Source organism: Anastrepha obliqua, chromosome 3 (genome assembly GCF_027943255.1).
Source record: "Anastrepha obliqua isolate idAnaObli1 chromosome 3, idAnaObli1_1.0, whole genome shotgun sequence".
NCBI classification, from domain to species: Eukaryota; Metazoa; Arthropoda; class Insecta; order Diptera; family Tephritidae; genus Anastrepha; species Anastrepha obliqua.
The window spans coordinates 77,216,054-77,792,769 of record NC_072894.1 but is presented as its reverse complement, the minus strand read 5'-3'; the positions used below and the strand labels follow the sequence as shown (position 1 = coordinate 77,792,769).

Below are 576,716 nucleotides of genomic sequence, written 5' to 3'. Positions count from 1 at the left end.
ATGGTCCCCACTGTCTTTAGCTGCGCTCAAAGCCAATTGCCTTCCATTAAATTAGCAATTACATGTCTAAAAAAAGTGTATGTCTACCTGAAGGTATTATGTTTCTATTCGAAAAACTAATAAACATCAACGAATACCCCGGCCCTTGATTCGTTCGAAAAATTGATTGCGCGGATTGATAAATTTCTCTGTGTGGTGTTAAGGATGGGGAACTCCGTAAATTTTCAAGAGTTGACACAACGACCACAACTCTCTTTAAGAAGTCAACTCATTAAACTATCTCATTTGACCCTTTGAATACTTCACTCATTTGTATCACAGACTCGATTCGTATGTTGATTCATATTTTGAAACTTAATGCCAGTTTTGCAAATCACAAATTAACTATATTAACATTTGGAAAAATCTTAAAGGATTCATCCATATTACGTGGGCAAGTAATTTGAGAATATTATTGATACATATTTACAATATTTAGTGGGCAGGTGTTCCTGTGTGAGTGTGTCTCGAAAGGCTAATGATGTGTGGTTGCTTTTTTTTGAAGAAGAAAAAAGTGTAATTCTGACTTTGCGCTAAAATGGATTTGTTTGCAAATCCAATCATGTATGTTTGCAAGGCCATATGTAACTATTGGCACCATGTCAAACGGTAAGCACTCAGGCAACAGCCGACAGTAAGAGTCGATCTGGACGATAATAAAACTGCTCTGCAAATTTCAATTTTTCTGATGCGAATAAGATGTGACCTAGTGTTCCTGAAGTGAATTTTCGCGCTAAGCACGAATCCGAGTTCAAAAATTTTCCATCACGTCAGGTTTTCAAAAAAAAGGGCGTATTTGGCCATTTTTTCAAAAATTGTGGAGCAGAACCCTGACGTGCTACGATCTTCGTTATTGTCAGTAATTGAAGGTTGAACTTTACTCTTTGAAATAAGCCCAAACCCAAATTGTTCGCATGCACCCTTAGAGTACACCTACTTATGTCTACGGGGGTAGAGAAAAAAATGAACATAGGAACTCATCTGAATTTGATTTTTTTAATTTCTTTTTAAATGGAATGTTTGACTTCAGATTTGTAATCAGCGACACTAAATACCTTAGAAACACTGCACTTTTCATTATATCTTATATTGGGTGTAGATAAGTTCCTATGTTCATTTTTTTCTCTACCCCCGTAGACATAAGTACACCCCCTACTCTAAGGGTGCATGCGAACAATTTGGGTTTGGGCTTATTTCAAAGAGCAAAGTTCAACCTTCAATTACTGACAATAACGAAGATCGTATCACGTTAGGGTTTTGCTCCACAATTTTTAAAAGATGGCCAAATACGCTATTTTTAGAAGTTTCAACCCCCTTTTTCTCGAAAACCTGACGTGATGGAAAATTTTTGAACTCGGATTCGTGCTTAGCGCGAAGATTCACTTCGGGATCACTAGGTCCCATCTTATTCGCAAAACCGATGCAGGGCAGTGTAATTACAGACGCGAAGTGTAGAAAAAACTTTTGTTAAAGTAAAAAAGAATTTTTTCATGCTAAGCTCTGTGGCAAAAAGGTGAGATTTATATAAACAAAAAATCACGAAACATGAACTGAGTTACTGTGGAACATTTTTTTAGGATGGAGTGCCAGTAACCAATTCACTGATGGAAGACAACTCAATAACTCTACTTTTTATGTATACGTATAATAGTAAATGGTATAAAAGTGGTGTGAAAAAAATTCAGAGGTATGGCCAATAACAGACTGTTAACCGGCTCTCAGCGAATTTGAAGGAATCAGCTGATTGGCTGACGTAACCGGCATTATGACAGCAGTTTGTTTACGAAAAAACTGAGATTGCGTTGATGATATATGAAAAAAATCAATACAGCCATTGACTTCGTCGCCGTTTGAGCAATGAGTATTTGAACACGCATGAAATGAGTCGACAGAACTATGATGCGGAGTAGCCAATGACGAGAAAACCGAAGATATTCTCCCAATTTTGTTTCTAGCATAGCGGATGGACAAATTTGGTAATCTTGCGTCATATGAAGATAACTTTCCGTGGGAGGAAGAATTAAGCATCCACCCCACTTGTTAGGTTGTTTAAATAAAAACACACACTTCAACTGTATAAAAATTCGATAAGTTGTCTGTGGTAGCAAATTAAAGAAAATGCCTTCATTGCATTGAAAAGACCAAAGATGCTTTCCATTTCAATTCAACCTGGCTATTCGGGTCATGTTCTTCGATTTCGATGTAACTCAAAAATGTTACTCTCTGGTCAAAATAATGAGACACGTATTTTTTTGTTCGCCCGAAAAAATTTTTTTTCAAGAGTTATCGGCAATTTTGTTTTTCGGCTCAAATTCGATTTTTTTTAATTATATAAGAAAAAAAATTTTTTAAATGCCCATAACTTAGTCAAAAATGAACCGATTTTAATAATTCTGGGTTCAAAATGATCGTAATTACTTACACGAGCGACTTCATGTAGAAACAATTGCAAAAAAGTAGTTGAAAATTTTTTATTTAGCAAAAAAGAAAAAAAATTGAAATTTTTTCGAAATTCAATATTTCAAAAAGCGTATTTTTTTTTTTTTTTAACTTTTTCCAAATCAAAAGGACATCCCAAACTTTAATTGAGCTGAATGCCCAGTAGCTAAAATGAGTTGTTTTTGAGTAATGAATTTTTGAGTAAAAACCCTGTTTCGCACTTTTTGTTGTTTGCAAAATAAAACATTTTCAACTACTTCTTTGCAATTATTTCTGCATGAAGTCACTCGTGTAAGTAATTACGATTATTTTGAACCCAGAATCATTCAAATCGGCTTAATTTTGACTAAGTTATGAGTAATTAAAAACAATTTTCTTATATAGATTCTTTCCATTTCAATTCAAAAAGGCTATTCGGGACATGTTCTTCGATTTCGATGTAACTCAAATATGTTGCTCTCTGGTCAAAATAATGGGACACGTATTTTTTTGTTCGCCCGAAAAAATTTTTTTTCAAGCTTTATCGGCAATTTTGTTTTTCGACTCAAAATCGATTTTTTTCTAATAATATAAGAAAATTTTTTTTTTAAATGCTCATAACTTAGTCAAAAATTAACCGATTTTAATAATTTTGGGTTCAAAATGATCGCCATTACTTACACGAGCGATTTCATGCAGAAACAGTTGCAAAAAAGTAGTTGAAAATTTTTTATTTTGCAGAAAACAAAAAGTGCGAAACAGGTTTTTTACTCAAAAATTCATTACTCAAAAACAACTCATTTTAGCTACTGGGCATTCAGCTTAATTGAAGTTTGAGGTGTCCTCTTGATTTGGGAAAAGTTATAAAAAAAAAAAATTACACTTTTTGAAATATTGAATTTCGAAAAAATTTCAATTTTTTTTCTTTTTTGCTAAATAAAAAATTTTCAACTACTTTTTTGCAATTGTTTCTACATGAAGTCGCTCGTGTAAGTAATTACGATCATTTTGAACCCAGAATTATTAAAATCGGTTCATTTTTGACTAAGTTATGGGCATTTAAAAAAAAATTTTTCTTATATAATTAAAAAAAATCGAGTTTGAGCCGAAAAACAAAATTGCCGATAACTCTTGAAAAAAAATTTTTTCGGGCGAACAAAAAAATACGTGTCTCATTATTTTGACCAGAGAGCAGCATATTTGAGTTACATCGAAATCGAAGAACATGACCCGAATAGCCCGGTTGAATTGAAATGGAAAGCATCCAAATGAAGAAAAAGGTTGGGTAACCATGAATAACGTTGCGTTACCATAACGAATACCATGTTTCGTATATTGAATTCCTACAATCTTTATAACAATAATAACATAAAACCTTCGTTGAAGTCCCACGTCATGTGAAATTCCATAAGACAAAAAGAGGTTTTTGATGAGAATTTGAGTGAAACGCTCTTTGAAAAACTATCCGTATTTGCATAAACAGTTTATCGTAGATTAACCCAAAAAAAATTCGATTTTGAAGTTGAAAAAACTAACTTGCTGATGCATTAAAAGTCTTTTAAAATGAAGGATTGGCTCGCTTGGAAGTATCGCTCAATCCTTGTCGGTTTCAAATTGCAGAATCATCACGCGATGTTTGCTTAACTACTCAAAGATCCGGTGTTGTACGTTGGTGTCAATGTAATAATTTACAGTTGGCTATCGTTAGTTGGCTTTCATTCATCTTCTATCTGCTATTTTATGTTATTTCGAAATGACGCAATGGCAAAATGTTACAATGCCCATGTACTTACATATTTATACGAGTATGTTCACATTTTGTGTCAAAAAATGAAGTAATCAATAATAACCCACAATTCTCTGGGCAGAAATTGTGAAGCTAAGAAGAGCTGAAAATGAAGAACTTGGATTAGTTTAAATTAGCTTAGATGTGCTTGTATCGGTTCGGTGATTTATATGGTGACCACAAAGGTTCATTGCAGCGCTCAAGACATGACAGCATCAGCTGGCCTACTGACGTAATAATTGGGAGTTTGTTTTAATTTTATTGTTGTATTGCTTTTCATTCACGGGCATCGCACCGGCTGCTGCAGCCGTGTGAGTTGGTGCGTGACTGGCTTGAGGAAGTACACTGGTTCAAAACCACGGGTATAAAACACCAAATGGTAGAAAAAAAAAGCGGTCAGCCTCGGAAGTAATGGCAAACCTCCGAGTGTATTTCTGCCATGAAAAAGCTTCTCTTAAAAAATATCGCACCCCACAAATAGGAGCAAAAACTCGGCCAAACACCTAAAAACGGGTATAAGTGTCAATTTATGGGTATATATATAAGTATATACATAGTATATTGTTTTACATTTTTATTAACGTGCTAACTTAACGCACTACCCCGTTCTCTTTCTTGTTTGTCTAATGGTTATCTAATTCTTACAACCAGAAGTACTATCACGGATGTCGCAATCTTGTAATCTATCCTTCTTGGGCAAACTACCGTCCTTTGATTTGTTTTTTTGGGAACTACGGTAACTGAGGTATATTGACAAAGGTGTTTTTGACCAAAAAATATCGAACAAAAAGTGGCGCGTGAACTGGCGTATTATCCTTGTACAATACAAAAAAATTGCTAGGTCAAAACATATCTCATATCTAACCTTTATATCTACCAAAAACAAGCTGAAAATGCAAAATGGCTGATAATATTATAAGAAGAAAAAGACAGAAAATCGTACGTATGTAACCCACCAAATTAGAAGTCACCTTTGTTTTTGTGAACAAACTTCGTACACACATAAGACACATTAAAAAGAAAAATATAGTGAAGCATGTGAATTTGTACGAAATACGAACCATCAAATCTATAGACGGTTGTCAGGGCATCTACATGTCAAGAGTTTGAATTGCGTGTTTTGAAATTGGCGTGAAACACGCATTTCGCCGGGATTCATTACTAAAAACTGAAATGAAAGGCAATAAAGAAAATGACATAAAATGAGGCACAGACAGTGAATGGTAGAGCGAGCGGAGTCATCGCTGGTTGTCAACAATGTCATCATCAACGAAGATATGAAATGGAATGACCACAAACGAAGAAACGCATAAATATGTGTCGGATTAATAATTGACAGAATACGTTTCATATGTCATACTTACATGCAAATTAGTAGTAGCAAATTATGTGTCGTTTTTGTAAATTACACACATATTTACACCAATACTATTACATATTCGTTTGTATATTCAAGGCCACTATAAAAATAACGCTACATTTTTACTTTTTTCCGAGGGCATGTTTGTGTTTAGCTGATGTGAATTACTAGATTTATTATTATTTAACTATACAAAGGGTTGTCCGAACAAATTCTTCTTTTCTAAAATTGAAATGGCAAAGGTGAACTTCTTCAGTCTCGTATTTTATGAATTAAGGGAAATAAGAAAAACGTTTTACGATTCTGGATTATTACTTAATTCTGGCTTCGTAGTATCGCTTTCCGGCAGCCCAACTTTTCATGGTATTATTAACGTTTGCTCACTGTAACTGGTGAATATCTGTTTTCTTAGACTCACCTTAATAGTTATAATCTTTTCCATGTTTAACACTTAAAAATCAATTAAAATACAACAGCATAAAATGTCCACATATGTAAGTACATTAAACAATAAATACCTAAGATGATATGTAAATACAGCAAATAATTTTGCTCAACACAAAAAGATATGAGCCCGATGAGAATTAAACATCTTATTTCAAGCAATTTTGGTAAGTTTATTAATACAGGATCTTCTTTTTTAAAGAAATGCAGAGATAGTTCTACATACATATATTATGTACAGGTATTTGAGGGCAACTTCAAAGTAAAACTAATAACGTTTTTTTGGACAAAATTTAATGAAACTTTGCGAATTTTTACAAAGCATTAATTTATTATATATGCTGTCAAAAAAGTATCAGGAATTGTTCAATAACACGGAAAATAATTACTCTATTATCAAAATTTATTTTGTCGCCTTCAAAATAGGCTCCATTCGAAGCAGTACACATATGCCAAAGATTAGTCCAGTCATCGAAGCACATTTTAAACGCGTTTTAAGATATCTTCCTCAGCTCCTTCAGTGGCAATTAAGTTTTGGGAAAAGGAAAAAATCACGGGGGGCGAAATCCGATGACACACAGGAATCCACAAAAAAATTTTCACAAAATGAGCCTTCTGATACGGTGCGTCATCATGGTGCAAGATCCATGAGTTTTCTTTCCACAAATTGGGCCGCTTCCTAAGCACATTCTCTCTCAAACGTCGCATAACTTCCAACTACAATTATTTATTTAAGGTAGAACCATTTGGAATGAGTTCGAGTGCACAACACCATGATAATCAAAGAAAACGAGTAGCATAACTTTCACTTTTGACCGACTTTGACGTGGTTTTTTGGGTTTCGACTGATGTGGATAGCACCATTCAACCGCCTGTTGACTGGTTTGCATGTCAAACTCATATACCCACGTCTCTTCTCCTGTTATTATGCGCTGGATAAACGTTGGGTCCGAATTCACTTGCGTAAGCATGTCTTCAGTCACCTTCTTCCGATGGATTTTTTGAAAGAAATTCAACTCTCTTGGAACGAGTCGAGCACCCACTCGTCTCATGCCCAATTGATGGTGTAAAATGTTGCGAACTGATTCATGAGACACGCTAGGGTCATGAGCAACCTCTCTTAAGCTGAAGTGATGGTTTTCCAGCACCATTTCTTTAACTTTGTCGACGTTTTCATGCCTTGAGGTCGTTGATGGGCGACCAGATCGGCGCAAATTTTCCACGACTTCTCGGCCCTCTGCAAAAGTCTTATACCACCTGTAGGTGTTTTTGATAAAGCACACTCGCCTATGGCCATGAACTTTCTGCAACATTTTACACGATTCGGCACACGAAATCCCGTTCAAAACACAAAATTTAAGACAAATTCCTTGTTCGATATTTTTATCCATAGAGAAAATCGCAGAGCACTCCTGCGGTTGGCTGATATAATTTAATGCCAAAAACAAGATAATTGACAGATCGCGCTCAAACGACACGCGACACTATAGAGGACAGTTGTACCAACATTCCAGCAAAAAATTTAGACATATGTGTATTTTCTTGACAGAACGTATGTATGTCTATAAAATCATTCAATAAAATTTTCATTAGGTGCAATAACCTCCACGAGTCGAATGCTCTTTATTCCTATTGATCATAACGGTATTAAATGCCGCCTTCAGAGATGAAATGGTATTCTGAGATTACTTTCTGGTTTCGCGCTGAACTATGCCCCATACGTAGTAATCTCTTAAGGTCTACAGAGTTAGTTCATAGGCTTTCTCATTCCCTTTTGTGTTCTTTTAGGCAGATACCCAGATGAGAGTGATGCCTGTCGTGCACGCAGCATTAAGTTCTTCTTTGCAATGTCTGACCATTTTGAATTGGTTGTAGGTGACTTTAAAGCTAATATGGGTGATTGCCTTGATGCTCAGGGGATAACCGTTTGAGTGGAGGTGTTGCTGTTCGAGAATACCGTTCTTATCCTGACGTGTTAATTCTACTGCTTAATTTCTACTGCGTTATATCTGCTGGATTTAAGGACTTTCTGTCCCAATTAATATAATTTCTTTAACAATTGGTTTCAGATCATGTTTTTCGCTTGGTTTGCTTGTATAATTGTTTTGTTGCTTCGTAGGTTGCTTTCTTACCTTTAATCCACCGTGTCCGCGGACCAGTAGGATGTTTAGTCAGTGTTGTCTTGTTGTTTTGATTTAGGTTCCTGAAGCTATTTACTTTTTGAATAGCATGTTAGCATGACAGACTGTCTATGCAGATTATGTAATTTCCTTTTTGTTTAACTTTATAATCGATAGCTGCTATGATAGCAAATGCTTCAGCTGGATATGACTGAACCTGTGTGGACAACGTGGGTGCTTCATTGCTTTTTGCATTTTTGTGTATACGGTATAAGATTCCAGTGGGATGGGCTATATTTGGTGAGCTGTTCATGAAATAGACTTCTGAACACTTCTGGATAAGTTGCAAAGTTTTTATGACGATGTAGATTCGTATTGATAACACCACTATTAAAGATACACCAAGGGTAGCACCAACCAAACCCAGAGCAGAGCAGGCGAGTTTCAGTCCAGGTCGATCATGCGTCGACCACGTCAACAGTATTCGTGTTATCTAGAGTGACGAGCCCCTATCTATCTAATCTTCGTCAACTTTCAAAAGGCATTCGATACAAACGCTTTTTAAGCTCATACAGTTACTCCAATGCAAGATGCTGTGTGAGACATTAAAAGAGCTGAGTGGACCAATAAACATCGCGGCCGGCGATGACACCACTCCTTTGCAGCATTGTGCTGGACTGTGTTATGAGCAAAGCAAAGCGTTAAATAAATGGCAAAACATGGAGACTGAATGGACTGAACAAGATGAAATGAATCAAAGATCTCGATCATGCCAACGACATATGCCTTTCCGATATTTCACACTTTTACCGATATTTCGAGAAAACTAATACCAAGGTAATGCGCTTAAACTCGATCTGCACACACAAATTTAAAATCGACGATACTGAGCCTACTCAAGTTAGCTGCTTTTGCTACATGGGTAGCATTCATTATACACTCAATCGGAGGCTCAAAAGAAGATATTACCAATCGCATAAGTAAAGCGAAAGGGAGCGTTTTGGCTCCCTTAATGAAATCTGAAAGTCCTCTGTGATCACTCGTAACACCAAAATTAAAATATTCAACTCTAATGTCAAGCTCTCTCCATTGTACGGCTGCAAAACTTAGAATTTAGCAGCCACAGACTTGGAACGCTTACAAGTATTTGTGAACCTTTGCCTCCGTACAGTACTTCGCATCTTTTGGTCCAACACCATAACGAACCAAAACTTATGGGCTATTCGAATGTAAATACTCAAACGAAAGTGGGGGTGGATTGGGCACATTTTAAGAAGAGATCCGAAAGACATTACACGCCGTCGGAGAGGTAGACAATCAGTAACTTGGAGAAGAACATTAGAAACGGAAATAGCAAGGACAAACATAATTTTAAGCGCACTATAGTGGCTAGCGTCCGACAATACACAAATTTTAGGAAATACTGCACAACTAACCCTAAAATAGTTGAGCTAGTTTGTTTATACCGTATAAGCAATTCGGTAGACGACTATGAAAATAACGCGCTTCAATGCATTTAACTTTTATGACCAAACTTTCAGCCAACTATAGTGTATGCGGAGCTTCCCCAAAATCAAGGAGTGTATATTCTGTGCAGTGAATTTGTATCTTATCGCCGGTGTGGGTATTTTGTTCGTGTTATTTACAAATTTCTTTAGCCGTCAGTGCTCAGACTCGTGCGTGCAGTTAAGCGAGGTTAAAGTGGAACATTATGGAAATAAGTGAATATATAATATAAAACAAGCAACGATTTTATAGCATATTTTAATAAAACGTACCATAAGCTAATTAACTAATATTTGAGTTGTATGAGACTTTATAAAAATCAACTTTGGGCTTAATAAAATGCAATTATTTTATATTCAACCATAAAACATAAATTTTAGCTAACTTCTAAGCAAACGACTTTAAGTTAGTTGAAAACTGTATGACTTTTCGGTCAATCGGTGAATTGACTACTGCTAAGGATAATGGAATGTTAAAAAGGTTAATTGGATCCATTTATAATAATCCAAGTATCAATCACCTCCAATTTCAAAGTACTTAGTCGTAGTATTTTAATCTAATAAAAGTTAGCTGAGTTTCCGCCTGGATGGTAATAGACTTCAATAAATGACTTCATACGCACTAAAAAGCGGACATACACATGTACAAGTTTGCAGTCCTTCAAGCTACACATCCATATAACGCGTGTTTTGTTAAGAGCTTGAGAACTCTAAATGATAATACGAAACAGAAATATTGTTGGAATGATTTGTTTTTATTATGATCTGGTGGACAATTTCATTTCATTGTTTTTTTTTTTTTAATATGATTTCCAGCATATGTCTTCCGCGTATACGAGTTACATGGTTCATCCGATCAGTCCAAGTTTTTGAAACTTTTTGCAATAAATATGCCCGTTTGACGACAATGGTGGCTTGAATATTGAAATAAATCGATTGGTTAACGCGCTGTATGGCAAGTTGTTCGAACCAAATGTTGCCGATCTTTAGCTGATTAATTTTTGGAAACAAAAATTCAGTCAGCATAGCTCCATTGTGCTCGTCAATCAAGGTAACAGCAGCTCTTTCCTCATATCGAGAGAAATAGGGGTCGATGATGCCGCCAGTTCTCTATTAATATAAAGAATGACAAAGTAAATTTCCATAAATTGGAAGCGTTGTGCTCGCGTTAAACGATTCACGATGGCTTGCCAAACCTTACCAAACAGAAATTTCAGCAGAGTTTTCCATTCTCCGTTGTCTAACCATAGTTATCAATATCGATAGTTCTCAAGCAGCTGAAAAAACACCCGATATTTATATACATATGTAGTTACAATGTTTCTCCTCACTCAAATGCCTTTTGACGGTGCACATGAATAATCTAGAATTTATGTAACATTCGCAGTCGTTGCGGAACTGTCTGATGTGGCAATTAACCTAAAAGTGCTATAAAATGTCCTTGCCAGCGTACATACGCACACAAGTTCACAAGCTAATGCCCCGAGTAAAGCGTAGCATGTACATACATACATATGTTCGTATGTATGCATAAGTATATATGTACATATATTTATGGTATGGCATCATTTGCACGTAGTGTATATGTCGCAAAGGTAAAATGTTGTGTGCACGGCGGGCACTACTCGCAGCCAACGCCCAATCGTAAATATATTTGAATGATTAGTTTTTATTATTTGAAATTAGGTAAGTGATGAAATTAGGTAATTTTAACGCTACAACAGAAACAGGCGAAAATGTGCAAAACTGGACCATAGTCCCCCCTGTAATATAAGGATATACACGGCTGTGCACAATGGTTTAGTGGTCAGCTCTGAGGAAATAAATACATCATAAGCGCTAAACAAAAAGTACAAAGAATGGCGGCGCATTAGAGGTGCTCTGCAAATAACCTACACGGTAACAATATATGTATTAATGAAGGTATTACGCTCAGAATTTATAAGCAAATACTGCTGCAAGATTACGGCAACTGTCCTCTAAGAAACTAAACGCAAGTGGCCACTCCTCAATATCAGATGGGATTGGCCTCGTTCCCACCTCAGTCAGGTCTACAATACCGCAACGAGCTGGATTTATTTCCATTCAAAGAATGTCATATAACACTCAAAGGAGCTCTTTAGACTTATAGGACTTAGGATTATACAAAATCGTGGAACTGCTAACAGGCAACATGATTTTTGGAAGTGACACAGAGATGCAGAGAATTCACCCAACGGCTTCTGCAGAAGCTGTAGAAATAAAGAAGAACCATTACTTATTTCGCGAATGCCACACAGCCTGGACGAGAAAACATACAGTTATAGGTTCAGAACTTGCAAAGCTCAAGTAATACAGCGAACTACAATAAATGATATGACAATTTCTTAGATATGTCGCCTCAACACGTTGCCTCGATGAGGTAGTTGAGCTTAATCCATATATCATCGAAATGGACCTAATTATGGAGCTATCGGTAGCCACTTCAAGCTAACCTAACTTTGCTATTACTTCCATTTTGAAAATAATTTTTTCTGATACCTACGGCTTTTCAACAGGCAATGGTAATCTGCGATTGCATTTCAACTTTCTAAAAGCTTCCCAGAATAGCAACTGCTATTCGCAACCAACATCAATTTTCGTTACGTGCGCCTTTATATTGTAAGCAAAATAGACCAACACCTCACAAAGGTTATACGTACTAATTACGTATCTGTATGTGCATGTACATTCATAACATATGGTCTCAAAAGTCCCGGGCCTAACAAAGAACACACGTTTTTTTTTTTTGTTCAAAATCAGCTTTGGTCATTAACGTAAGTTTCCTTAAGATTCCAGCACCGCAATCATTCCAGCGTCGCTCAAACATTTCAATACCTTTTTGGCCAAACGATTTATATTTTGCCTCCACCTAGGCCTCAGTTTCAGCGATAACCTCTTCATTCGAACGAAATTTCTTACCGGCGAGCATTTTATTTCGTCCGCGAACTGCCAGTAGTCGCTGGGAGCCAAATCTGGCGAATATGGTGGATCTGGGTGCAATTTGATGTTCAATTCATGTAGTTTTCACATTGCTTTGATCGACTTGCGACACGGCGCGTTGTCTTGTTTTTAATCAACAGTGTGCAAACTCGCCACCCACTTCAAACAGAACTTTCTCATGCTAATGCAATATAAAGCCGACACATCCTTTTGATATCTTTACGATATAAGCTAGCTCACGCAACTTCACTTTTCAGTCAGAGCAATTTTGTGAATTTTTTTGCTGTTTCCTGGTTTTACCGACTCATTTGGACGCCCACTAGGTTGTGGATCATCGGTGACTCTGCGATCACGTTTGAAGTCGGCAAATTATCGTTTCATTTTTCTTTCTGATGAAGCAGAATCCCCAAAACACTTCTCAAGCCGTTGCTTTGCTTGAACGGTGTTTTTCCCCCATCAAGAAGCATTGTGAAATTAAAACACGAAATTCCTTTTGAACCATAGTTTTGAAAATAACAAAAGGAGGTTAGAACTAACTGAAAAAGAGGTGAATGCAATAAAACGAATGCCATCTGTGTAATAGGTCCAGGATTTTTCAGCCCATGTGTTATGTATGTATATGACTATAAAGCCTATGGATTTTTGCAAAAACAGTTAATCTGTTTAGTGCTGCCAACTCTAGAGTTATCAAACCCTCCAAATGTAAAGTCCTATTTCACTATTTCGTCAGCCAAATATGTGTTTGCATTTTTGGAAAATCATGAAACAGGAATTACAGGAATTTGTTTACGCTCTATGCGGAGTATTTCAAATTTCACCACCTCCGTCCACACCACAACCCGTTGTTACATACAATTTGGCATTTCCGTGGCTGTGGTTTTAGTTTTCTGTTTTATTTCGCACATGTGCATGCACATATTCGCTTATAATTAGTTTTCAGCGTTCGCGACACGTAGCTGCCGCAACACCAAAGTTCTCGTAATGAATATCGGAGCCTCTGGGGCATTGCCGGACAAAAGAAGGGCATCATACATTTACCCACACCGCACACAACTAATAGAATTGTAAATAACTGGCGGGAAGTGTCAGTGAAAACATAACGAAAAATGGAATGAAACATAAAACAAATATAAAAAAATTCTAAAAATTATCAGCGAGTGCGAGTGCAGCGTGACCAATGCAATCCAATGGAAGGATTGTGTAGATGTGTCTTATGTATGTTCGACAATGCCAAGTATGTGCAAATGTAGCTAGCAATTGAAATTCAGCAACTTATAGGCGGAGAGTTCAAATCACAATTTAAACTACTTTGGGGGAACAATGACTCTGATTTACAAACAATTAACAATTTTTTTACCCAAAAACCAGACCATTTAATTCCTACTATATGTAAAATCGGTCGCCGAGTACTTAAAGTTAACGCATAACCTTTAATTTGTTATAATATTAGTTTGGGGGAAAAATGGCTTAAAATTGTATCAAGGTCGATCTTTAACTTCTGGGCAATGCTAGGACTACCTTCGATTTTCTTTAATATCAAAAATGCCTGAACGGACTCGACGGAACCGAAGTTACACGTAATTAGCTGTTGCAGTATCGCTACCATAAACACCAATCACAATTTCAACGGCCTGTCTTGCATTTTTGCTTTCATCAAAGAAAAATGTAAAATGCGCAGAATTTTCTCTTTGTGGACTTTCATTTTTAACACCCTGGAACTCACAACTGAATGGATCAAACAAAACACAGCAAAATAATTTTTTTAGTGTTAAATGTCACCTTGTCAACGAGCATAAACTTTAAATTATTTGATCGATACTTTATGAGTTATCGATCACTACAGTCATCTACCGAGAAAATGATGTATTTCTTTTTCGCCAAACTAATATATCATTTGCTTTAATGGGTTACTACTTCTCCAGATATTAGAAATTTTAACTATTACTCTTCTTTTCTTTAATACAAAACCGTTAACCGTCAAAACTTCTTGGCGGATTTTCGGACTCAGTGGCCACTTTTACATGTGAACTGGTCTGGTTTTTTTGTAATGGAATATCAAATCAAAGAACTTTCACACATTCTTCTTTTTTCTTCTTCTACTTCTTCGTCTTCTTATTATTGATTGAGACAATATAAAGAAATATGAGTACTTTAATGAGTTTGTCCTCTCTTAGCTGATTTTTATTTACGCTTAAAAATGATGAAGCAAAGAGCAATAAAGATGCAACTTAGAACCTTATTTTACCATTTTTAAATCACGTCTTCCTCATTTTAAAGTTAAAACTCTGTTTATGCAATAAACTGCATTTCCACTATGACAGAATTAAAAAGATGTTTATTTTAAAACACAAGTTTAATTGTTGAAACCTTCTTTTAACGTTTCCACGACTACACAACATGGAGATCTTTTTGGTTCACCATTGCGAAGATGTAGAATTCTCAACTGCCGATAGCAATTCTTCAAAAATTGATTTCGTGGTATTTTATTTTTCAATAAGGAATTTAAACACTGAGAGGTACTCCAAATTGCGAGCTTTTCCTGTTTCCGTTGACTTGTTGCTGCTTGTTTCACTGTGTAACTGCTAATGAGGCAAATTAACCACTCAGTTGCCGTTAACTGTGATGCGGAATGTTGCATTATCACTATGTACCTGAGGACGTAGTATTATCAGCCGCCCATCACAAGTACAAATAAAATGCAGAACATTTTTTTCAAAAATTACCAAACCGATTTGAGTATTTTTTATTTTATTTAAAAGTTTATCGATTGTTAATAGTTGTTATCATATAATATATTATAATATTTAATTTAAATTCCGAGTGTAGGCTGTTGTGATGAAGGTGTCGAAAGTAACTGTAATACAAATTTACTTTTGATGTAAAAATAGAAATGAACTACAAAACTATATAATATTAAAATATGAGTATGAATTACTTCCGTCATAGTTGGTATTCCAAGATCTCAAGATCGCCATTCCCTACACTACTGGGTTGCCCATATTCGAAGTACCCATGTGTTTTTTTTTAATCAAAGAAAAACACAATTTTTCCGATGTTGACGATAATAATCATTTTATTTGGTTCAAGTTGATTTGTTGACAACACTTTTTGAATATGATATCTCTCAAATGGCCGCCTTGAGCCTGTATGGCGTATTGTGCCCGTTTTGCAGCATTTTCCATAGTTTTAGCTAACATTTCGGCTGAAATAGCGGCTATTTCCTCACGGATGTTGTTCCTGAGCTCTTCTATGGTCTTTGGCTTATTAATATAAACCTTTGATTTTAAATATCCACACAGGAAGAAGACAGGTGGCGTTAAATCGGGCGAACGCGGTGGCCAGTCAAAATCGCCATTTTTCGACATCAAACGACGAGGAAACAATTTCTTCAAAAAATCGATTTTGGTGCGAGCTGTGTATGGTGGAGCGCCGTCTTGTTAAAACCAGAACTGCCTTATACGCTTTCGACGAATAATTGGCATCACTAAAGTGGTTATCATATCCGAGCATGGCCCAACTGCTGAGAACGGCGATTTTGGGATGTCCTTGGCGACGTCTCAACACTGGCCCGTACCAGAGCAATATTCTCATCCGATCGCCTTGGTCGGTTTTGATTTGGCCTCTTTGGATTAGAAAGAGCATCACCAGTCAAAAACCTTTCGTACAAACGTTTAATGGTGTCTTAGAAGGCACACTTTTCACATTATTTAATTTTTTATACTCACGTTGAGTTTTCATAATTGACTTCTTTTGTTGAATGTAAATTTCAACAATCTGGGAGCGCTCGCGTGGCGTGTACTGTTCCTTGGTAAAAATCTGCTTGGACTGACGCTTCCAACGCGGTATGTCATTAAGCGATCTAACGTTTCTGTCAAAAAATACAGGGTTGCCAGATTGGTCCGTCAAATATGGGCAACCCTGTACATATTTGGTGCGCTTACTATGCTCTGCAGGATTTTGTTTGAGACGTTGGATGGAGATGATATACTAGCGCATCCTTAGAATTGTTTAGTCGAAACCGGTCTTAAAATTTATTTGTAAATAAGTAATTTGTTGCGGATAGATGAGCTTGAGCGCCTACCACTGAGGTAATATAGCTTATTTAATTTCAAGTCAAACTTTTCTCGATTTTTCTTGACATTAGTTTTCCAGCGCAGTTTAGCATCAGGTAGGTACTATATATTGGCTTGTAAACAACGTTTTTTAGGAAAAACACTATATATATATGTGCTGACTTGCTGCTTGCCGTTTCAAAAAGTTTATGTTGTTAACTTTTTTATTTTATGTTTTTATTATTTCCTCAATACCAAAAAATAATTTTTCTTTGCCCATTTTTTTCAAAAAATGTTGAGCATCTAGAAAGTTTAGAGATGAGTCTGTAGTTCGTTGTATCGGTAGTCATAAACCTTTTTTCATTTACGAGGTTTTGTATTTCGGGGTGTTTTTAGCTATTAATATCGATAACTATGGCTGCCAGCTGAGAATGACAAACTGTGTTGACATTTCTGTTCAATAAGCATTTCATCATGAATCGTTTAATATTAGAACAACGGAAATTTACTTAAAAAAAATAAATTGCTCGTGAGGTTCATTCAGCGCTTCGTTCATTTAACGTGCAATTTATACGCTGGCGACATCATTGGTTTTTATTTCTTTCGAAATGAAGAAGGAGCTGCCGTTACGGTAAATAACGAGCGCTATATATTATTGCATAAGCTGGAACGATTAGGATTCCGGTCAGTATTTTTACGTTGGATTAGCGGGTATTTTTTCAATAGAACTACACATATACTGAAAATACTAAATCAGATGATTTTATTGCCACATCCGTAGTATCACAGAGTAGTATTTATTCTTGGCCCAATCACTTTTCTTCTTTTTATTAATTTCATAGGAACTTGTTTAAAGCAATCGCAGTTTCTGCTCTATGTGCATGACTTTGTGCGATTTTTAGAAGTATTTCTTGCATTTCAAATATTCTGCCATCTAAAAATTATCTCAATCATTTCCCTAATTTCTTTTGCACTAGAATTAAGTTTTTTATAATAAATTGTTTGTGACTTCCGTTCTGTAGATGTTTGATAAAACTTTAAGTCTTGCATATATACACCCTCATATCTTAAATAAATAAACAAATAGTTGAAGAAGAAGAAATAAATTAACTTTTACTTTACGAAATGTTTTCACATGATTTTTTTCTCAAAATTTAAAAGTCATTAGTTGAACATATATTTTTAAGGCAACCTTTCCACTGCTAGATGAATTGCGGTTTTTGGAATAATGTTTACCTTTCCTAATCACATTTACTTTGTTATTCCTAAAGCATATGTTATATAGATTTCCTCCGACACTATAGCAGGGCCTTCAAAGATCTCCATAAACGAAAAAATTTATTTAATTTTTTAGTGCATTAGAATATGTTTCTTTAATCTGCAATCCGATATATTAAATTTATTCAAGTCAAATTGAAAAGTGCAGCGGACTTCTTTGAGCCTTTTCCAACCTGCTGTTACACATGAGCTGAAAAGTTCCGGGTCTAACAAAGAAAACATTTTCTTGTTTTTTAATTCAAAGTTATCTTTATTCGTGAACGTATTCTTGTTTTTTAATTCAAAGTTATCTTGATTCGTGAACGTAATTTCCATCAAGAACAACGCAATCATTCCAGCACTGCTCAAACATTTCAATATCAGTTTTGCCGAACGATTTATCTTTTACCTCAAAATAGGCCTCAGTTTCAATGATAACCTCCCACACGAACGAAATTTCTTACCGGCGAGCATTTTTTTAGGTCCCCGAACAGCAAGTTGTTGCTGGAAGCCAAATTTGGCGAATAAAAACATGTTTCATAATAACAAAAGTAACCCTCGAACTATTGAATAGAGTATCATGGAATTTTAACACCTGTCATTTTAAGGTTAATACTACCTGAGAAAAGGGGAATGCAATAAAATTAGTATCGTCTATGTGTTAGCCCCAGGACTTTACAGTCCATGTGTTATACTGTCCGTTGTGTGCTTTTAGAAATGAAGTCACTTGAATCGAGGAGAACCAGTCAAACGCTGACATAATTTCTGATGTCATTAATTGCCGGGAACTCTAGAGCTTATATGCTTCAATGTTTCGTAACGAGCCCGAAGCTTCCATTTTCCAATTCACGTCAAGTTAATTAAGGCTAACTAACTTTGGCCGCCGTAGCCGAAAGAGTTGGTTCGTGGCTACCATTCGGAATTCACAGAGAGAACGTAGGTTCGAATCTCACCAAAATTAAGAAAACAATTTTTCTAATAGCGGTCGCCACTCGGTAGGCCACTCATAAAAAATATTTTCCTTTCAGAATCGGCATAAAACTGTAGGTCCATCCAGTTGTGGAACAAATTCAAGATGCACGCCACAAATCGGAGGGGTAGCTCCGGGGTAGAATATTCAGTAGCCTTACCTTAGATTTTGCTCTCCTGAAGTCTCGTTTTGGCCCAACACTTGCTTGACATTTGACTCTACACTCTTAATTTGTTTATGCTATTATTTAAATGGCGGGATGAAAATCCACAAAATGCCAGGCTATTCCACATTTTTTATATTTTTTCATCATAAAACTGTAGACGACTACTTTTATTGCGGTAGCTTTTTCTTATACTTATTATATATGTATATTAAAAACCCCGGGTCACCGCGTGCGCCATATCGACTGTTGCCTCGCGACTACACATTCTTACTTAAGTCAACTTTCTCAATCTGGTCTCTAAGGTTAATATAATCATAGGTTAAATTAAACTTGGTACAAATATAATTTTTTGCGCAATGGAGGTTGGTATTGGAGATATCGATCAATAAACACGTCCATCTGCAATATAACGATAATTTTCCAAACTGCAAAGAACCTGATATCTCTATTATAAATGGAGCATCCTCAAATTAGGTTGTACCCAACGAACAACGAAAAAAAACAAAAAAACAGATACGACGCAGGTTAAATTTCGAAATGTGAGCGGTTTCACGTCTTATATCGTTTATATGGCCCTCCCAAAGTTGTATTGCTACCCACCTTATTTAAATCCGGCATAAATATTATTGAGATGGGATAAAATCACGCTCACTTCTTAAAGTATATGTTACGGGCGGGGGGAAATTGCCCGTCCAATATTATAAGCAATAACTAACATTTTCTATGAGTTTGTCTAATTCCAAATACTAATAGCCAGCCCAAATTAAATTTTACTAAAATCTCCGATGGTAAATGAAGTTCGATAGGGACCTAATTTAGCGCGTCCTTACTTGTTTTAAAGTTTTACAATATACCAAATACTTCCATACTTCTTGCTTTAAGACTACTTAATTAAACGTTCGTTTGGCAACTCCATTATTCGCTAGTAAAAAATATTATATAACAGCATTGCGAAAGAATAGCAAACACCACTTACACATAAATCCTGCTCTCCAGCAGCGCATTAAATGACGATGCAAAGGAAATTGTGCACACTCCCTTCCAAAACGCAACAACTATATTACAACAATAATAACTGCAGCATCAACCACATGCGATATACATACATACTACGTAAGCGACCAAACTGGTCTATTCGCCAACGGTTACTCGGTGTTACCCAGCTCAAGTTCGTTTAAAATGGCAATTTTTACATTCGCCACAAAAATTAATTATTCTATAAGGATGCGGCAAAATTACGTTGCATAAAAAAGCTATTTGAGCAATGAAAACTGCAGCTCTACAAAAAAGGTTATTAAGTTATTTTGTTACAAAAAGTACTCGAAATTGTGAATGGTGCAGAATTGCAATCATACGAATATAAGTAAATCCGCATACATTGCGTCCCAACTCCAAAAAAAGCACAAATCAAAATGTAAAATGTTCAGAGGAAGTAAATGATATGGATAGTGCCGGTATGCAATAAGGATAATTTCATTATGTTACTGAAAAATCCCTTCGTGCTTAGGAAGATCCTTGGCAAACAAAAACTCTGGTCGCCAAAATACTCTGTCCTTCAGTAAATCAGTGGAGAAGCAGTAAGATTCTGTAAGTTATCAGAAAGGTATTTAACTAAATAAGGAGGAATTACGAACAGGCAGCTTAATAGCATCATCACTCCTTTACAGTGGTATGCATGTTTCCCTCTAATTCAGACTATTAAGCACACCGTGCCATTAAAGGATGATGCCATTTCGGCGGTCTTTTTTTTCTTAATTCTCAAAAACCCTCTGGCAAATAAATAGGCTGAAATGACAGTCATAATTCACTATTTTAAGTTTATATGCAGTTGCAACATGAGCAGATTTTCCTAAAAAGAGGCCAGTATTGAGATGTTTCTTCCGCATAGAACGTTTGTTGGATTAAGATTATCTTGGATTATCGATTACTCTTCTACACAGTTCCAAGATTACTAATCTCTTACGATGTCATTGATGTGAACCACCACAGCTGATTTTCTTGAACATTTCTTCGCACCAATCGTCAGTATCCGAATGGGTTGGTGTGTGACTGCCATTCGGAAGACGTAAGTTCAAAATTCCGTGAAGCACTAAAATGAAGAAAAAGTTTTTTCTCTAATAGCGGTCGCCCCTCCATATGTATTTCTGTCATGAAAAAGCTTCTCTTAAAAAATATTTGCCATTCAGAGTCGGCTTGAAACAGTAGTTTCCCTCCATTTGTTGAACAACATCAAGACGCACACCACAAATAGGAGCAGGAGCTCGGCCTAACACCCAAAAAAGGAATATGCGTCCAGTATATATATACAGAGTGAACGATATGAAGTGTTACCTATTCAAAACACCATAACTTTTTTGTGTGAAATTAGTTTTTATTGATTTCAAAGACAAAATTGCTCAAAAATGATTAAAATTTTAACATATGTATATTCACTTTAGCTCGATATGACCTCCTTTTGCCTTAACTATAACCTTCAAACGGTAAAAAAATGAGTTGCATGCTGCACGAATGTGATCTTGAGGTATTTTGGCCCATTCTCCTATAATCGCTTTTTTCAGTGCATCCATACTGGCATATTTTTTAGTCCTCACCTTGCTCTAAAAATGGACCAGATGGACCAGTCCATCGGATTTACGTCTGGCAAATTCGAAAGTGTTGACGAAATGAAGTGTGGAATATGATCTTTTAAGCATTCTTGGTTCACACGAGCTTTATGAGATGGTGCCGAGTCCTGTTAGAACATCCATGGCCTACGACCGAAATATTTGCGTGTCCACGGCTCTAAAGCAGCTTCTAAAACATGTTCCCGATAATAAGTCGCATTCACTTTGACACCAGGCTAGATAAAAACGATTGGAGAACGTCCATCAGCGGTCACTGCGGCCCAAACCATTAATTGCGGTGGGAAATTGCTTCGACCATACGTAGGCTCAGATTCTCGTATGAGCGTTCGGTCAAGTAAACACGATCGTTTTGAGTATTTATGAACTGCTCAATTGGGACTTTTTTTTATCAGAAAACACAATGTTAGGAAATTCGCCGTGTTCGTGCAAGCGCAACAACTTCTTTGCTCCTTCGCACCGAACTTTTTTTTTGCTGGGGTGAAAGATCGTATGCTTTTTGGAACTTGTAAGTCTTGACCTTGAGCTCGTTTTTCAATGTGCGTCGAACGCTGCCTTGCGATATTTTAAGTTCTTTGGCCATTTTTCTTCCACTTCGACGTGGATTTCGTTCAAGTCGAGCCTTCACTTTCCGAACCATTTCTGGCGTTGTTGCGATTTTTTTTGGTCCACCTCCATAGCGTTTTGCAATGCTACCAGTATCATTGTAACGTTTTATAGTGCGATACACAAACATTTTATTCACTTTGACTGACTGAGCTTACGAACAATGGCTGGTTGTGATTTTCCAGCCAAATATAACGCAATCACACTATTACGTTTGAATTCCATCACAGAAAAAAAAATTCAACAAAACTGAGACGCAAATGCTTTTGTTAGCTTATAAACAATATATTGAACTGTCATTAGAACCATTTTGACGTTGATGTCATGAGTTGTTTTACAGATACAAGCAGTGTCATATCGTTCACCCTGTATATATAATATAATCGACAGTAGTCCTTTTTTGAGTAATTGTCAAATTATGCAGTGTCCAAATCTTCTTGACGACTAAATATTCCTACTATGTTCAATACCCAATGATGCTTCTATCTCGTGATATGTCACATGACGATATTGCATTATCAATAGATGCACAGCATCGTGGGACTCCTTGTACCAACATTTAATAGTAGCTAAGTGTGCTTCAACGCCAAAGGTCGAAGTAAGTTGACCAATGCACTCCTGTCTTGATATTGTACTTTGAAAATCGCACTAAATCATTATAAATCTATAATATATATAATTGGCGCTTATACCCTTATTGTAGTGGAAAGACCTACAGTTTTAAGCGTAACGGCAGATATAATATTTTTTATGCGGAGCTTATGCATTGGAGTAATATTTTCGAAGGCTTGCCTTTGACTGCAGAGGAGCGACCGCTATGAGAAAAATACTTTTTCTATCAATTTGATGCTTCATGCACGGAGATTCGAACCTACGCACTTCCGAAGGGAAGTCACGCACCAACTAATTCGACTATGGTGGCCATAAATCATTGATATTTACAATAATATTGGTTTTATTGTCGGAACAAAGTATCGACTACTGAATAAGTACAAAAAATCAGGGAAAAATCAGCTATTAACCTGGTCGGTGGTTCCTTTTCTGTGTAATAAATATAATAATATATTATTTCTTGCTTTCGAGAAGAGTTTTCTCCCAACAAGTATTGATATCGAGTACCAAAGTCATACAATCTTCGAGAAACAAGTATCGAGTGTTTACTTCCAAGTACAGGTATTGAGAAAACACTACTTATGCTCATTCTACGATCACTCAATGTATTTTTCGTTCTGCTAAAATAGTGAAATATATTTCCTTGTAATTTAGTTACTATTTTGAGTTCTGCGCTATTTGTACTTAACATGCGAATTGCCTTGACTTCCCGCATTTTACTTTATACAGCAACACGAAGATAATAAAAAGTTAGTATTGGTATTTGATATTTCGTATTTGTATCAACAAAACTTACAAAATAAAATTATTTTGGTTGGTTTTTTTATGAGATATAGCGAAGTAAAGATGCGAAATTCATTTAGTGAAGGTAAAGCTCTGTAAATGGTATTTCCTATTAGGACTACAAGTATTGTTGTATGGTCGCCATAGTTGAATGAGTAGATGCGTGACTACTATTTGAAAACGCGTAGATTCGAAACACCGAAATTACATATAAAATATAATGAATACCAAAACAAATTATATTTTTATAATAAATCAAAATATTTCTAAATGAAGCATTTTATGAGAACAAAAAAGAGTGGTTTGCCTACTGGTAGTAGTGCTGCGAACTTCATAATAATAAAAATGAATAGTTTGGCTAATAGTGCTGATTACTTTTTGATAACAAAACTAAGTAGTTTAGCTGCTAATGTTGAGGACATTATGATAATAAAAATGAACAAAAATGAATAGTTTAATGAGTACTTTTGTGAATAGTTAACGGTGTTACTTCAAAATTGGGGTTGGATGTATATTGAATTTGCGGAATTTTTTTACCCAAAATTTTAGTTCTTGCCCGATCTCAAAATAATTTTTTTTGTTTTTGTAACAAAACATAGCACAGGCCTGCGAAATTTACCTTTTTTCAGTTTCTAGAATGGCTGTACTTGTTTCTTGTAGTTTTTTATGCGCTGAAAACGAATCTGACCTTCAAAATGCTCCATCACGTCAGGATTTTTGGTAAATGAAGCCTAAAAGGTCAAAAAATGGCCATTTTAGCCATTTTTGATAATTTTTTTTGGGATAGAAATTTTTTTTTTTCAATTTTCGACGAAAAGGTCGCATAGTACAACTCTTTAGCTATAAAACCCATTTCCTTAAATTATTGTACGATTTTTTAAAAAAAAGTTATGACATTTTGAAATTAACAGTTTCAGTTACGTATACGTTGGGTATAACGTCTATTGCCGTAACTGAAACTGTTAATTTCAAAATGTCATAACTTTTTTTTTTTAAATCGTAAAATAATTTAAAAAAATGGGTTTTAAAGCTAAAGAGTTGTACTATGCAACCTTTTCGTCGAAAATTGAAAAAAAAAAATTTCTATCCCAAAAAAATTATCAAATAAGGCTAAAATGGCCATTTTTTGACCTTTTAGGCTTCATTTACCAAAAATCCTGACGTGATGGAGCATTTTGAAGGTCAGATTCGTTTTCAGCGCATAAAAAACTACAAGAAACAAGTACAGCCATTTTAGAAACTCACCCTCGCAGGACTGTGTAATTCCTAAAAGGATGTCTTATCAAGCTAAAACATGTTCGTGTAAGGGCAATAAGTAAATTTAAGGACTAATCAAGGCCAACTGTGCATTAAAATTGCAACGTAATCTTTAGGTAGCATATAGATGGATAATACGTACAAAGAACAATGTGGCGCAAAATTAATTATCCACTTTCGTTTTGGAATCAGTTTTTACATATACAAAAAAAAGTGATTTTGAGTGATGGAACTTTTTATTTGACCTTTACGCACCCCATTGCTTGTCTGTTTGTATATTGCACTTGCTTAGTTCACAAGTGCCAAAAATGACTGACCTATGATGCCATATGCAAAAAATATAAATTTTCCGATAGGGTGATTAATCTTGAATAAAACCCGAGAGATGTGATGGGCATATTTGACATATCTACTGCTAATAGCATTTTTGGTCCAGTCCATAATAAACTTGCATGCTTGTTGTGAAGTTGAATAGTTGCAAAATTGATTTTTGTTCTGGGTTTTTTTATGATTTGTACTTATGGTTGAATTTTCACCATACACTAAATTTAATTTTCATCTTTTTTTTGTAATGAAAATAAATAGCTTTTGTTTTATAAATACTTATATATTTAAAATAGATTTCTTTATTATTTCTTTTGTCAATTTTTTTGGGGAAAATATTGGGTAGTCGAAAAAGTCTTTTCGTATTTTGTCAATAGATGTCGTTGGAGTCATCTATCTCTAGTGCTACCAATCACATTGTGTCATATCATATGGTGCTAGAAAGGTGACATTTTAAGCTTCATTTAACCAAAAATAAAATTAAATTCGGAGAAGTTAAAAAAAAGTTATAGCTGTTCAAAAATGAGTGAAAATAATGAAGAAATTCGCTATACGAGTATTTTGAAATTTTTGTATAAAAAAGGGAAGAATGCCACGCAAGCCACCAATGAAATTTGTGAAGTTTACGGAGACGATGCTGTATCAGTTCATGTAGCACAACAATGGTTCGCTCGCTTCCGTTCTGGAAATTTCGATGTGAAAGATGCACCTCGCCCCGGTCGACCTATAGTTGAAAAAGTCGATGAAGTTATGGAAAAGATTGACCAGGACCGTCACATAAGCTGCCATGACATCGCCAAGGCACTAAACATTCATCATCAAACAGTTTTGAACCATTTAAAAAAGGCTGGTTACAAAAAGAAGCTCAATGTTTGGGTACCACATGCATTGTCTGTGAAAAATTTAATGGACCGAATTAACATTTGCGATTCTTTGCTGAAACGAAATGAAATCGAACCATTTCTGAAGCGAATGGTAACAGGAGACGAAAAGTGGATCAAATACGGCAATAATATTTTTCGCACATTGGTGCAAGGGTGGTGAAGCTCAACAAATGGTCGCAAAGCCAGGATTGACGCCTCGAAAGGTTATGCTGTGTGTTTGGCGGGATTGGAAAGGAATCATCCACTATGAGCTGCTCCAGCCTACTCGAACTATTGATTCTACACTTTACTGTCAACAACTGATGAGATTGAAGCAAGCAATCGAAAAAAACGGCCAGAACTGATCAGCAGAAAGGGCGTCGTCTTCCATCAGGACAACGCTAGGCCACACACATCTTTGATGACTCGGCAAAAACTGGGAGAGCTTGGCTGGGAAGTTTTGATGCATCCACCATATAGCCCTGACCTTGCACCATTTGTTTCGGTCAATGCAGAACTCCATTAATGGAGTAAAGCCTATGAAAATTACAAAACACACACACAAAAGTTTTACACTGATGGAATAATGTCTATAGAAGAAAAATGGCAAAAGGTGGTTGACCAAAATGGTACATATTTGGTTTAATAAAGTTCATTATAAAAATAAAAAAGAATGAGTTGAAGTTTGATTAGAAATACGAAAATACTTTTTCGACTACCCAATATTTAAAGTTTTCTCATCTTACACGTTTTTTTAAACTTATCCCCAAATTTACCATATGTAGCATGTATTTTTTTACACGATTTTTGTTTTGCTCGCATTTCTAAGGAACGTATCTACCCTGTAAAAACAGAGTTGGGTGTAATATTTTGTCAGCTTAAAGCTTTCGCTTTGAAAAATTTGAGCACTCATTATACCAGTGTGGAGGAAGATGCATAGCACCGTCAACAACAACACAAAATGTAATAAAAAACTGCGGGACTTTTAAACCATCTTAAACTGGCATAATATTATAGCTAAATATAATGACTTATAAAACTGCATACTCAAAATTTGTCCATAAATTCTGACTAAGAAGGTTGAATTGGGATGAAAATGTATTGAATTTTTTAACATTGTGTACAAACTTTGAAACTTGGGTTTGTTAGTAGTATGAAATACAATATATTAAAAAAAATAAAACTTATAAAAAAAATGTAGTACGAAAAAAGAAATTGCAATACATGGCGTTGCCATTTTTGTGAACAAAGGTGTATGTTAATAAATAGATAACGGATGCCCATTCAATTACATGTCTCCATTTATTGACATTTCTGTTCAGTAAGGCTCAGCAAGTCATCATGAATATTTCAACGATAGAACAGCGCTTTCAAATTGTGGAAATTTACTTTGAAAAAATGAATCTACTCGTGAAGTTGGTAGAGCTAAGTGTTGAAGAAGATACCGAAATTTCGATTCATTGCCGTTCTTCTGCGCGAATTGAAGTCAAATGACCATGGTTTCCATCGCATTTTTGCTGATTGGGCTCATTAAAATTTATTAAAAAAATGCATATTCAGAAAAGGAATCCCTAGAGATTATAATAAAAATAATAAAAATAAAAATTAAATCATTCCAACAATGTTTGTGTTCACTCGATATATTCTAAAGCAGTATTCGTTCAGCTCCATCTACATGCCTAACAAATGGCAGCGTCCCGTGCTTCGCTCAACAGTCGGAACTGTCTGCCGTGAATGTTATGAATCGCTATTTATAATCACATATATTTTATTTCCCACAGTATATTCATTCAAAACAAAATTTTAATTGCCTAACAATACGTGTTATATGCCTGCAAAATCCAAATTATAATAATTTACTTCCATCCTGAAGTATTCAAGGTGATCTCACCAATTTCAAATTAACAATAAATAAGCTCATTATTAAGTATATAATCTTGAATGGGCACTAAAAAATTGTGTGTAAATCAGGGCTATTTAATGGCCTTATCTACATATATACATACGCGTGTGTATGTATCACTTCATGTAAACAAAAAATTCCACGTTTCAGGCGCTTCAAAATGGTTTTTCCTAATTATTTTTAGCAAAATTAAAAGACTTAATTTCTTATTCATCTATAATCAGGGAATCGATTAGATGCGCTTTAAAAAAAATCCATTCGATGGCATGAGTAATAAAACTGAATTGCATATTCTTGAACTGTCTCACATGGCGTATAAGTAACTTTTACACAAACATTTAGAGTATCTGTCCAACGAATTATTGATGGTAGGGGTTTCATCTCATTTCATTGGAGAAACAATTGTTGGAAAATATTGCTTTATTAGCTTCTTTATTGCAGCAATAAAGACTTACTTATCTAAGTTCGTTTTGTAAGAATCTACTCTAGTGACGAGTGCCCCTTTGAAGCCGTAATGAAGGTTGTTAATTATATACAGTTTACTGTTACCTACGTATCGCAGATGGCTTTTTTATGAAAAGCTATTTCATGGTACAATGCATTAAATTAATTATTCAATAAAAACTAACCAAAATTAAAAAAAAAATTATCTAATTTCCCCACAATACCATATAGATTTTACATGGCAGATTTTACAAGACTAAAATACGTTCGATGGCAAATAACGGTTTTATTTTAATTATTAGGTAAAGTAAAAAGTTCACAAAGTTGTTTCGCTTTATTTCGACGATGAAATAAAAGTTACCATTATCTTTAAGCAAATGGTTCCAAACAGTTCTCTGACTAATTTTCAGTTCCTTTGCAATGGAATAAGCACTCACGAGTCGCTCCAGCTCGAGCAATATTTGTGCTTTTATGACCACCTTCGGCGATGGGCACCGCATCTCGCTTCATCTTCGACTCCGTTAATACCGGAAAGGAATCGTTGGAATCGCCAATTCGCTGGTGCTATCAATAAATACTGACAAACCAACATGGGCTTGTCAGCAGGCGTTCTAAATGATTCGATTTCCACTTTGTTTTTTTGACTTGACTGAAATCATATCTTTCGAACAGACTGTTGTTGAAATAGAAAACTGCTAGCGTTAGCATTATAGCGTTTTCAGGTGTTCCATAAGGCAAAACACCTTCTCCAAAACTAATCTCTGGAGTATGACGAAGCAGGTTCCTATTCATCTTCTTCTTCTTCTTAATTGGCGATTTTGGCCGAGTTTAACAAAGCGCGCCAGTCGTTACTTTCTCGTTCTAACCGGCGCCAATTGGACACACCAAATGAAGCCAAGTCCTTCTCCACCTGATCTTTTCAACGCAGGGGAGGCCTTCCTCTTCCTCTGCTACCACCAGCTGGTACCGCATCGAATACTTTCAAAGCCGCAGCGTTTGTATCCATTCGGACAACATGACCCAACCAGCATAGCCGCTGGATCTTTATTCGCCGCACTATATCTATGTCTTCGTAAAGCTCATACTGCTCATCGATCCATCGCCTGCGTTATTCGCCGTTGCCAACGTGCAAAGATCCAAAAATCTGACGCAGAATCTTTCTCTCAAACATTTCAGGCGTCGCTTTATGAGATGTTGTCATCGTCCAAGCTTCTGCGCCATACGTTAATTTACTTCCATCCTGAAGTATTCAAGGTGATCTCACCAATTTCAAATTAACAATAAATAAGCTCATTATTAAGTATATAATCTTGAATGGGCACTAAAAAATTGTGTGTAAATCAGGGCTATTTAATGGCCTTATCTACATATATACATACGCGTGTGTATGTATCACTTCATGTAAACAAAAAATTCCACGTTTCAGGCGCTTCAAAATGGTTTTTCCTAATTATTTTTAGCAAAATTAAAAGACTTAATTTCTTATTCATCTATAATCAGGGAATCGATTAGATGCGCTTTAAAAAAAATCCATTCGATGGCATGAGTAATAAAACTGAATTGCATATTCTTGAACTGTCTCACATGGCGTATAAGTAACTTTTACACAAACATTTAGAGTATCTGTCCAACGAATTATTGATGGTAGGGGTTTCATCTCATTTCATTGGAGAAACAATTGTTGGAAAATATTGCTTTATTAGCTTCTTTATTGCAGCAATAAAGACTTACTTATCTAAGTTCGTTTTGTAAGAATCTACTCTAGTGACGAGTGCCCCTTTGAAGCCGTAATGAAGGTTGTTAATTATATACAGTTTACTGTTACCTACGTATCGCAGATGGCTTTTTTATGAAAAGCTATTTCATGGTACAATGCATTAAATTAATTATTCAATAAAAACTAACCAAAATTAAAAAAAAAATTATCTAATTTCCCCACAATACCATATAGATTTTACATGGCAGATTTTACAAGACTAAAATACGTTCGATGGCAAATAACGGTTTTATTTTAATTATTAGGTAAAGTAAAAAGTTCACAAAGTTGTTTCGCTTTATTTCGACGATGAAATAAAAGTTACCATTATCTTTAAGCAAATGGTTCCAAACAGTTCTCTGACTAATTTTCAGTTCCTTTGCAATGGAATAAGCACTCACGAGTCGCTCCAGCTCGAGCAATATTTGTGCTTTTATGACCACCTTCGGCGATGGGCACCGCATCTCGCTTCATCTTCGACTCCGTTAATACCGGAAAGGAATCGTTGGAATCGCCAATTCGCTGGTGCTATCAATAAATACTGACAAACCAACATGGGCTTGTCAGCAGGCGTTCTAAATGATTCGATTTCCACTTTGTTTTTTTGACTTGACTGAAATCATATCTTTCGAACAGACTGTTGTTGAAATAGAAAACTGCTAGCGTTAGCATTATAGCGTTTTCAGGTGTTCCATAAGGCAAAACACCTTCTCCAAAACTAATCTCTGGAGTATGACGAAGCAGGTTCCTATTCATCTTCTTCTTCTTCTTAATTGGCGATTTTGGCCGAGTTTAACAAAGCGCGCCAGTCGTTACTTTCTCGTTCTAACCGGCGCCAATTGGACACACCAAATGAAGCCAAGTCCTTCTCCACCTGATCTTTTCAACGCAGGGGAGGCCTTCCTCTTCCTCTGCTACCACCAGCTGGTACCGCATCGAATACTTTCAAAGCCGCAGCGTTTGTATCCATTCGGACAACATGACCCAACCAGCATAGCCGCTGGATCTTTATTCGCCGCACTATATCTATGTCTTCGTAAAGCTCATACTGCTCATCGATCCATCGCCTGCGTTATTCGCCGTTGCCAACGTGCAAAGATCCAAAAATCTGACGCAGAATCTTTCTCTCAAACATTTCAGGCGTCGCTTTATGAGATGTTGTCATCGTCCAAGCTTCTGCGCCATACGTTAGGACGCGCATGATGAGAGCCTTGTAGAGTGTTATTTTTGAGAGGACTTTACTACTCAGTTGCCTACTTAGTCCAAAGTAGCACTTGTTTGCAAGAGAGATTCTACGTTGGATTTCAAGGCTGACATTGTTATCGAGAAGCAGAGATGCTTTCATCCGACCATATTTTGCAAAAGAGCTGATGCATGCATCTTACCAGCATCTCAAGCTCTTCGCACTAACGTATTTTGGTCTCTCGTTTCTTCTTTCGGATAATACGTCTCTCTTCCTTTTTTATCTCTCTGTAGCGTTCCCACATGGCTCGCGTTGCGCCCGATCGCAGCGTGGCGGCATTTCATCTTGTTCAGCTAAGACTAACAAAAAAAAGGTTGTATTTATGGTCCAATTTTTCGTAATATTAAGTTTTTCTTTAATGCACATATTAATTAAATTTCGCGTTTTTTTTCGGCGAGCCGCTCAAGGCTTTCATAGTCCTCATACTTTTAAAACATCATACTCCACTTTTACCCGGCCAGAATTGCTACGTTCATATGGAGGCTACAAACTACATTCTGTCAAACAAATATCGGGAATTATTCAATTAAAAAGCGCGTCCTGTCCTCTATAGTGTCGCGTGTTGTTTGAGCGCGATCTGTCAATTAACATTGGCATTAAATCAGCCAACCGCAAAAGTGATCTGCGATTATCACTATGGATAAAAATATCTAACAAAGAATTTGTCATAAATTTAGTGTTTTGAACAGGATTTTGTGCACCGAATCGTTGAAAATGTTACAGAAAGCCTATGGTGACTGTACTTTATCAAAAACACAGGTTTACGAGTGGTATAAGGCTTTTTCAGAGGGCCGAGAAGGGCCGTGGAAGATTTGCCCCGATCTGGTCGCTCATCAACGGATGAAAACGTCGACAAAGTCAAGGAAATGGTGCTGGGAAACTTAAATGATTTAAGGGAGGTAGCTCGGAAACTTAGCGTGTCTCATGAATCAGTTCGCAACATTTTACACCATCAATTGGGCATGAGACGCGTGGCTGCTCGACTCGTTCCAAGAGAGACGATTTTCTTTCAAAACATTCAACGGAAGAAGATTGCTGAAGGCATGCTTGAGCAAGTGAATTCGAGCCCCAACGTTTATTTAGTGCATCATAACAGGTGATGAGACATGGGATTATGAGTTTGACATGGAAACCAGTCAACAGGTGGCTGAATGGCGCTATCCTTATGAGTCGAAACCCAAAAAACCACGTCAAAGACGGTCAAAAGTGAAAGTTATGCTACTCCTTTTCTTTGATTATCGTGGTGTTGTGCACTCGGCATTCGTTCCAAGTGGTTCTACGGTAAACAAAGAATATTATTTGGAAGTTATGCGACGTTTGAGAGAGAATGTGCTTAGGAAACAGCCCAATTTGTGGAAACTCATGGATCTGGCACCATGATAACGCACCGCCTCACAAGGCTCATATTGTGAACACTTTTTTGTCCAAAAAGTCGGCAAATATCATCGAACTACGACTGGATATAGCCCCCTGAGACTTCCCCCTTTTCCACAAAACTTAAATTGCCACTCCGCGGACGCCGCTTTGAGTCGATAGAGGTCATTAAGGAGAATTCGCTGAAGGATCTGAAGAAGAAAGGTGCTTTGGTGACTGGACTTATCGTTGGCATATGTGTATTGTTTCGAATGGGTCCTACTGATGATTAAGCAATTACAATATTTTGCGTTTCAATGAACAATTTCCGGTACTTGTTTGGCAGATTGTATGTATATGATAGACAGCTACAACCAAAGACATTATAACAAGAGGCTTATACGTAATTATTTAAAAGCTCACTTAAAGCAAGCAAACTCAAAGTTTAAGAAAGAAGAATCATTAAAGTGAGCAGTGCCCTCTTAAAGGGTGCATTCATATCCTAAATAGTTTAGCAATGCTCACAACAAACAATTCATTACAACAGAAAAGGCGCGAGGGTACATAAAACTGAATTTTATTGTGCAGATACGAACAATCTATTTAACCCGCACAAATATCAAAGACAACACACATCGAAAATAGAACACACCTTGACTCTAAGAATATGAGATTTATTAGTATGTACCGATAGAACGCGCAAAGCAAAACGCACAAAAGCCCTGTGAACAAACTCTAATCTATTAATAAAAGATAAAAAGTCCCGAGCCCAAGATAGGAAACACATTTTTTTCTTTAAAATTAGCTTTATTCATTAACGTAATTTTTATCAAGAACAACGCAATCATTCCAGCGCGACTCAAACATTTACAAACTACTTTTATAGAACGATTCATCTCTTGCCTCAAAATAGGCCTCAGCGATAACCTCTTCATTCTGGCAAAATTTCTTACCGATTCTTCTTAGGGTTGCGAACAGCCAGTAGTTGCTGGGAGCCAAATCTGGCGATTACGGTAGATATAGGAGCAATTCGAAGTTCATTTCATGTAGTTTTGCCTTTTTTGTTGATTGATCAACACTTTCTTGTTTTTGGTCAACAGTGAGTAAACGCGGCACCCACTTTGAACAGAGCTTACTCATAGTCAAATGCTGATGCAATATAAAGCCAACACGTTCTTTTCATATCTTTACAATTTCAGCTAACTCACACAACTTCAATTTTCGATCATTCGAAACGATTATGTGGATTTTTTCATATTTTCTGGTGTTAACGACTCATTGGGACGTCCACTGCGTTGTGCATCATCGGTGTCTCTACAACCATGATTGAAGACGACAAACCATTGTTTTATTCTTATTTCTAATGAATCAGAGTCAATCAGTGTAAATTTAAAACGCAAAATTCCCGAGATTTTTCAGCCCATGTGTTCGACTTCATGAAACGGGTTCCAAATGCGTACCGCGTATTTTAATTTGGAACTTAACTTCGGCCGGTATCTCACATATAAATGCTTTAATGTTGTCTTCCAATGCGTTAATTGAAGCAGGCTTGTCTGAATAGACATGAGCTTTAACATAGCCCCACAAAAAATAATAAAATGGGTGGCCAATTGACAGGTTCCGAACGTGAAATAAAATGTTCACCGAACTCGCCTCTCAACAAGTCCATTGTTACGCGTTCTGTGTGGCATGTGGCACCGTCTTGCTGAAACCACATGTCATGCAAGTCAAGCTCTTGCATTTTGGGCAAAAAAAATTTGGATATCATTTCACGGTAGCGCTCACCATTCACAGTTACGTTACGATTCGCATCATCTTTGAAAAAGTACGGTCCAATGATACCTCCAGCCCATAAACCGCACCAAACTGTGACCTTTTCTGGATACATTGGTAGCTCTTGCAGTTCTTCCGGCTGAACTTCACTCCAAAATCGACAATTCTGCTTATTTACGTTCCCATTAACCCCATAAAAAAGATGATCTTCGGCCAACTTTCCAAGAGCCCATTCACCAAAAATGCTGCGTTGCGGTAGGTCGTTCGGCTTCAATTCGGCACCAGCTGTATTTTGAAAGGCTTCACACCTAAATCCTTTCGCAAAATTTTCAACGTTGTTGAGTAACAGAGGCCCAATTGCTGCGAACGGCGACGAATCGATAATTGATGGTCACCATTAACACTGGCCGATACAGCTGCGATATTTTCTTCAGTTCGCACTCTACGTAAGCGTGTTGGTGGTTTGATGTCCAATAATGTAAATTTGGTTATAAATTTAGTCACAATAGCTCGAATAGCCGCTTCAGTGGGTCGATTAAACTGACCATAAAATGGAAGAAGCGCGCGATAAACTTTCTTAACAGAACACGCATTTTTATAATAAAATTCAATGATTTGCAAGCGTTGCTCGTTTGTAAGACGATTCATGGTAAGACGATTCATAAACTAAAGACCAAACTGAAGATGTTTGACAGTGAAACAAAACACGAGACGTGCGTCAGCTGTTTAAACCAATTGTTTAAAAAGGCAATGTGAGTTGTGAAGTTGATATTGGAGTCAAAATTTAACTCACAATTTCACAATAATCTGTTGGAATCGATGCAGAAGGCCGGTTAAGAGACCGATGGCCGAAGTCTGCATACCTCTGTCGATGCCCATTGATCAATCTGACGACATTGCATAATAGAATAATACGTTTTTCTGTTACCTTAAGATCGATATATTTTTTGTATTTTATAATTGAATTGCTTTTTAATCTGTATTGATATGTATGCATGGCCTAGACTAAATAAATAAATAAATAAAAGATAATGCTACATACCCTGCAGCTGTGGAAGCCTTCAGTTTATCAGAAGGAATTTTTGGTCACCGAAATGAGTATGCAAGTTGCCCCTCTAACTAATGTGTTTTAGTCCTTTATGCACGTGCTAAGTCACTACTGAATCAGGCGTGATGAGATAAAGCTAGTATTGCTAGAAAGGGTGGTGCGAAATTGGTGTTAAATGGATTCTGACTGAAAAAAGTGCTTTGCATACGTAACTTTTTTAAAACTAAATAGTTTAATTAGTTCGTATGGAAACTAATTTTCAAATCAAATCTTCTTAATCTCAATAATAGCTCAACTTCTAAATGTATGTTAGAAATCGCACATTTGTCAAGTAGGCTCAGCACAATACTCACGAGTGAAATGTCTCAACCTCCTTTTGCAAAAATTCTTAGAACTCACCGTCAACATGGTGCTGATGCCACAGTAAAATTGTTTGCCTAAAAACCGATCAAATCCACTGTTAATAACAATACCAATGCCATTAATGCCACAAATGGCCATGGGCCGATATTAAAGTACCGAACTCGTCGATCACAACTTGACCAACGAAATGAACATTTATAAGCTGCAAATGCATTCAAAGCTCGCAGGAGATTGAACACGATATTGGTGAACAAGACCGAAATGCCTTCTGCCATATGAAATTTCATGTAGCTTGTGCAATTAAGTGCATATCAAACAATAGTCCTGCATTTGAACCTGCAACATAACTTCATGCATATGTATGCATGTATGCGTAAATATGTATTTTGCAACGAGAAATGAGTAACTCAAATGAACAGGAATACCAACAATGCGCACAAAGTTAACCTAAGTCAAATGATATTACAAAAAAATTTCATCATCAGCAACAAACAACAAATAATAAAACAAAAACAGAAGATGCAACCTTTGTCATTTATGAATATTAACTAAAGCCAATGAATGAGGACAAAAAAATATTCTTTGAACATATGGCTGGTTTCGGAATCTAGCATAAAGGCAATGCATTAAGTGGAGTGCAGTACACCAAGCCAAGATGTGGAGATATATGGTATGTGTAGTACGTACTAACAAGTTGAGGTAACAACAAGCAAAAGCAGGCAATAACAAATAAATAACAATAACAATAACACAATTTAAAAGAGCCATCGAACATTACACGCACCACAGGTTGATGTTCACAAGGTTAGGAGATATACTCCCATGTATGCTCACTGAGCATTGCTCAGATATGTACGAGTGTATATGTATGTATACATGTGTATGTATATGTGGCTAAGTGTCGCCTGCACAGCACATCTAGCGTGGGCTTTTCAAATGTGGTCCCTTTTAGAATATGGAGCCAATACTTTAGTTTTTAATGGGCAACAAACTTTTGATTAAGAACGATTTCTCATCCATACAGTAACATTTATTAAATCAAGCGAACGAACTATTCATAACTTAATGCCCTTTAACTCTCTTTGATTTCTCGACTGTCGAAAAGGGAACAGTTATTCCGAAACTACGGCAACGTTGATGTAAAATTCCACTATTTTCAAAGCAGTAGTGAGTTGTATTTTATTTTATTGTCTTATTAAATTTCACGTGACTTTAAAGATTAAGCCTTAGTTAGTTAGTAAAAATTGTAATAACTAGTTCCTTTCACTTGATCCATTCATTGATCCAGTTTGCGACGCTGTCGTAAGAAAAGAACCGTTCTTCAATAAAGACTGACTTCCATCTGAAATCCGAAGGTGCAATGTCTTGGGAATACGGCGGGTGAGGCGTACGCCCTTTTTTGGGTGTTTGGCCGAGCTCCTCCTTCTATTAGTTGTGTGAGTCTTCATGTTGTCCAACAAATGGAGGGACCTACAGTTTCAAGCCGACTCCGAATGATAGATATTTTCATGGCAGAAATACACTCCGAGGTTTGCCATTGCCTGCCAAGGGCCGGCCACTATTAGAAAAAACTTTTTCTTAATTTTGGTGTTTCACCGAGATTCGAACCTACGTTCTCTCTGTTAATTCCGAATGGTAGTCACGCATCAACCCATTCGGCTATGGCGGCCGCCGATTTCCCAATTTAGTCCCTCTAAATACCGGACCGATTCTAGACCGATTTAGCCGGCCGCTTTTCTTTGAGAGCTCAATTCAAACGCATTAGCTGCAATCGGTAACGATCGCCAGTAATGGTTTCAGATGGTTTAAAGATTCATAATATATGACCCCCTTCTGATCACACCAGATGCACAATATAACTTTTGAAGTATGAATATTTTTTATCGCTGTCGATGGGCCTGGTTCACTCTACGGCAGACTCCAACATTTTCGACGCTTATGGTTATCATAATAGATCCATTTTTCATCGCCAATGGCGATGGGATGCAGAAAACCTTTTCTTTTCTGTCGTTCAAGAAGCATCTCACACGTCACCAAACGTCTCTCAATATCCCGCTGTTTTTTCGGGATGAACGTAGACATTTGTGACGTCAGATAAAAAGGATCTTTACGTTTCAAGGAATGTCAATAACTAAGATCGACACTTCACATATACTCCTTCAAATCACCAGTATATTACTAGAGCGAACAAAAAATAAAATAAAAACAGCGACACCTCTTTTACAGGGGCGGAAACTTATTCCCATACCCAATATATTAACTCAAAACACTAAAAGTTTTAAATAAGTAACCAAGTTTTGCCTTTGAAATCTGCTTCAATACAGAAAACTTGTCTTCTCCTTTACTACTGCCTTTCAAGAATATGGACATGGACTGCGCCCAACTCAAATAAAATTTATTCACAATGCAAGTTTCGTTGGCCACTGTGGACTAACATTAAGTTCATTGAGAAATTTCAAATTTTTAAAAATAAATATAAATAAATTTTTTAAAAATAAATAAATTAAAAATTAATATTAATTTCTAACCATTCCTAACTGCGTGGCCCTTAGTAGATTTTCGAATATATGAAGATGGCAATGACATGGTGACAGGTATCACGAACTATGTTTAGCACGACTCCAACAACACTGGTAACACTACAGACCCTTGTGGTCTATGTGAGATCTATTCAAATCAGCCAGATATATGTACCTAATCTAACCCAGGTGGCCACAAAGATATTGGATCAAATTCAACAACATTCGAAAGAAGATGCGTGCACTTTAAAATAGTGCGTATGAATTTTTTGGAAAAAAAGAAAATTGAAAAACATATTACCTCAACCCTCACATGAGTGTATATACCAAAATCGTGTTTTTGCACTTTTAGGTTAAACTATATTGGAAACCTGCGCTATAACTGCCCGGATTTGGCTTAAGCAAATTGAAACCTATTGTAAAAGTATACCTTAGCTTCTGGTAAAATATTTATGCTTTATTTTGTTATCCCGTTTTACCGTTATAAAAAAACAAATGTAATAACTGCCGCAAGTCTGGATAGGGCAGCTTATCTTTTACTTTAATTATTCTTCCACAGTCGGTCGGATTAGCAGAAAAGAAAATGTACATGAATTAGGAGTTAGGTGTGATTTCTATGTATATTTGAGTAATCGCCAAAACAAAACTAGATAATACCTTTCATCATTTCTTAGTATGCTCATAGTCACTTTGCCCTCAATTAACAATTTCAAAATCAAAAACAATCAACTGCAGTAGATGCAAATTCATTTCTGTTTATATTTTTCTTAATGAATGCACATTCCAAATAAAGTAAATTATGAATCCTCAATCCCTGAACGGTAACCCAAATCTGCTATCGACCCTGCAAGAAAAGTAGTAGTTGTGAACGAAAATATTCCCAGTTCACTTTTCAGCTCAACCAGCTTGTGTTCTTTTTGACGTGATAACGTCTTATAATTCGATGTAGCCGGCTGCACGCACCAAAAAATGCGTCGTTATCTTGCTCATGCGTCGTTACCTTGCTTAAACTGCAAGCGAGAGCGCGGAACGAACGACAAAGAGGCACAATCGGCCCCCGCGTTCGGCAACGTTCGACATCTGGCTCTCTCCTACTTGAGTGAGCATATATATGTATGTATGTATATCCGCATATGTATATAAATTCACATATTTGTATTTGCATATGCCTTCTTCCTGTGTGCATGGTAATGAACCATTTCTCTGTTGAGAATAGGACGATGATAGGAAAAGTAGGAAATGAAAGGGAGTGTTTCGAGTGTAAAGTGTCTTGAAAAAGTCAAATCGATGATGGTGCCTCTTAGTGGTGTTGTCTGCATAATCGAAATTGAACATATCTTTCATGAATTTGATAAATGTTTCGTCATTTTTCACGTTTGTGTAAATGTAACTTGATCAATTTCATTGCGATTCCATTTACCTCCTTCTCTATATCCATACAAAATATCTATCAAACAAATAAAATTAAAAATTTCTTTGAAAAAAAGCAACCATTCCATCAGTATTTTCTTATGACGTTGTCACGTTGAACTATCGACAGTAAACCGACTTTACAGACAACGTCTTTTTTTCATATTTGCAAGTCATATTTTTAACACGTCCTTTCCTACAAAATGCCATCAGCAAAATACCAGATACTAGTTCATACTAGCCAAAAAAATTCTAGTCCAATATATTTCTAAAATAATCAGTTTTACGAGTAGACCAGTTCAAATATGAAAATAGCAACGTCCTTTCCATTCCCTTCCAATATTTTGAAATATTGTATTTCATATTAAAAGTGTAGGCAGAATTTGGTCTTTCTTAAAATTAAATGAAATTTTTTCCAATGCAGTGATTGGTTAAAATTTAATAAAACCAAATTCTTTAAAACAACTAATAAAGAATCAAAATTTATGTCTTCACTTTAGGAACATAAATAAAATTAATGCTAGGTTTCATATTTGATACGTTCAGTTGCTGCGAGGATTTTTCTTCGATGGCCTTTCTTTCGAAAACCCGTATTTTATTGAATAAAGTACTTTTCTTAACTGTATTTCTGGTTCACCGGCGCTGGTAAAGCTGAAATAAAATGCTTTACTTAAAATACATATCTACATTAAATTTGTATGTTCTTTAAGGTTCTTATTTTCGTGGGCTCCGTCTATGTTGTACTCCATTATCATACACGTGGGTTTTGCGCGGTATGCTGACTAGACTTCTTATTGCAAATCTGTCAAAGATAAGCCTAATACTTTAATCCCGCATTGTTTTTGTAATCGAAGTAACATCCATTCATATTAATTAAACTTCTGAGGAAAACAAGATTTAATCGAGGCGCGTATACTTCTGTTAGCCGTTTAGCCAAGTTCCTCCTCCGTTTTAAGCCGACTCCGAACGGCAAGGAGCTTTTCCATTACAGAAATACACGCGGAGGTTTGCCATTGCCTGCCGACGGGCGACCGCTATTAATAAAAACTTTTTCTTCATTTCACGGAAATTCGAACCTACGTCTTCCGAATGGTAGGCATGTCCAACCCTTCGGCTACTTTACCAAGAGGGTTAGGGTTTTTCAATAACAGGTGTTACTGATGAATGGATTGCGCTGTCGAGAGATGTTAACGACTTTTTATGGCCGGAATTGGATGGTATGGATTTGGACAACGTTTATTTTTAACAAGTCAGCGCTACGTCGGCACAATCAACGAAACCATTGATCTTTTACGGGAAATGTTTCCGGACCGTGTTATCTCTCGAAGAGGTGATGAAAATTAGCCACAGAGATCTTGTGATTTAACACCTTGTGACTTTTTTTCTTTGGGAACACGTGAAAGAGAAAGTCTACGCTAACAGCCCAGGGTCGATTCAAGACCTCAAATATGGAATTCGTGAGGCTATCAAGGACATAGGGCAGCCACTTAGCAATTCGGTTATGGAAAATTTCATTAAAAGGATATTGTTCTGTAAGCGCGGTCGTGGTTTTCCACTATTAACGGCATACCTTCATCTTCGTAATGAAATATCAAAATAATACCTCTTAATAAATAACCCTTTATTATAAATCCGTTCCTCTACTGACTGACTTATGGTGCAAAGTAAATAACTTTCATGTTGCGTCATTTAATAGACTTGGATATATAGTAGCGTGTTTCAAGTAATCCTCTAATCATTGCCAAGCATTGGTGCGTCCATAGACGAGTCTTAAACCTTCTTAGTTTGGAGTCAAATTGATCATTTTGGTACTGGTATTATTCTAGGCGGCCGCCGTAGCCGAAAGGGTTGGTACGTGATTACCATTCGGAATTCACAGAGAGAACGTTGGTTCGAATTTCGGTGAAATACCAAAATTACGAAAAACATTTTTCTAATAGCGGTCGCCCATCGGCAGGCAATGGCAAACCTCCGATTATATTTCTGCCATGAAAAAGCTCCTCATAAAAATATCTGCCGTTCGAAGTCGGCCTAAAACTGTATGGAACAACATCGAGACGCACACCACAAATAGGAGGAGAGCTCGGCCAAACACACAAAAAGGGTGTACGCGCCAATTATATATATATATATTATATATTATTCTAGTCAACTAAAAACTAGTTTATTTTCTTCTATCTAATACCAGAATCTGAACTAGAATATTCCCATACTAGTTTGGCTTTTCCCTGCGGGGTAACTAGCTATTAACTCATTACTTTTCAATACCTACGAACACGCATATCTGGATACATACACATACAAACATACATACATACATATGAAAAGACAGCACGCTTAATACTTGCTTTCACTATTTTATGACCAACTTTCTGCCTTCGATTTGTTGTTGCATACGTGTTCATCAATTCCATTACCATTAGGACTCAAACCTAAAAGCCTTATGAATATTTATGTTATGGCATAAAATTGAATAATGACCAAACAATGGTGTCGATTGCAACTTTCGATTACAGAGAATTGTCAATAACTAACTTTGATGGCGTAATGTCTGAAGTTGTATTCGTTTTATTTACTTAATAAATTGTGTATCTAAGAAATTCACAGCTGAAAGGATGAAATTTATTATTCGTAGGCGTGAAATAACCCATATTCACTTCCATAAATTACGCTTAACCCGAATTCGACAGTTTTCATTTTAAAATTTTAAATTTGGCTGCAGAAAATGGCACGAGCATTATAAAGAAGTTTTGGATGTTTCTCCTAGCTATAAATTTAGTGTTCCAGCATTTATGATTGCTGAGGTTTAAGTATAAATAAATGTTTTCATATTATATTGGGGCTTACATCCTTTTGGATTTTTGGTCGATGTCCTCCGCCTATTTGTGGCGAGTCTTTTGATGTTGTTCCACAAATGGAGGGACCTATAGTTTAAAATCTCCTCCGCACGGCAAATAATTCTTTATGAGGAGCTTTTTCATTGCTTGCCGAGGAGCGCCTGCTATTAGAAAAAACGTTTTCTATCATTTATGCACGGAGATTCGAACCTACGCACTTCCTAACGGTAATCACGCACCAACTTGTTCAGCTACGGTGGCAAGCGTATTCATATGAGCTTCCTTTCATAACCATCTGAGGTATGTACGCCATTGCTGGATGATTACATCCGTTCTCCGGTTTATTTAAAATTTTACTGATCTATAGCCAATGAAATTACTCAAACAAACTACTACAAGGTCTATCACAAGCAAGGAAACCTAAGTAATATTTAATTTAATAAAGTTGGTTTATTTTATTTAAAGTAGTCGACCTCGAAACCCCGCTTTGAATGGTTGAGAAACATACCAAATGATTTATTTAAGACATTTTTGTTTTAAGTCAAGCTTGTTGAAGATGGCAATCATCATAAACCTGGCGCTCGTCAATATCTGTATAGCGCATTCCTGTCATGGTCAAAGGTAACTCATTTTCCAAACATTTTTCGATATTTAAGTTGAACGATGTACCGCCGCATTATCATACAAAAGGTGCACACTTCCATTTTTGTGGTACTCTGGTTCGGGATAGTAACGCAATGAAAACTTCGGCTCTCTTTTCGTTCTTTTTGTTGGTTCACAGCATATCTTGGTCGACTGGTACGAACGTTGTCTTCCATAATACCTATACCGAATTTGTTGAAAGTGCTTAACGAGTGAACTGTGTCACTCCGTTTACAAAGTGCGCCCAAATTTGTGTCGCGAAAATCGAACGATGACGAGTATAGTCGTCAAGCGCAGAGGAAGTGTCGGTGTTAAAGAATTGCATGAAACATATAGGTTTTTTTTATAAAATTGACAATTTTATTACTAATATTTATTTATTTCACTTATGTTAATTAACCAAAAACGGAAAAATACAAAATTCAAGATTTATTTTTTTGTGTGCAGTGGTATTCTCTGAAACAAAGTACAACACACAAAGGCACATTGCAAACAGAACACCAGTAAGGAGATCCTTTTCTGATCTTGCGTTTATTACACAAGGAAAACCTTCGCGTGGGGTTGCTTGTACTAGAAATCCGGTAAACGATTCCCGAGTAATTGGGTTACTTGATGTGTAGGTCACAGATTTGTATATTTCAGGATCGCTGTCTGCATCACTAATGATTGCTCATTTTGAGGATAAAAAAATAAAAACTTAAAGAATAGTAATTTACAAATGGTTTCTGGAAAATTTCATAACATTTACGCACTAGAAATTCTAACGTTGCACTGCACTTACTTTATAAGAACCACTGACACGTGAGATGTCCACTGATACTGGTACACTTTGTACTCAACTGATAATAACTGCTCACCAAATACTAATAAATCGCTGACATACATATCGAAGGTTTTCGAGAAAAGCGACACAACTCAAAATTAACTCAAATTCGGAGTTTTGCCGTTAAAAGCAAAAATCAACTACAGAGTTTATATATTTTTATCTGGAAAAGCGTCATAAGCGAATCTTGAAGCAATTCTGAGGGATGGCGTTAGTATCGTTTTGTCAGGTGATCGAATTGGCGCGTCACTTATCTAGAAAACTGACCCAACTCAGTATTTTGTATTTTTGAATTCTGTCACTTTTCTCGAAAACCATCGATATATCTCGAACTTTTCTGTCTAAAGGTGTCGTTGTCTTACATTTTCTTCCGCTGTTGCCTTTTCTCTTAGGCGATAGAAGCAAGTTGTTGTCCCAATTTATTTTTATTCTATTAATTTTATTCTATTTAAAAACATCAGAAATTTCTGCTATCTTCCTTTGGGAGTGAGTGAAGAAGTGTTTTTATAGCAGATTTTTTTCTGGGAGAAATTGCATATCCCTTATCCATGCTAGAAGTTCAAAAAATTCATAAATACAATTAGTTATGACAAAATTAATGAAAGAAAATTATTTGTAATGCATCAAAGTAATAATATTTACATTTTAACAATATTTAATAGCACAAATATAAAAATAACTTTGCTTGAACTGTTTAAATTGGTCTTACACTGTATCGCGCTTGCAACATACTGATGGTCCCACTATATTTGAAAATTAAAAAAAAAATTATGTCCTAGACCTTCCAGCAACCGCTTGAAATATGAGCGTAAGAAACATACCAAACGGAATAATAAATTTCATTAACACTTTAACCACTTAAACTGCAGTCAAGTGCATCGAAAGAAAGAAAATAAACAAAAAATTTGCTGTCCATAATAATTTGGTAACCCACTGCAAATACCCAATGGTAACTACTTTTTTGTCATGATTAGTATACTCGTCATGACAAGAAAGTTTGCTTCTTTCCCACGACGTGTGTATCGTCAAACACAGTCAATTGGTTAAGCCACTTAATGCATCTAGAGCTCTTTGTTCAAAATTAATTAGATGCAATAATTAAACTTTTATTGAACCAAATGGTATTAAACAACAACATCCATATGAATGTAGTATCATAGCCTAAGAATATTTAAAAGATGGTACCACGGCTTACTAACACATGAATGCAGTTTCGGAACGTTGTATTTTTCAGGGTCATAAAGCCATAATATGAGTGGCCAGCATGATGACCGAAGCTCAGGACAAACTAAAATTATAGCGAGATAAATTATTCATTCTGTTAAATGGTCCATTGTTTCTGGAGATGGTGAAGATGATGAAGAATCCGAAGCAGCAATTAACGATGAGTACTATATGTACAGCAATAGCACGTACGGAAATCCCATTCCAACTACAGTGTAGTCTTCGTAGCAAAAACTTCTATAGAGTTCCTAACAACTTGGAATCTTCTATATCTCTCTATCATTTAACAGACACAGCTTTCATACCACAGTGTGACAAATTTCGATTATTTTTATCAAATATGAGAAATCGATAGGGGTGAGATGCCAAAGCTCAATTATATTAAATCTGCATTTTTCGTTTCTTATCAACAAAACCTAAGATAACAAACCTGCAGAGCTGCTTTCATATTCGAGGAACTATCGATAGTTTGTCATAGTGAGAAAAATGGAAATTAGTGAAGCAGTTAAGTTAGTATTATTTGGTTTTTATCTATATTATCAAATGACCAGCCTTAAAAAATATCCATTAGAACGTCATTCATGTGCAAAAATTTTTCCTCACACCTGCGTGGAAATCATTTTTTTTACTGTAACGCAAAATTTCAATATGATCTGAAATATATAGAGGAGCGACTCGATTAGGGAATATCACGAGCAGTGCAATTCTGAAAATCTTTTTTTAAATGATTTTGTAAAAGCAGCTCCCCCGCTAAAGCGAAGTGGTCTAAAGTAGCTCATAAGAGGAAGATCTGCCTTGGTGAAATTATTGTATAAGTGAAATACCCAAGGCAATTTGGCTAAGATGAACATAAAATAACTACTATATTCCTTGATGAGCTCGAGCCGCAAAGAAAACCTCGTACGCGCTGTCACTTCAAAAACTGCTCCAGAAGCTATAGGGTAGGCCATATAAAATTTGCTTTTTGAATCGGCTATAAAAAAAAAACGAATCAATATTTTTTCAAACTTTATTTTTTATTTTGAAGATTGAACATTGTCATTTATGAATGAAAATGACTGCCACGACTGGCTTTACAGTAGGCCATTCGATCAACCCAATTTTTAGGCACATTTTCGATTGTTTGGGCTCCAATTTTATGAATGGCAACTTCGATTTCGTGTTTAAAGCATCAATCGTCTCTGCATGGTTCACATAGCATTTGTCCTTAACGGCTCCCCTCAAAAAACAGCCCAACGGGCTTAAATAACAGCTCCGAGGCGGCCAATTGATATCGGAATTTCGGCTGATTATTCGGTTTTCAAAAACGGTAGCCAAAAGTTCGAGTGTAACTTGGCTCTTCGCTCATTTTCGAAAAAAAAATGGCCCGATGATGCCGCCAGACCAAAAACCGCACCAAACAGTGACTCGTTGTGGATGCATTTGCTTCTCTACAGTAATGTGTGGATTCTCTGAGCCCCAAATCCGACAATTTTGCTTATTGACGAAGCCACCGATGTGAAAATCAGAAAAGAAGAAGAAGACTCGCAACTTTGGAAATAGGTTCCCAAATTTGTTCAAGCGTATAACGTCCCATTTCGTAAATGTCAAACCTTTAAGTAATTATGAACACATTTGACATGTCATTTGTGTTGCCATTCTCAAAAAAATAGGTGGTTCAAAAAGCAAACGCTATATGGCCCACCCTGTATATGTCCCAAGGATGATAGATTACCAGATTTCGCCATCAGCTGTGGTGAAAAACAAATTGTGAGAGTAAGTTCGACTGCCACGTCACCGAGGAATTCTGCCCACTCCTTTCACAAGTATTCACACCCTCGTCCAATTAGTCGTTGTCCAGTCATCAATAAAATATATATCATCTGCACAATCTTAGTTTTCTCATAAATAAATCGCTGGCATAACCCCGGCTACATCAGCCAATCAGCTGATTCCTTCAAAATCGCTAAGAACCGAATCTCGAAGAAAACGATCAATATTGCCTTTAGTCGCTAACTGGGCATCCTCGCACTCATAAGCCGCTTAACATTCTTTACCATTCACTGTTTATTTTGTTTACAGGCCTCAAATTCATACTCCAACATCCAGTGCTCACTACCAATCTCATCTCAATCTATGGAGCCCCTCATATGTTTCACTCAATTTCGCGGCGCCACTTACAAAGATACTTTCGAAAAGCACGCGTAAAATACAAATCGAAAGTGTTATTAATTTTCAACTTCGTCTCCTCTTTCTTACTTTTACCTATGTTTAGGAAAGATATTGACAATATTGGAAGTTCCCAAGTTATAATTGAATTTCCGCAATTTGATTGAACCGATGGTAGGATACATGACTATTTTCGTTACGAAAACCACTGGAATCTCTGGCCACAGCCTAAAAAATTACAAAACACTACAGTAAAAAGACATCGAAAGAGACGATAGTCTCACCAATAGCTACTGATTCAAAATTAGATGACAATCGCATTAAGCAAATGGATCTTGTACCATCTCTTTCGGTCAGCTTCATCGGTTCAATCAGGATAGATTTCGTTTGCCCGGTATTCTGGTTACCCCATAATATCAGTTTAGAAATTTCACTAAAAATATTGAACAAGAGTGCTAACACTCAGTCAGGGACAAAACTTCGATGTTCACAATACCTTTGTAATCCATAAAAATCGTAAGCATCGCTTTCACTTTTGGTTGCAAAGGCGTGGTTTGTTTGGTCTTTGTTCATTCGGAGCTCTCCTATCACTCGCCTAATGTCTGCACGATATTCAGGTACTTTGGAACCAACTTTGCAGCAACTCGGAGCAAACACAAATTATTAACTACAATGTCCTGAACGGATCCATAAGCAATATTTAAGTCCTCGGCCAGCTCTATGATGGTTAATTTGCGGTTATTGCTCAGCTTTTTCTTCATTTTATTGATACAGTAGGTAAACCTACTCAAGTAGGGGGGTAACTTTTACAAATGTTAAGAAATGGCGATACAATTTTGGTCGGAATATTAATCGCACTTAGGCACTGGGACAACTTAACAAAAAAATAAGACTCAAATCAATTGATTTAGAGCATCCCCTGGTGGAACTTTTTGATCAAGGTGGCATCGATAAAAAGATGTTGCCTAAGTTTTACAAAGACCTTAGCAAAGTACAGCAAATAACCTGGTTATATATTGTAAAATGCTAAAGACTTAAAAATATTCGATGCGTTATTTGATAGTTATGGTGTTACAAAAACTAAGTAAGAGAGAGCTTTGTACTTTAAATTGTTGTCAACTAAGGCAGAAGAGAAGAAATTATTGACATTTTTGAGCTGAGCCAAGCCAGTTAGGTGATTAGGTATTATGCGCGCAAAAAGTTTCGGTTTAATTCAGCCTCTAACATTTGTCTGGTAGTGAATTAAAAATCTCTGTCCTTGAGATTTAGTTGGTATCTTGAGTAAGAGATATCGAGCTATGGAATTTTCATGCAAACAAGACATAACTTAGGAAGAAATTGCCACTATTGGACTTTCGAGTACTGCATGGTCAATTAAACTGAAAAGTAGAGTGAAAGTACACAAGGTAGCGATTCGGTTAAAACCTTCAGAGGTATCCAGAATTCGGTACATAAAATATTTACAGCAACTAAAATAGAAATCAATCATAATCAACCTAAAAATTTTAAGCTCTAGCACATCAATTAGGTTGAGTTAAATACAGCCTCTGGCTCATAACTGTTTTAGTTTCTATCCAAAAAACGATTCTTATAAATGCAAATATATTCCCATCCGAATTTATATTCAATACATTCAATATTTTTTGCTATTTTTTCTACATATATGGATCTGTACATATCCACACCCTCTAATCTGTCCATGCAACGTATGAAACGAAACTACTGAAGATGAGTTCCAATTTGATTTGTTTTTAACTTTTTGCATTATTTCCTGTTTTTCTCCAATCCGTTTTCTCCATTGCCATCGCACTTCCATTGTCAACCAATTCACGTACATCATCAATCATATTTTTTCCACCCGCCAATCACCAGAAAACAGTACGGAAAAATTTAGCTTAAAATTCTGAATTTTCAATTTTTTGCTGCTAAATTGTCGGTACCCTCTGGTGCTGTGTTAGAGTCCGTATTTCTGTTTAGTGGTTTTCATCCTGCAACTTTTCCGCTAAAACATATGAATGTAAACCTAGTGGAGGCTATCACTCAAGTGGCGAATGTCACTTATCAATTCTGAAATTGTGAAACAGGAAAATTACAGAAGGGAAGCAATAGAATATTGTACTCGCCTTATATAAATAGATATATACATATACATACAATAGATAATTAACAATATGGATTTTTCAAAAGTTTGCAATATTTGAAAACATTTTTGGAAAATTCTATAGCTAGTCTGCCATAGTAGTTGTGAACCATAGTTATGTGCCATATGAACATGCAAAATGAGACTTTTTCTGAGGATGAGTACAAATGTGTGCTTAGAGCGGTCTTACGAGTACAATGTACTTACACAATGTAGGGACTTCTTGCTTAAATGATTGAGTTTCGGAAAAAGCTGGTTCAATGTAATTGTAATCTCAAGCACACCGGCACTAATCTATCGGTCGGCATTATTGATTTTATAGGAGCTGCCGTATACATATGTTGATGACGACCAAACAACGATTGAATTAGGGTGCTGTTAACCGCTTTATGCTGCTGATAAAATTCATTAGATTTTTAATATCATGTCTATTGTATGAAGAGACGTGATGTTTAACCCTTAGCCCCGCGAAAACAGGGCAACTAAAGAAAAGATGATTCCACCCATCCTCTTTACAGCTGACGCAAAAAGGATTCCAAGCAATTCCGGGTATCACAGCATGCATACCTCGCAAACAGAGTCCTGTAATTCGAGAGCTGAGATTTTGTTAACCTCAGAAATTCTCTTTCGCACCGCCGCCATGCCATCCAAATAAAGGCCACACAACGAAGAGTATTTTGAACGAAATTCTCCTAAGATAATTCAACGCCTTTCCTACCCAATGCGAAGTAATGGTAAAATAAAAACAAATATTTCTTTGAAAATATTTTTTAGTTTTTCTTGTAACTATAAAAAAAAAACTTTATTAGAATACATACATTTTTACAACGCATCTTCTACATACTTCAATAGCAGGCCATTAATCAATGTGAGTGAAGTGCAGTCTTTACAATTACAAAGGGCTTATGCAACTCTTGAGACGCACTCTGTAGGGAAAATTCTGAGCCATTATTTATGAGTAGCGAGCTATTGAGTCAAATATAACTCCAGTTAATTTTTTTTAGATATTTAAATTTCATAATTTCACATAAATAATATAAAGTGTTTGTCTAGGGGAAAAAGGAGATTTAGTCTTACAAAGAATATAATTTCATTGTGATACCTATATTAGCTGGGAATTAAAAAAATATCTTAATGGATTTCACGAAATAAAAAGCATGCAATATGAGGACAACTGTCGAGACATTTTAAACTAACTCCTACGTGACGAACTCTTACTTCTATTAAAACTCGCGACTTAGTTGTGCTTGGAAAGTCCTTCTCACGACTCTGGTCATCTTTTTATAGAATGGATTCGCGACTTTATTTGTATTATTTAGTTTGCGTTTAGTGCTTAAGGAACTCACCCCGAGTGACCCCGCTAAGAGCGAACAGCGAATAACCAAAAGGACACACAAAATGTGTTTCGTTTTGAAAAATCGCTTAAAGAGTGTCTTGCCAGCATTTTTATCTACCATATCGTTAACTATAATACTGTCATCCACTGTCATCCACGTTCCTTTTCAAAAATTAAAGTAAAGTCGCTCCATGTACCCAATTTTCCAAGATCCTTTTGACTCTATCTCACGCACACTTTGAATAGCTTTCGTATTAAAGATATTTATCACTTCGGGATTGTCTATGTAATATCAGTACTTCGTGGTATCCTAAAGCTCATCTAACCCAAGACCGGGCTGCGTGGCATTGCCCGTCCTCTTAAGGGGGCAGATACCTGTAAACGACCATATTTTCCCTGATTTTCATTAAAATTATTTAAAATGAGGAAGTCAATATATTTTTTTCAAAATTGGCATACAGTTTATTTATACATTAAAATAATATAATTTTTTTTTTATTTTAATCATTTAAAATGGCTGGTGTACACTCAATTCTTCCAGTAAGGTCGCAGAGGGGATTCTCAATCGGCGGGCATTGAAGCATTGTATTCAGTGATCTGAATACAAAAAACCAAACGCTTTTTTGTTTATTAATGTCGCAATTTCTATATGAATTAAACAAAAATAGAAAAAAAAATTCGCGGAATAAAATACTTAAAAAAAATGAATTTTGGGGTGAATTTTCCTACTATTTTTGCTTAAATAAAATTATTTTTTCGAAAAATTTTCGAATCGTAAATTCTCTTAGAAAGTAATATCATAAAAGAGATGTGTGCAAAATTTTAGGGATATCGGTCACTAACTTTTCGAGTTATCGTGTACGCCAATTCGAAAAATATAGTTTTGAAAAAAACGCGTCTAAAGTCGGCAACGTAACTATACCTCTCCCAGCGCTGTAACGCAAAGAATAGAGTCGTCACGGTTGACGATCTATAAAATAAGAAATAGTTAAGTTTACGTTCTAAAAATTTTTTGACATATTCTTAAAAGATTATATTAGCATTTTATGAAAAAAAATTTTTTTTTTCGAAATTTTACAGGTATCTGTCCCCTTATGTAACCAACGTTGACCAAGCCTCACATACTGCTTACAATTTCTCCCGCAAGGAGTCTTCTTCAATGTAATGGCTGCTTAACAATCATGTGCGGGTTTTACAATGCGAATTCGAAATATTCGTTTTTTTTTGGTTTTTGTTACAAGAACAACCGAAATGAAAATGCTCCTCTGGGACCAATAAGTCCAAAACCTGTTAAGGAATAGCTTTAATATCCTTTCAGTAAAAGAAACGCGTGTTTTGCTTGAGTTGAAATCCGGAAAGAGAGTTTTTGTTTTATTTCTTTGCCATTTCTTAGACTTGAACTTAGTTCATTTTTCATGGTTGCATTTATAAAATATTATATTCATTCAACACTCTTCCGAAATATTTTAATAGTCTTTAAGCATTTTTCAGTTTCAGGCTGTAAATTTTTTTTAGATTCAGTTTCAAGAAAAATACTTATTAACTTAACCCAACGTCACCCAAGATATTGTAGCTTACAAAAATTCAATTGGTTTAGGAAAGCCATCAGCCAACATTTTTTCAGAATTTATGTAGTCTAGTGTAATTTCACCACTTGATATTTTATATGTAAAAATTTCACTTTTCTGTTTACATCTTTAACCCATTACTAGTTTCAGTACTCAACTGAGTACAGCCGTATCTCTAAATTATTGCGGGATGTTCTTGTTTTTTTATATTATTATAATACTTGTTCATCAAAACAACGTGAGTAGGCTCATTATTTTTGAAATATTATAATAATTACTGTGTAATCATTTGTTTTCACATTCAATTGCAAGTCAAAGTGTCAGTCTGCGTCGGTGGTTTCAGGTCTACCTCAAGATGAAATTGGACACTGTCCCACTAAAGCTGAAAAGCAGTTGCGGTGTGCCCTTTGTGATGCAAAGACGCGTTGGCAATGTAAAAAGTGCCGAGATTGTATGTTTCGAAATGTTACATACTGTTACATACATACATCTGAGGCGGTCAGTGTATTTGTTTGTCGTCTCCTGAAAAATATGTTTTTATTATATTTTCTTTGATCTTATGTTTCATTACCCTAACTTTGTAATCGGTTGAATCACCTGATTCTTGTGCTTCACATACAGCTTACGAGGGCAGTTCAACAAGTACTCATATTTGATGACAGAGGGCGTTCCTGGGGAAAATTGATATAAGCATCGTGTGCTGCCATCTATCAAACGACAGCAAAACAAATTTCAGACTGATTGATTGGTTAGTTTAGATTTGCCAGCTATTCAAGTAAGGCGTGTTTCGTGATTTTCGTTAAGACGGTAAAAAAGCAAATTTCGTTCGATAATTCGCTTTCTGTTTTTGGAAGGGAAAAAATGCGAGAACATAAAAGCAAAGTTGGATGCTATCTATGCGAATGCCTCGCCATCAATGAACGCAAATAGATATTGGTTAAACGAATTTAACGTGGGCGAGCATCCGTTTTTGACGAGGAGCGACCAGGACACCTGGCAGACGTGGTCACCGAGGAAATCATTCAAAATCGATGATCGACGAACGAAAATGCGCGAAGTAACAGAGGCCATAGGTGTGTTGACCGGAATGACAATTTATATTTTACATGGTAAGTTGGCGATGAAAAAATTGTTGGCCCGATGGGAGCCGTGATTGCTCACAAGCAACAGCAAGCGGATGCGGCTGTTAACTTAGAAGCAGTGTTTTGAGCAATTTAAGCGAGATCCGAAGGAATTTTTGCTTCGATCAAAACAATGAATTTCTCTCGGTGAAACTGCTCCAAAGAAGGGGAAGACAATCCCATATGCCTGAAAGATCATACCGACGATTTTATGGGATGCAAATGGCGTCATGGATTTTTTAAATGAAAGAACGATCACTGGACAATACTACAGTGAGTTATTCAACCGCTTGCACAAAAAATTGAAGAAGACACGACCGCATTTGGCGAAAAGGAAGGTGCTGTTTCACCCCGATAAGGCACCAGTACATTCATCCGCTGTGTTGCCGCCAAACTGCATGAATTGCTACCGCACCCCCCGTATTCAACCGATCTGGCTCCATGCGACTTTTTCTTGTTCCTTAACAAGAAGAAATGGCTCGCGGAAAAAAAATTTAGTTCAAACGAGGTCGCCGAGTTCGCCGAGACAGAAGCTTATTTTGGAGAGTTCGACAAATCCTATTTTTTGGAGGGGTTAAAAATTGACCGAAGCGTTGGGTGAAATGTATCTTTCTAAAAGAGGACTATGTTGAAAAAAAAATGTGTTTTGAAAAAATAGTGTCTTCACTCCTATCACGGGTACTTATTGAACTTCCCTTGTATATTAACCCCATTGTCGTTTATAATGCAATATAAACGTTTCGTTGTTCAAGATGCTGCACTGCTTTGGAATATGAAAACATATCCAATGATCGAACGACGATGTTAGCGGCTCAATTCGCATTGCGATCAGGCCCTTTTTTGAGTCAAACTTATGTTAATAGTGCCTTTTAAATACCTCATGATGTGTTTCAATGTGGTCCAATGCACCCTCCCAGGCTTTTTCCCCAACCGGCTCATCAAATTAACCGCATACCAAGCTCAAAGCTTACCAGGTCTTAAGATTTGAGCCACATAAAGCAAAGAACCATCAGCTGCATACAAAGCACTCCAGCCATTTCAGCCTTTTCAATTGCCGTCTTTAGACATATCTCCAAAGTCGTGTTTTGGTTAACATCCAGTGGTGTAGATATGGGGAACATTGAAAATGTATCCCAATTGATCAATTTTGATTACTTCATTTGCAGCATGTCATATAACTCGCATGCCTAATACAAATGTGGCTTCACCTATGTCTTTCATTTTAAATAATTCCTTCAGATTGACTTTCAGGTTATTAATCATTTGTTTATTGTTGCAAAATATCAAAATATAATCAAAAATATTATTTCATTGCTGGTATCTAAATGATGTCTACTTATTAATAAGTCCAAAACTCAGAAGAATGTTGCTCAATTTATCATACCAAACCTCACTCGACTGCTTCAGACCATAAATGGTTTTTCTTAAATTGCAAACTCTTCTGGAATCATCAAATTGATTAAATTGAATGGGTTGCTTCATATACGAGTAAATCTCTTCTTTCAGTTCACCGTTTAGTAAAGCGGTGACAGTGTCTATTTGATGTATGACAAAGACAAATTTTGCGGGCAGAGCCAAAACAAGTGGAATGATGTGTATATGGCAGTTCCTTTCTTCTGCCTATAGCCCTTTACTACCAGCCCAGCTTTATATCGGACGGCTTCACTATAAAACTTCACCATGGTGTTATACCCCTCTGCATTGAATTGACCTCTTTCCCAGTAGTAGGGTTTTAAGCTTGATATACGAGTATCATCTGCCATAGCTAAATCCCACCGCTCAGTAATTTTGCTTGTTGCTGCTTCTTCAAATGTTCGCGAATCTTCAAAAATTCAACTCATTGAGCTAAAATAGAGTCGCGTTCCTGCGGGGTATGTAGGGCTTATATATAATATACTTATGTGATGCATGAACACATCTGGTATACTAACATATGATATCCTTGCTGCTTTCATGAATTCTCCTACAATCAACCTTTTACTACAAATAAGAAAATCTTCACAATATCTGCAATTATTCCAAACTATCTGAGGACTTTTTCAATACATCATACTTCACGCGAATAGTTTATTGTGTTGGTTTTCTTTTATTTCGTTTTTCATCAAACAAAATCCTTTCCACCTCTTCATTTGCCTCAATTTTCTGCAACAATTTTCGCGAGCTTGTCTTTGGTTGAGGAATGGCGCCAATAAATTTAAACATACATATGTACAGTGTACATTGTACACTTATACGAAATTTCATCCATCGAGGATTTGGCGAGTAAACAGATGACAAGTAAGCTTCCTGCCGCTTATATATAAATACTTACCTGCAAGCATGTGTTTGCGTGGGTGTGCGTTTATTTGACTTATTATGGGTGTATCAGGCGCACTCACGGCGACCGACTGTGTTGTGAACAATAACAAATGGCCGGATATGTGTTGTGCGAACAAAAGAGAATCCAAAAAATGTAAACAATTGAAAAAAGCAGGATTGAAAGGATAGTCAATTTGTAGTGGAAAGTTCATTAGCACATACATATCCACATTAGGTGCTTTCGCTTTGCTGCTGTCCAATTTACAGGAGCAGGCGACAGTTACTCAAAATTGGAAATAAAATTAAAAGCCTGAAACTGAAGTAGGCAAAATCTATAACTGCTGAGGGAAATTCGGCACGCTGAATTCTATATAAAAATAAAATATCCATACGTACGCATGAAGAAATGCAAAATTTGCAAACACTTCCTAATAAAGTCCTGTGCCGTTAGCCACATTACGGCCAAAATCGGAGTAATGTAGATAGATTTCAGTCGGTGAGTATAAAAAAAGGAGAATATCGTAGAGCTTAGAATCTTTTCAATACTTCTGAATGAATATCCACACGTCCCTTTTTTAAGCGCCTGGACAGTTTATGTACCGTCTGGTTAGAAATATTGAGAAAGGACATAAATAGATCAGAGAATTTTGGAGATCAGTAGTTATGTGGTTAGGAAAGTACTTTTTTCGCAGGCGACACAATGAGTATCTGGTACCTCAGATTAAGCTTAGTCCAGGGTGGCTGATGAATTTGCTACATTAAGAAACTCAAATAACTTTTTTTTTAGTGTATGGAATTCATTTATTTTTTTTCAAGTTGAAGGTCATTAAATTTTATTAAATGTAGCTTAACTAGTTTTAAAAATAATTGAATTTAAATGCCCCCCATGCTCGTTGACACAAGTGCGGCATCTTAGTAAAAAGTTGTTCATTGCTGCTTTGAGAGTTGCGACAGGAATAGCCGCAATTGTTGCCCGAATGGATTGTTTTAGTTCATCCAAATTTGTTGGCTTTGTTTTATAAACTTCTTGTTTACATAAACCCCACAAGAAAAAGTCAGGTGCAGTAAGGTCAGGCGACCTGGGGGGCCAACGAAATTCGGAGTTTCTTGAAATCAGTTTATTGGGAAATTTTCGTCGCAACTCTGTCATAACAGTCTGGGCTATGTGAGACGTTGCCCCATCTTGTTGAAACCACACAGAGTTGAAAGGAATTCTCTTTCGGCGTAGTTCTGGATAGAAAAATTCTTTCAGCATTTTCAAATAACGGTCTCCAGTAACCGTAACGGTGTGACCATTTTCTTCAAAAAAAATAAGGCCCGACAATACAGCGTGAAGAAACCGCACACCACACTGTCACGCGAAGAGGATGCAATTCCGTCTCGTGGAGTATCTGTGGGTTAGAAGTACTCCATATTCGACAATTTTGTTTGTTCACATTGCCGTTTAAATCGAAATGGGCCTCATCAGACATGAAAAGGCAGTTTAACATGTTTTTCTCTTCTTCCACCATTTACAGGATCTTCTGGCAAAATTCCAAGCGAATCGGTAAGTCTGCTGCATTCAGTTTGTTAACCATTTGAATTTTGTAGGGAAATAAGTCTAAATCTTTGTGCATTATTGTTTGCAAAGACTGTCGGCTGACACCAAGTTGAGCAGATAAGCTTCTTGTTGAAACCCTTGGATTGCTTTGTATAGCTGCAGCTACAGCAGCGATCGTTTCCTCCGTCCGAACTGGTGGGTTTCGATGATAAGGCCTTCTTGCGACTGTTCCTTGCTCAGCAAAATTATTCCCCAGTCTCATTATGGTCCATCTGCTTGGGGGATCGCCGCCAAACATCCGCCTGTACTCTCTCTGTACCAAAACTACGGACTCCAGTGCGTGATAGCGACGGACTATCCAAATTCTTGTTTGCGTGTCCCAGTTATCCATTTTAATAAATTTTAAAGATCAATCTACAAATTAAAACAAAAATGGAACAGATAACTTAAAAAGAAAAAAAGTTATTCAATTTTTTTTTGGTAGCGGCTTTCATCAGCCACCCTGTACTTAGCAACTGATGTGACTAAATTGTAAGAGATGTGACTATTAAATAATAATACTGATAATACGTGAAACTACAGTAACCGCCGCCATTTTTCTCTTAATGCCTTAAAAATATGTGTTTTTCTCTTTCAAAATTCCATACCACTCGCTTCTGTAAACTCACTGAAATGGTTGCACTCACGATGTAGAGAATACAGAGGCTATTTTTAAGATATTAGCTGATTTTTTGACACGGCACTATGACAGCAGTTTGTTTACGAAAAATCTGAGATTGTGTTGGTGATATACGAAGAATTCAACGCACCCATTGCCTTCGTTGCCGTTTGAATAACGACTGATTGGAAGAGTGTGTGAATTTGTGTGAAATGAACGGGCAGAATTCTGCCGCCGAGTCCCCGATGACGTGGCACCCGAAGTTACTATCACAATTTTGCTTCGTATGGCCCAACCTTGTAATCCTTCATCCAGTGGAAATTGAATAGACTTATTGCAAAAGCTACTAGCATGTGATGAGCTATTGACTTTTACTCAGGATCATACCGTGCGACTTTTGAGAGTTTTCTAAGTTTAAATCTGCATTAAAGGGGAAATGCTGAATTACGCAAAGAGAAATGCTTCTTTAAGTGCGATGTTCGACTCAGAACTGTGCAAAACTGTCGTACCAATTACCAAATTACTAAAGTAACGTCGTAAAAAAATAATCCTAAAAATTGATAAATTAATATCTTCGCTGAGCTAAGCAGTTATAAATCAAAAGAGATATAACCAACGCCAAATGTTTACAGGTAGAATAGTGCAGGGCTCTAGCCTGGTAATAAGTTGTTAGCCTAGTATAAAGAGTAACTGTGCAAGATCATATTGGAACAAACGAAAACCCTAATAAACTCGTAAAGGCTAAGGACATATGGTATATCACCCTAGTACTGAACCGAAAACCCTTCACAACATTTATAGAAATCTCCGAACATCCTATAATTTTTTTTTTTTAATATCACTATTTCGACCCTTCTTAATGCGTCTGATATATGTTGACGTTATGTTTGGTTTGGTTGGCAGCAATGTAATTGCAACTGTAATGTAAACAATGAATGACAAATTACTGCATCAACACAGGAAAGAAACCCCATCAGTACAAACGGAATACCCACCAACAGGAAATCGTTCTGCACTACTCACTCTACGACAGTAGTGGCGCGAGTTGATCTCCACTTTAATTAAGAACTTTGAAAATGGTTCGGTATTTCAAAGTAAACTAAAGGCATTACATAAAGATATGAATGGCATAAAGTTATTAGCTACTCTATTTCCGATATAATAAGACAATGCCGTGTAGAGTTGCCTGTCTCGCATAGGTCGCGCCCCAGCTGGTAGATAGGAGAACGGTCAGAACAGACCGAAACAGGCAACACCTGCTTGGAGGTGTAGGTCATCTATCACCTAGCAAGGATAGGTGGACGAGCAACCTACTTACTCGAATCTAAATTGCTAACGAATCGTCAAATCGTCCCAGCCTCAGATAGATAATCAAAAATCCTCGTTGACAACTTTTGGCTATCTTATAAGGACAAAGATTGGCTTTTGGAAAGCAAATACACTACGGACAACGACTGTGTTGGCCCTAATTTGAATGCGCGGCTTCTTCAAGTTGAACGTGAAATCAGACGGTATCAGGAAGGTGCTAACATCTCAAGCAAGTAATCACGAATCACGAATTCGGACTTGGAATTATTTTGAATACCGAAGCCAAACATAACTTGTTGTCCTGGTACCTTTTGTCCACAGACTTATGTGGGTACGCTTCAAATCATGGGTTAGAGAAATAACCATTATTCAATGTTATGCACCGGTGCAGGTATCGACAGTTAACCAAAAAGACGATTTTTATGGGCAGTTGAATGCTATATACGACACATTGGCTCGTGGACGATATCATTGTAGACGAATTAAATGCAAAAGTTGGAGCTGTCAATACTTCGCTCTAGCACGTCATTGGTAGGCATGGAGTGGACACAAGAAATGGCGATAACGGATGCTTTGTAGACTTTTACAATGCGAGAAGTTTTGTTATTGATGCCACCTTAAATGAAAGCACTGTAAAATTTACTTTTATTAACAAGATGTGTAATTTAATAAAATAACTCAATTTCAGTATATCCCCTATTCTTTTTCTCCTGGTTATCGAAGATATCCTGTTGGAGTTAGACGTAGCATTCAATGGAAGCTTGACCTGCTCAACACTATGCTAAGAAACCTGGCCAAGTTTTCTCAATATCGCTGAAACCAAAACCTTGTATCTCAACAATACGACCTCTAAGTCACCGGACGTTGACGGGTAGCAGTTCAAGTGGGTGTAGAAGTTTTGCCACCTTGGGAGCATTGCCGATGCGACTGGAGACTTTGATATAGATGTTGAGCAAATATTATGCAAAGTGTTCGATATTCTCGCGCCTCTATGATAAACAACAACAGACGCGTCGGTACCAAACTAAGGATATTCTTCTGTATGCGTTAAGTCTACGCTACTATATGGGTGCACCATTTGAAAAGTTACAGGGGCAATCATGCAACGCTTCCAAACTTTCATCGAGCGCTAGCTCCGATGCATACTCCGAATCTTCTGACCGCGAAAAATAACCAAATCTGAGTTGAGGGTTACCAATCAGTTCAGAATGTGAAGGGTGAAGAAGAAAATGTCAATAGATTGGTTACATATCATACTTCGAAATGTTGTGGAACCCCTTCCCCCTTCCAACAAGTAGGGCGTTCAGTTGGAGAAAATATATAACCTGGTGAAGATCAACCGAATCCGAAATGGCAACTCTTGGCTTATCTTGGAGCCAGTTGGGGCTCATGGCGTAAAGCCGTATCCGATATCGTTCTGAAGTAGTTGAAGCCCTATGCTCCACAAAGAGTTAAAGGAATATATACAGAGCGCAGAATTGTTTTCATCTTCTTGTCTGGTTACGCCTCCGCGCGCTTTGTTGATTAATTTTGACGAAAAACAGCTAAAATAAATGTCACGCCAATCATATTTTCCTTCGTGAAAATGTTTCAGGCCACACTTGCGATTATGGCCCCTGAAATTTCACTCTAAATGGGTTCTAGTCAGCAGTCTTTGAATAGCAAGCGGTTGCAATACTTGCTGAGATCATACGCCCATCGAAGCCATTATGTGAAAGCCAGTTTCGTTTAGACTTTTTTAAATGGCGCTTCATCTTACTAAGCATTTATGGCGGTGTTCAACAAAGAGCTCTCTCTAGTCATTTCTTCCTTTTTCCACTAAGTGGTGTAAATTAGAAGTACCAAGTACTCATCCCCGTGGTCATTCGAACGCAAAAGAGGACGTTCTCTTTCTGTGCTACCACCAGCGGGTACTTCATTTACCGCATTTAGTGTCTTAAGGGGGAAAGTCCATGTAAAATTTTCAAAAAATCGATTTTTTTTCGATATTTCAAAAGTATAGTATCTTAAGAATATACTGTGAAATTTTCATGCGGAAATTGCTAATATTATAGCTTATATAGTTCATTAATTATGTAGAGAGCGGTGCACGCGCTCCTGTACCTCAAACTTTCAACTCATTTATCTCGAAACTGTATTTTTAAAAACTGCTCGTGTTGTAACTCAAAAAGTTAACGACCGATTTGTTTGAAGTTTGGTAAGGCCTTTCTGTACATTACTATCGGAAGGATAAACCTAAAATTTCAGATAATTCGCTTTAATAAATTACTTTTTGTGAGTTATAAATGTCAATAAAATAGCCCTAAATTCTGACTTTTTTTCAAAGGCTCATTTTATAATTAATTTTATACATACTTGTTTTTTAATTTTATAGGTTCATCCTTCCCGTCAATATATTATAAAAAACCCAATTTCATTTTTTTTGTTTCAGATCGATAGATTGAGAGTAATAAATAGAGCAGTTGGGACCTCGCGCCGTAGGCAGCCGGCAAGAAATAATCCTGAGCCGCCATTTTGCAAATAAAAAATTTTTTTTTGTACTCTCGAAATGTTAACTAAAGTTGTGTTAAAGCTTCAAAATAATATAATTATTATAATAATAATATTTATAACCTTTAAAAATATGTTTAAAAATGATCGTTTTTGAGGCTTCTACATGGACTTGCCCCCTTAACTGAAGCATTTATATCCTTTCGAGGACCACAAACAAATGCTAGTATAGAGAAACTTACTTACTTTCAACCTTTTAATAGCGCTCAAAGAGATGTTTGATCGTCCTCCAATCGCTTAACTATGCGCATATATTTAGTAGTTTTGTGAGCTTTCTCAACTCTTGAAATATTTATATTTTTTATGCTTAAATATATTCGATATAACCTCTTTCAATAAAAAGAAGTGTTTGGCTCGAAATTTGTAATAGGACTATGAATAAGTTCCTTGCGGTTTTACAACAGATGGCGTAACTTGATTATTATTCCATCGATCCACATTTCCAAACATTCATTGGAGAGCTACTGTCGTAAGGCACAAACGTCAGTATAAGTTTTTTATTTGAAGCGTAAACAACAATATTTTTACCACACTTGAAAATGTCGAATTTCGTGCCAAATAATGTGTTTTTGCGGGGAATTCTTCTTCATTATTTTAATATGAAGAAAAAAGCAGCCGAAAGTCATCGTATCTTGGTGGAAGTTTATGGTGAGCATGCTCTAGCTGAGCGAACGTGCCAGAAGTGGTTTGCACGCTTTAAAAGTGGTGATTTTGGCTTGGAAGACGAAGAACGCGAGGGTGCGCCGCCAAAGTTCATGGATACCGAATTGGAGGAATTGCTCGATCAAGATCCGGCTCAAACGCAAGAAGAGGTTGCAAAAACTTTGGGAGTTGATCAATCAACCATTTCCAAACGTTTAAAAGCCATGGGAATGATCCGAAAGGTAGGCCATTGGGTGCCGTATGAATTGAAGCCAAGAGACGTTGAACGCCGTTTTATGGCATGCGAACAACTGCTTCAACGGCACAAAAGAAAGGGTTTTTTGCATCGAATTGTGACTGGCGATGAAAAGTGGGTCCATTACGACAATCCAAAACGTCGGGCAACGTATGGATACCCTGGCCATGCTTCAACATCGACGTCGGCGCAGAATATTCATGGCCTGAAGGTTATGCTGTGTATCTGGTGGGACCAGCTGGGTGTTGTGTATTATGAGCTACTGAAACCGAATGAAACGATTACGGGGGATGTCTACCGACGACAATTGATGCGTTTGAGCCGAGCACTGCGAGAAAAACGGCCGCAATACGCCGATAGACACGACAAAGTTATTTTGCAACATGACAATGCTCGGCCACATGTTGCACAAGTGGTCAAAACATACTTAGAAAAGCTCAAATGGGATGTCCTACCCCACCCGCCGTATAGTCCAGACCTTGCGCCATCCGATTACTATCTCTTCCGATCGATGCAACATGGCCTGGCTGACCAGCACTTCCGTAATTACGATGAAGTCAAAAAATGGATCGATTCGTGGATTGCGGCAAAACCGACCGAATTTTTCACAAAGGGAATCCGTGAATTGCCAGAAAGATGGGAAAAAGTAGTAGCAAGCGATGGACAATACTTTGAATATTAAATTTGTAACCATTTTACGTCAATAAAGTTTCAAATTTCGAAAATTCATAGTCCTATTATATAATTGAATTTGAAGCGCAACAATGTAACATAAAATAAAATTAATTGTTGTAGTATGAAAATGTTCAAAAAAGTGTAAAATGCCTAAATTAGGTTTACCAAATAAACATCAGTGAAATATTATATAATATTTGCACGTTTCCCAACATACCGACCAAAAGTAAAAAAAAAATCCTTCCATTCGTTGCTGCTATTATAAAAAGTTATTTATTTATTTCAAAATTTTATTTATTATAGTTGCCAATTTTAATGTACAAAGTCTAGATAGAAATAGTAAAATAAGTAGCTCTCAGTGCATTCATTTTAAAAAACTAATATTTATTTAATAATTTTTTATTAAACCTTCGCGAGGAGATTTATGAAATGGCAGTGTTTGTTTCATTGTCTTATTGGATTATTCATTGATTTTTGATTTTTACTCGACAATTTTTTTGTTGTATACATACATATATGTATGTATGTAGTTGCTTATACTTTTATAGGCAAATTATTTACTTAATCTATAATATATATTAAAATAATATGTAATTCTTTAATAAAAATATAAAACAAAAAAAATGTAAAATAATAAAAAATAGCTTATTATTTCAGCTGTATTTACATATGTATGTATGTATAAATAATATTAATAATTGAGAATTTTTATTTAAGCAACGTGATTTCCCTTATAAAGAAACAAGGTGACGCAACATTAATCATCGTATCGAAAGATTCATAATTTTTGTAAATGCCGCCGTGCCTCAATCATATTTCACATTTCTGAATTTGTTCACAGTTGCAATATACAAACAGGCAAGGGATGAAGCACGTAAGGCTCAAATTTCCATCACTCAAAATCGTTTAGTAACAAAGTTGCGCTAAACCGAATTGGAAGATTCATTTTGCGGCACCTTGTATGTATATATAAATACATATGCACAGCCTATATCAAAGGCAAGTTATTTTTTGAATCATCACCACTGCTAGTAATCGGTTTCAATACTAACAGTTCTCTCCCGCTCGAAACCTAAAATCCCAATCTCGCTCGAGCCCTAAGTATCACACTTTCGCGTAACGAAATTAGTTCTCAAATGATTCACTTACACAGGCGAATGAGCGCAGATATTGCAGCCAACCGACCATGCGATTCGCTACCGCAACTGAATTCGGGCCTTGGACAAACTCCAACCTTTCTCTCTCTCTCTCTTAGCTTCACAGTCTGTGGTGGACCATAGCTTCATCAACAAACTCCAACCAATTGATGCCACAGCCACCGTATTCCCAGATCTGGCCCCCTGTGACTTTTTCTTGTTCCCGAAACTAAAGAGGCCCATGAAAGGACGACGCTACGCTAGGATTGACGAGATAAAGACGGCATCGAAGGAGGACCTGAACAAGATAAAAAAAAATGATTTTATGAAGTGCTTCGAAGATTGGAAAAAACGTTGACACAAATGCATAATATCTTATGGGGATTACTTTGAAGGGGACAAAATAGATATTAATGAATAAATAAATAATTTTTGAAAAAATACAAAATTCACGATACTTTTTGAACACACCTCATATTTTTGGAATTGGGTATACAAAAGTTAAAAGCGTAATTTATGCAAAAACTAGAATTACAAAGCTGTTTAACTGTAGCCTTATCTTCTAGTAACTTTTAATGCCTTTTTCGCAAAATTTTCTCTTCAACTAATCGAAAGATCAGATCTGATCATAAATGAGCCCAATTTATCAATATTCGGACAAGACCACATTTTCTAAAATGATGTTCATGATACCTTTTAAATCCACTGTTGCAAATTTCTGAAAACTGCCGACACAACAAAGTAGCGAGGCTGAAGAAATTATTTCAAATCCGTCTATGAAATATTGGGTAGTCGAAAAAGTCTTTTCGTATTTCTAATCAAACTTCAACTCAATTTTTTTTATATTTATAATGAACTTTATTAAACCAAATATGTACCAGTTTGGTCGACCACCTTTTGCCATTTTTCTTCTAGAGACATTATTCCATCAGTGTAAAACTTTTGTGGTTTCTCGGCGAAAAACTGCGACAAGTAATTTTCACAGGCTTCTCTTGAAGCCAACTTTACTCCATTAAGGGAGTTCGGCATTGACCGAAACAAATGGTAGTCCGATGGTGCAAGGTCAGGGCTATATGGTGGATGCATCAAAACTTCCCAGCCAAGCTCTCCCAGTTTTTGCCGAGTCATTAAAGATGTGTGTAGCCAAGAGGTGCCCTGATGGGAGACGACGCCCTTTCTGCGATCAGTTCTGGCCGTTTTTTTTTCGATTGCTTGCTTCAATCTCATCAGTTGTTGACAGTAAAGTGTAGAATCAATCATTCGAGCAGGCTGGAGCAGCTCATAGTCGATGATTCCTTTCCAATCCCACCAAACACACAGCATAACCTTTCGAGGCGTCAATCCTGGCTTTGCGACCATTTGTTGAGCTTCACCACCCTTGCGCCATGATCTTTTTCGCACATTATTGTCGTATTTGATCCACTTTTCGTCTCCTGTTACGATTCGCTTCAGAAATGGTTCGATTTCATTTCGTTTCAGCAAAGAATCGCAAATGTTAATTCGATCCATTAAATTTTTCACAGACAATTCATGTGGTACCCAAACATCGAGCTACTTTTTGTAACCAGCATTTTTTAAATAGTTCAAAACCATTTCATGATGAATGTTTAGTACCTTGGCGATGTCATGGCAGCTTATGTGACGCTCCTGGTCAATCATTTCCATAATTTCATCGACTTTTTCAACGATAGGTTGACCGGAGCGAGGTGCATCTTTCACATCGAAATTTCTAGAACGGAAACGAGCGAACCATTGTTGTGCTACACTAACTGATACAGCATCGTCTCCGTAAACTTCACAAATTTCATTGGTGGCTTGCGTGGCGTTCTTCTTTTTTTTATACAAAAATTTCAAAATATAGCGAATTTCTTCATTATTTTCACTCATTTTTGAACAGCTATAACTTTTTTCAACTTCTCCGAATTTAATTTTTTTCTGGTTAAATGAAGCTTAAAATGACACCTTTCTAACACCATATGATATGACACAATGTGATTGGTAGCACTGGAGATAGATGACTCCAACGACATCTATTCACAAAATACGAAAAGACTTTTTCGACTACCCAATATTTGTGCAGTGTAGGAGGCATATTATGCCAAGACTATCCACAAAGTACCAAGCAGTGCAGTATAAATACTCTCTAAAGTTTTCCACTTCAACTCTATGCCCACTAGCTACTGTCGTCAAAATAATTTGCATCCTTTTATTTAAATTTTTTTATTCATTTTATTCACTTTTTGCCGAGCTTTGCGTGAGGTAGGGATTGCAACCAAAACCGGTTGTTTTATTGTCGCCTTAAAATTAGGGAAAACATAACCTTGAATTACAAGTAAGGAAGTAAAATAAAATTTAGTTTGGGTTAGCTGCTAGCTTTTGAAGGAGGTATAGCTTATAATATTAGGCGAATGGACGAAATTTAGTCTTAACATATAAAAGCTGGACTAAATTTTTGATTTATATTTACCACATGTTGAGGTGGGGAACAATATGTATTCGAACTTTGCGCGAGTCTATTAAGTCGGTGTCAAGATACAAACATTTACCCAAAAGTGGGTGGGTCGTCACCCTTTTTTTTAATTTTGGTCTTGTTACTTCTGCCAATTTTGAGGAGTTTGCCTAATTTATATTGTAACAGTGATATTATGTTTTATTAGGAGATGGGATTGGTTATTGATCGATTTTGCCCATTTTTAATCACCTTGGACAAAGAACAATACCTTATGTGAACCAAGTTTCATTAAAAATTATTAGTTTTTGCTCGAGTTATTGTTCGCACCGACAAACGGACGGACGGACTTACCTAGTTAAATCGACTCCTTTCATCATTCTGAGCCTTTTGGTATATCTATCTCGATTACTTTAAGCCGTTGCATACAACTGCCATATGGGCAGTATTGTACTATAATACCTTTATACACAAAATTACCGTTAGCACTGAAATGTGTGAACTCTCGTGATACAATTTTTAAAGATTATAATATAATTATTTATGTTAAAAGCTTTAGTGTTCTATGGTATACATATATAAATAAGAACCAGACTACCCAATTCATATATAGAATTGGTCGCTGAGTTCAAAAATATATATATTTTTTGTCATGTCGTTTTCGAGATAACGATGGAGATCGTGGATTCAGCGATCGATTTTACGTAAGAATTGAATGGTTTGCTTCTACGGTTTTTTGTAGCTGTAAACCAGTGTTACCAAAATGTTTGCAACATCCCCATCATTAATAAAAATAATAGGAGCTACTTTTTTAAATGTGTAGCTAATTTCAAGCTTTAATTTCAACTTCATCTTTTATTCATCTTATACAATATGTAAATATGTGCATATATCGAAGGAAAGAAAGGTGAACAATTAAATAGAGGGGGTCTATAAATTTTTCGTGATTACCACAATTCATTGTTTTAATGAATAGAGATGAGAAATTTCAATTTTGTTTTAGTTTATTTTATTTTATGTTATTTTGCTTTTGTTTAGTTTATTTTAATCTTATTTTTAATTTTATTCATTTCTTTTTTTATTTTATTTCATTTTTTTTTTACTTTGTTTTAGTTTTTTTTATATTACTGTACTATATTTCATTTCCTTTTATATTTTTTACTATATTTTATTTTTTTCACTTCATATTATTTTATTTTGGTTTATTTTATGTTATTTTGCTTTTTTTTAGTTTATTTTAATCTTATTTTTAATTTTATTCACTTATTTTTTACTTTATTTCATTTTTTTTTTATTTTACTTTGTTTTAGTTTTTTTTTATATTACTGTACTATATTTCATTTCTTTTTATATTTTTTAACTAACTTTTATTTTTTCACTTCATTTTATTCCACTTTATTTTATTTTATTTAATGTTTTTACTGTTTTACTTTCAATTTATTTTCCTTATTTTTATATTGTATTATTTTAGCTTATTTAATTTAATATTTTATTTCATTTTAACTTCATTTTATTTAATTTTACTGTATTTTATATTATTTTCTCCTTCCTTTTATAGTATTTTATTTTATTTTATTTTATTTTATTTTATTTTATTTTATTTTATTTTATTTTATTTTATTTTATTTTATTTTATTTTATTTTATTTTATTTTATTTTATTTTATTTTATTTTATTTTATTTTATTTTATTTTATTTTATTTTATTTTATTTTATTTTATTTTATTTTATTTTATTTTATTTTATTTTATTTTATTTTATTTTATTTTATTTTATTTTATTTTATTTTATTTTATTTTATTTTATTTCATTTTATTTTATTTCATTTTATTTGTTTTGCTTTATTTTGTGTATTTTATTTAGTATTTTTCACTTCATTTCATTTTCATTAACTTTTATTTTGCTTGTTTTTATTTTATTTTTTAATGTTTTCATTTTATTTTAATTAATTTTACTTTAGTTTACTGTTATTTTATTTTTTACTCCAATTTATTTTATCTTACTTTATTTTATTTTAATTTTATTTACATAGATTTTACTTTATTTAAAACTGATAACTCATGAAGAAATAAAAAAATACCAAATTCCAATATAGCGAACGAATGCCTCAAGACGCACTCCATTTATTTGCTCACCTAGCGTACATAATTCTAATGTTTCAAGGTAATATACGATTACCTATAAATATGTGTTTTTTTCGTATGTATTTACATATAACTAATTAATCTACAGGTTCTATAAAAGCAATTATTTGTACTGACAATTTAGAAACTTTTCAAAATTCTTGTTATTCCTATTTCAGAGAGATATAATAATTTACATATATATGTACATAAATGCTACTTCTAATTTATATAAACTTATACTAAATACGTTATATTCAATTATTGCACGATCTTCTGAGATCGCTGATAAAATCTCCGAATCAGACTGTGTTTGATTATACATATGTAGGCAAGTTTGTAGGTTATATGAACGTAACAAAAATGCGAGTACTGTTGCTACTATTTTTTAAGTGATGTATAACAAAATTAGTTCAATAGACTTTGTTTGATGAAACAAAAAGAATATAAAGTTTTATTTAATTTTTTAGCTAATAAAGCACAAACTTCCATATCAATCTTTCACTTTTTTATAGACATGACATTGCAAAACAAAGGAAATTTCTTAGAAGCGTTTAACACAAATTTTACACCACTACTAATTACAAAACGTGAATACTTTTTCACATTTAGCAAAATACATTTACGAATCGATCGCAGGAAACAAGAAGCGCTTAAAACTAAATATTATACATGAAAATCATTGAAAAACGTTTCTGTGGCATAGATGGGCTCCGCTTGCAGACTCTGAATGGCAGCACTGTTCAGTACATTGAAGACAATTGCGAATATAATATAGGCCGTGTAAATGCCTAGAGCGATCCACCATAAAAGTTGTTCGTGTAGTTTTTGCTCAAAATTCTTGAGTACAATTAGGCCGATAGTGAGACCCGCTAAGGCACCAGTCAAGTGTGCGACATACGACACTGAAGGACTGAATGGATAGTCCCCAGCATATCGACCGTAAATTGCAAAGCCAAAATCACAGGATGCTACACATAATGAAAAAGAGAGGAAAAAACAAAGAGAAAAAATTTTTAAAATTAAACTGTTTCCAAGCAGTCCATAAACATATTTACCAAATGACAAAATGGCAATCAAACGCAGAACACCATAACGCATCTGATGAAAATTCAGCATTACATTCGCCAGGTGTGCCGCTAGTAGTGCGTATACCCCGCCGCTGGCTCCAACCAGGTACACCTCCGGATCAAATATGCTAGTGCCTGTGGCAAAGTAAAGAAAAGTCTTATATTTTATATGTTTGTACCATATGTAAGTATGTGAACAATGGCATGTGAGATATGCATATATATCATAGAATGTTCAAGGTACACTTGTTAGGTTTGAAAGCGGAGTATAGTTCGTTTTGCTCCTAAATTGTATTGAAATCTTTGAAAATTAAAATTTTTTCTTTTTGTACAGAATTTTCTCAGGAGCAAACTTTTGTATAACCGCACTTTTTTTTTTGTGAAAGGGCATTTGATGTACATATTAGAGCTCTCGATCCCTTGGTATCGGTTGGAGTATCTCGATACTCGCTTGAAACTCATGCAATGCTCAATTGCTCAAATGTTCGTTCGAAATTTTCGTGCTTTTGAAAAATTTAAACTGCTAAACAAAAATGGTTTTTTGCTAGCATTTCTTTAGTTTCATATTTATACTGTGTATAAATAATTTGAAAAACTGAAAAAAATGCAGAGAAAAAAATCGAACTACTCGAAAAAGTTTTATATGCTCGACCTCCCGCTCGAAAATTCTCGAGCTTTAAGCATCGAGCAGATGCGGGTACTCGTTACTCATTTCCGCGGGCTGTTCGAAAATGTTCGAACAAAGTCTAGAACCGTAGTACATTTATATATTTCTATGTGCATATTAGGTTGGGGACTAAGTTCATAACGTTTGTATATTTTCTTTTATTTTAGAACGATTTGTTTGCTGTTTGACATCATTCGATAGAACTCTTTGTGCTCTACAAAACTATACTGATTGTATTTTTGAGTTTTTTAATTTTTTATTAGTTTTGAGGTTTAGAAATGGAATACCCAGTACGTAAAAATGAACATTTTCGACAACTGCTCTTCTTTGCTTTTCATCGAGGTCAAAAAGCTGCCGAAGCAGCGATGTCTGCGACGTGTGTGGAGTAGATATCATAGGCGAGTCTACAGCACAGAAATGGTTTGCAAAGTTTGACAAGTCCCGCAGAGGAAGGACTTCTGACTTCGATGAAGAACAACACAAATCACGTTTGAGGGAGAGCGGTCGCCAAACCAATAATGAATTGGCGACAAAAATGAGCTACGATCATAAAACGATACGTAATCAACGTCATTCAATGGGATTTACCGAAAAATTGGGAGTCTGGGTGCCTCAGCTTCTCGCCCGCCATCGAGCAACACGTAGTCATAAACATCACTTTTTATACCGAATCGTCACGGGAGATGAGAAGTAGTGCCTATACATCAATTACATCAATATGAAGCAAAAAAGGAGTGGGTAGCTCCAGGAGATATGCCAAAGCCGAGAGTCAAGCCGCATCTTCATCCAAAGAAGATCATGATATGTGTTTGGAGGGACTGGGAGGGCGTGGTGCACTGACAATGCCTGATCGTCATTGTCAAACCGTACTCCTTCACGACAACCCCAGGCCCCATGTTGTACAATCGTCAAAGCCGCACTCCAAGAGTTCGTATGGTACGTCCTTCAGCATCCACCATATTCTCCGGACTTTGCACAGACCGATTATTATCTTTTCCGCTCACTGTCAAATGATATAAAAAGCGTTACCTTTGATAACAAAGAGGTCCTTAAAAACTGGCTCAACAACTTCTATGACACCAGACCAGGCGATTTTTGACGAAACTGTTTCAATAAATTGGTTGAGAGGTGGAAAGAGGTTGTAAACAGCAGCGGCGAGTATATAATTGATTAACTTATTGGTATAATTATTGTTTTTTGATTAAATAAAAATCTTCGGTGAAAACGCTACGAAATTATTCCAAACACTTACTGGTCGGCAGAAGTAATCCCGTGGATTCTTCCGAAAACTTCGACGAATTGAAGAAGATTTAAATATAGGGCCAATTTTCTATAAATCATAAATTATAGAGTATTTGTCCAACCTGCTGAATGGCAGCAACAGTGGAACTCTCAAAGAAGATAAGAAGCCGGATCCATCAATCTCGTTGATGAAGAAATGGTTGTTCCATGATAAAGAGGGTATAGCATCAGTGGTTACAAAGCTGTCTAAGCCAGTGGACTGGCGGCTGAGTTACTTGAATATGAATACATTGACGGCTGCAGTTTAAATGAGTTCTGCCCAACCTACGGGAAGAGTGATCCTGCAATCTGTACCAATCATCATAAAATCAGTCTTCATAAATTTTCAATCTAGCGGTTTATGAGGAAGACTATAAGCACACCGTTATTGCTAAATCTACCATCGGCGGCCATATACATATGTATGTATTCACAAAAACATCATCATTGCCGATTTTAAAGCCGCTTTGGACAGCACGAAAAGAGCTTTGAATAACACTCAACTTCGTTAGAATTGGGAGCAAAAGAGAATTTAGTTGCCATGACTTTCGGTCGTGTATTTTGTTCAACCCGATGGTAGAAAAACTGTTTCGAGCATATATTTTCATATATACGAGTATATACCAATTTCACAATCTTACCTAGTGAACCAGCCAATACACCAGAAAAATATATACAAGCAATTCGTCCAGATCCATGCACCATCTCTAGTGGTAGTCCGTAAAGTAGCTGCACACATAAATTGAAGCCGAGATGAAACCAACCGGCATGTAAAACCATATAAAATATGAAACGCCAAACTTCGCTGCGTTTATCCGGACGGTAGATGAATAATGAGTCAATCGGTATCGGGCCAGCAGAATCCGCTTCTCCGATGCTCAATGTATGGTAGGTGAAGAAACAAAGCTGGAAGAAATTATTAAAAAAAAATTATAAGATTCAGAATACCGTGGCAGGATAGATTAGATAGCAATAATCCTATAAGTAGTACTGGATAAGATCCTACGCAGCCGCGTTTTTATGAAAACTGTTTTAATGATTGAAAATGCGAAGCACACGATTTTGAATTACACTGGCTGGGGCATTCAAAGTCGCAGTGGGCAAGCGCTAACAGTACATAAATCTGTCACAGATGTCTTTTCGTGGCAGTGGTGGCATAACTTGCAAAGTGAACTACTTAAGCATACCCTTAGAAGGATGATAGACTACCAGGTTTGGGTATTCAGTCGTTGTTCAGATGGTAACGAAGTAATATGGGAGTTGATTTTTTTTATATATCACCAACACAATCTCAGTTTTGTCATAAAAAAGTCCTTGTGATATCCCTTGTTACGGCAGAAAAGCAGCTGATTCGTTCAAAATCGCTGAGAGTCGGTTAACGGTCTAATATTGGCCACACCTTCTGAATTCTCCCCACCGTGCACCCTGACTTAATGTTACGCTGGCAGTTTCTGCAGAGACACTAGAATTATCCTAGTAGTCAAGTGATTTCAGTGATTGTTATATTCAATTAAACGCTGCTATTTACTACAAAACCGGCGTATGCTGACAATATTGATATTGTCGGACTGAGAAACCGTGCCTATGTTCAGCGGAGTCTGAAGGAGGAAGCAGAAAAAATAGGTCTTACGGTGAACGAGAGTAAAGCAAAGTACCTGCTGTCAACATAGAAAGTCCTCGCGTCTTGGACATTGTTGACAACCACAAATTTGAAGTAGTGAAGGACTTTGTTTATTTAAAAACCAGTGTAAATACCCAGAACGACGTCAGCTTAGAGATTAAACGAAGAATAACTCTTGCCAAGAGTAGATCCCTCTCTCGAAAAACGAAAACGAGGCTGAACAAAAACCTAATCATTCCCGTCCTCGTATATGGTGCAGTAGCTTGTACGATGACGACAACTGATAAATATGCACTGGGAACGTTCGAGAGAAAAATTCTCTAAGAAATCTTTCGTCCTCTTCGAGTTAGCGAGAATGAGTTCCGTATCCGATGGAACAGCGAGCTGTATGAGCTACACCGAGATGTAGACATAGTGAAACGTATTAAAATACACCGGTTGCGCTGGCTTGGCCATGCCTCGAGCATGAACGAAAGCGCTCCGGCACGACAGTTCTTCGAGAGGGAACCCACTGGGGGACGACAAAGAAGAGGAAGACCCAATCTGCGATGGGGAGATCAAATGAGGCATAACCTGGCAGCTCTCGGTGTCACCAACAGGTGCCAGCAAGCAGTGAGCTAGATACTAGAGCTAGATGGCGCAATGTTTTAGATTCGGCCAAAACCGGCATATGGTTGGAGTGTCATCTAAGTAAGTAAGTAAGTAGTAGGTATGTTAGGAATTTTGTACGACAATTGGCTTAGATACAGAGGGCTACCTGTTTGAACACCAAAATCCCCCATGGTTGGGCTCATGCATAAAAGTATATCTATGTATATGTAAATATGGTATTCTTTGAATATATCAGTTCGAAAAAGAAGCACAAACAATAAATATTTTTCCTGAAAAAGTCGCATTTTGTATGCACACACATCCTCACTTACATACATACGTATGTACATATTTGAACTATCATAAAAAAACTTTATTATTAGTTGTATATCTTATTAAGGCATATCAAAGCATATAAAAACTAACTATTAACCATATTTACGACTCTTTTATGTTATTTTGGTATTTTTATATCCAGCCACTGTCACTTACATACAAATATTATGTGACGATTTCTAACAGAGCTCAATAAAAAAGGGTGGTATTTTTATACCAAAACAATAAAATTAAATATTTTTTATTACTTCCTAATACACCACACAAATACAACAAATAAATATACACAGATATACATACATAGTATGTTGACTAAGATTCACATACACATTTAGAACTTTATAAAAAGTATATATAAAAAACTACTTCCGCACACACTTCACACGTTTCTCGTTTTAAAGGCGGTTTACACGATGTGATTTTTTATTCAACTTTAAATTGAGTATAACAATTAAATGATCCACCAACAAATCGCTTTCAGCAAAGTTGGTTATATGTCAACTTTCAACCATGCAAGTTTTACTTCGTGTAACCCTAGGGATCCTTATATCCTGTACAATGTGCACGTCCATTGTGAAAGTGAAATTGTAGAAAGTCGCTACCTTTACGAAAGTTATTAATAAAATATATGAATAAAAAAATAAAATCAATATTACAAAGTTTTTGGAGTTATTTAAACTCCTTACTAATTACCAAACTCCTGTTCAACTAAAAGCACCTCGTGTAAACAAGGAGGGCAACCTTTTCACATTCAACTTTTCATTCAACTTCATATTTACTGTGAAAGTTCAACCATGTAAGCTTTTTACATGACATGAAGAAGAACTCATTTGCAATTCTAATCCATACCGGATTAGGTAAAAAAAAATTTTAGTAATGGAAATCTCTATTCTGACATTAACATGCTTGTCTGTTTGTTTACTGCAGCGGTGTAGTTCACAAGTGTCAAATATGATTGGGGTAGAATGCCATTTACAAAAATTATAAATCTTCCGATAGGGTGATTAAATTTGCGCCACCTTGTATTATACAAACACAAAATTAATTAAAAAAAAAGAAAACTAATTTCTATTATATGGCATACATACATACATATATGTATATACATGCGCAATGTCGGGCAAAACATATTGAACTGATACGTCGTCACAATTAATCGGGCTGTAACTTTTTGAATGCATACATAAAGATTGGACACATAAAATATTGGTCCATCTAAAATCATTATAACATAAAATTCGTATAACCTATCAAAACAATTCTTATTTTATTTTCTTCTTTATTAAGCGTACTATGTTAACAATGGAGTGGGGAGCTGCATTACAAAAGTGTGGTAAAAGTGCAAGTGAGATTTACGTATTCCTGAAAAAACTCAATAGACTCAAAGACAAAAATCGAAGTAGTCGCCCTCGCGTGGTTCGAACCAGTGCAGCCATAAAAACCATTCGAGAAAGAATTCGCAGAAATACCCTTAGAAAGCAAAAAATCATGTCCCGGGAAACGAATGTATCGACCAGATCCATGTCAAGACTAAAGCCTTCCATCGCTCAACTGCTCATCTTTTGACAAGGCGCTTGAAGAAAATTAGACTCGACAGATGCAAGCAGCTTCTTTGGTGGCACGCCATGGCAACGGCCATGAAAATATTATTTTCACAGATGAGAAAATGTTCACTTTTGAAGAAGTTTTTAATAAGCAAAACGATAAAATCTATGCTAAAACTTCTAAATTCGCAAAAAATGTTGATCCAGGGGTTCATGGTGGCCATCATCCAGCCTCCGTAAGGGTTTGGTCGGGAGTGTCTTGTAAAGCCATCTCTTCATTTCAGCGAAAAAGGGGTTTAAGACCGGGACAAAAGTGTATCAAAAGGATGTCTTAGAAGGCGAGGTGAAACAGTTGAACAGCGAAATCCCGTTCTGCGAAATTCCATTCTGTCTACAGTTCTTTTATCAGATGGATGATTTTATTAGGTGCAACCTTTCCAGACAGTTTCGTGGTTAATAGAACCAAATGATTTTTCGAAGTCGATGAAGCAGAGATAAAGCGGCGTGCGCCATTCGACTGACTATTCCACGATCACTCTAAGCGTGTTTATACGATCGACACAACACAAACGTGGTCGAAATCCAGCTTGTTCGCTCCGCAAATCACCCACCAGTGTATCAGATAATCTTTTATTGATTATGTGGGCTATGATCTTGTTCACCATGCTGAGCAGGGCGATGCCTCTCCAGTTTTCGCATTCGGGTAAGATCCTCTTTTTCGGTAAGAGCTTAATGACGCCCTCCTCTAACTCGGTGGGAATATTTTCAAAATTGAGAGTGCACTTACTTGAGGATCGGCTTTGAGGAGTTCGGGGTTGATGTTGTCTGACTCTGGGGTTTTGTTGGCTTTAAGCGCTCCAATGGCGCTTATTATTTCGCTTTCGTCGGGGCTGGTAATACGAATGTCGCGCTTTACAAGATGCCGAGGACATTCACAAGATTGAATGGGTTGCGAAGAGGTTTTAGATAGCAGATTCTCTTAATATTTCTCCTGTATGTTAATTTGTTTGTCCTTAGATGTCGTAAACTCACCATTTCATCCTTAAGCGGTTTCGTGGCCTTAAGCGAGGTATTTATAAAGCTGCATATAGTGCGGTACAGGTCACGAGTCTTGCGCCATGCTGGCAAGATTGTCATTCCAGATTCTTTTGTCTGTCTTTTGAAGTACTGCTTTGTATATTTTTTGTAATAATCGATTCGATTGAAATGCTACTCCAAACATTTTTGCTACCTTAAACAGGGCAAGCGGTTATCGTCATTAATGCCATCCCTGCTTATTCACTTGTCCACAATCTCCAAGAGATCCTAAACCTGATACAGCTCTGGAGACTGTGTCGGCCATTACAGAATTTTGATATTTTCCATATTGATCCAGTTTAAAAAATATTTTAATATCTCATATGCTTGGAGTCATTTCTATTTTGGAACAACCCCGAAAGGCACGTTCTATTTTGAGTAGGGAAGCAACAAATTTTCTAGGATGCCCTTATACATGGTATACCGTTGATTCGGTAAAAAGTCCCAATGCCATATGTTCCCTCATATGCCCTAACGTCTTCCCACCCCTCAATGCCCCCCAATATGTTCCCTCCTGCCTTCTTGACAGTCTCTTAACTGCATTCACTCCAAGCCGAGCAAATTTTAGGCGAGTTTTGCGATTTTTCTCAAAAATTAATTACTTTTTGGTAACCTGTAACTTTTTAAACCAGCTACGCATGCCCTCCTCTGAACCGTGCGAATGCTTGTGGTTGTGTTAAGCACTGACAGATACTAAATGCTAATTTGTAGCATATTTTTTCAATAATCTTACTACCCTAGTCTCTTCTTTAAGTGTGCTAGTTTAAGCTCGTCCCCCACAATGCAATGTTTTGACGGCTGCGGACTTTTTAAAATTGTTTGAAATTTAACTTGCTGTTGATTTGGGCAATAGAAACTTTCCCCCAATGCCTTTGTGCGATAAACTGCTTTTATAATTACGGATTATTAAGTTTTTAAATTCAGTTTAATGCTTTTGCTCTGCAATTTTGACTAAATTCAATCACAAGGTGAGATAGCCCCGTTCACTTCATGAATTTCATAGAATACCTATTCTATAATTTCGTAAATAATATTTATGGGTTAATTTGTATATCACATCTGCGTTTTATGTTGCTTAATATATAAATTTTTGTGTAATTCTTTAAATTTTTTAGTATTAAATCAATTTCGAACAGTTCAATGTGTTCTGTTCGATACTGTATCTACTCAGCCTGACGTAAAACAGTTACCTATTAATACTGTTTATTTGATGGAAGCGTATTCTGTTATACAAAAAATTTAGAAGATGTTAAATAGGCGTATCCTTCTCGCGAAACACGTTGTGCAATTTATTAATTTTTGAAAAAAAAAAAAAAATTTAGACCGTTTATTTGTATTTGCCGTCAATTTGAATGTAGTTTTGATGAATAAAATGTACCAAAAGAGCATTATTACAATCAGCTGCGAAGGTATTTGGAAGTATTAGCCAACTTTAGCTTTTACAAGAAGATTTTTTATGAGGAGCTTTTTCATGGCAGAAATACACTTCCTTCATTTTTGGTGTTTCACGGAGATCCGAACCAACGTCCACCGAATTCCGAATGATGGCCACGTACCCACCCATTCGACTACGGCGGCCGATAGTTGGGCAATAGTTAAGTAAAAACTCAAAGGAAAACAAATATGGATGTTCACAAAGTTTTCAACACAAATTCGGCTGATTTGGAGCGGATTACCTCCACAACTTGCGCAGAATTGAACCCAAAATATGACTTAAAGTTGTGAAGCCTTTATAGCAAATGACGGTGGCTATACATTTTATTGGATTTATTACGTATAAAAAAATATTATAAGCCCATAAAATACAGTTTGTCACAATCGAATTGCTCAAATAGTTTCTAAGTTGTGGCTTCTATTAGGCAGACTGTGAATATTTGCATGTAGCATATTTTACTGCTTATTAATATTTAATATTTTTGTGCGTAGGTACTTATTTATGTATTTAAGTATATATTAATATAAGCGCGTGCTTATATTCCTAAAGGCAATTAGCACTTTTTTACCTCTATGATTGTCATAAGTACGATGAATAGAGGCGGCGGGCAACATGAATAACGATCGGCATAATATTTCCTATCACGTTCTTCGGGCAATATTTCCATGGCAACGACATGCACCATCTTCTTGAACAATGGCGGCTCTTCTAATATAATATGAAAATCATTATCTGAACAAACTTCTCGATCTCGATGGTGCACGGCACATTTAAAGCTGCGCGAACGTTTACCGCTCATCTGAAAGAAAAAGAATGGAGAAAATTTCTATTATAGATTTGAATATAAAAAATGTTTATAAATTAACGAGGACTGAACTAGAACGCCTAACTACGAACTAATATTTTTTCATAATGCAAACCTAAATATTTTTTAATATTAAGCTTATAAAATAGTTCGGCCGTCAAGGCCACTGTAAGAACGTACTATATGTCAGATATATTTATAACTATTAAGTTAAGTAAAATTTCCGATTTCGACGTTGAAATTGACATAGTAAAAATGATCCTTAGGCAAATGATTCCAAACAGTTTTCTGACTAATCTTCAATTCCTGATCCCACTCTGTGCGATTTTATCAACATTTTCGGCAGTGGAAATAGCCCGGTTGAATTGAAATGGAAAGCACCACCTCTTATTAGATAACTCTTTATATTAACGCCGAAAATAATTACGTTGGACTTGACGTCTTTCTAATGGATAATCCTGATATAAATACATACATACATACATGTTGAATGGACAGTTTTCTATTCCGCTTGCTTTTCATGCCCATATGTTTGTACATATGCATATGAGTATATTATTATATAATATTAGCATATGCATTAATTATTTATTATTCAGACGCTTACGTCATTTGCGAATGAATTATCTACGAAGCCAATTTACAAACAAAACGGGAAAATTGAGCTTAATTAATAGCGAACTCATTGTACGAAATCAAATGTTAAGCTTGCTTGAATAAAGTTAATCACATACGGCAAGTAATGCATAGCTCGCCCACTCAACAACGACCCACTCCCGACTTAAAGCGTAAACCAGAGGACTTAAAAATCGCTGTAAATTACAATTTCCTGCCAGTTATCAGTCAGTAAAGAACTATAGACATGTACATACACGCTATACGTACCCATATGTGTGCATTGACGTATGTAGGCCTCTGCTGGGCTGTAATGCAATATTTAAGCTAACAATCCATCTCAACTTACGAATCCATTTTAATAAAAGTATAGTTAAAATACTAAATAGTTTAATAAAGGATCAAGGATTTACTGATCTAAAAGCCAATCCTGGTAAATTCAGTTAATAGCTTGTCAAAAGTCCACTGATATTTATTTTTAGGGCTGTCGTTGCAATACATCGTATCTTGAAATTGCACTGCGATGCCTAAATCAGTTTCAATACAGCGTGTGTAAATATGTACAATATGTATATATGTATGTCATAAGTAATATTGTGCCATTAACTTATAATAAGTTTACCATTTTTATAAGTATGTATTTATTTTATTATATTTTATTTTATTTATATTGCATTACAATCATTACATATACAGTGACTCACAGCTTAATTGATGCAGCCAAAAAAAAATTATTAAAATTTTTAATATATTTTATGATATTTCCATTACAGAAAAAAATCTTATATTTTTAATTGTCAAATATCTGTTTTATTTAATAACAAAAAATTTTTCTTCATAAGATATGGCAAATTAAAATAATTCAGTTACAGTTTTGAGGTCACAGCTTAAATGATGCACTAAATTAAAAGTATTCAAAACACATAAACAAATCAATATTTAGATTTCATAATTACGGCTAATACTTAGTGGAGTATCCCTTTTGATTCAGAACAGCTTTTAATCGGGAATTCATAGATTCTACAAGATTTGCTGTATAATTTGCTGCCCCCGCCGTGTTTAACTGTAGAACCCAAATTACATGGTTGAAGCGCAGTGTTTGGTTTTTTCCAAACGCGGGACTTCCCATCAGACCTGAAAAGATTAAATTTGCTTTCATCCGCAAAAACAACGGACTTCCAGAACGAAATGTCTTTGTTCGAATGTTGTCTGTAAAACTCTATTCTTTGTTTTCTAGTACAAGCATTAATCAACGGCTTGTTTCGGGCAGTCCTTCCATGCAAATTTTCTTCGCGAGAACTCTACGAATAGTTTAAGGGCTACAGATCTTGCCTAAGTATTTTTCGACTTCGTTCGTTAATTTTGGCGCAGATCTGCCCTTAGCTTCTATCCTGTTTTCGTGGCGAAACCTTTCTATAATGTGCTGGACAGTTGAGGAACTATTAGCAATAATTTCTGCAATTTTTCGTTGGCTTTTGCCCACTTTATAATGACGAATAATGTCTTCCCTTTTTTCAAGTGAGGTCCGCTCATTTTAAAAAATTTAAATTTGTTCAACTTTTCTTTACAAACATTTTTAGAGAATTACTTAAGACACTAAGCTAAACAAAAAAATACATTTCACCGTTATCGCATTTTCTGAGAAAGCAGTGTATCATCATTTAAGCTTTGAGCATATTTTGATGAGAAAACTATTTGTTTCTACATTTTTTCAGCAAGTTTTGTTTTTGTTATTGTTCTTTCTGCAGTGGTAAACAGTACATACATACATATCTCATTACAAGTCGTATACATTTTTGTTTTATCAAATTTAATAAACATCGAGTCATTTTCTTATTTTCTAAAAAAGTATTACTTGCATCAAATAAGCTGTGAGTCACTGTATTTTCATATACTAAAATATGGGCGCGTTCGAGTAAAATTCCAATTCATTAACTCCGTATTTGAAAAAGCAAATTAGACACACAAAATTTTTCCTTCGATAATGCAGGGTGTAAAGTAGTCCTACATAGCTTATAATTTATAATACATTACAGTGTGCAACTACATACACACATATAATGTCGATTTTTCTTTGAAGTGGAGTATATATAAATGTCAAAAGTAATTAGAAATCGACGCCGGCAGGAAAAATATATATAAAATAATACAATAAAATATATATAAGCAAATAGAATAAAATGTAATAAAATATAGGTAAAACATTATAGTAAAATGTATATAAGAATATAATAAAATATAAGTAAAATAATATAATAATATACACACAAAATAATAATATATAATATTTATAAATTTTATCAATAGGGTCGTTCGCAATTAAGTCGATATCAAGGCATTTTCGAATTACTATGCAAACACAACAACAAAATGTATACGAGTATATATGCCATTATTTTGCTAATGCCATGAAGCTGGGCTATTTGAACTTAGTTGTAAAATACTTTCATATTTATGTATGTATTAAACGTTAAATAGAAACAGCGTTTAAAATGGCATAAAGAGTAAGTATACAATTTTCTTGATTTATTGGAGGGGAACCTGATTCGCAGCTATTTGTCAATTGTCAAACTATGTATACGGGTAGATTGCCGACCGTTGAAACCCTAACGGATATTACCCAAATACATACAGATACTCCCACTTCTGGGCGCATTGAATCCAGCTTTCACAATTAGATAACCAAAAAGCCTTGAATTCATATGTCAACCGGATATTATAATTATAGTTCTGTGTTTTGTTCTTCATATTCGGCTAAGTTTCGAGCAGAGGAGCGTAAGAATGAAATGCGTATTGGAGGGGTTGCTATGCCAAATTAGAATTTTTATAGTAACATTAAAATAATAGAAAACAAGACCAAAATAACATCTTTGACTTGGAAAATTTACAATAACAAATATTTTGAATATATAGGGTCCGCCATATTTCTTAGCTATAATAATGCTTTTTATTGAGAAATATCTACATTTTTATCGTAATTTTTTAGACTTTATGATACGATTTTATGTGAACTTTAATAATTCTGTATCCAATCATGTTCCATAGAGTAGCGTTTTGGAATCAGGTGATTTCAGCACTTTTTGACAACCAGAGTGTGACAGAGAATGTTTTTACTTATAGATCTGTACAATGACCTCGGGTAAGTAAAGTAACAGACAGTTTGTTCACATACAAAATTGTTGAATGTAACAGTATGAAGGAATCGGGATATGTGTATGTATGTATGTGTGTATGTATATACCAATATGCGCAGAATGATGAGAGAGTCGATTTAGCTATGTTTATGCGTGTACGAAAGCTCCAGTAAAAATTCATTGTATTTCACGAAACTTGGCAAACATATTACTCCAAAGTAGTTTGGTGTAGAACAAGGCGTATTTATTAAAGGAGGTGGCACTAGACCAGTGCTGTCCAAAATGAAAAATGTGAGTGTATAAGTGAGAACGAGAGAATGGGAGCAGCCCAGTGGGAAATTTAAACCAAAATAAATAAATATTGGATTGGATTTTGTGGAAGGAATCGAAATGCCTTTTGATATTACATCTATAGCTTTCTTTGAACGACTTGTAACATAAAAGGCATTGCAAGTCGCCAAAGGCATTTTCTAGCATAAAAAAGTTCTCACAGGGCATTGTATTGCATACACTAAGCGTCGTGGACAAACTCGGTGTTTATTCGTTGCTGGTTTCATAGATAACGCTGGTTTGCTAACGACTGAACGATGGAGAGTAAGAATACGTGTGATCAATTGATGTATGGGATGGACAGCACTGCACTAGACCAACAACAATGTTTTGTATGTTTGATTGTCACGGCAAAGTATTGGAAAAGTAGAAAACAAAAAATTAATGCGCCTTGTTTTATTCTGTGCTGACAACCACATGGACAAAGCGAAAGAAAAAAACAAATCAGCCTCTTTTAATAGATTCGCCTTGGTATAAAATATAGGCGAAATCCCTCAATAACCATACTCGCCTACTACAAAACAGCATACAAGGTGATGTATACTATTATTATTAATAAATGTAAAAGTTTGTGTGTTTGTGGGTTTTTGAGTTTGGATATTTGCAACTCAATTACGCGAGGACGACTAAGCGGATTTGCTTGAAATTTTTTTCAGTTTGCATAGATAAAGAAACGAGAGTTCCCACCTGTTAAAAAAGTTAAATTAAACGTTAAACAGAGCCTAATTTCGAAAATGATGTTCGCCTCCTGTTTGCCAAATTAAGCTCATGTAAAAATAATAAAAAAAAGTAAAATACGACTAAATGGTGTCAAAGGAAAGAGGTTTGAAAAATCTTAATTTCGAATATGTATTTGAATAGGGTTGACACCTGTTTAAAAACTATTAACAAAATAACTAACTAAATTAAAACCAATTTTAATAAATATAATGATTAAAATAGATATCAAATTAACGAAGTTTAAGAAAGTTTATTTTAGAAAATATGTTTGGAGATGGTTGCCTCTTATTTGAAAGGAATGTTAATTCAATTTAACAAATGAGCTAAGTGAAATACTACTAAATGGGTGTCAAACGAAAAAGGTATGAAACATCTTTCTGTTGAATAGGGTTACCAGCTGCTAAAAAACTAAAACCTGACAAATGAGCATACTAATGAAAACTATTCGGAGGTCCTCAAAATTTTTCGAAGATTTACATGAACTATCTATAAAAACAGACATTTTAATAATATATATGGCCCAATTATTAAAACAAAGTTAAAAACCAGTTGAAAAGTTGAAAAATATTAAGTTTCGTTTGATTGCTTGACTGACATATTTTGACAAATGAGCCATACCAACTATTCGTAAGATAAATTATTTTAACACATACATTTTTTGGAGGCTAATAAAATTAAATATGAACCAAACATCCGGTAACATAATTTTCGCATACGTTTTCCAAAATAATGCGAATCCGTTTTTGCACATTTTTAATTTTAAATATTCCGGGAAAACGAAAACTCGAATTTCTCGAAAGCAGCAAAATAAAGAAATAAGACAATAATTATAAAGATTTTTGGTGGTTGTCAGTAATGCAGAACACAGTTCCCTTTATTAATTTTATCCAGAATTATGAACAGAAAACACAAAATTAGCATTCTATATAGCAAAATCTTGTGCTTTTAAGCTCTTAAGAAAGGAGAAAACGTACTGATTCCGCATACTCCAATTATAAATACCTGCCGATAGAAAATAATGTCCAAAAACAAATCTGTGATAAAGGTTGGGTTCAAATTATTGTATTGCTTTTTTTTGTTGTTTTTTCTATAAGCAATTTTTATAGCTTGTTAAACCGGAGAAATTGTTCATCTATGCCCCAAATGGGAAGCCCAAAAATTTTGTTTACCCGTTGGATTGAGATAAAATAAATAAAAATTAAATTAAAGAATCGAATAAAAACCATGACCACTTTTTATGTGCATAGTTTTTTGATTCCAAAAATTAACAATTAGCCCAAACTAGATTTTAATAAAATATGCACGGGTAAATAAAGTTCGGTTCCGCACAAATTAAGCACTTCCTTACTTATTTTAACCTGCAATTTAATATATTTTTTTGTTTTCTATCAGGTTGATTCCTATGAATTAAATTAAATTTAAAATTAGGTTTTATCGATCCTTAATTTTCTTTTACAACAGTTTGTGGTACTAACGTTTAAGATACATGAAAAATCTAGATATTAAAGAAACATAAAATAAACTTTAACGGCGAATTAAATCACAATTTCGAATATGCTGGCTAACACATAATCGAAATCATATGCAAAAATAGATGAGTCACCCTATAGGCAAAACATAAATAGTCCCTCTCGCAATGCTGCAGAGTGAGATAACTGAATTGGTGAATAGTTGTTGGGCTACAAAATCAAAATTACAACAAATGCGCAAGCAGAATAACGGCGTAATGTTCGATGAACTTAAATACATACATACCACCATTCATAAACGCACAACCCATACTACTTGATAAAAGCTAGAAAAGCAAAGCAGCTTGCGATGTACTCACTCATTATTTGCGCCATTAGTTAGATTGTAATGATCCTTCCTTTGTTTATATTTCTTGCACAACTGATTTGTAATTTAAGTGCTACTTACATACGTAAATATGTATATGATTACGAAGGAAATAAAACAAGTTATCACAACTAAACTGCAAAATGAATTTTGCTCTTATCGGTTTTATCAATGATTGCGAATCATCTACGGCAGAGTATTTTCAATTTGAATTCTGCCAACAGGTGAGCGAAAAAAGCGTGTTCGAATTTCGCGAACAGTGTTGCAATTACTTGCAAATACAGAATGTTATACTTGTAAAAACTTGACAGTAGTAAAGTGCAGTGTAATAATAAATATTTCAATAATTTAATCTTTTTATAATTAAAGTGTTCGCAATAAAAATAATAATAATTTAAGGGAGTAACCTGTTTAGATCGATCAAAAAATCGATTTTTTTTATTGCATAAATCGTTAGTATAACTACTCAAGAATGTGTGGTAAAAACTTGAAAGCTAAATTCGTATTCTTCCCGATCCTATGAGCACTTAAGTGAGCGCCCGTTGGTTCGGCCCCGTAACGCTTACGATACGATGCTCTATTTCAAACGCGTTTTTCTCGAAACGAGTTTTTTTTCAACTGGTGGGCATTCTAGCTTAAAAAGTTATCCACCAATCGTTCTAAAATTTTTCGGGATTTTTTCTTTACTCAATCCTAATTTATATGAACCTAATTCTGGGATTATATTATTATTTAAAATGTGGTTTTTTAAGTAAAAAAGATGAAAAAATATGGTATAAAAAATACTTTGTGTTCAAACGCCTGAAAAACATGCAAGTTTCAATATTTTTTTTACCACCATTAGGTTCGTATTCTTAGAAAATATGTTGTTATTAAAAAAAAAATTGCTGTTGATTTCAGAGGAAAATTGCAACTTCAGGAATTCCTACCAGCAAGACACTCAGATGGCGATCGTCCATGGACAGCACGCTCTAACGCCACTATCTCCCGCGGAAATCGCTTCAAAAAATTTAAAAGTGTACCTAAAAATATAAATAAAATATCCTCTAAACTTAAACAATTTCTGATCATTCATTCTATGTTCGAAAAATTCTCTAAATTTTGGCCTCCTAAACCGGTTTCCCCCCTTAAGAATCGAAAGCGATAGGCGAGAATTGTTTTTACGCTGACTGGAAAAATTAGAAAGGCACAAATATTCAAATTATAAAAATTAGAAAATAATTAATTGAGAACGGCTCAACATCGATTTTCGAGGTCAATCCGAATCGAACTTCGGCCAATTTCTGGCGGAGCCGATCCGCAACCATAACGAACATCTTAAAGCGACCAAACAGTAAACAAGCGATGTTTTTTTTAATCCAGCAGTTTCATTAATAAAAAAAGTGAATAATTCGGAATCACATTAGTTTTAACTCATTGTAATGGGTTATGTTTGTAAAAATAACATAAAAAAATATTTTTATACATATACCAAAACCATTTGCAGGTATTGAACAAACTTCCAACGTTAGCCACCCTCTATGGAGGCGCAGATGGTATTTCAAAACAATTTAAAAAAATTTTTGCTTGATACCAGTGTTCAAAAATTTGGGAAATGTAAAAGTTGATAAAATTTTTATAAAAAAATGTCGCTCTTTTTTGACCTAAACCGAACTGAAACCGTTCTGAAATTTTGTTAATATTTATACATTTGGCATTCATACATACATAAATACCAAAAGCTCACACTTATGCTCATTAGTGCGGATCGATTTGTTGGGCACGCAATTTTTGGGCCCTCTGTACCTCATTTCGCTTTTAACAGAATTTTTTTCATATAGTAGTACAAAATTGTAATCATACAGAATTCTGAATTTTGCAACATTTATTGTTTCGGAGTGAAGATATTTCAAACTATATGTTTTTTTCTATTTTTTTTTTAGCAACAGCAAACGTCCGCCTGCATTTCTATATTGAAGAACTCCCCATAAAAACCAATATCCAAAATTAGAAGAGGCTATTTTAGCCACTGCTTGGTGGTTTTTGACTTATGGGCTAGAGCGGAATCATGGTGGAAGATCCAACGCTCTCTATTGGAGAGAGTACTGCTAAACTGCTTCATCACGCCTTCAAAACGTCCCCCTGGTACACTTTTGCCTTGACACTCCCCACCAAACCATTACGGAGGCTGGAGTCCACGCTGAACCCTTGGGGCAACGTTTTTTGCGTCGTAGAAATTTAGCGTAGATTTTGTCATTTCGCTTATTAACAACTTCTTCAACAGTGGACATTTTCTGATCTGTGAAAAGAATATTTTCCTTGCCCTTAACAGCATGCCACCGAAGAAGCTGTCGACATCTTTCGAGTCTAATTTTCTTCAGGCGGGTTGTCAAAAGATGACCAGTTGAATGAAGGCTTTCATGTGGGATCATCTCTAATTAGGTCGATACATTAATTTCCCTGAACATGATTTTCTGCTTTCTAAGAAGCTCCCTTCTGTCTCGTTTTTGGTAGACAGTCGAGATGCGATCAAAGACTTTATGACGATAAAGACCAACTCGAAATATTTTGAAGAATATCGAAGTTCCTTACAGTGTCTTTGATAGCATAGTCTCAAGCAACGCTGGGTCCTGGGAAATGACGGTATTTTGATGAATGGGTAGATGACAATGAATCTGGATTAATCTGAATACCTATAGAGTATCGCTATTACTAAGTCAAGCGTTCGATTAGCAAAAAACGCGCAACTTATTGAGTCTCTTAGAACCGAATATACGGCTGTCTACGGGAATACTAACGAGGCAATCGATTACTGATGATATGATTGTCATGTTCGGAGTCCTACATAACTATATTCTTGAAAAACTATAGAGATAAAGAAGAAGTAGGGTATTTTTAGATTTTCCTGTGTGAATCTCCCAAACTCCGAAGAAGGTGCTGAGATTTTTAGAGAACCATTACTTCGAAGATCCAAATAGTCCAGGTACAGCCTTGCCGGAGGAATTCACCTAAAGAACGGAACGGATTCGCAATCTCACTATTTGCGCTAAGAATGCTATGGTAATCTTAAGGCATTAATAGTTCTAACCCAAAATAAACAAGAGGGCACTATCCACCCTGACAAATAAGAGAAATAAACTCCTAGAGAACTACACTATACAATTCACCAGATTCCCAGTACTTTTGGGATTTTACAACCGAAAACGCTGTAAGGAATGCGGGAGCCTATCTAAGAACTATTATTCTATTTCTAGCAGGACTTTGGCTGGGCATTTGTTCTTAAGAAATATTTATATTAGGATATGGAGAACGAAACTCCAAGGCACATAAGTAATTGAGAAGTGATTTATAAGATGTGCAAACGCAAAAGAACACAGGGCCATTCAACAGCGAACGGCACGATAAATTCCAAAAACTTAGGGTTGATACTAGGTAAGGTTAGCCAGGTTGCTTATCTAAGTTTTGACATCCCGATGGCCATCGTGATACTTTCATTTGATTTCCATCCCCTAAGTAAGTTGCTTAAAGTACTTAGACCTTTTTAAGAAGGTTATTAGTCCCCCCAGTGAGATATTTTGCAAATTTGCCAGGTCTTCAAAAAAAAAATCGTCATTTCTACTTGCCTATTCTACTTGGTGCCAATAGTACAGTGGGCTATTATAACACCTGTGAGGACGCTGGTAGTTGATCTGATGAATCCAAGCAGACATTTTTTCCTTTTAAGAATCAGTTTCGTAGTCAGAGGCCACCTTCCATTTGGTTTCCGCGATTACGCTCAAGTCAACCGCAGTGTACAGTTCGTTTAGAGGAATGCTTATGCCCTCGACCACACGCTGAAGGTCAAGCTCAGAGTCTTTCCTTGCAAACGCATCCACTCTTTCGTTTCCCTTCACTCCAGAATGACCGGGGACCCAACAAAGTGATACTAAATTTAACCCTGTCGACCGGGCTGTCGAACACCTACATATGTAAAAATAAACTTTTTGATTTGAGCAGGTAATTTTAGTAATAAATGAATTTAATTTGAAACTTGAAGACATGCTTAAACTTTATATGGTACATATATGTCCCATCTGGGCCGAAGGGATTAAATATATTAACATTCTTTATATCTTTGAAAAAAAAAACACAATGGATCTTAAAGTCGCAGTGCTCTATCCCCAACAATAATAATAACAATAAGTGCTGGAAGTTTCCATGAGGGCTTTCGTGTAATGACTTTCACTTGTAGCGTTCGTTTTAAGGCGAATTAAGTTCTTCCGCGATAAAATTGAGGCGCTACAGCTACAGGAATTTCTAGTTGATTTCACGCTGACAAAACAGCACGATTCCAGGGTTTTTCGTAAATGTTATGTACATAAACCGATTTGGGTAAAGTGTAGTAATGCGTCTTTTAACAATAATGACTAATATTTTCGAGAATTATTGCATTCTTAGGTGGCATGTTCAGGAAAAAGAGTTCCTCTTTGAACTTCCGACTTTTCTAATCATTGCTTCTCCTACCGCTCAATTCATGGAATTAAATTGTTAACTCCCGCAGTTTGTGATGTCAACAATGGAACACACAGAAAGTCTCTCATGCACGTATGTCGCAAGATGTATCCTCAAATTCAGTGTGGTCACTCTGCTAGATTTGGTATTTTTGTAAAATGTCCTTTAATGTCACACATATCCTGCAATGCCAAAGGTATCACACGTACTTGCATACACATACACTTCACATATTTGCAAGTGTAAATGTGTAAAATGGAGATCAAAAGTATGCCGCAAGCCAACACAAATTACTGATAAACAAGGATTGACCTAAATTTTCCGCACATAACCATTGACACACCAAGTCGCACAAATCGCGCAAACACATACATGTGTATGTACAAGTATAATACATACATTACAAGTATGCAATTGATGCAAAAAACTCAGTAGATCACACTGACCTACAGTTCAAAAAAAGGACAACGGCCAGTAACTGGCTTTATCTGAGATTTATAGAGCGTGTCGGCGAGCACACAAAAGTGTTTATCATTTGTTTGTGACACGCACAATTTATTATTGCATAAATAAGCCAGCTAAACACAGATGCATATACATATACATACATATGCATGCACCTACAAAAAAGGGCAGGAAGACAAAAAGAAGCCAGAAAAAGTATATGAAGTTGACATTAAAGGCGAGAAACCAGCACTGAATGACCGACTTACTGGCATCTTCACTTGACTGTCGGCCGACTGGTCGGCATACCATTGCTTTAACTGACACCGCCACCGCCACAGCCACCGCTGCCGACTACTGACCAGTCGTCCTACATGTGGGTGATAATGTCATTATTTTCATTCTCACTATATTTGTTTGTCTGTTCTTTCTCTGTTGTCTGTCCTTGAAGGTAGACCTCCGGCGTTTATGTTTTAGCATTGTGCCAACAGGCAAACACAGCATGACTTCGTGGCGGGTGTCAGCACGCACGCACTAACTAGCTCGACATAGTTTGTATGGGTGAGTATGAGTGTATCTAGCCAATTAAAATGGGTAGGTAAAAGTTGATAAAGGCAAATTTTTGGTTTTTGTGAGTTACTGTTATTTTTATATAATATAATATTATGGAAATCTTAACGCACAGAGTGTTCATTTACTGACACTTTACCCAAACTAATATGATATATAAGGTTGTCTTCCTATTATCAAAATAAAAGCAAAATAATTAAAAAATGTTTTCCCATAAAAGCCGAGCTACACTCTTTCCATTTTTGCTACAACAGTGTTAAAGATCTATTAGGAGGAAAATACGGCATCAAAACTTTCTTTCTAAATCCAATATGGAATACATCTCTATAATCTGTAGTAAGAGAATAGAACGCGTTCAAAAGATCTTTTAAAAATTCGCTTTGTCTCGATGAAAATTTGATGGTCCAATTATATTATAAAAGGTTTTCCAATAAGAGGTGTTATTTTGATATTCAAAGAAAAATGCTGTTTTTTATTATAAATGATCGGATGTTTATTTCGTTATAAAGAGAAAGGTATGCCGTTAATAGTGGAAAATAACATCAGGCAAATGACCACCACGACCACGCTTACAGGACGGGTTGGTGTCGAAATTCTGTCTGTACAAAATTCTGCTTTTTAAAATTCTGCTTTTTAAAATTCTGCTTTTTTAAAATTCTGCTTTTTTAAAATTCTGCTTTCTAAAATTCTGCTTTCAAAATTCTGTATTACAAAATTCTGTATTAAAATACAATGTTAACAATGTTAAAGAGGTAATGTAATTATTTAATTTATTATTATTATTATTTTTTATTATTATTCGAGATATTAAATAAAAAATAATAATAATAATTTTTTCTTCAGTTTCGATAGAATCCACAGTATTTTTGCGTAGAACTCCTTTTCGCGATTCAAAAAATTAACCCTCATCAGTCCGACTCCGGCTACGCAATCCACCGTATTTTTGCGTAGAACTCCTTTTCGCGTGGGCGGCCTTCGGCCGCGCTTCAAAAAAATAACCCTCATCAGTCCAACTCCGGCTACGCAATCCACAGTATTTTTGCATAGAACTCTTCTAAAAAAAAACGAACAGCTGCGAAGAATTGTTAAAAAAAGAAATGAATTAAGTCACACTACATATTTAAAAAGAATTGCAAAAAATATTGTAATTGTATTGTACTAAAATATTGTTATCGCTTAAACATACCTATATGTATATTTATGAATTAAATGTTTATTTTGTTACTTCTTGTATGACGAAAATCACAAAACTTGAATTTTTTTTTTTTTTTATTCCCCATTTATTTTATACATCTGTCCTTTGACATTAAGTATGTTGTTTAACAATTTGGTCAGGATTTATATACATCGCTTAATGGCCAGTGTCAAAAAGCGATAAAATTAAAATAAACGAAATTATAGCAATTAAATAATATACAATAATACAATACAAGTTTCACTTGAATAAAGCAGAATTTTTCGCATTAAACATGCAGAATTTTGAAAAAGCAGAATTTTAGAAAGCAGAATTTTAAAAAGCAGAATTTTAAAAAGCAGAATTTTAGAAAGCAGAATTTTTTTGCAATTTACAGAATTTTGTCATCCAGAATTTTGTAAAACAGAATAATGACACACTCCCTTACAGGACCATATCCTTTTCATGAAATTTTCCATAAGCGAATTGCAAAGTGACTGCACTATGTCCTCGATAGCCACACGAATTCCGAATTCCATCTTTGAGGTCATGAATCGACCCTGGGCTGTTAGCGTAGACCTTCTCTTTCACGTGTTCCCAAATTAAAAAAGTCACAAGGTGTTACATCACAAGATCTCGGTGGCCAATTGTGATCACCTCTTCGAGAGATAACACGGTCCGGAAACTTTTCCCGTAAAAGATCAATGGTTTCGTTGCTTGTGTGGCACGTAACGCAGTCTTGTTGAAAATGAACATTGTCCAGATCAATACCATCCAATTCAGGCCATAAAAAATCGTTAATAATCTCTCGATAGCCTTTTATATATTTAAATAACACCTGTTATGGGAAAACCCTTTACTTACCCATAGCCCATAGGGGATTAAGGGTAGTCAGAGGCTCGAAAAAATGATGATTTTCAATAATTTTTTTTGCTCGTCAATTGCTTTATTTTACAAAAATGAAAACATCGCATTAATGCATCATGTTTCGACTTAAGTTTAACAAAATTAAAAAAAAAAAATATTAATAATTGTAAAAGTTATCGCTGTTTGTGTGGAGCCCGTTTCTCCAGAAGTCCCTCGCAAGCTCTTGGCGATTCATCTCAAATCAATCGAACAAGAGAAATTAGTTTTATTAATAGATAATCTTGTGCCTGATCGAAGCTTTTTCTTTCAAAATTAACAATATGGCGACCTCAAGAAATATTTTTCAGATTTTCGAGAAAAAACCGGACAATTAATTGTTTAAAAAAATCGAAATTTTTCAAAAAAAAAATCCTTCGATCAGGAACGAGTTATGTAGTACAAATTTTATTCAAATCTATCAAGCTTCTTTTAAGTTACAGTGGTCACCCGTTCAAAAAAAATAGTTTTGAGAAAAACGCATATAAAGTTTCGCTATCGATTTATGTGGAGTTATACGAATTATTTAATTACTTACACTGTTTCATTCCTGCGCCATATAATAGTTCTTCAGCCGTCATAGCAGCTTGCAAAATATCGAATTGCTAATGCCTACGTAGCATTCTACCTTCTCGAGTGTTATCGTTAGCACGCTTGTCTCCCACTTTCATACAAAAGCGTTCTTTTGGTACCATGGCTAAAAGCGATATACACAAGATGCCTGAGGCTTAACTATATACCTGTTATCTGGAGAGAAGCAAGGATTGTATTTATACCGTAAGCGGGTAAGAACCACCCGATAATCTCAAAGAAATACAGCCCCATTAGTTTGACCTCATTTCTTCTGAACACGCTTGAGAAAATCTTTGACGCACACATCAGAGAAAATACATCGGATGTCAGACTTTATGTCTAAGGCACAACACGCATATACTAAAGGCAGAGCCACAGAGACTGCGTTAGTTATATATGTAGAAAGCTCTAGAGTACAAGGAATATGCTTTAGGAGTATTTCTAGACATTAGTGGTGCATTCATGGAACTAACTCTTAAAAACCACAATGTACCTTGGAGTAATTTTGGATAGTAAACTATTATGGAAGTACAATATATTAGACAGGAAGAAAAACGCCAGCAACGCACTATACGCATGTAAAAAGATGCTGGGAGTTACATGGGGTCTATCTCCTCCTATAATGTATTGGTGCTACTCAGCTATAGTAAAGCCAATATTTCTATACGGTGCCCCTCGGCAGGCAATGGCAAACCTCCGACTGTATTTCTGCCATGAAAAAGCTACTCATAAAAAATATCTGCCGTTCGGAGTCAGCTTAAAACTGCAAGTCCCTCCATTTGTGGAACAACATCAAGACGCACACCACTAATAGCAGGAGGAGCTTGGCCAAACCAAAACCAAAAAGGGTGTACATGCCAATTGTATTATATTTATTTTATTTATTTATTAATAATGAAATATAATTATAAATAACCATATTACAAAAAAAGAGGCACTAGCTACCAAGGCTATCGGCCTGTATATTATATAATATTATATATATGTGTATTTGGAAGGCTGGCGTGGTTATTGGCGAAGTCCGCCTATTTTCAATATGGATATCATTCAATTTACATTCGTTGGTTATACTATAAAGATATATTAACTTGTGTATTTAAGTCTGCCCTGCTTTCACATAATTTTTAATTTTAGAAAATTGTTCCTTGTCTGTAAGGTTCTGTTAGACCAAAGCCTTGAAATAAATAAATAAGCGAAGTAGAAGCCAAATTCGAACCTTCTGTTTTATTCTACGCATATGTATATAAGGTGAAGTAGTATAAAGTTTGAATTATATTCAGCAAATGGTTCCTAACAGTTTACTGACTAATCTTCATTTCGAGGGGAACCACCTCACTAGACAGTTTATACTATACATATGTATTGGAAACGGGTAACTTGTTCATTGGACAGATCGATATGGCGTATGGATTTCCCCTTGATCCTAATACTGATCGGATATGGATACAGCAAATACTTATACTTATGTACAGCAAAATATATACTTATACCTATGGAGGGACTAACAAAAGTTCGGTTAATTGAATTGAAAAAAGGATACATTTATTTTTTATCTTCTCCAGATAATCACCATTAATTTTATCTCTTCATTGCTACCAAAGACTCTTCCTCAAAAATTTTTGTTAATTTTTGGAAATAACCAGAAATCACACGGCGTCAGATTCTGAGAACATGGCGGTGGACGAATTTCTTCAATGCCAGATCATCACTTTTGTTGCAGACTTTTGCTGCCTGGCTTTCACATGTGGATTTGCTTCTTTCGGGCTCCATACTATGAACTGTTGTTTGGTTTCCGGGTTATACTTGAAAAATCAAGCACATGTTATGATCGTATTAAAGATGCTAGACTCTCCGTTTTCGATTTTCATTAAAAAATATTGAGAAAAATTTACTCTAGCTTCTTTTTAACTCCCATTCAAAATTTGAGTCGAGCAAATTTCTTTGTGTAATGCAAATCATTATGCGATATTGTAACGCAAATCATTCGCGATACTGTCATAGCACTCAAGCCTAAATTACTCCCATATGTGTGTCTTTCGTGGATGTCCGTAAATTTTTCGCCTCACCGGAGCCACAAATACATAAGAGCCTCTGACAGGGCTCGTCCTCCACAGAAAAATGTTCAGTCTAGCATTTTAAAAATTTTCAAAAAAATAGGAAGTACCGGACTTTTGTCACTCACCCCGTACTTATATAGTATACTTGTGTGCGAGGATCTTGTTGAGGACGCCAAACATTTTTTTTTGTTGTCTATCCGCAGTTTGCAATTGAAAGAAACGACTCAAGTGTCAAGATTGGGAGGCCAACCTGGAGGATATTAAGCTTGAGGCAAACAAAATTGGTCCGTTTTTTGCTCCGTAGTGTTTTCCTTTCTCGAAAAAAATGTCACCTCATTATATGTTGACTGTAAAAATGTTTCGTATTTCATAGAATAAGGAAACTTAAACGCTTCCACAAAGTATATATCGAGTTTAGCGAAATAGAACGACTTACTTTCATTTTTTTGTAATAATTAAAGTTATCGTGCAACTATTTAGACGAACTTGTGACAAAGATAAACGAAACTTGGGACCTGGTCAGATTAAAAATTTCTCAGAACAACCGTCAGGTGACGGTCTAAGTCAACTGATTTGAGTTCTGTTTTTTTCTTATTTTGCCTGAATACCACATCTTAAATAAATCTATCTCTGCACCTGTGCGTTGTGAGACGTTTCCGTGAAAGAATTTGCCAAAAAAGAAAAGATTTCTGTTAAAACAACTCCTGGATTTGTACCGTGATAACGCACCGTCCCACAGTACCATCATTAAAAGAGAATTTTTTACCAAGAACGAAACGAATGCCATCCAACAGCCATCGAATTCATCTATTCTTTGATTTTTTTTTTGTTCGACTCGGTCTAAAAACCACTGCGGGAAACGCGTAGGAAGCAAATGTGAAATTTATGGTTATACATAAATGTTTCGAGAGCTGGATGGGGACTACTTTGAAGGCAATAATATCACTTTCGAGGAATAAACTTATATTTTGGCTTTTCGAAAATATTCCGCGATCAAGATAATATAACAGCTTGAGTATAGAGAGCGGAAATTTGACATTCCTGGAGCAGTTCGAAATGAATGCGGCTTTATTGCAAGAAAAGAAATCACCGTTCATTAAGCTGCGTCGAGCGCTACTATATACTCTCTCTGCGAAGTAATACCTAACGGCAGTTCTACGGAAGGGGGGAAACAGGGCAGGGTGTTTTAGTGCGCTGAGCCGAAACACAACTGCAAAAAAATATGTTTTTGTGCACTTACATACATACATAAGAGTATGCATGGTATGACATATGCCTCATATGCTTTCTTCTCTAAGTAAAATATCAACACAAATAGCAAAACGGCCGACGCATTAAACATTTCGTTCAAAAACTTGTGAACGCAGCGGCAAATCCCACAATGCTACTGTGCGCCTGATTACATTTGTTTAACCGAAATTAGGAATATTCTTAGATTCCTTACAGTTTACGTTCTCTAATTGCCCACATCATCAACTATTTTTCAATCACTCGCATTGTTTCCGCCGGTTTTGCCTTTCAACGCAATTTCATGTATGTTCACGTAATTATAGTCCTGTAAATTTTACCCAGCCAAATAAAGCAAACAAAAAAACCCCATAATAGCCGATATATTTTACCCATATTATTACTTAAAGATGTATATATGTTGGTTCAACTGCATAGCTGTGTGTAAGTGCCACTTTCAAAATGATTGATTTGTTTTGTTTTATTCAGCTATTCAACATCTAAAGAACCGCTTCGCCAATCGACAAATTGCTTTTTAAACTTTGCTAGCTATTATTTGTGGTTGATGTATTTCCGCAAAGGTTGAGTATTTCATTCATTCAACTATGCACACATACCTAACTGCCGCGTATTGCCTCAACTAAGTAAAGAATCTATGCATATTGTAATTTGTTTTCTAACGTAACGTAACTATGCAGTCAAATCAAAGTGTTCCACAATTCTATTATGAATTCGCTCGAAGTTAAATAGTCAAAAGTTATGAAAACTAAAAAAGTGCTTGGGAATAATGGAGGCAACGTTCGGAATATGGGTTTTATTTGGTGAAACTAAGTACCTTATTGCGCATTTGTGCACATAACTATTAATATATAAAGGGCGGAGAGGTAAGTGAGTGAAAATTAGAAAAAAAAAATACTCACACTAATTTTCTAACTGATCTGTATAACAGTTTTGTTGTGACAACCATTTGAAATCTGGAAAGGCTTTGCAATAAAATTTCGTACGTGCTTGGGTGAAAATTAGAATAGATAGAATTGCCACCTCAAACCCAACAGTCTTTTTTCCTGCTCTTCAAAAGAGCATACCAAGGCGAATCTATTAAAGTTGGTATCGGTAAATCAGCTGATTTGTTTTTTTTTCTCCCGTGTCCATGTGGCTGTCAGCTCAGAATGAAACAAGGCGAATTCACTATTTGTTTTCTAGTTTCCCAATACTTTGCTTTGACAATCGAGCGTACAGAACATTGTTGTTGGTTTAGTGCCACCACTTTGAATGAATGCTCCTTGGTAGCAACATATATGGTTAAGAATATGACTCAAGTAATTTTCGGTTGTTAAAATTTTCATTATTCTGATGGGAACTTCAGTACAACAAATATCTTCCCATAGAACTTTAACGCCTTTCTTCTATCAATTCCTAATAGCTGCTATTCTACCAAATAAATTGTTAAAGCAAGGCATCTTGGTATGGTACGCATCATCACGTACACGCATACAACGTATCCAAAAAACACGTAGATATGCATGGATATATGTACAATGCATATAAACGTTTTCAGAAAGTTCAAAGAATCGGAATTTAAGCGTGTCGAAAACTATGAATTTCCTATCCTGAGTTCAAGCTATCATGAACACAGTACATTTTTATATGCAAGCAAGAACAAAGATATTGCAACTGCAATCATTAAAACTTTGAAATGAGTTGCAAAAGGAATAAAAATTTTGGAAATCAAATATACGCCTGAAAGCTGCATAAGTGGATACCTTCAGCTGCAGCTGCAACGATAATGCGAGTAGCACAATCGGCCGTCATATATCCTTGAACGTGAGTTCTGACTTGGTTGAACATTTTCACATAAATTTTTTACGTATTCGTACCATCGCTGCTTGGCAAAACGTATAGCATAGCAATCAAAATAAATGGCTATCAAATTGACCATTGACCAGGCAGCATCAACATTTCTAACATTCCACTGACTGGCACAAGGCTACCTTACGATTTCCCTTAGATTTTTGCCAAGTTAAAATGCACGCATGGGTGCACTTACACCTACAAATATGCGTACATTGTACGTAGGTATGTAAATGCATATCCTGTTGTAACATTTAAGGAACTCTAATCAAAAGACTAGTTCTAAGCTGTCCAGTTCGGGCATGTATGCAAAATTCCACAAATCATGACGAGAGGCCGAGTGCGCATCATCGCTCTTATCACATTTGACGATAGTAACGAGTTCACTACTGCTTATTTGGCACAATGAGTAAAGATAGGTAGGTAAGTTAGATGACCAGACTACCACGGGTACAATACAGATAGCTAGTGACGTTTTGATACCATAATTTTTATAATGTAGACCACTTTTATTTTATTTTATGATTGGAGCGTGCACCCTTTTTGGGTGTATGGCCAAGCTCCTCTTCCTATTAGTGGTGTGCATCTTGATGTTGTTCCACAAATGGAGGGACCTACAGTTTTCAGCCGACTCCGAATGGCAGATATTTTTTATGAGGAGCTTTTTCACGGCAGAAATATGCTCGGAGGTTTGCCATTGCCAGCCGAGGGGCGACCGCTATTAGAAAAAACTTTTTGTTAATTTTGGTGATTCACCGAGATTCGAACTTACGTTCTCTCTGAATTTCGACCACTATTTGCGAAAAATTACAAAACTCAAACGAAGAAAAACCATCTACAGTCATCCAGTGCTGTTCATATAGAGGAGGAGAGCAAAGGGATCTAGGCTGGACAACTGCTCAAGCTATCCCCAAAAAGCACATTGAGGAATCTCAAGCGTCCAGCCGCCGAACCCGGACATTGGCAAAGTGTTCAACAGTCTGTTTCTGCAGGATACCCACAGCTTCTGCAATGGGGGTGGTACGGAAATCCAAGCTTCTCCGCATGAGTTCCGATGACCCAATAACTGTTGAACACCGCTATTAGTTTAGAAATTTAATGGCGGGGGATTTCAAGCACTTTAAGCGTCCTGCTTCTGTCGTACTAAGGTCAACGTGTTTTTGAGATTGCACACTGTCTTGCGCTTTTTTAAGAAAGAAATTGTAGAGTTTCCCGATCAAAGGTCAAGGAGCACCGATGTCTGAGATGGGGAAAACTGAAACCGGTTCTGTCGACCAATTCGATCTATGTTCCTATTCCCTGGAACTCAGATAATAGAAATTCGAGGCATTTGATCTCCTCCATATAGGAGTTGACCAGAAGAGAGCTGCAACATGGCGATGGAAATGATAGTTATGTCTCCCACCCAACAGCGATCCGTAAGTATTTTGCATGCCTGTAGGATAACGGAGACCTCTGCTACTACACTACTAGTTTTCGGTAATTTAAAAGAAACTGAAATATTGGCTGATTCAAAGCAAACTTCCGTTCCAACTCCAGACTAGCACCTCCTTCCAATTCAGCCTGTTTGGATAAATAACCCTAGCCCAATCCTCAAAACCCAGTTTAGGGATGGAGAGATCTGTGCGAAGAACGAAGAAGAAATTAGAAATCTGCCTCAAAATGCTACCATATCGCACCCTAAATACAAAAGGGTCACAACTCAAAATTTTCCACAATCGAGCTTGACTTGTTTACAGTAGCACAGAAAAGAAACTATGTGACATATCACGCTGAAATTTGCCATGTAAGCTTATAAAAGTCCTACCAAAAAACAAAAAATTTATTTTTGCCATATGTCATCCGCGGACCGTTTTATTGATAACGTCTCGTTCATATTTGAGCAGGCCCTTGAGTTGTGACCCTTTTGTATTTAGGGTGCGATATCCTACAAAAGACTGCCTCCAAAGGCCAACCTCCTTCAACCTAATAGCACTCTGAGCAGCAATGGATTGAACTTTTGAAGAATAACGGGAAGTAAGTGCAGAATCACGTTAAGCGCGGCAGTTCAGCATGCTCTGCACGACCCAGTGATGCCAATAACTGCAGTCCTCTGCACTCTTTAATTTAGTGTTTAATTTAGCCCGTCCGAAGGGCTACGCACCAAATTAGGCAACAATATGTCAAAATTGGCAAAATCACTAAGTTGTACATCCAAAGTACGACACGTGGCTTGAGAACCCATTTTTTGCCGAACATAGAGGCATCCACTCAAACTATAAGAAACAGAAAAGAGATTAAAAAATTAACAAAAAAGTTTTATTCAATTTTTTTGTTTAATATTAAATAATAAAATGAGCAAAATTCTGCTGTACTGCAAATACTATTTACAAAGATTAAGCATATTTTTGGTTGCTTAGTCTCCTACTAATCTTCTCATTTCTGCCGTTATACGAGGGTCGTTTGAAAAGTCCGTGCAAAAATAAAACCTACTTAATTGTTTGGGGTAAATCCTTTTTATTTTTCGATATAGTATCCTTTTAGACTTATAAAAACTTGTCCAATGCTCTAGTTTGTTGATCACTTCCGAATAATAGGAATGACTTAAGAAGCTAAGCTAAGCAGAAAAAAATACATTTCACCGTTATTGCATTCTCAGAGAACATATAAAATACACTGCATCATTTAAGCTGTGAGCATATTTTGATGAGAAAACTATGTTTTTTATTTTTTCGGCAGGCTTTGTTTTTGTTATTGTACTTTCTGCAGTGGTGAATAGTACATACATATCTCTTTACAAGTCGTATACATTTTTTATTATATCTAATAAACATCGAGTCATTTTCTTTTTTCTACAAAAGTATTAAATGCATCAAATAAGCTGTGACTCACTGTATTATGAATTTAAAGAGAAAAACAAGAAAAGCCTTAATATTCTAGAACAATGTGATGCACACAACAGGAGTACTTATTTTCTGGCATGAATATATAAGTATAATATGAATTACAACCCTGTAAATTGTATAATGTCAAACTTATAATTTTCCAGATTTCTCGTTATCTCGTTTTCCTGAGATGGGATGAATGCAATGCTAGTTTCCACTAGCACATTCGAAATTACATAAGGTTAGGTTAGGTTGCCCTGGCTGTCTGAAAGCTATCACATAGACCTATTGGTCCTTAGTGGTACCAGATGGAGCTTGGCACTTACGTGTCCTTGTAATGAGCCTGCGTCTTTGGCGAACCTAAGTAAGCTCTGAAGGTCTAACCCCGAGAGACATTTTAACCTCTCATATTTTAGAGTTTCTAAACATTTCATTCGGGTTCCAGCTAATGCAGGGCAAGAACATAGGAGGTGTTCTAGAGTTTCCCCCTCTTCTAGTTCATTGCAAATTCTGTAATGCCCGAAATTACATTAATTATTTTGATATTTCGGAGAAGTTTGAGAAATAGCAATTTACGATTTTTTAAAATAAATAATTATTTTTAGTATCAACGCAGCTAATACCCGTATTTTTTGCTGCGGTCCATCTTTTGCTGACAAAACTGTCCAATAAACAAATCAGCTGTTCACTAATCCGCGTAACAACCGTCTGTCACACTACTATTTTAATCAGATTAACTGCCCCGGTAATCCGGATTAGCGCCGCCGAAATTTATTAATTTCCATAAAGTTTGGATTTGTATGGTTTTTGTATTAAATAAGAAACAAATAAGCTGTTAAAACTTGTCTGTAAATTTTTAAACTCTCTGCATAAATGTAAGATTAGAAATATACCAAAATAAAGCAGTATTGGCTCGAGCAACTCAATGATGTATGTAGATAAAACAGAAAACACTTCGTTCTTAATGAATTTCGCAATTGGATGACGTCAGTGCGGAAAATAAACAAATCTTTGTTTACAAGTTACTTTTTCGTTCATATTCAGTGAATGTCTTTCTGAATTTTGTAATTTCTAAAATACAGAAGTAATCAAAATGAAGTTCCGTATCAAATTATGACAGCACGAATTATATTAAAACATTCAATTTCTTGTTTTTCTTGGAAGAAAGAGTTCTACCGACGACGCATCACAAATCACAATCATAGCCGCAACAATCTGCTCGCAGTATCGTGCAAACAGTTGAAGCTGAGTAACTTAGCGTAAGTGATACATTAACGGATAATTAAAATAGCCTTCTTTTTGATGGTGTGCTGAAAGAAAGAATTCATGTTTTGCAAAGAGCTAACATCTACCAAAGAGTTATAATAGCGAGAATAATTAGATAGTCTCCACGAGGACGCGATCGAATACATTGCAGGCTTCACTATAAAAAAGCTGGGATTGGTAGCATGTTTTCAATGAGCCCTCCTTCCCATGAGTGAATGAAGTATTCAGAGGAGCTTAGCAAAACACGGCACTAGCTGGGTTTATATATACATATATATATATTAGGTGCGCAACTAAGTTCTCTATAACTTCATTCTGAAAAAATGGTTACAAGTGAATCTTTGAAAGTATTGCCCATCGCTGGCTACTACTCGTATACCGTCGCGGTAAAACTGTTCATCTTTTGAGGCTATCCACGGATCAAGCCATTTTCTGATGTCTTCATATGAATGGAACTGCTGGTCAGCTTGACCATGTGCCATCGATCGGAACAGGTGATAATTGGACGGCGCAATATCTGGAGAATATGGCGGGTGGGGTAGGATATCCCATTTTAGTGTTTCGAGATAGGTTTTAACGGGTTTGGCAACGTGAGGCCGAGCGTTGTCATGCTGTAGAATAACTTTTTCATGTCTCTCCGAGTATTGCGGCCGCTTCTCGCGCAGTGCTCGGCTCAATCGCATCAATTGAAGTCGATACCGATCCCCAGTGATCGTTTCGCTTGGTTTAAACAATTCATAATAAATAACACCAACTTGATCCCACCAAATACACAGCATGACCTTCGCAGCGTGAATATTCGGCCGAGGCGACGACGTAGAAGCATGAACGGGCAGTCGCCATGACTTTCTTCTCTTTTGATTGCTGTAATGAATCCAGTTTTCATCACCCGTCACGATGCGTTCAACATTCCTTGGTTTTAACTCATAAAGAACCCAAGTCCCCAGTTTCTGAATCATTTCCAAAGAATGCAATCGCTTGGAAACGGAATTGGATTGCCTCCAATTGAGCGTCTTCGAAGGTTTTTGAGCTTCCTTCACGCGGACGGTCGTCAACATTAAAATCACCGTCTTTGAAGCGGCGGAACCAATCTCGGCACGTTGTTTCACTTAAAGCAGCATCGCCATAAACTTTTTGTAACTCTCGATGCGCTTCAGCCGCCGTTTTTTTCGAATGAAAGAACAAAATCAACACTTCCCGCAAATGACGATTATTCGGCACAAAATCAGACATTTTCAGAAAACCAAAAGTATATGATACCAAAACAAAATCACTAATGTGTCGAAGCAGTTTGCTTACCATATGTCTAAGCTTGGTTTATGACGTTTAGGTTATGTTAGAATCGACTAACACACACTGCTGGCGGCATCTATTGAACTTAGTTCCGCACCTAATAATTGGCGCGTACCCCCTTTTTGAGTGTTTGGCCGAGCTCCTCCTCCTATTTGTGGTGTGCGTCTTGATGTTGTTCCACAAATGGAAGGACCTACAGTTTCAAGCTGACTTCGAACGGCAGATATTTTTTATGAGGAGCTTTTTCATGGCAGAAATACACTCGGAGGTTTGCCATTGCCTGCCGAGGGGCGACTGCTAATAGAAAAATGTTTTTCTTAATTTTGGTGGTTCACCGAGATTCGAACCTACGTCCTCTCTGTGAATTCCGAATGGTAGTCACGCACCAACCCATTCGGCTACGGCACCCGTACATAACATAATTTACACCATTAAATTAATAAAAAATTATTAAACAAAATTCTAAATATAATAATAATTAATGCAAATAAGTACAGGTAGTGTTCAAATAGTGAGTAGTTTGTTTTTTATATCACACTTCGTAATTTCTGCTAATAAACTCTATCTGTGCCATATATTTATTTATAGACATAAAGGCTGACACTTCTGCAGTTACGTGCCGAAATTTCACGCCAATCAGAGCAAAGCTGAGTGAGTTATAGCACTTCAACCGGAAGGTTACATGTCAAAGTTTCAGGCCGATCAGAGCAAAATTGAGAGAGTTACAGCATCTTAGCAGAAGAGATTTGACAGTTTTGTTGAAATGTTTTTCATAACAGGGGACCCTGAACGCAGGGTGAGGAAGCGAATAAGCAATGCGGGAGCAGTCCTGGGGTTGAGGGAAAATTCCTAAAGAAAAGGAAGGATGGAGTCACCACACATGTAGTAATATAACGGTCGTTGGTGCATGAAGGCATTTTTAGCCCTACCTCGCCGCCCCCAAAAATAAAAAAAAACTTTTGTAAGTGAGCAAACCTTTAATAATTTAATCATGACATACGGACATACTTACTACGTTTTACAATGATATTGGTTATCGAACCCACATACGTTTGTACATATATTAACATTTTAAAAATAAATACAACAGAAACAGAATAAAACATATTTCAAGACGAATTCATTCAAGGTGATAGCGGTTGTACAAAAGAAAACGTTACATGTATTTTATTCTGATTTTTGATATTTCTTTTTTTAGCACACAAAACTCTTTTAACCTTTTTTAATTACATTAAAATTTTAATCAAAATAATATTTCCACTTCGAAACACTAAACCGAACACATATTTTTGACACTCTGTACCGAGGCGAATAAATCAGCTGTTTCCACTGATATCACCTTGCACAGATTCGACTTCACAAATTTTATGCAAAACAAAGCAGCGCGTGGCAGGACGACAAAAGCAAATAAAAATTTAAATTCGATATTAGAAAAAACTGACAGCGCCGTCAACGAACACAGATTGGAAACGGAAGCTCGTTTGCACCTTTACATGTCTTCCTGTTGACTCATGAGCATATGCATATGTATCATAAGTGCATACATATACTTATATGTATATGTATATTGCATACGTGTTTTTGCATGTGTGCACATGTCGACGGCAGCGTGGGGATAGCGGTTGATAGCACAGCTTGTCGTTATGCAAAGAAGTTGAGCACAGCTTAGCAATGCGATAATGGGAGAATTAAAAAAAATACGGAAGACCAAAAAAATAAAAATCTCCTTGATTCTGATTTACTATGAGACGACAGAATGATGCTAACGAAAAAAATCCGTCTGCACAATAACATAAATACATACCCCAGGATTGTTAAATTTGAAATTACGAACTCTTAAATCAAATTTGTTCAAGACAAAGGAACAAGTTCGCATTGATTTTGATTGAAATGGCAGCAATATGGAACACTCGTATTGAGAAAATACAAAGAGAAGGTGAGTGTCTAAGGATCAATGAAGGCGGTTTGCATACTTATTGTTTAGGGCTGCACACATTCGCATACATAAATGTTTTACTATTTACTTAAAGTCACACAAAGGAATCGTGTTGGAAAGTAGTATGTAGCAAAGTTTTACGTTAAATTCTGCATATGCATATGAACGGAAAAATGTGCATATGGACATATGTATGTGCACGCATGTATTGGTAGACTTACATATCTACAGGGTGTGCAACATTTTTGCCATTTTTGTGGGCAATAACTATTTTTTGCTACTTTTGCATTAAGAGGTTACATGGGTTTCGTCGGGTAAAAAAGGCTTAATTTCAATATTTTTTTGCTATGTAAAAAATTATTTATTTCAAACTTTTTTCTGTCTTATCGATAGATATTTAAAGAATAATTTCTGAAATCTTCAAAAAAAAAATTAAAACTCCTCCATTGTGACGTCATTTCCGGTGACCCCTCGAAAAAAAGGTGCGTCCGCGTAGTCACCATAACTACTGACAGGATCATCAAAAATGAAAAAACAAAAATAAGTGTTTTAGTTAAGACCATAAACTCGTGCTTGAACGAAGGAAAGAAAAAAAGTAAAAATTGGAATTTTGGCAGACATTTTTCCATACAAATGAAAATTTCGGTTAAATTTGCTTGACATTTTGTTTTTGAAGTGAAAACTTCTTTAGAATCGTTGGGAGTGATTTGAGACTCGATGAAACGAAAAAACGACACCAAAAAGAAGAAGAAAAAAGATATACGTATATATATGTATGTATAGAAAATGCTTCATTGCCAGGCACACAGAAGGATGGCATAAGCAAATTTAAATTTGTGAATTTATATATGTATGTATATATGCGGATATATGTATATATGTTGTGTGTATGTACATATGTGCCTCGCCACAGCAAAACATACGGTAAAATTTCTCAAGAAATCCAGCGCTCATTCATAGGCACAGCGCACATTCATAGGCACAGCATTGCATGTACAGTAGGGCGGGTCGATTTAAAAATTGCTCATTGCTCTATGAAAATCGTATTCTAGGGATCAAAATAAGAAACTTTGCCGAAAGAACCATACCTCTAAAACGAGACTTTAAATGAGTTTTGTGGATTTATTTTCAAAGCATCGATTTTTGGTTTTTTACTCTCTTCTAATGCAAAATACTTCCTAAGTACTGTGCCAAAATTTCAAGTAAATCGGAGAAACACTTACGGAGATACATAACTTTATTCGAGATAGACTAGTTGGGGACAATTGGGCCATAGAAGGCTTTAAACGAGTTTTGTGGATTTATTTTCCAAGCAAGGTTTCACTTCTATCGCGTCTAACCGTTAGACTGGTATTTTTTTTTTAATAGTTGTAATTAAAAAAACAAAATCCTTCATTCAAGCACGAGTAACGTACACGTTTCCTGTGTAAAATTTCATCAAGAACGGTTAAGTAGTTTTCGAGAACATTTGACAACCGACTTTGAAAACACGTTTCCGAGAAAAACGCGTTTAAAGTTTTGAGTAACAATAAAAGTGGCTTGGAGCGTACACATTACAAAGGCTGTATCTCCGAAACTATTATTCGGATCGACTTGAAAATGTAGAATAATATTTTTGAGATGTTGTAGAAATTATTAAGCCAAAAAAATAGATTTTTTGAACGCACGAAACCCATGTAACCCCTTAAAGTTAATCCATATGCTAGGTTGTTCAATAAGCTTACGGTTCGATAAGAGAGGGTTATACTTGATTGGTTGGTTGGTTAAGATGGTGATTCATCCACAATCCAACTAGCGCTTTCGCACCATTTTGTTGCCACATGCTTACTAGCAACTTGTTTAACGGTTATTTATGTACACCACGAGTATATCCAGTCTGTGCGGTTTAAGAACCTTATTAAGTTGTTGACGAATAAGCCAGACAGTTGTTCGAGACTCTCCAACAGTGGTTTGTCCAGGTTTGATATTCTCTCCTCCCATAAGGCAGGACATTTACAGAGGAAACGGAAAATGGTTTCCTTTTTCTCAGGTTGTTTACAACTGTGGCGTTATGTGTTGTGACGGAGGCCCTTTTTGGCTGCTTCTTCCCTGACAGACCAAACGCCAGTTATGACTGCCGTAAGTCCCCAGGTGTCCCGTCGTTTCATGTTTGTCAATGTTGACGATTGTTTGAGGTTGCAGGTGGGCCATAACGTTTTCAGTCCAGGCGGCGAGGCTATTCCTACTTCGTTCCACCAGTTCAGAGGTTGTTGTAGCCGAATCCAGTGCCTGAATTGCGAGGGCGATACTAGTAGAATATTTTTTGTTTTAATATTGATGCATTATCACGGATATGAAGTTTCATTTCATTCTGTCAATTTATTCTTTGTTTACAACCGTTGACGTGCCACAGTATTTTGTACAATGGAAAAAATCAAATATAGTGCAGTGATTGAGATTTTTTTTTTTGAAGGTTTAAAAGCAAAAGAAATTTATGACCGAATGTTGAAAGTGTATAAGGACTTTTCGCCATGAATTAGCGCATCAAGGACATCCAAAAACATCAACAACAGCACCAGAAATCGTAGAAAATATACAGGTCATCCTATTGGAAAATTGTCCAGTGACTAAAAATATTTTTACTGAAGTATTGGGTTTCACACAGCTGTGTCCGCAATCGGTGCCGCATTCGCTAACAATGGAACAAAACACATTCGAATGCGACTTTCTCAGCAACATTTAGAGCGTTTTCGAAACGATAAAGTGGATTTTGTGCTTGTTAGCATACTTTTTTGTGATGCAGAAGTAATTTTGTTTGTGGATTACTTACGAACTGGTAAAATATTAAATTCTGAATTTCAGCTAAAATTCGTGAAAAATACCCAGTTTGCAAAACAAACAAAAATGCACCGTGTCACAAGAACATTTTTATAATGGCTAAAATCCATGAATTAAAGTTCGAATTGTTGGCACACCCACCGTATTCACCAGGTTGGGCCCCTAGTGGCTTCCATCTGTTTCCTAACCTAAACAAATTCATAACAGCTGTGGAAGCGTATTTTACAGCCCTTCCAAATTCTCACTTCAGAATGAAACTCTTAAATTGGAATCAAGTATCCTTGGAATAAGTGTCTTGACGTTCAGGGAGACTAAACTGAATAATAAAGGTTTTTTTTCAATTTCCGGAATTTGAGATTTTCTGCACATCAACGCCCACGAATCGTGTCTTTGGAACGTCTTCGACTTCTTCAAATATTTTGTTGCAGATGTCGTTGATATTTTCGGATCTTTAGGGTGTGCGCATAAGAACACTGCTTCAAATAGTTTTTCATACGCCGAACTTCCTTTGTATAAACAATGTACACGATCTAAATTTCTCCCAAAACTCACAAATTGCACAACGCATACTGCGAAAGGGATACGCCTTTTCACAGCCTTTATTTTTGTTTATTATATTGGAATTCTAAGTTTGAATTTTGACGGTCACGCTTCCATTTGACGGATTGTATATGTATGTAATAATTGTTTATGTTTATCAGAGTTCTTTCTCTAATTTGTGGTGTGGGTCTTAATGGTGTTCCGCAAATGGTGGGACCTACAGTTTTATGCCACCTCCGAACGGCAGATAGTTTTTTATGAGAAGCTTATCCATGACAGAAATACTCTCGGAGATTTGTCATTGTCTTCCGAAGAGATATTAAAAAAACCTTTTCTATTATTTGGTGATTCATGTCACGACGGGTTTCGAAGCCGGGTACTTCCGCACAAATCCCTTCGGCTACTTCTGATTATAAGATAGCTTTATACAAACAGAGGCTATGTGAGTTAGATCTGCAGATTATATAAAATTAAATACATCCCATTGTAGTCGAATTTTAATATAATATGTTTTGTCCCAATGGAGAGGTTTTGTCACATTTTCGTTCTCAAAAGTGGTATTTTGGCAGTATGCAGGGCGGTTAACATAATAATGGACATGTGTTTCTTATCAAAAACTCAATGGTTTCCCCATTCTCCCCCAAAAAATACAATAGCTGCTTTCGTTTCACTACTTCTCTGCTCGCTAAGGGAAACATTTGTATGTAAAAGCTGAAAAAATTTAGCAATATTCAGGCGACTCTGTTTTTAGCCGTTTAGCTCGCAAGTGACAGTGCTTCCAAGTATACTTATATATTATATATATATAAATATTTTATATATTATTTACGTATATATTATGTATATAGGGATATTATATATTGTAAAGGGTCTTTCAAAAGTGACGCCTAGATGTGAATAATTCCTAAACTGCCCGTTTTTTTATGTCAGTTTTGACATTTGTCAAGAGAGCGTTAAAATTATGATACTCAAACTTATTATAAAAATTATTGAGCAAAATATCCCAAATTTTTTTATACTTATATAATAATCGTCAAAATGAGTCGATAATTCAAAAGTTGTTGGACGAATTTCAAGAAGCTGGCTCTGTCGAGGATAGAAAATGGACGGACAGACAATAAACCGGACGGTCTGTTGAGAATTTTGCGGTTGTAGCGCAAAGTGTGGCAGTACAACCTTAAACATCGATAGCTTGACGTTTTCAAAAATTAGGCATTCAGGAATTGACTATTTGGCGGATTTTACCTGTAGACGCGAATCCAAATTTTTGTATGTTTTATTTTAAAACAACATCCAGGCGCGTCTTTGTAAGACCTTTTATTTATACTTAATTTAGGCATACTTTAGGCCTTTTCACGTAGAGTTCGCGATGATTCATTTTACAAGCGTAGCCGTTATTGGAACAACCTGCAGTTGCCTGCACATCTTATCCTTTTCTCCTATTCCCATATGGGAAAAAACTCTAAACAAAGTACGTTTTCAATTCTAAAAACGTCTGCTTTTGGATAGTATTGCAGTGATTTTGTAGTCATGTTATCCATAATTGAAAGAGCCCAAAATGTAGCAACACCTCAAAATCAAAGCAATTTATAGACAAGATTGTTTAGTAGAGAAATATATCAATTTCACGCTACCCTGTATATACATGCATACACACCTAAACCTATAAGTTTATGTATGTATATGTGCATATTTTAGGAAGTACATAGTTGCTTTCCGTCACTTTGCAGCTGCTTAATTTTTTTGTTTCTCTGTCGGTGTTTTTTCTCCTTTTTAGCTCATGGCAGTCATCTACTGCCACCGGAAATGAAATGACACGAGCACAACGAGTCCTTTTTTGCTTCCGCGCCGTATGTACATACGTACTTATGTATGTAGGTATCTGTATGAGTCTGAAATCAACATTTCGTTTCTCCTGTTATTTGCGCCACAATTTTGTGTGTTAATTCCACAATTGCAGCTTTTGTTTGCTGGCGCCTTAACAATTTTTTTTTTTCATTTTACGCAAAGTTGTTGATTGTATTTTGAGAACGACATATGCTGATCAACCGATATTTTTTGATTTCTATGGAAATTTGATATTTTTTCATGCAACTTCTTGGCATTGCCGCATATTAGTAAGGTACGCTACACTTTTCAAAAATTGCTGTTGAAAATTGTGAAGTGAAAACTTTCCAATTATCCATTCCGTAGGAATTAAATCAAGTATTGAAGCATTTACTGACGTCATGCGCACATGCAGATGCACCTGTGGCACGTTCTACCGCGAACGCGTGCACATAATTATACAAATGCAAGCAAGCAAGTATGCACAAACGTATCTATGTCTCAATGCACCTGGTAATGAATGTGGCCAATGCAAACTCATCAATGGAGTGCCCGTAGCAGTAAGCGCAGTGCACCGATTAAGTTTCCCATTTAATGAGTTATCCATGACACTTTGGCTTTGAGTTACATTTACATGTCAACAGAGCATTCGACAGAAGTGCATCTACCGGCGATATATGTGTGCATGTGTGTACGTATGTATATAATATATGTAAATCAGCCCTTATTCATTGTATATATATAAGTACGTATGCAGTTATATGCGGCTTGCTAGTCTGGTGGCTGTTGAATTTTGAAATAGTTTTTGGTAGTAATTTTGACTAGAGTTTTTAGCCCAAACTTTGTTGTCACGTTCAGTTAGAATGTACATATATGATACACATATAAACACTATTAAAAAAAAAACCAAATATTTTACCAATAAAAAATATCAGTGTATTTTTTGCGTCAAATATGTTTCGGTCACCGTAGCCGAATGGTTTGGTGCGCTACTACCATACGGAAGTGCACGGGTTCGACATCCCGGACATGAAAAACTATATATCAGACACGTTTTTTTCTATGCAATGGCGATGGCAAACCTCTGAATGTACAGTGCACTCGCGGTAACTCGAATAGCCGCTAAGTCGAACGACGTGCTAACTCGAACACATTTTTTTCCCTATTGACTACTTTGTAACTCGAACAATATTAAAAAGCGCTATAACTCGAACAAAAAAACAAATTTATTTGTACACACATTCTTTTCAAACATGTACATTTTGTACATACATACATATGTAATAGTATATGTATATAAATTATATGTATACTAGTGTATTGTCTATATGAATATTTCGGCATTAATATCCCGTTAGTTTTCTGGGAACAACATCTTGCATTGACCAAATTGCTTTAAATTTGTCATTTGTAGTGTATCAGTGCATGTGAGTAATGGATCGTAAAAGGTTGAAGTGTTTAACATTAAAAGAGAGGGCTGAAGTCCTTAACAAAATTAAACGTGGACGTAGTGTTACTTCTCTAGCGAAGGAATATGGGGTAGCCAAGTCCACCATAAGTCTATTAAAAAAGAAAGATAAGGCAATTTTAAAAGCAGTAAACAACACGTTTTTGGGTCCTGGGAAGAGGAGAACTTTAAAAGCTTCTGAGTTTCCTTAAATGGAAGCCGCTTTATACAAATGGTTTCTGTCCCAAAGAAAAAAGAATTACCCAATAAGTGCACTCATCTTGAAAGAAAAAGCGAAAGCTTTTCATACCCAGTAGTGTGGGGAAAATTCTACATTTTTTGCCAGTGACTTCAGGGGGCTTCAAAACTTTAAGAAACGCTATGGAGTACGTTTGTTAAAAATTTCTGGAGAAAAACTGTCATCACAGCCAGAGCTGGTAGACCCTTGCAAAATGGCTTTACAAGAAAAAATAAAGGGAATGAAGATATGTGCCGACCAAATATATAACGCCGACGAGTCCTGATTGTACTGGAAACTTCTTCCTGAGAAAACTTATGTTTCGTTGTCGGAAAAACAAGCACCGGGAAGAAAGTCTGAAAAGCAGGGTTTTACATTTATGGCATGCACTAAGGCTACCGGAAACCATAAGCTTAAACTTCTCGTTATTGGCAAAGCAAGAAATCCTCGTGTTTTCAAAAATTTTAACTGTCCGGTGGAGTACAAAAATTCCAAATCAGATTCATTAAAACAATTTTTTTAACCAAGTCAAATGACTTTAATATTTAGGTAAGAAAATATTTGAAAGATGGGGGACTACCTGAGAAGGCTCTTCTTCTAATTGATAATGCCCCATCACATCCCAACGAAATCGAATTAAAGTCCGAGGATGGTTTAATTTTAACTATGTTTATGCCGCCGAATGTGACACCATTGATCCAGCCAATGGACCAAAATGTAATTCATATAACGAAACTATACTACAGAAATTTTCTACTGGCTTCCATTTTCAACAATAATGGCGATATAACCGAATCTATGAAAAAAATTAATTTAAGAGACTCAGTAACTTTCTTAGATGTAGCTTGGAGTCGGTTAGAAAAGGAAACTGTATCCAAATGTTGGAAAAACATTTTGAGTTTTGCCAACTTAGGCGACTCTGATGAAGATAATATTCCATTGAGCATTTTAAAAAAACAATTGTTGGAAGAAAACCAGATGGTAACAGACTCTCTTCTTAATAAGCTTAACAATTTAGCCCCACAGGTATTCTGACTGGAATATATGTTTTAAAACTTTGACTTCTTTATGAAAAACATAATTTACAGGTCGAATTTACGCTTCATGATGTTAACAAATGGAATGATGGTGCCGAATTTACCGACACAGGAGTAATAATTGAAACTAGTGATTCTGAGTCTGAGTTTAACAACACAACTGAGACATGTGAGCGGATATCATCTGAGGAGGCAGTTAGCTCTATCAATAAGGTAATTCAGTGGGCCACAACTGAACAAAGCCCCGCAAAGGTTAACACTCTTCAATTGCTGCGTGAAAAAGCGATATTCAACATTGCTGCAGGCAAGAAAAGACAAACACACATTACAACTTTCTTTTCGGCCTAACTTTTCTGTTAAAGCTGACTTTTTTGTGTAACTGACACAAAGACTGCCAAATATTTGATGAAAAATATTGAAACGAATTAATTATTTTAAACATATTCATGTTCATATCCATATGTAAATTAATAAATAAATTTAATTGAAAAAAATCGATATCGGTGATTGTTTTTTTACCATAGCATACTCAATTGATAAGTCGAACAAATTCGATAAATCGAACAGCGCCTGTTTTAATTAGTTCGAGTTATCGCGAGTGCACTGTATTTCTGTCATGAAAAAAGCTTCTCGTAATAATAAAAAATGGCATAAAAACTGTAGGTTCCTCCATTTGTGGAAAAAGATCAAAACGCGCAACACAAATAAGGAGGAAGAGCTCGGCCAAAAAAGCAAAAAGTGTGTTATTATACAATAAACTGCATATATTTTTGTAAAAACTTATAAACAAAATATAGCATGATAAATATGACGAATATTGTGACTTATGTTGGAGAGGACTGTACCAGCCACATAACTTAATCGCTCAGGCACAATATTTTATAAGAGCGTCCAATTGTTAGCGTATGCCGATGATATTGACATCATCGGTCTTAACAACCGCGCTATTAGTTCTGCCTTCTCCAAACTGGATAAAGAGGCAAAGCGAATGGGTCTGAGGGTGAACGAGGACAAAACGAAGTACCCCCTGTCATCAAACAAACAGTCGGCGCACTCGCATATGGGCACCCACGTCACTGTTGACAGTCATGATTTCGAGGTTGTAAAAGGCTTTGTTTATTTAGGAACCAGCATTAACACCGATAACAATGTCAGCCTTGAAACCCAACGTAGAATCTCTCTTGCCAACAAGTGCTACTTTGGATTAAGTAGGCAATTGAGTAGTAAAGTCCTCTCTCGACCAACAAAACTAACACTCTACAAGGCTCACATAATGCCTAACGTATGGCGCAGAAGCGTGGACGATGACAGTATCCGATGTATCGACGCTTGGAGTGTTTGAGAGAAAGATTATGCGCAAGATTTTGAAAGTACTCGATGCGGTATCAGCTGGTGGTAGCAGATGAAGAGGAAAGCCTCCTTTGCGTTGGAATGATCAGGTGGAGAAAGACTTGGCTTCAGTTGATGTGTCCAATTGGCGCCGGTTAGCACGAGAAAGAAACGACTGGCGCGCTTATTTAAACTCGGCCAAATCGCGTAATAATACGTTCACATATGCATTAATCACCTAAAAATCCACCAAATTAATCTACCCGTTCACATACGGCAGATTAGCTGCAAAATTGACAATCAGCTGTCAATACTGCTTTGAGAGATTTTTCTTAATGGAATATTCGGTGTTTTTGGTTTCTTTAATTAATATATTATTAATGATATGAAGAAAATACAAGGCGAAGGAATAACAAATTTAAATGCGCGATTTGCTGCTAATAATAAACATTTGGAGGAAATTCGTATGCGACGTTTACTGAGGTTGCAAAAAATTATGAAAACAATACGCATTCGAAATTCGATATTAAAATTTATAATAAGTAATAAGAGGGCATACGCTCCGGGCAACGCACTTTTTTCTGTTATATGAATGCATAATTAATAATATTTAACAAACATTTAACTAAAATTATGTCTACAAATCTGTTTTCTTTGCCGTCGTCCATTGCATTTATTTTTTATTTTGATGTTTCTCTTCACATTCGTAATAATAATTATCGATAACACAGAAAACACAGGGCTGTATGTCGAAAAGTATCGTTATTATCTAGGATTATTTTATAATCTCAGATTTTGGGAGAGAAATTTTGTATGGGCAATCGCGCTATTTAATTACAGATTTTGAGTTAAGCGCGAAAAAGTAGATCATCTACTTATATGTGAACGAATTATAAGCGGTTATCGGGCCAATTAAGAAGAAGAGATTGTGTCTTATTTATATAAACACAAGTGTAGGCCCTTTTTAGGAATCTTCATTTAGTAATTTATGATGCTTTTCTTTAACGTCAAATACCATTTCGCAAGCATTTCGAGACCGTTGCTGTTTATCTTTTTCTTAAATAGCATCGGTTCCTGTTTCTCATATCTACTACATACATATATACTAGGCCGGGTCGATTTGTAGGGAGGCAAAAAAATCGCCCATTGCTCTGTGAAAATCATATTCTAGGGATCAAAATAAGAAACTTTGCCGAAGGAACCATACCTCTAAAATGAATTCCGATGTCCCCCAATTTGGGTCGAACTTTTTAGTTTCTTTTCTCATGTAAAGGCCAAAAATGGTGATATTTTGAAGTGATTGTATGGGGAGCCCTCCAGGAGAGTTCCAGGGGGTGTGCCACTGGCATGGGTGGATCGGCCGTCCAAAGTTAGTGGGGGTCGGTCATACATTTGGGCTCGATTGGAGCACTCTAAATGGGTCAAAGTGGGATTTTTCGTTCGACCCAAATTGGGGGACATCAGAATTCTATAGTCAATAAAAATGTTGTTCATTTAGTTAGGTTAGATTGGGCTTCTGTGGCAGTCGGTTTAGAATAGCCCCAAGTGAGTTAGCTACAGTAACCCAACCTAACCTAACCAAATGAACAACATTTTTACGTAGGTCCGTTGTGGTACTTTAGTGTTCATTGATCATGGAACCATTTAAGCGCTCTTATGAAGCATAGGATAGTTTTATCCCAACACCAGAAAGTTCCGTAAGAGAGTCAAAATAGTATTTTCCTAACAACCTTGCTCTACTCCTAGCTGAGGCTAGACAACTACAGATGAAGTTTAATACTGTTTCTTCGCCTTCCTCATCTCTACAAATTCTTCAGTATTCATGAAAAAATACTTCTAGCTAATGTCTACCTAGCAGCCAATGACACGAGCCACGATCTTCGATGTTCTCATGACGTTTTCTTATCTAATATATTTCTGGCCAAATTAGACTGATTTTAACACAAGTATTTTTTTTCTATCCACGGCCTATTGGCCTCCTAGATAATATTATTTTATATCCTTAATTTGCAAGGTCCCATAGGAATTCCAATATTTTTATTTGGTTAAATAAAAAAATTTTCTTGTTATTTGTAATAAAATTACACATTTTTCGATTTTTTCTCACCCGAAATTTTGCCCACTAAATGAATAATTGGTAACATATTTGCATGCATTTATGGAAATGCTCGCCAAGTATTAAATAATTAAAAAATGTTCAAAACATTGTTTTTTTTTTTTGGAATAGTATGTTTTTTATGTACACCATCCATGTAATCCTATCATTTTTAATGACAATGGCGCACCTACTAGTTAATATTCACTCAATGAATATATTTTGTTTGTTAGATAATGATTGTGGTGCAGCAGCTGCGCTCAACCAAAACAAAAGCACCTTATTTCAGAAGTGTAGAAAAAATTTTGTGGAAATAATTTGCATATGTGCTGGAAACACATATGTGGGTATGTGTGCACTTGAGTATCCATTTTCGTAATATCATCACTAACTATATTATTTAACTTTCAGTCGTTTTTGATGTTAACTTAATGCTTGTGGCGCTTTATGTTACTGGCGCTCGCTCATATTGCTCTCTGATCCACAATTAAATGAAGCACTTGACCAAATCGAATTTCTAACTGACAGCACGGAGTATGAAGTAAGAGTAGGTATATAGTAGATGGATATTGTCGTAGTAGATATGGTATTAAGTAGACTAAAAAGTTCGACAACGAGCTACCAATTTACAGCTGCCAAACTCGTATTCAAACTAATCTCACTATACTCGTAAAGCTTTTGAAATTTCTCATTGAAAATGGACAATCGTATCGCGTAATGAGAGCTTTGCATTTGAACATTGAGTGAATTTTTTTATTTTGATTTTAGCTGCATTCTGTGTTTTTGCCATAAAAAGGGAAGAATGTGGTTAAATTGCAAAATAAACTAAATAATATAATAAATTTGAGATTTTTTCAGAAAGTTTTCTGAGTTCTGAGTTTCGATTTTACATGTATGCATACACATATAAACTTGGAATCCTAGCCTAGATCGATCAATTATTGAGAAACTTAATGGAATCATAAACAATTTTAAGAAGATCTACACATCAGATCTATACCACCTGGTCACGTATATGAGTTATGTGTGTGTGTTTGTTAGGTTGCCACATCTACAGATATGGTTAACATTCCTATCAAAATTGTATCGCCTTTGCTTGATATTTGTAAAAGTTACGCCGTTTTAAGTAAATCTACCTCTGCACGTGGACATTCTGAGACGATTACGTGAATCAATTCGCCAAAATAATAACGCACCGACGCACAGTGCCGTCATTATCCGTGAATTTTTGACCAACAATGAAACGAATAGCATCCAGCATATCAAATTCATCTGATATGCCTCCCTGCGATTTTTTCTGTATGATGGAGTCTAAAACCCACTGCGGGGAGCGCATAGGAAGTCGTAGAAAAATCGACGACGACTCTGAAAATAGAGTTTCAGAAATGTTTCGAGAACTGGATCAAACGCTGGCATAAGTGCGTTGCAGCTCATGTAGAGAACTTTAAAGACGATAATATCACTTTTGAGGAATAAATTTTGAATTTTCTGAATGTATTCGGTAGCTTTTTGATCAAGTCTTAAACTAGTTCAGAAAAGTTAATGATACAAAAAATTACTGTTACTGACTTTTAGTGGGTCGAATTTCTAGAAGCAAACTCCTGTTGCGAGGGGTTCAAACCCAATTATTTTGAAGGCGGCTCATAGCAGATAATCAAAAGCAAAAACACGATAGTTTACGAAAAAGACTCAAAGACTTTTTAAATGGTAGCAAATGCAGGATTCACAGCAAAAAAGATAATGCTGGAAAGGAATAGTCCATTATGAGCAACTCCGCCTAGCCAAATGATAAATTCGTTTCCCTGACAGTCGGTTGCACATTACGTGAATGAAAGTTTATAGAGAACAACAACAACAACCACAACATAGATTACCATCTCGACTGGTAAAAGTTGATAAGTTTGAAGTAACCAATTCAATTAAAGGGTGCTGTATTGAGCAAAAGAAAGAGTTTCATATTCCATCACGACGCCAGACTACATTACATACATACATATGTACATATATATTATACTTATACATATTTATGTTTGGAATGACACAGAAACTCAGTGTGCTTAGCAGAGAATTTTGTAAACCATATCGCCACCAGGGTATGTCCTTGTACCCTCAGACTATCAAATTTGTTACCGAGAATTTTAACCTGCTCGATACATTTATATGTACACACATATGTACAAATACTCCTACATTTATTTTATTGATCACAGCTGTAGAAAAAATTAGTGTGAGACCTTTCTCTAATCAGAAGGCTAAAAAATTCTAGCTTCAGTTATTGAAAATTAACAAAATTAAAATTCAAGCCCGGGATTTCCCGAGATCAGTGTAAAAATATCCCGAAATCCCGGAATCAGTCCTAATATATTCATAATACTGTTGGACTTCCATTTATGCGCGGATTATTGGATTTGTTTTATTTTTGTAGTTAAGTTATCAGTCGAAGTTCACGTGGCAAAGTGTTCAGGCAATTTGAATTTCAATTCAACACACTCATTTTTCTTCACACAGCAACATTTTGGCTGAAGAGAGAAATTTTAGTTGTTGCTTAACGACGTGGCAAATGAAGATGAAATTGCCTCTCAACCTACGCCCCACAGTATAACGTATGTGGATAAATATAGGAAAAATTAAGGTAATAATAATAGTAATTTTAATAGTATTAATAATTTTAGTAATATTTTTTGATAACCCATCCATACCATTCTAATTCGAGCGGGCTGAGCGGTTTTCCACATTTTCCTCTTTTAATATAAAAAATGTTTTTTTTTTCCCCTTTTACTTTACTTGTTTTATAAACTCTCTTTCTAAAGCTACACATTTTTTATTTATGAAACAATTCTTTTTTCATTCTGTAATCAATTCTGCTTATTCCATCGTTTTCTCTCTCAATTCACAACAAATGGTATTAAGAGCAAATGAAGAAAATTGGCAAATCAAATCTTTGTTAACACAAACGAAAAAATCCGGCATATGCCCGCTGCCGTAACCAAATGGGTGGATGTGTGACATTCCGGGCTCGAAATCGGGAAACGAAAGTTTTTTCTAATAGCGGTCGCCCCTCTCTCTGTTTGAAGAAAAACATCAAGATGCACATCACAAGGGGAGGAGAAGCGCCGCCAAACACCCAGTAAAGGATAGTAGCACTTGCTTTAAAAATTTTTGAATGATGTAAACCTCGGAAACAAAAGAAAATAAAAAAGAAAGAATTCTAAGCCCTGAATTATTATTATTTATTATTATTATTTATTGTTTATTGTTCGACTTTTTTAAAATAAACATTACATTTCATTTTTAATCATTAACATTAGAACGCACGACAGTGACACTAGGTCGTTTGTCGGAAGAAAAAAGAAAAAAAAATCTTACATTTTACATACATATGTTACTATGGTACTATGTATTGAATTCGCTTAAAATTAATTTTCTATATCCCATAGCACCAATGATGAACTTAAATAAGTTATTATATCCAGAAGGGCCAACACCATTTAAAATGTCTATGATTTCATCTCGGCTTAAACTATATTTTCCAAAAAATCTTTGACGAATTCTTTTAAGTATCGGGCATTTTCCTAAGAAATGTGTGATGTCTTCTAATTCATTTAAGTTACATAAATTGCAATTTAAATCCCTTTGGCTTCCCAAGTATATTAAATCACATCTGGCTTTCATAATCCACATAACTTTATAGATTCCATTATTATCGCTTAAATAGCTTCTGGCGTTGTTATGGTCTAATTCCTTATATAATCGGGTGCTTTGGTGTGCCCTTTCCCATAAAGTTCGAATATTCGAATCATGAAGATTTTCTATTATTGAAATTATATTTCTATTCCACTCTCTTTTGTTTGAAGTGCCCCAGTTACATGTTATATTTAATTTTTGTGCCAGATTACTAATTTCTTCAACCCAAAATATCTGTTTTTCTAAAATCTTTTTTGATAGTATATGAGGCAATCTATTATCATCATATTCTTATAATGTTTTGAATATATATTTTAAGTGAAGCTGCAGTGTATACAAATGAAAACTTGGAACATTTGTCTCCAAGAGAATGCAATAAGATGGCGTATTACTCGGGAGATGAAGTACCCTTTTTAAAAAATAAAGTTGAATTTTGTCTACTTCTTCAAACAACGAGTTTCCTCATACCTGAGCAGCATAACTCTGGATTGCTCTAGTCACCGCTAAAAACAGTTTCCATTTTGCCGACAACTTAATTTTATTTTTACTAAGAAATGTGCCCCAAGTTGCATTTATGCTATTTTTCGCTAGAACATTTCTATTTTCTATATGTTGCTTGAAACTGAGTGATGTGTTAGCTTTACACCCAAGTAATTATATTCTTTCGTTATTGGTATAACTTCGCCGTGAAAAAACCACTTTTCTTTTTCTGCTATTCTACCGCCTCTCCGAAAAATCATTATAGCTGACTTAGATAAGTTTACTTGCATATTCCACTTATCGCAGTATTTTTCTAAGTTGCTTATCATTTTTTGAAGAGCACTAACCTCATCTGCCAATATGACGATATCGTCAGCATATAATAGCAAACGGATATTTAACTCATCTATAAAGAGTCCCCCCTCTAAGCAGTTGTGCAGGTCATTCAAGTAAAGAGCAAAGGTGAAATCAGACACCCTTGCTTTACTCCTAAGCCCTGAATATTGGGAAGAAGTTCACAAACTTGATTTGAAATTCATTCAGGGAATTTTTTGAGAAAAGGAATAGCAATTGGGGTGGGCTTTCCTTTGAGCCAATTTTGACCATATTTAAAACTTGTGCTTTTATATAAAAGTCTAATCCAAACTGGATAACTTTTAACACTTCTGCCCACAAGAGTGAGGGGATTGTCAGAGAGCCATTCCAGACCATATTTCTTATTTTCTAAGTTAAATCGGTTCATATACGAAATCTCGCTAAAATCCGAGCGTGTCTACTGTTTTTGGCCTCCCCTTGTATCGGGATGCCGTACTGTGCGTCCTAGGCAGTGACCAGTCTTACGTATGAATAAACTGAAAGATAAAGCTTGAGCGGGTCCAACCTAAGCGAACACACAGTTAAGAGAACATAATGAAATATAATCCTGGCGTTCGCAACCACACCAAAAAACTGGGTACAACGATAACCTCAGAAACTGAACAGAAAACCATGTAACAGTTTCCGTAGAGAAGTTCAGAGTGTTTGAAAGCAATTTTCTGTAGGATTTGTCCGTTTAAGGCTTCCACAATGCTCTCAACTTTATCAGTTGTGGTGGTTGATTTTCACATAGTCTCCCGGAATGGTAGCATCAAAACACAACATATACGAGTATGCTACGTGGGCGTTGAGCCTATTAGTTGAAAAAATGCATTCATTGGATACAAAACCGCAAGCTTGATTTCGAAAAATGACGTACCCCTGACTGATGGACATTACTCACTTAGCTATTAACCAAAACAAAATTGATTTGGAAAAAATATAAAGATTTTTTAAACAATGGAAAATTGCAGGCAATTACACTTTAGCTGTGTCAGAGTTAGAGAGGTAATCGAATCTATAGTGAAATATCGGCTATAGTGAATTAAAAACTTTGAAGTCGTTTCTTCCCGAATTTCAGTTTTTTGAGCTATATCGTTCTTCCAGCAAACGAATGTACTTGAGAGCAATTCGTATTACAGAGAGCTGCATGGCAAAGTGCTTACTAGGGGAGTACAACTGTACTAAGTATAACATTTGTACATATACTTACAAAAGTATGCAGGACATATTGATATTTTTCGCCCTCTCGCAATGGCAGTTGTGTAGGGAAAAAATGCTCGAAGATGCCAACACGCAGTAGCCCATATGGCCAGACGCTTGGGCCACCTTCACTACGATTCACACAAACACACAGAAAGCAAAAGAATATGGTATGAGGCAGGCGCCTCCGTTGCCGTAGCAATACAATGCATTGCAATCTGGCGACAAAACCTTATTAGGATAAATGATTTAAAGCAAAAATGCCGCACATCCAACAAACACAAATACTTCTCTATATATGTACCTACACACCTTTGAAGTTATGCACGAATGTCCACGAGCCAACCAGCTTCACAGCATCGATCCTACGGAGTACAGGATTCTACTTATAAAGCAGCGAAGTAAACTTACCGCTTTAATTCACTTCAAGCTCTTTCTCTCCACCAACATGTGCCCGCTTCAGCGCCCTCTCGCTTTGCCATCATTACGCATGCATAATGCAACTTCATCGATTGTATGATTACTGAATTTATAACAAAAGATCGCACGTGACAAAACCTTATAAGGTAGACATGTATGTATGTGCATGTGTTGCCAGTTGCAACATTTACCAGCTGCATCAACACCGTCCGACAGACGACAAACACCAGCTTCACAAACAGCGATCATTGATCACATCACCAACTGATTTGCTGCTGATAAGTCAGTCACTCATAAAAAGTTGGCTCTTCTGTTCTCTGCATCGATGCTGCTGCTGCAATTGCAGCGACTGCTGTGGCAACAAATGTATCGCACGTTATGACATATGCGCGTAATCATCGTAAAAACAGCGCCACACTCATCTGCTCTATGCGAATGTTGGGTGTATGGCGGCGCGTCAATGATGAGCGTCCAGCTGGTCGAGCTAGGCCGTTCAGTCTGGCGCGGAGCCATTGTTGCTTAAGATGCAGGAATGTGCACAGGAGTCATACAAAAAACGAGGCAGGCGCATGCGTTCATTGTGCAATCGTTGGCCATAGAGTTTAGGAGCAGCCGGCATTTTATTCCCCATTGCCCTCCCACCTACCCTTCCCTCGTAGCTGGTCTGTATTGTTAAAAAGCAAATACTTAAATTAAGCGTAAGTTGAATTCTGATTGGACATTGCTCATCATCACAAATTGAAATACCTGTATATCGTTGCATGCACCAATGCATTCGAATTGATTTCAGAGCACAAATAGAGATTGGGAAATAGGCATTAAACTACTAGCAGGCAGCTTTTCAAGCTCAAAACAAAAATTACAATCTGATCTACGAACTTTTCTATTATAAGTAAAAGCAGTGGTTCGCTCTTGAGAAGGTAGGCCTGAACTCAACTTAGCGACGCGCAACAAAAACTTTAGCATTGAAGGTTTCAAGGCATTTACGTCCACGGGTGAATGAATACAAAAATATGGGAAAACAATGTCTTAATAGCTTACAACTAGTTGCAGTTAAACAAATATAAGCTAAAACTATTCAGACAGCGAAACTACTCTCAAGAAACTTGACAATGTCACAATGAACTGCGGCAGATCAGTAAATGAGAGAGGGTTATTCGTAGATATGGAGGAGCTGACAGCCCATGAACCCACGCGAGTATGTGATAGATAAGAGATAAGCAGTATAATGAGATCCCCCACAATAACCTGCATTATGCAGAAAAGAGAGAGCTTTGGGAATAGGGATATTAAGTGAAATGTGCACAAGAGCAGAGTTGCGAATTTGGCAGGCGCTTAGGTTTATTGACAACACCGGATAGTCCAAAATATAATAGGGGTTTTGGAAAAACCTAATCTTAGCCGATTGATTTCTGGGAGACCACCTTTTATAACAATCTTGACAAAGTTTTCTCTTCAATTGAAAATTACCGCTTTGTGGACATTGTAGAATTTGGGAATTTTGCGATATCATTTTGAATGTCAACCCATCTTGGTGGGGAGCGCTAAGGGACCTCGAAATTAGCCGGAATGGTCGACCAGACAAGAATCATAGATTTCCCTTCATGTTAATGAAAAAATAACGAATGGGAAGTCTTACCCAACACATCGTTTCGCTCAGACATTCCCCTTCTGACTATGTCTTGCATCGATCAATGCGGGATTCCTTGTCCGGAATGAGCTTCACTTCAGTTAAAGGTATCGATTCGTTCTTGGCTTCAAAAGATTAACGGTGCTATTAGGGCGGGATTCATACGCTCCGAAGGAAAATAAATACATTTTAAATAAAATGTATGTACTAATTTTTTTAAATAAATTCCTTAGGTCTGGAAAAAATCATTTAATATTTACACATCTAATCGGCCGCCGTAGCCGAATGGGTTAGTGCGTGATTACCATTCGGAATTCACAGAGAGAACGTCGGTTCGAATCTCGGTGAAACACCAAATTAAGAAAAACATTTTTCTAATAGCGGTCGCCCCTCGGCAGGCAATGACAAACCTCCGAGTGTATTTCTGCCATGAAAAAACTCCTCATAAAAATATCTGCCGTTCGGAGTCGGCTTGAAACTGTAGGTCCCTCCATTTGTGGAACAACATCAAGACGCACACCACAAATAGGAGAAGGAGCTCGGCCAAACACCCAAAAAGGGTGTATATTATATTATATATAGGTGTATATATAATAGTAAATATTTTTTTCCGCACCCGCTAAGTCTTTGTGTTATGAATACTGCCAACACTAACTCATACATCATTGAGTAACACAACATTGCTGCATTATAATGACGAAGAATGACCTGTGAACAAGCAACAATAACAACAACATATAATAAACTTCAATAATCAAATTGCAATGGGCAAGAGGCAGCATTGCATTTTTTCACTTCATATCTCTTTTTCTTGTTTCTACATGCAATTCACGCAGATCGGCGAAAAACTGTTGTCGGTGTTGTTGCATCGCTGTTAGGACCTGTGCCAAGCACGCACCAAGAAATTCCTAAATCTTGTTCTGAATGAAGTCGGAATGCACAAACGGTAAAAAATGCAACAAGTGCCGCCGCTGCGCGTCCATTGCCATCATCATCTGGCGTGCACCGAAGTTTGCTGTTTGCCGATCGCCGTTGATCGCATTGCCACTGCTGCTATTACCTCACAGAAGAGCACCAGCTGCAGCTGCTGGTTTATTGAATAAACTTTACCGACAGCATAGTTGGTCGCTCAGTCGTCAGCCGATCGTTCGTTGGACGAATTGCTGAGCATGCGACGCAATGATTATGATGCGCATGCACTTCTTCACCTGATGCATTTGAACATTTCTTTTCTTTTTTCCATTTATTTGTTTTGCTTTTTATTTTTCTTTGATTTCTTTTAATATTCGCAAAAAAGACTGAAGCTGCTCACGCAGTAGCAACCTATTATCATAAACATCATCAACACATCATTATCACTGGCAGAATCAAGCAAGACTGCATCTGAGTGTACGCTTGAATCATTACATTATACATCAATTACAACGACATTGTCCTTAGTTTGCTATACGAGAATTCTGTACTGTGAATGAAATCAGAGCATTCTGGCGGCGTCTACTAGGTGCAAATGCATCGCGCTTATGGCTCCGGGGACATCATTGAATCCGTCAGCTTCACTTGGTCTGGTTGGCGCTTAGCGTTGGCAGGTGAAGACAAGCATTCTCTACTGAAACGAATGTATAAATGTGCCCAGCAAACAAATATGGAGGCCTCGAAAATTTTAAGTATTTAAGAGCCCTGCTAAAGAGTAAATATAATATAATGCATCCATGTGGGCTGGGATTTCCTCTGTTTCTTCAATTTAGCTGTACTAAACGCTATATAAAGGCTGTTTCTTAAGTTTTTTTTTTGTTCGATATAGGTATGTAGTTAAGTACAAGTTAAATAATTGTATATAAAATGTGGAGATGATTCCCTTGAGAATATGTGGGTGGAAAATGATCATCAGAATTGGACTGAAGTCGAAGTTTGTAATAATTTTTGAATGCCCGTAGTTTAGAAAGCTAAATATAACCCAAGCCTCTTAACCTAGTCACGACACAAATAGTGAGAGATTTTTCAACGAGTATACCAAGTTTCCCGGCCGCCGTAGCCGAATGGGTTGGTGCGTGATCACCATTCGGAATTCACTGAGAGGTCGTTGGTTCGAATCTCGGTGAAAGCAAAATTGATAAAAACATTTTTCTAATAGCGGTCGCCCCTCGGCAGGCAATGGCAAACCTCCGAGTGTATTTCTGCCACGAAAAAGCTCCTCATAAAAATATCTGCCGTTCGGAGTCGGCTTGAAACTGTAGGTCCCTCCATTTGTGGAACAACATCAAGACGCACACCACAAATAGGAGGAGGAGCTCGGCCAAACACCTAACAGAAGTGTACACGCCAATTATTTATTTATTTTTTTTATTATTATATCAAGTTTGCAAAATGCTAGGTCCTGCAGAAGAGCTGGTCTGTTGGGCCCCTCTGTACTCTTCGTACTCTCTGCAACTTCTTAGACAAGGTATTTATTTTATAATGGTTAGCCAATAGTAACATTAAAAAATAGTAGTAACATATAAATAAATTTTCCAATGGTCTCCCAGCAGCAATACAAGGCAACTGATATCTTCTCGATGTTCGCCTCAATATTCCATACCGACCATGTCAAAGAGCACCAAAGGAGGTTAGATTATAATTAGAAGATTCCTTAATAAAGGAATCCGCGCCTCCTTGAGAGCATTAACAGATAACTAGTAATCAGAACCTCATGAAATTACCAAGTTCAAGTACCATACATCATACAGAGTACTCATAAATTTTCTGTTGCCGATGTAAGCAATAACCCTGTGGAAGAATTTAATATTATATAACGCACAATCTTATGATTGCTTCTGAGAGATCGTTATTGAAAGTTTTACAAAAAAAAAAAAGAAATCTCCTTTATAATTTCACCAACCACTTTCAGAGTATATGAACAATGAAATAAACGCTTTCGACGGACCCTATCTTTGTATGCAGATAAATGGTAACTCCTAAAACACTCATTCTAAAAATCCCATTACATATATTCAAAGCTCTGGAAAGTAAAAGCGTAGATAGTCAAGGAGGAAAGGATAGAAGTGACAGAGATATAGTGATAGATAGGATAGAATAGAGGCGGAAATAGCTAGTGTTGTGGGAAGTTTCCAGATTCTTTGCGAAATCTGAAAATATCCTCCAGTTTGAGAGAATGAATATTATTTATTTTCATGGCGTCGGAGCCCAAAATTCGTAGCCTAAGCAAAGGCAAGACACGCACAGATAAAATGCTCAGTGCTATCCGCCTCCTCTAAGTAAGACATTCAAATCGAGTCCTCAATGATTCCAATGGAGATCATATGCTGAACCCATGGGTTGTGTCCTGTAATAATACCGACCTTGATGGTACAACCAAACGTCTTTTCTACCAAGTTTTAGAAGAAAATTCGGGCACTTTACAGTTCTCCCGCGTTCTACACTGGACCATCGCTCTTTATGTAAATGACATACATAATCACTGATCCAATTCATGACTCCTGTACCCTGTTGGGTAACCGCTGGTCCGCAGTTGGCCAATTCATCGGCAATTTCATTTCCTTGAACACTGCGATGTCCTGGAACCCAGATAAGTTCAAGTTTATTCCGTCTTGCAACATAATTAAGCTTCTTCTCACATTCTTGAACAATATTTGAGGTTTGCTTTGCGCCTTTAGTGACAGCTAGACTACACTCCAATCTGTTTTCCGCTCCATCTCCTCTCAATTATCCATTCTGCTACTTTCAGAACGGCAAAAATTTCCGTTTGGAAAACAGTTGCCATTCCTCCCATAGCCCATATACTATCGTTTAAGTACCATCCGGATCCAGAACCTACTTCATTCTTGAACCCATCGGTAAAGAAAATATCCATCAATTTTTTTGAATGCACTCTCGATTACTCCATTACTTTCATTAAAAATTTGAAATTGAGCATTGAAAATAAGCAAAGAAAAAATGATTGAAAGAATTGATCGCCCATTAAAAGCGGCAAATAGCAAACAAGCCACCTTGGATGGATAAATACAAGTGAATTGAAAATGTTCAGCCATATTGTTCTATGCGTTTTATTATTTATGAGAAAATGGGCTTAGAGGAGAAATCCGAGCAACTGTCTCAAAGAAGTAGGATTTCTTGAGGGTATACGTCTGAATCTAAAACATTAACAGCAATGTTCAACATGTTTTCTTGCGCAAAACGATTTTTCTAATCACGGGTTTTTAGATTCCAAATCCAACTTATAGAGTTCTCAGTTTGGGAAAATCTTTTCCTGGCTATACTGAAAAGGCACCAGAGGATGAAAGCTCCAAAATCAAAAACAATTAGCAAAGCCTACTTTATGGTTTGCTGGATATACTTATATATTTATCTATGTTTGTACAAAGAATGTGAAGAAGAACCGCAAAATGGAACGGATTGCATGTACCAAGTTTTGCCCATCACCAAATGCCAACTGTCGAACGCACGCTGGTTATTGAATCGGCGCGTGCGCCATCGGTTTTAGTAAATCAATGCCACGCCATAAATGGTAATCGTTTTACAGATTGAATAATCGCTACACCACGTTCTTTGTGGCAAGTACGACATGCATGTTGCATGTGGCAAGTGTTCTATCATACTCATACTGTAGACACAAAATGTTTACTGGTGCTTCTGTTTTTGTCGCGGGTAACGCTGGAATAAATTAGTTATTAATTAGCAATAAGAAGAGAATTCATTCATAAAATCTGCACATTGCGAGCATTCATCCAAATGAATTATTATTGTGCGTCTTTCTTTTTCAAATTCTTTAATGGATCTTTAATCACAGAGCAATTACTGAAACCTGATTTATAGAGATCAATAGACACTTATTACTGGTACTAGAGTTGGGCACGGGTCTATTACCTTATAACAAGTGAAGTTAGGTAATAGATCAGGTGTAACAAAGTTCAGTAAGAGTAAAAGTTCAGCGTTACAGAAATGGACAGGAGATATAAAGCACTAAGGTCAGGAAAGATGAGGACAGTATTTTCGGGTACCGCATTCGAACAGCATATGTATGGTTTTAAAGATTGTAGATTTCACCCATTCTCTCGGATAATATATTGATGTATTAGTTAACGCTTACGACCTTTTTTTGGCTGTTTCACCGAGCTCATCCTCCTATTTGTGGCGTGCGTCTTGATGTTTTCCACAAATGGGACCTACAGTTGTATGCCGCATATGAACGGTAGATGGTCTTTTATGAGGAGCTGTTTTTCATTCGGAGATTTGCCTAGGGGCGACCATTATAAGAAAAAACTTGTTGTATCATATAGTGTTTCGTGCCCGGGATTTCTTACTAGTGCACTTGCGAATGGTAATCACGCCCCAAACCATTTACATAACTATGGCGGCTGCTTACGGATACAAAACGTAAAAGCAGATAGATTTTCATGCATCGTTCTTAAATGAAATGATTGTATAGGGTTTATATGCACAGTTCGACCAGGTAAAAGTAGAAAGCTGAACCGACAACGAACGACAATAGTATTAGCATTTGCGCTGCAACCGAAATTGAAGTTAACCTTCTTTATTAGGCTATCCCAACTAGATTTTTGTGCAGAATAATGTTGAGGAAAAATAAGTAGCTGATGAAATAATAATATATATATCATTGGCGCTTACACCCTTTTTGGGCGTGTGGCAGAGCTCCTCCTGCTATTTGTGGTGTGTGTCTTCATGTTGTTCTAAAAATTGAGAAACCTACAGTTTGAAGCCGACTCCGAACCGTAGATATTTTTTTTTTTTATGAGGAGCTTTTTCATGGCAGAAATACACTCGGAGTTTTGCCATTGTCTGCCGAGGGGCGACCACTATTAGAAAAGCATTTTCTTCATTTTGTTGTTTAGCGGAGATTCGAACATACGTTCTTCGAATTCCGAATGGTAGTCACGCACTAATGGGCGATCGCCGATAAAGTAATAAAGGTTCGCAAATAGTCATCTACGAAGAGGGTATCACTCCAGAGGTTTGCATTTATATAATAATAACCTTATAAGGAATTAAAGACCATAACCGGACTGAATATTCCGTGTCTACGAAAGTTTCATATTTTTTAATGTGCAAAATTATAAGGAATTTAAAAATCATTTCGTAAACCTACTAATATAGATAACAGAACTCGAAAACCAATTTGAAAAATAGTTTTTGATAATTTTAAATCTATGTATTTCCTTAGTCATAAATACCCTGACAATCTTGTAAATTTGAGGTAAAACTGTAGCAAATGTCACAAAAACATAATTTTTTTTTTAATTCTACAAATCAATACAAAATTTTACCACATTTATCTTTAAAAATTTGGAGTTTTGTTTTGCTCTATTTATAGAATTAGCAATTGAAGCCAAAGATTTTTTCTACTTTGACCATTAAAATAGCATCCGTGATAGATCAGCAATTAAGTTTAGTTAAGATACAGGGTGGGCCATATAGCGTTTGCTTTTTGAACAAGCTATTTTTTTTAAGAATGGTAACACAAATGACATGTCAAATGTGTTCATAATTTACTTAAAGGTTTGACATTTACGAAATGAGACGCTATACGCTTGAACAAAATTGGGAAATATTGAAAACCTATTTCCAAAGTGGTGAGTCTTTTTCTTCTTCCGCGGTTAAATGGCGAGCGTTACCCTGACATGCTCAACGAGTTTTTGTTTCCAAAAATTGAATGGACGACATTTGGTTTCAACAGCACGGTGCAACTTGTCACACTGCCAAAGTTACACTCGAACTTTTGACTACCGTTTTTGAATTCCGATATCAATTGGCCGCCTCGGAGCTGTGATTTAAATCCGTTGGACTATTTTTTGTGGGGAGCCGTTAAGGACAAATGCTATGCGAACCATCCAGAGACGATTGATGCTTTAAAACACGAAATCGAAGTTGCCATTCATGAAATTGGAGCCCAAACAATTGAAAATGTGCTTAAAAATTGGGTTGATCGAATGGCCTACTGTAAAGCCAGTCGTGGCAGTCATTTGAACGATATTATTTTTCATTCATAAATGATAATGTTCAATCTTCAAAGTTAAAAAAAAAAGTTTGAAAAAATATTGATTCGTTTTTTCTTTATAACCGATTCAAAAAGCAAATTTTACATGGCCCACCCTATATTTGCCAAATGCATCGCTTTTCACTTCTAAAAATATCGAATAGTCAGAAACGATTATGTCTAAAAGTTGAAAGATTATTATGCCTAAAAGTTGCGACACTATTTTATGTAGGAAGCCGTTATGGCGAAAGCTCACTTCAACTATCCAGAATCGGTTCAAAACATAAAATCGAAGTTTCACTAGTGAGATAAGAGCCAAAACTCGCGAAAATGTGTTGAAAAACTTTGTTGAGAGAATGGGCTACTGTAAAACCAGCGAATGAAATTATATTCCATGCTTAATGGCAAAAGTTCATCTTTCCCCAATAAAAAAATAGTTAAAAAATATGAATACCCACCCCTGTTACTTAAAGCCAATTTGATACTGGAAGAAAAGAGAGTACTTTGCGTGCAATAACTGTGCTGCTTTATAAGGTCTCGTGAATTAATGTGCAAGAAAATGTATGTATGTATGTACGCATATGACTTTAAAATTTAAGCATGCTCACATTCCGAAACGGCTTGAGTTTTGAAGATCTGAATACACAAAGCAGGCGGTTATCTTCATGAAGGATAATAACAACCAAATAAATTTTCTAAAACCAATAGATGAGAGCCAGCATTAAATCATTAGACCGAAACTCGGATAATTCCATAGGACTTGCATATGCATAAGTAGGTTTGAATGTATATACATATGTATGTATGTGCATATTTGCAAACTCAATTTTACCACAAGGATTAAATAATTCTAAAAGTAAATGAAAAATTATTTTAATTTGATTAACTCTCGCTTTGGTGAACATTTAAAGATTTCCCTTAACAGGAACTTATTTGTGCAAATTTTATTTCGAAGTATTTACCACTTGTAAACAAATTAATAAATGTACACAGAGGATAACAACAGGTACATACATACATACATATATGTATGTAAATAATGTAAAATGCATTGTGCATGTCAATAACAGCTACTCGTACAACAAGAACTACAACTCACAAATATTGAGGACATGTAAAGTAAACATAAACGCATGAGATTGAAGTGAATTTCTTGAAGCAGAAAAAGGAAAATATCAACACCCACAATCTGAACAATTCTAATGACAGTAACAACAATATTAACAACATTAGCACCGAAATGAACTCATATACATATGTATGTATGTACTTAAATGCATGTCTGCACCGATTGCTACTTGAATGCCAACAATTTCAATTAAGGAATAGCCAAGGCAAATACAAACAAGATGTGGCTCTTAATGGAATTGCAACTATTGCGAATTCTCTTTTGTGCGCAAATCTGTGCGTGTGTGATTTTGAGGCATTCGATCTCTTCAGTACGCGTCAGCGCTAAATCATATACATACATACATACTTATCCTGAGTCTTACTTTCCCAGTTGAAAAATAACTCCTCGGTGGCAATGTGGGCAACGAGTTATTGACGTCATTTTGTAGAGAAACCTGGCATTATAACTGGCTTAGTTCACTATTAAAGTGAAGTGTATATAGAAGGTGGGGTTTTCCCAAAATCGTTTCTTTATTTTTTACGGTTTTGACAAGTGTGTCTGTATTTTTTTCACCGCTACTATAATATTCGCTTGGGCAAAAGAAATCCATTCTTTTCCCGATAGACTGCTGAGCGCAAGAATAAGGAAGATTTATAAATTATTACAAATAATAATTAATGCAATATGTGAATCTTATTTTTATTTTCTGGCGCGATAACCGCTTACGCGATTTTGGCCGAGTTCAACAAAGCGCGCCAGTCGTTTCTTTCTCGTGCTAACCGGCGGCAATTGGACACATCAAGTGAAGTCAAGTCCTTCTCCACCTTCCCCTTCCTCTACTACCAACAGCTGGTACCGCATCGAATACTTTCAGAGCCGGAGCGTTTGTATCCATTCGGACGACATGACCCAGCCAACGTAGCCGCTGGATCTTTATTCGCTGCGCTATGTCTATGTCGTCGTAAAGCTCATACAGCTCATCGTTCCATCGCTTGCGATATTCGTCATTGCCAACGTGCAAAGGTCCAAAAATCTTGCGCATAATCTTTCTCTCAAACACTCCAAACGTCGCTTCATCGGATGTGGTCATCGTCCACGCTTCTGCGCCATACGTTAGTACGGGCATGATGAGAGTCTTGTAGAGTGAAAGTTTTATTCGTCGAGAGAGGACTTCTTTTTATTTTACTTTTCTTTATTCAATAAAGAAGAAATGAATGAAATTCGTTGAATTCATTAGATTGCAACATAGTCTGAATAGCATGCCAGTCATGCATGGCAAGTCATTCAGAGACCCAGATATGGCGTCATATTTAGCCTGCTTCTAAGAAAAAGAAAGTGTGAGAGGATATAAAAAGAAGAAAAATAGAGGAAGAAAGAAAGACTAGCAAGTACCGCACTCAGACACAATTAAATCCATTGTACTGCACTCGAATTCCCTTTTTATTTTTCTTTACTCTACTCGACCTCCGAAGAAATCTGAGTAGATCTTGTGGTGCCAAGGAGCCAAGGTGGTCGCTTCTTAACACATCAGTGCCAAAGACCTCAAGCCTGATTCGAGCGAAGGCTGGGCAGACGCACAGAAAGTGCTCCGCCATCTCATCCTCCTCTCCACGTGCTGGGCAGAGTGCACTGTCTGAGAGGCCTAGCTTTTCCATGTGTTCCCCCATAGAAAGTGGGCCGTCATCAGTCCAACCAGCCTAATACAGTCCCCTCTGCTTAGTAACAGGAGGAACTGCGACAGTCGGTCGGACATGACAGGTAACATCAGTTTTGTCCATCTGCAGCTTCTGTCAGCTTGCCAAGCTCGCTTGTGGGTTAGAGTAACCCGTTTGTTAACCGTGGCTTTGATGGCTTCAGAAGGTAGTGGCGAAACGGGCTGCGGGCCGAGGAAGTTGGTCCCAGAGTAAATTCTGGCTAAAGAGTCAGAAATCTCGTTACCCGCGAGACCCACGTGTGCTGGGACCCATGTTAGCATCAGGCTATTATGTCTACCGACATAGTTTAGCCTGGATTTACAGGATTCGACTACCCTTGAAGTGGTTGGGGTCTGTCTAAGGCCATTAGCGCAGCTTGGCTGTCGCTGCAGACACATATAGATCTACCTCTCCATCTGTGGCATAGTAATTCATGCGTCATACTGGTCGTCTGGCCTATCAAGGAGGCCTGGAAATGTCAGCGAGAGGGAATCGATGACTTTTCTTGCCATGCACGCGACATGCATGCTGTTAGATGTCGGTTACCAACTGGGTTGTTAATTACTTTAACACAGACATTTCTTAGGATGCTGAGGCATGTTTCTTCTGCACTAGAACAATTACTTAATATATTGTATTACTTAAGCTGTAGTATTTTAAACTTATTTTTTTATTTGTTATTGGTTGATTTGAATTTTTTAAGTTAGATTGGTTTGTGGAGTGGCCATTTCATGGGATCGGATGTCTCCGTTTCCGATATTGATTCTATAACAAGAAATCATAAATAAAAATGTAACAATTTTTTTCAGATTTTCATAAATTTAAATTTTTTGGCGATATTAATAAAGAGCACTTTACTCTCTTCTTGTTTACGTCAACCCCTTCCGCTTTGCTTACCATTATTGTCTGAATTCATAACCTGATAATTTGCATTTGATTTCAGCGATGAAAATGCAGTGATTGCTACCTCCCGTACGGCAAGAATGTTCTATCGCCAATGCAATGATGTATGTGTGCGCTTACGGACAAAATAATAGAATCGCGATATTTTTACCAATTTCGACTACTATTCCTTTGTTTCTTTTTATTTATTTATTTATGTTTTGTTAAAATATATCTTACTCTACAACAAATAACATATCAATCAAAGTTCCAAACTTCGTACAAGATTTATAAAAACAAATTTGTCTATTCTTTATAAGAAGAAAATGCGCAACACCGTCCAACTACCATTCTACTAAAATTTAATTGGCTATAAATCTGCGTACCCATATTTTCTCTAAATTCTGATTAGACAATTTTAAATTTTGATATAATTTGAAATTTTGATTTTTATAAATCTTTTACAAAGTTTGGAACTTTTGCTTATTTGATATTTGTTGTAGATTGAGCTACATATATTTTTAGACAAAACTGATCAAAATATTCCGGTTCTATTATTTTGTCTGTAAGTGTATGTGTGTAGTATGCACACATATCTATGCACGTAGGTGCCTACAGAAAGGACAAAATATGCAAAGTGCAAATTAGACAAAGGATATTTACTAAAACCTGCACACAAAATGTCCAAGGGCACTTGTATAAAAGCACACAAACATACCATTTCATAAACATGCAAATACGTACATGCAGCGAAGAGCCTTTGAACTAAATCAAAAGCAATAGGATATTTCCTTAAAACAGGTAAAGGCAACGTAAGGAAAGATTGCCAGCTAATACAATTTTTTGTTTTTTTTAGCTTGATTCGGAGAAAATGAAGAAGAAATCACATCGAAAAAAGTGCGTGTTGCGTAGAAAGGGGGAGAGACCCAAGAGAGAATGAGCGAAAGCGAAAAAGAGAAAGAATATATATCTAAATAAATTCACAACATTTGCAGAGAATACAAATAGACAAAATTTACAAAAAACGGAGAAGGGGTGACCGGTGTAGGTGAACGCCGGACACAACCGTGGCAGCAACGCGCACTACTCCGAGCGTTTATCACCCGCACAAACGCAGCGATTCCAGCACCGCAGCAACGGCACAAATGACCGCAAGGCAATACCAATAAATCCGACGCCGGAATGGATAGCACTTTATAGTACGCACAAGCACAGGCCAGGAAACGGAAATAGGCGCCAAAAAGTAGGCACAAAAAAAATGCCAAAAATATTGGGACCAAAAAACGCCCCAAACAGCAGGTACCAAGGAAATATAACGCCAAAAAATAGGCACCAAAAATATATTTCCTACAAGTTTGCACCAACAAACAAGCGCCAAAAAGTAGGCAGTGTTATTTCTTGCTAAAATTAGCAACCACTAGAAAAAACTCAGGGAAAATAGTCTAAAGTGTATCTAAGATATATATAAGGTATAGCTCTCTCTATCCTTTTCCTCTACTTTACATCTTTTTTCCCTCTCGCGGAACGAAAATGTCCACAACATAGCATGGTCTTGAAATTTTACTCTCCATTCTGCCTCGTCCATCGACGCCTAGAAGTTTCACTTCAAAAACTCATAAATTAAATTGTAAATAACCATAACACATTTATTAAAAAAAACCCACATTTTAAAGACAATTGTCACGCATACAAAGTTCTTTAATTCTAAAGCTAGGCATCACTGAAGTAGCGAGAGAGAATTGACTGCTGAAAGGAGAAGAAAACCAACAATAACCGCACTCGCGGGCAATGCGACCAGATGTTAAAAAAAGTAAAGCTACGTAAAACTGAGTGAATTATTGAAGTAATTTTTAAAAAATATACATAAATATATGTATATATACAGAATTATAAACATTACATTTTAATTAGAAGAGGCTAGAAAAAAGTCATAAAGAAAGAACTAAAACTCCGAGACTAAATGACAAAAAATTAATAGCAAAGTATGTTCAAAGAGCGTTACAAAGCGCTCTCCTAGCTGAGCATTAGCAATCACTTGCTCTTAGTATGAATGAGTTATTTCCATGGCTCGCAGAAACCTTCAAAAGAAGCCTCTTTTTCACCGCTAACAAAATAAAATTTCAAAAAAATTCTCAAGTGGAAACTCCTTTCGTAATATTATATATATAGCATCTGTTTTCACATAAAGAAGTACAAAAGCTCAACATTTATGTCAATACTTACCACATTTACAAAATCCTGGAAGGTCACAAAACCGGGACCTATTGGCAATCGCGCCTTTTTCGCGCGCTCATGCAACAATTCTCGTTTATTCATAGGCACTTGTGACAAGAATTCTGGGGATTTTAATGCCTTTACAAAGTCATCAACGGGTATCTCACCAAATCCTTCTGGGTCAAACTATTTCGAGAAGAAAAACGAAACAATACACACCAACATTATTAATCGAAATAGCAAATGCTCATATTTTCGTTATAATTATTGTTGTTATTAGTAGTCGCTACTAATTTTTTTATAACGTAAGGAAGTGCTAAATTCGGTCCTGATAAAACTTTTTATGGCTGCTAATTTTTCAACTCAAACAAACTCATAGGGAATCAGAGTTATAACGGACGCAAATCTCCATTAGGAGCAGGAACTATATAGGTACCAATTTTGAGGGAGTTTTATTAAGGGGTTACATACGTCCAGAATTAAAAAAAAAATCGATTTTTTTCGATGCTTCGAAAGTATAGTCTCTTAAGAATATACTCTGATATTTCCATGCGAAAATTCCCAATATTATAGTTTCTACATCCCATTAACTAGGGAAGGAGCGGTCCAGGCATTCCTGTACCTCAAACTTTAAACTCTTTTTTCTCAAAACTACTTTTTCCGGCACGGTATGCATGATAACTCATAAAGTTTTTAATATTTTTTTATCCGGTTTTTTTTTAATATTCGAACGTGTCTTCTCTATAGATTTGATTTTTGATATTTTATTTAAAAAGATTTATAAACATAATTAAAGTATGACATTTATTACGTAAAACGCGTACTTCTTTTTAAAATGCCGTAAATTGCAAAATTTTTCGAAATTCAAAAATCCGACTCCACTGACTATAGCTACAACTTTATTTTACAAGAATTTCAAGGAGAAATTATGCACATTAACCCAAAAGTGCCTTTGACAACACCCATTTTTCATAATTATTATCTTTGGGCTCATTGTTTGTACCAAATTTATAACAGTTATAATTTTTTTTTTTTTTTTGAAAATTTCCGTTTTTGCCCATTTTCAGTACAAAAGGTGTAATATGTGTACCGAGTTTCTTATAAAAATGTATTAATGTTTGCTCGAGTTATCGTGCGCACAGGCGGTCGGACAGATCCCTAGTTCTGTATTACACTTCTCAGATGACATGCAAAAAAATATAAAAGAATTATACTCTTGGAAACTCTACTTAATCAGAAGTCCTACCTGCATCTTGTGTATCTTAGAAGAGCAAATCAGGTGAAGTAAATACAGGTTAGTGCAAACGTATGTCATAATATGCAAACTGGTCCCACCATAGATGTTAATACATATGCAGATGTTGCTCGTTCGGTCGAGAATATCCAAGTCTTATGCGCAGTCGCGCATCTCTTTTGAATCAACTAGGCGTGACTATCATTTGGCAGATTCGAGTCTCAGTGCATGGATCAGCAAAATGATAGGAAAAATTTTTTTCTAATTATCGGTTGCCCCTCGACAGGCAATGGCAATCCTCGAAGTGTATTTCTGCCATGAAAAAATTCCTCATAAAACCCATTTGCCGCTCAAAATCGGCTTCCTGTAGGTCCTTCCATTTGTGGAACATATTCAAGAATCACACCACAATTAGGAGGAGGACTCGGCAAAACACATAACAGAAGTGTACGGGCCAATTATTTTATTTTATATATAATATTGCAACTCTTTACAGCTTTATTGTTTTATTTTTGGCTTATTCTTTTGCTGCTCTCTATTTTTTTTTTTTCTTATTGAAAACTTGCTATATTGAATTTTTAAAATATCAGGATAAGCTCTAAAACGTATTAAGAAATTAATTTTTTTTTTAATAAAATACTCACAATAAGGTCCCCACAATTGACGTGGCTCAAGGACTAGTAATAACCAACTAAAAACCTTCGTTTAGTGTGGCTCACGCCAGAGTGTCTATAAATTATCGCTGGTATTTAGTATTAGCAAAGGAAATTATATTTATAATGACCTTTTATCTAGATATTCCAACTTTGACAACTGCTTTTGGTTTTTTTTTTTCGAATTCCCACATTACCGCATTCATATGTATGCATGTGTATGTATGTACCGTAAGATACCTGGGCGCATGCAACAAAAAAAGCTTCGACCATAATCACAGCGTTGTCCAAAATAATGCTCAACCATATTCGAGGTTGGCATAATAAAAGGCAAAATACTCTACTATTGCACTTGCTTGGTCACAAGCATTTCCCATCTGTCATACTATCGGCTTTGCGCACTCCGAGCACGCAGCGCATTTGAAGCAGTATCAGAGGAAGTACCACTAGGTATAATTCCGATAAGTATCTTGTCTAAAGAAACGGCTTGACCTGTCTATCCCGATGTCAAAGGCCACAACGCCTAAGGGAAAATTGTATTAAGTGTACATATATAAATATTATTCACTTTACTTTGGCAATTCATTAAAAATCATAGAAATCCATTATTTTTATCAAAAAAATATTAGTTTTCACAATATTTGACTTCAATATTGGTTATTTTTATTGACTTTCGAGAATTAAATAAGCGAAGCATAAAATTTCTCTCGGTATTCGAACTCGCGATTGCAGTTTGATAGAACAGCGCGTTAACCACTACGCCGCCAAGTCAGCTCATATTTGCTGTCAAATGTTGTATTTCAAATCGCCTCTTTTAGCAATTTATTACACTCTAAAAAATTTTTTCATAGGAGGAATGATACAAAAAACGAATTTTTTTATTTAACTAAAAAAAAATTTTTGAGATTTATGCAGCTGTAAAGATTTCGATGCGTAGCTTTGACCGATTACGTTTTGATAGAAATATTTTTTATTTTTTTTTATACTTATACATATCCGTATGTGTAAAATAAAAGAAGCCCAACGAATTACTAAGTTTTAACAATTTTTGTTTTTGTACTACAGTAGGTTCTGTTTTTATGCGGTAGATACGTTCCGCAAGAAACAGCATAAAAAAAAACAGCATAAAAAAAAACAGCATAAAAAAAGCTACTAGTTCTATAGTAAAACTATAGATACGTTTCAAATGCTAAAACCGCATAAATCTGAAATAATGTAATAAAATCGCATAAAAAAGGGCACTAGTCCCATATTATAACTATAGATACGTTCCATAGACCGCATGAATCTGTGATGAGTTTTTGCTTAGCTGGTTTAGAATCTTGTTTATATGTACAATTCCCGATAAGTCGACATGCATTTTGTAATTTAAAAAAAACCGCACTATTTCAAAACCGCATAAAAAAAAGCCGCATAAAAACAGAACCTACTGTACTTTCTTTTCATAGTACATTCTATAACAAAAATCATACAACTCAATATTCCAAACTATGTACAAAATTCAGAAAAATTTAACAAATTTCAAAAATAATACATCAACATTTTTAACTTTTTATTCAGAATTTTTAGGATATGCAGTTTTATAGTCCATTCAATTTTAGTATTATGATCAAGTTTCAAGGGGCTCAACATTCTCATTGATTTTTGACATTTTTTTTTCGTTGCGACTTCGGAACACGTATTTTATATCGTCCCCTTTCTGTGTTAACTTCGTCTCGTAACTTCATTTTTTTCGAAATTGAGATTTTTTAAATTTTTTTTTTTGCATTTTTTTATTTGATTTTTTAAATGAAGAACCTTTCAAGAATATTCTGTGAAAATTTTAGATGAATCGGAGCAAAACTTACAAAGATACAGCCATGTAAGTGTTGCTACCTACCTGGCTCAACCGCGTTTAGCGTTAGCGTCAAAGCGTTTTTCCCACAACTTACGTTTTCAAAGTCGGTGCCCGTCATAACTTTAAAACTACTGCACCGATCCTTTTGAAATTTTGAACACTTTTTCTGTAGATGTTTTACAAGGTAACGCCGAAGAGTTTTTTTCGAATTTGTTGATACTTTTTTTTTACGGTAACTAATTCACCGATTTTTTACGCGAAAATCGTGTTTTTGACTTTAACGTGCCCAAAAATCGAAAAATTTTTAATTTCAAAAAACCCTCTCGGCGTTGGTTTTTTGATTTCAGATGATTTAACACCGAGTTATGAGGGGCACCGCAAAACTACTTTTTTTGAGATGCGTCCGAATAATTTCTGCCATTACCGTATTTTTAAATATTTTTGGATGAAAATTTCACAAAATATACTTCAAATGCTATAGTTTTATGTAGTAAAAGATTTGACGAATAAATTTCAACTGTGTCATCAAAAAAAATCATAAAAATGTGCCTTTTTTCCATGAATTAACGTTTTTTATATGGGACAAAAAACCTAGCACCTTCGGCAAAGAAAAAAAATCCAAACAGCCACAGTATTTTGCATTCACTTGCACTTTGTTATACTAAAATTCAATGGGCTATAAAACTACTTACCCATAAGTTTTCTAGAGATACTGATTAAAAAGTTGAAATTATGAAATTTGTTAAATTTTTTGAAGTATTGTATAAAATTTTGAACTTTGAGTTATAAAGTTTTGTTATAAGAAACTTCGAACCTAGAAAAATTCGAAAACCCCTGGTTAAAAAGTTGAAAGTTTTGATGCGATTTTGAAAATTTTTAAACCTTGCGTTATATGCGTTTTACTGTAGTATGAACTATTTTTTTATTACCAAATATTGGTGTATTTATAATTTTTCATTGTATATATGAGAAGTAATCGTGAATGACGAATTAATAGAGATTATGGGATGTAGTAACATTAAATCTCTTTAAATGTCTTATGGTTAATATGGCCGCCGATAAATGATAATGGAACTACCTTCTTTATTGTACCATGGAACAGTTTAGGCCTTTGGTTTCCGCCCATTTCGCTAACTCAACTCATTCAATAAATTTGAGCTACCTACTTGACCTATTTTAATTTTTTATGTACTGATATAAGCGGCATGTGTTTTTCGGGTAAACGAAGCGCTAACAAATATGTCAATTAAAAACCAACTTACCATATCAAACAATAGTTTCCATTTCTGTAAAAAAAATGGATTTGGTTAATACATAATATGAGAGTTTTATATCAAATAGTAGCCTACATCACGCAATAATTCCCGACGCAGTTCCGCCTCATCAAAATCCGAATTGAGTGAGGTGTGTTCAGTTTCATAGCCAGCATCGTTTGTACATTGCTATTTAAAGAAAAACCAACAAAAAATATATTAAAAATACGCCAAAATCAGTAACCACCCCCGCCCAGAGACTTTTACCTCAAAGACGAATACATACTTACATAACGTACTTGCGTGTGTGTATGTGATATGGAAGCAATTGATACTAGCGAGCCTGCTATCGTTGATATGTGTTCAATTTCGGCCAAAGTCTCCTGTTGACTGCTGCCAGCATTATTGGTGCTTTGGATATCCACGCCACGAGAACTGCAACGATCGAAACCACTCCACATGCCGCTTCTACACCTCACCAGCACCTCTACCTTTGATAACTCACACTTTTTCTATAGCCAAATTGAGACTACAAACAATCGCAGCACATCATACTTATAATGCTATCTGTAGCCCAAAAGCTCCAAGTCTATTTGATGCAACATATAAGTTTTATATTTTAACAATTCATTTTATTTTTAAATTATTCATTTTTTTTTTATTACATAAATATCTTTTTAGCATTATTTGTCATGTATTTTTCGCTGTGTACAAAAGTGTCATTCTTTTCGTTATGCCTAAAAGTATGCAACGAATCTCGTGGTTTTGATTATAGAATTTGACTATTATATTCTAGTACGCAAATATGAGCGAGTGAAATGATTGCGTTTGTGGTGTTGATGTAGCACTATTCGCTTCTATACACGTGAACGTTGGTTCGAATCGCGTTCGTTTGGTGTTTTTGAATTTATTTATTAGTAGTTATTATATATTCTTCACTTCAATGTGTTTGTTTGTGAAGATTGATACTGCTTTGGTTTTATACTGGACGGAGTATATAAAAATACATTCTGCTTATAAAATGTTAATTTCCGCCCTACAGTATTTGTAATTCACGTTGAAGTTTTCTTCAATAACTGCTTCGTGAATATTTGTGGGGCCAGAAAATAAAATCCCGTTTAATCATAGACTACTTCCGGCCATCAATGCCAGAGTCTATTTCATGCCCGGGAAATAATTTTATTGCTTCCGCTTGTTTTAACACTACTACACAAATTTGTATATGTATATATGTACTCCTGCCACTTATCGCACCCCTTTCGAATATAAAATTCGCAAAATTTCCTTCCTTTCCTTCCAAAACGGTTAATTTGCCGATATTTGCTGAAATTATTATTAGCCAGAACTTGCTCGCAAACAAATTAAATTACCATCACGACAACACCAATTAACTATGGTTAGAAATTTTACCCCTGTGTTGTTTATCTTTGCGCCCTTTAGCAATGAAAGCAATTTTCGAACTAACAACAAAAGATTTTAAATACGCCAAAAGCACGAAAACACGATTTTCCAGGGAAGTTTAATGGCATTTCCGCTGTTTTTAGTGCCGAGGGTCATTGTTCTTCCTCATGTCGTGTATGTATTATAAGTGCATTACGGATTTTTAGTACAATAAAAAATTAAAAAACAGAAAACAGAGAACAAAATTAAGACAAAATAATAAATTCGAGTTATGCCTACTGCATTTGCCTGAACTTTAAAGATAGATTGTGAGTTGTAAGATATTTTGATAAATTCGAATTAAATTTTGATCAAAGTAGATAAAATTTAGAATTTTTTTGAAATATTAGCTGAAATAAAAAGTTTTGAATGTAAGTCATATCGCCCGATGGATGGATGGATTGTGTGATACGGCATAATACTATATGCCAATTTGAAGGCGTCATTACACTTCAAAAAGATAAAGAAAACAGCGAAGAAAATTCGATACGTTCTTCAGTATTATTACAACCAAAAAATTGTTTGCTGTTTATGGACCCATTATAATGTCAAATGGAAGAGTAAAGCAGTGATTCAAGCGGCGAAGTCATTCTATCGAGTAAAATCTTGAATTTTGTCATAAATCGGAGCTATTTTACATTCAAATGGATTTCACTTGAGGGAGAGGGTTTAATAAGCTGGCTTCGTAATGTTCTAGTCACAGGGACATGCCTAGGAATTTTCCCACCGATGAGCTATAAATATACGGTAAGAACAACATTATTCGTAGCAAACTCCGTCATATAATTTTTCCCAGACCTGGATTCAGTAAATAAGAGGATCAAGAGCTCTCTTGAACACAATGATTTTACCCCGCCAATGTCGGTATGCCACACTAGGTTTTGAGATGTAAAAAAATAAATAGTTTAATTATTTCGATTTGGTAAATTTGGTAAATAATAATATTGGTTTTCCGAGCTCGGGGAAATAGGAAGAGCAACTGCAATGCAATATTTTAAATCTTTTCTAATTCACACATTTAGTGTAATTCACTAATTTTATAAGTCCACCGCAACTTTAGTTACAAATATTTATTCATGTGACAACTCCATGGGTTTTTTAATAATGTTTGTTCTAAGTGTTCACTTAAAGTTCACTTAAAAGTAACTAAAGCTCTAAATACACCACACACATAATTTTCAGGGTCCGGCACTCGAAGTGTAACCAACTTCAGACCGCTCGCGCACCTGACACACGGGCATCAGCTGTCTGTTAGTTGGCTAAATGACAGTCCAGAGTATTGTTTGCAAGAGCGCGGAAGCATTTTGCCGAGAGTAAAGAAAATCAGTAATGGATTTCAAACGTAATGGTGTGATGGCATTATATTTGTCTGGATAACCACAACCAGCGATTGTTCGTGCGCACCATAAAGTAAATACAGTTTTTGTTTATCGCACCATTAATCGTTACAATGATACTGGTAACATCGCAGAACGTCATGGGGGTAGTCATCGAAAGACTGCAACGTCACGTGAAATTGTTCAAAAAGGGAAGAAGCGAAAACGAAAGAACTGAAAGCATCCGCCTCATACTGAAACATGATATCGAAGTCAAGCCTTACAAGATCCAAAAGGCGCAAGATCTCACACCAAAGCAGCAACAAATCTGACTTGAGAGAGTGAAGGAGTTGCTTCGCTTGGCCGAAAGCCAACAATTTCCGAACATTGTGTTTTCTGACGAGAAAATTATTCAAGTATTCTGGAGGTTGCTTTGAAGCCGTGGTAGACAAACATTTCGTTGGCAGACCCGTCGACACCGTCTCACAAAGCTCGAGTGGACCAAGAATAACTAAAAACCCACGTTGCAAACTTCGTAACGTCCACACAATGGCTCTCATAATCACCAGACGTGAATCCGATGGATTATCCTCTTTAGCCCATTTTGGAGAGCAGGGTTCGAACTAAAAGATTCACCAGTCTCGAGACGCTGAAAAAAGCCATTGTCCGCGAGTGGGCCAAAATACCTGCAAGTCACATTCGGGCAGCTTGCGATTCATTTCAGGACCGTCTCAAGGTCATGGTCAAGGCAAAAGGTGGTCATATCGATCAAAAGTAAATTGATTCTTAATTTTGTATTATTTTCACACATTTTTACCTTTTCCAAACTAAATTTTTTGCCCTTTTAATTGGTTACACTTCGAGTGCCGGATCCTTTAGGGAGCCAGAGATCATAGTAGGCAGGGTAAATTAGCAGTGCACAAATCGGCGAGAAAAGGACAGGGTGGTTCCTTACTTCAACACCTCTCATAATTACCAGTAAGGATAAATATAACTTTTGCAACACCAAAACGGTAGACGACAAAATGATAACTAAGTTCGTGTGGTAGCTGAAGTTCTGTGTGAGCCAGTAGCCGGTTGTTTTGGTTACAATTGAATATAGCTTTTGGGTGAACATATTGCTTTTTTATTTTTTCCTCTCATAATTAGGGTGGACTACTAAGATCTTACAAACTCTAAGTTAGAGCTACACCGAACAAAGGACAATAGCATATAGAGCAATACGACAAATCTAACCTCCTTCGTCAAGTGACCGAGTTTATCACTAGTCACCGTCAAATGCGAACGCAAGCCAATACAATGGAACTGCCGACAAGCTATTTTCACGTAGCTGCCGTGATAATGAAAAAAATCAAAAACTAGTGTTCGATACTTGGTTCGCTACACAAAATACAGATCTTTGCTTATACATGGTACTATCGAGATCCGTGAGCAGAAGACGACCAAGAACACTAAATATGAACGACTACAATTTCGAGAGATTGAAACCTTTGCCTATCTGGGATATTATTAACTAGCAGAGCGAGAGACTATATGCAGCAAAGCAAAGCTAATCAACAAGAAATGCAAAACGACAATATGCCAATCAATGGTGAGATCAGTCTTATGCTATGGCGCGGAGACATGACAAAGATAACGAATGATCAGGAGGAACTGAGGAGAGTGCAGAAAAAACTTGTAGAAAAATACATAGACCAGTAAAGAAAGATAGTGGAGAGTTAGGACAAATGACGTGATAATTGATCTAATACAAGGAGATGGCGTAATGCGATTTATAAAGACCCAAACGATTCAGAAAGAATGTAGGTTCGAATCTCGGTGAAAGACCAAAACGAGAGAAAAGCTTTTCTAATAGCGGTCGTCCCTCGGCAGGCAATGGCAAACCTTCGAATGTATTTCTGCCATGAAAAAGCTCCTCATAAAAATTATCTGCCGTTTGGAGTCGGCTTGAAACTGTAGGTCGCTCCATTTGTGGAACAACATTAAGACACACGCCAAAAATAGGAGGAGGAGCTCGACCAAACACCCAAAAAAGGATTTACGCGCCAATCATATATATATATATGATATATATGATATATATATATATATATATTTATAAAGGTCATATGGGTAGGGCACGTAATAGAGAGCAAATCGTACCTGTTGTACATTGAGTAACACATAATCGCACATAACACAGAAGGCCCAGACTACGATGGAGAGACAAAGTAGCAGCGGACCTTCTAACAATGACAGTCCAAAATTTGGAAAAGATAGCATGTGAACGCCAAGAATGGCGAAAAGCCGTCTTGCAGGCCAAAGCTCACAAGGAACTGTAGCGCCAAATGATGATGACGATGATGGTTTGTAATAAATTCAAGAAGATAAACGCATAAAATTCGAAGAGTTCTTGTTAATATCAATCAAAACATATAAATTATTCCTTCTCGAAGAAAACCTTTACTTTTGCATTCTTCCTCTATTTTATTAGGTAGTTTTGACTTTGTACGTTGATGTCAACCTTAAATTTTATTATTGAAAAATTATTATTTTTTTTAATTTATTTTTAAATATTTATGATTAAATATTTTGACTTCAGCTATATTTAATGAAATTTTATTATTATCGTGTAGTCTTGTGATTTTGACCTGAGCAAATATTGCCTGGTATATTTTTCCAACTATACACTCATCTTATTTACAGCACCTCGATTTTACTCCTGTGGAAATGCTTCAAATGCTTGCTTTTGTTGTCTTTTGTTTTGATTTTCTCCACTCTCATCTTCTTAGTATGTAAATTTTTGTAAGTGCATACTTCACTTGAGATAATCTACTTCTTTAGTTGGTAAGTGGAAACTTCTCTTTTCAGTTTTTCATGTACTCAACGCTTTCCAGTACTTTAAGAAAGTCACAAAAAGTTGCGGAAAATCAATACCTGAATGCAGAGAATCTCCTTACCAGAGAACTACAAAATATAATGCACGATAATAACAGGGTGAAAACGTGATGTTACCAGTCACACAAAGGACACACATGCAAAAGTATGGAAGTATTAGTGTTTTGTTAGAACACGTTTTGTTGTGTTGATAAAGAGTACAACGACCACAAAAACCACAATGACGGATATAGAGGGTCGGAAACCTTTAATTACTGGACCGGCGGTGCCCACAACGCTTGCAAGTGCATAGTCAAAACATAACCATAACAATGGCAGTAATGTCGATAAAGCAGTTGACGTAAGTAGAAAGACTCAAAATTGCAATGCCGGCGTTTATTACTTGTATGTTACGTCCATATATAAGTATGTGTGCACACGATATATCCACCTCTATGTATGTGTTTGTGTCGAAAATTTTATATAGATATTAAAGCGCAAAATAGCTTTGCGAAAAAAAATCTACCTGAACACCACTCTCACTCTAAATTTTAGCTGCATACATCCATGCATAGGTATTATCAATTAGCCACGCACCCGCGCACTATGCACTGTGGTTTCACTATTTATTCTCACTACTTTCGTTATCTTGCTTTGTTTTCTTGTTTTCCTTGTCACCACACGAACACGCGACCGGCAAATTTTGAAAACGCGCGCAGTAAGGATAAATATAACTTTTGCAACACCCCCAAAACGGTAGACGACAAAATGATAACTAACTCTGTGTGGTTGCTGAAATGCTGTGTGAGCCAGTAGCCGGTTGTTTTGGTTACAATTGGAAATAGCTTTTGGGTGACCATATTGTTTATTTTTTTTTTTTTTGTTTTCTTGTTTTTCGTTTTTCATATGTACTAATCAATTGTCGTACACCAATGAGCTTACCTTCAATACTTGTAAATATGTGACTCATACTCTCGAGGAAACGCACATTTTAGTTAGGGTAATTCCGGAAAAATCAGAGCTGTCTTTATTATATCACATACTAGTGATATACGCCATTTCCCGGCACTCCCAGTATACCCCGACCTGCTGATATTGTACCCTCTGACTCGTCTTATGCAAAGGCTTGTAAGCTGGGGATCAGCACTGTTATATTTCTGGAATGAGTCGGGTTTCTATAGATTATAAGAAACTCCATGGAAACCCGAAGTATAGTATCGGTTTAATAAAGTTTATGACTGACACTCTTTTGACTAAGATATCTGCTCCTTCTGTGTCAATATAAGAGTCAAATGGTGGGGAACTTTTCTTAAAAAAAAACTAAGCAAAGGCTGAATTAATCCAATATAAAAGTAAACTAATGCGTTTTCAAATCAAGAAGGTGCCATATATCCTACTATGCAAATTAGATTAGCTATTCCCTTTGCAAGCCCTCAATATTGTAGAATCATAAAATATTTCCCATAAAATTTTGGGGAATTCTGGTGATATGACAGTTATTGGCCGGATATAAATCGGGGTCATTATGGCAACGTAGAATCAACTGTCGTAGGAATTATCGAATCACGCTAATTTGTTTAGCCATTTTGCAAAAATATCTTTTCAAATGAATACGAAGTAAAATCTCTCGCAATGCATATACATGCATACGTAGCTATCGTTTGAGTGCTTGGATTTATCTTGTTTTATGTATCAACACACATACACATATGTATATCAAACAGTTACATGATAAATTTGTCATGGCGTTTACATCCGATTCGCTAGCTTCGACTGATGCTCGAACTTCTATCTATGAGTGTACATGGCGTATGGATGATTTGCTCCTGGGGGAAGGATGCTTTGCTGGTAAATTGCTCTATTGCTCTTTAGGTAAATTGCTATATTTCCTTTTCCGCGTTAAATTTTTAATGATTCATCCATACGAGCAGTGAAAATTTAAAAATACTAAGTGAACACGATTTCATAAAATAATTTATAATTGATACCTCTGGTCACCCTAACGGTTTTGTTTTGGCCAATATCCATCGCTTTAAGGGTTGTTCTGGTATACAGAACAATCTCTTAAGAATGAGGGCCTGTTGGACGCTATTACTATATACCACCCTCACCTCCCCGCATCGTTTGCAACGCGGCAGACTGAAAGGTTCAACCGAAAGTTTGTGAAATACCAAAAGCTGATAAATGTGTCGGCAAGCGACTTCCAATGCTGAAAGTAACTGTTATTTTTATTCTTTAGGGGTTTTGTTTTGATATTCGGTCTGTTGTGGGGTTGTTTACATTTTGAGTTTGCGTGCATCGCGTGCATTACAGCCACAGTCAGATCAGCACAATTATCTACATGCATGTATGTAAATATATATTTCTCTACAAAAATATGTACTACATGTATGTTTTTTATATCTCATTTAGTCCTTATTCACTTTATGATGCTTGCATTGTAATTTATTGTGATTGCTTTCTTAATGGTGGAATTTTTTAAACCAACCCCTTCACCCCTTATACGCACAAAGCACACATATGTATTCATGTATATTTGTATATGTATGTACACGTATATTTAAAGATTTTTAATTTTTTCGATGAAAATCTATTGGCAACTCTATAAAAAAAATTATATTATTTAATGAAAAATACTCTACAGTTTAAGACAGTTCTTTTTCAACCGTTCATATTGCATTAGCAACATATTTCATTTCATTCTTTATGACCAACAAATCGACAATAACTCCAAGAAAAAATTATTTTTATGGAAGTCCTGCCAACATTTTTTTAAATGATGTATGTATATTTTATGATTTCGATCAGAAGTCTACAAATTGCAACTTTGAAATTACATATATTTGACGAAGGGTTTATGCTAAAACTGTCTTCTTATCAGAAAGCTTAGAATTAATTTGGAGAGGAAGGCCGTAAAGCGACTTCGAGTTCGACCCTAGTATCTTGCTGTCATAGCGTTCTTATTTAAGGTCTGCACTTCTATGCAATAAAAATATAGCAAAAAAATATCTTTTCCCCGGTGCACACACACCTGCCCCTGCAACTTCCTCTTGCATCGTGTTAAATATATTATTATTAAATATGTTCTGATTTATCTTGTAGTTTTTAGATAACCCTTCCCAGCTTTTTTACAGCCCAGTTCAGCCTTGAAACGTTTGACAAAACTGAGCATCGGTAGCGTCATGACCATGATATTGAGATCTCAGGGGTTAGTTCAACAAGAGTATCAAACATCATGCGATTTTGATGAACGCCTGAGCCAATGGTAGCTTTGGTTATTCTTAGTCTATTAAATTGAAAAATTGAAATTTTCATAAAAAAAATCTATTGTTTAAAGGTGGCGTAAAAATGCAAATTCCTCGATTTGTAAGGCTCGATGCTTTCCCTGACTTGAAGCACCCCACAACTGATAACTTCGAGTTTATTTATTCAAAATAGTTCCTTCTGGCATCGATATAGTGTTTTGCGCGATCTAAAAGTTTTACGAAAGAGTGTTTCAGGTTATTGACCGGAATACCCTTCAGGATGTCGGTACAAGCCTTTTGGATGGCCTCTAAGTACGCAAAACGTTTTCCTTTCATGGCCAAACGCAATTTTCCAAATAGGAAGAAGTCACAGCCATATCAGGCGAATACGGTGAGAGATTGATGGTTAAAGAGAGATTTTTGGTCAAAAAATCAGTCACAAGAGTGGATCGATGAGATGGTGAATTATCATGCAATAAGCGCCTCCTTCGCGGTATTCAGGACGAATTCGACGAATGCGGTGCAACAAACCCTTCAAAACTCCAGCATAGAAAATTGCATTGACGGTTTGGCCCATTGGTACGAACTCTTTGTGGACAATTCCCTTGGAATCGTAAAAACAAATGGAAATCGACTTGAGTTTTGACTTCTCCAAACCCGATTTTTTGGGTGGTGGCTCGTCTGGGGCCTTCCATTCGGCACTTTGACACTTAGTTTCAGGTTCATGTTGGAAACACCACGTTTCATCACCTGTTACATGTTGTAAAGGAAGTTCTCATTTTTTCTCGCCTCTTTAATGAAGTCTTTCGAATGTTGAATTCTGAGCAACTTTTGGTCCTCAGTTAACTTGTGCGGAATGAAACATGCACAGACCTTACGTAAGCCCAAATGATCAGTTATAATGCGATAAATCGAAGCTTTGGAGATACTCAACGATGATTTCGGTTAATTTTTATAAATTTACGAACAATTTCGATGGAGTTTTCGGTGAGTACTGATTTTGGGCCGCCCATATGTTCATTGTCATTTATTTTCTGAACTCTGGCACGAGATAGACAATCATCGCCATACATTTTTTTCAAAATGTTTCGGTAAACGTATTACCCATTTTAAAACAACATTTGATATGAGCTCTTTGTTCGAAACTCATTTTTGTACCGATGACACAAACATTCTGACACTTTAGATGCAATAATTTCGCTTCAACTGAACCGAATGTCACCAAGCTTTCACTGGAAGTCAGCTAGGGATATAACTTCCAACGCATTACCTCATTAAAAAGATTACGCCATCAAAAACATTTTTATGACGCCAGTCTTGTTTATTTTGGACTTCATCTTGTATAATTCGAGGGAAAACTTATCACTAAAAAGAATATTTTATCCGCAGGAACCTATCTGCTATTACGACCTGGACTATACAGATGATATTTGTTTCCTGTCCCTTTCACTGTATGGCACTCAGAAGAAAGTAGAAGCCCTTGTGGAAAATGCGCGGTTGGTGGACAAAGTGAACATGGCAAAAACAAAACGTATGCGCCGGTGACAGAACCTTTTCATCATTTGGATAAATGACAACACTGGGGGCAGACACAGATATTCCTGCGCGCTTGTGCAGTTTTTTTTTCAAACTGATTGATATGGTCTGCAGTAGACTACAAGCTTTCGTAAACAGATGCCTCTGAAAAATCTACAGAATTTTCCGGTCAGTTATCATAACAAACGAGAACCTTCATCCTCTCAGAAATAATATATCCACTAACCTGAAAATCAAAAAGAGCAAATGGAGCTGGATTGCACAACATAGCTGGATGGACACAGCAACAAAGCAAAAATGGCTTTTCAATGGAATCCACAAGGAAAAGAGGTCGTGGTCGCCCAAAGATAATATAGTTGAGGACCCGAAAGCGAGCAATTTGGTTCCTGAAGTCAGATTAGGAGCTATGCATATGATAGAAGCCGTTGGAAGAGACTATTTTCCGCCCTATGCTCCAATTAAGAGGAGCACATCTTCTAACTTTATGCATGCATTTTTGATTTCTTACTGTTTGTATCCTTTAAATCAAATCAAATCCAACGTAATCAAATGCTTTCGGAGGGACAGATTAAAAATTTGGAAGACCCAACCAAAACAATTCATTGGGCTTGGAAGGAAGGGCCCAGACGAGCCACCACCCAAAAAATTGCGTTTGAAGAAGTTAAAAATCAAGTTGATGCTCATTTGTTTTTACGATTCCAAGGGAATTGTCCACAAGGTGTTCGTGCCAACGGGCCAAACCGTCAATGCAATTATCTACCCTGGAGTTTTGAAGGGTTTGTTGCACCGCATTCGTCGAATTCGTCCTGAATACCGCAAAGGAGGAAGCTGGCGCTTGTTGCGTGATAATCCACCATCTCATTGATCCACTCTTGTGACTGATTTTTTGACCAAAAATCTCTCTTTAACTATCAATCTCTCACCGTATTCGCCTGATATGGCTCTCTGTAACTTCTACTTATTTGGAAAATTGCATTTGGCCATGAAAGGAAAACGTTTTGCGTTCGTAGAGGCCATCCAAAACGCTTGTACCGGCATCCTGAAGGGTATTCCGGTGAATGACCTGAAACGCTCTTTCGAAAAGCTTTTAGATCGTGCTAAACAGTATATGGAGGCCAGAGGGAACTTTTTTGAATAAATAAACTCGAAGTTATCAGAACAAAGCTCCTGTCGTTTCTATTTTAGCTTTAGTCTTGTTTATTTTGGACTTCACCTTGTATATGTGGCGAAAATTATAAATAATTACTTACCATTCACAAAATAACCTTAAATTATTTACGGTTTAAATCGACCTTTTTTCAATTTTTTACTACTTTTTCAGAAGGGGAATAAACTTATGCTTCTTTTTCTCTTACTTTCGAATTGCATCAACGAATTAAGTAGCATCCGAAATCTGTTGCCAAACTTTACACAACCTTTTATTATTGAATCATGCGCAGGCAATTATAAAGCACTCACACCAGTTGTACTGGGTTCCAATTAAACACTCATCGGCATTCTCCTAATCATAGACACCCATCAAAAATGAGTAGATTTCCAAAAATGCTGACATATAAATTTCACAAATTTTCTCATTCTATATATTTTTTCAAACATAAATAACGTATAATTATTTTTTTCTTATTAGTGTTTTTTTATTTTGTGTTAAAATATTTTGGCGAAAAATAAATACACTTAAATTATAAAAATATAAAAGGACAAAATCATATGTTTGGTTTAAAGATACCACAAGCAAAGGATCACTAGCAACGCTGAAGCTGTACCAATTTAAAGCCAATTCAAAGATAAATTATAAGCAGAAATAATGAGTAAAACAACGAAAAGCAGTACGAGTACGAATACTCACAAAAGCAACCACAACTACAACGATTTAGATGCTGATGATATGTCGGATGAGTTGAGCGCGTACAGCTCGGAGGAAGACGAGGTGACATCACGAAAATCGCGAAAAATACAGGTGAGAGCATGAATGATTTTAATAAACGATACGTATGTATGTATGTGGCATCTAATAACTCTTCCGTTTTTTACTTTTCCACAGCCAACTGATGCTGCGGATTACGAGGATGGTGGCGGCATGTACGATCGTGGTGGTCGACGGCGTCGCGGCGGTAGGAGAGGTCGTAGTCGACGCAAACGATCGCGCTCCCGTAGCCGACGTCGTCGTCGCTAGACAATTTTTGTTTATTGTCATTTACTTTTTTTTTTTTGATAAATTTTATGTGAAAGAAAAATTATATATTTTTTTTTTGTTTTAACAAGCCATGTGTGCTTTAATGTAAATTAATTTGTGTGCAAGTAAATTACAAGTGATATTTTCATATGTACATATGTGTGCGTGTGTGTTCGTGTTTGTTTTTCATTTTCAGAAGGCTGGAAAACATACTTTTTATATGATTTATTTCACATTTCGAACTGAACTCTCAGTTGTATCTGATTACTGATGATTACAACCCAGGCGAATTTATACAAGGTGGCGGAACTAGAGCAATAATAGGACCCTGCGTCGTCTACTACACCTGCCATGTAAAGGGGCGCAAATTCGGTGTCGGATTTGTTGTGGGAGAGAGACTTCGTCCTCAAGTACTGTCGTTCACTCCCGTGGATAAGCGTCTCGCAATAAGCCGCATCAAAGCCCGTTATTTTAACATCTCGCTAATTTGCGCCCACGCCCCGACGAAAGATAAGGACGATGCGACCAAAGATTCCTTCCTGTGCAAAGAATGTTCGACATCGAAAAGCTGCAATTACAACAGACAGCCAGAAGATTCGCCACTCGACTCTCACTCCTGCTCTCAGAGAGTACTCCCCAAAAAACAGGCATGCACATATACAAGGGTCGTTTAAAAAGGCGTGGTTTTTATCTGGTCTCAATAATTGGTCGGAAGCAATTCGACGACACTTTAGACGAGTTTTATTAAGTTGTTATTGAAATGCACGCAGATACCCAAAGGGGGCCGTGGCACCGCCAAACTTTCCAAACTTTGCTTGTGCGGATTTCTTGTTTTGGGTTCATCATTTGTATCGAATGTGCATCATTTATATTTTATTTTTTTATTTGTGGAACAACAGCAAGACGCACGCCACAAATAGGAGGAGGAGCTCGGCCAAACACCCAAAAAGGATGTACGCGCCAATTATATACATATATACATATATAGTCGATGAACAACAAATTCTAATAGACTACTATGACAAATTAAATAAGATTATATACAAGATTTCAGAAGGTGAACGAAAACATCATTAGACAAAGAAAAATCATTGCTCAATAAGAGATAAGATCTGGTTGAATTCTTTAAGGCCGCGAGCAATTAGCACATTTCAGACATAATTTGTTTTGCTGCTACTTCCATAAAAAGGGTAGGAATTTCGAAGTTTTCTTCTTGGAATATTGAAATTTATTTTTCCAGAAGATCAGTACAGTTAAAATCTCCCTTTATAATGAAGCAACCAATTAAAAAGAACATAAATTTAGTTTGGAAAATTACTTTTATTCAATTCAAAGTAAAAAATATGTGAAAATAATACAAAATTAAGAATCAGTTTACTTTTGCTCGATATGACCACCTTTCCCCTTGACTATGGCCTTGGAACGGTCCAGAAACGAATCGCAAGCTGCCCCGTGCATGAGCTGCGCGAGACGTCTGAAGTTGGTTACACTTCGAGTGCCGTACTTATATAAGATGGAAAAGGTTTAGTAAATCGTAAAACACATCTTTTGAATTTTTTCAATTCTATTGATTGCGAAATGTTGATATTATTAATATTTAATAATGACATACTCAAAGTGAGAACGCACAAAAGAGGTGTAATGTAATATAAAAAATATCTGCCGTTCGGAGTCGGCTTGAATCTGTAGGTCCATTTGTGGAACAACATCAAGATGCACGCCACAAATAGGAGGAGGAGCTCGGTCAAACACCCAAAATAGGTGTAAGCGCCAATTATGTATATCCTTCGTTATTTATTGTAATTGATACTAGTCGTCGTGGCATCGAATTTACTGTGATTGAAGAACACTAAGGACGATTTTTGGCCATTCCTATTGAAAAGCTTTCTTAGGATGCAATAGTCGAATAAGCTAAGAATGCTCTAGAAATTTTCTATTGGATTTAGGTATCACAGTGTCACAATGGATCTACGGCAAGTGTAAGTGTGACATTGCGACAGCCACCCACCCTAACCTAGGTGTGGACTAACTACAGTGGAGCATTGCCTTGCTGATAGGTTTAAGACTCATCGTGAAATTCTTCATTAAAACATTATCCAAGACCTTTACGCAATTTTCTGCGTTCATCTTATGCGAAATAAAAGGAATTGAGTTATTGGGGCGGAAGCTTAAAGCCCTTCAGGTCATAAGAGAGCCACCTTGGAAGTTTCGGAAGTAACGCGGTTTGTCGTAGTTCGCCAAAATCTTTCCAATACTTCTGGCAACCATTAGGCCCATCGAGATTCAATTTTTTTTTCATCGCTAAAAATTATGGAATGCCATTCATCATCCCAGAACTAATGGTTATAGTCGAATTCATGCTAGTTCTTTGTGGCGCAGTGTAAGCTTCCATTCAGCTGGTTTATTCTAATATTTCAAATTCGAATCTTCACGCAAAATTTGCTGTACTCTTCTCTTCGTAACATTGGGAGAAAGTTCACATCTAATTTGCTTAGGGCTGGTGTTTTTATTGACAGCCAACCGCCTTATCTCTCTGCTATACCTGTCGTCAATCTTAGACTTTGGACCATTTTTTCATTTCGATTTACTTTTAGCGCCATTTTGCGTATTGATACTCTCGATTTACTATAAGCTAGAATACTATCCGCTCCTCTGTAGATGAGTGCGACGATGGCGGCCGCGGTAACCGAATTGGTGAGTACGTGGCAGGCATACAGTACTAGTATATGGCAGAAATACGCTCGGTAATCTGCCATTGCCTGCCGAGAGACGACAGCTATTAGAAAAAACTTTTTCTATCATTTGATATTCCATGACCGGAATCTTTAGTATGCTATAGTTTTTGATCGATTTCATGGGGTGTCGAAATGAAAAAAAGGATTATAAGTTGATATCAAAGTTGGAAGAATTTTCCTTTCTATTCATTCAATAAATTTTAATGGAGCTGTTCTGAACTTATTTTCAAAAAGTCGTAGAACTAGACACACGATTAAATCGAATTGTGTTGAAACTATCCGTTCTACTGAAGCGCTAATAGTCGGCAAGCTCGGAATATATAGGGATTTCCAAACAGAGGAGTTATTTTGTTATTCAAAGAAAAATGCTTTTTTTTAATATATTGTAAATAATCGAATGTTTATTTCATTATAAAGAGGAAGGTATGCGGTTGGTAGTGGAAAATAACATCAGGCAAATAACCATCACGACCACGCTTACAGGACAATATCCTTTTCAAAAAATTTTCCACAACCGAATTGCAAAGTTGTTGCCCTATGTCCTCGATAGCCTCACGAATTCCATCTTTGAGGTCTTGAATCGTCTCTGGGCTGTAGGCGTAGACCTTTTCTTTCATGTGACCAAAGAAAAAAGTCACAAGGTGTTAAATCACAAGATCTCGGTGGCCAATTGTGATCACCTCTTCGAGAGATAACACGGTCTGGCAACTTTTCCCGTAAAATATCAATGGTTTCGTTGCTTGTGTGGTACGTAGCGACGTCTTGTTGAAAATAAACGTTGTCCAGATCAATACCATCCAATTCCGGCCATAAAAAATGGTTAATCATCTCTCGATAGCGCAATCCATTCACCAATAACACTTGTTAATGGAAAACCCGATACCATATATTGATATATTAAGCTGCGCTTATGGCCTTAGACAGCCCTCCAACCACATCAGGGGTAGTGAAGTCCTGTAAATCCAGGCTGAACTATGTCGGTAGACATAATAGCCTGATGCTAACATGGGTCCCGTGACACGTGGGTATCGCGGGTAACGAGACCTCTGACTCCTTAGCTAAGATGGGCTCTGAGGCCAACTTCTTTGTCCCAGAGCCCGTTTTGCCACTACCTTCTGCGGCCATCACGGCCACGGTTAGCAAGTGGGTAACTACCACCCACAAGCGAGCTTGGCAGGCTGAGAGAGGCTGCAGATGGACAAAGACTGTCGCAAACGCTTCTGTCATTAAGCAGAGGGGAGTGCAGACGGCTGGTTGGACTGATGACGGGCCACTTTCTGTGGGCAAAGCACATGGGAAGGTGTACTCTGCCCAGCTTGTGAAGAGGGGGATGAGACGGCGGATCACGTCCTGTGTGTCTGCACCGCCTTCGCTCGAATTAGGTTTGAGGTCTTTGGCACTGATGTGTTAAGAAGCGACCATCGTGGCTCCTTGGCACCACAAGATCTACTCAGATTTCTTCGGAGGTCGGGTAGATTTAAAGAAAATTAAAAGGGAATCCAAGTGTAGGAATCCAAGTGTAAAAAGGAGTCCAATGGACTCAATTAATGTCTGAGTGCTGCACTTGCTAGTTGTCCCGACAAAAAAAAAAAAATTTATATATATTGAGCTAAACTGGCTATCTCAGCATAGGCACAGTTTTTTAGTGCCAATGACTGCCCATCGATTTGGAGCTGAAAAGTTATACGCTCTTCGTTTTTTTGATTTTGTCGTTACTGCATTAATTTCCAACTTATCCACACTGTGCGTGAAATTTCGCAACCCTTTAAGAACAATGCAGCTTATCTGCTAATCCGCGAATATTAAGAACAGATGGCACGGTTATACAGATGTATAACATACTTATATTTTGAACTCAGCTTGAAGAGCGAAATGACCTTAATTACCTCATACTTTTGTGTATTTTTTAGAAAAGTATTGGCATTTATGACTGAGTGGAAAAGTTCTCAGATTTTGCTCAAAACTCTAGTTGCATACAGCTAGGGATAGAGCAAAAATAGCAAGATGTAAATGCCATATAATTATACAGGTGTGCTAAAAAGCATTGGAAGCAAAAATAAGATAGTACGAATTATTCAATTAAATTAGTTGTTTTATTCAAAATAATTTTCTTCGATTTCAATACAGTTATTACAATGATCCTTCAATAATTTGATAGCAAGTCTGTTATGACTTTCCAGAAGCTCTGCAAAATACTGTTCCACTCTTTGTTGGTTCATCTTCCACGCTTGTACACATTCCTTTAATACTTTCACAACTTTTTATGAATTTCTGCTGCTGCTAAACCTTTGAAATCAAAGAATTTTATCACTGCACTGTTGCAAAAAAAAGAATTTATTGAGGAATCGAAACGTAATTTCTTCGGTGTTCAAATGAAAGATGAAATATTTAGATTCCTTTACTGGTTAATAGGTAACACTTTTCAACCAACCGTAACAACACTTTGTTGACGAAATTGAATTTTCATGAGGAGTTGTTTGAAATTTTGTTCTGAACTAGTATACTTACTTAGACTATCGAACCTCGTTTGAAAAGTTCGTGCAAAAATAAAAAATACGTAATTGTTTGAGGTAACCCATTTTTTATTTTTGACATACAAGGTGAAGTTGAAAATAAACAAAACTGGGTTAAAATAAAAACGAAGGAGATTTGTTCTGAAAACTTCAAGTTTTTTTATTCAAAATAGTCCCCTTTGCCCTCGTTACACTTTTTAGCGCGATGTAAAAGCTTTTCGAAAGAGTGTTTCAGATCATTGACCGGAATATCCTTCAGGATGTCGGTGCAAGCTTTTTGGATGGCTGGCTTCTACGAACGCAAATCGTTTTCCTGTCATGGTCAAATGCAATTTTCCGAACAGGTAGAAGTCACAGGGAACCATATCAGGCGAATACGGTGAGAGATTGATGGTTAAAATGCGATTTCTACTCAAAAAATCAGTCACAAGAGTGGATCGGTGAGACGGTGCATTATCACGCAATAAGCCAGCTTCCTCCTTCGGGGCGAATTCGTCGAATACAACAAACGCTTCAAAACGAGAAGATAGAAAATTGCATTGATAGTTTAGCCCATTAGCACGATCTCTTGGAATCGTAAAAACAATTGAGCATCGACTTGATTTTTGACTTCTCCAAACCCGATTTCTTGGGTGGTGTCTCGTATGGGGCCTTCCATTCGGCACTTTGACGCTTAGTTTCAGGTTCATGTTGGAAACGCCACTTTTCACCACCAGTTATAGTGTTGTAAAGGGAGTTCTCGCCTTTTCTCACCTCTTTAATGAGGTCTTTCGAATGTTGGATTCTGAGCAATTTTTGGTTATCAGTTAACTTGTGCGGACTGAAACGTGCACTGACCTTACGTAAGCCCAAATTATCAGTTAAAATGCGATAAATCGTTGTTTTGGCGATATTCAACTCCGATTCAACGATGATTTCGGTTAATTTTTGATAAATTTACGAATAATTTCGATGGAGTTTTCTGTGATTACTGATTTTCTCTGAAACGTGTAAACCTCTCATTAACTCTGGCACGAGAGAGACAATCATCGCAATAAACTCTTTTCATCAATTCAAATGTTTCGGTAAACGTATTACCGATTTTAAAACACAATTTGATATCAGCTCTTTGTTCGAAACTCATTTTTGTACCGATGACACAAACATTCTGACACTTTACATGCAATAATTTCGCTTCCATTGAACCGAATGTCACTAAGCTTTCACTGGAAGTCGCTAGGGATGTAACTTCCAACGCATTACCTCATTAAAAAAATGGCGCCATCAAAAACATTTTTATGACGCCAGTCTTGTTTATTTGGGACTTCACCTTGTAGTCTCCTTTTAGGCTTATAGACTTCGCCGAACACCGTTCGAAATTGTTGATCCCTTTCCAAATAATAGGATTTGTCCGAGTCTGAAAAATAGCCATTCGCTTCTACAATCACCTCCTCGTTTGAATAAAATCTTTTTCCCGCCAAACATATCTTCAAATTGGAGATCCAAGTCTGGAGAATACGGGAGATGTGAAACGAGTTTGAACCATATTTCCATTAATTTTGAGACCACAACTGCTGAGGCGTGAGCTGGCGCGTTGTCGTGATGGAAAAGGATAATCTCTCAACTTCCTCGATACAAACGAATGCCAAACACAAATAAACAAACCGATCTGACTGAAACTTGGTTGTGTGTTTCCAAGGGATGCTACTAACTAAACATAACCTCGATATTGCGCCGTCTTTCTGACCTAGCACAGACTTTTCAAAGCACCCTCGTAGGTATATATATAACGGTAAATCATATCCCACTAACCATGGCGTAACAAAACAAGGAGATATTCGCCACGCCCATTTCAAAATAATGCCAACTTGATTGCATTTGGAATTCCTCTAAATCAAATGGTGAATAAGTTGGCTTTTACATAATTCAATTACTTGCAGGCAATTTTTTCTAATTACCTCGAATTTTGTTCAAGAAACGGGCTTGTCTTTACACGTTTTTTGTACAAGACAAATCTACCTATTCCGGATAGGTGCAGTTTGAACAGCTAGAACTTAATTTTTCCAGTGTTATGCAGACGTGACGATGCAACTTCACCTTCGTACTATTGGACTACTTATTGATATCGTTAATAGTATATTTATAATCCGTAGGGTTCAAAGTTGCTATTCATATTTTTCGATCTTGCCATTGCCTTCATGGAAGCTAAGTAGAACCCCAGTAAAAATTGCTTTCATAATAAGATATTATGCCCCTTAATTGAAAGCACAAATACTTCCTTCATTATACAAATAATATTCGTGAGTCATGACTCATGAGAAAGCATCAGCTGACAGTCTCAAGCACGGCGTTCTGACACGTACGTAACCTCATCCACTGAATCCTGTTAGACCTTGGCCACTATACATAATAGCAAAACGTGGTCAAAACTGGAGATCTTATCCCATTAATTTTAGACCTTAATCAAGTCTGTGAATCTTGTGTTCAAAAAATGGTCGATACCACTGCATTAGAGATATATTAAGTGCATTTCTTGCAATTTGTGCGAAACCTAAATATTGAGCCTTTTAACGAATCTGAGAAATTTTAAGAAAACTTTATTTTTGTGTGCGATGCATTTAACCTTTACTGTAGGTTTGATCATCAAGTTCTGTAGATCGACAAGATCCTCAAGTTAATAATCTCCAAGTAGGGATAACAAAGGGAGAAATGAAAAGAAAATATTTTACAACGCCTACCTCGTTACTTAGTAGCAATACCTCGTACGCACAGTGGAACTTCCCTTGGGCGACCACTCACCGTCAGTCCCCTTTTGTTCCCCCTAGAGAGGTGCCCGCCCAAGAGGGAGTAATTTGTTTCGACACTTAATACTTGATATAGGAAGAATTTCCGCCCAGATGAAGTATCCGCCTATTACAGGTGTCCGTTCTTCTCAGCTGCCCTGCTCACGTCTGCCAAAGATTTCGACATCTGGGCTCTCATTTTTTCGCTACGCCTGCGGATATATCGGGTTTAGATATCATACATCTTTTGAAGTTCATCAGTAGCCTGATACGGCTAATTACGAACGTAAATCAACCACCGTCGTCGTAAGTGCATGTTCATCATCATCTAATCCCAAGGCTCCTTCTTCCTTCCCTTCTCCTTTCTGCTTTCCTCTGTATGGCATCACAACGGACAAATTTTGAATATTTGTCTAAGTGGGCGCCAAGCTAAGGCAGCCATTTAATCTAACCTAACAGGTTAGAGGTTACGCAGAACATACCACGACTGTCATTAAAAATCTATTTTTTTTTTTTTTACTTTTTGTACTAATTAATTTGAATAATAGCGGTCACTTCTTAGCAGACAAAAGCAGGCCTCCGAGTGTATTTCTGCCATGAAAAAGCTCCTCATAAGAATCCATCTGCCGTTCGCAGACGGTGTAGAACTATAAGTCTCTCCAAGTGGATGACGCCCAGACGCAAATGCTGATTCCAACAAATCCTTTTTTGTAAGCATGTCGTCGAAAATATTGATAAAACCATAAAAACCATCAAATCGGACTGATATGTGAACACTTATTCCATTGCCCATGAATTGAAGATTAGTCAGAAAACTGTTTGGAACCATTTGCATAAGGATTTGTATACCGTTAATTTCAATGTCGAAATAAAGCGCAAAACTGAACGTAATTCGTCCAAGGCAAACCTGGTATCAGAGCGAATCTATATAAAGGGGTATCGAACCTACAAATACAACAATTTGGTGTGCTATTGTCAAGTTCCAATTGAAGACAGAAGAGGGAAAGAAAATACAAATACTCTCACTTTGACAATCAGGCACCAATCAGCTGGCAGGCAACATATCCTTGTGTAGATTTGTCGAGTATGGTGTATTTTGTAAAAATCGAAATTACTTGATTTCCAACCCAACAAATGGCAAACCTCCGAGTGTATTTCTACCATGAAAAAGCTCCTCATAAAAATCCATCTGCCGTTCGGAGGCGGCTTAAAACTGTAGGTCCCTCCATTTGTGGAACAACATCAAGACGCACACCACCAATTGGAGGAAGTGATCGGTCAAACACCCAACAAAGAACGTAGGCGCAAATTACTATAGGTACATATACACATACATAAATCCGAAAAAAGGAAGAAAAATCAAATGCCATACGTACAACTACAACGGATGTTTTATGTCGAATATTTACAATATGATTGACATGAAAATAAGCAGAACAATTAATATGCGTTCCGTACTTGATTTTACATTGTGTGTGTGTGTTATATAATGTATTCGTATGCAAATATGAAATAATATTGTATGAAATACATTTGATACATGACCTAGGTAATGAACAATAAGTGTACCATATATATACATACACATAAGTATGCATAAGTTTACAGCTAAGAACGCTGCCTAGAGGAGTTTTTTTCGATATTTTCTTTATGCTCTTTGTTTTCTCATTTTAAGTGTGTGGTTAATCTCATAGAGTTAATTATGAAAAAAACCACACCTACGCACAAAATTCATTAAGCAAATTTTTTTTTGTTTTTTTGTTTTTGCTCTAGAGCCGTTAAGAGATTTTTTTTTTCAATTTGTTATTAAATAGCTTAATTCGAGCAAACATATTCTATATACATGCAGTGTAAATATGAAAACGATATATTCGTGCTTATATCTATACATACACTGCCAACGTCGACCATATACTGTTTTTCTTTTTTATTTTTAAGCTTAACCCTTGCATTTCTTGTCGCCACTTCATTCTTACGTTAATAATTTTACATTATTCAATAATTATAATTTTTTTTTTCTATAATTTAAATAAACATCTTTTAAAAATAAACATTTCTTAAGAGGAAGCTGAACAAATTCATTACAGTTGTCTTTGTTCATTTGATTACTTCTACTCGTCGTTGCGCGAGTGTTGTTTCCGATATTTGCTCATACAAATCTACTCATTAGCTGATTTCGCCTACACAACATTACGTTTTAACCATCAAGCAACCAATTTGGCCAATGTGTACATTTTTCAATAACTTTGCGCGCAATCAATTTTATATCATCATATGGTCTTGGATGTTCAATCAATTCAGTCAATATTTCAATACCATGTTCTTGCTTCACCAGCTGACAGTATTTTTCAGGATAAACCTGGAATAAAATATATATATACTTATTGTATGTAGGAAAGTTTAAATTATTTAAAAATATGTTCGACAAGTCACGAAGTCAAAAATTAGGGCCTGTTTAGTGTCCCGCACTCTACACTGTCTATGCCAGGGTCGGCTAAGGGCGTTCGGCAGATCCCAGATGGAATTTGAAAAATTAGCGTGTGCTCACCGTAGGTGGATGAAATGGCTGAAGTGCCACTGAAGCGCCGTTTTGGTGCCATTATGAGACCTCCAACAGGCAGATATCTACAGCAAGGCAGAGCTGTTGATATAATGCAGAAGATTGATTGGATTTAGGTTGGCGCACTGTCCCAGGCTGTCGCAGAAAGGAGCGCCCAGTGACCTTAATCATCTAGCTGCCAAACCTGGACATTTACAGAGAAAGTGCTCAACAGACTTTCTTTGAAAGGACCCCACAGCTTCTGCAATGAGGTAACCCTAGCCTTTCCGCCTGAGTGCCGATCATCCAGTGACCGGTAAACACAGCTACGAGTTAGGAAATTTGAAACAAAAATTATTTACGAACGTGTTCTGTGGAAATTCAACTTCATTTCATTTGAACTTAATTTTGCGGTAAAAACAATAAATAAACTAAATTTCAAAGTAGTTTTTAATACATAAAAACTAATTCTCCTCTTGCATTTCATTTCGGCAGTGCAAACATTTATATTGCACTTGATTAACTAGTGATGATCATCAGATTGTCAACATTTTACTGACAGAATGCATTGGCATTATTGCAGAAATTTGCTGGCAGAACGTGATGCTATCTCATAAAAAGTAACACTGCAGCAACTTTACCGCTCGAACACACTTATTGACCGACATCTCTTTTATATTTAGCCAATGCCAGCGCCCGGCGTAGCTGAATGGATGCGTGACAACCTCTATAAGTACATGACAGACTCCTAGTTTCTGTCATGACAAAGCTCCCCATAAAAAAGCATCATCCACCATTCGGAGGCGGCATAAAACTGTAGGTCCCTTCAGTTACGGGAAAACATCAAGGCACAGACCATAAATAGGAGAAGGAACTCGGCCAAATACCCAAGAAAGTGTATTTTATAATCTAAACTTCATTATCAGAACAGTCGGTACTACACTTCCGGAAAGACCCGGATTTATATCCGGCCAAGGACTGTAACTTCCACAGCATTCGCCAAAAGTGTGTGGGGAATTTAAAAATTTGTTCACTGCATTGACAATATTATTTGTAGTTGTTGCAGTAACAGTATAAAACATTTCCCACAAATCGTAAATGAATTCTACGAATATGACCATCCTTGAGAGTTAACATATCGTGAGATGTATTACGACTGTTTTAGAAGCATTGTGCTGTCTCGATTTTCCATACACAATATGGATCTAACTTTAGGGTTTCATTCATTTGAATTTAACTTTTGTCAAACTGAATTTTATATTGTCATTTGTGGAACAACATCAAGACGCACGCCACGAATAGGAGGAGGAGCTCGGTCAAACACCCAAAAAGGGTTGAAGAGTTTTGAGTTTTCTTCAACAAATATCTTTAAATCGTCGCGGTTTCAGTATTTGACTATAACATAGTATGGCATGCATGTGGGCTAAATTGTAACAAACCTGCGTCAAATTGGCTAAAGCCCAAACAGCCCAATGTTGGCATTGTGGTGTCTCATAGCATCGAACTAATCCCAAAATCGGTTCGAAACTGCGATAATTAATATTTCTTTCACTCTTTATATCCCAACGCTTGATAGCTTCCACCATTCGTATCAGTACATTATCCCGTGTGGGCGAATCAATTGTCCACGCGCTAGGTCCGTCCGATGCGATATGTGCCAGCACTCCCGCAGCATTGTAACTTACCTATGAAATATATAGTAATAATAAAATAAAGAAGGTTTTGAGGCGTAAAAAGCCCATAAGTTACTCACTTCAATTCCGTCACTCGAAGAATCTAATAGTTTGGCAAAAACTTCAATGAATTCTTGTGTCATAAGTTTTGGTCTCAGCCATTTTACTTCAGCCACATTACCCAAAAGTCCCATCATGTTCCTCAGCAATTCCTCACGATCAGGGAAAGACTGTAAAATAAATCGTAAGTAATTTAAAGAGGTATACCAGAGTTTAAAGAGCACAAGAGTTTGTAGGATTAAAAAAAAAAACATAGTGAAAGCATTTAGGGACTCAAGAGTACTTACGCGCAAACATTTTAAGAAGTATTCCATTCCGCGCCCCTCTAAAAACCTCTTACAATTGATTGCAGTCTCATCAGTAACATTCCACATTGTTGACCATGCAACTTCCATGACATCATCAAATACGGAACGAGTTAAACGATCTTTAATTAAACTTAACATTGTCTGTCGAACGAAAGAAATTATAATCAGTAAATTGTTAGCCTCTTATAGTTAAGGAAACTTTTAGTCAGATCATTACTTACACTAACAACACCCAGTTCACCTAGAAACAGCTTTTGTTTGCCATCCACTTGACACGCCAGAGTGTTCAACAAATATATTGCTATCCTTTGCACAAAGCCTTCCTGTTCCGTTTTCGATACTCCATGCAATAAGACTTTAATAAGACGCTCATATTCGAACAACTATAAACGAAAATAATGAGAATTTGGAAAATATATAACAAGAAGCCATAACTAACCACGTCATTTGGCATTTGAAACTGCGTTAACGTTAGATAACCATTTCTAAGCATCGTGTCGTCAGAAAGATGTGTTTCCATACCGTTTAGCAGCGTACGAATAATGTGGTTTCGCAACGGAGTGCCGAATTTTGACCGATCACGTCCTTTTACTATGTAGAAGAGAGTGGCACTGGAAATAAAAATTAAATGTAATGTTAAAATGTGTGTATGTGTGTGTGTATGCATACATTGCTCTGTAGAGATTAAATCAGTATAAATATTATTTAGTTAGTGTTCTATTTTGATGTTAAAATCGCCACTTAAAATCATTGGAACTTTATTGTAATCTTTTCTAAGTATCCGCGATACTTCTGGTGTATACTTTATTAAATTTTCGTGAATGAATTCCGTGATGCTATTTATTGTTTTTTTTTTCTGTCGATATTCACGACACTTTTCTGCATTATTTTTCGACATAATTGCGGTAAATATTTAAAAATGAAAATATTTACGAATATAAAAATACACACGCGGTTGCTATTATGAGCGTCCCCAGCAAAACCTGCGTGACCGAAACTCTAACACAATTACATTTTTTTGAATGTTACAAACACATATGCACGCAGGTTTTGCTGGGGCGTGACCGAAACTCTAACACAATTACACATATGCACTCGTATTTGTTTGAAAATCGACTTCTTTTTTTGGTTCTCCGTCACCTTTGGAAAATGTGTAAACAGTAAGCAAACTTTATTCATATATTTTTCCTCATTTTTGCATCAGTAAAATTAAACAAACGCCGTAGCCGAATGGGATGGTGCGTGACTACTATTCAGAATTCACAGAGAGAACGTCAGTTCGAATTTCGGTGAAAACACCAAAATTAAGGAAAACTATTTTTCTAATAGCGCTCACCCCTCAGCAGGCAATGGCAAAACACCGAGTGTATTTCTGCCATGAAAAAAAGCTCCTCATAAACATATCATTAAATAAAATAAAATAACTGTATAAAAAAAATTTTTTTCTTGTGATTCGAACCAAGGATTTTGGATCGGAAGCTCACATTGCTAGCCGCTCTGCTATCGCGCCATGCTGTCGGCGCTGGCCTAAAAGTTATTTAGTTCGTCGCTACGTTTATATCAACATATAATATAACTCTTCGTAGCCAAGAGTGCCGCTTTTTTCGTTTCACTTTTTCTCAAATCACTCCCAACGATTCTAAAGAAGTTTTCACTTCAAAAATAAAAAATAAATGCCATTTCAATAGCAATGTGTTTACATCGATTTGAAGTTCGTCCTCCAAGCGTCAAGCTCGAATCCCTCTCAAATCCACTCTCCTAAGACTCCTCTCGCTCTGGCCCCAACCTATTGAACCAGCTCGCTTCCTGTACCTACCGTTAGATGAGTTAGGCGATGACGATCGGTGACTACACTGCACTGGCAGGGCCTAGTACACTGCTACAACGACAACGAAGAAATTTCAGATAGTAATAGCTGTGGTCAATATCTACATGTACTCATAAGTATTCTAATTTTAACAACGAACTTCGCTCAACGAATTGATTGTAAAACATTTCCGAAACATTTTTGAGGACTGTTGTTACACTGATACACCTTTCATGAATATAAATCTGAATCGGCGGGCTAAAGTTGATTCGACTGTTCTAGGAGTTCATTTCATTAATTCAGAAAAATTTCATAATAATTTGGTAATGCTAAAAGACTACTTCGATTTTATCCCTGATATGGATGTTGTTGTTGTAGCAGTAACTTTGCCCTGCCAGTGTAGTGTAATAACCGGGCGTCTTCGTCTAACGGTAGGCCCAGGAAACTAGCTGTTGGGTCCAGAGGGAGAGGGGTGTTAGATGAGTGGATTTGTTCGCGCATGTGAACAGGTGGTTAGTGTCGGGCGGGGTGCCTTCACATGCCGGGCATATGTTTAGTATATCGGGGTCAATTCTGGATAAGCAGAAGATTACCCTTCGACATTATCCAGAACGTAGTTGTACCAAGGTTACGCGGGACTCTCGGAAAGTTGCAGCTCTTCGTCTGCGATGGGCGGTGGTTGGACTCTGATAACGGCATTCGGGGGTCGGGAGCTTAAGAAGGTGGTAAGGGTCTCCCGATAAATGTCGTTGATCGTCTGTCTGTACACTCTGCCAGATATGGATCATCAGTAGTGCATGTAATTCTTCATCTATAATCACAATAATTCGAATATGCTGGAGTTTTTTAACTATTCCAGCCTAACCCACAATGAAGTCCTATGCGCGAATTTCTAAATGTCTAAAAATATGAAGATTCATCTGATTACATTACAAGATCAGCTAAACCACCTCTCTCTTTGGACCCCGTCCGACAAAACAGCAACTTTTTGGGCTTACCATTAAATAAGATTGGTGATGACGATCCATGGTGACTACACGGTACCGACAAGGCTTGATGAGCTGCTACAACAACATCTAGCAACAACTTATATACATATGTGTGTAAATTCACCAGCAAAGAAATTGAACAGCTGGCGTTTTTGCTTTGTAATTTTACTTCCAGAGCATGGAATTCAGTATCCAGTTAAGGTATATCACTCTATATACATTTCCCAAAATATTCTAGTCTTTTAGGCAATCTAATTACCTTCGAGTTCAATTCTTCTCTCAAATTTGCGATAGTTATCATTAAAAGTATGAAATTTTAGCAATTTTCTTTTCAGTTGCTTTAGACCCCTGAACTGATTCCGAACCCCGTTTATCACAGCAATATTGTTTAGAATTCAGTTTTTGTTATTTTTTGTTTGATTTACCTTCCAGAAATTTGCATATGTTTAAATTTCAAATGTCTATCCATTGCAGTAAGCACAGCATCCAAAGCAAGATGTATGTCCTTACAAATTTCAAAGCGAAAAAGGTGGTACAAGTCGTTCAAAACCTAAGTTAAATAAATAGGTTCATGTTACATCCTTTGAATATTTGTTTACAAGTCGGTTATCGGTTACCCTCGTTAAAAGCATCGGTCTATCGTAATAATACCTCGCAGCTGTCAGAATCTGATGTTCATTAGCATCGCCAGCGATCTAAATAATTGATTTAAATTAATCAAATAAACTTTCAAAAACAAATACTTTATGAATATTTTCCAAACCTCAATCGCCGGTATATCATGACGTTTACAGGCCGAATGTGCCGTATGATAAAGACCTAAAAACTGTAACGGTCGCTGTATGCGTGACTCTAATCCCGGTATATCGGTGCGCAATTTAAAATTTGATTCTTTCGTTGCTACACCATTACCCGCTAGATTTGTGCCTGATATATCCAAGTGTGTGAGTTCACGTAAGTTGTTCATTAACATTTCCAGTGTTTGATCAGGCAAATCGTAGGTACCATGCCCATTACCAGAATTACTAATCGAAATATCCAATGTACGCAGACGACGTAGCATGCAAATTGCTTGAAGTTGATTAGCAATCGGCCATACATTAAATAATATAAGTGTATGAAGCAGCGGCAGAGTAGCTAACGCTTCCAAGCTGAAGCTAGCTAACATGCATGATGTCAAATCAAGATGGGTTAGTTCGAATAGCGAGTTAAGCTGTAAGCCATTATGCAAAACTACTCCATTCAAAACCAATCGACGTAGATGCGGGCAATTAAATTGAAAATCCACAGGTTCCTTCTCGTTCGGTTCAAAGTTTTGCAACATATGCGCATTAATACCGAGCTCAAGTGAACGCAACCTCTCACCGTACAGCGTCAGCAAATGTGCCGAGTGCACATTTACTTGATTACAGTACCATATCGTAAGTGAATACGGCTTGTGACGCATAAGAACCTCTAGACCTGTGGGTGGAAATAATATGAAGATGTAGATTAGGTTAGAGTGATTGTTTAGTCTTATAATATTTGTATGTAAAAAAGAAAGGAAAGAATAATACATATTGTTATTTGTAACACATAATCGAATAACAAGTCTTTAGACTTTATTGCTACAAATATTATATATAGAGCATATATTTGCAAAAACAAACAAGAAATTTGACCGCGTAATTTCACAATAATAGAAAGTGGATTATGTTGAAATTCAGATATGCATATGCATATGAGTTTTTTTTATGGAAAACTAGTTTTCTTATTAACATTGTATTTATTAGAAGGTCATTGACGTTCAATTCAAACTTATTTCCAGCTTAATCAATTAATCAATTAAGTACAACCGCTATCTAAAGTATTTCCATACATACAGAAATACCTATGTTTGTAGTGGTGCAAATGTAAATACTCTAAGGTAGTTTTCACTGTGATAAATTTCCGACCCCGATCGAGATAGTCAATATATGGAATAAAATGTTCACACTATTTGCATTTGTCAGAACGGTGGTATGCAAATACTGATATGTATATAAAATAATCAACGTGCAATAATCCAAAGTTATCTAAATATTTTGCTGCATTTCTCACCTTTATTGGACAGACTGCTGTTTCGCAAGTGAACTATTTTTAACGAAGTGCGTGTCGCATGTTGGAAAAGATTTATCACATCATCACTCAATTGACGCCGAAAGCGTTGGTATGCTTCCAATAACCGATCGCAAATGTCATTTGGAAGAACAATACCATCATTTAGATGGCGTATGCTGCCGTCCATATCCTCTTCTTCATAACTTATTACATCCAAATTCTCGCATATATATTTATATATTATATCTTGTAGGGTCATCGGATCTTCATCAAGGTACCCATTTTCCTTTAAACGCACTTTGCCACTCATTTCAAGGCGTGGCGAATATATTTGATGACGTCACTAGGATGATTTAGTTTAACCAATTGGACGTCGGTGTAAGGATCTAAAAGGAAAGAAATTCAAATCAACTAGAAGCTTGATCATGATATAGTTTCATTAGAGTCAATTAGTTTAAATAGTATCAATATTTAACTTTTTTTAATTTGACTTAAATGAAATCGGCCCAAAGAAAAATACTTAATTTGTAGTAGCAAATTGTAGAGATGCCTTACACAGTAAAAACATAATTACCGCACAATTTGCAGGATAAATTAATTACATATAAATATGTATATGATAATTCCGACACATAGCTTTTTAAGCCACATATTATCAAACACATTTTTAGTCTTTGCTTACCGATTCCTTAACACCCCCTCCGAATTCAACCCTAACAAAATGTACTCTTGCTAACGTCCTTATTGCAAAAAAGCAAAATCGATTGGACCCTCTTGGTATAAAAAAATCTTTCACTACACTTTTCCCAGCTTCAGTAATTTCTTGAATTTTTTTTTTGCGTTAGTGAATTTTCCACAACTTCGCAGCTGACTTATGATGCACTATTTTTTCTTTCTGTTCAACAACAATTTTCACATGTATAAATATTTGTGGAAGATTTTGGGTTTTTGCTTTTGTTTTTGGGTTCACAACTTTGAATTTTACCTACTTTTTAAACAAATTTGATTCGTCCTCGAATTGAAGGAAGTGAAATTTCTTATATTTTTTATTTTATTTTTTGACGTTTTAGCTGACAGCCATCATATGGCTGGTTTGTATATAAATCTAGTGGTACATTCAGTGAATGTCACTTCAACGATGTTGCCGGCTGACATTTTTTCAAATTCACCAAACTTATTTAATCTGCATCCGAAAAATAATTATATTTTTTAGTTTATTTTGCAATTTTATAACCTTATTTATTTTATTATTATTCGTTATTCAGGAATGCTGCTGTATGTCAAACTGTCGTGGGAGTCTATATTCGTAATTGTAAAATAAAAGTTTTTCAATACTAACTTAACTACACCATGTGCGAATTCTTCTAAATTGATTCCTATGTAAAGAAAAATTATAAATCACATTAAATCGTCGGCAATGCATTGAATATGAACAATTTCTATTATTTCTACCCCATGTAAATTTAATTGCGAAGTTTATTAGAGTAATCATTAAGGACGCAACGATTTTTTAACAATTTTTATAATATCTGTATTCTTTACGCATATAAAAAAAACACATCGACAATTATCTCCTCTGTTCATATATCGATAAAACAAATTTTAAAAAGCCGGTAAAAACCAAATAATGTAACTTAAAAGCACCTATTTCATCCGCAACTATTTCATAAGCGCATATACTATAAAACTGTGACCTCATTGCTTCATACACATTTTAAGTACATGCTAAATTTTAATTATATTACTAATTAATTATATATGTATATTGTATATTTGATAAAAGCAACAAATTCAAATTTTAAAACAAAGAATTTACGTTAACAAGCGAACTCGCCAGCAACCGGAATAGTTAAAAAAACACTGAAAAACTGGCACTAAGTATTTGTTATCAATGGAAACCTAATTAAGAGTCAAAAGTGATTTCATTAGCTTTTTTGTTACGTGTTTTGAAGAGACAAAATACACTATATATATAGAAAAGTTCCTAAAAATATTTTCCACAAAAATTTGTATTTCAAAATATCATTTGAAACTTTCCGAAAAATTATAACTGGAATATTCAAAATTTTTAAGTTTATTTACATTATTACATATAGTTTCCATCGTACACAAAACACAAACGATAAAAAATTGCAAGTTGTTGGCATTGCTCTATCTGCTTGAAGACACTGAAGGCACACGAAATGTTAAACTAGAGTTCAAATATAGTAGCTAGTTACTTATTCCCAATAATGCTACACCTAAGGAAATATGTTTCATAACGCTTAACAGCATAGTTATGCGACCATTGAAGAGCTTATTTTCATGTAATAAGTCGGATGACCAATGCGAAGTTGTCAATCCTACCTTCACGGGCTCATAAATTGTCATGTTTTATGCATATTTCAAAACTAGATGTTATTTTTAACATTATTTTCGGGTTTGTGTCAGGCAACAACAAATATTTATTTGACAGATTTATACAAAAATTGTTTGAATCGACAAAGGATTTATATTAGGGGTAAAAAATATTCGTGAGCAAATAAAATAAAAGAAAAATTGGAAGTATGCAAGCAACTCAGATAAAATTTGTTTTTGATTTTAACGGAAGAAACCGTTGAATTGAAAAGAGCGATTATAATATTGTATTATATTTTGCAATTGCATTTATATTTGTGGTAGTAGTTTTTATGTATGTTCTTACCTTTTTAATACCGAATGTGTTAATACTAATTTATTTGTTGGCTAATTTCTCTAAAAACAAGTATGTAAATATTTTAATATCGGTTTTCAAACTAACAATAAAAAAAGTATATTACTTAAAAATGCAAAGCGAAGATTTTGGGACATTTTAAAATATAAATATTTTTATGATATTTGCAAGTTGACAACTCCAATTTTATCGGTGATTTTCATTAACATCTAAGAGGCGACAGATGCAAAAAATCACCAATTTCTTATTTGGTATATTACAGTGTGTTTCGACTTTAGTTGCAGAAATTTCTTAGTAGAACTCATACGAATCCAACGAATTTCGGAACTCAAGTGCGACTGTCGTCAGAAAGAAATAAAATTAGTGGCCATACTACTTGTTTTAGTTGCAACAAAAACGTCGCTAGACCTTGTAAAGGCAAGATCGCCATTCTATTGCGCCTTAACGGCAGCCATTCGATCTAATACTTAAAAAATGATCTCACAGACGGTGGAATACCCTGGCGTTTTGTGGATTTTCTTTCTCCCATTTAAATAAAAGTAAAAAAATGAGTGAGTCATAAGAAAAGTGTTCTATATTTTTATTACATACGTACATACATATGTATATACATGTACTTTTAAATTATTAAGAACTTTCCCCCTTAAATTTTGTAAAGAATTTGCAAGAGGCTCTTACCCAATAATTTAGAAAAGATTGAAGTTTTTAACCAAGCATTGACCAAAGTTGTCCTGCTCATACGAGAGAGGGAAGAGAAAGCTTGTTAAACAAAATGTGTTTATGTATATATATTTATATATATAATTGACGCGTACACCCTTTTTGGGGTGTTACAGTTACAAGCCGACTCCGAATGGCAGATATTTTATACCAAGGCATAAAAGTGACTATGTCGGTCTTACGTTACCGGAACGATCTATATTTACAGTGAACCAAAAAGAAACTGGGACACTAATATTCAAAAAATTTCAAATTTATTATAAATAAAGAAATTATTCACAGATTTTTAAGAAATCATTTGCATTAAATATATTTCATTTTTAACTATTGAATATGTATAATTGTTGTTTTAATATTAACGGTAACTCCGTTTATTTAAGTAATAACCGCAATAGCATAATTTTTCAAAGTCAAACAAAAAGTGGGCACTCTAATTTTTTAGCACATTTAAGGAAGATCTGTATGTGTATTCCGTTATTTTTTTTCATTTTGCCATTGACGTTGCAAGTTGTTAAGAGTGAACATGATTAAGTAAATATCGAATGATTTAAAAGAACTTACATCAGCCAATCAGTTGATTCTTTCAAATTTGCTCTTGGCCACACCTTCCGAAGGGAAAAATGTACGTCAAATTGCGAAGATGTTGAAAAAACCTAATTCGACAGTATTTAATGTATTGAAAAAAAAAACATAATGAAACCCATTATTTTCTTTGAAAAAGTGGTACTGAAAGAGTTTCCAAAATTAACTCAAATATGACCGAGAAAAGGATTATACGTTTAATAAAAGAGAACCCGAAATTTTCTGCAATTAGCATTGCTAAATCACACAAAAATTCGTCAATCGCGGACGATAGAGTCCGATGAATTTTGGAGCAACGTTTTTTTCTACTTATTTGGGTCAGATGGCTGCAGTTTTGTGTACAAAAGGGACGGTACCGCACTCAATCCGTCTAACGTAATTGCTACCGCGAAACAAGGTGGCGGGCATGTAATGATTTGGAGAGCAAAGACGGCAAATGGAGCGGACTAGTTTTGATTCCTTTAAGGCACTATGACTAAAATAAATTATCTAGAAATATGGAAGGAGCATTTTTCCAAAACGGTCGAAAAATTACAGTTACCAGCAAAGTTCACCTTCATGCACGACAACGACCCAAAGCATACTGCGCTAATTGCAAGGGAATAGCTGCTTTACAATGTAAAAAAAATCTGTTGTCCCATCGTTTTCAGAGCCCAGATCTCAATGTCACTAAAACTCTAGTAGACAGCATGCAACGACGACCACAAGCAGTAATTAGTGCAAAGGGACAAAATATTAGTTCACCAATTTTCCTTTATTTCCATATTTTCATTACTGTCCCACTTTAGGAAGAGTATCTCTGATTTTTTTACTAACTTATAATACTTCCTCGAATTTGAAACAACAGGGAACATGTAATTTGCATGAACCGCTATTACAACCAATTTTTTTTTTTTGTTATTTACTTGGCTGCAATTTCTTTTATTTAAGTATATTTAAATTAAGTATATAAGTTTACAACACTTTTTCAACGTGTTTATACAGCCTTATTTGATATTTTCTCTTTAGCAATAATTTCTTTGAACCTCAAATGATAATTGTACATAACTTCAGTAATAAATAATTCATAGATTTAAATTCAACTAAAAGGAATTAGTACTTTAGCAGTGCATATTTGATAATCTGAACTATAATTAAAACAAACAAGAAATTTCAATGAAGTACGTCAATAAATGAAGAAAATAATATAATATGTACATATGTATGTCGGTATACACATACGTAAATAAAAAATAATAATAAGTACATGAATTTTACTATTTGTGACTTTTTCTGAGTGTATGTAGTACTACTTTAAAGCTTGTCCTTTGTTGAACTTGTGTGGTCTGTTGCTACGAACGAGGAACTTGTGCTAAATACATTTTGTCCGTGGCGTCAGACACTCTGCTCCATTTCTCTCTTACTCCTCGTCATTCAAACTCTTCTTCTACATTTGCATGATCTTTTTGTAATGTCGTTGTATAAGGCCTCTTGTAGATGTTCTCCATTTGTTGCGCGCAGAGGAAGTATGCCAGTCCCTGACTGCGCGTACTGTATCCGCATCGCAAGTGAATCCTTCGATTGCACGCTTTTCAATGCTTCATTAGTAAAGTTCATCGTCCATGCTATTTATTAGCATTTTCTTATCCTCCTTGACTTTGGAGTTGCATGAAAGAGTTTTTTCGAGTAGTTTTGAATCGAAGCATGGCTGTAAATATATTCAAATTAATTTAGGTTTCAATAAACTGAAATTTCAAAGCATTTACAAATTTCCGTACTTTTGGTAAAACAAGTCAAGCAAATAAAAAGTTAGGTAAGTGGGCCAGTTAAATTAAAAGATGAACTTAGGCATTAATTTTCACGGTTTCCCATATAGGTAGACATTGGATGGTTTCCCCGATGGAAATGGGCTCATAAATTTAAATGTAGTTTAAAACTCATATTCTCTTAGATTTAAGTAGTTCTTTGTAGCAGCTAAAACAACTAAATACGAACAAGCAACGAAAGTCCGAAAAAAAGCAAACAGTATAATTTCATAGTTTCGAATTAAAGTTAATCTCGAATAAATGCTTAAATTCGCCGGTGGAGGTCCTGTAGAATTCAAGCTGGAAAGTTGAGAAATAATTCGCTTGTTGATGTTGTTGTATTAGCTAATAGATCCCTACTTAAAACGGCGAAACCATCAGCCGCCGTCATTAGCCAAATCTAACGGTAGACCCAGGAAAAGGGCAGTTTAACAAAGTGAGACCAAAGGGAGATGGTGTTAGATGAGTGCGTTTAAATGGGCATATGAATAGGTGTTTAATGTCATAAGAGGTACCTTCGCATGGTGAAAAGATTTCAGACCGCTAACTGGCGATTTAGAAGCAATCAGCTGATTGGCCGCCGTAACCGGGCTCATGACAGCAGTTTGTTTACGAAAAAACTGAGATTGTGTTGGTGATATACGGAAAAAGTTAACACAGCCTCCGCTTAGGTTGCTTGTTTGCCATCTGAACAGGTGCGTAAATATGTACGTGTGAAATGAGCATATGTCTGGTCTGGCAGAAGCTTTCCTTCGCTCAATTGATTATCTCACAGAAATATAAAGGCAATCATTAACCCTAACAAGTCCAGCACGTGGAGTCGGGCCTGAGCTTTAAAGGCTTCTTGTTTTATGGCGTCAAAGGTAAATAGATGGATGGCCTAAGAGTATGAGGGTAGCAACATATGCACAAATGACTCCAAGAAGAGGCATAGGTGGGAGTCGTGGTATACTGCTCTAAATTTTCAAGCTGTCCGATCACTTCACTCATCTCCAAGCAGAAAACTTAGCAGTATAAAAGGCAGTAGTACCAGAAAATAACATTTATAGTAGATGGATATCCCAATAACGAATATGTAAATAAATTAGATTTCGGGGCATACAGGTATAGGAGGTAATACGATTAGAGGTAACTTAAGACTACTACACGCATTCATGGAATATATGCCGGGCCCTTTACAAATGATCAAACGATGCAAATGTGTCGACAAGCGGACAAGGCATGACTACAAGATTTATAAATCAAAGGACAAGTCTTACAGCAGTAAGCTTACTAACTTTTCACTATCTCTTAAACTCGGGATTTCTGGTAGGACTGTTGACAGACTACTGTTTGTTGTCAACACATGCCTTTATACTCGTATATTGGACCTAATGAGGAGCAAAAGGTGTGAATTTTTAAGTACATATAAAAAAGCAAGTACTCTATATAAAATGCGAGTATATAATGAAGGGTAAGCAATACGGTTGCGATTTTCCCCCCTTTTTTAGTAAATATTCTCAATCTCTAAGAGGTCCCAAATTTATTGGTTCAAAACTGATTTGGTTATTTTGTCAAGAGTTCACTGTTATTAAATCGTATTTCGCTTCAAATGACATGGACTGTAAAATGTCTATAACTTACTGTGTCACAAATATTCATGTTGCAGCAATTCTCTATTGTAATTTCACATTGTTCAGTAGCAACGGGGCGATTAGTTAGTGGCGTATCTGTTGATCTGGCAGCTTGCTTGCGCACCACAAACGTCTTCTTTATGCGTGGGCGTGCTGGTTTATAGAAACGACGTAACCCATGCACCATTAAAACCATCAATCCCAGGGACGCAACAACTCCGCAAACGATCACAATTATTACGGTGTTGCTCCATGGATTCACTTGCTCACACATCTCCAAATGGGGATATTTCGGAATGGCATATGTCTCGGCACCATAATCGCTTTGCTGTGCTAGTTCTTCGCAACTATATTTCAAAAAACAATAAAATTCAATGTGCAATAATATTTTATGATACTCACATGTCATGACAGCCGAAAGGTACATAAGCATCTGCGTCCAGTTTTAAAATTTTGCAATAAAGCGCACAAATTTCTGTGGAATTATGCTCACATCGCGCACCGCCAAAGTTGTCTTTGCATTCACAACTCGGTTCGCCTGAATCCTCAATAACACAACGTCCATCATTCAAACAATGACCGGCACACTTGCGCTCCTGACAACGGCTGCCATAGAAGCTATGCGGGCATTCGCACGTTGGTAAGCCCAATGAAGAAATAACGCATGTGCCGTGCATACAGTAGTTAAGGCACTCGTTGGTCTCACAACGTGCGCCTTTAAAACCGATCTTGCAAATGCATCTAGTAGTTTGAGGAACGAACTCGCCGCCATTTAGGCAATAATTCTTACGTAAGAAATTCATATGCACATCCAACACGCTATCATTTGATTTTGTAAGCACACGATTTTTAATGCTCGAAAGCACTTCGTGACAGTGCTGATCATTTAGAGAATTGGTGAGATAGTGTACACGCGCCACTATTCCGCGTGGTTTGTCATCAAATTGCAGGACCATACGTGCACCCGCTTTCTGTTCGTAAACACCATCACCATCGTCTTCTTCTTGCTCCCCTGCATCTAATTCTATCGACTCAGTGTCATTGGCAAATTTCGCATGACCCCAGATGGCACGATTTGTGTGATCGGTCCAGAAGATCGCATTCTTTGTTACAGCCAAACTAAAAGGTTCATTATTGAGTCCTTTCATTATAACTTTCCGGTCGCTGCCATCTAAATTCGCACTCTCCACAGAGAAATGAATACCCTGCTGAGCTACCACATAATAAATGCGATCTGTCAATTGATCTACGATAATACCATGTGGCGCAAACATATTTCCACGTACAATCAGCTTACGATTTTTTCCATCTAAACCAATACGTTCAATACTAGAATTGGAAAAATTAGAATTGGTCCAGTAAAGTAAACGACGACAAAAGTCTATAGCTATGCCATCGGGCAGTGTATCTTCCTGTGTGAAATCGATAAACACATTTGGTGTAGTAGAATCATTAGCATCAACAGATACCATCAATATTTTCTTATTTAATATATCACTCCAATAGAGTTTACGATCGAGTGGATCGTATGCAATTGAACGAATTGCTTCATTCTTTGTGCGCTGCACCATTTTCTCTATTAAATGCGGATCTTCATAGTCTTTGGGTATCGTTAGAGAGAAAATACTGACATTGTGGTGCTGTTCATCGGTGAAATATACCTTTTCTTCGGCTTCGTCAAATGTAAGTGCGCCGAGATGCTGAAACTTATGAGCGGATGAAGTGACCTCGCTCCAATGCTCATCGTAAAAAATTATTTTTGATGGTGTTGTGACAGCAAAATCTGCAAAAAAAAATAAAAACAATAAAGTCACATGTAATTGAACTAATTTGAAGGATATAGGTATGCATGGGAGTGGCCCAGAAAACAAAAAAACAAAGATTTTTGATGCTGGTCGCACTCTTTATTCATTTTTATTTGATATTTACCATACCCCAATGCTTAAAAATTACGATTAAATTCCCATATAAAAAATGCACTACGTAAGCTAGGTAAACAATTATACCCAATGCTTTATAAAAAAAAAAACAAGAGAGCAAATTCGTCGTAGAAGATCAAATTTGTGGAAAAAAGCATGGTTACTGCATCATAATAACACAGCATCTCACAAAGCTATCATTGTAAATGTAAATCAGCATAACCTTGGCTATATCCAGTGTGTTCCACTTAAACACTTAAGAAGTTAAGAGTCGCTTGGCCTCCCATATGCGTAATTTTATGAACTATACTGACGGTAGGCCGACATTTAAACTGCTTGGTTGACGTATATGTATGTACCTACATGTCGTCTTAGTCGAGCTTTTTAAACTCCTCGTCAAATCTCATTAAAATACAATCTATAAATGTAGCTAAAAATTTTATATTATGCTAACGAAACCAAGTATACCTGATAAAGCGCAGGTTACATATTGTCGCTGTAAGGAGAAACGAGGGTTGCCTTTATATTTGGGTCCAATAATGAAAACACTGTAAAATAATAATGAAAATGGTTTTTTTGTTTTTCAAATTATTCTCCTTGAATTCGCCTGAACCCATTTTCAAAGCACTTTTGCCACTAAGAGAAGGATACCTCCAAAACGAACTGTTTAAAAGTTTCTTCAGGCATTGAAAAACGTTGACCTCGTTTGGTATTTTTGATTTTCGGGAAGAAAAAGAAAGCAGTAGATGTCAAATCAGGACTATAAGGTGGATGACCCATTAATTCCATATTTTGAGTACTCAAAACCTCCCTTTCATGAGCTGATGCCTGAAAGCTTGCATAATTTTGGTCGCAACAGGCGACCATTTGCTTTGAGGTGTTTCTTCCGCGAGCAACTATAGTTGGATTGAGCTCGTCTCGGAATATCCATACAGTCGATTTCAAACATTCGTCACCTGTTACGAGGTCATAACATGCCTTGAATTACCGCGGCTGAATGTCTTCAACATTTCTTTAAACCAAGTGACACGTGTCCTTTTTTGGGCAATTGTCAAATTAGGGGGTATCCAATAAGAAAAAAAATTCTTGACCACCACATATTCATGAAATATTAAACGTATGCTGGTCCCAATAATGCCCAAGGATGACTGTATCTCACGATATGCCACATAATAATCTTGTGTTATCAATAGACGCACAGCATCGATTGGGTTTAATACAATAACCGTGCAAGGATCAACGGCCACATTGGAACTTGTTGTACCCGCGTTTCACAGTGGCAAAATATGTGCTTCACCGCCAAAATAAGTTGATCAATACATCAATCACTACTGTCCTGATAATCCACATCAAAAATCATAACAAATCATCGCTGGGAAATTGTCACAAGTTAATCCATCTTTTAGGTAAGATGAATTTTTCAACTAACTTAAAAATAACAAATAAAGCACGTAAAAGAAAACATTATTTGTAAATTTATGCTAAAAATACCAAACTTTTACATACAATTTTGAATTACAGCTCACACAATGTTGCAAAGGCGTAAAATATAAAAGGCAAGAAGAAGGAAGAAGATGTCCATTTGGTTGACATTAGATAAAAAACGATTCTTAGGATTTTTTAAGCAGATAAACTCTCAATTCGCAACCTTAGCGGGTATTATAGTATTTATTAGAGATCTCCAATAATGCGCAAGTGAATTTATCGACCAGCTTTGCTCAACAGTACCTTTTCTCATGTCGTAATCTGATCCTGAAATCTTTAAGGTACTTGACCACCTTGGAAAGCTAAAAAGTACAACATATTCAATAATTTTTTTTTCATGTTCTGTATAATATATTAAAATAAATTTTTTTTTTTAATTTTTATTTAGAGCTTATATAATACAAAAAAAAATTGATTTATTAAAATTTCTTTTTTTAACATATATCCAGGAGGCGCCAAAGTCAAGGCCTGAAGAAAATCATGTCTTGCGGCGGACAGTTAATCTTAGAAATGGTAATTCTAAAACAAAAGAGAGAAACAAAGTTTTCAAAAGGAAGGTTCCTTGCGTGAGAATTTACCACAAACTGACAAAAAAAAAATAATAAAAAAATGGCGGATGTTTGAAAAAAAGTTAAGAAAACACCCCTGTTTTTCACAATGTTATGCTTAAAAAGCAATACTTTATTAACTTTTTTTTTGCAAAATGTGGTAAATTGACATACAAAACATCTTAACAAATAAAACAAGACCAAAATCATTAACATCGGCTAAGCAGTTTCGGAGATAAAGTGTCCGCCATTCGAAAAAAAGTAATTTCTGGAAAAACGCGTTTAAAGTTAAAACTTGCAAGTAATGAGTGCAGGATGCGCCTGCACATTTTCACTGATTTCACTTTGTTAGAATTCGAATTTAAAAAAACAGTTTCAGGTGATGATTTTTAAAAGTATAAGGATTGAAAAAATGTAAAAAAAAAAATTTAATTTTTTGAAACTTATAAGGTGGTCAAGTACCTTAAGTGTTTTAAGGGATAGACAAATACATAAAGTTGCTAAGCAAAAAATATAATAGGCCGCTTCTATTCGCCATTTCCCCGCTCGCTATATCTATGCTCGATTAACTTGACGAAAAATTTGATTGCTAAAACAAAAACAAAGTTATCGAGTAAGATTCACCGCTAGCGAGTATGGCTATAGCTCATTAGACTGGTATTACTTACAGACAGATGCAATTAAAGCAGCCCAATCCCGCGTTGCCAATATTCAATTCATGTACACCAGTTGCTTCATCTATCCGTTGCCAATATTCAATTCATTTACACCAATTGCTTCATCTATCCGCCACTTGCTAGCGAAAAGAAGAGGCCTATTATATTGATGTATCATATCGGACAAACATGGGTAGCACACAATGATTTTTACTATATGAGAGATAAGTTAATTTCTTGACCTAACATCACAATGCTGCTTGTGTGTACCTAAAAATATCCTCTTATGAAACTACCATCTAATCTAATCGAATAGCAAAGCATTATCAAAGTCCAAAAAGCAGTGTCGTCCGTGAATTTTCAAATATGTACGTACGTATGTATGTACGTATAAAAAATGTTGGTGATCAAAATAGATCTTAAAAATATATACAAAGCGCAGGGGAACATACAATTCTTACATAGTGTATGTATGTAGATTTGAGCAATTCATTATTTAATTGAAATTGAGCGGAGAGCAAGGCGCACTTGTTCAAAATGCCAAATTTATTTTTATCTAACCGGTGCGCGTATGACTAAGCATGTGATTTTCCACGTGCGTTTTTACAACAACAACCAACAAAATAAAGCATTTATGTAAAAGTATTGAAAATGAGCGCCGAATGGAGAGAGTAATTGGTTGAAATTTTGCCGACAATAAACTAACAAAAAAAATTATTTCACTAGATATTTAAAGACGGATCCTTAGCCTTGCAAAAGCTAGTTCTCCATATATAATAAAATTCTGTGATATCCAGGGCTAAACATCACTCTAGATTTCGGAAAAAAAATTTTTATAGTTGATTTAAATAAAAGTGCAAACAAAAATAATATCCAGTTGGGTATAAAATATAACATTTCCTTTCAATCCTTGATTTTGCGCAGTTCCTCGAAACTGCTTGAAAAATTGTTTAAATGTTTTTTTCGAAAGCACTTTTTCCAAACTGCACAGACGGATTATTTGAACACTGGTGCATTAAAGATTGGAATTCGGTTAGTACAGGGTGAACCAGCGTTTATAATTTAATTTAAGTCGGCTATAAATATTCTGTAATTTTTTTTACAGGAAAAAGGAAAACCTTTTATTAAACAGTTTTACTCAATTAACTTACATGGCTAGCCCACTCTGTTAACCCATTTTTTGTGGTTTTTTCAAGAATTTCGGCTCTTATCTCTTATGTTTTGACTCTTAAATCGTTTTTGGTTTATTGGAGTATAATTTTTCTTTTTTAATGAAGTTAGTTTTATTTAATCATGTAAATATTAAAAAACAAAAATCATTTCAAATCTTCATTCGAAATGGCCACCATTTGCTTTTACACAATTCAGCTATGGCTGTTCGAACCAAAGATTGTTTGAGACTCTCCAAATTTCTGTGAGGTCTGCGACAGGCCATGTTCTCCAATTCTGACACCAAACTGTAGCCCAATGGATTCAGATCTGGACCTCCAGACGGCCAATCTTCTGCGGCTATGAACCCAGAAATGTTTTTTAAGGGGGGGGGTAAGGGATAAAAATCGATTTTTTTTGCATGTTATTGTAGTAAAACATTTCAAAAATACCGTGTTAAAATTTTAAGTCAATCCGAGCAAAACTTTTTAAGTTATAGAGCATAAAGCCGAGCCGCCTCAAACATCTGCCGAGACGCAGCAGTTGCGCGCGTAGTCCGTTACAAACTTTAAACGCGGTTTTCTCGAACCTTTTTTTTTAAAGTGCGTAGTCATTGGCATTTGAAAACTACTCAACCGATCCTTTTGAAATTTTGCACACATATTTTACATATAAAAAACCTCCCCACAACGTTTTTTTCGCCATTTTTTTTTATATTAAGGTGGTTTTACACCTACAAAATGGCGGCATTTTTTCGTCAAAAATCACTTTTTACTTCAAACGACTACCAAATGGCTGAAAATGAAAATAAATCGTCAAAATAAACGTTGGGGGGAAGTTTAACTCATACTTTAACTAAATTATTCGATTTTTTTGATTTCAGATGATTCTACGCTGAGATATGCTGACTACTGCAAAATGTATTTTTGAAAAGACGTCTACGTAAATGTGCTCTCATTCGCTCATTTTGCAATATTTTTACATGAAAATTTTATCAAATATTCTTGAAATGTTACTTTATAATATGCAACAACTTTTAATAAACTGACTTGAACCGTTTCGCTACAATAAATTCATGAAAAAAGTGTTTTTTTTAGCGTTTATCCCTTACCCCCCCCATAACCACTGCTGGGTGGTTTTTTATAGACAGGAGCGGAATTTTGCTGGAAGATCCAACGCTCTCCATTGAACAGAGTACTGCTAAACTGCTTCACCACGTCTTCTAAGACATCTTCCTGGTCCACTTTTGCCCCGGTTTTAACCCCTTTTTCGCATAAATGAAGAGATGTAACGCCTTTACAAGACACTCCCCACCAAGCCGTTGCGGAAGCTAGATGGTGGCCACGCTGAACCCTTGGAACAACATTTTTTGTGTCTGTAGCATAGATTTTGTTCATGGCCGTTGACTGCGTGCCATCGAAGAAGCTGCTTGCATCTGTCGAGTCTAATATTCTACAAACGCGTTATCAAAAGATGACCAGTTGAGCGACGGAATGCTTTCATGTGGAGATGCTCTAATTCGTCTTGACTTGGATCTGGTCATACATTCATTTCCCTGGACAGGATTTTCTGCTTTCTAAGGAGATTTCTGTGAATTGTTTCTCGAACAGCTTTTATGGCTGCACTGGTTCGAGCCACGCGAGGACGAATTAATGCGCACAATTATCGCTACTATAGTTTTGTTTTGTAGCAGTACATATGGTCAATAGGGAATACGGCTGAAAGGACAGCCTTTGGCCTTATATAAATTCGGGACGTTCTGCTAAAGTGGAAGCGTCTATATTTGTCAAGCCGAGAGGAAGGAATACTCGTACTTGTGAATGACAAGCATTTGTCGGGTTCAGCTTTATCTTTATTCGGAGATGATGAAAACAAAATTGTATGCAAAAACGTGTAATAAATTGAGAAAGTTTAAGCTTCTCTCTCCAGACCAAGAATCCGTTATTACTTTTTTCAAATGAATATGGTAAAAAAATAAAAATCGGCCAGATATAACTGCTCAATAAAAATAGCTTTTGGCAAATTTATAAAATTTGTTACTTTTCCTTAATTATATATCATGAACTTCTCCAACATTTATTTTAAATTCCAACGCATTGATACATACATACGTCCAACTCGAGGACAGCATGGTCATGCCCCATTATTAGCTTAAAATTATGAGCTCTTATTAAAACGATTATCTTAAAAAAATTAATTTAATTTTTAGGTTTTATTTTAATAAATAAACTTCTTACATTTTCTTTATTTTGGGACAGTAAAACAAAAGTCCAAGATAACTGTTACGAAAAGCAGAAAAAAGATTTCATAAAGTGACTTTCATTTCAGATTGAAAAAAATAAAAGTCAAAATATCACATTAAGTTGAATTTTATTTTATGAGCTAAAAATGTATTCTTTTCTTTCAACTTGTAATAGGCTGGAAAATAACTTGAAAAAAAAAATGTAGCCGATGGCCGATGCTGCTAGTGTTGCTGCCTCCTTATAAAGGGTTTTTTTCAATTGGCGCGGGTCGATTTTGGCGCCCTGTGGCAGCCATTTTGTTTTGGTGACATCTGTCAAATCTTTTGTTTATTATTCAGTTGTTTATGCCAAATCATCATGGCAAGTTACACGATTGAACAGCACGTTCAAATGATAAATAAAACTGTATTATCAAAATGAGCGTTCATTAACGCAAACGTTGCGCGCATTGCGCCCATTTTTTGGTAGACGTGGTGGCCCTTCCAATTTCTTATGGCCCATATTGAACCATATGGACCTAGCTGACATGTGGTTCCAGCAGGACGGCGCTACGTGCCACACAGCAAACGGCATTTTATTCCATTTCAACATCTACCCGCCCTTATTGAAAAACCCTTTATTTGTATAACTTGTTATTATACAAACTTAGTAATAATAATAATAACTTGAAAATATTTGTATGGAAAAGCTGATAAAAGTTACTGTACAGTTACTGGATAGATGATTTTGGCACACAAATTTTGTATCAATTTTTTTAGTTTTTTTTTTTTTAGTTTTCCTTTCGAAATTTACATGAATAAATAGTAAAAACCGCTTAAAAAATGTTTCTACGTTGAACAAAATTCTTTTATTGTAGTTTTGAAATACGTACCTGAAAATTTTAGACATTACTATAAGTGCGTATGCTTTTAAGTTCAAGAATTATTTGCAAACAACTCAATATGAAGTATCCTAGATAACTCGAAAACCCGTACAAACAAGTTTTCAGTAAGAATTAAATATATGTCGTAACAATTTAAAGTGATTTCTTCTATTCAAGATATCAAATGTCTGTAATTTTCAGACGGTAGTATTGCGCCAATTCTGAGAGAAATTTAATAAGAAAATATTCGAGTGATCTTCTTATAAGCAAGCATTTTGAGTATTCGTCATTTACTAAAATACATTTGTCATGTGAAAATTGTTAAATTATAAAGAGTGCACACTCATAGATGTACTTAGATAGATATACTTAATAATGTACAAATAATATTCTTTAAGTTTCAATTTCTTGTTATCTTCATTAATCTATTCAAATATGTATTTATAAGAGTTACACGTGGTCATTGAAGTGCAAGTGAATTTTACAAGAGTCGATCAATAAGTGCTTGCATTCGTAACGACCACATAATCCCCTTTTAAATTTCTGCCATTTCTTTAGTTTCTCTAAGAAAAAACTATTACTAGTCGACGCCTTGAAAACACGCTTCTATTTTTCCGATAACCTCTGCACTTGACCGAAACCGACTGTTAGGTGAACGGCTCTCTGGTGAATAGTAAACAGGATTCACCAAGAATGATTCAACGCAAAAAACTACTTTCTGAAGACAGTGCTAGTCCAACATGTAGAATTTAAAGAGGATTTTCTTTGTAGTACATTTTAACTCTCTACCTCCTACCTTAATTGGCATTTTTAACCCTTTCTTAAGGTATACGAAAAGTTAGAGGGCTAAATTTTTCCACAGAACTTTACCGAGTTCCCACGACTGTTCTACGTTACCGGAATAACCTGGAATTTTATCCGGTCTATTTATTTAATAAATTTATCTGTTGCAATCTATTTCAAAATCAATGAGCAAATAAAAATAAATTTTTCTGACATTTTACTACTGAAATTATAACATGAAGGAAGCAAACTTCCATTTGATGAGCTGGGAAAAATTACAGCAAAAATTATTTGCCTGCTAATAAGACCATTTCACAAATATGCGCATTAGGGTGTCCGTTATTTACCAATTTGATTATTTTTCTGGCGACGCCCCCTAAACTTTTAGTTTTCCGTCTACGAAAAATTATCAGATCAAAATCAGCTCTTAATATTCAGAATAAACCTTGCCCCAAACAGGATATATTTCCCATATAAATTACATGGGATTTTGCTACTTTTTGGAATAAACTTTTTTTTTCTCTAGTATGCTAATTTACAGCTATGAAAAACACATATTCTGATGGCAATTTTAACTCTCAACAAAAAAGATCTCTTATAATTTTTCGATAAATTGACTCCTAAAAGTTAATCGAAGTTAAAGTTGAACTGTGTGTAAAGTACTAAATATGCTTGAGTGTGCATATATTATATGTTGGCAGAAATGGTTGTAAAAATAATTAAAAAAGACATTTCATAGCAATGGACAAAAATTGATGATTTTTTTCAGAAATATTAGTTGATTCGATACTGTAAATGGAAAAATGTTTGAATAATTTTTACTTGGCTCTGGTCCATTGATTTTTTTTTATATAAACGTGAGAAGTTTACTACAACAATAATAATTTTGCTGCAAAAGTGAAAATGTCTGAAATTTACACACAGTTCAACTTTAACTTCGATTAACTTTTAAAGGAGTCAATTTATCGAAAAATTTTAAAAGAACTTTTTTGTAGAGAGTTAAAACTGCCATCAGAATATGTGTTTTTCATAGCTGTAAATTAGCATACTAGAGAAAAAAAGTTTATTCCAAAAAGTAGCAAAATCCCATGTAATTTATATGGGAAATATATCGTGTTTGGGGCAAGGTTTATTCTGAATATTAAGAGCTGATTTTGATCTGATAATTTTTCTTAGACGGAAAACTAAAAGTTTAGGGGGCGTCGCAAAAAAAATAATAAAATTGGTAAATAACGGACACCCTAATGCGCATACATATAATATAGTATATACATAATACATACATCCATACGTGAATAAACGAGTTTTAAGAATTGAGTGCTAAACTTTTGAAGAGTAAACAATAAAAGAGCTTCGACTTTTTAACGTTCAAAATCAATTTGAATACAAAATAAGCTTTTTTATTCACCACCAAGAGAAGTAAAAAAATACATTTAAATTATTCGATTTTATTTTTTCTAGCTCGTTTTTTTCTTGTTGCTGGGTGGTTTCAATGAACGACAGTTAATTAAGTCCAATAAATTGATTTTCAGTACCAATATGTCTATATTATCATAAAAACCAACGCACACAATACAATAGCGAGCAAAACATTAGCAACAGAAGTGTATTAAGATTTATTTTCCCTCAGAAGGAAATTCAAGAGGCATGAATTCGTAATAAAAATGTGCTCATATAATATTCAAAATGGTACAATAAAGAATGTAGTTCCACTTCCAATTGTTTTTAATTAGAAAACTGACATTTGGCAGTTTTCATGATAGATGTAAATATTTGGCAGTGGTGTGGCCTCAGTCGAATTTTTTTGAAAGTTATAATGGTATTTTTTTTTATTATTGAGGTACCTAATCCGCAAAAAAGTTCTACACAAAAAACAAACGGTTTAGAATTTGTTCGTCTAAATCTACGCTTGTGTTCAGTAACCAATTGTAGATGTATTCAGACGGGTTGGTAAATCTCGATTAATTTTTACAAAGTTTAAACTGGACTCTTCTAAACAACTCAAAAATGTTGAATTTTAAAAAATCTATTGAAAATAAATTGGCATACGCATAATTTTGATTATTTCCATTTGATTTCAACCGTTTTACTTCCACATTAAGTTTAACCCAATTTTGAAATAATATTTTGTGGTGTATTATTTAAAGGAGCTATACGATTTGTGATTTGAAAAGTTAAAACGCAAAAAGCCACTCCACCTCATGCTGTAATCAACTCCTTTACAAGTTTTATGCAAAGCATTATCATATTAATTGTATTATACAAAAACCAAAAAAAATTGTTTGTTAGTTTATTTACTGGTTGCAATGCAAATGTAATATGAAACAAAAATACGATTTAAAAAATAATGTTCAGAACACATATAAGGCACCTTGGGCCTGCCGCATCACCGAACATTGCAAACATGCAGCCACTTGTCGTGATATGCGGATTTATTGGCCGATGGAAGAACCTTACAGCCGTCCCCTTAATTAAAGGTCAAACTGAAATGTCACGCAAAACAATAAATGGAATTACAGTTTAATTTTGAGGGAACAAAGTGTCAATTCAATGCAAGGGAGACATTCATTTTGTGCGGGAAAAATCTCCATGTTGAACTTTGCTCTAAAATTTACTCTCCAAAATCAAAACTGAAGCGTTCTCTATTTATTTTTGTCCACTTATCAATTTCTGTATACTTGTACATAAGACTGTGTACAAGCGCATAAATACTCGAAAATATTTTTGTATGGATTTTTTAATTTTCGTTGGTCGACACCATGCAGAGGTTGCAAAAATTTATATAAACTAGTAGCTTGGAGAATCGACACACGCCATCTTTTTGTCGATTTTAAAGATGCATTCGACTGCACGAAAAGGAGTTGCCTATACATACATATGTGGCGATGTCTAAATTTGGTATCCCCGCCAAACTACCAAACGAGGGTGACTCGCTATCGTGCGACTTCTTTAACCTGATGCTGGAAAAGATCGAACGCGACGCACAATTTAATCGCTCAGGCACAATTTTTTATAAAAGCGTACAATTGCTGGCGTGTGCCGATGATAACGATGTCAAATAGGTGATTGTAAGCATCGAAAGTGAATAAAATGACGAGAGTTTAAAAAAAAAAAAGACAAATATAAAATGTAACCTCTAATGTGACGTCGTTCTGTGCCGTAATGAGATAGTTATGGTTTCTAAAGCAGTTAGTTGTTTTTGTTATAACAACGTAAAACATTTCCTAAAAGTTTTGGGGGAATGCTGCTGAAGTTACGATCCTTGGCCGCATTCAAATTAAGGTCGTTCCAGCAACGTAAATTTTCAGGGGAACGCACGACATTTTTAGTTGTATTCGGGCTGAAAAATAAGATTTCGCTTTTTCAAATACAATTAACGTAAGCTATTCAACATTTCAATTTTAATAAAATGTAAGTTATCGAATTTATAATGTACGAATTAATTGAAGAGCAATAATTTAAAAAATAGAACAAAACAAATTTGAAATAAAAAATCTAGAAATTTTGTATCTCCCAAATATCGAACCAAGGACCTCCTGGATAGTACAAAATAAGCCACCCCAACGACTATTACGACAGTGGCAACAGCGCGAATTAGAACACAGTTTGGTTTTTTATACATTTGCAAATAATTCTTCGAATTGTTACTTGTTCCGAACTATTGAAGTATGGATGCAATATAGGTCGTTGTAAATTAAGGAAAAAGGATGTAATTGTTTATGTTGCGGAGAGCGGAAACGCAAATTAATCACGCTTCTACATTCAGTACAAACGAACCAGTTAATTTATTGGTGCATTTCTCTTCTTTCCCGCAGCATGTGCGTGCATTTTTATACGTACGAACATGTGTAGGTGCGATTTATATTTATGAATCTGTTTCATACTAAAAAAGATTTGCATATTCTTGATTATCAACTACGCTCAACTGCTTTCTTCAACGTGAATCGTGAAAAATTTACGTCATTGCATAAACAGGCTGGGAAGTAAGTAAGAGTAAGTGAATGTGAATGGTGCCGGACGTGTTCAAACGGAGAATTCATTACAAACTCTCCACATGTCTATTTTTATTCAACAAGATCGAATCTTTTGAGATGTCAATGGTGGGCCAATATATAAAGGGGCAGGCAACACACACATCTGCAGCTGAAACAGGTTTTCCGAACATTGAAAATAACCGAATATATTTCTTATCAATTACGAGAATATTTTTAAAGCTAACATTTCAGAGTGAAAACCCAGTTACTGAGAAATGCATGCTTTCGTTGAAATACGCAATGAAGACCGACGAGCGTGAAGAGGTTGCAGGAAAGTTTGATTTATGGCAAATGTCATAAATCGCGCGAAGTACATTTTATGGCAAGGTGTATTAATAATTTGTACGCCTAAATATGATATGGAAAGCGTGCAAACATGCATATTAACAATATGCATACATACATAAATATGTATAATATTATGAAAAAGCGAGGGAAACAAATTGGCGTGTGCTCTGAAGTGCTTATGCGGAAGTAGATGCTGCTACTACCAGTTCAGGAATTTTGAGTTCCGTATTCAAAAATATTTCTAAAAGGTGGTGAAGTGATTCACACTCTTATTAACCGTGCGCTTCAACAATGCCACCTTGGTCAAGAAAAATATACATACATATGTATAAATAGAACTACTTTCACTTGTGCAAGCAAGCAGCAGCTATTAGATAATAATAATCGCAAAGATTGTTTTACATGGAAAACGGAGAATGAAAATAAACGAGCACACAATGCAAGCGAATTGTATTCTCCAGATATGGAGAGAATTGTTGAGCGTAAAATGTCATTATCTCACGTCGCAGCGATGTGAATAAATCACAGGATCGTGAAATTTTACCATTTAAGAATGGTATACCAGTAACTCTAAAACAATAACCTACGGAGCGCTAATGTTAGAAAAAAAAAACAATTTTTTTATCATTTAATGTTCATGTCACGATAGCCATCGAACTCGACACGAAGTAAGTGCTAGTCACGCACAAATCCACTTGTTATGGTGCTCTTCTTGCAATACTAATACACGCTTTTATCAAAGAAAAACTGTAAAATGTACCGAATTACTCACAACTGAATAAAACGAACAAAAAAACGCAAATTATTTTTTTTTCATAGTACGAAGTGACGCCGAGCATAAATTTTACGATTTTGTTTGACTTCTTATCTTGGAGTGAAATGGTATACCAATAACTCTAAAACAATAACATACGAAGGGCTGATGGTTTTTATGAGAATATTTGTCATAGCGAAAACGCATTCAAAAATACACCATCGCTACCGAGGGGTAACTTTTGTTAGCAATAACTTTTTGTAACATTTAATGATAGCCATTTATCCCGATAGCCATCGAACTCGACACCAAGTGCTAGTCACGCACAAATTCACTTGTTACGGTGACTTCTTGCTATAATACTGACGTTCGAGTCCATTGTTGACTGCGTATGGAGTAACGTTAAAAGCGTTAAATCTTTTCAACAAACAAATCGCTAACTCAGTTTGTAGTTTTTACTATTTTATTCACTTTTCGATTGAACTCATTTTAGGTCAAAATGTTATTGACTTCGTTTAAGCTGTGCAAAAAAACAAAACAAATAAACACAAGCGCACGAAAATCCAAAAGCAAATTAGATATATTCGAGAAGGTACGATTATATTAGTTTTTATAATACAATCTCCTGTGTACATATACACACTTGTCTGTCTAGGTAACTAAAGTAAATGGTGAGACTTTTTGTTTTTATTGTCTTAAGCGCGTCGTTAACATTTGACTAATTAATAACAAATATTGCGTTGCATTCGCAGTATTTGTGTACGTATGGTAAATATTATATTACAACTTTCGAAATATTATTTATGTCTGTAGTTCGTTATTGACTGATAGTTTTATTTCACTTTTCATGATTTTTTGCAAAAAACATTCTAATTTTGACCTGATACAAGGTTTTTTTAAGGTCATTGAATTGGTTATGCATAAATGCTAAGGCAGACTTATTTAATAAGGGGAAATCAGCTGCTTTTTATTTAATTGGTAAACTTAAAATTTATGTTTATATGTACGAGTATATCATAACGGAAAATAGAAGACTCCGGTGTGCGATTCCTGCTTATGTGAAATCGTGAATAATCTCATAACAAAGTTATATGTTCTCTATTTTTTATTGAAGAATTGTGTTTAATTAGATAACCCTATGCAGTCACCTTGACAATTTCTGTAGAAAGAACTTATGGGCGTACGTCATTTCCCCTAATCACTGTTGCAAGAGCACAGTGGTGTAATCAGAAGCCTTATAGAAAATTTGCTTAATCTTAATCTTAAGAGACCATTTATCATTTATCATGCCTAACGTCGTTTACTTCTGTACAACCGCATTTTTCGTCATATCCTTGTAATGTTAAGCTGTTGTTGTTGTAGATGATATTGTAACAGCGTAAGTTAGTTAGGTTTTCAAAAAATTGGATTTTTTTTTTGCATTTTCTTAAAGTATAATATCTTAAAAATATTGTGTGAAAATTTGAAGTGAATCCCACATATATTTTTCGAGTTATTCAACAATTAACAAACGCCGTTCGGGCAAAAGCAAACAAAAATAAAAACTTTAAATGCGTTTTTCTCAAAAGTAAGCTTTTTGAACTGGTGATCATTGTAACTTAAAAGCCGCTGGGTAGATTTCAATGAAATTTATACTGCTTTTGAAAAACATAAAAAACGCCTGATGGAAGAATTTTTTTTTTCAAGAATTTAGATTTTTTTTTATTAATTGTCGGTTTTTTTCTCGAAAATCTGAAAAATATTTTCTGAGGCCGCCATATTGTTAATTTTGAAAAAAAGCTTCGATCAGATTATCTATTAATAAAACAAATTTCTCTTGTCCGATTGATTTTAGATGAATCTCCAAGGACTTGTGATGATAACTTTTACAATTATACATTTTTTTTTTAAATTTGCTTAAGTCAAGTCGAAATTTGATGTATTAATGCTATATTTTTATTTTTGTAAAATAAAGCAATTGACTAGCAAAAAAAAAAGTATAGAAAACCATCATTTTTTCGGGCCTCTGACTATCCCTAACCTCATCAACAGTTATATAACAGTCGACAGGATAAAAATCCTGTAGAATCGATTGTCGTGGGAACATAATGTCATGTCATCTAATATGTCATATATTATATAATATCTACCGGCAATATTGCTATACCCGTCAATCCAGTAAAGAATAAGTTTATGTTGGTCTAACGACGACAACTAAAGCCTTGTTCTACCAATAACAGGATCCGAGCCGTAAGCAAAACAGCCAATCTAGACCATAAACGTTCCCTCGATAGTTGATCCTACGTTGCTAAAACAACCTGGATTCAGATCTGAACAAGCAGCATGCCACCATCAATTTTTGGGTAATATTTCATGCTGTCACAGAAATTGCCATTATTTCGTAGAAAACCCAAGTTTTACAATACCTTTTTAGAACAAATCTCACTCCGCTAACAGAACACTCTAACGGTCGTACGCGGACACTTGTTTTTAATTTTTATGTTATTATCACCTCTCGTATGCGTACGTGGAACTCTTGGTAATGGACAAGCAAATTCTTACTTAAAGCTATTTTAAGTTTCAAACGCTAGATAATCCCCCCTAGATCCCTGAAAAAACGTGTAAAAAAAAGATATAAAAACCTCTGATAAGAAGAACCGAGACTTCGTGGTCAACGAAGATCAATGATTCGTGAGAGAGAATGAATGAACCGAATGGCCGGAAACAACATTTATGCTCCCATAATTAAGCCTCTTCATCTTTTTACAATATTCGCAATATTGTTCATGCAAAATATTTTCTTTTAATTTTTTATAACACGGTCTCTAAAAATAAAATTTCTATATATAATATTATACAAAACTCAACAAATTTCTAAAACTTATCAAAATTTTCAGCTTCTTAGTCAGAATCTTTAGAAAACATAAATACATATGTACAAGTCTAAGAAAAACTATTTTATACTTCGTTCATTTATAGAAACGTGATACCTAAAATTTTTGTTTTTTTTTCTTTTTGTTTTGTTTTTGAAAACTAGTTTTATTCGCGCTTGTGAATTAAATTTTTTTTGTGGGGTCGGGCACCTCTTAAGATACGGTGAAATAAGTAATATTTTGCACTTTTATTTCTGCGATAGAAATCCAACTTCTTGCAGGTCTGCCAAAAGCGATTAAAAAAAACAAATTCACTCCACTCTAACATACGCGCATGATCAAAATAATATGTAGATACGTCATTTTTTGACTATTTTTAATACAATTGATGAAATCATTTAATGAAGTAACTACTTTAGATTCAGGATTTTTTTTAAATCAACTACAAAACAAAAGCTATGAATAATTAATAGTTTAAGTAAAGATTTAGAGCCCAGCAATTTCACGTTTGACAGGTAAAAAGTGATAAGTCGATTTATATACTCTAATCAAAAGTCTACAGATATTCATTTATTTACATCTGTCAAATATAAGAATATAAACCGAATATCGTATAATTAAACACGTTTGAAAACTTTAAAAACTTATCTCTCAACAACTTTATTTAAATCCAAACGCGTTGATACCTGATTAGACCAACACTACTACTTAATATATTACATCCTATATATACACGCACGGACAAAATTATTCAATAAGATAATATAATATAATATAATTAGAACAGTATTCTGAGAAAATCCACATATTCATTGTATTATTTAAAACTAACACAGACTTAACAAAACTTTACACCATAAATAAAATATTAACGAAACCCTAACGATTCCTCATATTTTTAAGGAACAAAATTACTCACACAAGGTATGAATTTTAAATTTTACCCGACTTCATTTTTGTAACAAAGCAACCTATGCTTTCGAATAAGTTCCATTATGAATATGATCATTGCAAACTGAACTTATTTGGTCATTTCAAGTTTTCAAGCAGACACAACTAAAGCTGTAATAAAAATAATTTTGCATATGTATAAAGAGGGCAAATTATGTACAGAACTCGGTGAATCACAGTCGTTTTAATATTTATAGCATAATAAAACATTTTAAAGGGAAACAAATCTTAAGAGCCGACCTCATATTGGAAGACCTCGCAAATTGATCCTCAGTGATGAACGTCATATAATAAGTAAAATAAAAAATAGTCCAAAAATTATATCAACGCAAGTGGTAGCAGAAGTTCGTGTTAATAAAAAAGTCCATCCGAAAACAGTTCGAACGACCTTGAAACGTACCTGGTATAGCATAGACCATAAAAAAGGTTGGAGTTCGCATACTGCCTACGATGTATGATAAATATACACACCATGTGCGTCACATTCTTCCAACACCACCACAGTCTCCAGATTTTAATCCTATCGAACATATGTGGTAGGTGGGTAAGCGTATCGCTAAAATTAAAATAACTAGCAAAACCCAACTAATGAAGGTACCCCAACAGAAATGGCGAAATTTGATGCCTAATGTGACTAAAAAGTATTTAACTCTATCCTAAATATACTTAATGAAGTCATCAGGCAAAAAGGAGTGCCTATTAAATATTAAAATTTCATTAAACTTAATATTTTATTTGTGAATAATTTTGTTCCTTAAAAATATGAAGAATTCTGTAATTTTTGATAATTTCTCATTCATGGAGTAAAGTTTTGTTAAGTTTATATTAGTTGTAAATAAATAATAAATTTGTGTATTTTTCTTAGAATAACATTAATTAATTAACAAAATTAATTATATTAATTTTTTCTGAAAAAACAACTTCTTGAATAAAAAAATAGTGGTTGTGTGAATAAGTTTGTCCTTGAGTATGTATACATATATATTTTTTGCCAATTTAATATTGTGAAATCTTTATTATATTCATTTAAAAATTTATATACTTATACATATGCATGTGTTTAGGTAAGCTTTACCAATATACTCGTATGTTATATGTATGTGTATAATATCTTGCTTTCCAAACGTCGTTTTTCCATCGAAATCCGTCATTTGATGTTTGCTTTTATAAGGACTTCAGATTTCAAATTGCAAATGAAGCTAAATAAAAGCCCATTACTTTTATTTGTATACACATAATTACGTACATACACACTTATACGTGTGCATACATTCGTTCGAAAATTTTCGCAGTTGTAATCATATCAAGTCTACATGCCAAAAACAAAAACTCTAAAATTAACTCGTCAAAACTGAAGCGTTCTCTATTTATTTTTGTGCACTCATCAATTTCTGTGCGCTTGTGCATAAGTCTGTGTACAAGCGCATAAATACTCGTAAATATTTTTGTATGAATTTCTTAATTTTCGTTATTCGACACCATGCAGAGGTTGCAGAAATTTATATGAACTAGTAGCTTGGGATATTTATGAAATTGTAAAAAAAAGCCTGCAGTTTGCTGGGTCTGAATCTTTTCAGAATGACATAATATGTAGTCGTGCATGCATGCATACATACATATGTATGTGCTCTTTTCGATTCCCCACATCTCTGCTCGCTGGAGAACTCCGCTCCTGGCCAAGCGAAACATTAGTTTGTGGATCAAGCGACTATGTCTATAGCCGCTTAGATCTCGAGCAATATGTTTAGGCCAGTTTTTCCACGAATAAATAGGGATATTTTTTCTATTAAATTACACTTTCAGGTTAGACGCTGTAAAAAGCAGTACTATTACATACAATTTTGTCAATACTGTTACATAACACTTTATTTTAAACGCTAATCGCTACATAATTCCAACAGCAACATACGAACATATGTGTAACGTGCAGTACTTAATCAGGTACAAGCAGGGCGGTCGAGGGGAAAACTCGGGCCCGGGACTAAACGGCTAAACACCGTCTATGTCAAAATGAAATAGCACAAAATTTTATATGTTTAGTGCGCGGAGTATTACTCCTCTATCCTGGATTCCACACATGTTTGATTATAAAAATTGTGTCTGCTATTGCTTCAAGAACTTGCGCAGCAAGAACTGTGAGCGCTGCTCGATACAGTCGTCGATGACTTAGCGAAAGTAAACGCAAGCAAAAATAATTAAATCATCATGGTCAAATGACATTAAGTATGCATTGCATTAAAGTGAAAAAGTTATTGTTAACTTTAGACAAACGAAAGATTGGATTGAGGGCTGATATGCCATAGATGCCGCAGACCCCAAGAAAGCACATTAAATGCGAATAATAGCAAAGCAGCATGGCAAAATATAAGAGAATTAGAATAATAAGGGCGTAGGTGTTTACAAACTCTAAAATATATATAGGTTTGGGGAAAAAGAAATCCATTATTTTTATTTTTTGTTTTGCGCAAATGGTTTAAAACTGTTTTATGACCAATTTTAGCTTCTGTGATTTTATCTACACTTTTTTTAACATCAAAAAATGCCTGAACGGAATCGACGAAATCAAAATTGCACGAAACTAGCTGTTGCAGGATCGGCACTTTAAACACCATTCACAATTTCACCGGGCTGGCTTGCATTTTCGCCTTTATCAAAGCAAAACTATAAAATGTACCGAATTTTCTCTTTGTTGACTTCTATTGTTAACACCCTGTAACTCACAACTGAATGAAACAAACAAAAAACAGCAAAATAACTTTTTTAGTGTCAAATGTCACCTTGACAATGAGCATAAATTTTAAATTGTTTGATCGATACTTTACGAGATATTGATCACTACAGCCATCTACCGAGAAAATAGTGGATTTCTTTATCCCCAAGTTGAGTTGATATATATGTATATATATAATTGGCGCGAACACCCTTTTTGGGTGTTTAGCCGAGCTCCTCCTCGTATTTGTGGTGTGCGCCTTGATGTTGTTCCACAAATGAGTTTCAAGCCGACTCCGAACGGCAGATATTTTTATGAGGAGCTTTTTCATGGCAGAAATACACTCGGAGGTTTGCCATTGCCCGCCGAGGGGCGACCGTTTTTATAAAAATGTTTTTCTTAATTTTGGTGTTTTCACCGAGATTCGAACCGACGTTCTCTCTTTGAATTCCGAATGGTAGTCGCGCACCAACCCAACTCGGTTGATATACATATAATTTTTGAAAAACAGCTAAAAGCCAACTTAACGTAAAATTACTGTGGGCAACGTAACCGGTATTTATTGGACGGATGAGCTCTTGGATTGACTTCTTGCAGGCCGCCTACGCGAAAACGAATTCTATGCAAATATGCTACAGTTTTTACTTTTTACAGTGCTTATATGTATGTATAGAATTTACTAGTGTCAAGTGTCGTTTTTTATACAAAAGATAACCTTACGATTTTTATTCCAAAATTTCACTACATATTAGTAATTGATATATGTACATACATATGTCTATATATAAAAAAGAATAATTAAAAAGTTAATTTTTTTTATAAAAAAATGGCACCTGAAAAGCAAACCAATACATATTTATATGTATGTATCTCGCGATTTTTTTAAATTTTGTTGTTTAATAAAACAATATATATATTAGTATGCATACATATGTACATATATCTAGATATAGCTATCAAATCTAGATCCACAAACTTAAAGTGCATCGAATCAAACATATTTTAATACAAATCAAACATTAATATACATATTTATATACATATATATATAAATATGTATACATTAATTAATAAATTTAATATACAAATAAACCATAACATTTAGTATTTTTATGTATTTATTATTTGAAATCATACAACTAAAAACTAGAAAACTAGAAACTGGAGACCCCACTTTTAGAAAGTAGGAGAACCCCCTCTGCGCCCATATCCTTATTGCACTTTGTTTATACATACATAGGTATGTATGTGCATACGTATGATAACAAACAAACTACGAAAGCCGGTTCTACGTTACCGGAACGACCCGATTTACATAGGACCAAGGACTGCCACTCCAGCAGCATTATCCAAATATGTATGGCGAATCTTTATGCTGTTACAACAACAACAACATAACAAAACAATTATAATACTCAGGTAGGTAAACTAGTCAAAGTCAAACATTTGTGTATTTACTATTCACACTACTATAGAGAAAATATGCTCTTGTTGACTTTTTATGTGCACGTATTTAAACAAAACAACGACTCTTAAGTCAAAGATAATAAATACTACATACATATAATGGCAAAGACAATAAACGAAAGCAATGAGACCCCTAGCAATGTGAGAGAGAAAACAAATGCCTACGTGACAGCGATAACAACCACTATGGCGAATATGCCGGCAAAACTATAATTCATCAAACCATAAGGAAATACTCGTACTTTTTCCATAAGCAATTGGTAAATTGCATGTTTTGCATGAATGTATATACATAAATACTGTAACAGAGGATAAAGTCATGCCTGCCGCAGATATCACGATAATGTATGTATGTTTTGAGAACGTTAGTTCACATCCGGTTAGGTGATAAGAATTTCATATTTCTCCAAGAATGATACATATTAAATATCCTAGTCGTGATATTTGGCCAAAAAACCTAATTTTAATGAACATTCACTTATGTACATGAATGTGCATGAATGTATACGTATACAAATGTATGTATGTACCCAGCAGCAAAACAGCGATTGCATGCCCACACCATCAACTTTAGAATCGACTACAAAATAATGTTATCGCGTCACAATATGCGTGCACACTCTATAATTTTTTCCTCAAATATCTTTAAGTGACAGGCAATTGATGGCGAAACCTTTTTGGGCAAAAACACTTATTTAAAAATAAAAAACCACCAACAGAACATCTAAGGAATGAGTGAGCTTTAACTATTTATTATTTTATTTTATTATTATTATATTCTTTGTAAAAGCTACGGTAAAACTCTATTTATATTAATTATTATATTATTTATATAAAAAAAATAAAATTTCAAACATTTAATATCAAACAAAAAATAAAGAATTTTGTTAAATGTACATAAATATTTGTAAATAAAACATAAAACTGCGGTTCAACTATGCTACATTTATGTGTTATTTATTTATTTATGTTATAACATACACATTTATCTACTTTCACTTGTTGATTACTAATTCTCAAAGAAAAATGACATAATTTTTGATAATTAGTGATAGAAAGGTACAAAAAAAACATTCGGTCTTGATTTCGGATAGCCGTTTGTCCAAAAAGCAATGTAGCCGAAGCCCTTACAACCTACCGCCACTGACACTCAATATTGAATTGAATGCATTTTGAATAGGTAAAAAATCGAGATCAAATGCCGTTACTTGTCATCGATGAATTGTGCATTTTATTCGCTGCTGGGTATGCACTGATCTAAATAACTTTTTATACATACATAAAAACCATACCTATAAAAACCAACATTTCTTTTTGATACGGAAGCAGGGTATTGCAATTAAATGTCGCGACCTTGAAATAAAAGCTAACCATACTTTCCACGAAAGTCAAGAAAATGCTGCCAAGAATGTGCACTTTTTCAACTTTCCTACTTCTTTTTCTTATTACGTAAGAATTCACCCTGAATGAAGCTCTTCAATATGTTTAAAGCACAACATTAGCATTCATGCGTGCGCAAATTAAATTACTGTTAGCATTATTGTACTGATAATACCACCAAATTACATTCATGTTAACATTGGCCTCTTTTTTATCAGTTTAATAACTATCGTAATCTATGAAAACTAAGGAATTTAACCTATCAGTGGTCCATATTGTATTTGCTGAGGTTCTTTAGCAAATGCAAAATAATTAATTCCAAATATTCGACGGGCAAGTTTGCAATTCATTCAGAAGTTTGTTAAGTACAAATTATACAACCTCATTGTATAATATCACACGTTTATATTATTGGTAGCATTGAATTTCTTACTTACCCCATGCGAATGTGGTATTGATATACAGCAATAGTGCATAAAATATTCTACATCGAAGATTCAGCATCATGTACTTATATATTCTTCAAGTTGATGATAAGTACTTCAAAGCCGTTAGCTTAGATGCAGAGTGTTGCAAATTGTATTAGGCTATAATTTGCATAAACCAAATATCTCAATTCATATGTGCATGTGGTTGTATTGTTTCTAATTTTTTTTTTTTATTTTATTTTACGTTTAGGATCACACTTTGTAAACTCTTTTTGCTTTTTCACTATATTGGATGTATCAGATGAATTCAATAAACTATAGTCAGACCGATTGAATTTAGAGTACGGAAGGTGAAACGAGCGAAGGATATTTATCGTCAATGTGTCCGCGTTTTGTTTTATGATAGGGCAAAGTAATTACTCGCGACACTTTTAGACATAAAATACCTTACTTTAAGCCTCGATAAATTATCATTCACTGTCACATTTAACAACTGATTTTGACGTTTTTGATTTTGGTAATCACAGGGTGCTTGCAATGTTGTATTCTACATTAGTGTTGCCATCACTATTTTTGTTTCGGTGAAAATTCCATAAAATAAATGGACATTTGCCAACAATAAAGAAATATCTACAGTACAATCATGATAGTCCGACATTTCTTAATCCGACAACCTCATAACGTCTATGGATGCAATTGACACTATTTTATTTTGATCAGTCGTAGCCAAGGCGTATTTATTACAGGTGACAGCAAACACATATAAGTAAAACCCTACATGTATTTGTTGTTGCGTTTGGTTCAAGCATCACGTCAAAATCAGTAATCAAATGTAAACATACGAATGTGAACATACCAATACATACAAACAAAGCATATCATTTTGACGTAAGCCATACCTACGGCGAAAAATTCAGCTGGGTGAATGCTGTCACCTTAATAAATCCACCTTGGTCGTAGCAGAGCAGCAGAGGGGGATTGTGTTTTGTTTCCCGGTCACAACGTATTTGTCATTAAATTTGAACGACGCCAGTTCTCTCGCGATTTTTGACGGTGTTGATGTGATTTTTTTCTGTCTTTTCGTGTCGTCATATTCTGATTTGGTTTTACATATATGTTTTATTCAAAAATTTTGAAATTCCTTAACTCTTTAGCATTTTACTAACATATTGAAAATATTTCAGTAAAAACGAGCAAAGGTATAATTCCGCTTACATTTTATTCAACATTGATTTCTCTTTTAAATTTACTACAAAAAGATAAAAATTTGCATTAAAAATGTTATTTAATTAGAGTGTTTTAAAAATACTTTACAAAATACTATGCATACAATTGGAACAAAAAACTGGAAACATTACATTACATTCCTTTCACATTTACAATTACAACGCACGCTTAGTTGTTTTATGTCGCTTATTGTAACTACGAATATGTACGCTGATGAAGCATGAGAAAATTTTAAATTGGTTCAATTGAGAGTTCCGAACATCAATATGAAAGTTAGTTAGGCGAAGTGTTGACCTTTGGGTGCACTACGGTTAATAAATTATTAAGTCAGGCATCTGGGAACTTACAGCTCATGTAAGTTTATGAAATAAAGTCCTATTTGCTACATACATACATATATTATCAACTTTTTTTGTGTGTGGATAATGATATAGGTATATATATTCCGTTTTATTTCGTTTAAATATTATCTATAACATACTGTCTTTATTGATGCTCGGTTATTGTACTTTATGACCTGAAACTGAATAAAATTATACTATATAACAGAGAGACCTTCGCTTCATATACAACTCATTTAACAATAATAAAATCTATGGTATTTACATGAAACAATACAAACAAAAAACTAAAAAACGCGAAAGACAAAATAGGAAATTGTTAAAAAAATAGAAAATTGACTACAATATCTTGTGATAAAAAATAAAACCTTCCTTAAATTTACTTATTGTGGATTAATACAAGTTTTGTATCGTGTGGATGTTGGAGTATGGATGGTGTAAATTTTAAAAATGGTAAGCCAAATGATTACATTTTAAAATAATTTTAAATTCATAAAGGAACAACTGAAATAAGGTCCTACAAAATCTCAAGGAAATCATATTTGTTACACACACATGTTAATGACTGTTTACTCCAGTAATACACACGTATTCTATGGATACTTTTTTATATCAGGGGTCACATACAAAATTTAATTACTTATCAATTATACTATACTTAGAGTAAGTTTTCATGCACGTCAGTATGCGTATATATGTACGTATGTGTGGACGCAGTCAACAATTTAATCATGATTATGTTCGCATATTTGTTATATATCATTAATATTGAATAACTAAAGACATATGTTACTCTTCTCCTATTTGCTATTTCTCTAGCACCATACTACATGTTCTTATTTATCTACAGATTTGGATTTTCATCTTTTCCTCGTATATACAACGCGGTGCAACAGTGGGCTTACTGGGAAAAACGTTGATGTACTTAATGTGCAAAATTAAAACGTGACACTGTTTTATGGCAAATCCAACGCACAACTTGCCTCAAGCGCGCCGAAATCCATGTGAAAACTACACCAGCGTGCCGAAGCTTCGATGCGTAATGCTTGAAATGGTCTGTGTAAAGTAGTTAAGGAATACTCATTGTTTTTTAGATTAAAATATAATACAATTATTGACAAAAAATGATGACTGAAAACAACTGTAAAAAAATAGGATAGCATAGATTCCTCGAAAACTTGATCCAGCATTTTATTCGAATCAAACATTGTGTACCGTAATTTTCTTGTACGGCGTCAATGACCAGTTTATCAAGTTTCGTAATTTTAATAAAAATTTTAAAATCTTTAGTAAAGGATATAATAATGTCCATGGCTGATGACCTCCATTGATGTAAGTGACATAAGTAAAACCATCTTTCCCTTTCCCTCGTATATTGTAATAGTATGGAAGGAAAGAATGCAGGTGAAATCTAGAATACACGAAAAAATGTTAAAATTTTTCTAAAATAGTGCTACAATTACATAAAGAAAATTACTTTGTAAATTCGAAAGCCTATGGAAACTAAATGAATTCTAAACTAAGTTCAGTTTACAACGTAAATTACTTAATTTCATACAAATTACTTTACATGAGTCTAGCGCATTCATATTTATTACTCAAGTTGCCGTTGTAGTAACAGCATAAATCATTTCTTATAGATATTCAGAGAATCAGTAGTATATAAATTCAGGTGGTTCCAGCAGCCTAGACCCGACATTTTCCACAACACTTTATTATTCATTTTTTATAAAAGGGATAAATTATGAGTGATTGTGTACATTTTTATTACATAGCTAAATTTACGCTGTTTTAGATGAAAGATCACGAAGGAAAACGTTTACTGCCTTCATAACATACATATATAAATATTACATTTAGATTTTAAGTTTGCATACAACAAAAAAAAAGATCGAAACGCAACATTTTAGTAATTGCGGAATATGTTTTTGGGTCGTTTTTCAATAAAAGATAAAACTGGCAACGATTTGTCCGTGACTTGATTCTTTATTTATGATAAATTACGTCCTTTCTTAAAAAGTTTGCTACATTTCAAAAATAATACGGAAATACTTTATTTGAGCATAGTGTAAGCTTAAATAAAGTATTATAAATGAATGATTAGGTTACCTCCTCTAAAAATATTTTTTATATCGTATAAGTATTATAAGTTCTCACCTTCGTTTTTCATAAAATAGTATGGCAGGTTGGTTTGTGGTTAGCACGTGTAGAAAAATTGCTTTCACCGAATGTCGTTCGGCGGTCGTCAAGTGATTCAACAACGAGTCCAATAATAATGAGCCAATTCCGTTCCGACGATGCTTCCGATGCACCCCTAATGATAGTATATACCCGATATCAGCATTACGACCCATCGAATCGGGTAGAATCCCTTTATCCTAGGGACATATAAATAAATTTTAATTAATGTGAATACTGTGCACGTATAGCCATTCATATGCATATGGTACTTAATGTAAATCACAGAAAACCACCTCTTTGTTTAGATTTTTGTATGGTTTAATTTCAGCTACTATTAATCCAATAATCGTCAGATTGTAAACAGCTGCAAGTGCGAAAAACCGCGAACTCGAAGTAATATCTTCGTACCATGACAGTGGATAATCAATGGGAAACCAATCTTGGCACAATGTTCTCACCTAAAATTATAAATATATACAAAGTAATTTAAGTAGTACGAATACGTGTACTCGATAATGATAAGTTTTACCTCAGTTAAGTCGTCTGGAACAAGGAACCTCAACTGAACATCAGTGATAGAACAAAGCGGAACATGATGCTCGATGTCAGCACGACTGACACTTGACTGAGGCAGGTTGTGTTTATTGTACCTGGAAATTTTTCTCCGTTACCAGTTGGTTAATAAGATAATTTCAAATAACAAAAATTAAATAGTATGTATGTACTTATGTGCACGACAATTTAATGCGAATTGATGAAAATTCCATTAAATATTTGATTTGTATAAAAACGGACTACTCTTCTTTCATACCCGTTTGTATAAATGAAATGCAATGAATCTCTTCAAAGGTCATGCAACATAAAGCAATCAAATGTGGCATTAATCGCATGCTCTTTTGCACCTAATCCTGCACTAATACATACATATTTTTAAATAACGGAGAAGAAAATAAAGGTTTTACCATGTGCCGCTATTTGCACATACGACCTATAACTAGGATTCGAATACTTTATTTTTCTTTATCTTATACATAGATAATAAATAAAAGTCAACGGCCGCTTAAACTCAACCAACAATCTCTTTTCAACATTGTCCGTCACACAATATCCATACATACATACATGTGCGCATACATATGTAAGCAAACCAATGTAAATATGTATTTAAACATTTAATTTTGATTCAATTTGATTTGAGCGCTAATTCAACAATTCACGAAGCAGCAATATGCCTGACACTATATCTCAGAGCCATGCAAACTAATTTTCGCGCCGCTGCTGGTACACAATTGCGGTTTTATTCGGAAGACATACATCCATATGTACATGACATTTGCCTGTCTTTAGTAGTTAGTTAGTTGACTTATGACAAAATAGAATCGTATTTTTTGTGTGGTGCACATTCAATTGGTTTGCTTTCATAAATTACAATAAACTTTTGAGAAGCGAAATAAATGAATCAAACTGTTAATTAATCAATTAAAATGCATTTATTCAAGAGCCCATGAGACACCTTATCATTAATCACAAGCGTACTCTCAACGAACCCACACTCACCAAGTGAAATGTGCCATGGAGTTGCATGTAGTCACATCAGTTGTCCACTTGCGAATTTCCAATAGGACAGCTGTAACAATAGCAACTACAGCAACAAATAACGTGACAAATAAAATTTTGAAACGTTACAAGTTCCTTAGCTAGTGGAATGGATAAAGTGATGGCTGTCAGTTACAATATGCCTTTTCCTGAGTTGGCAAATTTTAATCCAATTGCTTTGTGCTTTCACTTCTTTTGTGCTCTGCCTAATGTATTCACCGTGACTTCTTCCTGCAATCAGCATTCATAGAAATAGTTAGCCTGCAACTATAGTTGTTGTATGAATCACATTCAATGCCAATATGTGTGCTCCAAACTAAACTCATTAACGGCAATCAAGAATTGAACTTTTTAATATAACTCCATCACATACTTTTATATGAACACCACACTTCTTCCTCTAACATTTACCAGTCAACTAAATCTTATCATTCAATTGAACTCAATTATACAATCTGTATAAAGTTTGGCGACATATTCTATGCATTAAACTTTCCAATAACTACTGTTCTGTTCGAATCACTAAATCACGACCAAATATAAATTTTCTTGCTGTATTTTGATTACTTCGTTAAAAAGAAAAACTAAGCACAAATACAACATCGAATGTCAAAGTAGCAAAACTGGCCGTATTGCCACACTAATGGTAAAATATTCACGTTAGTTTTCATAGCCTTTCAACAAAAATTGTGTGACATATATATTTTATATAGAATTTAAATATAGTTTTATATTGTGTTACATATGTACTAAGTTCCTTCTTTTAATTTAGATTTAAAGCACTGTAAAAAAATCAAATAAAAATCTAGTTTGAAATAAATAATTATTTTAATTCACAAAAAATTTAATTCTTATGTCTGATACTATTACATACATACATAATAGTTTTTTCTAAATTCTGTACTGATTTAAACTGTTTAAATAGCCTCCAAATATATATATAGTTGTCGTTTGTTATATTGTGAGCTTAAGCCGTTTTAATAATAAAGTAACGAAACAAATTATTGCTATTTATTTGTCGATATGTCGGTCTCAATTAAAAGTCGTCTCTAGGAACTTATGGTTGCGTGTTGCTTTTTGTTAAACTAGCAATGAGCTCACAAAATAAAGATGTAAAACTTAAATCACTATTAATAAAATTATATGATGGCAGCACTCAATTTGTAGTCAGCTGTTTCATTGTAACCGGCGCCAAATCTGTTTGTCAACTATCATTTGTAAAACCTACTAGTGCGTTTGCACGCAGAACGCGTTTACAAATATCACTTTAATGTTGATCTTCAACGATTCGCCCAAGTTGACAAATTAATATGTATGTATATATTTAATATATGTATATTAATATATTTAATTGGCGCTTATACCCACTATTGGGTGTTTTCCCGAACTTTTTCTCCTATTTATGGAGTGTGCCCTAATGTTTTTTTTACAAATGAATGGGCTTATAGTTTTAAAGCCCATCACCATTTAATGAATAGCTTTTTCATGGCACAAATGGACTTGGAAGTTTGCCCTTATACGCCGAAGGGCGACCGCTATTAGAAAAAACGTTTAGTATTATTAGATGTTGTGCACTTCCGAATGGTATTTACGCAACTCTACGGCGGCCGCTACCAAGTGCATATTATCATGAACACACAATAGAGCAAATTAAACTGAATTCATTATTGCTGCAATGTATTAGTCGGTAACCTTTGTTGTGTATTATTACAATAACGAGTTTAGTCCGATGGGTATTATTAATACTGGATAACATAACTTAAACATTAAAATTCGAAGGTACCTAGTCATATTTTTTCATATGTAAACACAAAAAGCGTCTACTTTTATGCAAGCCAGCCGTGTAGTATTTGCCAATTTCAAAATTTAAACTAAGGCATACTTTTGTGTTTAAATATTAAGTTAATGTTTTACAGGGCCCAGCGGAAATCGTATTTTGTGGCGGGTGGTATATCAACAATTATCTCGAAGAATGTGGATTGCAATTGTATTTTGGCTATAAAATAACTAAATTATACAAAAAAAATTTAATAACGCCTTTCTAGGTCATGGAAGAACTTCGAATAATTTCGAGCGAAAGTTATTTATAAAAACCAAATATGCTGAAAACCAAATATTACACATACATACATAATTGGCGCGTACACCATTTTTTTCGGTGTTGGGCCGAGCTCCTCCTCCTATTTGTGGTGTGCGTCTTGATGTTGTTCCACAAATGGAGGGACCTACAGTTTTAAGCCGACTCCGAACGGCAGATATTTTTTTATGAGGAGCTTTTTCATGGCAGAAATACACTCGGAGGTTTGCCATTGCCTGCCGATGGGCGACCGCTATTAGAAAAATGTTTTTCTTAATTTTGGTGTTTCACCGAAATTCGAACTGACGTTCTCTCTGTGAATTGCGAATGGTAGTCACGCACCAACCCATTCGGCTACGGCGGCCGCCGAAAACCAAATATTGCATCAAAATATTTCAATTCGAATCACAATTATTTTGTTCTTCGCGTTACCAAAGGATAATTTAATAAATACTTTTCACTAGACGTGCTCTTACTTTCATTATTATATTTCATCCAATAAAACTATTAAAATGAAGAATAAAATAAAAGAAGAAATAAAATAAAAGAAGAAATAAGAATTAAATTCTGAAAGGTCACATTAGTGGGTATGAGTAACCCTAACGTTTAATTGCTAAAAACAATATTTATTGGCTTCTGTTGATATGAATGTATTTTAACTTATTCTTGTATTTAAGAGATTTACGTTTATAAGTTAGTAAAAGTCGTATTTTTACCTATTAAAATCATAATTTTATTTTATTTATTTTTTTTCAATATCGGTATCACAATAGTACAAAAGTTTACGCCACATACACAAGTAACAACTATAGAAGTGTCTAATACTATATTCAGATTTATTAGATTTACCTAGTTTGAAGAAGAATAGCTTTTTATTTAACATTAGAGCTCAGACTGAAGTTTTGAGGCTTGCTTTGACAGCTGTTTACAACTATGTAAATAAAAAAATATTCGGTAAAGTAATTCTTATATTTTCAGAATTTTATAAAATATTGTTCACTTCTCGGGGCGAACTGGTTTGAAATAAAAATGTTGCTGAATCCCGCAAGCATAATTAAATTCGAATTTGCTGAACTTTGTGTACCCAACGCACTTCATAGAAATATCACATTGGTTATAGTGATTAGATGGGGCCAAACACAACACATTTATTAAAGTAAGTTGAATTTAGTACACACATAGTTACATAAATTACGTTTTATATAAACTGGTAAAGTAATCCATATTAGTATTGAGAGCCCAATTCATAAAACCAATAAATCACATAAAATACGCACTCCTATTACATTTTTCCGACCTTTTTTGCACCAAGCGAATGCGCATCTTTTTGAAATTTTACAAATTAAACAATATCCAATAAGAACAAATATTTGACACTACTAAATGGTCATATTTTTTGTGTTGTGGTGTTTGATTATATACCAGAACTCCAGATACCTGGGTATCGAGCAATGCGAGTCAAGTGCTAAAAAAAAGTCAATATAATCAAAATATTGCTCGAAAAAGGTATACGAGTACTCGTTGCTTAATTGCACGGGCTATTCGAAAATGTGTAAACAAAATCAGAAGTTCTATTATACACCCTAGTCTTCTATTAGTACTTTGGATATAAAAATATGAAAAACATGAAATACACACTAAACCTTAAAACTATTTAGGTTTTCCTTCAATATTGTTATTGTTACTAGTGTTTTCAATTTTTAACGATTTACGCCTCAACTCATGGCAATGTTCCCAAAATTTTGTCAGGCGGTCATCAGAATCCGCACAAAAATCGCGAAAGTCTTTTAACATTTTTAGTTGAAAAAGTTCACCATCTGGCGAGTTCTTAATAACTAAAGATTTCCATTTCTTATTAGGTATCATATGATTCCAGGCCCACAAAAATCCAACCTAGACAAGAAATTTGTTAAATGAATAATTGAAAAAAATGTTACTCAATATGAATCATATACAATATATGTTTGACATTATACCTTCTTTGGGACGTTTGTATTATTTGTATGCCCATAAACACATCGGGTAACATTTGCTTCTTGTCGACTTGGGGAATCGATTTGGTAATTGTTTTTAGAACAACTGAAATTGTATCAAAATTATAAAGATTGTTTCACAAATATGGTATAGATTGTCTCTGCTCACCGAATAAGTACAAACATATGACCAGAACAATGTACGTACTGATATTCCTTAGGTACCTAGCAGTAGAAGAGAGAAGAAGATTAGTTCACAAGGTCACAGCGTGTTTCCAATTTATATTTATAAAATATTTCACCAAATTCACTTACATCTTTATTAAAGGAAAACTTTTTTTCTATCACACATGGCAAAAAACCGAACCTGGCAAGTATGGCTTCTTGAAATAGCAGCATACGGTCAGCTCTACTCTCCTCAGCAAATTCTTGTAATATGAACAGTAGGAACAAGTATTGATTTGATAAGCAATATTTTGTACTGGGTAAATATTCGTAAGTGTATATGTATATGTATGTTTATGAATCTATCAATCCCTGTTAAGTTGGGAGAATAATTTCAGCCAAAAACTAATAACTCCAAAGTCACGATGTTAAGGTACTTGACCACCTTATAAGTTTCAAAAAATTAAATTTTTTTTTTTACATTTTTTCAATCCTTATACTTTTAAAAATCATCACCTGAAACTGTTTTTTTAAATTCGAATTCTAACAAAGTGAAATCAGTGAAAATGTGCAGGCGCATCCTGCACTCATTACTTGCTGACTCAGCGGAAAGAAAATAGCAAGTTTTAACTTTAAACGCGTTTTTCCAGAAATTACTTTTTTTCGAATGGCGGACACTTTATCTCCGAAACTGCTTAGCCGATTTTAATGATTTTGGCCTTGTTTTATTTGTTAAGATGTTTTGTATGCCAATTTACCACATTTTGCAAAAAAAATGTTAATAAAGTATTGCTTTTTAAGCATAACATTGTGAAAAACAGGGGTGTTTTCTTAACTTTTTTTCAAACATCCGCCATTTTTTTATTATTTTTTTTTTTTGTCAGTTTGTGGTAAATTCTCACGCAAGGAACCTTCCTTTTGAAAATTTTGTTTCTCTCTTTTGTTTTAGAATTACCATTTCTAAGATTAACTGTCCGCCGCAAGACATGATTTTCTTCAGGCCTCGACTTTGGCGCCTCCTGGATATATGTTAAAAAAAGAAATTTTAATAAATCAATTTTTTTTGTATTATATAAGCTCTAAATAAAAATTAAAAAAAAAATTTATTTTAATATATTATACAGAACATGAAAAAAAAATTATTGAATATGTTGTACTTTTTAGCTTTCCAAGGTGGTCAAGTACCTTAAATGCATACAATTTGCTAATATATGAACACATTCCAATAGAATGTGAACTGCGTCACCCTGTATGTGTATGTAGAAATTTCGTAGTACTTAAACTTACCACTAAACATAACATTCCTATCAGTCAGAAATTTGTCTGACAACGGTATAAAAATGGGCCCACGCAGTGGATCAGACTTCTCAGTAAATGGTTCTGCCATGGGATCAGCAGGAACTGATATCAATTCATAGTTACAATGATTCGCCTTACGTGTCCAACCCCATATCTAAATAAAATTAAAATTGCTCACATCCTTAGGTAAAAAATTTGTGAATTTTGGTTACACAATTAGCACTTACCAAATCCCACACAATCGGTCCAGACGCTGTGACCCACTCAACAACGAATTCAAAAGCGTTTCCGGGCTGCATAACAGTATGATATTTAACATGACCCCATTCCATACGATCACTCTTTTGATTGACATTGATTTCCAAATGAGAATGTCGGTAAATTTTTCCTATAATTATATAAAAAATACAAATAAATGTATGCACATACCCCATACCCAATTTTTTTGTTTTTTTTTTTACCTGTCTCTTATAATTTTTATTTATTTATTTATAGGTTTATCTACTCACGATTTTGACTATAATCCGTCCAAGATTGCGCCGGGGGTATGTCACGCAAGAATGTAGGTATATTTGGCAGTCTTGCTTCATCAGTCCAAAGATGATTACAACCCTGTAGTTCGATCTCCATCCACTCGTTCTCAAAAGCACTGAGATCATGAAGCGGTTTAACATATTCTGCAAAATTAAAATACATTATTTTAAATAATTGAATATTTTTTTACTTAAAATAATATCAAAAAATAAGTCTCTATTGTTACTCCTACTATACCTTTTGCGCTTTTGTCTTGCTGCGCTATAAAATAAAGGTAAAATCCAGGTATAACTTGCTTATCCCAGTCTCCCGAAGCGTGGCAAATCATCTTCTCTCTGAAATGTTTTTTACGCTTTTAAAATTTTAGATTAAAAATCATTTACGGAATTTATTACTTTCGCATGGTTTCCAATATGTCCAACGGATGTCTGCTGTTGTCCAGGCGTGACTTCAGCCAAAGCAAAGCTTCGTATGAAACAAATGTGTTGGATGGTAGACTAGGTGTCAGAGTGAAAAAGCCTACTCCGGTTAGAGGATGTTTCATCGCCTCAAGTATCTCCGTCAAATTGGAATTCGGTCGTAATTTTATTTCCGTTGCAAAACTTTTAAATTAATACAGAAAAAAATAAACAAAATATAACACTTTAGCAACACATCCCTCTTATTACAGTGCATGTATGCGGTCATGAATCATTTAATGATATGTGAAACTTTTAGATCCTTTTGAAATTTTTTCATACTTGAAACAGGCATAAGAACAAAACAGACATAGAGCAGTAAAACATTACACAGTCATGCGAGGGTGAGTTTCTAGAATGGCTGTACTTGTTTCTTGTAGTTTTTTATGCGCTGAAAACGAGTCTGACCTTCAAAATGCTCCATCACGTCAGGATTTTTGGTAAATGAAGCCTAAAAGGTCAAAAAATGGCCATTTTAGCCATTTTTGATCATTTTTTTTGGGATAGAAAAATTTTTTTTTCAATTTTCGACGAAAAGGTTGCATAGTACAACTCTTTAGCTTTAAAACCCATTGTACGATTTTTTAAAAAAAAGTTATGACATTTTGAAATTAACAGTTTCAGTTACGCCAATAGACGTTATACCCAACGTATACGTAACTGAAACGGTTAATTTCAAAATGTCATAACTTTTTTTTTAAAAATCGTACAATAATTTAAAAAAATGGGTTTTAAAGCTAAAGAGTTGTACTATGCAACCTTTTCGTCGAAAATTGAAAAAAAAAATTTTCTATCCCAAAAAAAATTATCAAAAATGGCTAAAATGGCCATTTTTTGACCTTTTAGGCTTCATTTACCAAAAATCCTGACGTGATGGAGCATTTTGAAGGTCAGATTCGTTTTCAGCGCATGAAAAACTACAAGAAACAAGTACAGCCATTCTAGAAACTGAAAAAAGTTAAATTTCGCAGGCCTGTGTTATTAATAATAGGATAAAAAAAAATTTGCTTCTCAGGTGCATTGGTCACCGGTTATGAAAATTGTTCAATCAAAATGATTTTAGTAGGCAAAGTAAAAAAATCTGAACTTTTTCCGTTAAATGTCATACTACTGTAGGATCAAACTACACGACGATGTAAAGGCAATATTACGCTTTCAAAAGAGTTATTTCACAATCTGGAACCAATTGTGTGCTACTGAGTTGGGAAATAAAGGTAAAAAATAGCAAACTCGGTACATTTTTCAGTACCACTTCGACCAAAATGACGAGGCAGAGCAGACGGCCACAAAATTTGTATTGTGATCGGCATTTTTAGTCAGGCATTAAATATCAGTCAGAAAACTACGAAGAATACCGCATAATGGATAATAATTTTGACTATGTTAATTTTATCGCCGTTTAGGTACCATAAAATACAAAAACGTCAGAAATAGCTAAAAAAGTAAAATTCACGAACTGTTACATAGATTATGCCTTGATATATTCACTTTGGGAAACATTGAGAATATAATGGTGCCATACCTCGCCACACTTTAATGGAGTTGTTTATTATTATTATTATTTAAAATCAGAATCTATCATTCACTTACTAAATTTTTTTTTTTTTGTTAATTGTGCCTTTTAGTGTGGTCAATTTCGTCTAGAAAAACGGTATCGAAAATATGTGGATTGTTCAAGACATAAATTCACGCGCTTTCATGCAATCTAGACGAAATCCTGCAAGGTGGTAGCCGTTATACAAAACCAAACTTTACATGTATTTTGGCAAATTTACATGCACGTTTTTACAGTTTTGCGTTTGAATGTCAAACCACCAAATCGAAAGAGAGCAAGAACAAAAAAAAAAATTCAGCTGCTCTAATAATACCAACATGTTTGCATTCGCCTTACATGCAATGTAAGAGACGCAGGTTTAAGATACTTGTTTGCAAACTAGGCAAGTGCTTTCGAAACAGAGCTTCTAGAACGAGCGTAAATGCAGTCGATAGAAGACAAAAGGCATGATAACAGTACCATATTGTTCTTCTAGGAGAACAAAGGTTTGCACGAGAATAAATAACTCTTACTAGGGCGACGTAAAAATATTTAAAAAATAAAAAATAAAAGTTATAAGTTATAAATTATATAATATTTTTTTTTATTCCTCATTGAAAATAACTAGAAATTATTTATAAATAACTAAAAAATAATAACTAACTACTAATTCAAGCAACCAAATTTTATTCTACAATATAGATATTTCTTATAACAGTTATTTCTCTGCAAAATAACACTATATTATAGTATATTTTTAAAAAGTTGCCACAAAGTTACTCAAATACTATTGTATACATATACATACTTACATATGATAACTGTACTCACCCATCATCATGATCATCCCTGTTGCTTAAATCCGTATTTAATGCGATTGCAGCCGCATCCGCTGCCGGTGATATGCGACCACGATCGACTTTCATCACCGGTTTCGAAACAAAGCTGGCATAAAAAAAATTGAGAATTATTTAGAAACTCAAGCTTAAATAAAAAAATACAAATACCAAACAGGCTGTTGGAAAAACCAAAGATTTCACTACTAGTCAAATCATTTATACTGCGCTAAGAAATATTCGTTTATTAGACATTCGTTTTTGTAATTAACACAATTAATAAAATGAGCTCATTGTTGTAGTAACAGCATTAACACTCCTGAGGACGCCCAGTTCTGTGTAGAACTATTAGACATAAATCATCTTTTTCGAAGGCAACTACTATAGTTGTCAGATCGAACTGGTATTTATTTCAGGATTGCTTCACCTGGATAGACCGCCAATTGAAAAAAAAAACGAAAATGTTCAATAAAAAACACCCATTTGAGGTCTAGTCAGTCTTCAGTATATTTTTCATATATTTGTCTACAATTTTTTTTTTTTTTTGCTTTCTAAATTTTTTTTTTTGTTTCAATCAGTAGATAATTATTGTGATATTAAACTGTTAGCTTTTACCGTTATTTCGTCACATTTTATACTACAGTCTGGCAAGACCGTACGATTATTGAGATGATTTATGCAAGGTGATGCCCCCATAAGGGTTAAACCAAAATTCGATTCACTTTTGGTGAATGCTACAGAAGTGAAAGTGCGTAGCCGACTAGTCGGACTTGATAATTAAGGTTTTCGAGGGAACGTACATAAACGGCATTTTATATGAATATATGTACATAATATATATCGCTCGTTTGCTGGAACAACGTCATAACCCAAAAAGGAAAACCATTCGCAACAAACGGTTTCAAATATGTGCATATATCAAATGACTATGCCCCCCTAAGTTAAAAGTTAATTCACAGTTAATGTTAAATGATATCGCCATGAATTCCTTATTATTTCTTATCTTTCTCATTTCTGCATACTCATACTTTTGGTTATGGAACTTGCAGCAAATTAGCGTACAACAGAATACTCGAACTGCGGTACTAGTACTAATACTAACACTCCAGCTGCGTTCTCTAAAAGCGTACTTTTAGTGTTTTATGCCACTACAACAACAACTCGCATTTAAACTCACCAACTACAAATCGTTAGTTTTTTTGGGAGCACCCTGTTTAATATAGGCGGTTCAATCAAATTTTATTTTCATACAAATCATTACAACTCCATTTGCCGGCAAATAAAAAAGTTTGTTTTACAATAACCACTACTACTACAAATACGAATTATTAGTTGATGTGCTATGGAATGCAAGAACAAATCGGACAAAACTAAAACGTTTCGCTTTGACCAACCTTTGCTGTGTTGACATTAATATTGGATGATGCTTTTCATTAAATCTAGATGTAACATGCTGAAAACCGAGAACCAAATTAAAATGTAGAAATCAAATTAAATCATATTAAATTGAAAATATTTATGTAAATATGTATTACCAAAAGAACTGTAGTTATAGAAATAACAGAAACCTGAGCGGCTATAGAAATATGTATCTATAAATTATTATTATTAATTAATAAAAGTATCTAATAAGAGAAATTAATCAAAAAACCAAACAAAAAAATGTACTCAGAACATTGTGGTGAAAAATTCAAAGACAATCATACATATGCAAATGTTGATAGAGTAGCGATAATAACAGCGCATTAAGTGCATACGAGTATTTACAATATGCGTATAAGTGTGTATGTAAGCAAACACCTCAGAAGTGATAAAGCATTCGAATCAAACTAGTGATATTGATAACGCGTTAAGTGCTGCCTCAACACTGATGCATGTGTATATGTAATAACCACTAACAACATAGGTATGTATTAAATGACAGAATAAGAACCTTGGTCGTTTTTCCGGTAGACGATTGCTGCCAACACGTTCACGAAAAGGCGAATTCATCAGTCCCTTCAGGTTCAAAGAGTTCGTTAGAAAAAATTGCATACATAATTTAATAATGTAATGACATGTAAATATTTATTCTATTTAATTTTTTATTATTTTGCAATGAACTTTAGAGTTAACTATTTTAACTTTAATTCTATGTTTTTTTGGTTGTTAAATGTTACTGGGTTTACGCTTTAATGGCAAAAACTGTGGTTCTATACAAGTGTACAAAGTAAAGAAACCAAAATATAACATTTTTACTGGTCAAATAAAACTCGTTATTATGTCATTAAAAACTGTGAAAGTACATAAAAAATTAAAATTATTCGTTAAGCTACTAATTGATAGGTATAACGGTCGAAAACAAATTGAAAGTACAGTTATTTGTACTTTTACATAATTATAATAAGGAAGAAATGTATGCATGAATGTTTGTATGTATGTAACGCAGAATGTAAAAATTTAAGTAAAGAACCTGATTGGGTTGAGTTCTGGAAATAATGCTGGTACTGTGACGCCGTCGTGTTAAATGACTTTGTGCAGTGGGGCTATCCTGTAAATGATTCCAACTCGATACATAAGCCGAAAGCAACAACAATTTGGAAAATATCAGAAATTGAGTTCACTTGAAGTAGTCAATAAATTTTTAAACGATATAGTAAAGTCGGAAAATACAATATACATAAGCATACATAAGATAAGTATATATACATACATACATATGTATGTAAAAAACAGTAGTATAATTTATCATAAATGGAAAATCATGAGAGAAATTAAAATAAATGTCTGCCATGAAAAAGAGTCTTACAAAGTTTGTACAAAATCCTTAACGATTTTATGTATGTATGTGCCACACAATTCTTCTTCTTGCCACATAATTACATATTATTTAGGTCACTCCATTTACAGAACAACATCAAGAAGCACATCACAAACTGGAGGACCCGGCCAAACATCCAACAAATTATATGTACATATGAGTATATACATATGTATTTTTTTAAATCCAAAAATTGTTTTTGGAATACTAAAATGTTTGTTTGTATGTCAGAAGCTTGGGTTCGAAAATGTCAAAGTCAAACATTTTTATTCCGAGTTTGGTGATTATTTAAAGCGTTTATTAAAAAGTATCCTGAGTTTGCTAAAACGATAATTGTTTTGAATATACCTGATATCGAAAATAAACGCAGGGCTCTGAACATCGTAAATGCCCAACTAATCTCTCTTCGAATCCTTTTTTATGATTAAAATTCTACGAAAATAGCACATTGAATCGGGCTACCATTAGATGAACTTACTATTACGCCAAACAGTCTGCCCTTGTCAGGAGTGGTTTAGTAATATTGCTACCATAACACCAACAAAAAAATAAATAGTTTAAAAAATACTATTTCTTACAGATAAATGGCGCAAAAACTCTTTTTCAAGCAGACAATATTTTAAAGTTTTTTCATTACCAATCAAAACATATCAGCAAATTGTAAACTTACATTTCTTATACATATTTATACATATAATATAATATATTATATTTTCAAGGTATTTTGTTACCGCCTAAAAACACTTTAAAGTTACATTATGTGATTAATTTCATGACGAAAGAAACCTAAAAGTTGGACTTGAGCTCGAAAGCCTTAGGAATGGCAACCATTTTTATTTTTATCTTGTCTCGCTACGAAAATATCTAATATATAAAAAAGGCTTTATTTTTGTATCAATGCTTACGAAAATAGTTTCAATTGAAAGCTAATATCAGACATTTAAAACGAGCGAACAGAGCAAAAACAAATTAGGTACGTCGGTGAAATGGTTGAAGTACCACTCTGGCACTCCCCAAGTAGAATTAAAGCGCCGTTTTGATACCATTATGAGACCTTCAACAGGCAGATATCTACAGCCCGCTAGAGCTGTTGATGTAGCAGGGAGGGTTGATAAGATCTAGGTTGGAGCACAGCTCCAGATTGTCGAAGAAAGGAGCACCCAGTGACCTTAATCGTCTGGTTGCCCAAACCTGGGCACTTACAGAGAAAGTGTTCAACAGTCTCGGAGTTAAATGGTAAACCTAGCTTTTCCGCCTGGTTTTTTCTTTTGACCGGTAAACACAGTTACGAGTTTGGAAATTGAAAGGCGAGGAGTCCCCAGTACTTTCTGAGTCCTGCGTCTATTGTACTGGGGCCTAAGGGTTTTCGAAATGGCACATGAAGAAAAAGAGCTCTATCTCTTCTGCGTTTTCCTGAGAAATAAGTTGTGTAAATTCCCTTTAACAACAGTCAGCGTGATGCCGATGTCCGGGTGGGAGGTCTCTGAGACAAATTCAGTAAAACAGTAAACAAATTATAGAACCAAAAAAAAAATGCCAGTGACATTATTTATTAAAAGAACGAAAGTGTTAACCTGCAACTGTTTTCATTTTATTTTACTTTAAATCGCGTTATATTGTAGAACACGTTAATTATTTTTAGACAGGCCTTCGTAGTGAAGCAAGATAAAAATAAAAATGGCTGTCATCCATGGAGCGTGCAAATCGCACCCCAACTCCTCCTCCTTTGTCATTAAATTAAGCACAGAATGGTATTTGCAATCGGTAACAAAACACCCTGTATATGTACGCAAGTTTAAATATCTTTCATATCTTTCATTATCCATAAACGATAATTTTGGCATATTTAAAATTTAATTATAATACAGTAATAATATGGAAAGTATTAAAAACAAAATGCAGATAAAAATAAAAAAAGTGTATTAGCAATTACGGGATAAAAAGAAATAAAGAAAAACTAAAATGTATAAAAATAAAATATTCATTTGTGAAATGTATACATATATAGATTATTGTACTCAATAATTAGTAGCCGCTTTTGAGAAATTAATTATATTAAAAATGTAAATTTTTTGGAGAAGAGTTATTTATGTCAGTATCAAGAAAAGACAGGAAAGTTAAAGCAAATCATTAATATCCCCGATACTTTCTTACATGTACTCGCTGGCGTTTCACTTTGTTTATATGCACTTCCATTAGGCGCATAAAATCTTCCACTTGTTTCTTTGTATTGTCCACTGCTAAATCTGTATAAATATCACAACGTTGACTACCATATTCTATGATTTTTTTCATCGCCAAATTATCGGTGGGCATCAAATACATTCGATAACGCCAATATTTTAGACTCTGCAAAACAATGAGGTCCACATTTTTGTTAAATTTTATTATGAACAAACATAATGATAATTTTTTTACCTCCATCAATGAATAATCTCTATCGCCACGCGTACAAATATAATGATCCATATAGTTCCAATTGAAATTCTCTAATTTTTCGGTTGTAAAATTAACACCTGATATTTCATACGTTTCATGTTGAGGAGCATGAAAACGATACCTGTAGTCGACATTAATGGGTGGGTAGGGATGTCTGTAATACAGAAAATATTTGTATAATTTTTACGAAAAAGTTTGAGCTACGCGTTTTAAGGTTATTTCAAATAAAAAACTATTTTTGGAACTTTTCCTCTCTTATGTGGGCACGTTCCTCCGCGTAACGAAGTGATCAACTTATCGTATGGGCAGGAAAATTTGCACGTTAATTTGCTCTACGCAGAAATTGGATAACACAAGAACACCGATCATTAAGCGATATAAACAAATCAACAATTTACGTACCAGTCTAATCAGATTTTTTTTCAAATTCCATATAACACAAAGTTTCAAATTTTGTACAAAATTTTTCAGAATTTCATCAAAACTTTCAACTTTTTAATCGGAACTCTTAGAATTTTTCTGGATATGCAGTTTTATAGCTGATTGAATTTTAGTTGAAGAAAGTGCAAGTTTCAAGTGACTACCCGTTTTTTCTTCCATACAAAGTAATTGCTCGTTTTCTTTATATGAAAGAAAAAGCCTAGCACCACCAATGGGATATAAAACTGCATACCTAGAAAAACTCTGGTTAAAAAGTTGAAGTTCGAGTTTATTTATTCAAAAAAGTTCCCTCTGGCCTCGATACATTGTTTTGCGCGATCTAAAAGCTTTTCGAAAGAGTGGTTCAGGTCATTGACCGGAATGTCCTTCAGAGTGTCGGTACAAGCTTTTTGGATGGCCTGGCAAAACGTTTTCCTGTCATGGTCAAATGCAATTTTCCGAACAGGTAGAAGTCACAGCGAGCCATATCAGGCAAATACGTGGAGTGATTGATGGTTAAAATGCGATTTCTGTTCAAAAAATCAGTCACAAGAGTGGATCGATGAGATGGTGCATTATCATGCAATAAACGCCAGCTTCCTCCTTCGCGGTATTCAGAGCGAATTCGACGAATGCGATGCAACCAACGGTTCAAAACGCCCAGAAAGAAAATTGCATTGACGGTTTGGCCCGTACTGAACTGCTTGTGGACAATTCCCTTTGAATCGCAAAAACAAATGATCATCGACTTGATTTTTGACTTCCCCAAACGCGACTTTTGGGTGGTGGCTCGTCTGTGGTCTTCCATTCGGCACGTTGGCACTTTGATTCAGGTTCATGTTAGAAACGCCACTTTTCATCACCTGTGACATGTTGTAAATGAAGTTCTCGTCTTTTCTCGCCTTTAATGAGGTCTTTCGAATGTTGGATTCTGAGCAATTTTTGGTCCTCAGTTAACTTATGCGGAATGAAACGTGGACAGACCTTACTTAAACCAAAATGATAAGTTAAAATGCGATAAATCGATGCTTTGGAAATACTCAACTCCGATTCCATGAATTTCAACGAATTTCACAATAACTTCGGTTCCACTGAACCGAATGTCACCAAGCTTTCACTGGAAGTCAACTAGGGATGTAAGTTCCAACGCGCTAACCCATTAAAAAGATAGCGCCATCAAAAACATTTTTATGACGTCAGTTTTGTTTACTTGGGACTTCACCTTGTATTTATAAAAAAAACAATAGTGGTATGTTTAAAAATTTGCAAAGGAGTATATTTCAAAAGAAAACGTGGGGATGCGAATTAATAGTGGTTAGAATATAATAGAATAGTTTAAGGTTTGCACTTCGGCCTAAAGGTCTTTTGGTTTCCCAACTCGTGAATACGCAACGTATAGCTGCTTATGTGAAAAACAATGATTTTCTAAATTTATCCCGCAAACACTAAGCGATTGGTTTTGCGACTTGTTAATTGTCATTGCGCACGCAAGGCTCGTTTGAAGTCAACCGAAAGATCAGGCGGAATCATTCGTATTCGAGGAATACATACATTTTCACCTGCGCACTTTCCGTTAATAATGGTTGCCTCAATCAAATTCGACATATAGTAAGTCTTTTCATCGCAAATCGAGTACCGTTGCAAAGTCGCGGTGGATTCAAATTACGCAATATCATAATAACTGAACCAACTTTGAGTTGCAAGCTATGTGGTGAAATCCTGGTATCTCCAGAGAGTTCAAAAACTCCGTTGGATAATTTACTACATCATTGGGATTTGTTATGGAATCAACGGATTTGTATGTCCCCAAATCGCCATCGATTTTTGATTGAATGGTGAAATTCAGTGCGTGTATATCAATATTCTTTGCGACGAGAATTGCTCGTTAACTTAACCAAGCATAATTCTGATAATTCTCATTAATGTTTGGGAAAACATTTTCAATAAGAGCTAATTGAGAGTCTACAAATCGGCAAAAGTCGTTTGTAAAAGTAATTAATCCAGCTGTCGCATCAACTGGGACTTTTCCATTTCCAACAGCTAATAATTGTTTGGAAAATTGTGCGGCACTGTGATCATTTTGAAGTTGAACTCTCATAGGTATTATTGGTTAGCGATAATGTTTTTACGTTATTCCACAATGGTGATCCCTTCAGGCAAGCATTCAATTCATCTACAGGCGTTCCACGGGGAATTACTGGCAACGTCTGCCTGAAATCGCCTGCCAACAACATCATCAAGCCGCCAAAGTTGTTGTTATTTCGCCGAAGATCCTTCAGTGTGAAATTAAGTGCTTCAAGTGATTTCTTATGTGCCATTGTGCACTCATCCGAAACAATGAGCTTGCATTGCATCAACAATGTTCCCATTGCACTGGATCGGGAAATATTGCATGTTGGAGTATCAATTGTGTTGTGGTGGTGTAAGTAATGGATCCAGTTTGACTTTTCCACTTGCGCAGCACAATCCAGCCGTTTCTCTTTGAACTTTAACGCATTGCAATATCGGCATACAGTCGGCATTGGTCCAATATCTAAACTGTCATCATCACTGTAGTTCGCAGTGGGATCATATTAGAATGCCAAGCGATTGTATGATGCCAATGATCTTCGTGTGCTCACGCGTTGTCTCAATCGAGCATTTTCTCTTATTATATTTTGTCTTTCTTCGCTTAAGTTCTGTGAATACGCTTGTTGCTGGCTTGCATGTCTTGTGCGACGGTCGATGTTCGCACGGATTTGGATTATGGACAGACTGGTGAATTTAACCTCAAATTCACGATCCACATAATTTACACAGTTCAACTTACCACCTTAAGAACAAATGCCTGCTGTTGAAGTTGAATAAAAATTTGCACAATACGCCTGATTGATTTGATGGTTTCCAATTGAACTGTTAGGAAACGAATAACTTTAACCCTAATTTCACCGGTCATGCCGGTTTTAAGTTCGCGTTTGAAAGAACGTGCGTATAATAAATGCCACATGAAATTAACTGAACAGAGTACATGCTATAAACCTGACGGAGCCCGAGACCATTCCAACGAATGCAAAACCGTGGAAATCGGTTAGTGCGTTCTGGAGTTATAGCGTCAGGAAGGAAAACCTGACTTATTTTTATATTATAGATTAAATTATATTACAAGACAACGCTTCCAAATTGTTGAAATTTACTTTGAAAAAATAAATCTGTTCGCAAAGTTTCGAAGAAGACGCCGAAATGTCGATTCGTCGTCATTCTCAACTTATTGCCCATTGTCCTTCGACTACGTCCAAAGTTTTATGTAAGGTTCTTGGCTTACGTGCCTATAAAGTACAGTTCGTACAAGAATTGAAGGCGAATGACCATAAATTGAGTCGCATTTTTCCCGATTGTACTCATTTAGATTTATTATTCATTTACATTAGGAAAAGTAGTCAAACATTGTACTGATCGAATGGAACGCGACGGATATATGCCGGATATCATATTCAAAAAATAAATACTGTGAATTATCTACTAGATTGTAATAAAAAAATGCATTCCAACAATGTGTCTGTTTTGTATTAGCATTCTCAAGATCTTAAAAAAACATCCGATAAATATATAGACAAACAAAGAAAGTTTATTAATTGTTGAGTGCGTCGTGAAATTGTGCTACAAATAAAAGCAAAAATTTTATGTCACTTCCACTAAGAAATTTTCTTATGCAGAACTGCACTCTTTAGTTATAGCCCAGTGTTATTTTTTTGTTATGACTTGATGTTTAACGTGGATACCCACCGAATAATGGTAATCACCTAAAGCAGCTGCTCGGCTATGGCGGCCTTTTATTATGTACATATAAACTTATGTATGTGAATATATTGAATAGAAATACATATTACTTACCTAGGTCGATATCCCGTAACAGTTATCACAGATCCACTTAAAGTTATTCGATGAAATATTCGACCGATAGAGAGTAAATACTCCTTCATCACTTCAGTTGGCGCTTTAATGCCCAAAACCGCAGACGGCTTTTGCTGTTTGTAGCCGCCACAACAGGGCGCCTGCGCCGGTTGGGCATTCTTCTCCTCGAGCACGATCAACTGAAACCCTTGCGCCAATCGTTGTGACACAATCTCACGAAAAACCTCCTCCGTTGACAGAGGCTTACGATATACAGCACGACTATTGGCATAATCAAAATTTACATCATCCGGAAGTAATGTGTAATCAGATATGACGTAATCATTGTGCAGAGAACGTTTATCTGGGAAATAATCTGTTGTGATCGGCAAACAAGCCGGTATGGTTAGCGATTTCCAATCCACACCTAAAAATTGTGGATCGCAAAAATTATTTGATTAATAAATTTATTTACAAAGTAAATGGAACAAAAGCAAAATTGTGTTATTACGGGCAATGTAGGTCACACAGAGACGTTACAAAATTTAAAGTAATTAAAAAACCACTAAATTTTTAATAGAGTAGAATAAAATTTATGGTTGACAAGTAAAACCATCGCCTATAATAAAATGTTCTAATTTTTAAGTGCATAGTTGGCGTAAAATAAATAGGTTATGTACATATAATAATTGTGTGTGTAAGTACAGTGTACAAAACTCAAAAACCAGATAGGCCTCGAAAAGAAATAACTTAAAACCGAGAGAAATAAAGTGAAAGTACGCTCCCTCAAACAAGGAAAAGTTGATGTTTGCTATAAATTTACAAGTTTAACTGAAACACGAATATACATACACATATGAGAAGGTTATTGGCTGAAGTGAATATTGATATGGGATAGCAAAAATACTACAAAACAGTCTCCGTCACACTTATCATAGATACAGATATTTACGTACATACGCGCCTACATGCTTATTAGGTATTTGGTTGAGCCTCTTCTTCAATTTATGTGGAGCATTTTGAGGTTGTCTTACAGGTGTATGCCGGCTCCGAACAGCAGCTGGTTTTTATGAAACCCATTTTCATGGAAAAAATACATGCGGAGGTTTGCTATTGCTTGCATAAGAGCGATTGCCGTTGGAAAAGGTTTTTTTTAAGGATTTGACACGCCTATGGTAGTAACGCACAAGGCGTGTTGGTCTACGGTGGGATAAGGGAAAAAGTTCTGATGCAAATGACAACTCCAGTAAGGTTCTTTGAATGACTCGCTTTTAGATTAACATTTCATTCATTCATTTAAGAAGTATTTGATACGTATTTTGAGTGCATTCAAACATAACTAACTTGCTTAGACAGGCAACAAAAAAATTTTACAAAAATAGAGCAAAGCCCCAATTACCTGGGCATGCGTAATTATACAGGCTGGGCCAAATAAGTCCTACTAATGTTAAGCACAAATAACTTTTTTATTTTTTGACATATTTATTTTTCTCTTTTTGTAGGTTATAATTGAATTGTTGGAAATTTATTATGGAACCCTACAGTACAACACAACGCGTTAAGATTATCGAGTTTTTCTATTCTTGTCAACGATCAATTGTTTTAACGCAGCGTAAATATCGGCATATGTGAAGATGAAGCGCATTTCCATTTAAATGGTTAAGTCAACAAACAAAACTGTAGATTGTGGGGCTCTGAAAATCCAAGGGCAACACACCAACATCAGTTGCACCCATCTAAATGTACTGTTTGGTGCGGTGTTATGGCCACTAGAGTTATCGGTCCATATTTCTTCGAAAATGAGGATGAAACGCCGGAATCTATGATACAGAACATTGACGGAGCAACAAGGAGAACAAGATGGAGCAACTGCACATACTGCTAGGCAAACTATGGGCCTGCTGCATAGTAGTATTAGGTCTTATTTGGCCCACCCTGTATTACTTTATAATTCGTATACTTTATTGACGTCAGCTCACAAATAAATATATGTACGTCCGCACTCGGCAGGTGAAATCAACTCCCACAATAGCTTTTAAAAAGGATTCTCCATAACAAAAGACGAAGAACTTCATCTACCCAATACTCACCAACGAAATAAACGCAAGATTCATGACTAAAATCTTTGGCTTCCCTAATCCGGAAAGGAATTCTTAATGCTCGTAACATCACATATGGAATTATTTCAAGCCCGTGACGTGGAAACAATCAACAAAATTTTACAAAAAATAATATCAAATTAAGAAGAATTGTGTATTTAAACGCTCTTACGAAAATTACCATGAACATATGTACATACATATGTACGGTTATATCAGAAACTAACAACTTATGGCAAGACAAGTATCCATTCCATGTTGAGGGTTAAGTTTATTTTATATTGCAGCAATTACAATAAAAATGCTAAAAACTTAAAAAATGTAGTTTTTTAATAAATTTGTTATGCGTAAAAACGTTTTAAACTGATATAATTAGTAACATTGACTTACTAACGCAACATGCGACAGCCTTAGACGAAAAAATTATGTATACAGCTCCGGCACTCGAAGTGTAACCAACTTCAGACCGCTCGCGCACCTGGCGCACGGGCATCAGCTGTCTGTTAATTGGCTAAATGACAGTCCAGAGTATTGTTTACAAGCGCGCGGAAGCATTTTGCCGAGAGTAAACGCGAAAAAAGAAACTCAGTGATGGATTTTAAATGGAATAGTATGATTGCATTACTGGAAATTCACAACCAGCAATTGTCCTGAGCTCGAGCACTTTAAAGTAAATAAAGTTTTCGATTATCGCACCATTAATCGTTACTGGTAGCATTGCGAAACGTCGTGGAGGTAGTCATCGAAAGACTGCAACGTCATGTGAAATGGTTCAAAAAATGAAAAAGCGACTTGAGCGAAATCCCCGACCAAGTGCTAATTAAATGGCAAAATATTTGAAAATATCTGACCGTAGCATCCGTCGCATACTGAGAAATGATCTCAAAGTCAAGCCTTACAAGATCCAAAGGCTCATGATCTCACATCAAAACAGCAACAAGTCAGACTTGAGAGACCGAGGGAGTTGCTTCGCTTGGCCGAAAGCCGACAGTTTCCGAACAATGACAAAACGATAGGGTTTATTTAACCGACCGTTCATACGAGAAATTGGGTCATCGATTGGACACCAGGAGGCAGCACCCGCCACAGATAATGGTTTGGGCAGCTATAACCACAGATGGGCGCTCTCCAATGCGAAATATTATCGGGAAAGTATTCTGTAGGGTGAAAGAATGGCTAAAAACCTCGTGCCGAACTTCATAACGTTCACACAATGGCTACCAAATTTACCAGACGCAAATCCGATGGATTATTCTCTTTGGAGCATTTTGGAAACTAAAAGATTCATCAGCGTCGAGGAGCCGAAAAAAGTCAATGTCCGCGAGTGGGCCAAAATACCTACAAGTCACATTCGGGCAGCATGCGATTCGTTTCTGGACCGTCTCAAGGCCATAGTCAGGGCAAAAGGTGGTAATATCGATCAAAAGTAAATTTATTCTTAATTTTGTATTATTTTCACACGTTTTTTAATTGGTTACACTTCGAGTACTGGATCCTGTACACCAATTTAGTATAATGTAAATAATTATATATGAACTAATCATTTTTCGATTGTGTAGTTGTGATGAAATGCCTTTTTCATTAAACGTTCATATAGTATTTATGTGTATAAGCATTGGTGCGTTGGTGTATTGGTGCATTGGAGTTTTGGTGTATTTGTGCAAATTACATATTTAGCTTTCAGTGTGTTTTTTCGTCTCCATACAATGCGTAATTTCACGTAAATGGAAACATATAATTAAATATCATACAAGCAAACAAATTACATTCTGTATATATGTATATATATATATGTGTATATGAATGTTACTGCAAAAACAATACATACATATGTATATCGAAAGCATATTTATGAGTCGAAAAGTGCAAGGGACCCAACGTAATCCAACATAAAAAACCAAATTATTCCTACGTATTCTATTATACAAATCAAAGCCAAAAATACAACTACCAAAAATTGTCTTACTACATACATACATACAAAATATTAAATAGTGAGTGTGAATAAAACGAATCGTACTACTTTGTGCATTTTTTAACTTATGAAGTGTTATGCAGTGTAAGCCAAGCATTTTCTCATGTCGGTCAGTACATGCTTTCATTAATTTTTCATTATTTTGACTTGATGTTCTTTTTTATATTTCAAGTTTATTTTTTTAATGAAAAATCTAAAATACATGCACAGGTTTCTGATATGCGCGCACACACATATCCATACAAATTGCTTGAATTATGCTGCACACTTTTCTTTTATCTTTATACAATATATTTAAGCAAAGCTTTTAGATAAAGTGAAAATTGTTAAAATACGCATTACTAAACAATTGCAATAATTTGTATTTGTCTGTTTGGCAAACCTATTATTATTTTTCCTCTGCCATCAGCATTCGCGCACTCACTATCAAATGGAGCTTCGGTTTCAACTATAGGATTTAAGTGTTTTCCCGTTTTTGCATTCTCTTTTCATTTATATGTTGGTAGTAGTATATTTGGGGGCCAGAAAAAAATTATGCACTCAATTTTTTGTTGCATTAATTAGTTTTGTAAACGTTGATTGAAGAAGGCGTGTAAATTAATATTAATTAAGTTATTTGTTTTTGGTTTAAGTTTGATTTAAGATTGATTATTTGTTTTTGTACGTTCACACAAAATTTGCACACATTACATGTAAAGCATAAAAGAGTGAGAAAAAATAAATAACAATTTATATTAGTACCAATATTTTTAAACATTATCGTAAAAAAACACATAATTATGTATATAAATGCGTATACATATATAGTATATAGTATGCGTGTACATACATATATGTACGCACCTATGGGCGTTTGACAAAAAAATGTAATTGAATTCAGAAATTTTTACTTTTAGATCAATAAATTCCGATAATTCATAGAAAACTGTTCAAATTATTACTAAGATAAATTTTTAAACTCTAGAAAGTGGTATATCGTCTCAAATAACTTTTATCAAACGTCCACGATATATGGCAATGAATAAATGAATGAATAATTTGAATAATAAGACATGGCAATTTGATTTACTTTGTATTGTGTTGCGTACTATTTCGGTTGATTTTAGCTTACACGACCAACCACAAAATGATTAAGCGATTAAAACAGTTCTTAGGGAGTTAGGGTTAGTCAGAATTTTCAAAAAATTGATTTTTTTTTGCATTTTCTTAAAGTACATATAATATCTTAAAAATATTGTGGGAAAATTTGAAGTGAACCCGACAAATACTTTTCGAGTTATTTAACCATGAACAAAGAGCGCTCGGGCACTCCGGAGCGTTCGAGAGCAAGTAGGTAGCTTTAAATGCGATTTTCTCAAAACTATGTTTAACAATTAATTCTCGTTTTTTTTCTTGAAAATCTGAAAAATATTCCCTGAGGCCGCCTTATTGTTAATTTTCAATCAGGCACAAGATTATCTATTAATAAAACTAATTTCTCTTGTCCGTTTAATTTTAGATGAATATCCAAGGACTTCTGATGATCACCGCAAGTGACTTCTGGAAAAACGGGCTCCACACAAACAGCGATAACTTTTACAATTATTCATTTTTTGACATTTTGCTTAAGTCAAGTCGAAACATGATGTATTAACGCTATGTTTTTATTTTTGTAAAAAAATTAGCAATTGACTAGCAAAAAAAAAATGATTGAAAATCGTCATTTTTTCGGGCCTCTGACTACCCCTAACCCCTTAAGATGATATGAATATACATTTTGATCAAAAAGTTCCCGGAACATCCGCTCTAAGTAAACTGATTTGAGTTCCGTTTTGTTTTTTTGTTTGGTTGCCACATCTGGTATCGGCCATGGCTTGATATTTCTTAAAGCATCGCAGTCTTGAGTAAATCTACCTCTGCACGTGTTTCGATTTTTTACAGTTTCAAAAATGCATGTGAATTTGCAACGAGTTTGTATTAAATTTTACGTTGAAAACGGATTCAATAGTGCGAAAATGTTGGAAAACTGTTTCGGTAATGATACTCTAAAGTAAACAGCCGTTTACGAGTGGCATGAACGCTTCAGAAGAGATCGTGAGTCAATCGAGGATGACGAACGTAGTGGCAGGCCGTCGACATCAAAAACAGATAAAAACATCAATAAAGTAAAAGAAAAGTTGCTCAATAACCGCAAATTAACCAACAGAGAGCTGGCAGAGGACTTGAACATTTCTTATGGATCCGTCCAGGACATTGTAGTTAGCATTGTGAGCTTGGGCCGTGTTGCCGCAAAGTTGGTCCCAAAGGACCTGAATTTCATGCAAAAAAGGCACCGCGATGATACCGCCAAAGAAATGATTTCCCAGGTTGAATCCGATCCAACATCCATCAAGCTCATCATTACTGGAGACGAGACGTGGTTTTATGAGTACGACATGCGATCAGGCGAGTGAGCAGAGAGCTCCAATGGGCCAAGGTACCAAAAGCGGCGTCCTTTAAACAAAAACAAGCGATGTTCACGGTTTTTATGGATTATGATGGTATTGTACCCTACGATTTTTTTCCAGAATATAAAACAGTTGATAAGGGCTATTATTTGGGCGTTATGAGACGTTTACGTTAAGCATTCGCCAAATAGAAAGAATGTATGGAGAAACTAGTGGGCTTCATTATCCGTGAATTTTCGGTCAAGAACGAAACGAATACCATCCAAGAGCCATCGAATTCACTTGATACGGCTCCCTGCCGAGCCTTCTTCCTTTTTTCCTGTTTGATCGGCATACTCAGAAACTTTTTATTGATTCTTATTATATAAAGTTGAAAACGTGGATGATAATTTTTTTTTAATTGTTGAATGGTTGTGAATTTTTTATAATACAAAGTTGGAAAATTTATAATAATTTATAATTTTGTCATACAATCAACCATATTTTTCCAAAAAATTTAGGAAAAAATGTAGCATTAAAAATACTTGTATTATAAATATTTTAAAAAGTGAAACTAAAATAATTATGTAAGCATGAGTGTAGAGGAAATGTTTTATAAAATGTATTATAAATACTTAGAACTCAATAAAATTACATAATAGTAGAACGCGAAGGGGTAGAGTGATCCTACAAAATTTAATGCATATTTTTTTTTATTTCCACAATAGGAATAGCTAATAACTCTATAGTAAAAAAATTAGTAAAAAAAATTAAACAAAGCCGCTTTCTTGCTGCGATCAAATGAATATGAAGTTAGATATTCAGATTCGTTCGTTTTTGTAGTTTTAAATATCGTTTAACTGTTTTATAAGCTCTTATAAGCGTATCCGAAACTTACTAGCAAAAATAGGCTAGTGTGCCGCTCGGGAAGAGCGTCTTCCACCGCCTGCACCCTACATCGCACTTACGAATGGTAGCAGCGTACCAACCCATTCGGCTACGGTGGGAAGGAAGAGGTGAAAAAATGGTCTATATCTGGTATAGCGAAATTAACACACTTATTAGTTTATCTTTGTTGGTAAAATTAAAAATGGTCGATTGCTCTTACTACTAAATTTATACATGTTGATTGGGACTTACAGAGTTAACATATTATTTAAAAAGACAAAATATTTTTATAAAATTTTCATAACTGCAAATTATTCAAACAGAAGTAAGGCTGCTTTTATTAATTCAGAGGATTTCGTACCGCCGCCACTTTGTTTGGATAAGGTTTACGAGGCGTTTAAACTTCATTACTTTTATTTCTAAGTAAAGTTTAATTAGCAACTCTGTTAAAAAAAACCTTTTCAGTTATTTCAAACGAATTTTGCCTAGCGCAATCATTGCCTAGAAAGCAATACTATTGCATTAGGTTCTTTTATTTAAAACTCATTAAATAGCTAAATTAAAAATATGTATTTAGTTGTATAATTAAAGGGTTTTCCAATAAGAGGTGTGTTTTTATATTCAAAGAAAAATGCTATTTTTTAATATAAATGATCGGATGTTTATTTCATTATAAAGAGGAAGGTATGCCGTTAATAGTGGAAAATAACATCAGGCAAATGACCACCACGACCACGCTTACAGGACAATATCCTTTTCATGAAATTTTCCATAACTGAATTGCATAGTGGCTGCCCTATGTCCTCGATAGCCTCACGAATTCCATCTTTGAGGTCTTGAATCAACCCTGGGCTGTTGGCGTAAACCTTCTCTTTCACGTGGCCCCAAAGAAAAAACTCACAAGTTAAATCACAAGATCTCGGTGGCCAATTGTGATCACCTCTTCAAGAGATAACACGGTCTGGAAACTCTTCCCATAAAAGATCAATAGTTTCGTTGCTTTTGTGGCACCGTCTTGTTGAAAATAAACGTTGTCCAATTCCGGCCATAAAAAATCGTTAATCATCTCTCGATAGCGCAATCCTATTCAAAATAACGGCTGTTATTGGAAAACCCTTTATTTTAGATAAGGCGCAGTGCACTCTTTAGAATGAATGAAAGATAGTTGTTAAGCTCAACAAAACCTGGTTCTTTAAAACATATCTTCAATCAAAAAAATCTATTGAATATACAAACACTTTATACGTATATAAATTTTTACCTGGCAACTATAACTAAATTTTTTTAATGGCAACCTTAAGGGGGCAAGCTGGTCTAGAATTTTGAAAAAATCGAAAAATTTTTTTTTGTCTTAAAAGGTGCTTTAGGGTCTTAGAAATAATATACCAAATGAGGGATGCCAGCAAAAATGTCTAAATGCCCAAATTTTTCATTCGACGGCAGTGCCTCGCAGGTATGATTTTACAATACTTACAACTTTAAACGCGTTTTTCTCGAAATCACTTTTTTTAAACTGGCCGAAGACATAACTCGAACAAATCTTTACCGATTCTTACGAAATTTTGACAATACATTCAAAATACCTTTCTCCGGAGACGTACGTAGGATTTTTTATTTATAATATATTACATAGTTTTTTTTTTAATCAACAATTTTATGTCGTTCTTTATAGTGAAAATTGTAACTTTTTGTGCACCGAAAAAACAAAATATCGAAAAAATCCTACGTACGTCTCTTTCTGTTGTTATATAGAAAGTAAAAAAATTTTATTTTTTGATCCAGGACAAAAATTAAGGAGTTTACGTCTTCGGCAATGGACCCACTAGAAAAAAAGGCGCCTTAGGAGAACTGCTGGACAGCGGCCATTTTGAAATTAATTCAGACGAAAAATTTTGTATTTGTACCATGAAAGCTATATTATTAAACCTATTTCACAGATTTTCGATTGATTCCTTTGTTGAGTCAAAATAAATTCATAAAATATGCCCATTTTTTGCGCTCTAGACCAGCTTCCCCCCTTAAAAATATCATTTTTTTTTATTTAAGGGGACAGATACCTGTAAAATTTCGAAAAAAAAAAAATTTTTTTCCATAACATGTTAATATAATATAATCCTTTAAGAATATGTCAAAAAATTTTTAGAACGTAAATTTAAGTATTTCTTATATTATAGATAGTCAACCGTGACGACTCTTTTCTTTTTTTTTCTCAAAACTATATTTTTCGAAATGGCGTACACGATAACTCGAAAAGTTATTGACCGATCTCCCTGAAATTCTGCACACATTTTTTTTATGATATTACTTTCTATGTGAATTTAGAATTCGAAAATTTTCGAAAAAATAATTTTTTCAAAGCCAAAATAGTGGGAAAATTCGCCCCAAAATTCCTTTTTTTTAAGCATTTTATTCCGCAAATTTTAATTCATATAGAAATTATAACATTAATAAGCAAAAAAATGTTTGGTTTTTTGTATTCAGGTGACTACATCCGCCATTTTAATTGATAAAAAAAAAAAATATATATTATTTTAATGTATAAATAAACTGTATGCCAATTTTGAAAAATATATATTGACCATTTAAATAATTTTAATGAAAATCAACTCTTACAATATTTATAAATTCTGTACGTTTATTCAACTTTTATTAACCTTTTCTATAAATTCCATAGAGATTGTTTTCATTTTTTTTGTCCAATAAGCTTTTTTTTGTCGTTTGGAGACCGTTTCATGCAGTCAATATTAATAGATTAGAGTCTATATAACTACAGAGCTTTTGTGCGCTTTGCTTTGTGCTCGATGAAATGCGTTCATCCCAATCTGTCCTTTCGCTCTCGTTGATTAATAAATCTAATGTCCTTAGAGCTAGTCCAGGCGTGTTTTGTCTTTGATATTTGTGCGGACTCAATAGATTGTCCGTATCTGCTCAATAAAATTAATTTCAATGTTCCCCACGCATTTTCCGTTGTAATGAATTGATTTTTATGGGCATTACTAAAACTGTTTATGTAATGAATACGCCTTTTAGAAGCACGCTTATTCTTCTTCCTTATTCATTGATTTCTCTTACTCTAAGTGTACTTTTAGGAAGTTACTTATAAAACTCTTCTTAAGGTCTTTGTTTGTAACTATCTATCTAGTGGTCTGCAAGCTAAACATAATACGTAAACATAATAATATGTAAACATGCCTTAATGATTATTACTGTTTTATGATTTAATGAAGGTATATGAACGTGCATGATTTTTGAGAATGAGAAATAGCACGTTTTTTTATGATTAAACTGTTTACATCTCCTAATTTCAAATAAAAACATTGAGAAAATTTTCAGTGTTAAAGCAACATAGCTACGAAAGTAGTCAACACATTTTCTTTTAGTCAAACACATTTTCTTTTAATCAACAGACAAAAATCAGTATAGGAAATAACAAAATTTAAATATTATATTTTTTGCATAGGACGTATGACTCAAGTTGAGCTATATAAAATTGGATGTATACAATTTGGGGGATCTTCAATAAACATAAATGCTTATATGGGCCCTTAAAATAAATCTTATTTGATACAATAATGAGTGTTCGTTAGACTAGCACTCTAAAAGCATACCTGTGGTTATGGCTGGCGTCCATTCTTGTTCACCCGTAGCACCCCATAGGAAGCTTTTTGTGGGTACTGCTGCTCCGGTTGTACTATTAATGGGACTATTATTCAAAAGGGAATTATTACGCTTTTTGAAAACTAAAAAAGAAATACCGATTCATTCATTAGCATTAAATTTTGCTGCAAAATTTGATAGTTGTTAGATGTGTACTTACCGTCAATTTTGTCAATATCATTACTTGATAAAATTGACTTATTCAGTGAAGAACATGTCGATGTGTGATCATAATCAAATGTGCTAAGTCCCGAAGCGTACTCATTGTCGGTACTAATAAAATTGCTATAGTTTATATTGTGTGGTTTGGCAGGAACGGCTTGGTAATGGTGCTGCTGTATCAAAACTCCGGTCGGGCCCTTAGAATATAAACAACATACACATTAAATACAAAAAACTGTTCTTAAAATATTAAAAAATTAAACCAGTCAATTTTAGTTACAGAGGATTGCCTACCCAAGTTTACAAATTATAATGGATCGGTAAATTTGTCAATCCTTTATTGAAAGTGTATGTATACGTGGTAGTGTATGGATATGGAGGAACACACAGACCATCATTAATATTATAGACCAAGCTTTTGAACAAAATTAAAAAATCAAAATTTTTCTATTTTAGTTTAAGAATAGGACTTATACATTTATATTTGGCGCTTATACCCGTTTTGGGTGTGTGGAATATATAACTCATCAGCTTTTTCAATAAATCTGCTTTGGCTATCTTCTAATATTTCAAATAGAATTTAAATTTAATTTGCTGTTTTTGTTGTGGCAGTTCTTATCCGGATTTAAATGCGGGTCGGTCCCGTAATATAGAATCAATATAATTTCGTAGGGTATGGGGTACGGTACACTATCAAGGCTAATTTACTGGGGCGGCAGCCCTTGGTAGGGAAAAACCCCGAGTCATTCCAGTAACGTAGAATCGGCTGCCATGGGAATGAATATAATTTCGTCTCTATATGAGCCTAAAGATATCACGTCAAATAAAAAATTAGCAACTGCTAGAGCGACGGCGCAATTTTATAGTTCATTAAATTTTAGTGTAATAAAGTGCAAGTTTGAAGTTGCTGAAAAATTTTGTCGATTTTTTATTTTTTTTTTTTCTGATAAATTTTTTTTATACGGGAAAAATGGTGTTTTTCCAAATGTTTTGAATGAAAAGTTAAAATTTTGATTAAAACTTTTAGAGTTTTTATAATTTTTTTATAAAATTTGAAATTTGGATTTATATGTTTTTTGTTAGACAATGAGCTTCATTTACATATATATAGATATATAATTGGCGCGTACCCCCTTTCTGGGTGTTTGGCCGAGCTCCTCCTCCTATTTGTGGCGTGCGTCTTGATGTTATTCCACAAATGGAGGGACCTACAGTTTCAAGCCGGCTCCGAACGACAGATATTTTTTATGAGGAGCTTTTTCATGGCAGAAATACACTCGGAGGTTTGTCGTTGCCTGCCGAGGGGCGACCGCTATTAGAAAACACTTTTTTTTCATTTTGGTGTTTCAACGTAGGTTTGAACTACGTTGAATTCCGAATGATAGTCACGCACCAACCCATCCAACTACGGCGGCCGCCATGAGTTATATTTAGCTGTATATAGTATAATATATTAGTACGTATGCTTGAACTTTAATAAACTTTTCCCTGTAACGAACAAAGTTCAATGGAAACCGCGCATTGAGGTGAACTTTCTTAAATTGTTTTGAAAAATTTATAAATATTAAAGATTGCTTACTTTTGGAAATATGTGTGTCCAACGGCGTCGATTTGAAGTTAGTTTTATTGTAACATGCGACGGATCAAACGGATTAATTAGCGCCCGTCCAGGTCGAACGATAGGAGCAATAGAAACGATCGAACGTCGTGCGTTCTTATCGGATGCTAATGATTCCGATAAGTTTAACGAATCAGTCTACGGAAAAGAAACTTTTTATTTTAGTATGCATTATAATATTAATATACATATATATTATACCAATGTAGCCAACATTCCCGATGTGCCATGGTAAATATCAGGGTCAGACATTTTGCGCCGCAAATTCGGAATCTTTGTTGGTGTTAAATTTTCCCAGTCACGGTTTCTGTACACAGACGTTTCCAAGCTGGGTACAGAGGTCTTCTTGGCCCGTATCACCCGTTGCAAAGAACTAAGCATACATTTTTTAGTATACATATGCAATATAATAAATTTACCGATGCTTTACATTTACGTACCAAGTACCTTGCGCTGGCGGAGGTTGAAATATTTGCTCATCATAAGCATCGTAGTCAAACAAGGAATTATGTATATACTCTGATTGATTGCAACTCAAAAAGTACTTTTCACTTTCCTTAATAAAATAATTTATTCAGTAAACAAACAAATTGACTATAATTTGACTATATCTACTCTTACATCCAAATAATAATAATAAAATAATAAAACTTACTCTGTCCTGTGCATTCAAAGAAATATTTGCAACGATTGGTGGTAGCTTTATGCGCGGTATGAAATTTGAGTAGGCCACTTTTTTATTAGTGGAGTAAAAACTCAGATTAATCCAATGAGGAAGTGAATAGTCATCAGCCGATGTTAGCGAAGTATCTTTATTGTGAAATTTAAGAAGCGGAACAGCATGTAAAGGTTGCTCGCCCACACACACTAAGTCACTGCCAACACCATTATCAATTATCTACAAAAAAAAAAAAAAAAAAACAAGCATAGAGTTATTTTATACAAAAATATTAATAATGTGCAACTTTTCGATTACCCGCTGTTTAGTAATATTTGTCAATTCTCGATCCACTTCAAATACTCCAACGCCAGGGGTGATCACTACAGACAGCTGACCAGTTCGATCGAATGTACGATCCAAATAATGTTTTTCAAAAGTATTTAATGAAATATTCAACACCTCCAGGAAGTTGCCTTGTGCTGCGGTGGAATTTGTAGCGTTAGGAATAGGTACACCATCTCGCTCATGATAACGCAATACGGTTGATTCGTACGAAGTGAAAAGTTTGCGAAGCTGTGTCAGCACGGTACACCAGTCTTCATTGCGCTCATTTTGTATAGCAACACGATAAAAATCTTCGTAAAAACGACCCTTGTAATCCAACTGAAGACAATCGCGCATGTGTTCAGGAAACTCGTCAAGTGATTTTGCTGCATAAAACGTGCGGGAGAACAGTACTATAGTTACTTCGTGGTTGCAGCCTAACTTCTTCCATTTGTGAAAGAGTTCGGTAAGAAACCCATTAACAGCTTTTTCGAAATACAAGTCACCGTGTATATCGAAATCCCACATTTCGGATGACATTTGCAAAAACAAATATACCATTGAAGTGCTACTACGAAATACAATTTTCGTGTCTTCCGTTATGACACCACAGGATACTCGTTCGCCTTGAGCCCACATTTCATAAACCTGACAACGTATTTGCATTTCAACATTTTCGATTTTTTTATTGATGTAAACGCAGGTATTTGTCTGTAATAATTATAGCAATATTTAGATTTTCATCGCATTTCATTTCAATAAAAATCTTACACAGCTACTTAGCAGTAACTTAGCCTAAATGATAAATGCTAGATTAGAAATTATAATACTTGATGCTTAGCACAAGCATAAAACGATTCAAACACTGACTTAAATGCGAAGGAAAATTCAAAATCAACTCATTTGAGACGCTTTAACTGTATCAAGATAAAACGGCGGTTGAAAACGTAAGATTCTATCAGGAACATTACATCCAATCAATTCGGGTAACTCAGTGCAATCAATGGTCCCACAAATAAGATCGAAGAGCAGCATCAGAAACTGACTTTATTAGATGAAATCGTGCATTGTAGGATGGCTACACAGGAAAGCAAGGAATTTTTCTTTGAACCCGTTCAATTCTCGAAGCATGACTGTTATAAATTTTGACTCCAGATGATTGACGCATACTCTACTTTCGAACGTACCAGTGAGTTAAAAAGATTTAATAAAAAATATAAAAAGTAGCATGCGATTTGAAGTTATCTGATTTATTTGTTTTCCGTAACAGCAGAAAGTATTCCCAATTACTTTTAAGGACTGACTGAGTGACAATTTTTGACCGATTATAAAAAAGCATATAAATCCTGGTTGCTTCGGCTTTTATTTTTCCACAAATTTTAGAAAGCTTTTAAATTTTTTGAGTCGATTAGTTCTCATAGAGCATTGACGAACAAGTTTATATTTTTTTTGCCAGAAACAAAGGGACGTCATTCGATGCGGACACACTTTATTGATACCCTTTGGTTAAAATCTTTTACGATTTACTGAACAAATATTAGGAAAATATTATTTCTTTCATACCAAATTATTTTTCCTTATTATATCCACCTTTAAAATGCCGAAATAGACAAATTGCGAAAGGTAAATGTTCTCATTATCCTACATATAATCGAACTAACTCTTTATATGTACATATACACATACATACTCTTGTATATTAAACACATTTGTACATTGCCGGAATAAGTCAGACTTTCGCCACAAATTCCGGTTTTTGGGAGATTTCTTATCTGGGTCTGGGAAAAGATTAAATGTATGTAAGTCGGCTTTAAATATCACGCACATGTACATACATATTTACGTTCTTAACTCATCATGTCAGTTTTATTAAATTAGTAGACATATAGCCAATTTTACTAATAATAAATGTGCAATTAACACTTACTAAATACGTTTTGAGGCGCCACATTTCTGATCTACCCATGTATTGATCTTTAAATGTTATCTCAATCGAATCAAGCGCTACATCATTTGCATTTATGCGACGCATAAAAACATAAGCAAACTTTTTTAAATTGAACTGCGTAGCTATGCCTGCCTCAATGCTAATTTCATCACGACGAAGATCATTGAATTTGGTAATTTGCAGAAGCAGTCGAGTATTTTCATCTTCGCGATCATAGACCTCAACAACGTCGCCCAATTTTGTATCAAGATGCTCTTTTTGATTAATGAGTAAATCAGCATCTGGAATAAAAGAATGGATTACCTATGCTGAGCCATTGTTGAGAAATGCTTACCACTGTAGGACTTTTGATGTGTATTCAATTTGTAGTGCTTCATGGTGAAGTATAAAAGTATAAAACTATTCTCAACAGCCTAATGCCAAAAACATTTCTAATTAAACAACTTTGTTTATCGCTAAAGAATGAGTTTTATGTAAACATATCCCAAGAAAAATTTAACGCAAATGTAGCTGTCATAAACAGCTGCTACCAAGCTGATACTGATAACAATTTCGAGGCAAGGCGTATTCATACAAGGTGGCTTCGACCGGGCAACAACAACATTTTCCATGTTACATGAATGTTTAGTGTTGCAATTTGAGGATTTCAACATAAACATTTCAATGAAAATGTAAACAAACAAGCAGAACAACAACAAAAGAGCAGGGCACTTTGGCATTCAAACCACCAAAAACTAATCAGCTACTACTCCGAAGTCACCTTGTGTGAATTGGCCTCGTTTTCGAGGTATGTTTCTGTACGAACTCGCACGAGACGTTTAATCCCAAGATGGATTATTATTAATAAATTCGCCTTTTAAAAAATTTAGAGGGTTTGGCCAATAGCAGACCGTTAACCTGCTCTCAGAGATTTTGAAAGATTCAGCTGATTGGGCGAAGCAAGCCTTTTTTTTTTTAACAAAAAAATTGACGTGACAACCGAATTTACTCGCTGAATTTCGAAAAGAATTTCGCTGAAAGAATTAGCTGATTGGCTTACGTAACCGGGGTCAGGCGTTTCCTTTTGCAAAAAAACTGAGATTGTGTTAGTTATATACGAAAAACATCAACACAACCTTCTCCCATGTTGCTTGTTACATGTAGTGAGTGAGGTGTGCACAACGACGTCTCTGCAGTCTGAACAGACTGCTCGCACAATTTTGTTTTTCTCCATAACTAATCGCCAAACCTGATAAATATATCATCCTTGAGCTGAAGGCCAAACATGATAATCTATGATCCTTGTGGTACTTGGTACTCGATGACGCGGCAGCACTCACTCAATTTTGTTTCTCACCACAGCTAAGGCCAAACCTGGTAATCTATCACCCTTGGATATACTGCAAGGTTCGTTACCTCAATGCGAAAACACCTTGCACATTATTTTATTTATCGCACATAAATTTGAGAGTTCATATTTTCGCTTTTGATGCGAATTTCGATTTGGTTCTATTTTACTGTGTGAAATGTGGCAATCACCCAATGGCTTCGCTCCGCACAACGAAATTTTAAAATCAAAGAGCAATATCTTCTAAAAAAAAAATTACTAATTTATTACATAAGACAGTTTATAATCTATACATATAATCAATAAGAAATGAAGAAATAAACGCAGTTCAAAAGTTGACTTTTCGGTTTTCTTTTGGCATCTATTAGAAAAATATAAGTTAAAGTATAGAAGGGGGAATGAAATTGATAAATCTTATGCCTGTTAAGTATTTGACCGAACTACTCCTCCTATTAGTGATGAGCGTCTTGATGTTGTTTGAGCCAAGATTTTCAAAACTCTCTATATATCACTTGATTAGGTTACAGCAATAGTCACATCACCAGAATAAAAAATGTGCCCAAAGTTATAATGCGACTCTTGAGCGTTGAGTTGAGTAAGTAATAATTTATTCAATGGTTTAACATAAGTCGTATCATATCAAAGCGAAGTCAATAGAACAACAATCACATTTCCATGAGCTTTAATTTTCTAATTTCGTGGTTTCAATGTTAAAAATTCAATTACACTTACAATTTCAAACAAACAAAGCAAAAACAAAAAGCAGATCACTTGCATTGATAAAAACAAATCGCAAGTAAAAACAAAAACAAATCAGCTGCTCTAGTAACACCACCTTGTATGAATTCGCCTTGCATCACATCATTGACATTCAATTTGTTGCTTGTGTTTATTTAAGAACAGATATGACGGACACTGAGCTTATCCTGAAAATAATTAATGCTGTAAAACAACGCGATTGTCTGTGGAATGTGCATTCATCAGAATATGCAAAGCGGGACAAACTAGAAAAAGCTTGGCAAGAAGTTGCCGATGACGTTGGCAGACCGGGTATGTATTTAGGTCAAGTGACTTGGTGTAGTCGATGTGATGCTTTGATGTGATTTGGTTATTTATTGCCTCTTTTACAGATGTATTTTGTCGTGAAAAGTGGCGAAATGTGCGCACTGGCTTCCTACGAAGTATCCAGTATAACAATAATGCACGTACTGACAATGGTGATAGTACCGAAGATGTGCCCACACCACGTCGTAAACGTTTCTACTTGTATGATGAAATGAAATTTCTCTTGCCGTCAACAGAAACTATAGGGCAAACAAAAAAGAGAAGAAAACTTTCCCGAGGTACTAAACCAAGGACATCAAATGACGAGCCTAGCGGAGAATATGTCGACACCGTATCCACAATACAAACGTACGCTGCAAATGAAGATACCAAACGCAACAGTAATGAGGTAATACAGAGTACCAATGCTACCTATCCAGAGCTATTGAATGAACTACAGCTCACCCCTAGCACACCTAAACCGTTGGTGATGAAAATTAACCAATCACCTCCGATCAAGATTGACGAAGCGAAAGGCGAACAAAATATGCATTCAACTCCCATAGTTGCCCCTACCGTTGCAGCGAAATGCGAAGTTGAAAATAATACAACGATCCCGGAATCTTTCAATGCAACTGCGAAACGTAACGAATGCGATGGTCGCGATGAACAACAGTTACTGGCCTTTTTTCGTGGCAACATCGACGATATATTGTCACTTCCTCGTCACAAACAACGTTTGTTTAAACGACGAATGTTGGAACTTATCGACGATTTACATCGCCCAGATAATAGTGTATCAACTAGCCGCTACTGTTAAATAAAATCTTATCGGATTGTAATATATTGGTTTTAAATTCATACTTAGTCGACAGGAAATATATATTCTGGTATATTAATTTTTTTTCGGAAAGTGTAGCATTAATGCAAAAAAGTGTTTGAAAGCATTGCCCAACAGTGGGTGCTCAACACGAACAAACTAATAATTATGAAAATAATTTCTTCAAGATCAACGTTTTTTAGACAGTATTAAGCCAGAAGTTCGGATTTTTTTACAGGAGTTAAAACTTTAACATTTTGCCTGAAAGTGCAATTAATGTATCGAAAATATCATATGTATATAAAACGACTTGAAATCAAATTTCCGCCCTCAGAATTCTACAGTAGAGTTTAAACGAGGATTTTTTTTTTTAGTAAATCTTATTTATATATATAATTGGCGCGTACGCCCTTTTTGGGTGTTTTGCCGAGCTCCTCCTCCTATTTGTAGTATGCGTCTTGATGTTGTTCCACAAATGGAGGGACCTACAGCTTCAAGCCGACTCCGAACGGCAAATATTTTTATGAGGAGCTTTTCCATGGCAGAAATACACTCGGACGTTTGCCATTGTCTGCCGAGGGACGACAGCTATTAATAAAAAGGTTTTTCTTAATTTTGGTGTTTCACCGAGATTCTCTCTGTGAATTCCGAATGGTAGTCACGCACCGACGCATTCGGCTACGGCAGCCGAAGTTAATTACCTAACTCTTATTTGAATGGCCCGCTCTCAAAACAGAAATGTCTCTCATAATGAAAGGTCGGTAAGAAAGGCAATGTTTCACGAAATTTTGAAGCAGAAAATTTTACGGTAACATGCCGAAAACGAAAAACTAGATGCCAAAAATATTTTTTTATACATGTAACCTTCGTTCAATAATGTGTGTGACTAATTAATTAAAACACATTCTTTTGCCAAAATTCGCTTCGCTTTTCCAATCTTTCGATACGGCCTTTGTAAAACGATTTTTCTTTGCCTTCAAAATAGGCCTCATTTTCGGCGATTACTTCATCATTTGAGCCAAATCTCTTACCACGGAGCATCTTTTTGAGGTCTGCGAAGAGCCAGTAGTCGCTGGGGGCCAAATCTGGAGAATACGGTGGATGGGGAAGCAATTCGAAGCCCAATTTGTTCAATTTTGCCATCGTTTTCATTGATTTGTGACACGGTGCATTGTGTTGGTGGAACAACACTTTTTTCTTCGCCATATGAGGCCGTTTCTTTGCGATTTCGTCTTTCAAACGCTCCAATAACGCTATATAATAGTCGCTGTTGATTGTCTGCCCCTTCTGGAGATAGTCGATGAATATTATTCCATGCGCATCCCAAAATACAGACGTCATAATCTTGCCAGCCGACTGCAGCGTCTTTGGTCGCTTTGGGCGGTTTTCACCGGCTTCATGCCACTCAGCAGACTGCCGATTTGACTCTGGAGTGAAATGGTGGATCCATGTTTTATCCAAAAACTCCGACTTATTGCGCGTAAACATGTCCAAACAGCTCTTTGAATCATCGATTCCTTGTGGTTTTTGCGCCGGTGTGACCAAACGCGGCACCCATTTGGAAAACACCTTTTTCATACCCAAATGTTTGTGTATTACGGCGTGTACACTGCCTGCTGATATCTTTAGAATGTCAGCAATCTCCCTCACTTTCACTTTACGATCGGACATAATGATTTTCAGTGTTTTTTCAACGTTTTCCGGAATAACAGAATCATTTGGCCTTCCAGTAGATGGAATGTCATCGGTGTCTGTACGACCACGTTTGAATTCGGCATACCAATAACAAATGCTTCTTTTTGATGGAGCAGAGTCCGAATAATGTTTTTCAAGCCATTCCTGGCATTGAACAGTATTTTTTTTTTTCATTAAAAAACAATGATAAATCAGCACACGGAATTGCTTTGAATTAATTTTTTTTTTTTTTTGAAGTGAAATTTCTTTAGAATCGTTGGGAGTGATTTGAGACTTGATGAAACGAAAAAGCGACACTACGAAGCGTTATATGTTGACATACGTATATGTATGTGGCTGCGTACTGCTGAGCCACGCTAGTATAGTGAGTATTGTAGTGTGTATACTACACTGCCTATTACTTGCTTTGGTGTTTACTTCAAGCGTCATACGTATGTATGTTTGTATGTATGCTAGTACGTATGTGTGCGCGCCTGCGTATTACGGAGCCACGGTGAGCGAGAAGGCATTATATATACCTATACTACACTACCTAATACTTGCTTAGACCAAGCGTCCTACGAATGTCTGTGTGTATGTTAGTACGTCTGTGTAATATACGCGTTACGACGCTCATAATAGCAACCGCGTGTGCTGTATTGCGTCCATATTTTTATATTCGTAAATATTTTCATTTTTAAATATTTACCGCAATTATGCCGAAAAATAATGCAGAAAAGTGTCGTGAATATCGACAGAAAAAAAAACAAAAAGAAAATAAAACTAAAAACCAGCTTGAGCAATGGAAAAACAGTTTTAATTGTGACAATTTATATTTCACCGAATCAATCAATAAATAGCATCACGAAATTCATTCACGAAAATTTAATAAAGTATGCACCAGAAGTATCGCGGATACTTAGTAAAGATTACAATAAAGTTCCAATGATTTTAAGTGGCGATTTTAACGTAAATTTTGCATTGGACACAGCGGTTCCTTTAATTGACGTTCTCAATACAACATTCAATTTAAAAATGTGTAACAATCGCACTGAATCGACAACACGATCAAAAACAACCATTGACGCGATATTTCAAAGATATGTTGACAACATCGAAACCAAAGCATTTGTATCCTATTTTAGCTATCATAAGCCACTCGTATCATTTGTTGAAATTGAAAACATTGAGGATGAATAATAATAAAATGAAGAAAATAAAATATGAACTTTATAGCAATATTATAATGAACCTATAATTATCCCGCTCCTAATGCTGCTTTCGTCTCATTCTCTCTCAGTTTGTTTTACGGAAGGTTTCACTTCTATCGCGTCTAACCGTTAGACTGGTATTTTTTATTTTAAACTCAAAAGTAGCGTCACTTAAAGTACTGTAACTTGTAAACAAATGGTCGGATTACCATATGATTTGGACAGTAAGCCTAAAAAGGTTGCCAACTTTCGAAAAAAATATTGATTTAGTACTAGTGCCGCCATCTATGTGTCAGTCACACACATTATTGAACGAAACATTGAAACATATATGTATATATTTTTAATATGAAGTTATGCTCTTTATAAATTATTTACACAATAAAATAAGAAATATATATATTTTCAGATTCAGACGATTACTTAACTTAATCTCTTACTTACTTAATCTTGAAAAAAATGCAAGACTTTGACTCCATCGTTAAAATAATTATATGTGGACATATTCTACACCAAATTTGTTTGAAATATAACAGCATTGAAGATGAAACACTAGTAGCAGATGTAGGACCTGTAAATAATATGCATTTTAAAGAAAAACATATTTCAACTTTGTCAAAAGCTAATTAATTCAAATGTTATAAGCTGCCGTAAAAGTTTAGACCTCAATCAATATGAATTAGGCTTTGGCTGCACTGCCAAAATAACAACGAAAAACACAACGAACCGAAATATCCAGTAACTTGCCAGTATCTTAACTTTCGAAAATTTTCTCTCAAAGAGAAAAATATCAAAAAAAGTACACGAACGCAAAACCAGTAACAATTTGCAAATTTTACGAACAGGTGATTTAATTGTTAGCAGGAAAAATCACAAAAATTAAAAAAAAATTCACTTCAGCTACCTCGTATTGAGTTAAAAAAAATAAAGAAAATAAAATGCAAAATAACGAGCTTCGGAATAACATGATTTCATATTGTCCACAAGAATTGGTTCCATTTTATCATCGTTGACAGATGAAGACATTCTATAGCAATTGCAATTCGCAAATTTAACTTCGTGTTTATTTTTACTTTGCGATCAGCTGTTTTTCTCACTTGCAAATTCTTACAAGTAAAAATTTATCCAGTAAAAACTTGCACCTCCCCCTCAAAATGAAATGTCATTTCGCTCTCTTACTATCGCCGACTTTGCAAGTTTTGATAATTTTGTAACAATTACAAACTATTTGCTTCATGAACAGACCTAGTATCACATCGTTCTTGTTAAATTTGCATGCAAAATTTTTATCCGGATCCCGATCATATGCATTGGAACACAGCTATAATCTGTTGACTAAAACATATGGTAACACCCACAGCAAGAATAATAGAATTACAGGATTCTCTACATCGAGGACCTGTAGAGATTATCTATGCTGTAGAGGGTATGTATGTAAATATAATTTGGCGTCTTGATGTTGTTAAACAAATGGAGGGGCCTACATTTGTAAGCCGACTCCGATTGGCAGAAATTTTTTATGAGGAGCTTTTTCATGGCAAAAATACACTCACAGGTTTGCCATTGTCCGACGAGGGGCGACAGCTGTTAGCAAAAACTTTTTTACATTTTGGTGCTTCTTGCATGAAGATTCGAATCTACGCACTTCCGAATGGTAGTCACGCACCAATCCATTTGATAATGCAGCGGTTTCATTCATAAATTATCTATAAAAACCCGATTTTAAATTGTATTCAATAATACCCACACAAACGGTTATATTTTCAATGTAGCAAAGCAAAAACGAATCTAATAGAACAAAAACAAACGGTGTCCAAGGAGCTGTTATAGGAGTAATAACAGATCAAAAGGAGCAGTGTTACCGAAACGACCCGGATTTATATCCGGCCAAGGGCTGTCAATCCAGCAACAATCCCCGTATGTAAATATGGGGAACGTTTATGCTGCTACAACAACAACAGCGACAGCAGTAGTGGTAATGGAGCACACGGGGATAATCTCTGTGCTCCAACCGACTACAGGTTTTTTAATACTACTCGAACTACAGATAGTACTTACAATGTTTTTACTACTACTTCAAAGTACAAGCAGCAGCGAAAGGCGGATAGGAGCGGAGCAAAGCAGTTGATATCGCGTATTGCGCTACCTGTTCAAGTTCAGTTCACAAAAGTGAAAACTATGAAATATCACAGCAATTTCAATCACTGAACATAACTATTAGCATACTTCACAAGAATGAAGACTTAATGCTTCAACAAAGCTTTCTCACACACTAATCTTAACCCGTAAGAGATTCTCAACTCCGAATTACCGTAAAATTCTGTTTTAAATTATCATGGATTATTTTAACCCTCTAATTTACTTTTTAACGACCATTCATTATAGCTGTTTTGAGAAAGGGGATTTAGTTAGATTAGAATAAAACGAAAATTTTGCTAAATTTTACTTTAGATGTCTGAGGACAAGCATTTTATTTGAAGTTGTTTTGTACATGATATGGGCGTTTCCCAAAACATATGTATACAATGTAACAGTAACGCATTAATACTTTATGAATACCGTATGTATATGGTACATTGCTGGAACATTTTATTTAAAAATCAAATGCAAATATTTTATAACGATAAAAACAATTTCATTAAAACTTACTTTTCTTCGTTCCCCCCATTTTATGTACACATATTACATTAGCTTTTTTGTAATGATTTTTGTTGCGCAGCGAGAGCATCAACGATACACGACACATTGTCAAGGGTTTCAGGTTTGCGTTTGGGAACATGTTACTTTGTTCGAACACAAAGCACAGACGTTTTGGAAAACGCCCCAATTTGGTTCGGGAAACATCCAAATTCATAATTACTATAGCATGTGTTCGTGTAGAGTAACATTTTCCTTAAATTATTGGGCTGTGTAATTGATTCGCCATTTCATATTTGCAGACCTTGATTTCACTTAAATAGTCCAGTGCATCTAGGCTTGATTTATCAGACATTAATCCGAAGGTCGTAGATTCAATATTAACTTCTAGGTCGTGTATCACAATTTCCTAATAACAAATGAAGCAAGCTCAGTTTTATAAATTGGTTTTAAGAATTTTTCGTATTTATTTTGTGTGATTTATAAATACCGATTTCCATATTACAAATTTTATACCTAAAAAATGCGAATTCATTTACGGCATTACAATAGATCCTATGAATGCAATTGAATTACTGTGTTAATGGCTTCAATTGTGAGCACAGTATCTGAACATGTTCATCTAATCTAATCTAATCGTGCACTGGATAACAAAGTCAAAACAAATTATAAGCGCTGTATTCAATAGTAAACTAATATAATTAAGGATATCAAGCCAAAAGTAAAAGATATATAGGTACATATACAGAGTGTGAGGGAGGTATTTTCTTTTTGAAAGCTTTAGCAGAAATTTCGACTGAAGGTAGTATTTTTATATTTTTATTCTAATTCACAAAGTCGTCTGTAGAAACTCTGACTAGATTTAGAAAGTTAAGTTACTGGAAACGTAGCAGAAAATTAGGAGCAGAAGTAATTAAATATGAAATATTAGTTTACATTTTTTGATTTCTTGCGTGTAACATATTAAAATCTTCACATTTCTAAAACTATTTTTGCATACCCTCTTCCAACACTCTGGATACATTTTACATTGTTTACATAAATTACATACTACTAAATTATCGATGGTAAACAGCTTAGCAAATCGAAGTGTAGATCGATTAATTGCTTTCCTGCATTGTATGTAGTATTGTGATGAGCTTTGGCTTGTGGTGCTGCAACTACAGCTTTCTTCATACTGTTTTGTATATATTTTGTGTGGGCTAAATAGGTATATAAACTGATAGTTTTTCGTTAAATTTCTACTGTTTTTTTAAGTAAGTAGTCAACGTATCAAGATCACGTTTTAACCAATTAGCGTTAAGACGAATGGTCTCCACGGCCTGAGACACAGTACGTTCTGTTCCGGGAAACTGATTATTTTTAAAGTAATTTTCTACCTCAACAGCACGCTCCTCCGATGCGAAATTTTCAATCAAATACTTAATAAGGCGGGTTAACAAGAAACTACCCTGTAAATCAATAAAATAAAAAAATAAATAAATGAGAATATGTACGTATATGTAGAAGCAGATCATTTTAAAAAGCTTACTTGATATTGCTCTAATAATTTTTGATTATTGTCTTTAAAGAACTGCCAAGCCATATCGCGTCCTTTGGGATTAACTGCTACGGCCACAATAACAAAAACAGAATCTTGAGCACGTACTTCTCCCTAAGAATTATAATCATACAAGACAAAATTAATAATATTGAAATACTAAACAAATTTTTGCACTTACCGACATAGCAAAATCTATAACTTTGCGCAACAAATCTACATTGCCAATACAGCCCAACCCACGTGAAATGCGGTCCTGTTCTTCATGTAAGTCAGTGGAACGGTAGAGTTGCAACATTTCGTTGAAGATTGTTTCGTCCCCGTCTTGCAACACCGCTTTGTAGCAAGTGGAACGCAAATCAGCTGGTATCGGATTAGTACCATTCGCGTGCGCGTGAAACCTGGTGTAAAGAAATATAGATTTTCAGATCAAGTTCTTTTGGTTTAGTTTCAGTAACAACTTTTCTCCTTGAATTTTGTTTGTTTACCTACCGTTTTTGTGCTTCTGCTATAACGTCCTTACAACGGAATGATACCAAACGTGACAAAACTAAGCTGCGCAATAAAGTATCCAAATGATTCTCATTCTCCCGCACATCCCAGCCCAAGCGGTCCGCCACTGGGCGATACAACTTTTCTCCATAACGGTTAAAATGTTCCATTAAGTCGGTATGAGAAATTAATATATGCAAGTTTGCCAAAGAATTTGTGATAGCAGTCCATACAGTATAATTGGTTTCGTTACGATACGAATCAATAAGTTGCAAAACTTCAGCAGTACTTGCTTGGCCTGCCTGAACCATAGCAAACATGTCATCGATCAATCCTAAGCGATCAAGAGGCGGTAAAACCATTTCACGTACTGCTGGCAATAACTTCTCAAGCATTTCTTTGGAATACCTCGTTCGGTAGAAACCAACTGTACCCGGATTAATCTTGACCCAATCATTTGCGCTTACATCGTCCAACACCACTTCCATTGACTTCTGATCTAACAGAAAGGTCTTGGCAATTTTGTTAGGATCGCGAGATGTTGAAATTGTTACTGGGATCACCCAGGTGTAATCACTATCCGGTGTTGAACCATCGGCCGTAAATTTGTTCTGAACCAGCTTCAACAACCGTTGATTATCACCTTTTTGTACAGACTCCACACTCACTACTGGAAAACCTTTTAACTTAATCCAGGTGGACATAACTTTGGCTACAGGCTTCGAGCTCGCCTCCTGCAAAGCAGCCCACAAATCTTCCGTAAATGTGTTCTTGTACTGATGGCGAGTTAGATAGATGTTCATGCCCTTACGGAAGTCCTCCTCGCCAATATAATCGTGAAGCATACGAATAACAGAAGCGCCTTTGTTGTAGCTTATTTCATCAAATATCTCATCAATTTCACAAGGGTGACCGACAGGTACTTCAATGGGATGCGAATTTTTCAATGAATCTAGCTCTAATGCACGTGTGTACATATCAGTAACAAATTGAGTCCAAATGTCATATTCAGGGAACAGGTGGTTTACACATAGGAATTCCACAAACGAAGCGTATCCTTCATTCAACCATAAATGTGTCCACCACTCCATGGTTACCAGATTGCCTGAAAGAATATGAATACGAAAATTTTGAAAAAAATTATTTTTAAACAATGTCGAATGTCTATTTGCCGGCGCAGCTCACATAACACATGGCAGAGCTCAAAGAATTGCTATTAGTATAAATCGGACAAATTGCAGGTATTAAAAATCATTCAATGAAATACTTACAGAGGTGGTCACAATAATAGCGAGATTTTCTAAAATTTCGACTATTCATTTATTTTCATGCCCGAGCACTTGTGTAAAAGATATTATAATTTTGTTCACATAACGGCTGTATGTAACAAACTATTCGAGATGGATATATGGTATAGCGTGTTTCCTTGGCTAATCCAGCTCAATCTCAAGATCATTTCCCACGGAAACAATCCGAATAATTTTTATGGGTGTTAGGAGCTCTGATAAAAAAAAAACTTCGTATTATAGTCTTAGGAATTGTAGTCGAAAATGCAAACGGGATACTTAAAATAAGAATCAGACGGTTACTTCATTTCAAGGAAATACAGACTTGGACTTAATCGTTATAATAATTATGTGTGGAGATATTCTACACAACAACAGTCTCCGTAGCCAAATGGGTTGGTGCGAGATTACTATTCGGTTGAATACTGGGCATGAAAGACCAACTGATAGAGAGTTTTTCCTAAAAGCGGTCGATGTGCACCAAAAGTCAATTAAAATCTTATTCCTTTAAATTAGGAAGACAAATTTAGGAGGAAAAAAACAAATGAACCTCATTTATGATATAGCATGTAAAAAAGTTCCACTAAGGTGCACTAAAAATAATCAATATCCGCAGTTAAGGACATCGATTGCGAACGGAAATGCATTAGTTTCATCTGTTTTACTCTGCTTTCGTTGAGCCATTTCTCCTTTTACGTAGACTTGTAGCAGTAAAAATTGTGATCTTGTTTAAATTCGGTTACGCAGAACGCACAATGAAAGCAAATGAACAAGGAGTTCGTTTCTCAGATCACCATTTACAAAAAATGTACGAAATCCGAAAATTTCTGATAGCTACAAAAACTTTTTGATTCAAAAACCCTTTTACATAGCCAAAAATATCAAAAGAAAAATTTAGAAATTCGTGTAGATTTAAGAAGGTACATATTTGGTAACTGGCTAGGAGGTGAAATAACTTGGTCGCCTAAGATAAAAGGCTTCGGGTAAAGAAATGTGCTCACTCCAGAAGTTATGTGAGCAAATTAACTTCAATCAATTTCATCAAAATTTTAAACTTTTTAGTTAGAACTTTCAGGAAAACTCCTTAATTTAATAGCGCATTAAATTTTGGAACAATATTGTACAAGTTCAAAGTGGCATTGATTACTTCAATTTCTTTGCATATAAAAAGATTCGAGCGTTCGTTTTTACATTATGACTAAAACGTTTGAAATTTGTATGAATATTTGTTGAATTTTTTTAAACTTTGTACAAAGTTTATAACTTTGAGTTATTTTCGTTGTAGTATGACCTATATCTTTATAACAAAAATATTTAAAAAATAAACAAACAAAACTTTGCAAAATTTTGCTGTGATATTATTGTGACCACCTGATCGAAGTGTACAAAATTGGCACATAAATACAATAAACTTACCGAACCATTGATGTGCTATCTCATGACCCACAGTTAATGCAATTGATTGTTTGCGCATAAGCGAAGTATTTTTCGGATCGACTAACACAAAGGTCTCACGATAAGTCACAAGACCCCAATTCTCCATCGCACCAGCCGAGAAATCGGATATCGCTATCAAATCCATCTTTGGCAAGGGATATGCAATATTGAAATAACTCTTGTAATAAGGCAATACCTTTGTAGCCACTTCCAGCGCAAAGAGACCCTGCTCTTTCTTACCGACAGGGGTAAATACGCGCACTATTATGCCATCTTCGGATTTACCTTCGACATAATCATATTCTCCAACAACAACAGCCACCAAATACGTTGACATAATCGGTGTTCTATCGAAACGTATGCGACGCAAATTATTCTCTAAATTTTCTTCCTTGACTTCAGGCATATTGGACAGAGCAACGCGATCTTGTGGCACAACTAATGCTATGTCAAAAGTAGCCTTGATGGCTGGTTCGTCCCAACATGGAAAACAACGTCTAGCATCCGTGGCTTCGAATTGAGTTACACCAGCATAGCGTTCTTCGCCGCCTGGTGTAAAATACTTGCTACGATAAAAACCTTTCATTTTATCGTTAAGCTCCCCAGCAAAGCACATTTTTAACACACCACAGGCTCCTGCCGGAAATTCCTGATCAAAAGTTAACGTGGCAGTCTCGTTATCGGTGGAATATGAAATATTGGTTGGTTTCACTTTCTCATCATTTATATCCAATTCCACTGTATTTATTTTGATGTCCAAAGCATTAAGTGTGATAGTTTTTGTTCCGTCACATACCTTCAGAAAAATATATAAAAGAAGTAGTGCATTAAAATAAAAAATAGTATATTACAATAATTAAAAATGTTTTAAATAAATAAAATGCTTTGGATTAGCCCTTAATTCCGATATTTCAACCAACTCTATAAACGGACCAGATACGCATGGAATGCAGACGTGTTTGTGAGGATTATATAACATCAATGCCATTATGCAGAATGACGGTTTCACTACAAAATATTGAGTTTTTTACGTATTTAAAAAAAAAAAATATCTTTCATGGAATTTTTTCAATTTAATTGTTTTTTTTTCGAATATGTCTAGGTCTAAAGATTTTGTGGACAAGTTGAAGTCCGATAAAGCTTTATTGACAAGACCATTAGCACTATAAGTCATTTTGTTAAAGCAAACTCGAAATACGTCGAGCCGACTTCTACTAGGAATATTGAGCTACAACCTCTCAAAAATTCTGTCAGTCAGTTCTGGACCAAAACGACGTAAAAAGCGTGTATGGGCCTGAGAAATTGGAAGAATTTCTTCTTACACATGCAAGTGAGGAAACCGATTTCATTATTATATAATTAATAGTGAATATAATTAAAATCATTTAAAAAATTTTTTCTTCACTCATCTTATAGTAAATCATTTCAAGAATGTTGTGTCAAAATTTTAAGTGGATCTGAGCAGAACTCTCAAAGTTATAGCCTTTGTAGGCACTCTACCTCGAATGCGGAGCATCGATAATTTCTCAGAGTCATTTTTTCAAACGCGTTTTGCCCGAAACGACTTCTTAAAAGTCGGTGCCAATCACAACTCCGAAACTATTCAACCGATTCTTTTCAAATTTGGCACACGTTTTCTAAATCAAAAATACCTCCGCCCTACACTGTTTTTTTTATTTTTTGTTTTTTAAGGTTGTTTTTCACTTACAAATATGGCGAAATTTTTCGCCAAAAATGCTCGTTTTACGTTTTTTTGCCACCAAAACTACAAAAATGAAAAAAAAAAAATTTTATTAATGTAGGGGGGAGCATTACGTCATACTTTAACTGAAAAATTCGACTTTTTTAGTTTCAGATGATTCTACGACGAATGCCGATTGGCACCGCAGAGCACCTCTCGAAAAACATATCTCCAAAAAAACTCTCTCATGGGCTTATTTGTCAATATTTTATTATTAATATTTTTTAAAAACTTATTGAAAAGATGTACAATAACATGTAACTGATTTTATTAAAGTATCTTAAGCCATATTTCTGTAAAAAATTCACAAAAAAAGTGTTTTTTTTTAGCGCTAAACCCTACCTCCCCCTTAAAGAATGTAACATTTCTTGGAGTTCATTTTTAAATTATCAATAAAACAACGAAGATAGATAAATCGTTAATTAACAGAATACAGAATAGAGGTCCCAAGATGCAAACCTGAGAAAAGTAAAGTAGTAATAAACGATTTCGAAGATATGCCATCACTGACAAACGTTCTTCTCTTATTATGGAAATATAATATGATTTAATTCACACTTGAAAGGCGGTTGTAATATCAAGGCAAGATAACTTATACATATATCTTATATATAAAATAGTCAACTTTTTGTGTGTGTTCGCTAACCGGCCGTATCTTTGCACCGAATTAAACCAAACTTACACACATTGTTAAGTAGGTATTGAAGATGGTTTACGTATAGTTTGGATGCCTATTGGTGGATAGGGCTCGAGATATAGGTCAAAACGTGGACCCGGGTAACCTTCGGATGTGTATGTACAATATGGATATCAAATTGAAGCTGTTGGTGAATGCTTTAGTACAGAGTATTTTTCATGCCGCTCCGTGACTGGGGTCTCGAGATAGAGACCAAAACGTGGACCCGGGTAACCTTTGGTTGTGTATGTACAATATGGGTATCAAATGAAAGCTGTTGATAAGTGCTTTAATGCGGGGTAATTTTCATACCTATTGATGACTAGGGTCTCGAAATATATGCCAAAACGTGGACCCGCCGTGCCTTTGAATCTTAGTTATTCATTTGCGTTGATTTGAAATTTAAAAACAATCTTCTTTTTTCCTGATTTTCAATTTATATTTTATATTTACTCAAAAACAAATAGAAAAACAAAAAATATTGCTTATAGAGTGAGAGCCCGCGACGCCCAGACTTTCGTTAAATTATAAAAGTTGGAAATTTTTCTATATACGTCTCCTATACAGGTATAAGCAAACCCAGATTATTAAACCTGGGTCGCGGTGGCTTTGGCAGGTAACAGGTAGTAAAGGTGAGTAAAATTGAGTCTCAAATTTGTAATAGTATAAAGCTTAGTTTTTATACATTTCAACTTACAATCATATCAGAAACTGCCTCGTCCATTGGCGGACACTTAGGGCGGTAACAACCCCTCCCCAGACACCCTAACATTCTAATTATTTATAAATCTACTTTCGTCATAGTATAAAATCTAATTTTTATATATGTTATTCAGAGATCTATAAAAATAATGTTTTCACAATCCCCAGACAGTTTCGATGGTTCCCCTATCTTCCCAGACATAATGAAGTCCACTCCAGGCGTGAGCGCGATGAATATATATGTACGTTGGCGCGAGTGAAATAGTGCGATCTGTTCTCTAAATTTATCAAGAAAATTCATTATATACATTTATAACAGATAAAAAAAGTAAATTTTTAAAGGAGAACGCAGAAAAATTTTCATATTAACAAATTATTAAATCAACAATACAATAATGCGATTTTTATTGAGTCAAGTGGAGATCTACGAAAGTTGTAAATATCAATCGAAAATTTTTTCTAGTATTGTGCAGAAAAAAATACGAAAAATCGACAGCTGATGGTAAAATTCTAGAAGTTTAAAGTTAAGAAGATAAATTTGTATGCATGTTAGTTTTACTGTAAGGAGAGAGAATAATTTAGATCGTAATTGAACCAATCGAAAAAGATTTCAATTATATTTATAATTATAGCCATTACAATACAAAGTAAAAATATAATGTGTCAAACATTATTATTAAATCAAAAAAAATATTTAATCTTTTAATACCGAAGAAACCTTGTTGAAATCCTTCATATAAATGTGGATGTGTTTCAGATACTGCTAATAAAGTGTCGTTGTATTTTACAGTCCATCGCGCATAGTTTTGTTGGTTGCAGATGAAAAACAAGTTTGTTATTTTCGGCAATACAGATTTAAAAAGATCGAAATCTCCAGTACGAATGCTTCGAGATAAATTTAAATAATGATGTATAAGATTTATGTATATTAGATAAAACTGTACCGTTTTTCCATGTTCCCCATTCAAGCTTTGTTGTTTGTAGATTATATAGTTATTCATCAGCTCTTTTACGTCCTCATTTTCAATGATAAAAGATGATATTTTACAGGATTGTAGTCGTTTTATTTCGTCAATCATATCATCTGTTAAAGTAATTTTATCATTTTCTAGGAACGATTTGAAATGGAGAATTTCTATCCCTAGTGAAACCATAGGGTGCAACCGTTTGCAGCGGTTAAAATGTTTTCCATCTAGAAATCCATTCACTGAACCACTTGCCAATAAATTGCTCTCAACCATAACATTGCTTAATCCACAGTCACAAATGATTTTTCCAACAGCCTTGAAGTAAGCCATCATAATGTGGAACGGACCTAAATGGATAAATAAATTATCAAATCAAGGTTTCTCCGTAGCCTGTAATTGAAGAGCAACTTTGGCTTTGAACCATCGTTTCCAAAACTATAGATGTACTGGTTGGTGACGCATTTATTGGAGTCAAATAAGAAATAACTTGCTGCGAACTATCACCATTATCAATCCGACTATTGAAGCCAACCCACATAGGTATATCAGGTAATTCAAGAGCATGACTCATCATCCAGATATTGTCTAATTCTACGTATTTTTGGAAGTGGATAGATTTAACAGATTCAATATCATCAACTGTTGATCGGAACTCAGTCGTCATTTTTGGTTTTTTGAAGTGAAAACTTCTTTAGAATCGTTGGGAGTGATTTGGGAAAAAGTGAAACGAAAAAAGCGACCTACTTGGCTACGAAGCGTTATATTATATGTTGATATAAACGTAGCGACGAACTAAATAAAAATAACTTTTATTTTTTCTTGTGATTCGAACCAAGGATTTTGGATCGGAAGCTCACATTGCTAGTCGCTCGGCTACCGCGTCATGCTGTAGGTGCTGGCCTAAAAGTTATTTAGTTACGAAGCGTTATATTATATGTTGATATAAACGTAGCGACGAACTAAATAACTTTTAGGCCAGCGCCGACAGTATGGCGCGGTAGCCGAGCGACTAGCAATGTGAGCTTCCGATCCAAAATCCTTGGTTCGAATCACAAGAAAATTTTTTTTTTTAAACAGATATTTTATTTTATTTTATGATATGTTTATGAGGAGCTTTTTTTCATGGCAGAAATACACTCGGTGTTTTGCCATTGCCTGCTGAGGGGTGAGCGCTATTAGAAAAATAGTTTTCCTTAATTTTGGTGTTTTCACCGAGATTCGAACTGACGTTCTCTCTGTGAATTCTGAATAGTAGTCACGCACCAACCCATTCGGCTACGGCGTTTGTTTAATTTTACTGATGCAAAAATGAGGGAAAATATATGTGTAAAGTTTGCTTACTGTTTACACATTTTCCAAAGGTGACGGAGAACCAAAAAAAAAGTCGATTTTCAAACAAATACGAGTGCATATGTGTAATTGTGTTAGAGTTTCGGTCACGCCCCAGCAAAACCTGCGTGCATATGTGTTTGTAACATTCAAAAAAATGTAATTGTGTTAGAGTTTCGGTCACGCAGGTTTTGCTGGGGACGCTCATAATAGCAACCGCGTGTGTATTTTTGTATTCGTAAATATTTTCATTTTTAAATATTTACCGCAATTATGCCGAAAAACAATGCAGAAAAGTGTCGTGAATATCGACAGAAAAAAAAATCAATAAATAGCATCACGGAATTCATTCACGAAAATTTAATAAAGTATACATCTGAAGTATCGCGGATACTTAGAAAAGATTACGATAAAGTTCCAATGATTTTAAGTGGCGATTTTAACGTAAATTTTGCATTAGACACAGCGGTTCCTTCAATTGACTTTCTCAATACAACATTCAATTTAAAAATGTGTAACAATCGCACTGAACCGACAACACGATCAAAAACAACAATTGACGCGGTATTTCAAAGATATGTTGACAACATCGAAACCAAAGCATTTGTATCATATTTTAGCTATCATAAGCCACTCGTATCATTTGTTGAAATTGAAAACATTGAGGATGAATAATAATAAAATGAAGAAAATAAAATATGAACTTTATAGCAATATTATAATGAACCTATAATTATCCCGCCCCTAATGCTGCTTTCGTCTCATTCTCTCTCAGTTTGTCTTACGGAAGGTTTCACTTCTATCCCGTCTAACCGTTAGACTGGTATTTTTTTTGTATAAGGAGCTTCTTCAATGACTATTTCTTCAAAAGTTGCTGTACGTATAACAGTTCACACTACATAATATACAATACGGAGTATTATACAGAGTATAAGACAGCTGATGCGCAGAAAAAGATCGTCGTAGACCAATCGCGCTATTTCACTCGCACCAACGTACATATATATTCATCGCGCTCACGCCTGGAGTGGACCTCATTATGTCTGGGAAGATAGGGGAACCATCGAAACTGTCTGGGGATTGTGAAAACATTATTTTTATAGATCTCTGAATAACATATATAAAAATTAGATTTTATACTATGACGAAAGTAGATTTATAAATAATTAGAATGTTAGGGTGTCTGGGGAGGGGTTGTTACCGCCCTAAGTGTCCGCCAATGGACGAGGCAGTTTCTGATATGATTGTAAGTTGAAATGTATAAAAACTAAGCTTTATACTATTACAAATTTGAGACTCAATTTTACTCACCTTTACTACCTGTTACCTGCCAAAGCCACCGCGACCCAGGTTTAATAATCTGGGTTTGCTTATACCTGTATAGGAGACGTATATAGAAAAATTTCCAACTTTTATAATTTAACGAAGGTCTGGGCGTCGCGGGCTCTTAGTCTATTATGCCAAAGCTCTTGAATAAAAAATAAAGAAATAAATAATATGAAAACCATATCTTTTCTGTTCTAAACCATATCTATTCTATTTTAGTGTGCCCAGCGAAGCGGGCCGGGTTTGCTAGTATATGTAGGGGAGATCGGGGGGTCGTGAGACACGGGGGGTCATGAGACACGCTCACAGCCCTGAACTGAAGAGCGCGGCATCTGTCTGGTATCTGCGTAACTTCTTGCTAGCTTTCAATCATAATATTTACATGACAAATATTTTGTTCATGCAGGTTATTTGTGTGTCCTCATACCGCGACTCCACTTGTGTGATTGAAAGTTTTGCTGATAATCGTTTTTGTTGTTTCTTACACTTTGTTGAACAAGCTAATTATAAAAGTGCATGCATCAAAACCTTCCTTGGTGAGTAGCCTTTTGACCCACAACAAGAGTTTTGCGTAAATATTAAATGCATCCATAAAACAGTGGCCACATTGAAAATAAAGCAATTGGGGGGTCGTGAGACAGCGTATTCGGGGGGTCATGAGACATGCTATTTCCGTAATCTAGGAACATTTAATAGTATTCTACAGCCGTATCTCGCATTTCTGTGTTACGTTTAGTGTTATTTACACTGTATTGGATAAATACAGGGTTTTTGATAATTAATTATTTATTTTTCAGACATTATGGTGCGTCATAAGTATAGTCAGACTGTTAAACCTGCGATTGATGCCAATGTTTTTGTGGCTGCTATTAAGGAGGTTACAATCGCGAAAAAGTCTCTACGATCCGTTGGTAGCGCATATAAAATCGATAAGTCGAAATTGGCGCGCTACATTTCAAGTCTGATGGAAGCGAACATAGACCCCACAACCACTTCGAATGAAAAACTTGTTGATTTTGTTTCAAATTTACTCAAGAGAACTGGTGGAAAAAAGGTTTATATTTAATCGTGATATAATTGAATTTTCGTTATTTTTCAACCTTCAGACAATTTATTTTATATTCGACAGATATTTAGCGTAGAACAAGAAGACGAGTTAGTGCAATATCTTCTTCGTGCCAGCAAAATGTACTACGGTTTGTCTATTTGTGAGTTTTCCAAATTGGTCTACGATTGATTGATTAGGTATATTATTCATATTGTTCATATCAATTATATTGTAGAAGCCAATATATGCCTTTTTAACGATTGAAATAAAAAATTTTTATAAAATCAGGCCGTTTTCTTTCTGATGAAATTTGTGTCTCACAACCCCCCGAACATGCGAAAATCCGAAAAAAATGATTTTTGAGCAGGCAGGCAAAACTTAGAGATTTTTCTATAATTTTAAGAAATTAATCTTTTGTCAAAGTGTTGTTATACTTAATCACAATTAAAAAATTTTAATGTGCAGAAAAATGGATAGGTTATATTATGTTTATGGTCAAAAAACAAAACCCGTCTCATAACCCCCCGATCTCCCCTATATAATTGGCGCTTACACACTTTATGGCGTGTTTGGCCGAGTTCCTCCTATTTGTAGTACACGTCTTTATATTGCTGCACAAATGGAGGGACCTACAGTTTTAAGCCGAGGAGCTTTTCATGGCAGAAATACACTCGGAGAGTTGCCATTGACTGCCGAGGGGCGACCACTATTAGAAAAAACTTGTTCCGTCATTTGGTGTTTCATGCATGGAGATTCGAACCTGTGCACTTCCGAATGGTAGTCACATATCAACCCATTCGGCTATGGCGACCGCAAACTAATTAGTTATAGGTGTTCTATGTTAAATATTTTCAAAAGTTTCGAAGAATTCCGTATAAATTGGTTATACAAACGATAGCTTCAAAAAGTTAAGCGACAGTTGACAAAAGTGAATAGATAACATCAGCATCGGGGACATCAACATCAGATACGAAATTAGATGAAAAGAAATCGGAAGAAGTAGCGGTGAAATCGTCATAAAAACCAGTGTTTGTATAATTGATGACTTTCGGGTTATTCCTTACATCCTTATAAGACACAAATAAATTATAACACAGTGCTCACTAGTGGCGTTAAATTAAAAAAAAAAAAAACTTATTTCGCAAATTCGAAAAGCAATGCATCGCTATTATGCAACCAAGCAAGTTTTCGATGAAATAAGAGTGACTGAGTGGCTGATATTTGATGGAGTAAATAATTGAATGTTTAAATATGACCGACTAAGATTAGGTAAATTAAAATCCCCTAAAGCCCGTAACTGATAACATAAGTGATAATAGAACACTTCATGGCAAGCACCTCATTAGCATGCGATCTATAAATACTCACTACTTAATGGCTTTATATAAGAGATACTAATGTAAAAGTGGATAAAGGTTAAATTAGAGGTACCATGCATAACCTTAACCGTAATCTTAACCATATCGATTTTTATTGTCATCAATTATTGATCTCAAAGCCATAAGCAGCTGATATTTGCAAATATTATATTATCATGCCATACCTATATACCACAATGCTGCTGGTTATGGTTACGGCGGAAAACCAGAATTCAATTGGTGTGTACGGTTACGGTTATGACTACGATATTGTGGTATGTCACCTCTAATAGATTATAGTGTTGTCCATAGGTTGGTTTGGTAAGCAGAATTATGTGGTGGAGAACGAAGCCAGAACCAAGTACCTGTCAACAAGCAAACAGTCGCCGTACTCGCGTATTGGCACCCACGTCACTGTTCACAGTTATGATTTCGAAATTGTAATAGTCTTCATTTATGTAGGAAGCAGCACAAACAAAGATAACAATGTAAATTCCACGTAGGATCTCTCTTGACAACAAGTGCTACTTTGGACTAAGTATGCAATAAGTAGTAAAGTCCTCTCTCTATGAACAAAACTAACACTAACAAGGCTCTAATCATGCCCGTTCTATCGTGTGGCGCAAAATCTTGGACGATGACAACATCCGATGAGGCGTCACTTACAGTTTCACAGGCGAATGGAACAATTTTCAAAAAAAAAAAATTTATGTACACACTAAAATGCTTAAAATACTTAGAAATTTTAGAAGGTTGGCCGACCTTTCACAATAGGCAGTTGCTTGTCTAGGGGTGTATACTATGAACCATCTCTCTACTTATGAAATTGACGCATATATACGACATAATCACTTAATAGGTTAAAATTGTCATCCTATGTTCTTTCTCATAAAATATTAGCATTCTTTATCACGAATTGTTAACGTCACAAAAATATATTCAGATTGAAACGCTTTCTTTCTTCCATTCACTACGGCAGAAGTGAAAGCGAATTGCTCGCATTCATTTTTTCTCGTTCACATTTTCACATTCATACCATGCCCAAGCATTTATTAACATATATTTGTACACATGTATATACTTTATACGGCTGCCGCGGCCGAGTTCTGCGGGACTATCTTGAAATATCAAATTATTGAAAGATTTTCCTAATAGAGCCAGTTTGCATGCTATGGCGCACACCTCTGGCTTCATTTCTACAATAAAAAAAGATTATCACAAAAACAATCTACCGTTTTACATTTTTGGGACACATCAAGACGCACACCACAAACTGGAGAAGAAGCTACCAAATATATGTATATACAAAATATACGCATGTACATTCAATATATATATATAACAGGCATAATTAAATTGTAATCTTCTACTTACCTTTATGTTTACGCTTGTTTTGCCCTCGAAAGTAAAAGCCTCCAGGTTTGGTTTCAACTCTAAATCATAGTGCGTCGGCATAACATTGGTGGGGAGACGTTCGAACTCCTTCTGAGATGATGTTGACATATTTCTGCGAAATTGAAATCTATGACCAGCTACGTAATTTAGACCAACGTCGGCGGACGTACGTGCAATAACCAAACCGTACTTCTGACAAAGATCACCTAAGAGGGGAGCTTCAGAGTATTTAAGAGGTGCTCCAAAAGATGTACTTGAGTAGTCGCGATAGAATTGCTTTTGTTGTTTTACGTACTGCTTTGAAGATATAGCACTATCCAGATGTTCACACAAATGACAATTTTCTGTGCAGAAAAATTTTTCAAGTGGTGGTGGAAGTGTAAAACTTATTTTTGAAAACACAAAAGGCAGCTGGTATTGTTTTGAAGCAATTACAGCAACAGCAATCGCAGTTAATTCGCGATAACAACGATACAAATACAAACGTGAACACAATGGAATTAAAAATTTTTGGGTAAATTGTGGACGTGACTCCTGTATTCGTTGCCGTTGAAGAGCAAATTTTACTTGATGTTTCTTTTTTATCAATCGCGTCGAGTTAACGGGACAATTGCAACTGACAGCTGGAAAGCCATGCAAAAGGAAACATAAAAATATGTTAGTTGATTAGTGTTGCCAGGCTAAATATTAATAAAATATAAAATTGGTATAGCAACCAGGGTTGATAAATTACCTAATATTTTTGACAATATTTCGGCAACAACTATTTGTGAATCACTATTGCTATATAAATGTGGAAACACAAAACAAAATTAATTGCAGTCTATGGGAAATTCGTAAAGTAAATTGATTAGACTATATTTCAAACACCTGTTCATAAAGTAATTTACACCAGCTAGCATTTTCAAATTGTCTAGTTGCAACCGATAATTTAATGCTCGTGTAAATTAGAAAAATACAGCGGTATCTTATCGGGAGGAAACCGTGTTAAATTATATCATTTTTTTATAGAACTCATTTCAATTTTACACTTACATTTATTTACAGAACAAGAAGATTTAAATACGTCAGGAAGAATCAAATACAAAATTTAATTGTCAGATTTTTCGCATCCGAAACAATAAACTGAAGTTATCTTATGGGAAAATGAAGGTGATTTTACAAATTTTTTCAGGGTAAACATAGAAATTTTAACAGATTATTGCTGGCGGTAATATACGTAATTGATAATTCTTTTATGTGTAGCGTATTAACTGCCAAAATCTCAAAGTAGAGGTGACATAACCATCCACAGTATAGTCATTGTTACATTAATCAAATTAATAAAAATTAATGTCCGCATGTTAAATTATGAAAGCACGAATTATAACAAAGTATCTTTATAATATGTTCACATATAAATATATGATCTACTTTTTCGGGCTTAACTCCCACTCCGTAATGTAAAAGCGAGATTTCTCATTTACTATTTTCATTATTCGTTCATTATTTTTACGAGTGTAAAGAAAAATGGCAAAGTAAAAGCTAAATGGATGCCGACAAAGAAAACAGGTTTGTAGACATAATTCTAATAAAACGTTTGTTAGGTATTATTAACTATGCATTCATATAGCAATTATATATTGTAATATTACTTATTACAAAATGTAATATCGAATATGAAATGCGTATTTTTTAAAACGTAAATGTAACGTTGTTTACGGATTTCCTCCAGTTATTTATTATTATCAGCCAATTGCGCAATTAAATTAGCTATTCATTCTCCTTGTATTTTCTTCATATGGTTAGTAATAATTACACAAACCAAAAATACCGAAATATTCAACCAAAATAATTTCTATGGAGAAAAACCTTTCACAACAGTAATGGCTGCATATGTAACGTTTAATGCAAGGCGAATTTATTACAGGTGACAGCAAACACATATAAGTAAAACCCTACATGTATTTGTTGTTGCGTGTGGTCCAATCATCACGTCAAAATCAGCAAGCAAATGTAACCATACGAATGTAAGCATACCAATTCATACAAACAAAGCATATCATTTTGACGTAAGCCATACCTACGGTGAAAAATTCAGCTGGGTGAATGCTGTCACCTTAATAAATCCACCTTGGTTTAATGCTACTTTTTCTTGCTTTCGGTTGTTCTTTGTCTTTTATTCGTTTCGTTTCTGTGCTGCCGTCAAGGTCTAGGGATGGCGTAATCTTGTACTCCCATTATTCTTGACAGTTTTGTTAGTGTTGATTTTAATCTTAGTTAGTACTTAAACATTTAAATTGCTTATTAGTTTTCAAGTCATTAAACGCGAGAGCAAATCATGCGTGCAAAACCTCTTTACCTTTCAATAAATGATGCGTGAAGTCGGTATTTGCTTTTGCCAAATCAAGACGTAATTTACCCAATTCTAAATGAATAAAAAGAAAAAATCGAAATGAATCAAAGAAATTTTTCCCAAGTTAACAATTTACATATATCGTACAAAAATAACACTAAAAGATCAATGACTGCCAAGGTGTGTACGAATAACTTTGCCATTCTCGCGTTCATTGCTTAATTTACTCCGATTGAAGGGAAATGCGAAGCACGCGTCTTTGTCAAATAAGGAAAATAAAAATAGCAACAACTATGGCCGGTAGAATTAAGCTAAGAGATGATTATCTCTTATAACTATGAATGGACTACACTGATTACCGTTTTTAAATTTCCATGCTTGCATTGTAGTTCGACAGCCAACTTTCAAAGCATTTGTATACATTTCACTTTGTCACAAATTCTACTAATAGTATAGAGCTATTTTATGCAGTAAGAATGAATAAAGAAGGAATTTACTGATAAAATCACACAAAATTCCACGCATTATTTTTGTTGCATTTACACCTGAACTGGAAATCATCGAAATCATGAATTCTCTTTTTTGTTAGCTTTCATGGAAAGTAAGAATAGAGTTGCCTTTTCATTTCCCCAAACGCCTTTTACTAATAAATTTTTAGATTTTTTAACATAAAAATATTTTAACTAATAACGTTCTTCTGTTAATTGGACTGTGAATTTTGATAAACTGATTTCTTTGTGTTGGTAGGCCTGTTCGTAAGATTTCTATTGGAAAATTCTGATATAAATTATTCAATTGAAAATTTTATGGGAGGCTAATTCTTCACGGTGTACATAAGAAGAAGCAGAACTCTTGTCATTTGACAGTTAAGCTGACACGATTGGGCAGAGAGCAACTCATTTTGTCGATTTTTTTCTTTGAAGTGAACAAAAACTAAAAATTAAAAATGTTGTCAAGGACTGCTTTACTTTCAGGTATTAATTTGAAATATATTTTACGTTCTATTCTTAAAATGCAGTGGAGTTTTTCTTAATAAAATCAATGCAATATCCTTTCCTGTCTATTCGCATGTTACGCGATTATCATTGAGAGAGCCACCATCATGGTTTATGTAATCGCGAGAGTAGCAAATGTTAAAATTATATATTTGCAAAAATGCATGACAAAAATGTGATTTAACTTTAACAATAATTTTCAGTTCAACGTCCATTGGGTGTTTTGGCTATGAGATCGGCATCAGCAGCCGGTTCAGGAGACCAATTTGTTCGCCGAGAAAGACCAGAACATCCTGGAAAAGTGCGTTTAGGCTTCATTCCTGAAGAGTGGTTCCAGTTTTTCTACAATAAGACTGGTGTCACTGGCCCTTACACTTTTGGCGTAGGTCTGCTTACTTACCTGTGTTCGAAAGAAATTTACGTCATGGAGCACGAATACTACAGTGGGTTATCTTTAGCCATTATGGCTATTATCGCCGTTAAGAAATTGGGTCCGGCCGTTGCTGCTTGGACAGATAAAGAAATCGACGTAGGTTTTATTAATCAAACTTGCTAAAGAGCTTTGTTATAGCAGTTTTCTAAAATAAAATTTTAGAGAATCGAAAATGAGTGGAAGTCCGGCCGCGAAGAAGAACTGAAATCGCTGGCCCAAGCGATCGAAAATGAAAAGAAAGAGCAATGGCGTGCTGAAGGTGCTTTGCTTCTTATGGATGCCAAGAAAGAAAATATATCTTTGCAGTTGGAAGCCGCATTCCGCGAGCGCGCTATGAATGTTTATAATGAGGTATAGGAAAGAATTTTAGTACTAGCTTGAAGTGAATTATTATTATTTTTTCTTTGTATTTCCGTAGGTCAAGCGTCGCTTGGACTACCAGGTAGAATGCCGACACATTGAGCGCCGTATTAATCAGAAACACATGGTGAACTGGATCGTAAATAATGTCCTAAGTTCGATCAGCCCACAACAAGAAAAAGAAACTCTTGACAAGTGTATTGCTGATTTGAGCGCTCTTGCTGTACGCGCCAAATAGAAAACTTGTTTATAATTTTAAATATATTTTGAAATGGAAATGAATATTAAATATTGTAAAGGGAACAGCCATTGAGATTGAGAAACCAACTTTGTTCTTGAAATACATACAGAATTGTGCGGAGGATCCGCTCATAATAAAATTTTTGGAAATTATTGAGGGATAGGTATTAAATCAATTGAGAACGAACAGTTCTAAATATTCATCTTCGAATTTTTTCATCGTAATTGTACCAGTGTGGCGTAACGCTCTAACGGGCGCAATAATTCTTGTGGAACGTCAAACTGATATAGAAATGTGAGTACGCGAAGAATAATGTAGGAATGAGAAATAACACGAATAAATGAACCAGTGTGCCATCATAGACACTTGACTTTTAAGCCTCATACTGTTTTAGGAAGGCGCTACCTATGGTACTCTATTCGCCTTGCACAATCTCAGTTTTTTTTTTTTTTTGGAAAACAGCCGCGTCAGGGCCCAAGTGACGTCAGCCTATCAGATGATTCTGTCAAATACGCTCAGAGCCGATTAGCGGTCTGTTACGTAGTACACCATTAAAAATCTTTTTATAAATCTATTATCCCCGCCTTGATAGCTGATTAATTAGTACATATTTACATATATATGAGGATAACCAGAATGATGGTTCACTATGAAGTTTTTTATTAAACTCAGGGACCAAAAGTAAGAGTTACCTCGGATTTACAAATTTAAACTGTTGCTCAGGACGATAAATTTAACCAAAAAGCGCTTATAACAGTTATTAGATGAGACATTTTTTTCCGGCTGACGATAAGAGATATTTTTCAAAATTTATTTTTAACATTGTCAATAAGAGTTTTTTCCCAACGTTTATTTCTTACGTTTCCTGATAAGAGTTTTTAACGGGAATAATAAAGTAAAGTAGCGGTTTCGGAAGGCACCACCTTTAGCTTCTGTATATCGTGATCTACACCTCTATACAAGGTGACGCAATATTAATATTAAATAATATTAAGATTTATAATTTTTCCAAATGGTTTCGTACAAAAATCGTATTTGACACTTATAAACTAGACTAAACAAACAAACAAGCAATGGAGGTTTTCTATCACTAATACATTTTTGTTTATTACATAAACAAAATTGGAAGTGTACGAGTAAGAGAGTAAAATGTGCAGAAATATATGATATTTAATATTACTGATAGTTTTTAAAAATAAAAACTCCTGATTAAGTTACAATCATAAAATAATACTGCAACTGAAATTGATGCTATGCCAATTGCAAAACTTAACTAAAAATGCAACTCAGTTAAAATAGGCAGCTCATGCAATTGTCAAAGCTTCGGCTCGTCATCTCATACGTGTCGTTCGTGTGTTGCTCTTGACGTGTTCATTTTGTTTTTCTGTGGCAAAAAGGTAATTTGGTATATTGTTCAACAGAATTTAGTTTTGAAGTGTGAAATAGGTGCGAATATGTTTTATACATCAAAATTAGTTCAATGAAAGGGTTTCAAATAAATTACTTTTTTGTTTGAATTTGATTAATTGCAATTATAAATAAAGCAAAGGCGACGAGATTACCTTTGTTTAACACTTATCCCTGTTTTTGAATCTTCAAGCAAAACCAAAACAGTCGTACAAAGATGGCCCCACCACAAAGAATGCGTGTCGCCAACGAAAAGGCTAGCAAATACGTGACCATGCGAGGCAACGTTCCAAAGTCATCGGTAAGAAACAGGTTATCATGTAAACCATTTTCACTAAAAATATTTTCAAAATTAAAAAAATTGATATGTAATAATAATTAAGAGGTTGTATTCGTTTCTTAGTTAAGTAATAATCTCTTAAAATGCGTGAAAAGCACCAGTGAATAAAATTTCTACCAAAAAAAAAAAAACAATGCTGTGCTGAAAGTGCCACGCCGTCGTTCTTCGCTTGAAATATTTTCTTTTCCTCGATTTTGTATATCAGTACGTACATATTTGTGGATGTAAATATATGCACACATACTTATACAGTTAATCAAAGCAAAGTTAAATTTTTTGATAATAAGGAAAATTTATTTGCAAACAATTTATTATTTTATCTTTCCAGAAATCAAAAGATAATCAATATCCAGTTGGACCCTGGCTTCTAGCTCTGTTTATCTTCGTGGTTTGCGGTTCTGCGATTTTTCAAATAATCCAATCAATTCGCGCAGCGTAAAACCATCATCCAGCATAGTTCTTTAAACTTAAAAACATTGAATATTCTTCCGAAATCCAATCATATATAATTACCATAATTAAAAACATCCAGTTAACTGAAAAATAAAACTTATTTTTAAAATTTGTATTAATTTTCATGCACTTGAAGTCAGAAACTATCTTTGCATATACTATATTACATTAATAATTTAATTCATATAGCCTATCCAATTTATTTATGATGGTAATTGCATAATACTCGAGTTATATGTGTCTGAGTTATTATTTAATACTTGACAGTTCATATATGTACCTCAATTGTACAGCATAGAAATTAAATATCGAAAACATTCCTTCTTGGTAATTTTTATGATTGGTTTTGTTCTTCGAGCTTCATTTTATATGCACTAAAGGGTTTATAATTTGCTCGATCTTTAAGAAGTAATTTTAAACTTTATATATAAATATGATAAATATATTAATTTTTACTTATTGAAAACATAAATATAACTTTTCATTTACATGCTCGAACCCAATACCAATCAACCGATGTCGCTTTGTACATGAAAGGAAAAATACATTATTAAACATATTATGTGCCCAATAGGATTTATAAAGCAAAATATATTTGTATGCTTCAAAACTTCAAATGCACATTACTCATTAAGTCGTGAACAATGGCGACTTAAGTTGATCTTTTCTTGAAAAAAATTAAATTGTCAGGAATCAAAGTGAAACAAGGCAAATAAAAATAAATTCGTCTTAAAGAGATGGATTTTGATTGGAATAGCAACGAATGCTGTGATTCAGGGTAGAGAGAGAACGAGGTAGAGAGAGAGGTAGAGCCGTTCCACGACAGTCGGTTCTACGTTACCGAAACGACCCGGATTTATATCCGGCCAAGGACTGTCACTCCAGCAGCATTCCCCGTATGTAAGTATGGGGAATGTTTATGCTATTACAACAACAACAATTCAGGGTAGAGGAAATAATAAATATAATTTTATAGCGAAGAACCAAAGCGAAACTAATGACATTCTAATGTATAAAACGTTGTTGATCTAGTGCCCTCACCTTAAATGAATGCACCTTAGGAAGAACCAAGGTGATGCGCGCCGGTCCACAATTTTTCCAACTATGCATATAATGAAAACTGATTTCGAATGGAACTACGTGGGATATTAACACCGCTGTTATACGCACTACCAAAAAAATGTTGACAATGTGTAAAAATTATACCAAAAAAGGTTTTGTTATTTCTGTAAAAATATTGATAAACTTGAAAGCCTAAAGTTATAACACCATGACGGGCTTTTCATCCGTTGTGGCTTTGAAAGTTGGCAACTCCATACGATAATTTTCATAATGTTTACATTATGTTGCAAACATTTGAGGACGTTGTCACATCAATTTTTGAATATCCGAGTTATAGTTCAGTTTTTAGTTGTAACAAATTATAAAAAAATTATGAATTCATTGATTTTATGAATTTCATTCAGATAACAAATATAACCTTTATGATATGGTACTACGGTGTAAATGGTGGCACCTCCCAAAAACTGCTTTATTTTTCGAGATTTTTACGGCCGATGACGTCATAAATTCAAATAAACAAAAAGGAAAAGTTACTTGGTTGTAAATATTCAGTGAATTCAGTGTTTTAAAAGAAACAAACTAATAAAAATTAAGTGCCATGCTTCATATTGTGAAAGCACAAATTATAAAAATTTTTGCCAAGAAAATGTGCGCGTGGGTGCATAATTTCTTGTGGTTGGGAGCTCAAAAATCAGTATAAAACACTTCTTGTATTTTAAAATAAAAGAAACATTTTATTAAACGAAAAATTAAAATAATGTCAGTAGATCAATCTTTTTGCTACCTTTATGAGCTAAAAATGCTGATCGTTATAATACGTTCACATATAAGTATCTAGATGATCTCCTTTTTCGCGATTTCCCATACAAAATTTCTCTCCCAAAATCTGAGATTATAAAGTAATCCTAGATAATAACGATACTTTTTGACATACATTCCTGTGTTTTCTCTGTTATCGATAATTATTATTATGCATGTAAGGAGAAACATCAAAATAAAAACTAAATGAAATGGATGCCGGCAAAGAAAGCAGGTCTATAAACATAATTCTAATAAAATTTGTTGAATATTATTAATTAGGGATTCATTTTGTCCTCTTATTATTTATTATAAAATGTAATATAGAGTATCCCCTGCGCATTGCTGCCATCATTTTTTGCAACCTCAGTAAATGTCGCATACGGATTTCCTCCAACTGCTTATTATTAGCAGCAAATTGCGCAATTAAATTAGCTATTCCTTCTTCCTGTATTTTCTTCATATCATTAATAATAATTGAAGAAACCAAAACCACCAAAAATTCCACCAAAATAATTTCTATTAAGAAAAACCTCTCAAAGCAGTATTGACAGCTGTTTGTAAATTTTGCAGGTAATCTGCCATATGTGAACGGGTAAATTAATTTGGTGGATTTATAGGTGATTAATGCATATGTGAACGTATTATTAGACATGTACCTTGAACTATATACACATTAAATAATTATTACGCACAATTTTTTTTTTTTTTTTTTTAATTTGATTGAACATTCTTCATATTAGATAAATCTACGTCCAGAAAGTTCTTTGTAAACGAACGAAACGAAAAACTTAAAACTTACTATACATAACATAGCGAAAATTTCTGCATGGAACATTAAAATGTATTCACTGAAAAAGAAAAGAGTCATTATCAATGTCGACTTAACGATACCATGTGATATCGATTTATTAATTAATTTCACAATTATTAATCATACTGCTGTCATACCAAACATCAAACATGTAAACAAAGTCACAGCTGATTATATTTCAATCGGGCCTAGAAATTAAAATAAATTCTTGTTTATGCGCCGATTTCTTTATACGTATTCCAGTGTTATGACAAAGAATAAAAGTAAAAAAACATCAACTACTCCAATCGTTGCAGAGTCAAAATCAAATGAGAGCCCCGTGCAGGTAGATAAAAGTGGTAACATATGTATTCGTATCCTGGCCAAACCCGGTGCTAAGATGAATGGAATCACGGGCATTGGAAATGAAGGAGTGGGAGTGCAGATAGCAGCACCACCAACGGAGGGAGAAGCCAACGCCGAGTTGGTAAAATACCTATCCAAAGTGCTAGGTTTACGAAAAAGCGATGTAACATTGGACAAAGGGTCGCGGTCACGAAATAAATTAGTTATGGTTAGTAAAGGTGTGACCACACCAGAGAACATAAGTGCAGCATTACAGAAAGAGTGCGATACGTAGAAAGAGGCTTGCCTTAAAATTTTGCATTTAAGTAATAATTTTACGTAAATTAGTATTTCGACTCATGAACCTACCAAAACAAATAAATACTCGGACATTTAAAAAAAAATCACGTACCTACAGCATATTTTTATTGAATCAAATTTTAGTAAGTTACCGTTAAAGGTGAAAATCATTTCCAAACGAATGTTAAAAAAACATAAGAATTGCTTATACTGTTCACATAATAACATCACATCATAACTAGATAAATAAAGCTTTATATTTATTAATGACAGCAATCACTGTCATATGCATCATCTTTGATCCAACCAAAGAGAAAGTAACCAATTGTAAGACCTAAAATAACAGCTAGGCACAGCCAATAATTAAATGTCATAAATATTAACATGAGCAGCATTGATAGTGTAACTTGGAATAAGAACAATGAAGTCTGTATGAGATGTGGCAGTCCGATTATTCGCTCAAGAAATCGTTTGTTTTTCAGCCCAGCTATTGTGTGGCATACATCTTCTTGCTTTTCTTTGTTTTTAGCAATTCGTTCAAGTTCCCGGCGAAGAAGAAACTGTCGCAGAAACTTCAAAGCTTCATATAAAAATGCTATAAGAAAGATAGCAAACGCTGACAGTATAAATTCCACAATACTCATAGCAGTCCAGCTCTTCCATAGGATTTGCTCACAATGTCCACCATGAAACTGGAGAGGCATAAATATTTTATGTAATATAAAAAAGTATGTATTGTCTTTTGACTTACAAGCATCATATGCGGGCAAAGACGTTCAACTTTTGCGTTATGGTTGTGGTGATCTGCGTCCATCGTATTTAAAAAAAATTCTTTGCAATTTATGTAGGTAAAAAGAAATTAATAATTTTTTTTATTTAAGTTATATTGAAAAGCAAAATTATATATGAAAGCGACGGGATTTTCAGTTCAAACTAGGTGCCGCGAAAAATACACACAATCCTAGATTTCTCTTCAGTTGCCAAATAAATCTTTCTTAAGAAAAATAAAATTAAATGAAAATTAAAACTGTTTATTTGGAAAAAATACAAACAATGTTCAGGATTCTCAGCCTTTGTTGGGTTTAAATCTACGAATTTAGTCAGAACTATAAAATAAAATTGATGGTGATACAATAGATCGTAGAACTGTAACACCAGCAGCATTACTCGTAATTGCATTAGGAATGTTTATGCTGCTACACCAACAATATCTTAGAGCTATTTACCTAATTAATTTTAAGACTAGTGTTGAACAAAGCCTACCTTGTTACATACCAGCTAATGTTCAATTTCCAACAAAAAAAATTTGACCCACAATTTATATCAATGGCCCCAAACTATTATATACGCGTAAGTATAATAGTCTTACTGGTGGTAGGACAAAATTGAGTTTTTGTTTCATCGCGTTAAGCGAGTTGTAAATCCCGGCCATCTTCGTCTAGCTCATCTAACGGTAGGCCCAGGAAACTTGCTTTTTCGACTGGTTGGGTCCAGAGGGAGAGGGGTGTTAGATGAGTGGGTTTGATAGGGCATGTGAAAAGGTGGTTAGTGTCGTGCGGGGCGCCTTCATACGCCGGACATAAGTTTAGTATGTCCTGGTGAATTCTGGATAGGTAAGAGTCTAACACCTGCTACAGTATCCAGAACGTAATTGTTCCAACACGTTCACATAGCATGCTGTTATTGACCTGTAAAGTGTACTTAGTGTAACTAGCCACATGGGTCTCCATTCCAGCTCCTCGTCACTGTACTGAGAGATTAGAAAATTATAAATGTTCTCTTAATAAGAATAACATACAAGCTCTGAGGCTTTTCTGCGCCCGGTGTTGTCACCAATTGGCAGACGCCAGGATTCAATCTGCAGTGTTGCAAGGGCACAGAAGCAGGGCAGCGAATGCTATCTTTGAGTAATACAGGTCAATATGGAAAATTCCCAGATCTCCTAGTATAGGGGCCCCTACAATCGTTGCATATCTACGCAGGAAACCCAATTCGTTATAAGCTTCGAAATCAAATAGCAAATATGATTTATAAAAAAACAGTAATTCAAACACAATGCCCAAGTCGATAACCTTCAACCGTGTCAAGCTGATTATTTAAGATACTGTATAAATATGGCATAGGGTATGTTCAACAATGCATTATAATGCGCAACATACCATTTCAGAGTGAGCAGTGCGTTCAAAAATGCAAATATGGCAGTACTGCAAATGCAACGCGTTCTTAAACGTCATTTTTGTATCAAAAGTCGTGCATTATTTGCAGCAAAAATTTTCACACTGCCAATAAATACGCTAGTACAATGTATGCTGAAAAGTGGGTATTTAATTATTTATTTTAGCTTTTAATACAAAAATTGATGAAAAATACGATATTTAAACTTTATTTTATTATACTTTTCTTGGTTTTAGTGATTATTTTAGTACATCGGAGATAAAATTACTGCTCAGAGTCCGACGGGAAGGAGGAAAAAGAGCGTGCTCTGGGCTAAGGTCGTAGATGAAGTAAAAAAAGTTAATAAAGATTTAAAAATAGATAGAAACATCGCCCAGCGAAAATTTTCTAATTTACTGATCACATATAAGCGAATAAAAAAGTGGACCAATTCATTCGAAAATGAGTATAAAATATATCCTCGGGAAACGATTTTATTGTTTCAAAAAAAGACTAATTTTTGGGTATTTTCCGCTTTGATATTAAACTTTTGACAAGATATGTCCTTCTTTTAAGCTTTACAGTTTTTTTTCTTAAATTTAATAAAAGACTATCGGTTTTTTTCCTCACATACATCGTCCATGACCAACCTTAGTAACAATTCCATTTTACTGCACAGCGCGTTCATAAATGCAACAAATCTATTTGCAATTTTTCAATAAATCTCTCAGTTGCATGAACTATCACATTGACAGTGCTGCCAGCGCTGCAAGTACTGCGCATTATAATGCATTTCTGAATATAGCAATAGTTTGCTCTGCCCTTATTAACGAATCTCCAATTTAGTACCTGCCTTAATATTCTTCGCCTAAGCCTTCAAAGTTTTTTGAACAGAAATGGTTAACCAAAAGAATTGAAAATAATTAATATAATATATTTAAATTAAACACAAACCAATTCAGTTTGATAAACATTTGGTTTATTTTTTAAATTACTTAGTAGTACCATAGAATCTCTAACATACAATTAAGCCGATTTGAACATTCATTTCTACATATGTAATTTCCACGCACTCCATACAAATTTCATTTTCGAAATCCAGTGGGATGTATAATAGCCGCTTAAAACGCGACAACAAATGAGAACTTGTTTCGATCCCTACAAATTCAACCAAAAAATAGTAGTCGACGCAATGTCGACGATTTGAGATATATTCGCCAAGGCGAATTCAAAATTATGTAGAACTTATCAAATAAAAAAAAGCTAGCAAATTGTATTAAAGTCTCGAACGGTTGAATTAATGTCAATACTGCATTTAATCGACTTCTTCCATATGTGAAGCGTCTTCGGTATCATCAACCAGTGGGGGAGCATCACCACCGCTCTGAGTATCCTCAGTTGCCATAGGTTCTTCTTCATCGATACCAAGACCAAGTTTGATCATACGGTAAATACGGGAAGCGTGCACTTGTGGGCTATCGAGTGAGAACCCGGACGACAACAGAGCAGTCTCGAATAGTAAGATAACCAAATCTTTGACGGCTTTATCGTTCTTGTCAGCATCAGCCTTTTGACGTAAGGTTTCGATGATTGGATGTTCAGGATTGATTTCCAAATGTTTCTTGCCTGCCATGTAGCCCATAGTTGAGGTGTCACGCAACGCTTGTGCCTTCATGATACGTTCCATGTTTGCGGACCAACCAAACTGAGATGTGACAATGCAACAAGGCGACTCAACCAAACGGTTAGACACGACCACCTTTTCAATTTTGTTGTCCAAAATTGACTTCATCAGTTTGCAAAGACTTTCGAACTTCGCCTTATCTTCCTCGCGCTTTTTCTTCTCGGCTTCATCTTCAGGTAGCTCCAAGCCCTCCTTTGTAACGGATGTCAACTGTTTGCCCTTGTATTCCTTCAAGTGTTGGATGACATATTCGTCAATCGGTTCAGTCATGTAAATTACTTCAAAACCACGAGCCTTAACACGTTCGACGAAAGCTGAGTTGCTCACTTGTTCCTTGGATTCACCAGTGATGAAATAAATGTGTTTCTGGTTCTCCTTCATACGTGATACGTAATCGGCCAACGAGGCGGCATCATCACCAGACGCTGATGTCTGATAACGCAGGAAGTCTGCAAGCTTGGCACGATTATTACTATCTTCATGCACACCCAATTTCAGATTCTTGGAGAACTGCTCATAGAACTTCTTGTACAATTCCTTGTCTTCAGTAATTTCTTCAATTAATTCCATGGTCTTCTTTACCAAATTTTTGCGAATCACTTTCAATACTTTGTTTTGTTGAAGCATTTCACGAGAAATATTCAGTGGCAAATCTTCAGAGTCGACCACACCCTTGATGAAGTTCAAGTACTCGGGAATGAGCTCTTCACAGTTGTCCATAATGAAGACACGACGTACGTACAATTTTATGTTATTGCGTTTCTTCTGATTCTCGAACAAATCAAATGGTGTACGGCGGGGGATGAAGAGTAAAGCACGGAATTCCAGTTGACCTTCAACAGAGAAGTGCTTCACGGCCAAATGATCCTCCCAATCATTGGTGAGAGATTTGTAAAATTCGCCATATTCCTCATGTGAGATATCATCAGGGTTGCGGGTCCAGATGGGCTTCGTTTTGTTCAATTCCTCATCTTCGGTGTATTTCACCTTAACAGTCTTCTTCTTTTTCTTGTCCTTGTCTTTATCAGCATCTTCATCCTCACCGACATCTTCAATTTTAGGTTCATTGGTGTCCATATCTTTCTTTTCTTCTTCCTTCTTGTCATCTTCAGCTTCATCGTCGCTTACCTCCTTCTCACGCTCCTTTTCAACCACCATCTTAATGGGATACCCAATAAATTGAGAGTGTTTGTTCACTACCTCTTTGATTTTGCTTTCCTCCAAGTATTCAGTTTGATCTTCTTTGATGTATAAAACGATCTTGGTACCACGTCCCAAAGGTTCGGTGTTGTCTAGTTTCACCGTGAATGAGCCACCGGCCGATGATTCCCAAATGTATTGCTCATCATCGTTGTGCTTTGAAGTAACAGTGACTTTATCAGCAACCAAGTAGGCAGAGTAGAAACCAACACCAAATTGACCAATCATCGAAATGTCAGCGCCAGCCTGCAACGCTTCCATGAATGCTTTTGTGCCAGATTTGGCAATAGTACCCAGATTGTTGATCAAATCTGATTTGGTCATACCAATACCGGTATCAATAATAGTCAAGGTACCAGCAGTCTTGTTGGGGATCAGCTTGATGTACAGCTCTTTACCACTGTCCAACCTTGTGGGGTCAGTCAGCGACTCGTAACGGATTTTGTCCAGTGCATCGGATGCGTTGGAGATCAACTCACGAAGGAAAATTTCTTTGTTCGAATAAAATGTGTTGATGATCAACGACATAAGCTGAGCAATTTCAGCTTGAAAAGCAAAAGTTTCCACTTCATCTGGCATCTGTAAGAGAAAAATGGCATTTATATATTTTCAGATAAAAAAAATTGAGAGTTTAAACAAATGCAAATGAAATCTTTATTTTATTTCAGTTGAAGTACTCTTAACTTTCAATTTCTTTTTTTTTAATTTTAGACATATTCGTTTTAGTTAATTCAGAGGTCAATGCAATCGATTTTTCATTTTGCATTTGTAGTTCAACTTTTTTCCTTAAATTCTACTATTTTATTCAACACACACCTTTTCTATATTATTTGATTAACTTTCAAGCAAAATGTATTCAAATTACTTTATTAGTCACTTGCAAAAATAATGCAATAAGTATGTACACTTTTACAGTAGCTCCGCGCAATAATGTTTATAAGCGTATTTTTTCAATCCAACTGATGCCGGCTGCGTGCATACGGCTGTATTTATAGAAACACAAAACGAATGTCAAAAGTATAGAAAATACGAGACTGTTCTAGAAGAAACTACGCAAACTTCCGGTGACTATTTATGGTATCATGTGTTCGTTAAATTAATACAGTTTCTTATATTTGTATAAGATTGATACATATAACGGCGGTTAGAGTTTCACATGTGGTTATTGTAAAAACTATAATCATAAAAAAGTATTTAAATGAGTAAACAAAGCTGAAAATGGAAAAATAAAATCGTGTTTAATTTTTGGCACGCCATGATGCTTTAGGAAACGAAAAAGAGTGCCTCTCAAACTATGGTTGACTAAAATTTTGGAATATTCTGGATCCGGTTTTGTCATACATGTGTAATGTGGTACGTTTGTACATAAATATTACATGTAAGTATATTCGTATGTATTTGCAAGCACATTGCATTAACAGAAAAGTCGAAAATACTTAGTGTCCTTAAACACTATTTCAAGAATTCAATAATGCATCTATTTTAACAATAAATAAAGAGAATATTGTTACAGAACTTTTGCAGATTGCATTTCCTAATATACATATATATTGTCTGGATATTTGCCCACAAGACGGATCAAAATATCAAAAAGAACAATATATCATGATTGATTTAATACAGAATTAATACAAACAATAATGATTAACCGCATGATATGAAGAATTTCTTTCTTGGATTATTCATTACATATTTATGTATGTACATATAGTATATACATACATACTATACCATATGTATTCCTGTGCGGCGGTGTTTCATGTAAATTTAAATACATACATACATATATAAGTACATAGTCATAGATGTCCATGCATCAGCCCGCGGCAAACGATAGCACATTAACATTTAGATTCTTGTTTTTTTTTTAATTTTTTATAAAAAATATATATGTATGTATATGTACATACATACATATATCATTGTCTAATAAAAATGTATATCCAATTTTCCAAACTTTATACAAAAATTAGGAAAATCCTACGAACCCTTCATTTGAATTCACGGGTTTTAATTAAAATTTCTGATATATATTTTTTTGTATGCAGTTTTATATTTAGTTTATTAAATTTTAATATACATACAGCGCAAGTTAGAAGATTCTAAAAAGTCTAGTAGATTTTTTTAACGTTCCCCTGTGACGGTGTTGCTGACTTTCTCCATGTTATGAACGCTCATTTTTTTTTTTAAAAACTGAATGGACATGTACATAATGCATGTACGCTATATACAAGATATGCATGAATCAATGTACATACAAAATTGGTAGAATATTCTCTGCATCGTGGATTGTGATATATGTATGTATATGTACATCTGTACCATCATACACATGTATACATATCTGGGGTAGTTACATAGTACATATTATACTTTATAGAATGAATATACATACATATATACTTAATTCGCGGATGGTTCTCTACCATTTTTGTAGAGTATGTATAAAATATAATACTACTAATTAATTCCGCGAAATTGTTTTAAATATTACTATTCAGGGTGGAAACCATCTGGCTGTGTGAGCAATGTTATAACAATTGTCAAGAAGGGAGACACGTGCTGCACCTAGATATGGTCCCGCTCACTTTGCCATGATTGCTCAACTTAAATTTTCTAATTTTATCCTTTATGTCGAATGTTTTAAAATCATTCTATAATATTAAGAGCAGCAGCTACATATATATACATATGCACATAGAGCATATCAAACGTTTATAAAATCTGTAGGAAATCGGAAATAAATGTGTATTTTGAACTAAATTTACAAGTTCAATGCTTTGCTCCGGCGTCCGCTTCACACCATTCTCGCTTTTCCTACATTTCTATTGTCATTCTCATCAATTGTCATCCAGGTAAATTTTTTATCAATTCTTAATATCTGTAGGGTTGCAATTCCTCTCGAAGCATAAGAAAAAAATAATGTATGTTACGTTCCCACAGTACGTGAATCGCTCTCTAAATAATTTGCGAATAACCCCGTTTCTACGGCGCATACGTAACTAACTTGGGTAGCCCTCCTTTTTGGTCTTTTCTTTTTATTATTATTATTTGTTATGAATATCAGTGATGGATAAAAAAAAAGAATTAAAACAAATGTTTTCCTTAATTTTATGGAGAAGATTGTATTATTATATTCATTCCTTCCATTTCCAGCAATAAGATGCAGAAGCAGATGCCGACATCACATGGGATGGCGCAAATTAAAGATGGAAGAGTCTTTGCGAGACCGTATGCTCCATGGGCATATTTACGTATTTAGCATTACTACTAAAATTTGGACGAACTCGCAGAGAGCCTTGGGCTCAGTTCACGTGTTTGAAAAAATTATGTTCTAAGTTATAAATAAATATGTATGGATGTACATAAATTACAAACTTTATAAACTTGCTTAGTTTTTTTATCGGATAAAAACGAGGGATTCTTTTACCGAAAAATCGGGAAAATTATTATTCTTTTGAGGTAGTTTTTTCTCCATATTATGGCACCACTTCATATACATACATCTGTAGTAATAATTGGCACGTATCCCGGCACAGATGTAGATCCTACATACAAGTAATTTTTACAAGACAGTAGCATTAGAGCAGCTAATTCAACTTTTTTTGTAGTTTAGTTTCATTTTGAAATAACTAAAGGAATTCTTCTGACGGACTGTCACTACACCAATTTAATGTTATAGGCGGGTTACAATAGGCCTCTTCCATTCGCCATTTTCCCACTTGTTATCTCTATGCTCGATTACCTTGACGAAAAATTTCCTTGTAAAAGCATCAAAGTTATCGAGTTATGCTGAAAACAGTGAACACCGTAAACGCAATCCCGACTCAGCTGTTCCGATCAAACTAATGAGAACCCCATGTAAATGAAAAGTTCCTTCCTTCCGTATCGCAGTACCGTAGATTTTATTTCACGATTATTAAAAAAATCCCGTAATACCGACTCAGCTGATTGCTCTCTCACCACACAGTGTTGCCAAGCAGTATATTTCGAAATCATTTACAAAATAAGCTTAGGAAAGTGATAGGTTTTGTTAAAATAGCTTAAAAATACTGTTGAATAATGTTAATTATAGATAAATGAACTATTTGCATTTGTTGGTTTTTGGCTTTGGTTTATTAAACAATGAAAAATTGTAACTGATAACGCGGATGTGTGAAAAAGTGTGTAAGCAAAAATATCAATGGCAACATACACACACACACCAAACACATACACACACAAACCGATGTATTTTGTAAATATGTAATTAAAAGAACGCAGTTGTACTCGGGGGTGAGTTTTTGTGCACGGCATGCGGTAAGGGATTCCGTGCGGTCTTCACTGTTTTCAGCATTAGACTGGTATACTACACTGCGTTACCAACGCATGCAGTTTAAGGCAGCTCTCTTCCCGCGTTGCTGACATATGTTCATTTGTATCAGTGTCTTCATATATTCGCCAATTGCTAAGTTGACGAAAAGAAGAGGTCCAATTTGATGTCAGAAACTGCGAGAGAGAACCATCGATATGTTAACAATAGGTGGTTAGTGGTGAGCCCGACATGTTTTGGTCGATTGTTAAAGGGTCCCGGGGGTCTAGTGTTCGAAAATTTAAGGTATTTTCAGGAATTTAGTTTTAATGAAAAAAAAGTTATACATTTTAATAATTTTAAAAATGGCTGTGAAGTTGACCCTCCTGAAAAATTGGACCTGGACGGTGTTGTCTAATTTGACTCTTCTATTTATCTGAAACACAAAAACCAACAAAATTATTCATTAATATTTTCGGCAGGACTGTAGCTATGTCTCGCTACTGGAATAGATAAAAATTCACAAAATGACGGGATTTTGAATTTGACATTTTCGAATTTTTTCAGTTATTTAATAAAAAATACAAAATAATTGGAATAATAGTAATATTCTAGTACTGGTGAAAGCCATTGATGTTGTGAAAAACATATTAAAATTTCAAACGATTGGGTTGAATAGTTTTTTTTTTTTTTGACAACACCAGACCGAAAAAAGTCGTTTAGAGATAAATTAGTTTAAAGTTTCAGGTAAAGGAGCGCGCGTACCGCTCTCTACCTAGTTAATGGGCTGTAGAAGCTATAACATTGGGAATTTCCGCATGAAAATTTTACAGTATATTCTTAATTTACCATAATTTCGAAATATCGAAAAAACAAAAAATCGATTTATTTAAATTTCTAGACCACCGGGTCTCCTTAATTTTACTTAACCGCTACTGGCAAAACAGTCCTGATATCCTAATTGTTGAGCACGTCGAGATATCGATGGTGAAGATTGTTCACCAATACTTTGCGCTACAGCAGCAATATTCTCAACCGAACGGTCAATTTTAGTTCTGCCAGTCCTTCTTCTATCCTCGACAGAACCAGTTTCTTGCAATTTTTTCACGAACCTTTGAATTGTCGGCTCATTCCACTAAACAAATTACGAACTTTGCGATATGTTGTTCTTAAAGACCATTTTAAATTTTCATAATATGTTCCAATAATTTTAACGCGTTGTTCTATCGTACAAAATTGGACATCTGTCTACTTGACAAATGTCAAAGATGACAAACGAAGTATCGTCTATTCCTGGACTGATTATCTAGACGTCGATGACGCCGTGCCAAGAAAGTGCATGTGTGTGTATAATTTCCTGTGTTTGGCAGCTTCTTTTTTTTTCGTTTACTCTTCCTCTTCACAAACGTTTTATCTTATTTTCTTGTTTTATTTGAAGAGATGACGTCACAGCGAATTCAGAAGGTGCAATTTTGTATTCTTGGCTTGAAACTCTATTCTAGAAGTATGACATTTGTCAGTGGCTTATATTTTGTTGTTACTCGAAATCTCTAGACAACATCAAAGTAAAAGTTAAACAAAGTTTGATAGCTTAGAACATGCGTGTAATTAAGAAAAAACTCTTAGCTATAGTTATATTTTTTATAACATAACAATAGTAAGAAGGCTCGATAACAACTCTGCCTTTGGGACAGATGATTTTTGACATTAAAACTGTGCTTGCAAAAATCCCTAATTTGCGTTGAAACCTTTACTTAAGTATTTTTTGAAAGTCGGGGATGTGTTTAAAATTTCAAAGGTATGCACTAAATTAATTATTGCTTTTAAAAATGGCACAAAGAAGTCGATATTCTCACCGCAACAGTACGAGTACGCGATATTTTGAAAAGGGTGAGAAGGTACTCTGCTACGAGCCAGATCCAACAAAGGCAAAAGTGTTATACGACTCAAAGGTGCGCAAACATTCTGCAGTTGTTGCAGTATGTACATGTACTACATAAGTGTTGCTTTTAATTGTTTTGAGTTTTGCTCGATTTTGTTTTCAAAGTTAGTATTTGCTAAGACAAATTTCGTATTTATCTATGAAAAAATTGCGTAATAGATTTTAGGTATCTACGATTCAAAGGACAAGCGTGGGCGGAAAGTTATTCAATATAAAATACATTTTCAAGGTTGGAGCAGTTCATGGGATCGTAAAGTGAATGCTGATTATGTGCTAAAAGATACAGAGGAAAATCGGCAACTTCAGCGTGATTTGGCTGAAAAAGCACAGTTGCAAATGTAATTTGTTTACATTTTATTTATAGATTCTGTAATTTTCCACTTATTTCCTCTTTTAGTAATGCTTTTCTTTATCGGAAAGAGCGTAGCAGCATTAAGAAAAAGCAAAATAAATCGGTGCTGTCGCCAGACGATGCTACAGCTGCAGAGGGCAACGTAAGCTCAGAACTGCTCTCATCACCTAAGTTTCGAACACGCGGCTCCTCGGAAGATAATTTTAGTTCAAGTAGCACTCTAGAAAGGCAAGAAGATTTTTCAATGAAGGACGGTAGGTAGTATCATATAAGTTCAAGGGTGGATGTACAAACTTAGATTACCTAATTTTTCTTGTTAAGAATGTGAGAGCGAGTCATGTTGCAGTTCTGTGGAAAGTTTTCCAGACGAGGAACGTGTTTTACTTCGCATAAGCGAACGCCTGCGTCAGTACTTAGAGTACGATCATGATATGATCGTCAAGTATTGCAAACAACATGCTCTGCCTGCACGTATCCCAGTGGTGGCGATATTAGAAAATTTCGTAAAGCAAAGTGTTGTTAAATTGGTATTTTCAACAACGCAAGTTGAGAGTACAAGGCGTCGTACTACACAGCAACGAACAAACAAAAAAGAACACGAATTTGATAAATTAGTAGCGACGTAAGTACATATATTTACAAAATATAAGTATACATGTAAACTTTAATCCACTGTACAATTCCCTTTCCTTTTTAATTTGTAGTGTTAGTTTGCTAAAGGAAGTCGCCGATGGTTTACGCATTTACTTTGATTTTACCATAGCGGAATATCTACTGTATAAAGAGGAGAAAGAATTTGCGTTGTCATATTTAACTGAAGAGAATCTAAAAAATTTTACCTATGTTGCATTGCCTGGCCTAACACCAGATTTTCTTAATCCCACAAAAAATGAGGTTGATTCAACACAAATTCATAGTGGGGAGACTTACACCGAAACACAATCAACAGAGGCTTCTTCGACGACACCAGCGCCGTCCGAGGAACCACAAAAACGTAAATCGCGAATTCATCGCAGTGATGATTGTGAAATGATATTAGAAAACTGCTTATCAAGTATTGCTAGTACCAGCTCTGGTGCATCAACTCCACTGCACTGCGCTGTTGGCGGAAGTAGCAGTTCTTCCGGTATTAACTACTTGAAATCGCTACAACCAATGGCACAGAACATACCTACGCAAACTAAAGATTTGTTACAAGCTGTTTTGTCTTGGCATTTGGTGCCTACCAATGCACCAGCTGCGCCGTCAATGATTTTCGGCGCTCCCCATTTAGCAAGATTAATTGGTAAGTTTTGAGAACTGTATGAAGCATTTTCTTATTTTACTCTTCTTTCTATTCTAAGATGCTCCGTATTTTCTTATTTATAAAAATGTCCTTTACTTTATGGCGAGTCTACCAATTACCATGTCGTGATACAAAATTAATCGAATTTTCACTTAAGCGAAATTTAGATTAAGTTCACAAAAGTAAGATTCCTCAAGCGAGACCGAATTATATTATTTTTACCGAAGACTTCTATTTAAACAAAAAACAATAGTTAAATCAATAAGTTAATCAATTGTATATTCACTGTTGCCTTTTACAACCTCTTCCCACCTTCCGACCAATTTCTTGATGCCGTGCCACCAAAAATCGTCTGGTCTGGTGTCATAGAAGTGATTGAGTCAGTTTTTAAGGGCCTCTTTGTTATTGAAGGCTTGACAGGGAGCGGAAAAGATGGTAATCGGTCGGTGCAAGGTTCGCAGAATACGGCGGATACTGAAGAACCTCACATTCGAGCTCTTGGTGTGCGGCTTTGACGACTTGTGCAACATGAGGCCTGACGTTGTGGTGAGGGAGTATGGTTTGACCATGTCGATCAGGTTTTTTCAGTCGAATAGCCTCACTCACGCGGTGCAACTGGACAATGTAGACCGCGTGTTGTTCGATGGCGGGCGAGATGCTGAGAAGCAATTTGAAGGCGGCTTTCTTTGTTTTTTTTTTCGTTAAGCTCGTGAGGCACCCAGGCTCCCGATTTTTCGGTTAATCCCGGTATTCAAAATGGTTTGATCCCGTCTTAGGATGTTCAGAAGGCAAGAGTTCTGCTCTTTACCACATATCATTCAAACTGTTATATAAATCATAAACAAAAAAAGAAAATATCCCTGCTGATACTTGGAAGTTCAGGCCCAAGGTTGAGCTTGTGAGCTAAGCGGCGAAAAACTAACTCGCTTTAACATCACGAAGTTGTTGTTCATTTCACATACAAATTTTTCGCTTAACGGGCGTGGAATACTCTAGTGAGTAGAGAAGTGGAGAATCGAAAGCAGCTTATATTTATGATTATGGTCATAAATTCATGAATAATATAAAATAGAATCGGATATTTCTAGCAATTGACCTTTCTCAATCCTCGCTGATCTAACTCCCTTTTCCATTAAAGGCATTACGGATTGGCTTTGACACAAAGAGTGATATACTATTTTACAATTTTCGTAAAAGCTAAGTACAGGGTCTTTTAAGTTCGAGTTTGTTGTTTAGCAGTGTCTAGTATGGCCAATTGTCACGCGATACCATCTCTTTTCAAAGATGTTAAGTGGAAAAACAAATGAAGGGTCTCCGAAAGAAAGTTAAGTGAAAAATTTGGTATATTAAGAAGATATTATGTTGTGTACATACTACGTCGCAAAGAAAACGACAGTCAGTTCTACGTAACCGGAACAACGCGGATTTATATCCAGCCAAGGACTGTAACTTCAGCAATATAACTCGTATATGTATGGGGAATGTTTATGTTGCTACAACAACAACAATGCAATCAAAATGCAGCTTGTCGTTAAAAAATTGCGATTTTGAGATATCCTAACAATGTTTTTTTTACCTATTGTTAATGATACAGGGTTTCAGAAAAACCACACAGCCAGCGATACAATTAAGCCTTAATGTCCGAGAGGCCCCGCTACGGTCACTTAGTAATTATGCGATAGAAAACGCAAGGCACCAATACAGGGACATGAAAAGAATTCAGTTTTTATTTCATTTATTTATCATCGCCGTAGTTTTCTTTAACAAATATTGAAATGTTGTACATCCCTGGTTTATTGATCATATAAAATTATAAAGCAAGTAAATATATAATATTGAATTCATCAGTTCTGTCGGTTTCAATCAGTTTAAATGTTTAGTTTAAATGTTCATCTTTATAAACGTTTAAGAATTTCACCTAATTTTCCTTAGTCTTATGGGCGAGTATTACAAAAAAGCTCTCGGCCGTTAAGGATTAATTTATTGCAAGCGAAATTCACTGGAAAATAATTTCATGATATTCTGTTTATTTTTGATTACCAGACTTAACGTTTTTCGACTTTTTTCTGTGGGATCATCCCAAACTTAACAGTTTATGTGAATAATTTATTAATTAATTGGCCAAACAGTCGATTCATGCATGCCTAGTTGTTGAGAACATCGAAATATTGATGTTGAAGGTTGTTCGTTGAACGTCTAGCATTTGATCTGCCAGTCCTTTTTCTATCCTCGACAGAATCAGTTTTTTTGAAATTTTTTCATCAACCTCTGAATTGTCGACTCATTTCTCCAAAAGAATCTCTAATTTTGCGATATGTTGTTCTTAGAGATCGACCATTTTCGTAATAAGAAACAAAGAATGACATGAAAAAGGTACTGTCTAGGAATTATTCACTACCGACATCTAGGCGCCACTTAAGAAATATCCTTTAGTTTAGGTATTCTGAAAAACGAATAATTAATTATTTTTTGAACTCGTTTTTGATTCACACTAAAAATTAACCTTACAGCTGTCAATTTAACACAAGCACATAAAACATATTTGAATAAAAAAGGAAAAAATGACTGAATTAACCACGTTTGCGATTATTTTAATAGAAAATGAGAGGCTTGCAGAAAAAGTCTTTAACAGAAAGATTCGACTATTATTCCAATCCTTTATGGTAGATGTGTCTGAATCTGTATAAATACTTGCTACTATTTTAACGAAAAAAAATTAATATGCTACCGCATCAAAAAGTGTGCTTTTAAGATGTTATTACACATTGTTGCTTCTCATTTAAAAGAACTTCCCATTCATGCTCTACTACAATTAGGGACCATATTGAGGTTTTTAGCTCAAGGTGGCTCTCAAAGGGCAGTAGGAAAAAATAGTTTATATAAATAAATTGTAATGGCTCATAGTAGTGTTATATTTGCTTCCGAGTTAAAAAAAATCCGCACAGATATCATAATCTCTTTTATATATAATTTTCAATTTACTCACACCTTTGCTTCGATCAAAAACGTTATTTAGTTTGTATGCATCAAATTCGCAAATTTAAGTTCAACTAAATACCAACCAACAGTGAATTCGTTTCGCAGAATATTCAAATTTACACGAAATTCATTTTAGAAAATAAAATCGAAATGAAAGATTGGAAACACAGAACACCTAATGTTCGATTCACAGTGAATTTGATTCAAATTTACCCGAAAGTAAATTATAGCAGCTGCCTGAGAGCTCAAATTATACCTAAATGTAATCACCAAAAGGATCGACATCTTTAAGAGTGTACGCTGTGATGTAGAAAATATTATTTACCATTCATTAGAGGGTTAATAAAGAGGGAATGTACAATATTTAATTTGAATTTAAAAGAAATATGCTCGCACTTGAACTAGCCCGTAAACTTACATATGTATGCATACTTGCTGTCCTGTAAATCCAGGCTGAACTATGTCGGTAGACATAATAGCCTGATGCTAACATGGGTCCCGGGACACGTGGGTATCGCGGGTAACGAGACCTCTGACTCCTTAGCTAAGATGGGCTCTGAGGCCAACTTCTTTGGCCCAGAGCCCGTTTTGCCATTCCCTTCTGCGGCCATCACGGCCACGGTTAGCAAGTGGGTAACTACCACCCACAAGCGAGCTTGGCAGGCTGAGAGAGGCTGCAGATGGACAAAACTGATGTTACCTGTCATGTCCGATCGACTGTCGCAAACCCTTCTGTCATTAAGCAGAGGGGAGTGCAGACGGCTGGTTGGACTGATGACGGCCCACTTTATGTGGGCAAAGCACATGGAAAGGTTGGGCTTCTCAGACAGTGTACTCTGCCCAGCTTGTGAAGAGGAGGATGAGACGGCGGACCACTTCCTGTGTGTCTGCCCCGCCTTCGCTCGAATCAGGTTTGAGGTCTTTGGCACTGATGTGTTAAGAAGCGACAATCTTGGCTCCTTGGCACCACAAGATCTACTCAGAAAAAAAAAATGCATACTTGTATTGCTAGAAGTCTACAATCGCATTGTCCGCTTTATGCCAGGAATTTGAAAGTGTAAAAATGAAAATGTTGGGAAATCACGTTTAAAAGTTTTTTGTTCTTTGAAAATTAGAAGGTTTGGTTTCTGATATAAAAAAAAAAAATATTTTTTTGGTTTTATTGAACTCTTTGTACTATGGGTTTTGGTATAACATAGAATATCCTAAGTTTATACAAGTCAGTATTTTAATTCAAAATTTGAACATTTGCACTTTCATACTTCTGGCACAAGGGAACAACATAATATATTTACATGTTTCACCCAGCCATTCATATCCAAATGGGTTTTCAAATAATTTTTGTTTATATTTCTACAGTGAAACTGCCGGAATTTTTGAATGCATCATCAATAAATGATGAAAAATTAAAAATTTTACTACAGCATTTGGATACTTTCGTAAAGTGAGTTATTATTTATGAAAAAACTGTAATTTTTTTATAGCATGCCGCTTATGGCCGCAATGCTTTTCATGGCAGTTGAGATATATTAATATTATTTAAAATTAATACGAGTCCAAGTAATACATTTTTCTTTCGAAAATTCTTTCCTTCTGCAGCTACCTAGAGGCACGCAAAGAGTGGTTCAACGAAGATAATTATGCGCGTTCGAATGCGGCGCGAAAACGCGCGAGCTCTAGCGAGTGCGTTAAACCAGATGTGGCGGATAGTGTTAAAGAAACGTTGGAATCAAATTTGCTGCAAACGTCGACGACAAGTGTGACAGGAACAAATGCTACTGTTATAACAACGGAGACATCGACAACAACAACACCTGCCGCAGCTATTGCAACGTAATTCAATATACACATGGATATTTAAGTAGTTAATTCATTAAAAAAAAAGACACACATAAAATAATGTAAATTTAGAAACAAGTTTTATTTTTACAAAACTGTGTATCTTAACAATTACAAGTACTTTTAATTATAGTTTTAAAGCTTTTTCATTTTATTCACATAAATACATGTGTGTTATTGTTACATACTTCTTTTATTTTTATATTTTCACTTGCCACCACACTTGAAAACATATGTACATACGGTAGTAGTGTATGTAGACAACTACAGTTTTACACACTTTGTGTTTTTGCCAAAAGCTTTTGTGAAATAAATATTACTTAAAATTATTGTAAACTCGAAATATTTTGCGTCTTTCATTCATTACAAGTCAATGATTGCAAACTAGCTAGTAAGTAAAATGGCTTAGTTCCGTTAATGTTGTTCTGCTTAAATTAATAACTTAGTAGAGATTTTTAGTGCATTAGTTTTTCCTAATCGGAAACTTTTGTGATTTCTTTTGATTGTTTTTGAGACTTTATGTTCCTATGTATATACATACATGTGTTGTAATATACAATAGTTTTACGGAAAAATTTAAATTTTTGTCACATTTTGATTTCAATTCATACAAAGTTTGATTAAGTTTCCTAAAATACGTTTTCCTACGATAGAAAATAGTTTGCGACTGCTGTGTGAGTGATCTGCTAATTTAGCGAAACAAATATAAATTCCGATGAATAAGAATTACTAAGTTGTATTGCTTTTTTCGAAAATAATTTTCAGAGTATTTTTACCGTTAAAAAAGAGTTTATATATTACATATTTGTGCATATGTATTGTTCATCTTGTACGCAGTTCTCAACTATACCGCACGGAAGGCGCTGTGTTTGGGTTTAGTTTCAAAAGGTGTGCTTCAAATTCGATTTGCGCGGACGGCTTAAGAGTGTTGTATGTATGTATATATTTACTATTTGTATACACAAATCCATTTTAGTTTTTTATGTGTTCTCTAAAGACTTGTAGAAAAAATACAACGACTGAATGTTAACAAGTACAAATATATGTTTGTATATGTACGTATACATGTATCTTAGATTCTGATTTTCCAAGGGGCTTAGCTACGGTAACAGCCTATTATAAAATCAATACATTATGTTTTTTTTTTGTTTTTACAGAAATCCCTTTTCTTTGAAAGATCATTTCCAATTACATACATACATTTATAACAATTATCTTCTTCATACATTTTACGGATCGGATATGATAGATTATTGGTGTAGGTTGTTTCAAGTTCTATGCATGCATATTAGGGATGTTCTTATAAGTATATGCTGGGTATCTTATTTATTTTGTTTATATCAATATGTGAGTCTCCGTTACTTTTCTCTTAAGACAATAGAAGATGCGAGAAAAAAAATTTTAAATCAATCGGCTAACGCTAAACAAAAATGAATTTGTTCAACCGGATACTACGGGGGTCGTTTGAAAAGTCTGTGCAAAGTCAAAGAGATAGCACTGAGGTTATGTTTAGTGAGTAGCATCTCCTGGAAGATCACACATCAAGTTTCAGGCAGCTCGTTCTATTTCTGTCATTCGTTTGAATCGAGGAAGTCAGGTGATTTTCCTTTTTCATCACGACAACGCACCAGCTCACGCCTCAGCAGTTGTGGTCGCAAAATGAATGGAACTAGAATTCAAACTCGGATCTCTCGGACTACTATTTGTTCCGTAATTTGAAGAGATGGCTGACGGGAAAAAGATTTTATTCAAACGATTGCAGAAACGAATAGCTATTTTCAGACTTGGACAAATCCTACTTATTATTCGGAAGGGATCAAGAATAGTATTGTACGAAGTGTATAAGCCTAAAAAGAGACTATGCCGGAAAATAAAAAGGGGTTTACTCCAAACAATTAAGTTGGTTTTTCTTATTGCACAGACTTTTTAAACGGCCCTTGTAATTTGAATAATACACTTTTTTTTTTGGAAGCTAGAAAAAACTTAAAAATCGTATTTATAAATTTGGAAGCAAACTATTTAAGTGATTTTTTGGTAAAATAAATTAAACAATACTTATGGGGAATAAGTCAGCAAATAGTGAATGTTGCTTTTAAACATTAAAATTCAGCTGGTTTTGGTTTCTTCACCACAACTAAAGACGTTAAAGCAGTTGTAAAGAAAAAATATTATGTGCATTAATGATAATGACTTTTCGAGTCAGTCTGCGGAGGGGGTACATTCAAATACATTTTTCAGTCGCTTTTTAGCATGTCGAAAATTTATAGTTACTCAATAGTAAAACTCAGCCGAATTAAAGTTAAAAAAATAAAACTCACGAAAAAGGTGAAACGAATTACTTACAGCATACGAATTCATATCAGTGAGTGTGGGGTTATTCAAAAAATAGTTTGTACGCATATTTTTAATATAATTAAGATGCTGCTATTCTATAGACCGAATTGCCTGTGCACTAGAATCATGTAATTTAATCTGTTTCACCTTAAATCTAATTTACCTTTAAGGGAGGGCGTCTTCGATTAAAATAGACAAAGTCTTATAATATGAAAATTCAATATACGAACATCCCTAATGCACATACATATGTATAAGCACGCAGTTATATGCATACTATGAATTTGTTGTTATTTTCCCTATCAATCCTATTTGGTTCTCTTGGTGGCGCTAGACGCTGTTGGCCGCATAAAGCTGCTCATACCACGACTGCTCGAACTACTTCTGGTGCTACTATTCGTCCGCGTGTGTGTCGTCTGCGGTGTGGCCTGTTGTGACATGGTCGCTTTGACTAGGACGGCACTTCGAGCAACATTTGAGCGCGTTGGCATGGAGTTTGTTTGATTTTCTTTAAAACTCGCACTGCCCAAATGCACAGAGCGTTGACCACTACCACCGGAGTTACCCGTTACTTTGCGCACCACTACCACATGCTGCCCAATGCTGGAACCACTACTACTGCTGCGACTAGCCGGTACGGGCGTGCGATTCGCCGACGCATTAGCAACGATGCGCATGTGTGGTGGTACATTATTTTGCATTGTAAGTGGGCGCTTGCTGGGCGACGAATCTACCGACACCGTTTGCAGCGGCGCTTTGCTCACCATTATTGGCATGCGACGCACTGTATTAGTCGATGCGCCACTGTTAATGGATGAGCGCGACGAACGGAGGCTATTACGTGAACTGCTGCGTTCTACATCGCGTCGAGCTGCATGTATTGGTGAAGTATTGACACTTTGTGTTGCGTCTTGATGAGCGTTGCCTGGTCGGCGCATCGAATGTGCCCGTCTTGCTGTATTGCTGCCAGAACCGCCGAGTATAGGTTGCGCAACTGTTAGACCGCTAGTTGTGCGGAAGGAGCGACTGCGATCTATTGGCGCTGAGTTTGGAGTGCGGCGTATCGAATTTTGTTGCGGGGTATATGGAGGTTGAGATTTCTGTGGCAGCACGTTGCGCAGCTTGGAAATTTGTAGGCGATCTGCAAGTCGATTCGTGCTGTATTTGGAGGTGGTGGATTTTGGTGTTGCAGTTTTCGTTATTATGGTTCTTGTATGCGGCGTGACGTGTTCGGTGACACCATTACAAGAGGAGTTCGTACTCTCCTTGCCTTGTGATGGCGTATCCGATACAAGACTTTGAGTCTCTTCAAAGCCTTCGTCATTGAGTTCATGGCTTGATAATTTAATGATCGTAGCGCCACCGTTCGTGCTATGAGTGGTATTTTGCGTAGATGTACCTGTTATATGCGGATTGGACACGTCACGTGTTGGACTCCATATGCGCTCTGGCGTGTTGGTCGGTGATTTGAGATTCCTTATGGCTTCTTGTACATCTTCTTGATTGATGGAGCTAATGTGGCGCCCAACCTTCTCCAACTTAGTGATCGTGCGTTCAGCGTATGGTTTGATGGATGGCTTTGGTTCATCCAATACAAGTTTTTCTGCTTGAGTATTATTTTTCACAGGTATCTCTTGAACTTTGCTGTGCAGCGCAACCATGTCGCCAGCACTCGATGACTGCCGTACATCATTCAATTCATTTGTTTCTTTAGTTGACAAAAGGTCTTCATTGCCGCTGCTGTAATCTGTTGGACGTTTGTAACGCCTTGTTCGTCTAGTTGCCGAGTAGCGGTCAAAGAATCCTGGTATGTCTTGATCATTAGATTCTTGATTATTTTGGTGCTCTGCTTGCTGGTTGGAATTGATCTTATCTAAACCATTTATGGTGACTAAAGTCTTATTTGGAGTGGCGATGACACGACGTGTCACCGGTGGCGTTTCTATATTGTCCGCGTCAATCTCTTTGCGACTATATTTTTCATTGTGACGGCTTCTGAGCTCATTGTGATGATGAGTTGGCGCATCATCGGCTTTTATTATGCTTTCTCCTTTACATGAACTGCTTGATAGTATTCTTTGCGGTGATGTTCGATTATCATCATTCACTTTGGTATCGCTATTTGTTTTCACAAGAACTGTTGTTGCAGCAGGTGGAGATGGTGACTTTAAAACATCTAATCTTTGTTTTGTTCTATTGCCTGCGACATCCTCTGCGTCCTTCTCCAAAGGTTTACGTATGTAAATGCGCAATCGATCAGGTGGGTCGAGCTCACCAAGTTTCTGTATATATAATCTGCGCCGATCTTCTTCCTCAATGGATTTCAGTGACGAGGCACGCTTTTCCGTATTCTCTAACGAACGTTGCCGTCTATATTCGCGCAACTCATCAGCTGTCGTAAAATGTTGAGTTTTAGAAGCTTGGCATTCTTGAGAGTTTTCATTGTCAATTTTCGAAAGTTCACTATTTCGGCTCCCTTTACGCCAATGGGATTTATCTCTCGCATCATTCACATCTAAAATATATATTTAAGGTAAATTGGTATGCGAGAAATTCAAGTGTACAATATATCATCAATACTTACCAGCGATTGCCTGTATTGTGCCAACAACATCGGTTTGTTCAAGCGTTTTCGAGGGTTTCCAGTCGGGATACACGCGCTTATAGTTATTAGCAGTATTATTGTTATTGCAGTTTTTATTGTTGTTATTATTATTATTGTTGTTAGCGTTGGTAGTATTTTTATTGCAAGCTTGTGCATTAGTAGAAGTCGTTGTGGTTGGAGTGGTAGGTATGATTTTCTCCTCCGGTAATGTATCCAATTTTCGTTCGCTATCTAAAATTAGAAGATATGTAGTTAAATATGTAAGCACATTAGGGCATAGGTAAAAATATCTGGTAGCGGTTTTTTTTCAAAATTACCTGTTTCGTTTTCAAGCGATCGCCTATTACTGTTAACCAAACGTCGCTTGCGTTTAAATTCTTCGTTTTGTTTCTCATCGTTCTCGTTGGACTGCAGCCAATTTTCGATTTTTTGTCGGAATTCACGGGATATTCTATACCAAAATTAGATATAGAACTCTCAGAGTAGCACCAAAATAATTTCATGACATGTGCATGAGCACAAATACCCATTAACTGTAGGTTTGTACACTCACCTCGGTTTTGTATCCTCGCTGGTTTGCTGCGTGGGAGAAGGTGTTGTTGTGCCACCAGCTTGTGGTGAAGATGGCGATTTTTTGTCTAAATTCAACATTGGCGCAGGCGAACTGGCACGTTCACGTTCATCGCTGAAGTCGACATTTAAGAGTTCGGGACGTTTTCGACTGGAGCTTCCAGAACGTGCACGACGAGCCCAAGAGCGATCTGTGTGATTGGTAAATAAATAAAACTGATTTAAGAAGCTGAAGTTGAGAAATGTATGCGTTCGTGTTTAGGAAAGTACAGCATGCAGACAAAAAAATGGAGTTTTAACTTTTTTTAGCTTTTTATTAAGCTCATATAGGCGGCCGCCGTAGCCGAATGGGTTGGTGCGAGATTATCATTTGGAATTCAGAGAGAACGTAGGTTCGAATCTCGGTGAAACACCAAAATGAAGGAAAAGTTTTGCCTAATAGTAGGCGCCCTCAGCAGGCAATGGCAAACCTCCGTGAAAAAGCTCATCATAAAAAATATCTGCCGTTCGGAGTCGGCTTAAAACTGTAGGTCCCTCCATTTGTATAACAACAACAAGATGCACATCACAAATAGGAGGAGGAGCTCGGCGCCAATTATGTATGTATGTATGTATGTAACATTCCCCATAAAATGGTAATATAAACTAACAGTACAGAGTGTACAGATTTAAAAGCAGATATTGGAGGTGAAATATCAAGATATAATTTTTTTTGGATCTTTCTTATACACCAAAAGCGCTTCGATTATAAGTCCATGAGAAAAATATTTAGCTGTGAGCACAAGGAGATAAAATTGATTTTAAGGTCGAAGAATTTTGCTGGATATATTAAAGTTAATCAACTGGAGAACAATCAACTTCAGAACAGTCAATGGAATCACTAATTACCTCTTAAACAAACACAAGAACTGGATTATTTTCCTGCTTTCACGTGCCTTTAAACTTATTCGCATACAAGGCCAACTATATGAGGCAAGCATCTCTTCAAATTTTATCGATTGGAGTGGAGCCGAATATAACGAAGGGGTGTATTCCATCTGAATCATGTCAAAAAGCGGATGAGTATGCCAGAAAAGGCTCTGAGCTTAACCTTCAGCGAGTGGTAGAGGACATAAGCTTTCCTTTAAATGTACTGCTCACTGCGATTGACTTGAGCGTAATCCCTGTAATCCCTGAAATCAATAGGTGGTCTCTGACTACTATCTGCTGGACATCCAAAGCGCTCTGGCCAAAACTGAATCTTAAAAGGACAAAATGTCTGCTTGGATTGATCAGATCAGCTACCAGCGTCCTCATAGGTGTTACAACAGGTCAATGTACTATTGGCACCAAGTAGAATAGGTGTACCTCACAATGACGACTGCAGGTGTCGAGGAGATGAAAAAGAAATTGAGTCGGTACAACACCTCCCCTGTAAATGTCCTTCACCTCAAAGAAGCCGTACTAAATATTTTGGGGTTTATTTCTTTAAAGACTTGGGAAATTTTCAAAATGTCTTCCTGGAGCGACTAGTTACCTTCTTAAAAAGATCTAAGTAGTTTAAGCAACAGGTATCACAATGGGTCTAAAGGTCACCAAGTGTCTTGCCTTAGTCAAGCATCCTGGCTATCCTCATCAAATCTAACTTTCCTTGAAATTTTTAGGCCATGATTTTCTACCTTACATTAATACGAGATCATTTATAAGCGAAATGTAATCTTGTGTGGAGTATTCCGGAACAATATAGCTGATAGAAAATTGATCGATATTTGATGAAGTGAAGGCTTAAATACATGAGAGCATGAGAGATGTGGGAGTTGAGATTTCTGAATGGGCGTCACAATCCCCCAATGTTTTATCGAATTATCAAATCTGCTTATTAAGCCAAGGCAAATAAATTTTGCATCCTATTGTGTTCCTACGTTACTGGAACGACATGGATTTAAATCCGTTGGTTATAATACAGTAGGAATTACTATTTCCAGTACTTAGGTTCAAATTAATACAGACACCAATAATTGGTGGAGAAGTTTGACCTATACCTGCAATGTTGTAAGGTCTTCATCATCGCAAAGTTAGCACAATATAGAATTAAAAAAAAAAAAATGCTACCTACAAATACAGTTATAGTGATCACATTATGACTTAATGAAAGTGAAATTTGACATACCCAGGCTTCCATATGCCTTTCGGTCTCTGCTAATATGTTCATGTCCGGATGTGCGCAGAAATTCCATAAGATCATCTTCCTCGGGTAAAACACGACTAGGTCGTCTTTTGCGTATGCTACCATTCGGTGTAATACTGGGCGATATACCATCGGTTGTTTCGAACATACGTTCGATGCTACATTGATTTTCCGAATCAGATACTGGTGTACCACATTGACTAACTGTAGGTTATTAAAAAAGGTACGATTAGGTCAGTAGTCGGGAAATGTACTATATATATGTATACAGGGTATATTACTTTGTCTGGCGCGTTTAGCTAGCTGTTCTTCACGCTGCTTACGCCTAAGCGTTGCTTGTTCTTCTAATTGCTGTCGTCGCTCATTTTCTTTCACAGCCTGTTTAAATTTATCACAGAATGATTGGAATACTTTAAAACACTCCTCCAATTTAAAGTGGGCTGCATCTTCACAAAAGAAATCTGCTAATTTTAAACGAATTGCTTCCACTTCTTTCATATTGGCCTGCAGCACAGCCACTTCACGTTCGGCACCCTACAGAATGAGAATTCGCTTAAGTGAAGGTTTACTAAAATATTCTGTAAAATTTGTAACCTCCAAAAATTCCAACATTTGTTCTTTAATCTCGTCCTCCGTTGTTGGTTGTTCGATTTGCCTCTTGATTTTTCGTATACGACTATCGAGTGCATTAATTTCGTTATTTATTTGCTCGACCGTAGTTCTGAAAATTTAAATATTTAAAAAAATGTTTTTTTGTTCGCAAATTCACTTGCAGGCTTACCTTGATGCGTTTTCTAGAGCAGTCAACTGTGCCGGAAATTTTAATAGTTCTGGATTGCGTTTCTCTGCCTGCATAGCCACGAAGTGTATTAAATTGATACCCGGTTTATTGGCGCGTATGTCGGTGAGCTTTTGTAGGGAAGAGAGTTTGACGCCAGCTGCATTACCAGCATAGCCGCCCGAGTTGAGAAAGTTGCCGGCTATAACAACCATATACAACACTTCCTGCAGCATTTCGTTGTTCATTAGATCTACAAAAGTGATTTCAAATTTTTAAAATGTATTGCAATTGAGGAAATAGTAAACAAGCCATAAGTATATATGTATAAGGACATAAGGGTACTAGTTGGTACCCGTTTGCATGTAAAATGAAATACTTAATTTATTTAGCACTCCTAAAACGCTTAACAATATACGATTTCTGAAATTTTTGTATTTGTCATTTTTGTTTTCAGGGAAAAGTACATTCTATAATATTATACCATGCGGCAATAAAAGTTATCCAGCACAAATTTCATATGCACAAGAAATTTACATATGTAATATAGTAATGCTGAATAATATAATACGTTTTTTATTTTCGCAGCAATTCAATTTTTAAAGCAATCAAATTTAAATTAAAATTTTTTTTTTTTTTTTTAAATTGGAAAAGTAATGAATTAGAATCACAATGATTTTAAAGCATTAGCGGCTAGGCCATCAGCTTTACGTTTCATAAGTATTTATATAAGAATATTAAGATTCGTGTATTATTTATATTTCAAAGTACAAATTAATTTTGCAAATAAAGTGTATACAACTTTTAATGTTTTCTGCGTTTACTTCGAACAGGAGTTCTTCTATTGTGTTGCTTGATGTTGATTGCCTTATGGAATGCAATGCTTCACAACTTGTAACGATGTGTTTGATAGAAAGTATCTCTTCGTTGCAGAATTGACAAACGTGGTTTTGTGGATTGTTGTTTTGAAAGAGGTTGCTGTGGGTCAGGCATGTATGCCCAAGCCGAAAACGGGTATATATATTCGTGTTACGTTTTTCATTTTCTCAGCAATTCAATTTTTAAAGCAATCAAATTTTTCAAAATTTGATTTTAAATAAAGGGGTTTCCAATAAAAGGTGTGAGGGTGTTAAACAGGAGAGATGATTAACGATTTTTTATGGCCGGAATTGGATGGTATTGATCTGGACAACGTTTATTTTCAACAAGACGGCCACACAAGCAACGAATCCATTGATCTTTTACGGGAAAAGTTTCCGGACCGTGTTATCTCTCGAATAAGAGGTGTTATTTTCATATTCAAAGAAAAATGCTATTTTTTAATATAAATGATCGGATGTTTATTTCATTATAAAGAGGAAGGTATGCCGTTAATAGTAGAAAATAACATGAGGCAAATGACCACCACGACCACGCTTACAGGACAGTATCCTTTTCATGAAATTTTCCATAATCGAATTGCATCTTTGACATCGTTGAGGTCTTAAATCGACCCTGGGCAATTGGCGTAGACCTTCTCTTTCACGTTGCCCCAAAGAAAAAAGTTACAAGGTGTTAAATCATAAGATCTCGGTGGCCAATTGTGATCACCTCTTCGAGAGATAACACGGTCCGGAAACTTTTCCCGTAAAAGATCAATGGTTTCGTTGCTTGTTGAAAATAAATGTTGTCCAGATCAATACCACCCAATTCCGGCCACAAAAAATCGTTAATTATCTCTCGATAGCGCAATTCATTCATTCATAACACCTGTTATTGGAAAATCCTTTATATATATTTTATTGCTATATTTTTGGCCAACGACTTTAATTAATGATTATAAATAATAAAAGCAATAAAATGAAAATTGAATTGCCTTTCTCCAGAATTTGTTTTTTTTTAAGGATAATAACTATTATTTTTTGGCCAATAATAGTGGTTACAAAGCTCTATGAACTGAAACCTGAAATTTTAATAATGAATTATCTTAAGAATTAAATAATTATCATGCTAGATTTTTATTATTAAAAGTGAAATTTTGAATTTATCACATTAAAAAAAAAACGAATATATTCGATAGTAGTTTTCGGAATGGGAAAATGTGCTTTACGATTACTTTCAGTCGCTGAATTCGGTAGCGTTTCAGTATTTTTTCAATACCTCAATTTGCTAAATGTACTTATACATTCTGTCAAAAAATATCGGGAATTGTTCATTTAAGGGGGTAGTATGGTATTTTTTTTTTCATTTTTTTTTTTTTTTTTTTTTTAAATTATTCTATAACATCTTAAGATTATTGTGTGAAAGTTTGAAGTGCATTAGAGAATTGACAAAGACACAAAGGATTAAGTATCTACCTCTCCAACCGGATTTCACGCTGTAAAAATCTTCACAAATCTTTAAACGCGTTTTTCTCACACTTGCCTTTTTTACGGTCGGTGTCCACTGTAGATTCATATCTACTGCACCGATTCTTTTCAAATTTGGTTTTTTTGTTTCTTTACTTTATTCACGAGGTAATGACGTCGAGTTTTTTTTTTTTTAATTTTGTCATATTTTAAAACAACAAAGTTTTCAAGTTTTTTTTATGAAAAATCGGTGTTTTGACTTCAAAGCGCTTTAAAAAATTAAAAAAAAAAAAAAAAAAAAAAAATCGAAACTTTATTAGCTGATGAAATCAATTTGGTTTTTTGATTTTAGTTGATCCAGTAATGAGTTCTGAGGGACACCGCAATAAAACTTTTTTATGAGACGTCCGCGAAGATTCGCTGCCACCAACTCATTTCTTCATAAAAATCAATGAAAATTTCACACAATATTCTTTAAATATGACTTTATAATGAAGTAATTTTAAAATTTTGAATAAATCAACTGTGCCGACAAAAAAAATTTCGAAAAATATGCTTGTTTTACACCGAATTAACCATACTACCCCCTTAAAAAGAGGGCGTTACACATATGTCTAAATTTTTTTGATGGAATGTTGGTATAACTGCCCTCTATAGTGCGAGTTTGAACGTGATCTGTCAATTAGTATGTTTTTGGCATTTAATTATATCAGTCAACCGCAGATGTGCTGTGCGATTTTAACTATGGATAACTTTAAATTTAAATTTACATTTGTCTTATATTTTTTTGTTTTGAACGGGATTTCATGTACCGAATCGTTGATAATGTCTCAGAAAGCCTATGGCGAGTGTGCTTTATCAAAAACACGGGTCTACGAGTGGTATAAGGTTTTTGCAGAGGGCCGAGAAGTCGTGGAAGATTTCCTCCGATCTGATCGTCCATCAACTTCTTCAACGGATGTAATCGTCGACAAAGTCAAGGAAATGGTGCTGGGCAACTTAAATGCGCGCGTCTCGCGAATCAATTCGCAACATTTTACATCATTAATTGGGCATAAGACGCGTGGCTGCTCGACTCGTTTCAAGCGAGTTGAATTTCTTTCAAAAAATTCGTCGGAAGAAGGTGGCTGAAGCGCATTATAACAGATGACGAGACGTGGGTATATGAGTTTGCAAACCAGTCAACAGATGGTATCCACATGAGCCGAAACCCAAAACACTACGTCAAAGTCGGTCAAAAATGAAAGTCATACTACTCGTTTTCTTTGATTATCACGTTGTTGTGCATTCGAAATTTGTTCCAAATGGTTCTACAGTAAATAAAGAATATTATTTTGAAGTTATGTGACGTTTGAGAGAGAATGTGAGTAGAAAACGTCCCGAAACCCAAAACACTACGTCAAAGTCGGTCAAAAATGAAAGTCATACTACTCGTTTTCTTTGATTATCACGTTGTTGTGCATTCGAAATTTGTTCCAAATGGTTCTACAGTAAATAAAGAATATTATTTTGAAGTTATGTGACGTTTGAGAGAGAATGTGAGTAGAAAACGTCCCAATTTGTGGAAAGAAAACTCATGGATCTTGCACCATGATAAGGCACCGTCTCACACGGCTCATATTGTGAACACTTTTTTGACCAAAAACTCGACAAATATCATCGAAAAACCACCATATTTACCGGATTTAGCCCCCTGTGACTTTTTTTCTTTTCCCAAAACTTAAATTGCCACTTTGCTGACGTCGCTTTGAGTTGATAGAGGCCATTAAGGATAATTCGCTGAAGGAGCTGAAGATGATTCCTTCAAACGCATTTAAAAGGTGCTTTGATGACTCTACTAATCGTTGGCATATGTGTACTGCTTCGAATCGAGTCTATTTTGAAGGCGATAAACTAAAATTTGACACAATTATTCTGCGTTTTATTGAACAATGCTCGGTACTTTTTTGACAGAATGTATACACATGTGCGCCATCAGGCTAAGTTAATATTTACAGGTGATTTTTCAAATCCTCTAATAAGAGCGAGCAAAGTTTTTACACAATAAAAAATTCGCTCCGAACCGAACTATAAATCTCCGCGCACATTTTAGTATGCGTTAACTAGGTTGCGGCGTCGCCGATTTTTCAAAAATTTTCTTTCATCGTATTTCCGTTTCTGGGTTCATCATTTGTGCTAAATGTGGGAGATGGGCATGATTATCGAGCGATTTCATGGTTATTCGAACGATTGAATACTAACCTACTACCTTTACATATGCAGTAAATCATTCTGAGCCTTTTGGCACACATACATGTGTCTATATCTATCTTGATTTACGCTGCTGTATGCAGCCGCTATATGAACAAAATTATAAAAATTATAATACCCTTGGGCACGAGTGCGCGCGGGTATAAAAATAAATAGGTACATAAAATGAGAGACATACCTCCACCTGCATAAATCATTGCGTTGATGCACGGATCGAGATAGCTTATATTCGCAGCGAATTCTTCCTTCAACAGCATGCTTTCGATACGCAGTTTATAACTAAAATAGAAGTAGAGTGTTTAAATAAATGGAAGTAGTATTTACATATCAGGATTTAATTTTTTTAGTTAAGTATGCAGAAATAAACGCATGTCATTGGCAGAAAATATGTATGCATGTATTGAGGAGGGTAAATTAAAAACTTTCGGGCAATTTTTCTTAAATTTTTAATTTTTTGATTTATGACATTCTTCCAATAAACAACCAATATATTTTTGCATATTACATCCACATCAAGTATTATCTGTACTCACTTTGGAACTTCCAAAAGCTGTAGTAAAAATTTTTCCGCATTACCTAATCGGCTTTTATCGCCATTGAAGGTTTTCAACATATCCAATTCATCAACTTCGGGAAGTATTTTTAACAAACCACGTAACTTTTCAGCACCGATATCATCATGCTCGCCATCTCTTATTAATTGTATGATATCTTCATTAGAACTGAAATCGTTCAAGGAATTTTTAAATATGTTTATGTGCTTGTATGAGCGAAATGCATTTGTATATCTTTAGTTATTTTCATAAGCATAGACTAATACAAATGTAAAATTAATAATTACATAATTACATAATATTTAAATATGCATAACATTGGGTAGAAGAAAAATGAATACAAAAATCTACCACAAATAAACTTTTTTGAAAAAATGTTTTTTGAGTTCTTATTTGTTCATATTTTTAGTACTCCTACATTTGCAATAGCCTATCTGCGCAATGTGTTTGGATTCACCAATTAAAGGGAGATAGTTTAGATAGAAATGCTTCTTTTTGCGCATGCGCAGGTTTTACATGCATTAATGCCCCTGAATATATGTGAAAAATACACTCAAGCGAGTGAATTCATGTGTAATTTTTCATATACGATTACTCAGTTTTCCTTTATTGTTTTCCAAACTATATACATATTATTATTATATTTTTTACATCTGTACTGTAATGTTTGCACTTGTTGGTAATTCCCATATAGAAGAATTACATACATATTTGTATTTGTTTTGTAGAGCTAAAGGTTAGTTGTGTGCGCCGTGGTCTGTTCCTGGAAAGGGGCATTTAACCTTCAGCCCTCGATGTTGCATTTTTTGGTAGACATCAATGCGGTGATACTTGGCATTTCTTCTAGTTTCCTTTCTGCAGCTGTTTCAAAAATGATGTGGAATCATTCAACATCATCTTCTGCCAATACCAGAATTCAAAAAGACTAATTTGTACTTGAAAGTAGTGCATTTTACTACCGTTGTCGTCGTAATTACTTTAAAGTTAGAAATAGTTCTTGTTGTTGTTGTTGTAGCAGCATAAACATTCCCCATACATATACGGGGAATGCTGCTTCAGTGACAGTATATAAATCCGGGTCCTCGTTACGAAGGACCGATTGTCGCGGGAACGAGTTAGAAATAGTTTATCTGCTTGGTTAGTAAAATTTACTTAACTGGATATATGAGAAAAAGGTTTTTTCTTAGCTCATATAAAAGCTTATATAAAATGTGTAGTATCTTATAGAAAATGCTTGCTTTTCTTTGAGTCCTTTGCTTGCAAGCTTTTCTCATATAAGCTGTTCATTGCGACCGAGAAGTCAATCAAGGAAGTAAATCGAGTTCTAATATGGCTTATACACCTTTACACCTACGCATATGTGGGAATAGGTATGTAATTTTTGTAGATTCAATTCTATAATTAAATCTTTAATTTCTGTATATTTAAAAGGAAAATTAAAACCTATTCGAAAGGGTTTTCAGTAAGATTTATCGGCATTTGAGGACTCCTTTGATCTGAACATAGCTCATCGGATAAGACTTGTTGACCCAGTCATTTCGCCCGATATGTTTCAGTAAAAGGAAAATATTTTTGTTTTGGAAAAGCGCTTGGTGTCACTTGTTGGCTCTAATAAACGTTAATTTGGCTTATATAAATAAATCTTTCACGCATTTTTGAAGGCAGGAAAAACCGCCGGTGGCTATTATGGTTATAAATATATTTAAAATTGTCTTACCTTCGGAATTGTTTGAGGAAGATGTTTACGTTTAGGCTGCGTTTACCATCGAGCAGTGTTATTTCAGTACTCTCCTTCTTAGATTTGCGATCGAGCGTGTCATAACCAGAGCTACCACTACTTTCCCGGCCTAGTTTTGGTGAGCCTTGTGCACTGGTCGACTGCAGACAGAAAAGCCCTTCCATTTCATTCCAATCGATATCTGTCATTGGAGTGTCTTGATGGTTATTAGCCACAATTGTCCAAATGTTCTGCTTTCCAATGACACGGTTTGGCGGTATTTTACCCCAATTGATGGTTTTCATCTTCGACTTCGGAGCTGGCGTATCCTGTTGTGGTAGCAGTATTAAATTTTGGCCATTCATGCACATGTCAGGAGTGACGGGACGTATGGGATGTGCATGGTTCATGAGCGAATTACCCGCACCTGGTGGCTGTGGAGCGGGTGGTGGTGCGCCGGGTACTGGTGGCGGTGCGGGTGGTGCTACAAGACAATTGCCATTCATAATAGGCGGCGGGGGTGGTGGTGGCGCTACACCGATAAATCCACTTAATGGAGGTGGCGGCATTGGTGGTGGCGGTGCGGGTGGCGGTGGAGTAACCATACTATGTACCGGTGTCGATGTTGATGGTAGTAGTGGAGGTGTCGATGATATCGGTGATAGCGGTCCGTTATGCAGCTGTGACGAAGCTGAGGTAGAGAGTGAGGCGGCGGCATTCTTGCGACTAGGACTGGTTGCATCACCACGACAATGTGGGCAGGAAAATTTTTGTACGCTCGGGGAGCGTAATAGCCTTACCGAATCCTCATGACTCTCGAGCAATGTAGCACGATGTACTAATTTTTCTGTCGTATCCCAGATCACATCACTGATCGCTTCTTTGGGATCGATACGTAATAAATGTTGTAGTATACTTAGAAATGGCACTTCCTGTGGCGTGTCGGCCACCTAGAAGTAGAAAGTTGCATGATTAAGTATTATATACAATTCATTGAGAATAGGACATATGTGTGTATGTGGGTATATATATATATGTATATATGTTGTAGCCTATACTACATGCACTTTGAGAACTTTAAAATAGAGGTGTCGTTTCACAACGCCATAACTTTAACTGTAGTCTTATATATATATAATTATCCAAATTATATATATAATTAGCGCTTACACCCTTTCTTGGTGTTTGGCCGAGCTTCTCCTCCTATTTGTGACGTGCGTCTTGATGTTGTTCCACAAATGGAGGGACCTACAGTTTTAAGCCGACTCTGAAGGGCAGATATTTTTTTAGGAGCTTTTTCATGGTAGAAATACATTTCCCATTGCCTGCCGACCGCTATTAGAAAAAACATTTTCTTCATTTTGGTTGCCCAAAGATATTTACTGTGAACTATTATTGCGCCGTAGCCATAAGAAAAGTGCGGAAACTGAAGCAATGATAACAACATGAGCAGTGGCGAGAAAATGAGTAATTTATTCATTAATATAATGACATTATATACCACAGTGCAGAAAATCAACAATCAGCTGGTTATGGTTATGGCGAAAAACTAAAATTAAATTTTTTTGTACGGGTAAGGTTATGACTACGACATTATGGCATTGCACCTCTAATCGATAGGCAGAGGTTGGAAATAAGCAGATTTATGTGATTGTGGTTATTGCACCTCTAACTGGGCCTTTATACGTTAAATGAATGTAATGATTTTAGAGAAGAACAGAGAACATTTCGCAAACGGGTTTTGGAGAATGTTTTGAAATTGTAATGCCGCTCGTACTCTGGTATTTATGGCGACAATTATTATACCGTTTGCTAGATTTATTCCTATGACAGCCTTCAAAACTTATGTTCTAATACGGCAATTATACTTAAACTACAATAATACAAGATCTCAGTCCATAATTCACACATAAATATAAACAATACAAATATGTATGTATGTACTATATGTATATGCAGACAAGAGCGTGCTCAAATGTATGGAAGAAGTGAATTGCTTTTATTTATATAATATTTTTATTTTTTGTGCGAGAGTTACAAATACAAAATAAATCAATATGAAGAAAATAGATTTCTTTTCTTATTGTAGCAGTACACAAATTTCCCATACAATTACGGGGAATGCTGTGGAGTTACAGTACTTGGTCGGATATACGTAAATCCGGCCGTTCCGGTTATGAAGAATCGACTGCTGTGACAACGCCGTTGCCAAGTCTTTTCGGTTGGCTACAGATTCGAAGCAGACTGTTTGCATGAACCGTTAACTGGGAATAAAAAGGGCTTTTCTTTTCTTTTGGATGCTTAACGGCAGGTCGCAAAAGATCAATTGTTTTACTGGAATAAAAGCTCACCCAACGCAGCGATGCTTAAAGGTCCAAAAGGCGAAGAAATAATTAAGTTGGAAAAATAAATCCATTACTTTCTCGGAAGATGGCTTTAGTGACCGATATCTTGTAAAGTATCCATTAGACAATTTAAAGTTTATGTTCGTTGCCAAGATGAAATTTCACACTAAACAAAATTCTTTTGCTGTTTTTGTTTATTCCATTCAGTTAAGAGTTTCAGGGTGTTAACAATGGAAGTAAACAGAGAGAAAATTCATTACATTTTACTGTTTTTCCTTGATAAAGGCGAAAATGTAAGCCAGGCCGCGGAAATTATGAATGGTGTCGGGAAAAACCCGAGTCATTCCGGTAACGTAGAACCGGCTGCCATGGGAATGAATGGTGTTTATGGGTCCGATACTGTAACAGTTAATTACGTTCCGTTGTGGTTTCGCCGATTCTGTTCAGGCGTTTTTGATGTTAAAGAAAATGCCGATAAAATCACTGGAATAATCGAAGTTGGCTGGCATGTTAGTAGTCGTAGCATCGCCCAGAAACTAAAGATTGACTATAAAACAGTTTTAAACCAATTGCGCAAAAATAATGGATTTCTTTTTCCCCAAGCTAATATGCGTTAAATAATTATAGCTAAGAGACTCATTGAAAAGTTTTGACTATTTATTTGTTTTTTATTTCATTTTAAATAAATTTTTTTTTTTGAAAATATAGCTCATTCCCTATAAAAACCATATTAACTAAAGTTGAAAACTTTCTGTTCAAAAGTCAAAAAGGAACTCAAAATATTTTCAACAAAATTACCTGCTTTTAATACGATTTACAGAAAATATTCGGATATGCAGATTTATAACCCATTGAATTTTGGTGTAAAAGTGTAAACTTTAAGTGGCTCAAATATCACGTTGATTTTTGAAATTTGTTTTTGCTTGAGTCCATATAGAAATGTCCAGCACTCGTTATAAGGAGGAAATGGACAAACCCACATACCTATTTAATGCATTATACCTACATACGTAGTTAATAAAAAATTGGTTTGAGTTCATCGTGTATTAGTTTTAAAAAAGTTCATCTACAAAATATTCACAATTTATTACCATATTTGACGCCAATGTAAACAATACAAAAACGTCAAACTCTAATGTAGAAATATAAAAATATTGCCCTTTGTATTGTAGTACCACAACTTATTAATTTGCATACCTGTCGTAATATCGCGTAGAATACATCAAGATGTGAGTTTAAGTTGATGCCGTTTGGGCCCTGTAGACTCTGCGCTTCGTCGCATTCTCGCTGCTCGTCGAATACGTCCAATTGCACAATAATATCTCCCACACTCTGTGCGACTTTTCTGCAAGTAGATAATTTAAAATAAAAATAGTGAAATATTGTGCATTACACTTACAAAATCAGTAAAAAACATTTTTCTAGATTTGTTCTACTTTTTATAGGAATAATAACTATTTCGCTAATTAGAAATGAAAAATTTATTACTTACTATCAATATTGACTAATTTATAAGACATATTTATGTTTTTTACGGGAATCGTCACTGTCAAATGGAATAATGTGATCTTAATATTTATTTTATGTAGTAGCGATTTATTATTCCTCTTGCAACGAGGCGCCGCCACACTGGAATGTTGCAATTAGCAATGAGATAATATTTTATTGACATACTAGCAAAAACCCGGCCGCTTTGTTGTACCGCTAAAGCAGAGCTGTTTTGTATATTAAGTGGGTAATTTATTCTAACGCTCTGGGAAACACTATATTTTTCGTTTTGCTATCCTAAGTAGAAATGAATTCACTTTTTTGTTGCCCTGTTTGAAAACAGGCAGCATAGAATTGACAGTGCAAAAGTCACGGGTTCTCAAGATTTTATCTAAAATTTTTTGACGATAGGCTTGAGTTTAATACATTGTCATTGGGAATGCTAGATGGACAGGCTACCGCTCACTTCGATTTTAAGCCCTTAACTATGCTCGAAATAAATTTTTATTCTAACTTAATAAACCTAAGATGATCTTTATTTTTATTCAAATATATGTATAAGTATAATTGGCTCTTACAACCTCCTCCTATTTGTGGTGTGTGTCTTGATGTTTTTCCACATATGGAGCGACCTACAGTTTATGCCGATGCCAAACGGCAAATGGTTTTTTATGAGGAGCTTTTTCAAAGCTGAAATACTCTCGGAGTTTGTTTCTATTATTTTTGTTTCTATTAGTTTAGTGTTTCATGCACCAAGGTTTCAACCAACGCACTTCCGAATGGAAAGATGACGAGCAAAATTGTTCCGTACAAATTGACTCAACCTAATGTACATATATTAATACGCATCACTCTTCACATAAAAAACTCTGTACTGGTTTTTCATCGAAACTAAAAAATTTATTATATTCTAAGCCAAAAAATTTCGGAAAAATATTAAGATTTAAGTGAGCTGGACCTTTTTTTAATCTTTAACTCTTCTATGATCTGAGGCGATTTTTTAGGAAAAATAGTTTTAAACACTAAAACTTTATAAAAAACTCAATTTTTGGAGGTACTTTCAAATCGGTGAAGCTCTTAATATTTTTTCCCTATATTTTGATGGAAACCACCGATACTGTAATATCTAATTACGAGCCATTTCAGTTCCGTCGATTCCGTTCGGGCTTTGATGCTAAAGAAAATGTCGGTAATGTCGATAAAATCACAGAAATAATCGAAGTTGGCTGGCATATTAGTAGTCGTAGCATCGCCCAGGAGCTAAAGATCAATCATAAACAGTTTTAAGCCATTTGCTAAAAACTTTTACGCAAAAATAATGGATGTCTTTTTCTCCAAACTAATATTAAGGAACTGCTATTTTGGCGTTTGCCATCATTCGAATCCTTTTACTAAACGACTAATTCACTCAAAAAAATGTCTCAAACAAACCAATTATTGCAATCAAATTATTGAGACAAGTAATAAATTACCCTACCTACAAGCTAAATAAATAACAACACGCCCGTACATGCATACATGTGTACATATGTATGCATTTTTCTAAATATCCAAAAACCGCATTACATTTTGCCACAGCTAAGTATAAATTAATTGCATTCGTCTGCCTACTGTTTGATACTCACTTTAAATTGTGCACTAGCTGCGAGCTGCGAAAATTATATTTGGATAAAGAACAACAAAAAGCAAGACGGCTAAGACGTTGTATATTTGTCGTCTCCACTGCACAGCTTTAGGCTTTCAGTCTCAACGGAAATCGTAGGAATGATGAGAGTCCTTGGCAATCGAATATGTTTTATGTCCGAAAACACTGTATATCCAAACGATTGTATTGAAATGACCAAAGGCTTTGTTTTACGCCCTTCGCCTCTACTTCTTTGTCAAAAAGTTAGCAGTTGATTAAGCGACAATTGTAGACTGTTAAAATGTGCACTTTTCTAAATTTGATATTCCAAAGTATTATGTAAATTTGTATTTGTGTTTTAAATTTGTTAAAATTTCCTATTTTAAAGACAGGACACCGAAAATGTAATAAACTCATTTGCGTACGCTCACTCCAGTGTCACGATTTGGAGTCGGCCAGCAGTCGATTTGAAGAGAGCGCGAGCTAAGCGCCTTTGATATTTGTTTATTGTTGGTAAATTTTCGTTTTTGAATGCACGTGGTGCGCGCGCATAGAAACGCGATTGCGTATCATATCTCTGCTTTACTCACGAGAAAGCTTCATCGTTAACAGCACGTGATTTATTGTGAAAAAAAAAGCATAAGTACGAGTGTATGTATATAATTGAGCAGGTAGGAAATAAGTATGTATATGTAAAGGAACATTTGCATAGTTTGCATAGCGTGTATATATGTATATGTGTATATGGTATATATGTATGTGTGGGAAGGAGCTAATGAAAGTGTAAAATTTGGTAAGTGGCATGCTAATAACTGTTCGCTATTGGTATTAATACAATATGATAGATAATCTTTTGTTAGCCAGTCGCGAGTGCTCTGACGTCAGAAGTTTAATTGTAGATATGTGGATACAGTTGTGTTCATATTATTAGCGTAAAATAAAGTTATAAAAATTTACAGAACATTTCTTTATTGCACGATGAACACAGGTAGAATTAAAATAAAAAGCTTTATTTTTCTTTCCACTTTTTTGGAATAAAACGGAAAAAATTCACACGTGGACAAAATCTATTCACGAAAACAGCAGTAAAAACGAAAGTGTCATGAAATTCCACATGAAAACAAAATAATACAATTTCATGTAAAAAATATTAAAGGCACAGCTAATATTTAGTCGTACTGCATTGAGTGTCTAAAGATCTGCATTAGTCTGGGATATCTGATCATGCAGAGCGTAAAACTTCCTACAATGGGGTTGCATTACTTAGATCTCTTTTGCAAACCTTGTGTCTTATAGGTCCACTAAGTTTTCGATGCGGCCTCCGTAGCCGAATGGGTTGGTGCGTAACTACCATTCGGAGTTCAAAGAGAATGTATGACAAAGAGAGAATGTAATGGCAAACCTACGAATGTATTTCCGACATGAAAAAGCTCCTCATAAAAAAATATCTGTCGTTCGGAGTCGGGTTGAAACTGTAGGTCCCTCCATTTGTGGGACAACATCAAGACGCACGCCACAAATATTAGGAGGAGCTCGGCCAAACACCCAAAAAGGGTGTACGCGCCAATATATATATGCATATATATACCACAACCACAATACGCCGTCAACATATTAAACATGGAGGGGCTAAAATAATGGTTTGGTGCAGGACTGAATATAGAATTGATGGTATAATTTTATAAGAAGTTATGCCACCATAGGCATAAGAAGTTATGCCACCAATGACTCGGAAATAGGTCTTTCAACAATATAACGTCCCAAAACATATGAGCGAGCGAGCAATTGACTTCTTTTGGGATAGCAATCACCAGATCTGAATTCTCATCAATGTTTAATATGTTGACGGTGTATTGTGGTTGAGTAATAGCATTTTGCGGCGTTCTTAGGTACTGACTTCGACCTTTGAGTCTAAAAGTACCTTTTATTCTTGTCCATCCACAATATATTTCGCCATTTTGAATGTGGCTACCCGACGACGGTGCCTTCAAATCTTAGCCTATTTTTCAAGTGACGCCGGTTGAAAGTTATACCTTTCGCGGATTGTGGGCTTTCAAATTTGATTCCAACAAACGTTTTCGCACTGTCACTGCATCCACATCACAATTAAGTTTTCCTCAACCTTTTGGAAATTAGATTTGGCAACCGTCTTCCGAAATTAACTGTATTGTGATCGGTTTCATCTTCATCAGAAATAGTTTTTGTACGCTCGCTAGTAAGTTAGTGACAACATTACTACCAAAAAGTAAAATCAATTCGTTTATTTACTATATCACTACTTTAAGTCGAAAACATAATTTAAAAGAAAATTTCTTTTAAGGCCCGAGTAGGGCGTTTCGTAGCGCATACCTCAACTATCACTACTATTATTATGAAGGCAACTGTAGCTGTGTGTGTGAAGCTGGTCCTATGAATTTAGTCTATTTACCCGCATTCACCTGATTTCTTTAGTCAGCTTTTGACGCATCAGATAATATTAGGTGAAGTGAAAAGTTTTCAACGTTTTTTCGACCATAAAATTAATAATTATGTTTGTAATTATAAATATCCTCATGCTCCAAACAATTTTTTGACTAATCTTTAATTCCTGGGTAATGAAATAAGTACTTATATGTCGGTCTAAGTCGACGATTTCTATGTTCTTGCCAAAACTTTCGACTACTAGATTCCAGAATGGAATCGTCAAAATTACCGTTTTGCTATTGTCTTGGCTCCATAAGCAGTACAAACTTTTTGAACGTCTGCTCCGAGTTTTCACCTTGATCATAGTGCTACTGGAGAAGCTATAGCATTTTTCTTTGGCTTTACTAAACACAAAACTGTCGAATAAATTTCTACTTCACCTACTGAATGCCTCGGCTAAGATCTTTCATATGACTTTTCTGGTGGTTAGCGAGTTCATTTGGTTATGTCCGGAGTAGAATGTCCGTCAAGAGAAAACTCGGGCTCCTATACATACATTTAAATAGAAGCATGAATGAATGAATGAAATTTTTGTACGAGGGCTGCCTTTTATATTTTGCATCATTACAACACTATGCGTGATGAGCTGTAATTCGATATTTCTATTGAAAAGTTTGGTATCTTTTAGCATAGACTTACATTTAACTCTCTTACGACCTTTATTTGTTCTTTTTTCAGTGCGTATAAAAATTAATCTCGCCTAAAAGATGGAGAAAATTTCGCCACGATGTACTATCCACATCGAAGGATTATCGAGACAGTAGTTCATTGATTAACTAACTTCGATTTTTGGTGCTAAATCACCACATTTAGCTACTATGAAACCCTGATATACTTAACGAGTTGTGCCAGAAGCAATTGATTTGAGAATTGCTCAAAAAAAGGACTTATGTCGATTGGTGTAAAGAAATGCTGAAGAAATTCAGCCGCGATCGTTCAAAGCACGTCTATGCCATTGTAACAGAAAAGGTATCATTTAAATTTTGCCTAACATGGAATCGATTAGAGACTCTCGCAGCGACCGAATCAATGATCAGTAAAAAAGTATTTCTCTTGAAATCGATTTCGTCATCAACAACCATTTAGTTTTCGTCGTTGTTGTTTAGTTCATTTTCCTGCTGAAGGAAAATAATGAAAAAATTAGTGGAAGAGCAGTGAGCAGAGGCACGGTTTCGAGCTATGTAAGATTCGAGGAGGGGCATATATTGAAAGTAATGTGGAAAATCAAAATAAAATGTTTTACATCATCAGTATTGCTATTTATTTGTACGTACATATAACACATGGGCCGAAAAGTCCCGGGCTTAACACATAGATTGCACTAATTTTATTGCATTCACCTCTTTTTCAGTTAGTCCTAACCTTAAGAAGACATCTGTTAAAATTTAATGATATTCTATTCATTAGTTCGTGAGTTATTTTGCTAAGCGTGATGCTTCTTTTGTTATTTTCAAAACAATGGATCAAAAAGATTTTTGGTTTTAATTGATACACAACGCGGTGGACATCCAAATGAGGCGGTAACACCAGAAAACATAAAAAAAATCCACAAAATAATTTTGAATGATCGAAAAGTGAAGTGGTGTGAGTTAGCTGGCATCGTAAGGATATCAAAAGAACGGGTTGACCTCGTATTGTATGGGCCTTTGACTATGAAAAAGCTCTGTTCAAAATGGGTGCCGCGCTTGCTCACTGTTTTATTTAATCAAGACAACGCACAGTGCCACAAGTCAATCAAAACAATGGCGGCATTGGCTCAGGACTTTTCAGGCCATGTGTATGTATGTATATACACGTACAATTATACACGACTTCGCTAAGCTTTGTTACATTATCCGTTACTTTTTTTGTACAATATGAAGCAAGAATTACCTCTCAAGCAACACGCCAAAATACATTTTTCGTAAATGTGCCTAACTTCACTTAAAAAAAAGTTATATAACCAAAATTCAATTCAAAAATTCAGTACACACTCTTAAATCGGCATGGATCGCCAATAAGCTTCTACTACATAGATACTAATTTTTTGAAATAAGCATGAAAAATCAATTAATAAAATACCCTAAGCTCATTCACTGAAATAATTCAGACAATCTGAATAATACAAAACAATTACGTACTTAATATGTGTACATATGCATGCATTTAAATTGGTTGGCGGCAAAATAACAAACTTTTTAATGTGACTACCGAATAAAAATCAACAAAAAAAAAAAACAAATTATAACAATACAAATGGTTAATCGGACCGTTAAATACTAAACACTCAAACAGCCTACTAAATTAACAATGATACCAATATACATACATACGTACATACATACATAAATACATATAAATGTATTCATACCCTGCAGGGAAAACTTGCTTATAATAATTTATCTTAACAACTGGTTATATTGAGGTAAATCCGAGCTAGTTGCCGTAATGACTAGATTTTCGAAATATTTTCGATTTTCCAAGAGGATTAAATGGGAATAACTTTACAATTATGTAAAGTGAAGTTAGGAATCTAACCTCACTTTTTCGGTACGTATGTTCAGGTTATGATTGGTTTGAAAATTAAAAATATTTGCTTAAAAAAAAAAATAAATAAAATGAATGCCGGCAAAGAAAATAGGTTTGTAAACATAATTCTAATAAAATCTTTGCTAGGTATTAATAACTACGCAATCATATAACAGAAAAAAGCGTGTATCCAAAAACGTGTGTGCTTTTATTACTTATTATGAAATGTAAAATGTGGATTTATTGGTAGTTAATGCATATGTGAACGTACTTTTATGCTCACTATGCCGGGTTGGTCCGGTACGTCACATTTTTTGTCAAAACTCTATTTAAAAGTTGCAAGTTGAAATTTTGAATATTTTTCAGATTAACAAGTGCTTAAAAGAACGAAATTTTAATTTTGTTTTATTTAATTCAACTAATATTACTAGTCAATCCAAAGTACAAATCATACCAATAATAATGCCCTATTTTTTTAATTAATTGTTTCCTCATTCAGGCTCGAGCTATATACAAATATCCAGTAATAGAAATAATTTGTATTTATTTTTGTTCAAATGGGGTTTTCAGGACTTAATTTGACAATGATAAGTGAACTTTTTACTGGGGAAATTGCGATTCCCATAGCTTAATTTTCTAATGAGAATTTTATACAAATGTATAGTATAGTTTTGAATAGTATAGTATATAAGTAGTTCGGAAGATGAAACCGCTAAACATAGGTATCTCGACATCGTGCTCAGTGCTGATGTATTAGCGTGTATGTATTTGACATGGGTAAACATATAATATTTACCAGAGGAGCAAATTAAACTCAATAAAGTAGAACAAATACTTAAATTTACTGAGGAGGTTCGGCTAAGAAAAATACTCTGAATCCATAAAGGGGGCACAATAAAACTCTCAGGTAGCAGTGCGAAATCCCGTCATAATATAATTATTGTTTGAATAATAAATTTTATTTATAGTATAAGAACAAAATTGCTACCCTCGGTTTTATACGAGATAGTAAAAACCCACTTTTTGTGGTATAGTTTGTATTAATTGTGCCTTGTTTTCTAAAATGATTGTTAATCTAATATGGCAACTCTATTTCTAAAATAATTTTTTTTAAACATATTTTTTTACCGGTGTTATCGTATCACACTTTTGTTCTTTTGAAAAAAATGCACGGCAAATATTTTTTATGAGGAGTTTTTTCAAGGCAGAAATACCCTCGGAGGTTCGCCACTGGTTGCCGAGGGGCACCCGCTATTAGAAAAAAACGTTTTCTTTATTTCGAAGCTACATTCTCTGTATTCATCAAGACATTCGGCTACGGCTGCCGCCATATTTACTTTGCCTTTGGATTTTACATACCAGTATCTCTAATTTTTATAGTCATACCAAATTTCACTTTAAATCTTTCAGAATATTCGGATACAAAATCTTCAAAAATATCTTATTTTGTCTATATACCTTCCAAGACCGTCGAAAATCTAAAATCACAAACATAAACTCCCAAAATTAATAATATAAACTTTTTAATTAAAGATTAGATGCATAAAAAAATTCATTCCACTTTCGACATTCAGTTGATGTGAAAACTTAGAAGTTAATCGAAATTTACCAAGCAATGACAAACACAGTGGGCAACCGCTTCAACCTAACCTAACCTAACTTATATTTACATACTCTGAAACTACTTGCGATCCATTCCCAAAATACCAAAATCGATTCGCAACGTATTACAGTGTAAATATCATCTAAAGTTGTATTGAAAAGAGAATCATGATTTAAAATTCGCTGAAAGGCCAGTATTTCGAAATCAGTGGCTTTCCCTGCAGGGTAGGACTGTAAACAACAAAATTGCAGAAGTCGAAATCAACGGATGCTGATCGCTCGTTAATTTACGCGAACGCAAAGCCATGTTTCGGAACAATTAATTAACATTTGGCTGTATAATTAATTCCAATAAATTGTTGTTTTTGCAATTGTTTACGTTTGGCATTTCTTTGCTGTTGATGCTCACTTAAATTTTTGTCGACAAATCTTTATTTTAGATTGGGAATATTTTTTTCTCCAAAGTTTACAAATATATCATTAAAAAAACTTGTCTGAGGGGTGTGTATTTGACGTGTTGAGGGTGGATAAATGATGCGAAGGTGTTAATTGATTTATTTCACTAATTTTCATTTTAAGAAATAACATTGTATGAGAAATGTTTTAAGTAAATTTTTTAGCAACTAATTGTTTTGTCGGAGTTTCACAACAAAACTTGCAGAAAAGAACATTCAGACTACTGGAAGTAGGCGTTAACGTGTTTGATACTTGTATATGTATGTATACTCTGAGATCGGTGTGACCTGAATACTATCGAAATTACAATAGAATTGGGGGAGATACTCTTAGAAAACCATGAGCCAGTTCCTATACTTTCGCAAACCCACTATTACGCTCCTACCAAGAATTAAGCTTCTGAGTACCGAATTTTACTTAATAGTCCTATCTGATAGACTAATAAAAATACGGACAAATAATACAAGTACCACTCATGAAGGAATATAGAATGGAGAGAAATATCGGGCACAAGTTGAATAGTGGAACATGTTCTTTAAGATTGTACATATGTGACATATTGAACCTTCTGAGCAAGCGTTAATCTGACCCGTGGAGTATTTACTCCATGTCCAGCGCTGACATTTAGACGAAGGTGATATCTGAAAAGCACTCTATCCTCTTCTTCTCCTTATTCATGACTGGTGCGATAATTGCTTAAGCGATTTTGGCCGAGTTACCCTACATTTATATAATTGACGCTTAGAACCTTTGGTTTGGTTGAGGCTTACAGACTATTACATAGGTAGATACAAATTAAGACCTTATGACAAGTTTCTTATAAGTAACCTACAGTTCGGAGGGGCCTACAGTGTTCTGCTACCTCTTAACGGCAGATGGTTTTTTATGAGGAGCTTTTTCATGGCAGCAATACTCTCAGAGGTTTGTCATTGGCTGCGCAGCTCGCTATTAGGAAAAACCTTTTCTATCATTCGATGTTTCTTGCCCGGGAGTTACCTTATTCGTCTGGTAAATTGAAGACTTTTCATTAAATATCTGTTTATAATTGCTGTCATAAAATGTCCAGACGTTTTTATTGTAATTACACATAATTTCTGGGGCGAATATATTATATAACATTGTACTGGGGCTACGTATGTAAGCCCTTGATCGTGCACGATATGTAATTCTCTTGATTAAAATTTGAGTGGATTTATAGTATGCCAACTTTGTTTGGAAACATTTCTTAGGGTAAATACTCAACATTTGCATATATAGACCACGTATTTGTGCCATGGAAAAATTCCTCATAAAAAAATATCTACCGTAAGGCAGTAGTTTTTATGAAGAGCTCTTATTTTATATTTCCACTAAGCCCTAACTGCAGTTTCAGCTTAACTACAAGAATAGCCTATTTCCACCGAGAAGTTAATTGTAACTAGCAAACGGATTGGTGACTGACATCCAGAGCAATTTTAAATTATGGAGGGAACACTTTTCGAACCTGTTAAACAGTGATAGCTGCGCATGTCATAGAGAATGTGAAGATCCCGATACCCCAATCGACGACAACGGAATTGACGTTCCGCTACCCGACCATGACGAGGTGAGAATAGCGATAACGCGGCTAAAGAACAACAAAGCCGCAAGCGCCGACGGACTGCCGGCTGAGCTATTCAAACATGGCGGCGAGGAGCTGGTAAGGTGCAAGCATAAGCTCCTATGGAAAATATGGTCGGATGAAAGCATGCCTGCCGATTGGAATTTAAGTGTGCTCTGCCCAACCCATAAGAAGGGGGATCCTGCAATCTGTGCCAATTACCGCGGGATTAGTCTTCTAAATATCGCCTATAAGGTTCTAGCGAGCGTATTGTGTGAAAGGCTGAAGCCCACCGTCAACCAACTGATTGGACCTTATCAGTGTGGCTTTAGACCTGGAAAGTCCACCAATGACCAAATATTTACAATACGCCACATCTTGCAAAAGACCCACGAAAGGAGAATCGACACACACCATCTTTTCGCCGATTTCAAAGCTGCATTCGACAGTACGAAGAGGAGTTATCCGTATGCCGTGAAACTATTACGGCTTTGCAAGATGACGTTGCTCAACACCAGCGGCGCACTCACGTATCCGCACCCACGTCACTGTTGACAGTTATAATTTCGAGGTTGTAAAAGACTTCGTTTATTTAGGAACCAGCATTAACACCGATAACTATGTCAGCCTTGAAATCCAATGGCACAAATAGCAGGATCGCCCTTCTTATGGATTGGGCAGAGCACACTTAAATTCCAATCGGCAGGCATGCTTTCATCCGACCATATTTTGCATAGGAGCTGATGCATGCACCTTACCAGCTCCTCGCCGCTATGTTTGAATAACTCAGCCGGCAGTCCGTCGGCGCCCGCGGCTTTGTTGTTCTTTAGCCGTGATATTGCTATTCTCACCTCGTCATGGTCGGGTAACGGAACGACAATTCCGTCGTCAACGATTGGGGTATCGGGATCTTCACATTCTCTATGACATGCGCAGCTGTCACCGTTTAACAGGTTCGAGAAGTGTTCCCTCCATAATTTAAGTTTGCTCTGTACGCCAGTCACCAGATCGCCGTCTTTGTTCTTACAGGAAAACGCCCCGGTCTTAAAACCTTCTGTAAGACGCCGAACTTTCTGGTAGAATTTTCGGGCGTTGTTCCTATTGGCCAGCATCTCAAGCTCCTCGCACTCACGTATTTCGGCCTCTCGTTTCTTCTGTCGGATAATACGTCTCTCTTCCTTTTTCAGCTCTCTGTAGCGATCCCACAGGGCTCGCGTTGCGGCCGATCGCAGCGTGGCTCTATAGGCGGCATCCTTTCTTTCTGCGGCAGCATGACATTCCTCGTCGTACCAATTGTTTTTTCGGGCTCGCCGGAATCCGATTTCTTCTTCGGCGGCGTACGTAGGGAACGAGAAATGTTGCTCCATTGCTCGCGCATGCCGGTTTGTTGGGCAGTGCTCTCCGAGAGCAGGAGTGTCTGTTGTGTCTGTTGTGATTGCAGCTTTTCGATGTCGAACATTCTTTGCGCAGGTAGATGTACGTTTTTTGCTGCACAGAGGCGGGTGCGCAGTTTGGCTGCGACAAGGTAATGATCCGAGTCGATGTTGGGTCCTCGGATCGTACGTACATCTAATACACTAGAAGCGTGTCTTCCATCTATCACAACATGATCGATCTGGTTTCTCGTTTTTCGATCAGGAGACAGCCAGGTAGCTTGGTGGTTTTTTTTATGCTGGAATCTGGTGTTGCAGACTACCATGTTTCGGGCCCCGGCGAAGTCGATTAGCCTCTGTCCGTTACCGGATGTTTCGTTGTGCAGGCTGAATTTTCCGACTGTGGGACCAAAAATTCCCTCCTTGCCCACCCTGGCGTTGGAGTCGCCAAGCACGATTTTTATGTCGTGGCGGGGGCAGCGCTCATAGGAACGTTCCAAGCGCTCATAGAAAGAATCTTTGGTCGCATCGTCCTTCTCTTCCGTCGGAGCGTGGGCGCAAATTAGCGAGATGTTAAAAAATCGCGCTTTGATGCGGATTATTGCGAGACGCTCGTCCACCGGAGTGCACGACAGTACTTGGCGACGAAGTCTCTCTCCCACAACAATTCCTACACTTAATTTGCGCTCCTTTACATGGCAGCTGTAGTAAACGTCGCAAGGTCCTATGGTTTTCTTACCTTGCCCCGTCCATCGCATCTCTTGGATGGCAGTGATGTCAGCCTTTACTCTCACGAGGACATCAACCAGCCGGGCAGATGCACCTTCCCCATTAAGGGACCGGACATTCCAGGTGCATGCCCTCAAATCATATTCCTTATTTCGTTTGCAGGGATCGTCATCAGTAAAGGCAGTTCTCATCCGAGGCTTTGCAGTTCTTTTCATTGGGGGGGATTTTTAAGTGGCGGGTCCCAAACCCAGCGCACAACCAGCTATCCTGGAATGCTTCGCCTTCTCACGTTAGCTCACTCCCGAACGGGTGTTCGGAAGCTACCCAGAGAATACGTGGGCTAATCCCGGCCGTTGTGAGCTGCTTGAACCATATGTAAAAGAATCGTCCTGGCCACTCCCTAGTGAATGGCGATCAGTAACTTTCCCCACTTGCGTGGACTTCTACACATAGAACCATCCTCCGACGTTATATAAATACGGAGAGCAAAATTTAGTCATACCTTTTGTTAGTATTTATAGTCATAGAAAAAAGTTGAAACATATAAAAATGGATAGCTTATATTGAAACTTTTTACATGATATACATATGTGAATAGATGTAGTAAAATTATATGTGAAAAATGTCCCATTTTACCCGTATTAAGCGATTCTATATTTGTGTATTTCAAATATCATAATTTTTTTTATTCATGAATTGGAAACATTTAATTTCATGTATTATGAAAAAAAAATTATTTATAATAAAAAACAAGCATTATTTAATCCATGACCATCATAATTTCTGAATCAAATTTATAATAGTATGGATTCACAATAATATTATTTATTTTTATACATAATTTTTTTTTATTTATGAATTCGAAACATTTAATTTCATTGGTCTTTCCAGGTGTGGGCCGACATGAAATACAAAGCCAAAAAAAAAAACGGGAAACAAAGCGGAATATCGAGCAACAGGTGGAGGACCGAATATACTAAAAACATTTACGAAAATTTACGAGGCCATATTTTACCCATATTTGGCTAATAACACTTTCCAGAACATCTGGCACTTCTGATAGCACGACACACACCGTGAGCTGTGCAAACCTAAGCATATTTTCTTTGTCAATGCTCAATTGGTACGATCCCTGAGCATAAAATCGCGGGACTGGCGCTAGATTCAAAATATTTGGAATAGGTTTGGCTCGTATGCATTGCTGCAACAGGTTTTCTATAGTGAACAGCAGGTCCACAAACGCCTCTTTAGATAGTTGGAAGCTTTTTTTTAGAATTCCGTGAGGATGGAAGCTTCCGCTTTGTATGCCAATATATTTTAGAAAGGCTGCACTTATCGGTGGATATCGTTTCTAAGGAGTTGTAAGCGTCCTAATCCGTTTTCTACTTTTGACCACTAATCTCTCATCATCATCATCGTTCTACCACAACTCCACCGTACACATTTTCTCAAATTTGAAAAAAAAACCATTTTTTTTTCTATATATTTATCTTTAAACAAATGTATTTTGATGAAATCGCTTTTTCTTTTATTTGAATTTGCGGTATCAGCTGAGAAAAATAATCTATTGTGATTAACCCAAGCGAGAGAAATTAACAATATCGCCACTATTCTCCATCGAATGAGCGCCATAATACCAGATGATAATTAGTTCAAACAGCTCTTTCTCTTCTTGAATTTTCTCACAGAAAATCTTTTTTTTCATCATAAATGCTTTTAATATATTTTCTGTAATAAGCTTAGGAAATATTCGCATTATTTGTGAATAACAAATGCTACAAAAGTCAACTAAAACATAAAATTGCAGATCCCTTCTTTTTATAATATAAAAATAGACACAGCTTTGATTGTTTTAGACTAGAAATCTCAATTGTAAACAAAAGAGGTTGTCTGTAAAGTCGGTTTACTGACGATAGTTTACCTAACGTGATAACGTCATAAGAAAATACTAATTGAATGGTTGCATTTTTCAAAAGAAAATTTTAATTTTATTTGTTTGATAGATATTTTGTATGGATATAGAGAATGAGTTAACATTAACATAACATAATATACTTTAACATAATATACTTTAACATAACATAACATAACATAACATAACATAACATAACATAACATAACATAACATAACATAACATAACATAACATAACATAACATTAAATAACATAACATAACATAACATAACATAACATAACATAACATAACATAACATAACATAACATAACATAACATAACATAACATAACATAACATAACATAACATAACATAACATAACATAACATAACATAACATAACATAACATAACATAACATAACATAACATAACATTACACAACATAACATAACATAACATAACATAACATAACATAACATAACATAACATAACATTACACAACATAACATATCATAAAGCATTCACCAACAGCTTTCATTTGATACCCATATTGTACATACACGTCCGAAGGTTACCCGGGTCCACGTTTTGACCTATATCTCGAGACCCTATCTACCAATAGGTATTCAAACTATACGGAAATCATCTTCAATACCTACTTAACAATGTGTGTAAGTTTGGTTTAATTCGGTTCAAAGACACGGCGGGTCCACGTTTTGGCATATATTTCGAGACCCTAGTCATCAATAGGTATGAAAATTACCCCGTATTAAAGCACTTATCAACAGCTTTCATTTGATACCCATATTGTACAAACACATTCTAGGGTCCACGTTTTGGTCTCTATCTCGAGACCCTAGTCACGGAGCGGATGGAAATACTCTGAACTAAAGCATTCACCAACAGCTTCCATTTGATACCCATATTGTACATACACATCCGAAGGTTACCCGGGTCAACGTTTTGACCTATATCTCGAGACCCTATCTACCAATAGGTATTCAAACTATACGGAAATCATCTTCAATACCTACTTAACAATGTGTGTAAGTTTGGTTTAATTCGGTTCAAAGACACGGCGGGTCCACGTTTTGGCATATATTTCGAGACCCTAGTCATCAATAGGTATGAAAATTACTCCGTATTAAAGCACTTATCAACAGCTTTCATTTGATACCCATATTGTACAAACACATTCTAGGGTCCACGTTTTGGTCTCTATCTCGAGACCCTAGTCACGGAGCGGATGGAAATATTCTGAACTAAAGCATTCACCAACAGCTTCCATTTGATACCCATATTGTACATACACATCCGAAGGTTACCCGGGTCAACGTTTTGACCTATGTATATCTCGAGACCCTATCTACCAATAGGTATTCAAACTATACGGAAATCATCTTCAATACCTACTTAACAATGTGTGTAAGTTTGGTTTAATTCGGTGCAAAGACACGGCGGGTCCACGTTTTGGCATATATTTCCAGACCCTAGTCATCAATAGGTATGAAAATTACCCCGTATTAAAGCACTTATCAACAGCTTTCATTTGATACCCATATTGTACTTACACATCCGAAGGTTACCCGGGTCCACGTTTTGACCTATATCTCGAGCCCTATTTCCAAAATAAAATATAATCCATGTTACTCGTGATGTAGCTTTCGAATGGTGAAAGAATTTTTAAAATCGGTCCAGTAGTTTTTGAGCCTATTCATTACAACCAAACAAACAAAGTTTTCCTCTTTATAATATTAGTATAGATATGGTAAATATTACCATACATTTTTTCCTTCAGATATAATAAAAAAATAATAATAATAACATTAAAACAACAGGTATTATTAACAAACTTGGTTTTATTTGAAATTCTTCAAGTAAATCAAAATAATAATAATCAATAAGAAGGCATATGCCAATACAAATACGTGAATTTATATATGTACATATGCGCATATACATACATACATATATACGCTCACTTAAGTAGGGGAGAGCAAGATGTCGAACGTTGCCGTTCGTTTGCTTTGTTTGCTTTGTCGTTCCTTCCGCTCTTTCTCTTGCAATTCATTCAATGCAATGAGCAAGGTAACTACATATGAGCAAGGTAACACTAATATGAGCAAGGTAACTACATATGAGCAAGGCAACTACATATGAGCAAGGTAACTACATATTAGCAAGGTAACTACATATGAGCAAGGTAACACTAATATGAGCAAGGTAACTACATATGAGCAAGGTAACTACATATGAGCAAGGTAACTACATATGAGCAAGGTAACACTAATATGAGCAAGGTAACTACATATGAACAGTAATGAGCAAGGTAACGACACATTTTTTCGTGCGTGCAGCCTGTTAAATCGAATTATAAGACGTTATCACGTCAAAAATCATAGTTCTTAGTTATTTTTACTGCGGCTGAAACGCTTGATATTTCTGAAACTTAGCAGAGCTCTTATTCTTAGCAGTTACGTTCTTGGTGGAATTAGCTAGTAGGAAGGTAGGGATTTTGAGTAGAATAGGCAAACGTATACCAGATAAGAACAGGAAAATTAATTTAAATAAAACAACAACGGTGCGAGATATTAAATTGAGTTCAGCTTTATTTTGAAGCTACAATCTTACCATTATACGCTGGAATATATATCTATATATATTTGGCGCGTACACCCTTTTTGGGTGTTTCCCCGAGCTCCTTCTCCTTTTTGTGGTGTGCGTCTTGATGTTGTTCCACAAATGGAGGGACCTACAGTTACAAGTTGACTCCGAACGGCAGATATTTTTATGAGGAGCTTTTTCATGGCAGAAATACACTCGGAGGTTTGCCATTGCCTGCCGATGGGCGACCGTTATTAGAAAAATGTTTTTCTTAATTTTGGTGTGTTCACCGAGATTCGAACCAACGTTCTCTCTGTGAATTCCGAATGGTCCTTTTGTGCCTACTCGTTACTTAACACCATGATTCCGATAACAGTAAAATTTTGAAAAATGGACGGTGTCACGCTCACTTTAGTGTAAATGCGTGTAACGACATATTAAAACTCGCTCAATCTTGGTACATGTATTGCTCAACTTTATTTAGATCCGACATAATTATTATTGAGATCGGATAAACCCACGCTTTTTATTTTTAATTTTTTATATGCTAAGACTAAATTTCCATTCGTTCCTCAGATGCGACAAGCTATCATTTTTCCAGAAACTAATCCACAGTATATTGAGTATATAACCAAAAATATATTAATCTCATTCCGGACTGCATCTAGCCTTTCTTTCTTGTTTCTTTTCATATTGCATGGCGGCGTAATTTTAAGCAATGTTCAACAAACACATTTCTAATAAGTTTATTGCTAAACCTAAAAATTTTAATTGCCGTTTATTAATTTGTATGCAAATTGAGGTAAACGCAAAGACAATTTTGTATCATTTAAAATTTGCAAAACTGAATTTGTGTAGGTACTTACATTTATGCGCGAAATTATTCAACAAAAAATTATTTACATTTATGGTAGTAACACAAAATCACCTTCGGCTGAATTCAAAGGAAATAATAAAAGCATAATCTCAATCAAATTGTTGCTGACAGCCAGTGGCAGTTCGACAATGTCGCGGAAGGTAAACTTATACACGTAAAAGTACATATACGTATGCACAAGTATATGCATTTATGTATATGCATAGATGTATTTACCTGGATTTGAATAAATTGTCAAAAACAACAACAAACTATAATATGTATGAAAACTCGTAAACTTTTGTATGTATTTTTCTTTTTTCTGGGCATGGCACAAACTGATTCACGCAATAATAATGTCAATAAAATTGTGTTACTGCTGTAGTGTTAAAAGTGTTAATGTAGACAGCAATTTTAAATCGATTGGTAATTGATTGTAAGTGTAGTTTGGTTAGATAAGCGTGAAACTCATATCCTGCAGCATAAAATCCGAACGAGTAAAACATTTTTATCAAAGGTAAATTAGGTTGGTCGCGTGGAAATTTGCAACAACTCAGTTTAAGTGCCATTCCCACGACAGTCGGGGGCTTCGTTACAAGAACGACCTGGATTTATATTCAATCAAGGACAGGCCTTCTATACATTGTGTTGCAATACCAAATCTATCAGACCCGTTCTGCGTTTATATTTTGTTTGAAAAGTAAAACGATAGGAATCAAATCAAAATCTGTATTTTGAATAGTTTGGCGCAAAATTAATCATCTAAGTGTTTTTGAATAAATAGAAAAAAATGATTTTGAGTGATGGGAATCGTTATTTCCACTTTTTATTTTCATTTATTTATTAATTTGCTCATTTAGTAAATCTGGAGATATATGCTTTCTTATAGACTACATAGAACTAACAATAGCAATTATATGTACATATTTCGTAATAATTAAAAATATTCATTGAGTGATGATTTAACTTATATTTAGTTAACAATAAATCAAAAGCCAAAGAACTTGAAATCTGATTAAACTCATTCAATGTCTTAATCAAAGGTGCTTTCGAGGCCTAAACAGTTCTAACCCGCTAGAGGAAGAATAAATCATTACTCCGAAAATTTTTCTGAGATCAGTAAAAATTAATCCGCTCTGAGACTAAAGTCAAGTCAACTGTCCCATTTATAATAATAAACAAAGCAAAGTGATAGTATAGTATACTTCTTCTACTTTGTAACGGTTTTAAATTTAGTAATGCACACATTGCATTTACTTATGTATATATTCGTAGTATGAAGGAATCGGATCAGTGAAGTTCAAAGATCTATGTGCAAAACGAAGAAATTTCTTTTTAATGCGTTCAAGTCTACTGATGTGGCACTGATTATATAGCGTCCAAAAAAAGACGGCATACTTCAGCTTAGTGAAATAAATGACTAAGAAACTGAAAAGTGGAGTCAAAGATTACTCCTAAATCAGTAATTTAATTGAAGAATAATTAGACGCGAGTTCTTTATATGAGGTAGAGATTAAATGCTTAGACTTAGAAAATGACGCATGAGAGTTTTTCTTAATATTCAGCTGAAGTAGATTCCTAGGATGGTTCAATTTGAAAAATTCCACTCAAGTGGGGAAGCCTACTGATCGCCTTTCACTCGGGAGTGGCAGGATTATTCTTCTAGATATCGCTCAAGCAGCTCACAACTTCCGGGAGCGAGCCCAAGTGAGAAGGCGAAGCATCCCAGGATAGCTGGTTGGGCGCTGGGTTTGGGACCCGCCACGTAAAAATCCCCCCCAATGAAAACCCGTACAAAGCCTCGGAGGAGAACTTCCTATACTGAAAACGAACTAAGGAGTACGATTTGAGGGCATGCACCTGGAATGTTCGGTCCCTTAATAGGGAAGACGCCTCTGCCCGGCTGGTTGATGCCTTCGTGAGAGTAAGGGCTGACATCACTGCCATTCAAGAGATGCGATGGACGGAGCAAGGTAAGAAAAACTTAGGACCTTGCGACGTCTACTACAACTGCCATGTAAAGGAACGTAAATTCGGTGTTGGATTTGTTGTGAGCGAGAGACTTCGTCACCAAGTACAATCGTTCACTTCCGTGAACGAGCGTTTCGCAATAATCCGCATCAAAGCGCGCGTTTTTAACATCTCGCTCATTTGCGCTCACACCCCGATGGAAGAGAATGACTATGCGACCAATGATTCTTTCTATGAACCCCTGGAACGTTTCTAAGAGCGCTACGCCCGCCACGACATAAAAGTAGTGTTTGGCGATTCAAGGGTGGGCATGGAGGGAATTTGTGGCCACTCAGATGGAAAATTCGGTCTGCACAACGAAACATCCGGTAACGGACAGAGGCAGATCTACTTCGCCGGGGCCCGAAACATGGTAATCTGCAACTCTGGTGCTTAAGATGAGAAAATATACTAAGCAAGGTGGCTGTGTCCTGATCGAAAAACGCGAAATCAGATGGATCATGTTGTGTTAGATGGAACACACGCTTCTAGTGTTTTAAATGTACGTATGTTCCGAGGACCCAACATCAGCCAAATTACACACACGTCTCTGTGCAGCAAAAAACGTACATCTAACTAGGCAAATAATGTTCGACATTGAAAAGTTACAATCACAACAGATAGCCAGAAGATTCGCCACTCGACTCCCCAACAAACTGGCATGCGCGAGCAATGGAGCAACATTTCACGTTCTCTACGTACCGCCGCCGAAGAAGAAATCGGAGGAATGGCATGCCGCCGCAGGAAGAAAAGATGTTGCCTATAGAGCCACGCTGGGATCGGGCCATGACGTTGTTGAGGACTGATTGAAGATTGTAAGAATCAGCCAGGCTTAGTACAATATAAAAAATTTTTAGGTCGTCTGCATATAGTATACAAGAAACTCAAAGAAATGGAAACGTTTATATATGTCATTAATAAAGAACAAATGGCTCAAAATGGGACAGCAAGGATCAGAAGATTCGTTATGAATAACAATTTCTTTATTGTATTTTAAAGAAAATAGAGTTAAATCCAAAATTTATTAGTTTGAAGATTAAGGTTTTATCAAAAGCCTTGGAAAATTCCTTATAAACAGCAGCAACGCGAAGGCTATTATTGAAATCCCACGTACGTTGTTGGCCCCTTGCTTGTTTGGTTGTATACTGCAGCCTGATATACTGATTGACGTACGACACCATTTGCAACAATTATAAATCTTCCGATAAGATGATTAATTTTGCGCAACCTTGCCCTAACAAGATTTGCATCTACACAGTGACGTACATAGACAATATTTGTGAACAGATTCCAAATATTAATCCCTGTGAAGAATGAAAGTACATTGTGAGGATATTCATTCGATAACGTTCAACTTTGAACGTTAAATTGATTTATAATTTATTAGTGCAATATAATGTGGAATACGCTTCCATAACTTGGAATCCAATATGTGCTTTTCCTTCCCTAATAATTGAAAGATTGCAGAGGAGTTACATTCGGTTTACTTTACAATCGCTTCATTCTATTGAACTTGCCGTTACTACAAACATTTGATTCTGCGAAACTGTGCACAGAATCTTTTGCAAAAGAGTTTCCTAGAGTTTCACAGAAATACAAATGTGTTGGAATGAAGAATTTTATTGACTCTCTTGGAGAATTCCGAAAAAGTCGTGTACCTTCCCATCATTTTGAATTTTTTCATAAACATTTTTTTTCCATTGTTTTTTAGGATTTTTCTAGTTGATTGAGAATTATAAATTTGTATTTTATTATTTACTAGCAAACACGGCCCCCTTCGCTGGGCACACTAAAATATAATAGATATGGTTTAGAACAGAAAATATATGGTTTTCATATTATTTATTTCTTTATCCTTTATTCAAGCGCTTTGGCATAAACAATATTTTTTGTTTTTCTATTTGTTTTTGAGTAAATATAAAATATAAATTGAAAATCAGGCAAAATGAAGATTGTTTTTAAATTTCAAATCAACGCATATGAATAACTAAGAAACAATCGTCTTTTTTCCTGATCATCCATGAATTTTTCGTTTCAATTTATATGTTTTATTAAGCATTGGAGCACGAACACATAATTTCATTCGGATTTCACATTAAATTCTCAAATTTCGTAAGAAATTATTCACTGTTCCAAAATCCACTCCAAAAACATGCACAAACAATTTTTACATGTTGCACTTACGTTTTTTCCTTATGGCATCCAAATCAGAAAGCGTTAAAAAAGTAAGCGACATTATGGCTGGTTCAAAAGAACGCTGTACCCGTTGCCAGTGCTCCGAATTACAACCAAACTTTACGAAACCCATTATCAATACTTACTTAAAATGTGCGTAAGTTTGGTTTAATTCGGTGCAAGGACACGGCGGGTCCACGTTTTGACATATATTTCGAGACCCTAGTCATCAATAGGTATGAAAATTACCCCGTATTAAAGCACTTTCATTTGATACCCATATTGTACATACACAACCAAAGGTTACCCGGGTCCACGTTTTGACCTATATCTCGAGACCCCAGTCACGGAGCGGCATGAAAAATACTCTGTACTAAAGCATTCACCAACAGCTTCAATTTGATATCCATATTGTACAAACACGTCCGAAGGTTACCCGGGTCCACGTTTTGACCTATATCTCGAGACCCTATCTACCAATAGGTATCCAAACTATACGGAAACCATCTGCAATACCTCCTTAACAATGTGTGTAAGTTTGGTTTAATTCGGTGCAAAGACACGGCGGGTCCACGTTTTGGCATATATTTCCAGACCCTAGTCATCAATAGGTATGAAAATTACCCCGTATTAAAGCACTTATCATTTCATTTGATACCCATATTGTACATACACAACCAAAGGTTACCCGGGTCCACGTTTTGACCTATATCTCGAGACCCCAGTAACGGAGCGGCATGAAAAATACTCTGTACTAAAGCATTCACCAACAGCTTCAATTTGATATCCATATTGTACATACACATCCGAAGGTTACCCGGGTCCACGTTTTGAGGATTTTCCCGGCAATTATTCGAATTTTTCTCACCTTTTAAACCTTCCCTAGACCTCCACGAATAATTCAAGACCAAGATAAGATAAATCCGTTCAGCCGTTCTCGAGTTTTAGCGAGACTAACGAACAGCAATTGATTTTTATATATATAGATAAAGTAAAGTTTTAAATAAACAGAAGTTTTACCCACCTTAAATTATTTAATAATGGTAGTACTTTTAAACCTGTAAATGAAAAAGAGAGAAAATGTTAATATGAGGAGATGCATTTTTTGATGGCACGCCATAAAAGGTGTATATGTACGAGTATGCATACTTATATAATATATATTAAATGGTAATAATACTTTAAATACATTTAAAAAGAATTCCTCTAACGCTTTGATTAGTTGAGTTTTAATAATGTAAAGTATGCCATAGGCTGCCACGAAGAGATAGGCTATAATTGGCACTGGTATTTGTATGTATTTGGACTAAGGAAGCGCGCTAAATGAAAAAAAATATGACTAACACATATTTAAGTGTTTTTCTAGTACAATCTTTCGAAATACATATGGATCTTGAGTTAGTGATTCGTCACAACCATTTTGAAATCTCTTGTCTTTGAGGGACTTTAAAAAAGTCGCATTTTTCCAGCTCATATCAAAGAATCAAGGAGAAGAACAATCAACTAGGATGTATACGATTGGATAGAGCGGCTGCGTCCAGTATCCTGAAACACCTAGAGCTTGTTTATCTTAAAATCATTTGCTGGGTTACTCAAATGCGCGAAAACATCGATAACATGTAATTAATTATAATTGGAGTTTGGATGAAAATGTTGCCACGGTCACCGTGTACCACTGACAGTTTGTATTCAGTTTTCTACTTAATTCGTACTCTAAATATTGCCTAGTATCTTTTTCCGATACAATGATCGATTCAGCTTTTCAATAACAGAAAATATTTTTCAAAACGATAGAACGAAGAGTTATGTATGGATTCGATACACAGGGTGGTTCATCCAGTACTTGGAATTTAATTCCATATAAAGGGAAGCATAAATATTTTTCAATACAGTTTTGCATCGGAGGGAACTAGAAACTTTGCTTATGCATGTTACACAATTTTATGCAATTAGTTTTGTGGGTAACTTTTTAGTAACCCAATGCGCCAGCTAAAATTTTCAGTACATTTTCGCTACATTCGATACTTGCATCACACATTTCGGTTGCATGTTGCAACGTGCATTTGTGGAGGGTTGGCGTAACATTTATCCTTAACAATATTCAACAAAAAATGGTTTGCGTCAATTCACAGCTTCTAGGCGGCAAACTCAATGTGAGTTTTGTTTCGACTGATTATTCGATTTTTAGAGACAGTGCATACAAAATAGAATGTAAGATTGGCTTTGCGTCACTTAGCGACGTTCTATGGAAACCATTTTATTCTCTGCCTTCTACGAGTATTCCACCCTTTTCAATTTGGGAAAACAAAAAATCCGTTAACATGGCATGGCAGTGCTCGCCATTGGTTGTGAAGTCGATTTTTTTCAACATAGGCATCGAGGTGAAAATGAGCTTCACCTGAAAAGTTGAACTCAGTTCACTGAATAAAAAGTAGAAATGCCTAATCATTAATTAAATATTTGGGATTTCTCGGATGTTCATTTAGACGCCAAAGGCAAAAAAAATCGCTAACATACATTCCAAAGCAATGACATTTAAATGTAAATAACCTAAGTTATTTACACCGTAGCTGAATGGGTTGGTACGTGACTATCATTCCACGCATGAAACACCTAAATGATAAAAAGAGTTTTCCTTAAAAGCGGTTGCCTTTGGTCAGGATGTGGCAAACCTCAGAGTGTATTTCTACCATGAAAAAGCCCTTTATAAAAAATCATATCAAGTCCTAAAAAACGGAAATGAAATTTACAAATTTCGTTACCGAAAGGATTATCCTCAGAAAATATTGAAAAAGTTCATTGCTTCGTAAAAAATATACATTTCTTTAATACGTTTCTTTTATTGCGATCTTTTTTTAAACACATTAAGCAGTATTTAATTCTTTTAACATAATTGAAATGCACCCAGTGATGCAATCATTTACTAATTGTATGATAAATAACAATATGGACTAATTTATTATGATTTGAGGTCTGTTGTAGGCTTTCGCTTGAGTCTGGTGTAGGTTATGGAATTTGTAATTAATTCTGTGACAAGAGGGTTGGAGTGCGACTGGAGTCGAGTGTTTTGTTATGTGGCATATTTTCATATTTCTTCAATTATTGTGGATACTTTGAGGTCACGATAAATTTGTGTATTTGTGATATAATAATGAACTGGAATCTTTGAAGTATTTCGATGCTTGAGTTAGCTGCAGCGCCTCAAAGTTTCAAGATAGGTGAGTAAAGTGAGAGCTTACTTTCGAGGGAAACATTAAAAATAATAAGAAATGGTTTGTAAAAATTATTTAAATGGAATTTAGGCTTCCTTAAACAATTGCGAATTTCAGTTTTTACGTCTTGTGAAACTCTTTTCGATAGACAAGTCACTTTTGCATCATTCTCCTCATTCACCTGATTTGGCACCTTGTGACTATTATCTATTCCCAAAAGTGCTTTCGGCGATGAAAGGAAGTGACCACCAGCCTAAAAACATTTCTTAAAAGGGACTTGGATGATATTTCGTTTGATAACTTAAAAAGCGTTTGGTTCTTTCTTTTGGTTAAAAGTTGTTTTTTTTTTGTTTCAGAACAGATGATGTACAAGTAAATAAACTTTAATTACCCACACCAAATATTTAATGAATTCTGTGGTTACACAATAGAAGCTTTTGCGATCAAATTTGATTTACTGATGTAAACACTTTGTTCAGAAAATTTCAATTCCAAGATTTAATCTGCTTAAATCCACGTCAACCCTTGCAAATGCAACAGTTTTACAACAGTATTTATGTATTAAATGAATGCCGTCATTAAGTCAATTATATTTACATCAATCATTTTCTGAGTTTGGGCGAATGCAAACAATTTCAATAACAAGTGTTTTAGAGCTGAAAAATATGCTTTATTTGTATTAGTTTTAAAACATTTCTCTGATTGTATGTGTGTATATATACAAATACATATAATATGTTTGTACATACATACATAAATACTAGATATATCCCAACTGGGAACCGTGTTCGTCAAAATTCGTGAAGTGTGGACATTTGTGTGTGAGCATTTTTTTGACGGTCGAGCTTTTTCTTGGGTTCTCTCATTTTAATAAAATAAAAAAATTAATAAAAAATTAAACTTTGACAATGTTTCGAGTATTAATTTTTTTTGAACTTCTAAAAGGGGTTTTTTACCTTTGTATTATTGGATATCTCCTAGCGAGTAATTATCAAAAAGAAAAACTTGAGAAAAAGAAAGGAGACAAAGTCATTTACATTTGTCTTCTGAAGCACAACATTTTTTGAGCACATTTCAGTAGTCAAGTCGCCTTCGGCAATACGGAAATAATTGTACCCCATAATGAATTTGGTTGTTGGAAGTTTGCGGTAAAGTTAGGCCTAAAATTAAAAAAATCCCCGTGCTAACCACTGCTGCAATCCACTAAATAAAAAAGTGTATAAATGTATTTATAAAAATTTTGCCCTGGTTATTAGAGTTGAAGTGCCAAGTTTGCTGTGCTTTTCATAGCAGATCCTAACCAAACGCTAGTGAACGGTGCCAGTGACCGTTTGAAGCTGTGATTCTGACTACGAGAGCAAAGAAATTTGTAGCGAAAAATTTAAAGATTTAAGCGTAATTATTAATGAGCTCAGTCAAGGCGATAAAGTTCAATTTTTTCTAGCTGATGACATTAAGAGCTAAAAAGTTGCATTTAAATTATGATGTATGAAGTTCATCTTTGCCTCAAGGTTGGTCAACGAATGGAAATTTCGATATTAGAAAAAGTTTCTCGAGGAAAACATTTGAATTGCCGAAAAGGCTGTGCTTCCATCCAAAAATGTGCCGAACGTTGACGTAAGCAAAAATTATAACATCTTTATAATTTCAGTGAGTTATACGCGTAGTTCGGAGAAATCTGTATTTTAGCTGGACCTCTGGGACGCAAAATGCTTGTGTATGTAATGTACACGAAAACATGCGACTGAAGATTAAAGCTATTAAAAGGGAGTCGGGATAACGCGCTGTTAGTGATGAGAAATTTCACCATCCGTCACGAATTTTTACTCTAAGAGAACAGTCAGTCGAAGGGATTTCTACTGCCATGGATTAACACTTTTATATATACACTGTTACATATATTTTATATATGTAATGGCTCACGGAGTATTTTGCATAGTCCCTTGTGTAAGTATGTACAAACTTAAAATTTCGTACGTATTAAGAAGATGAGTTTACTTTTTTAAACGCGTATTCAAGTTGTTGCCCATTTCTCAGATAGATTAAAAGGTTTGGTCATGCGAAGCAAAATGGTGGAGAAATTTTGGCCGTTACGTCATAGGGGATTTGACAGAGAGAGAGAGGCGAATGAAAAACAAAAATATGTAAAGTGAAGTTATTTTAATGCAATTAGTTTTCCAATCAGCCATTGTTCAGATGGTAGCGAAGTAACATACACAGTGGCCGCATGGATATTTTCCTATATCAGCAAGACAATCTCAGTTTTTGTCAGCTTCTGCTATAAACAAATCACTATTACGTTCTCTGTTAAGTCAGCAAATCAGCTAATTCCTTGAAAATCGCTGAATGCCGGTTAACGGTCTGTTGTTGGCCACACATTCTGTATTCTCTCCATCGTATTGGAAGAGGAGAAATATTGTAATTACTCGTATAACCAAAAACGCGTGGGAAAATGAGATTTTTTGCAATATTTTGCTTGTTGTCTTTGAAACCGTTATTTGATCATGTTTCGTTTGCCTATTTATTCTTAGTTGAACTGGTGTATTATTTTTAATAATACTTATGTTTGAATTCATTTCCTTTATAACTGTGATACAGCGCATATCAAAAATGGGAAAGGGTCGTCGTATGGAATGGCGGAAGTCAAACGAAGAGCTGCGAATCAAAAACCTTAAATCCATTGTTAAGCATGGCGGAGGTTGTATTATGGTTTGGGGCTGCTCGGGAAATTGGAAAACTAGTTTTTATAGATGGAACGATGAATAAGCATCTTTACTTGTGCGATTTCGAGGGAAATTTGCATTCCATTACAGAATAAATGGGCATGTCAAGGAAGGAATTTTCATTTCAGCACGATAACGCTCCTTACTATACAGCCTATGATGTTAAAACGTGGATATTTTTCAATACAAAGCATTTGCAAACAGAGTCCACAAAGTTCCGGCATAAGCCCCATAGAAAATATTTGTTCTCATGTCGAGGATAAAGTACATATAAAGTAAAGGGAACTCAACGGAGGGGCACCAAAACTAGTGGCATATGCCGATGACATAGCTATAGTAGTTACGGGAAAGTACCTGGACACCATCAGTAATGTGATGAACAACACTCTCAAAACGATACACCAATGGGCATCTCGCGCAGGGCTAGGGATAAACGCGGGAAAAGCGGACATGGTACTTTTTACCAGGAAGTACAAAGTTCCGGCGTGGAACCTCCCGAAGCTAGGCAACAACGAACTACTTCTCAAAGATTATGCGAGGTACCTCGGAGTAATACTGGACAGCAAATTGCTGTGGAAGCACAACGTTGAGGAGAGGGTGAAAAAGGCCAGTAATACGTTGTACAAGTAAAAGAATGCTGGGCGTTACTTGGGGTCTATCACCCTCTCTGATGCATTGGTGCTACACAGCAGTAGTCAGACCGATATTGCTGTATGGAACCTTAGTATGGTGGACTGCGACAAGAAAACTGACATACTTAATGCCACTGGAAAGGATTCAACGACTCGCTGCTCTGTGCATAACAGGAGCGATGAAGGCCACTCCAACGGCGGCGCTGCAAATGATACTCAGCATGCCACCTATTGACCTCATGGCGGAAAACCTGGCAGCGAAATCCGCGAGGAGGCTAATGGCTGCGGGGGTATTCACCTGCAGAACCTTCGGTCACAGCTCAATAGGAAAGTGGAGCTCAGGTGGCACGGACTACATGACTCCGTACTTTAATTGGGAGAGAAGGTTTCGCACTACAGTTGAAGAGGAGGGATGGCACAAAAGCATCTATACTGACGGTTCGAAAACTCCAGACGGAGTGGGAGCGGGTATTTACTGCTCAAAACTAGGAATAAGGCAGCCTATCAAGCTGCCAGACCACAGCAGTATTTTCCAAGGGGAAGTTTTTGCTACATTAGAACAAGAAAGAACTCAACAATTAATATATACATGGATAGTCAAGCAGCAATAAGAGCAATAAGCTCATATTGTATTAAGTCCAAAAATGTTCGACGGAGCAGGGAGGCCATAGAAAGGCTAGCCGGAAACAGTAGGCTGCATATCTACTGGGTACCTGGTCACAAAGGCATTATGGGGAACGAAATAGTAGATGAGATAGCAAAAAGTGCTGTGAGACTACCATTTGAACAAGAGAACGACATACCAAAACCGTTAAACACAATATACAACGAGATGGACGACCACATGAAAAGGCAAGTGGAAGCTAGATGGACTAACCTGACCACATGCAAAACAGCAAAACGACAAAAAACTGACTCAATTCGTACTTACGCTCTCGCGAAAGGAATGCAGAACTATCATAGGTATGCTAACAGGTCACAATCTATTGGCTGCACATGCTTACAAGATAGGGATTGCTAACACGGACAAATGCAGAAAATGCAGAGAGGATGTTGAGGAGACTTTAAAACACCTTCTGTGCGTTTGGCCGGCATTATTAAAAACGCGACTAAGATGCCTGGGAGCCCCACTGTTTGAGGGTCTGGAAGACGTCTCAAAAGCGGAGCTCCCAGCCCTACTTAGATTCGCCAAAAGCGCTGACATCCTACATGATGTCTACTTTAGGTATTTATAGAGGTCGGTTTTCATCTGGTATCGCTAGGGACTTATTGCCAACCAGGCTGACCTAACCTTACCTAACCTAAAGGGAACTCAAAATTTCATCAATAAGTGACCTTAAGATTATTTTGCTCGAGAGATGGGGGAAAATATGATACTTGCCGAATTTCGTCGAAAATAGGGCCAGATGCCAAAAAAAATCCTGTTGGGATACTATAACAAATATTTATGATCATAAATTCTCAGACGCTGGTATATATATAAGTATATTGTTATACTTTTGTCACACTAAATGTAGAGAAGCATTGTGACTGATTATTTGAATGAATGATATTAAAATGACGCGCGTCAATTGACCAAAAACACCCCCACAAAACAACGTTTTTTTTTAATGAACCTAGCAATTATCAGTTCAACTGGGTGATTTCGGAGAAGTAAGGCGATCATTCACATCCATGAATACATACATAACAACAACAACAACAGAACACAGAAAAATGGAGCAAATGACACAGTGCAATAATCGGAGGCATACTTTGCTTCCGATAGGGTGGGGGGCGGCGGTCCCAAATGCAGTTCATGAACTTTGATCACAGTGCTCGCTTAAAAGCCGTTGCTTTGATTGAGCAACGTTTTCCATTCATATTGTATAGTCGTAGCCATATACTCGCATATGCACATTTATCAACATAGTTATTTTTATGTTGGAATGTCACCGCGCAAGCGCGTCGTTGAATGCGCAATGCCCAATGCACTAAATTTTCATTGTTTTTAATTAAAATAAATTGAGATGCGCCTGACAAATACTTAAGATAAAAAAAACCCCAGCGATGGATTCGTAAAAGTTTACTGCTCTTGCTCGACCTAAGACAAATGAAACGAAATAAAATAAATAAGGAAGTGCTAAATTCGGTTCGCACATTTTAGTAAAATTTAATTTAGGTTGACTGCTAATTTCTGGAATCAAATAAACTCACAGGCAATGACAGTTATAGCTTTGACAACGGACGGAAATTTAGTCTTAACACATACAAAGTGGGCGTGGTTTTCATTTGATCTCAATAATATTTATGTCGAATCTAAATGAAGCGGGAGCAAAAAAGTTGGCGTGAAACCGTCTATTTTTCAAAATTTTATTTGCATCGTATTTATTTTTTTGAGCTCATCTTTATTATTATTTTTTGGTTTCTGTATTTCTATTATCGTTATATGGGAGGTGGGTCTTGCTATTACACGATTTCACCAATTTTGAATACCAACCTACCTTGGGCAAAGATAGTTGTATGTGCACCGATTTTCATTGAAATATAAAGTAATATATTAATTTTTGCTCGAATTATAGTGCGTCGGACGGATTCACGGCCCCTCAGATCATTCTGAGCCTGTCGGTATATACATATACATCTACTAGTATATCAGCTGCGATTCCCTTGTATTGTTACATTCAACCGTTATGTGAACGAAATTATAATACCCTTGTGCTCAATTGTGCGCAGGTATAAAAATCGAAGCGAAAATAAAAAACTCAAATAAATACTTGTATGTATGTACAAATATAAAACTAAATCCTGGGCTTAACAAAACGGTAACCAGACGTTAGCAGCAAATGACAAAATTGAAAAATATGAGGTGGAAGCTGATAAATTTGTTCAATATTTACTTACAGACATACGTCCATAACTACTTGTACATACGAATACAGACATACGTGCTTGACTAAAGACATTTGCATGTGCTCGTATATGCCTTTACAAATTACACACCGATCGAAAAAAACTCGTGCCAAAGTTGCCGCTACAAATTCGAATAAATGCGAGTCAATAACTCATCAATTCACTCACCACTCCAGTGAAACAATATAAGCAGTGCAATGCTAAGCTTGAAAACGGCTAAATGTCAGGCTGATTGGTGGATTTTATCTAAGCACATTTAAATACCGACAAATAGCATTTTCCGCTTAAAGCAACTTGTGAAAAAAGTATGTGAATTTAAGCTGAACAAATAACGCTGCCGAGATTTAGAACACTCCTGAAATCGGGGCTATTGAACTGAACAAAAACCTCTTCCAAAGCCATGCGAAAACAATGCATGGTGTCTAACATAGACCTTGAAATTTGGTAGTTCAGGACTACGATTTTATGTTTCACTGACACATTTCATGCCATTCAAAATTTTCCTATCTTACAGAGTGCTTACAATACACAACTAAACAATTCTACAACTTAACTCAAGAAATGAAGATAAATACAGTTAAGTGCGTCTGTTCATTCGTTCATTAGGTTCGCTGTGAAACGGAAGCATCAGGAAGTAACAAAAATACGAGGAACCTTCTGAAACTGTCCGATCTGCAGAATTGATTCAACAAGTGCAAGCGATCATTGACGAGGAACCTTCAAAATCAGTGCGTGTCCTTGCATGGGAGGTTAATGTTTCTGAGGGTCTGATCCATCGAGTTGTCCATGAAGATTTTCGGTATAAATTTTACTTTATGCGCAGAAGACTATTTATGTCACGAGAACAGCGAGTTATCCGATCAAGAAAAGAACAAAGGAATTGCTTAGTCACTGGCTATTTGGTAGGCATTCCTCGAGACTAAGAGTTTTCTCCCATGAATATTGCAGAAGTTGCAGAAATGAGGAAGAGCAAGAAACAGTTGAGCACTTCCTTAGCAATTGTCCAGCCCTAGCTAACATCAGAGCAGGTTATCTAGGTAAATACTTTTTTAATTCTCTTACAGAGCTGTCTGGCGTGGGGTTGGGATCAATTTTACGTTTCATAAGAGCCACAACATGGTTCCACGAAGGAAGGTAAATGGGGTTCCCGTTCAGCACAGTTGTATCACAACGGACCTGTAAGGTCTAAGAGAGTTGGTCGTGTAGACCGACTACCACCATAACCTAACCTAACCTATCCGATCAAAACGCCTTCTAAATAAAATTAAGTTCACATCAAATTTCGAAATGGCAGCCTTGAGCAGTAAGATCTTCTATCGACGAACGAAAATTATACTTTATAGGTCGCTAAGCATGCCCGCCTTATTGTATAGCGCAAAATCGTGGGTAATGGACAACATCCAATGAGGCGGTCCTTTCAGTGCTCGAGAGAAAGATTCCGGGGATACTTTATGGATCTCCGCGCTTCGTCGAATGCAAATATCGTTGCAGCTGGAAGAATCAGCAGCATGAGCTTTAAAACAACACTCACAGATACAGATCCAGCGGCTATATTGGCGAACTCATGTCATACGAGAAAGAAGAATTTACTGGCTCGCCTTGTTGAACTTTGCCAAAATTGAGTAGAAGAAATGCTACGCCATTCAAACCCAAGATGTAGACTAGTTAATCATAGGTTTCAAACCTGTCGAAAAGAGTCACGAAGCCAAAGAGCTCCCTTATTTGAATAATTGACAAACTACAATATTTAAACGCTTAAATTTCGTTCGCCTAAGCTACAAACCTTACAATTTTCATTGGACTAATAATGGATTAGCGTTCTCAGATGTTTATAATCCCAAAAGCTACGACAAAGACAATACCTTTGCGTTGGTAAGACAATGTCAGTAGAGAAAAATATTTCTTACTTTTTTAAATGAGTATTGCAACTAAGTAGGTAGAACTTTTAATAATAACACATTAACATGTTTTACATGCACTCAAATGTATATCATAAATTAGAAAATTAAATTATGCTGGCGGCTACATTTGCACTCAGTCCGCAGATATTGATAATTTGCCATACATACCTAAGCACTAACATTTAAAAGTGTGCTGAATGAATTTGCATACTTTTCTCTCAACCTAACCCACCCATACTAAACACTTAACAATTTGTCAATTTATCATTATTTTTTAATTGTTTAATAATATACTTGTATTGCTTATGTGATAAATATTAAGATATTCACTTCGATTGTGTGCTTTGCATAAATTTACAATCGTGTATCGGAAAAGCTTTTATGAAATAAATTAAATTGCCTCAATAATTGTACGTATTGACAGTGAGATTACAAGCAATCACTATGAAAGACCGCTTGATTTTTAGCTGGTTAATTTTTACCTGGAGCAATGAGCAGATTGTTCCGTACTGACAAACTTGGCAACCAACGGAGAGGGATGGCGAGTTTACATTGTGTGCATTCACAAGTAGGGGTGAAATGATACCATGCAAATATCGATATTTTTACTTCGAAGTCGTATCGCAAGAAAGTATCGACACCTGAAAAATATGAGATCCAAAGGGGCGATACCTACTCGAATCGATACTTGTGGCTACGAAGATATTCCTTATGAACTAAGTTAAATTTTATTTTATCAGGTCTTCGAATAATGCAATTTAATATGAGTAATGCAGGAACTGAAAATAAATAAAACATTTTAACATAGGTTAACATTTATTAAATAGGTTAAGGTAGTTTATGTTGTAGCTGTTGTCCACTATGGGGCACATGCGTGCTTATAGCTCATTGTGCTGCTGTATGGGAAATTTGTCCTTATCTCTCCTAAAACTTATATGAACCCTTCAGAAGCTTTAGAAGGTCTCTAATTTCTACCGATCTGAGATCTTTCACTTCAAATAGCAGCGGAGAAAAAAGTCAGAAACAATTTTAGTTAATATGTATCAATTCCGAAATTATTTGGTATAGTACGAAAACTATTGAGTACTCACTTATTTTTATTCGTATCGTTTCATCCCCATTCAAACAGTTTGTTAAAAAATTAGCTCTACTTGTCGTTTTAATAGGCGCGTGATAGGTTTTTCTGATGACGAGGATTTCTTTTAGTCTCATAAATGATTTTTGCAATCATATTTTATTCAATAGATGTGATGTAGTATGAGCGTAAGATTTTGTTATTTTCCTCATTATCATTTCAAAAAACTGTACGTCTTGTATAAACCTGTCATCTTTGAGAAACGCATCGAGAAATAAACCCCAGCCTAGATTATTGAGGATTGCATATTGATTAGTCGAGCGAGCAGGATGGTGCAACTAGAGCGCCAATTAGAAACATCTCTATTTACGTCAGATATAATTACATTTTTTGTCGCCATTAGATTCAAATAAAATATTTATTTATTTAAATTTTAGGAATTAGAGCTCATCTCAAATAGATTACTATATACATAGTTTAGACTTAAAACTCTCACGAGAACTTGAGAATGCATCTAAATTTTTTCAAACTTGTTTAGTCTGCGTCAGACTACGTGCAATCGGGTCATTAATCATGAAATTGACCCAGTGATAGGTACATGAAACATGTCGCAGAATGTAAGATCCCGAGCAAGACAATTGAAAATAATTAGCTCAAGCCAGAAATGGCAATTGATAAGACTCAGAACTATATCTCACATAAACATAATCGATGAAATTTGTCTACGCTTTTGTAATCTCAGCAATGTCAATAGCAGGCACCTACTTTTATCATCAGGCATACTGAAATTCCAACGAAGAGAGTGAGTGGCATACCTAGTAAAGTATTTCCGGATCTTTTTTACTTTCAAGGTGGAATCAGGATAGATAGGAACCCAAACGAAGCTGTAATACTCAAGATACGACCTTATAAATGAAAATTATTAACTCTTAAGTGTGGAAGGGTCTCGGAATACATTTGCATTCTAGTTAGGAAGCCGACTCTAGACCTAGACTTAGTGATCATAAAATCTATATGTTTAGAAGAGGATATTTTCGAAGCAAAGATGGCATCCAGATAAATCTTTTCATAAATTTTAGTGAGAGTGGCAGTACTTAATCTGCAATGAGAGCATCACACTATGTCTGCAATTTGAAGTAAGTCTTTTTGAAGTTTATTGCAGTCAGACACATTTTTTATTCCCCTGTATATTTTGAGGTCATCTGCGTACATTAAACAACGTGATGTTGCGAAAACGTCCGGAATATCGTTTAACAAATATCAAGATGACTAACGGCTAGAAGTGGCCTTAACCGCATCAGAAATTATATTTTTTATATTATTAAAATTCCGTCCTACCAGCAAAATATAATATCAGCAATAGGAGTATGTTTGTCTCTGTGAAAGCAACACAGTTGCACAAGATGTGCTCGGTGGTTTCATTATCGTCCAGACATAGTCTACATTCTGTCACATTCCTAGTGAGAATTTTCGACAGATGGTAGTATAAGTAATAGGAAATAGGAAACTAGTAGGTTTTCTATCAGGTAAACCTACTAGTTTCCTCATGTCTACTTTACGCACGTTGTCTTGTGTGACTTCATAATAAATAAGTTTTTGAATATTCTCCCAACTATTTAAACTACATTTAGCTTCCGCCCAGTTAATACCACAGTATGGGTCTGGACCGTAAAAATCATCAATTTCATTACCTTTTATTCCAAAGAAACCCGGAAACCAGCAAGGTACAATTTTATTTGTTGTACTAAGTTTATTAAGATTGCTAAGGTATTCGCACACTAATTTAGATTCCACAGAATGCGAGGCTAGTGCTTTTAATGCAGTTTGACTGGCCGGGCATATAGTTATGTGTGAACCCTTGCTGCTCCTCATAAGATTTATGTTTTTATATTATGTTTTATTTGTTTTATTTTTCTTAAAAAAGTATGGTTAATGTTAAATTGGCCATTCCTATTTAAAAATATATATTTTTTTAGCTTTTTAAACGTTTTGAAAACGCTTAATTTTACTGAAAAATAAAGCACGAACAAAAGATAGAAAATTGCATTAATTTTAATCTGATATATCACTCGTTGAGGGATTCTCCAAATATTAGACACTTTTATGATCTACTATTTTTTCTTTAATTAAAAAAATTAATACCTCGAAAACTACAGGTTTTAGGACCGGCACCTGTGTCTTTTTCGTATTATGTGGAGAGAAGGAATCCTTTGGCTGGGCGATATACTCGCGCAGGGTTCAGTTAGTGGATTTTCATAAAGAATAAACATGTAAAAGAACAGGAGTGGGTTAAAGAATATATTCCTACATAGATTATTATTTTTTTTTTTGTGTAACTTACATTGCATTTTTTTAAACATATTTAATATGTGTGTACGTATGTTTTATAAATAATTCAGCCAATTTGTTCCTTTTTAAATAATATAGTAAGTATTCTTTAATTTGCATATTACTTTGCGTAACGCTACTTATTATTCAAACTTCATAGGTATTGTGCTAAATAACCAAAGAACCTTCTGAAACAAAGCGGTCTAACTGCCTTGTGTGGCGACAGGCGGTCGTTCGTTCGTTCGCCCATACCTATATGAGAAGGAGAAATTAATAAAAAAAAACAAGATTTTTAATTACCCTCCATATTTGGCTACTAAAGTAATAATAAAAAATATAAATTATATATTACATACATATATGTATGTATATACCTGCATACACATACAAAAGTACGTAAATGCACCAAATATGGTGAGCAAACGACTTTCACGACTGTCAACCTCTTTGTTCGATTTTATTTTATTTTCATTTATTTGTTTTTATTTTATTAAGTGTTTATTGTGCTCTTTGCCGTTTTACCATATAAATATCGAAATTTATATTCATTTTTATACAATATATACACACATACATATCTATTCATACATATATATTATGTATTTTTGTATTTCATACATATATGTATGTTTTTGAAAATTTTCTCAGGAGTAGAGCATGAATAGTTCAGTCGTGAAGCTTAAGTCATATTTGCGGCTCGCCAAGGATAATCCAACTTATAGTATTCATTTCGTCTCAGTTGGATGGAATTATCCATAAGGTAGGCTAAACTCATCGTTTTCTAATAATAGCAATATGCAAACAATTAAAAAATTTTTTTTTGTTGTAATCACATTCAAAATTAACAAAAAGGCTTGTCAATCATAATGAAATGTGCATTTCTTAGAATTATAAATAGTTGATAAAACGGAGCTGATGCTATTCACCAGAAAATACAAGCCTCCACCTATTAAGCTTCCAAGACTAAACAACCAGTGTCTTACTCTCTCATCGGAAGTCAAGTATCTTGGTGTAATACTTGACTCCAAGCTCCACTGGAAGCTGCACATTGAAAATCGAGTTAAGAAGGCCAATATTAGCCATCTACGTCTGTAAATCTATGTTCGGCAAAAAATGGGGTCTCAAGCCACATGTCGTACTTTGGATGTACAACTTAGTGGTTCTGCCAATTTTGACATATGGTTGCCTAGTTTGGTGGGTAGCTCTTCAGGAGAATTACAACACCACTAAACTAGAGAGAGTGAAGAGAACTGCATGTGTGGGCATCACTGGTGCTTACAGAACATGTCCCACTGCTGCACTCAACGATATTCTGCACTTACTTCCTGTGGATCTGCAAGTTAAATCCATTGCTACTCAGAGGGCCGTTAGGTTGAAGGAGATTGGCCTCTGGAGACAACTTCCTGTAGGACATAGTTACATCTTGAAGCAGATCTCCCCTTCCTTCTCTGTTCTTCGTACCGATCTCTCCATCCGCAAACTGGTTTTGAGGGTTGTGCTAGGGCTATCTTTCCGACCAGGCAGGATTGGAAGGAGGGGAGAGTCGGCATGGATATAGATATCTCTGTTCTTACTGACGGATCCAAGATGGATTCTGGAGTGGGAACGGGGGTTTACTCTAAATCAGCCAGCTTTTCGGTCAGAACCGGTTTCAGCTGTCCCCTTCTCAGACATCTGTGTCCCCTTGACCGTTGTTAAAGAGAAACTACACAATCGTACAAGTACGATTTCACAAGAGCGGTTAAATCGGACATTTTCATATTTATAGAGACTCAAACTCTTAAATATTTTACGAAAAATATCCAAAACAAGCGACGAGTTGAAATAAAATTAAGTTTTTTCTTTTATTTTCATGCGACTGAATGTCTTCATTTTTTCCATTGTGATTCGGATTTAATTTCGTTGTTCATTTAAAAAATATTTTGTTTTTGTACTATTGATTGCTTTGTTTAGAGTATTGAATAAAAATCTCATTTTAATTCACTAATTTTGTTTTTTGTTTTTGCAGATATAAAACTTCATTGGTGACATATAGTACTTGCGAAAAATCTTTTGAAAATAATTAATGCGCACATTTCCGCTCTTAGGCAATGCGATGCACGGGGTTAGGTAAAAAAAAAAAATTACCGTGCGTTGTTTATCACAGTGCCGTATAAGAGAAAGCAAATACAGCAAAAGATTTGTGGTGCTCTTTTAACTATGAGCTCACTTATCTTTGAGCGTTACCCCGGTTGAAATGCCAAAAAATTAGATGGTGAATTAATGGTGATCAAGGACCATAATTGTCAAAATTGTTGACCATAATGTCGAAAATAGTAACCTCCACGATGAATTGAATTCACGGTGGTGAAATAAATAAAAGGCCTGATTATGCTCCACTTCCACTTTGCCTTGAACTTTGTCTCCGCTAGAGCCATATTTTCCTCCCCTTAACTGAAAACAGGATGCATAACTATGGATCAATGCTTCAGTTCTTGCCATTAAGGTGTCTTATACGGGAAGAATACCAGGAGATACTACTGCACTAGCGTATTTGTACGGCGGCCGCCGTAGCCGAGGGGGATTGGTGCGTTACTTCCATTCGGAAGTACGGTTGCTCCTAGGCAGGCAATAGCAAACCTCCGAGTGTATTTCTGCCATGAAAGAGCTTCACATAAAAAATATTTGCCGTTCGGCAGGTCCCTGTAGGTCCCTCCATCTGTGGAACAACAACAAGACCCACACCACAAATAGGAGGAGGAGACTATCCAAACATACAAAAAAGGATGTAAGCGCCAATTACATACATATATATATGTATATAGCGCAGTTGGCTCTCTCTACATAGCAACCTTTGTATATAAAAATGCGCAAAATTTCTGCAATAGTGGAATCGGAAAGCCTTGACCGGAAACTTGATTGGTCGCTGCTCAACAAATTATACCGCATGATATCAGATACCACCGTAAGCCAATATTTTTGGCTGCATATCATTAAAAATGCATCCATGCTTTTAAATCTACAGATTTTGTCTAATTAGCGTATCTGCTGTATTGTTTGTGGTCACACTGCCTGCCTGCATGTCATCACTGAGCACTGGCCGTGTTAGAATTCAAGTTCAATTTCCGAAAAATTGTCATGCTTAAGTGATGCATTCATCTGTACATTATATGATTTATTTGCAACTGATATTTGGAAGCACATACAAGTACGAGGTGTCGCTATTAAATAACGAGATTGACTCTACATAGTATAGAAGAAGTACGTTCGAGTCAAACGCCAACGATCGCCGGCAAAAACTTTTTTAACATTTAATGTTGCATGTTCACAGTACGCACTGAATCCGGGATGAATCGAGTAATAGTTACGAAAAACCACGTAGCTACGTCGGCCGTCATTTGTCGCATATTTACCTCATAGTGCGCATGTGCAGGCGCTTATAGCCAGCGGCAACGATAATGGCTATGGCGGTGGCGATAACATCAACAAAGCTGCCGTTAGCTTGGTCAAGGCAACTGCTGACTTATTAACAGACCATCCATTCATTGAGAGGAATGGGTACACAAACACGTTTGCGTGTTTTTCAATGGTTAATTTTTCGGGCTCCGCCATATATTTTTTTATATTTTTTAAGGTGGGTCGCAAAACTGGTCGCTTGAACGGTTGCGGTTTTATTGACACCAACGTAATGAATGAATAATGAATGAAAAATATTTTTTTTATTTATCTATTTTTCAACTTGCTGTGATTCTGCACGGTCACACTTAAAAGTTGATTACACAAAAATAGTTGTAAACAGAATAGCAACAATTAAAACAGCAATGAACTTACAATAGAACTGATTTATCATTTTCATTGAGTACAGTTAAAATTTGGCAAAGTAATAAGAAGCCATGTATAAGTAGAATCTTCGATGTGCGGTTGGTATATAAGTATTATTTGGTTGGGGGAAAAATTAAAAAAACTTGCCTTAATAGAGTGTGGGCCGAAGTACATAGTTCTTGAGGTTCATGACCAAATTTGATACATTTTTTTAAGCAAGAGTATTTCTAACCTTTGCATACATATGTATAATATATTATGTGATATACACCTGTGTTCACAATAATAGTAGCGCAACATATTGCAAAGTTTTGTCTATTTATTTATTTCAATGTTTTCTTTTAAGATATGGTTATTTATTTCATAAGCAATGCGATAAATGACGCAGGGATTTATTGACAAGTTGTGGCAATTTATTTGTTTCTTACTTAAGCTTGAATGAAAATATAGTTATTGTGCAATACGAACCATATAAGTACATTCAAGTTCTAAACTTTGTGTAAATTAAAAAAAAAACGTTAATCAGAATATGTAGAAAAATTTAGAGTATTTTTTTCGCGGTCGAAAAATGTATTCCTTTTCTGCGAAGAATAAGTCTTATAAACAGGTCCGACAGTCGAAGTGTAACCACCTTCAGACCGCACGCGCAGCTATCGCATGGGCATCAGCTGTCAGTTGGCTAAATGAAAGTCCAGATTATTGTTTACAAGCGGAAGTATTTTGCCAAGAGTAAGCGCAAAAAAAGAAAATCAGGTTTCAAACGTTATATATTTTGGCTGGAAAATCACAACGGTTATATTTATTTGGCTGGAAAATCACAACCAGTGATTGTTGGTGAACTCGAGCACCTTAAAGTAAATAAAGCTTTTGTTTATCGCACCATTACTCGATCCAAAAGGCATGATCTCACACCAAAGCAGCAACAAGTCAGACTTGAGAGAGCGAAAGAGTTGCTTCGCTTGGCCGAAAGCGGTCAATTTCCGAAAATTGTGTTTACCTAAGTATTACATTATGTTTATAGTATAAGTAAGTTAGACTACACTGTTTGCCCCTTTCCATAACTTCCGCCTGGAGGCCCGTTAGAATACCAATAGTTATGTTAGTACTGGATTTGGGAAGTTATTATGTTATATGTTATTATACAATTATATTATTTTTATTCTATATTTTAGTATAATATAATTCTAAAATATTATGTTATATGTTTTTATAATATTATTTTTATTCTAAATTACACTCACCGATAAATTCATTGCGTATTCTAATACGATCTTGTAGATTTGATGCTGATATAATCACGCAATTGATGAATGCCAGTAAGGCAACTTGGTATTCAACATTGGACGTTTTTTCCAGTTCGTTTATGACGATTTTGAATCGATAACGCTCATTTTTGAGATTCTGTTTAAAGAAAATATTATAAAAAAATTATTTTAAAAAGTTCCACATATTACTTATGCTTATAATATATTATTGATTCATTCATATTCCATTTCGATTTTTCAAGTTTTTGGGCTGTGCCTTTGGGTTTTTTTAAACCACCCAGACGAAGAGAATAAAAAATGAATTATCAAAATCCGTCAAACCGTTCTCAAGTTGTTGCGAGACTAAACCTAGCCACTAACGTTCATCGAATCCGTCTCTTTTAGAGCTGTGTTAGCCAAGTCTTAGGCTTAACTTAGTTTTCGTAGAAGCATACGCTAGCCGCACTAGGAAAGAGCTACCAAAAATGACATTTTTTTGGAGATACTTAATGGGAATTCGTATTGAAACTTGCCTAATATCAGAAAAGAGAGTTGGCAGCATTGAATGTAGTGAGTTATGCTAGTTTTATAAGGTAACGAATCTTGGTTGTTGCTTTCACATGCAAATTTTTAGTCAAGCTAGCAGAGAAGTGGCGAATCGAAGACGGCTTACAAGATTGTTATTCAGCACGTCATCACGATTGCACCAGCGATATTTTTCATCGTCTCCTCATGGTTTACATTTGTACGAAGGATGCGTTTTTGCATCACACTTTCGGTAGCCTGGCTTTCTCATTTTAAATAGAAACTCATCAGTTACATGAGTTTCTGGTTGTTGTAGCATTTTATCAAGCCCTGCTAGTACGGGATAGCCACTGATCGTCATCGTTCATCTCATTTAACGATGAATTCAAGAAAAATGTTTCGACGGGTTGGAGAAGGGTGTTACGTGATTGGGTTTAAGGAAGCAAGTGATTAGGTGATTAGTATCATGAATGGTATCTTCACATCTGATTCGTAAGGCAGCTGAAGCTCTCGTCTGAGATAGGTGGTGGTTTGATTCCCCTGATGCCATTTGGGGGCCAGGAATTTAGGAAGGTGGTAAGAGACTTTCGATATTTGGTATCCCCACAAAACTAATACGGCTATGCAATATGACGTTGTTCAGCACCAGCAGCGCCGTCAGAATTGGGAAGGACCTCTCCGAGGTTTCAGACAGGGTGACTCGTTGTCACTCGAAGTCACACGATTCTTTAACCTGATGTTGGAGAGCATCGTACGAGCCGCAGAACTTAATCGCTCAGGCACAATATTTTATAAGAGCGTACAATTGTTGGCGTATGCCGATGATATTGTTATCATCGGCCTTAACAACCGCGCTGTTAGTTCTGCCTTCTCCGAACTGGATAAAGAGGCAAAGCGAATGGGTCTGGTGGTGAACGAGGACAAAACAAAGTACCTCCTGTCATCAAACAAACAGTCGGCGTACTCGCGTGTCGGCACCCACATCACTGTTGACAGTTATAATTTCGAGGTTGTAAAAGCCTTCGTTTATTTAGGAACCAGCATTAACACCGATAACAATGTCAGCCTTGAAATCCAACGCAGAATCTCTCTTGCCAACAAGTGCTACTTTGGACTAAGTAGGCAACTGAGCAGTAAAGTCCTCTCTCGATGAACAAAACTAACACTCTATAAGACTCTCATCATGCCCGTCCTAATGTATGACGCAGAAGCGTGGACGATGACAACATCAGATGAAGCTACGCTTGGAGTGTTTGAGAGAAAGATTTTGCGTAAGATTTTTGGACCTTTGCATGTTGGCAACGGGGAATATCGCAGGCGACGGAACGATAAGCTGTATGAGCTGGATACAAACGCTCCGGCTCTGAAAGTATTCGATGCGGTACCCGCTGGTGGTAGCAGAGAAAGAGGATTCCTCCTTTGCCTTGGAAAGATCAGGTGGAGAAGGACTTGACTTCACTTAATGTGTTCAACTGGCGCCGGTTAGCACGAGAAAGAAACGACTGGCTCGCTTTGTTAAACTCGGCCAAAATCGCGTAAGCGGTTATCGCGCCAAATAAGGAGAAGAATAAGAGACTTCCGATGAATACCGTTTAATGCGGTACGGTATGGAAGGCTGACCTAAGTTAAATAAAATGATATCTTAGACTTGGTTAACTAAACTCTTATCTTTGCTCACGTTAGTGACGTGGTTAACATCTGACGTTAGTGTAAGAGTGCGTGAACAAATCCGCAACAGACAAACAGCGCCGCTTATTAATATAGGGTTGTTCAACAGGTGCGCTTCAACTTTTTTCCGATAGGGAGAGCGAACGACGCAATATTTTTTATTTTTCGCTTGTCATTTGTAAACTTCATTATTATACATTTCCTCATGGAACGCTACACACTTGAGCGACGATTGCAAATCGTGCAAATTTTTTATGAAAATAATCGTTCTGTTGCTGCTGTAGAGCATTACGGCCATTTTACGGTCTATTTAACAAGCCGTCCCGTTTTGGGGTTATGTGAAGTCATTGGTCTACAGTAACAAGCCGGCGACGATTTGTGAGCTCAGAGCCAATATTGAACGCGAAATTGCTGGAATTTCGGCCGATTTATGCAAAAGAGTGGTCGAAAATTGGGTTCAACAATTGGACTTCGTAAAACGTTCACGCGGTGGTCATGCAAAAGAAATCAAATTTCATACTTAAATGTATATGTTCAAACTCGATAATAAAAAAAAATTAGTTAAAAAAGTCAAACCGTTTGTGTTTTATTCAAAACAGTTCAAAAGTTGAAGCGCTCTTACTGAAAAACCCTATATTAACTCAGTTCGATAAGAAAATCCTATAAATTTAGGTGTAGATGTGACATGTATAGAATATTTATTTTTCACTGTCTTAATTGGCACATACATCCTTTGTTGGATCAAAAAGGTCGGCCAAAAGCTTCCCCTCCAATTTGTAATGCGCGTTTGATGTTGTCCCTCCAAATGGCAGTTGGTTTTTATGAGAGTTTTTTTTAGGGCAGAAATAAACTTAGACACTTGCCGTGTGGTGGCCGCTATCAGAAAAAAAATGTTGCTATAAATTCTATAATTTCGGGATCCGCCGAACGCTATCGCCGCTTTTCGTAGTTGACACTTTTAACTTGACTATTGTTGTTTTATTTCGAATGTGATAACATGGTGTAAATACAAGTAATTCTGGCGTACGTACATATATATGTATTTATACATGTATGCATATGTGAAAGTGTGCAATCGTTTGCTCAACTTAACCTATATTCTTCCGCAAGTTATACTTATTTCTTATAAGAACTTATAGCAGACCTTTTATCGTGCTAACGATCTTATCAATGGTAACTGATAATTGAGATCGCAAATGTAATGGTTATGGGACACATCCTCTACCAAATACTTGCATTCATATTCATAGATACATAAATATTATGTACATACATATCAATGCTTGCGCATGCACACGCATATATGTATGTATGAGCTGGTGGTATTTTTATTTTATTATTGACAATACTTTATTGCACATTGCACGCGCAGTTGAACTTACCTTGTAAAATTCTAATGTTTCAATAGCGCGAGCATAACCGTCGGCGTTGTAGGCGCACAACGCGGATAACAATTCGAAAACTTGCTTCTTAACGACAGCATTACTGGTGTCTAGTGCAGTGCCCAATTTCGAAATATATTCACGATTCTCGACAATGTAATCCAGTCCGATGCGTGAGTCCATTTTGACTATGTAACTGCTCTTACTTTATAGTCTGCTGACTGATTGACTTATTGAATGGTCGGTCGGTTGGTTGGCCGGTCGATTTTGGTTGTTTGTTTTCTTCTTTTCTTTCCTGAGGTTTGGCGTTTGTGCTTGTAACATTTAACGGTACCTGAGACTAATTTCATTCAAATAGCTTTACTGACATTTATATTTCTTTGCATAAATGCAGCTGAAGCTTATACGCAAAAGTATATATGCATAAGCTTATACACTTTGTATGCATGTAGATGTGTGTGTGTAGTGAACGCATTTGTCGTGTGCATTCATTTCATTGTAATTGGGTGGGTTACATGCTGACCGCGTGCATCTGAAAGAAAATAAAGAAAGAAAGCATACAATTAATTTATGCGACTAGTTGGGTCATTACTCCAATATCAATTTCATTATACAGATGTATGCATTTATGTATGTATGTATTTACATATGCATATGCATAATCATATTGTATGAACTTTATTGGGTAAACTTATCAGTGCTAAGTTGGCATGTCACTCTTTTATTAATTAATTTATTGAATTTTATTTCGAAAGCTTCCAGGGCTGTGTGTGATCTTAAATATGGTGCGGCACTGATACCAACAACATGGTGTTATGAAAATTTACTGCCTGAATGAAGTAAATAAATTCCGGTTTGCATCTACTGAAGTGTCTTATCAAGATTTTTGAAAGTATAAAAACGAGCAAGTACGAATCGAAACTTAAATTCTATAGTGGTGGGAAATGAAAAATAAAAATAAAAATGAGCCTTTAACTACAATAACTGTGAGTTTTTACGAGTTGATAATTCTATACTTGAAGTTAACTGGGAAATATTATTCACAGATTCGGGCATTGCCCAATGTTTTTATATTTTTAAGCCTAAGTGGTTGAGATCTGTCGCATAAATATCCCTTTAATTAAAAAAAGACAGTACATACTTGCTCGTATCAAACGCAGCTTAAAAGAAAGCACAACAAATTCTCTAAGAAGTTCAAATTAACCAAAAAGGAGGAAGTTAAGTAATGTTTCAACATTCTTTTTTTTAATCTCTCTATTTATTTTATACATTATACACTCAGTGGAAGCGAAGTTATTGCGTCTAAAGTGCCAGTATGTTTGTGTCATCGGTAAAAAAACGAGTTTCGAACAAAGAGCTAATATCAAAATTTTGTTTTAAAATCGGTAAAACGTTTAACGAAACATTTGAATTAATGAGAAAAATTTATGGCGATGATTGTCTATCTCGTGCCAGAGTTCAAGAGTGGCTTACACGTTTCAGAGATGGTTGTGAGGACATAAATGACAATGAACATATGGACCGCCCAAAATCAGTAATCACGGAAATTCCATCGAAATTGTTTATAAATTTATCAAAAATTAACCGAAATCATCATTGAAATTCATGGAATCGGAGTAGAATATCTCCAAAACATTATTTGCAAAAATTGCTCAGAATTCAACATTCGAAAGACCTCATTAAAGAGGGCCGAAAAGACAACAACTTCATTTACAACATTGTAACTGGTGATGAAACATTGTGCTTTCAACATGAATTTGAAACTAAGCGTCAAAGCGCCGAATGGAAGGCCCCAGACGAGCCACCACCAAAAAAATCACATTTGGAAAAATCAAAAATCAAGCTAATTTATTTTTACAATTCCAAGGGAATTGTCCACATGTAGTTCGTGCCAATGGGCCAAACCGTCAGCACAATTTTCTATCTTGGCGTTTTTAAGCGTTTGTTGCATGGCATTCGTCGAATTGGCCCTGAATACCGCGAAGGAGGAAGCTGGCGCTTATTGCATGATAATGCACCATCCTATCGATTCACTCTTGTGACTGATTTTTTGACTGAAAATCCTATTTTTACCGACAATCACTCACCGTATTCACCTGATACGACTCCCTGGGACTTCTACCAATTGAGAAATTGCATTTGGCTATGAAAGGAAAACGTTTTGCGTCCGTAGAGGCCATCCAAAAGTGTTGTACCGACATCCTGAAGGACATTCCGCTCAATGACCTGAAATACTCTTTTGAAATGCTTTTAGATCGCGCAAAACAGTGTACCGAAGCCAAAGGGGACTATTTTGAATAAATAAGCTCGAAGTTATCAGAACAAATCTCCTTCACCTTGAAGTGTGCCATATGTTGTGTTTTTCTGAATTATAAATTAGATATCACCCCTTGTGAAGTAGTAAACCTGTTTGCTGATTTTTTAAAGCAAATTTTGGTAATAATGAACCTGGTTCAAGCTAAGTTTGTCTTTTAGGTGCTAACGCCTTTTTAACTTTGGGTTTTTGAGTCGGTCTTTGGAAGATGTTGAAAAGGGTATTTTAGCCATAAATTCCTCTACAAAAAGAGATGCTGATGACCTCTTAGTTGTTATTCTCAAATATTGTTCTTCTCTCGCTCTGCCTCTCAAGTTAATTTTCAGTAAATCCTTAGCCTGGGGATACTTTATGAATTGCACACCAATTTTAAAGCTGCCATCAGTATCTAAGTTAGTTGAAAACATCTTTGAAAGATGTATTTTGCAATTAAAAGTATCATATCACCATACCAGCATAGTTTTTTTACAGGTAGGTCCACATTTTCCAACTTAGCCGTTTTCACTGAATACTGTATGGCAGCTTTCTCTTTCGATAAAGTATGGCATACAATTTTATAAATAAACTTCTATAGCTGGGTTCTCACTCAGTTATTCTAGATTGGCTGCGATCTTACTTATATGGAGTATGTAATAGACATTGTGTGTAGTGTCTGTTGATGGTGCCTCTTCTGCTCCTTTTTCAGAGACCTCTAGTGTACCTCCAGGAAGTATATTGGGTTCTTTGATCTATGATATATTGTACATTCCGTCAAAAAATATTGGGAATTGTTCATTTAAAAAGCGCGCGTTACAATATGTCTAATTTCTTTTTTGATGGAATGTTGGTACAACTGTCCTCTATAGTCTCGCAGAGTTTGAGCGTGATTTGTCAATTAGTTTGTTTTTGGCACTTACTTATATCAGTCAACCGCAGGTGTGCTCCGCGATTTTCACTATGGATAAAAATATCGAACAAAGAATTTGTCTTAAATTGTGTATTTTGAACGGGATTTCGTGTGCCGAATCGTTGAAAATATTGTAGAAAGCCTATGGCGAGTGTGCTTTATCAAAAACACGGGTCTACGAGTGGTATAAGGCTTTTGCAGAGGGCCGAGAAGTCGTGGAAGATTTGCCCCGATCTGGTCGTCCATCAACGTCTTCAACGGATGAAAGCGTCGAAAAAGTCAAAGAAATGTTGCTGGGAAACTTAAATGATTTGAGAGAGGTAGCTCGTGACCTTAGCGTGTCTCATGAATCAGTTCGCTACATTTTACATCATCAATTGGACATGAGACGCCTGGCAGCTCGACTCGTTCCAAGGGCGTTGATTTTATTGAAAAAAATTCATCGGAAGAATATGGCTGAAGACATGCTTGAGCAAGTGAATTCGGACCCAACGTTTATTCATGAGTTTGACATTGAAACCAGTCAACAGACGGCTGAATGGCGCTATCCACATGAGCCGAAACCTCTAAAAACACGCACAAGTCGGTCAAAAGTGAAAGTCATGCCACTCGTTTTCTTTGATTATCATAGTGTTGTGCACTCGGAATCCGTTCCAAGTGGTTCTGCAGTAAATAAAGAATATTATTTTGAAGTTATGCGACGTTTGAGAGAGAATGTGCGTAAGAAATGGCCCAATTTGTAGAAAGAAAACTCATGGATCTTGCACCATGATAACGCAACGTCTTACAAGACTTATATTGTGAACACTTTTTTGACCAAAAATTCGACAAATATCATCGAACAACCAACGTATTTACCGGATTTAGCCCCCTGTGACTTTTTCCTTTTCCCAAAACTTAAATTGCCACTCCGCGGACGCCGCTTTGAGTTGATAGAGGTCATTAAGGAGAATTCGCGTTTAAAAGGTGATTTGATGACTGGATTAATCGTTGGCATATGTGTATTGCTTCGAATGGAGCCTATTTTGAAGGCGACAATAAATAAACTTCAAGCTGATGTTAACAGGTTAGTTAATGGGTGCAGTGTCTCTCGTTTTCAAAAATAACTAACATCATCCCTACTTTTATACCATCGATGATGATGATATACTTCAATCTTTTCAAGAAATCAAAGATCTAGGGGTTTTGATGCACGTTTTAAATTTATTAATCATATAGACTTTATTCTATCTAAAGCGCATTCCATTATTGGCTTTATAAGAAGGAGTAGCTCGAATTTTTCAGACCCTTATACTCTTATATATGTAGGTATATATTTTTAAATATACTTTCGTAATAAGTAGTTGTAGAAATTACATTGATGAACAAAGCTAATTTGGAACAACCCATGTATCACAATTGCATTTCCTAGTTAAATAAATAAACTTCCCGAAATCAATATTTTTATTTTGCTATTTTTCAGATAAGACATGGAGGACTACAATTGAACACAAAAAATGAAAAGACTCGCAGTCATCGTCGCTATATGTGTAATCATGAAGGAAATGGAGCTTACAAACGTACCCGTATGTGTTTTGTCTATGAAAATCGCTTACACGACTATATCACAATTTAAAAAGAATAATTTCGAATTTTCAATAAACCATTATTTTACGTTTTATGCGCTATTTTAGGCAATACGGAAACTACTTATTAAGTGATGTTAAACCTTATTCGAACACCTTGAAATATTAGCGACAGTATTTCTGAACATTAGTTACGGTTTCAAGAACTTAGATGCCAGAAAGGCAAACCAAAAATATCTAAATTGCATCTAAAAAACAAATCTCCACAATTTTTTCTATCGGATACACTTACACACATACATACATACATTTTCTTAGTAACATGTCTTATATTATATATACTCTATATATAATATCTTATATGCGCCTACTGTCATTCTCATGCAACGAACTTGTTAATTTGTTAACATTCAATAATTACCAATTAAGATTTTATAAATAACATAGACAAGTTGTTGTGTTGGATTTTTTGGTTGGTCTAAAAAAATTTAAATATTCAAAATCAATTAATTTTGATAAGTGGCAAAAATTTGTTTAAATAAAAATTTGTCAAAAACCATTCAATGTTTATATAAGCTTTAATATCCGACATACTTATGTACATATGTATGTGTGTGTCTCTTTATTGCGTTTCAACAGGCGGTATTTTCAAATTTGTTGTTGCTATTTGCAAATTTGTTATACAAATTCGATTGAACCATTTTTAAGTGAATTGGTTCGATTTCGCTTAAAGAAACATGTGTACAAGTAAATATACTCCAATCTAAATAGGAGCAATAACTTTTGGTAGAGATTTTTGATATTTACCTATTCATATACCGATTAATTTGAGATGCTTATGGTATCAGCCGTTTCAGCTAGTTTTCCATAATTTTTGTTTTTTGTATGGCAACCGACCCGGTCTAATGTACCTATATCCCCTTTTATTGTTAAATAGACTCAAGATGTGTTATGATTAAGATGTTATCTTTTTAATTGATTCTTTTAAAAAAAATTATCCATTTTGTTGACAAATGTGAGACATTTGGTTTTTACACCAGCTGCGTAAGCTATAAAACTAGTTTTGCGTTCTTATACTTATTACTTTTGATTTCTTCTTTTATAGATATATTCATGAGCATATATTTTCGCAGCCGCATGTACATTTATAATTCTCATAAATATTTACAATATCAGTAGATAAATGTGTAGTTAATGTGTATCAGAGTGAATCGTTTAAACTTGAATTAAAAATCCATGGCGCCGGCTTGCACTAGCAAATTAGTGAATACACAGAAAAACTAGTCTTTATTTATAAATTTACCCATAGTTTATATGCGTGTGTGTACTTATTTTGAAGTCACGATTGTGAATTACTAAGTTGGCCCATTAATTCCATTCAATATTTATGAGCTTTTATACCGATTTTTTTTTTCAGAATAGTATAGAACGTTTCTAGGGTTTTCTGGTTGTCTATTCCAAATTAAATTAAATGCAAAGGTATGTTAAGGATATAATTTTTTTCATATTTTTATGAAAAAGATAAACAATTATCTGTGGAAATTTTATAGGAAGTGTTGAGGGAATTGAATTTTTATTAACTTTTTTAATAATCTAACACCGGAAGCCCGTTAAGAAATTTTTGAATTCTTGATTAAAGAACTGAAAGGAAAATTTCTAGAATATGTAAGCAAATTTGTACGCCATTCGTTCAATGAGCTGATAAAAGTTTAAATACCCATTCATAATAGAGCTCTCGATTTTGCTAGCACATTTTCGAACAAGCCGGGCAAATGACCGACGAGTACTCGCACATCTGTTGGATGTTTATTAGACGAAAATTTTTGAGAATAAGCTCGAGTATATCGAGCTTTTGATTACTTTTACTTTTTAGTCACTTTTTAAGGTTTACAAATTATTTATGCACAGTGCTAACGTTGTTGGAAGACTAAAGAAACTATGATAAATAAAATTGAAAATTTTTTATTTAGCTGCTCAACTTGTTCAAAATCTCGAAAATTTCGAAAAAACATTTGAGCAGTTGAGCAATGCACGACTTTCGAGCTAGTCACACTGCTCGATACCCGGGTATATGGAGCTCTTATTCATATTCACTTCAAAATAATCCTCCATCTTTATCCATTTGATACGAGTACACGTGTGCCAGTGTATTTTCTAACATTCGAAACAATTTTAATAAGAGCGTTTTTGAATGATCTTAGCTCTGTGACTTGAAGTGCCTTGTTACTTGAGAGAGAACATTAATGTTAAATTCTACGATAATAGGTAAATGGGCCAGAAATCGGTCCTGTTAGTAGTTAGCTAGCCTCCACGACTAGCAGGAATATAATTCTTAGATATATTCTAAACTGTTTTCTTAAACTCCATGAGGCTGCATCTAGACAATCAAATCATAACCAGATTCGGGTGCCCTTCTTACTGATGTTGTAAAAAGTGGGTTAGTAAAGTATAGTTTTTCTGATCATCGCCTAAGAAATGCAAAAAATCTAGTTAGACAACTGCAATGCACTATTTAGACATCCAGTATAGGCCAAAATACAAGGGTCGCTATTTTTATAATTGTGATCTTGATCACTTCTAGTTTGACATATTTTACGTAAACACATTTGGAACGTTTTCAAGTGTGAGTTACATTAGTGCTGTTTACAGTGGCTTTAAAAATTCATCTCGACAAAAAAAATATGAATTTAAATTATGAACATTTTTGGGCTGACATTTTTGGTTGACTTCATGGAGAATATTTTGAAAAACAATAAAATCGTTTCCAACCACTAATGTTAATTTGTTCATAGTTAGACCCAAAATATAAATATAAGCCCTCGTAGTACATATGTAATTTTCGAGAAGGCAGTAAATATAGAATAGAGAAGGCAGTGATATAAGTATTAGGAAGAGTTTAGGAAATTAGGATTTAGAGTTTAGCCTTTATATCCAGCAAAAACAAATTAAAAATGTAAAATGGCTGATGGCTGATACTGTCACCATATGATGGGATAGTGTTTCAACAAAGCAAAAAATAAGTACAAAGTTCATACGTACAAACGAACAAATCTTGTTCATACCTAATTCGCCCTGAAAAATTATGTTAGGTAGAAAGGCGGAACAGTGTAAGAGTTTTAAGATATTCCACGTATCCACTAGAAGGTTGACCTAATCAACGCGTGAACGTGGAAGATAGAAAGACCCCGGAATGTAGACCTAAAATTGTGGAGTAAGTGACTTTTTCTTCTTACATGAAATAACCTGGATTTTTTTATGTGCAGATTTGTACTCAAGTGGCAAACTACAAATCATTTCAAATTTAAGAAAAGTGACATTTTGCTTTTTATTATAAAGGGCCTTTCAAAAAGCGCTCCTAGATGATGCTTTCAACGTAAAAATTTTGATTCTTTCTGGTTTCGCTATTTAATTAAAATATGGCTCAATTAGAAATCGTCTTCAGGAACTCTTGATTGTGCCTGGTGAGGTCTGAATTAAAAAATAAAAATAAATGTGGACAAATTGACAGATTCAAAAAGATTTCGCTAAGAAAATTTCGAAACGATTTTGTAAATATTGAAGTAAAATGATTTCGTACACGCAAATTCGGTTCGAAGCGGTTTAGCGAAGCCATTTCTTTACGAAGTCATATCAACACTCTTATGCAAAATTCTTACCACTTTTACGAATACATGAATTTCGATTTCGGAAAGGTCTTTAAACTTGACGTTCGTTTTCGGTATAAAAGCTAAATAAATTGTTTGGTGGGTAAGTGATACATATGTACAATCATACAATTATATTAGAATTGAACAAAATGCTCGCGCATGGTTTTGGCGCTTAAGAATTGTTGAATTGTTTAACGATTTAATGGGATTATCGTTGTTTTCTTTGTACATCTTGTTGCTGTTCGTTTCGTGTGTTATGGATTATGTAAACAAAGGAAGTTTTCAATTATGTGTGGACACAGTGTCAAGTTATCGATCTGCAGATTAACTTTTTATGATTATTAAGTTTTTAGTTAAATAAAAACAACAATACCTTTGAATTCAAACTGTTGATTTATTTTTAAAACTCATGCATTGAGTATTAAGTTCTTTGTTTTTGGATTTTATGGTGTCGAAAATAAGTAATAAATAATAAATATTTAAGTATAGGTAAAGTAAAAAGTTCTTAACACTTTTTTGCTTTATTTTAACCAAGAAATTGGCACATATTTTGGAATGACTGTACGATTTTTATAAATTTAACAACATTTTCGACGTTTGGTCTACCAGAGCTTGCCTCATTTGTAAACGCACCACAATGGAATCGTTGGAATCACTGCTTCGCTGATCATTGGATAGTGTATTGAGTTCATAAAAAATAAAAATGTTTTGACAGTCTGTTCCGATTTTTCCCCCCTGCTCGTATCTTTTTGAAACGTAATGCCGTCCCTTAATTGCGAGACTACTTTATTTAATATTTCTGCTATCTTATAGCTGCGCTCTGCTTTAATTTACCGCCTTTTTTCGATTAGTCTCATCCACATTCGGCAGTACCCGTTGAGAGTGAGTAACAGTTCGCGCTAACAGTTATTTTGTGGGGTTCTCGGCTCATGTCACTCTTGCAGCAAATGAGCGACATGACCACCGCAGATGTGACTCTTGCTTGGAGGTGAAGCTTAATAAAAATAGATTTTCCAGATGTAACAAAAAATATATTTTATTTTTCCTAACCTATTAATGACTTTGTAGGGGCTAAGCATTAGGCCGGGTCGATTTGTGGGGAGGCAAAAAAATCGCTCATTGCTCTGTGAAAATCATATTCTAGGGATCAAAATAAGAAACTTTGCCGAAGGAACCATACCTCTAAAACGAATTCTGATGTCCCCCAATTTGGGTCGAACTTTTTAGTTTCTTTTCTATAACTCACTTAAATTATTTTTTTCATTTACATATGTTCTGACTAAATAAATTTCTTAAGAGAAAAAATAGATATTATTATAAATAAATAATAAATATTATTATAAATAAAAAAAAATAAAGAAAAAACATAGCCATTTAGCTGATTTTTTCATGTAAAGGCCAAAAATGGTGATATTTTGAAATGATTGTATGGGGAATCCCCCAGGGGAGTTCCAGGGGGTGGGCCACTGGCATGGGTGGATCGGTCGTCCAAAGTTAGTGGGGGTCGGTCATACATTTGGACTCGATTGGAGCACTCTAAATGGGGCAAAGTGGGATTTTTCAAAATTTGCCCCTACCCAAAAGTTCGACCCAAATTGGGGGACATCAGAATTCGTTTTAGAGTTATGGTTCCTTCGGCAAAGTTTCTTATTTTGAACCCTAGAATACGATTTTCACAGAGCAATGAGCGGTTTTTAAATCGACCCGCCCTATTAAGCATATTAAGAAGACATGTCATTGCGGATAAGGAATCGATTTAATTTTTTTTATTTGTTTTGAACCATATTTAATTTCATCCAAAAATTGTCTTAACATGTATTTTATAAAATAATGTGCACCCAACGTTTTACTATCCCCGCGGCTTTGAGAAAAGTTCTGCCATAAAAGTTGTCAGCTGCTTTGACATACGAGGGACAATGAGACTTTTAAAATAGAAATAAAGAACACTATTCGCTTAAAAAGAGGTATTTTTTTCTTTTATCTCCATATAGTTCATCGAACGTTTTTTCAATTCATCATCATCCATCAGAATTGCAGCTAGTGGTGAGCTTTAGCTTCCTGAATGATCCTCTTCCATTTAACTCAGTCAAGAGGTATCGTATTTTAGACTTTATGAAGTCCGGGCTTTGCACAGGCTAAACAGCTCGTTGTTGTACCGCACCCGACAATCGCCGCTGTCATCTCATATGAGAGCAATTATTTTTCTTAAGATAATGCGCTTAAAAATCTGAAATCTTTCTTCTTCTGCCAGTGTTATGGGCCATCTCTCAGCACCGCGTGTAATGCTGAAAACAGTGACCTACGTACGTAGTCCCTTACCGCAGCCCCTAACGAGCACAAAACTGAGCAAAACTCATCCCGTAGAGAACAACTGCTTTTTTTTAGCTACATATTTACACAATACATCAGTTTGTGTGTGTATGTGTTTGGTTGTATCTACACAATGTTGCCATTGATATTTTTGCTTACACACTTTTTCACACATCCGCATTATCAGTTACAATTTTTCATTGTTTAATAAACCAAAGCCAAAAACCAACAAATGCAAATAGTTCATTTATTTATAATTAACATTATTCAACAGTGTTTTTAAGTTATTCTAATAAAAATTATAATTTTTCTAAGTTTATTTTGTAAAAGATTTCGAAATGTACTGCTTGGCAACACTGTGTGGTGAGAGAGCAATCAGCTGACAGGGTTCTACCGGAATTTTCAAAAATCCTGCGATAAAATCTACGATACTACGATACGGAAGGAAGTAATTTTTTATTTTCATGGGGTTCTCATTAGTTTGATCGTAACAACTGACAGGAGACTGCGTTTACATAGGTGACTGTTTCCAGCATAAGTACTGGCGTTACCATCGAATGATATACTCGTATGGTAAGCTTACGGTTTCTAGAGAGAGAGTTTGATCTGAGCAATTTTTTATATTGCTACGACAGTTGGCTGTCATCAGTTTCTTATTGCTTACATCGTTGTTGTTGTCTATTAACACATTCAGGTAGTTGAAATTTTCCACACTGTCAAGCTAACTTGTCATAATTGGAGATAGTTGCAGAGGGGCTAAGGCTAAATCCATGAAATTTGCTGGAATAGGAAGCAGTTTGTAAACTAGTTTATGCATTTTTACCATTACGACTACGGAGGTATATCGTCCAGGCTATTTCTCTCCATATCTTTTCTGCAAAGCGGCATCGAATCTATCCCACAACTCTGCTTAATCAGCGCCTATATGATCGCTTTTACTATCTGGAAGGTAGCCGAAGACTCCAAGGGCATTCCAAAGAATTGACCATAATCTTATTGGCCGACAGATCCACCTCGGTATTCCTCTACTTCGTCTCATTATGTGATATCAAGGGCTTTGCCCACTTTTTTGTCGTACACAGAATAGTCGATTAAAGGCTACCAGAACAACACGACTTTATATCCGACTGAAGACTGTCACTTCAGCGTGATGTTGAAAGCATTAAACTAAAAGCTTATGGGAAATGTTTAATGCTTTTAAAACAACCACAAAAAAACAGTAACTGTTTCTTAGTTTCTGGTGTTTTCTGATGACGCCAAAACAGTCAGCGCATCTTTCCTGTTTTTACGAATAAACGTCTGGGCTGTTAAAATAAAACTATTTGACAGATCAGTCAGTAACTCAAGGTGGGCTCTTTGGAATGATGCTTTCAGAGAAGCAAAATATTGGATTTGAGCTGACAAAACTGGGTGGCAACACTATATGTTCTAAGTTTCAAGGTATAATTGACCCACACTCGTATGTGCTTTAATAATATTTACAAATTATTACACCGTCCAACAAAATTAAACTTTTTTACTCTCATATGAAAAGAGATATGTGTGCAATAGATAGTAAAGCTCAACTGTGGTAAATCTGTATGGAAAAAAAAACAAAAATGTGAACACGCCGAAAACGTACTATATTGCTTAGAAGATTCTCTCAGAATATTTTGCATTTACTATTGTATAAATTTGTATACAAATACAGCTCTGTGTTCATATACATATAAGCACATACATATTTATACCTATATTTTTGTTTGCCCAGTGTGGGCTGTTCAACACTTATTAGCAAATGAATGCTAACTTGAAATGTAGGAAGCAAAATGAAATACATAACGAAGCCACTCGAATAGAAGTGCATAATTTAATATTATTTGCCGGTTAAATAATTTTATTGTTGGCGTTTTCATCTTTAAATTCTGATTTACAACTTTCAAGATGAAACCCTGCATTTGAAATTTTATATGTACCTATGGAAATAGAAAATAGTGAGGTGCACATTTTGTATATGTATTTATGTATGTACTTACACCTAACGCCATTACAATAGGTACACTGCCTGTATCTATCGATTTAAAGCTATTCTTGAAACTTCGCTTTTTTACAAATGGCATCACTACTTCGTTGTGAATTTAAAATACCCGATGTATTGAGTCGTCAATTGGTTATTTTCACAAAGTTTAATTTTGTGCTAGAATATGTACTTTGCGGATAAGTCTTGCATTTTAACTAATTAATTGAAAAATATTGAATGTTACTTGAGTTGCGAGTTAGTTCATTTAATAACTAATAATTAATATGAATTTCTGTGCTGGGTCGTGCACAGCGAAAAAAAAAACCTATAAATTTATCGCTGAGCCACTTGGACGGTCCAAATATTTTGTTCTAAATGCCCTTAAGCCTAAAAAATCCACAGAATGGCTTGGTGGCAAAAAGAAAACAACTTGAACAACTTGCAATACTGGTAATTTAATTGTGACTCTTGCCAAGAGCGATTTTTTTAAGTCATAAAAAGTCATTGCAGCTGAAATCAACATCGTAATTCACCAGATAGAATAGTTTGTAAAGTTCTTCTGTTGAAACAAGCTAAGGAAGAGGAAAAGTTTTGATAAACAAGTCATGGTGTGGGCCAGAGGGTATGAAAAAATGGTATAACATACTGTGGAGCGATGAAATAAAAATAAATTTATTTGAAAATGATTCTTGTCCTAAAGGACAAGAGTTCTTACTGGGGTTCACAAGAAAAAAACAGTCAGACAACGTAATGATTTGGGGATGCTTCTTTTGCTATTCCCCTCGTAACCAATAAAAAGGACAAATTTATTTACAAGAATATACTTCAAGACGTCTTGTTACCTCTCTTGTTTTTTATGCAAGAGAGTGGCCCAAAATACTCCTCAATGTTAGTACGTGAACGGTTTTTACAAAATAATGTTAAAGTTATGGTTTGGCTAAACCAGTCACCCGACCTATGTTCCGATGAAAACATTTGGGGCATTTACATGGTCTAATCAGAAAAAAACATACAAAAATAAGAAGGATTTATAGGAAAATATAGGAACTATCATATTCCACTCCCACAGAAAGCAGCCGTGGGATTATCAATTCTATGCCAAATCGAATACGAAAAGTCATTGACAGTGATGGTGGACGCAGTGGTTACTGATTAAACTTGGATAATTTAATTGGTATTCTTAATAAAATTGCTAAGTTCTTTTTGCATCATATCTATTTATATTTCGTACCTACAATATTTTAATGACCACATGAATATTTACTTTTTGTTCCTATTGTCAATAGTTTGAGTTTTAAAATACGCTTAAATTTTTATTTGTATTTGTTATATTAGTCTATGAAATAAAAACCACATACAATTGAATATTTTTTATTATTTATTTAAAAAACTTGCATTTTCCGTATGGACGTGGGGGCACCTATGACCATATGTATGTGTACACCTGTGTTCACAATAATAGCAGTGAGATATATTACAACATTTAATTCTTTTATTTTTAAGTTATTTTTTTCTATTTTTTTTAATAAAAATATTTTTTATAATATAACAAAATTCTTATAACTCAATGCTCTATATAACGGATGCTCGCCATTTTAAACTTACTCTTTATTATATAAAAATTCTAAGCACATAAAGTGCTAACATGGAATTCTTCTATATATTCTGAGTAAAAAGTTTGAAATTCGAATAAAAATTGGTTGAGTTTTTTTAAATTTTGTACACACTTTCTAACTTTGAGTTATATACTTTTTCTTGTAGTATGACTAATATTTTTATCTAAAATTAAAAAAAAGAAAAATTAATCAAAATAAATAAAAAACCAAAAGTTTGCAATATATCGCACAACTATTATTTTGAGTACAGGTGTATGTACCAGAAGTACAATTTGCGTGGGGGAAGTTGTAAGAATCATTTTCAGGTTTGCTGCTTAAATCGTTTGTTTTGTTGGTTACATCAGCTATAGAACGCCTCTACATTTTTTCATCTTCCTAATATTTTGCAGGGCTTAATAGTTCATTAATGACTCATTGAATATATTGAAACATATAAAATCCATAGATGTTCGATTATTGAGCGAATATATTTATGTATTTTTTGTATGCAGTAGATTTTCAGTTAACACGTTGGCTGCCAAAGCCTTTTTAGAATTTTGATCGTTCAGTAGCAGTGTCATTTAACAATTTTGGTCACCTGAGGCCAACCACTTATTTATGTTCTTTTTTGTTTCTTAGTGCCTAAAAATAAGTTTTGACTACTCGCGACTTTATTTTGGTCACTAGTTTTGCAGTTATAATTGTTTTTTTGTGTCGCACATTTTCGTGCGACATGGCCTGGGAGATCATAAAACATGTTGTGGGGCCACGTTGCATGCAAATGTGCGACAGTAATTTTTTGTAGTTTTTGTCTTGTATTTGATATTTTTGGTTTATTTTACTTAGTTTTCCACCAGGAAGCGAAGGCAACGAGCTTTTGAAAAACCTCTTGCTGTTATTGATTACAACAAAGCCAAATTAGGTGTTGATATATCCGATCAAATGACCGCCTACGCCACCACTCTCAGAAGAGGTGTTAAGTGGTACCGCAAAGTAGTTTTTGAACTGTTACTAGGAATGTCTGTCGTAAATACCTTTATAATGTATAAAAAGGCAACAAACAAACAAATTTCAATAACTAAGTTCCGGCAGGAGATTTCAAATGCTTTGTTGGACTTCATGTCTCCAGAACCCATAAGAAAAGGAAAACATTTTATAGAAAAAAGAAAGGACGACAACGGAAAAACAATAAGGCGTGCTTGTGTATTGTGTTATGCCATGTAAAAAAAATCTGCTGATAGAGTAACAGCCAGAAAAAGCTTGAAAAGGACCACCACCTACTGCCCAATAAACCGCAACTATGTGTAGAATGTTTTCCTAAATATTCCCACCAGAAAAATAAATTTTTGCACTGATCTCCATTAAAAAATTGAGTTTTTAATTTTAAGTTTATTATTTTTCTACTGATTTCCATTTGAATTTACATACATATATATTTTTATATTTGTTTTGTACATAAATTAATTAATTTTTAAAAGAATTAATAAAAAGACAAATTTTAATTTACAACTTTTTTATTATCCAAAAAAATACCATTAAGAATACACAACGGCCATGGGAAATACACCAAAATGTTCACCAAAGGCCAGAGAATCCAAATTCTATGTAAAATTCCATATTAAAATGTACAAAAATGTGTGACGTGGCCTCAGGGTAACATTTACGTGTCGCATGAAATTGTGCGACGTGGCCTCAGGGTAACATTTAGGTGTCGCATGAAAACGAGCGACGTGGCAGCCAACGTGTTAACAAAACTAATTAATTTCAGAGGTGGTTGCTCAAACTGGAAAGTTGCAATTATCGAGATCTTTTCTAGAAACGGCAAAACTGTAATATCAATCTTCCCCCACTGAATATTACATACGTTAAGAAAATACTTCTTGGACCCCTTGTGTAGTTTTTTTTATCAGCTCAGTAATTTCTCTACTTGTTCCCAAGTATCCAAAGAGTATCCAAAGTATCCAATTGCTGCTTGACTCTCGGAATAGTTTAATTCATAGAGAATTATTGCACAAGTGAGCAGCAAGTTAAGAGGTTTTCTGATAGCAATATTCATTAACTAGTGTAACAATTTTCTCTCCAATTGTGTCAGATGACATTAGGGACGGTCAAAGTCATTTACACTTCCTTTGTCAATAAATTTACAGTTCATTAGCACTAATTGCTTTCACTATAACACACAATGGGGTGTACTCTTTTTTAGATTTGTTTGCCCTTATAAAAACAGAAGGCTAAGTGAGTTGAAAAATACAGTCTCGTAGCGATTAAAATAAAGAAAAGTAATATACAAAAATATAGCAAAAAGAAAAGCAAATACTAATTAGCAGAAACACTTTCACATACTGGGAGAACTGGAGCTTGTGAACTTAATTTCTAGTTCAGAACATAAGTACATACATACGAGGGTTGCACCGAAGGCCCTAGTAGCCAGCTGTGCTAATTAAGTCAGGGTTATTTTTTACATATCCCTACAAATAATAAGAACAGTAATAGGAGGGTGTCTCAATAAGTCGTTGAAAATTAGAGTTGAGGATGCTGACAATTCAAGTTCAAGAAATTGCTTGTCGTGTAAAAATTTTTAAAAACCAAATGCGAAAAATTTTATTTTACAACTATACGAAACAAATAAGTACAAGCGTTTTCATAGAAAAGAAAAAAAACATATATTATTTAAAAATATTTTGTTTTATTGCAGGAAAATCACCACATTATTAAACCAAGCCAAAGCTTTAAAAATAGTACAGCGACTTTTCTCAATCGATTGGAGCAAACCATGTTTTCGGGGCAGTCACACCAGCACAAGTGGCGACTAAAGTTCTGGTCGTTCAATCGAGGTCACCACAACGGAAATGGCGAATAAAATCCACAGTGTGATCTTGGACAAGCCGCGATTGAAAGTGTGCGAGGATGAGACTCGAAAAGGTTAAGGGCTTTTTACATGCTTCAGTACAGATAATTTAGTCCAGATGCAATTAGTGAATACTTCCTAGACGGTACATTTTTTATATCACCTTTGATTTTTGTCATATAGGCAGATGTACAATTTTGCGATAAAATAACGCGTTAAAGTTATTGAAACTTATAATATTATGAAAATGGTGGATCTTCAAGAACAACACATCGCAAAATTTGTAAACTTTTTTCGAGTGAGTCGACAATTCAAAGGTTGGGCAATAATTTTGGAGAAACTGGTTCTGTCGAGGATCGAAAAAGGACTGGCAGACCAAAAAACAATCAAGCATTCATGGATCACTTCAATGATGTCAATTTTCACATATAATTGATAAGAACCGTATTTTGAGTAAAAATAGTGAAACCTGAAAGGATCTAAATTTTTACATGTTTTATTTTAAAATAACTTTTTGATAATACTCCCAAAAATCGATCCCGACAACCAATGGTATAAGCAAGCAGAAGTTATTTTTAAATTGATTATCCTATCCCTCAGATCAATAGAAGGAAAAAGTTTAAGTTTGTAACGAAGCACGAAAATATATTTACATGCCCACAATCCATTAAAGTGGCTGGAATTGAGATATTCAGGTATACGAAATTGAGCTTAGATATTATAAAATCTTCAAGTATATCTCTTACGGTTATGCACACTATTTTTAACACAGTCGTAAACGAATTTGTTTAGCTGAATATATTTTGAACTGAGTAGGTAATTAAACTATTCTCTCCGCATATGAAAACCACTTAATATCGAACGACTAGTATTGTAGTATTGAAGGAAAAGCCTCTGTGAGAAATTTAATTCGTATTCGCGAAAACGATAATGAGTGTGGAAACACTTTTTGATGATGAGCTGTATGAGATTTAGAAAAACATGGACATGGTTTAAGATTCATGGGAATTAGGAATGGAAAAGTTTGACTTAAAGAACATTGACGGAACCAAAACTTAACGACCAAGTTCAGAAATAGTTATTGGGTGTCCTATCGTCTATTTTGAATTCAGCGCTGTTTCTTCTGTATAATTTACACAGTTTTTTTTTGACAATTGTAATAAGGCAACATTGGCGTTTAGTCATGAAGGGAGATCAGAAGATCGGACTAAAGATGGAAAATGTGAAAATCTTTTACTGAAATGGAAAAAGAAGAGGAAGAAGTTAAAATACGTCGCAACAATGTAAATTGGCCCTTCAAGACCATATGACTTAAAGTATTTGAATTTCTTTCTTCGGAGTCTTTTGAAATAAAAGGCGCTATTTGTTATTAGCGGGACTTATGGTAGAGTTTCATCAAAAATTTCATTAGAAAATCAACGAGTATCGTCCTGAGTTGACTATTAATCGGATACTGAATTCTATATATTCTTGTTTCCACTCTTTAAAAAAAGTATATGTATGTATATATAAGAACTTTTCAAGTACACACTGTGCTTTCTTTTTCAAACTTCAAACTAAGCCACTTTAATGGGGCATCCTCTGCTTAAGAACATTTTAAAACTATCATTTTACTTTTCCCGGTACATCATCGTGCAACACTTTCTTGTATTGGCAACTAAAATATTTATAAAAAGTATAAAAGTAAGAAAATCACAGTACGATTTCCTGCAGGGTAGATGCTCGAGACATGTTTATAATGCTATTGTGCAATCAAGTGCAAGTACAAAGTTTAGTTGACAAAATGAGATCAAAGTAAATTCCGGATAGAGAGATATGTTTGTAAATATATTCCCGAGATCATGGATGATATGAAGCCGCCGGAGTCTTATGGGTTGGTGCCATGTCCAATGGCGATTGTCCCTTGTCAGGCAATCACCAAGTTCGTGAATATTTTAGCCACGAAAACGGCTAGCCAAAAATTGCGCAAAAAACTCTGTAGAAATATAAAAGAAAAATGTTTCTTATTAAATTAGCTTTGAAGCCTTAACTGAGTGAGTTTCCGCTGTAGGCAGTCTAAGAAATAGCCAAAATTATATATGAATTAGAAGCTTGCTATGAGTAAATTTCGGGTATAAGGTAAAGAAAGCGAAAGCGCTTAGCACCAGTCCAACTGAAGCGCTCAATATACTAACTCATCTATTCCCATCAGACTTATATATAAAAACAATCGCTAGTTGCAGCGCGGTGAGACTCAGAGACATAGTAAGCTGGACAACAAGATGGTACGGTCCCAACAAGATTCTCCTACAGGGACCCCCAAATCAGACTACACAGTCCCCGACCTTACCTTCAAGAAAGGCTTTACGGTACGTTTTCACCGAGAGCCGAATTGGGTAAAGGGAAGATGATTGGAAGATACGATATTGAAATCTACACTGACTGGTCTAAGATGGTCTGTGGTGTGGGAGCTGACTTCCATTCGGAGCCGCTCAACCAATCTCAGTCAATTCGACTTCCCGACTATGAAAGCGTGTTCCAGGCCGAACTTTTAGCGATCAGAGAATCATGCAAATCGCTAAAACTCTACAAGGAAGTTGATGCAAGAGTAGCTATCTTTTCAGATAGTCAAGCAGCTATCAAGGCCTTAGACTCCAACTCCATTTCACCCAAACTAGTTTTCCCGTGTAAAGAGGACTAGAATTGCTTAGTCATTGGCTTGAAATTACTCTGATATGGGTTCCCGGTCATAGGAACATACGGGGTAATGAGATAGCAGATGAGCTAGCAAGGAAAGGTTCGACACTAGACATAGAAGAGGCGAGGGCAGTCGTCACCCCACTCAACACAATAAAAGCATCCATTGCTTCACACTATTATGCTTTAGCCGAAAGAAGGTGAACAAAATCCAAAGGACGAATTACCTTTAGGCTGCTCTCGACCAAACATTTCACGCATCACTGCAGCCCTTACAGGTCATCGGAAGGGAGGGGATAATGCAGCCAGACTCAATCTCCCTTTCAATCCCACCTGCAGAAGCTGTTAAGCGGAAGGGTTGAAGGAAAGTCTTTTCCACTACTTATGTGAAAGCTCAGGGTTAGCTAGGGCACGACGGTGCTGGTCGCTAATTACGATTATTTCAGTAGAAATACTCAACCACTTCAACAATAACAACAACAACTACTACTGAATTTCAATTTTTTAATATTATCCAAAAAAAAAATATATCTATTATATATACACAAATATATATAAGTATAGTGTTCATAATAATTGCAGCGCGACATTTTGCAAAGTTTTGACCTATTATTTATTTTTATTCTTTATTTATTTAATTTTTTATTTCTTTTTAATAATATTATATATACTATACTACAACAAAAAAAAATATAACTTGAAGTTACACAGACTGTGCGATTAATTAAAAAAAAAATCAAAACTCAATAATGAATTGCTGTGAAAGAAAATCTTTGTATGAAAATCATTGAACATTTTTTCATATTGGCATTCATTTCTTAATTTATTAAGGCAGAAAAATAAAAAAATTCCGATAGGCAGAGTCACGAAGATTGTTCAAAACACCTTTCAAAACGTTTTCACAATTGAACAACAACAAATTCTCCTCCGATTACGCACAATAATTTTTTTTAGTGCATGCATTGAACTTGAAAATAAAAAAAACGAAAATTTTTGATTGGCGGATTGATAGTTCACGTGATAACTCCGTTTCTACTTTATAGATAATTTATACAAAATTAAACCACTTCATTTACTTGTTTCGGATGAAATTGTGATGCCTATAATGCTAACCTCAAAGTAGTGTACGGGGGAAAACAGCCTCACGCGGAGCCACAGCAATGTATCTTTGCCATGCAAACATTTTTTAGATGTTTTGAAGTTCATGATATTTAATTAAATAAAGCATTACGACTAATAGTTTCATCACAAACAAAAAAAAACTTTTTGTTACCTTCTAATTGTCATGCCGTGTTCAATGTGAGTTTTTGTTTTTCATTGCAGAAATACATTCAAAGTTTTTCCACTGGCTGTTGCCTTCTATTTTAGTTACCTGTAATGGTTAGTTCTATTTATCAATGGAAATGTACAGTTTTAAAATGAAAGAATCGGAGCAAATTTGAATTGATAGCTGTTCTTTTGGAAAATTTGCAGATGTATTCGGTTATAAAGAATGCCATTGGTTCTCAATACAACGTGACTTTCTCATAAAATGCTTTAATACTAAATTCTTCAGCGGATATCGCAAATTAAACGACTTCAAACATTCAACTGTACATACGCAAACCTTATTTCTTTGCCACGCCTCTTTGCAGTTTGAGAAAATTGCAAGTGCGTCAGCGAGTACTTTGGTGCTGGCGTAAGCGACTTACAACGCCACGACACAGCTACTACAAAGATGCATACATATGTATGTATGTGAGTAAAATTTTGTGTGTATATAAAGCTCTGCACAAAAGGTTTATATAAATTCGCACACACACATATGCACATTCATACGAATGTACAGCACAATTAAGCTCCGCTACTGTGTGCATTCAGCGCAAGGTCGTTTAAGTATCTTTTGTATTGTTGTTATTTTTGTATTAGTAATTTATTTATTTTTATTTTTTAATGGCTCAGGTGCACTACTTTTGTTGTGCTCTTTTTGCTTCAGCTTGTAACGTTTTACAATTGGTGCTGCTGTTACGCGTGCGCTTGCGCGTGCTCATGCTCGTATATGTCAGCGCCCTTATGTTGGCGTCATTACAACGCTTCACAGCGGATCAGCAGCTGAAGCGTTGCCACCTGAGATATAGCAGTTGGTTGTAATTTATGGTGGTAGTAGCCTCGCTTTACATTTAATTTCTTAATTTTCAGAAGTGAAGCTAAAAAAAAAGTAGATTTGCCAGCAAAGTTTTGTAGCAGATCACAAACAATAAAAAAGTGCCGATGCTTGAAATACAAGATGGCGCAAAATTAATCACCGTATAGGAAGATTTATAATTTTTGCAAATGGCATCGTACGACAATCATATCTGACATTTGGGAAGTAGCCAACTGCAGATTACACACAGCAAAGCATATATGTACCTGTAAATGTCGACATAAATATTTCCACCACTCAAAATAATTTTTTTATTCAGTAAAAAGTTATTAAAAAACCAAATAGCATGATGCATTTTGCGCCACCTTGTACATATAAATGTATATTTATAAACGCAATTAGCCGCACGCGTTTATTTCATGTTGTGCAAGCACTTAAACAAAATCATCCACAACAACAGCAACAGCAACGTCATACTTATTTGCATACGAGTGCATATGAATGTGTAAATATTTGTGAATAAATTATATAAGGAAGGTATAAGTTATCTACCGCTAGTTTTTATGTAGCATTATTTTAGCTACTGCCGTTATTTTCTATTATGCATACTCGCATACGAATATATAAAACTGCCCTTTAAACATTTTTGTTTGATCTCAACTTGGGCAGCATTTGATAATTAATCAATTTCTCTATTCTTAAACGTTAGTTCTCAAATGCGTGCAAACTTACCGTTGCTCGCGTTTTCAAACTAAAAGGCACAATTTCAATAGAAAATTTTCATTAGCTCTCGATTGAAAAAGGCCATATCCTCAACACCACCTCAAACGTGAACGGAAGGGAAAAGAGGGCATTGCTCTCAAATTTAGTTCAAGTGTTGCCATTGATAGGAAAAAGTACAAATAAATTCAGTTAAAAAACCGCATTAATTTACAGACGAACCTCGATTATACATGTTTCGATTAACCGGGATTAATAAAGCAAAAACAAACTTGTTTTATCGTTATCGATTAACTGTGATTACCTCAATTATCTGGGATCAATAAAAAAGGCAAAATTGTGTTACTGCAAGGTTTGTCTATTCGGAGCAAAATTGTGAGAGTACTTTGGCTGATACGTCGTAGGAGATTTAACAGAGAAAGAGGCGAATGAAAACAAAATGTGTAAAGTGAGGTTAGTTGAATACAATCAGCTTTAAATCAAATGCGTAAGCAAATCAGCTGATTCCTTCAAAATCGTTGAGAGACGTTTAGTGGTTTGATCTTAGCCACACTTTCTATATTCTCTCCATTGTGGTATTAATCGTATTCTATTTGATTGACCGCGATTATCTAAATTATTCATGAGAGCTAAACCATTTATGAACATTTCAGCAACGAAATTGAGAATCCTAGGTGTGCGTACCCTATGTTGCCCCATATGTATATAATTTTTCATTTTTGTTTAGTTGTGTTTGAAACCTGAGCAAAATGGCATATTTATATGTTGAAAGACAAACAAAAGCTTAGATGATTGAAAAAAAGTTTGACATAATTAATGAATATCAAATTGAGACTAAGATTTTTTCAAATTTTTCAAATTTTTTTAAATGTTTATTGGGTAAATACACCCAGCTGCTTCCCACTGTGCATACAACTGGACCTGTATATGTGTATACCTGTGTATGTGTATATATTATATTTTATGAGTATTTTATTCATTTATTTACAAATAGGCAGCAATTCAAGGTGTGCCAAAGTCTTTGCGTTGTTAGAATTTTTTTCCATTTTGTGGAAAGGAATCTTTATCTATAACAAAAAATAGTTAAGAAAAATGCTGTAAAATACCCGTGTATGCTTATATATTTTGCTTAATTCATTAAATATCTATATAGATATGGCGATAGATTATAGGCTTATTAGGTATCATTACCATAGAGATACCGGAAGACTATTGCAACAATTAGGTGTATGTGCTTGTGATCGAATAGATTCCGAAAATTATCGTATCTAAATATTCACAGGGATGTGTTTCTCTTTCTCACTAATGCTGATTACCTTCATAAAGTCTGCTGTTCATTTTATCGACTTTCTTCGCCATAAGTCATCGAGTTACCCTCTTTGGTTAACCTATCGCAGTCGTGTTTTTCAGGAACCTTTCGAGTTACAACTTTTCGGCAAAATGTAGGAAATAATAACAAAGACAATACAAAGTCCTTATTCAAAACAGAGTTTGATGAGTAAATGGACCCAAAACAGCAACAAAATGCTGTTTTACTCTGTTTTCCCCTCTACATCCAGCTATCAGAGCTTTGAAGCATGCATTGATGTATTTGGAGGGTTGAAATGGAATAAATAAACTGTGAGTGTGAGATATGATATTTTTTCCATTTGAAAGGTTGATATACCTATACCATAGTTAATGGAATACGATATCGTTCAAATGTTCGGTATGGATTTTCAATTATGAATCCGTGAAATCCGATTTTCAATGACTCTGCTGCATAGAATCTGTTGAAAAAACCCGTTCCTATACAAAGAAGTTGCGTAAAAAATGTTTCCAGTTGAATAGAGTCTCCGTGTAGATCCTATCCTATCATAATCATCGAAGTAGGTACCATGGCTCGAGCAGCATACACAGTGATAATACCCTCCGTTATTCCGGCTGGGAATACCATCCAAGTAATATATACATATAATTGGCGCATACAGCCTTTTTGGGGTTTGGCCGAGCTCCTCCTCCTATTTGTGGAGTGGGCCTTGATACTGTTCCACAAATGGAGAGGCCTACAGTTTTAAGCCGACTTGAGGAGCTTTTTCATGACAGAAATACATTCGGAGGTTTGTCACTGCCTGCCTAGGGGTGACCGCTATGAGAATAAACTTTTTCTATTATTTCACGGAGATTCGAACCTACGCATTTCCGAATGGTAGTTACATACCAAACCATTCAGTTACGTCTGTAGGGTTAGAAAAACTTAGTAAAACCACTAGAAGTCTCACTAAAGCTTGTTAAGCAGAGCAAAATCGAAGTACGCTCGTTTTCCCTCTGATAAAATTTGAAATTTGAAGAAAATTTACCGATTTTTTTTTTTTAATTTGCACAAAGTTTAAAACTTGGATTTAATGCTACTTGTAGGAGAAAGGTATATATTTTTATAAAGAAATAGTGCTTAACCGAATGATAGTCACTCTCAAGGGGGTTGATTTGCTATGGTGATAATAACGACGGTAACTAGTATGGACCTTGCAACTACTGTGAAAATCTGAAGCATTTTGTTTTTCGGATTAAAAAAAAAAAATGTTGGTGTACAAATGTACTTCCGCCGCTTTTTCCTCCGAATGGGTTAGTGCGTGACTACCATTCCGTAGTGCCTCGGTTCAAAATTTCGGCCATGAAACACCAAATGACAAAAAAATTTTTCCAATAGCGTTTGCTTCTTGGCAAGTAACAACAAACCTCCGAAATTTCCCCTCCATGAAAAAAAATTAAAAAAATCAAAAATAAATAATTGGAGTGTGCCCTTCTGTCAGGTGTTTATCCGAGTTCCTCTTCCTATTTGGGGCGTGCATCTTGATGTTGTCCTACAACAGGGACCTTAAAAAAGGAGGGCAATGAAAAAAGCTTCTCATGAAAAACCATTTATTATTCAGAGGCGGCATAACACATACGACGTACAAACTCTATTTGCAGAAAAACATCAAGACTCACACAACGAATTGAAGGAGGAGCTCGAGAAGAATTTCTCGCCTTTTCAGATGATTCATGAGTCAATAAATTGTTTTTACTTCTTTTTGACATAAGTTCGAAAAAAATGATAGTCGGAAGGAGCAACGCCTGGTGAAAACGGCGGGTGAGGTGGGAGGTCTTACCTATTTTAGTATTTCTGAGTATGTCTTCACCACTTTTGCAACATTAAACTGTTGGGGCTAACTTGATTGTGTCTCTACTACAACATCTGTGACTATTTTTCTTTCAAACGAATTTATTGTTTAATAGTTCTTAATATATCAGACCGAGTTGGTCCCACAAATTACAGAGCATAATTTTAGTGCCGTGAAGATTCAGTTTGGTGATTAACATTGAAGCATATCCGGACTTTCCCCAAGATTTTCTGTGATGGAATTATCGTAGTAGATATATTTTTCATCGCCAGTGACAATGTGATGTAGGGATTTTTGCCTTTGAAGCAACTGTTCACAAGCAAATAATTGCTTTTCAATATCTCTCGCCCTCCACTCCCACAGTACACTTCGCCTTTACATTTTTAAGTGACTTTTTAGTGACTAAATACTACCAATTTTTTTTGCATTTCACACGAGTCTTCAACAAATAGTGCCCCCAGTTTTTAATCGTCGATAGTTTTGTGCTTACTACCGCTGTAACAGCCAAAACTTTGAGTGTATTTCTGCATTTTAAAATCTTCTCATAAAAACAGTCTGCGTTCGGAGATGTCACAAAACTAAAGGAAAACATTAGGACGAAGGCCACAAATTGGGGAGGAAGTTTCGCAAAACATCGAACGAAAGATGTACGGGACAGTTATAAATATATTTACCGCACACTGCGTTAAATAATTACATCACTGGATTTATTGTTAAAGTTTTAATAATCTATTTGTTTTTTTTATTTAAATTCTATAATTTTTTTATGAAAATATGGCTTATGCTCTTACTAAAGCGCTATAAATCCAACTTTCAAACTTTGTATAAATAAAAAAAATCAACAAATTTTCATCAAGCTGTATACTTGAAACTTGATAAAAATGTGTATAATTTTTTTTAAATTTTTACAAATTTGACGCTTAAATTTGTTTGATTTTAGTAGGAGCATAAAAAAATTGGTAAATTTAAATAAGAAATAAATAAATTGTTAAAACATGCCAATAAATCTGGCAGTGTAGTTATTTAACGCAATTTATATGGTGTAAGTTAAGAACTTAAACTGAATGAGCTACAAAAATACTTAGGAGAAATTTGTTTGAAATTACCGAAATTTTCATCAAATAAGGTAATTTAAAAAAAAAAAATTAAAATACCAGTAAATTTGAGAGTAAATGCAGTAGGACCAGAAATAAATAAGTTTCGGACCACAAATATGCAAAATTCAATTATTAGCCCTTCCAGATTGTATGTATGTATTTTGACATGTAATACATATAATCTTAATTGAGCATAAATAAAGCACACAACAGTAAAAGTCAGGTAAGAAGGTTGCTACAAACAATCAGTACCAACAAAAAAACCAAAACAATTATATTAACAACACTCAAGAGAATTTCAAAAAAATAGTAAGCAATGAAAAAATAAACCATTGCTGAAAATATAAAAAAACGAAGGCAGTTATGTGCGTCTCCACATAAGCATACACACATATGAACATACGTAAGCACAGCACAATTAAATATTGGTACTCATATTGAGTGTAAAAAAAAAACTGTCAACAAAGCCCCAGACGCACCATATCACACTGTTAACCCGACCGCCAAATCGCAGCTGGCCAACTAGTCCACCTTACCCACTAAACTTGACGCCACTTTTACCGATTTGGGCAGAGATTTAATTTATTTTTGCTCATTTCGTATTTTCATTGATTTCATTCTCTCTTTTCAAAGTTTCATGTTATTTTCGTTTGTCTGTTCGTCATTAGCGTGAAATGACCATAAACAAAACTGTAATTGAATGGAGTAAAATTTACAATCCATACTACGAAAAAATAAAAAAAATAAATATAAAACGAAGGCACCAGTACTGCAAGGTAGCGCTGTCGCATCGGCAAGGTGTTTGTATAACGTTGGTAAATGATGAGAAAAGTTGCACGCAAAATAAAACAAAATAAAAAATATCTGTGTATTACAAAATAAAAGCTGCTTGCGAATGTTGAGCAGTGGTCGCAGTTGCCCGCATGCGCACATGACGCATTTGCTCATAACAACAGCTACAGCGCTGTAACGAATTCATTGAGTTGTGCGGGCATCCTAAATATTTAATTCAAGTACACTCCAGTGCGCGAATCAGTGCAACTGACTGAAAATTAACAAACATAAAAAAAAAAGAATAATAATATAAATAAAAATCTCAATCGTATTCGAAAACGGAAAATTATTACGGCGCACGATTACTGTGCGGTGGCGGGAGAAGTGGCAACCATTGCCCATTTTTAGAAGTCATGAGGTCAATGCAACTGATTACACTACATGCAACAAACAAGTGCGATGTGTAACTACATACCACATACATACATACTATATATGAAGAGCAGCAATTGCAATGGTGGAGGAGTCGAGACGCATTGCAAATGATGAGCATGAGCTAGCTGCTGTGTGTGCACAATGGCTGCGCTTTGTTGTCGCAAATCGGGTCGAACTTGTCACCCTATAGACGATGCGCGTACGCGATTTCCTTCAACTGATAGGATTGCTCTGGAGGCGACTGAAAGCTGACAAATTATTCAAAAATACTAGTTTATTAAAATTACTTCATTAAATTGTGGCGCTGATGGAATTTGTTAACTCCCCATTTGCTGGCGACTTAATTTACGTCCTCGAGACGTTGAAAGTATTTAAATAATTTAAAATATTTTTTGTTTTTTATCTTTTTGGGTATATCTGCAAACGTGTTACGGCCCGTCGCGGCATCTGTATCTGCACTCAATCTCCACCTCCACCTCTACTCATTCGCACTCACATTCGCACATGCCCAATGCGACACCCACTCAACTTAACACAATTCAAACCTACTTGACTCAATTCAATTTGACTTTAAATACCTTTGAGTGGCCGTGGATGCGTACTGAACATCGGTAACGTAGACGCACAGTGATAATAATTGGTAATATTTATGACTAGATATTTCAAACACAAATAAAACTCAAAAAAATTGGGAGCGATTTCGTTAGAGTACATAAAAGTGCGCCACAAAAGGAAGGAATATAATATGTTTAATATATGTGATCATTTTATTCCTGTATGGAAAATAGCGCCTCGAACATAGGATCTTAAACTCAACATTATTGAAACCTCAATCAACCGTGTACAAACGAGCTAATCAACAGTCTGAAAGCCACGCGGAAAGCATTGGCATCAGATCTGCGGACCCAAAGCTCACCATTTCATACGATTGAGCTCTGAGATCTGCGACCTGCACGTGAAAAAGTTACTGGCAAAGGGATATTACTATTGAAGGAGGAACCTCTCAACTGATGTCTGCTGGTGAAGATTGTAGAATAAGGTTGAAGAAGGTTTTTGAGATATGACTATGCTAGTCTTTCTTCATTTATCTGAAATCAGGTTATAAAATAGACAAGGGCGCTTATAAAAGAATTATATGTAGTTAAAACTGAAGCGCTCTGCATTTATATACAAATGACAACGAAGAACCGTGACCAAATGTGTTAAGGCTTTTCTGGGGTAAACGGTATAGGCATCGATTCTGTGAAAACTCAGCATTTTTTATACTTGAATTCTTAAATCTGAGTTGTCCATGCAAGCAATTTACAGTTGGCTGATAATAAAATATGTTCAAGCTCATTTGAAACTTAATTCATCTGTTTTCAAAATTTTTGTTCAATATCTCTCTTGCAACTAACCTCCTATTTTCCTTGGGGGAATTGGTAGTGTCAGCTTGCTGGGAGTGCAGACCGACTTTTGTGGAAAAAAATAAGATGAAACAAAACTTATGTCATCCGTTGGCTACTTCATAAGAGTGATTTTAAAATATTAACAGTTGAGATAAATATTGAGTAATACCCGGTAATAATGTGTGGCGCCACATCCATTTTTGGGTAAATGCGTGTTTCTCGATAACAATTTTTCCAATTTTACTAAACTGCCTGAATCTAGCACTTCCTCTCTTATTCTATTACGTTTTAGTAAGTTTTTTTCCAAACTTATAAGTACATACTTTACCCAGCCTATTCCAAATAGTTCATTTTTTATATAATTATAGAGATATACCTGTAGGTATATGCCACTTGAAGTTCAAGTCCTTGCTGCAGTAGTTATTTGGAGAGTGATGAGATGGGTTATAACACCATATGTTCCGTTTGATTAAAGTTCTATTATAATCTATCATCAATATGTCTTGGAAGTAGTAATTATATTGGTGTCTCCCAAGGTGTCGTATAGATCATATTGTCCTATAACCTAAAGTTTTTAATGGTTAAATAAATGTTTAGAGGACTCGAAACCACAACAGGCTATTTTTTAACTGCATGAAAGTCATTGTACGAAACCTTGCAAACGTTCTAAATATTGTATATTTTTAAACGTTCAAAGTAAAAAGTTGGATTTTGTTGTACAGTGATCTTAATAGCAGATGCACCCACTGTGCGTCGTCTGCTTTAGCTTTAGTATATCATTGTGAGAAAAGCGCATCTTATAGCTTTGCAGCATCAATAACTTGTCGCTGACAAATCAACAGCGAAAAGTTGGCACTTATTTGAATCCAAGTAGATTTGTTCATAGGATAGCGTGAGTGCTCAACGGCGTTGTTGTTGCTACTGCAATTCGATAATAAAATTTAGTATGAGCATTCATACAATTGTCGTTGTTGACATTGCCTGAGTGCTGCCACTTCAAAAGCTTGTACTTTTTGATAGAATCATTCATTCAATCTGTACATTTGCAGCATTTCATAATAGTAGCTATTTTCTTTAAACTCAAGTTAATCACAACACCAACAAAAACCTTGAATTGTGTTAATGACATCTTCTAGTCACTCCTACGATCAAACGATAAATCCACTCATAGGTAATAATAAGTGATTCTTCAATTTTTTCTATCAAAGTTCAAATAATAATACTTAGTCATACAAATAAAATATAAAAACAAAAATGAATTTATTGATGTTATCATAGCATCGCAGTTATTGCCATAAGTACATACGTATGTTTGTCTCGAGCTCGAATGCTCATCTTGATAAGTGTATGTATTTAAAGCTATTTATTAGACTTAATTAAAAGCTAGTTCCGGTCCAAACGGCAAATGGTTGCAGAGCCATAAAATAATAGTAATTGGCAATGGTTAATAGTTAAGTAAAATCTTTGGCTGTTTGAAAAATCTGCTGTTTGAAAAAATGGTGTATAGCGGAATACCAAATGGGATTATTTTCACACCAATTGCAGGTTCACGTTCACTGCTTCAGTTATATAATTAAATATCAATCATTTGATCATGTATATTTCCTGTCCTAATATACCTTTCAAGAATCATTTTTTATAGAAACAACGATATGAAAACAAAGGCAAGCACTTCGACCTTAAATGCTATTGTGTCCTCTACTCTTCACTACACCTCATTCAGGTCCAATTTATTTAAGAAATCCAAGGCAACAATAGACTGAGCTGAGTGTACCTATGTATGTGTTTTTTCTTTTTGATCTGACATCGGATTCGGGAAGAAAGTGTGATAATGTCACAGTCGACAGACAAGTCGCAGAATCGACAGGAGTCAGCAGATCAAAATTGCCTCTACGTATTCCCAGGAATACTGCTGGACTGACAGTCCTCTGCCGAATCGTTCCAATAACATAGAACCGACTGTCGTGTCTTAACTAAGTTTCACAGTGATGTTCCAGCTTGAGCTCAGCAGCCTTTGCTTTCACCTCTGGGCTCGTCGTGAGCTCACACTAGAGTTTGTTGTTCAGGACGCAGTATCTCTAGCGAATACTTCAGTGTTTATGCTCTTGTGGCTCGGGACCCACATGAGCTGAACGCAAACATCTCCACAACTATTGAGAATATGATAAATTATAAAGCTGCAGCAGAGTGCAGCTTGACTGCCGCTCGGTGAGCTGATTGCGGAAACTTCTTTGCAGATTTATCTCCATTCACAGACTGAAGACATATGTGTACTTCTGCTGGGAAGATGACTGGCAGCTTTGCCCTTGGACCAAATATTACCTCTTTTGAAGCAGGAAAGGAGCTCTTCAAACCATTTGAAACCAAAATGAGATATTAAATATTGCATCTCACTTTCGTGACATTTTTTAAATTTTTTGTAATAAGACCGATAATTTGAGTTGCTGCCGGACCATCGTCAGCGCGTCTTTCTCTGGCTCTCTGGCTCAAAAGAGGGTAACGAAGATATTGGTCGAGTGGGGAAGAAAGAGCATTTCTTTGGGAGGGAATATCTCGCTAATAGGAATATTGTCATTGTGGGCAATCATGAAATTGAAGTTTTGAAGGACTTGATTTCTAGCTTGAAGAACAATAACTCTTGCCAACAGTTGCTATTTTGAGCTTGGCAGACTAGCTCTCAACAAGAAACAATTCCAATTTACCAGTTCCTTATTGTGCAAGCCCATATATATATATGTATGTAATTGGGGTATTCGTCTTGATGTTGTTCCACAAATGGAGGGACCTGCAGGCGACTCCGAACGGCATTGGTTTTTATGAGGAGCTTTTTCAAGACAGAGTTACAATTGGAGGCTTGTCATTGTTTGCCGAGGAGCGACTCCTACTAGAAAACGTTTTTTTCTTTACTTGGCGTTTCATGCACGGAGACTCGAACCTATGCACTTCCAAATGGTAGTCACGTACCAAGCCATTCGGCTACACGATCAGTATATTTAATTAACGAAAATTTATATAACACTAGGACCATTCGCGAACTACTCTATGAAAGATGGGTCTGTTAGCTGGGTGTCGAAAAAGTTAGAACCTGTCTGAGCTCTATATTAACATGGACATAGTAAAAGTAGATAGCAGGTAGACATAGATAAAAATATAAGTATGTAAAGGGTGGTTAAGTTTCACAGGCCGGTGTTGATTTTGAATAAAATACAATTTTTTTAGAAAATTATTGTCATTTCTCCTTATTATGATAATATTGGTGTGGCTCAATTACGTACGGAACAAAATATCGGCCAAATGGCCACCGCGGCTACTGCGGCACACCTCCATCCGAAGGTCCAAATTTTCGATGACGCTGAGGCATAATTGAGGTTCTATGCGGTTAATGATTCATTTTGTTCTCGAATTTATTGTTGAACAACGAAAGCGAGCGCGCAGACGAACCCATGGCAGTCGGTTCTTTATTACGTAATCCTTATTGACTTGGGGTTTTCCCGACCAAGGGCTGCCGTTTCAGCAAACCAACCATTTTAGTTCGATGAACCCAAGTAATACCGCGAATAGATCATGCGAATGGAAACCGTGATCAATAAATTATCGGCGCACTTCGCAAAGGATCGGTGCAACTTGCATAGTTTCTTGGTCTCGATCATACACAAGATTTGCGATATTGCAATAAGTTTACAATACTTGCAGATGCAAATACATATTGTGCGCGGATGTATGGTATAATAGTTTGACTGGGGGTCGTTTTGATTTATATTTACATGATTTTTGATTTGCCTTTCGCTTGCAATAATTAGCCTCCATTGGTTTGCAGTAATTGACTGACATGCAATGATAAGTGATACTTTCATTGATCGACAGCATCTAGCTGGTGCGCTAAGTTATAAATATTGGAAAAACAACAATCACAAGGACAACAACAACTTAGTGTAGAATAGAATAAGAATAAAAAGGCGGATAGATATTGCATTGTTTTCACACTTGAATCTATTTTAATTTTTCCTGCGACGCGAGTCGATGCAACATAAGTTTGTTTAGAAAATTGGCTATAAATTGATTTCTTGCCATAAATTGATTTCATGTTTTCATACAATATATGCAAAATGCAAAACAGAATGAAGGCAAAATGAAATCGTTTTAAACGTAAAATTGCAAGAGCACAAAAAAAAAACAGAAAAATAAAATGTTGTAAATGCGACAATCAAATGCCATAGATGTCATGTTGTACGACTTAAATGTGGCACGCATTGGCATGCAAACGTATATTCATACATACATGTCTAAAGGCATATGTACATATACTTATGCATATATATCGAAAGGCATGTGTGTAGTTATGTGTGAAATGTGTGTCTTTTCAGCACGATTTCGCCGCTCACAAAGAATTGGCGAACATTTAACAGTTCAATAACAAATTTCGCACAATTAAACAATAGAAAACAGCCAGCAGCAAAATTAACAACAGCAACAATAAAAACAAAAACAAAAACAAAAATGCTGGTGTCATTTGTCAAATGCAAACTGCAACAGAAAAATATTGCCGCAACTTGTTTACATAGATACAATTAAAAGACGAAACACACACACGTACACACACAGTCAACAACTGAATGGAATCTTATTTTATCGCCGCCGAGCAAATGAATTGTGCGAAAAAAAACACTTGCCACAATCTGCAATGTACATGTAAGTATAAATATGCTTGTAAGCAGGAATTGAGCAAACAAGCCACACAGGATTAAAAGATATTTGGGGTGCATGATGTTGCAAATTTTTGGTAATGTTTGCAATTTAGTGTAATTTTATGCTGTGTAACTGAAGTGTGGACTTGACTTATTCCGAATTGCTGCTTGTGAATGCAGCTGCCTATGTGCAACAGTTGTACGGAAAACAGTGCATACCAAAAGTTTTCGTTTTAAAATGTATAAATGAGTTTATACTGAAAAAAGTTAATTATTAAAAACAAAAAATCATTGTGTCTTCAAAGCATTTATTAAAAACAAAATAAAAATAATAAAAAAAAACAACAGGGAGTTCGACTCACTATGCTGCGTTATTAATTATAGCAAAGAGACTTATTGACGATTCGGGCAATTTATTTGTTTCTTATTTAATTTTACTATATTTCTCAAATCTATTTCTTTCTCCTACAAAAGCCGTTATTTCCAAGTTGCAAACTTATTGCAAATTAAAAAAAATCAATAAATTTTCAAGCTTTTAATCAGAGTTCTTAGACAAATTTCGAGTATGCAGCTTTATGGCCCTTTGAATTTTAATAAAGGGTTGGAGGTTCTTTTTCCAATAGAATACTTTTGACAGATCACGTGTGCCTACTGGCAAACTAAATCCATAATTTTTTTAGTATTCGTTGACATTTCATCTTGGAAAGACTTACTCCTCAACAACGTTTACATATCGTATAATTGTATACTAAAATCTACGCTCTGTGAAAAGTGTTCATTGCGCGCTCAGGACAACTTATGGTGTTCAGCAATGACGCCCATTTTTGGCTTAATGCAGAGCACCCTAAAGCCATTCAAGAACAGCCATTACGTCCATTGAAAATAACTATGTGGTGGCGTATGGGCTGGAGGAATCATAGGCCCATATTTCTTCAAAGTCGAAGCTCGCGCCAATGTAACAGTGAATGGCGAACGCTACCGCACCATGATAAACGACTTTTTGAAAATAGGTTCATTTTTCTATAAAAGAGATTATATTTTAAAAATAAAGGGGTTTCCAATAACAGGTGTTATTTTGAATAGCCCGCTATTTCGGTAGATGTCACTTTTGAAGTTGTCATTTTTTGATATTTGACAAGCATCATAGAAACTACGGCATTAATAAAAATGGAACGATACACGCTTAAACAACGCATTGGAATTATTAAAATCCACTATAAAAATGGTGAAAATTTGGCAGAGACGGGTCGTAAAACTCGAACATTTTTGGGTCATCGTGAAGCACCTTGCGGTCCGAATACAGAAGTTGGTGAAAAAATTCAAACTGTTGGGACAAGTTAGTGATGTGAAGAATAAAACCCGTGCACGTCGCTCAAGAACAGTCGAAATTATTGATGTTATAGCCGAAATTGTTGAAGAAAACCCAGGTTTGTCCATTCCTCATCGTTCTTTGGAATTAGGCATTCCACAAACGTCATTACACCGTATTTAACATAAAGATTTGGGTCTTAAGGCTTATGAAGTCCAGTTAACACAAGAACTCAAGCCGGCCGATCATCAACAACGTCGTGTCTTTACTGATTGGGTCGTTGAAATGCATGAAAATGATTCGGAATCCCATCGAAAAATCATCTTGAGTGCCTCGGTGGCTTCGTCAACAAGCAAAATTGTCGGATCTGGGGCTCAGAAAATCGAAGAGTTATTGTTTAAAAGCATCTCTATCCTCAACGTGTGACTGTTTGGTGCCGTTTATGGTCCTGCGGAGTCATTGGACCTTATTCTTTCGAAAATGAAGCTGGAGCAACAGTTGCAGTGAATGGATTGCGGTATCGAGAGATGATTAATGATTTTTATGGCCGGAATTGGATGGTATTGATCTGGACAACGTTTATTTTCAACAAGACGGCGCTACATGCCACACAAGCAACGAAACCATTGATCTTTTACCAAAATAACACCTCTAATTGGAAAACCCTTTATATTGTTGTATCTGAAAATCATTACAGTGTCCTAATCGGTCCTAAATCATTTTTAGCGAAAGTCTTAAAATATAATACATTTTATATGAAGGCATTTTAGGTCTATGAAATCACTTTAGCCCTTTTTTGAAATTGTGTCACGAAAATTGCAACTAAATTTTTAATGAGCCGTTTCGTTACTTGGATGGTACACTAGTAAATTTTTCCCCTTGATGAGTTATTTTTGTATTTGAACAATTTTAGAACTTGACGCTTAGCAAACTCCTGCCTTTTTGGTCTAACGCCAAAACAAAAATGATCCGTACATCTTGAGGACTGCGCTCCTCGTGTCAGTTTTTAGGCGTGAGGAGAGCAACCGTTGGGTCTTATTATTATTATTATTAATATATTTTCAATAATAAGTTGACAGTCCTCTAGGCTCGCGTTAGTTTTTGTAAATTTGCAAATATTGGACTAAGTAGATAAATCAAACGTTAGTAATTTTCGCCAAATTATCAGTAAATAAAGTAAAGAGTTCGAAAAACAATTAAAGACATATTGCGATTTAAAGAATTTAGATAGAAATTACTTAAAAATTAATTTCATTCATTTTAAATATAAACAAAAACGTTTCATAAATTTAGTTTCTTAATATCAATACATTTCTTATGAATTTTAAATACAAATCTTGTACAAGTTTCGCAGAGCAGGTTTCAATAAGGAGTATGTAGCGTTTTCCATGCCACTGTATGTTGTACGCTTTTTTATTTACATAACAGCCACTTAATATCTAAGAGAATGTGTCGTAGGTCATTTTTATTATTATTAATGGCTTTGTGTCAGTAATTGCTGCTTAACACTGACTTTAAATCTTTTGTAAATTTGAATCCGTAGTAAGTACATACCTGCAACCTGAGTTGAGTTTTGCAGACTTTCTGAAATGAAAATAAAATAAAAAATTTCTTTTTAATTCATATTAATTTATTAATGCCAGTCGAGACACATTTATTCTAATCAGTAGGCTTGTAGTGGGAGGTGTGCTGACTTCCGGATAAAGTAGAAATAACTCATTAAAATTAAGAAAAAAAACTTCAAGTTAAGACGTTGGTATCTTGCTTTCATGGTACTACATATATTATGTATGTTTGTATATTAAGTATTAAAATTTGTAAAGAAAATCAAAATATATTTAAAAAAAAAGTTCTTTCTATATGCATCCGTGCTTGTCGCCAGCTCAAGTGAAAATAAATGTTGCGTGGTGCCATCAGCCTAAATTACAAAACTGGAGATCGATTTATGGGTTAACCCTGATTTGATATCCAATTGAGTGCGCGTCGCTCGAGTTAATTGACAAAATTGTTGGGAAATATGCCATGGCATTAGGTTGAAGTTGGATGCTGCCTATGACATCATCTTTCTATACTGGGATTGCTTCAACACTATTTTAACTATTTCTCGATGACCGTAGTTGGTTATGCTTAGAAGTATTTGAATTATTTTCGCAATCCTCAGGACATCCATGGTTAGCTTTACAGACATTTAGGTTTAAGTTTTTAATGTACGCCGAATCGCCTTAACGACTGACCTGATACTTTTAATTAGTTTCAAACTGTTTTGACTTATCAAAAAATAAGGGAGTTGCCTTACTTTAGAATACACTGCCTCTTTCACCTCCAGATATAAGTCTCGTTATAAGTAGATGCGGGTGTGCTAAGCTCACGGAGTCCTCGCGTGAACTTCGGGATTACAACAAACCTCATTGAGGGATTCCAGGCTAAAAAGCACTTTAGTAGTTAGGAGTATATCTTCCTCTCACTGCAAAAAGGTTTGACCCATCCAAATTAATATGAATTTGTTTCCGCAACGATGAAATTTTTCAATATTGTTATGCAGTTTTTTTAAGCTTAAAATAGAAGTATCATTTGCCGTGATTTTTTGGGAAAATTATAAAAAAAAATCGATTTTTGGAGGTATTTGAAATCGGTATAGTTCATGTAAACCTTAAATTTTTTTTGGCCAAAGCCTTCAAATATAATAAATGTTATAAGTCCGCTTGCAAGTTTTTTAGTTCAGGCACAGTAATGTACATACTCGTACAGCACCAAACTGCATTGGATTATTTGGAAATACATACCTATATATTGGCTATGGGAATAAGTTTCCGGACTCGTAAAAGAGGTGTCGCTGCTGATACTATTTTTGTGTTCGCTCTAGTGAGGTCTCCATCGCAGTAGTTGACATTCGTTTGAAACGTAAATATCCTTTTTTATCTGCCTCAAAAATGTTTACGTTCGTCCCGAAAAAGCAGTATTTGCGGGAAGCCATACTTCATTATTACCTTTCAAAGAAAAGTGCAGCTGAAATGTGTCGTATTTACGGCAATCACGCTCCATCAAATACAATTTGTAAATAGTGATTTCGACACTTCCAAAGTGGTATTTTCGACGTGAGTGATAAAGAGCGTGAAGGGGCACCGAAAAAATGCGAAGATACTCAACTATAACAATTATTGGACGAAGACGCATGTCGAACGCTTGATCGAGAGACGTTTGGTGATATATGAGAGGCTTCTTGAAGGGCAGAAAAGAAACGGTTTTTTGCATCGCATCGTCACTGGCGATGAAAAATGGATCTATTATAACCCTAAGCGTCGAAAAGGTTGGAGCCTGCAAGGTGAACCAGGTCCATCGATAGCTAAAAAAATATTCATGCTTCAAAGGTTATGTTGTACATCTGGTGGAATCAGAAAGGTGTCATCTATCATGAACTACTTAAACCATCACTGGCGATCGTTACCGACTGCAGTTAATGCGTTTGAATCAACCTCTCAAAGAAAAGCGACCAGAATGACATGACAAACTGACTTTGCCGCATGAAAACGCCAGGCCACACGTTACTAAATTGGTCCAGAAATATTTAGAGGGACTGAATTGGGGAATCTTGCCCCACCCTCCGTATTCCCCAAACATTGCACCCTCTGACTACCATCTGTTCCGATCAATGCAGACAACCGTTATTCGAGAGCGGCTCACTTCTTACGAGAGCATCACAAACTGGCTCAATAAATGGATTAAGTAAAAATAACTCGAATTTTTCGTCAGAGGAATCCGTCTGCTGCCTGAAAGATGGAGTAAAGTTGTAGCTTCCAATGGCACATACTTCACACACACATGGATGGATCAATTTTAGCTTCGAAATTGGAGCAAAAATATGTTTTGGATAGGAAGGTAATACCACATCGAAGACTGATACCGCCTATTCAAATGACTCCCTACTACATATCAACAATTGATGAGATTGAAGCAAGTAATTGAAGCAACCGGAATTGATCAGTATAAAGAGTAACGTGTTCCATTAGGGCAATGCTAGACTAACCATGGAAAAAAACATGTAAATTTTGCTAAGATTTTACACTACCCGCGGCCATTGCCGAATGCATTTATGCGAGATTATCATCTGGTAGAGCCTGGATTCGGAACCTACTATGGACATAAAACACTAAGAGATAGTAATATAAATGTTTTTTCTAACACCGGTCTGCCCTCCGCAGGCAACAATGCCAAACTCTCGAATGTATTACTGTTATGAAAAAGCTCCTCACCCAGGTACCATTGAGGAATAACAACAAGCCAACACCCACAAATAGGAGGAGGAGCTCGGATAAACACCCTACGAAGGATGTACATGCTATCGTTCAGTTATTTTACAGTTTTTTCACAGTTAACTTTTTTATGAATTTTGTATAACAATGTGCCCTTTGGTGCTTTATTTCCCACTAGGCATTCAAGGAAACAATGATGAGCATAAAAATATTGTGCTCATTTTAACAAAAAGGATATTAATTCAAGTAGCAAAATTAAAAAAGTCGACTAAATTTCATTTATATTTACAAAAATGGAATGAGCATTTTTTAAGCCTTCCTGTAGTCAGTTATGTATGTATTATAAATTATTCTTTTTTAATACAGTATAACTCAAAATTATAGTATCGACTTAAAACTGGCACCGCATAATCTAAAATTTATTTAGCTAGAAAATTACGTACCCGAACATGTTTCAAAAAATTGTTTTGGACTTTCTTTTTTTTTGTAAGAATTCGGTCGAATTTTCTTAAGTTTTTTAAAAAGTCTGCCACCAGCATTTATAACTTTTTTATTAAAACTAATACACCTTGCAATTTAGATAAATTTATTTATATTACATTACAACATTACTTTGTTTTTTAATTCAGTAAACTTCTGAGCGTATGCTTTTTATAAATTTTCTTGTTATTAATTTTGCTGATTTTGTCATCGAAACTCATCTCCACACGATTGACTTAATATTCAATTCCATGTACTTAAATAGAATTTTAATAGATATGTTTTCGTTAAGTATTTACGTATCTATGTATGCATATGCATTTTCATGTGTTCGTACGCCGTTGGGTACTCGTTTACTGAAATATTTTTATTTTTTGATTGATATGAATTTACACCCATTCACTTGAGTATTCGCTTATTTATAGACACTCAGTTATGCAGCTAAATACATTGACAAAATACATAAAATGCAAATGCATTTACTGTTATGCTTATTTTATTATTTTTTGTTGCATTAAAATTTCAAGCTTCATAATAACTTGTAGAAAACTTCCATCCAACTCGTCGCTTCTTTATACACACATGCATACACAAATATGCGCATATGTGCATATATACAGACACACATACACATATATGTATATAACTAACTTTAACTAGCGAACCTGCCAAGTGAGACACCCACACCTGTGTGTTGAAAAATCAAATGAAATCAAATTGAATCGAAACGAATCAAAATGCGTCATGCACGATAAATCAACACTTGGCAATCCGTATTGGTGTACTCGTACATATGCAGATATCTACTTGGATATATTATTTGCAGAAAAGGCTTGCCTATAAATGGAATTTTTCTGCTGAAATACAACTTCGATCTAAAAAAACAATGAAACACGATTCGACTATTTAATATTAAAAACAAAAAAAAATGTATTTCAACTAAATTACTGGCATATATTTCTGTGCGGTGCAAACCTACATATCTACATCCATGCATAGAATACAAAAGAATATATGTATATATGTATATATGTATATACACAACATGTATTATAATATCCTACTATGTATACGACAAGTCACTTGTTATCTTTTTGATTTAACATTCAGCTTGAAGTCAATATTATTTTTGGTTAATAGTTTAAAAATAGAACTTTGCATATCCCCCACCAGTATTTGCCATATTTGTAATTTTATCGAGAGGTCAGGCTACACTTTAGTTGAATAAAAAAATCAGAAATAAGAAGCAATGAAATACAACTCTTAGCTGTCATACGGAAGTGTACCCGTACGTATAGTCGTAGGCTGATTCCATTGATTAAATCTGGCGATATGCGCTACTCAAATTGACCGCCTTATATCAATTTTGTATGTGCATACATATGTATGCATGTAAGTTTGAATGAACGAAAGTAAAACTTGTGCAAAGTATTGAAGGACAGCTGAGTGGCAGGTCTGTGAAAACTCGTGAAAAAAATTTACATATGTACATACATACATGCATGTGGTATAAAAAATGGCAAGAATCGAATTGTACAGTGGGGTGAAGAAGTTGTGCAACAATTCATCTTGTATTTTTCCAGTTTTGCCTTAACTTTTACTCATATCAAGTACTGGATATAATTGCCTGAATATTTTCAGGATATTTATGGTTTCTTCGGTAGGTAATGGTTGGATGTGAACAAGTTTGATTTCATAGTGATAAAGTAATTCTGACATTAGTCTAGAAGAGTTTAAGTACGGAAGAAGTCGACCTTTATGGGTATTATATCAGGCACATGAATCTATTTTCTTTTTCTTGATATTTTCTTCATTAGCTATATGATCGTCGCATTTTTTGACAACTTCCAATACCACCGCTGCTTTATGTCTCACATAGTTATTGAGTTTAGTTAAGATATCTCAAATTGCACTGGAGTTAAAAATAAATTGTCCCTCAAAAATTAAAGAAATTTAATTATTTTCCAAATAAATAAATATTTTTTTTAATTTTTAATTTTGAATTTTTGTTTTAATTTTTAATTTTTATTCCTGAATGTACTCAAATAATTTCACATTCTTTCAATTAATTCTAATGAATCCCTACTACTATAATACTTTTACTGCTTTTTTTTAACAAGGATTTAAATATGGAAGCTATTTTTATGTTCTATTTTTTAATTTTTTTAAAATAAATTAATCTTAAAAAGATCCAAACTATACCAACATGTTCGAGATTGAATAAATCGCTAAAAATTTTAAAATTAATAAAAAAATTAAAAATTTTTAAAATGAATTAAAATATATTAAAATTATTATTTTTTTAAATAATATAATAAAAAATTAAAAATTGTGAAATGAATTAAAAATTATTATAATTAATTTTTAATTTTTTAATTTTAATTTTAAATTTTAACTTTTTTAATTTGTTATTTTTTTATTTTTTTAGCTTACATCTTATACTCAATCCTACAAAAAACAAATTTTCTGAAAAAGTTGCTACGATGCCCAAAATACTTAGATCACTTGACTTGGAGTCGCTCCCTTATTCACTTATGTTGTAAAACTAATACTAAGAAAAGCTTGATAAATTCTCCACCAATTTGTGGTGTGCATTCGAATAAGAACCTCTACAGAATTATGCCACCTGCACTGCAGATGGTTTTCTTCTAATTAATTTATAGTAGTCGCAAACATTTGCCACCGGTATAGGTGCCAGCATAAATAACTGTTTACCATATATGCATTTTATAATTATTGCCCCAAGTGAGCTCTGAACGTGTGACTTTCTTATCATTAGCTGTTAAGAAACAAGCGAAGGCGACTACTTCGATTTTATTTAAAATCTGGCTCGTTACCTCAGGCGTAACAAAAGGCACTTTTTAACATACGCCCCATAAGCTACTGGATCTGTAGTCAGGGGTGGATCCTCTTATGGTGATCATATCATATATATGCATGGAAAATGCAGGGCAATTTTTCAAATAACACACATACATGAATACGTGTGAAATGAGCGGACGGAATTCTGTTGCTGAGTTCCCGGTAACGTGGCAGCCGAAGTTACTCGTTCAGTTTTGTTTTTCACCATAGATGAAGGTCAAAACTGGTAATCTATCATCCTTAAGTTATTACTAAAAAATCAAAAAAAAAAAACAATTTGTTTTTAAATTTCGAAAATTTTTAAAATAAATGAAGAAAACAAATTGAATAAACTAAATAGAATTGTTTCTCAAATATTTTTATTTAAAAAGTATATTTTTTCCTGAAAAGATTTAAATTTTCTTTTTTATTTTAAAAATAGCCAAAGATATTTCATTTCAAAAGTATCTATACTATAATTTCCGATATTAAATAAATCGCAAATTTATTAAAATTACAGGGAATTGTATTCAGAAGAAGAAGTTATGGAATAAGAAGTTATTGTACTCAAATGTACACAACAAAAAAAATAAAAAAATAAAAAAATAAAAAAAAAACAATTTTGAAATAATTGAAGGCAGTATCCCAAATATTTATACTGTATATAAGTAGATCACTAAAACCGCCGAAATAACGAGATTGTTTGGAGGCAATAAAATAAGAAGATAAGAAAGCTCTTTGCTTTCATGGCAACAAGACGGACTTTTGTGGCCTACAAGCATCTTAATTTCAGTAGCTTGTCTCACCTAACCTGATGGTAGATGCTTAAATCAATCAACATAAAAAATAAATTATATTAAAACACATTTTTTATACCTTCTTGAGTTAAATATTTCAGCAATTTGGTATTTGCCAGGCCTAGTATTTAGTCTATCACAATTTTTTCCAGCTAACTATATATAACTATGTGAATGACTAATCTAGCTTTAAAGTTTTGAATGAATCAAAAACTTTGTAAGTACATATGCTTTTCATCAGACTTCTGCTAAATAAAAACAAAATAAAGGGGGCTTTTGATAGATGTGCCCACACAGAAATGGCAAAAACTGAAACCTTAAGTCAATGCCAAATTAAAGCACCAACACAATTCCAACAGCAGTTAACCAGCAAAGCGTGTGAGTAGTTTTTAGACAAGCACACATTATATATTTGTGTGCATATGTATGTATGCATGTATGGAGTTTGGCACGATGTGACCGGCTTTGAAGCAAATGCGCACGAGAGGCATAGGGAATACAATATGCGGCATGTAGTGCGCGATTGCTTCGGCTCGTATTGCAGCAGCAGCAAAACACATGTGGCCAGCTTGCAGCGGCCCTCGAATGGGGTCACGATGGCGCGCATGCGTTCAACTGATTCACTGCCCGTAATGGAACATGAACGTGAACTCGAAACCTAAACCTAAGCGAACAGAAGCAAATATGTTTTTCTATGTTAAGTTGTCGATTTATGTTAATCAGTCATTAAATTAATTTACACAACACTAGCTGCTATATGGCTATATTTGTGTATGTACTATATGCGTGTTTGTGCACTTGCTAGCAAATGATAAATGTTTTCTTAAAACATTCGAATTAATTTTATCTCGAAACGGTTTTGTGATATCAACAACAAAGAAATTTGTAATAAGCAACAAATGAAAATCGAAAAATGAAATTGAAAAATAGTTAACACTATTGTATTAGCTGCATTTTTTATGCATAAGATATCGCAGCTTAATGAGATGTTCGGTAGCATATTTAGATATGATTTTAAAGTTTTTCATTCCAATGTTGCTCAGTGAATTCCTCGAAAGTGTTGAGATTTATCAAGACTAGTCTTGAATTCCTCACAGTGTATGTAAATTATGTGTTCAATTTCAGTGATAACGGGAGAAAGACGAGTTGTACATCTTAAAAGTTTGGAATACCCATGATTACGAGTATACAAATCATAACGATGCCTATTTTGTTTATTTGGACAAGGTTATTGGTATCAATACAAGCAAACGCCAATGTTTCAACAGTTAGAGTATAGCTATTCCTCGATTCCGGCTAATATCAGTTATAAAGAAATTATGGAGAGAAGAGACTGGGCTCTCTGAAAAGATTTTTGACAAATGCTACGAATTAAGGGTGGTCAAATCTCGACCCTTTCTCGGAAGGCTTAGAAAATTAGATTTGTCAAAAAAGTGCTGAGTTTAAGCTTCAAGGTTAATTTTAAAAAATGTGTCCCGAAAAATTTATCGAACTAGAGCAAGACTTATAGGACTTGTTTTTTTCTAATGAAATTTGAGTATATCACAATGATGTAGGCAAAATACTGAAGTTTATACAACCCAATACTTACTAGGTAGACTGAAATTTACGCATTTTTTACCATTCCTCTGTTTTTTGAAGATTTTGCACTTTCATATACAGTGGTAAAAAATGAACTCAGCTATTTCAAGAAGGGAAAGAGGTCGGCGAAAACGACTCCCACCCTAGTGACGGTAGTAACCGAAGAAAACTTCCAAAACGTATAAAAATTGGTACTGCCAAATTGAAAAAAAAAGATAGATGATAACAAAAGAACTAGAGTTACGCAAAGAAGGAATTGGATAGATTCTTCACGACCATTTGTACATGAAAAAATTAGAGTGTGTTGGCTACCACGAATGCTCACACCACTTGAATAGCAGCAAATTAGCAAGCAGAGTTACAAAGATCGGGTTGTGAGTGAAACCTTAAATACAGTGACTTCTTCTTTTTCTGAAGACAATAAGATGAAGACGGCCCTAGAAAACCTTTGCGAACAGAATCCGATAGAATATTTCTTAGTAGTATAAATACGTCGTATTCACGATGTGGAAGAGTATTTCACTTGAGGGGACTACATTGAAAAATATTAATTATAAAAAAATATGAAACAATAATTTTCATTCATTAAATACTTGGGATGGGTAGCTCAGCATATTTTCAGGAGTTGACTCATTGACTTCTACTCACTTTATGGAGTCAGTAACTCATTTGACTCTTCTTTGAATATTACGAGTGCATTCATTTGTATAACACCATATACTCTGCTTGTAGTATATATGATGCCTTGACTCATATTTTGGAGTTTTGTAAACATTTAAAAGTAGCATTCGAGAGTAAATTATTTGTGATTATTAATTACGCACATTTACGATATTTAATGTACAGGTGGTCCTGATGTCACGAAATACTAATTATGTTTGGCTGATCTTTTTGGAGGAGAAGAAGAAGATAGTGCAAAGCCGACACTGCAGCTAAAATTTTTCTGTGACAAATCCGCATGTAACGCAATATCTAACTCGCAATATCAATAGTAACCACCCATCGCAAAGAATTGTCGGGAAAGAGCCATCAATAAGACTGGGCGCGGTAGTAAATGTGAGTGTGACAAAGTAAAAAAAAAACCTTGCCCATTGCTAAACACTGCTCCTAAGTATGAAGAGTTATGTTGATAGAAATTGAGTCATAAATGAGTGAGTGAGCTATAAATGAGTCATTGGTAAGCAACTGAGTTACATATTTGTTTGAGTGGGAGTCTGAGTAATTCACGATTCACTGTTGCGAGCATTGAGTAAATTATTACTGCAAACATATCAGCCGCTTCAATCACTGTAGTGAATGTCCAAAACAGTGTAATAAACGAGCTACACCAAAAAAATCGTGTTTGCGTCATAATAAAAAAAAGTCCGGTCTTGGTAATTCTTCACCAAACTTAAATTTTTGTTTTCATCTATGTGCCTTTTTATTGAGTTTGAATAAAGAATAAAACTAACTGTATTTATTTTGTGAGCTCAAAAAAAAGTAGCGATAATAATAATACCAATTAAATAAAATGATATATAAAAAATTAACGAATTCTAAGCCAAAGCTCAGTGCTTATGTCGTTTGATTATAAACACTATGCAAACGGTGTTTTAAGTGACACCAAGAATAGAAAAAGGACTGATAGACCAAAAACTGCACTTTCTCTGGAGATTATTGCTGCTGTAGCGCAAAGTGTTACTGAACAACTTTCAGCATCGATATCTCGACTTTCGCAACAATTAGGTGTTCATGGAGCGACTCTTAGGCGGATTTTACCTGTAGACGTGCTCATGGTGGATATTTAAATGATGTAATTTTTCACATATTTAATTCAATTGTTAAAAGCCGCATTTTGAATAAAAGTAGTGAAACGGGGAAGAAACTAAATTTTTATATTTTTTATTTTAGGCGCCTCTTTTGAAAGACCCTTTGCTTATTCATTTCTAATAAAGTTGCTTACAAAAACCATCACGCTGCACACTAGTATAACTTTACTATAAAAGTCGTTCGTTACTTGTGGGAAATATAAAGCGCTGCCTCTTAACTATAAAAAAAACAAACACTGCCAACTCAAAGGTAAACGCCATATACCCTCAATTGTTGTAGGCCAGTTTATGTAAAACTGGACTTTGCTTCGAGTTGTTTGCAATTATTTTTAATACGTATTTCCTCCTGAAGATTTCATGGTAATTGCTTCAAAAGAAAAAATTAATCTATTTATAATACTGAAGTATTTATTCGACCGATGATATATCGTCTGTATATTTTGACAATTCAAAGTTAAGGTCAGTGAGGCAATTGGAATGTTGTTTGCAATACTAACACACATACAATACTAACATACATTCGATACCTAAATGAATACGACGATTGGCTGGCGATGGCGTTGAGTGGTCAAAATGTCAAGTGCAAGTTGAGGTGTTGCTGGTAATTAAAGTGCACTGAACTTCACACCATGAATAGTTAAATTTTAACAATATTGTTTTTGTTGTTTTGGTAGTGATTGGTAGCATTGCTTTTGTTTTTGAAGTTTGATCCAGTAGAATATAAGTTTGGTGAATGCTGCAGTTCGGAGGTTAAGTAAATAAAGGAAAAAAGTCGAGTTATTTTTTGTGGTCGGAGTATGTTTTTATTCTTCGGGCATGCATATACGAGTATGTATACCATATATTTATGTATATGTATGATGCATATGCAATTAAGGCCTACTATACTATTGCTGATGAACTCTAGACTTTGGCTTTTACCATCGAAGGATTGCTTTCAATACAAAATTTGTAATTAAATAAGTATACGAGTACACAAATTCTATAGCCAATTTCTGCCCAACTACATATATACACACTTGTGACTTAATTAAGTTATTAATTCATGAATGAAATGACAAATTAGCGTGAAACCCACTTGTATAGGATACGAGTATCATTTATTCCGACAATCGCTTTTGATTTTTTGTTTTTTCCCGCGCTACAAATGAACATTCACGCTCAATTAAATCCATTATTTAGTATTTATATTGATTGCTAGAATTTATTTTTGTTAAGAAAAAAAGAAAAATTACAGATATTTGCATTGTAAGTAAATGCACTTTAAATTACCTTCACACTGGAAACTGCTGCTTTGCTGTTGTTGCTGTTGCTACTAGTGACGGCTAGGAATTGCATAAGTAACAAAGCAATATTGAACAATGCCACAAATCCAATAAACAGTAATAACAAAGCAAATTGTGCTAATAAAGTGCACAATGTAGCAAATTAGCATGTGTGACAAGAGCAAATAATTAGACGAAAAAACGTGTACACATTTTTATGTTATTTTACTAGAGATGATGTACCGCAAAAGATTACACTAACTCAAGAATACAACATCTTTTGCGATGATATTACGCGATCCCATTGGCAATGCTCAGCATCCATCACACCACTTGTGAGCTGATCTTCATTTTGACGGAAACTTAGACAACACAATTACCTCGTATGCTTCATGATGTGCAGAATGCAGAGATGTACCCAACATCAGACCGTTAACCAGCTCTCATGAATTTCGAAGGAAGCAGCTGTAAAGCAGTCTTTACCGGAGTCATGATGATAGCGGTTTGTTTACGAAAAAACTGAGAAAGTGTTTTTACATATCTATTTTCGGCACCGTTGCAACTATTTGAAATTGACTAATAAATTGCTCAATTCGAGCATTAAGTGTGACGGCAGCTATTAAAAATTGTAAAGCAAAGACTACTACACTACTCTTTCTGGAAACATTTTCCGAGTTCAATCCTCTGAATTTGAATTACTTTTTTCAGCAAGCCGAATCCCCTACATAAAAAGTTATTTATCAAGAAATTAAGATAAATAAATAAATATTTTTCGTCCCACAATACCATTACAAATATTATAATAATATACACCCCTTGCAAAGTGTTTGGTTGAGCTCCTCCTTCTATGGTATGCATCTTGATGTGTCTACATAAATGGAGGCACCTTCAGTTTTCTGACTTTTCCAAATGGCAGATGGCTTTTTATGCAGAGCTTTTTCATGGCAAAAGTAGACTCGGAGGTTTGCTATTGCCTGTCGAGGGGCGACCGCTATTAGAAAAAACGTTTTCTAACATTTGGAGTGTTATGCCCGGAGTTTCGCGCACCAACCAATTCCCCTACGATGGCTGCCATTATAATATTAATATCTATACTACATATTTCTATATATATATCCACACACACCATCCTAATTAAGATGATCCCTTAATTTTACCAATTTGCCTTTTAAATTTTTGCTTAAAAATTAAGCTTAGTTTATAACTAGAAAATGATTCAGAAACGAATGTCTCCATTCAAGTTTCACATCCTATAATGAATATGAAAATTGGTTGCACTTCGATTCGTGAACTAGGCCAATCTACAGCAACCATTACCCAATTCATTCTACTATACTTTCGTTGCAAATTTGAAATCTAGTCAGGTTAAATACCGTCCCTCAGGATCGGTTGTGCTTTACGTTGTTCTATAATAAATGTAAAAAAGAAAAAATTCAATATATTCTTTAGACAGCGCAGACCGCGAAAAAAAATTTACTGTTTATAGACTCAATACAGCATAGAATATAACAACAAAAGTGTGATTCCAACGATTCTATTATGGAACATGTGTACACTCATTCCTTCGTCCAGGAACTGAAAATCAGTCAGAAATATTAAGAACTTTTACCTCAACTAATATTTCAGCGGATACGATTTACTTACAGCCTGCCAAATCGCGAGTTGTTGTGTTTAATACAAACTAAAGTAATTGAGAGTGAGAGTAATAATCTAAACAGATTTCCTCTGTTTTAAAGAACGAAAACCCGATCTTGGGCAGTGTTCCTAGATTTTTTTTTTAACTATAAACTTCTACAAAAAAACTATTTTTTAACTATTTTTACAATAAAAAATATATTAAAAAACGATATTTAAATTGTTTTTTAATTTTAATAATTTAAAAAATGGCGCTGAAGTTGGCCTTCCCGAAAAAACCAAAAAACTTATTAATCAGTAAAAAAAAAATGACAAAATGGCGCGGTTTGAATTTGACACTTAAAAATCGGGTGTTTTTAGTTTTTTAATCAAAAACATAGGAAATAATTGAAATAATAATATGATTCTAGCTATTCAATCATAGCCATTGATGTAGTGAGCAACATATTAAAATTTCAGACGAATGGTTGAATAGTTATTTTTTGACAACACCAGGCCGAAAAAGATCGTTTTGAGATAGATGTGTTTAAAGTTTGAGGTACAGGAGCGCGCGGACCGTTTCCTACCTAGTTATTGGGCTGTAGAAGCTATAATATTGGGAATTCCCGCATGAAAATTTCACAGTATATTTTTAAGATACTAGGGTGATTTTTTAAGAGCTATAGTTAAGTTTTTCAAAAAAACACACGTAAAATTCAGAAAAATGCATGAAATTTTTATTTAAATCGATAGTACAGTCCATATAATTTAATGTTTGAAGATTATTTCATGCAAATGTTGACCGCGACTGCGCTTCAAGGGGTCCATCCGCTTAGTCCAATTTTGGCATACTCTTTCCAATGTTTCGGCTGGTATCTCACATATAAATGCTTTAATGTTGTCTTCCAATGTGTTAATTGAAGCAGGCTTGTCTGAATAGACATGAGCTTTAATATAGCCCCACAAAAAATAATCTAAAGGCGTTATATCGCACAATCTGGGTGGGAAATTGACAGGTCCCGAACGTGAAATAAAATGTTCACCGCACTCGCCTCTCAACAAGTCCAATGTTACGCGTGCTGTGTGGCATATGGCACCGTCTTGCTGAAACCACATGTCATGCAAGTCAAGCTCTTGCATTTTGGGCAAAAAAAAGTTGGATATCATTTCACGGTAGCGCTCACCATTCACAGTTACGTTACGATTCGCAGCATCTTTGAAGAAGTACGGTCCAATGATACCTCCAGCCCATAAATCGCACCAAACTGTGACCTTTTCTGGATACATTGGTAGCTCTTGATAAAAAAGTGGATCTTCGATAAAAATGTGGATCTTCGGCCAACTTTCCAAGAGCTCATTGACCAAAAATTCTGCGTTGCGGTAGGTCGTTCAGCTTCAATTCTTGCACCAGCTGTATTTTGAAAGGCTTCACACCTAAATTCTTTCGCAAAATTTTCCACGTTGTTGAGTAACAGAGGCCGTATTGCTGTTAACGGCGACGAATCGATAATTGATGGTCATCATTAACACTGGCCGATACAGCTGCGATATTTTCTTCAGTTCGCACTCTACGTAAGCGTGTTGGTGGTTTGATGTCCAATAATGTAAATTTGGTTCTAAATTTAGTCACAATAGCTCGAATAGCGCTTCAGTGGGTCGATTAAACTGACCATAAAATGGAAAAAGCGCGCGATAAACTTTCTTAACAGAACAGGCATTTTTATAATAAAATTCAATGATTTGCAAGGGTTGTTCGTTTGTAAGACGGTTCATGGTTAAATTATAGACCAAACTGAAGATGTTTGATAGTGAAACAAAACACAAAAAGATAATAGCTAAAAAATCACGCTTTATAATTTTGGAATATCGAAAAAACAAAAAATCGATTTTTTGAAATTTCTAGGCCACCGGCTTTTTTCAGTTGTTCAAAATTTTGTCCATTCTTCAGCTGCAAAAAAATTCAGCAACGACCCTTCAATAGCAACCAATAAATAAAGGCAAGCATCGAATGAAGACTGCACTGCAATATCAGAGATGCCATAGGATTTTTTTAGTTTGAAATTTTTAAATTTTTTATTGCAATTGAAAAATAAAGAAATTAAAGATATTTTAATTTGTTGAATCAAATCTGAAATCTCGAGATGCTGTAAATTGAGTTATAAGATGATTTTAAATTAAACTACAATTTTCAATTAAAACTACGAATTTCACAACATTGGCGTGGAGGTATTATTAAACCGCTCAAAAAACGAAAGTGCCTTCAAGTGGAACACATAGCTGCATTTGTAAACTTGCGCTTAGACGAGAAATAAAAAAAAAAAACGCGTGGATATTTTAAAATGATATTTGTTTTGATATGATTAATATTTATTGTTAAACTGCTCATAGGCTCAATTTCTAGACGACTTCGAGTGGTAGTTCATGTTTCATGTTAGTGTTTACTCGAATGTAAATGCAATCTAGTTCCCATTTTTTAAAGCCATGTAAAACATATTACGATTTTACTGAATCATTTCGAATCTTAGGCTAGGATTTTAACTCGCACCTTACCAAGTTTCTATATGCACATGGAATCGCTTCCATGTTGTTTTTAGTTTATTCAAATATGCTATGTTTAATACTAATTACAAAATCTTTCGCTAGAATTGACATAAAAATTTCAAGTACTCATTAAAATACAAATTAGGCTTTAAATGAGCAAAAAGCATAGCTGAATATACTCATAAAGTTTCTTGCCGCTTGGAATTCTATTCGGAATCTGTCAACAGTTGTTTGGTAATTTGATATACATTTGTATGTATGTACTCACAATTCGCTCGCTTTTAATGTCGAATATCACTTGCATACATACAAACATACATATTTGCTCTTTGGCTAACTTGTTTTGCCTTAAGCTGCACTTTTGCAGTTTACATTTTGCAGTTTTGTTGCTTATAACTATTAACTTTTTTACATTTTTTTAAAGCAAACATCTTATTTGAAGCAAAGTACAATAATTATTATACCTGCGTATATGTATGTATGTACGTATATTTGTATATGTTTTTTCTTTGATGCGAGATGAATTCAGGTGAAGTTTAGTTGGAATAGCTGCATATCTACCGACGCAACAGTGAAGATGAAAAGTAATTGCAAAATTTTTTATATAGTTATAAATGTTAATATGCACCCATACATACCGACATTTACGTTTTGGTATGTGTGAATGCATGCGCATGTGCATATGCTTACGAAGGCAAGTTGAACTTACATAAAAGGCATCTTGTATTTTATATTTCAATGTCAAGCAACAGACGTAAGTCAGTGAGTAATAGATATGAGCTTAAAGACTTATATAAGTTAGCAAACGAATCATTGCTGTGTTAAATTGCCTGCACCTGTTGTTTGTACAATCTTTTTTGCAGAAAAACAAAAACAAACAATAAAAAGCGTAGGAGATGCTAGAAGTTTGGTGATATAAAAACTCTATATATTCAATACGTCTTTGGATTGGGTTTGGTTAGGTAATACTAAATATTACGAGCTCACAATAAATAGTATTAATACATATATTACATACATATACTATACATATGTACGTGTAAGTAAGTAGGAAGCTGCTAAAGCGTCAAAATTAGTATTCGATGCCTCACAGCTAATATAGATATTTCCAGCTGAATAAATTTATCGTTGGCATTTCTTATTCGATTGCTTATACTCATACATCAAAATAAAATCCGACGATGCACTTAGTTGCTAACTAATTCCAACCGTTATTGCCAATATAAGATGACCGACCACGTGAACTTCTCCGGTTGATGCAAAGTGTTGCGCCATCCATGTCGGTGCCTAGATTATTCCATAGCTTGCCTGGCATGGCCAACTTTTCGCGCTGTTGCATACCATTCACGATATTTCAATTAATTTGCCCGATTATGTCCTGCAGTCATATTTTGTTGTATCCGCAGAACTGTACCCTTTGATTATGCTTCATTAACTTCGTATGCGATCGCAATTGCAACAATCCAATTGTCTGCTTGACTTGTAGCAACAAATCGACATTGAAGGTGCTGAAGCTGCTATTAGTACAGTACGGGTATATTTAGAGGTAGTGGTACTGCTGGTGAGGGTGCATTGCTTTTTTTTTACTTTGCGAGCGTCGTAAATCAATGTCTGTGATAATATCGTGTAAGACCACAACGACTTGTATTTCAGCAATTTTGATTTATTGTATGTATTACTTTAACTATTTCAGTACATACATAGGCATGTACCAAACTTATATATGTACATACATATGTACCTTGCACGTAGTAATATTTGATTGAGCGAATTGCAGGCGGATATGCGGAGTCAATAAATCAAGAAACGTATGTAAGTTAAATAATATACAAACTGCGATTACATGCAGCTGACTTACATATATTTAATCCTTATAACCTAAATACGAGCACGAGCATCAAGTGAATCACGCCATTTAACAGTTTGAGTGCATTACGCCAACTTTTAATGCAGTTATGCACATACTTTATTGTGGGCTAGGCTCTTTAATATGTTCCCTAACATATTCTGCTTTCTAACTGTTGACTAACAGAGACTGTCCACTAAAATTAATCTTAAAGAAAATTTTGGTTTGATTATACTATATAATACATACATACATACATGCAACTCGTATGAATGGTATTTTGAGAGACGCTCAAGAATGGTAAAAACAATATTGCGTCCATCAGAGAGTGCGTTACGTCGAATTAGCTGATTTGTGCAATGTAGCCAACCATTTGCTCTTCGCAATATAGTTAGTGCTTTTTTACACCCAAAATGCGAAAATTTTCAAGTTTGGTGTTTGTTTTGTTTTTTTTTAATTTAAAGCTACCTAAACTGTAAGTTAAAAAAAACTGTATTATTAAACAAAGGAATGTTAAAAAAGGTAACTCTTGGAAGATTTTAGTACTAATGAAAAATTTTTTGGTTCTTATAAAAATTGATATTTTAAAAGTGGAAATTTAATTTTTTGCGCCTTTTAAGTTTATGCAAGAATATTAAATCTTTTTCTCTCAACTCTTCTTAAATTGAAAACCTTTTTACACATTTTAAGAAGCGTTTGAATTTACCGAATGCGAATTAAAACATTAGAGGTCTTCCGGTCCTCAATCCTTTAGTGGGACAAGAGATTTGTTCATAGTAAAAATAAGCAAAAATACCAGAAAATACTGAAGAAACCATAACGACATTTTTACAAAAAGAGTACCTTTTCTTGTTATGTAACCTCAAATATAGCAAAAAAGTCGTTTCCTTAGCACCAAACTCATCAATTAAATTGTATATAACCATAACACATTTATTTAAAAAAGGCAAAATTTAAAGACAATTTGTCACGCATTCAAAGTTCTTTAGTAATTCAATAAAAATTTGGTATTTTATTTTCTTTAAATGGGCATTTTAGTATGTTTTTATATCCAAAGCTAGGCAACACAGCCGTAGCGAGAGAGAGGTTTGACTGCTGAAAGGAGAAGAACACCAACAATAACCGCAATCGCGAAAAATGAGACCAGATATTGAAAAAATATAAAGCTAAATAAAACTGTGTGAATTATTGAACTAATTTGTAAAAAATTTATATTTCACAAAATTAGAAACATTACATTTTAATTAGAACACGCTAGAAAAATGTCATGAAGAAAGTACTAAAACTCCGAGACTAAATAAAAAAAAAAATGCTAAATTAAGTTACGAAAATGGTAATCTGGCCATACTGATGCTAATACGACGTCACTCATTGTCAAATTTGCTGAGAGCAAAGTAAGCATGATAGACACCCATTTAATACCGAATATTTTATTCAATATTTTTGACGTTCAAGGCATTTTCATTAAAGGTGGTGGCACTAGACCAACAACAATATTTTGTACGTTTGATTGTCACGGCAAAGTAGAAAACAAAGAATGAATTCGCCTTGTTTCATTCTATGCTACCAGCCACATGGACACGGCGAAAGAAAAAAAAAAAACAAATCAGCTGATTTACCGATACAACCTTGAATAGATTCGTCTTGTGCCGTTCCTATATTGAATGAAATGTGACAGTAAAATCTATTTTTGAAAGTACCTAATTTCTTATTTAATTTTAGATACCATCAAATAAATATTTTATGTCAATGCGAACCCACACAAGGTAACTTCGGGGTAGCAGCTGATTTATTTTTTCTTATGATACATATACATAATCTTATCTTTAACTAATTGCGATTTATTTTCTGGTAATATGTTGAATTTATTCTGCCTCGTTCCAGGGCTATACAATTTTCGAGTTCTTTTCTCCACATATCTATAGAAAGCATATCTAATAGAAGCGTCTTGACTTCGCTTGCGGTTACATTGAATACTAAGCCGAATGAGACATTAAAGAGATTGAAATGCCATTAGAACTCTAATAGAAAAGCTTAGCGTGCTTAAGGGGTAACACCACTGTACACGCGTAAAATAAACACGATTTTTAAAGAATTTTTTTGTATAGAAGGAAAGGGAAAACAATCACTCTGATTTGGGAAGTTATTACTTATATACTAAATTACAAAACTACAAAGTTTGATCGAAAAATTTTACAAAATGGCGGCATAGGAGACATTTTTGTAATGTGGTTTCTCTTGAAAGAGCTCCGCGGCACGCAGCACAGAGGGTGCAAATTTTAATCTGGAACAAAGAAACATTTTTTTCTTAATCTAGATAAGAATAGATAGAGAAACACGTAGGGGATTTAAAAAATGTTTATTTTTGTGGAATTAGCAAGCATTTGAAGGAAAAAACTCTATTTTGGACTAAAAAAACGGCACTTAAATAATTATAACAATCGTTTAAATTAATCTATCGAAAATCCCCTACGCTCTTCTCTTAAGAAGGTTATTATATAGACGTAGTGAAAAACCTGAATAAAAATATTTAAAATTGTTTGAGTTATGCTGCGTGCCAGTTTCAGAAAACGTGTTTTGAGAAAAACGCGTTTAAAATTTGGAAATTTGGAGAAGTCGTTAGGTAGCAGTCACTAACGCTTGGTTAAAAGCTTAAAATATTTATGAAATAAACTTCGGTAACGTACAAAACTTTTTGTTCTCTATTTTAAAAGGTTCAAAGAATTTTTTAAGCTTATAAAAAAAAATCAATTTTTTGAAATTTCTACAGTGGTGTTACCCCTTAAGCAAGGCGCAGTACCAAAAAAAAAGGATTTGAATTCCAAAGCAATATTCACAGCTGTTCCTAGAGAATTATTTGGGTAGTGAAATCACATGTATTACGCATTCCAATTAATTGGGTCAAATAATTGTTTATAACAGATGTGTACTGTTAAATAAAAAACAAAATAAAATGCTTGCTAAGATGTGAAAAAATACCAGCTGGAATGCTTTTTAACCCCCCATCAGCAAAATTTTCAATTTTTTTAATTTGCATACGAACATACAAAATATGTATGCAAATCAATAAACGTCTTTTCAAGTATTTCTAGGTATACACAACAAACTATATTACTATATTACACAAACGCGTAAACCTACAGAGAATTGGGACAAAGCCCACAGTTGACATTAACAACCCAAAGATATTGTACAAGGCTAAGAGGCACAGTTACAATGTGCCAAAAATGGGATGGAATTACATTGGAAAACATTTGGTATTACGCTGTGACAGCGTTTGTGTTATGACAATAACCGTTAGCACTTAATAAGCCCAGGATGGCATGTATTACGCTGAGATGACGATTTACCTGCGTACTCAATCAGAATCGCGTAACGTGTAGATTGAGGCAGCTAAACGATTGCGGTTGTGGTTGTGGTTGAGCAACGGATATCCGCGGACGTGCGTTAATTTTTGAAGACTTAGCGCACCCTGTGCTGATAAATATTACGTGAATGCATAAACTTGTGTATTTGTTTATGTGAATAACTATGTATGTGCATACATACATTTTGTAGGCATAATTTGTCGTTTGTTTTGACGTTAATGCGCTGCGGTGATGTTGACGCTGCTTGCTAGCACTGACTTTGCTGGTGTAACTCACGTTGTGACGCATGCGCATTTCTCCATTTTCGGCACAGCCTTTTCTCTGCATTGATTTTAGAGTTGCACATTTTTTCAATTTGAAATTAAAATAATTGAAAACTGTAGAAGTAAAAATATTTTAGGTTTAGACAGAAAAGGCAATAGTCAATAACTCATTGAGGTCACTTTACATATTCGTACTTTTGGACAATTACGGAATAAGTAATTGAATATTGGCATTTTTTTTTTATTAAATGGAAATGTAGAGCTATGCGTAAGGGCGTGCGGAAATTTGCTAGGCTCGTTTTGGAGGTCAAGAAATAATGAAGTAGTGGGCAAGGAGACAATAAATCTCTTGTAATTGAAAAGTTTTTCTTTTAATAATAGAATATTGGCATTCGTTTTTTTATTAAATGGAAATGAAGTGGTAGATATAAGGGCGTACGGAATTCTTGTTCATTAAAAGAAATTTACTAGGTTAGCTTTTGGAGTTATGAAATAATAAAGTAGTGGGCAAGGAGACAATAAATCTGTTGTAATTGAAAAGTTTTTTTAATTTGAATTATTCAATGTGTAAATAAATTTCTGACAAATTGCTAGAAGTTTAATTTAATTCAATTGATCACTGAAACTGTTGATGAATTTGTAACCTTCTATTTGACATATAACTGCGCTATATTTACTCGTGCAATGAATGGTGCCGCATTATCTCTATATACATACACTTGCGTTCACAATAACAGTAGATATATTGCAAAGTTTTGAGTATTTATTAATTTTTTATTTTATTTTTCTTTTTGTTGCTTTATTAAAAAATTTAATTATATTATAACGCAAATTCTATAAGATGTAAAGTTTCAAACTTTGTACAAATTTCAAAAAAATCATCAAAATTTCAAACTGTTTAATCAAAATCTTCCGAAAAATTTCAAGGATGCAGTTTTATAGCCCCGTGATTTGTAAAAACAAATAATACGATTGAAAGCAGTATACAAAATCAACGAAATTTTTGATCAACTTCAAACTTGCACTTTATTATATAATATAAGAATTTAATAAGCTATAAAACAGCATATCAAAAATCTTTCTAGAAATGCTAATTAAAAACCGTGGAATTAAGATGGAAGGTTTGTGAAATGTTTGTTATTTAAAAAAAAGTTTAAAAATAGGATTTATATGGGATTTCTAGAGAAATGAAACTAATTTTAGAGAAAAATAATGAACATAAGAAAACAAAAAAATTAGTCAAAACTTGTCGAAATATTGAAGTGATTCCCTTGGTGACGTGCCCATACGTACAGCCCTTCCATATTAAATGCTCGATTTGTTCAAATCTTTTACATAAGTTAAATTCTGGCTCAAATTGACTTATATGGAATTTTTTCCACAGAACATATGGAGTTTGTAAAAATAACTAACTAAAACTTTATATACTCGTAAGTCAAAATTTTCTGATCCGATTCGCAGATCACATTGGAAAAATTAGTTGTTGTGACGTAATTGTAATTGACGTGCCTGAGAGAACAATGAATCTCTTCTTTCAAATATGTCGTACACTCATCAGCAATAACTAGATATCAATAGATATAAAATAGAACTCAGAACTCATTATATCTATTATCTGGAATCGAAAAAACGAGAATATGACTCTCACAGCAGATAAAACTGTCATTGAATTGGGAACAACACAATGAAATTATGTGAGTGATAAAGCTAACCGGCAAGATCGGCTCCTTAAAAAATAGTTGCTCTAGTAGGGCATCTCTCGCAAGAACTCACCCTTAGTGAAGCTTATAGACCGAAGAACGGTCGGAATACTGGTTTTTTGTGAGTAGCTTTTCGTATAGTACGCGTATTGTATATTCCAGGCAGAGATATACTACAGCAGGTGGTGCAAAATTAATCATTCCATTTTATTTTTTAATAACTTTTTTGATACATAAAAACCAAAATAATGGAAATCTTTATTCTGACCTTTACACGATCCATCCCTTGGGGGAACCTGTTATCCCTATAGGGCGCGTCCCCAGGTGGTGGATAGGGGAACGCCTCCCAGATATGGAAGGCAGGAGAATCGGTCTCCCGCGAACCACACAGGTCGAAGACGTAAACTTCGTTAAAAAAACTCCCTCAACCCAAGGTGTAACGCGACCCGTGCCTATTGGGTGGGTTTGGCAGCCGGGGGATAAAATTAGGCTGTCTCCTAACGGAGCCCTCCTGATATCAGGCCGCCTCAGGTTGTAACGGTGGCCTTACCATGGTATGGGGCGCTGCCATGGCGGACCGTTTATTTCCCCTCCATCCTCATTGGTCACCGCACATGGCGACATGGGCAGCTCTTTGGAAGGGCAGGTGACCGTAAGAAACAGACAAATGAACAAACAACAAAAAAACAAAAAATCGGATAACGCTACCAAACGGGCAGACAAACAGACGGACAAACGGACTGACACAAAGACAAAACGAACCGACAGTCGGACAGACAAGTGGACGGACCCAATGACAAAACGGACAGACAAACGAACGGACACAATCGAGCTGAGGAAGTTGGGAACTCCCTCAGAGGACGAGCTCTTGGCTTCTAGTCAAGAGACAGTTGATGACAAAGCTGTGGGCCACAGCACGCCATCAACTATAAATCAACCGATCACATCCGCTGATGCCAAGGGGCAAAAGCGTCAATACCCAAAAAAAGGCCCGTCTAGATATAAGCTTTACCAGCGGTCTCTAGCTATTCTCGGCAGAATAAGCAAAAATGAGGCCGAAGGTAAAACTCATCCCAAAGATGCGGCCGATAAGGCAAGGTGCCAAAAGGTGGTCGATGAGTACCTGGCGTTCCAGGCCACCCAGAAGGCAGAAGCCGTAAAACGCAATCGTTCGCAGGACGAGGGCTGTAAAACTGCGAAAAAGCACAAGACGTCTCACACTGCTCTGACGCCCAAACCAGCCAAACGCGCGTTTAACGAGGTGGCACGGGATCACCTGCAAACGGCGTTGGTGGACGAATTAACGAACCGCGGTAAACCTGCGTTAGAAAGGTGGTCCGAAATCGAGGCACGGCTGTCTCGCATTGTCGTTGATCACGTCATGGCAAGCCCGGAGGGTCAAGTGCCAGGTTATGATTCAATGGAGGTGGTCCGTGGATACAGGGTGATCAAATGCGACGATCAGTTCTCTGTTGATTTCCTTCAAAACGCTATTAGCAAAATCCAGAGCGACTGGGAAGGTTTGAGGCTCAAACTAATCCCAGCCAGTGAGATCCCAAGATGACCAAGGGCTCGTATCTGGATACCGAACATGGAGTTCGAAGCTAAGCAGTTAATACCATACCTGCAAGCACACAACCGCACTGTTCCAATGGATGACTGGAGTATCATCAAAGCGGAGGCTCCGCAAAAGAACAGTGTGTCCTTCCTTCTCCAAATCTCGGAGGAGAGTATTGAGCCACTGGGAAAAGTGGACAACAAACTTCGGTTTGGCGTGAGGAAAGCGCATCTGAAGTTATTCCGTTCTGCAAATCCGGAGGATGAGCAGGACGAGGTTGACGACGCTAATGAGTTGCTCATGGGCATGCAACTGGAAGAAGCCGGGTCCACCCAAAACGATGGCGCTAATGAGCAGCATACGGGCATGCAGCTTGACGCCCCTAAAAACGACCAGTAAGTATGGGTCTCAAGGTTGTCCAGATCAATCTGCAGCACTCCAGGACTGCAACGGACAACCTAGCCGTTCTCCTATCGGAGGAGGACGTAGACATCGCACTGATACAGGAACCCAGAGTGCGGAGTACTGAGGTAAGCGGATTCTCTCTCAAAAACTACAACTTGTACTATAAGCGGACCCAGGGTAACCCCAGGGCATGTATTGTAGCAAAAAAACATCTAAATGTATTTTTAATCCCATCCTACAGCTCATCGGATGTGACGGTCATCGAAATGGAGGCTACTGACGGCGTCAGGATCAAAATTGCCTCCATCTACATGGCACACGACCAACCAGCACCACCTGACGAGGCTCGTAGGCTTGTGCTTGACTGCAAAAACAGTATCCTGCTACTAGGATGTGACGCCAATGCGAGGCATACCCTATGGGGGAGTACCGAAACGAATGATCGAGGTGAGTCCCTATATGAATTTATCATCAATACTAACCTAACAGTATGTAACAGGGGTAATACCCCGACTTTCACCTTTCCAAGCACGGAAAGCTTTAGAGGATGGGCGGAAGTAATAGATGTGACATTACTGTCTGAAAATACTTCAGTGAGGGTAGAAAATTGGAGAGTCTCAAGCAAAAAGTCCTTTTCGGACCACAGCTGGATCCTCTACCACCTGGATCTTGAGGTAGATCCACCCTTACCATATCGAAACCCACTTAGAACAAACTGGAAACGGTTCAAAAATGTAGTAGGGAATAGGATAGGAAGGATTCCGATCCATCAAATCACTCTCGCAGAAAACATTGAGAGTAGGGTCACAACATTGGAAAAGACATTCAGTAGGGCCTACAAAACGTCATGTCCAATTAAATATAGCAAAAAATCCTATCCTCCTTGGTGGAGCAATGAGCTCTCAAAATTAAGGGAAGAAGCCAGATCAAATTTCAATCTCAGCTACTCAACAGGTAATTGGCAGTTGTATAGAGAAAGTCGGAGACAATACAAGAAGGCAATCAGGGCCGCCAAGAAAGAGAGCTGGAGAGATTTCTGTTCTTCTATCGAATCTACCAGAGATTCTGCGAGACTTAGCCGTATTCTGTCCAAGGATCATTCAATGGCTTCTTGGGTCAAGAGGCCGGATGGCACTTGGACTTCTACGGCGGAAGAGTCTCTAGAACTTCTTTTAGATACACATTTTCCGGGATGTAGCACCCATGACAGTGATGCTGGGAGAATCCGGCGGAGCCGATATGACCCACAGCATCTTGTCGATGTAATAGTTACGAAAGAGAAGGTTGCATGGGCAATCAAATCATTCTCACCTTTCAAATCTCCAGGCCCTGATGGGATCTTTCCTAAGATGTTACAGGAAACTCTTGATAGTATTCTACCATGGCTAATGGAAATTTTCAAAGCGTGTCTAAATCTAGGTTATATTCCAAACAGCTGGAAACTTGTTAGGGTCGTCTTCATACCAAAGGCAGGCAGAAGAGGACATGAATCAGCGAAGGACTTTAGGCCGATCAGTTTGTCGTCCTTCCTTGTTAAAACTTTGGAACGGCTTTTAGATATGCACATTAGAAGTTCGCTGGAGAGCTTTAGTATATCAACTGCACAACATGCTTACCTCAAAGGCAAATCGACGGAGACAGCGCTTCACGAGGTAATCCGAACAATAGAGGGGTCTCTAGTAAACAAACAGTATACGATAGCAGCTTTTCTTGACATAGAGGGCGCATTTAATAACGTTAGCACGAATGCTATCCAACGGGCGTTAATAGACTTAGGGGTGGAAAATTGTATCACCAATTGGATCATCTCTATGCTAGAAACCAGGATCATTAGAGCTAATATGGGTAACATCAATATAACTAAGAGAGTCCACAGGGGTACTCCACAGGGGGGAGTACTATCTCCACTTCTTTGGTTATGTGTGATTAGCAAAATCCTAATAAAACTTAATAGAGGAGGGGTAAAAGCGGTGGCGTACGCTGATGATGTGGTGCTAATGGCGTCAGGACTGTGTCCTAATACGATCAGTGGGATCATTCAAAGGGCGTTAGGCGAGCTTAATTCTTGGGCAACAGGCTGTGGCTTAAGTTTAAACCCGCGTAAAACAGAACTCATGCTCTTTACCACCAGATACAAGGTACCAAGCTTTACCCTACCAAATATTAATGGACAAACCCTCTCACTTTCACCCAGTGCAAAGTACTTAGGGGTAATTTTGGACTCCAAACTTAGCTGGAAATTAAACGTCGAAGAACGGGTAAGGAAAGCTGAAATTGCTCTATATGCCTGTAAACGTATGCTTGGAAGAAGATGGGGTCTTCAACCTAACCATACATTATGGTTGTACAAGGCGGTTATACGACCAATTTTATCGTATGGTTCGGAAGTTTGGTGGAAAGCTCTAGGGAGAGATTACAACATCAAATTACTCGGCAGAATACAAAGATCAGCCTGTGCAATAACGGTCGGCGCAATCAGATCATGTCCTAGGGAGGCTCTGAACGCACTGACACACGTTATTCCAATAGACCTACATATTAAGAAGACGGCAACCATGAGTGCATTTAGGTTAAACGAAGCGGGCCGCTGGAAAGAAAACACTTATGGTCATGCCAGTCTACTATTGCGGCAAACTCAGTTAACCTCGGTGAGGACTGACTATATCGTCCCGACGGTAACATTCAATAGGAATTTTGCCACTCTCTTTCCATCTAAGGAAGAGTGGAATAAGGGATTCTCATTAAACAACTTCGACACTACAGTCTATACAGATGGTTCTAAAATGGATTGTGGTGTTGGAGCTGGTATATATTCTCATAGACTTAAAATTGAAAAATCTGTGCGCCTCCCCAATACCTGCAGTGTCTTCCAGGCGGAAGTACTGGCAATTGGGGAAGCTTGTAGGCTACTAATCACAGACTTCTCTTTTAAGAGCAATATCGCTATTCTCTCGGATAGCCAAGCTGCAATCCAGGCACTGGATTCAGCGACTACAACCTCAATGGTGGTGGAACAAAGTAGGAATAGCCTTTCCACCTTGAGCGAAAAACATAATGTTACCTTAATCTGGGTCCCAGGACATCGGAATATTGAAGGTAACGAAAAAGCAGATGAACTGGCAAGAGGGGGATCTGCCATGAATAACGCTCTTGCAGAACCGGTATTCACACCATTAGGTGCAGTCAAGAGTACAATTTCCCTAAAATACTTTCGAATGGCGGAGTGTAGATGGAGGGGCCAGACGAAATGCAAAATCAGCAGAACGTTATGGCCCACCTACAACCTTAAACAATCATCAATATTGTTAAACATGAAACGACGGGATGCCTGGAGACTAACGGCAGTCATAACTGGCTTTTGGTCTGTCGGAGAACAGGCAGCCAAAATGGGCATCCCTCACAACACATACTGTCACAGTTGCAAACAACCGGAGAAAAAGGAAACAATCTTCCATTTCCTCTGTGAATGCCCTGCCCTATGGAAGGACAGAATGTTAACCCTGGGCAAACCGCTGTTCGAGGAGCTCGAACAACTGTCTGGCTTAGAGGTCAACAACCTAATAAGGTTCCTGAACCCCACAGACTGGGTATAGTCATGCCGTAAATAACAAGTTGGTAACGAGGATGTGGCAACAAAATGGTGCGGAAGCGCTAGTTGGATTCAGGATGAATCACCACTCTAACCAACCAACCAACACGATCCATCCAATGCTTGTCTGTCAGATGCCACGGTGATAGACGTACGACGCCATTTGCAAAAATTTTAAATCTTCCGATACGGTCATAACGTAGCATCAAAGCTGCGTTCTTTGTTTGATCAAAATTCAAGTCGACGTATGTACGTAAACAAATATCGAAGATTTGCGGTCCGTCTTGTAAAACGTCAATATGAAATGAGCATACCAGCACATAATGGTGTTTCGTGAAGCTAGAAGGAAGACAATCGCGCGACGAAAGTGATTTGATACATCAAAATTCTCAAAATTCATTGGATTTACAAATTTAAGAGTGGAATAAAAATTTTGATAGAATAGAAATTTAATTTAGGTTTATACCCCCTGAATATACCACTTATGATATAAGTATAAGTACAGTTAGAGCACAGGTCCTTTGACCAGGTTTATATTTACTAGGTTCGAAGGGCAGCACAATCATTTCTGTAGTAGTTTTGTTTTCTTCGTCCAGAGTTCCTTTGCGTAATAGCCCATTTCAATCATAAACTTATATCCACTTACATTAAGCCAGGGCGATTTTGCAACCCACAACGCGCCGTCGAATTTATGGTTTCTCTTGTTATTAAGAATAAAATATTCTTTTACGAATTAATTCTAAAAGAAATTTCGAGGTTCCAAAGTTAGAATTTTATGGAACACGTTTTGTTTATAAAGAGTTGTCAATGCGCAATAACTGACAAAAAATAACAATCAAGCCCTTTTGATGCATCAATTTCATGTAAAATTTTCTATTTAAACCAAACATAAAGTTAGAATATAACAAGTTGTAATCATCACTAAGATATGGTCAAGTTTTGTTTTTGTGATCTGTAAATATAGTTGACAAATTATAAACAGTTTTATGCCGCCTCCGCACGGCAGATGTTTTTTTACGAGGAGCTTTTTTATGATAGAAATATACTCGATGGTTTTCTATCATTTGGTGTTTCGTATCTACAATGGGTTTTGAACCTGGGCTTCATCGAATAATAGTCACACATAAAACCTATTCGGATAATTTTCATGAAATTAAAGGTGCTCGAAAGTGAACATCTTCAATTTGCTTTAAGAAAAACACCTACAAAGATGCTTACTGTACTTTTGCACACATACCTTTACACTGGTAAAAGTAATATACTCTCTCCACCTCTCTCCTTCTCTATTTAGTTCAAACGATCCCACTTCTAATTGATCACTTGCTTGGCCGTGCCATAAATTTGTTTTGTATCCAAATTGATTTTAATTGAATTGCGGTTTTTTGTTTCACTATAGTTCGCTTTAGTTTGCTGTTAGCTGCTCACAGTGGCTACGGCAGCTTTGTCTTCCCATTTTCGTGTGTGGTGTACGGTTCATAACTTGCCACTTGTGACTCCATTAATGAAATGTCGCTGTGATTCTCCTTAACCGCATTGCTCTCAATAAGAATGTCTGGTGCCATTTTGGCTTCTATGCACATTTTTTTAAATACATTTCATCATAGCGGAAAACTAGAAACAATGGAATTTTGTGGTTCAAGTACTTGCTTATTTAAGGGCATTGCAAATTGATTTCGATTTTGTTCACTTTGTTGAGGATTTAGATTCTATTAAGTAAAGTAGCAACACTTTTTGGGTTTGTTAGTATTTGAGGCTGATGTCAGTTGGTTTTTTCTTATTAATTTGCTTACGTATGTAGATGTTGAATGCTATAGACTTCATGCATCGCATACATACATATTCACATACTTGGAGGCGAGTTAAGTAAGTTGAATTTTTGCTTCCGGTATAAGGTTGTGGAATTGGGCTTCCACTGATGCATTTAGCGATAAGTGTTAGGAATATATGTATGCATGTATAATATGTACATATACATACCTAAACATACATATTTATATACAAGGTGGTGCAAGACTGATCAAAATAATTTTTTTTTATTTAGTAAAAAAACTATGCGAAAACAAAGTTGGATGATTAATTTTGCGCCGCCTTGTACATACCTGCATGCACATAAATACATATGGTATGTATGCGTGAAGCGAGCACACAAAACTGTTTGCTTTTTACTTTAGCTCATACATACATACGAGTACGAATATGTAGGCACGCACAAACTACTATTTAATTAATTAATCATTTTTTCCGCAAATTGTTAAGTACATACACGCACAAAATTGTCTAATCGTAAAAGTACTTTTAATGTACCGAAAATACGCAATTACTAATCACGTCTGCGTAATATTCACACTTCCCAAAATTGCTCATTGTGTAGGCATAAATTATAAGTACTTAAAGTAGCGATTTATTGTGCGGATTTATGTAGCGAATTAGTCGAACAGCTGTCGAAGGAAATACGAAAAAGTTTCATGCAAACAAAATACTTGAGAAAAAACATACCATTTTTCTATAATATTTTATCATTCGACATATTTACATAAGTATTGAATGGCAAGAAAAAAATTGTCAAATATTTTTGCAATTAAAAGTGAAGGTTGCACTAGAAATTCAAGTTAAAAAGTTTTTAACCTCCCGCATAAACAAAATAAAGATGCGAACTCACATACCAGCTTAAAACAAAGTTAAAGATAACCCAGCAGGAAAAGCATAAACTTATGAAACAAATGGCTAGTCCTCAACTACCTCGACTAGAGGAGGAGAGTCTAACCTAACTTTCACTTGAATTCTATTGAATGAAATATGCATTTGAATTTTTTTGTGTTTTTTAGATATTCGCGTCTTATCGAGTAGCTGATAATGAACAGAAGCAGATATCTGACGCACTTTGTAAAACATAGGCCAGTTAATGATAAAAACTGAAATAAGTTAAACTAAACTAACTAAGTATACTAAAGTATTTTCTGCTTTGAAAAATAAGAACTATACAAATATTTATATTACCATCCATGTCTCTTCTCATCTATTTATGTCCAAAACTAGCCCGAAATTTCTTTTTTAAGCAAACCTCGTTTGAAAAGTTGTCAAACGGTTTGTTTTTGTTTCCATAAGGAATTCTTCTATTCGCCACTTCTCTGCTCACTACCTCTCTGCTCTGTTCACTTGACGAAAAATTTGCATGTAAAAGCAACAACAAAGTTGTCGAGCAAAATTAGGCGCTAGCGAGTATGGTTATACACCATAAAACTGGTATAACTCACTACTTTTAACGCTGCCTTCTCTCATTCAAGCCCGCTTTCGTACAGGGAGCCTTCTGTTGCTTTTTATGTTGGCCATCGTTCTCACTCACAGCAAATCTGTTGCTTGGAATAGTTTAGTTTTTAGCCTAAATCAACAACAACATTGAGAAGAACCAGAACACAAAGGGTCTGGACAGAATACGAAGATCGCAAGTAACTAGTTGAAGCAACAAATGTTTCCTTATATGAACGCGGTCTTACTAATACTCATTAAATCTTCAAGCAAATGCAATTTTGGGGAGCTCTATTTTAGAGGAACTCAGTTGCCTGAGTTGCTATAGCATTTCCTCTGCGGAGATTTTAAGGATATACCGCCAGAGCTCAGTACCGCGTGCGTTTTAAACAGGAGGTACCAGAGGTTGATACATATTTGGGAAGGATATGCTATGTATTCGCGTCACCAAAATCATTTGCCCATTTTTAGTTTGTAGTTAATGAGATGATTGATCAAAAAGGCGATTTCAAAGTTGATCTATGAAGTGTTTTGAAGAGTGGAAGAAGAGCTGGAATATTGTCGGTGATATTACAATTCATTTTAGGCCAACATTTTTCGATTCCTTTCTACAACGGAATAAAACTAGCAGATAACATAAAATTATGCCTTCTGAAGGATCTTTGCCAGAATTTATCACTTATTACAGTCTTATTTCATGAAAATTTGCTCAGATGGTAACGTCGCTGTTGTTGCGAACAGAGCGTAGCACGCCATTATATATGTATATTTTGTACTGTAGCTATGTGTTCCACCAACTTTTCACCTTTCTTGCGCGAACTGGTAATCAATTTTAAAGGCTTAATGAATACTCTGCTGGGCATGTACTTGAAGTACCTTAGATCACTGACATGACAAATGTACGCACGTGTATGTGTTAAAGTTTAAATTACATATGTACATATAAACACAATAAAACTAGAGGCTCAAAGCAAATGGCTAATAAAGGAAAGAAGCAAACAAAGCCAGCTGATTTATCAATGTTTGACGCGTGTGTCTAAAACCGCAAAATAAATAGCAAATAACTGCGCTTTTCGTGTGTCGAAAAACAAAGTTAAAGACCGTGGTTAAAGCAATAAGGTGTGAAGGTTAAGCCTTAAAAAAACTTAAGATAAATATTACACAATTTTCACGCTTTTGTGCTCACACAAAGGGGATTTTCATAGCAATTTACAATTTAACCTAAATCGATTTCGGTAACATTTTTAGATTTTAAAGACTAATTAACTAACGCCAATGCATAATAACAAATTGGTAAGATAAACAAATTGAAGAAGAGTTCTTACGTTTTCAAACATCGTGAGTTGCTTTCCAATGCTTGCTGCATAATAAATAAAAGAATAAAAGCCTTCAAGGTTGACGAATTCATTTCAGAAGGTAAATCAACGAGAAAATATGCCACTAAATGGCAAATAGTTATCAATATCAATAACCAGACATGGTGTTCAAAAATAAAAATATCGAAAATATTAACGGTGGACAAAATGGCGATCTAATCACAAGCTGAATGGTAACATGGTCCGAATTGTAATATATGGAACACCAAAATGAGCAAGAAAAGTGGATATAACCTCAGGGGCTAAATCCGGTGTTGATATCGCGAACTTAAACAAGTTTAATATTTTGCTGCCAAAAAATATAAAAAGCCAAAGTTGTCTGCCAATGCAGATGATATGAGCTCAAGAATGCAAAAAATTGTGGGGACCCAACCAGTTATGACTCCTGTAATAAAAGTTTCGAGAAAAATACAATATAATTTTTTAATATTTCTGGAAAAAGCAGCAGCTCGTGCTAATAAGCAAGGGGAAAGGCAATCAATGCCAGTTTTTAACAAATACATGCAGTTCCATTTATTTCAAAAGAGTGGTGGTTAACAATATAAAAGTCAAATACTGAAAATAATAGAATATTTCACGCAACAGATTGCAGGTATAATCTAATTCAGTCATCGAAATCTTGCACACTTTTGGAATTTTTTTTTGCTACTAATGATTCGATAGCCTTTGTCGTTAATCACAGTTTTCAGTCTAATTGACACTGGATCCTTAAGCTTTTGTGTAGTGTCCGTCGCAATTTTCTGCCATTCCTCCGATAACTCAACTTTGCTGGATGTTTTATGTTTACGAATATTGTTCACGAATAGTGTCCCACAAAACCCACAGAATTTCAATAACATTAATGTAGTTGACTGTGCCGGTAGCTTCAGCAAGTCTCCGCAGTTTTATATGAGCCAAGACCGCACGATTCCTGAATTGTATTTTAGATCGTTGTCTAGATAAAACCAGAATTCCTCACGGTTACCCATTTTTTAGCACTTTGAAGCAAATTTAATGAATTACAAATCGACTACACCGGTTGCAGACAAACAGGCCCAAGCCATCACTCTGCCATCGCCATACTTTTGGGTAACTCCAAGATTTTTGTTCCATCTCAGTGTTTGGTTTCTGCCAAACATGTGACATGCCCTCCAACCCACACATATTGAACTTGAACTCGTCCGCAAAATGGTTATGTTGCAAAAGTCAGACTTTGCAGATTTTTCTTGTTCATAAATGGCTTTATTCAAGCTACTCGGTCACTGAAGTCATGCTTGCGAAGTAGGGGCATACGGTTTCAACAGTGCATCACTTACCCAATTTTCAGTTGTCAGTTTTGGCGCCGACAGCTTCGGATTTTTTTTTGATTTTGATTTTCCGGACGATATGCCACTCCTCAGACTCGTTGAAAGCTTTATTAGGTGCCTTTATCTTCGACCCGGTTTTCATGAACAAAATAATCAATTATGTGCTGCGCCACAGAGTTACTCAAATTAACAATACGAGCAATAGTTTCTGAACCAATTAGCCACTTTTGTAATAATCTAAAACCACCAAAAAAATTCACGCTGATCAATTATTGTTTGACGGCTCATCGTTTTTAATTTCCTACTACTAAGGATCCGAAAATAAATGAAAGAACTACTGGAAATATAAAACGCCCAAGACCGACGCGGCGTCTACGCAATCGAAAATTATGTATCCAATAAGCTGTGAGATCAATTTTTCAAGAATAATCGCTGTGCCCCTCTTGAGAGTAGAGAGGAGATCGGAGCCTACTTTGTTACTTTTAAATTTTTCCTTCTATCTTAGATTTTAAGTTACACTGATCTACATTTTTAAAAGCGGCGCTGTATCAAATAAGCTTTGAGCCACTGTAAGTATATACTATAGTTAGTTTGGCATCAAAATAAGTTTTGGGTAAAAAATGACTCCTGTACTTTACACTACATAGTAACATGAAAAGTTGATCATAAAATTTATTATATTTTAAGACTTCCGCCAAAATGTTTCCGAAATATATTGGGTTGGCAACTAAGTAATTGCAGATTTCACTCATAGATAGCTTCATTTGAATTTTTAGGATTGCAAACGTAGTACAAATGTAAAACACATTTTGTTATTTGATAGTTGGCAATTCAGCTGTCAATCAATAAAAAAAAGTTTTTTGATCGATTGCGTAGTTTTCGTTTGGCGTTTGTTAAAAAATGGAAAATTAAAAGGAACATTTTCGTCACATTTCCGCAAAGGGAAAACCGCATCGCACGCTCATAAAAAGTTATGTGCTGTTTATGGGGACGAAGCCTTAAAAGAACGGCAGTGTCAAAATTTGTTTGCCAAATTTCGTGTTCGTTCGTCACTCAAAGATGAAAAACGCTCTGGTCGTCCAGTTGCAGCTGATGACGCCCTAATCAAAGTAATAATCGATTCGGATCGTCACAGCACAACATGTATCACAAACATGCATTGAAAATCACTTAAAACAAATTTGCTGTGTTCAAAAACTCGATACATGGGTTCCTCACGAACTGAAAGAAAGGCATTAACAGCTGCAATTTGCTAAAGAAACGTAATGAAAATGATCAATTTTTAAAACGACTGATAACTTGCGATAAAAAATTGGTTTGTTTACAACAATATAAAGCGGAAAAGATCATGGAGCAAGCCAGGTGAACCAACTCAAACAACATCAAATTGATGAATACCAGCAAAATAAGGTTTCGTTATCAGTTTGGTGGGATTACAAAGGAATTGTCTACTTTGAACTCTTACTCAACCGAACGATCAATTCTGATGTCTACATTGAACAACTAACGAAATTAAACAATGCAGTTGAAGAAAAGCGGCCCGAATTGACTAATTGAAAAATTATTGTATTCCATCATGACAATGCAAGGTCACACACATCTTTGGCTTTCAATCTTCACAAAACTCCTTGAATGGTAAAAATTTCAATAATGATGATGATGTCAAATCGTACCTGATTCAGTTTTTTGCTACAATAATAAAAATCAGAAGATTTATGAACGGGATTATGATGATGCCTGAAAGATGGCAAAAGGTCATTGATCAAAATGGGCAATACATTACAGAATAGAGTTATTTAGTTTCATGAAAAAAATGTCTTTGATTTTCTAAAGAAAATCCGCAATTATTTAGTTGCCAACCCAATATTAAGATTTAGCACCTATTTGAAAGTATGATACTTTCAAAAATCGAAACTTTTATAAATAAAATTAATTTTTAAAAATATTTTTCCCCATTTTTTTCTTTTATTATGAGTTTCAACTCAAAGGGTCTGAAGTACATTTTTTTTTAACTTTATCAACATAGTTCAAATATTTTATTTATTTAAAATTATGAATAATTATATAACTTTCCGGAAGGCAGTAGTAGCTAAGACTATCGGCCTCATTAAAAAATGTTATTTGGAGAAAAAGAATTACCGAGTGAATAAGTCAATTTTACAAGAATTGAGAGCTGAGAAAAAACTTTTCCAACGATAACTTTGAAGTGTGAATCGGTCAAGATTAGGCCGAGTTATTCAAGTTTTCCTCAAACCCACAATATGTATCTTACTTTAAAAAAGGCAAAAAATGACATAAAAAATATACAAATTTCAAATATACAAAATTCACTGATATCATTTGACTGAAGATTTTTTTGTTATCTATTATGATGGACTTTTTTCAAAAAATTGAAAAGTAAAAAAAGAATATTGTGAAGCTCACAATGCCATTAACGATTTTCCACAGTGAAAATATTTCGTTTCTTCCTGTTTAATAACAAAAAAGAAAAAAAAAAAACATAATAGCTGGTTGTCGTCAAAAATATACTGACTGCTCTATATTCAGATTGAGTCTTAAATTACTTGCTAAATATTGGCAAGCAACCTACAGTCATCAGGTAAGGAAACCGTGAATCAAGGTGTCTCTTAGCTGCTGGTCTGGTGGTGCTTTTCGAAAAGTAGGGTATGACCACTAGCAATAGTGCGAGTAATAATGGTAAAGAAACTCAATCAAGAGATAATCTTCAAATCAATAGTGATAGAAAATAAGTCATTGTTAATGTCTCATGGTGCCTATAGTGAAACGATAGTTGAGTGGCTTTGATGGCCACCCTGTTATGTAACACATATTAGCTCTGGTACGCATGCTGAACCGTAATAAAATTATAAGAGCAGTAATAAAAACTAAAATAGGAAATATTAGTTACCAGACTGTACAAGACGTGCACATAAACATGTAAAATAATAAAGCTCGAGCAGAGTGTAATCTGAGCATTTGTTTTTTGTTCTTTGTTATGTTAACCAACGGATTAATATTTTTCGTTAGGATTTTTTCAATTAAGGTAGCTCTAATGTGGTTTTGAACACTGATATATACAAAATTTTGGCTCAGAAGTATAAACACATACATGTGCATATGTACGTATGTGTTACTAAATTTAATGGTTTTTATTTTTTCCATTCATACTTCATACCTCAACTTCATATATACTATGCGTGAGGCAGACATACGTACGTACATACTCGTGTGTATGTATGCAAATTGAAAAATCTTCTGACAAATTGACAGCTGTTAAGGTAAACAAACGCAGCATAGATCCACAAATATGAAGTGCTGCGAAGTTAATACAAATTACTTATGACAGCTTAGTTTTTTTTGGCTCAAATTGCTGTTTTTTATTATATTTTGAGTGATTTGTTTGTTTCAGCTATTGGCAATTTATTTATTTCGTTTTTACTTGAGGTTTTGAACATAAGACCACATTTTGCCGGTAAAACACTTATAATTTTGTTTTGTTATTAATTTGACTTAAATATTAATGGATGCAAATGTGAACGCTTTGAAATAAAGGGCTATGGTAAACAGTTGCGGATAGTCTGAAATAGATGAAAAATGCTGGCAACAAAATAGTTGGAGAAAATCGGATGGAGCTGACTACGCAATTTATCAATAAGGTACAAATGTGGGGTTTTTCATTGAGAACGCTCGGACTTTGTTATATAATAAAGTAAACAATTTAAGTAATATTGTTTGTTCATTTATGGTAAATAGGTGCCGTGGCTCTGGCGCTTTCTAGTGGACCACCTTTAGATGGGAACCATTGACAATAATCGTATATCCTTACGCATCTTCAGAGAAATAAAACCAAAATCAACAGGCACCTGATGAGTCTTCGGTGATTTTTTGTTCGCTTAAATAAAGCAATTTTGATGGTTTACAACGATTTTCATCATAAAAAAAATAATAATAATTTTCGATAAAAATAAAGTAAAACCCATTTCTAGAAAAAATATTATCATTATATGAAGGAACACTATCAGCAAGAAAAAAAATTGTAAAAAGTCAACACGATTTTTGAGCCACCTCACTGCACTTTATGGCGCCAAGTTTAAATGCACTATAAAATTGCATACTTCTAGAAATACTGCTGAAAAAGTTTGAAATTTTGTTGAAAACTTGTTAAGTTTTATTTTTAACCTCGACAAGGTTTGAAGCTTGGATTTATATGGTTTTTGTAGTAGAATGAAGAAATTATTAAAATTAAATAAGAGACAAATAAATTGTCAAAACTTGTCAATTAGTACCTGTGCTATAGTCAAATAGCAAAATAGTCACTATAGTAAAATTGGTCACCTTATCGGAAAATGTATAATTTTTGCAAATGGCGTCGTATGTCAATCATATTTGGCACTTGTGAACTAGACAGCTGCGGTATACAAACAGACAAGCAATGGAGCGTGCAAAGTGCAAAATAAGGACTTCTATCACTCAAAATAATTTGTTTCCATTTAGTAAAAAAGTTATTCAAAAACAAAATTAGATAATTAATTTTACGCCACCTTGTATGTATATGGTGAGCTCAGATGAGTTGAGGGGAGTTGAAGTGACGTGTGGCGTTTTGAGTTTTTCGATCTACCAAAAAAATAAAACTAAAGAACTAATTTTTATTTCTGATGAAAATGTAAAAAAAAAAAACTCACAAAATAATCACTAATCATTAATAAAAAAATAACTCAATATATTAATGTATTCTTTAAATAATACAATACAATTCAGAAATTTGTTATTATTATTGCAAATACCAAAATTTTTAAATAAATATGACATATACATTTTTTGGTAAACCTCTGACATCTGGCTGAAAGCCAACTGGGGGAAATCAAGACCGAAAACTCTTGCAGGGAGTTTTGCTGCATAAAAAATGAGATGGTATAAAAATATGTCTCGGATTAGGCCAAGTCGATTTTTTTTTATCTAACACGTTGGAGTAAGATTTATACGGTAAAGCGACCAATATGGATCTAAGCGTGTACCGCTACTAGGTATGATATAAATTTTGAAGATATAGAGGTTTGGTAGCTGAGGGAAAATGGTTTTTATATAAAAATTTAAGCCCTTTGACTCCGAACTTCAACACGCATTCCCACATTCATTATTCTTCTTTTTTGTTATCCAAAAATAATATGAGAAAACAATAAATAACACCTTTTTGCACTGATATTTCATATTTTGAAATCTCGTCTAATTGTTATAACGGCCAATTGAGCTAGTCAGCTGCAACAACAACAAATCTATCTTACATTTTCTGTGATATGCCAATGACGCAGTGTAAATAATAAAATAATTATTCACAAAACAACAACACCAAAAAAAAAAAATACAAAAAACGAATTCCACAGCTCACTAATTTTTTTGCAGTTTTCATGGGATTATAACTTCAAAACTAGTTACAAATATCGCCTTAAGCAAAATTAACACCTGTAAAGATCTTCCCCAAACAGCCATAGAACCGGAAATGCCGCATTCGACGAGCAATTCCACCAAATGACAAACGATCAGCTAATACTTTTAATAGGCAACAAAAACTGAATGAACCATTAAATTACAAATATACGCGCATTTACTACACATACATATATAGTACCAGTATTGCATGTCAAAGTACTCGTGAATAATTACATCTATGATCAGAAATAATGTTGTTAAAATTTTTCCTTTTGCTTATTAATGATTTTGTTTTAATTACAACTAGTATTTACATACACATACATGCAATCATATGTGTAATAAATCAACCGTATGGCGCACAATGTGTTAACAACAAGCATTTACAACGTCAATAACAAAGAGTACGAGTTTGAGAGCTTTTAACGAATTTGTAATTTTTATAGAAATGTGGTTTTGCTAAGCAATGCAAGAAAATAAGCAATGGCAGCAACAAAAATTGCTTCCTATGCGTAACTGAGTATAGAAGTTTGCAGCTGATTGAATTGCGGCTGTTGAATGGGAGCAGGTTGCCAAAAAAGGCAAGGCTTTCCACATGTTCTAAGTGCATGCGACATTTTGTTGTACAAATGTAACAACGACGAGTGCAAGCAAGAATAGCGAACGTATAATACATTATAACACAAAAACAATTAAGGCAATACATTTTATATACTAACCTAACTAAAAACCTAAGGTACATATGTACGTACATGAAGGCATGTATACGAGTATACAAATATTATATATGTAAGTATGTAAGTGCCCCGCAAACTTGTGTCGCGAAATAAATAAATTACACTTAAAAGTGTAGATGATTGATTTTGGTTTATTGAGGCTTCGGTGGCAGTGACTGAGTGGTTCGCAACGTTATTTATTTTAGCTTTGTTCTCAGCAGTTACACCCATCACTCTTTCGTCTCATCCGTGTGGGAATTTAGCTCAGCTTGTTTGAAGTGCTGTTTTTCGTGGTAACCAACAATTATTTTCTAATTAATATTATATAGGAGATATATATGTATGTAGATATGTAGATAGAAATTAGCACTTACGCCTATATATCAATACTAGGGAGTAGGAAAACATATACACTTGTGCTCACATAATTAAGTCACTTTACCTTTATCGGCTTGAAAACGGCACGTATTGTATTCGTAACAACAACGAAATAGAAAACCTTTTTGGTGGTGCGATGTAATATATTTTAATAAATAGCAGCGGATTAGATGGATTGGCCACATTATAAGAATGCAAAATGAAAGAATTAAATAAAGTGTTTTCTTGATGGAGGAAGAAAAATAGCCCGACCAAGAAAGAAATGACTTGATGACGTCGAATCAGACTTCAAAGTGATTAATGTTCGTAATAAGAAAAATGTAGCAGAGAGAGTGTGAACTGGAAGAAGATTGTTGATGAAGCTATGGCCACCCACAGACTGTGAGGATAAGAAGAAAGACAAATTACAAAAAATCATCATCAAAATTTACAATTTTTAACTTTAGAAAATTTCTGAGTAAGCAGCTTTCAACCATGTAGATATGAGCTTTTCCAGAGGCGGGAAAGTGTAGCAGATGGTACGCTGGGTATAATCTGCTGAGGCTAAAATGGACATCTGTCCTCTACAACTTGACCCGACTACCGCTGAAACATACTTTCTGCTTAATATCTTTTAAGGAATTCAGTGGAACGCCTGGTTTGAGAGTCCAGAGTCTATCACAATGGCTGTAGTCATACCATAAGTAAGCATCTAATTTTTTCGTGGAGCACTCAGTTTTTAAGCTTCCAAATCGTATTCCGCGAAAGTTATATAAATCCTGTTTTATAAAGGGTTTTGCAATAAGAGGTGTTATTCCCGTAAAAGAACAATGGTTTCGTTGCTTGTGTGGCACGTAGCGCCGTCTTGTTGAAAATAAATGTTTTCCAGATCAATACTATCCGATTCCGGCCAAAAAAAATTCGTTAATCTTCTCTCGATACCGCAATGCATTCACTATAACTGTTGCTCCAGCTTCATTTTCGAAAAAGTAAGGTCCAATGACTACGCCGGACCATAAACGGCACCAAACAGTCACACGTTGAGGATAGAGAGGATTTTCAACAATAACTCTTCGATTTTCTGAGCCCCAGATCCGACAATTTTGCTTGTTGACGAAGCCACCGAGGCACTCAAGATGATTTTTCGATGGGATTCCGAATCATTTTCATGCATTTCAACGACCCAATCAGTAAAGACACGACGTTGTTGATGATTGGCCGGCTTGAGTTCTTGTGTTAACTGGACTTCATAAGCCTTAAGACCCAAATCTTTATGTAAAATTCAACACTTTCGGCTATAACAACAATATTTTCGGCTGTTCTTGAGCGACGTGCACGGATTTTATTCTTCACATCACTAACTTGTCCCAACAGATCGAATTTTTTCACCAATTTCTGTATTGCGGTCCGTCGTCTCTGCCAAAATTTCACCATTTTTATAGGGAATTTTAATAATTCCAATGCGTTGTTTAAGCGTGCATCGTTCCATTTTTATTAATGGCGTAGTTTCTACTTGTCAAATATCAAAAAATGACAGCTTCAAAAGTGACATCTACCGAAATAGTGAGCTATTTAAATAACACCCGTTATTGGAACACTCTTTATATATATAATTGGGTACAAGCTTTTTTGGCCGCGGCCTGCGTCTTGACAGATTTTTTCATGCGGAGCTTTTTCATGCCAGAAATACACTCTGAAGTTTGCCATTGCATGCCGAGGGGCGACCGCTATTAGAAGAAACTTTTTTTATCATTTCACGGAGATTCGATCCTATGCCCTTTCGAATGGTAGTCACGCACCAATTCATTCGACTACGGCAGCCGTTGTAGCATGTTAGTGAGCAAGAAATGGCAAGGAGACGGTGCTGCATAGCATTTGAGGGCTGCGAAATTTCACGCATTGAGAATTGCTGCTGCGATGGCAAAATTAAGAAGTGGAGAGAGGATCATATTTCAGTTCCAATCGATCGATAGAAATATTGAAAAATTTGAATAATGAAAACTGCGACTACATTAAGTTAACCAGTTTGGCTTTATATATTTTGTGTTTACCGGGGACTAGCGTTTTAGGGGAACTGGCACCAATAAATCGTGAGCAGAAAAAAGTCAAAATTAAAAGTGCATACGCTTAAAAGAATTTTTATGGAGAAATGCAATTAGACGTGCAATTCATGTGCCACGACCTTTTAAAAACTCCAGGGCTACTCTGCTAATTTATCAAAAATTATGTGAACGCCGATATCCCCGATATTGTTGACCATAGTGAGTTTTTCAGTCAAAAATTATGGTATGCCGCTTAGTCATGAAAAATCGTTCAACTGCTAGATGCTCACTAAAAGCTATGTAAGCCTTGGAAGATGCCTAAAGCCAGAAAGATATACTAATAATGTGGAGTACATATTGGGTGTGCAACTAAGTTTTAAAGGTTTTTTTTTCGATTTCAAAAATTTATTGTTAAAAATTGGTACAACCTATTTTATCCAAAATACTGTCCATCACTAGCTATAACTTTTTCCCACTTCTCTGGTAATGCATGGATTCCGTCCCAATAAAACTGCTCGCTTTTGGAGGCGAAGAACTCATCAAGCCAATTTTGGATACCTTCAACCGAAGTGAAACGCACTCCCGTAAGGGCATTCTGCATCGACCGGAACAAATGGTAATCTGATGGTGCAAGATCTGGGCTATAAGGCGGGTGGGGTAGAACTTCCCATCCGCTACCATCGAGATAGGTTTTGACCACTTGTGCGACATGCGGCCGAGCATTGTCATGATGAAAGATCAATGTCTCATGTCTGGTTTCCCATTCCGGACGTTTTTCCGCAATTGGTCGCTTCATTCGCATAAGTTGTTGTCTCTAGAGTGCTCCGTTTATCGTCTGACCACTTTTCAGTAGTTCGTGGTAAACGATTCCCTTCTGGTCCCACCAAACTTCAAAAGTTGGTGGCCTTCCTTCGCGCTCCTTGTCGGCTGTGTCAAAGTCACCCCTTTTGAATCGTCAGAACCAGTACTCGCAGGTTGAAATTGATGGAGCATTCTCACCGTAAGCCTCACACAGCATCCGATAACTTTCCGCTGCACTTTTCTTCAGATGGAAGCAAAATAGCAATGCTTCCCGCGAATGAAGTTTTGTAGGCACAAAAGCTGACATAGTCTTTGTATAAAAAAATTTTTTGTTTACACTTCGACGAAATGACACAAACTAAGAAACGACACTTAATGATGACGCTTTCACATGAAACTCGTTACACAAATACTCAGTACAATTTGACACTAGTATTACTATATGTTTTAAATCCTTTAAAACTTAGTTGCACACCCAATAGTAATCGTCCTGGTAGTAGACGTATCAAAAAAAATTTTCGTCAAATAAATTAAATGAAAAGAAATATAATGCGTTACTCTTTGCAGTAGCCATACGTCCATAAGTACATACATACGAGTATGTATAGTATGTATGTGTGGGTAAGAATGTAAATGTGGTTGTGTGCTTGCTAATGTACACAATGCATCAATATTAATTTAGTAAGGTTGGTAAGCGCGTTACACGCTTCCAAATGTGAAATCAAAATTTAAATTAACTGATTTATGGTGATTTGATGAGCATTCAGACGCGGTACTTCACTACCCATGGGTGTCGAGTACATGCATAAGACATATGGATATATTTGAAAACGTGTAAGAGACTCTAGATTAATACCTACCACATATGTATATTACATATATACATATCAATGAGTGTAAGTACGTAAGCGCTATTAATTCTATTATTATTTTATTGAGCTGCTGATTTTAGTTATTTGCGAGTATTTTTGTAGGTTTAAGTCGTTTTTTTCTTGCTGGCGAAATATGTACATACATATGTATGTATGCCTGTTTCTGGCACTAGTAAAGCTTGAGAAACCGTGTCGGTGGCTGATTTTGTGTGGGTTTTTGGCAGAGGGAGCAACAACAAAACAAAAGACAATCACATTAACACCCACTGCAGTTCTGAATAGAGTATTGTAATTATTTTTCTTAGTTTTATTATCATGCTTATGTACATACATACATATGTGCGTATGTATGTATTTTTTTCTCTTAATTCATTGCCACTTTTGTCTTCTTCTGTGTTGCGGTTCGAACAATTGAAGCATTTCCACACGTAGGTAAGCAAACACAGTAGGCATTCATTTTATTCTTAAAATCACCTTATAATTCCTACATGCAAATGTGAGACAAAATACACTTGAAAAAAAAAACATAAATAAATAAATCTTATGATACAATAATTTTTAGAAGGTAGTTTCACTTCTTCTGGTCCGCCATGTGAGCAATTTGATAGAAAGCATGCCAATATATTCAAAAAAGAAACTCCGGACCTTTTTAGCGTTAGAAAAAAGCCAAGAGGCAGTGCATTAATTTACCACAACAAGTTAGGGCCAGTAACATTGACTTGGTCTCGAAAAAAATATGTACGATGATCTGGCTCCACAAGATATAGCCTCCCTCCATTGTGCTGATCTGATCGAGATCTGATATGAGAGATGTATCTCTATATATCTAGACATATCTAGCATACTTCGTTTGATTGTTGGATTATAGTCCACAATACTTGACCTTGTTAGTTAACTAAATGAAAGATAATGAAAGTTACATGAAGAATATTACAAATTCTTGTATCTGAGCAATTAAGAATCGATCACAGATATATTGAAAAAATATCAGAGCGAAGTTTCAGACGGCGATTTTGTAGCGCTTGAAACATAGTCGAACAAAACGAAAAGTCTTACAAAAATGAAGTAATCAGCTATGGTATATATAATTATTTACATTTTCAGTTAAAAATATCTAAAATATGTAATATGTAAAAATCCCCAAGAAACCTAACTTGGGGATTAGTTCAAAATTGTAGAAGTGGCAGCATCGCGTATTTGTCAATAGCAAGGTTTAAGCTGAAATTTTTAAGTGAAGTGTATCATGATAATCCAGAAGAAGCCGTGAAAAAAAACAAAAGATATTTATTTTCTCTCAATGAGCCCATGTGAGCATTGCATAACCCCTATAAACGTGAATTTATTCCATACTACCAGCTGCATTGAATCATGTGCAGATTCATTCTTAAATAAATGTTTGTTCGGCGTGCTAAAACGGAGGACCGATCTCGTAAAAAATGCCAAGGGCGTAGGTTTTCAATTATGCAGAGAGCGGGTGCCAATTTCACTAATGTAATTTAATTTTAAATTTTATATTTTGTAGTAAAACAGATTTAGAAGCATTTTATTGTAACGCTAATAGATATTTTGTGATCCAAATATTAGCATACGTCCGCGGAAGCAAATTATTCGCCTAGTGATTGGAGAACATTGGGAAATATACGTAGCGCTGTTTCGAAACTCCGGGCTTGATACACCAAATGATGGAAAAAGTTGTTTTAAAAAGCGGCCGTGCTTCGCAGGCAATGGCAAACCTCGGAGTATATTTCGAAAAAAAAAACATCTGTCATTCGGAGGCGGCATAGAACAGTAGATCCCTCCATTCGTCAAAAAAACATCAAAACACCCACCACATATATTTATATATATATATATACATATTAGGCCGGGTCGATTTGTCGGGAAGTAAAAAAATCGGCCATTGCTCTGTGAAAATCATATTCTAGGGATCAAAATAAGAAACTTTGCTTTCTTTTCTCATGTAAAGGCTAAAAATGGTGATATTTTGAAATTATTGTATGTGGAACCCCCCAGGGGAGTTCCAGGGGGTGTGCCACTGGCATGGGTGGATCGGCCGTCCAAAGTTAGTGGGGGTCGGTCATACCTTTGGACTCGATTGGAGCACTCTAAATGGGTCAAAGTGGGATTTTTCATTCGACCCAAATTGGGGGACATCAGAATTCGTTTTAGAGGTATGATTCCTTCGGCAAAGTTTCTTATTCTGATCCCTAGAATACGATTTTCACAGAGCAATGAGCGATTTTTAAATCGACCCGCCCTAATACATACATAATATAAGCTGAAAGGTGTACGGATATCCAGATTCCAAAAAGTATCAAATCTCTTAAAGTGAATATCGTCGGAGCCAGTCCAATTGAAAATTAGATTAGAAGAACGCGCTATTCAGAATCCAGTGGAGCTTAAATGAGCTCATGCTCCAAAGAAATAAGAAAATTTGTATTTCTTAATAAGGTTAGGATGAAACTATTTATTTTTGATCACTTGATTTTATTTTAGAAATAAATTTATATTTTGGATTCAGGCACACTGCCCTACCCCAGATTTGCTCTTAAGCAGTGTTTCACCTTCAATGAATGCCGTATATATTGGCGTAATAAATTCAAATTTTGTCGCCCGCCTCTTTTTGATAACGGCAGAGTGACGCAGGTCGCAAAGCAAACATTCTATAAGAAATCAAGAGCAGGGTATATTGAGGATTGAGAGCTATAATGGCTCATGGCAGAAAACGAGCACCATGACGATATTGAAATCACTAATTCTTAAGAGCTTTTGCTTTGAGCCAACATTTTTAATGAAGCCTGTGCTCTAAAAGGTACCCCACCCTCCCACTCAAAGAAATTAATTATCTTTCCAAGCGAATAATAAAATTTGGTATATTTTACACCTTTAACCAAATCATTTTGGTCTAAGTCCATTCGCAAGTTGAGATGTATTGAAAATACTTCTAAAACTCGAATTTCTCAGGAAAAAGTATATTCCTTCAAAAACCAAATTTTTTTTTGGAAAGGCATATTTAAAGGTAGGATCATTTAAATAAATTTCGATGTTTTTTCCATTAGTAATATGACAGGCAAGCAATAACATCAATCAACAGTCACAGCAACATAGTATTAGGCTTATATCTGATTCTAGATTGAAAAATATTGGAGAAAATGAGAACGGAGGGACATTGCGGCCTAAACATATGTTTTACATTCAACATCGCGTTTTTAACACCCACTACTAAATCACCTTCAGACTTTATTAAGTAGAGTTAAACGGTCTTTGTTTCCATATTCGTAGTAGTACAGTAAAAGGATCGATCAGCTATAAAATTTCTGAAGAAAACCAGTCAAAATCAAAGCAAAAGCCAGATGCAAGTATTCACATAAAATGTCTTAAAATGTGTTGGCATTTTGTGTCTGTAGACAGATCTAATACGAATACAGTCCATTAGGACAGATGACCTTAACCTTAAGTCGGCCCTATCCAACCGAGCTACGCCCTTCCAAATAAATCTGATCTAAGAAAGCAAATACATTATTAGTCCATCAGAAAGATAAAAAGCAGCTGTGTAGAAGTGATAGTTGAGTACTACTCTGCTTATTGTATGATCATCACAGTTATCCGAACTTAACGTGTTTAACTTATCACAAATGTTCCTTCTGAATTCATTATAAAGCATTCTTCCCAATACGAAAGAGACTTGGCTTAAAGGGAAGCTGATCCTGGCATATCTCGAATAATATATTTTAAACTATTGTCTACTATATACATACTATTGTCAGGACAACTCAGGTCTGGTCCTCGCCTACTCCGCATGAAATCAAATAAAGTTTTAACAGTTCAACTGAAGTTATAAACTGGCGGTCACTCAGGGGTCACACCCTCTATAGTCAAGTAAGTACCGTAATTATGTGCTGGAAAACAGGATTTGACAAAAAATATTAACTTATTAATAAGCAGTGGCGCAATAATCATCAAAACATTAAAAATATGTTCAAAATACAAACTGTTGACGAGTGATAAAAAAATAAGTATTTTTACTTCGGAGAAGTGAATGCAAGACAAAAGAGCAATACTCATTCCCCGCATGCTCGTCATTGTTTTGGTTTAAAAAGCAACGGAAATTAGGGAGACCTTTGAAGAACAGTTTGAAGTTTAAGTAAATGTAGAAACGATATGCAGATGGCTTCGTAAATACAGCGAAAAAGCCACTTCTCACACAAAAAAAAGAAAGCCCAACGACCGGAGTAGGCTGAAATCGGACTGAAATGTAATGAAGAGATTAGATTCAATTTACCATGCGCCGACAATCCTCCAAACATGAGACGACTTTCTTGCGAGAGGTATATGATAAATATACTCGTGAGTACAATCAAGCATCCTCAAAGCCAGAGTCATAAAGGTTTTTTATTTGCTTATCGAGGAAGAACAATATGTCTAGCTTTCCGAAGACGTATTTAGGGATGACGTGCTAATTTTGAAAGTTTCGATCAATAAAATTTTCTAAAAATATTTTTTATACTTATAAGTATAATTAAATATAACATCAATTTACATTGCGCCGCTGTTATTTATTTTTTTTTTTTGCTTTATATATTAATTAGCGCTTACACTCATTTTGGGTATTTGGCCGAGCTCCTCTTCCTATTTGTGATGTGCGTCTTCATGCTGATTTAAGCCGACTCCGAACGGCAAATGGTTTTTATGAGGACATTTTTCATAGTACTCGGAAGTTTGCCATTGCCTCCCATTTTTAAACCTGCCACATATTTCGCCCTTAAATTACATTAAACACAAACTAAGAAAATTTTAAATACGCGAAATTGTAGTGATGAGTTGTGAGTGACGGTCAAAAACACTTTATCGCACATTAAGAAAGAAATATTTTATATAATGATGTTATATGACATTTTTAAATGAAAGTTACGAGCGTCAAAAAGCTTGAAAAATCATTGTAGTTTGCCTTTGGTACGATTTATTCGGCGGACCGCTAACTGATATTCCATAAATATTAAGGCGGGTCGATTTAAAAATCGCTCATTACTCTGTGAGAATCGTATTCTAGGGATCAAAATAAGAAACTTTGCCGAAGGAACCATGCCTCTAAAACGAATTCTGATGTCCCCCAATTTGGGTCGAACGAAAAATCCCACTTTGACCCATTTAGAGTGCTGCAATCGAGTCCAAATGTATGACCGACCCCCACTAACTTTGGACGACCGATCCACCCATGCCAGTGGCACACCCCCTGGAACTCCCCTAGGGGGTTCCCCATACAATCATTTCAAAATATCACCATTTTTGGCCTTTACATGAAAAAAGAAACTAAAAAGTTCGACCCAAATCGGGGGACATCAGAATTCGTTTTAGAGGTATGGTTCCTTCGGCCAAGTTTCTTATTTTGATCCTTAGAATATGATTTTCACAGAGCAATGGGCGATTTTTTTGCCTCCCCACAAATCGACCCGGCCTAATAAATATGTATGTTAATATTTATATAATTCCAAATCTTGAACCATCATCCCAAATGCCTATTACGCACACCTACAAGCTCGCAACCAGGTTTATTTTTTCAGAGGTAGTGTTGTATAAAATCCTCTCTTTGAATACCCTTGGTTTCGCACATGCACACCCAGTAAAAAAAGAACATTATTTGTATTTGCTGAAATATTGCTTGCTTTTTTGTACGTTTTTCTTCAAGTGCACTCACTCTATTATTATTCCCATATTGTATTCTCGTACCTGTATTATGTATTTATGTACTGTTGTTACATTGGGTTGCTTCTTCCTCGCTATTGCCTCGGGTGCCGCGGCTGTAGCTTTGTAAAGTAGTATATTCAACTCTGTGCTGGCTCTTTAACCAAACTCGTATAATAACGTAATTTACTTGCCGTATTTATGTATTATTGTTCAATAAATAAAGTTTTGAATGAATTGTTCACGCGTTGATTTGCATACCAAATAATTGCATTGCATCTGTATTATTGTGCACTCGTATTATTGCATAAAATATGATGTGCTTCAAAGACAATAGCCTTATGTACATTCAGCAACATGAATAAATACGTGAAATATGCAGTAAGTGCCATGCTGTACTAGATGGCACGATCACTCATTTATTGCTATGCACCTCTATGTACAAGTACTTCAAAATATGTATGTATACATACAAAACTCATGAGAGGCGGTGATTTTAGTGCAAACATAGCAATAAAATAAAGTACGTCTAGCCAGTGAGTAGGGCCAAGTAACAATTAAAAGGCATGTCTTAGAAGGAACTGGGCAAGCATTTTTACAAGCTCGTTTATTTTCGCAGCATTTGAAGCAAACGAAATGTAGCAGTAACAGAATAACCATACACCATGTCCTTAATTTTGCACAAATCTTCGCCGTATATAAAAAAGATGCCGAAGCTATAATAAAAATCTTGACCTTTTAGATCAGTTCTTTTGGATTAGCCATAACTTTCAAAGGAACAGTTGCCACTTTCGACTCACCATTTCTCTGCGCGCCTGCGCGAATAATTATGTAGTATGTGAAAATGTTGTGACTTTGTAAGCGATGATCAAGCGACTTTGTTTAGCCGCTTAGCACACAAGGGATATGCCTGAATTAAGTAGCGATATTTTTTTATTATATTTTACATACTTTGGGCGCAATGCTTTGAAAAGCAGTGAGATTACATACAAATTTGAGCGACATGGGTTTGGAGCAGGACGCTTGTCTTTTCACCGTCCTATGGAAGAATCAAGCCATTTTGCATACTTTCAAATCAATGCAGTTATATAATAGATTGTCAAAACAAAAATAATGTAGTTAGTTTCAAGGAAAATTCTTTGGCTTTATTCACTACTCGCTAGGTGTTGGTGAATCAAAATAAGCTAGTAAATAATTCAACTTATATTAGTTTGGCTGATTTATTTTCATATTTTTCTCAGCTCATGTATAACTCACGCAAATTTTTACATAATTTAGGAAAATTTCTGTCAAATATGCCATAACTACTGAATTCCATCCGTCCTTTATTTTTAAATTTTGGAATCAAATTAAAGCAATAAATACAAGTACATAAAATAAAAATCATTGTTTCAGCTCGTATAATTCTGAAATATAAATATTGGAGGTCAAGTTGAAGGATCAAATAGGTGGCTGCACTTTTCTGAGTGCAAAAGTTGAGCCCATCCCTTCACTAAAATGGCCGGCGGAAACCAAAAAAATGTTCACACTTGTCTGCATATTTACAACCGTGAAATAAGAATCGATTGAAGCAGCTCTAATGGCACACTGAAGCTTATGGTCAGGTCTATTTGAGGGTGAGAATTGTACCTGACGTATCGACGTATGTGTTTCATAGAATTTTAGTCTGAACAGATATGAAATGTTTGTACTAAATTCAGTAAATAAATGAAGTAATATTATATGTAAAATAAATGAAATGAGAAGATATGAGGAAAATAAAATAAAAAGAAAAGAAATACTTTAATTTAATGAAATGTTAATAAAACAAAAAAAAAATAAAGCAAATTAAGGCGGCCGCCGTAGCCGAATGGTTTGGTGCGTGACTACTATTCGAAAAATGAAAGAAGAAAAAGTTTTTTTCTAATAGTGAACGCCCCTCGGCAGGCTATGGTAAGCCTATGAGTGTATTTCTACCATGAGAAAATCTCCTCATAGAAAATATCTGCTGTTCAGAGTCGGTTTAAAACTTTAGGTCCCTCAATTTGTGGAACAACATCAAGACGCACGCCACAAATAGGGGAAGAAGCTCGGTCAAATCCCCAAACAAGGTGTAGGCGCCAAATTAAATTAAATTGAAGTAATTTAAAATAAGCCAAGTTAAATTAAATAAGTTAAGGTTAAATAAAAGAAATAATATTATAGAGATATACATCAAATTAGATAAAATGAAATAATATAAAAGGTTTATAATAAAAAAATAATAATAATTAGAAAATTATAAAATAAATTAATGGAAATTAAATAGAAATAGGAAAATAATTTATATTAAATAAAGGTAAGTATAATAAAAATAATATTATGAATATAAATCAGTTAAAATAAACTAAAATGAATAAAATAAGTAAAATTAAACCAAGACAAAAATTGAACTAAATAAATAGTTAGGTGGTTTAAAAGAAAACCAATTTAGATAAAATAAAGTTAAAATAAAATAAAGTAAAGTAAAATAGAAAGAGAAATAAGAAATATAATCAAATGAAATAAAAAAATAAAAATATAATGTAAGATTAAAGAAAAATAAGTAAAATTAAATAAAATAAAATAAAGTAAAATGAATTAAATTTTAAATTTAGTGAATTAAAATTTAAATTTTTTTAAAGAGAATAAAATAAAAGTAAATTAAAATAGTATAAATAATAAAATAAAATAAAATTGAATTGAATTAAAATAATATAAATATTATATAAATATAAAAATTTGATACAGTAAAAAAATAAATAAAGAAAATAGAAAATATGTAGAAAAATAAAGATTAATAAAATAAAATAAATTTAAAACACAAAATGAAATAAAATTTCACGAAACAAAGGTAAATAAAATAAAACAAATTAAAGAAGATGAGCTAGCTACTATGAAAAATTTTTGAACACATTTTCTTTCAATTAAAAACAAAACGCTTTTAAAAGCACGCCTGTAAAAACTTAACACTTCACAAGAAAGATGTTGGTTGTATTAGTTTCCTTCGACAATATCCACTGTGCGATATTCTCTTATAATCACACAACTCTTTCAAAGGCAAATGTTACTGTAAATAATACCGAACGCTGGTTTATATCATGCACACTGTAGTTTTGTAAAGAGTGTTCCATTAAAACCACCTGTTTTGAATTAGACTCAATTTGTTGTGTCGATCGCTTTACGTTATTGCTTAAAGTTTAGTCGTAAGGAATCACATCATATAACGCCATTGCATTTCTCTCTTTGATACTTAAGAATGTAGCTGAAAATCAACATCTCAATAACATCAATTTATTGAATTTTAACTGCAGGGTCCGGCACTCGAAGTGTAACCAATTAAAAATCCCATAATTTAGTTTGGAAAATTACTTTCACTTACTTCAAAGTATGTTCGGAATATTATTTTTTAGCCCTTCTTGGCTCACTCGGGCTTTGTGAGATGGTGGCGAGTCCTGTTGAAACGTCCATGGTCTGCCACCGAAATGTTTGTTTGTTTTTGACTCAAATTCTCGTATGAACGGTCGGTCAAATGAACCATATCGTTTTGGGTCTTTACGAATTGCTCAATTTGAAAAATTTTCACGTCAGAAAACACAATGTTCAGATATTGACCGCTTTCGGCCAAGCCAAGCAACTCCTTCGCTCTCTCAAGTCTGAGTTGTTGCTACATTGGTCTGAAATCATGCGCTTTTGGATCTTGTAAGGCTTGACTTTGAGATCATTTTTCAGTATGCGGCGGATGCTACGGTCAGATATTTTCAGTTCTTTTGCCATTTGACTGGCACACTCAGTCTGAAGTTGGTTGCACTTCGAGTGCCGGACCCTGTAAATAATTGCACTGCTGATTAATTTGTAAGTAAGAAGTGAGAGCGCCAACTCATCCACCGACATGTATGACCGATTTCTGGACTAAAAATCACAGTTTAAGTATGAATGCATATTTGCCTAATTTGGTTTAATGTATATTTGAATTTTTGGTAAATATGTATTTATCGATAAGTGTTTTTTAGGCGAAGATGTTTTAGAAGCCAGAAGGCTTATAGCGATATCCTGAAGAACTGCCCTAGCATACCTAGCCTACACTGATTTAACATGATTTATACCCTCGCAATCACTTTATTGGGTGGGACGTGAATTATTTGAAATATCATAAATTAAATTAGTTTTTGAGAAATTATTTTTGTTTTCATTTTCCAAAAGAACAAGACATAGATAAACACGACTTTAAGGTTTTGAATTTATTATTAGTCCGTAACAAAAATAAAGTCGAATTTTCTTCTAATCAGATATGGCGAATAGCTGCTGTTATGCTTTTTTTATACGAAGATCAGCTAGCGGTCTTTCTTGCATACTTAACTAATTAATTTTTGGACAACAGTAAAATGTTAGCTTACGACAACCAACAATCGAATTAAGCCACATTTTGCCAAACTGAAATCATCTAACATTTAGTAACTAATTTTTTTTTCGTCTATTTGCATTGTGTATAAATATTTATGTAGCTTTCTCTTGCCTTAAAGCTTTTTATAATTTATTTATGCGTTTCCAAATAAGTACGTTCAGATGCTTTCCATGGAGCAATGTACATAAGTTTATATTATATAAAAAAAGTTGGTTAAACAAGTAAGGAAGTGCTACCCACATTTTACTACAATTTAATTTAGACTTCCCTGGAATCAAACAAACTTATAGCGAATAAGAAATGAAAGCATTTTTGTTAAGGTTTATTTACATTTAACAATTAATTTTGCTTTTTATCCGTTCTTAATATTGCTTACGTTTTACATAAACGATTATAGGTGCCGCACCACAACGCCATAACCATAACCGTAGCCGTATGTACTATTGTATTTTGATTTTTCTCCGTAACCGTGAGCAGTTGACTTGCTTACTTACTTGACATTTGTTTCAATATTTGCGATAAAAGTTTGAATATTAGAAATGAACGATGAAAAATTGATTGACAGCTGTTACGGCATGACTAGCCGACAAGTGCTGTAATGTTACGGCTATGGCGTTATGGCTACGGCACCATTAATTGCAACTTTGCTCTCATTTCCTTATCTTATACTCATAACGAGTACAGATATCGAATACATGCATGTAATTCTACTACTACAATATTTATGAGAAGTGGGTGTGGTTCTGAGGCTAGGCAACCTCACGGGAGATGTTTTGTGCCCTTATGGGAAAGAGCATGGCTAAACGCCATTGACAGATTATAAAATGCTGTACGCCTTAGATAAGTTATTTCAGTAGCCGTTGATCCTTGCATATTTATAGGCGCACAAGCAAGCGAATGAAATAATAAACTCGCTTAGACAGTGGAGACAATATTAAAAATTTGCTGCTTTCGATTCACCGACACATACCGGGTAATGAAAAAAATATAAAATTTCCCTTGAATCTAATTTTGCATATAATTTGGCAGCACTGCATTATTTTCTTTTTGATAAACAGTTACTTAAGTGCATTACTTTTCAAAGCGTCCCATCTGAAAGTATGCCAATGGTTTAATCCCGACATGGGATGGCCAAAAGACAAGCGTCCTGCTTCTAACCGACATGTGGCTCAAACTGTAATTTCACTGCTTTTCAATTTCACTGCTGCACGAAGTATGCAAAATATAGTAAAATTTCGATTCCTGAATGCCTAATTGTTGTTCAGTTATTGATGTTGAAGGCAGTTCAGCAAACACTTTGCGCTCCTGCAGCAGTATTTTCAATAGAACGGCCATTTTTTGGTCTGTCAGTCCTTTTTCTAACCTCGACAAATCCATTTTCCTAAAATTTTTTCACCAGCCTTTGAATTATCGAGTCATTCAATTGATTTTTCGTCCGAAATATCAAAAAAATCTCAAACTTTGCGATATGTTGTTCTTAAAAATCGACTATTTTCACAATAAGTTTCAATACCATGATTTTAACGCGTTATTTTATCATGTAAAAGTGTACATCTGTCTACTTTTCGAATGCCTAAAATGAAAACTAAACTAAACTACTCACATCTAGGCGTCACTTTTGAAGACTCTTCACTTGACGTTTGTGAACTAAGCGAATAGAAACAGAGTGACCACTAAATGGTTGTTGGTACTGCACAAAAATTGTCCGCATGGCGAGCAGAGCAGTGATGAATCGAAGGCGGCAATTATATATATGCAGAGGACTTTTCCTGGCACCGCATATTCTAAGTGGCCTGGAAACTGCTGCAAAATTTACAAATTCGTTTAAAAAATACATTGCGTATCCTTCGTGTTCCCATTATTTTTAACTCCACGCTATCAATTAGTTGTGGACTTGAGTAGGTTTTTTTTAAGGGTCTAAGGTTATTGAAATATTTAGTTTAGGACTTAAGTAGGATTTTTTTAAGGGTCTAAGGTTCTTATTGTAATTAAACAAAAAAAAAAAACACAATGTTCGCATGTCTTTTAATACCCTGCAGGAGTTTTGTTTATGAGCTTTCAATATCTTTAATTTTCTTCGGTACCACATTTACTCTTGACAATATTTTATTTAAATGTTAAAGTATTTTATTATATTTAATTATGTGGATATTTACTTAAATTGTATTGCAATACTGATGCGGAATTATTATTCGAAATCCAATTAGGAAGAACAAAGAAATTAAATATTGATTTTTGCAACATTTTCAACTTCCTATTCATGTTTAAGTATAGACAATCCACCTTTTGCCGCACTTTTTTTCGCGAAACACGTATTTCCTTTTTAAAATCGGCAAATTGACAAAAGCAGAAAGTTTTGCTGACAAACATGACATATACAAATAACAACAACAATAATAATAACAAAAAATGCTAATAGTTACTCCACCATATTTGGCGAATGACTTTGAGGGTTGTATGCGTAAGTGGCAGAACCAAAAACAACTACCATACAACTGTAAAGAGTGGAAAGAAAACGACTGCCACAATCGGCCAAAGGCGAGTATTTGTTGTTCTTGTTGTTACTGCTGTCATATATATATATGGCTCGAATTAGACAGTTTTGGCAGCTTTTAACTGTTTTCGAGCCTACATACGATCGATTGATTTGATATAAGACTGCCAGCCATTTGTGGAGCGAAAGAAACGGCATCTGCTGTTGCCACTTTGAAATTTCAAATTCGAAATTCAAATTAATGTGCCAAAAATTAGTTTAGAGAAAAAGGTACCTCGAGGATTAAACATACACATACACACGTTTGTATGTATGAATAAGCTAACATCTGACATTAATTACGCGAAGGTGATCGAAAAAGGAAAAGGAGACATGAAAAAAACATTCTTATTAAATTCGTGCTAACTGATTTTTAAGCTGCCAGTTCTCGACTCCTTTAGCTGATACCAAATATAAATGCGGAAAACTATGTATGTACATATGTATATCTTGACGTGCTATGTTTGTTCTGTTTATTGTTTGCTGGTAGTGTGCAAAACATATACAAGTTGATTTATGCAGGCGGCTAAAGCATCAAAGACACATTCTAGGAATTCCGGTTAACTTTCGTGCTAACATTTCGAACTTTTTCAGCGTCTGATCAACAAACGATCGCGCTGCTCTTCTTTTACATCATCAATATAATTTTGGAAGTTAAGTCGATTTTTTGTTAATTCCTTTTTCGTTTTTATCGCTGAACTTCAGTAACTAAACGTTGCTTTCGTTAATTTATGCACTTGTTTGCCTTCTACATATTTGCTGAATTTAGGGCAAATCGAATGCATTTTGAAACACAAGACCACCATTTTATATTTTTCTAGTATTTTGGAGCAAGTTTTTTTTTTTAGGTTATCAACCGATTAATTTGTGATTACCGTTTTGTTAATGGTTAGATACTTGCCAACGTATTTTTTTACAAGAAAGTGAAATTGTGTCACACAAATAGTAAAGTTGTAAACATAAATACTTAATTGTAACAAAGCCTTATCATTAGTGTTAATCAAACACATACATCCATACATATTTTATTTGAGAGTATCCCGCTGTCTTGCTTGATTAAGAACCCGTCTCCCTAGCAAAAAAACGATTGGATTTTCTTGCCTGCTTTCTTATCATTTGGTGTTTTACTAGTTGTCAGCCAACTAAGCCGTATATTCACATTCTATGCTTGATAAACCCGAAGTCGCGGGATTGTGTTTCGGGTTCCCGAAATCGTACTTTGATGAATGCAAGAAAGTCCAATTTCGGTATAAATTCTAGGTTTTTTAAAGCCCCGCACACATTTTACGTAAAAGTATTACACTTCAGTTTCCGCTTCCGGAACACTGGCTTGCAACACGCGTACCCTCGAGGAACGAATGGGATGAAGATGCAGTCATCTATACTAAATCAAAAATTAGGAAGTGAGCTATACACGCAAGAGCCTGCACTCAACAACACTTTTTGGCTCTTTGACTAACGCAATATTTTTCAAGTTGAGCTCACAGCGCTAGAAAAAATTGGAAATTCTACACTCAACTTGCAATCAGATACTCTTCACTAAGATGCTAAAAAAGCACTAACACAGCTCCGAAACCTCATTTAGGACAGTGCTCGAATACAGAAAAACTCTAAACAAACTGAAGGCTAAGAATTCCACTACAGTCCAAATATTCCCGAAAATACAAAGTTCAAATATTCCAAGAAAGTCAGCAGAAAAATTGGCAGGAAAGGGAACGTCCCTGTAAAATATTCATAGCACTCCAGACGGCAGGCGAACCGCATAGAAGTTGTATTGTAACTTTTGACCATATGTGAAGTCTGCAATAGGTAAGGTTAGGTAACGCTGGTTGATCAGTAAAAAGATCTCACTTAGACCCCTAGGATCCATTGTGTTGCCAGTGCTATGTATCTGAAGTCGAAGATATCAATTTATATAATTCATTACGATTCGCGAGTTTGAACAAATCGTTCAGCCTTTTGTCAGCAATATCCTTCAAAGATGAAAAATATGTTGATCCCAGACCCATTTGTCGAGTCCTTCAGAGAGCAGAGCAGTGGCAAAGCAGGTAATGAAGTTTGCAGCTCTGGTATTCCGAGTTCTTAGAATAATTTTGGCAGTTTTGTACGAAGTTGAGTGTTCCCATATCGACTACGTTTCCTAAATAAAAATAATAAATAATTGGCGCGTACACTTCTGTTAGGTGTTTGGCCGAGCTCCTCCTCCTATTTGTGGTGTGCGTCTTGGTGTTGTTCCACAAATGGAGGGACCTACAGTTTCAAGCCGACTCCGAACGGCAGATATTTTTATGAGGAGCTTTTTCATGGCAGAAATACACTCGGAGGTTTGCCATTGCCTGCCGAGGGGCGACCGCTATTAGAAAAATGTTTTTATTAATTTTGCTTTCAGCGAGATTCGAACCAACGACCTCTCAGTGAATTCCGAATGGTGATCACGCACCAACCCATTCGGCTACGGCGGCCGCCTACGTTTCCTACGCCATATATAATACGACGCTAGTTCCTCATTTAGTTCCACTTTCACTTAACTTATGAATTCCCAATAGGCTGATTCTGGTTCTTCGTGAATGTGGAATTTGTTATCAATACCACTCATTTGCTCGCCATGAGAGACGGCAGAAATCAGCCGTACAAAATACTGATATTTTATGGAAAATTTCTTACTAATTCAGAAAATGTAAAAAGAAAATGTTTTACCTGTGAAGAACTGCAAGCAGAAGTAAACAGTTTGAGCGACAAGGAGGCAAACCAAATGAAGAATTGGGCGTAAATATTGCATAAAAACAAACCTCTTATTTAAAATAGACTTTCACTAGGCTTTTTAGCACGTGTTCAACTCTTCTGCCTGTTGTTTATTTAAATAAATACCCAAGGTAGGAAAATTGCCCACAGAATATCAAAGGGTCAGGCAACGACAATCCATTATCTTATGTAAGAGAGTTTTCTTATGTAGAGGGTACTGGAGAGCAAACCGCCTAAATTTTTCTTCTCGATTTTTTAGCATTCCACAAAATTTTATAAATGTTTTTTATTTTTTGGAAATCGCTAAATTTTGACCCTAAGAAAGAACGGAATTTCTAAAGGACGTAAATTTCTTCATCTTTCTTCTATGAACAGGAGAGGACACTAAATCAATATCACTTACTATCTATTTCCGAGATATGATCTTTTGTATAAACATTGTTTTATTGGTAGGAATGGGGTAAAAAAACCTCTCGCAATTGGCAAAAAAACCCCAAATGTGGGTTAGCACGTCAAATCGGGCTTATATAAAGAAAGATTAAAGCCTTTTTTGAGCGCGTCCACCTACGTTATGTGACTGGTATTTGCCTAATGGTGATGCATAACAGTAGAATAAACTTTCCGGAGTACGATTTTGCCACAGCTGTCGTGTACGCTAGGATATCTAAAACATTGAACTTTCTCCACTGTCCTTTTTTATCAAGAATAAGTCGGAGAGTACTTGATTGGGTAGTGGACCCGAGTTCAAGAAGCTTTTATGAGTTTCTTCGCTCTATTGCGGACAAATGCGTTCTATTGATAAGAAACCGTTGCGACATTAGCAATGCAAAATGCTTGCTCAATGGTATAACAACGGGCTCTCTACGTCCAAGTGTGTCCTTTTTGGAGAATAAGGTAGCAAATGGTAATTCATATTATACATGATCGATACAGTTATCATTTTATTTCAATATCTTGAAGAGAGTCGGAAATAGTTTCGTAGTTTCGAGCCAGGGGAGCGTCAAATAAATTTCATTATTAACTTCGACAACTCGTTCGCATTATCTTCAAACTAATAAATAAATATAGTGCACGATTAAAAAAATCAGTATCTCGGTGATCATTTGAAAATCCCGAATTGCTGCCGAATTTATTGCTTTACAACCAACACAAATCAACCTGTCGCCTTATCTTAATTTATGCATTTGGTAGGCAGACTTTTCTAAATTACCTCACATTAAGCCTTTCAAGTATTGGTTGCCTGCTTTAACTTTTTTCTATTTGTGGATTTCGATAAAGCGAAATCAAAGTATGCTGGTTAATATTTCTTTCCATTCATGTACGTTATAATTAGCAAATTCTGGCAATGCTAATAAGTACCACCAAAAAGTAATCTGGCGTATCATACGCCTGGGGAATATTCTCTGCGATAATAAAATTGTTTGCCAATTGATTATGAAGTGCTCGCTTTATACTATACATATCTACGAGTTTAAGTGTGTGTACTACAATTATATTTAAGTAATCAATACACTTAATCTCACAGGCCCACTTGAATGCTCAAATTTGAGCTTTTTATCGGCGGGATGGATGCTTCTACTACTTAATGAGTATAAGTGTGTGGTTGTTGTACTGGTTTTCATACGCCACTTAAATGATTAGAGTGTTTCATTGTGCCTTTTGGCCTTTTAGCATTTTTTGTGTAATTTTCATTGGTATATGTATGTACAAGCATATGTTTTGCACGGATAAACATAAGTATGTATAAATACAACGTACGGGTATAGTTAAAAATGTTCCTGTAGAATTTGGGAATAGACTTAGAGTACTCTATAAACTGCACTGTAGACTATTGGAAGTGATCCAATCACATGCTTGGACCAAATACATGGAAAATTCTATTTAAATTTCACATTGTATATCTTAGCTTAGAACCACTTCTTCTCTTTTACATTACATAGAGATCAGGTGTAGGCCAAACGGACTCTTTTTTATGGAATTTATTTATTTTATTAATCAAACACACAACCATAAGTTACTTTTCAGTGTTTGAGCTAAATTCTTAAAGCTTAAAAATAACATTGCATATATAAGTGTTTTAGGGAAAAATATTTGATAAAAAAAAGAAGGCTGTAAAAAGGTGAAAGTAGGAGAGAAGAACAAGAAGGTATTAGAAGTATATATAAGAAGGAAGTATTAGAAGTATTATAGAGTACGTTTATATTAGCAACTTAGTGACCAAATAATGAACGAGGTCATTTTTAAAGCGTAATGTGCTTTGGATGGTCTTGATCTTTTCATATTTATTTGCTAATTTTGCTGTTTACGAATAGTATGCCGAACGTATGAATAGTACTATAAACCACTTCTCAAGTGTTGCCATCATTGTGTAGCTATTGACAGAGCCTCCCATGTCGGTAAGGTCAAGTGTAAGCAACGAAGCTAAGAACAATCCACACAACACAATTCGGTCGCAAGGCAGAAGATAGCGTCTATCAACAAGCTAGCGGTGGCCATAGCGAGCGTTCGTCTTATATAGGGTTTTCCAAACAGAGGTGTTATTTTGATATTCAAAGAAAAATGCTGTTTTTTAATATAAATGATCGGATGTTTATTTCATTATAAAGATGAAGGTATGCCGTTAATAGTGGAAAATAACATCAGGCAAATAACAGCCACGACCACGCTAATAGGACAATACCCTTTTCATGAAATTTTCCATAACCGAATTGCAAAGTGGCTGCCCTATGTCCTCGATAGCCTCACTAATTCTATCTTTGAGGTCTTGAATCTACCCTGAGCTGTTGGCGTAGACCTTCTCTTTTACGTGGCCTCAAAGAAAAAAGTCACAAGGTGTTAAATCCCAAAATCTCGGTGGCCAATTGTGATCACCTCTTCGAAAGATAACACGGTCCGGAAAATTTTCCTGTAAAAGATCAATGGTTTCCATGCTTGTGTGGCACGTAGCGCCGTCTTGTTGAAAATAATCGTTGTTCAGATCAATACTATCCAATTCCGGCCATAAAAAATCGTTAATCATCTCTCAATAGCGCAATCCATTCACCAAAAACACCTGTTATTGGAAAACCCTATATCAAGCGGCTCGCTATATAAACGTGAATGCCCATAGGCCAAGTAGTACCTGTATGCTATCAAAGGTAGCAGCCCCCCATTGGACTAGAAAGCCTGGGCTAATTCCCCATCTTTTCGAAACAAACTGCTTACTGAGACCAGAACTGGCCCTACGCTTCAATAAGTAAAAAAGCGCATCAACGCAAGCTTCGCATGCATATCAAAGGATTAATGATTTTAAGCTAAGTTCTATATATTTTGTTACCGCCTACAAATGACATATGAGTTTATCATTTTGGAGGTTAATATCAGAAGTAGAGTTGAAGCCGCAAGTATATACAAAAACCCTATCGAATGAGTAGAATACGACTAGAAATTTCTGACGGCCTTGCTCTGCACTTAACGTATTCTTTCAGGTAAACGAGTGTTTCTTTACCAGCAAATCTTGTTTCAATGGTTTAAGTATTTAATTATTGTATTTTTCATTTTTATTTATTTGACAAAAAATATGGACTTGCCTTAGAAAATTAAGTAGTTCTAAAAGTGTCTGGTCACCACTGTCATTCAGCAATTTAGAGCCATTTGGAACATCAAATAGAGAAATAAACTGCAGAATTATATTAATATAATAAAAATGCATATAATAATAAATAATATACATAAAATATATATATAATGAAAAATTTAACTATCAAACTCATTGAATTTCAACTGATTGAATGCAAGAAAGCGAAACTGTGAAAATTGTACAATACAAAAACTGAATTTTGGTCTTGCACTGAGAAAATAGCTTCGCCATTTGACTACTTCGAAAATTAACAAAAAATCATAAAATTCTTTTTAAGTGCGATGTGTGATAAAGGACACAATTGTGGACCAAAATTCGTAGAAAATTCGTAAGACAACGTGGTAAAATATCTCCAACCAAGGACCAAGGAATAGCCGATAATTATCCAGGTGAATCGAATCCGCTGAAGGCCAATCGTGCTGTGCCTTGAAAAGTATACAACGATCACAGACGTTAAGTCGATTCGACGCCTATTTGAAGTGAAAACGAACGCATTTGGGGAGGAAAAAATGTCTCCTTCACCGGACGCAAAAACTCGCAGTCCCATTTTCGAAATTACTTGAATTCGTTTACTAATCACTCACTCAACAACTATTTTGAAAACCTATATAACCAATTTGGAGGGCGAAAAAAGAGGAATAGTTTAGTGAAGTATATCAAGCGTCATTTAACCCATAGAATGTGTCTTATTTAAATTTTCAGAATCAATTTAAAATGTATGCACTCTCTTTGGACATCTCTTTATATCTAATAATATTATTTAATATTTTCATATTTGCAAAAGCAATTACCAAAATTTCACACAACACTAAGCGATCAATAAATATTTAGATAAACTTTTTTCTATTCTTCTAATAAGAGGATAACTTAGCACTTGGTTAAATTCAATTATGTATGATAACAAAACACGGGCTGGGCTTTTTTGGTGGATTATAAACTCAAATATAAATACATTGGTGTATGTATGCATGTGTGAATATGCAAATAAAAACATACCGCGAAAATAAACGGCAAAGTTCTCGGTTGCCTTCAAAACTGAGAGGGCGCCACGTCGTAAATAAACTGCAGCCGCTGATCAACAGGTGGGCGCTGCGTCGCTGGCTGTTCTTCTTGTCGTACGTAGTGCGTAGTCTGGAGCGGAAGTGCAAATGTGCACTGCAAGTTGGCGCACAAATATAAATTCGCGTTTCACTACAAATATTTTCACTATTAGCTATGTATGTATGTACATATGTAAGAAATGCAGTTGTGCTGTTCTGAGTTACTCCTATATTGCAATTACACTTTATTCCTCAAACTAAATCAATCAATTGAAACATTTGTGGTGCATTGAGTTGGTCGTTGTTTACTGATGTTATATATTTTTTTGTTTTTATATTTATTTATCTTTATTTTTTTTTACATGTCGGCACGTTTTATATACCAGTTGTCTTGCTATAACTTTTCGCTGCAATTTGAAAATAAATTTGTGTAAAAAATTGTCACAGAAATTCTAGTTTTCGCTACCAGTTTTAAATCGACTTTATTTGTGTGTTTTGTTTTACTTTGCTTTACGTATGTATGTATGAAAATACGTAAATTTGTATGCATATATGCATTTATGTTTTGAATTCTAACCAGTATTTTTAGTCGCTGTACTCCACGCCTTTCGTTTTTGCATTGCCACCCACCAGGTGAGCCACAACAACTTATTGCTTAGAGCAGACGGTATTAGCAGCTGTTGGTTTTTTCCATATGCAAAAAAAAGTTTATTTAATTTCGTATTTGGTTAATGTACACTGTTCCTGTCGTTCATAAGTCTTAAAAATACTCAGTTTATAAACTCTTTGGCACTGATTTACCTTCTGAACACACTTACGCACATTTATGAGAACATATGCAAGTTATAGTCGTCGAAATTCAATTCGTATATACATATGTAAGCATGTAAGTTTATGCTCAAATGAATTCGTTTTCAATTTCGTAATGAAAAATTATGAATGGCACAAAAAGTAGTAGAGTTTTTTACTTTTTTTTATTATTAATAAATTACAATGGATCAGTTATAACGTGCGCATGCGCCACCATCCGCCCGACAAGATAGAAACGTTTAAACCAAAAGACCGCTCGTGAGAAACTAAACGAACTGAATCAAACGTTGGCTATTCACTGAGCAACTGCAATATGAACGCACTTGTTGATCGTGTTCGAGGTGCCGTTCGCTCCGTTTCGAGATTGGTTCAAATTTGTGTGGAGCGTAACGTTTGACTTGTTGATTTGTTAGTTTATCGCATAAGTGTACGTGTTAGTGTGTGTGTGTGTGTGTGTGCGTGAAACGGAAATAATACATTGCGTTCCAATAGAGCCACAAAGAATGCTACTCCACTTGGAGCCTACTGTTGAGCTGTGTATGTGTGTGCGTGTGTACATGTCAGTGCATTTGGCGCGTGTTTCGTTCCAAAGCTAATTTGGCTATACATAAAACAACTAACATTCCGTAGTGCTGTTTCTATTCCAGAGCTATTCAGTTGCTTGCTCAGAGAGTAGCAATCAGAATTAATTAATAGCTGTGTGGTGCCAGAACCAGAACCAATAAGCATCAACAATGCAGACGCTCAAGTAGTGGGGTAAAATAACAGAACTGAGAAATTTTGCAGTCTGAGCGACGAGGAAAGCTTTAGCGCGCCATTTGGGTACTTGAATTCTTTGGCAGTTGATGTGGGAGCTGCTTACGATGTTGTTTTGCAGTACTGCGCTTGTTGAGATTAAGGTGCTGTCAGAACTGGCAAATATTTCAAAAAGTTATTGCAAAAGAAGTTACACTATGTAAAAAAGTACTTTTTGAAAGTAAGGATACTGCGAATTGCTTGAAATGCCTGTCAAACTTAACATTTCGAAAATTAAATAATTCAAAGTGCATTTCAGTATATTATGAGCATTTCATATATTATAAAAATAAGTATTTCTTTCCAAAAAGTGACTTTCAGATTTACTTTTGAAACAAGTCCTTGGCTGATAATATTGCAATAATTAAAATATTTCGAGAGCAAAGAGATTGGCAAGAAAACAGTAGCCACGCTAAGCATATAAAATATTTCTTGAAGGTAAGTTTTTATTTCCAAAAGGATTAACTTTTTGTAATAACTTCAAAAGTAATGGTACTGCCAGAGTGCTTTTCGAAAGTAAATATACTGCCAAAGAAAGTTCTTTCCTGTCTGTCAATGTGAAAAAATTGTTAAATCAAATAATTGTGCAATAGAAAAATCAACACGCACACCACAAATAGGAGGAGGAGCTCGGCCAAACATCCAAAAAGGGTGTACGTGCCAATTATATATACAAATATGGCTCCATGTGACTTTTTCCTGTTTCCCAAGCTCAAGTTGCCGCTCCGTGGAAAACATTTTGAGACAATTGAAGTCATAAAAGAGAATTCGAAGAACACATTCGAGCTTGACTTGTTTACAGTAGCACAGAAAACAAACTATATGACATATCACGCTGAAATTTGCCATGTAAGCTGATAACAGTCCTACCAAAAAACAAAAAATTTATTTTTGCCATATGTCATCCGCGAACCGTTTTATTGATAACGTCTCGTTCATATTTGAGCAGAAGTTATATATATGGGGCATTCTTCGCCAACCGGACACCCCCATCTGCCCAGAATAGTTTTTATAAAAAAAATGTTTCCCTATGCCGAAATAAAAGCTTATGTCATGTACTTTAATTTGTCATCTGGCACTTTTTAAATATTCAAGATTGATGACGAATATTGACAAATATGTTGGAAAACACCAAAAAAAAATGAAGTAGTTTGTTAAGAAAAGTAGAGAGAGAGATTCTGGTGCAACGTTCGACTGTTTCATTAACGGTACAGAAATAATTTGAACAAATTATAGAAAAGTCTAAACGAATAAACTATTAAAAATAAATCTGTCAAACAGTTCTTTTTAGAACTATTATCGCATCTGTTGTCGATATCACTAAACTTCGTAAAACATTGTTTAACAGTTTTATTGACAGCACAAGTTCTGTATATGTCTTAATCGTTAAACTGTCTGGAGATTATTATAAAAAATTCTGAAAGAATAAATTAATATCTAATACCTGTCAAACAGTTCTTTTCAGAACTATTATCGCCTAAAAAATGTCGGGAAAATCGAGAAGAGATCGATGCATTAATCCCTTTAGAAAAGTAGGCCCATCTTGAATATTTAAAAAGTGCCACATGACAAATTAAAGTACATGACATAAGCTTTTATTTCGGCATAGGGAAACATTTTTTTTATAAAAACTGTTCTGGGCAGATGGGGGTGTCCGGTTGGCGAAGAATGCCCCATATATATATACTATATACTTATTCTAAGAACCCCCAGAAAAAACTAAAAAAAATTGTTTCTTAGAAGAAAACTTAGATAAGTATAATTCTGCCTAAAAATCTCAGTTAATTCCAATCAGTGGAATGTTGTTTTTGTAATCTGAGTATATATCTTTTTAAATGATTTTACCTCTCTTGTAATATAGAAATTTTTCTACTTATTTAACTTCACGTAAGTTAGGCCAAATCGGACTGTAAATACAATTTTTAGAAAGATCTCAATTTAAGTGCCGCGCAGCCGATCCAAACTTCTAAATTTTCTCATCAAAATTTCTCTGTAATTGAATTAACGGTTTGAGATTGCATACGTATATAGATACATGCAAACATTCATACAATTGTTTTTGTATGATATATAAGATTGAGATCGGTAATATATACCTCTTAAAGCTCTACGTTTTAATAATTCAAAGTACGGACAGAGAATGTTGGGCAGTGGCCTCATTATCACCCAGCGCTATTTCCTAGTAGCCAGTATCCCGTGATAGTTGTTTTACTTGGAAGGATGTACTATATATATGTTCTTAATTTATTTAGGAAATCTGTTATCTTCATTTTGTAATAATTAGGTGGACGACTTTTTACAAGCTCGTATATCTGACAATCCTTCCATAGCAAGTTAAAAAAACGTAATTGAATTATTTTCTGGATTAATTCGATAGAACATTACAGTTCCACCACAAGAGATTCATTAATAAAACCTTGTTAAGAGGGAAAAAGTTTTGTATTTTTTAAGAATCAAAGAGTTCAAAGTAGCTTTGTCCGGTTTGCTCTGTAAAATCTTCATTTTAACAAGCGTTCATTGTTGAACTTGTTAATAAATTTGAAATCACTTTCATCAAGACTTAGTTGTTTATGGTTTATAGTTCATAATAGTCTCGTTCGTGAATTTGTCCTTCCTAAACCCCTATTTTTGTTTTTTATGTTGGAATCAAATTACTTTTATGTTTTATCCTGAAGTTTTGTTTTTGTATTTTTAGGCGGTAAGATTTTGTAACCATAGACTCATTGAGTAAAATTAACATTTTCAATGAAATGAAAACTGTGTAATTAATTACTTATTTTTGCAAACTATAATAAGTTGTTCCAACTAAATATAACTAGAATTTAGTTATATTGAAGGTAAGTGTGTATTATTGTTTCCAAGTGCATGCCAATAAAAGATGCTTTGATGTTGTCTTTGACTGGCAACCGAAACAAGTTAGAAAAACGCTATTTATGTTAATCGACACAATTTGGAGTGGCCTGCACCACAAATTAACTTATATGATAATTAATCCAAATTAGATTAATTCCTTTTGCTAAATGAATCACCCACTCATTCACTCATTAATTGCTAATGAGGCCAATAAAAGTGATTTTTTGCTCCTGAAATAAAGTGTAAGAGAGACCTTTACTTTGAGTAGGTTCTGATGTGGTAGTGAATTAGAAGAAGAGATAGGCGCTCACTTTGCGTGTTATATTTTTGAGATTTTGAATGAATTGCAGCATAGGTATAACCCATTAAGTTTGAGTCGTTGCCGTTGCCATTTTTTTTTTAGGTAGGTGTCATTAATCTATTTAGGATACCCGTGATCTTTGCGGCTTTGGTAGCCACATGCCGCATCTGGGCCCAGAAAGTAAGCCTGCAGTCAAGTTGAATACCTCAGTATTTTACTACTTCTTGGGTCATTAAGGGCGTATCGCCTATTTGCATGCTAACCTCAAGTGGCATGTGACGTCGTGTCACAAGAATGACTTCGGTTTTATGTTTGGCGAGTTCCAGGCCGTGGTCCTCAAGCCACATCTGCGTCCTTATCATAACTTGGTTCAGCTTCCTTCTAGCGTCCTCAGTTTCCCACTAGATACGTGTCTTCTGGCATTTCTATGCTCAATATCTCGCCGTAGATCAGATTCCAGAGATCGATGCCGAGAATAGGTCTTTGAGCTGCACCAGACGTTATCGCTTTTGTTTTCTGGCCATCTATTGTGCCGTGCAACAGTTCACGCTTAACCAGTTGGCTCTGGAGAATCCTTAGCTGGTATGCAGATATTCGAAACCTTTCTCGAAATACCTATATATTGTTTATCCATCATAGATTGTTAAAGGTGTTTCGTACGTCAAGCGTTGCCAGAATGGTGATGTCCGTCGGGCAGTGGCGTCTGCGTTGAGCGCTGCTTACCACCTCCTCTATTGCGCCAAGGGTTGATTTTCCGCGTCGGAAACCGTATTGCCTTGCTGACAATCCTCCTGCTCTCTTAACAGACTCTGCAAGCTTGCACTGTATGAGTTGCTCAAGCAATTTCCCAGCGTCGTCTAACATGCAAATCGAACGCCAGGCTGACGGTTGCGCAGGGTCGCCCTTACCCTTTTACTGATCAGTGTCAGTTTCTGTATTTTCCACAGCTTGGGGAAGGTGCTTTGAGCAATGCATGCATTGTAAACGTCAAGCAACACATCTGGTCGGCTTTCAGCCACAAGTTTGAGAGCTTCAGCTGGGATGCCATATGGGCCTGAGCTTTGCTTCTTTTGAGGCTTCTTTGCCGCGGTTTTAAGCTCTTTCTCAGTGGAGGGTAGGAGCATCTCGTCATCTTGGGGGTCTCGGTCTCCGCACAGCATAGGACCACTTTTAGAATGAAAGAACGCACACGATTTGGGATCGGAGCTATGCGTCCAAAGCCTGCACGATAGCAACTAATAATAATAATAATTAAGCTTGAACACATGTGGAGCGAGGGGAATAGCTCCCCAGAATATCATCACCATCCTCCATGTCTGTTCCGATTTTTCTAACCAAGCTATGACAATTTCAGAATTAGATTTTGGCAAAATTTTCGCTTATTCAAGTTTAAACATATGTATTTAAAGAGTTATGAATACTGAGTTTTACAAGGAGGAGCGCACCACATGATTTATGTGGTCAGCCTTTTGACGAGCGACTTTCTCTTTTTCGGCTAAAAAAATTTTACTATTTTTAGTCAACAAGTGGTGATTCTTGATCTTGAAAAGAGATTTCTCTGATCGGGCTCTGCAAACGTTATCTTATGCCCAAATAAAAAAACCCTACTTGTGCACATTTACAGATGCGCAATATGCCTTTTCAGATGCGTGACAGAAGCCATGACAGCCTGTCACTGCACTGCAGGACTGTCACTGCATTTACCAAAAAATTTACCTGAATTGGTAGTAGCCGTTCGCAGAAACTTCTTTCCTCACCACAACTTTGTCAACAATCATACAACTTAAGTGATTTTAAACAGGTACAATTTTATGATCACTATCTTTATAAATTTTCATCGATTCACATTAAAAACTGTTTAGTCTGCGCTGCCGAAGCGCCCCGCTTTCATATCCTACCAAGGACTGTTAATCCACCATTACTTCCCAAAGTATTTCGTGAATGTTTAAAGGCAAACAACAACAGCTGTATTATATTTCTTGGCATACCCGGAATACATCTGTTTGATTGCAACAATAAAATATATTTTTAGGAATGATGCTCTCATAATTAATTTGTCTATATTGTATACTGTATCTATGTATGTATGTACGAGAAATGCTGTGCTCAGCTAGCCAGTTAGCAGCCAAGCTAGGGGCAATCTTATTAAGCGTACAACACGAATTTAACAGCACGCAGATGCAATTTGGCAACAAAGAGTAACAACTAAATCATAGCACAGTGTTGGGGAATCAACATTTTTTATATTGATTTTTTGCTCCCGATTTGCAGCCGAGAAAGCTGATTCATTTGTTTATTTTTAACCGAAATAAAGTAATGTAAAGTTCGTAAAATCGGTTTGGCATGTCTCATAATTTTAAATTATGATTTCAGTTGCAACTCAATCACTGCGGCCCACTTGATAAGCACCGGAAAAATACATGCATACACACATACACCAATAGAAAAATATGAAAAATGGGGTTTTAATTAAATTCGTTGTTGTAATAAAGATGACAAAATGATTTTCTATTTTCATACATATGTACATACATATATATGTATGTTGTTCTTGTAAGCTTTCGACGAATACTCATAGGCGTTGTAAGTTTGTATGTGTATACACATATACATACATACACATTTAACATATGCAGGCAAGTTTGCCGTTTAAAAAACATTCCATACATACATAAACATGTATACTCGTAGCATTCAAATGTCTACAAATTGCACTTACGCTAAAGTCCTCTTGTAGAAACTTTTCTGGCTACAGCCATAAGTAGAAATTCATTGAAAAATAGAAATTGAAGAATCCAACAACCATAAATCTTCAAATATCAGTGATTTGGCGATTTGCTTGATGGAAATCATTGATATGACCAGTTAGGCGTAGGAAAAGTTTTGTACGCGTCCAGATTCAATCAGCTTTGCATGCGACATATGTATTTATGTATGTATATATACATCGATGTATTATATGTACTTTGGATTTGCATTAGACTGCATACAAATTTGCGCAGAATATCTAACAGTTGCCGGTTTACCATTGGAATATGGGTTAAATCGACACCAGCCCACCAACATTACCGTTACCAACACTGTCACTGATTCTAGAATCTAGATGGTCGTAGCAAAAAATAATAGTATGCACAATATGTGTATGCCTACATACATATATTACAAATTTTTGAGCGGAGAATTGAAAGCTATGATTGAATAGATTTATTTCCTTGCCGCTAACTACGTCGAAAAAAAATTTTAATAAGCAGCATTTTCGCCAAGTTAAAGGTTGGGTATACTATATACGCATATCTTTACTTAATGAATTTCTGGATAAGCGATAGAGCGAGCGCCTCAAATCTTTTGAAAAAAAACTAAGAATAATAAGTTTTGTTGTAAATACAACCAAAGTGAAATATGCCATCTCTACATGTTATGTAAGTATGTATGTAACTTGTAAAATATATTTATGTCAACGGTTTATCCAATACAGTTCTTGAAGGCAATTTCCGAAGTAGCCTTCAAAGCGCGTAACGATTTTTATGCCTTGAATAGAAATCAATTTGATCCTTTCGTCGAAACAGTGCCACCGGATCGGCCTCTTGAGTTTAAGGAATACACAAAAGTCATAAGATTCTAAATCAGGTGAATATTGTGGGTACCACAAAATGATATTTTACTTATTTTAGGCTCAAAACATCGTCTAATATAGTTTGGTGTGACCAAACGTGGTGTAATCAATGGACGATTTTTAAACACCGCATCACTGATTTCCTTGACCACTCAGTTGATTCTGCAAGGAATCTTCCTTTGAATTGCTTGTAACACTTGTAACATTTTTGTGTGACATAACCAGATCATCGAAGGCGTTCTGCAACATTCTCAATAGGAGAAACTTCGTTCCGTAAACCAAATATAATGCAAAATCTTTGCTCAACAAAACCAAACATTACTTATAAACCTGCGCATTTGTGCCCAAGGGTATTGTAATTTTGTATGTAACCGCATAAAGGAAACGAGATAAATATAGAGGGTGAACCGAAAAGATAAACCTGTACACTAACGGTTTCATGCATTAGCTTTAAAAACGCTTAAAATTTAAAGTTTTAACCAAATGTAACTACAAGACTATTTCGTTTTCTTTCAATGTATTATCCAAAACTTCGAGAAAAAATCAAAAACTCCTTTTTCTGGGACCAAAAAAAAAACTGCACTTCCGCTAGGAACACGTCAAATGCATTTATTTAGTAAGCATCGCTAGTTATCCGTTACTATTTGCGTACTGTGATTATGTGTAATTTTTTAAATAATTAAAAAAATGGCGAATAATCAAATCTCAAAAACTATACAAGAGTTGATTATTAAACATTGGCAAGAAGACAGGAACTCTCGCGAAATATACGAAATTGCTAAAAAACCACACAACGGTACAGCATATCATTGCCAAGCGCAGAAAAATGGTGAAGTAGGAAAACAAGGTGGTAACGAAAGGCCCAAATGAATTTGCATATCTCAGGCATAAAAAAATTGCTCGTTGAATTAGAGCTCAAAAATGTAGGGTACTTTCAGAATTTTTGTTTTACAATAAAAAATGAAAAACGATGTTTACATTTTTTAGGCTTTTTATTTAACTGCTTTCATATACAAAATTGAAAAACAATTTTTATTTTTATTTTAATAATTTAAAAAATGGACCAGAAAAATTGGACCTGGATGGTGTTGTCTATTTTGGCGCTTCTATTTATCTGAAACACAAAAACCAATTACACTGTGTGACAAAAAAAAATTAAATATACTTTTATAGAGACCTAGTTCAACTTGTGGCTATAGAAAAACTAAAAAAATTAATTTTAATTCAATTACAGTCAAATATAGCGCATTTGACGCAAAATTAAATTTACTATAACAGTAGTGTACTAAAAAAAATCCTCAATATCGGATAATATCGTAAAAATTATGTCAAAGTTGAAAAAATAGAGAAAAAATAAAAAAATTCCAAATACTTCCGTCTACAGTCTCGTCAGTTGTCATTTCAGAAAAAATGTCAACACACTGTCAAAAAGGCTTGTTTTTGTTCTTTCGAACTAAAAAAGCAAATTCGAAATCGGATGGAAATTGGCGAAGTTAGGAGTTATTCTTCACATCAACCTACTGAAAAACGGTTTTATGGCCATAAAATGAGATTTTGGGGGTGTATTGGAAATTTCTCCTATACCATTTTTCTTAGTTTTACTATACCTACAAGTTGAACTAGGTCTCCATAAAAGTATAATTTCACTGTCGCACAGTGTTATTAATCAGTATGAATTTAGCTATGTCCCGTCCTAGAATAAAGAAAAAAAAAATTGGACAAAATGGTGCGGTTTTGAATTTGACACTCAAAAAATCGTTTTTTCAGTTTTTTAATCGAAAAAACACAAAAGAATTGAAATAATAATATGATTCTTCCTTGATGAAGAATTAAAATTTCAGACGATTCTGGCCGAAAAAAGTCGTTTCGAGATAAATGAGTTTTAAGTTTGAGGTACAGGAGCGCGCGGAGCGCTCTCTACCTAGTTAATAGGCTGTAGAAACTATAATATTGGGAATTTCTTCATGAAAATTTCACAGTATGTTTTTAAGACACTATAATTTTGGCATATCGAAAAAAACATAAAATCGATTTTTTGAAATATCTAGACCACCGGTCTACCACTTAAGGAGGACCCCAAAACTTGTACAATAGTTCTAGCTAAAACAAGTTGAAAGAAGCTGCCATTACAGAAGTACATCCTCAAACTGTGCGAAATTTTTTACATTCTCTTGAGTTTTGGGTCTCCCCTATACACCGATGGGTAGCAACCAAAATTATTTCCAAACGTTTACAATATGACAGAGACTATATCCATCACGATAATGACTTTTTTAATGTTAATTTTTTTAGTTTTTACAGATAGGTTAGGTTAGGTTTGGCAACCGCATCGCACATAGAGACAACAACTCCACTTAGACCACGAAATGAGTCCGTTGTGAGCTACATTCCCCTTTCCATATTGAACCACCCTGAGCTTTTGACAAAGCGTAAAAGGTTGTTGTTTTTACAAATAAATCTAAGTTGTACAACAAATATCTGAATAAGACGGTAAAGCTCGGATGAGACAACGCCATGGTGTGGGATACAATAGGCACTAAGGCGTTGGTGACAATATTATCATCGACGAAATAAGAACAAATTGGACTACCTCTAGCAATTGAGTAAAAATAGTTTGGCTTCATCTGCTGCAAAATTTGATATTCGTGGTTTACATTATCTAAACTATGCTTCTCTGCTCAATTAAGCTGTGTATTGCAATTTAACTAAACTTTTTGTTAACGATACTTTTGTCAGGAAGAATAATTTTGAAATAAATAAATAATTGTAGCCTTGTTCAGGATAACGATCCAAAACATTCCCCCGTAATAATTAAAGGATGGGTGTAAATAAAGGACTGCCGCATTCTTCACAGAGTTCAATTTTTAATCCCATTGGGCACCTGTGGGCGTACATGAAGACCAAGTACGTGAACACCAGTAAAAATTAGGTTAGTATCGCTCTTCAGGACATATGGGAAAATATACCGCTCAAGGTTAAAAACACTGAGTACATTCTATGACAAGAAGACTGCGACTAATTAGTAGACACTGCCCAAGTTTTTGATCCCCAAAAAGAAGCTTCTTTTGATTTTTGAAGTTTAGGGTAATAAAATAGGTTTTTCAAAATAAATTATTTTTAGTTATTGAAAGAAGATTTTTAGTTACCAAGAACCCGGACATACATAGCAAGCAGCTTCAAATTCAAAAATTTTGTAAAAAATGCAAGTTATATGCTTTTATTTTTCTATTGGGTATTCAAATAGAATTTTAAATATAGTAATAATTTAGAAATCCATTACCTCCTTGTAATAAAAAATGTATCATGCAGCATACGCGAAATTGGTGTCAAAAAAGAATTCGGGCATCTGGCATTATTGCGATGTTTGGCACATTAAAACGGGGAGTCCCAGAATTCATTTTCTCTCGGTAGGACTGTACAAAGAAAGAACCAAACGTAATAAATAAAATAAAATTTCTGTCGTGTTTTATTGAATAAAAGTCCAAATGGGAAACCGCGTGGACGCAGCTCAATTGAATTATTAGTCATCATGAAAAGGGTAAAACCGTTTGGGAAATCGCCGAAATAGTGGATAGATGCCGTTCGTCTATATATGAAGTGATAAAACCTTTCAAAGAAACAAAATCCTTGAAAAATAAGAAAAAATCGGGTCGACCAAAACTGTTTTCTGATGCAGATGAACGGTGGATAGTGCAACAAATTAAGAAAAATCAAAATTTGAGCGCTGCTAAGCTCGCATTAGAAGTCGCTCAACACAGTAATATAATATTAACCGCAACCCTGAAAGTGTACGTATAGCGTTGCAAAAGAATAATTATGATGGAAGAGTTGCACGAAGAAAACCTTTGATCAACGAGAGTAACCGACACAAGAGAATAAAATTCGCAAAGCGTCATGGGGAGGATTTCGAGTTCTGGAAGCACGTTTTATTTGCAAGTTTAATTTATTTAGGTCAGATGGAAAATCGTATGTGTGGAGAAGACCTAATGAAGAGTTGCTGGAGAAAAATTTACGCCTGACAGTTAAACATGGGGGTGGGTCGGCAATGGTATGGGGTTGTATGCCCGCTGCTGGTACTGGATATTTGTGCTTTAATACCTAACAATTATAAAGAAAATTTGGTCCAAAGTGTTGAAAAGGTGGGAATTGGGGACAATTTCCAGTACTATCAAGACACCGATCCCAAGAATAAGGCACTTGATGTCCGTCTATGCCGTATGTACAACTGCCCTAAATTACTTGAAACACCTCCGCAATCTCCAGACATCTATGTAATTGAACATATGTGGGCTCATTTGGAAAACAAACTGAAAAAGCATATCAAGCGCTCGTCGAACCCATGCCAAGATGACTGAATGCTGTGAGAAAAAATAAAGGCTTGCCGACTAAATATTAATTATATTAATTTTTCATACTCCCCTTTATATAAATGTCGGAGTTCTTTTTTGTCATGCATTTTGTTAAGTTATTATGTTTGTATTTTCTATGTACGAATGAGTTCAAGTTTGTTTATGTTTTTTGTAGTTTCGAAAAATACGCTTAAAGAACGAAAATATTTCACATAAACGCATCAGATTTGCATTTGAATATATACTATATTTTTTTATTTAAGACCATATCACTTGGGTGTCCGAGTTATTTATTGACCCACTGTACTTTTGGCTGCAACCTTAAAATTTACGAGTAAAAGGGAAACGACTGAAAAATTACAATGGCTTGACCGAGTAAAAAATAAACTTCGCTGCCTCTGGTACAAAGGATTGCTCACTTTAGCGATAAAGTCTTGACATAAAAAGTTAAAGCTGTCAGATCCTTACACAATTAAATTACTGTATGCCGCATTTGTCCTTCTAAGTTTTAATATGCTTATTTATTTGGATATCTTATCACCAATTTGCTGTCACAAGAATAAAACGGTCATAAAAGATGTATCTTAATTTTACTCTAAGATCTTTATATTTTCCTGTCCATTTGCCTCTTATAGCTCCCACTTATTCAGGGGCCCCACTCCTGTGAGTATAATGTGACATGGGAAATTTTAGCCAAGTATAATGACTTATTCAATAAAACTTGGTGGAGATGTTAGGGAGTGGTTCACGAACAACCCAATTATTCCGGAAATAATAGTTTTGTAATTATTTGCTTTCAAAGAGCCCTCGGGAACCTCACTATAGTTTGGAACACTGCAATATAATATTATATAATATTTCTCTAAACTTTACTTAAATTCACAAAATATAAATTCACCCACGTGATTTTACTTATTTTTATACTTGTATTGAAATATTTCAATGAAAATTAAATTCAAATGCATATAACCATATCATCACTTTCCAATTTTAACCGCGAATAACAATTCATTGGAAGTGACAACAGTATAGTGTTACCGGATGCCTGCAAATGCAAATAAAAATACGAACAACAATGAAGTATTTCAGTTCAATGGTTTTAACGAGGAAAGGAGTTCTACGTAAAAATATAATACTATGGACGGCGTAATCGGAGTTGGGCTGAGGAGGGTTATTTTTTCGAAGCGCCCGCGTGAAAGAAAGTTCTATGCAAAAAAGACCCCTTCGTAAAGCTTATCGAAGCAATACGTAGAATACACTTATAAGCCATTATTTTTTGTTTTTAATTACTGTACTATTTTCTTATGATACCTTTTATATCATTCTTTTCAAGTTTCGATGAGTTATATATATACGTGTATAACATAAGCCGGACAATCGCGCGGTTTTTATTCCAAATTTCCTCCCGCAACGCTTTTTTCCATAGTCATCAGTGTTTATATTTTGAAAAATGTTTCTCAATTCTAAACCTAAGCAAAAAATACTGCAGATTTACAATCATCCTTCCAGTCTCTGCATAAGAACTTCTTCTTAACTTGGATCCTCTCGGGCCACGGATACTTCCAGAGACGCCTATACCGCATGGGCAAGGTAACCGATTCCAAGTGCATATGCTGCGAAGCGCTGAACGATGACGCTGAACAAACGTTTTTTAGTTGTAACGGATGGCTCGCGGAAAGAAATGCTTTGAGGGAACAAATTGGCGACATCGCACCGAGCAACATAATCAGCAAAATGCTCGAGCGCGAGGACAGCTGGATCATCGAGAACGTACTACAAAAACAAGATTGACCTCGACACAGTGCAACAAAGCGAAGCCGCACAGATAGATATACAAGAATACGAGCCTATAGCATGAAAGCTCTCAACAAATATGGTGGACCCAGACATGGGTGAATAGAATTGGTTCTTTATGGAGTTATATTAGCATTAAGTCAGTAGTCAGTAATAACTTTTGTGTTTTTGACTTAGGAATAAATGAAAAGAAAAAAGTTGCGAATGCCACCATTTTGCTTTGACCGCAAAGTAAGAAACCGCTATATCACATCATATTGAATCATATTTTTGTCTGATGGGATATGGATGGAATAGTAATGCCGTTAAACCTATATAAACATAACGTCAATTTAATTTACATATTTAACCTTTTCAGTGCCAGGCAAAAAATAGGTGTCTATGCGAGAATAACCGGCCGAATTTCAGGTTTTTACTACGGTTTGGGAAAATGCTCATAATAATCAAACAAGAAACGGTTTTTACATGATTCAAAAAGGAATGTATTAAGAACGAAATAGAGGAACAATGACATTAGATTTTCTATATTCATTGAAAATTATGTATATGAAGTATCATAATTTATATAGACCATTTATTAAAAAGTATTAACTTTGCATTTCCGATATATTATATTTTGTTAAAGCGATCCCCAAGCCAAACAAGAACGCCACTGTTGTTAGCTCGTACAGACCAATTAGCTTGCTGCTCATCCTCTCTAAATTGTTTGAGAAAATACTGCTTGACAGAATTGACCCGATTCTAAAACAAAAAGACGCTATCCCCTCACACCAGTTCGGTTTCCGAAAACAACATTCAACTGTGCAACAAATTCACAGAGTAGTAAACAAAATTACAGACGACTTCGATAAGAAGAAATATTGCATTGCCGTGTATTTGGACATCGCGAAAGCTTTTGACAAAGGACTTCTATATAAGCTAAAAACCATTTTACCACTTAACATATTTAATATCCTTAAAAGCTACATGACTGATAGACACTTCTTCATAAAATATGACGATGAGTGCTCTGTTATCTTGACGGCGTCTGCTGGAGTACCTCAAGGAAGCGTACTGGGCCCCATACTATACTTAGTATACACAGCAGATATACCAACGCCAACTACTCGAGGATCAATGATAGCTACATTTGCAGACGACACAGTTTTAATGTCAGCTAACCACAATGAAGAAGCAGCAACAAAAACTTTGCAAGATACGCTATCAGCTACAACACAATGGTTTAAAAAATGGGGCATTTGGGTCAATAAAGACCAAGCACAACATGTAATATACGTGAAGAGAAAATCTGCAAGCTTTCCAATCCAAATTAACGGGGAAGACATAAAAATACACTCAAGTGCAAAATACTTAGGCATAACGATTGACTCAAAACTCACATGGAAAAAACACATACTGGACAAGAGAAACAAATTCTGACAATTCTACTGGCTACTAGTAAAACAATCAACCCAAAGCTTATTTAATAAACAAATGATATACAAATCAATAATCAGACCGACATGGACCTACGGACTAGAAATTTGGGGGACTGCCAGTAAATCGAACCTACAAATCATTCAGAGAAGTCAATCTAAGATGCTAAGGACAATCACAAACGCAAATTGGTACATAAAAAATAACGATATTCACCGCGACCTCGGCATAGACACAGTTACTGAAGCATTAAAAAGAAGCAGCAGTAAGTACCATACATCTTGCGACTATTAGAGCACAAAAACCAAGAGATGAGACTGATACTGGAAATGGAACTTAAACCAAGAACACTAAAGCGCAAAACACCCACAGATCTTGCTCGTACTGTAATATAAAATAAAATATAATAATATAAAATTATAGAAAACTATGTATTAGTAAAATTGTAACTAAATACCACCAAAGACAATAATGTTCTCTTTCAAAGGGAAGGGACATTTTAATTCCAAACCCTAACACCAATTACTTATTGTTAATATTAACAGATCGTAATTTATAATGGAAATAAAAAAAAAAAATATTTTGTAACAAGATAAATAATATTGCATAACAAACATTAAAAATAACTCGACAATGGTAAACTCCGGGCAGATTATCTCTTCTGAAATGCGTAATTGGTACAAGTAATATAATATTGCGGAAACAAAATTATGTAATCATAAATATATTGCATGTGCTATAATTTTGCATTATACTTCATTTTTATCATATAAATATTTTTATATATATTTATATATCGTAAAGTCTACCGCAATACGAATAGTAAAGCGCTCTAAGGCACGTTCCGATATGTCGGCTCTGGCACATCTCGCCATTACAGCAAGAGCGATATATCGGCCTCCGCCACTAAAAGGGTTAAATTAAGTTTTTGAATTTAAGCTTTATGAATGAGATAACAAAAACATACGTTTTAGGCTTAACTGACACCACGATTTGGCTGACTGAACATACCACTTAAGACACTTGTCTCTCACTTCTTTGTGAACAGCTGATTCCTATCACCACAATTTTGATAAAAACATAGCGCTGTTTTGTATTTGGGACGATTGTTAAATATTACTAACGCAACTTAATTAGGGAATATGCTATCAACGAAAATACAGTATCTGCGCTATGGGAAAACAGCGCGTCTGGTGAATCTCTGTAACAAGGTTGGTGAAAAATTGCACTACGTTTGCCGCAGTGGAATGTTTATGACCTAACCTAAAAATGAAAGTGTTGTGTAAATTTATTATTAAAGTTTAAAATATTTTTATAGTTTGCTCCCGAAATCACAGTCACATCTTCAAATACATTAACTGTGAGGGACTATCATGTGTCGGGTCGTGCAAGTACAACCACCCATCGTCTTTTGTTGCCGTCGTCGTTAAATACGCTATCATTGTCTGCGGGAGGGGTACGGTTTGCAAGTGCTGATACCTCAATACCAACTGCTATTAATGCCGCCACAAGTACTGCAAATGACAAGAAAACCGCGGTCGATCTTTCTACTATTCCCGAAGCACCCGCCGCACCAGTTGAAGAAGTTGCCGCTCAAGTTCTTAATGCCGCAGGCGAGCCTACATTTGCGTCTATAGGGCTAGGTGGCTGGTCGCCAGTGGGAATTGTGCAAAACTGCATGGAGTTTCTGCATATTGGTTGCGATTTGCCATGGTGGGCCGCAATTGCAATTGGAACTGCGGTGGTGCGTACTATCATTTTCCCGCTAGTGATTATGGCACAAAGAAATGCAGCTAAAATGAACAATTATATGCCGCAAATGCAAGTATTACAAATGAAAATGAGCGAAGCTCGTCAAAGTGGTAACGCTATCGAGTCAGCCCGTTATGCACAGGAAATGATGCTATTCATGAAGGAGAAAGAAGTAAACCCCTTGAAGAATATGATTGTACCTCTCGCACAAGCTCCTCTCTTTATTTCATTTTTCATGGGTCTACGTCAAATGGCCAATACGCCTGTGGAATCCTTGCGAGAAGGTGGTCTGTTTTGGTTTACTGACTTAACCGTGGCCGATCCTACCTTTATGTTGCCACTAATTACCAGCGCTACACTCTATTTAACAATAGAAATTGGAACGGATAGTGCACGTTTGTCGGCACAAAATATGTCGATGATGAAATATGTTTTGCGAGCACTACCAATTGCGATCTTTCCATTTACAATGAATTTTCCTGCGGCTATCCTTACTTACTGGGCTTGCAGTAATTTCATCTCTTTGGGGCAGGTGACTAATATTTTTTATATGCCTCATTTGAGAGCTACTCAGACTCCCATTTTTTAAGGTGGCAATGCTAAGAATTCCTGCGGTGCGTAATTACTTTAAAATCGACAAGATGGTTATACATAAAGCAGAAAACCTCCCAGTAAAGAAGAAAGGTTTCGTGAAGGGAATGAAAGAATGTATGTAACAACGAAAATCTATACTCGTATAATATTTATTGAATACTAAATTTTATTGAATTTTTAGCCTGGGAAAACATGAAAATAACCAAAGAAATAGAGGAACGACAACGTTTGGATGAAATACGTTTTGCTAAAGCCGGCAAAGGTCCATTAGTTAAGACATTCAAGTATGATCCTACAAAGCAACGTCCCGCGACAGGAAATACAAGTACGAGTTCGTCCCCAGTGCAAGCGAAAAAGGCTTAAATTTTAGTTGGTATACTTTAGTTTTACTAATTAAACACTTAAAAATGTAAAATAAAGAATGAAGAAAATAACGACAAAACCTTAGGTTTCTTCATGCTTTAGATGAGATACATTGATTGATGACTTCAGCTAGATGTTTGTTCTCCAGTGCAGCCGCTACGCGTTCCTTGTCTGCAAGCTGTTTATTCACGGCATTCTCTGATGCGTGCGTTCCTGGCGTTATCTCTACATTTACTTTGAAACGAGGCGGCAACGATCGCAGGAGCTTCACACGTATGGACAAACCAATTAGAGTAGCCATTGAGCAGTGTGGAATTGTAGGTGTAAACTTAATATTCACTTCATTTTCCTTGTCATTAACTCGAATTAGATCTTCTTGCACCACATGTAATTCTTCCAGTGTGAGTGGATGTTCGGGATCGTTGATGTTACGAATGAGGTCTGAAAAAGCATGTTTTGTCGGTATATGTTTTGTGCATTGAGAGTAAATACATACCAAATATTTCACGAGAATCGAATGGGTCCGGCACATTTTCATTCTCTTCATTGGCAGTTAGTTCTCGCTCTTTGCGTTTGCCATACACATTAGGGTTTATATTTTCAATTTCTGTAGGCATATTTTAGTAAAATTAGTAAATGTAGTATCCGAAATATTATGACGGAGAAAGGTTAACGATAAATGACAGCTCGAAAATAATTACAAAAATGACATTTTTCCTATTCTAATTCTTCACGATGCTGCCAGATGGTTTCGTAAGTAATCTTGAAAGGCAAAAAAGATGAAATAAAAAATAGCTCGGAATTGAGCCTCTCCTGTTTACGGTGTGACCAGTTCGTCGCAAACAAACAAAAGGAAGAGAAAGGTAAGTAATAGAAAGTGAAAACCGCCAAATACAGGAAATAATAAACATATATCTGGATTGCTTGTATTGTTGGTTTAAGTTCGTTATCTGTTATTTAACTCGCGGTACTTTTTTATTGCATTGTTCAAAGTAAAAATCACATATATCAATATCAATATATTCACAGAGACATTCACTGCATATTCACAATCAAGTAAGTTCTTTTCTGTTTGTTTATTTGCGGAACTGATATCATCGGCTGTCAAAATCGCTAAAATAAAGTAGCGGTTTTCGAAAAATGCAGCCCTTTGGTATTATTTGTGCCGTGCTTGGAAAGCGCTTTGGGTGCCGAAAAAAAGTGGAACGGATGTGATTTCACATGGAAGCATTATTAAAAATTATAAAAGTATAATTGTGTTGTAATTTATTACAAATATGTTAGGATCACTTACAAAATATTCCGAATATAATTTCCGGTTTGGTGGAAAGTTTTATAAAAAGTTAGTTAAAGTTTGATTCGTTCTTCGGTAACTGGGAAAGATTTTCTAAGTGTCAACGCCACTTTTTTTCCTCCTTTCTACAGAAGGATGAAGTTTAGTTGGTTTTATTTTATTCAATATTAAACAAAAAAATTAAGAATGCCCGAAATAGTAAAAAGTCTGAAGTCTCTGAGTGCCTGTATTAACCAGCCGTTAAAAGAATATCAACGTTCTCGAGCAGTTAGTCCAACAGCTTACTATGTTCCTCTTCTATGTATATTTTTATCCGAAATTTCAAAAAAGCAAAATACACAACAAAAGTTAACGAATTACACTTAACAACTTAACAAGATTGGTGTGAAATTTCTTATTAATTTTTCCTTTTAGAAATCATGATGTGCAACTCTGAAAATGCTAGTGGAAGAGAGTGAAACAAAGCGAATCCACATAAGGTGACTTCGATATAGTGGCTGATTTATTTTTTTGTTTTGCAATTCGTAGGTTTGAATACTTTGACATTAAGAACACTAAAGCGTTCTGTTGTTGCGTTGTTGCCTCGTTTATTTACTTACATTCTCATAGAAATTTCGACATTAAAACCATAAAGTCCCAAAATCAAAATACACTTGAATGCTAATATTGCTTTACCGAAGTCACCTTCTATGAATTCGCCTGGAGAGTGAGTAAACTTTTTCTGCGAGTGAATTAGTTTCATTTTCAATTTGGTTGAGTTTAGTGACGGTTGAAAATTGTGGCGGTGTCGCTATATTTGTTATTAAAAAAATATATATCTGTGAAGGATGTAAGGAATTAGTTAGAAAAGCAGGAAATAATAAATGAAAACGAATTTTGCATAAAATCAAAATGAATGTTTAAAATTTTTGGATATGTGTTAGCATATGGCTGAAATGTATTTGAACAAGTGGCATTCGAGTATAATTCCTCGGATATATAAGTAAAAGAAAGCGAAAGCCTTCGCAGCATCCCTTTTTATTTTTGGTTATTCTACATCTTTTTCGTTCTCGCATTTTGTGTGCCTTTGTGTTGTGAAGCGTTCGACGTCCTTGTTGATAGAAGAGTTGCTCTGAGAATTATCAGGCGCTGCAAAGTGTGTGAAAAGTGATGCAAAAGACGCGGGAAGTGGTATTGGTGTTTGATGGGGGCGTGGAGCACTACAACAAGAAAAGTAAAAATAAAATATAAGTGTACAATAGCAAGAAATTGAAAGTAAATCGGGTGAAAAACCAAGTCGCGTCATTTAGTCGCCGTCGTTCCCCTACGCAAACTGCAGTTGCGCGTCCGCCATCGATAGTACATGTATATGTATACGTATTTTGCCACCGGCTCCACGACGCCGTTTCACTTATTGTCACCATAAGTGGTTAAGGAACTTTTTTTCGCAGATGCTTGGTGCTACAAACAGTTGAAACAGTCATTAATTAGGCAGTTGAGTTACCGAATGCCGGTTATGTAGATATAGCAGTGCAAATATCTTCTAAAATTTTTTTAGAACGGCTTTTGTTTTATTGATTACGCTGTTGATGCTGCTGTCATTGTGGTATTACCCTGCAGCAATTTTTAAAATTGCCGCTTGCCGCTGGATTCTCTGCCAAAGTGGATTAGTGCGGACTGCTGCCTGTAAAAACGAAAGCTGATGAGGAATATATAGGTATGTAAATATGCTTATGTATGGATACACATGCAGCCACTCCCTTTATCCTGTTGCTAGGAGAATAAGCATAAGTTACTGAATACAAGCTTCTATTTCAACGTTTTAAAGAGTAAAGGTTGTGTGTAATTAGATTCGGTAGGATTTATTATACGATTACAGCGCTAATAAATTTTTTTATGGAAATTAAAAATGGAGGAGATGTTGCGAGACAAAGGCCAATTTTACGCATCTTCAAAACGTGAAAATCTCGTTACAATATAAAATTTGTGGAAAGGTAAAAAAAAAAATTAAACTAAATGTGGCAATTTTAGGCAAAGTTTAATAATTTAGTTAGTGTCGTGCGGTGTACCTATATTGATTACGTCGGGGTTGATTCTGAAGCTGTAAATATGCTGAAGCTCTTCGTGTCGGAGGTCAGAACTTTAGGAATCTGGTAAGAGACACCTGATGAATCTCGTTTAGTGACTGTAATGTCTGGCCAATTGTTTTAAATGTGGCCAGCAGCATTTCTTTGTTGTTGTTGTTGTTGTACGAGTATACACATTCCCCATACAATGATGGGGAATGACGCTAGCGTGACAAGTCCTTGGTCGGATATAAATCCGTGTCATTCTGGTAATGTAGAACCGAGTGTCGTGAGAATGTGTCTTTGTCTGTGCTCCATATGCTGCCGACTAGTGATTTGAAGACCTTGTAGCGGCTTAGGACCTCAGTGGAAATTTCGCTTGTATGCGCCGAAAGGGAGAGCAAACTGTCGGAGGTTGCACCAAAAATTTTGGGATTAACGGTCCGTATTGGTGTGTTATCGGCTTTCACCTTTAACTGCAGTTTGACCTTCGTAGTTCAGATAGTAAAAAGGGTCGTCGTGGATTTAGTGGGGAAATGTTGTAGATTCCTCGCAGTGAAAAGCGAGAAAGGCTGACGAGATAAACGTTCTCTTTGAAGCACAAGAAATCCATCAACCATTGCCGGACAACATTATCGAACAATCGTCAGCATAGGAAACCAGTGAAACTCCCTGTGGTGGTTGGGGGAGCTTCGAGATATAAAAATTCAAAAGCAAGGCTGAAGGGACATCACTCTGCGGCATTCCTTGGTTATCCTCCTCTATTTAAGGCTGCGGTTTCGAAAACAAGAATTAAGTATTTCTGTTTAGTGCTAATGATGGGTGTGAGGTTATCATGCCTTGATACTACACACGTATAGCTGTTGACAGCTAATTAGAAACGACACTTATTTCAAAATAAATTTTCCATTTTCTTTTTAAACACGTATTTTCCTAACTTGTCGCCAATTTTATTTAAACATATGATAAACTTAAAAACTAGTGGAAAACAATTTAATCCCAATTCTTTATTAAATATATTATATTTTTTTTTTTTAAAGCATCTGAAATGCACGATTTGGATAGGGCAACTAATTAGAAACAGTAATGTATTATCAGATCAACATAAAGATTATGTTAATATTTGGTTCCATAACCCTTTTGCTTCAACACTGCCTCACATCGATTGCGCATTGATGTAATGAGATTCTGACAGCGCGCCACAGGTATTGCTTGCCATGCCGTTTTTACTTCGGCAAAAAGGACATCCATATTTGGGATATTTTTGGCACTCACGGCTTTTTTAACGTCACCCCAGAGATGCTCTATTGGGTTTAAGTCCGCACTGGATAATGGCCATTCCAAAACATTGATGGAATTTTCGTCGAAAAAATGTTTTGTCAACTTTGCCGTGTGCTTTGGATCATTATCCTGTTGAAACTTCCATATAACAGGCAAATTTTGCTCAGTCCACGGCATTTAGTGTATCGACGTATTTCTCCTTATTTAAAATTCCATCAATCCTATGGATTGGGCCAACACCATTCCACCAGAAACATCCCCACACCATGATTGATCCTCCACATTGCTTCACTACTCACGAAACGTAGCGAGGATTGAATTCTTGGTTGATTGGCCGTCGAACATACCTTCTACCATCTGGGCCTATGCGATTTATCTTGGTTTCATCGCTCCAAACGATATATGTATTTCTATTGATTTGGAGTCCATGACCAATGGGATCTCGCAAAGACTACTCGCCGTCTCCTTTGTATCTTGGTTAGAAGGGGCTTCTTGCGTGGTGCTCTGCCATGCAGTCCAGATTCGACCAGACGCCGAGCAATTGTCCTCTTGGATATTTCGACATTATATTGATCCTGAATTTCCCGTTGGATGTCAGTGGAAGTCGTTTTTGGGTCTCTTTTGGAGATGATTGATATCTTGCGGTCAATTTCTGCTAAAGTTTTCCGTGGCCTTTTCTTACGTGGAACAATGTCAACAGTCTTAAAAAGTTGGATATGCTTTAAGGCGTTAAAAACCATTTTTTTTTAGCATTTGACTTGCTTAGAAATTTCACTTTACGACTTTCCAGCCTTACGAAGGTCAAAAATGGAGCTCCGCAGGGCAGGTGTATAGCTGTTGCCTTTTCCCATTACACATCTTGACGACGAATATTTTATTTGCTTTTAAACGACCAATTTAAAATATATACATACCAAAAAGTCGATTATATTACTACATTGAACAACTGTTTCTAATTACTCGTCTCAGTTTATTTACCTTGAACTAAGTAACCCATGCACTGCGTTGTATAATATTAACGGTACTTCAATTACACAACTACAAAATTAGGCGCATTGGGTAGTAAATAGAGTAACAAAAGCAATGCAAATGATTTTAAGAGAAAAAATAACGGTAAATTTAAACAGTTTAATATTATGCTCATCAAGCGTTTATCAAAAGAGAGCGTTTCTAATTAGCTGACAACAGCTGTACATATGACGTTTTAATTTATAAGTAAATATAATTGGTTTCAAGCGCTTGCAGCTGGCTACGTTCCCACGATAGTCGGTTCTACGTTACCGGAACGACCCGAATTTATATCCGGCCAAGGACTGTCATTCCAGCATCATTCCCTGTACAGATAAGAGGAATATTACGCGGAAAGGAGTTCTACGAAAAAATAGTGCGAATTTACCAACCTCCTTTTAGTTAACGCCTCTGTAAGATTCAAAGGAACTTGCATACGAACTTCGTTCTTTTCAGGGGTTTGGTATCACTAACTTTTCACTGATCCCACTTTGAAAAAAATAATCTCCATTCAACCTAATTTTTTGATTTTTTAAGCGAAATGGGAGTTTTCCGTTCGTAAATTTTAACATGCCAACTAATTGGAAAGTAACTTGTTAATTACTTTAGACGTGTACTTATGTAATTACTGAAAATTGATAAAATAATGATTAATTGATGACCAATCATATATGTACGCATGCAGCGCCATTTTTGGGCCTCTGTATTAAGTACCTAATGCTTTTAATGCTTTTACTATGACCACGGTAAAAGTATCATTATCACTTAAAACTAATTTAATAAACCTTACTAATTTCCTTTGTTTTAATAGCATTAATTGGCAATAATAGCCGTGCATTATGAAATAAATATGTACGTATATAGTATACAGCAGGGTTCAACTAATTAGTAACGCGACGGTTTAAGAATTGGCTCTAATATCTCTAAGCTTCCGTTGGCAATATTATCCCATTATTTTTATAATAAATGCATTGGTTGAAAGTTCTTAAAATAAAATTTAATTTAGTTCATAAATATTTTATCTATGTGCTGCTTTTTCTACTAATTAAATGGAAAATACATAGATACTACATACTTTTTCTTTTTCCAATCAGAGGTGTTATTTTGATATTCAAAGAAAAATGCTATTTTTTAATATAAACGATGGGATGTTTATTTCATTATAAAGAGGAAGGTATCCGTTAATAGTGAAAAATAACATCAGGCAAATGACCACCACGACCACGCTTACAGGACAATATCCTTTTTATGAAATTTCTCATAACCGAATTGCAAAGTGGCTGCTACACATGCCCTCACGAATCGACCCTGGGCTTTTGGCATAGACTTTCTCTTTCACGTGGCCCCAAAGAAAAAAGTCACAAGGTGTTAAATCACATGACATGCGATGCTGCAGTACTGACAGTTTTCGTCCGAATTTAGATCCCCGGCAAAATTAATTGACTGTCGGGGACGTACTAAAAAAAGAGGTCTTGGGATAGCTGCCCTCTACTTCTGGATGGCTGTCCTCCCGTTGTATGATCCAAGTAGGTAGGTTGGTGAAATGGTTGAAGTGCCACTTTGGCACTCCCCAAGTAGCACTAAAGCGACGATTTGATACCATTATGCGACCTCAAATAGGAAGATATCTGCAGTCAGCCAGAGCTGTTGATGCAGCAGAGAGGGTTGAAGAAAAGAGCATCCAGTGACTTTAATCGCCAAGCTGCCAAATCCGGACATTTACAGAGAAAGAGTTCAACAGTCTCCTTCTCTGAAAGATCCCCACAGCGTCTGCAATGGGGTTAAATGGTAAATAAATCAACAAATTCATAACAATTTCCTTTGGGATGTGCAGTAAAAGGACATTGCGCTTTCATTGTAAATTGAATTAACTTATTTTTATCAAAATTATATTTGTAAAAGCAAATTTCTTTATTTGCAAAAAATAATTATGATAAACCATACATTATCCGTGTTTTATATTTAGAAAATTTTTTGCCTATAAATACTTTAAATACGTTTTGGCTTAATATCTCGGCCCCAGTGTAACAACTTTTATTTTTATGTAGATAAGACATTTACGAATATTAGGAATATGAACCAAACAGGAGTCAAGAGTAATCACAACAACTCAGTAAAGTTTCGCCGGAATCGGGGAAAAAGGTTTAGTAGTCATAAACTGCAATTAACAAATTTTCGCATATGCAGGGTGGCACAAAACTAATCACCCTATGGAAAGATTTGTCATCTTTACAACTGGCGTGGTACCGTACATATATGTAAACATACAAGCAATGGAGCGCGTAAAGGTCAATATAAAGATTTCCATCACCTAAATCATATTTTTGTATATAATAAAAAAAGTTATTGGCACTAAATCTACCAGAGCGGACAAATTCCCGCTTTTGAGACTTTAATTAAAATGATTAAATTCCAGGTTTTTATTTATCTTGAACTTACTATACGACTTTTTCTATAATACATATATAGCTTTTTAATTTTTCAATACACGTATATTTCTCTTCTTCATTCGTTTTTCCTGATAATAATATGCACTCTACCGTCGTCTACCCTGAACGATCTTTTGACTGCTAGAATATATCCATTTTATAAAGTTATCTGCATTGAAATCTCAAAAGCAGTAGTTTTCTAAGAAAATGCCATCCGATTGAGTTCTAGGAAAACGTCATGTGATTACAGTTTGTTTTATGGTGGGCACAGAGCGACTGCTGGTAACTCATGAGGTGAGGCAATCATTCAAATTAGATTATTGGCTTTGTACGCGGCATTACAAATATTTCCGACTAAATAATATAAGCGAACTATGCTTTGAAGTAATATACATAGATGAATAAGAGAATTCTGGGAGTGGCGATGGTTTATATGATCCATTTGACACTGACTCTGAGCTATTCGACACGGATAATGAGGATGGGAACATTGTGAACACACGTAGGGGACGAAAAAGAATGAGATTGTTCTCCTGTTCCGAAGATGAATGTGAAGAAAACGATTAGAATATTGAAACTTCAGTTCACGGAACTGATTGACAAAAATTCAGCAAGGTTATGGACCTCGAAAATTTCCGCTTCATACAATTTTTAGAGAAATTATGAAGGCCAAAGTAAGGGGTGCATTTTCGTTGATACTTGACCAGGGAATTATGAATCATATAAAAATGTAGAATCAGAAGGACCCAAATGAAGTATAACTTTAGAAGGATAGATGCTTTCATTGCAATTTTATATGCTGAACCATTTACAGGGTGCGGACGAAATATAACCACCGATAATTTTTTACGAGCACATCTTTAGCAACAAAACTTTTATCAAAAGAACTACTTTAGTAGGAACTATTCGGGCGAATAAGAGGGAATAACTCAAACCTGCAAAAGAAAAGAAAGACAAAATGGCACGTTTTTCAGCGTAGCTTTACAAATCAAATAAGTCTACTCCAACAATTTACAAAGGCAAACCGAACAAAAGAGTTCTCTTACTAAATTCGAAGCATAAATATGTAAAAATTGAAGAAACTGAAGAAGATACCTGAAACTATTGTTTTTTATAATAGCACAAAATTTAGCGTAGACAGGACGGGATCAAATAGCTAGAAAGTACAGCACAGAATCTAAATCTAATAGGGCATTTTTCAATATTCTGGATTTAGCTGCTATAAATGCATGGATTTTATATAAGCAAACAACTGGAGAAAGGATAAAGGAAATAGGTATATATAATATGTCGGTAGGTTTAGTGCTAAAAATCAAAATCGATAATTAACTTTGCGCCACATTGTATATACATTCGATTTTTATGCACATACATATATAAAAAGCGCCAGTCATTTAAAAACCTATGTATGCAATACTGGCACAAGTGTTCACATACATACATATATGCATATCGTTGCTAATATGTTGGCACGAACTGTATTTGTGTATGCGCATAAAATTTACCACAGGTTTTATACTACAAGCCTTCACACCTTTACGGTGAAAATGACTGGTTTTTGTTGCTAACATCAGTGAGGAGTAGTCGTATTTATTGCAATTAATTTCGATTTCAACCTTGGAATGTTGAAATGTCTTATCAATAAAATTTCAAGTCTCTGCTTTGATACTTTTTCATATTTTCATTTGCAGGTACCAGAGCACTTCTACAATCATCACAAGTTGAATTGCTCATTTGTATCTTATTGGATAGGCTGTGCCTTCTTGTATTGCGCATAGCTTGTACATTGCGCTGTGTGTACTCGTACATATGTACGTATGCGTATGTACATATATATGTATGCATTTAATGCTACCTACGGTATGCACTAGCAAGGCAATTGCTGCTCTGCTTGTTAATTATATTTGCAAACAAAGCAATTCCACCAATTGCCTTTAAGTTTCTTTTATTTTTACTTTTGCTTAACAAACAAACTACGCCTGAGTGGCATCAAGAGATCGCAATTTCTTGACATTTTGCATCGTTCCCATATGCTTATGGCGTTTCCTTCCCATTAATATCTTTGCCTACGCCGGTGGTATTCCTGTATATTTGTAGTTGATGTATCTTCACAATCGCGACGTTGTCAAGCCAACGCTAACGCTAACGCCAACGCCATCAGTCATATCGCCCATCGAATGACATTTTTTAAGTGCGCTTTGCAGTTAATGCCTGGTATTCACAACACGCTAGCCCTGATTGTGTTTATCAGCTCAAGTAAATGCTGAAAAAAGTGAAACCAAATGAAATAATATAAAACAAATTCAAATCGAGAAAAATACTTGCTATTTGGCTTGGTGTAAGTGGATTCTAATTTTATTACTTACATTTTAAATTCATTCAGCTCTTTATACGCTGTTAGGAATGCCTATGTGAATACATTCACACTTATGCATATGCGTACATAGAACGTTTACGTAGGCACAAAGAAATAAATGCACACATACCAGTATGTATGCATGTATACCATATACATATGTATGGGTGTACATACTTACTTCCTCATATTGTACTGAGTACTATTGAAGTCTAGCTTTCTTTTAGCCTTTGTTTTAAATATTATACAGACATATATGTATTTATATATGTTTCTGTGAGTGTTTAAATTCTTAATTGCAAATTGTACGCATTTCTTTAAAAGCATTACCTCATCTTTATCTGCTTCAGTTCATTAGCACATTTTGTACTTTGATTTCAGTCTGAGCTTTCTCTTGGTTACCCTTCATTTTCGCTCACGGCGCTGAGACTCCCAATAGCAGCAGCGGAGTTAAGTTCGCACCAATGGTGGAGAGCGCTCCAACAACAAGCAGTGATATAAACAGCGTTGGTCAACTAATTAGAAACTATTTGCAGATAAAGAAGAGTGCAAAGTAACCTTTTACAAATAATTAGTACACACTTTGATAGAAATTAATTTATAAAAAATACGTACTGGCATAAATGCCAACATTAACTTCTTATCTTATTAATTCCTGTTAACTTGCAACATTTCCTAACTTAATGAAAATTTTCGAGAATCGGTCAATTTTATGTATTATAAATAGAAAATATAAGTTTTTTTATAATTTTTTGGGTTTACAAAATTCGTATTTATTTTCATTTCATTTTTGTTTATACATCAAGAATGATAAAATATAAGATTGTGCCTTCCCAAGGCCCTTGATGTCAGTACAGGAAATAAACAAACTAAAAACAAAAGAAGATTAAGTCGGTCAATTGCCAAATTTGTAAAAAAAAGTCGACGAGATTAAGATTAAGAGGGTTACCGGCATGCTTCCGTGGGATCCACGTAAGCCATATATGGGTTCCGCTTTTCTTGTTCAAGGTAAATAAGATTTTCAGTTGCATTTTGAAAAGAAATTTAATGGAACAAGTTCTGAAGTACCTTATGATCAGAAAGTACCGGGAATGTTTAAATAGCACAAAAAAGAGTTCAATTTCAGGAAAATTTATTTTATCTCCTTCGTTTGAAGCAACACACATGTGCCAACGTTTAACCCAGTCCTCCATGCATCTCTGGTAGGCCGACGAAGGGATAGTCTTCAGTTCCTTCGTCGCATTCTCTTTGACCTCCTCTATCGACTGAAATTTCCTTCCACGAAGTTACCACTTCAATTACCACTTCAACTTGGGGGAACAAAAAGAATTCGCACGGCGCCATATCAGGCGAATGCGGTGCTTGCATGATGGTATTTACTTGGTGTTTGCTCAAATAATCCAGCACAATTTGGGCTCGGTGCGATGGCGCGTTATTATCATGCAAAATCCATGAATTGTTTGCCTACATTTGCGGCCGTTTGCGACGTACAGCATCTCTCAAACGCTTCAAAACGGATAAATAATATTCTTTATTGATTGTCTGGCCGATGGAAGGTACTCATGGTGCACTACGTCTTGTCAATCGAACAGTCAACATCTCCCGTTACTTTTTGATCATAGGGTATAAATATGGAATATACAACATAAAAATATAAAACATACACAAATAACACTCTATTTTTTATTAATGTATAAAGGATAAGATATTACATCATACTATGTCGCATAATTTGCGTTGAAACAGTCCAAGCACATTTGTGGCGATTTTGGGTAATTCAAACAATATGTTGTCGTTTTTTAAGGTTTTTTATTTGCTTGCTGGCGTCCGATATTTTTCCTCTTTTTTGGTAACACAGTACGCAGATCCTTCTTACAGGCTTGCCTTGCTTATTCTTGCATATTCCCACCTACCAGTTAAACTTGGGCCGGCAGGAAACTCAACGGAATCACGCATGGTACGGAACTTGTAAGGATCTTAGGAGTGTTTTTTGATTCCAAGTTTAATTTTATTTTGCATATAAATTATATTATTTCCAAATCACTTTATATGCCGGCATTTGTTAGACGTCATTCTTCGCATTTCCCTGACCCATATGTTGTCAAGATTCTATACTCTTCATTTGTTCGATATAAATTGGAATCGAATCATATAAATCGATTCGAGACAGTTCAGAAAATATGACTATGTTTTGCTTTGCATTCCTTAAATTTGTCTGAACCGATTCCATTTTATAATTACCGTTACCAATTAATTGGCTTATATCATTAAATAACCGACGATCTCTTTTGGCTTTTTTATTTCTTCTCCATATACTTTAGGGTAAAATCGACTGTTTGTCCTTCTTGGGTTAATTATTTTTAATATGCCATGTAGAAACCTACGCCATTTCGATACTTTTCGTATAGGCTTATACAGGGTGGGCCATATAGCGTTTGCTTTTTGAACCACCTATTTTTTTTGAAAATAGTAACACAAATGACATGTCAAATGTGTTCATAATTTACTTATAGGTTTGGCATTTACGAAATGGGACGCTATACGCTTGAACAAAATTGGGAAATATTGAAAACCTATTTCCAAAGTGGTGAGTCTTCTTTTTCTTTTCACATTTTCACATCGGTGGCCACGTCAATAAGCAAAATTGTCGGATTTGGGGCTCAGAAAATCCTCACGTTACTATAGAGAAGCAAATGCATCCACAACGAGTCACTGTTTGGTGCGGTTTTTGGTCTGGCGGCATCATCGGGCCATTTTTTTTTCGAAAATGAGCGAGGAGCCGCGGTTACAGTAAATGGCGGGCGTTACCGTGACATGCTCAACGAGTTGTTTCCAAAAATTGAAGAAGATGACATGGACGACATTTGGTTTCAACAGGACGGTGCAACTTGTCACACTGCCAAAGTTACACTCGAACTTTTGGCTACCGTTTTTGAAAACCGAATAATCAGCCGAAATTCCGATATCAATTGGCCGCCTCGGAGCTGTGATTTAAGCCCGTTGGACTATTTTTGTGGGGAGCCGTAGAGGACAAATGCTATGCGAACCATCCAGAGACGATTGATGCTTTAAAACACGAAATCGAAGTTGCCATTCATGAAATTGGAGCCCAAACGAATGGCCTACTGTAAAGCCAGTCGTCATGAAGCAATAATTAAAGGTGATGTAAGTAGCCTAATTTTCACCCTGTGTTAGCCATCTTGAAGCTACTTAATAAATCCGTGTTGTCCTCTTGGAAAAGCTACTTTTTATTTCAGAGCAAATTCTAAAGAAAAAGTACTCAAAAGCGTAGAAATTAAAATTTTTGCTGAAAAAGTTAGCAGGCAATACTGTTTTGCCTATTCCATTTTGCTTACACTTTCGCATCTTTCAATTCTATTGAAAGTTCTGTGAAAATTACATTACAATTGTGCTTTTCCTTGCGATAAATAGCTACCATATAGCATTATTTAGGTAAGTCTTTTGTTGCAGATTATCAATCTGATTTTTTGTTAATAACCGCTTAAAATTTATATACACAGGTGTGATTAGAGCCCGTTGCTGCCACCAATACTTTGCGTTTAATAAAAAAAAAGAACCCAGTTATTTAAAAACAGGCATTTATCCACGTAAGCATGATTTCTGTGACAAAAACTAACACTGACACTTAGCATCATTTGACCACAGAAACATACGAGGGTTGCTATTAATATTTCTGGTCTACAAAGTTTTTAGCCGTTTCACATTTAAAAAAAAAATGCTTTATCGGCTTAATATATTTAGTAATCATTTAAGTAAATTATAAGAAAAAAATGCCAAAGAATAAGAAAATAAACGGAAAAAAAGATTTCTTGAAGTGCTTTATTTTTAATAGCTTAAGATTTTTCGTGAAATAACATTTTAAGTAAATTAATAAAATTGAGATTTTTAGAATACTTTGTTTATATTTAAAGTACAATAAAGGAAAAAAAAGTGGTTTTTCCTCGTGAAGAGTTTCCACTATTCTCAAGTTGTTTTATTTATTACTTCAGTGTAGGTTTACAAATGGCACATATAGATTCCAATCCGATGCATGGTCAAAATACATACAGCTGTTGTCAGCTAATTAGAAACGCTCCCTTTTGATAAACGCTTGATGAGCATAATATTATATTAATCGACTTTTTGGTATGTATATATTTTAAATTGGTTGTTTAAAAGCAACTAAAATATTCGTCTTCAAGATGCGTAACGGGAAAAAGCAACAGCTGTACACCTGCCCTGCGGTGCTCCATTTTTGACCTTCGTAAAGCTGGAAAGTCGTACAGTGAAATTTCTAAGCAAGTCAAATGCTCAAAAAAATGGTTTTTAACGCCTTAAAGCATATCCAACATTTTAAGACTGTTGACAATGTTCCACGTAGAAAAGGCCACGGAAAACTTCAGCAGAAATTGACCGCAAGATAGCAATCATCTCCAAAAGAGACCCAAAGAAGACTTCCACTGACATCCAACGGGAAATTCAGGATCAATATAATTTCGAAATATCCAAGAGGACAATTGCTCGGCGTCTGGTCGAATCTGGACTGCATGGCAGAGCAGCACGCAAGAACCCCTTCTAACCAAGATACAAAGGAGACGGCGAGTAGTCTTTGCGAGATCCCATTGGTCATAGACTCCAAATCAATAGAAATACATATCGTTTGGAGCGATGAAACCAAGATAAATCGCATAGGCCCAGATGGTAAAAGGTATGTTCGACGGCTAATCAACCAAGAATTCAATCCTCGCTACGTTTCACGGGTAGTGAAGCATTGTGGAGGATCAATCATGGTGTGGGGAGGTTTCTGGTGGAATGGTGTTGGCCCAATCCATAGGATTTATGGAATTTTAAATAAGGAGAAATACATCGATATACTAAAAAATGTAATGTTGCCGTGGGCTGAGGAAAATTTGCTTGTTATATGGAAACTTCAACAGGATAATGATCCAAAGCACACGGCAAAGTTGACGAAACAGTTTTTCGTCGAAAATTCCATCAATGTTTTGGAATGGCCATCATCCAGTCCGGACTTAAACAAAATAGAGCAGCTCTGTGGTGACGTTAAAAAAGCCGTGAGTGCCAAAAATATCCCAAATATGGATGTCCTTTTTGCCGAAGTAAAAACGGCATGGCAAGCAATACCTGTGGCGCGCTGTCAGAATCTCATTACATCAATGCGCAATCGATGTAAGGCAGTGTTGAAGCAAAAGGGTTATGGAACCAAACTAACATAATCTTTATGTTGATCTGATAATACATTACTGTTTCTAATTAGTTGCCCTATCCAAATCGTGCATTTCACATGCTTTAAAAAAATATATATATATTTAATAAAGAATTGCGATTAAATTGTTTTCCACTAGTTTTTAAGTTTATCATATGTTTAAATAAAATTGGCAAAAAGTTATGAAAATACGTGTTTAAAAGGAAAATGGAAAATTTATTTTGAAATAAGTGTCGTTTCTAATTAGCTGTCAACAGCTGTATATATATGACACAAATCCATGGGAATAGTTAAGTTAAAAATATAAATAATTAAGTACCACTTATAAAATAACATAAAATTATTCTATGGCTTACAACGACCTTTTTCAATTTTTTACTACATTTTCAGAAAGGGGATAAACTTATGCCCTTTTTTCCCTTGCTTCCAAATTGCATCAATGGATTAAGTAGCATCCGAAATCAGTTGTCAAACTTTACTTAACCTTGTATAATTGAATCATGGCCAGTCGTGGCAGTCATTTGAACGATATTATTTTTCATTCATAAATGTCAATGTTCAATCTTCAAAATAAAAAAAAAACAGTTTGAAAAAATATTGACTAATTTTTTTTTAAAGCCGATTCAAAAAGCATGAGGTGTGAGTGAGGTGTGTGATAGAACTAAGGGAATGTACACAAAAATGTGAAGTGTGGTTAGATCAATGTAAACAGAGACTAAATTGTATTTGTTTGTAAACAAAGTACAGGAACTACAACTGATGCTGGTAAATTATTATTCTGATTTCCCTCTCTTTCTCTATCTCTCCATCTCCGTCTATCTCAGTGTGATCCTGTGTTTTCGCAATCATGTTTTCTATCCTCATTAGATTAAAATGTATATATATAATTTAAATAATACCAAGGCGTACTCATTAAAGGTGATGGCACTAGACCAACAACATTCATTTGAAACTAGCAGCATAAGACGATAATGCGAATGGAACGTAATTTTGTTATTCCATTTTCTGCTGGCATCCGAATGTACACGGCGAAAGAAAAAAACAAAACAAATCAGCCAATCCACTGTTAACGGCTTTTAAATATTCGCCTTGAATAGTACCAAACCCGTGATAGCTCACAGATAAAATATAATAATAAAATCAAAAATGTGATAAATAGTTTTTTGTACTCTCTACCAGAATCCATTGTTAGAATTTTGTTGTTTTCCGTTGTACAGTTTTATTGTATAACATTTTCTATACCTTTATTATACATATATTATTATTATTATTATATTATTTACCATTTATTTTGATATTTTAGGTAGGTACTTAAGAGATAAAGTTTTTGCAGAAAGTGGGCATTGTGGCAGTGTATTCCCGATATTAAAATAAATATATATTAACAGCTCGAAATTCAACCTCCATCGCTGCGGTCAGACATTTTCCAAAAAATGTATTTATTTCTACAAAAATTGGAAAAGTAAACCAAAATATTGCTTCAAAAAGCGTTAGACTTTGCAGCAGACCAGAGCCTACCAGGTATTTGCTAGTATTTTGCCGCTGCGTTGCTATTTATTTGGCCGTGGTTTCACATAGAAGGTGGAAATGTGAGAATTCATGTCAAGTTGATGATTTTTGGCAATGTTTCGCAATCTACAGTTTTTCGCTTTTTAACATTGCCTTTATGTTTTGGTAATTGCCGTTGCTATTGGACGTTTTTCTTTGCTTTTTTTTTGTTCATTTGAGTCTTTAATATTTTGTATTTTGCCAAAGTAGTTCAGCTGGTTGTTGCCTTTCAGTTTTTGGCATTAAAAATACTTGACACTCTGCTACTAAGCGCAACTTAAACAAGTTTATAACATTACAAAATCAGCTAACCTGCTACTGCTGTTCAAACGTCAACAATTATTTGTAGTGTGTGTGTATATAAATATATGTGGCATATACAGTGCTGTGCGACGAAATAGTTAGAACAATTTTTGAATACGCTTAACTAGAGAAGCAGAGTTTTAAAAGTAGGTATATTGTTTCTGTACTAACCAGACTGCTATTAGATACGAAAACTCAAAAAAAAGTGATGAACGCTAAAAACCGTCTAAACTTCGATACCTCAACTCGTTGACAAATAAATGATGCTTCCGTTTCCCGCTTACGATGAATTACGTTCAATAAAAGTGTAGTTAAACAACGAACAACAAAGCTTCTCCAGCCGATGGACCACTGACTGAGCTAATCAAGTTCCGCTGCATCCACCTCTTTTTCAATTTTCAAACCGCTGAAAAGAAAGTTTGGCTAGAACATCACCATGTCTGAAAATGGTATTCATGCAAAACTAATACGACTGTGTAAAATGGCTGAGCAATCAGCAGCTCTTATCAGAACCTCTGAGCCGTTTGATACCAAGCGATGATGCTGGATGCTAGAAAAAATTGTTCAAACTGTAATTACCAGGTTTGGCCAATCTGATTGGTGTGATATGTCCACACCTTCTGAATTTTTTCACCATGAATTCTTAATTCAAGTGCAATATAAAGAAATTTGGTGGATTTTTTAATTTTTTTCTAAAAAAAAACATTTTTTTTGCACAAAGAAGTTTTTGATCGGTTGTTTCCCGTTTTTTTTTTTATTTATTCGGACGGCTGCCATGAGCACTATTCGTTAGGACCTGGTTCGAAACCTACCGTGGGTGTTTGGTGTATAATGGGCTATAAAACTAAATTTTATATGTAGAATAAATTTGTCTACTAAACTCCGATTTTGATGAGAGTTCATCGAATTTTTATAAATAGTTTACAAAGTTTGAAATCCTGATTTTTAAGATGTTACGGATGAGCTAATTTAAAACGAGCCAATATATAAAATTTATGAAAAAATGAAGAAAAGTAGTCGAAACTGGTCAAAATATCGCGATTCTACTATTTTGTCCGTAAGTGTATACATTGTATGTATAGGTATATATGTACATACAGCTGTTGTCAGCTAATTAGAAACGCTCCCTTTTGATAAACGCTTGATGAGCATAATATTAAACTGTTTAAATTCACCGTTATTTTTTCTCTTTAAATCATTTGCATTGCTTTTGTTACTCTATGTACTACCCAATGCGCCTAGTTTTGTAGTTGTGAAATTGAAGTACCGTTAATATTATCCAACGCAGTGCATGGGTTACTTAGTTCAAGGTAAATAAACTGAGACAAGTAATTAGAAACAGTTGTTCAATGGAAGCATATTCGGCAAGTTGTGTTATTTTAATAGTAATATAATCGACTTTTTGGTATGTATGTATTTTAAATTGGTTGTTTAAAAGCAACTAAAATATCGTAAAGCCTTCGTAAAGCTGGAAAGTCGTAAAGTGAAGTTTCTAAGCAAGTCAAATGCTAAAAAATGGTTTTTAACGCCTTAAAACATATCCAACTTTTTAAGACTGTTGACAATGCTCCACGTAAGAAAAGGCCCCGGAAAACTTCAGCAGAAATTGACCGCAAGATATCAATCATCTCCAAAAGAGACCCAAAAAGACTTCCACTGACATCCAACGTTAAATTCAGGATCAATATAGTTTCGAAATATCCAAGAGGACAATTGCTCGGCGTCTGGTCGAATCTGGACTGCATGGCAGAGCAGCACGCAAGAAGCCCCTTCTAACCAAGATACAAAGGAGACGGCGAGTAGTCTTTGCGAGATCCCATTGGTCATGGACTCCAAATCAATGGAAATATATCGTTTGGAGCAATGAAACCAAGATAAATCGCATAGGCCCAGATGGTAGAAGGTATGTTCGACGGCCAATCAACCAAGAATTCAATCCTCGCTACGTTTCACGGGTAGTGAGGCATTGTGGAGGATCAATCATGGTGTGGGGATGTTTCTGGTGGAATGGTGTTGGCCCAATCCATAGGATTGATGAAATTTTAAATAAGGAGAAATACGTCGATACACTAGAAAATGTAATGTTGCGTGGGCTGAGGAAAATTTGCCTGTTATATGGAAGTTTCAACAGGAAAATGATCCAAAGCACACGGCAAAGTGGACAAAACATTTTTTCGACGAAAATTCCATCAATGTTTTGGAATGGCCATTGTCCAGTCCGGACTTAAACCCAATAGAGCATCTCTGTGGTGACGTTAAAAAAGCCGTGAGTGCCAAAAATATCCCAAATATGGATTTCCTTTTTGCCGAAGTAAAAACGGCATGGCAAGCAATACCTGTGGCGCGCTGTCAGAATCTCATTACATCAATGCGCAATCGATGTGAGGCAGTGTTGAAGCAAAAGGGTTATGGAACCAAATACTAACATAATCTTTATGTTGATCTGTGAATACATTACTGTTTCTAATTAGTTGCCCTATCCAAATCGTGCATTTCACATGCTTTAAAAAAATATATATATATTTAATAAAGAATTGCGATTAAATTGTTTTCCACTAGTTTTTAAGTTTATCATATGTTTAAATAAAATTGGCAAAAAAGTTATGAAAATACGTGTTTAAAAGGAAAATGGAAAATTTATTTTGAAATAAGTGTCGTTTCTAATTAGCTGTCAACAGCTGTATATGTATGTGCACTTATATGTATATATAATATAAAACTAAGAACGTTATACAGTCGACTGATCAACGTTTTGTAGTGGAATTTCCCAAAACTCTGTTCATCTCCACTAAAATTGTAAACTCATTGTTGACTATAAAAATTAGCTAAAACGTGCGAAAGCAGTTGGATAAGCCCGATGAAATGTGCATTATGTATTTCATACTTTAAATTTAATACTTTTATTACTCTTTTTCTATAGCCATGTCTTTACAGGTACCTACTATACACACATACATGTGTAAGTAAAGACTTGCGACTATGTTATTTATAGTTTTGCAAAGAAACCCACTTATAAAGGGTTTCCGCGAAAGTGACTTTCACCACAATTTGTATGAATAGCTATAAAAATCCAAATGTTATAATTCTGATTTCTAATTCGCTGCTAGCGAAATTTTTTACATGTAGTTGTGTGCTTTTGAAAATCGGTTGATCGCTGCTAATTCAAAAGTAGTACACATACCGTATGGTGCAAATATGAGTCTAATGTCATGTACATACGATAGACTTAAAAAAAATACATATATATTATATATAAATTTGTTTGATTTGATTGATTACAAAAGGTTTTTTACTTTATTACATTACGACTAATTAGTATTATGAAATGAATTATTGTAAAAATTAATATTTCTATAAAATGATAAAAAACTCCACATATGTATAAATACAGCCGTTGAAAAATACTTAAGAAAGGTACCCAGTTCTCTTTATTTGAGAATTTTTTCCGTTTTTATAAATCTAAAATGTTTTCGATCTGGTGAAGAATCCAGGTGAAGGGGAAAAGTACACATTAATATAATATTTTGTTAAAAATCCTTTTTGTTTTATTACTGCTGCACAGCGCCTTGCATTGATATTATTAAACCTGCACAACGGTCAACAGGAATGGATTCCCATGCTGTTTTGGTCTCCTCTAATAACTGATCCAAATTTGTTATATTCTGCATACTTAGTGCATTTTTTACGTCGTTCCAAAGATGTTCTATTGAATTTGAGCACTCGAACATGCCCATTCCAGAATAGTTATCGAATTGTCTTCGAAACACTTTTTGGCAACACTAGAAGTAGAAGTGTGCTTCGGATCACTGTCTTGTTTGAAATTTCCAAATTGCCGGTCAATTATTTTCCGTATAAGGTAGAATTACATCTTGAAGTATCTGAACGTACTTGACCACAACCATATTACCCCATACGATGAATTGGCCCGACACCGTTTAACGAAAAGCAGCCCCACACCATTTTTTAGCCTCCCCCGTTCTTAATGGTTGGTGAGACGAATTTTGAGTCGAATGCTAACTCTATTTTCGTTTGATCGCTGAATAAAATATAATGCCACTGATTTTGAGTCCGGGATATGTGCTCTCGAGTAAACTCAATTCGGCGTTGTCGTTGCGATGCTGTTAGTCATGACTTATTCCGTGCGAGTCGTCCGCGGTGCCTTGCTTTTTGGCTTTTCCGTGTGAACAAAAATTTCTCGATGGACGTCAGCAGCACTCTTCCTGGGTTTCTGTTTTGACAATCTAAGGATCATCCCTTGAACGATCATCTCATTGTGAGAATAGTCTTTCGCGCTCTCTTTTCTCTGGGAATGTTTTCTGCTGTTTTATACTCAGAAAAATATTTCAAAGTATTAAAAACCATCGTTTTTGAAACGTGTTAAAATAGCACGGTAGGATAATCCGGTCTTTTGCAACTCTATGATTGCTTTTCGTTTCAACTAAAGTAAAGTGCTATAGGAATGCTCCAGATGCTAAAACAGAAAGCAATTTACAAATTTTTGGACGAATTTCGAATCGTTCTTAAGTATACTTCTCACAAAAATATCAGTACTCCCAAGGATGATAGATTTACAAGGTTTGCTCTTTAACTATGATGAAAAAGAAAATTGTGAGGGGAACTTCGGTTACCGAATTCTGCTCGATCATTCCACGTGGATTCACACGCTCGTCCAATCAGTGGATGTTCACATGGCAACGAGGTGTCATTGGTTGATTGTCTTCGTACATCACCAACACAATTTCAGATTTGTGAAGAGGAAGAGTAGGCGAAAGCAATAGAAATTACCTAACACAAGAAATTCTACATACACTAAAAACTGCATTCTATTAATTTATGCTTTCCCAATTTAACACTTCGTTTTCATTCGTTTGTTTAGCTTAAACCTCACAATTCACAATATTTCCAAGCCATTCACTGTATTTTCACAGCATGTAATTTCGCCTCCTTTTGTTTGTTTTGTATTGGAAGGGAGCCTGACGTCAGACTTGTCAAAATCGCAAAAAAATAAAATAACTGTTTTGGGAAAACGCATCTTTAGCATATGCAATTCACGTTGAAGTGCTCCTTCTTAAACACGAAAAATCCATACGAATCCTCTAATAGAAATGATAAATGAATGCATCTCATTGAATGTGATCACAGCAAATATATTCAAGCGCAAAAAGTGTTGTTTCGGCCCCATACTCGATAAAACATCCGTTTATATATAGTTGCCAACGCATCGTTCTTAAGTATTTTTCAACGGCTGTATGTATGCATGTATGAATGTATGTGTGTATATAAGAAGCGTGTCGATTGCCTGTTTAATGTAGAGTTTCACCTTTTGCGAGGTCGTGTAACTTGTGTCAGCTGTCAGGTGAGCCATATTGCATTTGTATATACATACACTTGCTAAAAAAAAATTGGTACCAGAACGGCATTGGGGAGAAAATGCTATAAAAAACCGTTACAACAATTTTCAGAATTCAAGGGGATTTTTATTTAACTATGTTGAAATTATATTCATTTTGGAAAAATAAAATGAAAAAAATGGCTTTTTACGCACAACCTGGCTGCATGTATCATTTATTTTTACAATTTTGCGCATTATTTTAAATGCAAATTTTTGTTTGAAACAATTCTGCAACGCCTGTAGCCACTTCTGCTGATTTTTTGCCCGTTAAATCGCATTTCTCGCTCCATAAGCTAATTTGGGAACGCAGAACGAGGCTTGTATACATACTCTCCACTAGCTTTATAATTTTCGATTGACCTATGTACAGAAGAAGGGCTTCTACCTACAGTAACAACGATGTCACTATAATCTTTCTCTCGTCAGGGCTTATTTCCTCATATTTATTACTCGTTTAAAAAAAAAATCAAACAAAACATATTTGAAATCTTTCTAGAATAAGGATAGAAAGAGTTAATCACATACATATTTACTTCGAATTGGGTTCGGTACGTTCATACGTGTTACCTTTATCCTTTCTCCATTATGGATCGAATACTTATCGAATACTTGGACTTAAATTATATACATAACGTCCAGGGTCCTTCTGTGGTCGGAATTTTTCTCCATAAGACGTTCGAATATAAATCTTATAATAGTTTATTTGACCTTCAATCCCAATCCTTCCACTATTTTATTTTTGTTTAGTCGTCAGCGGCACTTACGGAAGCAATCATGTGATGTTTACACGATTCGCTTATATTTTGCAGCTCAGCCAAATTTCAATCCAAACTTTATATGTTATAATACTTTTAAGCAAAGTTATTTTACCTACTGTATTTTTGCTAAGTAGTTCGCAAAAAAATTTGTGGTATTTGCTTCTGCATTTAATTATATTCATATAGGTTGTATAAGCATTCATAAATTTCAGTATTCGATCGTTAACCTCTACCTCATATACTTAAAAAAAATAAAAAAAGAGGCAGACAGTTACTGATACAAAATTATTTAAAACAAAAGAGAAAACAAATGCACCTATGCAATGTTTTTGTTTTTACTTTACTTCTCTTTTGCTTGATTTTCTTTATTTCTTTTTTGTTTTTTGCAATTTCACACTTTACGGTTACTTAAAAAACGAATTGCTTAAACTGAGCTAATTTTTGGCACATCGTTGATTTCTATATTATTTCGGCTATTATGGGCATGAGCTGGTGTGTGTTTGTAAATGGCAGACTATGGGCCAACTGAATATACACCTCGGCAATAATAATTAATAGCCCCTTTGGAATGAACACGTTGAATCCGTTACGGCAAAACCAAAGTATGACACTGATAACCCTTTCACATACCTCTTAAGTCTACACATCTAAAACCAACCTCCTGCTGATTCCACCCTGTCGAAACAGCCCGTTGGCTGGACCCACTGTTAGATAATATTTATGACAAGAATCTGTTAGCTGCTACAACAGCAACTGTTTACAGCTGTCCGTCCCATCACAGTTGAGCTTACCTTACCGGAACGGTCTGAATTTAGTTTCATCTGAAAAGGACTGCTACTTCAGTGTACTGGATTATATGTTGATGTGTATGATCAAAAGTCGAGCAATTTTCAACTTTTGCCGTTCTACTTCGTTTCTTTTTCGTGGCTTTGCGCGAAGGTTTTTAAATGAACTATAATAAAATACCAGCATAATTACGATTAAAATATCTGTCAGATATACTACACCGGAGCGGCCGCAACGTATTCATTCTGCCGAGGACTGTGAGTGTGCTAATTGTTTATTCAAAAATTTTGTATTAAATATTCTTTTAATATATTGCTGGTAGATATTAATAAAAAACAAATGCACGAGTGTGCGGATTGTGGATTTTAGGTATGCACACTTGTTTGTTTGCAAGTCTGTTTTCTTCGGGTTATTTATATATATATATATATATATATATACATCCGCGGATACATATATAAGTATATATACAGATATATAAATAACCCGAAGAAAACAGACTTGCATACATACTATATGTATATATGCTCACCAGTGGCCAGAGGAACTTAATTTCCATCAATACACGGTAAGTTTGGTGAACGATTTGAAGTCTTTGCCAACTCACTGTCTTGCGTAGCTAATCGTTATTTAAAAAATATGTAAATTGTTTTTGTTCCGAGTGTTTTATTTTATATTATTTCTGAGATATTTATGGGAATTTTAATTTAAATAATTCATAGCTTTATTCCCACACGTATTATGACATAGTTGTTGTTGAATTCTCTTTGTTTATCTAAAAAGTATTTGTGAACCGTTATTTTTTACACATATACAATATATAAATATGCTGAGCAGTTTTTATATAGAAGAAAATGACTATAACAGCAAGAAAAAATTACAAAAAAAAAAAATTAACGGTATTTTGTAGCCACTTGCATCTAGTTTAAAATGGAATGGGCTTGAAAACTCTATACCAAAATTTAAAGTTTCTATTTAAAATCATGTACCGAGAGAACTTTGAAAAGGATATATATGATATATATGTAGCCAGTATGGAGCTAATAGTTATGGTAAATAGCCTACCGTCTTCGGAGCTAAGGTTCTAGCGATCCTGACCGAATTTAGCACATCCTTAGTTATTTAATTTAGCATTGCTTCTCGGTTCTGCAGTATCCATACTTTTTTTATAAATATAATATGATGCTTTCCATTTAAATTCAACCGGGCTATTCGGGTCATGTTCTTCGATTTCGATGTAACTTAAATATGTTGCTCTCTGGTCAAAATAATGAGACACGTATTTTTTTGTTCGCCCGAAAAAATTTTTTTTCAAGAGTTATCGGCAATTTTGTTTTTCGCCTCAAACTCGATTTTTTTTAATTATATAAGAACATTTTTTTTTTAAATGCCCATAACTTAGTCAAAAATGAACCGATTTTAATAATTTTGGGTTCAAAATGATCGTAATTGCATACACAAGCGACTTCATGTAGAAACAATTGCAAAAAAGTAGTTGAAATTTTTTTATTTAGCAAAAAAGAAAAAAAATTGAAATTTTTTCGAAATTCAATATTTCAAAAAGTGTATTTTTTTTTTTTTTATAACTTTTTCCAAATCAAAAGGACATCTCAAACTTTAATTGAGCTGCATGCCTAGTAGCTAAAATGCGTTGTTTTTGAGTAATGAATTTTTGAGTAAACACCCTGTTTCGCAGTTTTTGTTTTTTGCAAAAGAAAAAATTTTCAACTACTTTTTGCAACTATTTCTCCATGAAATCGCTTATGTAAGTAATTACGATTATTTTGAACCCAGAATAATTCAAATCGGCTTATTTTTCACTAAGCTATGAGCAATTAAAAAAAAATTTCTTATATAGATTCTTTCCATTTCAATTCAAAAGGGCTTTTCGGGACATGTTCTTCGATTTCGATGTAACTCAAATATGTTGCTCTCTGGTCAAAATAATGAGACACGTATTTTTTTTTCGCCCAAAAAAAATTTTTTTCTAGCTTTATCGGCAATTTTGTTTTTCGGCTCAAAATCGATTTTTTTTAATAATATAAGATTTTTTTTTTTTTAAATGCTCATAACTTAGTCAAAAATGAACCGATTTTAATAATTTTGGGTTCAAAATGATCGTCATTACTTACACGAGCGATTTCATATAGAAATAGTTGCAAAAAAGTAGTTGAAAATTTTTTATTTTGCGAAAAACAAAAAGTGCGAAACAGGGTGTTTACTCAAAAATTCATTACTCAAAAACAACTCATTTTAGCTACTAGGCATGCAGCTCAATTAAAGTTTGAGATGTCCTTTTGATTTGGAAAAAGTTATAAAAAAAAAAAAAATACACTTTTTGAAATATTGAATTTCGAAAAAATTTCAATTTTTTTTCTTTTTTGCTAAATAAAAAAATTTCAACTACTTTTTTGCAATTGTTTCTACATGAAGTCGCTTGTGTATGTAATTACGATCATTTTGAACCTAAAATTATTAAAATCGGTTCATTTTTGACGTAAGTTATGGGCATTTAAAAAAAAAATTTTCTTATATAATTAAAAAAAATCGAGTTTGAGGCGAAAAACAAAATTGCCGATAACTCTTGAAAAAAAATTTTTTCGGGCGAACAAAAAAATACGTGTCTCATTATTTTGACCAGAGAGCAACATATTTAAGTTACATCGAAATCGAAGAACATGACCCGAATAGCCCGGTTGAATTTAAATGGAAAGCATCATATATCTATCTACAATCAAATAGCAGGCCAAGCTGGCAAGTAATCACTCGCTGTGTGTTTGAGCTACTTACCCTTGACCCTATACACCCTTCATAAGTGAAATTCAACTATAAATAGATTTTGTAAGCAAGTTTTGTTTCGCGCTCACGAAAACCAACTTTTTGTCAAGTCGTTGGTGGGACAACTGTACCAGCGAACTCAAGACATATACGTACATAGTGTATATGTATACGAATAAATGCAAGCATACATACATATATGTACATACATGAATACATATAAACATGAATATATATAGGGTTGTTCAATAGGTGCGCTTCAACTTTTTTCCGATAGGGAGGGCGAACGACGCAATATTTTTTATTTCTCGCTTGTCATTTGTAAACTTCATTAGTATACATTTCATCATGGAACGTTACACACTTGAGCAACGATTGCAAATCGTGCAAATTTTTTATGAAAATAATCGTTCTGTTGCTGCTACTTTAAGAGCATTACGGCCATTTTACGGTCCATTTAACAAGCCGTCCCGTTTTGGGGTTATGTGAAGTCATTGGTCTACAGTAACAAGCCGGCGACGATTTGTGAGCTCAGAACCAATATTGAACGCGAAATTGCTGGAATTTCGGCCGATTTATGCAAAAGAGTGGTCGAAAATTGGGTTCAACGATTGGACTTCGTAAAACGTGCACGCGGTGGTCATGCAAAATAAATCGAATTTCATACCTAAATGTATATGTTCAAACTCGATAATAAAAAAAAATTAGTTAAAAAAGTCAAACCGTTTGTGTTTTATTCAAAAAAGTTCAAAAGTTGAAGCGCTCTTACTGAAAAACCTATACAAACATGAATACATATATACATATATACACATATACACAATTACATACATACACATGCTCTAAAGTAAAAATTTGGACTTTTTCCTAAACATAGCTCTACCTTTTTCGTAATTGCTTACAAAGTAATACAAAACGGATGCAAAGTGAATCAAATGCAACCCGGAGCTTTGTGATCCCTGGAATGGGAAAGACTTTAAAGGTACTAGAGTCGGGTGATTGATTTTTGATTTGTTGATGTTTGAAAATTGATTTTATAACTTTTGAACACCTTTTGACTTATAGGCAGCACTCTTTTTGTAAGTTTATACAGTTTATGTGAAACAAAATCTTCTAGAGATTACCTTCAAAATACTAAAAACCTTGTGCAAATCCGATCATTCTGTTCTTAGTTGGCCGAGTTAGGCTGAGGGTCGACCGCTATTAGAAACAAGTTTTCTACGTTTAGGTGATTCTTGCTTGCGGTTTAAAACCCGTGCACTGAATGGTGGTGCTCGAATGGTGGTCACGCACCAATCCATTCGGCTACGGCGGCAATACACAATATATTCAATCAATGTGTATTAACCATCAACCTATAATGGCTTCACATCTTCGAGCCATACTTCGTGCTAATTGCTGCGCCAGTTGTGTAGATAATCGAACCCAAATAAGCCAAATTTACCTTGATAACCATTCGGAATTCACAGAGAGAACGTAGGTTCGAATCTCGGTGAAACACCAAAATTAAGAAAAACATTTTTCTAATAGCGGTCGCCCCTCGGCAGGCAATGGCAAACCTCCGAGTGTATTTCTGTCATGAAAAAGCTCCTCATAAAAATATTGCCGTTCGGAGTCGGCTTGAAACTGTAGGTCCCTCCATTTGTAGAACAACATCAAGACGCACACCACAAATAGGAGGAGGAGCTCGGCCAAACACCCAAAAAGGGTGTACGCTCCAATTACATATATATGTATATATAATTGTTTGACCATCCATATTTATAAATTAAATATTGCCCAAACATGTTCAATAGGCGACTCTTTAGCCAATCCAACATTTTGATTCCATTTTGCTGTTTCCACTTTACACACCTTCGGCTTCGATGTTTGTAAAAGCCAAGGATGGCTAGTTCTTCCAAATGGTAATAATGCTTTTTGGTAAACTTTATTCATTAAGAGTGCATTCAAATACAAATTGGCCATTCCAAATCCTTTTTCGGGGAAGCAAGAAACATCAACCGCAACTGCATGCTTAACAGTTCGTTGAAGTTGTTGATTATCAACAGTACATTAGGAGCGGTTCGAAGATATTTTGAGGAGATTTCATTCTTCCTTGCACCCAGTGGTGTGAATACCGTTTCTGCAAGAATGTTACTGATGGCAGATCCCGCTTTTGCCAGTTCGTCTGCTCTTTAGATTCCTTCATTGTTTTGATATCCCGGGACTCAGATCAAGGTAACGTTATAGTTTACGCTCAAGGTGGAAAAGTTATTTTTGCTTTCCTCTACCAGCTTGGAGGTTGTTGTAGCCGAATCCAGTGTCTGGATTGCAGCTTGGCTATTCGAAAGCATAATCGTTAATTAATTTGATACATATGTCTGGCATTGCCGTTGTCTTTCAATTTTTAAATTATCGTTAACAGAATTAATCCGTGCAAATTTTTCATTTGCTGAGGCGATACAATATGAAATGACGGAAACCCTATTGTTATTAAAAAAATTAATTTCAATACATAAATTTTCTCACTCCGCTATATTTTTACCATGCTTGCAGGTGTAGTAAAAATAAACTTAGTCATCTCATCAAATGTTTATAAAATGTTTCTGGATTTTCACAATTCCACTCCAACGAATATAATAATATGACTCAAGTGACCATAAATTTCACCACCACATACAGTGGTCATTCATATATATTTTTTTTTATTATGCAAACTGTACATCTATACTAATATTATAAAGAGGAAAACTTTGTTTGTTTGTTTGTTTGTTTGTAACGAATAGGCTCAAAAACTACTGGACTGATTTTAAAAATTCTTTCACCATTCGAAAACTACATTATCCAAGAGTAACATGGATTACATTTTATTTTGGAAAAAAATAGGGTTCCGTAAGATATTTGGATTTTTCGGACACAAACTGAAAAAAATCTTATATATAAAATAAAGTCAACTTTTTGTGTGTGTTCGCTAACTGGCCGTGTCTGCACCGAATCAAACCAAACTTACACCCATTGCTAAGAAGGTATTGAAGATGGTTTCCGTATAGTTTGGATACCTATTGGTAGATAGGGCTCGAGATATAGGTCAAAACGTGGACCCGGGTAACCTTCGGATGTGTATGTACAATATGGGTATCAAATGGAAGCTGTTGGTGAATGCTTTAGTTCAGAGTATTTTTCATGCCGCTCCGTGACTAGGGTCTCGAGATAGAGACCAAAACGTGGAGCCTAGAATGTGTTTGTACAATATGGATATCAAATTGAAGCTGTTGGTGAATGCTTTAGTACAGAGTATTTTTCATGCCGCTCTGTGACTGGGGTCTCGAGATATAGGTCAAAACGTGGACCCGGGTAACCTTTGGTTGTGTATGTACAATATGGGTATCAAATGAAAGCTGTTGATAAGTGCTTTAATACGGGGTAATTTTCATACCTATTGATGACTAGGGTCTGGAAATATATGCCAAAACGTGGACCCGCCGTGTCTTTGAACCGAATTAAACCAAACTTACACACATTGTTAAGGAGGTATTGAAGATGGTTTCCGTATAGTTTGGATACCTATTGGTACATAGGGTCTCGAGATATAGGTCAAAACGTGGACCCGGGTAACCTTCGGATGTGTATGTACAATATGGGTATCAAATGGAAGCTGTTGGTGAATGCTTTAGTTCAGAGTATTTTTCATGCCGCTCTGTGACTGGGGTCTCGAGATATAGGTCAAAACGTGGACCCGGGTAACCTTTGGTTGTGTATGTACAATATGGGTATCAAATGAAAGCTGTTGATAAGTGTTTTAATACGGGGTAATTTTCATACCTATTGATGACTAGGGTCTGGAAATATATGCCAAAACGTGGACCCGCCGTGTCTTTGAACCGAATTAAACCAAACTTACACACATTGTTAAGGAGGTATTGAAGATGGTTTCCGTATAGTTTGGATACCTATTGGTACATAGGGTCTCGAGATATAGGTCAAAACGTGGACCCGGGTAACCTTCGGATGTGTATGTACAATATGGGTATCAAATGGAAGCTGTTGGTGAATGCTTTAGTTCAGAGTATTTTTCATGCCGCTCCGTGACTAGGGTCTCGAGATAGAGACCAAAACGTGGAGCCTAGAATGTGTTTGTACAATATGGATATCAAATTGAAGCTGTTGGTGAATGCTTTAGTACAGAGTATTTTTCATGCCGCTCTGTGACTGGGGTCTCGAGATATAGGTCAAAACGTGGACCCGGGTAACCTTTGGTTGTGTATGTACAATATGGGTATCAAATGAAAGCTGTTGATAAGTGCTTTAATACGGGGTAATTTTCATACCTATTGATGACTAGGGTCTCGAAATATATGCCAAAACGTGGACCCGCCGTGTCTTTGAACCGAATTAAACCAAACTTACACACATTGCTAAGAAGGTATTGAAGATGGTTTCCGTATAGTTTGGATACCTATTGGTGGATAGAGCTCGAGATATAGGTCAAAACGTGGACCCGGTAACCTTCTGATGTGTATGTACAATATGGGTATCAAATGGAAGCTGTTGGTGAATGCTTTAGTTCAGAGTATTTTTCATGCCGCTCCGGGTATCAAATGGAAGCTGTTGGTGAATGCTTTAGTTCAGAGTATTTCCATCCGCTCCATGACTAGGGTCTCGAGATAGAGACCAAAACGTGGACCCTAGAATGTGTTTGTACAATATGGATATCAAATGAAAGCTGTTGATAAGTGCTTTAATACGGGGTAATTTTCATACCTATTGATGACTAGGGTCTCGAAATTTATGCCAAAACGTGGACCTGCCGTGTCTTTGCACCGAATTAGACCAAACTTATGCACATTGTTAAGTAAGTATTGAAAATGGGTTTCGTAAAGTTTGGTTGTAATTCGGAGCAGTGGCAACGGGCACAGCGTTCTTTTGAGCCAGCCATAATGTCGCTTACTTTTTTAACGCTTGGGGCGGAACTGAACTGTCAAATTGACAGTGTGAGTTACAATGTGTCAATATTTCTTTCTCATTTGGATGCCATAAGGAAAAAACGTAAGTGCAACATGTAAAAATTGTTTGTGAATTTTTTTGGAGTGGATTTTGGAACAGTGAATAGTTTCTTAAGAAATTTGAGAATTTAATGTGAAATCCGAATGAAATTATGTGTTCGTGGAAAAAACAATTTTTTTCGTTTTTTTTTTTTTGAAAAATATAAATGGATAATGGTTAAAAAAGCTCCAATGCTTAATAAAACATATAAATTGAAACGAAAAATTCATGGATGATCAGGAAAAAAGACGATTGTTTATTCATATGCGTTGATTTGAAATTTAAAAACAATCTTCTTTTTTCCTGATTTTCAATTTATATTTTATATTTACTCAAAAACAAATAGAAAAACAAAAAATTGTGTTTATGCCAAAGCGCTTGAATAAAGAATAAAGAAATAAATAATATGAAAACCATATATTTTCTGTTCTAAACCATATCTATTCTATTTTAGTGTGCCCAGCGAAGGGGGCCGGGTTTGCTAGTATATTATATAACACAAATTCAATTGCTCATTTGGAAAGTTATATTTCTAACTACTGTACACGTTCTGAGACTTTATTTTGTAAGGTCTAGAGAAGGGATATACACATAGCGTTTACATTTTCCTACAATTCTGTATTTTTAGCACCGATATCACAAGTCGCTCCCTTTTGTTTGAACAAACAAGTCCATTGTTCAGATATGCATAAAATACCGTGCTGCAAGAAAATATTTCAAAACAGTCCATACACACACATACATATGTACATGCATGTAAGCATGGATTCGTTGCGTACGCGCATACTCGTATACCTTTCTTGCTGCTCAAATGACTGGTTGTTCATACACATTAAGTTGATAAGTACATACGCATGCATAGTATACAAATAAATATGCATGTACACACGAAGGCGTTGGAAATTGTTGGCTTGATGGAGCAAATTACAGAAATAATCCGAGCGATGATAATAGCGCGTGGAGGAAGTAAGCGAAGAACAAGCATCTCGTTAGCTGTGAAGCCGGGGATAATGTATTTTAGTTAGTAAACTTCTAGTGAATCAATCACCCATACTAGTCGAGTGCTAAGTAGTTCGTAAGTCTAGCGCTTTTGTTGACTTTAAGTCTATAATCTACGCATAGCAATTAACTATGTAGTTATAACGCACATTTTGTCTGGAAAATACGTAGGTACATATATAGATGTGGGACGTTTTTAAATGATGTACGAATTTCTTTTATTTTTATGTACGTATATTATGTGTACATATGTATGTGCGGATACTCGTATATTCGTGTTGAATATTGTGAGGGTTTTGTGGATCCCGAGTGTTCAAAGGCTCTAGCGACGCACGAATCCTAGGTTAGGGTTCCAACATTCGAATTAGACACAAAACACAACTAATTTATTTTATTTATTTTAGCTCTACTACTTACGAAGGTACTGTAACCTCACTGCTCCGATGCCGTCAGGGGCTCACTAACTGCGACTGTCAAGACCAACGTCACTATTTTAATGAGACCATTATTTGCGTTTTCTACCATGCATGTACATATATGAAAATTATATACGAGCACATACGAGTACATATAAGCCGTTTCAAGTAGTTTCTTTCAACCTCTGGAAAACTTAAATACGATCTTCTTTTTCGGCCACTAGACACTCGAAACTTACATACATTTATAATGCAATTGTAAATTCTTATGTACAGCACATAACCATTTAGAATGAAGGGAAAGATACGCACTTTCTTCCTATATTTATAGGGAATTTTGTATGGACATTAAAAAAATGCAGCCAGCTAAACTCCCTGTCATAGGAATGGTGTGGTTCAATAATGCATACATATGCACTGCTGTGGTAGATACGTACACAAATGACTTAATACATAAGAAATATGCAGATATGTTTGTATAGAGATGTGTATATGTATGCATATAAGAATTCCTTTGTTATCTCTGTGTCGTCTGTGACCATACGTATGTACTTAAGCACATAGCTATATAGATACATACGCATGCGTGGGGCTTGTTGTGCGACTTGTGCCAGTCAAGAGGAAATGTCAGCCAGTCAAAGATGTAGAAATAAAAAATTTCAGATAGCTGAAGGATGTGCTAGTGTCATCAGGCGAACATAAGTACTCGCCCGAGTATGGCTGCAGGCCATTTTTGTGACAAAATGCAAGTTTGCGCATTTTGTAGCTTCTAAAGATATCAAAGGTTAAACAAGGTTTTATTTTTATGTATATATGTAGATATACTATGCTAATATTTTTATGTAAATATATACAAACGTACATACATATATATTTACACTGGCTGCATTCAAATACATTTGACAAAGCCTTAGTGAAAATCGATTCTTCGAAAGAAAAGCCCTTTAGCATATCAAATGAAATCTTTTGCAATTTTCGAGCAAAGCTATAATTGCAGCAGTGTGGAATTTCTTAGTTTTTAGTGCGCAAACCAGCTTGAAGTGTAGAATTATTTTGCAGGCCATGCCTGAGAGTTTCGCAAAGACTCAAGCAAATGAAGGTGGAAACTTCATAGCAAAGATATGATGTCTGGCGCTAATGTTGTGATACAAGAAAAATCTAACATCAATTCAAGGTTTACTTAGAGGATTTAGTGCTTTGAAAATTCTCGAATTTTCCGGCAATATATAGGGAGCTGGATTACATTGCTCCACAATTCTGCCTTGAAAATAATTTTTCGAATCTGAGGAAAGATGTGAATGGGATAACGTTAAGTACCTTCATCCAGAGTCAGTGACTATCCTCACTGACGACCAAAGGCTGAATAATAAGTTCGAGAGTGGCATCCACTCACAATTGCTGCAGTTTAAGTCTACAACTATATGACCACGGCAGCGTCCTTCAAGCCGAGTTAATAGCTATAAAGAAGGCTGCGTTGTTTGTCAGGAAATTGTCTATTGCAGCACAACCGATCAAAACACAGCATATGTTTTAGCTGATAGCTTGTGAACGTTGAGAAAAAAACACATTATATATGCAGCTTTGAAAGCAGTACCTACACTCACTCATGCACCCAGCTGTGGTTTTTTAATCAAACATGTTCGATTTTTCAGCTCGATGTTTCGCGTTTCATTGAGAGTAATTATAATATTTAAAAATAATGCATGCGGAACAATTGGTTAGGGAAATCACACTTAATTCCATCTTTGTGGAATAAAAACGTTTAGTTATTCAAATAAAGGGTGATTTTTTAAGAACCATAGGAAAATTTTTTAAAAGAACACACGTAAAATTCAGAAAAAATCCATGCAATTTTTATTTAAATCGATAGTACAGCCCATATAATTTAATGTTTGAAGATTATTTCATGCAAATGTTGACCGCGACTGCGCTTCAAATGGTCCATCCGCTTAGTCTAATTTTGGCATACTCTTTCCAATGTTTCGGCCGGTATCTCACATATAAATGCTTTAATGTTGTCTTCCAATACGTAAATCGAAGCAGGCTTGTCGGAATAGACATGAGCTTTAACATTTCCCCACAAAAAATAATCTAATGGCGTTATACCGCTCGATCTGGGTGGGAAATTGACAGTCCCCGAACGTGAAATAAAATGTTCACCGAACTCGCCTCTCAACAAGTCCATTGTTACGCGTGCTGTGTGGCATGTGGCACCGTCTTGCTGAAACCACATGTCATGCAAGTCAAGCTCTTGCATTTTGGGCAAAAAAAAGTTGGATATCATTTCACGGTAGCGCTCACCATTCACAGTTACGCTACGATTCGCAGCATCTTTGAAGAAGTACGGTCCAATGATACCTCCATCCCATAAACGGCACCAAACTGTGACCTTTTCTGGATACATTGGTAGCTCTTGCAATTCTTTTGGGTGATCTTCACTCCAAAATCGACAATTCTGCTTATTTACGTACCCATTGATCCAAAAATGGATCTTCGGCCAACTTTCCAAGAGCCCATTCATTAAACATTCTGCGTTGGGGTATGTAGTTCAGCTTCAATTCTTGCACCAGCTGTATTTTGAAAGGCTTCACACCTAAATTTTTTTTTTTTTTGTTGAGTAACGGAGGCCCAATTGTTGCGAACGGCGACGAATCGATAATGGATGGTCATCATTAACACTGGCCGATTAAGCTACGATATTTTCTTCAGTTCGCACTCTACGTAAGCGTGTTGGTGGTTTGATGTCCAATAATGTAAATTTGGTTCTAAATTTAGTCACAATAGCTCGAATAGCGCTTCAGTGGGTCGATTAAACTGACCATAAAATGGAAAAAGCGCGCGATAAACTTTCTTAACAGAACACGCATTTTTATAATAAAATTCAATGATTTGCAAGCGTTGTTCGTTTGTAAGACGATTCATGGTTAAATTATAGACCAAACTGAAGATGTTTGATAGTGAAACAAAACACGAAATGTGCGTCAGCTGTTTAAACCAACTGTTTAAAAAGATAATAGCTAAAAATTCACCCGTTAGTATTCTTACGGTATAGAATTTGGGTTACAATCGCCGTCTTCTCTCTGCTACCTTTATACCCATATTGAAAAAAGCTCAGCTGTAAGTTCATGGAGCTGATGAGCTATAAACTCTCGGTGTACGCGAGCCCCAAAAATCACCTAATGAAGAAACAAACTGGATGTTTATTTTTCTTCCATATAAAAAAAATCGAGCATTTAATTTATATGGAAAAAAGGCGTCACCCCTCTACGAAGGGAAATAAAAAAAAAATCAACGATATTTTCTAGTCACTTGCTGCAAGTTCCATGGTCTCCAAAGCCGCATGCCCAGCAAAAATTCTATAAATTTTGATTAAAAATTTTAAAGTTCCGAATTTAAAATTTTTACTTCGTTACATATTTTTGTAAAAAAAATTGTGTGTTTGTAATTTTATCACGGTAGGAATAGGTATTCATTGTTAGGTCAAGTAAATAAATCTTTATATTACTTGTAAAAATTGATTCCCGAATGAAATATTATTATCAATGTTGTATAGTAAAATTTCACAGGTATAATTTTTCTGAAATATTTTTTCCTTTCTTTTTGGAACAGTCCAAAAATTTCTTTCCGATAGGCAATTTCAAAACTTAAGTGCTCTACAAAAAAACTTTGTTAGAAAACGACTGTGTGTGCTACCGTTCCTGCTGTTTTATAAAAACGGAAGAAAAATAATTTAACTTTGATCGTATGAAAAAAAAAAAAAAAAAAAAAAAAAAAAAAAATCTATATTTGTCCTGGCAAAATGTAAAGAAGTTTTTTTAGTAGCTGGCTATATTCGCTTTCGTTTGATATCCATATTAATACCATATCATAACATAGAGTGAGTAAAAGTGTTTAATACCATTTTTGGAAAATGAAAAACTGAGTATGCAACATGTCTATAGAAAATCTATAGTTTCCCATGCTTATGAAATTTTTCCTGGATAGAAATAAAAAGTTGATTTTCGTCACACAATGTAATTGACGGAAAAACGTTGTACATAGCGCCTAAAACGCAAGCTATTCGCATTTTCAGTAATTTTCTTTAAAATTGTTCTATTTGGTCCATTCCGCTTCTTCAATGCCTTCTGACCTATTATCATTCTGGTAATATGCATGTCGAGAATGGGGCACGAAAATGTTGATAAAATTATGGGAATCGTTGAGACTGACCGGCATGCGAGCACTTATTAAATTGTAGGGATTGCAGATTAGTCGGGACAGTATGAAATCATTTGCATAAGGTGTGCATTCATTTACATATATACATGCTTATATTATTTCATATACAAGGTGAAGTCCAAAATAAACAAGACTGAGCTAAAATAAAACGACAGGAGCTTTGTTCTGTTAACTTCAAGTTTATTTGTTCAAAATAGTCCCTTCTGGCCTCGATATTTGTTTTGCGCGATTTAAACGCTTTTCGAAAGAGTGTTTTAGGTCTTTGATCGGAAAGTTCTTTAGGATGTCGGTACCAGCCTTTTGGATGGCCTTTACGGACGCAAAACGTTTTCCTTTCATGGCCAAATGCAATTTTGCGAATAGGTATAAGCTACAGAGAGTCGTATTGGGCGAATACGGTGAGTGATTGATGGTTAAAATGCGATTTCTAGTCAAAAAATCAGTCACAAAAGTAGTAAGAGCGGGTCGATGAGATCGTGCATTATCATACAATAAGCGCCAGCATCCTTCATCGCGGTATTTATGTTAGGTCGAATTCGACTAATGCGATGCAACAAATGCTTCAAAACGCCAAAATAGAACTGACGGTTTGGCCTGTTGGCACGAAATCCATGTGGACAATTCCCTTGGAATCGTAAAAACAAATGAGAATCGACTTGATTTTTGGCTTCTCCAAACGAGATTTTTTAGGTGGTGGCTCGTTTGGAGCCTTCCCTTCGGCACTTTGACGCTTAGTTTCAGGTTCATGCTGGAAACACCACGTTTCATCATCAGTCACAATGTTGTAAAGGAAAACCTCGTCTTTTCTCGCCTCTTCAATAAGGTCTTTTGAATATTGAATTCTGAGAAATATTTGGTCCTCAGTTAACTTTTGCGGAATGAAACGTGCACAGACCTATCGTAAGTCCAAATGATCAGTTAAAATGCAATAATCGATGTTCTGGAGATATTGAACTCCGATTCCATGAATTTAAACGATGATTTTGGTTAATTTACGAACAATTTCGATGGAGTTTTCGGCGTCCCGTATTCTCATTGTGATTTATGTATGCCCATCTCTGAAACGCGTCAACCACTCATGAACTCTGGCACGAGATAGAGAAACCTCACCATAAACTTTTTTCATCAATTCAAAGGTTTATTTTGGACTTCACCATGTATATCTGTATTGTCTCGCCTCCATGGATTTACCTACACAGCCCCTTTTAAGGAGTAGTACATTTTTATATGCATATGATTTACAATAAATTATATACAGCAATGGCCAAAGAAATAACGCTTTTATAATGTTCTCAATACGAATTGTTATTTCTTAGAATATAATTGTTTTCTTCAAAATCGTTATTGGGCACGAAAACGAAACGTGACTTCACTGCTCACTTGAAAGAAAAAAATCATTTGGGACAAGGTCATCGTTAAAAAAAGTATGCGTGATATTTTAAGTCCTCTGGAGGGGTAACGCTGAAAATGAATGAGCAATATCGCCTGAATACATCAAGCAGACTTGTGCGAGGACGCCCTAATGAAAATAAATTGTATGGGTGTGTAGTAGAAAAAATCGATACTGTAGAAAATATATCAAGAAACTATAGAAACAAAGTTGTAAAATTCTGGAAAACAATACTTTTTATGGACGCAATTAAAATTAATATGATACGGCGGCCACCGTAGCAGAATGGGGTGGTGCGTCACTACCCTTCGGTGTAATACCAAAATGGTGGGGTAACTGAAAATTTGGGGATAATTTTCTTGGAATGGAGTTGATTTAATAGTGAGAATAAATGCCAATATCGATGAATGTGTTTATCTTGATGTTTTCAAAAATAGCCACATTCGTTCGAGTCCATGCCACTAAACTGGTCATTTGTGTATGATAATAACCCCAAGTTTACAGAAAAGGTGGTGAAAAATTGGCTTTCCAAAAAAAAATTGCAGTTCTAGATTGGCCAGCACTAAGCCCAGATCTTAAGTCCATTGAAAATCTCTAGAACGATATTAAGGTTGGGCAAAAGAATTTAAAAATGCTCATAAACTATGGCAAGGGGTACGGAAGCGTATAATTTATTAGTTATAAATTATAAATTATAATTATAATATAAATTAATTATAATTATAATATCGTTTCCGTTTTTTTGGTGGTACTGAAATAAAAGAATAGAATTAGTGCAAAAATAACTGTTTACTAGAAAAAAATCATCATTCAATATTATTGTGGGGAAGTGCGCTATTTCTTTGCCCATAGCTGTATATGTATGTATAGATGTACTATAATTTGGCGCGTCGTGCGATTTTTTATTTCATTACACATCGTCGCAGTTAGGCACGCACATGCAATTTTTATTGCTAATATTTACATATTTACTTACTTATTTATATTGCAGTGTAAATGCTTCCCCTTCTTTCTTTCCTTCCCACGTATTTTATTTTCTATGCTTTCATAACGAGAGGCTCCGATGACGGCCGTCTGCAACGTCGGCGAAATTTATTGATGGTTATGCAGAGGACGAGCAGTGGAGTTGTTGTATGTGGATATGAAAGTGGTTTAGCAGCTTTATAACAAAAATGTATATACTTATACACAGGCACATACGCAGACGCACCTAACATTGTATTGTTAGTAGTTATGTGGGCTTTTAAAAGCAGCATTCTTAGGTTCAGCGTCTGGTCATCGTTAATTTACGAATTACGTTTGTATTAAAATTTACTTGTAATATGTATATGTGTATGTATATACTTACATACATATATACATATGTTTGAACTATTTAAACCTTGAACTTCTTAAACCTTCTAAAAGCAATATTAATTACCTACCTATACCTCTTGCTTCTCTATCTATCTAATCTATACCCGATATGTGTACGAGGAAGGCTACTGGAGTGACAGTTCTTTGCCATATATACATCCGAACCATTCCGCTTACGTAGAACCGGCTTACGATCCTCCCTCTTAGTGGTGTTTTTTGTCTTTAATTCCATATTTCTCTTCTCATAAAAAAAATAAAATAAAAATAAATAAAGTATTTGAGGCACTATTTCTGCAAGTTTTGCATACATACATATTGTATAGTAGAATATGTCTGCATTTTCAAAGTGAGTAGATTGAACACGTTTCCATACTACGCAGGCTAATGTTATGCACACATAGTATCTACAAACTTACTTACATATGTAGTGTATACGAAACAGAGTCAACTAAAATCCCATCCGTTTATAGCCGTCTGACTCTTTGAATTATGCCATATGTTCTGGTAGTTCTTTTTTAACTCACAGTGGCACAGAATAGTACAAGAATCGATACAAAACAACAAAAATTTGTACATAAGTATACACTAAATAGCTGCAGAAGATTGGCCGTCTGGAAGTCCAGATCTGAATTCATTGGACTACAGTTTGTGGTCAGAATTGGAGAACATGGTCTTTTGAAGACCGCACAGAAATTTGGAGAGTCGCTAAACAATAATTGGCTCGACCAGCGACGCCAATTCAGCAATAACTGAATGGCCTAATCGTTTAAAGGCGTGTGTAAAAGCAAATGGTGATTATTTCGAATGAAAATTACATTTTTTTAATATTTACGTGATTAAATAAAACTAAATTCATTAAACAAAGTATTACAATCTCATATCTGCAAGGTGAATTCCAAAATAAACAAGACTAAGCTAAAATAGAAACGACATTAGCTTTTTTCTGATAACTAACTAGTTTATTTATTAAAAATAGTCCCCTCCGACGTCGATACACTGTTTTGCGCGATCTCAAAGCTTTTCGATGTCGGTGCCAGCCTTTTGGATGGCTTCTACGGACGCAAAATGTTTTCCTTTCATGGCCAAATGCAATTTTCCGAATAGGTGGAAGTCACAGGTAGCCGTATTGGGCGAATACGGCGAGTGACTGATGGTTAAAATGTGATTTCTAGTCAAAAAATCAGTCACAAAAGTGGTAAGAGTGGATCGATGAGATGGTGCATTATCATACAATAAGCGCCAGCTTCCTCCTTCGCGAATTCGACAAATGCAATGCAACAAACACTTCAAAACGCCAAGATAGAAAATTGCATTGACGATTTGTTGACAATTCCCTTGGAATCGTACAAAACAAATGAGCATCGTCTAAATTTTTGACTTCTCCAAACGCGATTCTTTGGATGGTGGCTCGTATGGGGCCTTCCCTTCGGCTCCTTGACGCTGAGTTTCAGGTTCATGCTGAAAACACAACGTTTGATCACCAGTTACAATGTTGTAAAGGAAATCTCATTTTTTCTTAAAAAATGTGGTGTGCGTGTTGATGTTGTTCCACAAATGGAGGGACCTACAGTTTTAAGCCAACTCCAAACGGCAGATATTTTTATGAGGAGCTTTTTCATGGCAGAAATACAATCGGAGGTGTGCCATTGCCTGCCGAGGGGCGACCGCTATTAGAAAAATATTTTTATTAATTTTGCTTTCACCGAGATTCGAACCAACGATCTCTGTGAATTCCGAATGGTAAACACGCACCAACCCATTCGGCTACGGCGGCCGCCAGCGCCCTTCGAATGTTGAATTCTGAGCAATTTTTGGTCCTCAGTTAACTTGTGCTGAATGAAACGTGCACAGACCTTTCGTAAGCCCAAATGATCAGTTAAAATGCGATACATCGATGTTTTGAAGATATTCAACTCCGTTTCCATGAATTTGAACGATGATTTCGGTTAATTTTTGATAAATTTACGAACAATTTCGATGGAGGTTTCAGTGATTACTGATTTTGGGCGGTCCGTATGTTTATTGTAATATATGTCCTCAGAACCATCTCTGAACCGTGTGAACCACTCTTGAGCTCTGGCACGAGATAGACAGTCATCGCCATAAACTTCTTTCATCAATTCAAATGTCTCGGTGAACGTTTTACCGATTTTAAATCAAAAGTTGATAGTAGCTCTTTGTTCAAGACTTTTTTTTTTGTACCGATGATCCAAACATACTGAAACGTTAGACGCAATAATTCGCTTCTACTGAACCGAATGTCACCAAGCTTTCACTGGAAGCCAGCTAGGGATATAACTTCCAACAGTTTAACTAATTAAAAACATTTTTATGACGCCAGTGTTGTTTATTTTGGACTAGTATAACCGACTTAACTTGTTACAGAACTTATGGCAGGACTAAGTATATACGGGCATTTTCATTTACTATCAAAACTACTCATATTAACTGTTGCGAACGCTTTATTTTAAATCGGAGTGTAGTTCTACCTTCAGTATGTTGATGATCCAAAACAAAAAAAACTTTTTTTCTTCAAGCTATACCCTCGGTGATCGAAAAAATGAGATGCCAACTTTTTATTTATTTTTTAATCGGGCTCGAAAAGGTCAACGAGCGTTGCGGGAGCGAACTGAGAGCGTTTTTAATGCACTTGTTTTTTCGATTGCGCTAAGAAGTGAAGTGTACGGCTCATTTAGTGAACGAGTTAAATACAAATGGCGTGTTCATGCGCTTCTTGGTGAGCGACTCGCGTTGACTGTTGTGTTCTTTTCTTATAGATCGCCTCCAATGCCTTAAATATAGTCTGCGCAAATACTATAGTACTACTACAACATTTTGACCAATATTCACTACTTTTCTTTCGGTTTTTTTAGTTTTGACTATTTTGTTTAATCAAAGTATAGTTTATTCTGCAACTTTGTACAAAATTATAGGAACGAGACAATTTTCAGAATAATAAAATTGTTTACGCGGTTTTAAAGCCCATTAAATTTTATAGCCATACAGTGCAAGTTTAAAGTGGCTAAAAATTCTAGTAAATTTTTGATAATTTTTCGCCCTGCCGATGTTGCTCCTTTTATCCATATAAAAATGTGCATTCGTTCACGGAAAGTATTTGCTCTGGAATCTTCAAAACCCTTTCATATGCTATGTGGTATACATACCTTAAATATTTCAACAGGTTTCGCCAAAATCCGTAAAGAATGGCAAAATTTTGCAGTGTTGACGGTGTAACCTCTTCTTCTCTCCAACTATTTCTCAGTAGCTTTGCGTTTTCTCATCCCCAAATCTCTCTTCCAAAAAATGACTGTTTGCCAAATCATCTGACATCTTTCAATTTGTCAAAAATTTATTCAGTGTTGCCAATTAAGTATGCAAAATTCTGTTGTATGGCGATATTGAAAATTAATAGTGTGTAAAGCAGTCATTGCAGTAACATGGGTTCGAAGTTTTGCTAAAAGTATTTTTTTTGTGTCAGAAAAAATACATACATAACTCCGCCAAAATAGTGAAGTATGAAACAAAAATTATGCTACATACACATTAAGGTGGAGCGATAGTATGTATATGAACATTTACTTTACATTTTGTTTTCGTAATGGCATAGTAATGAAATGCTACCTTTATAAGAGTTAATAAAATTCTCAAAATATTACCTTCTTATGAGGAGTAGACACCCTCCAATCGATTTATCAAGTAAATGTAAAAATGTAACGCTTTTTCAAAAATTAATAGTGTCGGGGGAGGGGCTGCAGATATGCCAAAAGTTATTTAAAAAAAAAACTCACTCCATCCTAATGCTCTACTTACAAACTAAGAAATTTTCCTTTGGCATACATCCAAGTTTTAAGACTCATTGCATGCACCAACCCTTTTAAAAATTGTTGTATACAAATATGCAACCCAACTACACAAACGACGATAACAATACCAAGAAACAATAAGCAATACAAAGGAGCCACAAAAACAATAGCTATAATATTGGAAAGGAGATACTATGTATGTTCATATGTATATAAAAGAAAAAATAAATACTTTGGTGGTGGATAGTTTCTTTATTTTTTCGATAAAATATAACCTTGGACTTGGGCTTTACCATTGTAGCTGCATCATCAGTTTGTTATATGTTTGTAGTTTAGGGCACAAAAAACCGTGAGGTCGAAGTGCAAACCTCAAAGAATCTAATCCATATGTCTTTCTTCGCAAATGTAACTCTTGGCATTGCTTGCAAGACAACTTTCAAGGCATGCGTCACTATTTTGCATGGCAAATATCCTTGTAGGAAAATCCATTCATATCGAGAATCAGGACTAGTTCGCGTTTTTTCTTTATTCAATATTAGCAACATGTACATATACATATATGTATCGTAAGGTTCCAAGTTGGAACAGTCGGTTCGACTTTACTGGAATGGCCCGGATTTATATCCGGCTAATTGTCACTTCAGCACCATTCCGCGTATGTTTATGCTGCTGCAACAACAACAACAAGATTTCTCCTTTTGAGTTCATTGTACGTCAAAGCTTTACTTCACTCCATCTCAGGTTCATGGAGCGGGTTTCCAGTTCTAGATTCTCCTCAGGAAATGACTTATGAAGACTGACAGTGCGTTATTGTCAGGAGTTGAAACATTCCAGGTTTCGATGTTTTAGCAAGTTTTAATTGTTACTAACTTTAACAAGTTAAAATGAATGCGCTGTACATTCTGTGGCAACATGGCTCCAAAAAGTCATCGTTAAGGAGAAAGTAGATATTAGTTTAGGTATCATAAAGTCAGATGGCACATACACATGCGCTGACGGAGAGATATGCGTGGTAGAAGCAGTTAACTTTAAATCCAACTTAAACTTAAAAATCAAACGTTTTTGAGTTTAGAATACCCCATTAAGACCGAATGTTTTGAAATTATAAAAACAATTGTTCATTTGAAGAGAGCCTCAGATTTTATTCTAATAAGATGGTAGATACGATACCAACCATGTATGCACATGTGCCCTTAAACTCATACACCTAACACCCCTCTCCTTTTGGACTCAACCCGTCGATACAGCATGTCCTGGGTTTACCGTTAGATAAGAGGGACAAAGACGTTGAACTTGTTGAACTGTTGCAAAACAACAACGACGGAATGCCTTCTGATGCTACCTGGCAGTTCCTGGGTGTTAACGTAACTGACTGGCGATATCCATTCATCGATATTCAACCACCATTCATCGTGGACGATGAGCTTTAGCCACCTCCTGAAACACGCGTTCTTTTCGCACAATTATGTTCCGAATATTGCAGCCGGGAAAAGTTCTACTAAAATATCGAGACAGACTCACATATGTCTAGCATATTAAGCTACCCAGCATGACATTAACTACTTCTTCCCATGCCAATTTAAACATACTCTTCTAACTCTGGTTTCACCCTATCTAAACAGTTCTTTTCCTGGGCCTATAGTTAAATGAAATAGACGATGACTTCACTTTACTGGATAGGGTTTTGTGTATCTTTTAGCAATTTTCTCTTAACAACTGCCCAATAATTTTCAGTGGGTCGCAATTTTAGACGACAGTTTGGTGGGTTGTAGTCATTTTGAACAATATTACTCCGGGATTTTCATACCAGTACATGGCAAGACGGCTTTAATGACACGATTCTAAATCGGCCAGAACAGAACTGAGCCTCTATGTTATGTTGTTATATAAATGTCAGCAAACGTTTTTGCAAACCCTCCTTCAAATAATTTTTTTTTATTTTCACTGCCTTGGTAATGAACCCTTTGCTTTTTATACTACACTGGCAGATAGCTTGCCAGACCAAATATTTTTTAGGGAACTTGCCTAACAGTTTTATCTCAAATGCACCTGAAACTCTTGCTCTCTTCGTTGCAGTATAAAACTCAGCGCCCTGATTCTGCTTAAAGTCTACTTTGACGTATGTATGTTTCATCGTCCATAACAACATAACCATATTTATGGATTTATTGACTGTATAATTTTCGCGCACGTATTGTAGCACTCTTATTTTGTTTATCATTTCGATTGGGTGCTACAATATTTTTATGTTATCTTAAACCCTGGCATACTTTTTGGACGTAACGAGCAAGTGAAAGGCAAGGTTTTTTTGAAATAGTGACGTCACTTATTTAGCTTTTGACTGCGACACAAATCCTTTCGTTCTTCGACTTGCAGGCCTTCGTTCCACCGACAACGTTTTATCAAACTTTCTTAACACATAAGTTACCCCACCTTTCGGACAATTCAAAGTTTTTGCTATGTCATTGTGCGACAAATGACCATTTTTTTATTTTTGCGCAAAATTTTCTCTTTCACTTACCCGACAACATTTTGAAGAATACGTAGAAGTTACAAAAAGTGAATACGCCAAATTAATAATAACAACAAACACCATTAATATATGTATCTACTTATTTTTTTATTTACGGTTAATTTTACGCAATTGATGAGTAAACACACTCGTCAGTTTTTTGCGTGTCCATTCTTTATCTCAAAAGTTAAGCTTTTTTTTTAACATAAAATCCGGAATGATGAAACAATAGTAACAATTCGTAAGTTCATAGTTAGACTTCTCCATCTTATTATAAGAAGGAGGGTGAGCATATCAAATATCGATGTATTAAAATAAGAGACACCTTAATATATAAATATATATGTTTGTCTGTACATATACTCGTGTATACTAGTCAAGTGGCTCTTGATTTTTGCATGTGCCTTTGAATGTTAGTTACATTAATGGCGCCGGAGTTCTCCATATGAAGTCACAGACCAAAATATCAGTTAAGGCAAACGGTTTGTAAATATATTCGGAAACCGTTTTTATTGCCAAAATTGCATTCATTTAAAGGTCATTTATATACCAATACAATCAAATATGTGCTATAAATAATTTTAATAGCCAAGTTGAAATAAATAATCAATATGTTATGCAATATTTAGTTCTTCAAATTAAATATATTTTTTTACCTAATCTCCTAATATGCCGGTAAATATAGTCCCCCATTCTCTAAAACAAAAATGCATTCACTTGGTCCTCGAAAAACGTTTATACGGCAGCTATCACCTTGTTATCGTCGTTCTTGTTCCTGTCGAGTGTTGGTTGGAGAATAGGGGCGATGTTCGAGCAATTTGAATAGGGGCGATGTTCGAGCAATTTGAAGCCCAATTCAATATGGTTTGTTTTACACCTTTTCTTGCAGCCTCCTAATTTGATTTGCCTAATATGAGCCTGTATTGATAGCCCCTTTTTGAAAATCATTAATCACCTCACAAAACATACGCCTTAGTCTTTCCTACAGAGTTTGAAACGAATTCTTCGGCATCGCTGGAAAACTCCTGTTCTTGGCCATTAAATGTCATTTTGTCTTAGGATAGAAATGATGTACCCGGGCTTTATTTATGCTTGCAAATTGAGTATAAATTTATGTAAGATTTGCTATTGAAATGCAATGTCGCTTGCCTTTGTATTATTCGCTTAACCTTCTTGGTGCGAAAATTTTCTTTATGCTCACATTTTTGGTAAGCGTATTTTGTATGCTGCTGAAAGAGTTCCCTGTGATCTCAGCCAACTGTTTGAGGATCACTTGTCACCTAGCTCCGAGGTGGAAGGGCGCACGAAGCGGTTTTCATCTTCAGTCCATGTTCTGCTTAGTTTAAACTGCCAATGTTTGCTCTAAATCGGGATGCATTTCTTTAGTAGAGTTTATTGTAAGGCACAGGCACTTACTGAGAACTTTTACTTAGTTTGTTTTCATTTTAATTTTAACTCGTCGACTGCTTGTAACTAAATGTATTTGACTTTCCGAAAAGATGACCTCGCTAATAATCAGGCCTAGCCTAAGTATTAACATTTTTGTGGGATCATAAACCACCTTCTGACAGCACAGCTTTACCTTCTTCTGCTCAGTTATTAATTTATTTCCTACCGATACTATAAATTAGGGTGGATCAAATATTTTCGCTACTTTGTTTCGGTGACTTAAGTATTCTATCGGGAATTCTGAACAAAGAAGTCCATTCAATCATATCTCTGAAATGGACTTCGGGCTTCCTTATTTGTAGTTTCAGTTATTAATCCTAATTTAAATGTACAAGGCATAACAACCAACGTATTATAATTTCCAGTTGTATTTCGAATCGTCTAATTACATTACACAACATAAAAAACAAGGTTCTGACAATGGAATCTGGTAGTGGTGGCAACAAAAAATTATACGGTTATTTGGTGGGTAATATTTTTTAGAATAAATTTACGTGCCCTACTGTACATACTTCATGGTTTATTACTATTACACCCAACTGATTGTTGGGTGAGCCTATGAAAAGCAAAATCAATTGCCTAATAAAATGAAATATGTGCCTACAATTTCGTTCTACACTAACGGAGAGTGGAGAGTATTGTGAGCCTTTTCACTTGCCATTCAGGTGTTTAAATATTTTATAACACGCAACAACCACACATACGTACATATATATCCAATAACCTGCAAAGGGCAGTTTGTCAGTCTAGTTTTCTGGGCTAGTCAGTTCATCAAAGGTCAATAGTGCAAAATAAAATGTTGTTGTTGTATTTCTTATCATAACAGACTTGGTTGCGTGTGAATTTTTGTGTATTTGCATGCTAAGAAAAGTAAAGGGAAAGTAGTGTTTTGCGATACAAAGTCATAGGCATGTAAAAATGTCTATTTTTATGGAGTAAATGAACGAAATAAAAATGCTTATATAGTGACTACCGACAGTGTACATAAAAAGTGAGTTTTTCACATTAATAGGTTTTTTTTATAATATAATACTAACTTCGCAGTCATGAAATGTTGCTAGCAACATTGATTGTCAAATGAGAAGAAGCGTCAAATTGAGGAGCATCGCCCCAGAATCAATTGGCAAATATTGGTACGAAAAGTGGTTTTAAACAAATGAATACAAATATACAGTTTGCAAGAATATCTGTGCATAGTGAAGAAAAATATAAAATTTTAGTTTTGATCGAGAATTCCAGCAACAAATAAAAAAGCAAACAAAAAATTTATTCACACTTTCCATTACTGTATTTGTCTACGACTTACTATTAGGCGCCAACAGTTATTAAATAAACACACACATTACAAAAACAACAACAAAAAAGATGTTTATTTAAAAAGAGTAAAAAAATCTTTGCATAACTGATGAAAACAACAAAAAATGCAGTTATTTTCCGCGAATTTCATTCATTTTGGTTTTTTTGCAAATGGTATGGAATGTGAAAGAAGTAAGAAATTATTTAGTTATAAAGTGATTGTCTTCAGTGCTTCAAGTGATCTCAGATTTGAATAACAACGAGTTTCAAAAAATATTATTCAATTAGTGTATTTCAATCACTACAAAGACAAATCAGCCAGAGAAATCGCCGATATGTTCCCCCTCAAAATTACAACTGTATATAATATAATATAACCGTGCTGAAAATGAAGAAAGACTCGAGTTGAAAGGGTCTACAGGCAGACCAAAAAAAGTGACGTAGCGAATTGAACGTAAAATTATTAAAACTAAATATTTATAATAGCCCGCAAAGCAGTACAAGAGGATTAGCTCTTAAAGCGGAAAAAGACTACGGGTTAAGAGTTTCTCATGAAACTGTTCGAAAAGTGTTGCAAAAACACAAATATTCTTCAAGAGTGGCTAGGAAAAAACCTCTGTTATCAGCACAAAATATTGATAAAAGATTGCGATTTGCCACAGACCACATATCATTTCCCACAGAGTACTGGGATGACGTTATTTTCTCAGATGAGACGAAAATGATGCTCTACTACCATGATGGACCCCAGAGAGTTTGGCATAAGCCTCTCTCTCTCTCTCTCTAGCACTACAAAACAAAAATATTATCCCTACCGTAAAGATTGGAAAACTGTCAGTAATGGTTTGGGGTTGTATATGAACAATGGGAGTGTGTGAAATCAAAATTTTGGACGAAATAAGGAAGTATATCTTGATATTTTAAAAATTTAAGGGGGGAGCCTGGTTTATAAGGTAAAAAAAATCAATTTTTTTTTTTTCGTTTTAAGCGATTCCTAACATATTTCAGAATATTCACACAAAGTTACAGAGCCTAATTCTCAATATTTCCGTAGATACAAAGCCAAAGGCAGGCGAGCGTTAGGTAGTTACGCTGTGACCGAACAGCTACAGTACAAACTTTATCTTCTTTTCTCGACTTTATGATTTCTTTGAATTGGCGTACATGAATGAAAAAAAAAACTAATGAACCTTTTGAAATGAATCATAGCTTGTTCCCTTCAGTATTAAATTCTCTTCTATTTGAACTAACAGAATAGATGAAAAATAATTGTTCAAGATTTTTATACCAAGTTGAAGTGATTTTTTTTTTATAATAGAAAGGCATTTTTTTCTTTAAAACCTCCAAAAAGTTGAAATTTTGGAATTTCCTCAGTTTTCTTAGTTCATCCAGAATAAAAAATCATGATAATTAGAAATCCATTTGAATTTTTTGCTTTAGATAATAATTACGAGCTGTATCTTGTACGCCAGTTGGAAACTCCAGCGTTGCAGCGCTCTACTAATTTCTTTGTTAAACATTTTTTCAACTTATTTTAACCAGTACAAAAATTTGTTATACTTTTTACATGTTCATTAAAAGATAGAAAAAACTTTGCAGTGCTAAATTAATTTTTTCCTTAAAAAAAAAAAAAAAATCGCAAAGAGATGCAATTTTTAGACCTCATAAACCAGGCTCCCCCCTTAAATACAAATCCTATCAAGATAATGATCCCAAACATAAATCTTATTTATGCAGGCCCTAGTTACTCTACAACTGCACCAAAATTATTGATAATCCCGCCCAAAATTCCGACATTAACCCAATCGAAAATTTGTGGGTTCATTTAAAAAGAAAAGTAGGAAAAAGATCGCCAACTAATAAAACTTAATTAATAAGATTCATTAGAGAAGAGTGGGGGAAAAAACCATTGGAATATGATATTCCGAAACTAATTTAATCAACTAAATAGTTTCTTACCCCTTTCACATTCCATACCATTTGCAAAAAAACCAAAATGAATGAAATTCGCGGTTCTCATCAGTTATGCAAAGATTTTGTTGACACTTTTTAAATAAACATCTTTTTTTGTTGTTGTTTTTGTAATGTGCGTGTTTATTTAATAACTGTTGGCGCCTAATAGTCGTAGACAAGGACAGTAATGGAATGTGTGTATAATTTTTTTGTTTTCTTTTTTATTTGTTGTTGGAATTCTCGATCAAAGCTAAAATTTAAAATTTTTCTTCACTATGCAAAGATATTCTTGACAAACTGTACATACAAAAGAATATTATTGCATGCATTCGTTTTTGTTTTTTTCATTTTGCGAGTTTAAGATAAAAGGTATAAAAAAAATAGTATTATAGAATGATTTTCGTTCTAAAACAGTGCTCACCATCGCACAAAGGGGTTATACATAGACCCTAATTTGGGCACTAATTAAAAAAAATAGATATTGAATTGTAATAGAGTATTAGAGTATTTAGTAGACCATGAAACCACCCATGAAACCACCAGCCCATGATAAGACTTCCAATCACTAACGGGAAATTTTACCATTTTAACCTTTGTCGTTTGCCATCTAAGCTTCTAAGGTTGATTATTCAGAAATAGTTTGTCTGCACGCACTGATTTTCCGGTGATTGTTTTTTTATTTATTGATTTTTCAGTGTTTTTGTTTGTATCTATTTTTTTTTTTTAGTTTTTTGTTTTAGTTTTCTTTTATTTATTAATTTTTTTTTTCTTTTATTTATTAATTTTTTTTAATTTTATTATATATTATTTATTTTTGTTTTTGTTACTTATTTTTTTAGTCTTGTTATGTTTAAATACATAAATTAAATGTTGTGCGTAAATACATATTAGTACGTACATACGAAATTTGAAATATTATTATCGATATGAAGAAAAGATAAGGAGAAGGAATAGCTAATTTAATTGCATAATTGGCTGCTAGTAATAAACAACGGCGGCCGCCGTAGCCGAATGGGTTGGTGCGTGACTACCGTTCGGAATTCACAAAGAGAACGTAAGTTCGAATCTCGGTGAAACACCAAAATTAGGAAAAACATTTTTCTAATAGCGGTCGCCCCTCGGCAGGCAATGGCAAACCTCCGAGTGTATTTCTGCCATGAAAAAGCTCGTCATAAAAAATATCTGCCGTTCGGAATCGGCTTAAAACTGTAGGTCCTTCCATTTGTGGAACAACATCAAGACGAACACCACAAATAGGAGGAGGAGCTCGGCCAAACACCCAAAAAGAGTGTACACGCAAATTATATATATATATATTATATAATAAACAATTGGAGGAAATCCGTAAACGACATCTACTGAGATGTAAAAATTGATGGCAGCAATGCGTATGCGATATTCGATATTACATTTTATAATAAACAACAACAGGAAAAAGTGTCTATGGACTCACACTTTTTCTGTAATATGAATGCTTAATTAATATATTAATATCTAACAAAAAGTTCATCAGAATTATGCCTACAGACCTGTTTTCTTTGCCGGCGTCCATTTTATTTAGTTTTTACTTTGACGTTTTTCTTTACATTCGTAAAAATAATTTTCCATAACACAGAGAACACAGGGTTGTATGTAAAAAAGTATGGTAATAATCTAGAATTATTTTACAATCCCAGATTTCGGGAGAGAAATTTTGTATGGGTAATCTCGCTTTTTTATTTAATTACGGATTCAGAGTTAAGCACGAAAAATTATACAATCTACTTATATGTGAACGTATTATTACGCTTATTTAGCTTACAATTGGTTTCAGAAATATCTGAATTAATATTTTCAATCGATTTTTGTTTCACGGCCAAGAATAGTGTATATTGCATACATATGTATATAAATTTCGATTACCCCACTGAACAACGTGTACAAGTCAACAAAATGTTATTTATAATGTAACGTTCATTCATTGACTAAATCATTTATATATTGAGAGACATTTTTTGGGTGGTGGCTCGTCTGGAGCCTTCCATTCGGCTCTTTGACGCTTAGTTTCAGGTTCATGCTGGAAACACAACGTTTCATCACCAGTTAAAATGCTGTAAAAGAAATTCTCGTTTTTTCTCGCCTCTTCAATAAGGTCTTTCGAATGATGAATTCTGAGCAATTTTTGGTTCTCAGCTAAATTCTGTGGAATGAAACGTGCACAGACCTTGCGTAAGTCCAAATGATCAATTAAAATGCGATAAATCAATGTTCTGGAGATATTGAACTCCGATTCCATGAACAATGATTTTGGTTAATTTTTGGTAAATTTAGGAACGATTTCGATGGAGTTTTCAGTGATTACTGATTATGGGCGTGCCGTATGTTCATTTTCATTTAAGTCCTCACGACCAACTTTGAATCGTGTAAACCACTCATGAACTCTGGCACGATATAGATAACACAGGCCGACAGCATCTCAGACCCAGAAACTAGACTATATATTTCCGAAGGTTTATGATGTACCAACCTTTCACTGGAAGTCAGCTAGGGCATATCGCACTAACCCATTAAAAGGATGCCGCCATCAAAAACATTTTTATGACACCAGTCTTATTTATTTTGGACTTCACCTTGTATTCAGTTTCGTTCATTTCTTTGAGACCTCCAAAAATTTCATTTCGATCTCTTCTGCTAGACTCACAATTATAGATCAGCTGTTGATTACACCAAACTCAAGTGACATCTCGCTCCGGCATACATATGTAATGTCTATGCAAAGTCTAGCAAATTTAGTACGAAAAACCAAGGCACTGAATTGCAACGGAAGTGTACTGTTTGACTTTAATGTATTTTTTACAGTACTTTAGAAGTGATCCACTTTTCAGACATTGCGAGAAATTTTTTCTGACTTCCTTCTTGGACACACAGGTGCGACAGGAAAAGTTATCCAGCAAAATTTCAGATGCACGTGAAATGCTACGGAGACATAATAAACGATTTTTTGTGTCGAATAAACCAATCATTTAACAAATTTTTTTGTATTTATATTTTATTTATTGTATAAAAAGAAACCACTGTATGGACTGCCCTGTATTTGCTATCATAATTTACAAGTGACATGATACTAGGCCATTTGCACTTATTGCATTGAACCAATTTTTGCGCGGTCCAAACAACAAGTAATTGCAATTGTTTTTGTAAATCTACATACATACATACTGTTTACTCTAATTGCTATCTCGCTACACTAATTGTGGCCTTTGATTTAAAACTAGCAAATACCCGGTGTCCGATACTCCTGATACTGTGTGAAATCTATTGTCTTATGCCAAATATAGTTTTTATCGTCTTGCCATCCTATAAAATCCTATAAAACTTCACGCACGGTACAAAGCTTGCATCATCTTCAAACTTATTGTTTATTTCTTTCAATTCACAAAAAATATTTGCACACCACCGAACACAGAGACCGGTTTAGATACTACATATGTTTGATGTTCTATTGCTTTCTGATAGCAAAATATCTAGATCGGTTTTTGGAAGGTCCTACTCGAGATAAGCCATAAGCATAATCCATGTAAAAACCAATCCTTGCTCACTGTGTGCCACTGTAACTTGTTTATGATGGTTTATGGTTATTAATATAAGTATCTAAACTGAGTACTTTTCCCTTGAAACGTGATATTGTATATAGTACTTATAGCAATTACGTATGAGTGAATTCCAATCTACTACAAAGGTGGATCAACTAATAATTTTACATTTTTGTAGTACAATGGAATTCAATCATATGTAATTGCTACGAGAGGTAAAGGTGAATAATATCAGAACGACAAGAGAAATGTACTCAGTTGTTTCTCTAGGCTAGAACAAAATGGGTAGTTCGCTAGGCACTTTAATAATTATTCATAAGGATAATATAATCACTTTTTTGGTGTTAATCTGTCTTACAGGGAGTTTCGAGATGACTTCAAACTTGGTTTAGGCTTAGACCATTCGAAACAGAAAAAATGGTGTAGTACTTTTTTGGAGTTGGAAAAATCATTGACTTTACTTTTGATTTTTAAGTTGGCTTTTGGGGCCTATTCATAGAAATGACAAAGGCAAATGATAAAACTGTCAGTCTAAACTTATCCTCATCATCTCTTCAATATGATAGAATATAATCAATTTCTATATTTAATAACGAGGAATTCAATTAGACATACATACTCTAATGCTTACTGGAATGTTCAATGAAATACAAGTATTTTCCCAGCTTGAACCCCAATCTGAGTTGCATGGAATCGTTAAACTATAACTAATAATTACATACGTTTATCGTATCGGGCAAGCAGGGATTAATTTATCTATACATGTTGTTAGACTAAACCGATATTTTGGTGAACCCACTCAAGCGCGACCGTACCTAAACTATTCAGTTATTCAAAGAAATTGGTTCCTAGAAATCCGAGTAGCATTTTTCGAAATGTGGGGCATTTGCACCAGAAATACTGAAGGAACACTACCTCTTACTCATCTTCATAGCTCCGACAGAAATTATTATCGAAACCTGTCAGCCATATGAGCAGTATTCTCATGAGAAGTTACATATTCGTTGTTGGGAGACTCAGCAAGTTCGTGCATTTCGTCTATCGAGTTTTTCACATTATTAGTATAAACATTGGGGAGGTTTCTGGTACACCACAGTCGAGTTTGGCTTTACGAGTATATGCCTGTATTCATCAGAGCCATAATTATTAGAATTTATTATATTTTTCAGGGAAAGTACTATATACATAAGTATATGTATACCTGTAACTCATGCAGAAGCCTCTGCGTTGTCAATGTGTCAATGTGTTTTTACCACCTTGATCCAGAAGTTTCTGGAACAACCGACAGGTGATACTCTAAATCAACTGATTTAAATTCCGGCATGCCTTTACGTTCGTCATCTTCGTCAAGGAAGCAGGATCTCTTCTGAAGTGTTCATTCCACTTGTAAACGCCTATTTCTTTTAAGGTTTTCGAACAATTGAATCCATTTTTAACGAAATATATAATACTAAAATTTAATATTAAAACTGTAAATATCTAAAAAATGTGCAGAGGTAGACTTACTGAAGATGGCGTAACTTTTGCAAATATCAAGCAATGGCGATACATTTTTAGTAAGAATGTTAATCACAGATGTGTAGACCTGAGAAAAAAAAAACAAAAACAGAATTCAAGTCAGTTGACTCATAACGTCTCCTGCCGGTTGTTCCGGGAACTTTTTGATCAAGGTGATATGTATGTATATGATTGCCGCTACACCCTTTGGCGAACTCCTCCCCCTCCCAATGGTAGTCACGCACAAAGTATTTGTGATGTTCATTGACTCTGTTATACAAATGTTCTTTTAAAATATTTTATATTAATCCTTGACGACACATTTTGCTGCTAACACTTGATGATATTCCCACGCACAGATTTTTATGAATTCTTTTATGTATGTATATACGTATAAATAAATATTATAACTACACCTACATGCAGATTTATAAACAACTAATTGTGGAATTTTAAAAAGGTGTTGTTTGTAGAGTGTTGTCTTCAGTTAAACATACTTATACTATACATTTGTATATAAATATATGAAACTGATTCGGTCGAATGAAATGGTAGTTCGTGTACACATAACACATGGACTGAAAAGTCCCGAGCCGAACAAAGGAAACTCGTTTTTTAGCTTTATCATCAACGTAATATCCACCAAGAACAACGCAATCATTCCAGCGCCACTCTAACATTTTAGTACCAATTTTGTAGAAAGACTTATCTTTTGCCTCAAAATAGGGCTCAGTTTCAGCGATAACCTCTTCATTCGAACGAAATGTCTTACTGGCCAACATTTTTTTAGGTCTGCGAACAGCCAGCAGTCGCTGAGAGCCAAATCTGGAACTCGGTGGGAGCAATTCGAAGTTCAATTCATGTAGTTTTGCCACTGCTCAGAGTCTTCAACATATTCTTGATTTTGGTCAACAATGAACACTACAGTCGACTGTTGTTAATTCGAAAATCGAGGGACTCTTAAAATATTACGAATTGTCGAGTGTTTGAAATATTAAATCGTTCGAAATTTTTGGGAGAAAATAAATAAAACTTCGAATTATCAAGTGTTTTTTATTTAACTACTAATGTTTTACATATTCATAATGTGAATTAACTAATCTTTGAAAATAACTCATTTATACTGGTTTCCTTCGAAGCACATTGCGGCTGTTCAGACTTTTAAATAATTTTTTTAAGGAGAAAAAGTGGCTGATGTGCTATTTCATCAGTTTCGCTTTGTAGACAAAAGCTTTGTAAGGTATCGAATGAGGCTCTTGCTTCCTTAACTGACACCTCTGCTAAAGGTTCTGATGATCGTCTTCATCTTCATCGTTGCTCTTTTCATTCGTATCTGTCGCAGATAAAATTTTGCCATCGGTTAGTGATCCTGAGACAGTAACACCTTCATCCACTTGAACATAGTCAGAAAAACTTACACATTCTTTTGCAACATCGCTTTTCTTCTCACCTCCTACTTTTTCAATTAATTTCTTCTTTTCAGCAATCGTCAAACATTCATACTTTTTAGGACTCATATTTAATACAATTTTTTCGTACCAACGAAGCGATTTGTGCGGAAGCGTGCGTCAAAATGTGCCTATGTTTTATGCGTAACACGCAATCACGCACACTAAAGGTATTTTCAGGGAAGTCTCAAAATTTGGAGTTCTTACTACCACACCAAGAAATTTTGCAAATTTGAACTGTCGAGTGTTTTTTCGAATTACCGCGTCGTAGCAGTGATTTTTTCGTTGGAATTACCGAGTGCATATAAATAAATGTATGGATATAATTTAAAATATAAAGAGATTTTGTAGGGGGCCCGTGATAACTTTGAATTAATGAGAGGTTCAAAATATCGCAGGTTTGAATTAACGGGAATCGACTGTATATATAATTGGTGCTTACACTCTTTTTAGATGTCTGGCTGAGATCCTCTCCTATTTGTGGCGTGCGTCTTGATGTTGTTCCACAAATGGAGGGACCTATTGTTTCAAGCCGACTCCGAACGACAGATATTTTTTATGAGGAGGTTTGCCATTTCAAACCATTGCTTCGCTTGAATGGTATTCTTCCTCAACACGAAACAATGTAAAATTAAAACACGAAGGTAAATACAATAAAACTAGTGCCATCTATGTGTTAAGCCCTGGACTTTTCAGCCCATGTGTTATGTAAGATATACTGACTTACATGGAGTACATACAGTTACAGTTGTGGTCATTTTATTAGTAACTTCACATAGTTTCAGTTATTTCTAGTAAAACACAAAAATACGCTGATTTTGTGTACTTAATGTTTTCAACAAAATATTTTATACTTACATACACTTGTGCTCACATAACTAAGTGTGCTAATTAAGTTAGGGTTATATTGTATACATCCTCTATAAATAATAATAACTAAATCATGTAATTTTTCTATTATACAATATTCGTGATATTTTTCATGTAAATTTTTTTTCGTACATTTTTTATACAAGTATAGTTCATTTTATAAAAAAACCTTACGAATCAAAGTACCAAGTACACTGTAGTAAATTCAAAAAAAAAAATTTTTACAAATTAAAAAAAAAATTGTTATCAAAAGTTTCTACTTCTTAGTCAGAATCTTTAGAAAACTTTTTGGTGTGCACTTTTATAACCCATTGAACTTTAGTATATGAAGTGTAAGTCTGAAGAGCTCAAATACCATCTTGATTTTAGAATTTTTGGTTTCTGGCGATAGATTAACAGGTTTGGCCATAAGACATGGTGACACACAAAATTATGCGAGTAACTTCGGCAGCCACTTCACCGATTACGCGAAATAGAATTCTGCTCGTTCATTTTTCACGCACTGGTCAAGCAAGGGTGATAGATTTAAGAAATTAAATTAAAAAATATTGTGAGGGGAGCTTCGTCTGCTCACTTTTTGTAAACACATCCCTAGTGACGTCAGCCCATCAGCTGATTCATTCAAATTCGGTGAGAGCCCGTCAACGATCACACCCCTCTTTCATTATGACATTTTTTTTTGTAAAACCTGCACTCAAATATGTGCTACACATTTTCTGTTGCTCACGGCGCTGGCGCAGAATATTTTTGAAAGATATGGTAATTTGTAAGACAATTAACTTCAAAAATTTCTTGCAAACTTAAAATATCTTTACCTTCAGATAATTTTTCCGACGGCTTCTTAGCCAGTTCGCTTTTTCACACACCTGATCTTCTTCAAATTTCTTAAGAAATATTGTATATCTGCTCTGCGCTTCACATTATGTTAAGCGGTCCGTTTGGTAAAGATTTTAACATTACAGTATTACAAAATTCTAATTCATTCCCGCAGAAACTTCGAATTCATTACCCCACCTTCATTGGACCCACCACTCGTATATTTGGAATGGAAAGGCTAGCGGGGTTCTACTGGAATAGAAAAAATACTTAAAAAACTTTCGTGCATCTGGTCGTGAAACTTTGAATTTACGATTTATTAAAAAAAAAAAAATAATAATAATATCATAAGTTGTGTTCAACTTAACAATGCTCTCAATTGGCATTCTTAACATATGCAGAATTTTACATATCTCAATGTTCAATTGCCCTCCATTTTTACTATGTTACGTATTAACTTATTCTAGCAGCAGTTTCATACCCATTCAGCTTCCTCAACTAAATTCAATATAAATGATAAACCAGAATTGACCTTTATTTTCTTGCCATACAAACATTCTGCTTTATGGAGTACGCCCACAATAACTTGGCGTCGAAAGAATCAGAGGCCACATATGGGGGGACTAAAAAAAGTTCGCCCTCGTCTTGTATTATCGTATATTTATGTGAGCGTGTAAACCGCACGTAAAATGTACGAAGTGCTGTACGAACTTCGCGAACAGATTTATTCAAAGTAAATCTCCACAATTTGGAAACATTATTCTGGCGTTAAAAGATTTGTGATGACTTGCCAAACCTAACTGAACAGAGATGTCAACATAGTTTGCCATTCTCAGCCATAGTTATCAATATCGATAGTTCTCATGCAGCTAAGAAAATACTTATTTACTTACATTTGTTCAAACAACTTTTGTTGTAATGCGCTAAATAACGTTTTTTTGTTTGTTTTAAGCGGTGCCCATAATAAGCGGGTTGTTTTTCACAAATTTGAACTGGAACTTTAATAATCGTGTCGTTAGCTTAGCCTAGCTATCTTGAGCATAAAATGGCTGAAAATTTAGAGCATCTCTACGGAAAGTTTGGCCTTTAAACGCTAGGTAAAAGTTTTAAATTTATTTTTATCGAATTTCCCGTTGTCACCTGATTTTCCAACATAGAAAATGTCTCGCTTTTTTAACAACAAAGGGTTAACTTGCTTAAACGAGACCAATTCAGACGATATGATCTAGCCAGAAGAGTCGCTGTTCCTTAATTGACTTGTTTATTGCTGCGTCATTTGTTCATTTGTATAAAAAGTATTTGAATGGATGGATTCTTACAGACTGTATTGAGCTTATGCACAATTATATAACAATTACAAAACAAAAGGGACGATTAAAAATGGTTGACTAAGATTTCATCCGGCATGCAAAACCAGCACCAGAAAAATTTAAAACCTAATTTAATTCCACACATGTCCTATAAATCGGAACATTCACCCCATAATTTATTCTCGAAAAGCTAATTATTTTAATGTTTCATACTGTCGAATATTCTTATTATGAGGAGCATCAAGAAGAGATATTAAAATTCAAAAGCGTAAACAGCAGTCGCAGTATCTGAATGTTCGAGTTTGAAAACCCCGAGCTCGAAACAACAAATGATATAAAACGTTTTTCCCAATAGCGATTACTCCTCGGCAGGTAATGGCAAACCTCCGAGAGTATTTCTGCCATGGAAAAGGCTCTCATAAAACCATCTGCCCAATGCAGCGCAAATTGTATAATTATATAAACATTCTGGGGGAAATTTTCCCTTCAAACACAACTTGCAAATTGAGAAGGCCATATAGTGGAACTAACAGTTGAATGGTTTGTCGAACGAGTTCTGGACTTCTCTCTCCTAGACTATGGAGGACTTTTTACTAAAAGTGACAATAAAACTCTGTTCAGACCAATGCTTTCAATATTGTATCATCTTCTTAATTCACTTGGTAACCGTAAAAGTGGTAGGAGCTTCTTTAATTTCTTGCTAATTGACTTCAAATGAATCCAATTCATTTTTCGAACAACACAATAGTCAACACTTAGAAAGTTTTTATCAAACCATGGATATTAATCAATAAGTCGACTTCCAAGTTCTTACAGGAAGTCGCCCGGTCTCAATTAAATTGCCAATATCTATCAAAAAAAAAAAGATAAAAAAGTTTAATACTTCAGAGTAATTCGAAAAAAACCAACAATGAAGAGGCCAAATAAATAGAAAATCAGCTACCCTCCTACTACTAAGAGTTCAATGTGCTTACTGAGCTTTTTTACAATTATAAGTAACCAGTAATAATTTCGTATTAAATTAAATTCTCTCGACGAACTTTTGCCGACCCCCGCAAGTGTAGATGTGCTTGCTGTGTGCCCGATAGTCTTCAGTATTTCACATAGTTTTGCTGGTGATTATTGTTATTGTTGTCTTGGTTGTATTAGCTAGCTTTTGTTTTGTTGTCGTCGACGGCGCGATTTAATCTTTTCCACTTGACTTTGACACTGAATTGAAATTGTTGGGACTTTCCTATGATGATGATGCTGTCGTTTTGTTTGCTCTTATTACTGGATGTTATTGTTTTTGCTTTGTTTGGTAGCATTGCGCTAGGAATATTTTGTAAACAGAGAAGGTTTTAAGGAAAGTGTTTGCACAATCCTTCTGTTTGACTGTTGGCTGTTGACGTATGTGTTTTACACCTACATATTTGTATATGCACGTGTGTTATATCTTTTTTTTTTAGTTTTTTTATGGTCATAACGGTATATTATGAAATAAATTAGTAGAGGTTTGGCATATTTTACAAAAAAACACACCACGTTGGCGTTTACACGGCAGCACTTGTGGTGTTACTGATGCCAGATTATGCATATGATAGATACTCCTTTTGTTAGTGACTTATACAACAACAAAACAAAACCCTTCTACTCTTAAATAAACAAAATTGATGAATAACAATATTCACCTTCATTACTACAACTCTTCAACCAAAGTAGAAAACAAAGAATCCCACTGAATTTTTATTCAAAGAATATTCTCAAGGACTCCGAATTTCGTATATTTATTTTTGCATGAGTTAAGCTGCATCTGATGCTTCAGTTTCCGGCTATACAAATAGGATTTACATCTCGATAGCCAGGACTACGTGGAAATTTAATAAATTTAATTTATAAATATTCATGCTGATTCTCTCTGCAACCTTACTATGGATTTAAACGACCAGCAATTCTGTTCCTTATTTTGGACATGGTAACAGCGGTCTCGGCAGGGAGCGCAAGCTTAGCGTTCACGACAGCAGGGTGGCACCTGTTAAAGTTTTGGCCGACAGCATAATCTATGCTTTAATGTCAATTCTTTCGCGAACTCAAGTTGCTGTTTGTGTTCCAAAATGGGCGCAGTTCAATCGTTTTATTTATTACTGACGGATGTTACAAATGAAAAGGTTCGATCTTACAAGGGGGCACAAAATTAATCATTCAGTTTCGCTTTGAATGACTTTTACTAAATAAAAAAGAAAGTATTTAGAGTGATGGAAATCTTTATTTTGATCTTTACGCACTCTATTGCCTGTTGTTTTGCACTTATATACTGCAGCTGTATAATTCACAAATGTTAAATATGAAAGTTTAGAAAGTCTACTATCTACCAGATATTCACAATACGCCAAGTCTTGGGAAAGACCCATGAAAGGAGAATCGACACACCATCTTTTCGACGACTTCAAAGCTGCAAAGAGTGACCTACATATATGTCGCGATGCCTGAATTTGGTATCCCCGCAAAACTAATACGGCTACACAAGATGACGTTGCTCAACACCAGCAGTGCCTAACAGAATTAATAAGGACCTCTCCAAGCCGTTTGATACCAAACGAGGTTTCAGGAGAGGAACGTGCGAACCGCAGAACTTAATCGCTCAGGGACAATTTTTTTATAAGAGCACACAATTCTTGGCGTATGCCGATGATATTGACATCATCGACTTTAACAACCGCGCTGTTAGTTCTGCCTTCTTCAAACTGGATAAAGAGGCAAAGCGAATTGATCTGGTGGTGAACGAGGACAAAACAAAGTACGGCGTATCGGCACCCATGTCATTGTTGACAGTTATAATTTCGAGGTTGTAAAAAACTTCGTTTATTTAGGAATCAGCATTAACTCCTATAACAATGTCAGCTTTGAAATTCAACGTAGAATCTCTCTTGCCAACAAGTGCTACTTTGGACTAAGTAGGCAACTGAGTAGTAAAGTCCTCTCTCGACGAACAAAACTAACACTCAACAAGACTCTCATCATGTCCGTCCTAACGTAAAGCGCAAAAGCGTGAGTGATGACAATATCCGATGAAGCGACGCTTGGAGTGTTTGAGAAAAGATTTTTGGACCTTTGCAGGTTGGCAATGGTGAATATAGCAGGCGATGGAACGATGAGCTGTATGAGCTTTACGACGACATAGACATAGCGCAGCGAATAAAGATCCAGCGGCTACGTTGCCTGGGTCATGTTGCCGGAATGGAAACAAGCGCTCCGGCTCTGAAAGAATTCGATAGGGTGATTAATTTTGCTGCACTTTATACAATTGGATAGATTATCAGTAAAGTAGCATCATAGGGGAAGAAATAAAATTTGAATACTCGAGTTTCATATCATATATCACCATGGTGCACCAAAACGAAAAAATAGGTAAGAAATACAAAAAAAGAAAAATCATTTTGGGTTGCAAATCGATTTCGATTTCTTTAGAAACTTCAACGATCGTGGGATCGGGATTGAAACACCCCTCAAATTATCTTCGAATCGTGTAATATTAATGGAAATGTGTTAAATGAGAAATTTATGTGCTTGTCCGGTTCTGTAAATAATATTATATATGTTATGATAATTACAATTCTAATCGAAATGTTGCGATGCCCAGTTTCCCTTTCGAATGTATCGAGGATTGTGAAGTGGTGCAGTTCGGACTTTGTGTAAAAATCCATTGCGCCCGATCTCTATGGTATTCATCCAAAGTTTCTAAAATGTTTGTTACCATCACCCTGACCTCGTCAATATTTCGCAATTTTTGGAAGAGACCCTAAATTATACCTCTAAATCGCCTGATTGCAATATTGCTGTTTCTATTTAAAGTTCTTGAGAATATTATGCATAGTTAGATGAACACGTTTCTGAATACCAACGCTTTGGTGAACACATTAGTCGGGGTTTGAACCAGTAGGAGCTACAACACGGCACTCCTAAAGGCTGCATAAAAAGGGTGTGACTTTTCTTACTTTATTAGACCATTCCAAAGCATTTGGCTCTGTATACCACAAACTTTTAAGCTTGAAGCTTAAAAACATATGTAGTTTTTCAACGTCGGCTTTAATTCTTGTGAATCGCAGTATGTGCCGGTAACATTATGTCCTACTTCTTACTTGTAACCAGAGGTTTACTCAAAGGCACTTCTTTAAAGTCCATCTACATTTTAGAATTGCAGATGCAGTAGAAAATTGCCCCACTATGTGAATTAACCGGCCTTATTGAATTGGTTAAATTTTTCATGGCTCGGAACCTTTTTTTGTTCCAAAGCATACACAATTAAAGCCATGAGAAACTTTGAAGTTAAAAAGTTTAATCTATCCAAAACAATGACAATTTGCTAATAACAATTACGTTCTGGACATTGTAGCGGGTTAAACTCCTACCTCGACACCAACATACTCAACATATGTCCGGCACGTGAAGGTAACCCGCATGATACTAACCCAAATTCATATGCTTCCTTAAACCCACTCACCTAACAGCTCTCTTACTTCGAACCTAATACGTCGAAAAAACACGTTTTCTGGACCTACCGTTAGCTGAGATGGACTAAGATGACTGGTGACGAACTGACAGGGTTTGGTGAATTGCTACAACAACAATAACAGGTTGCAAATATAATTCTTAATTGACTGCGTTTTGCCTGGGATTGCTTTTCAGGGTTTCCGTGTTTGTCGTAAATAAATAAATAAGTGGGTTTTTTTACCTATGTTCCACAAACTATTATTTCCACGTTACTCATATACACACTCTTAAATATTCTGAATATGAACAAAATCTGTAGCATAAGCTTGTCCATTTTATGAAAGAATTTTTTTAGGGAAATCTTAGATTTTATATGCGGCCAAAAAATGTCACTCCCGCAAGATTTCTTCACAACAACCCTCCCAGAGAGCTTGTAACAATTCAAAGAAAAAATTGATTGCAATCAGAATCTTAGTTTTACTCTATTGAAGCGCACCCATATCCACTACTTCAGTTATGCATCCGATATTGATATATAATAGGTAAAAATCAAATACTTACACACTATTTTTTCTCTATTTCAGGGATCATCTGGCATGAACCGCGGAGACAAAAGTGAAAGAGCTGAACTTCTTGCTAACTCGAAGAAAATGTTTCGCCTTTAAAAGCAAATAGGTATTTGCACTGTATTTTCAATGCGTACAACTGCACTCAGCTAGAAGAAAATATACATAAAATAATACAAAAATCCGACATTAGCACTTTGGATAACATCTTCAGTATTTGAGATTAAACGAAATTTGTGCCCGGAGTAGGTGCCGGGCAGTGCTGGAGATGTTGGAACGTCGTCCCTTATGGGGATTAATAGTGCTGCTGAATGTATGCGTCGTGATATGGCGAATGCAGGAACCGGCTATGCTTAATGTCGAATACGATGGCAGTGCTGCAGAAAGCGCACATCAACAACAACAACATCAAGAACGGACATCTTGGGCGCAAGCTATAGTGTCGCGTAATTCCATAACAGAACAACAACAGCTATATGCTGGTAAGCATTTACTGGCCGATAGCGCCGAAGCGAATGAAATTGAAGTAACGCATAAATCGGATGATAGTCTTCACATTAGCGGCTACGGTAGTAGTTCTAGTACCACTAGTCGTAAGAGTCATAAAAATAAACAACAAATAATTAAGCAAAATACACCAAGCTTAAGTGTAAGCTCTGTTAAAAGTACACTCTCACCACTAGTCACTGCAGCTACACTAAAAAACACTGCAGATATACAAACAACGACGACGGGCGATATGAGAATATACAATTTTCCACCGGATGACTTTCATCAACTAATTGACCTGCACGATTTCACATACCTTATAAGCCAAAATGGCTGTAGTAGGGATATACAGGCTCTTATATTGGTACATTCAGCGCCGGCCAATGAGGAGAAGCGGCGCCTTATACGTGAGACCTGGGGCAACACCGATTTACTGCCGCGCATTAACGGTGTCATGCCATTTCGGATAATCTTTCTATTGGGTACGGTCCATACCGAAGCACAACAGTTAGATATTGAACGTGAAAATTTCGAAAATGGTGATATGGTGCAGGGCTCATTTGTGGATAGCTATCGCAATATGACTTATAAGCATGTAATGGCTTTCAAATGGTTTCTATACAACTGTGCACATGCGCAAATTCTGATCAAAGTCGATGACGATGTCTACGTGAATACGCCACAATTGCTCATCTCTCTAGAGCGTACGCTATTGAACGATGATTTGGGAAATGGAGGGATGCCTACTGCTGTAGTCACTGCTGCCACGTCTATGCAACATACGGCCTATAGCACCGATATTGAAAATAATAGTATGGAAAATAGTAGTAGTAGTAGTAGTAGTAATAGTAACAGTAGTGCTAATGTACGAAGAGCCTCCGATCTTAATGCCAATACCAAGGCCATGACTAATACTACAGATTTAAGTGCTGGTCAAATTTTATTCCGTCATCCGCAAGATTTGCTTTTTTGTAAAACGAACATTAATGCTAAAGTAAAGCGTAGTTTTCGATCAAAATGGCGTGTTACCGCAAAAGAATATCCCGGTAGATATTATCCGCCATACTGTCCAGGATTTGCTATTATATATTCACCAGATGTGGCGTTTGCTTTATATAATGCCGCACAGGTGTCCAAATATTTTTGGATCGATGACGTTCTCATAACTGGAATTTTGGCACAGAATATAAGCGTCACCATAACGAATGCCAATCAATACATACTCTACGAATCTGATTGTGACAATTTGCTTAATGATGTGGTAAATAGTGAGGATGTGGAATTCATATACGCTTGGGATCTGATAAGTCCGAAGCAAATGCAAAAAGTGTGGGAACTTTATCTGGCAAAGGCGAAAATACACTTCTCTAGAGCTCCAACATTAACATCAGCATTGTCATTGCTGCATGCGGCCAAAAAGTTACCGTACAATCCGACTGATTTAAATAAATTTAAGACCCACAGATAGTAACATTAAAGCTTTGTGCATAAAAAGCTTTCCAAAATTTCATGACACAACCTATTGACGCACATTTGCCATACATGAAAGCACACATACTTAAAATTCATACAAATGTACATACACACAATACTTATACATACAAACTGACATGCAAACATGCGGATGGTAATAATTATAAGTTAAGATTTTTAAGAAACTTCTTTTAAATTTTGTTTTTAACGTTGGACAACGTCTATTAGCTGCTAAAGACTTTTATCTGATTTTTGTTTGCTCAATAATAATGAGAATCAACTATTGTTGCGCAGAGTAGGAAGTGCCTAAACGATGATGCTTCCTCACAGAACGGGCAATTCATTAAGCCCATTAAGTCAGTGCTTCAGTGCGGTGTAGTGCCCGGTCGTCATCAGCTAACTTATCTAACGATAGGTCTAGCAGCTCACCTGAGCTTTTGTGACTCATAGCTCTTAGATGAGCGCGATATAGTCTTCTCTTTCAGCCAGATGGAGTTTGAGTGCAGCCGAGGCCGTCTCACTGTGGTGGAGATTGCTCGTGAAATACTAGAACGGCCACTCATTTGAATTTAAAATGCGTGATAGTTTATATATCGACTGATAACTTTAACATACTATATAGAATCACGTGTATTGTGCAGAGACAGGTCCTTAGCTCTTGTAAGTGCAGTCAGACCAATCGAGTGAATATTTGGTTTACCCGTTACAATGCAATGTCATACGTAACGGACATGATCATACTTATGTATATGAAAAAAAAAATGAAATATCGATCTACATTCTGGAAATAAAAAAGAAATTTTTATTTTTATTTTTATTTTATTTTATAAAGGTTTACATAACAATAAAATTATTATACAAACTACAAGTAGTGCAGCGCTAGCATCGGAGGCTTTCGGCTGTCAGGTTGATTATGGCTCGATTAGATCCGACGAAGTAGATCAGTATCTTTGAGATAGTTATATAATATAGATATGTTGGCTTCGGTTGGATTTTTTAATATTTCAAGAGGGCCAATGTTTCGAAAGTAATGATGTTTAGTCGATGGAAGGTTAGGGCATGAAGGCATAATGTGATTTATACTCAGGGTGGAGTTGCAAAACGGGCATAGATTGGGTGGAATGCCTTGAAGTATATGGGCGTGTGTAATTATTGTGTGGCCTAGTCGAAGGCTTAGGTGTGACCATATTCGTTGGGATTCACTCACTAAAACCTGGTTTTACACGCTTAGGATTAACTAAGGAGTAGGGATGGTTATAATTACTCCACTCGCGTAGGAGGTCACTTTGCCTTTGGTGTTTTATGAGGCTGTAGATGTCATGTTTAAAGATGATATTGGTTGTAATGGTAGGGGTGATTCTCATTTGTTTTACAATTTGGTCAGCATGTGTATTACCATTAATATCTGCGTGGCCAGGAATCCACATATGTAATTTTGATTTTTTGTGGCTTGGTAGTTAGTGTCTCTCTTATAAAATCAATTATGTAGTTAGAGTTGTTGTAGTTCTGGATGGCCGAAAAGCACGATAAGCTATCAGTGCACACTATGAATTTGCCCTTGTTTTGGATTGCATACAAAAAAGCGTTAAAAATTGCAACTGCTTCTGCTGTAAAGATAGAGCAGAATGGGAATAAGAGCCCATAAGTTATTTATATTTTAAGTTTCCAGCAAAAACACAATAAGTTTCCGAAAAGCACGATAAGCTATCAGTGCACACTATGAATTTGCCCTTGTTTTGGATTGCATACAAAAAAGCGTTAAAAATTGCAACTGCTTCTGCTGTAAAGATAGAGCAGAATGGGAATAAGAGCCCATAAGTTATTTATATTTTAAGTTTCCAGCAAAAACACAAAACTCAATCATTATTCTCGAGCAAACAAAGATTTAATAATTTTTTAATTTTTTTTGTGGTAACGGTAAAGAATTAAAAATCCGTTACGGAGCGCAGCAAGAGAGACAAAATTAAATTTGTCCTTATTTATTTTTGAAAGTATTTTACGGCATTTGAAAGATGTTGATTCTTTAGATAAAATTAAAAGACAAAAAATGTTTAGTCTTCTTTCTTAAACAATTAAATATACCTGCGTGCATTATTTTACTTTGCTTCTTTAAATTGTATAAGAAAATGTGCTTTAGTTAGATTAAAGTATTCGAAATGTATGAAAGTGGAGCGTAAATATAAAGAAAACCATGTAAAAAGCAAATAAATTGTCCTATCCTCTAAGTATTAGTAATCATTGTGCACAAATTTTCATATCTACATACATACATACTTACAAATTTATGTATATACTTAAATATACAATACATATAGTGCAAATGTTTAGCATCAAAAATATAATTATCTGTAAAATGTAAATTTTCTGAATTGTGCAAACATCAAAATTTAATAAGTGGCCTGGTGTGAGAAATTATATATGGCTGGAATTATTGATTCTAGCCATTAACTATTTTGAGTGGGTTACTTTATTTTTGTACGTTACTTAAGTGAATGTGTTTTAGTAAAATATTTACGTTATTTTAATTACAATGTTTGTAACATATCGATAACTGAATTGAAATTAAAATTGCGAATAATAGACAATTTTTTATTAATTTGGTTCACTTAAACACAAAGTAGTTATTTTCTAAATTACAAAGTCAAAAATCTTACTGACAAGATCGGCAAGTCTGTTAGATCATAAATTTTTTGAGACGTAATAAAAAAATACAATAATAATAATACATTTTTTAATACAAATTTTAATATTTTTTTAATATAAAATTTTTTGTGATATGAACTTTTATTTATTCTTGAATTTTGAATTGAATTTGAATTGAATTGAATTGAAATTCATTAAATTCTGGTTCGTCAATCTCGTACTCGCATTATCAAATTTCCATAGTTAAGCTAGAATCCACTCAAAATAAGTTTTTCCTTCTTGTGATTTTCCCTCATACATACAATAGTCCTTTAAAGCTTAACCGTCTTCCCACTCTTGCTAGTGTCGAAAAACGCTCTGCATGATATTTATAGACAAGCTGCACACAGGACGAATTTTTAGCCCAATACCCTTTATACCTCTTTTGTTTATTTTCAGCCCAAGATATTTTTAGACCTCGTAAACTTGCTCCGAGGAGCCGTAGAGGTGCCGATTTTAGCGCGAAGTAGAGGCTGTAGAGACTAAGTGCGCCTGAGCGGGACCAACATGTGTCCACAAGCGGTGTGGGCAATTTCGTATGTGTCTTAAGGCCTAAGCAGATCTTAAGCTGGGGCACCACTCGCTGTATCGAAGTGGAGTTTGAATAGAGTCGTCTTTGCCAAACGCAGCAGAAATAAATTTCGGAGTAGTCTTGCTGCATGGAGCTGTTCCAGTCCCGATAAACGAGGGGTGAAGTTTAGTGCACTAGACGGGGCTAGTTTAGTTAGTTTAGGATCGGCATCCCTTGGTCGGGAAAAGTCCGTGTCATTCCGATACGTAGAACTGGCTTAAAAACTGTAAAGACCACTATTATATTGTAATATGTTTATTTTCCGAAATGTGGGTTGAAGTTTTATGAGATGTCATTTCGTTTAAGTTTTAGGGACTTGAAAATTTGGGTAATTCTATGACAGGTAGATCAGCTTACTAAATTTCGACTCATGCTTTGGACGAAGGCGTTCATACATTTCTTTGTTTTGCAGTATCGTGAATTAATTAATAAAAAAACAATTATTTTTGTTTCTTAAAGCCATAAGAAAATAATTCACGCTTTTTTTCAAAATTGGACCGTTAAATTTTCGGTGAATAGTATAATAGATATATTTCCAAAAAACCAAATTTAGCATGAGAAATTCCATGTTTTCCGAGGTGCCAATATACCAAATATTATTTCAATTCTTGCTTTAAATACATTTTTTTTTCTTTTTAAAGAAACATGCACATATTTTCGAAGTTTTTTCAAGATTATTAGTTAAGCCTTTTTTTTAATTCAAAAATATTTTCTTTTTATATTTTTAATACAGATAGTCAGTACTTAAGTTTTGTGTGTAACTGTATTCTTGTTTTTCTGTTAGAGAAATTAAGCAAATCAGATGCAGTAGAACTGATGTATAATTCATATGTACCAAAATAATCTTAGATTTCTTATTTCTAAATGTAAATTGGCATAATCATGGAAAGTCTTATAGAATAAGCTGCGTACAAATTGAAATTAAAATGTACAGTTTGCATACAATCCGGGTATATCAAAAGAAATGTGTAAACCTTGTAATGAATCCAATGTACAAGAATGAAAAAATATAGAATATCTACATATATTTATACAAAAGAGAGAAAGAGATAAAGAATCAAAATCTATTCAAATTCTTATTTTAAATTGCATACCTAAAAATGATCGAAAAACAAACAAAACCTGTCTCTAGCTGCATATATGTATGTAATTGAATATCGTAGATTGTTTGTGAAAAACCAATATTTTATTACACTTTAGATGCTTACATATGCTTATTAAAAAACAAGAGAAAAATAATAAAATAATAATAGAAAAACTATTACTAGGACTTAAAATAAAAAAGAAAATGATTATAACTCATAAATTACTCGTTTATTTAATTATACGCTCAAATATTTTGTTATAAATACTTAAGATATATAATTTTTTGTAAAAAACGTCGTTGTAGAAATCTCAGTTAGTTAATGATACAACTAATATATTTAATAGGGCATTATAAACAAAACAATTTATTGTTTTCCTGGGGTCATAAGGGGAATTATGTGGTGCTTTAAAGTGCTTACAGGCTCTGTAGAATGAATTATGACCTTTAGAGTTTACTATAATTATTATTTTTTATTCTTATTACATCCACCTTAGTGATTGGGAGGAACCCTGCTGCCAAATATATGCCTCATTCTAGGTAAATGATTTTGGAATTTTTTTAAAGTAGTTTTCTTTTGCATCATCAGTATTACAAGTACGTGTAAAAATAAAAAAAAAAAACAATTCAATTTAGTTCAGCTAAAATTTTGTATTTAAAACACACCTATTTCTAGAAAAAAAACGCGCAATCTCATTAAAAAACACATAAAATTTGTTAAAAAAAATTTTATGGTTTGGCATTAAAATGTAGAGAGAAAATATTTTTTATATTATATTTCTGTTTTTTTTTCAATCGTTTTTACTTTACTATGTAGAAAGAGCAAGCTTTCTTTTCTGATTGATTCTGGGATTTAAGTTCTTTCAAATGGCTGCCTCGAGTGCTCCCCCAGTCATTATTCTTATTCTGTCAACCCAATTCTGCAATACATTGTTGAGGGGTTTTGGTTCTACCACAAGTACTTTGGCCGATCGCCATTTCTGGATTATTCACATAACAGCCAGCCTTAACAACGACTTTTTATAAAAAAGCAATACTGGTTAATATCGCAGCTCTGAAGTGGGTAATTGGCGTTGCAAAGATTACTGGTGACAGTCAGACAAATGGCAGTTACCGAATAGAAAACAAAAAAAAAAATGATTGTTGAAATCAAATATTGACCATAATCATATCGTCAATTTCAGTCCACAAAAAGTTGGTAGTTATAGACCCATAACCGCGCCTCCATCAGCCGTACAAACACATATTCTTGTAATTCATGTACCTAAAATGTTCTCCAAAGGTATTTCTGGATTTCCAAATATTGCGGTTTTTGTAGCAGCCTTACTATGCCTGACAGGATAGGTGTAATGTTGAGTGATGTCATCGAAATCATTTAACGGTAACCCCGCCTCAAGAAATGTGCTGTTTCGACGAGGTCGCTCCATAGGAAGAGGTGCTTTAGATAAGTTGGTTTTCATGAGTTCAATGTTAAGAGGTGGATGCTATCGTCGGGGGATTCATGCGTTAACTATGCAGTAATTTGTACTGGCTAGAATAGGTTTGGTTATATGAAACAAAAATTTCATAATACCATTGTGAAGATGAAAGGGAACAAGACTGGAAGAAAGGATAGGGAGAGGAGGTTATGGTTGAGGTTTATAGAAAATAAAGAACAACGACTACTGACGATTGTGTTAACCGCTTCATAGTACTGATAAAACGCATCAGGTGTGTGATATCTACACTAAATAAAATTCGATTTATTCTCCTCGTACTCAAAAAGGTAAAATTTCTTTGAAATGAAAAAAAGCAAAACACACATTTTTTGTATAAGGCAGTTTCAAGTCATTTCTGACGCCACTTCCTAATTGCACCACGACATGTTTTAATGCTTTTTTTTTTGTTCATTTAAAAGACTTGACGTAAATTAACGTGTTGTTATTCTGTTTTAAGCCCAATACCAAGAATATGATAACGAAAATCGAAGCACCCATTCAGGTACCTATATATGATAGGCAAATTATGTATGATGTGTGTATATTAACATATGCTGTATGCATATGCGCACTGTATGGTAGAATTATGTAAAAGTATTTTAAACAATTTTTGTAAGAAGTTGTAGGTAATACTCGTGTAAGTACTTAAGCATTTCAATTTTTTTATTTTGTATATACATACATAAATATAAAGCGCTAGTTTGAGAATTGAGCGAATCAAAAAGTTCAATTTAAAAAATATATCTGCAATGTATGAATAAAAATTAAATATTTAAATTGTCGTTTTATTTGGTTTCTTCATTTGTCGTACAAACGTATGTACTATGATACATGCAAATGTGTGTAAGAATTAAAAGCTATAGGCAACTAAATCTTCTTACTTGGTTTTGTAATAGCATAGAACTTTCGCCTTATAATATTACCTATATACTTTTGCATTCGAACTGCAAAAGAACTTTCGAAATTGGGCACGGTGGAGAGAATTGAGAAGGTATGGCCAACATCTGATCGTTAACCGGCTCTCTCTAATGTGAAATAACTGAATAGGCTGATTTTAATCTGAAGCTGTGATAATGTTGGCACCTTGACTGCGCGTTGTCTCACTAGCCAAGGAGAAAAGAAAGTACAACTTACGTGACGTAGGGCTAGCCCGGCGCAAGTGACATACCATATGTACTCGTATGCTTAAATGGAACAATTTTGCACCGTTAAAATTTTCTTTCCATTTTCTGGTGTTTGGCCGAGCTCCTCCTCCAATTTGTGGCGTGCATCTTGTTGTTCCACAAATGGAAGGACCTACAGTTCAAAGCCGACTCCGAATGGCTGATATGTTTTTTTTTTATCACAGAAATAGGGGAGACCGCTATTAGAAAACTTGAACTTGAAATTCAATTCAAATACGCTACTCGTATTTTCGATAAAAGCTCGATAGAGTATAGAAACAGGCCAGGGTTGACCAACAGAGGAAATCCTTTTTCTCCATTCTAATATTTTGTTTTAATTCTTCAGTAAAAATCCAAGTTGTAGTCGCACCCACCATATACGACTACCATAAATTCTATTAAAATACTTTCAATTTACGGGTTTTCTTAAATTGTAACCAGCTGTGCTCGATCAGCTGTTTTTCCTGATGGTAAATTGCTGCTGGTAAATATTTTTTTCCAGCAGAAACTATCAGCTTCCCTTTAAAATGAAATGTCACTTTACTCTCTCAATTCCCGCTACTTTCCTGGAGATTTCCACACGAATCAAAAACTATCATCTTCGTCAACAAATCTACAAGGTGGCTGATGAATTTTGCTACATTAAGAAACTCAAATAACTTTTTTTTTAGTGTATGGAATTCATTTATTTTTTTTTTCAAGTTGAAGGTCATTAAATTTTATTAAATGTAGCTTAACTAGTTTTAAAAATAATTGAATTTAAATGCCCCCCATGCTCGTCGACACAAGTGCGGCATCTTAGTAAAAAGTTGTTCATTGCTGCTTTGAGAGTTGCGACAGGAATAGCCGCAATTGTTGCCCGAATGGATTGTTTTAGTTCATCCAAATTTGTTGGCTTTGTTTTATAAACTTCTTGTTTACATAAACCCCACAAGAAAAAGTCAGGTGCAGTAAGGTCAGGCGACCTGGGGGGCCAACGAAATTCGGAGTTTCTTGAAATCAGTTTATTGGGAAATTTTCGTCGCAACTCTGTCATAACAGTCTGGGCTATGTGAGACGTTGCCCCATCTTGTTGAAACCACACAGAGTTGAAAGGAATTCTCTTTCGACGTAGTTCTGAATAGAAAAATTCTTTCACCGTAACGGTGTGACCATTTTCTTCAAAAAAATAAGGCCCGACAATACAGCGTGAAGAAACCGCACACCACACTGTCACGCGAAGAGGATGCAATTCCGTCTCGTGGAGTATCTGTGGGTTAGAAGTACTCCATATTCGACAATTTTGTTTGTTCACATTACCCTTTAAATCGAAATGGGCCTCATCAGACATGAAAAGGCAGTTTAACATGTTTTGGTCTTCTTCCACCATTTGCAGGATCTTCTGGCAAAATTCCAAGCGAATCGGCAAATCTGCTGCATTCAGTTTGTTAACCATTTGAATTTTGTAGGGAAATAAGTCTAAATCTTTGTGCATTATTGTTTGCAAAGACTGTCGGCTGACACCAAGTTGAGCAGATAAGCTTCTTGTTGAAACCCTTGGATTGCTTTGTATAGCTGCAGCTACAGCAACGATCGTTTCCTCCGTCCGAACTGGTGGGTTTCGATGATAAGGCCTTCTTGCGACTGTTCCTTGCTCAGAAAAATTATTCACCAGTCTCATTATGGTCCATCTGCTCGGGGGATCCCCGCCAAACATCCGCCTCTACTCTCTCTGTATCAAAACTACGGACTCCAGTGCGTGATAGCGGCGGACTATCCAAATTCTTGTTTGCGTGTCCCAGTTATCCATTTTAATAAATTTTAAAGATCAATCTGCAAATTAAAACAAAAATGGAACAGATAACTTAAAAAGAAAAAAAGTTATTCAATTTTTTTTTGGTAGCGGCTTTCATCAGCCACCCTGTATTATTACGCTATGACGTAAGTTAAGAATGATAGAATAGATGGTGCAGTTGCATGAGAGAAATGGGAACAAGAATGTAAGAAGAAGGAAAATCGCGCTTTTGAACACGCATAAATTGCACAAGGGTGACGTCACATACACAGCTGGTCTATCAAATTCAATGAGAGCGAAATAGCGGTACGAGATGAGCGCCACCTTAGTTTAAACCTTAAAAATACTCTCTTGTAAGATGATGAAATCAAAAGAAAGACTTTTTCCTTTTTAGCACGCACATGTCTAGGATTAGAAGATCCACTTTATAAAAGAAAAATTCTATTTTAATACACCTGATGCTGTCATTGTTGTCACTTTGATACATTAAAAAAATAAAAAGAAAAATTGTTTTCCAGTCTTCAAATTCAATTGTGTTGGTGTCTACAAGTAATATCGAAAGGCTCCGCACAATGCCCGCTTTGACTACAATTAGTTTATTGGCTGGAATGTTAGTCGGTACAGTGATTGGATACGTACTTTGGGAATGTGCATATGCATTCCTTCCATCCATGCGGAATACGAATGATCATCGTATTGGGGAGTTACGAATGTCAGCGATACCTGAAGAAGATTATCCGAATGTTACACGATTAATCGATCTATACAATTTCTCCTATATCATGAACCAACCCAGCTGCACTTCAAATGTTGATGCACTGATTCTTGTACCTTCAAAACCAGAAAATCAGGAAAACCGCAAGTTAATACGACAAACATGGGCCAACTTCGTCGAGTTGCCGTTATTCAAAAATAATATCCCTTTCCGCGTTATCTTTCTGCTTGGTCTTCCCGATACGGATGCGAAGCAAGCAGAGTTAGAACGTGAAAATTTCGAATACGATGATTTGGTGCAGGGTTCATTCATCGACAACTATCAGAATTTGACATACAAACATGTGATGGCCTTAAAGTGGTATCTCTCCTATTGTAGTAAGTCGAAGATTCTCATCAAGGTGGATGATAACGTTTTCCTGAATACACCACAGCTGATGATCTACCTCCATAACACTATGTTGCATAGTGAGCTGCACCAAACCACCACCACTACTCCTATCGCTATAAGAAATACTACCGAGCCGTCGGAGTTCCTCTTGAGGAGACAACGAGATTTGTTGTTTTGTAACCGTAAAACTGGAGTTCGCGCCCATCGCAATTATCGTCTTAAGAGACGTGCCAATTACAGCAATTATGCCAGCTCAACTTATCCACCTCACTGTCCTGGTTATGGTATTATCTACTCACCTGATGTGGTACAACGTTTGTATGATGCTGCACAGCAAGCCCAATTCTTTGGGATTGATGACATTCATATAACGGGATTTCTAGCCGAAAAGCTCAATATAAATATCATTCCGGCGCAGGCTTATACCGTTACTTGCGTGCCTGGCCAACCGACGTGCAATGTATTACTCGATAATTCAACAAATGTAAATAAGCTTGAATTTTTATTTTCATTTGAGCCGGAAGCAAAGCAAATGCTCAATATGTGGCATTTACACCTTGAAAGGGTGAGGCAACACATTTTGTAAGATGTGGAATAGAGAATTTCTTATATCGATCCAGTTGGAACTTAATATTGTCAGGATGTTGAGCATTTGGGAACTAATTAGCAGCTCTTTTTGCTTTTAGGCAATAAGGCATTTGTAGAAAGAGGCAATGAAATAAAAAGAAATTCAATTATGTATAAAAATTATCCTATATCCAATTTTTGCAAATGGCGTGCCACGTCAATTATATTTATTTGACCCTTATTATGAACTAGACACCTTCAGTATACAAACAGACAAGTAATGGAGCACCTAAAGGTCAAAATAAAGATTTCCAATATTCAAAGTCATTTTCCTTTCATTTAGTATAAAAGTTCTCCAAAAACAATGTTGGATGTTTAATTTTGCGCCATATTTATTAAGTATATATATGTTGATTTTGTTTTTGTTTGGGTCAATTCATGTAATCGGCAAGGCGTCCTACTTCAATTATGGAAAAACGATGCTAATTTTCTAACGCTGTAATTTTGCTCTACTTTCATTTGGATTTATTCCATTTTATATGATTTTGTATTATACCTTTTATTTTCTTTTAATTTGCCTAATTCATTTAATTTAATTTTAACTTCAATTTTAGTTAATTTTAATTTTTTATTCTGCTTTGTTTCATTTAATTAAATTAAAGTGTTTTATATTCTCTTACTTTTTATTTTTTGTTTTTAATCCATTAAATTATGTTAACTTTTACTCTGTTTTTTAATACATGTTAATTTAATTTCTATTTTGATTTTATATTTACTTATATATTTTTATTTTTTAATTTTATTTTCCATTTGAATATTTCAACTGATGGCTTTTAGTAGCCTAGTATGCTGGTTGTAGCGCCATCTGAAGGGAATTTCTGAAACAATTCTTAGCACTTTTCATTGGTGTGTACAGTTGAGAGCGCCACCAAGCGGCGAGCTTGCAAAACTGTTGTTGCCTTGCAGGGTGTTCAATAAACTTCTGATTCTGAAAATCTTTATTAGAGAATGATGAGTTGAATTGAAGATTCGCTAGTAAGGGATTTCACAAAACTAGTGAGGGACCAGTGATGGTAAATGTAGGGAAAATTCCCTACATGTAGGGATATTTGTCGAAAAAGAAGGACAGATTTTTTTAAATTCTGTAAATGTAGGGAATTTTCAAAAAGGACAGAAAAAATTTTACAATAGGGGGAAATATTAAAAAAGTTCATTTAAAATAAAAAGCCGCAGTAAGATTTCATGCCAGTATTTTTTTTACTTTTAAAGCGTTAATACGGCAACATTGCCATTTTTTCTTCGTTAACGCTAACGCGATTTTTTCTTCGCGCGAAAATTGTTAGTTGTCCCGCTTTTTGTTTTTTTTAGTTTTAGCTGTTTTTATATTTAAAATTTATATATTTTACAGAAATGAGCTCCTCCTCTTCGACTCACTCTTCGGAGGAACACCAGGAGAAAAATTCAAGTATCGGAAACAAAAGTTCAATAACAAGTGGCTTGACGACGACAACTTTAATGGCTGGTTGAAAGCTGTGGCTAACGATACATTCAAATGCAAATGCGCTGAGTGCGACAAAGTTTTGAACTGCGGCAATTCTGATTTGCAGAAGCACGTCGAAGCAAAAACGTACCAAAAAAATATGAAGACAATAAAAAAGACACCTAAAATAAACAGTTTTTTTTAAGAAAAAGCCGAGTAATCCAAATGGTTCCAGAAATTTCGAAATAAGATTTAACATGTTCTTCGCTGAGCATAATGTCGCCCTGCAAGTGGTGGACCATTTTATCCCAATCTTAAAAGTAATCGTGGCGGATTCTGAAAAAATAGAAACTCTGTCTTGTTTTAAACTGAACTGAATGTAATGAAAAAGTGTAATTTTTAGTCTTTTTGCTGAGTTTTTCTTCATATATGTGTTTATAATATAATATATATGTGTATTTATATATATTTTTGAAATAAACTTTCTTATTAAAGTGTCTTATAAAGTGTCAAAATAGCACCAAGTCCAAAACTTATGCAAATAATTCAATTTTGACGTTGCAAGTTTTTTTTTTTTATTTCTTCCATAAAATATTACACCTGTCGTTAGACAATAAGTAATTTGATTTACAAAAAGATGGAATGAGAGTGATATTGAAAGGCCAATGCCCCCAAGCTCATTTAGAAGAAATATATACATACATATTATTTAAAAACAAGTGGTTAACAAACAATGATATATACGATTAGTTGACAATTGATTACATGGATTTTGCAAGATCTGTTGGTGTTTGACGATTAAGCCGACTTTGGGTAGATTTTTCTTTATTTGGTAGTCTTCTCAACATAGGATTTGTGTGCGTTAATAATCTATTTATGTGTCTTCTGCTAGCGCTTTGTATTGTTTCATGTCAAGGTCGCGATGAATATCTGCGTTAGATATGTACCAAGGTGCATTAGTTAAGGTCCTAAGTATTTTAGACTGGACTCGTTGAAGTATACTTAGATTACTTTTTGCCGCAAATGTTGCAATCATGCTGTTTTCTGACTTCGGTTCCGGTAGATCAGCCGTGTACAATAGATACAATGTTGGTCCTAAGACACTGCCTTGGGGAATGCCTGCGTTCATAGGTTGAATGTCTGAACATGCGTCGTTATATTTAACATAGAATTTCCTGTCTTGGATGTAACTCTTAAGCATAAGGTAAAAGTCATTAGGTAGTTGTGTTTTTAATTTATGGAGTAACCCAGGGTGCCACACTTTGTCAAAAGCCTTAGCTACGTCGAGGTATATGGACATGCACACTCTTTTTTTATTCAGGTCATCATTAATTTTGTGAACTACTCTATGAATCTGTTGGATTATTGAATGGTTTTTCCTAAATCCAAATTGGTGTTGGGGTATCAGATTCATGCTTGTTATAATAGGATTTATCTGGTCAAATAATATTTTTTCGAAAATTTTTGATATTGTCGGTAGTAGGCTGATTGGTCGATATGATGTCGCTAGTGTAGCGTTTTTGTTAGGTTTTGGGATCGCTATAACTTCAGCTACTTTCCAGGTACTAGGGAAATATTTGAGACTTATAGCAGCGTTGAAAATATTTCTTAGATAAATTATTGCCTTGTCAGGCATATGCTTCATAATTGTTCCCGAAATTTGATCGTATCCAGGCGATTTATTGTTCTTTAGAGTTTTTATTAATTGTTTTATCTCCGAAAGTGTGATTTTTTTCATTTGCTTCTTATTCTCGTTTGCTGCATAAGTGAGATTAATGTCGTTATTATTATTTTCAAAAGTATCTTTAAAATGTTGAGCTAAGACCGTTGCTTTTTCTGATGTGGTTCGGGCCCATTTCCCTTTAGTTGTTTTTATTGGTGGTAAATGTATTGTGGCGCCCACCACTTTTTTCGTCGCCTTCCAAAGTGTGTAGTTTGAGGATTTTGTTGCGTCAATATTTTTGAGATAATTGCTAAGTTTTTTGTCTTTTTCCTTTTGAAGTAGGTCTCTTATATCTTTTCCCAATTTGTTTAGCTTTTTCTTGTCGTCTGGAAATCTTGTTGTCTGTCATTTCTTCCTTAGCTTTCTTTTTTGTTTTAGTTTCTTTTTTATCGTATCAGGTATGTAGTCATTCTTTACTTTAGTTGATGAAGAGGGTGTAGATTTACTAACTGCCTTAATAATTTTGTCGTTAAAAAAAGCTATAGCTGTATCAACTTTATCGCCTGTTTTCAAAGATACTTTTGTGTCTAAATATGATTCCAACAGCTCAGCAAACGCATTCCAGTCTGTACGGTGATTGTAAAGTGGTGGATTTAAGTTTTGTTGCGGTGGTTGTTGGGTTCTTAGTATAATTGGCGAGTGATCAGAAGAGAGCTCAAGACAAGATTCAAGATTGTCAGTACGTTTGGATTAATTGATTTCATGATAAAAAAGTCAAGTAAGTCAGGTACTTTCTTAATGTCAGAGGGCCAGTAAGTGGGTTCTCCGGTACTTATATAATTACAATTACGCGCTCTGATGGCGTCAAGTAATGCTTTTCCTTTCGTGTTTGTTAATCTTGAACCCCACATCATATTTTTTGCGTTATAATCTCCTCCGGCAATAAATCTACTTCCAAGTGTTTCAAGGTAGTTAGCGTATTGTGTTGTTTTGTTGTTGTGTTTCGGAGGGCAGTAAGCAACTGATATGGTAAGCTGGCCTAGAGTGTGATTTATTTGTATCGTCGTTGCTTGCAGATGGTCCACTTGATATTCTTCCATTTTGTTAAACATAATATTTTGTCTCAGTATAATAGCTGTTCCGCCATGTGCTCTGTTGTCAGGGTGATTGGTGCATATTATTTTGTAGCCGGGAATACTAACGTAGCTTTTGTCATTAAAATGAGTTTCTGACACCAATAGTATGTCAATGTTGTATTGGTCAATAAAAGTTTTAGTTTCAAGAATATGTTGATTTAGTCCGTTTGCATTCCATAAGGCTATTGTCATTTTACTTTGCTTGTCCATCGAATTTGGTGACCAGTAGTGTGATTATATTCATCATGTTAGTCATTTGATTGATGAGCTGGCTCATCATTTTTTTAAGTTCTTGAATATCATCATTTTGAGGGTTAGGCATACCTATTTTATTATTTTTAGCTTGTGCTGCTACTTGCGCATAGGTTGATAATCCGATTCTAGCGGGTTCCACTGTGTTTTCTTGTTGCGGCGAGTTCAGTATCGGAGTCTGGAATTCCTTTTTGCGCAGAGCTGGAAAACGTTGCACCCTCAGTGATTTGTATACCATACATCCTTTATAATTTGGCTGTGTGTTTTTCTCCACAGAGTGCGCATTTAATATTGCTACTACTTTTATTGATTGAACAGTTCGCAGTTTTATGCGGGCCTGCACACTTAACACAGATTAGATTTTTTGTGCAATAGTTTCTAGTATGCCCATATTTTTGGCAGTTGAGACATTGTGGTAGAGATCTTATTTGACGTGGGGGCTCGAATTTTACCTTACAATGCAATAGATTTGTTATATTGTATAAATAATAAAAATATGTAGGGAATTTTGTAGGGAAAATTTTTTGAAGCATAGGGAAAAGTAGGGAATTTTGTTGGGCTGTGTAGGGATTTTTCAAAAAATCATTTACCATCACTGTGAGGGACTCATATTTCATGTGGTAAAATAATGCTTACATTGGATTGAATGAACTAGCGATTTAGAAATTCTTGCTGCTGTTAATCTATGAAGCATACGCAATAGTCGAAGACATGATTCGAGTGGTTTTGGTTGCACTGTATTTTCCTCCCCCTTGCACAATTTTTTTTATTTATGCCACAATTCCAAACCAGGTAGGTAGAGAAATTATGTAAAAATTTTATGTTTACTTTAATTATAATAGATTTAAAATAGTGTGTTTACGTCGTTTATATTTTGGTCGCCGATTTGGGTTGGTGCATGACTACCATTCATCATTACACTAGCACTACATCAAGATGCACGCCACTATATATATATTGTTGTTGTCAGAAGTTATCATTTTTACAGTTTCACCAGATTTAGTTCAAGGTCTTATCCCGTAAGACCTATAAATTTTACATAAAGGAACTTGAAAAATCAAATTTTTGAAGCAATAAGATTTTTGTAACGCTACTCGAGCGCAGCAGCACTATTCCAGGGCGTAAACAAAGATTAGCTGTTGGTTCTTCATTTAAGTAACGGGTGATTTTTTAGCTATTATCTTTTTAAACAGTTGGTTTAAACAGCTGACGCACGTTTCGTGTTTTGTTTCACTGACAAACATCTTCAGTTTGGTCTATAATTTAACCATGAATCGTCTTACAAACGAACAACGCTTGCAAACCATTGAATTTTATTATAAAAATGCGTGTTCTGTTAAGAAAGTTTATCGCGCGCTTCTTCCATTTTATGGTCAGTTTAATCGACCCACTGAAGCGGCTATTCGAGCTATTGTGACTAAATTTAGAACCAAATTTACATTATTGGACATCAAACGACTAACACGCTTACGAAGAGTGCGAACTGAAGAAAATATCGCAGCTGTATCGGTCAGTGTTAATGATGACCATCAAGTATCGATTCGTCGCCGTTCGCAGCAATTGGGCCTCTGTTACTCAACAACGTGGAAAATTTTGCAAAAGAATTTAGGTGTGAAGCTGAAAAATACAGCTGGTGCAAGAATTGAAGCTGAACGACCAACCGCAACGCAGAATTTTTGGTGAATGGGCTCTTGGAAAGTTGGCCGAAGATCCTCTTTTTTAGCCAAAAATTGTGTTCAGCGACGAGGCTCATTTTTGGATCAATGGGTACGTAAATAAGCAGAATTGTCGATTTTGGAGTGAAAATCACCCAGAAAAATTGCAAGAGCTACCAATGTATCCAGAAAAGGTCACAGTTTGGTGCGGTTTATGGGCTGGAGGTATCATTGGACCGTACTTCTTCAAAGATGCTGCGAATGGTAACGTAACTGTGAATGGTGAGCACTACCGTGAAATGATATCCAACTTTTTTTTGCCCAAAATGCAAGAGCTTGACTTGCATGACATGTGGTTTCAGCAAGACGGTGCCACATGCCACACAGCACGCGTAACAATGGACTTGTTGAGAGGCGAGTTCGGTAAACATTTTATTTCACGTACGGGACCTGTCAATTGGCCACCCAGATCGTGCGATATAAAGCTTTTAGATTATTTTTTGTAGGGCTATGTTAAAGCTCATGTCCATTCAGACAAGCCTGCTTCAATTAACGCATTGGAAGGCAACATTAAAGCATTTATATGTGAGATACCGGCCGAAACATTGGAAGGAGTATGCCAAAATTGGACTAAGCGGATGGACCATTTGAAGCGCAGTCGCGGTCAACATTTGCATGAAATAATCTTCCAACATTAAATTATATGGACTGTGCTATCGATTTAAATAAAAATTTCATGCATTTTTCTGAATTTTACGTGTGTTTTTTTTTTTAACTTTTGCTATAGCTCTTAAAAATTCACCCTTTATTAAGCTATAGGCTGTTCACTCTTTGTTGCGAATATCTGCGGATTTAGCAAAGCTCGCTACAAATAGTGCGTACCCCTATTAAGTTTACATTTAACAATATCCACTCTAAAATCAACAATATAGCAATAGATATTACACATCGTACGAGAGGTGCATTCATCGAGCAATTTTTGTTAGTAGGATAAACAAATAACCAATTATTTCTTGGAGTATGGAGCGAAATATGCTTTGGAAATAGACTACCTAGCTCATTGGAGTTTATATTCCAGTTAATAACATTTTAGACGAAAATTAATGAGTAGTAGGTTCTCCTATCCTACAATAACTGCAACAGCAATTTACGGTGGCTGATGTCATGGGGACTTATACAAACCGAATTTGGTAAACACTTTTTGTAGTCTCTGAATTTTTTTGAAATAAACCTCTAAGTATGAATTTCAAATTAATGAGCAATATTCGAGGGCCCTTTTACGAAGGTCTTAAGAGTTTGAGGATCTTTGAAACCACCAGTGTTTCTTATAATGAAACCAAACATCGCGTACGGTTTGGAGACAATGAAGTAAAATGTTTGATGACCGATCACTTGGAATAAAGAAATAACACCCAGATCTTTCATTTCGAAACACCGATTGAGAGTACAGCGGTTTAATTTGTAATAAAACACATAAATGTTTGCCTTTATACGGCATTTTTTATATTTAAATATCATATAAATTGTTCACCGTGTAGCATTGTGGTTCATCCAACGCATAAAGATCCGACTGCAGATTATTGCTATCCGATAATCTGCGCACCTCCAGAAGAAATGTAAAATGATTTAATAAGTCATTAATAAAAAGGATAAACAACAGTGGGCCACATTGGGTCAATCAGCTAAGGTTATGGACCCAATGAAACTGATTTTTACAATAAATTTACGATTACATAACAGCTGGCGAGGAGTTTCCGCGTAATCCGTAATGCTTAATATAGACACTACAGTGAGTTTGGAACCCCGCACTAAAAAAGGGAACACCACCTCAATAATTCACCTTACACATTATTGACAATTTTCTTATTTTTAAAATGGTAAGGGATAACATAAAATTATTTTTATAAAAATTTACCGAATAAATAAAAAAATAAGTATTAATAATATAAAATAGGTATTTTTTAATTGCATGAGAGCTATTGATATCGATAAATATGGTTTGACAGCTGAGAATGGTAAACTGTGTTCTGATCCTGTTCAAAATTCGGCAAGTCATCATGAATCGTTTAACGTCAGAACAACTCTTTCAAATTGTGGAAATTTAGTTTAAAAAAAAAAAAATTTGTTCGCGAAGTGCACTTCGTCTATTTTACGTGCGGTTTACACGCTGTCGGCATCATCGGTCCTTTTTTCTTTCGAAATTAGGAAGGAGCTGTCGTTACTGTGAACGGCGAGTTAAAGATTGACGACATTTGGTTCCAATAAGATGGCGCAACTTGCCATACAGCGCGCTTAACAATCGATTTATTGCCACCACTTATATTCAAGCCACCATTGACACCATATAGCCAGATTTATTGGAAAAAGTAGTCAAAGATTGTAACTCGTAGCCGCGGCTGACATACTATATTCCGGATATTCTTCTTCTTCTTAATTGAAGCGATAACCGCTTACGACCGAGTTTAACAAAGCGCGCCAGTCGTTTCTTTCTTCTGCTAATCGGCGCCAATTGGACTCACCAAGTGAAGCCAAATCCTTCTCCACCTGATGCCGGATATTACTTTAAAAAAATAAAAGCCGTGAAATTATCTACCAGTTTATAGTTAAGAAAAAATCGTTTCTGTATCGTACGAGTATTATCATTTTAAGTTCTCAATCTCTTAAAAAAACCCCTGATCACCATTAACCACGAAATTACTTTAAAAATGGAATAGGCATTAAGTGATCCAAGGTATTTAGTTTACAGAAATCATGAACCAAACTGCTTTAATCGCATGAATTAATGAAATTTTATCTCTAAATAAATTTCCATTCTCATACACTTTTTCTTTCTCTTGTTACAGTAAGAATTGCTAAAATAATTAATAGATCTTTATTATTATAAAATTTATTCAAATAATGATTCTCGGGTTTGGTCCGATCTCCAGGTTGAACCCTCGCTAAAGAAACTTACAAATTTTCTATATCATGTAATATTTTTGTTTTCATTTGCTTCAAACTTCGAAAACTATTGAGCCCTTCAGATTTTAATAAATTACTTCAGACCCTTTTTATGCTACGCATTTTGCCTTATTTCATGCTTTAGTTTTTTCGAGTTTGGAACAGAGTAGGATTATCTCCTGTTTGATCTTCTAGTTGATTTCAGTTATATGTAGGCCTTATAACCGGACAAATTTCTTGCACACAGATTTTTCATTAATTTGTCCTTAGACTTATTATCGCAATAACTTTTTTCTTCTTAATTGGCGCGATAACCCTTTACGCGATTTTGGCCGACTTTTTTCTCGTACTAATCGATGCCAGTTGGACACATCAGTGAAGCCTAGTCCTTTTCCACCTGATCTTTCCAACGGAGAGGATGCCTTCCTCTTCTTCTGCTACCGCATCGAATACTTTCAAAACCGGAGCGTTTGTATCCATTCAGACGACATGACTCAGCCAATGTACCCGCTCCTCAGAATCTTTCTCTCAAATACTTCAAGTGACGCCTCATCTGATATTGTCATCGCAATAACCAGACGCGGTCTCAATGCTTCAACCCATGTTGATAAAAAAATCTCTCATTAATTTTCAAATTTAAAAAAAATCCCAAGCAGAACAAATATATATTTAAAAAAAGCCACCATAATAGAAAACTATTTCCGTAAAGAAGGATTTCTGGAAATTGATGAGACTCTTCCCGATTTTGATTCTGACTTTGTTTTCAGCGTTTTCTCAAAATTGACCGAAATGTCTAAACTGAGGACAAAGATTAATGGAAATTAAATTTTAACATTAAAGTGATATTGGACATAAGTGTTTAAAAAAAATAAACTAATGAAGAAATAAGAGGGCCGAGAGCATCGTAAGAGGATACATTAAAACGCCTCTGTTACTTAGAGAGTTATTTTGAAAACGAATATTTAAAATTAAAACAATCAACGTTTGAGCAATAAGTTAATAAGATAGTTTTTAATTGACAATAACGCATATGTTTGTATATGTAACATGCATTGTTAAATATTTATAAATTTGTAGAGTAAAGCGCACACACCGCAACTGTGGGTGGCCGGTTATGAGGAGTTTTAATGTAATTTGTTCAGAAATGATTTAAGGACCAACAATTAAAACTAGTATAACCTGTAATTCCATTCCATTTAAAGAGTTTTCCAATAACAGGTGTTATTTTGGATTGAATTGCGCTATCGAGAGATGATTAACGATTTTTTATGGCCGAAATTGGATCGTATTGATCTGGACAACGTTTATTTTCAATAAGATGGCGCTACGTGCCAAGCAACGAAAACCATTGCTCTTGCCGATCATTTATATTAAAAATAGCATTTTTCTTTGAATATCAAAATAACACCTCTTATTGGAAAACCCTGTACTTGTATGGTAAGGAAGTGATAATGATTACCCTTCAGTGCTGGTTATCAGTTACCTGTCGACTTTCCTGCTGGGTTCTCCGAAATTTCAACGAAAAACAAGATATCAATCATGGCACATTCATATGCACATCAGTAGACACATAGAATAGAACAGTGAAAATCTTAAGCAAATACAAAGTGAACTTCTATGTATACCATATAACAACTATGTCACATATGTGTATGTATAAACACACAAATGTACATCTATAAATCCGTAAATTACAAAGCTTTTTCCTTTTTCCATGCAACTGTACTTTTAATTGCTTTAGAAACACTTTGTGTGAGATCAGTAAATATGATTATACAGTAGAAGCCCGATAAGTACAATTGGAAAATTTCAGCAATGATTGCACTTAGCGAAAAATTGCACTTTTGCGAATTTCTCCTGTGGATAGAGGAATACCTAGGGAAAAATATTTTAACTCTATTCAATGCAATTAATGAGCTCAAAAGGTCGATATTCAAGAAAAATGAACACATATTTATTGAAATTAATACAAAGAGATCAATGCGGAAGGACATATGAGTGTGTGCTCCAAAATTCAACTATTTTTTTTGGACAAACTTTGTTATTTTCGATTGGGTTTTCTCGTAACACTTTTCAAGTGCTTTTGATCGGATATCATGCAAACAAGCGATCTGATTGAATGACAGTACATCGTTCTGTTCACCCCATTTCAAAATTGTATTGACACAGCCAAAAATCGATTCATGGTGGACTTTTTCGGTTGTTTCTTCTGAGTAGTATCTTCGGGTTCATTGACTTCACTATCACCTTCATCTATTCCTAATTCCAAAACCCATTTGCGGATTTCATCTGTGTCTGCTTCACCCACATAGTTTTCGACCATCTCATTTAACCGTTGTAATCCTCCAACAAGAAGGGGGTCGTCAATTTCGATATCTAATGGCATATCGTCTAAATTAGATTCAATAATCGCGTCAACTGTTGGGCTTGTGCCCAATACGCTTTTCCAGCATTTAGCGATCGTTTCAGGGAGCAATTTCCCCCATGCTTGGCTCAACATGATCACGGTGGTTTTCAAATCAATTTTCTTCAATAGTTCATGTAATGAAGAATCTTTTTCACTAATTATGGTTTCCATTAGCAATGTTTTGTATTGAATTTTTGTCAAGTTAATAACACCTTGATCCATTGGCTGTAAAATCGCTGTGCAATTGGCCGGAAAATACATCACTTCGATCTCACCACAAACTAATTCTTCTTCGGGCGGATGAGATGGGGCTTGATCCAGCAAGAGTAATGCTTTGGGTGGAACATCATTTTCTTTGGCGAATTTTTTCACTTCTTCGACAAAATTATCAAAGAACCACTTTTTGAAAATATCCCGCGTCATCCAAGCAGTCTTGTTGCTAGCATAATTCACCGGTAGACGAAAATTTTTAAAACAACGCGGATTCATAGATTTGCCGATCGTTAATGGTTTTATTTTGTGGCTGCCATCACCATTTGCACACAAAAGAACACTGATTCGATCTTTTGAAACTTTGTTGCCTGGAGCACTCTTTTCATCTTTCGAAACGTAGGTTTTATTTGGCAAAAGTTTCCAAAAGAGGCCCGTTTCATCAGCATTATATATTTGTGATGTTACATATCCTTTTTCAGCGTTTTTTCGCCGTCAATTTTTCCTTAAATGGCTCAATGGCTTCTGGATCACAAGATAATGATTCACCAGTCACAGTCAAATAGCGAAGTCCGAAGCGTTTTTTGAATCGCGAAAACCATCCATCACTTGCATTGAATTGTTCTCCATCCTTTTTTATTTCATCAAATATTTTTAATGCTTTGCTTTTCAATATCAAGCTAGAAACAGGAGCATTTCGTCGCCGCTGATTCATGAAAAACTAGTACAAACGCTTCTCGAGCTCTGGATGATTGCCAAACCGCAAAGTTTTCCGTTTATTTCCAAGTGAAAATGAATTGTATGCATTTTCTTTTAATGAACGGGATTGTTTTTTTATTCGGCAAATCGTTGCGCAATCAACTTTGTATTCGAATGCAAGATCTCGTTGTTTAACGCCTTTTTCAATTTTTTGGAGAATCTGTTTTACTCTCAAGAACCAGCTTGAAACTAACGCGTGTTGAAAGTCACAAACGATTCGGTGCCATATTTTATGATATCAGCGCTACAATTTTACAGTTATTTGTAAAAATCAAAAATCACAAAGCGTGAGAACAGTGTTTTTGGTCGCAATAATTCCGAGAACCATAACTGTTCATAGCTATAAAGCTGTGTCTTCGCGCGTGATGAACGCAAATACATTGCCGTATTAAGTAAAAAATTTCTTCGAACAATAATTCTTCTGCGCCCGAAAATTGCAATTTTTTATTGCTCTTTTCGAGTTTTCTATGGACTCAAAATCGAATTGTACTTTCCGCGAAATTGCAGTTATCGGTATTGCACTTATCGGGCTTCTACTGTAATTGATTTGATAAAACGAACGATGAGCTTTTCGATTTTGGTTAAAGCTACTCTGTTTTATAAAAAAAAGGTGCTCGGAAATTTACTATCATACAATTTATTTACCGCCTTGGCGACGTGAAAATTAGACGGCTGTAAATAAGTTTCTTTTGACGAAACTATTATTTATAGAACTTTTTAACATTTATTTACGTTTGGTAAAAGTAACGAACTTCAAAACGCATACGTACATACATACACCTATGTTTACAATAACATCAACACGGCATATTGTAACGTTTTGAGTATTTATTTATTCTCTATTAAATTTTTTTTGAGAAGAAAAGATCAATAAATTTTCATAAAAATTTCTCAATTTTGAATCAGAACTTTAGAAAAATTCTGGGTGTGCAGTTTTATAGCCCATTGAATTTTGGTGTAATAAAGTACAAATTTTAAGTGTCCTAGATATAACGACGTTATACATTTTTTGCTATTTGAAGAAACCAGCAAAAAACAAGATGTAAAAATTAAACGCGATTTTTGAGCCATAAAAAAAATTATTTACTGTTTATAAAAAAAAAATTAACAAAAAGGGAGTAATATTTAGTAATAAATATTAAATTTAAAATCAAAGAAACAGCTGATTAGCCGAGTGCTGTACAGTGTAATAATATTTATTCGAGGTTTCATAACCAATAAGTTTTCATTGAATACACTACCTTTCGACAAACAGCTCATACTTCATGGGCACATTCATATTTTATTTGCATTTTTTATTTATTTCTTTTGCTTGTTTGATTTATTCGCTTCGGTTCAAAGGAATGTTTGTGCATTTATCGGATTTTCTTCACCAACTTATTTATAGCGGAAAGCGCTACAAGTCACTCAGTAGATCTACTTCGCTACTGTAATTATTTTGCTATGAACGACTACCTGCATATAGAAATGTAATTAGTATATATACCTATAGTAGGGCGGGTCGATTTAAAATTCGCTCATTGCTCTGTGAAAATCGTATTCTAGGGATCAAAATAAGAGACTTTGCCGAAGGAACCATACCTCTAAAACGAATTCTGATGTCCCCCAATTTCAAAATATCACCATTTTTGGCCTTTACATGAAAAAATCAGTTAAATGGCTATGTTTTTTCTTTATTTATAATAATATTTATTATTTATTTATAATAATATCTATTTTTCTCTTAAGAAATTTATTTAGTCAGAACATATGTAAATGAAAAAATTAATTTAAGTGAGTTATAGAAAAGAAACTACAATAAAAAGTTCGACCCACATTGGGGGACATCAGAATTCGTTTTAGAGGTATGGTTCCTTCGGCAGAGTTTCTTATTTTCATCCCTAGAATATGATTTTCACAGAGCAATGGGCGATTTTTTTGCCTCCCCACAAATCGACCCGGCCTAATATATAGATATACGAATATACGAGGTGTGAGTATACATTACTTATGAATTTACTTGGGAATTTGGAGCGGCCTTGAAATCGTAGGTACTAGACAATTGACTGTTGTACTGTGTAGAAAAGTTACCATTTCGCCATGCACACCTATTAACTCGCTCACTAACGACTCCTTACCGCAGTGGGCCAAGTGGCCATCTTTCTGTACGAAATTAATAACAGTTAGAAATTCATATTATTTGAACAAAAAAACGAAGCTACCCTTTCGTGAGAGAGCTAATGCGTTAACATGTTCCACAAAAAAATTTCTCGAATTTTTAATATACGCATCCAATATATATAGTACATATACATATTTCGCTGCGTTATGAATTTTGAACCTTTTTTAAAAATACTCAGGTCAAAAATTACAACGTAATATGAACATAAAAAAAATTGTTGCGCAGTGTTATGAACAAAATTTACATAATGGGAAAAGCGAAATAAAGTATAGCTGAATAGGCCACATTTTACGCAAACCTGTGAGCGAAATAGCACAAGGAAGAGGAAATAGGGCTAGACCGAAAACAACATGGCGAAGGACAATCAACAGAAAGACTAGCAAGACATTCAATTAACTAAGGACGCAATAGAAATATATATAGTAGTCTTTTGTGACTAGACTAATTTCCTACGTAAGTATATATATGTTTAGCTTTATTGTTTTTCAAAATATTGTCGAAAATACCAACATATAAATTCACAAGCGCTTGAACCAACTTTCGCAGCAACTGAAACGAGCATTTTTTGGAAGGATTGCCAAACTATGCGGTATTCAACGCACAAATGTGTTGGACTGCCAAACGTTGGTGAAATATTGAGTACACGAGTATGGAACGCATGGAACGCATGGAACTATTATTGCCCAATCATGTATAAATCCATGGGCATGTCACATGACCATCTTGCAGTATCATCCAATGCGCAGCGGCGATGAGCAATAATATAAATCGCACCTTAAACAAAAAAAAAAAAGAAAAAAACAACAGTTACTAAAATCGTCAAGCTTTACGATGGCAATAGACGGCTTGGACATATTCACACTGTTGTAGCAATGTCTCAAAACTTAACACCACAATATGGCACACAAGCCTTTTTATAACAAAATACTAATATTTAAAAATAATGATATTTTATTTAGTTTTTAAGTTGAAGAAAACTTTCTTTGGTTTGATTTTCTTTTTGAAGCTGCAGGCAGAGAGCTTTTCTGAATGCTCCATTAATAGTCAGCTATCATGTGTGTGTTTCATTTGCTTGATAGCGTTCCTCCATTGTACGAAGGTCCTGATGGAAACGCCCTCCTTGTTCTCTACTTAGAACCCCAAGATTCGCAGATAAATAGTCGAGGTGATTATGAAGAAAGTGTAACTTGATGCTAATGCTATATCCAAGACTTTGAAAGTGATCTCCACAAAATTTTAAACAAGCCAAACAAAATCATTCCATGCGTTTTTCTCGATCTCTGTCTTGTGGACCATCAGAAATTCCCGCTTTTATCTTTTCTGCACTTAGTTTTGGAAACATTTTTGATAGAAAAATGAAACAATTTCCATTTTGTCAAGACCTTTTACAAATTATTTTATAAGCCCTAGTTGTATGTGTTTGACCCCCGTTACACATACATACATATTATACGATCTCTTGATGCTAGAGGTGGGTTTATTACGTTCTTTTGATTGGGAACTAGCGCTTCCCGAGTAGGCCAATCTTTTTTAATCCAATGTTGTGTTTTATCTCTACTCTCCCAAAAGCGAAGAAAACAGAGATACTTTGTGTGACCAATTTGTTGACCCAGAAGGAAACTTACCAATTTTAAATCGGCACATATAAGCCAGTTGTGTTCCACATATTTAATTTTATCTAAAACCAGGGCAACCGTTGTATATACTTCTTTTTTTTTAGTATTAGGTGCGCAACTAAGTTCCCGTTGTTTGCCAATAGATGCCGCCAGCAGTGTGTGCTAGTCGATTCTAACATAACCTAAAC

General features: G+C 35.4%; 20 protein-coding genes and 1 long non-coding RNA gene across 37 annotated transcripts; 10 read left to right on the top strand and 11 right to left on the bottom strand.

The window, feature by feature from the left end:
• Nucleotides 1–69,278: 69,278 nt before the first annotated feature.
• On the bottom strand, nucleotides 69,279–144,548 carry LOC129242776 (protein rhomboid). Of its 2 annotated transcripts, XM_054879608.1 has the most exons (8): nucleotides 144,378–144,548; nucleotides 144,184–144,276; nucleotides 144,097–144,120; nucleotides 139,120–139,296; nucleotides 79,621–79,851; nucleotides 73,090–73,354; nucleotides 70,489–70,635; nucleotides 69,279–70,401 (listed from the first exon to the last, which is right to left on the bottom strand). In XM_054879608.1, the coding sequence occupies exons 1-8, from the start codon at nucleotides 144,546–144,548 to the stop codon at nucleotides 70,097–70,099; spliced, it is 1,413 nt and encodes a 470-aa protein (XP_054735583.1). In that variant the 3' UTR covers nucleotides 69,279–70,096. The 2 variants fall into 2 exon arrangements, with proteins under 2 accessions (XP_054735583.1, XP_054735584.1); XM_054879609.1 differs by lacking the exons at nucleotides 139,120–139,296; nucleotides 144,097–144,120; nucleotides 144,184–144,276; nucleotides 144,378–144,548 and adding an exon at nucleotides 86,485–86,709.
• A 21,488-nt stretch (nucleotides 144,549–166,036) lies between these two features.
• Nucleotides 166,037–175,180, bottom strand: LOC129241199 (protein zer-1 homolog). Its single transcript, XM_054877413.1, has 11 exons — nucleotides 174,801–175,180; nucleotides 174,119–174,504; nucleotides 172,803–173,500; nucleotides 172,657–172,734; nucleotides 172,465–172,589; nucleotides 169,683–169,854; nucleotides 169,465–169,626; nucleotides 169,223–169,384; nucleotides 168,956–169,105; nucleotides 168,642–168,887; nucleotides 166,037–167,022 (listed from the first exon to the last, which is right to left on the bottom strand). The coding sequence occupies exons 2-11, from the start codon at nucleotides 174,426–174,428 to the stop codon at nucleotides 166,861–166,863; spliced, it is 2,265 nt and encodes a 754-aa protein (XP_054733388.1). The 5' UTR covers nucleotides 174,429–174,504; nucleotides 174,801–175,180; the 3' UTR covers nucleotides 166,037–166,860.
• Nucleotides 175,181–178,932: 3,752 nt separating this feature from the next.
• Nucleotides 178,933–206,498, bottom strand: LOC129243055 (protein cueball). Its single transcript, XM_054880136.1, has 4 exons — nucleotides 206,028–206,498; nucleotides 181,912–183,292; nucleotides 181,520–181,856; nucleotides 178,933–179,799 (listed from the first exon to the last, which is right to left on the bottom strand). The coding sequence occupies exons 1-4, from the start codon at nucleotides 206,095–206,097 to the stop codon at nucleotides 179,695–179,697; spliced, it is 1,893 nt and encodes a 630-aa protein (XP_054736111.1). The 5' UTR covers nucleotides 206,098–206,498; the 3' UTR covers nucleotides 178,933–179,694.
• Nucleotides 206,499–208,342: 1,844 nt separating this feature from the next.
• On the bottom strand, nucleotides 208,343–211,267 carry LOC129243056 (N-alpha-acetyltransferase 60). Its single transcript, XM_054880137.1, has 6 exons — nucleotides 210,902–211,267; nucleotides 210,297–210,417; nucleotides 210,061–210,225; nucleotides 209,744–209,964; nucleotides 208,887–208,997; nucleotides 208,343–208,644 (listed from the first exon to the last, which is right to left on the bottom strand). Exons 1-6 carry the CDS (start codon nucleotides 210,937–210,939, stop codon nucleotides 208,512–208,514), a joined length of 789 nt encoding a protein of 262 aa, XP_054736112.1. The 5' UTR covers nucleotides 210,940–211,267; the 3' UTR covers nucleotides 208,343–208,511.
• A 1,327-nt stretch (nucleotides 211,268–212,594) lies between these two features.
• On the top strand, nucleotides 212,595–217,462 carry LOC129243108 (uncharacterized). Its single transcript, XR_008582240.1, has 3 exons — nucleotides 212,595–212,675; nucleotides 214,419–214,596; nucleotides 217,373–217,462. It is a non-coding gene; the product is annotated as an uncharacterized LOC129243108 (long non-coding RNA).
• Nucleotides 214,555–246,008, bottom strand: LOC129243107 (GATOR complex protein Iml1). 5 transcript variants are annotated; one of them, XM_054880235.1, is made up of 25 exons: nucleotides 245,840–246,008; nucleotides 245,485–245,786; nucleotides 243,549–244,268; nucleotides 243,228–243,470; nucleotides 243,013–243,128; nucleotides 242,774–242,945; nucleotides 242,534–242,710; nucleotides 240,953–241,151; nucleotides 240,744–240,875; nucleotides 234,225–234,326; nucleotides 229,769–230,195; nucleotides 225,458–225,632; nucleotides 225,194–225,388; nucleotides 222,692–222,769; nucleotides 222,173–222,237; nucleotides 220,235–220,348; nucleotides 217,807–218,013; nucleotides 217,649–217,746; nucleotides 217,387–217,554; nucleotides 217,105–217,265; nucleotides 216,866–217,031; nucleotides 215,729–215,841; nucleotides 215,583–215,638; nucleotides 215,417–215,519; nucleotides 214,555–215,333 (listed from the first exon to the last, which is right to left on the bottom strand). In XM_054880235.1, exons 1-25 carry the CDS (start codon nucleotides 245,880–245,882, stop codon nucleotides 215,091–215,093), a joined length of 4,575 nt encoding a protein of 1,524 aa, XP_054736210.1. In that variant the 5' UTR covers nucleotides 245,883–246,008; the 3' UTR covers nucleotides 214,555–215,090. The 5 variants fall into 5 exon arrangements, with proteins under 5 accessions (XP_054736210.1, XP_054736211.1, XP_054736212.1 ...); XM_054880236.1 differs by lacking the exon at nucleotides 222,692–222,769; XM_054880237.1 differs by lacking the exons at nucleotides 222,173–222,237; nucleotides 222,692–222,769 and adding an exon at nucleotides 221,634–221,692.
• A 1,693-nt stretch (nucleotides 246,009–247,701) lies between these two features.
• Nucleotides 247,702–248,718, top strand: LOC129241300 (uncharacterized). Its single transcript, XM_054877550.1, has 2 exons — nucleotides 247,702–247,882; nucleotides 247,963–248,718. The coding sequence occupies exons 1-2, from the start codon at nucleotides 247,738–247,740 to the stop codon at nucleotides 248,694–248,696; spliced, it is 879 nt and encodes a 292-aa protein (XP_054733525.1). The 5' UTR covers nucleotides 247,702–247,737; the 3' UTR covers nucleotides 248,697–248,718.
• A 227-nt stretch (nucleotides 248,719–248,945) lies between these two features.
• On the bottom strand, nucleotides 248,946–250,367 carry LOC129242083 (histone-lysine N-methyltransferase SETMAR-like). The gene is made up of 2 exons (XM_054878644.1): nucleotides 249,888–250,367; nucleotides 248,946–248,957 (listed from the first exon to the last, which is right to left on the bottom strand). Exons 1-2 carry the CDS (start codon nucleotides 250,365–250,367, stop codon nucleotides 248,946–248,948), a joined length of 492 nt encoding a protein of 163 aa, XP_054734619.1.
• Nucleotides 250,368–254,661: 4,294 nt separating this feature from the next.
• On the bottom strand, nucleotides 254,662–272,375 carry LOC129240313 (puromycin-sensitive aminopeptidase). Of its 2 annotated transcripts, XM_054876038.1 has the most exons (8): nucleotides 272,211–272,375; nucleotides 271,858–271,923; nucleotides 269,496–270,139; nucleotides 258,953–259,769; nucleotides 256,251–257,355; nucleotides 255,940–256,159; nucleotides 255,750–255,872; nucleotides 254,662–255,669 (listed from the first exon to the last, which is right to left on the bottom strand). In XM_054876038.1, exons 1-8 carry the CDS (start codon nucleotides 272,272–272,274, stop codon nucleotides 255,460–255,462), a joined length of 3,249 nt encoding a protein of 1,082 aa, XP_054732013.1. In that variant the 5' UTR covers nucleotides 272,275–272,375; the 3' UTR covers nucleotides 254,662–255,459. The 2 variants fall into 2 exon arrangements, with proteins under 2 accessions (XP_054732013.1, XP_054732014.1); XM_054876039.1 differs by lacking the exon at nucleotides 271,858–271,923.
• A 317-nt stretch (nucleotides 272,376–272,692) lies between these two features.
• On the top strand, nucleotides 272,693–274,019 carry LOC129242619 (ATP synthase subunit b, mitochondrial). Its single transcript, XM_054879374.1, has 4 exons — nucleotides 272,693–272,825; nucleotides 273,050–273,375; nucleotides 273,442–273,630; nucleotides 273,698–274,019. Exons 1-4 carry the CDS (start codon nucleotides 272,798–272,800, stop codon nucleotides 273,875–273,877), a joined length of 723 nt encoding a protein of 240 aa, XP_054735349.1. The 5' UTR covers nucleotides 272,693–272,797; the 3' UTR covers nucleotides 273,878–274,019.
• Nucleotides 274,020–275,165: 1,146 nt separating this feature from the next.
• On the top strand, nucleotides 275,166–276,415 carry LOC129242670 (stress-associated endoplasmic reticulum protein 2). Of its 2 annotated transcripts, none has more exons than XM_054879455.1 (3): nucleotides 275,166–275,277; nucleotides 275,481–275,588; nucleotides 275,956–276,415. In XM_054879455.1, the coding sequence occupies exons 2-3, from the start codon at nucleotides 275,505–275,507 to the stop codon at nucleotides 276,064–276,066; spliced, it is 195 nt and encodes a 64-aa protein (XP_054735430.1). In that variant the 5' UTR covers nucleotides 275,166–275,277; nucleotides 275,481–275,504; the 3' UTR covers nucleotides 276,067–276,415. The 2 variants fall into 2 exon arrangements, with proteins under 2 accessions (XP_054735430.1, XP_054735431.1); XM_054879456.1 differs by having other exon boundaries at nucleotides 275,219–275,326.
• Nucleotides 276,416–278,875: 2,460 nt separating this feature from the next.
• Nucleotides 278,876–279,489, top strand: LOC129240964 (UPF0235 protein C15orf40 homolog). The gene has a single exon (XM_054877046.1). The coding sequence runs from the start codon at nucleotides 278,969–278,971 to the stop codon at nucleotides 279,371–279,373; it is 405 nt and encodes a 134-aa protein (XP_054733021.1). The 5' UTR covers nucleotides 278,876–278,968; the 3' UTR covers nucleotides 279,374–279,489.
• A 136-nt stretch (nucleotides 279,490–279,625) lies between these two features.
• Nucleotides 279,626–281,451, bottom strand: LOC129240963 (high affinity copper uptake protein 1-like). The gene is made up of 4 exons (XM_054877045.1): nucleotides 281,177–281,451; nucleotides 280,642–281,128; nucleotides 280,130–280,209; nucleotides 279,626–280,070 (listed from the first exon to the last, which is right to left on the bottom strand). Exons 3-4 carry the CDS (start codon nucleotides 280,190–280,192, stop codon nucleotides 279,642–279,644), a joined length of 492 nt encoding a protein of 163 aa, XP_054733020.1. The 5' UTR covers nucleotides 280,193–280,209; nucleotides 280,642–281,128; nucleotides 281,177–281,451; the 3' UTR covers nucleotides 279,626–279,641.
• Nucleotides 281,452–282,489: 1,038 nt separating this feature from the next.
• LOC129240159 (heat shock protein 83) lies at nucleotides 282,490–285,381 on the bottom strand. Its single transcript, XM_054875740.1, has 2 exons — nucleotides 285,233–285,381; nucleotides 282,490–284,995 (listed from the first exon to the last, which is right to left on the bottom strand). The coding sequence occupies exon 2, from the start codon at nucleotides 284,993–284,995 to the stop codon at nucleotides 282,848–282,850; it is 2,148 nt and encodes a 715-aa protein (XP_054731715.1). The 5' UTR covers nucleotides 285,233–285,381; the 3' UTR covers nucleotides 282,490–282,847.
• A 5,038-nt stretch (nucleotides 285,382–290,419) lies between these two features.
• Nucleotides 290,420–297,447, top strand: LOC129241112 (protein male-specific lethal-3). The gene is made up of 7 exons (XM_054877290.1): nucleotides 290,420–290,659; nucleotides 290,809–290,987; nucleotides 291,047–291,255; nucleotides 291,323–291,623; nucleotides 291,706–292,286; nucleotides 296,625–296,709; nucleotides 296,865–297,447. The coding sequence occupies exons 1-7, from the start codon at nucleotides 290,537–290,539 to the stop codon at nucleotides 297,100–297,102; spliced, it is 1,716 nt and encodes a 571-aa protein (XP_054733265.1). The 5' UTR covers nucleotides 290,420–290,536; the 3' UTR covers nucleotides 297,103–297,447.
• A 1,417-nt stretch (nucleotides 297,448–298,864) lies between these two features.
• LOC129241111 (formin-J) lies at nucleotides 298,865–464,114 on the bottom strand. Of its 8 annotated transcripts, none has more exons than XM_054877282.1 (18): nucleotides 463,860–464,114; nucleotides 463,015–463,465; nucleotides 398,566–398,595; nucleotides 361,496–362,027; nucleotides 357,918–358,077; nucleotides 339,137–339,170; nucleotides 315,949–316,096; nucleotides 312,407–313,356; nucleotides 310,669–310,857; nucleotides 310,314–310,414; nucleotides 305,562–305,811; nucleotides 305,375–305,501; nucleotides 305,062–305,314; nucleotides 304,763–304,984; nucleotides 302,597–302,804; nucleotides 302,361–302,494; nucleotides 302,023–302,274; nucleotides 298,865–301,953 (listed from the first exon to the last, which is right to left on the bottom strand). In XM_054877282.1, the coding sequence occupies exons 4-18, from the start codon at nucleotides 361,676–361,678 to the stop codon at nucleotides 299,747–299,749; spliced, it is 5,418 nt and encodes a 1,805-aa protein (XP_054733257.1). In that variant the 5' UTR covers nucleotides 361,679–362,027; nucleotides 398,566–398,595; nucleotides 463,015–463,465; nucleotides 463,860–464,114; the 3' UTR covers nucleotides 298,865–299,746. The 8 variants fall into 8 exon arrangements, with proteins under 8 accessions (XP_054733257.1, XP_054733264.1, XP_054733256.1 ...); XM_054877289.1 differs by lacking the exons at nucleotides 463,015–463,465; nucleotides 463,860–464,114 and adding exons at nucleotides 419,385–419,511; nucleotides 419,584–419,779; XM_054877281.1 differs by having other exon boundaries at nucleotides 463,015–464,114.
• On the top strand, nucleotides 421,922–422,929 carry LOC129242082 (uncharacterized). Its single transcript, XM_054878643.1, has one exon. It carries the CDS (start codon nucleotides 421,922–421,924, stop codon nucleotides 422,927–422,929), a length of 1,008 nt encoding a protein of 335 aa, XP_054734618.1.
• Nucleotides 464,115–480,017: 15,903 nt separating the features above from the next.
• Nucleotides 480,018–481,777, top strand: LOC129241108 (mitochondrial inner membrane protein OXA1L). The gene is made up of 4 exons (XM_054877279.1): nucleotides 480,018–480,200; nucleotides 480,308–481,273; nucleotides 481,332–481,449; nucleotides 481,517–481,777. The coding sequence occupies exons 1-4, from the start codon at nucleotides 480,132–480,134 to the stop codon at nucleotides 481,696–481,698; spliced, it is 1,335 nt and encodes a 444-aa protein (XP_054733254.1). The 5' UTR covers nucleotides 480,018–480,131; the 3' UTR covers nucleotides 481,699–481,777.
• On the bottom strand, nucleotides 481,700–482,398 carry LOC129241110 (MIP18 family protein galla-2). Its single transcript, XM_054877280.1, has 2 exons — nucleotides 482,195–482,398; nucleotides 481,700–482,139 (listed from the first exon to the last, which is right to left on the bottom strand). The coding sequence occupies exons 1-2, from the start codon at nucleotides 482,313–482,315 to the stop codon at nucleotides 481,790–481,792; spliced, it is 471 nt and encodes a 156-aa protein (XP_054733255.1). The 5' UTR covers nucleotides 482,316–482,398; the 3' UTR covers nucleotides 481,700–481,789.
• Nucleotides 482,399–483,755: 1,357 nt separating this feature from the next.
• On the top strand, nucleotides 483,756–552,574 carry LOC129240444 (uncharacterized). Of its 3 annotated transcripts, none has more exons than XM_054876236.1 (3): nucleotides 483,756–484,205; nucleotides 484,530–484,688; nucleotides 547,882–552,574. In XM_054876236.1, exon 3 carries the CDS (start codon nucleotides 548,132–548,134, stop codon nucleotides 549,818–549,820), a length of 1,689 nt encoding a protein of 562 aa, XP_054732211.1. In that variant the 5' UTR covers nucleotides 483,756–484,205; nucleotides 484,530–484,688; nucleotides 547,882–548,131; the 3' UTR covers nucleotides 549,821–552,574. The 3 variants fall into 3 exon arrangements, with proteins under 3 accessions (XP_054732211.1, XP_054732210.1, XP_054732209.1); XM_054876235.1 differs by having other exon boundaries at nucleotides 484,423–484,688; XM_054876234.1 differs by having other exon boundaries at nucleotides 483,756–484,688.
• Nucleotides 552,575–559,068: 6,494 nt separating this feature from the next.
• Nucleotides 559,069–560,556, top strand: LOC129241444 (beta-1,3-galactosyltransferase 1-like). The gene has a single exon (XM_054877748.1). The coding sequence runs from the start codon at nucleotides 559,150–559,152 to the stop codon at nucleotides 560,266–560,268; it is 1,119 nt and encodes a 372-aa protein (XP_054733723.1). The 5' UTR covers nucleotides 559,069–559,149; the 3' UTR covers nucleotides 560,269–560,556.
• Nucleotides 560,557–576,716: the final 16,160 nt, after the last annotated feature.

Coding starts and splice junctions, on each gene's coding strand:
- LOC129242776 (XM_054879608.1), bottom strand. CDS start 144,548: ATGTGGAGTGGTTTCGATCGTTGCAGTTCTCGTGGCGTGGATATCCAA. Junction 139,297..144,096: donor GGAAACTATTGTTTGATATG/GTAAGTTGGTTT, acceptor TTCTCGAAATAG/TTTGACCCAGAAGGATTTGG. Junction 70,402..70,488: donor GATTGCCATTTTGTCATTTG/GTAAATATGTTT, acceptor CATTATGTGTAG/CATCCTGTGATTTTGGCTTT.
- LOC129241199 (XM_054877413.1), bottom strand. CDS start 174,428: ATGAGTGGCAAAGTGCGTTTAAAGGAAAATGGGTACCTTGATGAAGAT. Junction 169,385..169,464: donor GTGAACTGGGTGTTGTTAGT/GTAAGTAATGAT, acceptor TTCGTTCGACAG/ACAATGTTAAGTTTAATTAA. Junction 168,888..168,955: donor CTTCGAGTGACGGAATTGAA/GTGAGTAACTTA, acceptor TATATTTCATAG/GTAAGTTACAATGCTGCGGG.
- LOC129243055 (XM_054880136.1), bottom strand. CDS start 206,097: ATGATGCTGAATCTTCGATGTAGAATATTTTATGCACTATTGCTGTAT. Junction 181,857..181,911: donor CCTTTCGGCTGTCATGACAT/GTGAGTATCATA, acceptor TTTGAAATATAG/TTGCGAAGAACTAGCACAGC. Junction 179,800..181,519: donor ACATGAATATTTGTGACACA/GTAAGTTATAGA, acceptor ATATATTTACAG/CCATGCTTCGATTCAAAACT.
- LOC129243056 (XM_054880137.1), bottom strand. CDS start 210,939: ATGTTTAAATACATATTTACATTGGTTTGCTTACATAT. Junction 209,965..210,060: donor ACAAAAATCTAAACAAAGAG/GTGGTTTTCTGT, acceptor ATATGTCCCTAG/GATAAAGGGATTCTACCCGA. Junction 208,998..209,743: donor CTATTTTATGAAAAACGAAG/GTGAGAACTTAT, acceptor CGTGTATTCTAG/ATTTCACCTGCATTCTTTCC.
- LOC129243107 (XM_054880235.1), bottom strand. CDS start 245,882: ATGAAGCACTACAAATTGAATACACATCAAAAGTCCTACAGTG. Junction 242,946..243,012: donor CCGCCAGCGCAAGGTACTTG/GTACGTAAATGT, acceptor ATGTATGCTTAG/TTCTTTGCAACGGGTGATAC. Junction 220,349..222,172: donor CTACCGGAAAAACGACCAAG/GTTCTTATTCTG, acceptor TTTTTATGCCAG/CTTTGTTTCGAAACCGGTGA.
- LOC129241300 (XM_054877550.1), top strand. CDS start 247,738: ATGACGGACACTGAGCTTATCCTGAAAATAATTAATGCTGTAAAACAA. Junction 247,883..247,962: donor CGATGACGTTGGCAGACCGG/GTATGTATTTAG, acceptor CCTCTTTTACAG/ATGTATTTTGTCGTGAAAAG.
- LOC129242083 (XM_054878644.1), bottom strand. CDS start 250,367: ATGTCCGATCGTAAAGTGAAAGTGAGGGAGATTGCTGACATTCTAAAG.
- LOC129240313 (XM_054876038.1), bottom strand. CDS start 272,274: ATGTATACAAATGCTTTGAAAGTTGGCTGTCGAACTACAATGCAAGCA. Junction 257,356..258,952: donor GATAGCACATCAATGGTTCG/GTAAGTTTATTG, acceptor ATATTCTTTCAG/GCAATCTGGTAACCATGGAG. Junction 256,160..256,250: donor ATAGCAGAAGCACAAAAACG/GTAGGTAAACAA, acceptor TCTTTACACCAG/GTTTCACGCGCACGCGAATG.
- LOC129242619 (XM_054879374.1), top strand. CDS start 272,798: ATGTTGTCAAGGACTGCTTTACTTTCAG. Junction 272,826..273,049: donor AAGGACTGCTTTACTTTCAG/GTATTAATTTGA, acceptor AATAATTTTCAG/TTCAACGTCCATTGGGTGTT. Junction 273,631..273,697: donor CTATGAATGTTTATAATGAG/GTATAGGAAAGA, acceptor GTATTTCCGTAG/GTCAAGCGTCGCTTGGACTA.
- LOC129242670 (XM_054879455.1), top strand. CDS start 275,505: ATGGCCCCACCACAAAGAATGCGTGTCGCCAACGAAAAGGCTAGCAAA. Junction 275,589..275,955: donor GCAACGTTCCAAAGTCATCG/GTAAGAAACAGG, acceptor TTATCTTTCCAG/AAATCAAAAGATAATCAATA.
- LOC129240964 (XM_054877046.1), top strand. CDS start 278,969: ATGCGCCGATTTCTTTATACGTATTCCAGTGTTATGACAAAGAATAAA.
- LOC129240963 (XM_054877045.1), bottom strand. CDS start 280,192: ATGGACGCAGATCACCACAACCATAACGCAAAAGTTGAACGTCTTTGC. Junction 280,071..280,129: donor TTTGCCCGCATATGATGCTT/GTAAGTCAAAAG, acceptor ATGCCTCTCCAG/TTTCATGGTGGACATTGTGA.
- LOC129240159 (XM_054875740.1), bottom strand. CDS start 284,995: ATGCCAGATGAAGTGGAAACTTTTGCTTTTCAAGCTGAAATTGCTCAG.
- LOC129241112 (XM_054877290.1), top strand. CDS start 290,537: ATGGCACAAAGAAGTCGATATTCTCACCGCAACAGTACGAGTACGCGA. Junction 291,256..291,322: donor AGATTTTTCAATGAAGGACG/GTAGGTAGTATC, acceptor TTTCTTGTTAAG/AATGTGAGAGCGAGTCATGT. Junction 292,287..296,624: donor CCATTTAGCAAGATTAATTG/GTAAGTTTTGAG, acceptor ATATTTCTACAG/TGAAACTGCCGGAATTTTTG.
- LOC129241111 (XM_054877281.1), bottom strand. CDS start 361,678: ATGGACTCACGCATCGGACTGGATTACATTGTCGAGAATCGTGAATAT. Junction 313,357..315,948: donor TCTACGCGATATTACGACAG/GTATGCAAATTA, acceptor TTCTACTTCTAG/GTGGCCGACACGCCACAGGA. Junction 305,812..310,313: donor AATGATTTATGCAGGTGGAG/GTATGTCTCTCA, acceptor TCACTTTTGTAG/ATCTAATGAACAACGAAATG.
- LOC129242082 (XM_054878643.1), top strand. CDS start 421,922: ATGGGGCGCTGCCATGGCGGACCGTTTATTTCCCCTCCATCCTCATTG.
- LOC129241108 (XM_054877279.1), top strand. CDS start 480,132: ATGCTATCAACGAAAATACAGTATCTGCGCTATGGGAAAACAGCGCGT. Junction 481,274..481,331: donor ATTTCATCTCTTTGGGGCAG/GTGACTAATATT, acceptor CCATTTTTTAAG/GTGGCAATGCTAAGAATTCC. Junction 481,450..481,516: donor CGTGAAGGGAATGAAAGAAT/GTATGTAACAAC, acceptor TTGAATTTTTAG/CCTGGGAAAACATGAAAATA.
- LOC129241110 (XM_054877280.1), bottom strand. CDS start 482,315: ATGCCTACAGAAATTGAAAATATAAACCCTAATGTGTATGGCAAACGC. Junction 482,140..482,194: donor CGATTCTCGTGAAATATTTG/GTATGTATTTAC, acceptor ATGCTTTTTCAG/ACCTCATTCGTAACATCAAC.
- LOC129240444 (XM_054876236.1), top strand. CDS start 548,132: ATGTTGGAACGTCGTCCCTTATGGGGATTAATAGTGCTGCTGAATGTA.
- LOC129241444 (XM_054877748.1), top strand. CDS start 559,150: ATGCCCGCTTTGACTACAATTAGTTTATTGGCTGGAATGTTAGTCGGT.